The 576,716-nt window shown below is 39.9% G+C and overlaps 6 protein-coding genes across 32 annotated transcripts in view; 4 read left to right on the top strand and 2 right to left on the bottom strand.

Annotated features, from left to right (window-relative positions):
- The first annotated feature begins 33,986 nt into the window (after positions 1-33,986).
- SMIM28 (small integral membrane protein 28) lies at positions 33,987-50,758 on the top strand. Its single transcript, XM_027552142.1, has 3 exons — positions 33,987-34,097; positions 37,154-37,500; positions 50,602-50,758. Exons 1-3 carry the CDS (start codon positions 33,987-33,989, stop codon positions 50,756-50,758), a joined length of 615 nt encoding a protein of 204 aa, XP_027407943.1.
- Positions 50,759-50,966: 208 nt separating this feature from the next.
- Positions 50,967-57,369, top strand: HEBP2 (heme binding protein 2). The gene is made up of 4 exons (XM_027551681.1): positions 50,967-51,157; positions 51,685-51,820; positions 52,535-52,715; positions 56,840-57,369. The coding sequence occupies exons 1-4, from the start codon at positions 51,056-51,058 to the stop codon at positions 57,036-57,038; spliced, it is 618 nt and encodes a 205-aa protein (XP_027407482.1). The 5' UTR covers positions 50,967-51,055; the 3' UTR covers positions 57,039-57,369.
- Positions 57,370-66,301: 8,932 nt separating this feature from the next.
- NHSL1 (NHS like 1) lies at positions 66,302-323,754 on the bottom strand. 7 transcript variants are annotated; one of them, XM_027551683.1, is made up of 8 exons: positions 210,473-211,406; positions 131,725-131,877; positions 103,723-103,850; positions 89,304-89,496; positions 85,044-85,175; positions 74,263-77,400; positions 73,616-73,748; positions 66,302-69,322 (listed from the first exon to the last, which is right to left on the bottom strand). In XM_027551683.1, the coding sequence occupies exons 1-8, from the start codon at positions 210,672-210,674 to the stop codon at positions 68,587-68,589; spliced, it is 4,815 nt and encodes a 1,604-aa protein (XP_027407484.1). In that variant the 5' UTR covers positions 210,675-211,406; the 3' UTR covers positions 66,302-68,586. The 7 variants fall into 7 exon arrangements, with proteins under 7 accessions (XP_027407484.1, XP_027407489.1, XP_027407488.1 ...); XM_027551688.1 differs by lacking the exon at positions 210,473-211,406 and adding an exon at positions 181,653-182,279; XM_027551687.1 differs by lacking the exon at positions 210,473-211,406 and adding an exon at positions 135,317-135,918.
- A 53,548-nt stretch (positions 323,755-377,302) lies between these two features.
- CCDC28A (coiled-coil domain containing 28A) lies at positions 377,303-415,279 on the top strand. The gene is made up of 8 exons (XM_027552143.1): positions 377,303-377,447; positions 398,948-399,075; positions 399,238-399,462; positions 403,404-403,603; positions 406,759-406,922; positions 407,792-407,946; positions 408,990-409,012; positions 414,393-415,279. Exons 1-8 carry the CDS (start codon positions 377,303-377,305, stop codon positions 414,445-414,447), a joined length of 1,095 nt encoding a protein of 364 aa, XP_027407944.1. The 3' UTR covers positions 414,448-415,279.
- A 3,914-nt stretch (positions 415,280-419,193) lies between these two features.
- ECT2L (epithelial cell transforming 2 like) lies at positions 419,194-498,429 on the top strand. Of its 16 annotated transcripts, XM_027551690.1 has the most exons (23): positions 419,194-419,281; positions 424,063-424,154; positions 436,043-436,169; positions 437,322-437,434; positions 455,241-455,403; positions 459,048-459,300; positions 460,112-460,280; positions 461,021-461,159; positions 462,959-463,127; positions 463,776-463,904; positions 469,514-469,606; positions 471,152-471,334; positions 472,778-472,881; positions 475,450-475,575; positions 479,487-479,573; positions 483,266-483,480; positions 484,396-484,543; positions 486,174-486,247; positions 486,347-486,503; positions 487,123-487,188; positions 491,085-491,173; positions 496,177-496,349; positions 497,659-498,429. In XM_027551690.1, the coding sequence occupies exons 3-23, from the start codon at positions 436,068-436,070 to the stop codon at positions 497,784-497,786; spliced, it is 2,880 nt and encodes a 959-aa protein (XP_027407491.1). In that variant the 5' UTR covers positions 419,194-419,281; positions 424,063-424,154; positions 436,043-436,067; the 3' UTR covers positions 497,787-498,429. The 16 variants fall into 16 exon arrangements, 15 of the variants coding, with proteins under 15 accessions (XP_027407491.1, XP_027407494.1, XP_027407493.1 ...); XM_027551693.1 differs by lacking the exon at positions 475,450-475,575; XM_027551692.1 differs by lacking the exon at positions 469,514-469,606.
- Positions 498,430-500,002: 1,573 nt separating this feature from the next.
- The window catches only part of REPS1 (RALBP1 associated Eps domain containing 1), a 90,015-nt gene continuing 13,301 nt past the window's right edge, over positions 500,003-576,716 (bottom strand). The window contains exons 2-20 of one of the 6 annotated variants that reach the window (XM_027551709.1): positions 548,216-548,339; positions 546,361-546,557; positions 546,107-546,260; positions 545,375-545,436; positions 544,647-544,809; positions 544,304-544,367; positions 542,770-542,924; positions 530,995-531,116; positions 527,439-527,519; positions 521,858-521,945; positions 520,997-521,098; positions 510,682-510,754; positions 509,169-509,287; positions 508,254-508,318; positions 506,350-506,535; positions 505,090-505,182; positions 503,366-503,514; positions 502,512-502,617; positions 500,003-500,274 (exon numbers count right to left, since the gene is read on the bottom strand). In XM_027551709.1, coding sequence (XP_027407510.1) covers positions 500,206-500,274; positions 502,512-502,617; positions 503,366-503,514; positions 505,090-505,182; positions 506,350-506,535; positions 508,254-508,318; positions 509,169-509,287; positions 510,682-510,754; positions 520,997-521,098; positions 521,858-521,945; positions 527,439-527,519; positions 530,995-531,116; positions 542,770-542,924; positions 544,304-544,367; positions 544,647-544,809; positions 545,375-545,436; positions 546,107-546,260; positions 546,361-546,557; positions 548,216-548,339 — 2,172 coding nt within the window. In that variant the 3' untranslated portion in view covers positions 500,003-500,205. Of the gene's footprint in view, positions 500,275-502,511; positions 502,618-503,365; positions 503,515-505,089; positions 505,183-506,349; positions 506,536-508,253; positions 508,319-509,168; positions 509,288-510,681; positions 510,755-520,996; positions 521,099-521,857; positions 521,946-527,438; positions 527,520-530,994; positions 531,117-542,769; positions 542,925-544,303; positions 544,368-544,646; positions 544,810-545,311; positions 545,437-546,106; positions 546,261-546,360; positions 546,558-548,215; positions 548,340-576,716 lie in introns of all 6 variants that reach the window. The other 5 variants (XM_027551707.1, XM_027551708.1, XM_027551706.1 and 2 more) reach the window with 5 other exon arrangements.

Consider the following 576,716-nt stretch of genomic DNA (forward strand, 5'->3'; position numbering starts at 1 on the left):
TCTATAATAATCTATATTATATATAATAATGTATATATTTACTTCATATACATCATTGGTTCCTTTATAACAATGAGGGCTTATTTTGCAATGTTATTTTGATGCTTATTTTCCTGAGAATGGATATCAAATTCACATAAGTAGATATTGATGTAGTTTATTTAAAAAAACTAAATGAATGTTACCTTGTTTGTTCATAAACAACCAAATCCCTAAATTAATAGGATATCGTTATTAAAATGTAATAGTAGAAAGAAAAACTTTTACCTTTTAATAGCCACTTTAAACTTCATTATCTTATTCGATTGCAGTTTTTAAAATGACTCTTTCAAAAGCCTATGGAGAGCCTAAGTCTAGGAATCATCATACCCAAATTGTGGAAAACAGCGATTTGGCCACTAGAGGGATCAAAGCCATACAAAATGGATGGAATCTGTGCGTATGACATTAAATCATGATTCTATCATTCTGTCACACACTCTGGTAAACTCACAGTTGTACTCAGTCCCTTCCATTGTATTAACAAAATAAAACTAAAATAGACAGCAACATACTTTACATAAGGACACCACCAACAAGGGACCAGCCATGTTTATAGAGAGCTACGGCCGCGTAGAGAAGCTCTTGGGACTCAGCCAGAAAAGCTGAGGTCACATGCTAAGCACTGCCCCTTCCTGGGAGTAGGAAGACCAGACAACACTTGTGTACAGAGCTCAAGGTTCCTACTCCATAAAAGGAATATAAATCTCAACAGACTGTTTCAAGATAACACAAAAACTCCAGTGTTGCAGTGCTTTATAAATGCTGCTGCTGCTGCTGCTAAGTCACTTCAGTCGTGTCCAACTCTGTGTGACCCCATAGACGGCAGCCTACCAGGCTCCCCGGTCCCTGGGATTCTCCAGGCAAGAACACTGGAGTGGGTTGCCATTTCCTTCTCCAATGCATGAAAGTGAAAAGTGAAAGTAAATTCACCCAGTCGTGTCTGACTCTTACTGATCCCATGGACTGCAGCCCACCAGGCTCCTCCGTCCATGGGATTTTCCAGGCAAGAGTACTGGAGTGGGCTGCCATTGCCTTCTCCAATGCTAATGCCTAATAAATGCTAACTTGAGACTTCCCTGGTGGTTCCGATGGTAAAGCATCTGCCTACAGTATGGGAGACCCGGGTTCAATCCCTGGGTTGGGAAGATCTCCTGGAGAAGGGAATGGCAACCCACTCCAGTATTCTTGCTTGGAAAATCCCATGGATGGAGGAGCCTGGTAGGCTACAGTCCATGGGGTCGCAAAGAGTCAGACACGACCAAGCGACTTCACTTTAACTTTATTATGTGTTAGAGAATAACCCATTTTATAACTAGCCCCACTATTTTGCAAGATGATTTTATACTTGAGATCTAGTGTGTACATATTCTTGACATTTGCATCCGTGAGTGTACTACAACACATAAAGCTTAACGTCTTGGGCCAGTCTTATATGAGGTCAGCAGCTCATATGCAGATCCCTTTAACCGAACATTTTAGAAATAAATTCTAGGTCAAAACCAATTTTTCCATTATTAATATCCAGCAATAAATACAATATGTACATAAATCTATACGTATTTCTTTAAAGACTGGATATGCTTCAACTATGTGGCTAATGACCAAAACTTTTGTTATGATTTAACTTTGATAAATATTTCATTTCACCCATTAGAAAATTCACTTTTACATCCAGCCTAAAGATAGATTCAGTACAGAAGTGAAAATAAAATTGAAGTATAATGCAATATTGTGCCTTTTAAACACTGACCAACATTCCTATTATCTCAAGCCTTTGGAAGAGCGCTCTAAGCATGCCTTTTATCTCTACTTTGTTTTTACCATATTTCAAGATTCCAGGTTACAACATCCAATCCTTTGTGCCCTGAGTCTGCCCTGCTAACTAAATCTGGTTGCACAAAAATGTTTGGTTGTCAGAGAAACAAACTATCCAATTTAATGATCTCATCCAAACTCAGAGATGGTACTGGCATAATTAAATTCCAGAGAAATTTATAGTATTTTCTAAATCACAAAAAAAGTACTATTTCAACATGAAGGGATCAGATTTATAACAGTTTAGAATAGAGAATTCAAATATTGAACTTTAATTGATTTTAATATGGTTTTATCAATATATTATTTGCTATATTGGACTATTCTTGTAACTAGTGCAAATGATATAAAGAAGGAAAACAACATCCTTTTCCCATTCTCTCCAGCAGAGAATAATCTTAAAGAAAATAAATTAGATGTTAAATATTGTAATACAGAAGCCTCCAGTATGACTCAACTTGAAAAAGTAGGTATTGAAGTTAATTTACCAATTATAAAGGAATAGATACTATTGGATATATTAGAGTTAACAGTTTAATAGTCTAAGGTTTAGTTTAATCAGCTCCTGAAATGGCTATCAAATCAGTAAATACTAATGAATTTTCTAATATAACAATGAATTCTAAAAATAGCATTCTTCTCAAACCCTACATAGGTTTATTTTTGAAGTAGAAATATATCATTATAAACCTCTCATCAAAATTATTTAGAAATAGATTTCTTGGAAAACTGAGCATAGCTGGTATCTCTTCAGTATCTATTCAAGTAGATAGTTGGTTCAGAGGTCACTGTTTCAGGGGAGGGCTAGGAAATGACGGGGCGGAATGATCAAACTGCCTGTGAGATTCTCTGGCTCTTATATTCCCAAGATAGAGACGGAGGGAGGGAGAGAGAAAGAGGAATGGAGAGAGGATATTTCATTTGGGTTGTGAGGGAAGGGTGTCATGGAAAGGAAGAGGGTAGACAAATTCTCTAAGGGAAAAACATGAGGGAAAAGAATTCCTTCCTCTTTGACTAGAGCTGAATTCCCTGGTCTGGAAGAAAGAGGAAGAAAGGCGTTTAATAGCAGAAAGGCTGCAGGTCAGGGAGAACCTCTGCATTGGCAAAGCTATAAGAAAAGGCAGTCCTTCATGGTATTCCTTGGCTGATCGCATGGAGAAAAAGTCCCAAACCCCATGTGTGGCCCAGAGCAGCAGAAAGATGGCATAGAAGTAGCAGACTGATCAGCCACCCTGGCAGAATGAGGCTCAGTACACTTTTTTGAGTTAGAAAAAAAATAAAAAGAAAATAAAATTGAAATTTGATACATGAACTTGTGGGCTGAGATTTATATCAGCTTTTGTAGTGAATTACCTAAAATCATGATCTCGGTGGGTTTACAAGGCAAATGGAATCAGCAGTGGGTAGGGGTAGGCAGAGACAGCCACTCCTACTAATGCAAATTTATTTCCAAGGAAATGCCCACAGAGTTGGTGCTTGAAAAGCTCTCCCAAGTCCAATGTCATTAGCCCTTGGCAGCATCAGAAAGGTTGCTGCCCACTTAGGGAGCAAGGGCTGTCTCATCAGGTCCTCTTCCTCTAAGGTCCCAAATTCTCTCCCCTGGGATGTACGAGCTGTTTATGACAGAGCAGAGTGATCATAAACTTTTTCACTCCCTTCTTTCACTTTCATCAAGAGGCTCTTTAGTTCTTTGCTTTCTGCCATAAGTGTGGTATCTGCGTACATGAGGTTATTGCTATTTCTCCCAGCAATCTTGATTCCAGCTTGTGCTTCATCCAGCCTGGCATTTCTCATGAGGTACTCTGCACGTAAGTTAAATGAGCAGGGTGACAACATAGCCTTGACGTACTCCTTTCCTGATTTGGAACCAGTCTGTTGTTCCATGTCCAGTTCTAACTGTTGCTTCTTGACCTGCATACAGATTTCTCAGGAGGCAGGTAAGGTTGTCAAATCCAGCAGTTCCTCCCATCTGGGGGCCTCAGATGCTGCATGTAAACCAAATGTGTCCTCCACCTGAATCCATAGCCTCCCTTCTAGTTGCTTCTGGATATATTTGGGCATCTCACCTCCCTTTTGCCAGTGGCTGCTTTAGTCCCACTTTATATTTTAGCTAACCAGGAAGACATCCCCCACTTCATATGAATTATAACTCATAGTTACTCAGTCATGTCCAACTCTACAAAGTCCACTGGGTTCCTCTGTCCATGGAACTCTCGAAGCAAGAATACTGGAGTGAGTGGCCATTCCCTTCTCCAGGGCATCTTCCTGATGCAGGGATCTAACCTGGCTTTCCTGCATTGCAGGCAGATTCTTAATCACTGAGCTGCCAGGGAAGCCCACCAGGACTATCAGTTCAGTTCAGTTCAGTTGCTCAGTCGTGTCTGACTCTTTGCGACCCCATGGACTGCAGCATGCCAGGCTTCCTTGTCTTTCACCAACTCCCAGAGCTTGCTCAGATTCATCTCCATTGATTGAGTCAGTGATACTATCCAACCATCTCATCCTGAGTCGTCCCCTTCTCCTCTTGCCTTCAATCTTTCCCAGCATCAGGGTCTTTTCCAGTGAGTCAGTTCTTCGCATCAGGCGGCCAAAGGATTGGAACTTCAACTTCAGCATTAGTCCTTCCAATGAATGTTCAGAATTGATTTCCTTTAGGATGGACTGGTTGGATCTCCCTGCAGTCCAAGGGACTCTCAAGAGTCTTCTCTAACACCACAGTTCAAAAGCATCAATTCTTCAGCACTCAGCTTTCTTTATAGTCCAACTCTCACATCCATACATGACTATTGGAAAAACCATAGCTTTGACTAGACAGACCTTTGCTGGCAAAGTAATGTCTCTGCTTTTTAATATGCTGTCTAGGTTGGTCATAGCTTTTCTTCCAAGGAGCAAGTATCTTTTAATTTCATGGCTGCAGTCATCATCTGCAGTGATTTTGGAGCCCCCAAAAATAAAGTCTGTCACTGTTTCCTTTGTTTCCCCATCTATTTGCCATGAAGTGATGGGACTGGATGCCATGATCTTAGCTTTCTGAATGTTTTTTTTTTTTTTTTCTAAATGGGGCATGCTATAATAAAAGCTGTTTTAAAATTTTTAATTTTTTTTTTTTTTTTGCTTTTAAAAAAATCTCTGTATAATTTTTATTTATTTTTTTTTTATTTTTTTAAATTATTAATTTCTGAACCCTCCTCCCTCTCCCCTCCCCATACCATCCCCCTGGGCCGTCCCAGCGTACCAGCCCCAAGCATCCAGCATCGTGCACTGAACCTGGACTGGCATCTCGCCCCATACATGACATTTCACATGTTTCAATGCCATTCTCGCAAATCTTCCCACCCTCTCCCTCTCCCACAGAGTCCATAAGATTGTTCTATACATCAGTGTCTCTTTTGCTGTCTCGTATACAGGGTTATCGCCACCATCTTTCTAAATTCCATATATATGCGTTAGTATACTGTATTTATGTTTTTCCTTCTGGCTTACTTCACTCTGTACAATAGGCTCCAGTTTCATCCACCTCATTAGAACTGATTCAAATGTATTCTTTTTAATGGCTGAGTAATACTCCATTGTGTATATGTACCACAGCTTTCTCATCCATTCATCTGCTGATGGACATCTAGGTTGCTTCCATGTCCTGGCTATTATAAACAGTGCTGCGATGAACATTGGGGTACACGTGTCTCCTTCCCTTCTGGTTTCCTCAGTGTGTATGCCCAGCAGTGGGACTGCTGGATCATAAGGCAGTTCTATTTCCAGTTTTTTAAGGAATCTCCACACTGTTCTCCATAGTGGCTGTACTAGTTTGCATTCCCACCAACAGTGCAAGAGGGTTCCCTTTTCTCCACACCCTCTCCAGCATTTATTATTTGTAGACTTTTGGATCGCAGCCATTCTGACTGGTGTGAAATGGTACCTCATAGTGGTTTTGATTTGCATTTCTCTGATAATGAGTGATGTTGAGCATCCTTTCATGTGTTTGTTAGCCATCTGTATGTCTTCTTTGGAGAAATGTCTACCTAGATCTTTGGCCCATTTTTTGATTGGGTCATTTATTTTTCTGGAGTTGAGCTGTAGGAGTTGCTTGTATATTTTTGAGATTAGTTGTTTGTCGGTTGCTTCATTTGCTATTATTTTCTCCCATTCTGAAGGCTGTCTTTTCACCTTGCTAATAGTTTTGAGTTTTAAGCCAACTTTTTCACTTTCATCAAGAGGCTCTTTAGTTCTTCACTTTCTGCCATAAGTGTGGTATCATCTGCATACATGAGGTTATTGCTATTTCTCCCAGCAATCTTGATTCCAGCTTGTGCTTCATCCAGCCCGGCATTTCTCATGAGGTACTCTGCACGTAAGTTAAATGAGCAGGGTGACAACATAGCCTTGACGTACTCCTTTCCCGATTTGGAACCAGTCTGTTATTCCATGTCCAGTTCTAACTGTTGCTTCTTGACCTGCATACAGATTTCTCAGGAGGCAGGTAAGGTTGTCTAGTATTCCCATCTCTTTAAGAATTTTCCACAGTTTGTTGTGATCCACACAGTCAAAGGCTTTGGCGTAGTCAATAAAGCAGAAATAGATGTTTTTCTAGAACTCTCTTTCTTTTTTGATGATCCAGCAGATCTTGGCAATTTGGTTTCAGGTTCCTCTGCCTCTTCTAAATCCAGCTTGAACATCTGAAAGTACACGGTACATGTACTCTGGCTTGGAGAATTTTGAGCATTACTTTGCTAGTGTGTGTTTCCTCAAGATGGCAGAGTAGAAGGACATACACTCATCTTCTCCTATGAGAACTCCAAAATTACAACTCACTGCTGAACAACCATCGACAGGAGAATGTTGGATCCAACCAAAAAAAGATACCCCATGTCCAAAGGCAAAGGAAAACCCCCATCAAGATGGTAGGAGGGGCAAAATCACATTTAGAATCAAACTGTATACCCACCAGAGATGTTCGGAGGGCTCAAACAAAACCATGTAGATTACAGACAAATTCAATTTTAGAACTGTAAATTATTCCTCTATGTTAATCTTCATAAATAACATAACCGGACAAAAGCTTACTGAGTGGCTCAGTCTCCATCAAAAGCATGCCTTCCCTTACCTACAACCCCTCCTACGTACACCCTGAACTAGCTCAGCTGCCATGGACAGTCTCCAATTGTAATGTAAATAAGAATCATTGATTGACTGTTGAACTTGCAGGTGTCCAGGTTTCCCTCAGAAAGTCTCAGAGTAAGAAGGGCACAGGGCTCAGGGATCTGCATTTTGACAAGCTTTCAAAAAGATTGATAGCCTATGGGATCACTCTTAAAAAATTATTCTGTTTGGTCTTCTTCTAAGAATCTAGTTGTTTATCTGATGTATAATATGTCCAAAATTAAAAGACTGTAAGCTTGGTCCCTCAAATAAATTGTGTAGATAGAGGCCCAGAAAAGGGTTGCAGTTGTTCAAGAATTTAAGCCCCCAGGTAGCTCTACTTTAGAGCAGAGATCTGTAACTTGGGTATGTATATAACTAAGTGATTCACAAGCAAGAAAGAGAAAAATATAGCCTTATTTTTACTGACTTCTGAAATTTAACATGTCATTATTTTGAAATGTAGGCAGCAAACCTGTGATGATGGCAGGCCAAGTGACTTGTTACCCACAAAATCACAGATCTTTTCCTATTGCAGATCCCTCAAAATTTTCATATTTGGGAAGCACTTCAGTTACTATCAGAACCACTGCTAAATCTTGTCATTTAACGTGTTAATGGGAAAGAATTCATACACAGTACTGTTTCAAAAGTTCAGAATTTTGATAGCTACATTGGTTTCATTTGTAATAAAATATATTCTACTCTATGCATTTAAAGATTAAAACATTAAAAATTACTCTGCAAAGAGATTTACAGACCTTCTCAAACTGCAAAGGAATCTGTGGCACAGTAGTCAGTAAAAGAAATTCTGTTCTAGGATGATCATAAGGAAGAATGGCTATAAATCTAGGGTAAACTCATCAAGCTATGTTCGGGACATGTGCATTTCCTCTTATATATTCTATTATGATCACCAGGAAATCAGAAGTCCTAACTCCCAGTGCCAGACCAACACAGGGTGTTTGTAAGCAAATTACCTCGGAGTTTCACTCTCTCATCTCCATGTGACACAGCTCCTGAAGTGATTGCCAACATCCATTAAAATATGAACAACTCAGTTTCCTAACCAAAATTCTGATGGCAAGGCAGCTCCTGTAAAGTCTCACAGGGCTCCTGCTTTGGAGATATTCAAATGAGGAACAGTACACAGATTTTGTTCCTACTCCAAAGTAGCTCCCTGCTCTAAAGTTTACTAAAAATGTAATTCTGTACATAGCCATGAATTTCATACATTTTCTTAAAAATTTCACTTGGTCTGGGTTTTAAAGCACTGTTAAGAAAAAAGAATTTAACAATAGAAAAATTCAATGTTTTAATGTCAGGATTGACCCTTTAAACTAAAAGAATACTAGTCTGATGTAAATTTTAAAAACTTCTTTGAATTAGGAATATTTCAAAAATAAAAATAGAGCTGCTGCTGCTGCTAAGTCACTTCAGTCGTGTCCGACTCTGTGTGACCCCATAGATTGCAGCCCATCAGACTCCACCGTCCCTGGGATTCTCCAGGCAAGAACACTGGAGTGGGTTGCCATTTCCTTCTCTAATGTATGAAAGTGAAAAGTGAAAGTGAAGTCACTCAGTCTTGTCCGACTTAGCGACCCCACGGACTGCAGCCTACCAGGCTCCTCCGTCCATGGGATTTTCCAGGCAAGAGTACTGGAGTGGGGTGCCATTGCCTTCTCCGAAAAATAGAGCTAACAATGTTTAAAGATGACATGGGTAAAGTGTTAACCAAAAGATTGAATTTTAAATTCTTATGCAGATTCAGCTCCCTATAAGTGAATATACCAAACATTACAGGTTTGGAAACAATTTGACCACTAATTACTAGGTTAATAGTCATTGTAAGATATTCAGTACCTAAAGTTATCTGGCAATAACTTTACTAGGAAAACCTGATAGATAAATGATCAAACTCATTTATCATCATAATCTCATGCTATTAGTCAATGGACTATGAAATAAATCTAGGAGAACTTTTACCTATGACATCAATACTGAAGCAACCAGTGTTGACTAATCATTTCTTCATTATATATTTTCCTTATTTTCATTTTAAAAATGAATTTATACACCACTGAAGTAAGCTGCTTAAGAAAGGTGAGACTAAGAGGACAGAACTTTCCAGAGGAATAGGAGCCAGCTATTCCATGTTTAAACTTCTGATAGAAAGAATATTTCCTGCTTGAATGGAGCATGAGATGGTGAAAGTGAAAGTGAAGTCGCTCAGTCGTATCCAACTCTTTGCGACCCCATGGACTTTAGCCTACGAGGCTCTTTGGTCCATGGAATTTTCCAGGCAAGAGTACTGGAGTGGGTTGCCATTTCCTTCTCCAGGGGATCTTTCCAACCCAGGGATCAAACCTGGGTCTCCTGCACTGCAGGCAGACACTTGATCGTCTGAGCCAATCTAATCAAGCTCCCAAAACCATATCCTCACTATCTCAATACTCAGACTGTACTAGACAATGTGCTTGCAATATCTCCTCTTATTCTCACCAAAACACTGCAAGGTAAGTGTCTCAGATAACATTCTACAGGTGGAAAGTTAAGGCTCCAGAAAGTGGAAGGGAGCATAGCTGCTGAAGGTCACATGACTAGCATTGGCAGAGCCATAATCAAACCCAAATCAGTCTGACCACAAAACCATGCTCTCTCCATCACAACATGATGCCCTGGGGTGAAAATGAAATTAACAACCTGGATAAAACCCTGTCCAGTGTAGCATCTCCAATCTCAATCAGTTGAAATCACCCACAAACTTAAATTTCAGACCTTTTTAAAAAATCTGTATTCTCAAAATAATTGTGTTACAGTAGTCCTCAGGATGAGAGACAGCCTGGTGTCATGATCATGAAAAGTGAAAGTGTTAGTGGCTCTGTCATGTCTGACCCTTTGTGATTCATAGACTGTAGCCCACCAGGCTCCTCTGTCCATGGAATTCTCTAGGTAAGAATACTGGAGTGGGTTGCCATTTCCTACTCCAGGGGCTCTTCCCCCAGGGATTGAACCTGGGTCTCTTGCATTGCAGGCAGATTCTTTACTATCTGAATGACCAAGGAAGCCCCTATGACCATGAAAAATACCAAATAAATCCATCTGCTATAAAAATAGGCAGCACAAAATTCAACTGATGGTTGTATTCAACCCAACAATCTAGCACTGGCAAAAGGATAACTTGAGAGAGGTAATATTCCAGACAAACATAAAGGTCATTTTAAATATCCACAACTTTTAGAATTTCTAATTTTATTCCTGCATTAGGCTATGCTGCTGAGAAGCAATGTATTTAGACCAAATTATCTCAGCTTCCTCTAAAAATGCCTTCACTGAATTAAGATTTAATGTTATACCCACAGCTTTTAAAGAGGGTCGATACGAGAAATCACCAAGCTTGTCTTTCATAAATCTATATTAACAGCAGGTGCCCATTACTCATTTGTTTTCTTATATAAGGAATCACGAGGCCTGTTTTTCCAGAATTGAAAACCAGAATATTTGATAATAATTATTTGATCTTATACTAACTATTGACTTTTCAAAAAGTAGGCAATTGCTTGCTCTAGTTTTTACTTTAACTTTCAGGAAACTCAGAGCTAAATTCAGGCTTATATGGAGAATGGTGTTGAGGAGCAAAGGAATAACAACCCACTGGCCCCATGTTATTTACTGAATATCTTAGCTCAATTTATTTACTCTTTACAATGACTCAACAAAGTACTTTCAATTCATGTCATGTTATGGCAAGAAAAGTGTACTGAGGTAACTTTCCTAAGGCTGCCAAGCTAAGAAAATGGAATCGAAGCCCAGGTCTGATTCAAAGTTCAACTCTTCCAGCCATGTGGAAAGAATTGTTTCACTCTTATCCTCTGGTAGCACTCACCACCCTGCCCTCTAGTTTTGTATTGTTTTTATTTATGAGCAACCTTAAAGCCTTCTTGTGAGCAAGTGATATATAAATCACATGCAAATAAAATATTGGGTTGGCCAGAAAGTTCATTCAGGTTTTTCCATTACATCTTATGGAAAAACCCAAATAAACTTTTTGGCCAACCCAATATTTTCCCAAGAAATATGTGATCTAGCTAACTCTATAATAACTGAAACCATACCCCACAGAACTAAAAAGCCCACCATGAAAGTGTGTCCCATAGGCTTAACAGAAACTGGTGAGTAACTGAAATACTTGAGCTTGTCTCACGGAACAGTCAGTAATGGAGCAGTTTGTTAAAAACCCCTCCAACTGCAGGTCAGAAGGGAGTGGCATAATATATTTAAGGTGATTAAAGGGAAGAACTTACAACCAAAATTACTCTACCCAACAAGGCTCTCATTCAGATTCAGCAGAGATATCAACAGCTTTACAGACAAGCAAAAGCTAAGAAAATTCAGCAGCATCAAACCAGCTTTACAACAAATGCTAAAGGAACTTCTCTAGGTGGAAAAGAAAAGGCCACAACTAGAAACAAGAAAATTACAAAACAGGAAAGCTCACTGATAAAGGTAGACATACAGGAAAGGTTGGAAATCATTAACACACAAATCTGATGTATAAATGAGTAATCATGAGAGGAGGAGAGTACAAATGAAGGACATTTGAAATGCGTTTAAAAACAAGAGACCAGCAACTTAAAATAATTGTGTATACATAGAGACTGCTATATCGAAACCACATAGGAACTGCAAACCAAAAATCTATAATAGAAAAAAAGAAAAAGGAATCCAGAGACAACACTAAAAATAAGTCACCAAATGATAAGAGAACAAAAGAGGAAAAGAAGATAAAAGATCTACAAAAAGAAATGTAAAACAATTTAAAAAATGACAATAAGAACATACATATTATAATTACCTTAAGTGTAAACAAATGCTCCAACTAAAAGATAAACTGGCTGAATGGATACCACAACAAAACCCATATAGATGCTGTCTACAAGAGACCCACTTCAAATCTAGAGACACATACAGACTGAAAGTGAAGGAATAGAAAAAGGTATTCCATGCAGATGAAAATCAAAAGCTGCAGCGGCAATAAGACATATAAGACAAAATAGACTTTAAAATAAAGACTGTTACAAGAGACAAAGGACACTACATAATAATCAAAGGATCAATTCAATAAGAAGATATAACAATGTAAATGTATAGACACCCAACATAGGAGCACCTCAATATATAGGGCAAATACTAACAGCCATAAAAGGAGGAATCAACAGTAATGCAATATAGTGGGAGACTTTTAACACCCTACTTACATCAGCGGACAGATGATCCAGACAGAAAATCAGTAAGGAAACACAGGCCTAAAATGAAACATTGGACCAGAAAAACTAGATCATTCCATCCAAAAACAGCAGAATACATATTCTTCTCAATATGGAACATTCTCCAGGATAGATCACATGCTGGAGCAAGCCTCAGTAAATTTAAGAAAATTGAAATTGCATCAAGCATTTTTTCTAGTCACAATGCTGTAAGATTAGAAGTCAACCACAAGGGAAAAACTGCAAAAAATACAAACACATGGAGGCTAAACAATAAAGTACTAAACAAGCAATAGATCACTGAAGAAATCAAAGAGGAAATCAAGATATTCCTAGAGACAAATGAAAACCAGAACACAGTGATCCAAAGCCTATGGGATACAGAAAACAGTTCTAAAAGGGAAGTTGATAGCAATACAACCTTACCTCAGCAAAGAATAAAACTCTCAAATAACCTCACCTTATACCTAAAGTAACAAGAGAAAGAAGAAAACACAAAACATAAAGTTAGTAGGAGGAAATAAACAATAAAAATCAGTAAAAAATAAGTGAAACAGAAACTTAAAAAGCAATAGAAAAGATTAATGACACTAAAAGCTGGCTCTTTGAAAAAAAATAAAATTGATAAACCTTTAGAAAGAGTCATCAAGAAAAAAAAGGGAGAGGGCCCAAATCAATAAAATTTGAAGTAAAAAAGTTACAACTGACACCACAAAAATACAAAGGACTATTATAGATTACTATGAGCAATTATATGCCAATGAAATAGACAACCTAGAAGAAATGAACAAAACTTAGAAAGATACAATCTCCCAAAACTGAACCAGGAAGAAACAGAAAATATGAATAGACCAATCATAAGTACTGAAGTTGAAAATGTGATTTAAAAACTCCCAACAATCAAAGTCCAGAACCATGCCTTCAGAGGCAAATTCTGTCAAATATTTAGAGAAGAGTTAACACCTATCCTTCTGAAACTGGTCCAAAAAATGCAGAGGGTGGAACACTCTCAAACTTATCCTATGAGGCCACCATCACGCACATACCATAACCAAAAAGACCACAAAAAAAGAAAAGTATGGCCCACTATCACTGATGAATATAGACACAAAAATCCTCAACAAAATATTAGCAAACTAAATCCAACAATATGTTAAAAAGATCATGCACCATGATCAAGTGGAATTTATTCCAGGGATCCAAAGATTTTTCAGTATCCACAAATCAATCAATGTGATACATCACATCAAGCAACTGAATTGAATTCGATCATATTGAAAAGCCGTATGATCATCTCAACAGATGCAGAAAAACTTTTGATAAAATCCAACATCTATTTATGATTTTAAAAAACTTTCTAGAAAATGGGTATAGAGCAGTGGTCCCCAACCTTTTTAGCACCAGGGACTCGTTTTGTGGGAAACAAGTTTTCCATGGACCAGGGAGGGAGGATGGTTTCAGGATGATTTAAGTGCATTACATTTATTGTGGACTTTATTTCTAACCTAACACAGCCACTGATCTGACAGGAGGTACTGGTCTGTGGCCTGGAGGTTGGGAATTCTGGGCATAGAGGGAAGCTACCCCAACATAATAAAGGCCATAGCTAACATTCTCAACAATGAAAAGCTAAAAGCATTACCTCTAAGATCAGGAATTAGACAAGGATGTTTATTCTCATCATTTTTATTCAACATAGTTTTGGAAGTCCTAGCCATAGCAATTAGAGAAGAAAAAGAAATAAAATGAATCCAAATTGGAATAGAAGTATCACTGTTTTCAGATGACATGATACTACACATATAAAATTTTAAAGACACTACTAACTCATCAAATGAATCAGATAAAGTTGCAGGAACAAATTAATATATTTTATGTATTAATGCATTGTTGCATTTCTATACACTAACAAAAGGTCAGAAAGAAAAATTAAAGAAACAACTCCATTTATCATTGCATTGAAAAGAATAAAATACCCAGGAATAAACCTACTTAAGGAGGCAAAAAGCCTGTACTCCTAAAAGTATAAGATGCTGATGAAACAAATTGAAGATGACACAAACAAATGGAAACATATATTGTGTTCTTGGATTGGAAGAATCAATATTGTCAAAATGACTATGCTACTCAAGGCAATCTACAGATCCAATGCAATTCTATCAAATTACCAAAGACATTTTTCACAGAACTAGAACAAAAACATTTAAAATTTGTATGGAAACACAAAAGATACTGAATAGCCAAAGCAATCTTGAGAAAGAAAACTGGAGTTGGGGGAATCAGGCTGTCTGACTCCAGACTATACTGCAAAGCTACAGTCACCAAAACATTTTGGTACTGGTGCAAAAACAGATCAGTGGAAGAGGATAGAAAGCCCAGAAATAAACCCATACATCTGTGGTCAATTAGTCCACAAAAAAGATGGTAAGAAGAAAAAAGTCTCTTCAATAAGTGGTGCTGGGCAAACTGGACAACTACATATAAAAGAATAAAATTATAATATTTTCTAACACCATACACAAAAATAAACTCAAAATGGATTAAAAACCTAAATATAAGACTGCTTAGTCACTTCAGTCATGTCCAACTCTGTGTGATCCTATGGACTGCAACTGCCAGGCTCCTCTGAGCGTGGGATTTTTCAGGCAAGAATACTGGAGTGGGTTGCCATTTCCTTCTCCAAAATATAAGACTGGATCCCATAAACTCCTAGAGGAAAACACAGGCAGAACACTCTGACACAAACTGCAGAAATATCTTTTTGGATCCATCTCCTAGAGTAATGAAAATAAAATATAAATTAAAAAATGGGGCTGAGTTACACCTAAAAGCTTTTGCACAGCAAAGAAAACCTTAAACAAAATGAAAAGACAACCCACAGAATGGGAAAAAATGTTCGCAAACAATGCAACTAACAAGGAATTAATCTTCTAAATATAAAAGCAACTCATACAGCTCGGGAGAAGGCAATGGCAACCTTTCCAGTACTCTTGCCTGGGAAAATCCCATGGACGGAGGAGCCTGGTAGGCTGCAATCCATGGGGTCACGAAGAGTCGGACACGACTGAGCGACTTCACTTTCACTTTTCATTTTCATGCACTGGAGAAGGAAATGGCAACCCACTCCAGTGTTCTTGCCTGGAAAATCCCAGGGACGGGGGAGCCTGGTGGGCTGCCGTCTATGGGGTTGCGCAGTCAGACACGACTGAAGCAACTTAGCAGCAGCAGCAGCAACATACAGCTCAATTTAAAAAAAAATCAAAAAAATGGGAAGATCTAAAAAGACATTTCTCCAGAAAAGATATACAGATAGCCTAAAGGCCCACGAAAAGGTGTTCAACATTGCTAATTATTTGAGAAATGCAAATCAAAACTACAAGGTATCACCTCACAGTGGTCAGAATGACTAACATCAAGAAGTCTACAAATAATAAGTGCTGCAGAGGGTGTGGAGAAAAGGGAACCCTCCTACACTGTTGGTGGGAATGTAAGTTGGTACAACCACTACGGAGAACAGTATGGAGTTTCCTTAAAAAACTAAAAATACAGTTACATATGATCCTGCAGTCCCACTCATGGGCAGACATCCAGAGAAAACTCTAATTTGAAATGATGCATGCACCCCAGTGTTTGCAGTGACACTATGCACTATAAACAATATTTGAAAAAAACCTAAGTGTTCACTGACATAGATGAATGGATAAAGAAGATGTGGAATGGAATCTGCAATGAATATTACTGAGCCATAAAAAAGAAATAATGCTGTTTGCAGCAACGTGGATGGACCTGGAGATTATCACACTAAGTGAAGTAAACCAGACAAAGATAAATATCAAATGACATTGCTTATATTCAGAGTCCTTAAAAAATGTTGAAAATGAACACGACCTTATTTACAAAATACAAACAGACTCAGACTTTGAAAGCAACTTCTGGTTACCAAAGTGGAAAGGTGGTGTGTGGGGGCGTTGGTGGTGGTGGTAAATTAAGAGTTTGGGATTAATATATACACACTACTATATATAGAATAGAAAATCAACATCAAACTATTGTAGAGCACAGGGAAATCTACTCAATATTCTGTAATAACCTATTTGGGAGAAGAATATGAAAAAGAATAGGTATTACGTATAAGTGAATCATTTTGCTATACATCTGAAACTAACATTGTAAGTCAACCATACCCCAATATAAAATTAACAATAGTTTTAAAAAGGACCTACTGTATTGTAAATAAATAAATTGTTATAGCACACACACACAAGCAGAGATCTACAAGGGTCATTTACTATGGGCAGATCTCATCATGTACTGGCCCAAATGCCAGTGTAGGTTATCCTGGTCTTGCCTTTCAAATCTGTTATTTGGAGCTGTGAGCAATAAGAATATGGTATAATTTAGAGGAATTAATTGTTTGGTACTTACAACTGCAGAGAAAAACATTTTTCTTCCAATTAATTTCTATCCCAAAGATATGGCCCTCACTAGACATTTACTCCATGCCATAAAAAATTAGGGTTGGCCATCCAGCCTCTGGTATTTTGTTATAGCTGTTAGAATGAATTAAACCAGTTATCTTCGGCTGCCGCTGCTGCTAAGTCACTTCAGTAGTGTCTGACTCTGTGACCCCATAGATGGCAGCCCACCAGGGTCCCCCATCCCTGGGATTCTCCAGGTAAGAACACTGGAGTGGGTTGCCATTTCCTTCTCCAATGCATGAAAGTGAAAAGTGAAAGTGAAGTCACTCAGTCGCGTCCGACTCTTAGCGACCCCGTGGACTGCAACCCACCAGGCTCCTCCGTCCATGAGATTTTCCAGGCAAGAGTCCTGGAGTGGGGTGCCATTGCCTTCTCCGAGTTATCTTCTAGAGTTGTACTTATATTGCTTTGATCCAGTTATGGTACTGATCTATAATTGCTGTCTTATCAGTAAACTCCCTTTCCATGCCAGTTCTTTTCTAGACAAACTCCCTTACAGTTTTTCTTTGATAATGCCATGTTTCTAAAAGTCAGGCTGGAAGAAGTTCAGGACAACTCTAGACTCCCCACCACCTGCTTCCACACCACTGTTCTGCTTCTTATCAATCCTGTCCTTTTAAACTGTTGATCCACTTTGTTTCACACATTGCAGTCATCTTTCCCTTCTGTGTTTGTTCCATTTTCTATCCCAGCATTCAAATGTCTTTGTGTGAACATATGTTTTCATATTGCTTGGACAAATGCCTAGTTTTAGTGCCTAGTTTTGCTGGCTCTTAGGGTATATGTAGGTTTAACTTTTTTAAAAACCTGTGAAGCTTTTTTTCTCCCCAAAGTGGTGATACTATTCTGCATGCCTAGCAGCTAGTATGAAAGCTCTAGTTGCTCTGAGTGTGTGTCAACATTTGTATTGTTAGGAAGATTAAAATCTTGTTAATCTTATCCATTCTAGGGAGATATGTAGTGACAGCTTATTGTAGTTTTACTTTGCATTTCCCTATTGACTATGATGTGGAAGATCTTTTCATGTGCCTATTTTCCACTCTTACCTCTATTTTGATGAAGTCATATCTGTTTTACTCACTTAAAAATTATTTATCTTACTGTAAGTGTTCTTTGTATTATGGATACAGTCCTTTATCAGACATAAGTTTTGTAAATCACTGTTTTGTCTTTTCATTTTCTTAACAGTTAATTTTGAAAAGCAAAAGTTTTAATTTTGATAAAAGTTTTAATTTTAATTTTTGGTAGGTCATGATTTTTATATCTCAAAGAAATCTTTGCCTAACTTAAGTCTATAAAGAAATTCGTCTGAGGGGTGGCGGGTGGGAGAGAGGCTGAAGAGGGAGGGGCCATATGTATACTTCTCATTGATTTCATGTTGCTGTATGGCAGAAACCAACACAACTTTGTAAAGCAATTATCCTCCAATTAAAAAGAAATTTTAAAATTTGTCCTGTGTTTTCATCTAGTAGGTTTTTCTGTTGTCACTCTTATTTAGTTTAAGTCAGTGATCCATTTTCAGTTACCAAGTTCTTCTTTATAGTATAAAGTAAGCATTGACTTTTATTGCATATGGCTATCAAAATATTCCAGCACTATTTGTTGAAAAGATTATCATTTTTCTATGACTTCATCTTGGCGCCATTTCAAAAAAAATCACTAAATCATATACTGTGGGCTTGTTTCAAGTTTCTTTCAAGTGATCTATACACTTACACTGTACCCCGTCAACACGGTTACTCTACTTTTAGAGTAAGTCTTAAAGAGACTATAGAGTAAGCAAGACCTGTGAGTAAATCATCCAAAATTTTTCCCCTCAAAATTGCTTTGACTATTGGAAGACTTCAATTTCCATACAAATTTTAGAAAATCCTATCAATTTCTTCAAAAAATCTGCTGGAATATGAATTGAGATTGCATTGAATTTGTAGATTAATTGGGGGATAAATGACACCTTATGAATACTTACTGTTCTTTTACACAAATATAGCATCACTCTGAATTATCTTTACTTTTCCACAACATTTTGCAGTTTGTGTACAATTCTTGCACATATTTTGGTAAGTGTATCCACAAGTATTTTATTTTTATGATATTATCTGTATTGTTTTTCCAATCTTCAACAGCTTTTGCTAGTAATACAACTGATTTTTTTATACTGACTTTATATACTGTGACCTTGCTAAAGTCACTATTTCTACTAGTAAGAATAGTATCTTATTCTGTGTGGACAATCTTGTCATCTGAGAATTAAAATAATTTTATTCCTCTCTGCCAGTCTACACAACTTTTATTCCTTTACTGGCCTTACTGTACTGGATTTAGCTTCCAGTAAGACATTAAATGGGAGTGATGAGAGTGAACATCTTTGCCTCATTTCTTTCCTTAATGGTAAAAGACTGACTGCTTTCCTTCTAAGTATAATGTTAACTGTTCTTTATCAGGTTGAGAAAGTTCTCTTCTACTTCCAATTGCTGAAACTTTTTTTTTTTTTCTCATGAGTTGTTTTTGAAGATTGTCAAATGGCTTTTCCGCATCTGTTGAGGTTAGATGATTTTTCTTTAGTCAGTTTTCTAATGTTAATCCAACCTTACATTTCTGGGAGAAACTATTTGGTTATTGTATTAGTCTTCTAGGACTGCCATAGCAGAACACCGCAAACTGGATGGTTGAACAACAGAATTTCATTTTCTCATATTTTGGAATCTGTAACTCACGATCAAGGTGGTGGTGGGGTTTCTGGTGAGACGTCTCTTCCTGGTTTGCAGATGGCCCTTCTTGCTGAGTCCTCACATGGTCTTTCCTCTGTGCATATGCAGAAAGAGAGATCTCTGGTAATCTCTCCCTCTACTAATAGGATATCAGTCCTATAGGATAAGGGTCTCATCATTATGACCTCATTTAACCTTGGTTATCTCTTTAAAAGCCTTATCTCCAACTTTAGGTACATTAGGGGGTTAGGGCTTCAACCTGTGAATCTGGGGTGAGGGGAAATTCAATCCATGTAAGTCATAATGTATTATTATCATATCAGTTCAGTTCAGTTCAGTTCAGTCACTCAATCGTGTCTGACTCTTTGTGACCCCAAGGACTGCAGTACGCCAGGCCTTCCTGTCCATCAACAACTCCCAGAGTTTACCCAAACTCATGTCCATTGTGTCGGTGATGCAATCCAACCATCTCATCCTCTGTCATATCAGATCAGATCAGTCTCTCAGTCGTGTCCGACTCTTTGCAACCCCATGCATCGCAGCACGCCAGGCCTCCCTGTCCATCACCATCTCCCGGAGTTCACTGAGATCCACATCCATCGAGTCAGTGATGCCATCCAGCCAGTGATGCCATCCAGCCATCTCATCCTCTGTCGTCCCCTTCTCCTCCTGCCCCCAATCCCTCCCAGCATCACAGTCTTTTCCAATGAGTCAACTCTTCGCATGAGGTGGCCAAAGTACTGGAGTTTCAACTTTAGCATCATTCCTTCCAAAGAAATCCCAGGGCTGATCTCCTTCACAATGGACTGGTTGGATCTCCTTGCAGTCCAAGGGCCTCTCAAGAGTCTTCTCCAACACCACAGTTCAAAAGCATCAATTCTTTGGCGCTCAGCCTTCTTCACAGTCCAACTCTCACATCCATACATGACCACAGGAAAAACCATAGCCTTGACTAGACGAACCTTTGTTGGCAAAGTAATGTCCCTGCTTTTGAATATGCTATCTAGGTTGGTCATAACCTCTGTCATATACTATTGTATAATTTGCTAATTTTTAAAGGATCGTTACATCTATATTCATAAGCAACATCAGTATGCAGTTTTTTTTAATGCCTTTGATTTTGGTATCAGGGTGATACCAAAAAGAATGAATTATGAAGTGTTTCTTCCACTTCTATTTTCTGTAAGGGTTTTTGTAGATTTGGCATTGGTGTTTTCGTTTCCTTAGATGCTTAGTAGAATTCACTAATGAATACATCTGGAACTGGGATTTCTTTTGGGTTAACTTTTAAACTATGAATTTAAGATATATTGGTTATTCAGGTTATCTTTTTCTTCTTTTATATAATAGCTTTATTGACCTTCACATACCCTAACATCCACCCATCTAAAGTCACAATTCAATGGACTTTTTAGATTCAGAGAGTAGTATAACTATCACTACGGTAACTTTCAAAGCATTACATCACTTCAAAAAGACACTCTATAATCTTTAGCTGTCACTGCCCTCCACTTGCCCTAAGCAGTCTATCTTCTGTCTCTCTAGAATTGCCTGTTCTGAACATTTCAAATAATGGAATGCATGCTACATGTGATCTTTCATAACAGATTTCTTTCATGTATCATTGTTTTCAAGATTTATCTGTATTACAGCATGTATCAGTGCTTTATTTTTTTATAACTGAATAACAATACATCGTATGGTTATATCACATTTTGTTTATTGTTCATCAGTTGATGGATGTTGATGGACATTTGGGTTGTTTCTACCTCTTGATTATCATGAATAATGTTGCTGCTATAAACATTTGTATATAAATCTTTCTCTTGCATAGATACCTAGGAATATAATGGCTAGATTACACGGTATATATTTCTTCTTGAGTGAGCTCTGGTAGGAATTTATTAATTTCATTTAAGTTGTCAAATTTACTGGCCTGAACGTGGTCACGATATTTCCTTATTTGCTTAATACCTATTGTAACACTCCAATCACTCCTGAAATTAATCATTTTTGCCTTTTATTTGTTTCTTGATCAGTCTGTTTAAAAGTTAATTAGTTTTATTACTTTCAAATAATCACTTTTTAATTTGATTTTCCCTAATTTTGTCCATTTTAAAATTTTCTACTATTTATTATTCTTCTCCCTATTGCTTACTTTGTGTTTAATTTACTACTTCTTTTGAAGTTTCTTAAGGTGATATTCAGTTCAAAATATTTAATTTGCCTTGTGATTTTTTTATTTAGTCTTGTTTTACTGAAAAGTGAGCTGTTTAATTTCTAAATATTTGGTTATTTTTCCATTGATTTCCAATTTAAATCCCATAAAACATGATTTCAGCTCTTTTCAGTTTATTGAAACCTTTATGGCCAAAAATACAGTTTGACTTATTGACCATATCATGGTCATATGTTCTATATATACCTAAAGAATGCATATTCTACTGTTTTGGGGTGGAATGTTCTCTAAATATTAACTAAGTCAATTGTACTGAAAAGGAATGTCAAAATCTCCAACTATAATTGTCCATTTGTCTATTTCTTTTAATTTCTTCTGTTTTGCTTCATATAGCAAACCTCTGTTATTAGGTACATACATTTCAGATTGTTATATCATCTTAACAAATTGATTCCTGTTAATATTCCGTGTGTCGATACAATTTATCTGATCAATATATTGATATTAATCCTTTAGTTAATGATAACATGATATATTCTTTTCTATTATTTTCCACCAAATATACTTGGACCTTTATATTTGAAGTTTATTTTTTGGAGAAGGCTTACCCTTGGGGTCAATCAATTGGGCAAAAACAAGCCTGTGGAAGAGTGGCTCACAGAGGAGACGGTGACCTACCAGCTCAACTAGTGTTACAAAGTCGAGTAAGTGAGCGCTTCAAGAACAGTTTTCAGCAAGAACATCCAGTCAGACGAAGGCTGGAAATAGTCCATAGTTGATTTGAAGCTTGTGATAACTTTCATTAGACCAACCTCAGGGCAAAGGTGAGGGCAGAAGCCACACTGGAGAGAGAAGAGCATTTGGAGAAAGGAAGATCGAACAATGACCATTTTAAATTGTGGTGATAAGGAGAGCAAGAAAGGACAATGATCAAGGAAAACAAAGTTTTTGTTTTGTTTATTTCAAGATGGAAGATAATCTAATGCTCATGGGCTGAGAGGAAACCATTTGAAAGAGAGGTTAGTCACTGTGTGCTAGGGATGAGGGGTGGGGTGGATGTGGTATCCTGTGATATGAGAGACGGGGACAAGATAGACAGACAGATGGAGAAAGAGAACAGGATCCCAGGAGGGAAGACGCTGGGTTGGATGAGACATTGGAGGTGGACCTGGGCAGACAGAACCTGCTTTGGACAAAAAGAACAGCTCTTCCACAGCAAATCCCCACCACGATGGATGAGAAAAGAGGGGGAAAACTGACAGAAGTGAGATGGATAGAGTCTTGCTTAGCAGTTATTTCAGAGAGAAAAAATGAGCCCAGGAGAAAAGGAGAGGAATTGGCATGGGGTTTAAAGAGAGTAGTGAATGTTTGGAAGGAACAATAAAAGAGCTAATTGCATATATAATCCAGACGACTGGTCCTCACATTTCCATTAGGTCTAGGTGCCCTCTTCCAGGCTTCCAGTTGCATCTCTGGATACAGAGATGCCCAAATGCTTCACAATGACCTCTAACTCATCATTTTCCTGTCTCACACACAGTCACAAGTTTCTTTGGACAGAGACTGTTTTATATGTACACATCATAAAACCTACAATTTAACAGATAAATACCCAATAGAACTGCTTGCTCAATAAATGACAAAAATACTGCCAAGTAGTAAAAGATCTATACCATGTGCTTGGTGGTTACTTCAGAATCTGAGGCAGTGAACTAAGAACCCTTAAAACTCCAGTATCCTATAATTCAGTGAGTGGGGGAGAAAGAGCTTCAAATTTCAATTCAATCCTAACTGCTTATTATAAATGGTAAAAAAAAAAAAAAAAAATTACCTATATGCAGGAAGTACTACTAGCTGGGGTACTAAATATATGTGCAAAGTATAAGCAAAATATATAAAAGTAAGAAATGGAAATAGAACATTCAGCAAACTTTTTAGTTACAATTGCTATTTTTAAGGCATGAGGCTTAAAATGAGAATACAGATTAAAGTTGGCATTTCAAATCCGATGTCCCCAAACTAAATGACCAGTATCCCAATTGTATATCAAAAAATAGCACTGTTAAATAATGCACATTTCAATTCAAAGGCTTTCATCTGGATAAATGGGTCATGAACTTACTTATTAATGCCTTGCCCCTCTGTATTTCAACAGCAATACCCTAGAGTATACAAATACCTTTCTAAATCACCTAGCCTAATTATTGGGAAACTACACAGCATATACTCCAATCAAGCACAATACCTATTATAACATCAAGCCCCTCCAAAAAAATTATCTCTCCAAAAAATATATGAGTAAAATTTTAAATATTTTTCATAAATATCTGTCCCAAGTCATTTTTGGAAATATGTCCAATGGTGAAACATGTCACATACATTCTCCTTATGGAACTTTCCAGGGTTAGAAAGGTTTTTAACACTGAATTTTTAACACTGCATTTATGCTGTAAAGGATTTTTCCCTAGTTCTAATGCTAATTCTTTGTGAAATACTGGACAAGTCACATAGCTTCAGTCTCCTCACCTACAAAATGCAGCTGCTGAACAGCATTTCTCAAGGAATGTTCATTGGAAAACTAGATCTGAATAAGCCCTTCTACCCCTGATAAAAGCCCCATGATCAAATAAGATTAAGAAATGCTCTATCCTCAACAACAAAAAAACAAACAACCCAATCGAAAAATGGGTGAAGACCTAAAGAGATGTCTCTCCAAAGAAGACACTGCTGCTGCTGCTAAGTCACTTCAGTCATGTCCGACTCTGTGTGACCCCATAGACGGCAGCCCACCAAGCTCCCCCATCCCTGGGATTCTCCAGGCAAGAACACTAGAGTGGGTTGCCATTTCCTTCTCCAATGCATCAAAGTGAAAAGTGAAAGTGAAGTCGCTCAGTCGTGTCAGACTCTTCGAGACCCCATGGACTGAGCATCACTAATTATTATGTGCTTCCCTGATAGCTCAGTTGGTAAAGAATCCACCTGCAATGCAGGAAACTCTGCTTCGATTCCTGGGTCAGGAAGATCGACTGGAGAAGCGATAGGCTACCCACTCCAGTATTCTTAGGCTTAAATACATCTCACTATTATTAGAGAAACGCAAACTCAAACTATAGTGAAGTATCATCTCACACCAGTTAGAATGGCCATCATTTAATAAGTCTACAAATAGCAAACGCTGGAGCGGATGTGGACAAAAGGGAAGCCTCTTACACTGTTGGTGAGAATATAAGTTGGTGCAGCTGCTATAAAAAACAGAATGGAGGTTCCTCAGAAAACTAAAATAGAATTACTATCAGTTCAGTCAGTTCAGTTCAGTCACTCAGTCGTGTCTGACTCTTTGCGACCCCATGAATCGCAGCACGCCAGGCCTCCCTGTCCATCACCAACTCCCGGAGTTCACCCAGACTCACGTCCATCGAGTCAGTGATGCCATCCAGCCATCTCATCCTCTATTGTCCCCTTCTCCTCCTGCCCCCAATCCCTGCCAGCATCAGAGTCTTTTCCAATGGGTCAACTCTTCGCATGAGGTGGCCAAAGTATTGGAGTTTCAGCTTTAGCATCAGTCCTTCCAAAGAACACCCAGGACTGATCTCCTTCAGAATGGACCGGTTGGATCTCCTTGCAGTCCAAGGGACTCTCAAGAGTCTTCTCCAACACTACAGTTCAAAAGCATCAATTCTTCGGCACTCAGCCTTCTTCACAGTCCAACTCTCACATCCATACATGACCACTGGAAAAACCATAGCCTTGACTAGACGGACCTTTTTTGGCAAAGTAATGTCTCTGCTTTTGAATATGCTATCTAGGTTGGTCATAACTTTCCTTCCAAGGAGTAAGCGTCTTTTAATTTCATGGCTGCAGTCACCATCTGCAGTGATTTTGGAGCCTAAACAAATAAAGTGTGACACTGTTTCCACTGTTTCCCCATCTATCTCCCATCAAGTGATGGGACCAGATGCCATGATCTTCATTTTCTGAATGTTGAGTTTCAAGCCAACTTTTTCACTCTCCACTTTCACTTTCATCAAGAGACTTTTGAGTTCCTCTTCACTTTCTGCCATAAGAGTGGTGTCATCTGCATATCTGAGGTTATTGATATTTCTCCCGGCAATCTTGATTCCAGCTTGTGTTTCCTCCAGTCCAGCGTTTCTCATGATGTACTCTGCATAGAAGTTAAATAAGCAGGGTGACAATATACAGCCTTGATGTACTCCTTTTCCTATTTGGAATCAGTCTGTTGTTCCATGTCCAGTTCTAACTGTTGCTTCCTGACCTGCACACAAATTTCTCAAGAGGCAGGTCAGGTGGTCTGGTATTCCCATCTCTTTCAGAATTTTCCACAGTTTATTGTGATCCACACAGTCAAAGGCTCTGGCATAGTCAATAAAGCAGAAATAGATGTTTTTCTGGAACTCTCTTGCTTTTTCCATGATCCAGCGGATGTTGGCAATTTGATCTCTGGTTCTTCTGCCTTTTCTAAAACCAGCTTGAACAACTGGAAGTTCACGGTTCACGTATTGCTGAAGCCTGGCTTGGAGAATTTTGAGCATTACTTTACTAGTGTGTGATCCAGCAATTCCACTCCTGTGCATATATCCAGAAAAAAACTGTAATTCAAAAAGACAAATGCACCCCTATGTTCATAGCAGCACTGTTCACAATAGCTAAGACATGGAAACAAGCTAAGTGTCCATCGACAGATGAATGGATGAAGAAGATGCGGTGCATATGTACAATGGACTACTACTCAAGTATAAAAAATCAAAATAATGCCATTTGTAGCAACATGAATGGATCTGGAGCTTACCATACTAAGTGAAGGAAGTCCAGAAAAATAAACAGAAATACCATATCAGTTACACATGGAATCTAAAACATGGCACAAATGAGCCTATGTATGAAACAAAAACAGACTCAGATATGGAGAACAGACTTGTGGTTGCCAAGGGGACAAGGGGTGGAGGAGGGATGAACTGGGAGTGTGCGGTTAGCATATGCCAACTATTACATATGAAGTGGATAAACAACAGGTCCTACTGTAGAGCACAGAACTACATTCAATATCCTGTGACAAACCACACTAGAAAAAATATTTAGGTAAGAATGCATATATGTGTAAAATGAGTTACTTTGTTACAACAAAATTAACTTTGTTACTTTGTTACAGCAGAAATTAACACAACATTGTAACAACTATACTTCAATCTAAAAGTTTAGAAAGGAGTTTTAAAAAAAGAAATGCTCTATCCTGTAGCAATATGCATCAGGATACTCAAGAATCTGGCAGGCAGGGTAGCGTGAAAATAAAACTAAAGAAAAGAACAGCAAGGTAGACTTGCCTCTATCACTACGGAATTAAAAGACTGAGGGGTGTGTGTGTGTGTGTGTGTGTACATGTGCATGCACAGCTAACCCTAACGTGTGTGTGTGTGTGTGTGTACATGTGCATGCACAGCTAACCCTAACCCTCTTTGTGACCTATGGACTGTAGCCCGCCAGGCTCCTCCGTCCATGGGGTTCTCTAGGCAAGAATATTGGAGTGGGTTGCCATGCCCTCCTCCAGGGGATCTTGCCCACCCAGGGATTGGAGACACGTCTCCCTCCTTGGCAGGCAGATCCTTTACCATTGAGCCACCTGGGAAGCCCCATAAGATGAAAAAACAGAACCCTATTTTACCCAAAGCATTCAAGTGCCTATAAGATGTCAGTACTTGACTGAGCTTTAGGAGAATGTAACTTAGAAGATAATTCTTTGTCTTCTATTAGTGAAGTAAAGAAAGACCTTCACACAGTTTCAACACAAAATATAGCATGTGAGCTAACAAAACTATATATTGGGTTAGCCAAAATGTTCTTTTTTATTTTTCCACAAAATGTTACAGGAAAACCCAAACAAAAGTTGTGGCCAACCCAACATGTGGTACAGAAGCAGTTCAGAGGAGGTGGTAGTTGACTGTGTCCAGCAATGGAGGCAAATCAAGGGAGGTGTCAAAAGAGAAGTGATGCTAAAAAAATAATACGAGTTCTAATTTTTCCTATGAGGCTTTGTATTTATGGTCAGAACACATCTGCCATCTCTAGGACTGTGCACCAAACATAAGACTGCTACATCCGTTAAAAGAGGGACGGTCTTCTGTCATTTAAACTTCCTTTGCTTCACAAATAGTGAGCCATTTGGTACTTTCAGACCTGGCTCCTGGAACTGTATCCTCTTGGAAAACCTTGGACAACCTTTCCCCAAGATTGTTTAATTCAAGTCTTAACTTCCTAATCTACAAAATTAGTAACAATTCTTATAAGAGTTACTATAAGAAAAAAAGATGATGGTAATGACAGTTTAAGTATCGCAAATAAGTCATGAGGTTCTTCCATCCCATCTAACCCACGCTCCCTGTCATATATATGAATAAAGAGCTATGCATAAGCAACATGGATGAAGCTAGAGATTGTCACAGGAGAAGGCAATGGCAACCCACTCCAGTACTCTTGCCTGGAAAATCCCATGGGAGGAGCCTGGTAGGCTGCAGTCCATGGGTTTGCGAAGAGTCAGACACGACTGATCGGCTTCACTTTCACCTTTCACTTTGATGCATTGGAGAAGGAAATGGCAACACATTCCAGTGTTCTTGCCTGGAGAATCCCAGGGATGGGGGAGCCTGGTGGGATGCCATCTATGGGGTCGCACAGAGTCAGACACGACTGAAGCGACTTGAGCAGCAGCAGAGATTGTCACACTGAGTAAAGTAAGTTGGACAGAGAAGGAGAAATATGACATATTTTATGTGCGGGATTGAAAAAGAAATGATACAAATGAACTTATTTACAAAACAGAAACAGACTCACAGACTTGGAGAATGAATTTACAGATACCAGGGTGAAGGGTGGGGGAAGGGAGAGGGAGTTTGGGATCAGCATGCCCACACTGCTATAATTAAAATGGATAACCAACAAGGACCTACTGTATAGCACATGGAATTCTGTTCAGTGTTATGTGGCAGCCTGGATGGGAGGGGGTTTGGGGGAGAATGGATACATGTACCTATGTGGCTGAGTCCCACTGCCGTTCACCTGAAACTATATTCAGCATGTGAAATGCCAGGCTGGATGAAGCACAAGCTCTAATCAAGACTGCTGGGAGACATACCAATCACCTCAGATATGCAGATGACACCACCCTTATGGCAGAAAGTGAAGAAGAATTAAAGAGCCTCTTGATGAAAGTGAAAGAGGAGAGTGAAAAAGCTGGCTTAAAACTCAACATTCAGAAAACTAAGATCATGGTATCTGGTCCCATCACTTCAGGACAAATTGATGGGGAAACAGTGGAAACAATGACAGCCTTTATTTTCTTGGGCTCCAAAATCACTGCAGACAGTAACTGCAGCCATGAAATTAAAAGACACTTGCTCCTTAGAAGAAAAGCTATGACCAACCTAGACAGCATATTAAAAAGCAGAGACATTACTTTGCCACCAAAAGTCCATCTAGTCAAAGCTAGAAAAGTCAAAGCTTTTCCAATAGTCATGTATGGATGTGAGAGTTGGACTATAAATAAAGCCGAGCACTGAAGAATTGATGTTTTTGAACTGTGGTGTTGGAGAAGACTCTCGACTCCTTGGACTACAAGGAGACCCAACCAGTCCATCCTAAAGGAAATCAGTCCTGAATGTTCATTGGAAGGACTGATGCTGAAGCTCCAATACTTTGGCCACCTGATGTGAAGAACTGACTCATTGGAAAAGACCCTGATGCTGGGAAAGATTGAAGGCAGGAGGAGAAGGGGACAACAGAGGATAAGATGGTTGGATTGCATCACCGACTTGATGGATATGAATTTGAGCAAGCTCCAGGCAGGAGTTGGTGATGGACAGGGAGGCCTGGCATGCTGCATGGGGTCACAAAGAGTCAGACATGACTGAGCGACTGAATTGAAACTATCGTTAACACTGTTCATCAGCTATATTCCAATAAAAAGTTTTTTAAAAATAAACCATGCATAGACAAATTATATGAGAAATGTTAATCTAAAATCCACCCACTAGTTCCTGTTTTAAATTCATCAATTTGATTTCTACACATTTGTGATCATTATTCTATTTTAAATATGCTGAAGTTTTCCTTGGTTCCTGGTTCAGAAAACCAAAGGCCAAATGATTGAAAATACTCAAATTCATAACCAGAGAACACAGTAAGCTTATAAATTTCATATATCCTGCTTCCTGATTTTTCTGGAGAATTGAAATGTTAAAAAAAAATACTTTGTAGATAGAAAACTTTAATTGACAGGAGGAGGGAAATTTCTAGGATGATGGAAATGTTTTATATCTTGTTTCACATGGTGATTATAGGAGTGAATAAAACTGTCAAAATTCAAACTGAACACACAAGATCTTTGTTCTGTTTGATATTATTCCCCCATAAAGTTTTTTAAAAACCTTTTGCTCAAACCTCCCTTTCCATAAGTGTTCATATTCTTCCAAAGTAAATTTGTATCAATAATTTCTTTTTTATTGTCATACCTGGTTGGTTTTAAAACATCACTCTCAGGTAGTTTTTTTTTTTTCAATCCATATTGCTAAGGACTTAGTCAAACTGTGTATGTCTTTCTTTCCAGATTATCAGGGCCAAAGCTGAACAGAAACCAAGGCCAAATCTGCTGACCCTTCGCTGAACCCCTGGGCCTCCATGGACTCTGATGCAGGCAGCGATTCGTCACAGTGCTGCCTGCCATCTGCTGATTCGTTTTTCAGTCATCCTAATCAAATATAAGTTTATTTAATTCCTATAATTGTATCTTGAGAAAGTGCACTGACAAGTTTGCTAAAATTCAAATGTATTTACTAGCTTAGAAATTAAATGTAAAAAAAAAAAAAAAAGCTACCATTTTACAGGCATATCTCATTTATTTCAATCTGCCCTCACCTTGAGTTTTCAAGGGCTTTTTCTCCATCACTGGCCCAGAAGATGAAATGTGTAACACAAAGTCAAACTCCCATAAGTTCCACAAACCAGAAGGAAACCAAAAAATCTAGGTAGTTATTGAAAATAAAAATAGCAAATTGACAATGTTGAGTTTAAGGAAATTAAGAAAAAACAGATCAAATGAAATGGGCGAAAACAAGCCAATGTTAAAGAGGGAGAAAAGGAAAACAATTAAGTACAGCATGGAAAAACTCTTCTCTCCTCAGTTCTAAAATACTTGGAGAAGTTTCAGAGGTAGCTCATCAAACTTTCAGAATTATTATAGTCAGTGTTTATAATTAACATCATGCTATACAAGTCCTAAGCAGAAAAGTCTTGGTGAAAAGCCCACTGAAATAGGAAGTGTCCTGTCTTTTAGTGTAGAGAAAATGAAAAAGATCATGTACTCTGGAGGCCTAAAAAATAAAAAAGACTTTAATTGCTAAAATCCACACAGGTATAACTTTCTAGAGTTAAACACTACAGCATTTCTGTAAGCAGTTACAGCAAATTCAGGCTATTGGCCCTGTAGGCTAAGCATATATTAATAAATTGGAAGTCACACCAGAGATAACATTATTTCATTAGAAGTTTCAAACCTCATTCAAATTTTTTAAAATCACTAAGATAATAAATTTTCTAGACTTTTAGCAGTAATACTAAACTTCTAATCCAATTCTGAGAATATAAAGAAATATGATGGTATAAAAAAACAGGAAATTACATGTGATATACTATTACTAACTAAAGTACAGATTTTATTCAAACCTCACAAAATTTTATGCTAGACCCTGATGCTGGGAAAGATTGAAGGCAAAAGGAGAAGGGGCACAGCAGAGGAGGAGGTGGTTAGATAGCTTCACCAACTCAATGGACATGAGTTCGAGCAAACTCCAGGAGATAGTGGAGGACAGGGATGCAACCCATGGGATTGCAAAGAGTTGGACATGACTTAGCAACTGAGTAACAGCAACCCTGACAATGGGTTCTAACTATTATCTGTGGTCCAGTTCTCACTCCTAAACTCCAAATACTCAAACTCACATATACTGCAAACTTACCATGTCCAAAACTCAACTCCTGATCTTTACTCGTCTTGTTTAAAAGACAAAACAACCTGCCCTATCCAGTCTTTCCCCTCCAGTGGTCATCCTTCCTATCACTCAAGTCTAAACCAGAATTCTTCTCGATCATTTTTCAATCTTCTACCACCTTTAGTGGTAGAACAAACAAATCTTGCTGACTCTAAAATATATCTAGAATCTCACCACCTTCACTTCTATAATACTAATCTGGTCCGCTATTTCTCAAGAGTCCCTGCTTTTGCCTTTAATTGTTATATCAATTTCCCACCCAGAGGCCTGAGTGATTCTTATAAAATGGAAGTCAGATCTTGTCACTCTTCTGCTCAAAACTGCATGGCTTCTCCCTCTTACTCAGAATAAAAGCTGAAATTCCTAAAATGATCTATAAACCCTGCACTCTGTGCTGTACCTTCCACGTATCCTCCCCACCCTTGTATTCTATCTTCTACTTTCTTCCTGGCCCACTGCTCCAGCCACTCTGACCTACCAGCCATTCTGAGAACTCACCATGCATGTGCCTGTCTCAGGGCCTTTGCATGGCTATTCCCTTTGTCTGCAACGCTCTTCCTTCTGAAATCTTCACGACTCAGTCCCTTGAACCCTTCAGCTTTTTATACAAACATCACTTATGCTGTGAGATCCTAACTGACTGTCTACTTTTAAAATGCCTCCCCACTTTCAGCATTTACTGTGCTCCCTGTGCGTTTTCTCCATAGAATTTATCACCTTTTGATGTAGTACATGTTATTTATGTAATTATATTTGTTCTTCTTGGTCCCCTCAGAATGTAATAAAAGCAGGAAGTTTTGTCTGGTTCATTCAATGCTGGAGGAGGGTCAGCGTTACAGATTTACATTTAATGCATTTGGTCCAGATTTCCAATCTGCTTCTCAAGAAAGGAAGCTATTTAAATAAGTAGATAAGATGGAGAAAAGGTCAAGACCATAGTCTTGGCAAGGCCATCGACATGCAAAAAAGTGAAATAGTGCAGTGGTCCCTAGGTGCTCCTAGGTGCTCCTCATGTTTCAATGTGGGGACACAGGATTGACTTAAAATAGAACACGTTCATGGAACAAGGTAACATGTCAACCAAAAGCACAAAATCAACTAATTCCACAGTAAGAAAGGAAAGCATGAAATGACAAAGGTGTTCCACAGTAGGATACTGACTGACGTACTGGGATCTCAGTGAAAACCCTTCTCACAAATAAGTTTGACAAAGTGCCAAAGTGCATTGGGGAGGACAGCTGTCTTTGAAAATGTAATGAAAACTATGGACCTTTCCACAAAAATTAAATGTATCTAAAAGTTCAGAAAGTTCACCACCCTCCCCTAAACCTATCCGTAGACCACCATGGGCCAAATGCTAAGAATCTTAATTAAGAAAAAAATATATATCCCACTTAAAATATGACTTCAGCATCATAACAATCACTTGAATGACGCCTGGATAGGAATATTGGTAGTTGCAATATTGATTTGCAACATACTGAGTAAATATTTGAAGCTAAAGTTTACTACAAGGAAGAATCCAACAGCCATGTCTTAAATGTTAAGTTCTCAATACATATGTAGAATTAAACATCCCCAAGTTACCTCAGTGAATATGCAAATTGAAAGTTTCTTACTGCTTGATATAATTTTATAAAGTTCATAAGGTAATTCATAAGGAAGACTATGTAGGTACTGGTAATTTGACTTTTTTAAAAAAACTGAAAACAGCAAACATTCCATCCAAACAATCTGAGCCATTGTCTCTCTGGCTTCTGTACAATTTTATCATTTAGCATCTTTCATCTAAATAATTCACCAAAATGTAATTAATGAGTCTTGCTTCTCTACCAAATACCCGCTTCTCCCTGTACCACAGAATCCAAAAATAATTAAAGGAAATTCAGGTTGGGTAGTTTTTCTTGCTCAGCTATATCTCTGGAGAGGGTGTGGTAAGGGAAGGGAGAGGGTCTTATTTACATCAAATATAAAAGCTCTTTACTCACTGAGACCATTTGCAGCACTGTAATAACACGAATGCAAAGAACATCTGTCTGAAATCTATTCTGTGTCTGGTATCTGATTCCATGCTTATATGACGAAGGCCACAGAAGCAAACCCAGAGGCACGGAATTTAAATATAGTCCTCAGAGGTCTCTCTGGTTGGTTTCTTTTCCCTTGTTGATCCTCATCAGAGAACAAATTTACCAAGAGCCATCAGCTGAACACACCCAAGCTGGATGTGGGCCAAGAAGCAGCAGCACTGTTGAGATCTGGGCAGCGAGGTGGAAGGGGAACCAGGGCACCAGTCGGGTAAAAGCATGCGGGCACTGCTGGGCAGCAGCTGGGGGAAGTTTGGCCACGCCAGCCGGGGAACATACGAGTGGTTAACCAGCGAACCCAGCCTCCCTCTTCTGGAAACTCAGCTGCAGGTCTGTACCTACAACTTATGCCTTTTCTTCCCCCAAAATATCCTTGTTAGCTTTAAAACCAACATCACCTATATTGTTAGGAAAACTTAGTGGCAACATTTTACATTACAGGTGTGACAAAAATATGAATCCACTGACTTGACCTGGTGTAAGGAGGTAACTTGAAAGCTGGATTCTTTTGACAATGATAAATTCAAGTAAAACTTGTCACAGAATATTCTGAAAACACCTGAGATAACAAATATATAAAAGAACACCTGAAGGCAGAAGTCAGCAAATTCTTGTCTGGGTATGACAAGGTTGCATTTTTGCTCAGTAAGCAATGTCTACATTTAAAAAACAATAACAAAAAAAGAAAGAGATTCCGGTTGGCCCTCCAACTGTTTCTAAGAAGCCAGGGATCTTACTTCAGGAGGGGCAGCAAAGACTTAAAGAGGTTTTGCCTCCAAGAAATGCAGCAGCTGCTTTGCTTTATCTGGGAAGTGCCCAAAGGGGGTCCCAATCTGAGGGTTCGTTAAGGAAAAATATTTATAGAAACCTAAAAACTCAGAATTAATTTTATGGTCAACAGGAAAGTGAGTGATACCACTGTCCCACAAGAAAGAGGGAAAGAAACCTATTTTCTTGTTTTCTAGAAAGTTGAGGGTTGAGATTGGTATTTAAGTTCTCTAAAACCAATTTTTACAGAAATAAATTATACACATATATGATATATCCTTCAGCAGTTACACTTTCTATTGCCTTTTTCTTTGAAGTAATCCCTGTACTGCAAAGTCCTTGAGAAATATTAAAAAGCCACCTTGAGAGTAATGAACCATTTAGAATATTTGACTAAAGACATTCTTTCTGCATTAAAAAAAACAAAACAAAACAATTTGAACCAATATACTATGAATCATTTAAAAAACAAAGATACCATCATAAATTTGTTCTATAGCTCCATGGTCTCTTAATTAGGGGGGGAAAAAAAAGTTCTTTATCTCAAGAAATTGCCCTAATCTGCTGTATAAGTATCAATATCTGGACAAGATAACTCACCCAATGGAAGTACTGATTCCAGAAGGAGACAGTAGCATCTTTCTCAATTTTTTTGCAACTAATACCATTAGTGGTATAAAGTAAGAGGATTACATAAAAACTTTTAAATAGAATATTAAGTATCTTCATATTCAATGCATATGGAACTTAGAGGGTATAACAGTGTTTAAAATTTGATGCCCACAACGGTTCAGAAACTTATCCACATTTATTGAAGGAGAAAGAAGAAAAATCAGTTATATAAAATGGTCCGTGGTTATCAAGGTTGAAGAGTGATTAAGTATTAAGAGATAATAGCTTTAACATTGTAAATGATTTATCTAATGGGAGAAAATAAACATAGTTTAAATTGCTTTTTGAGTCCAACTTGTTTTAATAGTTGTAGTAAATTTATTTTTGAGTTCATCTATTCTTAAACTTATATAATCAAAGTCCTTGTTTTATCCTAACAGATTTTAAGAGTTCTGATAAACTAGATTATGTGTGAGAAAACTGAACAAATTCATAGTTCGTTGATTCATTATATTCTCAAGCCAACCTTCCAAAAAAAGATGATTTTACTCTCATTTCATACTGAAGAAAAACTAGAATCAGAGCGGGTAAGTGAATAGTCCATGGTCACACAGGTATCAGAAGGTCATATCGGAATTCAAGACCACAGCTGTCAAAGCCCAAAGATGACGCTCTGCTGCTCAAAAAAAACTTAAAAAATTGTAAGGATTTTAAGCTAAAATATCATAACTCATATCTTACCAAAACAAAATATCTAACAGGGTAAATATTAAATAGACCATCTAATTTCAAGTCAAAATAGCATCCATAGTTGTAAATTCTTTAGGAATTAAAGATAACAACAACAAACACTAGATAAATCAGTCTCTTAAACATCAAGGCCAGCAAAACATTTGTTCTTTTCACCAAAATCAAGGCAAAAAACCCAGCTCTCATAATTCTACTAGTGTAAGCTTTATTTTAAATCAGTAGATCTTAGTATGTTGTTTTTTTAAACACAATTATAAGGTTTTACACTGTTTTCTTTCCCTCTGTAGTAGTAAATACTAACATTCACATGCGTTGTGAATGCAGAAGCATTTTAATACTTATTTCTTAGCAGCTTTATGTAAAGAGATATCTATGCAATTTGGAACAGGACTTCTTTTTTCATACCTTGCTGTTGGAGTATCATTCTGTGCCTATTATATTGTTTACTCCACCAAGAATCATCATTATTCTTATAAGCTGATACTATCAAATCAATACCTTTTAGGTTATTCAAAAATTTACCTGTAATTCTTTTTCTTGAGTTCCAAATTTCTATATTTATCCTACAAATATTGCAAAAACAAACTGAAGGAATTTCACAATCTCAATCATCATAAGCATTGGCTATCCAATCAGATTTCAAATGTTATTTATATGTCATAGGAGCATGTAACAATGTCAGATTTTACTCCAGAATCAAAGAAGTTCCAAATGACCCTTGTGCAGCATAAAACATTATTGGTCTAATTCTAAATAAAGTACATAAATAGTAAGAGTTCTCATTCAATGAATGTGTGATGGACCTACCAACTAAACCTTATTCTAATATTTTTACTTCAGTGGATATATTGTAGGGTATCCTCATGTACTTTTGACATTCTGAATTCATACTTTATAAGTACACTTTAATTCATTGGCATAAATGAATGATTAGAGTGATTTTTAGAGTGAATAAATGATGGTGAAAGTGAAAGTCACTCAGTTGTGTCCAACTCTTTGCCACCCCATGGACCATACAGTCCATGGAATTCTCCAGGCCAGAATACTGGAGTGGGTAGCCTTTCCCCTCTCCAGGGGATCTTCCCAACCCAGGAATCAAACCCCGGTCTCCAGCATTGCAGGCAGATTCTTTACCAGCTGAGCTATGAGGGAAGCCCAAATAATGGTAGAATACGAAATGAAGACAGAGGCCAACCTTAGAACTCCAGGGGTCTTCTTTCCCCATCTTCTAACTCTATTCCGTTCCCCAACGCCAGGGCACCCAGAAGAGAAGTTCCACCCGGGAGGATGTGGAGCCCTTCCTGTTCATCCTTCTTCCAGCCACCGTCCTGCTCTTCCTGGCCTTTCTACTGCTCTTCCTGTATCGCCACTGTCAGACCCCTCGGCCCCAGGGCCAGGTTTCTGTCCTGGACCTCCCAGAGCACCCGCCTGCGGGGGAGATGACCGACTTCCTGCCCGGCTTACCCTGGAGCAGCGAGCAGACCTCCCCTTACTCCCCACTGCCCCCAGAGGCTGCCCTTCTCTCCAAGGTGTGTTCACCGCCCTCCTATGAGGAGGCCACCAAGGATGCTCCTGGGGAACAGGCTCTGGACGCGGGCATTCAGTGTGGAGTGGGTTCACCTGGGCTGGATAAGCAAATATAAACTGCTCCTGAAAACCATACAGAGCATGGCCCTCCACCCTTCAAACAGCCCACTCGGGCAGGGGGACAAGGGCCTCTGGACCTAAGAAGCTGTTAGTCACTGGTGGACACCGGGATGAATGGGTTGGGGATGGGGGTGGAGCTCGACAAATGTCAATCTTGTTAACTTATTTTCAAGTTCCTTAGGGGAAACTTTCCCCAGGTTGTTCTAACAATGACTGGGCTCTTCTATAACATATACCCCTGAGAAAAACAAAAAGTTCTAATATGAGTTGAGGGGAAAAAAGAATTACTAGGGAACATAAGAACTCTATAGAGAAAGAAAACAGAAAAATGTTGATAAGCCAAAGATAACTACTTCGACCACCAAATAAAACTTTTCTTTCTACACAAGTTGTCCAGGGCCTCATTGTTTCACTTCTGTGTGAAGAGGCTTGGAGAGTTCTAGAAGGAGAGAAAAAAACAGCTCTAGAGCTGCAGGGGTCAGTGGACCCAGTGTATTTTCAAGGCTGTTGTAAATAATGGTGAAATATATTTAAATATTAATGAGGAAAGAACTGACATTTGCAAGCATTTTAGCTAAAAAAAAAATAAAGTGCTACAAAATTCTCTTGTGAGTAGCATCGCTCTGTTTACCTTTTGACTTGCTTCCTAGATTTGGCTTGGTTATGTGGGAATGTCTCACACTAGAATATCAGGGGCTGTCTCTAACTGTGCCGTGGCAGGACAAAAGATGGCTGTTCCCACACATTATCTTGGGGGGACCCGGTAACAATGTATGTTCATCAAGCAGTATTAAGAGTAGAAATCAGTTTAACATTGGAAAGGAAAAGTCAAATCTTTTTTATTCCCTTATATAGGATTGAAGGATTGTTTTATTTTTCATTTTTGCTATACAGTAGGTCTTCGTTGGTTATCCATTTTAAATGTAGCAATGTGTACAAGGAAAGGTCAAAATCTTAAAGAGAAACACAGATAAGCTCTAATGGGGTCTTATAAATCACATTGTTCAATTGCTTTGCAGATGTCAAAACTAGAGCTGAGAGAGGTTAAATACCTCCTAAGAGGCAGAGCTGGGACCAGAAGCCTCTCTGACCTGGGTCAGAGCACCTTTCATAGTGCCAGCTGGTCTCCCAAGAAAACTGCAAATGTGGAATTTCAGTGCCCACTCCAGACTGGGGGTCAGGGCTCAAAATAAGATGGACATAGCTGAATTTGGAATGGATACAAATCTCCCTCTGTGATTTTCAAATGGGGAGGTAGAAGTGAGTCATTTACACTTGGGGGCTGTATCCGGATACCCATGGGGGTGGCAAGGTGGCACACAAGGTCCTTAAATTTGTATTCAGTGCTGTAATTTCAGGGGTAAAACTTTTTTGTTTTCATAGTATAAACTAAACAACCTTCTGATGGTTCAAAATGAACAAAAAATGATGACTCTTCAAAATTTTTGACATGAACATTTTTATACTAGATACACAACATGGTAGAGTTGTAGAAAAATAACAAAGTACACTGCATTACTTTTCAAATGTAATCTGATAGAAATACTAGCAACTTCTTTCAAGACTTAAGCAAAATATAATCTGAGTGAAAAATCAATAAAATTTATTTCAGGAAAATTGTACTAAACAATTCTCTAATGGTCTTTAAGGGAAGTAAATAAACAAATGGCAATGAGAAGCTCAGCAGACAGCCTTCTTTTTTTAATCCTAAGAATCTAGTTCTCTGTGAGACTCTGTTGATTTCCCAACTGCCATTTCTTCCTTTTCCTTTGCTAACAGACCCTGATTTGGTTCTGAAATCCTAGGACCACCTGTGAGAGGCAGACAGATTTCCCTTCCCCCTGCCCACACCAGTGGATACACAATGAGAGTTAATCATGGTGATCTCAATTCCTTGGCCAGGGACTGATTTGGTCTTTGGGGCTGATGGGGGAAATGTACACAGGAGGAGAGGCTTGCTCTAAAAAAAGACTGCCTCACATTAAAAATAAATGCATGGAAGGAAACACTCTTCCTCTCTGCTGGATGTTACATGTCTGTATGTGGTACCTAGGGCTGTTCCTTGGAGAAGGCAATGGCACCCCACTCCAGTACTCCTGCCTGGAAAATCCCATGGACGGAGGAGCCTAGTAGGCTGTAGTCCATGGGGTGGCTATGAGTCGGATACGACTGAGCAACTTCACTTTCACTTTTCACTTTCCTGCATTGGAGAAGGAAATGGCAACCCACTGTAGTGTTCTTGCCTGGAGAATCCCAGGGACGGAGGAGCCTGGTGGGCTGCCATCTATGGGGTCACACAGAGTCGGACATGACTGAAGCGACTTAGCAGTAGCAGCAGGGCTGTTCCTTGCAACCAGAAGCAAGACATTGGCCAGGACTAGTATTGAGGATAGTAGAGTAGAAAGATGGACAATACCTGGGTTGATGATTGTCATGCTGCCTAATAACCCTGCAAATGTCTATATTTTCATCAGAGTATACCTTTCCCACCACTAACCATTTAAGCCACGCTTGGTATTTGTAGACAAAAGCATCCCAAATACCACAGTTTCAAAGGCCAATATGGAAATGCATTGTCATGTTTTAAAATATTCTGATAGGGTTTCCCTAGTGGCTCAGTGGTAAAGAATCAGCCTGCTAATGCAGGAGACACAGATTCAATCCCTGGTCTGGGAAGATCTCACATGCTGCAGAACAACTGAGACTGAGCGCCACAACTTCTGAGCCCATGTGCTGCAACTACTGGAGCCCGAGTAACTCAGAGGCAGTGCTCCGCCACAATGGAGCCACCACAAGAGACGCCGCCACAGTGAGAATCCCACACATCACGACTGGAGAGCAGCCCCCGCTCGCCGCAAGTAGAGAAAAGCCAAGACCCAGCACAGCCCAAAATAAGCAAACAATAAATGTGTTTGTGTTTTGGTAGACTTACTTAAAATAAGTAGTCAATGCTAGGACTCATTGAAGACTTTACCAGTGATAAAGGAAACATTTTCTTTTGTGGAACCAAATCAAGCTGTAAGAAAATAAACTACAGCCCCCAGGCCGAATTCCACTATATTTTCATCAGAGAATACCTTTCCCACCACACACCATTTAAGCAACCTGTTATGGTTCATCCTGTGAGACAGACTGATTTTTACATTTTTCAATAGTTCAAAAAAAAAAAAAAGGATATTTCATGACACATGAAAGCTATATGAATTAGAATTTTAGTGGCTGGAAATAAAATTGGAACCCAGCCATTCCCACTTGTCTATGGCTCTTCCTACATCAAGAGTCAAGTAGTTACAGCAGAGACTATTTGATCTTCAAAGCCCCAAATACTTACTGCCCAGTTCTGAAAAGGTTTGCTGACACTTGCTACACACCAGTAGACTTCAACCCTAGTGCATGGTAGAATTACTCAAGGAATTTTTAGAAATACTGATATCAGGACCCATATAGACCAATTAAACAGAAATAGAGCCAGAGATTCTAATACAAAGACAAGTCATTTTCTAGGTAATGTGAGTGGATACAAAATACAGGTGAGCTTCTATCCAGGTGTAAGGTACCATGTTTAGAGAAAATAAGTGTGTAAATCTAGCTTTGAGCCATCATTTATAACCCAACATTCTCTGTAAATACTTCCCTGAAGCCATCAGCGTAATGTGCTGTTGCTAAGGCACTTCAGTCGTGTCTGACTCTGTGCGACCCCATAGATGGCAGCCCACTAGGCTTCCCTGTCCCTGGGATTCTCCAGGCAAGAACACTGGAGTGGGTTGCCATTTCCTTCTCCAATGCATGAAAGTGAAAAGGCAAAGTGAAGTCGCTCAGTCGTGTCCAACTTTGGCGACCCCATGGACTGCAGCCCACCAGACTCCTCCATCCATGAGATTTTCCAGGCAAGAGTACTGGAGTGGGGTGCCATTGCCTTCTCCGCAGCATAATGTGCATCTGCTACCAATTCAACTCACAAAGCAGGATTTGCAAACAGAATATTAGAAACAATCATGTAAACAGTGCATCCTTTTTTAAATGTTGACACAACTGGCATACACGGGTAGTACTAGCTGTTAGCACTCCAAGCCACAGAGTGGAATTTATAAAAAACCAGGGATGAAAGAACTAGATTTTAACAGCTAAAAAGTATTTGGAGAAGCAATAACTGTAGCCAGAAAAGATTAAGAATGGGAGGGAGGCGACTTCCCTGGCAGCCCAGTGGTTAAGATTCCACGTTTCCAATGCAGGAGGCCTGGGTTCTCTCCCAGGTCAGGGAACTAGATCCCACATACCACAACTAAAAACCCTCAAGGCTGCACTAAGACCCTGCATGGCCAAATAAGTAGTTTTTTTGTTTTTGTTTTTTTTAAGAGGTAGTATAATAGTAACAGTGACCAGAATGTAGACATTTTCACTAAATTCTACATTGGATCAGAAAATATCACTAAGGCATCATTTTCTACAAAAGAAAAGGAGTCCAGTTTCTGGTCTGGCATGAAAGGAGCTTGAAAGTCATTTCTCCATCATAACAACAACAAAAAGCCCAAGAAACTGAAAAATCAACAGCTCCTCTTAAATTCAGCGAACTGTGGTCATAGGGCAAACCATTGGCCCCACACTCGAGAGAGATGGATACAGAAAATCACAACTTACCTTCAGCAGAAGCCCACACATATAAACCTCCTCAGGAAATGGGGCCAGAGCTGGGGAAAACCGAACTGCAACTGAAGGACTGCCAGAGGCTCAGAGTAGGCAAACCTGAGAACTAAACACTCCAGAGGGACCCACACTCCGTGAATTTTGCCTCTAGGAGCCCTACCAGATTCTCACAGTGGAGTTCTGAGGAAAAAAACCTTATTGTGCTTCCAGCAGAAAGAGAGGAAGAGGGACCATCCCGAAATCCATCACCACGTTCTGTTCTTTGTAACAAAGCCTGCCCTCAGGAGAACTACTTCTCCAGGGCCTAACCTGCTTGGGTTTTATCAGAACCTAACTCACCTGGGAGGGGGTGGGGAATCTGCAGGCCCAGCTGATTCTAGTCTCACACTGCAGAGTGGGCAAACACCCAACTAGCTTATTCTAATAAAGGGGAGAAAAGGAAAAAGCAACAGAGAAGCACTTACGAAGTTCACAGCCCAGTGGCACAGGCTCACTTAAAGACTGGGACCTAATCATAAAACTATAAAACATTTTCCCTTCCCCCACATCTAACCACCAACCAGCACGTAATTAAAGGCCTATTTACTGCAGTTCTCTTTGCCTAGGACATCAAGTTTACCCTTCAAGAAAGAATTGTATACTAAAAGGCACAAAACACAATTTGAATTAACAGAGTAAGCATCAGAAACAGATCCAGAGATGGCAGGAATGTTGTTGGAATTATCAGGCCAGGAATGTAAAATAAATATGATTAATATGCAAAGAGCTCTAATGGAAAACACAGACAACAAGAACAGAAGGGCAATGTCTGCAGAGAGACTGAAATTCTATGAAGGAACCAAAAAGAAGTGCTAGAAACCAAAAACACTGTCACAGAAATGAAGAATGCTTTTGATGAGCTTATCAGTAGACTGGACACAGTTGAGGAAGGAATCTAAGGAAATATTAATAGCAAATTTCAAAAGGGAAAAGCAAAAAGAAACAAAAAACTGGAAAAAAAAAAAAAAACAATATACAAGAGTCGTGAGACGACTGTAAAAGGTGATGGTGCGTGCATGCTCAGTCATCTCCGACTCTTTGCAACCCCATGGACTGTAGCCCACCAGGCTCCTCTGTTCATGGAGTTTTCCAGGCTCTTGCTGGAGTGGGTTGCCATTTCCTACTCCATAAAAGACCCTGATGCTGGGAATGATTGAAGGTGGGAGGAAAAGGGGACGACAGAGGATGAGATGGTTGGATGGCATCACCGACTCGATGGACATGAGTTTGAGTAAACTCCAGGAGTGGGTGATGGACAGGGAAGCCTGGTGTGCTGCAGTTCATGGGGTCGCAAGGAGTCGGACATGACTGAGTGACTGAACCGAACTGAAAAGGTGTTACATAGGTATAATGGGAATACCAGGAAGCGAAAAGAAATACTAGAAGCAACAATGACAACAAATTTCCCTAAATTAATGTCAATCACAGATCCAGGAAACTCAGAGAGCATCAAACAGGAAAACAAACAAAAAATACCCCTACACCTGGGCATTTCGAATTCAAACCACAGAAAACCAAAAATAAAGGAAAAATCTTGAAAGAAGTCAGACGGGGTGAGAGGGAAAGTTTTACATATAGAAGAGGAAAGATGAGACCAACAACTTCATCTCAGAAACCATGTGGTCCCAAAGACCAAATCAGTCCTTGGTGAAGGAACTGAGATCACTGTATCTGATATTAGAATAAGGCATCCTAAGTCCCACCATGTTCTCAGCGCAATGCAGGACTTTGCCGTACAGAGTTAAAATAAAGCTTCTCCTTCTCCAATTCCTCCCCCCATATTCAGACAATACACATAGTTGGATGTTTTGAAAGGCCAGCATTAGCATTCATCCTCTCTATCTGGATTCTGAACAAGGTGAGGCAAAAGTTACAAATTCTCACTTTAAGCATTGAATCTTCTTGGTTCTAAATTATTCATTATTTACTCCTTTATCACACTAATAAGCCCTGCCTCAGAGAGTTAATAAAAAGATCTGATGTTAAAACACACATCCACCATAAGGGCAGAGTAAGTATTAGTACCTTTCTCTATTTATCTTCCCATATACGATATCAGACATTCTCACTCTCTTGTAGGGAAACTAAGATATCAGAACCTACTCAGCCATCAGCCTTACCAGGCTAAATGCCCAGAGCTCACATCATTTTTAGGGGCCCATGAAAATATTTTAATTTCTTTTAAAACCAGAATTTAAGAAGTTAATTTGGGGCGGGCATCAAAAATTATATTCATCTTTATAACAACAGAGACGTAAAATACAAATGTTTGTATTTTTCTACAGAGGAAGGGACCCACCAAAGCAAAAGTGCTTTGGGTCCATCACAGTTATAATGCAGCCCTGGGAGGAAGGCTGTCCCAGATCAAAGGAAGCCAACTTTAGGCAAGGAAACCAGAGAAATCTGAAATTTTTTCAGAGGAAATACCATTGCCTTCTCCCGTGAGTTACCTAGTTGTGGTATATTTGGTTTCCACTTTTACTTCACGTCATGAACCTGTTAACATCAGTGTGGATATCCCTCTATGTTTTTTAAAAACACTCACTGCAGTCTCAGAAGTTATATCAGCCTCATACTGATTAGAATTGATGTTTTACTTTTAAAGACATTCCCAGCTTTAGACCTTAGCTTTCTTATCCTTAACCCCACATTCAATAAATGTCTCTTCATTTTCTGTGGTCCATGAGAAAGGTGGTTCACAGGTGCTTCTAAAGACACTCAATCACGATCAGTGTCTGATAAATTCAGATTGGCATTCATTCAACATTTATCAAGCAATTATGTGTCAGGCACCAAGTGTAAACGGGGCTTCGTGGGTTGCTTTGTGTCTAAATAATGGATGACTATTAAAATTCTTACCCAAACTAAAGGAGAAACCAAGCAAAAGAAAAGATTACATTTTCCATTAGAATACCAAGTTGCTATCCATTTTATAGTTATATTTGAGATTGTAGTAACTATAAAAAGACCAAATATGTAATTACATTGTGAGTACAAGAATGGCCTCTGAGTAAACAATGACTTGAATGTAAAATAAAAAAGGCTGAGCACTGAAGAATTGATGTTTTCAAATTGTGGTGCTGGATAAGACTATTAAGAGTCACTTGGACAGCAAGGAGATCAAACCAGTCAATCCGAAAAGAAATCAACCCTGAGTATTCACTGGAAAGACTGATGCTGAAGCTGAAGCTCCAATACTTTGGCCACCTGATGTGAAGAGCCTACTCTTTGAAAAAGACCCTGATGCTGGGAAAGATCGAGGGCAGGAGAAGAGGGCAACAGAAGATGATACGGTTGGACAGCATCACTGACTCAATGGACATGAATCTGAGCAAACTCCAGGAGACAGGGAAGGACAGGGAAGCCTGGCGCGCTGCAGTCCATGGGGTCGCAAATAGCTGGACTCAACTTAGTGACTGAACAACAACAGCAACAAAGGGCAAAATTCTATACGTTTCTAAACCCCACCAACACCCACTACAGCACCATTCGTAGACGACATATAAATTACTCTTTTAGCTATTATTCCTGAAATAAACCACCTCAAACAGAACGGCATTTTAAAAAGCAGCCATTTTTTTAATGCTCACAGATTCTGTAGGTACTGCCTGTGTCTGCTCTGTGACCTCTGGGGCCTCAGCATGGAAGAAGGGAGGCTGTCTGGAGGACAAGGAGCTGGCGTTGTCGGAACCCCTGGTCACTCACGTGTGGTGATTGTCGCCAGCTGTTAGTCAGGACCTCAGCTAGGAACCTACACGTAGCTTTCCTTGGAACTGCCTGGGCTCCCCTTCAGCAGGGTTGTTGGATTTCTAAGAGCCAGTAGCCCTAGAACTCGGTGGAAGTGTTTAATAACCAGGCCTCAGAAGTCACACAGTCTGCCCAGTTTCAAAGAATAGGAGCAGAGGCCTCATTCTCTCATGGCAGGTGCAACAAAGTCACGTTATAGGAACAGCATGTCGGATGAGAGACAATGTGGCAACTGTCTCTGGGAAATAAAGTCTGCTTCAAGGATGGAATAATCCATGACCAAAAGACATCAGCAATTGGCATTAGTACTTCTCTCATATATTTGAATTCTCCTTTGACAACACGGTGGGATTGCCCTTTCACACCCTCCCAAAGTCAGTTAAGGCCTGATGACGTGCTTTGGTCCATGAAATATGGATGGAAGTGCAGGAAGCACTTACAGTCAATCCTCATGATTCCTAGATTCCATACTTGCAAATTCACCTACTTGCTGATATATCTTTGTAACCCTCGCATCAATACATCACTTTCTGGCTCATGGGTGGACGTGTATATGCGTAGAGTGGTGGAAAAAACCAAGCCACCAAAGACACATTCCCAGATAAAGTCGAACAAGGCTAAGCTCTGTTTTCTACTTACAGGTCTCATACATTGTCCTTCTCATAGTTTATTTAGTGGCACATTTTTCACATTTTTGTGCTTTTTGTTGGTGATTTTGCTCTTTTAAATGCCTCTCAGGCATAGTGCTGAAGTGCTATAAGTGCTCCTAAGAGAAAAGAAGGATGGGATGTGCCTTTTGGAGAAGACACAGAAACTTCAAGAATGCATAAGTTACAGTGCTGTTTTTTGTGAGTTCAGTGTTAATAAATTAACAGCATATATTAGGGACTTCCCTGGCAGTCCTGTGGTTAAGACTCCATACTCCCAATGCAGGGGCACGGGCTCAATGCCTGGTTGGGAAACTAAGATCCCACACACTGCACAGTGTGGCAAAATAGATTAATAAAAGCAGAGTTTGTCAGAATGGATTTTAAAAAGGCTACATATTGATGAAAATATAACCAGAGGTTCAGAGGAACCTAAGTCTGTATTTCCTGTAGTACCAATGGCTCAGTATTCACTAGCTCAATGTCCATGGTGAGTGTATAGAACATACATAGCTGCCATGAATAATGAGAGATGGCTCAAATTCCTGCTGCAGGATTCTCCTGTGCTTGCTCCCCTGCTGGGATGAACTTGGAGACCCTGGTGATATAAAGGTGCCACAGTGCACCATCACAAATGCCATAAATCTTAAATAAAACATCTTCACAATGTCATGTAAATACTGGTTAGACATGAGCTAATAAAAAGAAAAAATTTTACTTTAATTAATCAATAAGAAAACTAGCTAGATAATTTGACATGTTAGTATAAAACTTGAGTCTTCTGAATTTCATTGTTCATTCTAACTGAAATTAATTTAAAATAAATCCCTTTCTTTCCTTCCTTCTGTTCTTTTACATGACTAATTATCAACTTGTAAATATATATAATTCAACTTAGTCACCTGTTATCTTAATTAATTGTATATTTCAAACCCTATAAAATGAATGTCTCCAAATGTAGCCTCAGTTTTTATACAAATAAAATACTCTTCCCCTCAAAAAGCATTGATAACTGTAAGGTATGCTACAGGTGAAAAAGAACAACAAATTTCTTAAGCAACACTGTAAATTACTTTCTTTTCCTCTTAAAAAAAAATATTGCTGTAAGGTAAAATTGTATTCTCAACTTGGCAAATTTACCTATGGAATGGATCACATCTGTTACATGAGTTAAAATTCATGTTGATATATGGCAAAACCAATACAATATTGTAAATAAAATAAAATAAAAATAAAAAATAAAAAATAATAAAAATAAGTCAAAATTAATTATTTAGCCTTCACTAAATAATTCAAACATATCTCAGTAATAGTAATAGATTTGCTATAAACCCTAGAAAGTGTCATATATCCTCAGACCACTGCATACCTGTTTGAGCAGGAAACGGGAAGGAAACAAAAAGACATAAATTGCTTTAAAAGCGCTAGGCCCACAGAACATGATATTATCCAGGAACAGAAAGGAATGGAGCACTGATAGATGCTACAACATAGATGACTCTTGGAAGCATAACACTAAGTGAAAGAAGCCAGTCACCAAAGATCACATGTTATATATAATTCCATTTATATGAAATGTCCAGAATTGGAAAATCCATACAGAGAGAAAGTAAAGAGTCAGACATGACTGAGCGACTAACAATGTACTCTATACACTATTGAGACAGAAGATAGATTACTGATTGCCAGGGACCCGGAGGCTGGGTGTGCTGTGTGCTCAGCTGCTTCAGTCGTGTCCTACTCTTAGCAACCCCATGGACTGTAGCTCGCCAAGCTCCTCTGTCCATGGGATTCTCCAGGCAAAAATACTGGAGCGGGTTACCATGCCTTCCTCTAGGGGATCTTCCCAATTCAGGAATCAAACCCAAGTCTCTTTTGTCTCCTGCATTGACAGGTGGATTCTTTATGATCTGAGCCACCAGTGGAGATTAGGAGTAACTGCTAAATTGTATAGGGCTTTTTTCTGGAGTGATGGAATGCTCTAGAATTAGTGCTGATGCTTGTATAATACAATGAACATACTGAAAAACAATGAACTGTATTTGTTAAAATGGTGACTTTTACACCCATGGCTGATTCATGTCAATGTATGGCAAAAACCACTACAATATTGTAAAGTAATTAGCCTCCAATTAAAATCAATAAATTAAAAAGATAAATAAATAAAATGGTGACTTTTATGTTATGTGAACTATATATCAAAACAAAAAATTTTTAAGGTAGACCCACTGCTGCTGCTGCTGCTGCTAAGTCACTTCAGTCGTGTCCAACTCTATGTGACCCCATAGATGGCAGCCCACTAGGCTCCTCTGTCCCTGGGATTCTCCAGGCAAGAATACTGGAGTGGGTTGCCATTTCCTTCTCCAGTGCATGAAAGTAAAAAGTGAAAGTGAAGCCGCTCAGTCATGCCCGACCCTCAGTGACCCCATGGACTACAGCCCACCAGGCTCCTCCGTCCATGGGATTCTCCAGGCAAGAGTACTAGAATGGCTATCATAAAAAAGTCAGATAATAACAAGTGTTGGGTAAGGATATGTAGAAACAGAAAGCTCACACCCCACACCAGTGTGGAAGTGTGTTCTAACCAATGGACCACCAGGGAATTCTGTGGTACAGTCACTTTAAAACACCGTCTGCCAGTTCCTCAAAAAAGTAAATATAGAGTTACCATTTGACCCAGCAATTCCATTCCTAGCTTTTACCCAAGAGAAATGAAAACATGCCCAACAGAAACATATATACACATGTGCACAGCAGTATTACTACTCAAGCCAAAAGTTTGAAGCAATTCAAATGATCATCAACTGATGAAAGAATAAACAAAACGCTTATCGAACTGAATATTTTTCAGCCATTAAAAGGACTGAAGTACTGATACATGCTACAATGTTGATGAACCTTGAAAATATTTTGTCAAGTGAAAGCAGCTAGTCAGAAAGGTCCACATTCTATATGCTATGTTTGTGTCCTCCTAAACATTTGTATGTTGAAACCCTGATGCCCAATATGATGGGTTAAGAGGTGGTGGCTTTGGGCAGTGATGAGGTCATGAAGAAAGACCCCCACATGAGTGGGATTAGTGCCCTTATAAAAGAGACCAGAAAAAACTCCTTCTGCCATGTAAGGGTACAATAAGCAGTCTGCCAGAGGAAGAGAACTGTCGTCTGACCTTGCTGGACTTGGACTTCCGGCCTCCAGAACTGTGAGAAACACATTTCTGCAGTTTAGAAGTTACCCAGTCTGTGATATTTTGTTAGAGCAGCCAGATGTATTAAGACATTGTATGATCCCATTTATAGGAAAGTCCAGAACAGAAACAAAGAGCAGATGAGTGGTTGCCTAGGACTGGGTGGTGGAGATTTAAGAATGACTAATGGGGTTTCAGTGGGGTTTCTTTCGGGGGTGGAAGATGAAGACCATGTTCTAAAATTCACTGTGGTGACGGTTGCACAACTGTGAATACACACTAAATACCATTGACTGGTATGTCTTAGGTGGGTGAACTGTATGGTAAGTGAATTTTTTCTCAATAATTCTCTTAGAAAAAAAAAAGACTAAATCTAACCAAAAACTTCTAAAATCACTAGGGCCTGGCCACTGTCCCCTCTTTCTCTTTCCCATCACACTTTCCCAGCCTGTTACATCTGATGGGGTGACTTAAGGGTTTGGGGGCTCTTTGGTGGGGAGAGGACAAGAAACCAGGACAGTTCAAGAATTTCTCAGGGTGTGACTGTGGCCTCACCCACTTCCTTCCCCTGGGCCCCTCACTGCTGTTTGGACCCTAAGCTCCCGTCTAAGGTGTGAGTGGGGCGGCCTGCTTGCCTGTGTCCCGGGATCCAACCCGGGCACGGAGCATTCGGCCCACGAGGGTGCGGACAGGGGCGGCCAAGGTCAGAGTCGGGAGAAGCATCGCCTCACCCCGCCCCCCGCCTTCCACTGAGGCACTCAGGAGGGCGAGCCGTGCTCACCTCCCTCCGCAGGCGTAGACCCGTCAGCAGAACCGGCTCGCCGCGCGGGTGGGGCCGCGGGAGAGGTTCCCGGGCCGGTTACACGAGAAACCCCACGGGCCGGCTGCTCTGCCCTCCTCCGCCCCCGGCTCCCATGGTGGACGCCTCTGCGTGCCTGCGTGTTAACTAAAATACAAGGGCGAGGGCGGAGGAGACTCCCAAGGAAAGCCCGGCCAAGCCCACGGGACCCGCAGGAGAAGCGGCCGGCCGGAGCTGCCCCGGTCGGGATCGGGGTCGCTGCGTCCCCTCCCGGTCGGGGCCCCGCAGTGTTCCGCGGACTCGGGGCTCCCGCGCTGCGCGGAGGTGACCAGGCGTCTGCGGGGCGGGGACTCGGGGACACGCAGGCGGGGCGGTCCCGAGCGGCCCGGCGCGGCCCCCTTCTTGGCGCAGCTCGCCGGGCTCTTTCCCCGGAGCGTCGGCGCCGCCCATGGCCGAGGTGCTGGAGCCCGATCCCCGGGCAGCCGAGGGCTCGGAGGCCCCCGTGGTGGAGACGCCGGGCTGGGAGGTCCCGGAGGATGCTGGCCCCCAGGTAGGCGCCGCCCGCAGGCTGGGAGGGTGCGGGCCGTGGGGGTGGTGAGCGCGGGGGTGTCCCCGAGCTGATCTGCAATGAGGCCGGAGGGTCTCATAGGTTTAACTAAAAAATACATTAAAAAAAATTGGTCTGAGTCCTAACCCCATTCCTGCACAAACAGGAAAAGGGGGTCGGGAGCCGTCGTAACTCTAGAAGCCACATCTCAATTTTGTTTCTTTGTGGCTAAAAAAAAAAAATTGATCATGTCCCTAAACTCTAGATGGGACCCTCCGGGCAAAGGAGCGGAACAGTTGCTTGCTTTTAACCTGAACTGAGAGGCCGCCAGCGTCTCTAATCTAAATATGGGAGCAGAGGGGGAGGGGCCCTGTCGGCGCTGAGAAGTCAGAACCTCGGGCTGGACCCAAGGGCAGCGCCCCTGCCCGGGACAGGCCGTCCTAGTGGACCAGAGATCAAGGTATCTGTACTGCTGCATCTCACGTTCTGCCTTAGAATTGTCTCCTCCAAGTTTTCCCTTTCCATCTTAGCCCGGAAGTTATGAGATCCGACACTACGGGCCTGCCAAATGGGTCAGCACTGCGGTTGAGTCTATGGACTGGGATTCAGCCATGCAGACTGGCTTTACAAGGCTGAAGAGCTACCTTCAAGGCAAAAACGAGAAAGGTGAAGGCGGTTTACCTTTAATGACCGTATTGTGGCCTGGCTTATTGGGTTTTCACTTATTAAAGAAATATATTTTTAGAATAGCAAAATAACCAGATGATCAAAGACTGTCGGAAGAGGAGGGAGGCCTTATGCTCAGGATCCTTCCTGTCTTGAGGAGGGTACTCTAGGGCTTCTGTTCTCCTTTCTGTGACTCTTCTGAATGAACTGGGCCTCTGTGTACCTAGCCTTAAGGCCTTTTCATGGCTAATGTTTTGAGATAATTTGGTGACTGGTAAAACAAAAGATATTAGGAGGCAGGAAGAGTCAACACACACAAGGTCCAGAGTCTCAAGATCTGCCTTCTGGTTTGGCACTGATGCTGTTTAGATTTTAGCAGGTCTTAGCCAACGAGACCTCAGTCTGAATTGTATAAGTAAAGAATGACCTAGACCATGTGATTACTGATTTTCCCTTCTATCTCTAAAACTATGGACTAATGAAAAATATTGATAGTACATAAATAACTATAATGTTAATAGTACAGAAAGTGTTTAATGTGCACAGTCGCTAATTGTAATTTTGCCCTTATTTTTATTCAGATGAAAATTACCTTAAAGGTAAATATTTATGTCAAGAAACTCAGGTCAAAAAATAATTACATTTTAAAATGTAGTCATAAATACACTAAATCTGCTTTTCCTTTGCATCTAAATATATATTTTCGTGGCACAGAGATGAAAATAAAGATGACAGCTCCAGTGACGAGCTACGTGGAGCCCGGCTCAGGTCCTTTTATCGAGTCTACCATTACCATTTCCCTGTATATCCCCTCTGAACAGCAATCTGATCCGCCCAGGCCTGCAGAGTCTGATGTCTTCATTGAAGACAGAGCCGAGATGACGGTGTTTGTATGGTAAGTGGTAGATGTCATTCACAGCACTGCTGACTGCTGGTTTTACTTGTGGGCACTCATAGTTTAGCTCCTGTGCTTTTCACGCTTCCATGAAAACAGGCCTAATGCATTTCGTGGTGTTTTTCTAGTGACTTGTTTCATATGTTACTAAGGGTCTGTGACATGAAAAAATGAATTCATTTGAAGAGACGTCTCATGCATCCCTCCCACATATAAGAAGCAACACAAATTACACTCCCACCCCACCCCTCAAATGCATTAGACTGCCTTTACCTGCCATCGAGTTACATCTGGAGAAAAACGCTTTAAAACAGTGCATGGTACCCCTCCTCCCAAATCTAGGTTCTGATAACCTCAAACTCTTCCTTGTTCCTCCAGCCTAAAGGATGGTAGCTGCTTCCTACAGTTACTGCATTTCTCAGACCTTCAATACCTTTCCACTCATTCCTTGTATTAAATTCTCTCTGTTGGTATTTTTAAAGAGCTCCACGAAGTACATAATACTCTTGTATTAGAGTCCCTTTGGTATTCCCTTTCTCACCCTCTTATATCCCCTGGTGACTCAGACAGTAAAGAATCTGCCCGCAATTCGGGAGACCCGGGTTCCATCCCTGGGTTGGGAAGATCTCCTGGAGGAGGGCATGGCTACCCACTCTAGTATTCTTGCCTGGAGAATTCCATGGACAGAGGAGCCTGTGGGCTACCGTCCATGGGGTCAAAAAGTAGAAAAGGGCTGGGCGACTAACACTTTTACTTTTACCCTCCCTTGTTAAAAGACTCTGTCTCTCTGTCTCTGTTTCCTCAAGTCCCATGTACCCGTCAGACCAGCACAGCCTGGTACAGCCTCACCTGCTCCTTGGGCTCCCGTCACCCTCTGCAGCACACTTGAACTTGTCACTCGAGGGCAGTGCTTTCCCATGTGCCTCCTGCAGCATCCTTGTGCTGACCTGTCCGGCCCCATGATCCTTGTCCATCCTGTACCTCGGAATGTCACCCTCTTGTCTTTCCTCTCCTCCTGGTTCTCTCCCTCCAGCGGCACCTCATCCACTCCCCACCCAGGGGTCACTGTTGATGGCCCTTACTTACCCTCATGTCATAGCAGACGTGATCTGGGCGGTCTGGTCACACTGCTTCAACTATCTGTGGCCTGTGACTCAAATTCAGTGTCTCCAGCCCTGATTTTCCTACTAGCTGGGCATCTCCGTGTGGGGGTGGAAGATCAAGCTCAACAGCTCTGAAACCCAGCTTTCCCCCAAGCCTTCTCTGACCTTACAGTGCCTGTGTCAGTAAAGCGTCTCAATGGTCTGACAGCCTCCCCAACAAGGACCATTGTGGTCATCAGCATGCTCCACCCTGATAATCAGTCCCCAAATCCAGCCCATTTGCCTCAGAAATGGTCGTGATTCCGTTCCCTTCACCCCTCAGTCACTTCCTCGGGCCCTCACCTCACAGGGACCTCAGCTGAGACCCTGTGCTACCCCCGTGCCCAGCGCATGCCTGACGCTCACCAGATACTCCGACGTTTTTCAATCTCAGGTTTCCCTTCAAGAGCCTCCCAACTATTCTCTGCCCACCAGTCTCCTCCTCTCTCCTGCCCTCCACTCTGGAACTCCGATCTATCTTACAACAGCAACAAAACCCTAACCTGTTACAGCGTTTAAAAATCTGTTGGTTTCCTCTTGCTTCAGCGTGACATTCAGACAGTTCACAGTGTACGCTTCGCCTTCATAATGTGGCCCAACCTGTCTCCCTGACATCTGTGCTCCCCTCTCCTCCTGCCCTTCACTGAGCAGGCCAAGTTCCTCCACATCTCTTTACCTTTGATTTTGGACAAGTTGCTGAGATTTTCCTTGCCCAAATCTCCTCATCTATGAAACTTGTATAGTCAGAGTACCTACCTACCTCACAGAGTTGCCATGGAAGATCAGATGAGTTAATTCACATAAAATACTCAGAACACGAGCAGCATCTTACTACCAACTCTAGCTCCCTCCCTCTTCTCTGCTTTCATCCTTTAGGACCTAGATCATTGGGCACCTTGTCCATGAGACCTTCCTCAGTGTCTGCAGTCAGCCAGCCACTCTGTCCTATGATTGTAAAATCTAATGATCTATTTATAGATTGTAACGTCATCAAGAATACAGCAACATGTTTCTCTGCCCGAATCCGACCGCTCCTGATGAGGCAGGTGTTTGGGGGAGGCTCAGTATTTGTCTGTGTCCTGAATAAAGCCATGGATAAACCACTGTAGAACAACATGTACTCAGAGGACAAAAGATGATCTCTAAGTAGGAGGTTCAAGAGTTGATTTCAAGAAAGAAGTGAGATCTGAAACAGATTCCCTTTAGGCAGAACATATTATACTAAGAATTGACTATTCCTTAAGGAGATAAATAATAAATTTGGGAGTCAGAATGTTTCCTAACACATGATTCAGAAGTATTATTATCAGTCAACATGATGAAGATTAATGAGAGTTTTGTCAATTGTCTTCAACATTTTATTTTATATACATGTGCATAGATTCCTATACTTATTCAATTAGGATTTAAAAGGTACTGCATGCCAGGAATGACTAGGTGCCTGGTAGACATTGTTGAATAAGACAGGCCTGGTTTGTACTCTTGAGACTTACATCTTATCTGATGAATGGTAGGAATGCTTTTCCATTGGCATATTGATAATAAACTTTGTGCTAAAGAAGAATTAGAAATCCTATTAGAAATGTTTTTGTTTGTTTTCCTATTCTCAAACTTCAGACTCATCGTGTTTACATGTCAGCAACTCAGCTAAGTCAGTGTGCTGTCATGATTTCATCTCAGGGTGTTTTCATTTGTATACTTTAAAATCTATACTTAAACTTTTACTTTCCCACTTTTTATTAGAATCTTTTGACTGTCTTTTCATCCCCATCCTCTTAGCGGCCTCCTCACTGGTCCCTTCTCTGCAATCTAGTTTCCATCTCTCTGCCTATATTCTTACCCAGATCTGATCAAGTTACTTTGCTGCTCAATATCTTTTGGAATAATATAAAAAGGCTTTAGGATGATACACAAAGTTCTTACTTCCATGTCTGACTCACCTTTCTGACTTCAATTTATGCCTATGAAAATGCTTTGTGTTTTTTGGACTTTTGTTCTCTTATCCTTCCCCTTTCTCTGCCCAGGAAAACCATCCTCCATTCTAGACCCAACTCAGATACACCTTTACCCTTGATCTGATCATATCCTCAGTGTTCCCAAGCACTTTGATTCTGTCTCTGATAAAACTCTACTCAGACTGTATGGAGAGAGTCGCCAAAATGTCCATCTCTTCCATTAGACTGAAAGTTCATAGGATCAAAACTATATTATGTTCATCTGTCATACAGCACCTACCCTTTTCCAAGAAAAAGAGGTAGTGTTTGACAGAAAATAGAGAGAAGGCAGTGGCACCCCACTCCAGTACTCTTGCCTGGAAAATCCCATGGATGGAGGAGCCTGGTGGGCTGCAGTCCATGGGGTCGCGAAGAGTTGGACACGACTGAGCGACTTCACTTTCACTTTTCACTTTCCTACATTGAAGAAGGAAATGGCAACCCACTCCAGTGTTCTTGCCTGGAGAATCCCAGGGACGGGGGAGCCTGGTGAGCTGCCGTCTATGGGGTTGCACAGAGTCGGACACGACTGAAGTGACTTAGCAGCAGCAGCAGCAGCAAGTCTGAAAGGGAGCCACTGAGGGGGTTTCACTGTGGTCTGACCTGGTGCATCAGCATTATCAGGAGTTTATGAGAAATGCAGGCACTCAAGCCCCACCCCAGACACCCTGAACCAGCATTTTCCCAGCTGACTTGCATGCACATTAGAGTTTGAGAAGCACAGCATTAGAGCACAAGATGGTGTAAAGTCCAAATTTGCCCAATAGATGAGACCCTGTGCCTCCTCCTGGGTCCCTTCAGGGTGTGTGAGGTCACACTGAGCCTGGGAACCAGAGAAAGGGAACAGGTCAATTCAGGTGCCTAGAGGGAGGAACTCTGAAACCGCACTTCATCCAGATTTCCTTGTATCAGCCTCTGCTTTTTTTCCTAAACTAACATTCGCATCGGTATTAAAATCATTTATGGTTATTTACTTTCTCCTTTGTAGGTCTTTCGATGGATTCTCTAGTGCCCAAAAGAATCAAGAACAACTCTTGACATTAGCAAGCATTTTGAGGGAAGAAGGAAAAGTTTTCGACGAAAAGGTTTACTACACCGCAGGCTACAATAGCCCTTTCAAATTGCTTGATAAAAATAATGAAGTATGGTTGATCCAGAAAAATGAACCCTCCAAAGAAAGGGAATGAGAAAAGGAGAGAAAGGTCTACTGTCTGGGGCAAAACTTTTGTTTAACATAGACCTCATCATTACCTATAAGCAAAATGTATCTAGTATCTCTACCTGAGAGTAATACTATGAACTGAGCTTATTTCCACTGTGCCTTTTTAATGCTTGATGCCTTAGATACACAGATAATAGGGGACAGGATTCTATAAACATGTAAATCTGGCTTTTTGAGGCTCCAGGGAAATGGAATGTTCTCTCTTCATTGCTGTATCACAATCATGTTGCCTTATTTCTACTTGGATTTGTGTCATTACCCACTCCAGATATTATCAATAAAAATGGTAACATTTATCCTGTGTGGAACTACAAGGCTGTCAAGCCTGGAGAAGTGAAGTTCAGTTGGAAACAAAAATCAAATCATCTTCTGCAGCTGCTACTGTTACTTTCTCTGTTGAGCCTGCTCTTCTATCTGCCCACTGCCCCCACCACACAAGAAAAACTCACAGGACTCAGAAGTCTTGCTAATATTTTATGATAAAAATATATTTGTGAAGTTAGGAACTTCTGACTTAATTTTGATACTCAAGAAAGACATGCTTTATCCAAACAGATATATACAAACATAGAATTTTAAAATTCACTTGAGTTTTTAATGTATTTTATGTGGTATTTCTGGAGATCACATAAAAATGATTCAGTATTCAAAGAGTGGGTTGTTGCAAAATGAGGAAGTTTTAAAATTGGACCTATTGTATTGGAATGTGCTTGTTCCGGAGAAGACATCACATTCAAACACCTGGTAGCCTGTCATGGGAAGCTTTATTGTGGGCTCCTAGGGGATGATGGTTGTAGGTGTGAAGGAGAAAAGCAGGTTGGAGCTCAGTTCAGTTCAGTTGCTCAGTCGTGTCCAACTCTTTGCGACCCCAAGAATCGCAGCACGCCAGGCTTCCCTGTCCATCACCAACTCCTGGAGTTCACTCAGACTCACGTCCATTGAGTCAGTGATGCCATCCAGCCATCTCATCCTCTGTCATCCCCTTCTCCTCCTGCCCCCAATCCCTCCCAGCATCAGAGTCTTTTCCAATGAGTCAACTCTTCACATGAGGTGGCCAAAGTACTGGAGAACATCCATTGAATGACATTACTTCCTGTTCCCATCTTTGTGTGTGTTCAAGCAGGGATCATGTGATCACTTGTATGAAAGATTTGGGTATCCAGTGGATGAAAGATTGGGGCTAGATGATGCTCAAGGTCTTTCAGCCCCAACACTATACAGTACCTCTTAGAATTAACCTCCCTAACCCACTCCGGTACTCTTGCCTGGAAAATCCCATAGACAGAGGAGCCTGGTAGGCTGCAGTCCATGGGGTCGAGAAGAGTCGGACACGGCTGAGCGACTTCACTTTCATGCATTGGAGAAGGAAATGGCAACCCACTCCAGTGTTCTTGCCTGGAGAATCCCAGGGACGGGGGAGCCTGGTGGGCTGCCGTCTATGGGGTCGCACAGAGTCGGACACGACTGAAGCGACTTAGCAGCAGCAGCAGCAGCAACCTGGATACACTAGACCAACATACCTACAGTGAATAGCTTCCATAGCTATTTACGGATCACCTTCTAGGTACAGTCTGCTAAGCATTTCACTTGAATTCCCAGTCAACCCTCAGAGCAACCCTGGGTGTCACCTTGTGTCATCTCCATCTCACAGATGAGGACATGAAGGCACAGAGGTGTTAGGTAACTTGCCCCAGACGGCGTCATAAGGGCAGAGGCCGATTCCAGCCCAGGCAGTGGGACTCCTGGGTCCAGGCTGTTAACCACTGCGCCTACTGGCAGTCCATGTTTAAGAGTGCAGTTTTCTCAGGCCATCAGCAAGCTCAGACTGTGTGGAGGGGTTCTTCCTGCATGTGATGACATGTATAGTCAACATGCTCATGACCTCAGAGAGGCCTTTTAGATTATAATTTTTGATAGAAAATAAGCTAGGTTTCCAGTTTCAAAATTACTATATGGATATACTTTTTAAAATCTTAGGCAATTATTTTCCAAAGGTATTTTGTTGCTTAATTGGTTTGGATTCTTTGTATTTTTGTTTTTGCTGAGAAGAAGTTAAATTTCTTTCTTAGCTCATTTACCAGAATTAACTGTGGGTCTAACCCTTCTAGCCTTCCTACTGATGAAATGTCCACATACCTCTACTGGTATGAGGTAAATATTTACATATTTGCTATGCTAAGTCACTTCAGTCGTGTCCGACTGTGTGTGACCCCATAGACGGCAGCCCACCAGGCTCCCCCGTCCCTGGGATTTTCCAGGCAAGAACACTGGAGTGGGTTGCCATTTCCTTCTCCAATGCATGAAAGTGAAAAGTGCAAGTGAAGTCGCTCAGTCATGTCTGACTCTTGACCCCATGGACTGCAGCCTACCAGGCTCCTCTGTCTATGGGATTTGCCAGGCAAGAGTACTGGAGTGGGGTGCCATTGCCTTCTCCAACACATTTGCTCTATAACCCTATAAAAAATAGGCATCTCTTACGTAGTAAATTCCATTTTAGATGAGAAAAGCATATTTCCGATTGCCAAGATGTAGTTGTAATCTGAAACATGTTCCATAAAAAAGCAATTTTGTATTCTAAGTCCAAGGTATGCCATTTTCCCCTCCTCCTCCTCCGTAAATCATAAATGAAAACATTTTTCAACTCTAAATTAATCCAGACCAGACAGGATTTCTCATAGCAGTGAATCAGTTATTTTAATTATGTGGCTGGCACTGACTACAAAATATCCCTCAGTATCTCAGTTGAGCTTTCTCTTCTCTTATGGATAGGAGCTGAGCTTTCTCTTCTCTCATGGATAGGAAATTCGTGTCTATATTCCTTTCTGAGGCTAAACCTTCCACTCTTCTTGTTGGTCTAATTCATGCTCCATCAATGAGACCTTCCTCCATCTTCAGGCCCTCCCTTTCCTCATGCTCCAAACACTCTGCTCACCAATAGGCTCTGATTCTGCCTGATCTTCCCCACCCCCCAAAAAATAAAATCCTAGTTCCCCTAGACCCTTACTTGGGACAATAATTTCCATCTCTCCCTTGCCTTGATTATCTAGTTTCTCTGGCAAGAGTTGTCCAGAGGCTTCCTTGGAGCTCTAGGTTGGGAGGACATATTTCAGGAACCGTGACAGGGAATTAGGGTGCTAGTGTTAAAGAACTCCCCTGCCAATGCAGGAGAAGTAAGAGATGCAGGTTCGATCCCCGGGTTGGGAAGATCCCCTGGAGGAATGACAACCCACTCGAGTATTCTTGCCTGGAAAATCCCATGGAAAGAGGAGGCTGGTGGGCTACAGTCCATGGGGTCACAAAGAGTCAGAAATGACTTAGTGACCAAGCAGCAGCACGACAGGGAATTAAGATGGGCAACACCCCCCATCACTGTGTTTCCCACCACCCATTCACATTTGTATGTCAATTTTTCCTAAGATACACTTTCAAGTCTGCAAATTCATTTAAACTGAATTCATTCATTCATTCTTTTCTAGTCATCCCTTGCTGCTGCTGCTAAGTTGCTACAGTTGTGTCCGACTCTGTGTGACCCCATAGATGGCAGCCCACCAGGCTCCCCCGTCCCTGGGATTCTCCAGGCAAGAACACTGGAGTGGGTTGCCATTTCCTTCCCTCTAGACATCTTTCTTTTCCTTATAAATATTTCACAGATATGTCATTTCTTTTCATCTTTCAGTAAGTCATTACTGAGTCCCTCCTGTGTCGCAGGCTCTGCACACTGTCCAGGGGTTTGGCTATAGTGGCAGGCAGAAATTCCCCCCCCCCCCAATCAGTGGGGTGATCCCATCAAATTTAACCACGTGTTCCACTCTTCTACTCAGTCCAGGTTCCAGTTGAGAATACAGCAGTGAGCAGGACAGGCAGGGCCCTGTCCTTTTGGAGTGTACGATCCAGAGAGTGAGAGAGTGCAGATACCAGTGGGGCCGTGGGATAGAGTGTGGCTGGGCAGGGTGCAGTGGCCGTCATGTGAGAGGTCAGATCAGGCCTCCCCAAGGAAGAGACATATGAGACCTGAATGGTGAGAAGGTGCCATTCAGATGACAGCCTGGGGGCAGGGAGAGCCTTTTGAGCAGAGGTAATACGTCCAAGAGGCCACCTTGGGTATCCAGAACAAAGCTGCACATACTGCTTGCTGAGCAGGGAGCACTGGCAGGACCCAGCCTCTCCAGACAAAGGGAACTGCTGATTTGTACAGGGTTTCCATAAGTGCAAAGTTCTAGGATTAGCAGACTTGCAGAATCACTTAGGAACTGACTGAGCTTTAGTTGTCGAGGTGTGGTTACCAGAGTGAGGCCACTGCTGATAAGCATGTTTTAGGAGCCCGGTTCAGAGGTGAGATTATTGATGCAAAGTTGTCATCCATCACTTCTGGCACTTATTTGCAACTGTGGCCAAAGCACGGGCCTGTCTTGTCTGAGATTTGGAGTCCTGGCAGGCAAGCACAAGGAGGTGGACCACTTGGATCTACCTTCCCAGAAGGACCGTTGCCCAACTGTGAGGGGTGTGATTAGCTGATGTCGCCAGCTGTTACTTTCTTCAGGATCCACTGCAGATAAAGACACACTACTCTCAGGGAGGTATCTTCCCTACAAAGGAGCCAGGCAGTGAAAGCTGATAGCACACTTTTTTATGGCATCTTTCAGCCAATGACTGAACAAGGTTGTGGTACAAGGACCTAGGCATTTCTGTCTGACTCAGGACCCTTTGTATAAAGTCTTTGCTCCAGAGTTCCCTAGGGGGCTGGTGAAAAGTGAAGTGAAACTGTTAGTTGCTCAGTTGTGTCCAACTCCTTTCGACCCCAAGGACTGTAGCCCACCAGGCTCCTCTGTCCATGGAATTCTCCAGGCAAGAATACTGAAGTGGTGGCAGTTCCCTTCTCCAGGGGATCCGGACCCAGGGATCAGAGACTGTCAGATCTGTGTTGCAGTCTCCAGATCTCTTCTTCCCTTTCCCTTTCATTGGTACAACGTCACCATACATCTTTTGTATTCCCAACCCTGTCTCAGCATTGAACTGGCACAGCTGGTATCAGAGTGGTCCCAAGATCATGGTCAGTAAGACAGCACTTTGGGGACTGGGTCACAAACTGCCGGTCTGGTCCCATCCCTGTGGACAGGCCATACATACACAGCTCCTGGCACGAGGCTGTCTAGTTACTAAGTTTAGATGCAATGGCATACTGGTGGGAAGGAATGCAGTGACTGGTGAAGGATTCAGGTGTTTTAAAAACTGGGGTTGGGGTGGATAATGAGTGTAAGGGCAGTGGACTTGAATGGTCATGACTGAGTTGGATTGTTGTCCCACAATGATCCAATGCCCCAGGTGGATCATGAAAGTTAAGGTTAATTAACATTTAAAGCTATGCGTAAGGGCCAGAACCTCTTTGGTAGCTTGTTAAACAGTCCTCATCTCATACTGAAGGCAAGTGCAGGATTGGATGGTAAAAGTAATAACTGCCAACAGATGTTCAACCAAGCCTGATGTGCTATGTCAAGGTCAGAATCAAACCTGGAATGTGAAATGGGGACATCTGGTGCATGCGGCCCACAGCTTTGACTCCCTAAAGTTTCTGAACATTCTGAGCCTGTAGAAGAGGCCCACCCTCCCTCCATTAAGAGCTAGAACTATTGTCTCTCCCTCCTCTCACGCTAACACAAGGAAAGACAAGATACAGGTCTTCCCCCCCATAAGGCAGCAGGCAGCCCTAGGAGCTGTCCCTACCCATCTCCCAGCTACCAGGCATTTACCCAAGGTTAAGTCACAGAATAACCTGGCAGAAGCCAAGCTGGGCCTGATGAAGAGATGGACAATGTGCCAAGGTTGCCACATGGCTAGCCAGCATGTCCTGTCAGGGCCCGGGAGAATACCCTTGGGACCAGGCTTTAGTCTTGGTCAAAGATGCCAGGACACAAGACTGAAAAAGGGAAAGTTTGACTTGGGAATATTGCTCAGAATACAGCATTGAAGGCCATGAATAAAACTCCAGGGGACAGAGCAAACTCACTGCTTTAGGGCCATGCCTAGTAGCCAGAAAAAGTAATAGAAATGTTGGAATGCCTGAACTGCTGGGAGAGGTAACAGAGGAAGGAAGTCTCACGGAAGGGGCGTGCTGGAATGTGTATAGTACATGTGGCAAGGAGGCCTGTCAGATTTTTGTCTTAGTCTATTTGGGCTGTTCTAACAGATCATCATAGACTCAGTGGCTTAAACAAAGAGAAAAGTATTTCTTATGATTCTGAAGGCTGAGGATTCCAAGATCAAGGTTCTGGCTGAATAAGTGCCTGGTGAGGCCCACTTCCAGGCTTGTAATAGCCATCTTCCTCCCACCTTCTCACACAGTGGAGAGGGAGAGGGGATCCCTGGTCCCTTTCTCTTCTTGTAAGGACGCTAGTCCTACCTGGGGATTCCACTCTCATGACCTCACCTAAACCTAATCATCTCCCAAAGGCCCATCTCCAAATATTAATACCATCACTTTGGGGGCCAGGGCTTCAACATCTGAATTTGAGGGGGAAGACAATTCAGTCCACAGAAACTGTGTTCCATGGGAGGGTTCAGAAGGCCCACCATTTACTAAGGCCAGTGGTCACCTTGGGGGCCAGGGCTTCAACATCTGAATTTGAGGGGGAGACAATTCAGTCCACAGAAACTGTTCCATGGGAAGGTTTGGAGGCGCCACCATTTTCCAAGGCCAGTGGGCATGCACTGGTGCAAGAGGCATGCACATCACCAAGGACTCTGTGGAGGCTCTCTCTGCAGTCTGGGCTGGAGAGGCTGGGATAGGGCTTATGCTTGCTGAGAGCAATGTGGATGATGATGCGACCTTGCAGAGGCCAGGTGGAAGTGCTCACCGCAAAAGTCAGGATGTATCAATTATACTAAACACCAAGGTCAAAATGGCAGCCAAGGGGGCCTGTCTTATTAAGTCTTAGAAGATAGTTAATGGAACATAACATCCTTAAGGACAAAATATTTTGGCCACCTGATGTGAAGAGCTGACTCATTGGAAAAGACCCTGCTGCTGGGAAAGATTGAAGGCAGGAGAAGGGGGTGACAGAGGACAAGATGGTTGGATGACATCACTGACTCAATGGACATGAGTTTGAGCAAGCTCTGAGAAATTGTGATGGACAGGGAAGCCTGGCATGCTGCAGTCCATGGGGTTGCAATTTAACGACTGAACAACAACGGATGAAATAGAATAACCAATAAGAGTAATTATATATAATCAAAAGAGAGCAAGGATGGATCAGCAGGGGGCTGAGATCATCTTCCCCCTCAACTCCTCCCAAACCCCACAAAACTGTAATCCCTTGCCCAGTTTCCAGACACAAAACTCACTGGCTGAATAACTGGATCCTTAGGGGAAAGATCACTGCAATATTTCATCAAGTGTGTACACTAAAGATTCTGCTAGTGTTTTTCCAATAGGTCCTATGATCATTTACTCAGGTGACTTGTACATTGGAGAAAGAAAAAAATACCCAGATATGTCAGGGTTCAAATTGACATTTGATACCTAGAAACTCCAAATATCATCATAGTTCCCCTTCCATTTTAAAATGGGAGCATATGGACTTTGGAGAATAAATGGAGTTCTAGTCAAAGTTTGGCTTATAGTGGGTTCCCTGGGTCTGCAAACCCTCACTGGTTGTTTCTCCAACCCTCAAATATATAATTAAGATTGACATACTTGACAGGCAAGATAACCCCGTACTGATTCACTGAGTCTTAGCTCATGTTCACCATAGCCAACCCCTCTTATCTTCCTCTGAGAACTGTATCAGTCAACTGCAAAGCCGGTGACAAATGACTTACCCAGTGGGTCTTGGAGGTAGACAGCCCAAGGCTGGTACGGTGACTCTGGATGTTATCAATGGACCAGGCTCCTTTCCCCTCTGCTTTCCACACCACGTGGCTTCTTTCATCCTTGTTGCTGCCTCAAATGTTGCAGTAGTAGTTTCTCCTCCAGCCTCCCATCCATTGGAGGGATAAAAGAAGGAAGGGGATGGTACCTACACAAGAAAAGCAGCTTTCCTGGAAACTCACAGACTATTTCCTATGTCTCAATGGCCAAAACTGTGCCACGTGCGTGGCCTTTCTGACAATGGGGGAGGAGGGGCGGAGGTGTTTTGGTTGGTCTGAACCCATTTCAGGTGTTCTGTTGGTAAAGGAGAACTCATGTGGTGGGGGAGGGGGTCCCAGCAGGGTTTTCCCAGTGTTCTTCCTTTTCTATCTACTCTGACACTAATGTTTTATAGGATAGTTCATTGTATGTCTTTTTCACCACGTTTGATGTACCTTAATTATCTCCAATCCACATTTTTCTTAGAACTCCCTCTTTACCTAGCATACGATTAAGAATTTGATAAAGGGTTTCTTTTTTTCATTGCTAAACAAATGACTCTAGGTCACTAGTTCTGGTTCTGTGAATAAAGGCCTCTGTGCAAGGTAGTTTAGGGCAACTCACTGCGAAAAAAAAAACCAAAAAACTATGTTACAGTAACTGAATAGTTTATAAAAGGAAATCAGACCTCAAGGTCCATGTTTTCTTCAAAAGACCCTTCTTCCCCACCTCAACAATATTCTAATATTTGTGAACGTAAATTATCCTATTGTGCTCATTTCATGATGAAATCCCAGCAATATAAACAATTACACACATTCAATTAAGCACATTAATGCAGAACCAACAGGCCAATCTTGTGTTTCTCCTGTCCTCCTGGGATGCTCACCCCAGAGCTGGGTGTGGTGTTAGTGGATGGGAAATAAGATCGAGATAAAGAAATGCCTCCTTTTCTTTCCTCAACATTGTGATTCCTCAAACAAATATGCTCTCTTCACCACAGGAAAAGCAATGGTTACAATAAACATTCTTTAGAAACAGGAGGGCAGAGATCAGATGAAAGCTAAGGCTGCGTCCAACTGACAGACCAAATGGTCATTTGTTTCTCTCCCAACTCTCAGAAAAACAAGGTGGAAATAGCTTAGCCAGGGTGGTGGTGGAGGCTTTCAAGTCTGGGGTTTAAGGAAGAGTCAACAAGTCTGCCTTCACTGAGTTTTTAAATACAATGTGTTCATTAACAGTAGCCAGTCCCACAGAGGAAATCAAGTAGCAAACCTGAAGATGCCTGTTCTGGGATGAGTCTAGACTCGTCTCCCTATATTTCATCCATGCTGTGCAAAGCTCTAGCATCTCTCCACATGTCACATGACCCGAACTCTCAGTCAACACATTATTGGGATTTTATTCAAAAGTTCACAAGACATCACTTAAGAGCTGCTTTTCCCACTGTCCTTTTAGACGACACCATCCACAGTGTCTGTGAGGTTCTCTCTCTTCTCTGTTGGGTCCTCACCTCCCACAGGCACCTTCTGGTCCTCACTGCTGCTCTGTCTGTATCCAGCAAAGCCTCAGCAGTTTGGTACAAGAAGACCTAACTCATTCAAAAATGCATGTACAAACAACAAGAACAAAAAAGGTTCAAATATTTACTTTACAATTGTTTTATTCAAAGCGAATGAAAAAACCTAGTATATTTTTCCTTTACAAATGGGGATTAAAAAAAAAGTTTTATCATTAGTTTTGAGGGTACTTATCTTACCTTCAACATAAATGATTTATATATTAAATTTGTTTTCTGATAGCCAAGTACATTTTAATCTTTTTTAGGTAGCTATGAGACGATTTCATATCCGAGAGCCAATGTCATTTTTCTGAAATTGAGGATAAAAGATTCTTGTGCCCAATGTAGAATACACTTGCTCCAAATGGTAGACAGTCCTTTTGCTCTTGGCCAAGTGTCAGGTTTTGATATCTGGTTGTGTGAAAAGACGTGTTTTGCTTTCTTCAGAGAATAGGAGTCTTAATTCTTTAGATTTATTTTTGTTTCAAAGATGCATCTGAAATGGGTTTGTCACGCTTTAGAGTGTAAACCTTGCGATGACTGGGCCTGTGCAGTCCAGCTTTTAGACGATACTGTCACACAAAAAAGATGATAATCGGCAACCGCACTGTCTTTAGGCCAATGACCTCAGTACGCTCATCTGCGGCCCTTCTGATGAAGAACACAAGACTCTGATTTTATTGAACCAACAAATAAAGAAGTCTATGTACACGACAGTTGGGAGGAAGTGGTCACAAGAATATCACATAAAAATAAATACTTTACACACTTTTCTTCCACGTCTAAAAGTGTTAAAATTCTAACCGGAGAAGATTAGAAGGTAATTAGCCAAATTCAATTATTTATAAAAAATATAAAAACACACAAACCAAATGATGCAAAAAATCTTTTTAATCTAAAAACTCATTGCTCAGGGCTAATTAAGAGCCAAGCCCTGCCAATGCTTATCAGTTTATTTGACCAAAAAGAGCTAGTCAGCATTTTCTTCCAAGTAAGATAGTATATAATAGATTTTGATAAACCTTTCTAAGTGAGGACATGATACTGCAGGCAGTTCAAGGAAAAATAGCATTAACTTTTTCTTTGGTGTAACCAAAAGTTAGCAAATGTTGACATTTCAAGTGATAAGAAATTACCAAATGGAAGTTTAAACTCTGGTGTAAAAAAAAAAAAGAAAACAGTTGTAAAAGGAAAGGCTCCACCCACAGTTCTGTAGTGCAAGTTTTAAAGTTTAATTCTGAAAAACAATTTTATTGAATAAGCAGGAACCAAATTCCAGCAGTGTATCACTTATTCCTCTCCCTTACTCTCATCTCCATTACCCTCTCTGCATGGGCCCCTGTCATTCCTGTTCTCCAAGGAGGTCTCAGCTGCTACTCAGGGAGGCAAGGCATTTGAAAATGACCCACATTTCTTCCAACCAGGCTAGGAGTGGTGTCTCCGCTGCACAGCAGCAGACCCTGAGTTACAGCATTGCCATGTCCACACGTCTGTCGTTTTTACAAAAAAGGAAGTACCTGAACCAATTAGTCGCTTAGCCCTTTTCCAGCCTTCGGGGGTAACCACAGCCCGCTCGCCTGGAAAGCCCATACCCCCATGTGCTCAGAACCAGCAATCCTACCCCCGCTTTCCTAGAAGTAATGGTCCTCTCCCTGGAACTACTTTCCATAAACATGATACTTTTAAAGCAATTACCACCTAGCCCAGAAGGCTCCATTACTCTACCTAGCTTAACAGCTCTCTCCTATTTCTGTACATGCTGGTGGTGGTGGTGGTGGTGTGTGTGTGTGTGTTTAATGTAAAAAGTGTTCTGAATGCACACACACATGCACATCCCTCCACACACACCCAGCATTTAGCAAAAAAAAAAAAAATCTTCCCCAGGAAGCACTTTCAGAAGTTAAGCTTCTACTTGCGTTTAAACCACAGGGCAAGTGCCACGTGAGTCCTCAACAGCCCTTCCCCTCCGCGGTGAGGCTGGCGGTGCCCGGGCCCACAGCACAGATGCTGAGCGGGATCACGGGACAAGGCAGGGCAGGGGACCTGTCAGGCTTCCTAGAGCCATGTGCTGCACATCTCCCCACATCACCTGGGAGCTTCTCGCCCCTAACTCTTATCCCCGGCGAGACCGCCTCGCTGTTCTGAAGGGCCCCTGCCCTCTGCGCTGGGCAGCCCCACTGCCGGACCAGGAGCCTGGGCCTCCAGCGGGGCAGCGGGTCCCCTGGCACAGAGCAGGCTGCCCTCATCCACACCACCCCCTGCCAGTCCATCCAGCGAACATCCCCTTGTAGCACCCGGGGCCCGAAGAGCCGTGCTGTCTATGGGCTCCGTGGCTTCCCCTTCGCCCTCCGAGATGACGGTCATGGGGCTGCTCTGGATCCGGTTCCGCACGCTGTACCTGCTGCTGGCGGCAGAAGGCGGCGTTCGACTGCGGCCGTACCTGGGGCCGGAGAAGGACAGACTCCGAGGCATCAAGCCTTCGGTCTTGGCCCACTCCTCCTGCGCCCTCCTGTTCTTGCTCGGGGAGCAGTTTGACGGGCTCTCGGGCGTGTCTGGCGATGGCTCCGACCTTGACCTCTGGAATCTAGGGTCTGTGTTTTTGAGCATCTCTGCTGCTGACATGCGGGCGCTGGTATCCGAGCGGCTCCCCTTTTTCAGCAGCAGAGCTTTGAAGTTGTCACTGCTGGTGCTGCTCTTCCGGACGCTTCTCTGAATGGACCCCACTTGCTTCTGGGAGGCCAGGCTGGGGGCGGCACCAGTAGGTGTCACTGGTGGGGAGGGAGAATGGTTTCGGGAGTGATCATCCTCTGAATCTTTACGGCCAAGGACTTTCCTCTTAGACCTGAGATTTAATAACATTAAGATGAAGGTTAACTCCCGGTGGGCCACTGGATGTGGGCCACACACCACCCAGCTTCTCTTACTGATACTCAGGCCACCATCTATTATTTTCACTATGGAAAGTTCCAAACACCCAGGCAAAAAGAATAGTTCATTGTATTACTATGTGTGTCCATGACCCAGTTATGATAATTATTAACTTATGGTCACTGTGATTTCATTTCCACACTCACTGGATTATTTTGAAATAAATCGCAAACATCATATTATCTTACTTTGGATAGGATCATTTCCAAAGTTTTTCATAATTGCCATTTCTTATTTAACTCTTTTACATGAGACTGATATTGGGGTTGACCTTCCTTTCTTTCTGCTCTTCCATTTCTTGTTTGATGCTGGCACCTGAATGGCCTAGTAGATAAGCCAACTCCTAGAATATCCCACACACTGAGACAGGCCCCCCACCTCAGATTCTAGGACAACACTAACTTTACATTCTCAGTCATTCTAGAGTTTGACATAAAACCAGTTTTCCTTAGCTCTTACTGGACCATATGTCAACTCCTAGAAATCCAACTTTCCAGAAAACAGGAATGAACCTTCCACACTAGATCCTATTTCCTGACTGACATCCTCTCACTGATCCAGAGAATGTGAAGAATGGGGTAGAGAGTGAAAGAGGAGGGGCCTTCAGGGAGAGTAAAATTGTCCGGGGATAGTTCTTGTCCTGTCTCTAAGACCCTCCCTGCTCAATGTGTTTTCTGCCGAGAGTGAATTACAGGAAATGAAGCAGATGATCCAAGTGGCCCTTGCTGGTGTCTTCATAACCACCACTCAGTGTGGGATGAATCACTCAGCTAAGTACAGGTTGAGCTTGCTTTAAGAAAACAGTGTATTTTAAAAATATGTGGTTATACCTCTTCTGCTATAAAATCCTAGAACATGCAATGGACAAAGGTTGAAAGAATACTATCTGAAATAGAGAGATTAAGAATTGAATCTGAGTAACTTTTAACTATGTAATCCTGGACCAGTAATTCATCTATTTATAAGTTTTTCGTACTTGTAAAATGCGGGTGATGATACCAGCCTCACAGGTTTGTGAGGATTCAGTGAGATAAAGGATCTCTGGAGTCATATAGACCTGGCTTTACCCACTGTGAAAGCTTCCTTGCTTTGTGACCTGGGGCAAGTTTCTGATCCTGTTTCCTATCTGGAAAAGGGGGAGTAACAGTAGATAGCTCATAGCTTATCAGTCGCGATAAATGCAGTTACAGCCTTAAAGTGTCAGGCATAGAGTAGGTGCCTAACAAACCTTTCAGTGTCATTTAGGGAAATGTAATTCTCCCTTCCTGCTATCAGCTCAGGCTTCAGTGATGTTTTCACATGTCCTGCATGGCCAGGCATAGGGGAGGATAGGCCTGTGATGGCTGCCCTGGGCTAGGGGCTTCCAGGATCCTCTCTGTGCTTCTGGCCAACAAGAAGCTACCATAATGAAAGATCAGAAGTGGTAAAAATCCAATTAAGAGGCTGAATGGGGTGACCAGAGGTGACTTCATGCCAGCTCCTTTGGGATGGCACTAACTGGCCTATGAAACTTAGGTTCCATGGTCCTCTCCACGGTCAACAAGAGCAGTACTTTAAAGTAAGTTACTGACCCACTGACAAAACCCATGGAAACAATAACATCCCAGGATTTCAGAACTCGAAAACAATTAGATGGATTGGTCCAGCCAGAAAAAGTAATCAATGTCCAGAGGGTGAAGTCACACAGCTTAATACAAGAAGTAGAATTTGATGGACTATCTTTCCACAAAGAGCACGTGACCTCACAATTTATTCTGGTTTCTTCCCAAAGACATCTCTGCTCATCTGATTCTTGCAGGTATTGGTTTTAGGATAATTTTTTTGTCGGGCTTTTAAATGGAGAGGGTGTTCTGAGATCCATATAATAAGCCATAGCTATGTTTGATTAAATCTACAATTAAAGGCCTTTTAATTGTAGATTCAGAATGAAGAGAAGATGGGAATTTATAAAAGTATCATTGTTTCTTAAGAGCAACTGCCCCCGAAAATGACAATTAAATCTAAATATAGGAATTCTTGGCATATTATGTATGCTATGTATGTATGTGTGTATATATATATACATACACACACACACACACACACACTGTGTGTGTATTTCTAAGGAAGATGGCTATTTAAAACATGCTTAAACAGTTAACACTGGCTTAAAAACTAATTACTTCAATAAATATAAAAACTTCACACTTCAAGTGGTGGTGTTCTACATTTTCCATCTGGCTTTAAATCTGAAGTGAATTAATTTGCATTACAAAATTTGAAAGCTGTGTTTCAATTTATTCTTTATTTTAAATTATTAGCTTAGCTACTGAAGGATATAAAATAAAGCCCTAAAACTCAAAGACTTTAGATGGCTTCCTATTACGTGTGCTAACATATTATCTATCTATCTACTAAAGATTAGCCTGTACCCTTGCTTTCACTCTGCACACCACACCCTGTTCGGGCTTTCCTTCTATCATGTGTACACGGAACACCACAGACTGGCCACCTTCTGCATCTGCAGTGGATGTAACTCCCCAGTAGGAGAAACCACAATTGTTTTTAGTGCCTTAAGAGGGTTGCCAAAATAAAATGTAGAAGATATTTTTCACATATTTTTAGGAAAAGTATGTAGTAATTTGGTCCCACAACAGTTGGGTTTGTTCCTGAGACTAAGTATTTAGTACACAGAGCAACCAGCAACACATCCTCTCAGTGGATGCTATTTTAAACATATATATGTCTGCATATTTGGCAACCCAGTGCATCCCATACCAAATGGAAGATGTCAGGCCTTGGAAGAATTTCCTAACAGTTAAATTCCAATTGGTTCCATTTAATTCAGAAAACATTCATGGGGAGCTTATTAGATGTCCAGCATGCTTCTGGTTAGAAACATCTGTGTAAATCTCTACAAATGTCATTGAAGTTGGTTTCAAAGGATGTGGAATTTTTCATTTCCCCTGTTTGCAGGGATAATTTGATAACTAGCTACTTTTTAAAATTTCTAATGACAAGAGACCAGTCAGACAATGTGACAGAGGCAGTGTTTAGGGTCTATCAGGACATTATACCAACACTGGAACCAAAAGTAAAGAACACAATTCTTGACTCATCAGCTTGGCTGTTTGGCCCCCCACCCCCATGCCCCGGGCCAAGTTAGATGTTCACACTGTGCACGAGGACTCTCAGGTAGGGACGGCACATCCTATGCTTTCCACCTCGTGTGATCACAGCCACTTCAGTTAGAGTCCACGAACCGGGAAAACACTCCTGACACAGGTTACTCACACAGAGAATCAAATGATTTTACAGATGTTTAGTTTCAGGAGGAAGAAAGGGGACCTTGGTTCAGAGAGATATAAGGCCTTGGCAGCACAGGGGCATTCATAAGTGTTATCTGAAAATACTGTGGTAAAGAATTCTAGGAGAAAGCAAAGGTTTTATACAGCATACAGTTTAAAGTACTTACACAAATACAATCTTATTAATTTTTACGATGACACTGTTGTGAGAGAATTCAACTGCTTACAGCCAGAAAAATTAGGCAACAAATAAAACTATAGTGCTAAACCACTCTTTAAGGTGATCGCATGTAAAAAGCACAACAGTTCAGGCAGTTACTCTGAAAAATTTACTCCACATTTTTAAAAAACCCAATAATTTCTGATGCCAGCAGATGGCACCAGCAGTATACAATAATAAATTTAAATTCCTTTTGCTCCTGCTTAAAAAAGATGTATTCTTTTATTGAAACATTTCAGTAGCCAAAGAAGTTACACTATAAAAATCTAGTTTTTCTGTAAAATGAAAATAATAAAAGCAATAAAACAAACCACTTAGGAAAGAAGTCCTGTAGAGCTAGTCTGTGCATGTTAAGTCCACAGAACACAGCATCCCTCGTCCTAGACCGGATCACTGGCTACTCTAACCCAACTCTTGTAAACATTCGGTCAAATATAGTGACAAGAGGAAAGCCAACCAAATATCATCACACTGACACTCTGTCCCCCACATCTTCATAAAAATCAGTGGAACAAAGTAAAACAGAAATTGGAGTTAAGGGAAATAAAAATATAGAAACAAACTAAAAAATCAACAGTCAAGTTAATGAAGTCCAGTTAGGTGAGAGTAAGAACCTCAAGAAAGAAAAACACACTGAGAACCGATTTGGAAAAGGGGACTTATAAAGTAGATTCAAAAAAGAGGAAGGAGTTTTGGATACCTGTGAATAGCTGCAAAAAGGTCTTCTGTGGTCCTGGGTCTACTGGGGGTCATCACCTCATCACCCCCGTTGTCCTTAGGGAAGTCACAGGTCTCTGAAGAAGAAGTGGCTGTCTCAGCCTCCGGCACCCCAGCTATGGAGAAGCAAGCAGGCAGACACAAGATGCATGAATGACTTGAATTTCAGTCTTTAGCCAAGCTCCCAAATATGCTTCTCTGCCATTCCTGACAACGTGAGAATCCCAGGGAGAGGCAGCAGGGTCTGTTGTCTGATTTATCACAAAGATGGGGAAATGACACAAGCATGACAGTCAAAGCTCAGGCTTTTCTGTTAAAAGTCTAGATAAAACGGAATTTCTCTCTTAAATTTTGCTGTAACATTTATTTGCCGCTCTCTGGGGCGGATTACTCAGTTATTTAATACTCAATCTGCTGCCCACCACCCCACCCCTTCTATTTTCTGCCCTTCTATGAGCTCTACCCTTAGATCTGGATATTAAAAAAAAAATCATAGAAATGCCAAGTTGGTAACCTAAGCGCGAGGCGGCACAGGGAGCCCATATGCAGCCGGCTAGAACCTGAGCATGCACCAGCCCTACTCGCCTCAGCTGCGAACGGTCCAGGGGAATAAGAGAAAACCGGACTCACGCCCTGGGTCCTGCGGAGGCAGGCAGCGCTCCACACCGTTCCTGGCACCCGGCTCCTCCGCAGGGGCTGGCACCATGGGGACATTGGCTTCCACTCTGCCCGGGGACTCGGATCCTGCAGCTCCTCCCACAAGAACCACCGAGCTGCCAGAGTCGGTGTCATCGGAACCAGCCCCTGCTGCACCCCTCTCTCGTGCCTCTCCGCTCGTGGGGCTGGGAGACGCCACGCTCACGTTCTCTGCGGGCTCCGCCGTGAAATCCCTCTGCGGAGGTGACACCACGAGGAACAGTTTGGGCTTCTTGGAAATGGGGGGCGGCTTCCTGCTGGGCGACGGGCCGAGGGGCGGGGTGGCACCCGCTCCGGCCTCCGCCTCCCCGGCCGGGCTGTGGCTCCGGAGGCCATGCTCGGCTGCACTGTCCTGGTGACCCTGAGTCGAGCTCTTGGCAGGAGTCGGGAGCGAGCTCGTCGCGGAGGCAGGCTGGCTTTCACTCTCCATTTCATGTATGCTATTTCGGGATTTCAGGAAAGCAGATGGCTTTAAATGATACTGGGAAACAACCGGAGTTCGTTTTTCCTGAGATGCGTGTTCCTGTAAGGGGGCTACCTCGGTTCCTGAGTTCTTCTTCACCGGCCTCAACTGCACCATTTGCAACGCTTCGGTGGTGATCAGGGGCATGGGGAGTCTGCTGCCCTCCTCCTTGATGGAAGGCTGTCTGCAGGCCTCCCGGGAGGGCTCTGGCTGGCCAGGTTTCTTGAAAGAAGGCCTGGCATCTTTCATCAATTTGGGGTCAAGCGGTGGGGCAGGCGGGGGCACTGAGGGGGTTAAGGCAGGTGGCGGAGGTGGCAGGGAGTCAGATGAATCCAGAAAAGGGGCGCTCAGTGCTGTAGGGGGCGGAGGAAAGCAGGCGTCGGTGGGGGCACAGAAGGGAGTGAGCACTTCTGGTGGCGGAGGGGGGAAAAGGGGAGAGCGAGGCAGAGGTGAGCCCTCGGAGAAATCTGCCAGAGGTGGCGGGGGAGGGAGGAAAGGAGACTTGTCAGCGGGACAAGGGGCTGGAGGAGAGGTGTGAGGAGCAGCCGCGAGCGGAGACACCAGCGCTGAATCCAGCTTCTTCACCGTCCCGCTTCCTTCAGTGGAAGTATTCGAGGAAAGAGACGTGGAGGAGGAGGAGACGGATACTGAAGATACAAGAGACGACTTCCTTTCTGGCACCTTGGGTTTGAGCTTTCCCTTCCCATTGGCTGGTGACATTGATTTTAAGAACACAGGCACAGGGGTGAGAGCGGTGGGCGTGTTCGACTGACTGGAATACCCACTGGATGGAGAAGTGACTCTGTGCGACTTCTCCGGTGATGTGATCTTTGGTTTGACGGCGCCACCGGGCACTGGGGGTACTGCAGCCCGGGACCCCTCCAGGAGATGGCGGCCCGGCCCACTTCCAGGTGATGCTGCGCTGCCGGCCGGACCGGCCCTGCCTGCGTTCCCCTGATCTTCCTGTACTCCCGTGTAGTCAATGTAGTAACCCCACGGGTCTGTGTACTCGGACTTGACGCTGCTCGTGTCGCTCTGTGCCGGGGTGAGCCCGCACACGGAGTAGACGTTGGGGGCCGTGGCGGAGGTTAGGCTGCTGCCGGCGCTCACAGTGCTCTGGCTGCGGGAGCGGGGCAGCCACGGTTCTTCGAAATCACTGCAGGGGCTCTGGGAGGGCGAGCTGCCGCCCTTGCCCGGGAGGTTCAGCTGCAGCGAGTGCTGGAGAGAGGCGATCAGGCTCTCGTTCAGCACCTGCCCGTTCGACTGGACGTTCTTCTTGGGAACCCTGCGCAGAGAGTCCGTCCGAGAGGGTGGCAGGGGAGGCTTCTTGGCTTTCTTCAGAGAAATGCTTCGCGCGAGGGATTTGTCTTGGCAATTGGACCGGTCCCCTTGGTGTCTCTGAGCTCTTCCATCAAAAACATTGACCACGCTGTGCCTGGGGTTCCCAAAGCCATCATTACTATTGCACAGATCCCCAGGTCTGTGTCCAGAGTCCGGGTGCAGAGTAGGGGAGTAGCCATCGTGGTCCTCTGAATACACAGACCTGGTATCATCCTTGTTAGAGGTCTGGTCCAAACTGCAGCTGCTCGTGTTGCTTACAGGAGTGGAGTAACCAGGAGCTGCCAAATGTGGCTTCAGTGGGGATGCCCGCCCACTACCTGAGCCACCATATTCCCAGGGCTCCACGCTACCACCCTGGCCCCGGCTGCCTGAATAACTGGACTCACTCTTGTTGTCCACATCCTGGGGGTGGCCTGGGATGCTAAGGTTATTTCTACAGTTATAGGCCATGGCCTGGGACCCATTCTCCCGATTTGCTGGTGTATTTAGAGAGACTTCGGAGTCACAGAGGGACAGCAGTGTGGTTGCACTGGACGAATGATGACCATCTTTCTGCCTGGAGAGGAGGTGGTCTCTGGATCTGACCTTTGAGTATGAAGATGAGCTGGTAATTTTACTGTCCAGCTGCCCTGAGCTCTGAGCAGTGTGAATCACAATGATCTCTGAAGAGGAGGAGAGCGTGGCATTTGGGATGATGCTGGTGGAGTAGCTCGTGTGAGGAGACACCACACACGCAGGGCTGGTTACATTTTCACCCTCGAAGTGCCTCAGCTCCTGAGATTTGGGCCTCAACAGTGTTCCCATCCTCGGGGCAGCTCCTAGATGCCCAAAGTCTTCATCTACTTGTGGGTGACCCTGCTGGTAGGGGAAAGCGCCACCCAGGTCTTCCGCAGGGCCCAGGGCGCCCAGCCGTGGCTCCAGGGCCTGAACATTTGCCCTTGCTCCAGACCGGGGAAGACTGTGAAAACCAGCGTCGCTGTTGAGGCGGGAAGGGAACACGACCCCGGCAGAGTCACTCAGCACTGACATGTTCCCAGAGGAGCCTGAGAAGTGACTCATCTGAGCAGCAATGCCTTGCCCCTTCTGGGCTCTGATTCTTCTCATTGAAGGTGGTACGACCTTCACTTCCTCAGTCTGACAGCTGGAATCCCTGGTTTCTGAGCGCTGTCCCATAGATCGATAGCTGTCGAGCCTTCCGAGTGTAGAGTAGTGGTCTGGGGTGTATGCTGAGTGACCACCAACATCATCTTGGCCAGTGGCTCCCGAAGCTGGAGAGAAAGCATAAAGAAGCTCATTACCTAAAAATAAAAATCAATATCTGAGTGCATCACCTTGATCTCTTACCCTCTTCTGATTCTGTGATGTTGTACTTAAAAGAAAAAAAAATTTTCTATTTGGCCTAGTTTTTTTTTCCCTATAAGCACCTAGGTGACAGTTTAAGTAGTTACTGATGGCCCCCCCAGATGAAGACCTGTATTATAAATTTCACATACTTCTTTTCATATATACCTCATAGCCTCCTATAAATTAAGTGCTGCATATGGAATTCTCAGGTACTCCCTTCAAGAACAAAGCTGAGGGTTCCTTGGAAGGTTTCCTTTTTACATAATCTCTTTTTGGTAAAGGTAAGACTCTCACCCATCCAGTGACTGTACAGAGCATCCATCTAGCAGTGACAGTCTTTCTCAAAGACAGATGAATGTGGCAGCTCAACAAAAGGGCTACAGAGGTATCATTTAGGAGGGATATCGGTATAAAACAGCGTTAATTACATTAATTTTTATGTCAGAAGGAAGTCCTAAGAAAAAGAAAAAAATGATTTACAGGCCCATCTGTGTTTCAAACATTTCATTATCCATCTTAAGCCATTATCATCTGTCTGTTAGTGACATTCAAAATTCAGTAGCAATCTGTTGTGTTCTGGGGAGGGAAAAAGCAGCAGGAACCGATCCAGTGAACATTTCCTCCAATTAGGATTATTCATTTCTTGGAGCTTTACAACCAAACAGAAAGAATAGTATGTTTAAAAGAAGAAGAAGAGGAAGAAGCAGCAGCAACAGCAGCACGAGGCAGGGTTTACAGTAAAGAGAGGGAGGGAAATGGATGAAAAAAATCCTTACACGTAGGTAAAGATCTCAAGCTACCTAGGAAAGAAGAGAAGCTTAAAATAAAATCATGAAGCCAAGAACTTACTCAAAGTGTATAGGGAAAAAAAAAAATCCATGCATAGCAATCATTAGGACCAATTAAATCTTGAAAAATAGTAGTGAAACCATAATTCTTTCTAGGTTGTTATTATCCAACAAGGGCCCACAAGCATCACTGTTCACCGTAAGGACACTGGTGATGATGGAATTCCCAAGATCTCCCTCCCTACCCCACTTATACTAGCCTTCATATTTGGACAGCATAGCCCATCCAAACAGCAAAGCACCAGGCTAAAATGGCGGCAGTGGTCTTGAATCAACTGCACAGGAGAAGCCACCCGGCAATGAAGGTTCCCAAGCGTAAAGCTATTTCCTTCACTGTGATGATGGAGAATCATTTTTGTGCTCGTATCTTTGGCAAAGAAAATCTATTCCCCCCACCCACCCTCTGCCAAGTACACATACTGCACACTTGCACTACACGTGTGCATGTGACGCTCTCCCTCAGGAAAAGGGGAAGTGGGCAAAAGGGTGGGAACAGAAGAAAAATCCACTTTAAGCAAAGAAAAACAAAAGGTGCAAATATTTGCAGTCTAGTATTTTAGAGTGTGTGCAATGCTAAGTCGCTTCAGTCATGTCCGACTCTTCATGACCCTATGGACTGTAGCCTGCCAGGCTCCTCTCTCCATGGGATTCTCCAGGCAAGAATACTGGAGGGGGCTGCTATGCCCTCTTCCAGGGGATCTTCCCAACCCAGGGATCGAACCCAGTTCTCTTACATCTCCTGCAATGGCAAGGGGCTTCTTTCCCACGAGCACCACCTGGGAAGTCCTTTTAGAAGCTGGAGGGTTGACTTGGAGGACTGGATCAGTTTGCACCAGTTCAATCCAAACATTCAGCACACCTTATTTCATTCTGATATGGATTTTCAGATCTTTTTCTTTCAAATTTGTATTAGCTTTTACATGAGGTCAGTGGTCAATTTTTAAATGTGTTTAAAGGTCATAAACAAAATCCTGATTCTTTCAGGTAACAATGTTGCATGTGAATTCTATGCTTCTGAAAATGGGACTATAGCCATTTCTTCACCACTTACAGTTCAAAACAATTTTTAAATCAAATGTTTTTCTAAAGACCTCTAAAATATATATACAAAACAACCCATATATTATTTATTATAGGGACCACTGAAATTCTATTCCTGAAACAGATACTTCAATATTTTCACAGTACAAAAAGTGTGACATTATTACAGGACACAGATGAATGCTATCTTAAGTAGCAAAAATTACAAAAATAGAACTACAAATATAGTCCACTCAGCTGCTGCTAAAAATCTTGATGAGATTTACCTGATTTTAATTTAAATAAATATGAAAGCTTAAATTATTTAAAATAATTACACATTTTTTTAACTTATAATACTATAAGATCTATCCAACTTTTAAAAAGACACATGTAATAAAAATAATGATAGAAATCTACAAGCTAGATTCAAGGCTTAATGTATGAATTTTTAAAAAAGTCTTGACAGGCCTAAAGTAATGCTCTCGATATCAACCAACAAAAATTATTCAGAAGGAGATTCCTTTAAATAAGTCCTTTTCTGCTTGGAGAGTAACATACTGGGATAAGTTCCAGGAAAACACAGACTATTCAGTAGCCAAACATAATTATATATGAACAAAATAATCTACAGTTCAGTTCAGTCCAGTTCAGTTGCTCAGTTGTGTCCGACTCTTTGCAACTCCATGAATTGCAGCACGTCAGACCTCCCTGTCCATCACCAACTCCCAGAGTTCACTCAGACTCACATCCATTGAGTCGGTGATGCCATCCAGCCATCTCATCCTCTATCATCCCCTTCTCCTCCTGCCCCCAATCCCTCCAAGCATCAGAGTCTTTTCCAATGAGTCAACTCTTTGCATGAGGTGGCCAAAGTATTGGAGTTTCAGCTTTAGCATCATTCCTTCCAAAGAACACCAAGGACTGATCTGCTTTATAGAATAGACTGGTTGGATCTCCTTGCAGTCCAAGGGACTCTCAAGAATCTTCTCCAACACCATAGTTCAAAAGCATCAATTCTTCAGGGCTCAGCCTTCTTCACAGTTCAACTCTCACATCCACACATGACCACTGGAAAAACGATACCCTTGACTAGATGGACCTTTGTTGGCAAAGTAATGTCTCTGCTTTTGAATATGCTATCTAGGTTGGTCATAACTTTCCTTCCAAGGAGCAAGCGTCTTTTAATTTCATGGCTGCAGTCACCATCTGCAGTGATTTTGGACCACCAAAAAATAAAGTCTGACACTGTTTCCACTGTTTCCCCATTTATTTCCCATGAAGTGGTGGGACCGGATGCCATGAACTTCGTTTTCTGAATGTTGAGCTTTAAGCCAACTTTCCCACTCTCCACTTTCACTTTCATCAACAGGCTTTTTAGTTCCTCTTCACTTTCTGCCATAAGGGTGGTGTCATCTGCATATCTGAGGTTATTGATATTTCTTATCTGTTTCTAAAAGATGGAATCTCATAACAGGTTGCTCAAATACAATTCCATATATGTTTAAGATGAGAGTAAAGAAAAAGACACTTTGTCCTTTTGTTTAAATGGAAGGCAACAAATCACATACCATAAACATGCTTTAAAGAGAAACTATCATACCTTGATTTTAAAACTTTATATGCTGACCAATCTCAAGAGTCCACCACAGATTTTTAAGTAGAAGCTGCATACAGTTAAGCACTATTAATTCTAATACTAGGAGCACCTCTGGTTAGATTTTAAAAGTGAAAGTCCCAGCAATTTAGGCAGTGTTTTGTGGACAGGCTGTATCTTTTCCAGTGAATATCTTTTTTTCAGATAATCATATCCTTTTAAAGTCTAATTTGACTCAGTCATTCTTCCCCATGCTTTATATCTAAGGAAGACTAATTCTTAAGAAGCGTCTACTTTTGATAATAATTAGTAAGATAGCACAAAGCTCTCAAATCAGAGGCCTTATAAGTACAAAATACTAGGAGAAAGGGCAAAGTCAACCCTTGCCCAAATGAATGAAGCAAAGGAAAGGTACAATCCAATTTTTTTTTGCTAAATGTGGGAAGATGCCCTGGAGAAGGGAAAGACTACTCACTCCAGTATTCTAGCCTAGAGAACTCCATAGACTGCATAGTCCAGGGGGCCACAGAGAGTCGGACACAACTGAGCAACTTTCACTTCACTTCACTTCACTGTATTCAAATATTCCTTTCCCTTCCTCTACCACGAGTCCTTCCAACTGGCCTATCTATAAAACTAGAGGGGTTGTCTAATTGTTTTAAAAAAAAACCCAGCTCTAACTTAGATACAGCTGTCTCAGCTGACCTCCAGCCCTGATCCAGGTCATGTCATCAACTGTGCAATGACACCAAAAGTTTCTCATGTGACAACGCTCACCACACAGGTGATGTGCGGGAAGCTTTTTTTGCTTCAGTATTAGTGGTGTTCCTGTTATGGGCAAAAGAGAAATGAATGAGGGCCTCAGAGACTCTATCACCAGTTTTAAAAATATTAAAATTACAGAAGGTGTGATTTACCTAGCTGATCAGCTACTTCTAGTAAGGTCAAAGAGGCAAATGAGTTACTGGCTCCATACTGATTGGCTGAGTTAAAAAAAAAAAAGTGTTAAAAGTTCATAACTTTGAGGCTCTAGAAATCAGATAGACAGATAGATAGATAGACAATTCATATTGAATATTTACGTGTATGTCTATCTTTATCTGGGCCAAACTATTCTTATACTCTGGGCACAAAGCCATCCAAAACCTACTCATTTTGACTGGAAAGTCACTTAAAATGTAGCCTACCCAGAAACATCAACCTTGTTATCTTACAAAGAGCTGTCTGTAAAGTTACTTTTTTAGGTTAAGGCATCTCCTAAAAGAGCAGTCAAATATAAATGTTACCTGAGTACTGTAAGAATTAGCCCATTAATATCTGCTAGACATACCAGTACACATTATTTTTTCTCAAATTAGTTGCCTGTCACCTAAAAGAGAAAGAAAAACGGTATAAAAGAATGGGATACAGGAGGCCTGGGCCACTAAAGGAGGTGATGTGAGGGCATGAACCAGAGGCAGCCTTCGTAAATCCTGTGGGTGCAATCTGGCCTCTGTTCATGATAAAACCCCCGTGTTATGAGGGAAGATGAGCACCCACTGTCATCTGGGCCACTGAAGCCACCTAGTCAGGTGAAAAGCATCACTGTTCATCCCTCTGTAGTTGCAGCCTGGAAGGCAGAGAACACATACTGTAGAACTGGACGGCAGTAAAGAGAGAAAATGCCAGGTAAACAAGAATAAGCCTTCCCTCCCTAAGACAAGGCATGTATGTGGGCCAGGGTGTCAGGAAAAAAGCACAAAGGAATGATGTCTGTGACACCCAGAAGCTGAAACTACCTCGACGTGCTATAACATATACTACCATTGCTAGGATAAACTCATTTTGCCTAAAACATTGATAGGAAAGTTCAGAAGTAATGATTTGGAGTTTTTAGAGTATAGCCCTCAATAGAAAATAAAAGTAAAAATATCAGTTCAGTTCAGTTGCTCAATTGTGTCTGACTCTTTGCAACCCCATGGAATGTAGCATGTCAGGCATCCCTGTCCATCATCAACTCCCGGAGTTTACTCAAACTCATGTCCATTGAGTGGGTGATGCCATTCTAACCATCTCATCCTCTCTTGTCCCCTTCTCCTCCTGTCTTCAATCTTTCCCAGCATCCGGGTCTTTTCAATGAGTCAGTTCTTTGCATCAGGTGACAAAGTATTGGAATTTCAGCTTTAGCATCAGTCCTTCCAATGAATATTCAGGACTGATCTTCTTTAGTATGGACTGGTTGGATTTCCTTGCAGTCCAAGAGACTTTCAAGAATCTTCTCAAACAGTACAGTTTAAAAGCATCAACTCTTGGGTGCTCAGCTTTCTTTATGATCCAATTGTCACATCCATACATGACTACTGGAGAAGGCAATGGAAACCCACTTCAGTACTCTTGCCTGGAAAATGCCATGGGCAGAGGAGCCTGGTGGGCTGCAATCCATGGGGTTGCGAAGAGTCGGACACGACTGAGCAACTTCACTTTCACTTTTCACTTTCATGCATTGTAGAAGGAAGTGGCAACCCACTCCAGTGTTCTTGCCTGGAGAATCCCAGGGAGAGGGGAGCCTGGTGGGCTGCCGCCTATGGGGTTGCACAGAGTCCGACACGACTGAAGTGACTTAGCAGCATACATGACTACATGGGAAAACCATAGCTTTGACTTGACAGACTTTTGTCGGCAAAGTAATATCTCTGCTTTTTAATATGTTGTCTAGGTTGGTCATAACTTTTCTTCCAAGGAGGAAGTGTCTTTTAATTTCATGGCTGCAGCCACCATCTGCAGTGATTTTGGAGCCCCCCAAAATAAAGTCTGTCACTGTTTCCACTGTTTCCCCATCTATTTGCCATGAAGTGATGGGACTAGATTCTATGATCTTAGTTTTCTGCATGTTGAATAATTATAAGCAAAGAAGTCCACAGGTTGACCAAAGAGAAAAAGGCAAGATTCAAGATAGGTAGTGTTAAGTTGGTACAATAAGTACAATAGCAGCTAATACGTATATATTAATAGTAGTGTGTGTGTGTGCACACTCAGTTGTGTCCAACTCTTTGCGACCCCATTACATTGTAGCCCACCAGGCTCCTCTGTCCATGGAGTTTTCCAGGCAAGAATACAGGAATGGTTTGCCATTTCCTGCTCCAGGGGATATTCCTGACTCAGGGGTTGAATGCTCATCTCCTACACTGGCAGGCAGATACCAGGTACCACGTGCTCTGCCTGTATAAATTCATTAACTCCTCAAACAGCCCTAAGAATTAGGTTCTATTAACATCAGCAACCACACTTTTTTTGAGTGAAAAAGTAGACTCAGAGAGGTGAAATAACCAGCTTGAGGCTGCCCAGCAAGTAAGTGGCAGAGACAGGATTCAAACTGAAGCAGCCTGGTACTGAAGTCCCTGCTGCCTCAGCAGACATTCCTGTTGGACCATGAAAAAACAGGTGAGGCAATGTATACAGAAAGAAAAGAAAACGTTATCCAAAGCATATATAAAGATAAGCAGGAACAAGATGGGTGAGTGAATAATGAAGTGAACCATCTTCTGCACCAGTCAAAAGGAACTTTTGGTTTCTGTTTTTCAACCACATGTTGAGAAATACCAAATCAAAAAGCTACGAATTTGTTTCACCAGAACTACCAGTAAGGCATTATCCAACACAAATGACTATTTTCAATTTTACTGGTATTTACTAATGATGTTGGATGAAAAAATGCCACCAATATTGTCAGTATAACTAATGAAGTCCATACGCACAATCTGAAGTCCTAGAATAAGTTTTTGGTTTCATGAAAACTTAAGCTCTAAATTGAAAGTGAATTTTACCGTGGGCGTGCCCACTGTTGAAGATACACAGAGATGATGACATAACTGTTTAATTTCTATCATCCCAGTCAATAGTTTTCATATAGCTCCTCTTCTTACCTTGTCATCAAAATTCAACAAATCACCTGCATGGGATGTTAAGATTTGTACCCAGTGCCTCGTTCAGGAAAGAAGCTGACCCTTTGGGGTACCAAAAGGCTATCAGAATGTATTGATTTCACAAAGACCACTGATAAGGTTAGGGTAGTAATGGTGAGTAGCAATGATGGGCAACAGAATACAGTTCTGATGAGCCATACCTAGCTCCTTCTGTATGCTGTCAGGGACTCCTGTAATAGTCTTTCTCCTTTTGACTTTCTTCGGTCGTCTTACCAGAGTGTCTGTGTAAATTAGAGACCGCCGAAGGCTGGCCTGGCGATCGAAATTCTCCCCTAATGCAGAGTAGTAGAACAAGCAAAGCAATGTTATTTTCAAGCAAGCCGACACCATGCACTTTCTTCCAGAAGCTTGTTGTAAAATGATAAGAAGGTATTAATAATGATGTTAGCCAGTCATACAATGATGAATGGATGCTGAAGGGCAAAAAAGGGAGGAAAGCACATTAGCATCATAAGGCTGTTTTCCAATTTCTGGGTGTATATCCATTCAAAGAAAGCACCTTGAGCTCATTTGCAAATGCAAACTGGTGAATAACTCTTCGGAGGAGTGATTTTGTGTTATTTAAAAAATGGGTTATTTTGGAAGTACTTCACAAAAGTCTTCGGTCACCAAAATCACGCTTCACATCAGCTGGAGATGAATTTATTTGCTTCATCTGGTCCTCACCAGAGACCAAAGTATTGTCTTGTCTGATGTGATGAAACAAATAACTTAATCAGGAATTCCTAGGTGACGACTTTTCTTCAGTCAAGGAGGCTCTTAATTTGAATAGACTGGTAATTGCTACGGTGTGAGACACAATGATAATGAAAAAGCCTTATAATGATAAAGTACTTTTATCACAATGAGACCCAGTAGCTCTGCGGTTTGTTAAAGCTAAACTGCTTCTCGCTGTTTCTTAATCACTTTTCAAAAGTTGATCTAAATTCATTACAGGTATGTTGAAATCAAACCCAGAATGCCACATCAAAGTTTTTTCTTTCTAGTGTGTAAGTTGTGTGATTATCACACCATGGAATAGCCTAAAATAGTAACATATCAACTACTGTTTGGTCTGCTTTAAATTACTTGACATTTGAAGAGAAGTTTTATAGCATTGACCTTATTAAATAGTTCTTCTCCTCAAAAAGAGATTTAAAAAATACATATGTACACATACAAAATATATACTTCCATATTATAAGAAAAGTTTAAAAATTATTCACTCTTTTTAACAACACCGACGCACATTCAAAAGTGGGTATGCTGTGAACAATGTATCTTCTATTTTAATAGGAATACATTGTGAACAGAACCAATATGGTTCTAATCAAAATAGAGAATAAAAGATCGGAATGGTCAAAACACATTTCACCTACAAAGCAACAAACTTAGATGAAGGCTTGTAAATTTGAAAATGCTCTCAACTTTGTTCCTAACGGAGAAAAAACAGAAATGATTTAGAGAAAACCCTGAAACACCAGAAGGCACCATCACTGTGATAAATGCATTACTACGTACAATAGCAAATACGGCCTATAAGAGGCCAGTCAGGACTTCACTGGTTCATTTGTTTTCTGTGGCAGAGGAAAAACATGTTCTTGGCTCAAATCATTAAGAATGGACAAAATATCAACAGACAGTTGCATTTAGTCTCCAGGTTTGCTTCCTACACAAAAAAACAAAGATGAACCACCCAAGCTCCAAGGAAATGAAAAAACAAACTGCGAGGATGAACGTCTAAGACATATACCACCACTGGTGCCAAACGCTCCGTCCTTCATTGTGACCTAAAAGGACTCCAGCCTTCATCGTGACCTAAAAGGACTGTCTCCTCTACTGGGCTAAACATTTCTGAAGGGCGGGGACACGATCATGCACCCTGGGATTGCCTGTGGCATTCAGCTCGATGCCTGACACAAAGTAGTTATTCAGTAAATGTCTACTGAATTGAGAGGGATTTAATTATTTCTTTTCATTGAAAAATGGCAGTAGTCCGTCAGGGTTACTACTTAGAAATCAATTTAGCTAGCTCAAACATCAGTCCAAAGGCAGTTTGTAAGAACTGCTTCAGCATGTTTACTCACTCTATTTATCTTTCAGGTGTAAGAGCTGCTATCCCACATGGCAGATTAAGCAACATACTCATATGCACATTTTATTTTAAACATTTTTCTTCTCTTCAACTCTTAGAACAGGATGAGTTCCCCCACAGGACACAGGCCTGTGACTAAAGGGAGAAAATCAATTTTCAAGCCAGCAGCTCATTGTACTAATGTCTTCTTCCTCTCTGCCTGGCAAGCATCTCTCTGCATTTGAAATAATATATTTATTGGCATTCTTTCCTCTGCTGAACTGTACTGAAAACCAAATAGAAGGTCAATGTTCACCCAAATAAATGAGCAGTGACAACGCCCTACAGGAAGCTACATTTTATCTTCTAGTGCTTTGGAAATGTATCATTTAAAGAGCCAGGAGTTGTATAATCTATGTCAATTCAACCACTAAAAGTAAACAAATTTAATGCTTCTTTATACCAGAATATCAGAAAAACTACTTCTTTATGAAATGTATGTGTGTATAGTAAACACACAGATCCAGAAAATGGATCAATAAATATGTCATTAGGCATCTGCCTTCTACATTTCTGAAAATGTTAATCACTCAAAAGTAAACTGCATTTTGTCCTAACTTGTATTGCTCATTTCTTTATTGTCATTCACCTCTCCTGTGTGGCATTTTCAAGGCCTCCTTTTAAACTTTATGTAATTCATATCCACTTACTCATCAGACAGGAGAGAATAAAGTTCAGAGGCTGACACTGTCTGCTGTTGTGCCAATGTATTTCACTGTAAATTATTCTTTATTCCTGAAAATCTATTCTGCTTTAAATTTCCTAATTTCACGATAATGCATTTTATCTGAATTCCATTAAGGATTGTTACATTTCATAGCACAATCTTACAATATTAATTCTGAGGCTTTTAATCAATCAAATAATGTAATGCATTTTCTCACAGAAAATACACAGCCATATAAACATTACACTTTGTTCTGAAATACAACTATATATAAAAATACTTTTAAAAGTATGATTTGGTGAATGTGAATCATACTTAGAAAAATCAATGCTATTTGCAAAGAGAATGGAATAAAAGGCCATGCTATTCCTGCAAGGCTTAAGTACAGTAAATGTGGGAAAATGTCCATGGAATTTAAAATAATTCACGTACTAATTAAATTTCTCTGGAATTCAAAACAGAGTTTTAAATGTAATTTTTAAACATCTTGTAAGGTTTAAAAAAATTCATCAATAACTATCACCAATGCCAGGGAAAAAAACTTTCTAACAATAGTCGAGAGCAGTAGCCTCAGAAACATAGCAAAGGTATGATGAGTTTTCATCCTAATTTTTTATGAAAACTTATCCTTATTGATCACCTGATTTTTTTAGGTTCTGGCCTTATAAGCCAGATTTTGTATGAGCTGATTATCAGTATGACTACTGGTAATGTTTTCTCTTGAACACAGTCTGATGTCTGAAGCTACCAACTCTTAACATGTCTATTTTGCATTTTTTACTCTCCCCAGATCAATGATCTATCTTCTCTGCAGGATATGGAAGTGACAGGGGAGGAAAATTTTGATACTTATTAACAGTTCTCTATGTTTGTGAAATACTGTCTTTGAGCTTTACATACCTTGTCACCTTAATTATCACAGATGATTAAAACCTGAATATAATACTCTGCAAGAACTTGAATTTCACATTTGGCAATTAATATTCATATGCCAGTCTAACATGTTCTAAATTTTTTATATTTAGAAAGAATGGATTTTTATTTGATGATTATAGAATTCAAATTATGGAAATGAAGATATAATTTTACTATCCTGTTAGATTTTTTTAAATGTATATTTCATATTTTTATTTCAAGTAATTTCCCCCTTTTTCTACTTGAGAAAACAAGAAGGTAAGAAAATCATTCAGAAATATTAAATGTGTTCTTTTTCACTTTTATAAATGAGTTAAAACAGCCTTTTAGAAAGTAAACCTAATTTTTTCTCACCCAAGATCACATTTAGAAGATATTTCCATATAGCCAAAATATTTTAAAAAGGCAATTCAATTAAAAGAATTGAATTGTGTGTAAAAATGCCACCCTTTAGCTGAATGGCTGGACCACTGAATTCTCTGACATCAACCTTTGGTGATACAGTCTACAAATCTAAAAGGAATAGATATTTGACATGCACACACATATACATTTTAGTATTCCCTTCATTCAACAAAGAGCAGGAAGTCAGACCACAGCTATCTACCTCTGTTGTATGAATGACATGCTAAGAGCATATACCAAACAAAGAGCCATAGTCATTCTTCCAGAATATTTGCAACCTGTCCACAGAGCAAAGCATACCAGTTATGTTAATAGGAACCACGTCAGCCTGGACTGTTTGGGCTTGCTGCCGCATCTTCTCTTCCGGTGTTGGCAAGGGAAGTGACTTGGTCCAGTTGGTTTGAGTATGAAGGTCAGAGCAGTCACTTGACGTTGGCGTCTTAGGTCTCCTGGTGGAAGTAAGTCTTTCCTCTTCTGATGAAGAGACAGAACACTGCAGGGGAAAAATTGAGAGGAAGCCATAGTGTGTAATTGCTGGCAGAAACATTTAAAAATACATTTAAAAAAAATTAAACTGATTTGAAGCAAGCCAAAAGAAAAAAAAAATTGGTCACATTTCGGAACAAGAAGCAATGGTTCACAAGGGAACCGCTCATCATCTTGCATGTAACTCATAATATACATGATTTGCTAAGGCCTTAGTCTCTAAGCCATGAGGACTGGAAAAAGGTTTTGCTGACCCACAAAATTTTTTAAGTTCTTCCTGTTTCTTTCTATATTTACTGTGATCAGAAAGCTTATGGATTTAGTTTAACATTAGAAGCTCAGAGAAACATCATGGGTTTGGCCATCAGTCTCTATTTTTATTAAAATTTCTTTTTGCTCCAAGTAATTTCTAGCTTCAATCTCAATTCCTTTAGGCTCTGATCTCAAGTTTGAAAATGATAGAGCTATTGTTGTTCAACTATCCATGCTCTTTGGAAATCATTTACATAGAAAAAGAAAAATCAACTGTGAAATTGTTAAATTATCAAAAGCTGACTGAAGCTCTGCTTGGAGCCTATCATAGCCCCATGAGGAAATTTCTAGCAGTGTCTGTTTTGATACACATTAACATCCTAAGACTGGACATGAAACAACAGACTGGTTCCAAATAGGAAAAGGAGTACAATATACAATATACAAGGCTGTATACTGTCACCCTGCTTATTTAACTTATACGCAGAGTACATCATGAGAAACCCTGGGCTGGAAGAAGCACAACCTAGAATTAAGATTATTGGGAGAAATATCAATAACCTCAGATATGCAGATGACACCACCCTTATGGCAGAAAGTGAAGAGGAACTAAAGAGCCTGTTGATGAAAGTGAAAGAGGAGGGTGAAAAAGTTGGCTTAAAGCTCAACATTCAGAAAATGCAGATCATGGAATCTGGTCCCATTACTTCATGGGAAATAGATGGGGAAACAGTGGAAACAGTGTCAGACTTTATTTTTGGGGGCTCCAAAATCACTGCAGATGGTGACTGCAGCCATGAAATTAAAAGACGCTTGCTCCTTGGAAGGAAAGTTATGACCAACTTAGACAGTATATTGAAAAGCAGAGATATTACTTTGCCAACAAAGGTCCATCTAGTCAAGGGTATGGTTTTTCCAGTGGTCATGTATGGATGTGAGAGTTGGACTGTGAAGAAAGCTGAGCACTGAAGAATTGATGCTTTTGAACTGTGGTGTTGGAGAAGACTCTTGAGAGTCCCTTGGACTGCAAGGAGATCCAACCAGTCCATTCTAAAGGAGATCAGTCCTGGGTGTTCATTGGAAGGACTGATGCTGAAGCTGAAACTCCAATACTTTGGCCACCTCATGTGAAGAGTTGACTCATTGGAAAAGATCCTGATTTGGGGAGGGATTGGGGGCAGGAGGAGAAGGGACGACAGAGGATGAGATGGCTGGATGACATCACCGACTCAATGGACATGAGTTTGAGTGAACTCCGGGAGTTGGTGATGGACAGGGAGGCCTGGCGTGCTGCGATTCATGGGGTCGCAAAGAGTCGGACACGATTGAACGACTGAACTGAACTGAATATCCTAACTGGGGAACCCTTTTCAATATCTTTCTTTCCTCACATCTTAAAAAGTGTAAGCAAGAAAGTTGTTTTGGCAAGCATTTCATGATGAACTTCACCGTGGCTCCAGCAGCTAGTTCTGTGACAAACGCCAAGAACTGAAAAAAATTGCCACAGGCTCATGCGTGCTAAGTTGCTTCAGTTGTGTCTGACTCTGTGACCCTAGGGGCTGTAGCCTGCCAGGCTCATCTGTCCATGGGGATTTTTTCAGGCAAGAATACTGGAATGGGTTGTCATGCCCTCCTCCAGGGGATCTCCTCAACCCAGGGACCAAACCTGCTTCTCTTATGTCTCCTGCATCGGAAGGCGGGTTCTTTACCACTAGGGCCACCCGGGAAGCCTACCACAGACTCAGGAACAACAACAAAAAAGGGTAATTGACTTTTGTTGAGAAATGGCAGTTTATAATCATAATAAACGCTTAAGAACTGCTCTTCAAGTTGAAAGCATTTAAACTACCACCTAAGGCATTAAGACAAATTTTACTTAAAAATGAATGAATGAATGAATAAATAAACATTCCCAAGGGAATACCTGTAAAACTAGCAGCCAAGTCAATTCAATACTCTCAACCACACTCCCCAAAGGGGCAATTGCTATCCTGACTTCTAACATTCAGCTTCATTTGCCTGTTTTTGGATTTTCTCTAAGGGAAATCATATTGTATATTCTCTTTTGTGACTTACTTCTGTCATTTAACACAGTATTTGTGAATATTTATCTATCTTTCAAAAGCATGTCTTGATACCTTTCTGGATCTAATGTAAGTTTCTAAGAGGACATTAGTAAGACATCTATAGAAATACATTAGTTAGATATCCTGAACAGAAGAACACTGCTCTGTTTACTGCTATTGAATTAGCCTTCCTGAAAAAAATCTGTGTTTATTCTACAACTAATAGCACTCCACATATCTGAAAAAGACTACTCTGCTGCTGCTGCTGCTGCTGCTGCTGCTGCTAAGTTGCTTCAATCGTGTCCAACTCTGTGCGACCCCACAGACGGCAGCCAACCAGGCTCCCCCGTCCCTGGGATTCTCCAGGCAAGAACACTGGAGTGGGTTGTCATTTCCTTCTCCAATGCATGAAAGTGAAAAGTGAAAGTGAAGTCGCTCAGTTGTGTCCAACTCTTCACGACCCCATGGACTGTGGCCCACCAGGCTCCTCCATCCATGGGATTTTCCAGGCAAGAGTACTGGAGTGGGGTGCCATTGCCTTCTCCGAAAGACTACTCTAGAGCTATGAAAATAGTGCGGTACGGGGATAGAGTCCTAAGCTAAGAATCCAAAGACCTGAGTCTATTTGCTTTATATTTTTCAGTCAAGGGATCCTGAAGTTGTTCCTAAACATTGAAGTTTCCTTTGCTGTAAAATAGGGCTGTACTCTCTACCATATCCCACTAAGGATACTTGTGAACCTAATGACATGATAGCTATGAAAAAGGCATTGTGGAAATAAATATATGTATATATATATGAATAGACATCTCAATATATGAGATTTTACATTATCAGTACATAATACATATAAAATGAAAACCTACTTTCTTTGCCACCTAAGGAAAATGTGAAATGTTTGTAATTAAAACTGACAAATAAATATACTCAATTTATTGTGCATGTTACTGACATCTTATTATGATACTAAATTGCATTTTATCAATTCATGTTTGATCCAACACTGGTTACAATGATCACATCTACTACAGATCCTTGAAAGGTAATTAAGGCTTCCCACATGGCTCAGTGGTAAAGAATTCGCCTGCTAATACAGGAGACAGAGGACACATGGGTTCGATTCCTGGGTTGGGAAGATCCCCTGGAGGAGGAAATGACAACCTTCAACCAAAGGAATGTTTGAAAGAATTAAATTAAGTCATGGAGATCAAATCAGTCAATCCTAAAGGAAATTAATCCTGAATATTCATTGGAAGGACTGGTGCTGAAGCTGAAACTCCAATACTTTGGTCACCTGATCCAAAGCGCCAACTCACTGGAAAAGACCCTGATACTGGGAAAGATTGAAGGCAGGAGGAGAAAGGGACAACAGAAAATGAGATGGTTAGATGGCATCACTGACGCAATGGACATGAGTTCAAGCAACCTTAAGGAGAGAGTGAAGGATAGGGAAGCCTGGCGTGCTGCAGTCCATGGGGTCTCAAAGGGTCAGACACAACTGAGCAACTGAACAACAAAGTCATACCAATGTAAATCAATTATGTCTACCCTTTATGCAGTTGTGACACTCAAAATAGGCTTGATATACAATACTTATTATCTACCCTCACACTGCAGGTACACAACACACACACAAATTAAAATTAATTTTGAGAATTTCATGACAGTTTGTGTAAAGTTCACATTAAGTGTCACATATCTGAAGTTGAATCTCAATTTAGTAAATTATGTTACTCTTTCTGATATATACACACACAGAAATAATTTTTCAGGCAACCTTGAAATATAGCATAGATAGCATAGACTTTAAAGGCCATGAGAAGCAAACTTAATAGGCAAACTTCAGCTTGATGGAAAATAAATAGCATGGCAACGCCCTACCGAGAGGGTTCCCTCTTCCATGAGGCGTCTGCCTGGGGAGATGGTGAAGCACTGTTTTATGGTCTGTATTCTGCTCAGTGGGACTCATCAGCCCTGGTAACCTACTTTTCTTTCAGTTGACTGAGACTGTCAGATTTGATAACTCTCACAATGAAACAGATCTTCAGTTCAGCCTCGTTGCCAGGGGATGATCACTAGGGATTGCTGCAGTATAACAACTGACAAAGATAATCTAGTTTATAAAGTACTCCCTTCCTTTGTGAGAAAATTTCCCAGACAAGCAGGGCACAGATAAAGTTATATGCAAATGCGACTGTTGCACAGTGCCACAATCTACTAAAGAAAAATAAGAAGCCAGGATGGCGCACCTTTCAGAATGATCTGACTCCCATTGCTCTCAATATTTATAAATACAGAGGGGCACAGGAAAAACCTCATCCATCTCACTGGCAGAACACATCACAATTACTCCATTAAGATGGATACTGGAATGCCATGGATTATTACCTTAGCCTCTTAACTCTGATCTTGTTAGCCACCCTCCCCTTCTTCCCATCCCTGCTTTAATAGTCTATTCCTGTGGAATAGTTCTATTCCACAGAAGCCTGAGGGATCCTTTCAAAACATGTCAGATCATGCTGCTCCTGTGCAATCTTACTAGAACCTACAAGACCCTACATGACCTGTGAACTGGCCCATTGCTATCTCTGACCTCAATTCCTACAATCCTATCCCTTCTTTATCCTACTCTAGCCACACCATCTTCCATCCAGTTCCTTGTACAAACCAAGCACGCTCCTGCCTCAGGGTCTTTGCACATGATGTTCCCACCATCTGAAATGCTCTTCCTTTAGACATCCTCATGGATAGCACCTTCTTATTCTTCAGGGGCTTAGTCAAGAGTCCCCTTCTTGTTGAGGTCTTACCTGCTAACCTGCCTAAAATTTCAACTCCGTCCTAAAATTTTATATCTCCCTGCTCTTCTTTCTTTTTTCCCTTTAGTACATATCACCAGTATACATATATTTTAGCTATTTATCTTGTTTGTCTCTCCCTTGAAAATGTAAGTTTCAGGAGGCCTTAAAGCAGAATTACATAGAGTGCAATTTCACAATTTTAGCTAAAAAGGAGTCACCATTTAGTGACTGATGTCTCAATACCTTGCCCTGGGTTAGAGGCTTTATAGAAATTGGCACCTCATTTAATCTTCATAGCATTAGCCTCGTTTTGTAAATACAGAAATGGAGTAAAGCAACTTTACTTGAGGAAAGTTGACAAGTGGGCAACAGATTAGAACCTACAGCTGGCCTCAAAGCTCTGCTGCTAAACAGTGTAAAATAACAACTTGATAATATTTGCAATAAATTACTATGTGTTTTCTAATCTAAAAATAAAAATATCCGTTTATATCTCTGAATAAGAAAAAGATCTTAAAAAAAAAAGAATCTATAGTAAAGTCAGCAGTGTGGTATAATGAATGGAACACTATAAGTATCAGCACACTGGCTCTGTCATTTACCAGCTGTATGTTTTGAGCAACTCAAGCTCCCTGTGTTAAGAACAGAATAATTTAAATAGCATCGCCATGCTTCATGTTAAGGGATCCCTTAGTACAGGGTGAATTTTATTTTATTTTTTTTAATATCGAGTTTAAAGTGGACTTGCTTTCAGAACTTAAATGCAGCTTGATTTATAAATGCAGTTTAATTGCTCAATAATGTTCATTAATATCTATCTGGAAGGAATGGAGAGTCACAAAAGAAATGTAAGAAACCATGATTTCTTGTGTCAAATTGCTTAATTTACAAAGGGAGATCACCTGCCATACCAGGAGTTGTTTTGTGAATTTTGAATACTGTTAAGTCCTGCATTTTAGAACTTTGAGGTCCTGTCTGGAAATCAGACAAGTTCCCACCAGATGGATGGTGAGGCCTGAAACATGGTCTCTTTGGCAGACTGCCAAGTTATCAAAAAGTGGGCTTAACTAAAAAGCACATTTGCCCAGGCTTTTTTTTTTATCTGCTAAGCTTTTAAAAATTAGAAAACATAATTATAGCCAGAGTTAAACTTAGCATTCATTTAGCAATTATTACATAAAAATAGATATAGAACAGATGAAACTATATAGAGCACCATTTAAGAGGAAAGCCACATACATTCCAGTCCTTTTTACAGGACACTTACTTAGTCTATGGTGTTTTCGTCTTCAGAATTAAATCCGTCTTGGGTGGACTTTTCTTTTTAAAGATTCTAGATAGTTTATAAGGTGCCAAAATGTTTGCAGTCTTTTTTGGCTATATGCTTATTCCACCTTTAATATACTCAGACACAAGCGATCCTGACTTCATTCTCTTCTCTCCTTATTCCCCTTCCCCCTCCCCTGGGCTCTGGACCCGACAACAAAAACCAGGGGTAGTGGTTTTGAGGGGAATACACACAGAAACAGTTTGTGGCCCATCCAGAGCTCCACAAAGGCCAGGAGGTGGTTTCCATATTCATGTTATCAAATAATTTCAATTGTTCCTTCTCTCCTATTCAATATATTACCAAAATTCAGCCCCTTCATCATGGGCTCTAAACTTTCTTACCACGTACTGAATTGAAATATTTTGGATTTAAACTATCACACATAAAGTGAACATAAATGTTCAAAATGATAACGTAATTTCTTGCCTTTAATGGCCTTTTATTATAATAAATCATATATACAAAGTATATAACACAACAATGAATTTTTAAGAACCTATTACCCAACTCATGACTTAAAATATTATGAATAATTGCATCTACCCCATACTGTTACCTCGAGGTAACTGCTCTCCTGAATTCTGCGTTATTTATTATGCCTTTAACTTTTGCTATGTATGTGCATCAGATCAGATCAGATCAGTCGCTCAGTCATGTCTGACTCTTTGCGACCCCATGAATCGCAGCACGCCAGGCCTCCCTGTCCATCACCAACTCCCGGAGTTCACTGAGACTCAAGTCCATGGAGTCAGTGATGCCATCCAGCCATCTCATCCTCTGTCGTCCCCTTCCCCTCCTGCCCCCAATCCCTCGCAGCATCAGAGACTTTTCCAATGAGTCAACTCTTTGCATGAGGTGGCCAAAGTACTGGAGTTTCAGCTTTAGCATCATTCCTTCCAAAGAAATCCCAAGGCTGATCTCCTTCAGAACGGACTGGTTGGATCTCCTTGCAGTCCAAGGGACTCTCAAGAGTCTTCTCCAACACCACAGTTCAAAAGCATCAATTCTTCGGCGCTCAGCCTTCTTCACAGTCCAACTCTCACATCCATACATGACCACAGGAAAAACCATAGCCTTGACTAGATGAACCTTTGTTGGCAAAGTAATGTCTCTGCTTTTCAATATGCTATCTAGGTTGGTCATAACCTTCCTTCCAAGGAGTAAGCGTCTTTTAATTTCATGGCTGCAGTCACCATCTGCAGTGATTTTGGAGCCCAGAAAAATAAAGTCTGACACTGTTTCCCCATCTATTTCCCATGAAGTGGTGGGACCGGATGCCATGATCTTCGTTTTCTGAATGTTGAGCTTTAAGCCAACTTTTTCACTCTCCACTTTCACTGTCATCAAGAGGCCTTTGAGTTCCTCTTCACTTTCTGCCATAAGGGTGGTGTCATCTGCATATCTGAGGTTATTGATATTTCTCCCATAAATATGTCTAAATTACATATTTAGACTTGCTTAGTTTGTATGTAATTATACAGGAATACTTACAAAGATATAAAAGCATAGGATTATATGAAGTATTAAATCCAAGTTTCTCTTCAAATAAATGCATATCTGAGTCTATAAGATGCCTTCTTTATCAGTCATTATGTCAATGATACTTTGCCATTCTCTTTAGTGTTATTTACTTACCATTATGTTTCTAAGCCATATCCATGTAGTTAAGTGAGCCTATGGTTAATCCATTTCACTGAAGCATACATTCCATTCTAATACATTTATTTATCCACTCTTTTACTGATGGATGATGGGTTGAAAAAGATGTTCATCCTATTATCTCAACAAGTCAAAACTCCCCTAACCAAGAGAGTGGTTAGCCGGTGAGAGATACAGCTAAGGCTCAATTCCACTACCCATTGTTGAGGGAAAACAGGCTCTGGAGTCACAGATCTGGGTTTCAATCCTAGTTCACTTTTAGGGGTGAAGGGTGTGTTCACTATCTTGACTGTGGGGATGGTCTCATGTATGTATAAGTATGCCGAAACATATTAAGTTGTGTACTTTAAAGGTGTGTAGTTTATTTTATATAAATTATACCTCATAATGCTCTTTGTAAAGAGAGGGAGAACTCTGTTTCAGGATTTTAAAGCTTTCTGATCTTAAGCAAGTACTGTGATTCCTCCAAGACACATCTGTGACCTGGGTACAAGCTGCCTTACATGGTTGCAGTAAGAATTAAGCAGACACACAGGTAACACCAGCCCAGCTTCTGGGTCCTGAGCTTTTCCATGTGCCAAATGCTTGGCTCCATGCCGGGAATATCAAAATCAATATGATGAGGATGCTGTGTGGCCTCCCATCTCCGCCCTGATCTAGAAGGGAAGGCAGATATGAATAGAGTCTCATTCCAGTGTAATGGGATGCATGGAACAACACAAACCGGAGCAAGTTGAGAGACGCCCTCACTACTTGAATGCATAAAGGCCTGAAATGACAGACCACAATCTTCTCACCCTGCTAAATAGGACAGAGCAACAAAGTGCCACAGATCGCAGAGCAGCGAACACATGGAACCAGCAAAAACTCCTCTGGGTTTCCACTGTGTCCTGGAATTACTTACCCAGAGAGACCCAATAATAAAATAATTGTATCTAGAATCATGTTTTCTGGATAGTTAAGTGACCCAAGGCCAGGGGCTCTGTCTATATATTGGGACTAAGCAGGACTTAACACAGTTTTTTGAAAACAATACCGTGAATAAGTGAATGCTGCTACTGCTAAGTCGCTTCAGTCGTGTCCGACTCCGTGCGACCCCATAGACGGCAGCCCACCAGGCTCCCCCGTCCCTGGGATTCTCCAGGCAAGAACACTGGAGTGGGTTGACATTTCCTTCCCCTATGCAGGAAAGTGAAAAGTGAAAGTGAAGTCACTCAGTCATGTCCGACTCTTTGCGACCCCATGGACCGCAGCCCACAAGGCTCCTCCATCCATGGGATTTTCCAGGCAAGAGTACTGGAGTGGGGTGCCATCACCTTCTCCGGAATAAGTGAATAACACCAAACAAGTCAAAGACAGAGGGAAAAGTGACAACAGCAGGCATAATGAGAAGGAACTTGGGTAATTCAGTAATCTTGTCCTACCATTTCACCAACATGGTGCAATGAAAAGAAATGAAATATAAAGTGAGAAGCCCTGCATTCATGTCCTCTCAAATACTGGCTTTGTGATCTTGAGAAAGTAATTTAATATATCTGAGTCTCAGTTTCAAGATGGTTAAAATGCTAGCAATAATTATTAAAAATACTGACTTTATGGAAGGTCTTGTGAAAATGAGATTTAATTTGTGAAAAAGTTCTAAAGTGTTCTACAATTATTATAAAATGAGTGCCAGTAAAATAACCACTGGTAGTTCTACACAGATAACCTGTAAAGTCACAACAACTAGAAAGTCTTGGTAATTGCTGAAACCTCTCAAATTTATTGCTTTAGGTAGGAAATTCTATGTTTGTGGAATAAAAGACTTAGAATGATTGAAAGAGTAGCCAAATTTTCATAAAACCAGACACTGTCTACTGAACTAATTTCTTTGAAGTCTGGTTTGAAAAACCAAGCAGTTTAAAGACATCAGTCATCATTATTTGAGCATATACTGTGCCAGGCACCACGCTTAAGGATTTAAAAAACATTAACTCACTTCAGCCTCATAACCATCTTCAAGGTGGGTAAGGCAATCAAGTAATTTATTATCAAAACCAGAATGCCTTTGAGAGTGAAAGGAGTACTTTTAATAATTACACAGAACAGCAGCCGTAAACCAGGACTATCCTGAGCAAAACCAGAACATGTGGTTTATGACTCTTCACAGTTAAGGAAAGTGAAACTCGCAGAGGGAAGCAATTTGCCAAGGCCACAAACTTCGACAGGTGGGAAAGCTCCTCTAGACCAGTCTCCCAAGCATCACCTTATACATGCTTCCTACATGTGTGGTTACAGAGGAAGGCCACTGTCCTTTTGTCATCCTCAAAATCCTCCTTCGATTTAAATCTCTCATATCAGTAGAGACCGAAACAGAACCTGAGATGATGCCAGTGCAAAGAAAAACAGAGACTAGAAAAGAAAATTTCAGTTTCTATCAATACCATGAAAGCCAATCATTTATTGCCACAATCCCAGTCTAATTTATCTGTCTGGGGAGAAGGAGGGCAAATTTTATGCAAGAGATTGAGTAACTCATGACTGACATCCTTTCTGCTGAGACAATGGGGCCTCTGTGAATGTTTCCCTGATTCAGTGAACATATCATCAAACATAACCTCCCACAATGGCAGTTGGAGATATGCCCTCTCAACTCACAGGAAGTATCCTGTCATCTCTAACTGAAATTTCCTTCAAATACCTGAATAACCTCTTTGGTAGTACCTGGCACACAATGCAAACTAACAAAACAAAGAACTGTCAAGACTAGAACAATACCAAAGCAATAGCTTACTCTTTGATTTCACAGTTGAATAAAAATGTTATTTTGTGAGATTTCTGAATCCCTTTGCAGACAGCATTTTTCAAGCAGCATGTTTACTATGTAGATGACATATATAACATATACTTGGAAACAGTTCAAGCAACTTCTTTTCTTGCTACACTACATCACTACTTTGCAAGATATGTATGTGGAGATCACCAGCAAAATAACTTTCACTACACCATAAACACAAGTCCTACTTGGGAAATGTTTTGCATTTGGATAATTACTTTGGAATGATGAGCCAGAATAAATAACCAAAACAGACATCCCCTAAGTTCTCTGTTCTAATTTATATGTCCTTAACTTCTGTCTTATTAGCAACTCTCATTTTAGGGGAGTGCTTTTATCCTAAGCACATAATAGATGCATAATTATTACCTGTCCCTTCTCCAGAGTTCACTACTGTCCTCACCATAGCCTACTTAGAAATACAAAGGGTTTTCCCAGTAGAATTTTCCTTCTAAATTGACTTCTGTATACTCCATGTTTAAAATGACCCCAAATGCTAGAGTGACATTTAAGGACATGATTGCAGTCAGGGGTCTTGGAGTTAACATAAAGACTATACACTGTTAGCTTGGAGCCCCTCATACAATGAATGGATCCCCACCTGATCTCAAATGCCAACTTTACCATCATATATGCATGGATGCATGCAAGTTGCATCAGTTGTGTCCAACTCTTTGTGACCCTATGGACCGTAACCAGCTGGGCTTCTTTGTCCATGGGATTCTCCAGATAAGAATACTGGAGTGGGTTGCCATGCCTTCCTCCAGGGGATCTTCCTGACCCAGGGATCGAACCCATAGTCTGTTATGGTCTCCTGCGTCGGCAGGTAGGTTCTTTACCACGAGCATCACCTGGGAAGCCCTAAAAAGTTAGGTCACTTCCTGGACTTTACATTCTGTCTTTAACATTCTGTCCTACCAGTTTGTATATTCAGGTGCCACACTGCAGTGATTCCTGACTCTTTATGTTTTAATACCTGGTCAGGCTGCTTCTCCTTCCCCATTGCTCTTCTAGTTTACAGCTTTGCCAGTAGCAACCTTGGATCCGGCCTCTCCAATCCTCTTTCTCCTCCTCCCATCCCCTAAAATAATTCCACACTAAAACAGAACAAAACTACTCAATTTTTTATTCCTAGTGTGTTAATTTTTAAAATTAACTTGAGCAGAATTGACAGTTTTTTGATATTGAATCCTCTAAGAGCATGTTATATCTTTTCATTTATTCAAATCTTAGCTGTGTTCCCATAAAGTATTTTAAAGCTTTTTCATATGTAACTTGCATTTTTAAATTAAAATTTTCCCTACTTTGTTTACTATAGCTATTTTAAATAGACTTTTTCTACTATCTCTTCTAACTTGCATATGTAGATATGAAAGTTATTGATTTCTATACCAATATTATACCATATGTATATCTATACTATGTTATAGTAACTGCAAATGCCTGTCTTATTCTTTGTTTTAATGAGAATGGCCCATTAAAAATTATGTTGGATTTGGTGACAGGTACTTTTGTTAAGTTACAAATATCCACTTGTTCCCATATTATTATATTTTTTTAATCAAGAATGGCTGTAAAATTGTATCAAATGTCAATATCTACAGTTTTTATATGATTTTTCCCCTGAAGTATATTAACACAATTAATACATGATTGAATTACCTAATGATAAACATTCTTAAATTACTATGGAAATAAATCCAGATTGATTGTGAAGTATTCATTTCATAAATGAGTTACTAGATTATGTTTCCTGTTATTTTTAATTTCTAATGCCAATATTCATGAGTGAGATTGGCTAGTTTATCTTATGATTTGTGTATTCAGGTTTTGGTATCAGTGTTAAAACTAATTTATTATCATTTTTTAATTTCACCTTTTCCTTCTCTTTCTTTGCTCTCAGACAGTTTCAACCACTGAATTAAATACTCTTAAAACTTTAGTAGATTCTTCTTCGTGAAACTGTCTAAGCTTGGTGTTCCTCCTCAATTTGGTTCAATGTTTTTTTTAACTATTTCAATTTTTCCCCAGTTTTATTGAGATATAACTGACATTAATATTGTGAAAGTTTAAGGTCTACAATGTGATGACTTGATGCATATATATTATAAAACAATTATGACAATAAGGTTAGTTAACACCTTCATCAACTCAGTTACTACTTTGGAGGTCAATACGGTGTAATTTTTGATACAATTTTTTTAACATGGGAATTAGTCTGTTAATATTCCCCCTCTACATGTTCTAAAGTCAGATTTGATACTTTAAATAAATTAGAAAATCAGTTTCAACATTAGCTATGTCTTGCATCTAACAAAAGATATATATAATTTTTATTCCCAATCATAAAATCTTCTGTTTGAAAAATGTTGGTGATTTCCTATTAGCTATGCAATAAGAGCTAACTCTCTCACTTGGCATTGCCCGTCGGTAATCTTACTTCAGCCTCCCTCCACCACTATTCCTGTCATCACTCTTCGTGAACTCAGCATCCACTGAGCTGTTCCGTCTAACACCTGCTCTGATCCTTCACAACCTTACCTCCAGTGCGCCTCAGCCACCCACTCTTAGGGACATGCTCTAGACCCAGTTGCTACATAATACCTGAACTGCAATTCTGGAGTGGTTCACTAACCAATAATCCTACAGAATTTGCTCAAGGTGTGAGAAAAAGAAAAGAATCAAGAATGTGCCCGATGATCTTGACTTAAAAATGGGTAGAAAGAAGATGTAACTTACTGAGGTGAGGAAAACTATAAAAGAATCAGGTAGAATTGTGTTTTTTTTTTTTTCCTTTTTTTCCTTTTGGAAGAGAGATGTGAGAATCACATTTGAATTTGAATCAGTTTGAGATAGCTGTAAGAGACATTTAAGTGGCGATGGACAGTAAGCAGATAAATGCATGAGTGTGGACTAGAGCTTAGAAATTTACAAAACTTCCATGCGTGGAATTTAAGAGATAAAGTTAAGAAGTAGTATTCTAGGAATTACGAGACACACTTCAAGTCTTAGCTCTGCCACTTGCTGTATGCATCACTTGCATCTTCAAGGCATTAATTTCTTTATTTAGAAAGTGGTGAGTGGAAGACTGTTCTCTAAGATCTTTTTTGAACAGGTTGTTCATCCTCCATTCATTTAATTCAATAAATATTTACACAGAAGAACAAAACTGGAAGAATCATACTCCCTGATTCAGGCTATATTACAAAGCTGCAGAAATCAAAACAGTATGGTACTAGCACACACAAAAATAGATCAATGGGTCAGGATGAAAGCCCAGTCGAGGATCATGCGTTGAATTTAGAAGACTTACCTTTGGATCTGTTTCTTCATCCTCATCTTGGTAATCATCACAGAGGGGACTGGAGTTGGCTGCAAAGGTGGGTCCTTGGGAGTAGTACTGAGAACTCCGATAGCCATCCCGCCGTAACTTATCACATTCTGCAGGAGTAGAGGCCAGGGAAGGGAGAAAGGGCTTTAAGAACCAGGATTTGCTTACTCCTTTTTATTTACCTTTTCTTGCAATATTTCTCTACATATAATAATGATTTAAAATAATAATAAAAATGATGATGAAAAGAACTAAGAGTTAGTAAAGCAGCTACCACACCTTATATGCCATGTTAGTACACTTCAAAGGGACTGTTTTACACCTCTCAAAAACTCTCTGAGTCAGGGTAATTACATTACTTTTATTGAAGTATAGTTGATTTACAATGTTGTGTTAATTTCTACTGTATAGCAAGTTGACTCAGATATACAATGTATACATTCTTTTTTAACATTCTTTTTCATTATGGTTTATCACAGGATGTTGAATATAATTCCCTGTGCTATGTTATAGTAGGTTGCTATTGTTTAGTCACTAAGCTGTGTCTGACTCTTTTGCGACCCCATGGACTGTAGCCTGCCAGGCTTCTCTGTCCATCGAATTTCCCAGGCAACAATACTGGAGTGGGTTGCCATTTCATTCTCCAGGGGATCTTCCCCACTCAGAGATTAAACCCAAGTCGCCTGCATTGGCAGGCAGATTCTTTACCACTGAGCCAGCTGGAAGCCTGTACACCCTATATATGATAGTTTGCATCCACTAATCTCGAACTCTCAATGCTTTCTTCCCCTACTCCCCTCCTCCTTAGCAACCACAAGTCTATTCTCTGTCTGTGAGTCTGTTTCTATTTTGTAAATAAGTTCATTTGAGTCATATTTTAGATTCCACATATAAATGATATCATATGATATGTGTCTTTTTCTGATTTACTTCACTTAGTATGATAATCTCTAGGTCTGTTTATGTTGCAGCAAATGGCAATATTTCATTCTTTTTTTATGACTGAGTAATATTCCACTGCATATATATACCACATCCTTTTTATCCATTCATCTGTTGATGGACATTTAGGCTGCTTTGATGGCTACTGCAAACAGTGCTACTACGAAACAGGGACGCATGTATCTTTTCAAATTAAGAGTTTTGTCTAGGTGTATGCCCAGGACTGGGACAGCCAGATGACATGGCAACTAAATTTTTAGGTTTTTGAGGAACCTCCATACTGTTTTCCATACATACTATAATTTTTGACATGTAACAATTGATGACATAATTCCACATCAAAAAACGCAAGCAATTCTCATGTGAGGCTTGCCTTCTAGACTGATCAACTGGAAGTGAGAAATCATGGATTATAATCTATCATTCTGTTTTTATTTCCAATTTAATTTGATGCTAAACAGCCTATAATCACTGTGTGGAGTTTAGCACAAAGCTGGGTGGCAGTCTGAGAAGTCTTCCAGTTCACGGAGCAATGACTGGGGCCGTTGGCTGCTCAGAGACCGGGGATTCTCTTCAAGAAGGAACCACTGCACTGCTAACTCCCATCAGTTGAGGGAGAACAAAGCAAGGGTTCTAATGACATTTTAAAGTCCCAGGAGCTCTCCTATGACTTAGATACCTCAGAAAAGTATTTGCCTTGCAAAAGGATTCCCCACAGTATTGCTTTAAATATCCATCTTGCTAAAGGAAGGCGACAGGTGTTTGGTTTTGGGCAAGTTTCCTCTTTGCACAGTTTTACAAAACCACGCACCTAATGGCACAGAACTAAAGTAGGGCATCTTCAGAGCTCCCTTTTAACACTAGGATCTAAGCTGCTTCTTCAAAGAGGAGATGAGCAGCTGCTTTAGTGGAGGGATAAAAATAAAAAAATCCTCACTGTCCTGTGTAACCTATCTCATGGTAGAAGCAGAGAGTCAAATGAAAACTACACATCAGATTTTTTTTTTTAACTCCACAGAAATAGTTACAAGGCTCTTTTAGAATGCCAAGCTAACTGAAAAATTGTACAGGTAATCATAAGATAGTTAAACACTAATACTTCAGTTACTTATGGGCTGAATAATGTGTGGGCTAGACTGGCAATCCATGCTAACTAACATTGAATAAAAAAAGAAAATTAAAAAAAAATTTCTGACACCTCCAGAGTACATTTGAAAAAATGAGGATTTATAACACTAATCAAACCCTTTTCAGTGAAAAAGACTTCCACGTTTTCTCCAATATTTCACAACTTCTCTACAAAAATAAATAGTACAACCAGATTCTGTTCTCATTCCTACAGGGATGTTACATAAAGCATGATGACTAGTTTTCAAATGGTGTTCAGTACAGAGTTCTTGGATTCTGTAAATATTTTACATTTTAAAATGATTTTAATTATTTCCTTTTGGCTGCGCTGAGTCTTCATGTTGCATGAGCTTTTTTCTCTCTAGTTGCGGTGAGCAGGACTGCTCTCCAGTTGCAGTGCACAGGCTTCTCTTGTTGCGGAGCAGGGGCCCCAGGGCACATGGGCCTCAGCAGTTGCGGCTCCCAGGCTCTAGAGCACAGGCTGAATAGTTATGGCGCACAGGCTTAGTTGCTCCATGGCATGTGGGACCTTCCCAGATCAGGGATCAAATTCGGGTCTCTGGTACTGGCAGGCAGATTCTTCACCACTGAGCCACCAGGGAAGTCTGATTTTATTTTATATTTTTTTATCTTAAAGCTAAAATAAAACATAACACTCAACCCTATAATTCTACATGTCACTAATTTGTATTGCTAAATTAACTTTTCTGTAGTCCTATAAACTGAAGTCTCCTAAAGATTCAGGGTGAATCTTGTAAAACAAACTAATAAAACCTATTACCACTATAAGTTACTTATCACATAATTTGGTGCTTTCAAAAATAGTTACCAAACAAAACACAAAGTTAAGGCCAAAGCCCTTTAAACCAAATCCTTTTCTTATTCAAAAAATAATCCTTTTCACCCTCATTCACCGACCTTAAGATAAGTACAAGTCTCAAATTATAGAATTTTACAGTACTAAATAATCTGTTCTCGATATCAGGTACCATGTAAGAATGTGTTTAGAAAAGATTCCTCTGCAAGGGACTGTTAGGCTAGGTCATCTCTAAAGGTGGTATTCATTCTGATATTCTTGGCAATAATATTAAAAACATCCAAAATGTTATCATCAAAAACGACAACAAATCACACGAGTTGGCACGAATGTAGAGAAAAAGGAACCCCAGTGCTGTAGGTGGAAATGTAAATTGATGCAGCCAGTATGGAAAACAGTATGGCAGTTCCTCAAAAAATTAAAAACAGAACTATCACACAATTCAGCAGTTCTGCTTCTGGGTATTTATCTGAAGAAAATAAAACAGTAACTCAAGAAGATATATGTAATCCAATGTTCATTCACACGCACAGAGGAATATTACCCAGCCATAAAAAAGAATGAAATCTTGCCATTTGCAATAGCATGAATGGACCTAGAAGGTATTATGCAAAGTGAAATCAGTCAGACAAAGACAAATACCATACGATTTCACTTACATGTGAAATTTAAAAAACAAAACAAACAAATCGGAAACAGACTTAAAGATTCAGAGAGCAAGTGGGTGGTTGCCAGATGGCAGGGGGGATGGGGTTGGGCATAATAGATGAAGGGGATTAAGATGTACAAAATTCCAGTTATAAAATACATAAGTCTTAGGGATGTAATATACACCCTTACATAGAACATGCTCGATAATACGATAATAATTTTGCGTGGTGACAGATGTTACTAGACTTACCATGATCACTTTGCAACATATTTAAATATCAAATCAGTATGTTGTACACCTGAACCTATACAGTACATCAATTACACTTCAAAATTTTTTAATTAAAAGGAAATTAAAAATAGCCAAATGACATACCTGTTAAAGCTTATAAAACCAAAATACTGCAAAATTGTTATCCATATATTAAAATCATGAAAAGATGGCAATTGTTAGTATTCCCAGTATGTGTCATCTTTCAAGCCTAGTTTAAAGGACAATGTCTTTTCTTACCATGGTTAAATTTATGTCACAAAAATGTTTAAATAGTGCTATAACAAACTAATATCAAATGAACATGGTGTTCATCTAAGATTAAATTAGGCCATATAAATTTACGGCAGATAACCAATTTTTAAATTCTTACCAGATTAATATAATAAACTCATTAATTAATCTAAATAATTAATAAATAATCTAATTAATCCAAGAAATTCATCAGCTTCCACTGTCATTCATCTTCAACTCTAATGGGAAATCTAGGAAAATTTCCTCTTGTCAAGTTGCAGTGGCCCTCAGCTTCTAAAACCTTGGCTTTGTTCATTAAAGAGTGAGTTTATTGTCTATGGAGTGAGATATAAGCAAGTGTTGCTGCTGCTAAGTCGCTTCAGTCGTGTCCGACTCTGTGTGACCCCATAGACAGCAGCCCACCAGGCCCCCCCGTCCCTGGGATTCTCCAGGCAAGAACACTGGAGTGGGTTGCCATTTCCTTCTCCAATGCATGAAAGTGAAAAGTGAAAGTGAAGTTGTTCAGTCGTTTCCAACTCTTCGCAACCCCATGGTCTGCAGCCCACCAGGCTCCTCCATCCATGGGATTTTCCAGGCAAGAGTACTAGAGTGGGGTGCCATTAGCAATCATGAATAAACAAAGACTTTTCAAACGCTACACTGATGGTAAGGGCAAGGCAAAGTATAACTTAAAGCCAGGTTATACCAGCAACCACAGGTGGGAAACGATACTAAATGTAATAGAAGCTCCGTCTTTAACACATATGCTTCTTGCAACAGAAATTTAGAGTAAAACCATGCTATTGTTCTCACAGTACTGCTCAGATAAAGGTGTCACTGTTTGTAGTGTCCTCTGGTTTTCCAGCCACAAATTTCCTCCTCCTTTCTTTCCTGTCCAGCTATTTTCTTTAGCACAAGAACAATGGACAAATAACGTGGGTGACCAAAGTTTTAAATATAGAAGCAAAAAATACTGTCAGAGGCTTAGAGGGTTACCTAACCGTCTTACGAATTTAATACTGTTTTGTCCTCCCAACCTTCACATATTACACTATTTGTTGGATTTTCTGCTTTAATATTTTAGATATGTTGAGGGAGTCTGCTGCAAGAAGATTTAGAGTTATCTTCAAACTCATTTTCTCTACCGGAAATCCTTGATGAATTTCCATGCTCTCTGTTTTGCTCCTAAGTGTAATGAATTAGTGACAATGAGCTGGAGTATAAAGCAGTCACAAACACTTCCAAGCCCCAGGGGCTTAATACAACAAGATGTTTTTATGACTCTGCATGTTCTCCCGGTCCAGGCAGTGGTGGCAGTCACATGGAGATCAAGCCGTGGGAAGATCCCCCTCAAAGAGTGCTCAGACCATCAAGCAGCAGCACTACTGGCTCTGGAAACTTCTGCCAGAAGTAACCAGGTTACTTCCTCTCCTGTTTCTTTGGATACAACAAGTCACACGTCCACATGTACCTTCAGAGGTGAGAAGAAGGGCAACCTCACCTCATAAGCAAGGGGAAAATCAAACTATTTCAAAACAACTCTAATGACTCCTCCAGAAACAACACCAAATCTAAGACTTCTCAGATCCTTGTCACCCATTCTCCCAACACTTGGTAAACGTTTATTTCTAATCCTTCCTATATAACGTTGAGAAATGTGGGATTTGCAATGAAAAGCTACACTTGTGTGTTTCAGTAACAGGACATTAACCACTGGCAGGGGTGGGTGGATGGGTGGGTGGCACGGCCATGCGACAGCTCTACGGAGAAGCAGCTGAGTGTCTGTAATTCAGACAAACCAGGTACCACTCACTACCTGTGAGACCTGGGGGACGGCATCTTATCCTCCTAGAAACTCAGATTCCACTTCTAAAGCTGGGCCATTACTTCATTTGGGAAGCTGTCATGAGAATCAGTCAACAAGTATTTCTGAGAACTCTGCTCTTTCAGGTAAGAGACTAGGTCAGCGTGCGTCAGGACTTGGTACAGAACCTTCCCACTTGGCCAGTGCTCAAAAAACACGGTCACTGATGTCAACAATTACCACGGAAGCCATAACTACCTCAAATCCTCTCACTTTTAAAAGTCAGTAAGCAATTCCATAACAAGACCTCCCTGGCTACACAATTCTTTAAGATTCTAAGGTCTGACCAAACTGTTGGCTACATCTTGACTAAAACATCATGAGGTTGTATTTCTTCTGCATATGACACTCATACAGGGATCCTCTTACTGTCAGTGGCCTAAACATTTATTTCTAACTCCTCTCAACCCAGAAAAAGAACATAAATTTTTGAGTTGATCTAAGTACAACAACATGCGAAGAGTTGACTCATTGGAAAAGACTCTGCTGCTGGGAGGGATTGGGGGCAGGAGGAGAAGGGGACGACAGAGGATGAGATGGCTGGATGGCATCACTGACTCGATGGACGTGAATCTGAGTGAACTCTGGGAGTTGGTGAGGGTCAGGGAGGCCTGGCGTGCTGTGATTCATGGGGTTGCAAAGAGTCAGACACGACTGAGCGACTGAACTAAGCACAAAATTTATTAACCTAATCGGTTTCATGTAATGTTCAAAATTCTCCAAGCCCTGCTTCAGCAATACATGAACCGTGAACTTCCAGATGTTCAAGCTGGTTCTAGAAAAGGCAGAGGAACCAGACATCAAATTGCCAACATCCGCTGGATCATCAAAAAAGCAAGAAAGTTCCAGAAAAACATCTATTTCTGCTTTATTGACTATGCCAAAGCCTTTGACTGTGTGGATCACAATAAACTGGAAAATTCTGAAGGAGATGGGAATACCAGACCACCTGACCTGCCTCTTGAGAAACCTGTATGCAGGTCAGGAAGCAACAGTTAGAACTGGACATGGAACAACAGACTGGTTCCAAATAGGAAAAGGAGTACGTCAAGGCTGTATATTGTCACCCTGCTTATTTAACTTCTATGCAGAGTACATCATGAGAAACGCTGGGCTGGAAGAAGCACAAGCTGGAATCAAGATTGCCAGGAGAAATATCAATAACCTCAGATATGCAGATGACACCACCCTTATGGCAGAAAGTAAAGAGGAACTAAAAAGCCTCTTGATGAAAGTGAGAGGAGAGTGAAAGTTGGCTTAAAGCTCAACATTCAGAAAACGAAGATCATGGCATCTGGTCCCATCACTTCATGGGAAATAGATGGGGAAACAGTGGAAACAGTGTCAGACTTTATTTTTCTGGGCTCCAAAATCACTGCAGATGGTGACTGCAGCCATGAAATTAAAAGACGCTTACTCCTTGGAAGGAAAGTTATGACCAACCTAGATAGCATATTCAAAAGCAGAGACATTACTTTGCCAACAAAGGTCCGTCTAGTCAAGGCTATGGTTTTTCCAGTGGTCATGTGTGGATGTGAGAGTTGGACTGTGAAGAAAGCTGAGCACTGAAGAATTGATGCTTTTGAACTGCAGTGTTGGAGAAGACTCTTGAGAGTCCCTTGGACTGCAAGGAGATCCAACCAGTCCATTCTGAAGGAGATCAGTCCTGGGTGTTCTTTGGAAGGACTGATGCTAAAGCTGAAACTCCAGTACTCTGGCTACCTGATGTGGAGAGTTGACTCATTGGAGAAGACTCTGATGCTGGGAGGGATTGGGGGCAGGAGAAGGGGATGACAGAGGATGAGATGGCTGGATGGCATCACTGACTCAATGGACATGAGTCTGAGTGAACTCCGGGAGTTGGTGATGGACAGGAAGGCCTGGCGTGCTGCGATTCATGGGGTTGCAAAGAGTCGGACACGACTGAGCGATTGAACTGAACTGAACATGAAGCCTTATACTTAGGAGCATTTTTACACTAAAATAGTATCAGCCAGATGCCTGATAAATGTATTCAATGTTTTGAAACTTCCAAAGCAAAGATAAAAAAGGATCAAGGTTTTTTGATCTGAAAGTATGTGTGCTGGGTTGAACTTTGTCCCCAGAAAAGAAATGCCGAGGTCTTAACCTCGGTACCTATGACTATGACCTTATTTACAGTCTTTCCAGATGTAAGCATGTTAAAATGAGGTCTTTTGGGTGGGTTCTAACCCAATGTGACTGATGTCCTTATGAGAAGGAAACATAGACACTGGGACCATTTGAAGATGCACTGACACAGAGGAAAGACAGCCAGGTGCAGACAGAGGCAGAGACAGATTGGAGTTAAGCTGCTGCACGAGCACACAGGGTCACCAGAAACTGGAAGAGGGTGACCACAAGAGGCTGAAAGGAGTATGGCCCTGCCAACACCCTGATTTTGGACTTCTAGCCTCCAGAATTATAAGACAATAAATTTCTATTGTTTTAAGTCACCCGGTTTGTGGCACTTTGTCATGGCAGCCCAAGGAAATCAACAAAGATGGAACCAGGAGATGCTAAGATGTGAAAGATGTTCATAAGGATCTTTGGAGAAATGGGGTGGGGTTCCCTTTGGTAGGAATCTTAGAGCATCATGGTGAAGAAACTGCAACAGGAATTGGGCATCTGGAGTTGGCTGTTTGGCTGCTGAAGAGCTGTGCAACTCTGGGCAAGAAGTATCTGTCAGCTTCAGCACCAAGCTCTAAGGTTCCAAGAAAAGTTAGCGGTTATAGTAGGAAAAGGCAAGACGTAAAACAACTCTCAGCAGACATAGAGTAACTGCTGTGTATTACTAATATTAACTTTGATTGAGGGTTCCCTGTGAACAAGCCATTGTTCAAAGCACTTTACGTACAGTAAATCATTTACTCTCCACAATGACCTTAAGAGATGGGGATTAATATCCACATTTTATGTACAAAGACCTTGAGACACAAAGAAACTTGCTCCAGTTGGTGGAACCAATATTAGACTCCAGGTACTCTGGCCACAAGGCTGGTGCTCTTTCCTGAGAGTGTCAACTTGCTTATGATAAGAAACTCTCCTCCTCCATGTCTCTGGTTTGTTGTTGTTGTTTAGTCGCTCAGTCGTGTCTAGTTGTTTGTGATCCCATGGACTGAAGTCCGCCAGGCTCCTCTCTGCATGGGATTTCCCAGGCAAGAATACTGGAGTGGGTTGCCATTTCCTTTTCTAGGAGATCTTCCTGACCTGCGGATTGAACCCATGTCTGCTGCACTGGCAGATGGATGCTTTAGCACTGAGCCACCAGGGAAACCCGTATGTCTCTGTACCACACTTAATTATGTATAAAATAACACTGGTCTTTATCTGATGAATCAATAATACACTTTTGGGTTTTAGAAATTAAGAAATTGAACTAGTTTTACTAGAGTTTTTTCCTATACTTAAATTTCCATAACAACAACAAAAATATAAGTACAGAATGTAGTAAGTATTGTTCATCTTAAGGAATGTTGGTATTTAAGGTTTACCACAGTTAAAATTAGAGATGGACTCTTAGCTTTTCCTCAAAGGGAAAGCATGTCTATAGGTGAAAACACTACCTATCTCATAAATAATGAAAATATTAGCAGACTCAGCATTTTAAGAAGAAACAGAAAATTCTTTGATCCCTTCTGAAAATGATTTTATAAATTCTTCAATTTATATTAATTATACATATTAATATATAATATATACTACCATCACCAGTTCCCAAACTCTCCTAGAGCTGATGGCATTCAGGGTTTACTGGCTGGCAGTGGCAGCTGCCATGCTTACAGGGAACCCAAGTCACTGCACTACTTCATGGCAGCTTCCCCCAAATCTTTTGAGGTTTACTTCAAATCCCCTTCTTCACAAAGCCTTCCCCACTTACTGCAACCTTCTGTGTGTGTGCACACGTGCACCTAAATGTCCACCCACAGATGGATGGATAAAGAAGATGTGGTATATATACACAATGGAATATTACTCAGAAAAAAAAGAATGAAATAATGCTATTTGCAGCAACATGGATGGACCTTTAGATTATTAACCTAAATTTGGAAAACTCAGCAGTGGCCACAGGACTGGAAAAGGTCAGTTTTCATTCCAATCCCAAAGAAAGGCAATGCTAAAGAATGCTCAAACTACCACACAATTGCACTCATCTCACACGCTAGTAAAGTGATGCTTAAAATTCTCCAAGCCAGGCTTCAGCAATACATGAACTACGAACTTCCAGATGTTCAAGCTGGTTTTAGACAAGGCAGAGGAACCAGACATCAAATTTCCAACATCCGCTGGATCATCAAAAAAGCAAAAGAGTTCCAGAAAAACATCTACTTCTGCTTTACTGACTATGCCAAAGCCTTTGACTGTGTGGATCACAATAAACTGTGGAAAATTCTGAAAGAGATGGGAATACCAGACCACCTGACCTGCCTCTTGAGAAACCTGTATGCAGGCCAGGAAGCAACAGTTAGAACTGGACATGGAACAACAGACTGGTTCCAAGTAGGAAAAGGAGTATGTCAAGGCTGTATATTATCACCCTGCTTATTTAACTTATATGCAGAGTACATCATGAGAAACGCTGGGCTGGAGAAGCACAGCTGGAATCAAGACTGCTGGGAGAAATATCAATAACCTCAGATATGCAGATGATACAACCCTTATGGCACAGAGTGAAGAGGAACTAAAAAGCCTCTTGATGAAAGTGAAAGAGGAGAGTGAAAAAGTTGGCTTAAAGCTCAACATTCAGAAAACTAAGATCATGGCATCTGGTCCCATCACTTCATGGCAAATAGATGGGCAAACAATGGAAACAGTGGCTGACTTTATTTTTCTGGGCTCCAAAATCACTGCAGATGGTGATTGCAGCCATGAAATTAAAGGACACTTACTCCTTGGAATGAAAGTTATGACCAACCTAGATGGCATATTAAAAAGCAGAGACATTACTTTGCCAACAAAGGTTCGTCTAGTCAAGGCTAATGTGTGAGAACTGGACTATAAAGAAAGCTGAGCACTGAAGAATTGATGCTTTTGAACTGCGGTGTTGCAGAAGACTCTTGAAAGTCCCTTGGATTGCAAGGAGATCCAACCAGTCCATCCTAAAGGAGATCAGTCCTGGGTGTTCACTGGAAGGACTGATGTTGAAGCTGAAACTCCAATACTTTGGCCACCTGATGCGAAGAGCTGACTCATTGGAAAAGACCCTGATGCTGGGAAAGATTGAGGGCAGGAGGAGAAGGGGACGACAGAGGATGAGATGGTTGGATGGCATCACCGACTCAATGGACATGGGTTTGGGTGAACTGCGGGAGTTGGTGATGGACAGGGAGGCCTGGCGTGCTGCATTTCATGGAGTTGCAAAGAGTCAGACACGACTGAGCGACTGAACTGAAGTCAGAGAAAGACAAATAACATGTATCACTTATATACAGAATCTTAAAATATGATACAAATGAACTTATTTATAAAACCAGAAAGAGATTCATAGACATAGAAAACAAACTTATGGTTACCAAGGGGAAAGGTGAGGGGAAGAGATAAATCAGGAATTTGGAAATTATATGTATACATTACTATATACATAAAACAGATAAACAATAAGGACCTAGTATATGCTCAATATTTTGTTACATATATGTGAGAAAAGAATCTGAAATATACATATAATAAGAACATACACAAATATAACTGAATCACTTTGCTGTACAACCAAAACTAACACAAAATTGTAACCCAACTCTACTTCAAAAAAAATTAACTTAAACTTTTTTATTTACAAAACAGAAATAGAAACAAACTTATGGTTACCAAAGGGGATAACAGGGGTGGATGCAAGAGATAAATTAGGAGTTTGGGATTAACAGATATGCTCTACTATATATAAAACAGGTAAACCACAGGACCTATTGTTTAGCAAAGGGAACTATATTCAACATCTTGTAATAATCTATAATGGAAAAGAATCTGAAAAATATAATTTAATCACTTTTCTGTACACTTGAATACAATACTATAAATTAACTGTATTTTAATTAAAAAAAAAAGAAACAGAAAACAAGCACTGCTGCATTAAAAGCCAGAAGGACCAGTTAAAAAAGGCTGTTTTGTCATTTTTCAGGTTGTATGGATAGTGGTGGTATATACGAGTATGAACTGCTAGGAAAGTGTCTAAACATTCAGGTCAAAAGCACACTGCTGGTATTTCACAGCAGTACAGCATTTTAGACATACCATACTTTAAAATCTGAATGTGGTTTCTTTCTAACAGTATTAAATCTTTCATAATCCTCCTCCTATAATTCAAGGTCATTAACAACTGGGAGGACTCCAGTTCCAAAGTTAATTATAAATAATGGCCACGATGTACTGCTTCAGTGAGAATGTCCCGTGATGAAGCACAGTCTAAACAACTCTTTTTTTCACATCACTGATTTTTAAAGCCATTACTCCTGACACTTAATAAATGCATTATTTTCTAAACTGAAAGCCCTTGGCCATCATTATTTGATTTGTGTGTAAAATATTTCTGTGTGAACTGAAGGAAAGCAGATATTATACCTGTCTTATGGATTATGAGACACAAATGTTTTACATTTCTGGTAGATCCAGGTTTCCAAACTTCTATCCCAGTTATTTATCCATCAGATTATCAGTGACAGGGCTGAAAGCCAGTTCTTATATTATATCTTTGTCTGGTACCAGAGGGCTGAGAACATGGATGACTACAAACATATATTTAGAAGAAAATCAATAATCAATTCCAGTCCAACAGCTGTATCAGGTATTACACAGCTAAAGATTCTAGTTTGAGCTTTCATTTAACAAGCAACATAGGAAAAATTTTACTGCACTCAAATATTATGCTCTGTGAACATTAGGGAAGTTATTTTCTTTCTGAAAATAAAATCAAAATGCATTTCAAAGTAGAAGGAATCTGCCTTCTAGTACATTTATTGCGTCTGGCAATCCTGAAGAGGAAATCATACTGATATTGTAGTTAAGATTCTACCTTGCCAGTCATGTACACTGGATTTTCCAAAATTACATTTGGACTGTCCATAAATTCTTTTCTTTAAAGCAGCTAAGCCCCCTTCAAAGCGGCTAGCTGTACTTTAATTTATTGAAATTGTTTTTAAGAATCAACATAATTAAGGGACTATAAATGGTCAAAAGTTTTTTAAGTTACTCAGTTACTTGCAGCATATCAAGTGAGCTGAAAAGCTATGTTAAATCTTAAAGATACCATGGATTTAATATAGATACTTTCAACGGATATTGTCCTAGATAATTTGAGAGCAATTATAAATAATAGATTCCAAATAAATATAACTTTTTGGTTTACTCTTATACTAATGATCCATTCTTTTCTTCCCTCTCCCCTTAAGAGTAATTGTTTGTATATAGTTATACAGGAATACTTACAATGATATAAAAGTATATTATTATATATGAAGTATTAAATCCAAATTTATCTTCCAATACATCCATGTTTGAGTCCATAAGATGCCTTCTTTATCAATTATCATGTCAATGATACTTTGCATCCAAAGTACCATAAAATATGAAAGGAGAAAATATATGGCTTTAAGGATTAAGCCCAAGTCTCTCTAAAAGTTCCAAAATCTCTCCTCTCTTCATGTCTTAATGGTGCATGGACATGATGCACCGTTGGACATAATGCTCCAATGAACAAAATGCTCCAGGTGCTAGAGTATAATTTATTAACTGCGTGTAAGAAAGAGATGGCCAATCAGAAAATATGCCAATAATCACCCACGTTTCAAGGAAAAGGAAGCTTCCTGGAAGGAGATGAATCAATTCATTCAAGTAACCTTCTGCTAACAGCCAGGGAGATGAATGGTCGTGGCCAAGATCTTAAACTCTGGCAGTGAACAGCTGTGTGTTTGAATCTTAGCTTACAATGAGCTAGTGAAACTGAAAGGCGTACAACTTTCAAGGTGTTTACAATTTGGTGGACTGATTAAACAAGTTCACATGACAATTTACGGAGCAGGGTCCTCCCGATGAAGGCGCATCCGAATCCCCTGGGGGCTTGTTAACCACTTGGCTGACCTGAGTGTCTGACTCAGTAGGTCTGCATTGGAGCCTGAGAACTTACACTTCTAATCAATTCCTAGGTGATATTCCTGCTGCTGGTCTGCGAGCCACACTACAAGAAAACTGTTTCAGAGGAAAGTAAGTAGCCACAGAGAAGGAGAACCAAAATGAAAGGTTCTTGATGTGAAATCCATGAACCCATTTAGGGCAGGTATAAAGTAAAAGGAAAAGCCTTCCATTTGATGGAGGTGCTAGGTGAGGCTCCTGAAGACCAGAATTTTCCTCCTTATTCCAGGTGAGAAAAGGTAAAAGGCCCAAGGGGAAAAGAGGGTTTCTTTTATTTTATTTTAAGTGTTTCTTTTATTTTGCCATGATGATCCACACTCACCAATGGAATAACTAGAGAGGAAGATGGGGAACGAAGGATGAAGAAGAATTTAGCTGATAGAGTATAGAGAGCACTGTGGAAGAAGAAATGCTTTATCTGGTATCTACTTTCTTTTCAGGCCACTTCCACTTCTCCCTTGATTACTGCGGTCATCTCCACCCAATGTCCTGGGTCACTCCAATTCTTTTACTTTGAACTTTTAACACAGAACCAAATTGAACCACTTAAAAAGTATGGGTCACATTATGTCACTCCTGAGCTCAAACTTCTCCAATGGCTTCCCAGGCCCTGAAAGTAAAAGCCGATGTCCTCCTAAAGAAGTCTAAGTGAAAGTCACTCAGTCGTGTCCAACTCTTTGTGACCCTGTGCACTGTACAGTCCATGGAATTCTCTAGGCTAGAATACTAGAGTGGGTAGCCTTTCCCTTCTCCAGGGCATCTTCCAAACCTAGGGATTGAACCCAGGTCTCCTGTATTGCAGGCGATTCTTTACCAGCTGAGCCACAAAGGAAGCCCTAGAATACTGGAGTGAGTAGCCTATCCCTTCTCCAGTTGATCTTCCTGACCCAGGAATCAAACAAGGCTCTCCTGCATTGCAGGTGGATTCTTTACCAACTGAGCTATGAGGGAAGCCCTAAAGGTGCCTAAGCCACACACGATTTACTCATTGTAGGTGGCCAAGAGTTCACTAAATGAATGAACCTTCAGTGCTTGAAAGGGCCCTGTGATTATGTGATAGGGGGGCTGTCCCTAGCCCTCACCCAGGTGCATTTTATCTTTGGCCATACTTTTTATCTTAATTTACCCAAAGCATCTGACCTGCCTATCTGGTACACCAAAGATGTCATCAATGTTTATTAAGCACAATTGATACATATGGGTTAGGGCCAGCATAAACACAGAATTTAATGGGTGAGGGGCACCTATTATACATATGTTCAGTAAATAAGAGGATGAGGGAAGAGCAGGTAGAGAAGATGATGCTCCCTGCTCTATTAGGGTTATCTATCCAAGAAAATTTGGTCCCAGTAGAACTTTAGAGACACTGACCAAATCCAACATCACAATACTTATTCCATCATGGGCAACTCTTGTGATTTCTGGTCAGATAGAACAGATGTCACAGGAAAGCTCCCAGAGAGGTTCTGGGAAGGAGTAAGGTGGAAAAGAGGGCTTCCCGTGTGATTCAGACAGTAAAGAAACTGCCTGCAATGCAGGAGACCTGGGTTCGATACCTGGGATGGGAAGATCCTCTGGAGAAGGGAAGGGCTACCCACTCCAGTATTCTTGCCTGGAGAACTCCATGGACAGAAGAACCTGGCAGGCTACAGTCCATGGGGTCGCAGAGTCAGATATGACTGAGTGACTAATATTTTCACAAGGTAGACAAGAGATGGTGGAAAAGCTGCCTTTGAAGTAAATGGGTTCCACCAAGGGAGGGGGAAATGTCAAGCAAACTTCTGAATTCATACACCTAATACTTACTTTAGAACAATTCCAAATGACTTCTCATTTCAATCTACTTAGTGTGTTTGGGGAGATAAAGTGGTCAGGACCTGGAAGGTGGAGTACCTTGAGAACACGTACCATTAATTGTATCACCAGCTCAACAGTCACACAGGAAAAGAATCTGCTGACTAATACACTGAAAAGCCATTGAAAAGGGTCTCCTCCCTCCATATCCTGGGACAAGTATCTCCTTCAATGACTAATATTAAACACCATAGGCCCTGTCATTTATGCAAAAGGGCAAAAAGAGGTCATATTGATTGATATTCTCCCTCTATAGTTAATTTCTATTAGAGTGGAATAAAACCATCCCTAAACACTTAGGGATTAAATATTAAAATTCACCGCACTGGATAAAACTGTTAGCTTTATTTTTCACTGCAAACCATGAAAAGAATTATTCCTCAAATGTTATTTTCCATGGCAGAAAACTGGCTTTTAACATTACTTTTCTTCATATAGCCAAAATCATTTAAGGAGACTTGAAGAACTAAATCTGACTTAAATTAAGGTGAAAGCGTTCTCGTACCTATGATAAATGTGAGGGTATGGGTGTGCAAGTCCTAGCTGAGCGCCACCAGAGCACAACCAAATTGGAGGTGATCTCATTTCACTTCAGAATGAAAAAGCCCTATCACTGGCAGCCGTGGAGCATCACCAAGGTTACTCAATATCAAATAACTTGCAAAGAGTCTAAACCAACACCAGGGACTTCAGTTGCATGGGGAATGATAACAAACCTTATCCACAGTACCTTCAAAGTAGCATTTTTATGCTGCACTGGGCGAAAATATAGCAGCCGCTCAAGTTACTCAGTTTATCGGGAATTAAACTGGAATTGCTGAAACAGCAGACTGGCCACGAACACAAAAACAAAACAAAAAGCCTTTTGTTCAAACCATCCATGGTGCTTTGTTAAGACCTGGATCATTCAAATGACTGTCTACGCTATTCTATCTTTTGTGTGTTGCTTGCTATTAAAGGCGACAGGTCTCTTTACCCACTGAAAAAGCACAGATTGTTCCTTTTTCCTTTGTTCTTGCATCTGACTTCCCTCACACAGGTTAACTACCCGTTCAGGGTTACCATACCCAGAGTTAGTATTATAAAAAACTTTGTGTGCCACTGAATCCAACAAGAGAGGTTAAGCCACTCCTTTGTGTATCATTCCATTCTCTTAATTTTTTATTTTTGTCTTGCACTTCATTTTTCTCAATAGGGAATTTAATCCATTGTTTCATCATGTTGCGCAACTTTCCCTAAGGACAAAAATTCCAAAGGAAGTACAATAAAATACTAAACATTACCAAAAAAAAAAAAAAGTCTTTAATAACATTACCATTTGGCTTTGAAAAGTCAAACTAATTACATTCACAAGCACTGAACCAGTCAGCTCCAATGAAGTCATCCTTCTCACCAAGGAACTGGCCACACAGTGGGGGCCACATTTCTATCAAGACTCTAATAAATAACGTCAATGTTTTTTTGCTCCATCTCAAAACGTGCTTTCTCCGGTTTTCTGTCTGGGAGTTGGAAGTCAAAACCTGACCTCTGCCTGTGCCCGTTCACTGCCTTCTGACTACTGAGGGAATATGATCCCTTTATAATATAATATAATAAAACAAAATACAATATGCTCTCTTTATAATATTTGCAACCTTTCGTCCTCCTGTGGGCTCTTTTGTCTAAAAGCATGTTTTAACTGGCTCTAGTTTTTAAAACAAGTAATAGTACTACTTTTAGCCTGCGACTCCCTCAAAATACTCTTTGCCTTGGCAACATCATTTATTTTATTTCTTTAAAAAACTTACTTATATTATTATTTTTCTGCTTATTAAAATAAGTATCTCATGACACCTGGCTTCTTAAATCCACAGACCCCCTGGAAACCACTCTTTTGACAGTCACCAATGGCCACCTCCTGACCAATTCAGTAGCCTTTCTTCCAACTCTGCCTGTCCCTGAGGACCACGACCAAGGCCCCATCCTGATTTGCTGTCTTCCTCCGCAGTTACTCTTTTCCCAACTTCTTCCCAAGCCCCTAAAATAAGAGCCTCCCAGGCTCAACCTTCACCACTGCTCTCTCTGTATCTCTCGTCTCCAGTCTCCTCGCTCCCACGTTCTCACCAGTTGTTCCCCAGCTACGACTGATCTTCCTCATGAGTTTGAGATGACTATTCCAGGACCTCCATAGACACAACAGTATTTACAGTACCAAGCGCTGGGGTCACACAAATGACAAGAAAAGGTCCTGCTCCCAAGGGTCTTGCTGACAGGTGGGCGATAAACATGTGAACACAATTACTAGCAGTTGATTGGAGGGGTGTAAGGTTCTGTGGGCATGTGTGGAAAAGTGGGGAAGCGATGTCTGGGTCTGCCCTGAGGAGTCCAGGAAAGTGCTATGGGAACCCAGGCAGCCACCAGCTGATCCTCACAAGGGCAACAGGAGTTGGCCAGGTGTGAGCGGTTGTGGTTCAGAAGGGAGAGGAAGTGGATTGAGACATGTGTGGACAGACAGAAAGGGCAACACAAGCCAGCTTTCCAACGGAAGGACTTTATCCTTATGTGTGAGGCACAAAGTGAAGACTTTGGGAGGAGGAACACAGCAGCACAGGGGAGAAAGGGTCATCTGGTAGGTGAGGCTGGACAAATGGGGAAGATCAGGAAGGTTCTCAGGTGCCACAGAGGTTATGTTTTATTCTGCCAAAGGTGGGAAGCTGGTAAAGAATTTTTAGTGAGAGGCATGATCAGATTTGTGTTTTAAAGACAACACCCAGCGACAAGGGTGCGGGCTCAATGATACCATTATCAACCCTGTCAGAGAGCTATTCATACACTTACCTCTGACTGGGTGTAAACTAGGAAAGCAGCCATGTCGATTCATCTCTGACTCTGCTGCAGCTTCCAGCCCAGCACCTCATTTGCTGGATGCACTTAGCAGTTTTTGTGTCAACACAAACTTAGATTCTAGACAACTCAGGGCTTGCATTTAGCTGTGAATTCTACTTTTGTGTCAATAAACCCCATACATATCACCCTTAAGCAGTTAAGTACTGAGAGGCCAATCAGAATTTTGGAGCTTAGAAGGGAACTTAGAGATTAAAAAAAGTTCTTTTCCTGAGGGAGAAGCCAAGTACAAAAATGGGATACGATTTTCCAACATCTTCCAGGCTATAGGCAGCACTAGAATCACAATTCTGGCTGCCTATCTCATTTTTCGGAACAGGTAATAACAGCAAAAGATGGCAAGGCCGCTGTGGTTCAGGGAAGATGAGACAATTGCACATCCTACTTCTGTGCAGTGTTTCCCACAATAGAGAGTCACTCCACCCCCACGCTCTCCACTCTATGCCTATTTTTGTTTAAACTAGAAAAGAAGTTAAAATTCTATATGAGTGAGTGTAATTTAATGTTTCTTACTTATAACATTGGTATATTTAGTATTTCTAATCCCTTATCTTTCTTTCCTTTGTCCCTTTTATAACCTGAGTCTTATTACCATGTTTTTTAAGTTCAGTTCAGTTCAGTCGCTCAGTCGTGTCCGACTCTTTGCGACCCCATGAATTGCAGCACGCCAGGCCTCCCTGTCCATCACCCACTCCCGGAGTTCACTCAGACTCACATCCATCGAGTCAGTGATGCCATCCAGCCATCTCATCCTCTGTTGTCCCCTTCTCCTCCTGCGCCCAATCCCTCCCAGCATCAGAGTCTTTTCCAATGAGTCAACTCTTTGCATGAGGTGGCCAAAGTACTGAAGTTTCAGCTTTAGCATCATTCCTTCTAAAGTACTAATGACTTATTATAGCCCTAAAATAAGCACCAAAGCCTATTAGGATGAAACAATGATTACTGATGTTCATTACATACAATGTCTAATGATGAAGCTTCCTTTATTTCCCTTAAACATGTTTGAATTTTAATGAAATCAAGAATGAGTGAAGAGAAGTTTGCAGGTTCAACAGGGAAGTCACCAACTTTTGTCTATTTTGCATTTCTTAAATTAATTGGCTGAAGAAACTAAATCTGCCTTGAGGCTCTGATTTGCAAAGTGAACTCCGTCCCAATGACCTTTTCGGAAGTTGAGGGCAGCTAAAGAAGCATCAGAGATAGGCCCTTGGGATCTGAGATCAAAACAGGCCAGCATGGGCTGGGTGAGAAACCTGACTCGGAGTTCTTGGCAGAGTTATCTATAAACTGTAAAGTAGCTATCAATTAATCCCTTAACTTCCATAAATCCTGGTTTATCATATACAAAATAAAGTGAAAGTCGCTGGGTCATGTCCGACTCTTTGTGACCCCATAGACTATACAGTCCATGGGATTCTCCAGGCAAGAATACTGGAGTGGGTAGCAGTTCCCTTTCCCAGGGATCTGCTCAACCCAGGGATCGAACCCAGGTCTCCCACATTGCAGGCAGATTCTTTACCAGCTGAGCCACAGGGAAACCCAAGAATACTGGAGTGGGTAGCCTATCCCTTCTCCAGTGGATCTTCCTGACCCAGGAATTGAAGCAGGGTGTCCTGCATTGCCAGCGGATTCTTTACCAACTGAGCTATCAGGGAAACCCCTAAAAGAAATGGGATTCAAATGCAGAGGGGATTAACCAGAGGACCAGGGAGGGGCCTTCTGCTCTAGCATCCTGGGTATCTTTCAGAGACTGATGGGGCGTGGAGGAAAAGGCGTCTTGCTCATGTGGATGAAGTGAACGTGTCTGTGAGCGTCACTGTCATCTGATGATATCTGTCTTTTGTTCTCTTCCTCTCTCCCTCCTCCCCAGTGTCTATCTCTGGAGTATAATGGCTGGGAGGGAGAGTGTCAGCTAAATCATGACAGCATCTGGGAAAGAGGACTGAAAGTTCTATCTGTATCCCACTGCACTTATATAAAAGACACTCCTCCACAAACACCTTCTGCTTCCACATTGAGGGACAGGTACTTTGAGATACTATAAATAAGTTGGTCTTATTCCCATGAAAATAGGTATTGGGATCTTTATCTTATAGATAAAAAACAAGTTCAAAATCTTAAAGAGACACACTCAAAATTAAACTCAAACAATATATTCCTAGTATACAACAGAGGCAGGACGTGAACCTAAACATCACCCATGTACTTTTCATGAAACCTGGCCTTTTCCTATTAGAAAGCAAGAACAACAAGAGGTTTCTGGCAGTCAGATCATGCTCTATTTTTGACCAAAATAATAGCACCATAGGATTCCTTAGTGGCTCAGATGGTAAAGAATCTATCTGCCTGCAATGCAGGAGACCCAGGTTCAATCCCTGGGTCAGGAAGATCCCTGGAGAAAGAAATGGCAACCCATTCCAGTATTCCTGCCTGGAGAATTCCATGGACAGAAGAGGCTGGCAGGCTACAGTCCATGGGTTGCAGAGAATCAGACATGACTGAGCAGCTTTCACTTCACTTCACATTACCAAGGGTTAGACACGTGTCTTCCAGGAAGTCCTGTGAAGAATGCCACAGGATCCCAAGAAGGGACTCTACAGCCAAAACCCATGGACCCATGTGCCCAACGCACACAGATGTCACCATCAAGCCCCCTCATCAAATCCAGAGAGGCCCCCACAGCCTTTCCCAGAACAGACTCACTTGTCCAAGTCTACATGGAACTAGTTGATGGCTTCCTGACAATGAAAGGTTACGCAGTGACCTTCAGATAAAGATAAAGTCTGTGTGTCAGGAACTGTCAGAGAAACCTGGCTAGAACAACTTAGAAACTGTGTCCATAATTTTGAAAAAGGTATACCGCTATTTAATGTCAAACAGGTTGGTTTGTACACACACGCATGCACATTCTATTGCTTTAAATTACTTGGTATAAGTAGTCATTTCTTCACAATGTATATCCTCAATTCCTATGTCTCCAGATATAATAAATATAACCTTCCGACTCTGAATTAACACAAGCCAGATCCAACATTCCTCCCTGTGCTCACACTTCTAATTCTGGAGCCACAGAGCATGCTGACCTGCTAACGTGTGGTTTTTCAGGAAAGAGAGCTGTGACTAGACATTTCTGATGTCAACAACAGACACTCTGTGAACTAATTCAGGCAGGAGTTACACAGATGCAGGAACCAAATTGCCTGCTAAGCACACTGAGAAAGTATGTTCATCTCTCTCCCAAGTTGAGCTTTTAGGGGATGAGGGCTTGAAGTAACATTTTTTCATTACAACCTTTAATAATCGTATAATTGCCAAATGAGGCTCACAGGTTATAAAGAAATAAAATCTAAAACTTTCATTGAGTCCAAGCAAGCCTACCCCAGCCCTCAATTCCCCCTTTCCCACTGAATTGTGGCCTTTTCAATAAAAGCTAAAACTATCCAGTTAAACATTTAGTTAGATAGAGGTTATTCATTATCACAGCTAACTCTGATGAAGTTTATGAAGGGTTTAAACAACCATGGAGATGTAAAGAGTAGAATTCTTCTGAAAATTTAGTAAAATTTACTATTCAATAAAATTTATTATTCATAACTAGCCAGATGTCCAGTTGGGCCTAATATCAAAATACTCTTAAAATCTTGGTACATTTTTGTGTTATTGTTAGCAATAAATCACTACCTAAGTCTCCAGTAACTAAATACATCAATTAAAATATAAAATCATTTGATCCAAGAGCATGGCCACTAAATTCTATCAAATTCTCCAGAGATTGGTCCCTAAGAACAAACACAAAAGATCTGCCTGCATTAGTTGGGCCAGAATGGAAGCTACCTCCTCTAGGCACTTCACATGCCATTTGACACTATAAAAGCCCATCCTCTCTTCAACGGGGGAATGGGAGAGTGGGGTCTCCCAAGGCTTTTCTGGTGGATCGAACTCTCCTCTACATACCCAGTGTACTTCATACGTTTCCTTTACTCTACTGTTTGTTCATTTCAGTCTTGACACCAGACGGCAAGCACCTCAGCTCTTTAAAGCTGGGGACCCACGACCTTTTGTCCATTCATTTAAAAACTCTTGGCACAGCACAAAATTGATCCTTAAAATACACAAGTAGTATCTACATCTACCCTTTAGGTACTAACGCAAGCTTAGCTTTTTCATAAAAACATTTTCGGTAAACCTGTGGTCTACTGGTCTACTGACCATTAAGCATTTCCGCATTATTTTAACATAAGCCAATATTTACAACACTTACTTATTAATTTCTTGTTGTTTAATCGTTCAGTCATGCCTGACTCTTTGTGATCCCACGAACAGCTTCCTCTGTACATGAGATTCTCCAGGCAAAAATACTGGAGTGGGTTGCCATTTCCTTCTCTAGAGGATCTTCCTGACCTAGGGATCAAGCCTGCATCTCCTGCTTGGCAGGTGGATTCTTTACCACTAAGCCACCAGGGAAGCCCTCAAAGGATAGTACTCCTTTTTTAAAACTGTGAACAAGGTCACAGTAAGAATAGAAGGAACAAAACAGATTACTCATTGTGAATACTGACTTACCTTTCTATATTTTTAATCAAAGAATGCTGAGGTTAAGTTATCTTAGACTAATAATCTTACATAACATCATACTTTAATAGTACCATATATTCAGGGACTGGATTTTTTCTTTTTAACCTTCACTGATAATGATATAACAAATACTTTGCATTCATGTTATGTTTATTACAGGTTGCTAACATGATGTCGGGGAAGTGGTATGTGAAAGTACATGTGATTAAAAGTAAATAAATGAGAAACAAAAGCACTCAGATATTCTTTCTCGTTTCATCTCTCTCAACCACTGTGCTTCAAGTTATCAATTATCTAAAATCCCTTAAGGCTCATTTAAATCCAGACTTTAAAAGTTGGGCTCTAAGGATTTTCCAAACTTATTAATCTTATTAATAGTAGATCCCTTCGATGAACCACTTTAGGGCACTTAAGCAATCACTATAGAATTTACCTTTTCAAAATAAAATCTAAGTGTCGGCAAAATGTGGATGATGATATTTCATAGGTATCTACTGAACAGTTCAAAAGAAAATGAAGTTAGAAAAATCTATACATAGATATACAGTGTCCTAAGGGCAGAAAAGAGAAGCTCTGATTAGGTGCTTAAAAATACACGAAAGAGGTCATGAAGCACAATTTCCTGGAAAGTGATCAAAAAACCACTGGGCCTGAATATTCAAACTCACACATACCTTCCTGAAGGTATTTTCTACAAGCCAGACCAGGCAGGGCTTGGTCTTCAGAGCAACAAAAGAAATGTTAACAATGGCACTGCCTCCGGGGTTTGTCCTGGGAACTGTGCCATTTAATATTCTTATTAATTCTTCGGTGTATGAACGTAAACTCCAGGTAAAGAAGTACTTTGTCAAAAGTTCCTAAAGACAAATCACTAGGAACTGAAGGGATCGAGAAGAAATTCTGGTTGGATTTAGGCACATCATGAAGGCAACACAGCCAAAGTACATCTCCAAGGCCACACAGAAGAGCCCAACGCACATGATTCTTTCCACCTAGGCTTGTAGTCACTAAATATGTAGCTTGTGTGCTGAGTTGCTTCAGTGGTGTTCGATTCTTTGTGACACTATAGACTGTAGGCCGCCAGGCTCCTCTGTCCATGGGATTCTCTAGGCAAGAATATTGGAGTGGGTTGCCATGCCCTCCTCCAGGAGATCTTCCTGACCTGGGGATCGAACCCGCATCACTTGCATCTCCTGCAGGCAGGTTCTTTACCACTAGTCCCATTTGAGAAGCCCATATAAGGGGTTACTCAGGCTAAATGTAAAATGGAGCCCAGTAATGTCCTCTTTTCTAGACAGTGCAATGCCAACATTATAAGATACATGATAAAATACATAAACCTGTAAGATACATATGAGATAATCAAAGCATTACACAAGATAAAAGGAAGAAAAAACAGGGCTACGATTAAAAATGTTTGTACAGTTCTGTTCAGAATATCACATCTATTGTGACTCTACTGACAGCTATTCTTTCTCTAAGCAGAGATGTTCTGCTTTCTTTAACTGCAATACAGCAGTTTTTGGCACCTCTCAAGTATTTTTCACATTGTGATCTGTTCTCCAGATATAAGTATAAATTTATCGACAGCTGAGATCCTGCTGGTGTATTCTGCATTTTGCTAGAATAATAGATTTCCAACAAATGGTTGATAAAGGCAGCAGTTAAGAATGTGGGCTCTGCAGCCTGAGATGGTCCAAGTTTAAATCTTGGATCTATCTCTAAGTCTGAGATCTCAAACACATTTCTAAACTCTGTGTCTCCATGTTTTCATCTGTAAAACTTGGCACAGTAATGGTTTGTAGTAGGATTACTGTGAGGATTAAATGAGATACAATGTGCAATAGTTTAGAACAGTACTTCATATACAGTTGAGTGTTAACTGTTAGCTAATAATCAGAGCACATTAATAGAAGAATTAATTAATGACTGATACATAAGTGAAAACTATAACAAAAATAAGAGGGATCCTCAAGCTGGGGTTTCCTTCAATCAGTAACAGTATTTCTCCAGATATAAGTCTTTCACAATTAGATAAATACAGGATATGTCCAGTTAAATTAAATTGCACATAAGCAACAAATATTATTTTTAGTATAATTAGACCCCAAACAGCACATGGTAGGAGAAAACTGGTAGAAACAGCATCCGGGAGAATAAGAATGTTGGTTCTTTGTTTTAAGGGAAAGTCTCTAAATCTGAATTGATACTTTCAAACTGTGGTGTTGGAGAAGACTCCTGAGCGTCCCTCGGACTACATGGAGGTCAAACCAGTCAATCCTAAAGGAAATCAACCCTGACTATTCATTGTAAGGACTGATGCTGAAGCTCCAATATTTTGGCCACCTGATGCGAAGAGCTGACTCATTGAAAAAGACCCTGATGCTGGGAAACATTGAAGGCAAAAGGAGAAGGGGGTGACAGAGAATGAGATGGTCAGACAGCATTACCAATCCAATGGACATGAATTTCAGCAAACTCTGGGAGACAGTGAAGGACAGAGGAGCCTGGCATGCTACATACAGTTTATGGGGTTGCAAAGACTTAGACATGACTTAGTGGCTGAAAAACTGAATCTTAAAAATCACTTCTTTAAAAATCACTTCTTCTTCCCCTCTTTATCACTTTGTCCTCTTTGCCGTGTATACACTTTTCTTAACATCACCAAGTTGAGGTAAAAATGAGAATTTTAAACTAGATACAAGTGTCTACTCTTCTTGGATTTCCTACCAGCCACAGTGCACTCTGCCCACCTGGACTAGAAGGAGTACTGCTGGGGTGAGCCCAAATTCTGGTCAATCAAACCACTCTGCATGTCCTCAAAGTATGTATTTAGGTCTCCTTTCCACCCAACTTGAATTAACTGAACAGACCATTACAAAGTACTAACTTTAACAATTTGCTCTGAATATTTAAACTATGGTCTTAAAAAAGCAGTGGCAAAATTTGGCAAAATTTCCCATATCGGCAGGGGTTTATTTGAGTACTGGTGGTTGCACTCAGTATGCCAGCAAATTTGGAAAACTCAGCAGTGGCTACAGGACTGGAAAAGGTCAGTTTTCATTCCAATCCCAAAGAAAGGCAATGCCAAAGAATGCTGAAACTACCACACGATTGCACTCATCTCACATGCTAGTAAAGTAATGCTCAAAATTCTCCAAGCCAGGCTTCAGCAATATGTGAACCGTGAACTTCCAGATGTTCAAGCTGGTTTTAGACAAGGCAGGGGAACCAGACGTCAAATTGCCAACATCCGCTGGATCATTGAAAAAGCAAGAGAGTTCTAGAAAAACATCTATTTCTGCTTTATTGACTATGCCAAAACCTTTGACTGTGTGGATCACAATAAACTGTGGAAAATTCTGAAAGAGATGGGAATACCAGACCACCTGACCTGCCTCTTGAGAAACCTGTATGCAGGTCAGGAAGCAACAGTTAGAACTGGACATGGAACAACGGACTGGTTCCAAATAGGAAAAGGAGCACGTCAAGGCTCTATATTGTCACCCTGGTTATTTAACTTATATGCAGAGTACATCATAAGAAATGCTGGAGGAAGCACAAGCTGGAATCAAGATTGCTGGGAGAAATATCAATAACCTCAGATATGCAGATGACACCACCCTTATGGCAGAAAGTGAAGAAGAACTAAAGAGCCTCTTGATGAAAGTGAAAGAGGAGAGTGAAAAAGTTGGCTTAAAGCTCAACATTCAGAAAACTAAGATCATGGCACTTGGTCCCATCACTTCATGGCAAACAGATGGGGAAACAGTGGAAACAGTGTCAGACTTTATTTTTCTGGGCTCCAAAATCACTGCAGATGGTGACTGCAGCCATGAAATTAAAAGGCACTTACTCCTCAGAAGGAAAGTTTTGACCAACCCAGACAGCATATTAAAAAGCAGAGACATTACTTGGTCAACAAAGGTCCATCTAGTCAAGGCTATGGTTTTTCCTGTGGTCATGTATGGATGTGAGAGTTGGCCTATAAAGAAAGCTGAGCACCGAAGAATTGATGCTTTTGAACTGTGGTGTTGAAGAAGACTCTTGAGAGTCCCTTGGACTGCAAGGAGCTCCAACCAGTCCATCCTAAAGGAGATCAGTCCTGGGTGATCATTGGAAGGACTGATGTTGAAGCTGAAACTCCAATACTTCGGCCACCTGATACGACTGACTCATTTGAAAAGACCCTGATGCTGGGAAAGGTTGACGGCAGGAGGAGAAAGGGACAACAGAGGATGAGATGGTTGGATGGCATCACCGACTCAGTGGACATGAGCTTGGGTAAACTCCGGGAGTTGGTGATGGACAGGGAGGCCTGGCATGCTGCAGTTCATGGCGTTGCAAACAGTCGGACTCGACTGAGCGACTGAACTGAACTGAAAGGGTTCTAACCCAGAAAAGCCTCTTTGAGGATACATTTGCCTATCTGTAAATAGGCAGCTTTCTATAGACACCAGATCATACTTAGCATGTATTAAGCTGTATTTATGATAACTTACAAAGACACAGCATAGTATAAGTTCATTTTAAGTAGTCTTTCACAAATAGCAACCGAATCTATGTTTTCATTTATAACAGCCAAGAATGCAAGAACATCAAGCTTGGCGGGTTTCATCTTACCCCTCAGTACTGATTTGAGGTTGAGCTTGGCTTGGCGGTGCAGGTCCTCCACGCAGGGGGGTCTTGTGGTGGGGAGGAACACATTCTCCTGCTGGTGCCATGGAGCAGTGTAGTGGACCGTCCATCGACTCTCCTCATCTAGGTTGGAAACAGCTGTAGAAAGAGAGAATACATTCAGGTTTTAAAGTAACTGTGTTACATCAAGATGAGTTCTGGGTACCTAAAACACTCACAGGTAAGGACCAGCAAGGGAGAAATGGAACAAATTCTGAATAAGATTCAATCTTAGACCCCAGGGGTCTTTCCACTGTGTTTTGTGTTTGTTTAGTTAATTGCTTCCCATCTTTTTAGGCCCTCCTTTTACTCCAAAGTTAGAAAATGATTAACAAAATCAATAAAGACCTCCTGCTTCACTCCATCATAACAAAATCTATTAATCAACTATACTATGTCACTACATTATAAATGTTAGATTGCAAGACAGAAAACAACTTTTCTACTAAGAACCTGGCACCAATTCCTTCCCCTCTAAAGCATTATTTTAAAACACCACTGTTATAAACTCATTTAAAATTTTAAAAACTAAGCATAAACATTCAATGTAATACATTTAAATAGCATAGTTCAATTAGAAATCCATTCGTGCTGAAAAATTTTCTCTGCACTTCCTGCTTTCATGGAATATGTTCATATTCAAATGTTTTTAGAAACTCCAATGCAATTGATTTTTCCCAACACAATCCAATTCAATTCAATTTTTCCAACACAAAAGAGACTGAGGACATCAGAGGAAGAAATGGTAGGTTAAATCTCTATGATAATTTTCCTTTTACATTTTAGGGCTTAAGATTGCTTTGTCTATTTGATTTTTCCTGACAACACAACCCAAAAAGGGCTACCGATGGATCCCAACATGAAACTGACAACATCATACAAATTCAACAACAATTTTTTAAAATATTTTTTATATAGCCGTTGCTGTAAGCCAGCATTGGAGAGACCAGAGAAGTTTGAGAAGGACTCTGTGTTGAGGTGTTTACTGAAGGTGACAAGTCTAACACCTGTAAACCAGCAGATACGACAACTGTGAGTCGGGGGGAATCTTCCCCTCTCTGACCTATGCCACAGAGGATACAGTGGGCATACACGTTTCTACAACATAATACGTCCCTGGAAATGAGACCATAAAGTAGATTCATAAAATAAAATGAACAGGCACACATGAACTATTGAACCTTTCTGTGTGAACATGTTTAAAATTAACTCAATGTACCTAACAGCACAGCTATTAAAACCATTATACAGATCAAATGAGCTAATATTTGGAAAGTCACAGCTTATGAAATAACTCATGAAAAGAATGGTTGTGGCAAGATTAGTGCAATTACCTGAAGGGAGTCCCTGACTTTTAGAACCATCAATGAAGAGGAACTTGGCCTTTCTCAGTGCCTCTGGGAACATGAGTCACCCCACAGACCAGAGTGAGGTCAGCACTCACTACAGGTAGTGAATTCCACAAGCCCACCTTTAAATAATTCACTTTCTAAATCATCCCACTCTCTCCAGTGATAAGATAAATTAGTACTACGTATGTAATATACAACATTATGAACACAATTAACACTGTTGGGTTATATATAAAAGTTGCTAAGAGAGGATGAGATGGTTAGCTAGCATCACCAACTCAATGGATAAGAATGTGAACAAACTCCAGGGATAGTGAAGGACAGAGGAGCCTGGTGTGCTGCAGTCCATGAGGTCACAAAGAGTCGGATATGACTTAGCAACTGAACAACAAGATAGTATGTCCTAAGAATTCTCACCACAAAGAAAACATTTTCTTTTTCTTTTGTATCTATATGAGACTATGAATGTTCACTACACTTACTGTGAGAATCATTTCATGATGTCTGCTAGTCAAATTATTATGCTATACACCATAAGTGGATACAGTACTGTATGTCAATTATACATCAATAAAACTGGACAAATTTTTAAAAAAATCATCCCACTTGCCCTACAAACTGCCAAATGGAAAAATAAACATTGAGAACTAGACATCAAGTTAAAAACAGAAACGTCCTGTGTACTTTCTGCTTTTAATGTTTACTAAAAGCTGCATGTAAATTCGGAGAAAGCAATGGCACCCCACTCCAGTACTCTTGCCTGGAAAATCCCATGGATGGAGGAGCCTGGTGGGCTGCACGCAGTCCATGGAGTCGCTAAGAGTTGGACAAGACTCAGCGACTTTGCTTTCACCTTTCACTTTCATGCACTGGAGAAGGCAATGTCAACCCACTCCAGTGTTCTTGCCTGGAGAATCTCAGGGACGGGTGAGCCTCGTGGGCTGCCGTCTATGGGGTCGCACAGAGTCGGACACGACTGAAGCGACTTAGCAGCAGCAGCAGCAGCATGTAAATTAGGCACTTGGCATTTCACATATCTGTGGAACAAATGTTTTACATGGTACATAGAACTACAGTCGTAATCTATAAAATCCAAAGAGCCCTGACTTAGTTCTTAGTTATGATCTGAGAATCTTGCACAGGATGGAGCTTGCCGTGTGTCCTCCAAAGAGTAGCCAGTTAATTATAATGTTTTGTGCTGATGCCCATTGATTTCGAAGACTGGATTATCATACTTCATAGTTGGAAAACAATGAAAATGGAAACTCTTCCTACTCGCCAATTACAAATCAAATCCAAGCGATAGTGTCCGTGTCATTGCACATTCAGCCCCACCATGCGACTACCAACTGGCTCCTAAGAAAGAACAGTTGTCTCTCCCTGGTGTATCTCACTCTTGCCAGGGTAGATTTTAATCAGTCCATCCAAAGACAATCTATGATGAGGGGAGCTGTAGAAATGAACCCCGAGGGCTGTTCATTTGCTTTCTCCAGTTTCTCTTACCAATGCTCCTACCTACATTTATCCAGTTTAAACCCATGGCCCCAAAACTAAAATAAAATAAACAACTATGTAAAAACAAAACTGTTTATAAATAAAATTTATACTTTCCAAAGAATGAAGAGGCATCTGGATTTAAAGAAATTGAAACCAACTGTAAGTACATAATGAAGCCACATCACAGAAGTTGTGTGCTTTACAATGACTGATCAGTCTAGACAGAGGCTGTCCTTGAGCTCTTAAATAACTAACAGAGTGTAGGAGACTTTCAGAGGATCATCCCCACCAAAAATATGTGATGCATCACTCAGAGGCTCCTCGTATTTAGCCAAAGAATTGAAACATCATACACTGTACATCAAGGCAGACATAAAGTAAATACAAGGGCTTTTTTCCCCCTTCTTCAAAGGATTATTATTTTTTTTTTTTTTGAGAATCCCAATAGAAGTGAATTCACCTAAAATCCCAACCATAAACAAGTAAGTCATGCTTTTAAAAAGAAAAAGTCACATAATTCTGCCCTAGAGTTATAAAAGTCTGAGGTATTTGAACTTGGTATAGAAAGGAGTTTAACAAACACCAATTATGCTGTTTTACACTCTTAATTTCATCACTCAAAAGGATGAAGTCGTACATAAAACACACACACTTACTCACATATAGTGCAGAGAAAAGAAACTACTTACTTTTCTTCTTAAAAAGTTTAATCAAAGACTTGATCTTTGTATTAATAAAGACCACCATTTCCAGGACATCTACGTAGGATTAAACAATTTGAATCCTTTAAAAGCTCAGTCCAGCAAACAGGTGGTAATCAGCATTCTTCTGCTCCAGATTCCAACTTTTTCCCTCTGGTCTCGAATCCTCAGACATCTGCCTGGACTGATGTAACTCTGAGGTTGAACTTATTGTCAGGCAGTTACAAACCATTAACAGTCCTTGAACCTGAAAAGCTCCCACTGAAACCTAATCTTTAAGGCCGAGAGTCACCAGTGACAACGTATACAGAAAGAGAAAGCCAATCTTGGTTCTTATTTGCATGAGAGCCACATCTGTCTTTCTGCCTCGGTGCTCAGTGAGTCAGTTTCCTCTCCAACTGATCTGAAGTGCCTCCTCTCTGGAGTCCACAAAAACAGTAGAGAGTTTCCTTTATGGAAGTCAAGGTGAAGCAAAGGTGTTCCCCACTTTCACTGGGCCACTAAGAACATCCAGATCTTTTTACTGGAGCCGACAAGTCTTACGGCAAGTCTGTTGATTCTTTGACTCCCTAGTTAAGTCAGGCATTTGAACCGATTCAGGGGGGAGAAAGAGCCAAACTATTGTTTCCCCAACCACGCCCCCAGGCTCTGCCTCCCACGCTAAAGGAAGGTTTGCAAGCAGTAAAACTTTACAATACAATCTCCAGGGAGCTGTAAATGATGACTTGGTTGTATTTTAGTTGCAAATTAGTACACCCAGTCTTCTCACCCAGTTTTTTTTTTTTTTTCCTTGCCAGTGACGGAGAAAAGCATTGTCATTGTTCCAAAGGGTGATCTGCATCTAGCTGCCACAACTCTCACCACCCCCGGCCCCCAAACTCTTAACTTTTCCCACTCCAAAGAAGAAAACAGATGATAAAGTAGCCTAATCATTTAAATCTGTATTTTAAATTTTAAAAACCTAGCCTAAGCACCAGGTTTTTAAAATTCCACACCAAACACCTCCCCAATGGGAGAGAAGAGGAACAATTTCTAACAAAAATTATCTGAGTTTTTCTCTTCAACGTGAATGTACTATACTAAGTTGCAGTTCTTTTCTCGTGTGCAATTGGCCACAGAGAACTGGGTAAATATAAACAGAGAAGAATCAGAAATGTGGTACAAGCAGGCACTAGAAAAATACACTTCGGGGTAAAGAGACAGGAACAAAAAGGAAAAGAATACAAATCAAACAATATTATGATAGGGGACAAAGGAAAAGAATGCACCTCAAAGCTCTCCCCAACTTCACTTCATGGCAAAATAGTTTTTGAAACATGTTAGACAACCTCTTATTTCATAGCTTTGGGCCAGACTTACAACTGAATGGAAAAATGTAATAACCCACTAATTCAAAACATTTAGTTTATAACAAAAGCTTTTAGTCAAAGAATAAAATTTATATAAGGGGCTCCCTCTAGGGAAAACTTTGGAATGATTCCTCCTCAAATCATCCCCCCCAACAGACACACAATCTTATTTTTTATACAACAAAATTGAAGCAAACAAAACCCAAAACACACATATTATTCTACCACCATACCTATTATCACGGATTTCCAACTTGTGTTCTTTCACCTATACACTGCTTTATTTAAAAGTAATTACATGGCCAGATGGCAAATGAGAAAAGACTGAGAGTGTAAGTTAAATTATATAACTGCTTGAAAAGTGTGCAAAGTTCCCTTAGGATAACACATTTATAAGCAAGAGCTGCCTCTTAGCTCACTATACTCAAAACAGGCAGTAGTGGGTTCTAACCAGAAGCACTCCTTATCCACAGTCCACGAATTTCTGAGGTTGAACATCCCCATCTGGACGTCCAACTACAAACAGCACATGGCCTTTCACGTACGCAACAGTGGCACTGGAACTCTGATTTACTCGTTCAAAGACAACTACTGAGCACGTACGAAGCGCCATTCATTTGAGATCCCTCTTGGAGCTTACATTACCTGACCATAAACCACAGTTATATGGTATGTTAGAATGTGGTGAGTGGAATGGACAAAAGAAAAAGTTGCATAGGATAAAAGGGGTTTGAGAGGAGGAGGGTGTGGCCAGGTTGTAATATTAAATAGAGTCAGGATAGAGCTCATTGGAAAGGTGAGACTTGAGTAAAAACTTGAAGGGGGCAATAGCAATAGAACAAGAATCTGTGCAGTGAATCCAACTGGCTCTCATTTTAAAGAGGGAGGAGAGAAGTTTATTGGTAGTGAAACATTTCTAACCCACCAGGACTAGTCAGAGAAGTGCTCTAAGAAATGAACTTTGGTAAGAGTCACACATGGAGTAATCTCCTTTCTCATTAATAAAACCTGATATCGAGCGACCACAGTCATGTAAAGATAATGCCACTGGTTACACAGAGATCAGTGGCAAGTCTGGGGGTTAAAAAGCAGGGTTCCACCCCAGCATCTCACTTGGCGCCAGTAGCAACGAACCCACCTGCCAATGCAGGAGACATTAAGAGACATGGGTTCTATCCCTGGATCGGGAAGATCCCCTGGCGAAGGAAACAGCAACCCACTTTGGTATTCTTGCCTGGAAAATCCCACGGACAGAAAAGCCTGGCAGGCCATAGTCCATAGGGTTACAAAGAGTCAGACACGACTGAAGCAACTTAGCATGCACCCCAGCATCCCAGGGCACACCGTCCTCTCGGCATTATTTTATAATGCCTCTTAACTCCCTAAGTCCAGAGCTTCCGGAAGGAAACACATAAACTATGGTATTTATTGCGTTAAATATTAAGAAGGGTTTGGAAAGAGCTTTTTAATTATAAAGATTTCCCCAGTGGTTTTCTCATCTCTTACTTTACAATCTGTGTGTGCTGTGCTGTGCTTAGTTGCTCAGTCATGTCCAACTCCTTGTGACCCCATGGACTGCAGCCCACCAGGCTCCTCTGTCCATGGGGCTTCTCCAGGCAAGAATACTGGAGTGGGTTGCCATGATTGCCTCCAGGGGATCTTCCCAACCCAGGCAATGAACCCAGGTCTCAAACATTGCAGGCGGATTCTTGACTGTCTGAGCCACCAGGAAAGTCCAAGAATACTGGAGTGGGTAGCCTAGCCCTTCTCCAAGGGATCTTCCCAACCCAGGAATCAAAGCAGGGTCTCCTGCATTTCAGGTGAATTCTCTACCAGCTGAGCTACCAGGGAAGCCCCAGTGATTGCTCTAAACCTATCAATTCCAGCTTTGATGCACACATTATCTTTCCTGCTGTCTAAAATTCTATCGCCCATCATTTAAAAAAAAATTCTCCATGGTCACCATGAACTTCTAACCAGTACCAATGGTCTTTTTCTCTCTCATCTTTCTAGTTATCTTTTTAATCATATACTACTAGTGATCCAGTTGTGGAGCTGTTTTTCATCAACACTGCAGACCACTATTTCCTTTCCTACATCTGACTGCTCCTTCTTTGGATTCTGACAAACTCTTAACAAGCTTCCAAGAGCCAGGTGTTAAATTTCTGCCCTATGCTATTGGTGGCTCAGAGGTAAAGCGTCTGCCTGCAATGTGGGAGACCCGAGTTCGATCCCTGGGTCGGGAAGATCCCCTGGAGAAGTAAATGGCAACCCACCCCAGTATTCTTGCCTGGAGAATCCCATGGATGGAGGAGCCTGGTAGGCTACAGTCCATGGGGTCGCAAAGAGTTGGACACAACTGAGTGACTTCACTTTCACTTTCATGCTATTTATTTATTCCCCCTTAAAACCTTAATGATTTTGCTGGTGTGAGGTCAAGTCAGCAAATTATGGCTCTTGGGTCAAAGCCAGCTGCCCCCTTTATAAATGGTTTTAAAAAATTAAAACATAATCTCATGACATGTGAAATTATAAGACTCAAATTTCAATGTCTGACAGTAAAGTTGCTGCTACTGCTGCTAAGTCGCTTCAGTCATGTCCGACTCTGTGTGACCCCATAGACGGCCTCCCATCAGGCTCCCCCATCCCTGGGATTCTCCAGGCAAGAACACCGGAGTGGGCTGCCATTTCCTTCTCCAATGCATGAAAGTGAAAAGTGAAAGTGAAGTTGCTCAGTCGTGTCCGACTCTTAGCGACCTCATGGACTGCAGCCTACCAGGCTCCCCGTCCCTGGGATTTTCCAGGCAAGAGTGCTGGAGTGGGGTGCCATTGCCTTCTCCAGGGACGGCACAACTATGCCCATGCCTTCATCTACTGTATATTCTGCTCTCAGGCTGCACACAACTGCAGAGTGGAATTGTGTGCCAAAGACTTAATACATGCCCGAAAGCTGAATATATCATTCTCTGAGAAGCTGACTTCTGGATGAAGCCACTGCCTTTAAACAGCCCCCTCAGTCTTCACTTCCATCTGCTGTCTTTCACTGGTCTGCCCTCCAGCTCCATCTTAACCACCCTCTACCCAAATCTCACATTATCTCTAGCTGAATGCCTAATTTAAGCCAGTTTCCTTAAATCTGCTGCTTATCAAGAACTTTTTGATATCTATTAGGGATGATGGTCAATTTTTCAATGAACCAGACAGGTACATTTAAACGCCACTTAAAATGAGAGAACGGAGATCTAGATGCTAATGCTGTTGGAGCTAAGATGAGACTCTATGTGTCTTGATCCATCTCTAATTAGCACATACTAAGTTTTGCAAGGGGCTTCCCTGGTAGCTCAGCTGGTAAAGAATCCACCTGCAATGCAGGAAGCCCCAGTTCGATTCCTGGGTCGAGAAGATCCCCTGGAAAAGGGATGGCCTACCCACTCCAGTATTCCTGGGCTTCCCTGGTAATTCAGATGGTAAAGAATCTGCCTGCAATGAGGGAGACCTGGGTTAAAGATATCTTTAGTTAGTATGTTCAAGTTAATATATCTTAACACAAAAGTCTTTATTAGAGTTCATAACTAATAAAAATATTTAAGAGTAAAAATCTTCAGCTCATGTATTCAAGTTAATGTATCTTATATAAAAGATACATAGGGACCATAAATAAAAATATTTATGAGTAAAGCATTATGCTCTAAAAATGCTGTCAAATATTACAAAGAAAAATATATCTAATACCACTTGAATAATCCTGGCAGATTATCCTAGTCCAGAATTTTGAAATTCTTTACCACCACTATTACATAAAAATTCCCATCCTTATTTCTAAAATTCCAATTCTGCTTAATCTTTCACTGAAATGAAATCTTACTTTTAACCAACATTTAAATTTTTTCTTCTAGGGAGTCATCTGATCATTTCTACAGTTATTCTATTACTTCCCAGGAGTAGGTGTATAACATACCAGCAAAGAGATAGAGGAATATTTTTAAAAGTAATTCATATTCTAAACATTTTAATTGTAAACGTGCACTTATGTTCCACCAGTCAGCAAGTTCACACTGAGTACTTATTAGCTGCCTTGTGTTAGGCATCCGGGTTAAATGTGAATCCAACATGGGCACTGACTTTTTTAGGAAGGTCATAGTCCAGTGGGGACGGCACACCCAAACAGATAAAAATAATAAAATCATGAATAAGTACAGGGAGAGAGATAAGACAATGCTGTTAACTGAAAAGATGACAAAGGGCACACAGCTCATTTATTTTAAAAAAATTTTTTTATAAACTAGTTTTTTGTGTTTGCATTTAGCTTTAGCCCCTATGTTGTGATCTGAAGCTTTAGGTCAGGAAACAGTGTCACAGTTTTTAAGAATTCAAGCAAATTCAAACATATTTTTAGTAATGGTAGCCATTTCCTCGGAGAAGGCAATGGCACCCCACTCCAGTACTTTTGCCTAGAAAATCCCATGGACAGAGGAGCCTCGTAGCTGCAGTCCATGGGGTCGCTAGAGTCAGACACGACTGAGCGACTTCACTTTCACTTTTCACTTTCATGCATTGGAGAAGGAAATGGCAACCCACTCCAGTGTTCTTGCCTGGAGAATCCCAGGGACGGGAAGCCTGGTGGGCTGCCGTCTATGGGTTGCATAGAGTCGGACATGACTGAAGCGACTTAGCAGCAGCAGCAGCCATTTCCTGGGTTTTCCCAATGGCTCAGTGGGTAAAGAATCCACCTGCAATGCAGGAGACACAGGAGGCGCAGGTTCAATCCCTCGGTTGGGAAGATCCTCTGGAGAAGGAAGTGACAACCCACTCCAGTATTCTTGCCTGGGGAATTCCTGTCAGGCTATAGTCCAAAAGGTTGCAAAGAGGCGGACACAATTGAGCAACTAAGCAATTAAATGATACAAAGCATTACATACATCTTATGTGTACACTATTATATTTAAACTTCTGTCCAAACTTCAGACGACTCACCACCAAAAATTTAGTTTCCATCACCATACAGTCAACCTCCTTTATCCATATTGCCCTCCCCCACTCCCATCCCTTCTGGTCATCACTACTCTGGTCTCTGAATCTGTGTATTATTTGGTCTGTTTATTTAGATTCCACATATGACTGAAATTATATGGTATTTGTTTTTCTCCATCTGACTTATTTCACATAGCATGATACCCTCAAAGTTCATCCATGCTGTCACCAATGGTGAGATTTCATCTTTTTGTATGGCTGAGTAGTATTCCATCTTGTGTGTGTGTGATCTTTATCCAGTCATCTGCTGATGGGCATTTAATGGTGTTTGGAAAACTAGAGAGCCACATGACAAGAATGAAACTAGACCGCTCTCTCTCATCACACACAAAAACCAACTTAAAACGGATCAAAGACCTGAATGTAAGAAACCATAAAACTTCCAGAAGAAAACACAGGCAGTGTGCCCTTGACATCAGCTGTAGCAATCACTCTTTGGCTACGCCTCCTCATGACCTCATTTAGAAGACAAACAACTGTTAGGGAACAGAGGTGAAGAGTGGACCTGTTGGAAAAGCCCAGTCCTGGGACACAAGGAGAACTGCAAAGGCCTCAGTGTAAGTCTAGGGGAAATTAATGTAGAGAAGAGTGGCAAAGGAGGTGGAGAGAGAGGCAGGGGCCTGACCCTGAGGGGCCTTGCTTGTCCTAAAAGGGCGGAATTCAGTGGGTGGCCTAGGGAGTCACTGAAGGAGTTTAAGAGAGGAAGTTGTACGGCCAATGTGAAATCATAAAGACATCACAGGTGGAGGTGAAGAGAGCGCCTGAGCGGGCTTGACTGGAGGCAGGGAGAGAAGGCAGGGGGGACCCAGTCCAGCAAATCACGCCAGCAGTGAGGAGGTCAGAACCAGTCCTCATCAGATCAGATCAGTCACTCAGTCGTGTCCGACTCTTTGCGACCCCATGAATCGCAGCACGTCAGGCCTCCCTGTCCATCACCAACTCCCGGAGTTCACTCAGACTCACATCCATCGAGTCAGTGATGCCATCCAGCCATCTCATCCTCTGTCATCCCCTTCTCCTCCTGTCCCCAATCCCTCCCAGCATCACAGTCTTTTCCAATGAGTCAACTCTTCGCATGAGGTGGCCAAAGTACTGGAGTTTCAGCTTTAGCATCAGTCCTTCCAAAGAAATCCCAGGGCTGATCTCCTTCAGAATGGACTGGTTGGATCTCCTTGCAGTCCAAGGGACTCTCAAGAGTCTTCTCCAACACCACAGTTCAAAAGTATCAATTCTTTGGTGCTCAGCCTTCTTCACAGTCCAACTCTCACATCCATACATGACCACAGGAAAAACCATAGCCTTGACTAGACGAACCTTTGTTGGCAAAGTAATGTCTCTGCTTTTGAATATGCTGTCTAGGTTGGTCATAACTTTCCTTCCAAGGAGTAAGCATCTTTTAATTTCATGGCTGCGTCACCATCTGCAGTGATTTTGGAGCCCAGAAAAATAAAGTCTGACACTGTTTCCACTGTTTCCCCATCTATTTCCCATGAAGTGATGGGACTGGATGCCATGATCTTCGTTTTCTGAATGTTGAGCTTTAAGCCAACTTTTTCACTCTCCACTTGCACTTTCATCAAGAGGCTTTTTAGTTCCTCTTCACTTTCTGCCATAAGGGTGGTGTCATCTGCATATCTGAGGTTATTGATATTTCTCCCGACAATCTTGATTCCAGCTTGTGTTTCTTCCAGTCCAGGGCTGTTTTTCTACAACACCCTTGGTCTCAGCGGCCCATCTTTAACAGCGTGTATTATGTTTCAGGAGCCATTATATACTTAATGTATAAATTTTTTAAAATTAGACCTTAGTTATTAATAAATGACCCTGTTACCATTCATGCTTTCATTTGTAGTAAACCTTAAAATATACCCTTATTCTTTTTAATAAGGACCAAAGATTGCACATGTAAACCTAAAAGCTTAAGAGCAGAGTTGTCTAAGGACTCATGGATAAGGCCTCTATCCCCATGGAGCCCTTCCCCTCTCCTACCCCATTCCCCATTTACACAAAGCTTCAGGCCCTCTTCAGTGGGTTAAATGAAGCTAGGGCATTAAAAGTGTTTATTTTGAATCCAGAACTTTCACAAACTTTGTTTAAAAGTATTTAGTAAAAGGGAACATTTTCAAATAATAAACACAGGAGTTATAAGCAGAAACAAGGCATGATTATGTCACATAATATATACACACATTTTGAATTAAACAAAATGAGTCCTGGATCAATTGAAAGTGGACTGTATAATCAATAAAGATCACCATGGTCTTGTAAGTGGGAGGGGAGGGAAGGAAAATAAAACTCAGATGTAATGGAGTTCCGGTCAAAGCTCCAGATTCTAAATGATAATGTAAGCATGTCTCAAAAGAATTTAGCTCTTGAAAATAGAAAATATTTCAGCCCAGCCTTATCTATAAATGGTGTTTTTAATGACTGTTGATGTGTTTCACACTTTTTTAAAAATCAAACATCTGAAATAGAAGACCGTACATGACTAAGTTAATTTAAGTGTACTGATTATCTTTATGCATGGTTAAAATACTTAAAATACAGTGTTTAAATCCACAGACACACCCATTCATTCTTCTGCCTTTCAGATTCACTGGATTGGAAATCATCATAGCAGAAGAACATCCAATATAAGCCCATAGGCCTGTAGGATAAAATGTACACATTTAGTAGTAAGAGATTTGAGAAATTTATAAAAATAAACTAATAACACAATCTCCTTAATAAACATTCATAATAATGCTTTAGTAATAGACTTACAGAAAACTTAGGCCTGGCCTCTGTTTATTAAGGAACAAAGCTTCCCATATTTCAACTTTTGGAAGTGAGATTTATGCTTCATGTTTTTATAAATACTTTCACATTGAGAGCAATTATATGCAGTCCATATTTCTTATCTATGAAAATAACAATCATTAGAAGCTGCAAAGCAAATTAATAACATAGGCTGATGAATGAATGCAATCAGTAAATATATAAATAAGAGTAAATTCAAAAACAGGGCTGTCAAATAAAATACAGCATGCCAAGATAAAGCTGAATTTCAGGTAGATGAAATTTGACAATTAAGGGACTTTTTAAAAAATGTACAGTTAAATTCATTTGTTAATACAATTGTAATTTATGGTATTAAAAGATAGCCTTAAGTATTTCATACAACAGACAGAAAAATATACTTCATATTATTCCAAACAAATTGAACTGACTATAGGCTCTTGCTGTTTGGCATTTAATTGATTAAAAACTGAAAGATGGGTTGGTCAGTTGTTTACTAAAGAACTGATCTCTTATTTTTCATATCAGCCATTTTTCTTACCAGTTACTACTCTTCATCCCTGTAGTCTAGATTTTAAACCTGCACAACTTCTTCTTTGATTCACTTGCCAGTTTTATACGCCATTACAGAAGAGATGCCAAACACGAGGTCTGCTAGAGCAACTGCATAGCACACACATCAGCCTGCCATCTCCCTAATCCAGCAGGTGCTCCTAGGACAACGCTATTACGTGGGTCCCAATGCGATGCAACACCAAGTATAAACATCACCCACGGTGAATCCAAGGTAAACATTGTTGTTGACAAGTTACCTTTTTCCAGTTTACAGGAAATGCTAGAGCTAGAGGGAAAAATGAAAACGTCACTCAGACTAAAAGGCTGAATGTTTACCTGGTCTGGCCTCTCTGCAATAAATTAATTAAATAAAACAATAAAGAGAATGTGCCAGATTTAAAGAGCTTTAAGGAACATCATCACAACCAGATGTATGATCCAGATGCTAGTTTTGGATAAACCAGATATAAAGAAAACCCTTTTAGACAAAGAGGGAAATTTGAATATGCACTGGGTGTAATCTTACACATTTAACATTTGAATACTGTTACACACATACACACGCGCACACACATTGTGGAGACGCTGGCCTGGAATGAAAATACTGATATGTGTCTGATGGCAGATGCTCATGAAGAGTTTTTTAACTGTCCCATGAATCATGTTATTTCACCCACACGAAAAAAGCATTAAAAACCACCAATATTCTAGAACCTCATTGGTACAATAGTCTTTTCTTTCTTCTGCTTCTGAATTAATCTTTAATGATGAATCATATGGCACACTGAAAACAAGACAAATGGAAATCTCTCTTCTCATCAATATCTGGTTGGGGGAGTGCCTGGGAGTAGAAAGGGAAACCCTGAGAGATGACAATGTATCAATTCTTTAGAAGGAACTTGATCTGGCATCCACTTTGCCAGTTCATTCTAATGCTAGGAAATACCCTTTTCTCTGCAGTGTTGAAGCTAAAGCCTTCAGCTATGGATCCTAGTTAATAATTTAACTTAAAACCACTGGTACCATCTGCTCAGTCAATTTTGGAGCGTCTGCTATCACTGTGACTAGTTTAGTCGTGTCACAATGTTCATGTGACAAATGTTGAACAAATGAAAGGCGAGGCAGACAGAAAGCATGCTATGGAAAAAGGAACCCCCATCAAAAGTCTAAAACACAAAGGGAGCCCTGCTGACTGAGCATTCAAAGTTCAACCCTGCCTGAGGGGACGGGAGGATGCATCTCTCTAATGCAGGGAATGAGACAATCCAGAGGCTGTCCTGAGATGACGGGCATAAAGTGGGGCAGACAGGGGAGAGCTTTGTGAAGGGAATGGGCCCTGAGATTGGAAACACAGATGTGTAGGGATACAGCAAGGGCAAACTGGAAAAGGGAGATGTCACAGGCAACGAGAGAGTTATAGCTGAAAAGAGCCCCAGAGAAAACCCAATCCACTCCACTTATTTTATAACATAAGTGACCTGATCACAGGGCTACCCAGCAGCTGAGTGGATTCTCCATCTTGTGCTCCAGATTTCAATACACCCCATATTGCTGCCTGCACTGCAGAGGGTTGATGGGGTGGGGTACCGACCATCCACACTCATTTCTCCCTCCATGCTTTTGTAATTCTTCCATGGGGATGCCAGATCCCTGACTCATCTACTTGGTAAGCTCCTATTCATTCCTTAGGGCTTCCCTGGTGGTTCAGAAGTAAAGAATCCACCTGCCAATACAGGAGACATGGGTTCGATCCCTGGGTGGGTAAGATACTCTGGAGAAGGAAATGGCAACCCACTCCAGTATTCTTGCCTGGGAAATCCCATGGACAGAGGAGCCTGGCAGGCTATATAGTTCATGGGGTCACAAAAGAGTCGGACATGCCTTAATGACTAAACAACAATTCATTTTTTAAGTTATAATTCAAGCATTAACCATCCTTAAGAAGCATTCCTTAACAGCTTTCCTGTTTCAAAAACTGTCATTTTACCTGAAGGATAATTTCCTCCAAAGTGAACTATGTCTGACATGCAGAAAGAGAACAAATAATTTCATGAACTATAAAGTCTTTATACTTAGACCGATTATGTGCCACATGCTTTTTAGTCCTAATCCATTCACCTGAGTGTCCTGATTCATCAAATTCATTTTACTCAGCCTGTATCAAGTATATAAAAGCTCATTTTAGGTGGGAAATTATATGAGTAGAGTGATATAACAACTAGTTCAACTGTAAAGTTAACACTTTACCTTTCCCAATATAGTCATTTGAAACATATTTTCTGAATGTATATAAAGGGGCTAGCACATCTTAGTAATTTTCAATCACTTGAAAATTAAGAAGTATTTTCTGACAAGGACGTATTGTATAGCACAGGGAACTTTGCTGCATGTTATGTGGCAATCTGGATGGGAGTTTGGGGAAGAATGGATACATGTATATGTATGGTCAGTCCCTTTGCTGTCCACCTGAGACTATCATAGTGTTGTTAACTGGCTATAGTCCTACACAAAATAAAAAGTTTAATAAAAAAAGATATATTTTCTGGGCTGTTAAAATTTAACATAGTTAAATCCTTTTATAACAAAAATAACTTACAGGGAAATAAATTTTTAAATTTGAAAAGAAAAATTAACACAAACTTTCTTCTAAATCTTCAAGGAAGAAAAAAATAAACCTTATCGTAGAATGAAAAGCCAACATATAGTGTGATGATCTTGGAAATAGTCATGTAATTAGCTAAGGTGCTTTATAGTTTGGGCTGTTTCGTATTTTTAAAATTGGATGATATTAAGGACCTGCTTGATTGGTAGTGTTACAAAACCTACAAAGAATCTACATTTGAGAAGAATTTTCTACCTAGAAAAAAACTGAGAGCAAAGGATACTTCCTAATCAGGACTACCAGGGGAAAACTGACAAAATCAAGTCGAAGATTGCCACCTACAGGGGGACACTGTCCACTCACTGAGACACTGGAAGAGGAAGGATTTCTGCTGCTGTCTCTCAACAGAAAAGCTTGGGGAAAAGGGCTCTGGTTTAACACATCCCCTTTCAAGGTCACGTCTCAAAAGAATGCTCTCATATTCTTCCACCAAAAAAAGACCATACTCCATAATCTCCGTGCCCTTTCTGAGCCTCAATTTAAATGAAGTTGATCTCATGCCTCCAGGAAGATTTGTGAATATTCCTAAACTCCCTAGTATCTACAACCAAGCCCAGATTAAGGAAGCACTCCTATGTTAGAAAGGGCATTTCTGAATCAATAAGGGAGAAGCTACATGACATGTGAATAACTGGGACTAAAAAAAAGAGGTCCACATCAATTTACAAGCAAAAGGTAAAATTTTATAACAAAGGAACCCAAAGGAGTGTTTTCCATTTGGAGAGAAGACGATTTGAAGCCATACTGTCTGTGAATACAAAAAGTACGTTATTTAAACGAACGAGGGAAAATCCGATTCTTGACTGCCTAAGTTCTTTCCAAGTAATCATCGATAAAGTACGAAGAGTTAGAGAAAAGAATTACTTAAGCTTATTATTTTGCAAGCAATGGGACAATCCTATGAACTGTTTAGCTTTTCTTCTATTTCCTGTGATTTCTTATATTGTTTCACATATGGTTAAGATGAAGGCTACAATTAATAAGCTGGTGTGTGATCAACTACTTTTGTTAAGAGGCCAGCTGGTTCACATGCAAAATGATAATCAGACAAATTAAGACAGACTGCTTTGGTTTGCTGATGAACTGACAGCAATACTTATAGTTAAATGTCTCCAACTGTATCTGGTTTTCCAGTAATGGTAAAAGTTGATTCAAGTAAGGATAATATTGATCTGATTCATGTTAGGTTTTATTTTTTTAAAAATTACATTGCCCTAAACCACTGAATAAACAGTAGCAGAATTTTTCGGAGAAACCACCGCTCCCCATTAACCATAAGAGCTACAAAGATTTTATAATCATGCTAGAGGTATCCCAGCAGGAGCAAAGAAAAGTCAGCCTGGCATAAGAGGACATTCAGGCTTAGTCTAGAGACTACAGAATGTTTACTGAAGTTAGGCAGTCACAGACTTTTGACATGAATAAAACCTTTCTATAAACTCAATTTTTCATATATTGCCACTGATTTTTCTTTTCAATTCAGTGATAAATGTTAAATATATGTTAGCTACTCAGTAGTGTCTGACTCTTTACGATCCCACCAGGCTACTCTGTCCATGGAATTCTCTAAGCAAGATTACTGGAGTGTGTTGCCATGTCCTTCTCCAGGGGATCTTCCCAACCCAGGGATTGAACCTGGGTCTCCTGCATTGCAAGGCAGATTCTTTACCATCTAAGCCACCAGAGAAGCCCAAAAGCTAAATAAGTAAACAACAAATGACAGCAAGAGGCAAGAATAAAAACACTGATTATTTTATGGAGATAACTGTTCAGTATCTGTAGATTCTAATATTTCCAAAGCAAGGATTTCATGATGTAGACTTCTGAACTGACACTGTGGAAGTGTTTCCATGCTTGTGGGCATTCAGTGGTGCTCAAAGAGTATAAAACTGCAGACAGCTGGAAGGGAAGGGAGGTGACTGCTGTGCCCACAGATTAGGCCCACAAATGATCTGAGGAAAATCAATGATAATCAAAACAGTAATGCTACTACTAGGTAATAGCTGCCCACTGGTTTTGTAAAAAAAAAAATGATATGTTTATTAGCTCCTTTGCATCAGCATCATGATAGTTTAAAATAGAAAGCAGAAAAAAATGGAAATTTTTCGTATCTTAGCAAATATAATAATATTAGAAAGGATTAAGGTCAACAATCTTATGTGCCTAACAGTATTTTTAATATGCAGCCAAAACTATGAAGCTGGAAACTATAAGGACAGGCAGGGTATTTCATAGCTGGTCTACTGCTCAGTGTGTGTGCATGTGAGCGCGCTGCAAGCTTTTTCCACTAAAGAAAAAAGATAAAGTCATTATAGGAATTTGGTAATGAACACACAGGCAATCACTGTTTTCCTCCACCAGAATTATTTGGGGAGAAAATAAAACAGTTAAGTTCTTACAATCCAAATAGTTTCCTCAAATCTCTCTCAAGTTACACGTTAGTTCTGTGAAGACTCAGCTCCATCCATTTTTATCACTTCATCCTGAAACATCTCTCTCTCATATGAAAGGCAGCCCGCACATATCATTCTATGATAAAACAAGTTCAAATGAAGCTGCCACAATCAAATCTCATTAGCGAATTGCATTTAATTAAGTATACATTTAGGCTATCAAGGGTGGTCCTAAAATAACTGTACTTTTCAATGCTTGCCTTGATGTTCATGTACAATCACCTTCACCTTGACTTGAATTTAATTATTTTATTATAACTGCTTTCTGAGAAGTACCAATTGCACCCACCAATAGTGCAACCAACCACAGACTCCAGACAATATATTATATTCATTATCAATTAAGCCCCTGAGCATCTCCGCAGAGCTAGTTTTAGTAGGACACTCCATGTTAAAATAGGATAAAATTCACTTCTTCGCTCAGTAGCCTCCCCCTACCTCTTGTCAATACAATCACAGCCGCCCATCAACAAGGATAACTCTATATTCTGAACTTTCTAGCTTCACTCAAATTGTTTAACATCAACACTCCCCTCCCTGCCAAATGGCCTCTTCTTTCTGCAGCTGCTGCATGCCACAAATAGCTTCTTGTATAATTTGACTTAGAATGCACCCCAAACTAAACATGTTGAATGGCAACGTGAATGCTTCATTCAGAGTGCTAAAATGTGTAGAATGTCCTAAAAACATCGCAGTGGCAAAGGGATTCGTTTGGTAGTCTTGGGGCAGACGACTGCTTTCAGCCGTAACCTGCAAATTCTCCTCAGTTCTGTGTAGCTGGCTTCGGAAGATTCCCATGGTGATCAAAGGAGGATGAACTAATTCCCCTCAGCTTGCCCTGTCTACAAGGGCTTTCTCTAATGTTGCCTCCATTCCCCACAACAAATAAATTCCTTCTCACTTTCCTAAGTAAATGTACTTACTCTCAATCTATTCATGCTCTAGCATCAGTTATCCATTCTTGGGTTAATTCAAATGGTTTAAGTTGTTTAACTTAATGTTCTGTGTATGCTGGGCTTCCCTTGTAGCTCAGCTGGTAAAGGGTCCACCTGCAGGAGACCTGGGTTTGACCCTGAGTTGGGAAGATCCCCTGGAGAAGGGAATGGATACCCACTCCAGTACTCTGGCCTGGAGAATTCCATGGACTATACAGTCCTTGGGGTCGCAAAGAGTAGGACACAGCTGAGCAACTTTCACTTTCTGTGTATGTTATACATGGCAAGACCCCTCCCTCTGCCATTTTTGTAAGGTCCTAGGGAGAAGGCGATGGCACCCCACTCCAGCACTCTTGCCTGGAAAATCCCATGGATGGAGGAGCCTGGTTGACTGCAGTCCATGGGGTCACTAAGAGTCGACACAACTGAGCGACTTCCCTTTCACTTTTCACTTTCATGCATTGGAGAAGGAAATGGCAACCCACTCCAGTGTTCTTGCCTGGAGAATCCCAAGGACAGAGGAGCCTGGTAGGAGGCCATCTATGGGGTCGCACAGAGTCGGACACGACTGAAGCAACTTAGCAGCAGCAGCAGCAGGAGGCTGGGACAAAATCCACACAGATCTCTTTGCACAGGGCCAACCTTGATGCCAGGCAAAGTCAGATGCTTGGGAACTCGATACAATGTGAAAACACGTAACATTCATGTGAAGAGAAGTGAAGTGCAAGTGAGTCACTTAGTCATGTCCGACTCTTTGTGACCCCATGGACTATACAGTCCACGGAATTCTCTAAGCCAGAATACTGGAGTGGGTTGCTTTTCCCTTCTCCAGGGGATCTTCCCAACCCAGGGATCAAACCCAGGTCTCTCGCATTGCAGGCAGATTCTTTACCAGCTGAGCCACAAGGGAAGCCCAAGAATACTGGAGTGGGTAGCCTCCAGTGGATCTTCCTGACCCAGGAATGGAACTGGGGTCTCCTGCATTGCAGGTGGATTCTTTACCAAATGAGCTGCCAGGGAAGCCCAAGTGAAAGTTGCTCAGTCATGTCCGACTCTTTGTGACCCCATGGACTATACAGTTATGGAATTCTCCAGGCCAGAGTACTGGAGCAGGTAGCCTTTCCCTTCTCCAGGGGATCTTCCCAATCCAGGGATCAAACCCAGGTCTCCCGTGTTGCAGGCGGATTCTTTACCAGCTGAGCCACAAGGGAACATCCATGGGCACATTTGAAAAGGGGCAGGAGGCGGGGCACGGTAATCACTCATCTTTACCAAACAGGTGAGGGAGGGAAAGAGCCTGGAGAATTTTAAAAGCATTTGTCTATAGGGCCATAATTGTCTAAACTCAGAAAATTTCCCTTTAAAGGTAGCTTGTAAATAAATACTAAACAAAAATTTCCACACAGATAATGGTCATTTTCACTTCATTTATACGAGTCATTTTTTGAAATGCTTCCCAGTGTGTTGAAATTGGAATTTATCTTCTTCAAGTCTGTGTGTGTGTGTGTGTGTGTGTGTATGCCTGTGCGCTTAGTCGGTCAGTCGTGTCAGACTATTTGTGGCTCCATGGACTCTAGCCCACCAGGTTCCCCTGTCCATGGAGTTCTCCAAGCAAGAAGACTGGAGCGGGTAGCCACTTCCTTCTCCAGGGGATCTTCCCGACCAGGGGAATGAACCTGGGTCTCCTGCATTGCAGGAAGATTCTTTACTGTCTGAGCCACCAGCGTATACTGGCAACCTAATGATTGCTGGAGCTGATGCACCAAAGGAGAGGAGTTAAAGGAAAAAAGCTCCCTATTATTCACTCATGGAGACCTGTACTCTTCTTCCATGACACTACTACTTTGCTTTTGCTTAGTTATTTGTTTAGTGACTGTATGTCCCACTAGACACAGGATCTAGTCTGTAGAACAGAGGCCATGGCTCAGTGGGTCTGCCTGATCTGATCAGGCACCAAATCTGATACACAGTAGGTATGCAGTTAATATTATTTTATTAAAGGAATGAGTTACAGGAAGAAAAGAAACAGTTTAAACACAGCTCTAGAGAATTTAGCTTTATTCTATGGCATTAAAAAGTAACTAATGTTAAAGTATCAGTAGTGACAGAGAGCTTTAAACAAGAGACAAAAGTTCATTTTAAAAAACCACTTTACTCCTTCCCAACCCAGTCTCCTTTATTACAGACACTATATACCAAGCACTGCTCTAGGCACCAGGACACAAAGAAAAAAATAATTTTTTTTTTAAACAAAGTCTTCCTTGATCCTTTCATGTCCCTATTACCCCAAGAGTGGATAATCCACTCCTTTTTGGTTTATCCATTCCATCATTGTGCTCATCTGTCTCCCCTATTAGGATTTTCTCTCCTTGAGGACAGGAATTAGGCTTTTATTGGCTTTGGAGATGCCAGTAAGTTTGGTGATTGTAAGGAATTCTATCGAATAGAAGACAGATATAAGAAAATGGTAATAAGACACATTTTAAAACAGAGGGTAACCTCTAATGGAAGCCAGGAGGAAATGATATCAGGGTAAACATGACAAAGCAAGATGACATGTGTGCTAGACCTTGATGGGCTTGCTACATAGAGAAGGATATGAAACACATTCCAACTAGACAAAAGAGCGAGAGCAAAGGCATAAAGAAGAGAGGGATGCATCTGTGTGTTGGGAATGAGTCACATGGATGGCAGATGGTGGCAGCCCCAAACCCCCTTGCAGACTGTGCCACACGTGAGTATCTGGGAGCTGGAAACCACATTTCCCAGACTCCTGTACACCTGAGCCTCTTGGTTTGAAAAACCGCTATACCTTAACTTGACTGAGGACTTGAGTCCACACTCCTGGGGCTTCAGCTAGTTCTGGTGCTAAGTCTGGCTGTTGAGGCATTTTGGTGGGAGTGGTAGCTGCAGTCTCAGCGCCCGGTACCAACTTTGGTGGAGATGGTAGGTGGGACCGGTGGCCCTCACTCTGCAGGGAAGGCACATGGAGGAGGCAGTGTGGTCTCGGAGTCCAGACCTGGCTGCCAGCTCTCTGCCTGCAGCAGAGGTTAATGGCTCCCCTGGTAAGCTCCCCTGAGCTGGTTTCTTGGGAATCGTTCCTGGGAGTTCAGCTCGAATCTGTCCCCCAAAACTTTCCAATGATCTTTATTTTACACCCTGTTGAATCCTCTTCTGCTTACATTTGTTATCTGAACCTGCCTGAGACAAACTGCTGGTCCTGCCGATGACACAGTGGGGCTCCCAGGGGTGGTGATGGGAATATGGCTGGAGGAATCTGGCCTGTTGACTTCATTCGCTTAGTAATGACTGGACATCAAGAGTTTTCATATAAAACAGTGATTCTGTGTTTGAGAAAAATTTTAGAGACATAGAGAAATGAATTGAGAAAGTAGGCACATTCTATAAAACCAGGGTAAACTAATGTTGATGAAAGAAGGGACAGAAGTAAGTAGTCTGTGCCCCTTATTATGTTAATGACTTCCCCCATGCCTAATTTTTGGCTGTATCCTAATGCTGCCTCCCTCTCTTAAATGCTCATTTATGCCAGGTAGGACACCAGCAATCTGGAGGGTGGGATATAGCTATCCACTGACTCATGTAAGCCTCTAGTCTACCAGTCTCCTTTCAATTTCATACTGTTGAGCAGTTCTGAATGACTGTTTTAGTTCTTGATTACTTTTTACCTTGACAAACTGATTTTTTTTTCCCTAAGAGTGGCTGTTGTATAGACTGTATGATTATGGGCTTCCCAGGTAGCACTAGTGGTAGAGAACCTGCCTCCCAATGCAGGAGACATTAAGAGACAGGGGTTTGATCCCTGGGTCAGGAAGATCCCCTGGAGGGCATGGCAACCCACTCCAGTATTCTTGCCTGGAAAACCCCATGGACGGAGAGGCCTGGCAGGGGTCCATGGGGTCTTAGAGAGTCAGACACGGCTGAAGTGACTTCGCAGGTATAAACTGTATGGTCATGATCAAAGTCCATAAATGATGAGCAACAGGCATGTGAAAAGATGCTCAACATCACTAATTACTAGAGAAATGCAAACCCAAACTACAATGAGTTATTCTGATCTCACACAGATCAGAATGGCCATCATCAAAAAGTCAACAAATAGTAAATGCTAGAGGGAGTGTAAAGAAAAAGGAACTCTCCTATACTGTTGGTGGGAATGAAAATTGGTACAGCCACTATGGAGAACAGTATGGAGGTTCCTTAAAAAACTAAAAATGGAGTTATTATATAATCCAGCAATCCCACTCCTGGGAATATATCCAGAGAAAACTCGAATCTGAAAAGATACAGGCAATAATAGTCACAGCAGCCCTATTTACAATAGCCAAGACATGGAAGCAACCTAAATGTCCATCTACAGATGAGTGGATAAAGATGAGCTGAAATACTACTCAGCCGTAAAAAGAAACAAATAATGTCATTTGCAGCAACATGGACGGACCTAGAGATTATTATACTAAGTGAAGTCACGGAAAGACAAATATATGATATTACTTATATAAGGAACCTAAAAAATTGATACAAATGAATGTATTTGCAAGACAGAATCAGATTCATAGACTTAGAAAACAAACATGATTACCAAAGGGGATAGTGAGGGGATAGCAGGGATGGGAGGAAATTAGGATTGGGGATTAACATATACACACTACTATATATAAAACAGGAAAACCACAAGAACCTACTGTACAGCACAGGGAACTATACTCTATATCTTATAATAATCCACACTGGAAAAAATAAAGCAACATTCATAAAAAAAGACCATAAATAAAAAATAACATAGTCTCTGTATTTATTTTAAAATGCTGTCTTTTCTTCAATGTTGATTACATACAACTCTGAAATACTGCATCAATTCTGATAAAGAATACACAAGAAAAGCTAGCCACAATCAGTATTTAGGGAAAGAACATCCAATAACTGAAACAAGACTGCCAACATTTTGTTAAAGCAGCTATGATGGCCATGCCAGAACACTTAGATTCAAACAGAATCCACTCACTATACTAAGCTAAAAGGCATTACTGAGAGACATTAAGAAGCTTTCAGAATCTCCAGGTGGCCGGTGGTTAAATTTACACACCACACAGCTATTACCATGAAACACTGCTGCTGTTACCACCTGCATCAGTGGCTATGACTGATCGTGTACAAAACTGGGAGTCAAGTGCCCACATAAACAAATGCTGGAAGAGCAAGAAACCAGCGCTGCTGGGCTTGCCCGAGGACCCAAACAGCTTCCACAGCTACTGCCTACAGCTCCTCAGTTTGCCATCCAAATTCAATGAGTCTGGGCGACAAGAGCCTAGGTCACATACCTGCAACTCTGGATATGAGCGAGTCTGGTAAGTGAAGATGTTACTTAGCTCCCGTGATAGAAGTCAGGCCAGACAGGAAGTGAGATGGAGCTGAATGAGCCGTGACAGAACCTGCTACAGGATGTCTGACTAAGTTCTTGAGCAAGAACAATGACTAAGAGGCTCCAAAATGAACTGGAATTTGTCACCTCTTATATCTGTTTTTGATTCAAATCCAGAAATATGGTTATTTACATCTAACTTCTTAAATTAGAAGCTGAGAAAGTTGAAGAATTCTTTTACACAAATTACACCAGTAGCCCACAAGTAGTAGTCGACATGGTCACTCACTAAACACATCAACTCAACACAGCCTCAGATTGGTTTCTTTCTATAGATTCCCTTTTTGGAGAACTTAAAAAACTACAGCAGATTCTTTAAAAGACACACTCAAATTCACATTATATATAAAAATAATGGCAACAGAAGTGAGGATGGAAGGTTCAAAGGAATGGTTTTCAAGAAACAAGATTCCATACATTGTTGCACTCTGACTTCACATATTAAAAGACCAAGTTCAATAAACTCACTTTCTCAACTACCTTATGTAATTAAAACTGGGGGGAAAATGAGCAGAAACAAAGCTTAGAAAAGTTTATGTTTGGCCTTAATTCTCTAGTACATCATATTCTCAGGAAGGAGATGGAATAATCTAAGCAATGACAGAAACTTTGACACACATTCTAAAACATCACTGAAGAATTAAATACTCTATAGGTGAGCATTTCTTGAGAGAATATAATTTTTCTGAGCACACTGCACAAATAAGGCTTCTTTGAATGAGGCAAGGAAAAAATGCTTTACCATGTACATAGTAATTATCTTCAACAGTATTTTTTAAGGCATAATTTAGTGGTAATACTAGAAAGTGAATCTTAAAAAAAATTCTGTTCTGCTGTCCAATTTTCCTTTTGATAAAATAAAGACCTCAAAAAAGTCTTATCAAGAAACAAATGACAATCAAATGGAATTTCTATGTACCTCATAACTCAAAATATTTACTTCCTCATAAACACCGTGATATCATCATAATAAAAGCATTAAATATTAATTTTCTTATCCAATTTTTTAAAAATCAGAGAAATGGCATCTTGGATAAAGAAAGTAATTTGCTGCCATCTCTATATATGAATTATTTAATTTTGCAAGGCGAGAGTGACATGTGTACAAGATGTTTTTTTAATCATCATGATCCATAGTCCCTATCAGAAGATCAGCAGGGAGCAGACGAACTTTCGAAAATGATCTTTGAAAACAAGCACAGTGCTGTTGTCTGGTACCAGTTTTTCCTCGCACTTCAGAAAGGACACTTCTCCACACACAATCAAGGGTTTCTAACAGGATGTCTGTAGAAGGATCCAGAACACTTACATGGGCTGTATTTCTTATTCCTTCTATTTCAGGATTCAGAGAGGGTTAATTAGTAACTCTTTGCTTCACATTTATATAATGAAATGTTCTGTCTCTAAAAAAGAAACATGTCAGAGTCCTCTCTGGCGGAATGAACAGAGAACACAGCAATGCTCACCACCCAGTTCTGCAAGGGTTAAGCCATGACTAGCTCCAGTCATTGACCCACAGGGCATCCTGGGAGGAAATTAAGATGGTAATAGAGTGAGGCCCTCTGTGCTTTAGACAAGCAGGTCTCTTAGGCAGATGCATATCTCAGGGAGAATTTAAAACACCCCATATCTTTGCGTCTTCCCATACACAGAAAAGCACTAAAAATCATTCACTTGAGATATCAGGTCTTTGTGATCAGCAGTAACCTTTTACCAAGACGTATGCTTGATTGCACATATTTTCTCACCAAAAATCATACATAAACTGGTTTCTACCTCTGCCTCTTCGGAACAGTTTCCTCAGAGCCACTGAGTGGCTGTCTCCTGGGCTGTAGTCCTCAGTAAGACCCTGAATGACTCATGACTCTTGACGATGGGTATTTTTCTTTCAGTGGCTAAAACAGCAGGAATGAGAAGTTGACCAGTCCCACCTTGATTTCTAATTTTTGGGACAAGTACATGAGTACCAGATCTCTTTGACCATTGTATGGAGAACAGATTATGTATGAGCAACAAGAAGTAGGAAGTTATTGTCATAAACTGGGCAAGAAATAATGCGGGCTTGTGCTCATGCTGAAAAATGAGAGAAATGTGTGGATTCAAAATATATTTAGGAGGCAGAACAGAAAGGTTAGTTAGATGTGGGACAGAAAGAAAGGGAGAGATCAATGATAATTCAAGGGATTTTGTTTGTTTGGTTTGGGTTTTTGTTTTGTTCTGTTTTGTTTTCCAGAATTTGCCTGGGGGGACGCTAGTGATGCCATTTGTTGAGACAGGGAACTCTGGAAGGGGAATGGTTGAAGGAGAAGGGAGTCAAAAACATGCTTCATGGAAACCCTCAAGTGCAAAAGGAAATCTCACATGGGCTATTGCATCCAAGTCTGAAGCTCAGAGGAGAGGCCAGGGTAGGGGATTAAAGACGACTTGGAAAACAACAAGGTCCTACGTTAGAGCACAGGGGACTATATTCAATATCCTGTGATAAACCATAATGGAAAGGAATACAAAAAAGAATGTACATATATACAACTGGATCATTTTGCTGCACAGCAGAAAGTTAACACTACACTGTAAATCAACTATACTTGAATAAAATAGATTAAAAAAAAACACCCTTGGAAATGAGCATACAAAAAGTACTTAAAAAGCACTGAATGAGAACATTTGGGGAAAGGAGGTGGGTAGAGAAGAGGAAAGAGGATTAACCCTAAAGCTCTTGGTTAGAAAGAGGAAGAGAGAGTCACGAAGTGGTCAGTGAAGTAGGTTTTTAAAATCTAAGGGAGGGAACTGTTTCAAGGGGCAGGTGGTAGGGGTAGTAAATAATAGCCAACTCCACAGACTGTGCTCCTAAGTGAGGCAAAGACAGAAATGTGAGTGCTGCATTTGCCATGGAGAAGCTGTGAGTACCCCTGTGGAGGATGCACAGCACAGCAGAGGACCAGGAATGCAGATCCATGAAAAACTATGAAGAAGAGGTAGGAAAGTGAGGAGGCTGGATGCAGAGGCAGACCACGGGTTTTATTAATTTGTTTATTAATATGTTTTGCTCTGAAGATAAGTAGAAAAATGGGTGGGCAGTAGGCATGGAGGGATATGTGAGGTCAATAAAGTTTCAAAATCTGAAATTCATCATTATAACATCCTTTTCCAGAAAATTTTTGGTTTATTTCTCATTAAGCTCTCTGGTTTGTTTCTGTGTTCACAGGTCACTGAAAAATCCTTTAGAGATTCACATTGCAAAACAAGATTCAACAATCAGGGTTAATGAATGACAATAATCTTTAGGCATAAAGGCAGGGAATTATTTTCTGAATTGATAAGTTTCATTAATGGAAAAAAGAAAAGGTCTCCATCCCCTCACCACACCCTTTCATGATCTCTCTGCATAATGTGTGCAACCACCATCTTCTCACCAAACAATGGCTGGACCCAGGTTCCGAACATTCTTGAGAAGAATCACTCATGTGAGCAAAAAGTATCCAGCAAAAGCAATTAAAGGAAGTCTGTCCACAGTGTCTTGCAGCTCACCCAGCAATTTTTGTATTTAGGAAGAAGAAACTATCAGTGAGGGAAGGGGAAGGCAATGTATTAAAGAGAACTTTTTAAGGTAAAAAAGCTGGAGCAAAAGAGCTCAACAGCTCCAAGAATGGAAGACAGTGCCCTGAGATGGGAATTCTCGATTTCCTTGATTGGGAATTCTTGACATGGAACCATCATGAATAGGAAGTCCTGGAATAGAAGAATAATGGAGAGCATGAAACCTGGGAACGTTAAGAACAGGAAGCCCCAATCCACGTCTATGTTGTAGGTCTACCCTGGTGCCAAATGGTAAGACTGTTGTGTATTATAAAGCACAGAATAGCCTTTAGGGAGACTAAATTAAAAAAATAGCTAGAAGTTAGCCCTGCTTATTCTGAGCTGAGTATTCCCATACATGGTCTCATTTAACTCACCGATGCTAATCAGAGCCCTGAGGTGTCTGAGTTGCTGTTGAGGAGATGGAGACACAGGAGCAAAATACTTTCCAAAGGTCCTACGCATGTCCAGTGGTGGCCCAAGGATTAGAACCAGGTTCTAGAACCAGGCATGAGTTCTAATGAACCTGGTTCATTAGAACCAAGCATGCCAAGGGCTACCTCCTAATTACTCACCATTCCATAGGCCCTCTAGAGATGCTTATGGCAGGAAAAAGCACTTAAGGAAGCAGAGAACCAAGTCCCACACAAATGCACACAAAGCCTGAGAACCGAAAGCTAAAATTAAGCATGAATTTTAAGTGCACTTTTTATCTGGTACAGAAAAGTGCACAAATGGTAAGTGAGCAGCTTATTGAATTGTCACAAAGTGGATGCCCATGTAACAGCACCCAGATCAACTGGGAAAGTTGGACAACTGCATGTAAATCAATGAAGTTAGAACACACCCTCACACCATGCACAAAAATAAACTCAAAATGGCTTAAAGACAAACATAAGACAAGACCCTGTAAAACTCCTACAAGAGAGCATAGGCAAAACACTCTCTGACATACATCATACCAGTGTTTTCTTAGGTCAGTCTCTCAAGGCAATAGAAATAAAACCAAAAATAAACAAATGGGACCTAGTCAAACTTCCAAGCTTTTGCACTTACAAACTTACAAGCTTTTCCTTTTTCAAGGAAACTGTGGGGAAAAAAATGAAAAGACAACCTACAGAATGGGAGAAAATATTTGAAAATGATGTGATAGACAAGGGCTTAATCTCCAAAATATATAAACAGCTCAAACAACTCAATAACAACAAAAAACCCCCAAACAACCCAATCAAAAAATAGGCAGAAAACCTTAACAGACATTTCTCCAAAGACATACAAATGGCTAGCAGGCACATGAAAAGATGCTCAACAGCACTTATTATTAGAGAAAGGCAAATCAAAACTACAATGAGGTGTCACTTCACACTGGTCAGAATGGCCATCATTAAAAAGTCTACAAATAATAAATGCTGGAGAAAGTGTGGAGAAAAGAGAACCTTTCTACATTATTGGTGGGAATGTAAGTTGGTGCAGCCACTATGGAAAACAGAGTGGAGGTTCCTCAGAAAAACTAAAAACAGAATTACCATATGATCCAGCAATCCTACTCTTGGGCATATACAGACAAAACTATAATTCAGAAAGATACATGCACCTCTGTGTTCATAGCAGTGCCACTCACAACAGTCGAAACATAGAAACAACCTAAATGTCCATCAACAGATGAATGGATAAAGAAGACCTGGTTCTTACATGCAATGGAATACTACTCAGTCATAAAAGAGAAGGAAATAATTGCAGCAACATGGATGCAACTAGAGACTATCAGGTTAAGTGAAGTAAATACCGTATGATACCACTTATATGTGCAATCTAAAATCTGGCAGAAATGAACTTGTCTACAAACCAGAAATAGACTCACAGACGCAGAGAACAGACTTGCAGTTGCCCAGGTGGAGCGGGGACAGGGAGGGATAAACTGGGAGGGTGGGGTTAGCGGAGACAAACTACTCTACACAGAATGCATGCACAACAAGGTCCTACTGTGTAGACCGAGACACAGGGAACTGTACTCAACATCCTATGACAAACCATAATGAACAGAAGAGCATTAGAGACATCGAAAATATAAGCCATTTCAATAACTATGTACCTTCATACTTTTCCTGGAGTCAAGAGCTTTTTATTCATTTTTTTTGTTTAAAAACAAAAACATGTAAGTTTACTAATTTTCCTCTGCATGCAGTTTTGGCTACAATTCATCAGTTTTGAAACTTAACTTCCTCTGAGTTACTACTCTCAAGAGTCTACTTATGTATTTAAATATCCTCATTTCCTTCTATCTTTTAGCTGCAATACCAATGAATTTTAAATAATCTGACACAGGGTATTAAGTAGAATAAAGTCTATCTTGATAACACTCACAAAACTTTGTCAATCTTGATCCTTTTTTGAAATCACTCCAGTATCTGCCCTGCTTCCTTACACTCAAACATATGCCTTAAAAAGGTAATACACCCTGTAATGTATGACATTAGCTTCTTTGTCTTGGCTTTGCAGTGTTTAAACAAGAGAGCAAATTGAGCCAGCTGTATAAGCAGCACGCAAATCAATGTTGTCTCTCTTCGGGCTCCTCCTTTTAATCCTATTGACATATGAGGTCAAGATCAGTGCTGTGAGGCTGCACTGGATTTTGTACAGATAAGGATTTTTTCATAGTTACATATTTTAGAAACTAAAGTTGTGTGTGGAGGAAAAAAAACTTCCACAGAGAATGGATGCATGTATACGTATGGCTGAGCCACTATCACAACATTGTTAACTGGCTAGAGTCCAATATAAAATAAAAAATTAAAAATTAAAACAAAACCAAAAACCCACAACAAAACACCAAAACCATTTAGACGGCGGTCCCAATGGTGCTCACAATCGGCAGCCTGGGACTGTGGAGCAGAAAAGGCAAAAGTGCAATGACAATAAAACAAGTTTCTGTTCTTTCTGAAATCTGAACTGACAAGAGAGTAATAAGGCTTGTCACACTATGAAAACAAATCCCCTCATTTTCATTCGTGAATAGCAGCTGAATTATAGCTCCCATTACTGGCAAGTCAGAGTGCAGTAGGATTACCAGTGTTCAGGCACTTGCTGAGAGCATTTGCATATGAACCATAAAAACAAGTGGGTGAGTACCATGATCCCCACCAATCCACTTGGGAAGCAGAAAGCACAAAATGAAAGGATCCTCTCTGTGGAACAAATAGTGTTGCTTGTTGCTGTGGAACAAATAGTGGCTAGATTAGCAGAGGGTATGCCACATTGACCACATATATAGGACAGAAAGAAAAACAGTAGTTAACAGTTACCGGGTCTAGCAGGTTCCAAGCAAGCTTCACACGCATTATCCCACTTAAAGTGCATGAACAATCTCCTGAGTGTTAGAGGTGAAAGAGCCGAGACATAGCGAAGGTGAGTGACTCACCCCCTGCCATACAGTCTCCTGGCAGAACTCAAGTCATCAGTGATCAGACAGCTCCACAAAGGAGCCTGTGAACTAGATGCCAGACTTGTCTCCCAATTTATCCCTCCATATTCTGGCTTTTCCATTAGTCATGTGCAGATGTGAGAGTTAGACCATAAAGAAAGCTGAGTGCCAAAGAACTGATTCTTTTGAACTGTGGTGCTAGAGAAGACTCTTCAGAGTCCCTTGGACTGCAAGGAGATCAAACCAGTCAATCCTAAAGGAAATCAACCCTGAATATTCATTGGAAGCTCCAATACTTCAGCCACCTGAGGGGAAGAGCTGACTCATGGAAAAAACCCTGATGCTGGGAAAGACTGAAGGCAGGAGAAGGGGACAACAGAGGATGAGATGGTTGGATGGCATCACTGACTTCTTGGACACGAGTCTGAGCAAACTCCAGGAAATAGGGACAGGGAGGCCTGGTGGGCTGCAGTCCATGGGGTTGCAAGGAGTTGGACATGACTGAGCGGCTGAACAACAACATTCCTCCTCTGAGGTTCATGGGCCATATTCCAGTTCATACTTTGTAATTTACAAGAAACTAGTAAATTGTATACAAAAGACTCAGATGAGAGGATCAGGAAGAGAAAGCAAGTTATTTGACATAATTATAAGGCTTTATAAGTAAATATAATATCAGACGATTATATAAAAAGCCTAAAATATCAAGATTTTGTTTCTGATAATATTTTTAAAAATACATTCCTAATAGAAACTGGAGTAATAAAGAAGTAAAAAAGAGTGGTAGAATGGAGAGGGGGCGGGGGGAGAAAAAAACCCAAAGGTTTGCATTCAAAAGGAAGGTATGAAACAGAAGAAAAAAAGTGAGCAGATCTGGGTTAACAAGTACGCCAAGTGTGAGGGCCAAGAAAGAAAGGAAAGGGACAGGGACAGTTTGGTAGCCAAGCTAGTCTTCAAACACCACTGGGCAGGAAGTTTGCTCTCATACTAAGTAAATATTTCTTTTGAAAAAATGTGCAGAGACAAAATGAAGAAAAGCAAGAAAATGGAGACAATATCTGAGTGATGAAATGAATGTGCAGAAGGTCAAGTGAAATTCATTTCCAAGGTCAAAATCACCTCAAATTCACTATGCATATACAATAACCAAAGCAAGAAAATTAGAAAAATTCATGTTTTAAAACTTGGTTAGTGGTGTTGGTCTATTAAGCCAGCAACACATTCTTTTTAATTTTCATTCTTCAACTAATTAATAATTCAAAGAATTATCTATAAGGTTGTTATTTCATATTCTGAGAGGAATACATTTGTGCTCTAGAAAGATGGAAACAGCGGTCATTTAATTTCTACCAAGGTAAGCAAGCAAGCAGGTTATCAGCTCTGTTTATTTCTGACTCTGCTGTCATCATCCTTTGCAGACACAACTGTTCCCTATTTTGATATCAAGCCAACTATTTTAGTGTTTAATAAGAACAAATTTACCACACTGACAAAGCATGGCCCCTGCCTTCAGTCTTTGCCTGTCCTGTACATCACAAATAAAATTAAGAGCTTTTAGAACTGCAATATGAGAGTACAGTATTTCTGAAGTGATGTCAAAATCAAATCCTCTCTGTTTTCATTAACAAATGATTTTTAGTGTGCTTCGAGTGTTGTGGGCTTGAGGAGGCCTTTGACAAAGAGGATGACTCTCATAAAGACAGTATTAGAGAAACTGCGCTAAAAGGAAGCAAACATCTTACATGTCCTACTTTGTACATCACTTGGAAAAACTGAGACTGGAGCCTTTGATATTGTACTACCCAAAACAATCTCCATTCCTCTGATTTATTATTGTTAACCTTTCCTGCACAAAGTCAGCATATAATAATGTAAGATTCCCCAGGTTGATTTTTCCACTGGAGCCCTTGAAGTCTAAGCCTCACTCGGGGGCATGCTTCAGGTCAACTCTGATGTACTAGAGGTTAGGGAGTGATCTCAGATCAGCCAGAAATAAAGACCCCCTCATGGCTGTCAGAAAGAGCATTTAATTTTAGGGTTTGTCAAACATAGTCCACTCAACATGAAGGGACACTGGAAATCAAGTCTTCCTAACAAATAGATTCCTAAACTAAGAAGCTCCCATATGCCAGCCCCAACTTTTGCTTTGTTTTGTTGGTGCGGTCATTTTCTATGCTGTTGTAACAAAATGCCATGAATTTGGCACATTAAAACAATACCCACTTATTTATCTTTCGGTTGTACAGGTCTGAAGTCCAGTGGGTTCAGCTGGGTTCTCTGCTTAGGGTCTCACAAGGCCTGAATCAGGGTGTCAGCTGGCGTGGGCTCTTACTTGGAGGCTGTAGAAGAAGAACTGCTCCCAAGCTCATTTAGGCTGTTTAGTTCAGTTCAGTCGCTCAGTCGTGTTCAACTCTTTGCGATCCCATGAATTGCAGCACGCCAGGCCTCCCTGTCCATTACCAACTCCCAGAGTTCACCCAAACCCATGTCCATTGAGTCGGTGATGCCATCCAACCATCTCATCCTCTGTCGGCTGCTTCTCCTCCTGCCTCCAATCCCTCCCAGCATCAGGGTCTTTTCCAATGAGTCAGCTCTTCACATGAGGTAGCCAAAGTATTGGAGTTTCAGCTTCAACACCAGTCCTTCCAATGAACACCGAGGACTGATCTCCCTGAATTTAATTCCTTCTCAAGGTTCCCCAGTCAAGCCAGTGACAGCACACTGAATCCTTACAACCTCTCCCACTTCCCCTTTGCCAGCAGCTCTGCTCTTAAAGGCTCATGTGATTACAAGAAGCCCACCTAGATAATCCAGGCTAATCTCCATTTCTTAAGGTCACTGAGTAGTAACTTTGATTATATCTGCAAAGTCCCTTTTTACCAAGCAATGTAAGAACCTGCCTGCCAGTGCAGGAGACATAAGAGATGCAGGTCTGATGCCTGGGTTGGGAAAATCCCCTGGAGGAGTGCATGGCAACCCACTCCAATATTCTTGCTTGGAGGATCCTGTGGACAGAGGAGCCTGGCGGGCTACGGTCCATAGGGTCACAAAGAGTCGGACACGACAACTGAAGCAACTTAGCACACGTGCACATAAGACACTGACAGGCGTGGCACCCGGTGATGAACGTCAAGGGGCCCCAAGCTTGCCTGTCACAGGAGAGGAGAGAGCAGTGTTCCATAATTTGGGTTCCCCAATTCTAGAAGACTCAAACATACCATTTTACCTTGATAATCAATTATGGCTCAATCATTAAATTGCTTATCTGTACTTTTCTTGAACAGGTTAATATTTTTAGCTTGCACCATCATCCAGGTAATAAATCCCTAGTCCTGAACACTTGACCTTGGTTGACAACATCCATGTCATTTACTCCTACAGAAAACTGTGGTACTGCATCCCGATCATGATTTTCCCAGGTAAAATCCAAATTATTTTAGGACTTTTTTTTTGCACAGTTACTTCTTCCCAGATAAAAAAGTTTACCTGTGCAATTCTTAGTGCATTTCAACTCCTTAGAAATTACTTAAAGAGAACAGTTGGAATGAGCCTCAGTACCCCAGGTATGGACAGTTTATAACTTTATATATACAAGGGCAGGATAATGTTTTCTATTTTGCTTTTAATACTAATCCAGATGATACACCAGAATTTTCCCTCCTATTTTAAAGATTTTTAAACATTAATGAATTAATTCAACCAGGTTTTACGTGATTTTTGGCATCAAGGACAATGACTAATACACATGCTCTGCCTTTTAGGTTCCTATTGCCTAAAACAAGACACTACACAACAGTGTGACAGGCAGCACAGAGCAGGCATTAAAAACTGGCTTTGGAGGAGGTAGCATATGAAATAAGTCCTGTCAGTCCAAAATCAATGTTAGGTAGAAGGGACAAGAGAAACAGATAGTCCTTCTAAGCAGAGGGTCCCAACAAAGAAAGATGAGCAAAAGTTGTGAATGTGGATGTGAGAATTGACGCTGAAGAGGAAAACAGGGAGGTGTTCTTTAATAAAGGGCTCCTCCAAAGTTAAACTTTATCCTAAAGGCACTGTACTGGTAAGGGGCTGGGCGGGGGAAACTGAAGAGTTTTAGAGAAAAAACATGATAAGTGAAGTCTGTTATTCACGTCCTGGATAGGGTTTGGAGTAAGGGATTAGAGAGCAATTAGCTGAGAATCAGAAAGTTAGGAGCGCAATAAACTAAAAGCATGAAATGCTAATAGTCATCACACTAAGGCAGTGATAGTCCAGGGAATAAAGAGCAGAGATGGGATCCAGGACATACTAAGAAGGTGGAAGTGACAGGAAATGTAGGAGAATGAAAGAGGGGGTAGCAAAGAGGACTGCCGCTTTCCGCCCCAACATCCCAGGTACTTTATCTCATTTGATTCCCACAAAGAGCGCCCCATCAAGGAGGCAGGGGAGTCACTTCTATTTATCAGATGAAGAAAATGGTTCTGTGGTTAAGTGACTTCCTCTGAGTCAGTAAGCAACAGACTCAGATGAGAAAAACTCTGATTCTTAGGTTAAAAGTATTTCTGCTTCACATGTAAGAACTTTACTCGTGGTTAATCACAATGTGCAAATTTCAGGTTCACCATCCTGAATGTGAATTTTATTAAGATCTCAACTGGCCTGAAAAATAGCTGTGAAAAGAAGAGAAGCGAAAAGTAAAGGAGAAAAGGAAAGATATAAGCATCTTAATGCAGAGTTCCAAAGAATAGCAAGAAGAGATAAGAAAGCCTTCCTCAGCGATCAATGCAAAGAAATAGAGGAAAACAGTAGAATGGGAAAGACTAGAGATCTCTTCAAGAAAACTAGAGATACCAAGGGAACATTTCATGCAAAGATGGGCTCGATAAAGGACAGAAATGGTATGGACCTAACAGAAGCAGAAGATATTAAGAAGAGGTGGCAAGAATACACAGAAGAACTGTACAAAAAAGATCTTCACGACCCAGATAATCATGATAGTGTGATCACTGACTTAGAGCCAGACATCCTGGAATGTGAAGTCAAGTGGCCCTTAGAAAGCATCACTACAAACAAAGCTAGTGGAGGTGATGGAATTCCAGTTGAGCTATTTCAAATCCTGAAAGATGATGCTGTGAAAGTGCTGCACTCAATATGCCAGCAAATTTGGAAAACTCAGCAGTGTAACAGGACTGGAAAAGGTCAGTTTTCATTCCAATCCCAAAGAAAGGCAATGCCAAAGAAAGCTCAAACTACCGCACAATTGCACTCATTTCACACGCTAGTGAAGTAATGCTCAAAATTCTCCAAGCCAGGCTTCAGCAATACATGAACCACGAACTTACATATGTTCAAGCTGGTTTTAGAAAAGGCAGAGGAACCAGAGATCAAATTGCCAACATCCGCTGGATCATGGAAAAAGCAAGAGAGTTCCAGAAAAACATCATTTCTGCTTTATTGACTATGCCAAAGCCTTTGACTGTGTGGATCACAATAAACTGTGGGAAATCCTTCAAGAGATGGGAATACCAGACCACCTGACCTGCCTCTTGATAAATCTGTATGCAGGTCAGGAAGCAACAGTTAGAACTGGACATGGAACAACAGACTGGTTCCAAATAGGAAAAGGAGTATGTCAAGGCTGTATATTGTCACCCTGCTTATTTAACTTATATGCAGAGTACATCATGAGAAATGCTGGACTGGAAGAAACACAAGCTGGAATCAAGATTGCCGGGAGAAATATCAATAACCTCAGATATGCAGATGACACCACCCTTATGGCAGAAAGTGAAGAGGAACTAAAAAGCCTCTTGATCAAAGTGAAAGTGGAGAGTGAAAAAGTTGGCTTAAAGCTCAACATTCAGAAAATGAAGATCATGGCATCCGGTCCCATCACTTCATGGGAAATAGATGGGGAACAGTGGAAACAGTGTCAGACTTTATTATTTTGGGCTCCAAAATCACTGCAGATGGTGACTGCAGCCATGAAATTAAAAGACGCTTACTCCTTGGAAGGAAAGCTATGATCAACCTAGATAGCATATTCAACATTACTTTGCCAACAAAGGTCCATCTAGTCAAGGCTATGGTTTTTCCTATGGTCATGTATGGATGTGAGAGTTGGACTGTGAAGAAGGCTGAGCGCCAAAGAATTGATGCTTTTGAACTATGGTGTGGGAGAAGAGTCTTGAGAGTCCCTTGGACTGCAAGGAGATCCAACTAGTCCATTCTGAAGGAGATCAGCCCTGGGATTTCTTTGGAGGGAATGATGCTGAAGCTGAAACTCCAGTACTTTGGCCACCTGATGCGAAGAGTTGACTCATTGGAAAAGTCTCTGATGCTGGGAGGGATTGGGGGCAGGAGGAGAAGGGGACGACAGAGGATGAGATGGCTGGATGGCATCACTGACTCAATGGACATGAGTTTGAGTGAACTCCGGGAGTTGGTGATGGACAGGGAGGCCTGGCGTGCTGTGATTCATGGGGTCGCAAAGAGTTGGACACAACTGAGCGACTGAACTGAATTGAACAACTTGTCATTAAAATGACAGGTCCATCACTCTCATTTTATTGAGCTGAAAACACAATCTACAAGTCAAAGTTCCTGTAATTTTTAATAATCATAATAGTTCACAGAGGTAAAGAGGAGGAAATAAAGTCCTCAGTGCGGTCAGGCACTCATTCAATCAACAGATACTAATAGCACCTTGAGGTACGGTCTGCTGAAAGGTCCTGAATAAATAACCCGCTTGTTCTCATTGCACCTAAGATGGACAGAAAAACGCAGTGACCAAATTGTAAGCACGTTAAATGGAAAATGGGGAACAGTGTTGTAATGGAAATAGAATGAAAAGCACACAGGAGAACCCTGGAAAGTAATCCAGTGGATCTGAAAATTTTAGAATAAGGAATAGGAAGGTCAAATAAGATAAAATGTCAGTATAAATATTTAAACAGACATAAAAAAGTCCCATAGTTACATGATGACTTGCTATGAGAAAATGATCTCATATTTCTAAAGATAACTTTATCACTTTTTTCCCTTTAGTCTACAGTCAATTGCTCATTCTTGGACCTATGCATTGGAGTGTGTTAGTTCTTTGGTTTTCTTTTTTTCCAATTGAAAACTCAAGAGGGAAGAAAGTGCTTGAAGGCTGTTTCTCTGTGGTGAGTAAAACCTCAGTCCTCTAAGAGAAGAGTAACCACTTCAGAACAATACTTGAGAGGAGCCGGCAGGGGACTGGCCGTTTTGCTGAGGGCCCCTGGGAAGGTATCTCCCGCCCTGTCACCACAAAGTCTAGACTCATTTGTCTTGAATGTTTGAATTTCTAGAAACACATTAACCTTTCTCCTCTTCCATGATCAGCTTCCTTCCCCCTCTTTTAAGTCATTACTGATTGAAACTGTCACACTGGGTTTTTCTACCCAGTTGTTATAGAACATAAAACTTCGAAAGTTAAAAATCTTTCTTGCTCTGCTTATTGCCTTCATATTTTCAGTCCCATTGGAAGTAGAAAAATCCATGTTTCTATTTTTAAGTTATACTCAAAAGAATCCTTTTATTTTCATGGAGAGTGATGGCTCAAGTCCTCTTTACCTGAACTAGATTGAACACTACACTTCATTTCTTCAATTACAAACCGTTGTTGTTGTTTAGTTGCTAAGTGCTGCCTGACTCTTTTGCAACCCTATGGGCTGTAGCCCGCCAGGCTCCTCTGCCCATGGGATTTTTCCAGGCAAGAAAACTAGAGTGGGTTGCCATTTCCTTCTCCAGGGGATCTTCTTGACCCAGGGATCAAACCCATGTCTCCTGCAGGCGGATTCTTTACCACTGAGCCACTAGTGAAGCTCCCTTAATTACAAATATCAACTAGGATTCCTTCTTGGTTAAGACAACGGGATAAGCCCTCAAGGAGTTTAGAATTTAATAGGGAAGCCACAGCACCTATCACTACCACACACACGACATAGTGTATGTCCCAAAGAAATCCCACTCAATGAGTGGGGTCAAAGCCTGCCCTCCATTTTAATAATGCTATGAAAGGAAAACAAACAAACAAACAAACAATGGTTCTATGAAAGAGTAAAATATCAAGCACTTATCATGAGAGCACTTTCTGATATTCCTTATAACAAACCAAGCTCAGCAAACCAAATATATGCACAAGAATAAAAACCGAGCTGCTTTTTAAACATTTCAGTTAGCTTCCTAACTGAATATGGACAGGTTCCCTACTATTTAGTTCTAACTGAATCCTTACTATGGGGGAAAAAAAAAAAAGCCATAGGAATCAATTTTCCAAAATTCCAACAGAAACTCTATCAAACTCGTTTTATAAAAACTAAAGGTACACCTGTAGCTGCACTAAATACAGATGGCTACATGTGATGATAAAATGACAGAGATTGGAATGATCTTTACTCCCACTGCAGAAAAGACGAAGGCCTCTCAGTAGACTACACCTTCCAGGAGCACCAGACAAGAGCACGGCTAACCTGGGGCTGCAGTTTCAGCACGGAAACCTTTTCCTTTTCTGCCAAAATAAAGGATCTGACCAGCTACCAGTTCTGTAGCTTAGAAAACCACCTTTCTCCTCCATGGTTTGATTTTGGCCTGTGACTGATGTCCCCAAAATACAGAGAAATTGCCAAGGCTTGAGCTTTTACTCTGAGTAAAATCGTGTTTTGAGCAAAGGAGTAGCATGAACTCATAGAGGCTCACTCTGGCTACTGGGTTGAAAATAGGCTGCTGAGGGAAGCTGTGATAGCTGCCCAGGTGAGACCCAGGCAAGCAGGTGGCAGTGAACGGGGCAAGAAGGAGTCAGATCCCAGAAAAGATACACTGAGTCAACAGGATTTTCTGACACATTGAACCAGGGCTGGGGTGGGGGTAAGAGAAAAACAGGAGTCATACATGACTTCAAGGTTTATAGCTTATTCAACTGGAAAAAAAAAAAAAAAGGTTTGTCCCTTATGGGAATGAAGAAGGCTCCAGCGGAATAGATGTGGGGGTAAAGGGATGGAGGGGGCACCAGGAGTTCATGAAGCCCATTGGACACCCAGTTGGAAATGTGGAGGAGAGAGCTGGATATTCATATTTGAAATTTAGGGGAGCGGTCTCGGTTGCAGAGAGAAATGTGGGAATTATCAGTATATCACTAATACTGGATTCCCCTATCGGAAAGCAGCAAAAAGTTCTTGACACTGATTAGAGAACTGTCTTAGAACTGATGTGAGAAGCCTGTGACCTGATTGCAGGCCTCACACAAGAGTTGCTAGAGGCCAATATCAGGCAGGAGACAAAGAAAGCTTGTCTTCATGCATATAGCAGGCAGATCACTTTCCAATGTGGAAATGAGGCAAAGGGAAATTTAAAGGAAATCCAGTCGGACACTGGCCAAAACAGGAATCAAGGAGAACCCTTTGGTATGTCATGTGCTAAAGGAATCTCACATATTTTAGGGGTTCCTGTTTTCCCGTCAGTTCACAGACACTTTATCTTTTGCAGATAACAGTCCCACAATGAATCTATTCACCAATTTCATGAAGGTGAGTGACAGAGAGCAACTAAGACAAACTCAATTTCAGCCAAATTTGTTACCATAAGCCAAAAAGCATATAAATAAAGATTCATAGTATCTGCCACACCAACATGAACTTTCTGTGGGAAGCAGAAAATGTACAGGACTTTAAATTTAGGTGTTCTCAATGGGTGACTGAAAACAAGCTATCTCTGTCACAGTCTTATAATTTTAAACCTAAAAGTTGATAGCAAATATCAAACTAATGTTTTATCTCATGTTAACCAATGCTTTAAATCATGCTTTAAGCCATCAAAAATTTACTCTTTTGGGAATTTATGGACCCTGCAGTTTTGGAAGGATGGACATACAATGTCATCTTTTGAGTCTGCTTTTTTTAAACTTCCATTGTAATTTACTGATAATTCATCTGGAAAACTCTTACACTCACTCACTCGTTCTCTCTGAGATGGAAAATGGGTCAATTACCAGTGGAGGAAGGAGCTGAGTGAAAGGAGAAACACTCGAGTACGGAGAGCCAGTTACCAATTCCTCAGCAGTCAACATGAAATAAGGACGTGTCTACCAATGAAGGATAAAACCACCCATCTAGCCATTCCTCTCATCCAGATATGGAGAGATTTTTCTTTTTTTTTTCAATACACGCAATTTTATAAAAATTTTATAAAAATATACCACATGAGTAGTCCAAATCTTGTTTAGGATTTTTATCAAGTGTATGTTCTGCCAGAAAACATTTCCATAAAGGAATGGTTTTTGTCTCAAATGCTGTGGCAGCAAATACTTCCGCTGGAGCAGTTAGAACTGTGTCAGGATATTCTCCTTGGCTTCCCTGGCTTTCAAAATATTTGTGTTGCTATAACGTTCATTTGCCAGTATATGTGACTTATGAATCTTTGTATTCACCTGGGTGTATTTATACAACTGTGATGCCAGAAAACTTTACAAAAGTTGGTGTAAATATGTTGCAATGAAAAACCAGAAATATATCTGCCTTTCTCACTATATAGTTACACCATCTTAAATTATGGTATTAATACAAATTAGTTTTTACTTTCAGAAAACCCAAGGTAGCTCTAATCAGTAACTTTATGAAGCACTTTACTACGTACTTGTGATAAAATGTCTAGCATCTTATGTAAGTTATTATTTACTCCTCAATCTTTTGTCAAGTAGATGCTACTCTCATGCTGCTCGGTGGTAAGAATCCACCTGCCAATGCAGGAGACATAAAAGACATGGGTTCAGTCCCTGGGTCAGCCAGATCCACAGGAGGAGGAAATGGCAGCTCGCTCCAGTATTCCTACCTGGAGAATCCCACGAACAGAGGAGCCTGGCGAGCTACCATCCATGGGTTTGCAAAGAGCTGGACACGATTGAGCGACTGAGCAGTCACGCATGCTACTGTCACAGTTAAGAGATTTTTATTCAGGCTTATATTATTAATGGACACAGCTGGGATTTCTTGAATCTTCTTCACTAATCTGTTGATATTTTATTATCTGGGTGGTCATTAGCAGAGAAAACCTTAAGAAAAATCTCTGGCCTTGCTTTGTACTCAAAGTAAACTTGGGGAAAGAAGAACTCCCCCTGCTCCTTCAAAGCAGGCACAAGCAGTGGTGCCTTTGAGCAGACAGGAAAGCAGCTGGAAAGGGCTTGGGTGCTGAGAAGACCCAGGCCTGGGGAAAAAGTCTGGGAGCATGGGAGAAGGGGGGCTTTTCTGGGGCAAGGGAAACCAGGCACAAGGTAAGTCCCATCAACATCTGATGAATACTTACACCCCAAACTCTGTCAAAACATTTCAGTCAGATGTGATGAACCTCAAGAGGTATTTCAGGGTATCAACAAATTTTGGGTGAATCTATATATATATAAATTAGCCACTGTGGGATAATATGCATTTTTTGCATAAAACTAGGTAGTCTGTTTCAGCAACACTTTTTGTAGGGAATAGAAGGGGCTAAAGTTTCTTTTATCCTCTTAAGAAAGAGGAAAGGGGTAAAGAAAAACTCCAACAAATTTGAAAGAGATGGCCAAAGAAGGTAAGATGCAGGACCACCTGGGACTAGGGGCTCCCCTATGCCTGGCGAGATCTCTCTGCCATGCCACCTCATGGGCATCTTCTATGGTAGGCTGGCTGAGGAAACTTTTCTGTTTGAAAACAGAAAAGTCACTACTTACTTAGTTTCCCCAGTCAGTCTTCTAACCAACTCTGACATCTCCTGTACACCTGCCTTCTCCTGACGCCTCTTTAACCCTCCTGGATGCCCTGTGCCTCCTTCTCCTAAGAACACTCCCTAGGCATGTGGCAGTGTCCCTTTCCCTCCCTCCTCCTCCGCTCACCAGTGACTCGGGAGAGTGGAGGCATGTGGCACAACTTTCATTCTAAAAGTTTCCGAAGCTTGCACAGTTTCACTCCGTGAAATAAGACCAGAAATAGCACAGATGTCCTCTTATGGTCATCAGAGGAGGGAATTTTCCCCTTTTGTTTCCAAATGCAGTCTTGCCAAATTTCTCAAGAGCAAACATGTAATATATAACCTGACCTTTGAAAACCATACTCCACTTAAATATAAATTAGCTTAAGACTATATTTCAACTCCTGGTTCCTAAAGCTCAGTTTATGCTATTTATATCTTTTTGTTATAAGAAGACATTCCAATGAAGAAGTGGCAATGAGCACTTACATTTCTCTTATCATGCAAGTAACCCAAATTATCATGTAATTAACCCCTCAAATTAAATCCTCGTTCAAGTCATCACGGCCTTTGTTTCAATGGCTCTCGGCATTAACCACATTTTGGCAGTAACAACAATACAAAGTCTAAAGTCCAAGTTAACAAAACCTGATAAACATGACCTAATCAGCAGATGGACGATGGACATTGCTAATATGATACCCAATAGTTTGTCATTATACTACTGCCCGTCAAATGAAGACCTCTTTATCTCAAATCCAACTGCTATCTATGATTTTATAAACCAAGGGACGTTTTTCAAATTTAAGAATATCCACCTTCCTACTCTGCATCACCAATACGTCCAATCATGCAAAAGCTATTAATTGCTTTTAAAGCCCTTAGGTTGTTTCAGCAGGATTTTTTCCTGATGTTTAAAATAGAAAAATACATATCCCTGCATACCTTTGTGCCTGGCTGATGGTGGTGACATGACGTCCTGAGGGGTAAATTGCCTTTATCACACTGGTCCATCTGCCTTCATCTATTAACTATCACCTTCAACTAAGGCATGTGCAGATTACTGATCACACCTTCTTAACTAGAGGGAGTTCAATCTGGCGTAGGGATAATACAACCCCCATCAATGTGCAATCAGAGGAGGAGGAAAGGAGGAAACGGAATAACTAGAAAAAAGATATGGAAATCAGCAGATAAAGAAAACAAGAAAAGGTAAAAATGGGACAGGAGATCCTCAAATGGAGAAAGAAACTCATGGGAACCTTTGCCAATGCTTTTGGTAATTCGTCATTTGATTCAGTTCCAACGAATCACAGGGCACTGTCCTTGCACAGAGCATGCTCCACAGACAAGCAGACCCCTAGCCCTGCACGCTTCTGGCAGCAAAGCTCTGTTAACTGCTCTTTCATACCTTAAGGATAGCATCTCCTAGTTTCTATTATATCATCTCTTCAGCACAGTGATCTGGCTTCTGCTGCAATATATTTAAAAGCAAGATTTTGATTAGTAGTGGAAGGAAGAAAGAGAACTGGAAAGCATGATCAAGTTTTCAAGGGAAAGACAAAGGAAATAAAAGGCTAGCTTTATTTGGTTTATTAAATTTCAAGGGCTTTGCCTGCCAGTTTGAAAAATGCATGATATCATCAGTGTGTTTATTAAAAGTGCTACTTTAAATTGCAGATTGAGCAAATGTGAATTCCCCCTGGTAGCTGTAGGTTACTGGCTAGCAATTATATGCAATTTTTAAATGAAAGGAGGGAAGAAAGTCTTACAGGACTATGGCTCTAAAGGTTATGGCTAATTTAAATTTAAGTAAAATTCAAAATATTAAACTATGATAACGAAATGTCCAGATTCACCCAGATACAAGATTCCTGAGGTCACTTCACATTTTGATTGTTCAAGCCTTTCAAAATGATACTCAGAATCAAATAGTAAAATAGCGTCAACTCTGCTCAATGCTTACTTGACAGTTTATTACTGGATTTATAAAAGGTGGGAAGAAGGGGTAGGGGAACCGTCCAGAGCAAATGGTTGCTTGCTAACTTGAAAAAAATGCACTTGTTTCAGCACAGAAATAACAAATCTGTTTCTGATTCCAGACATTATTTTCCAAATGCTGCCAAGAAAAGAATCTGAGGAATCCTTTCACATGTACAACACGCACGAGACAACTGGGAAGAGGCCTGTGATCTGCTCCGGGGTGCACGACGAGGAAGGACAGAACAGGGTTTCTAGGATGAACTGCCCTCTCGGGAGCAGACGCACATGCCTGACATAGTTCATCGCTGTAATCTCCAACATAACTCTGCTATTATTAGGCAACCTAAAGGCTTTCCTAAATCTGTAACTTGTGAAGCAGAAAAGGATATAGACGGGACCCTACCATGCTAAGTATGCAGGCAGCTGGGATACACCCTGTCGACAGAATGCACCACTTTTCTAATCCATGAAACTCAATTTCTAGATCTTGGACATCCCATAAGAGCAGAGTAAGGGAAAGAATCTAGACCAACATTGAAGCCAGGTTGAAATCCCTGGAGAGAATCCTGACCAGGTAAAATCCAATACTAAATTCAGAAGCTTAAGATCCATGATGCTCACAAAGTGTACTGAAATTATTTTTAGAGTACAAAAGGATGTATATATTTATCATTTCCACATTCAGAGAAAGGACATTTTCAAAATAATACCTTATTTTTTTAAACTCAACTATATAGACGTATCCTTCTCCAACATTTCAAAAATTATGTAAGGAGCAAGTCCACGATACAAAAAGTACACAATTTAGCAGGCATCACTTTTGTTATATTAACAAGGGAGAAATTGAACAACAGAATCCACTTTGAAGAGAAGAGATAACAGGAGAATTCTGAGAGACCGAGTCATCCCACAGCCTGAGCTAGCTAATGCAACTGTTTAAATTTTTGGCTCACACTGGGTTGACTGCAGTGAAGTAAAGTTCGATTTTGTTTTTTTGTTTTTCCCCCTTCTCAGCAGGATCAGAGTATATGAAGGAAACTGGGTAATTTATAGGAAACAAAAAGGCAATGTTTTCTTTTGCACGACTGATTGTAGTGGGCACATATTCAACCCTTCTAACTACACAGACTGGTCAAACTTACAATGCTACACATTTCAAATATATTATCAAAACAGCTATACTGGATGGCCATCCTTACAGCTCTCCACTAAATACATCTCCTATGATGCTACTCTCAATCTAAGCAACTAGGCATCCTAATGGGGTGTCTAGTGCCCCCCAAACCATGTCCACTGGGAACCTGAGAACGTGACCTTATTTGGAAACAGAGTTTTTACAGATGTAATCAGCTAAGATGAGGTCATATACCGGAGGAGGGTGAACGCTAAATCCAATGACAGATGTCCTAATAAGAAAACCAAGTGACAGTCACAGACAGACTCCTAGGGAAGAAGGCCATGCGAAGACAGAGGCAGAGGTGCTGCCACAAGTCATGAAATGCCTGAGGCCACCAGAAACTGGAAGAAGCCAGGAAAGATTCCACCCTCGAGACTGTGGAGAGACAATGGCCGTGCCAACAACTCGTTGTCAGACTCTGGCTTCTAGAACTGTGAGAGAAGACATTTCTGTTTCAAGCCACTCACTTAGTGGTAATTTGTTGCAGTCTCTCTAGGAAACTACTACAGATTTGTCTACTAAATAGTGCCAACGCCTTGTTACCAGGACACAGTAAGATTACAACAGGAAATGAAATAAATGTTTAAGAACTTTATTACAGCTGTTTGACATTGTGGTGATAGCCCACAGCATGTGATTCTATGTTTTACAAAATATCCATGATGGATTGGAAATTAAAAGCCAAAAACCTAGTCTTCACAGTTAGAGATGCACTGAACAGATAATTAATATTTATAAAGATGAAGCTGGCACACTGTAATTAAGAAATTTGCATTTTCTGAAGTGTCTCAGGAAAACTTAATTGTATTCCATGCAATTTTAGAAGTAAAGATATTTTATTCTAATTTTTCTGAATAAAGTAATCCATGAATGGTATACAATATATGCAAGGTAGTTTTCTGTTAATCATATTATTTAATAAGCTGGAAACTCACTTCCAAGACCCCTGATTACACAGTGAAGAACAACACACCATGGCTTTGTTACCGACAGGGACTGGGCAGAACTTGAGAGAACATGTTCCCAGAGACTGGGAGCTCAGATGTTGCTCATGGGGAAAAAACCTGGGTGGAGTGAATGTATTTGAGCTATTTCAATGGCAACAGTAGAGAGTAGAGATTATAACTACATGAGCTATTATAGTCAACAGCAATGATAAAGATGACATCTCTCTTCCAAGAAGGCAATTTTGCTAGCACCAAATCGACCAAAAACTGAGTAGACATGACTTCAAGAAAAAAAAAAAAAAAACTAGCCTGAATGGGGAAAAGGAAACTCTGCATGCATGTGGGAGGCTGTTTGATGTGTTTTCTTTTAACAATTAAAAGAAATACACAAGACATGATTTAACCCAAAAGAAGGGCAATCATGCTTCCTTTAATATCCACGAAAATCATAACGACAGACTTAAAGAGCTCCTAGGACCTCAATGAGCCACAGAAACAGGCCAATTAGTGAAATCCTCTGAAAAAGCCTCCAACAGAGGCAAACGCAAATGCAGGAAGGACACAAGCATCCCAAGCAGCCCTTGATATTCCTGCGCTTAATCTCACCATGACTTTATCAGGGGTTGGCCATACACGTAGGGCCTAGAGGGCAACCTAAAAATCATTATTATAAACCAAAAGGCTACAAATCACAGGAAGAGAGCAAATGTCAATGGTTGTCCTGGCTGCTGGGAAATGGGAAAGTAGATTTTAAAAGGGATTGTGGACTCCTGATTAGAACACACACTTCAGCATAAGAGCACTCAGTTGCTATCATATGCCACTCATTTGACTTTCTCAAACTCCCAAGTTACCTCGGAAACTAAGAGTCCATGAAACTGGTAAGATTCCTTTATAAAATGAAATTGCTGTGATGGGAATGGGTGGGGCAAATACACTGAAGCAACAGAAGACATGCCCTGCAACAACTGCACACCTGCATTCAATTAGAAACTCTAAACCGGAAGCTATCATTAGATCATAATGACTTCAGCTGGGGAGATGACACCAGGATCGCAGGCATCCTCATCCAATGATACTGAACTGTGGCTCTTCTTAGTCACACTTTTTTGGGAGCAAACAATTTTTTGAGAAACAGCATCAGGAGGGCCCATGACTCATTTCACCTAAGAATATTTTTTCAGAAACACTCAAATTCACTTCAGCTGATGGGTTGCCTTAGAAATCCATTTCAACTAAATACACTAAAATAAGAATTAGTTGAACTCTTAGGGAGGAAAAGATGTGAAGTTCTTTCCTGTTTTTACCTTGTCAATTTGATCAAATTTGTACCAACCATATAAACAAATAACTCAAACTCAGAATTCAATATTAAAGACTTGGGTGGCTTTTAAGGTGTCAGGTTAGGGTTAAAACTGTAAAGGCTGAGAGTAGAGAAAACTGGTCTGCACCTTAGAAACACAGTGAGGACAGAGGGAGGACAGAAAAGCCATCAGCAAAGCAAGCCAGGCTCACTTTACTTCCCCAAATTGAAAAACTGTCAAGAATTTCACATCAACAGGCTGACATACACTGAAAGATATGAACAAAATAGTCGACTCCAGTTCCAAGGAAATTCACTTGAACTCCCCCATTCCAACAATCTCATTGAAGAACACATTCTCAAATGCTTAAATTATAATTACAATGAGTTGGAAGAAAAAGAGTTGAAGAAAAAATAATAGCCTAAAGAGAGAAAAGCACTCTGCAACTAATGGGAGAATCAGTACATATGTTCTATATAGTCACCATCTTCCAGTACTTCCCAAAGCACTATAGTCCATACACACATAGCTAGGACAAGAATCTCTATTCTATGGTAAAATTAGTTTCATTCCTAAGTTCATACATTAAAGCTGCAAGTAATAGGATTGCTCCCCCCTTCTTATTCTCTCTAGCCCTTTCCACGAGCAACTCATCACATGAAAACTTCTCTAACAGGACTCATACCCCAACTGTAAACCATGCCCACTTAGATGATGAAGTTTCCTTTCATTCTAAACTTTTAATTACTTAGTCTATGACAAAACACATCCCAAACGCATCCAAACAGAGAAATATCCTGTCTAAAAGAAAAATTCCATCTCCCCAGCAGGAGGTCTTTCTTCCTGTTTGCAACCAGAAAAGAACAATGACTTTTTCACTTTCATACTTAACAAAACTCTCTCCAACTTTGATTTTAAGAGAATCAGCCCTCGTTTCTGATGCTGAATGAACATTCTTCTATTTCACCACCCTGGTGGGCCCAAAGCCCCCTCACCTTTCAGGCAGAACATGGTGCAGCAGTTCCATGAGGGGCCGGTGCTCCGGGCCGTGCAGGCAGCAGGGCTCACACAGCTGTCTCCAGCCCACCGCCCAGCCCTCACTGCCAAGAACGGGGCAGCCAGCCAGCACCGGGGATTACAGGAAGCCACTGCCCAATCCCCGGCTTTCTGGGCTGAGCTGCTGACACCTCCCTATCTTTCACGGGGAGTTTCACACCCTGGAATCGGCCAGGATCATCTGGGAAAGTGAGGGGAGCCGGGAGGTGGGCAGTGGCTGTTCGTGTGGTCCAGTGCTGGGCAGCGCGAGGGCTGGGTTTAGTTTGTCTTTATCTCTCAGCATTTTCCATTGAAGCAGATGGAGCACCTCACGTGATCGACAACACAAAAAAGAAATCCCTCGATTCGGTTTCACTGTTTGCTATTAATTATCACGACTATGCTTTGTCATCATTATTCTTTTGCTAGTCACACTCTTTCTCATGTGGAACAACTCATATACTACTACAGATCTGGCACTAAACGTTGCAATATGAAATTGTACACACAGCTGAGTCTACATAAATGGGCTCAAAACAGAGCCAGACAAATTGTAAAGTACCATGGAAGCACTGACTACTGTTGTTATTACTACTACTATTAACATGGGCTTCCCTGATGGCCCAGACAGTAAAGAATCTGCCTGCAATGCAGGCAACCTGGGTTCGATCCCTGGGTTGGAAAGGTCCCCTGAAGAATGAAATGGCAACCCACTCTAGTATTCTTGTCTGGGGAATCCCATGGGCAGAAGAGCCTGGGGGGCTACAGCTCTTGGGGTAGCAAACAGTCAGACATGACTGAAGTGACTAACACACACACACACTATTAATATGCTTTTGTGTTAGGATAAAAAATGTGAAGGGTGTTACACTTCTATGGCATTGCCATTTTTCAGATGTGGAAATAAAGACTCACACACAAGATTCATTCACAAGTATGTGAACTTCTAACTCTGTTGCAGTTATTAGTATATCACTAAGTATCTCATCCTCCACTAGAAAGCTAAAATTCACTCTGGCAAGTTCAAGGCTTACTTTACTGTACACTCTTTAACACAGATTTAAAAAGTGACAGATTGTTTTGAAGTTTTATTACAGATATGAAGAGGCCCCAGGAGTACTCCTGCCTGAAAGCGCCCGATGAACAGGGAGTGTCCTCCAGTCCTTAGAGACTCTCTCCAGTCTCCTGGTCACAGGAAGTGACCATTGTTCACAAGCCCGCTGCTGTGTGCAGGTCTTCCTCTTGACTCTACAGGATACAGGAAGCTGACTCAGAACCAATCTATCTATCTGTCTGTGTCCTAGGGTGCTTGCTGCAGCCGTGGCTACAGACTGTGGATGCTCTGAGTCTTCTGGCTTTCAACACTGGGCTCAGCATAGCCTAGTTGGGTTTTGCTCCTCATCTAGTATCACTAGCAAGGCCTGGTTAACAAGCTCCCTACCATAAGGAAGTCACTGTAGTAATACTAGTTGCTATGACCACTGAGAAACAGAAGTGGTCCCTAGCCAGAAGCTAGTAGGAATGAAAAGCCTGCATGCAGAATGATAAACAGTGATACTCACTCTTAGAACAGAACTAGAAGGAACCTAGTAGCTCATCTGATGGGGAAGAACGGTTCAGAGATAAGGTGATTTGTCCAACTAAGTAGCAGCCACTTCAAGATCAAAGTCAAACCACCTGACTCAGCCTTGACCATCTCAACCACCTGACCCTCCCCCCAGAGTGTTAGAGTCATCCTTTATCCTTTCCTATCTTGAGTGGTCTTTCATGCCATGTATGAATTGCAAAGATATTCCTGAAAGTATTCTTGTGGGTTAAACTGAACTTTTTAAATTGCATACACAGAGAGAAACTCTACACCTTGAAGAGTTAAGGCTTCTGAACATAGGTTAGTACCCAGGGTTGGAATGACTGCATGCTTTTAACAGCATTCTAAGGATACTCACATTTAAACCTTTTAATACGGAGACAACCCGACAATGTAGAAAGAACAATGAATTGGAAACTAAAGAGAACATGACTGCAGCCACGTCTATAGCCTTATCTAGCTGGTTTGTATATTAGCTCATGACCCATAGAGGTGTCGGAGAAGGCAATGGCACCCCACTCCAGTACTCTTGCCTGGAAAATCCCATGGATGGAGGAGCCTGATAGGCTGCAGTCCATGGGGTCGCTAAGAGTCGGACACGACTGAGCAACTTCACTTTCACTTTCACTTTTCACCTTCATGCATTGGAGAAGGAAATGGCAACCCACTCCAGTGTTCTTGCCCGGAGAATCCCAGGGATGGGGGAGCCTGGTGGGCTGCCGTCTATGGGGGTTGCACAGAGTCGGACACGACTGAAGTGACTTAGTAGCAGCAGCACAAAGGTGCAGACTGATGGTAGGGACTGAACTAACTCTAAGGTTCTATCCTAACCTACTTGATTTTTTGCTGTGACATATACGGAAATGGATATTAATATTAACATAAATGAGCATTTTGTTAAGTGCATTATGTCAGGAAAAAAGACAATCTTTGCTTTCTTATGATTTAATGTAAGAGGTAAGTGAGTAAATATAACAAATAACTATAATACAATAGGATAAATTATATAATAGACGAATATGCAAAATTAATAATGATCAATGATAGCTTCTTGCCTATTACCATTTAACCAAGTTACTCTTGCTATCCAGGTTAAATCATCTGTAATCTAATGGGTTAAACAGTGTCCTCTCCCCACCAGTTCCTACCTATCAGAACCTCAGGTTGTGACCTTGTTTGGAAATAGGGTCTTTGTACACATACTTGAGATAAGGATCAAGATGAGAGGACACTGGATTAGGGTGGTATTAAGTATAATAACAACAATATTAATAAGGATAATAAGAGACAGAAAAGAACACACAGAGACACAAAAAAGGCTATGTGAAAACAGGCAAGGATTAGTGTTATGAAGCCACCAGGCAATGAATGCTTAGAGCCATCGTAAGCTGGAAGAGGCAAGGAAGAATCCTCCCCCAGAACCTTGGCAGGGAACATGGTCCTGCGTGTGTGCCTGCTCAGTCACGCAGTTGTGTCTGGCTCTTTGTGACCCCCTGGACCGTAGCCCACCAGGCAAGAGTACTGGAGTGGGCCCTATAGGCACCTGAACCACGACAGAATAAATTTCTGTTAAGCTACCCCATTTGTGGCCCTTTCGTACAAGAGCTCAAGGAAATGACTACATTTAGCAAGGTAGTGACTGTGGGAGAAGGGGTATAATTTTTTTTCTTTTTAAACTGACTTCAATTTATGATCACAAGGGCTTAAAACTTGTTTTTCCCAAATCACTGCATGTACTGTGGCTAAATTATTACTGCAAAAGTATACTACCAAAAAGAAAACCTTTCCATGATGTAACACTTCTAAAGAGCACAAACACCACCTTAGATTGGTGAAATGATAGACATCACTATCTGAAAAGCTCACGGCATTAAACACAAGCAGTGGAAACAGAATAGGCCTTTATTAAAATTGAATAAGATTATCATTTTTAAAACGAAACCCCTTGTTTTCACCAAACAATTGTGAATATGTTTGAGAAATAAAGTATGAAAAGGCATGCTGTTCCAACTAGGAAAAATTAATAAGAACTATTCATTAAAATTATTATCTGGGGGTGGGAGTGGAGGGAGGAGAGAAAAAGGTGAGAGAGATTGAGGTACAAATTCTCGCTTACAAAAGAAATGAGTCACAGGCATGAAACATACAGTGTGGGGATATAGCTAACGATTATACCATATCTCTGTACAGTGACAGATAATAACTAGACTTACCAGGGCAATCATTTTGAAATGCACAGAAATATCAAATCATCTTGCTGTGTACCAGGAACTAACAGTGTTTTGGGTCAATTATATTTCAAAAACAAACAAACTCATAGAAAAAGTGATCAGATTTCTAGTTACCTGGGGTGAGAAGGAGGCAAAGTTGGATGAAGGTGGTCGAAAGGTACGGACTTCCAGTTATAAGATAAATAAGCACTAGGGATGTAATGTACAAATTGAGAGATATAGTTAACACTGCAGTATGAGATGCAAACTGGTGTATAAAGAAAGGATAAACAACAAGGTCCTACTACATAGCACAGAGAACTGTATTCAAATCCTATGATAAACTGTAATTGGAAAGAACTTGAAAAAGAATGTATATATGTACTGAGTCATTTTGCTGTACAGCAGTAATTAACACAATAGTGTAATTCAAATATGTGCTGTGCTTAGTCGCTCAGTTGTGTCTGACCCTTTGTGACTCTTTGAACTGTAACCTGCCAGACTCCTTTGTCCATGGGATTTTCCAAGCAAGAATGCTGGAGTGGGTTGCCATTGTCTCCTCCAGGGGATCTTCCCAACCCAGGGATCGAATCCGCATCTCCTGTGTCTCCTGCACTGCAAGTGGATTCGTTACCTGCTGAGTCACTATATTTCAATAAAAAACAAATTTTAAAAAACTGCTGTATTTGAATATGAAAGTTATTGAGAGTAAATCCTAAGAGTTCTCATCACAAGAAAAAAAACATGTTTTTTTTTTCTATTTCCTTAATATTCTATCTATGTGAGATGATTTTCATTCCAATCCCAAAGAAAGGCAATGCCAAAGAATGCTCACACTACCGCAGAATTGCACTCATTTCACACACTAACAAAGTAATGCTCAAAATTCTCCAAGCTGGGCTTCAACAGCACATGAACCAAGAACTTTCAGATGTTCAAGCTATATTTGGAAAAGGTAGAGGAACCAGAGATCAAATTGCCAACATCCACTGGATCATAGAAAAAGCAAGAGAATTCCAGAAAAACATCTACTTTTGCTTCATTGAATACATTAAAGTCTTTGGCTGTGTAGATCATAACAAACTGTGGAAAATTCTTCAAGAGATGGGAATACCGGACCAACTTACCTGCCTCTCAAGAAATCTGTATGCGGGTCAAGAAGCAACAGATCTAACAGTATCAAGTTAGAACCAGACATGGAACAACAGACTAGTTCCAAAATGGGAAAGGAGTATGTCAAGGCTGTATATTGTGACCCTGCTTATTTAACTTATATGCAGACTACATTATGCGAAATGCTGGACTGGATGAAGCACAAGCTGGAACCAAAGTTGCCAGGTGAAACATCAATAACATCAGATATGCAGACAACACCACCCTTATGGCAGAAAGCAAAGAGGAACTAAAAAGCCTCTTGATGAGTATGAAAGAGGTGAGTAAAAAAGCTAGCTAAAACTCAACATTGAAAAAACGAAGATCATGGCCTCCGGTCCCATCACTTCATGGCAAACAGATGGGGAAACAATTGAAACAGTGACAGACTTTATCTTCCTGGGCTCCCAAATCACTGCAGACGGTGACTGCAGCCATGAAATTAAAAGATGCTTGGTCCTTGGAAGAAAAGCTATGACCAACCTAGACAGCATATCAAAAAGCAGCAACATTACTTTACTGACAAAGTTCCGTGTAGTCAAAGTTATGGTTTTTCCAGTAGTCATGTGAGCTGCTGCTGCTGCTAAGTCGCTTCAGTCGTGTCCGACTCTGTGCGACCCCCATAGACGGCAGCCCACCAGGCTCCCCCATCCCTGGGATTCTCCAGGCAAGAACACTGGAGTGGGTTGCCATTTCCTTCTCCAGTGCATGAAAATGAAAAGTGAAAGTGAAGTCGCTCAGTCATGTCTGACTCTTAGCGACCCCATGGACTGCAGCCTACCAGGCTCCTCCGTCCATGGGATTTTCCAGGCAAGAGTACTGGAGTGGGGTGCCATTGCCTTCTCTGAGTCATGTGAGAGTTGGGCCATAAAGAAGGCTAAGTGCTGAAGAATTGATGCTTTTGAATTGTGGTGTGGCAGAAGACTCTTGAGAGTCCCTTGGACTGCAAGGAGATCAAACCAGTCAATCCTAAAGGAAATCAGTCCTGAATATTCATTGAAAGGACTGACGCTGAAGCTCCAATACTTTGTCCACCTGATGCGAAGAGCTGACTCATTGGAAACGACCCTGATGCTGGGAAAGGCTGAGGGCAGGAGAAGGGGAAAACAGAGGATAAGATGGTTGGATGGCATCACCAACTCAATGGACATGAGTTTGAGCAAGCTCCAGGAAGATGGTGAACGACAGGAAAGCCTGGCATGCTGCAGTCCATGGGGTTGTGAAGAGTTGGACATGACTGAGCAACTGAACAATAAATGTTCATTGTACTCCAGTACTTTGGCCACCTCATGCGAAGAGTTGACTCATTGGAAAAGAGTCTGATGCTGGGAGGGATTGGGGGCAGGAGGAGAAGGGGATGACTGAGGATGAGATGGCTGGATGGCATCACTGACTCGATGGACGTGAGTCTGGGTGAACTCCGGGAGTTGGTGATGGACAGGGAGGCCTGGTGTGCTACGATTCATGGGGTCACAAAGAGTCGGACATGACTGAGCAACTGAACTGAACTGAACTGAAGCTTATTGTGCTAATCATTTCACAATGTATGTAAGGCAAACCATGATGCTGTACACCAGTGCTATATGTCAGTTATATATCAATAAAATTAGAAGAAAAAAATTATTATCTACTACCACTGATCATGAGTGCTGGAGAAGAGTCTTGAGAGTCCCTTGGACTGCAAGGAGACCAAACCATTCAATCCTAAAGGAAATCAACCCTGAATACTCATTGGAGGCACTGATGCTACAGCTGAAGCTCCAACACTCTGGCCACCTGATGCAATGAGCTGACTCGTTGGAAAAGCCCCTGATGCTGGGAAAGATTGAGGGCAGGAGGAGAAGGGGATGACAGAGGATAAGATGGTTGGATGGCATTACCAAGTCAATGGAGATAAATTTGAACAAACTCTGGGAAATGGAGAAGGACAGGGAAGCCTGGCGTGCTGCAGTCCATAGATTCTCGGAGAGTCAGACATGATTTAGCAACTGAACAGCAACTAATCATTGCTGCTGCTGCTAAGTCGCTTCAGTCGTGTCCGACTCTGTGCTAGTGAAATTCAAAACTTAATCCCTAGGAAGACTAAGTGAATGAAGCGGGCCAGGGATGATGCTTGTTTGAAGAATTTACAGTCCTCTGGACAGAACAAATGTCCTGCCTTTGCCAACCATGACTTTAGAGACCCAACTTCTTCACTCCCTTGTAGGATTACAACATTCTGCATCATGTTAAAGTTTAATATTATTGTCTCAGACAGAGGGAGTGGTAGCCACAAGTACAGCCAAAAATGTTTAGATACTCATGTCTTCCAAACCACTCCAGTGCTATTTCATTTGCCTGCTAAAAAAATCTGTTTGGTTTCAATAAAATAGTAAGGATGTGGGTAAATTAGGAATTAATTTGCATAATACATATAACGAGTGAGTCTAGATGGGGTCAAAATTCTACTTTGTTCCTGGCAAAATGGAAAACAAAATTATACAGGAAAAACAGGCAAACCATAGTTTAGTTGTTGTTGTTTTTTTTTTAATGCATCCTGATTTTGACTTTTACTCAAAAAGCCAAAGATGGAAAAACCATTTTGCATACCCATTTGAGGATTTGTTTCACATCAACTAAAAAGGTACTCAATCAGGCAAGGTCTGTTTTCAGACCTGTATCTTTGGCAGCAATGGAGACGCAGACATACAGAACAGACTTGTGGACATTGTGGGGGTAGGAGAGGGTGGGAAAACCAGCATGGAAACACGTATATTACCAAATGCAGAATGGATGGCCAGTGGAGATTCACTGCGAGGTACAGGGAGCTCAAATCAGATGCCTTGTGGCAACCTAGAGGATGGGATGGGGTGGGAGGTGGGAGGGAGGTTGAAGAAGGAGGGGACATATGTATACCTGTGGCTGATTCATGCTGATGTATGGCAGAGACCAACACAATATTATAAAGCAATTATCCTCCAGTTAAAAATAAATTAATTATAATATATTTTATAAAACTCAGAGGAGACCGAACACATATTCCCCATCACAGGTGCTCCTATTTCCACTACACTGCCAGAGACTGAAGATGTTGAAACCTTGTGAGACTGTATGAGAATGTCCACAGAAGAAGCCATGCTGGTGGCCAAAGCTGACTGACACCATCTGAACATCTTACCAAAGTATTAGTCATTCTCATCTCACCCACTGTGCTAGGATACTTCGGTTCTTACCAATATTCAGAATTTCTCAGAAGAAAGAGATTCAGTCTGGGTTTTTCTGCATATTTATCACTCCCACAGACCCAAAGAAAGAAGGAAAAAAAAAAAGATAACATAGTACCTTTAAACTGGCTAGTTTAAAGCTACTATTGGTGGCCCTTATGGTGAAGAACTTGCCTGCCAATGCAGGCGATGTAAGAGATGCGAGTTCAACCCTTGGGTCAGGAAGATCCCCTGGAGGAGGGCATGGCAACCCACTCCAGTATTCTTGCCTGGAGGATCCCATGGACAGAGAAGCCTGGCAGGCTACAGTCCAGAGGGTCGTATAGAGTTGCACACAACTGAAGTGACTCAGCATGCACTGGTCACAGTGCCCCAGTCTGGCCACCTCTGTAAGCAGCTTGCTCATCATTAGGAAAGTTGGCACACAGGACTTTGTTATGGACACTTCCTCCTCCTAACCTCATCTAACCTGGTATCCTGTTTGATTTTTGTGCACTCTGCAGCCAGGGCTGACCAACCTGATCCTAAGGACAACCTTTATCCTTTCCTGCAGTCACTTTTCTTTCAGGAGACCTTTGAATCCTGGCTCATTAAAGACAGCTAACTTTGTGCTGAACACAAACCAACCATGAAGCTCCAGGGTGTCCTGCAAATACTGCACTGGGGGCTCTTGAATGGTTTCTGGCTGTAGGTAGCCTCTTTAAGTCACTGTATTTCCTCCTGGAATCATGGAAAGTCTGCTTTAATTGGCCAGTTTAAAAGCAGTTTTTAGAGTTATTTCATTTTTTTTTTTCCTTCAGAGCCAAATCTAGACTTCTTGACATCACACCAAGAAGGAAGCCCTCATTTGTCTCTTTATCATGAAATTTGTCTCATTCATGAAACCCTAGCTCTTCTAACACTCAATGATTTCTTTCTTTTTTTCTTCTTTTTTTAAGAACCCTTGGGCCCCTGCGGTTCTATGTCCCTAGGGAATGTAGGATAAGTGTCCACGTTGACCTGAGCTCTTACATCATCCTACAGCCTCTCCTGTTCCTCTTAGACGTGCAGAGATTCCTTGACTCCATTGCTGTCCACTGGGCTTCAGTCCACCCCACACAGGCGCACAGGATACTTCCTAGGCAATGACAGGAGGAAGGAGCCTTTAATGTGAAACCTCGCTCCATTCAATCCAGCCAGAAGAAGCTTCAAAAGGTTGTGCCAATGGCTAAGATATTTCTTCAAGTGACAATATTCCTTTATAACTTTATAGTAGTTTGTTTTTTTCTAAGTCAGACTTCCTAAACCACTGTCATACCTACAACATCTTTCCAAAAGAGCCCCAACTGCTCCATTCTCTCCCTGAGGGGAGAGGAAAACAAAACAAAACACATGTTTCTACTTATGTAAGAAACTCAAGATAAGAATAAACCCCAAATTCCTCATCCAGCAATAAATTTGGACTTGAACTCAATTCTCTTCTGCAAATTTTCTGGCCATTTCCCTTTAAGCCACCCTATCAGTAGGCTTTGTTCCATAATCCATATGGTCTCCTAGCTGCACCGTCCTAGATCAGACTGTCACTGTCTGGAATACAGCCCTACCTTCACAGCTTGTTTATTTTGTTTTTTTACTTCTCTGAAGTCACCCTTGACCACTCTTTCCCCAGCTTTACTTAGGTAGCTATGATAGGGTCACAATTCTGTCTGCCCATCTCAAATGAGTTACTTGTTAAAATAAGGACTTGCTCATGCACACCTACTTCCAACCCTTGAGAAGTACCTGAAACACAACAGATGATGAGTGCTTATAGCCTAAACCAGAATTACCATCACTCTACTATTTCATTCAAAAGCAAACAGAGGAAAGTGTGTAAAATCTGCATGAGCTATCTATCCAACAGCACAATGATTCCTATGAAAAGCCATAAAAATATTTAACATATTCCTTAGAATTAGATCCTACTGCCCCCCACACAATTGTACTAAAACTCATCTTTAAATAACAGTTATTAAATAGTTGAACATATGGTAGAATTTTTATAAATCATTTCTTTAAAGACTACTAGTCCAAAGAGGCTTCATTTTCAAACATAGATGCTATTCTCTTTCAAGGCAAGTTCGTCAGAACAAATTCAGAAGGCAGTTTTTCCTTCTCTCATTCAGCCTAAATTAAATATTTGAAGGATGATGGAAGTAGAAAAGGAAAAAAAATTTTTTTCTGGAAGTATCCATACAAGAATGCTGAAGTCAGTGTGTCCAGCTGGAGGGAGTACACCAAAAGATGTCATAATAATGACCCCAGATCCCCCTTCTTGGTGCATTTACAATGGATGTAGTATAGAAGCAAAATAAAACCACTAGAATGTGAAATTTTATTCTCTTCAAGATTTACCATTGTCAGGGCACCAAATATGTGTATATTTTGGAGCATCAAAATAACCTCACATCCTTTCATGCTGTGCATTTCATCAATGTGCTTGTGAAGGGACTGACTCCAAACATACACATTTCAATGGCAACCCTTCCCACAAAAATCCAACTAACCTAAAATAAAGAGGTCATTTGTATCATTTTCTTCTAAGCATCTGAGTAATGTGAGGAAGTTAAAACATTAGTCAACCTTCAACTATAGAAACAGGTGCAACACAAGATCTTCTATCCACAAAATCACGGTCCTAAATCATTCTAAAGAGAAGTCAGACTACAAATCAACAGAGTTCAAGATCACGTACCAGCCAACCAGGAGGAACACAAGTTCAGCCACAATTTACTTATTAATAAAACATAAGCCCGAAACCAGAGACAGTCACTGGACTATAATTACTTAATTACTTTTAATCATCAAGCAATATCATAAACATTAAAAGGTAGATACCAAGTTAAAATGCTCAGGCTCCTGAAAATTTCTGCATAGATAATTAAATAGTCTAACATTTAAGTTACTTAAGATTTATAAATTTAAAATATTTTGATTTATAAAATATTAAAAAAACTGAAAGCTCTGTATAAAGAGCTACAGAATCTCCATTTAACAAGAGTAGTTTATCTCTGACGTCACCACATTCTGCAACTTCTGACCCACTTAGACCTTGCAGACGACACTTGAAGGAAAGAGCTAACCATTTCCCTTTCAACTGTCGAGTCTTCTGAGTAGCCAGGCAGTTGGAAAATTCAGGAATAGCAAGTTATTTCAGGACCCATAGGATTTACAACACTAATGGTTTGAGGAAACCGCAGCATTTAGGCTCCTTCAGTCTTTTTCTCTGTCCTTAGGAGTTTAAAAATAAGCAGGAAAATGGTTCTTCAAATTGGCAGACCAGTTTCAGGGTGGCTTCTTGCCACAGTGCAGGATAATCACAGAGTTACACGATCCACAGTGGGTAGAACATCCCACAGAAGCAGCTCTTTTCTGATTCTCCTCTTTGATCAAACAGATTTGAGCCTTTTCCATTTTTATTTTTGTTTTACCTCTTCCTCTCTCCCTTCCCGCCCATATTCTTTCTCTCTTCCTCTCTCCTCTCTCCTTTTCTCTTTTTCCCCTCTTCTTCACTTAACATCTAATAGAAGTCACCTACAATTCTCTTGATGGAAATAGCTGGCATTTACTTCATGCTTTATTTTTATTTAACACATCTCAGCAGATTCAGCTGTTAAGGATAATGAAAGTCTACAGTCCCTCAAGAGGAAAAACGTCTGTGTCAAAACCATAATACAAGGTTCACAGTTTTAAAATACACTTATTTCTCTTGAGGCAGGTGGGTTTCTGATGCTGTAAGTTATTCAACTATCTCTAGGGCCTTCAGCTCATACCAAGGAAAGGCTGCAGCCTGGGACCCTTGGGGTCTTCGGTTTGTTTGCAGGAAGGGGTTGTTTGTTTCTTTTCCTTCAATTCCTTGAAACATGAATGAATTTGCCTTTGTAAGCAGAAGCAAAGTGACCCAGAAGAGCCTGTTTCCAGGGTGAATGCTGTTCCTCTTTTGCCTTTGCCATCATCAGTAAGCTGCTTGTCTTCGACACATCTATTTAGAAAACTTCCATTGTGACACAGAGTGGGCGAAAGACTTCCAAAACCTGCTCTCTAAGGTCAGCAAAGGAATCTGTCACTAGACCATCACAGGTAAGTCAGGAATGCCAAAATTAAAGAAACGAATAGAAAGGAACACAGTTGCGATAGTATTTAAAAGAGGAGAAAATAACACAAGGGCACAACCTAACTGGGCTGTGAGGTCTTAAAGCAAGCAAGCTCACCTCCCTGGATCCCTGCTTCTCGTCCGTCACACCAGGTTATCCTGGAGATTCCTTCCAGCCCTAACAAATTACCTTTGTTTTTTTAAGGTAACTCTTAGATCTCTTCACAACTCCAATTTAGGAACTATATTCAAATATTTACTAAAATGCGCTCAAATGGCACTGAGAAAAAACTCGTGGTCGGTCATTCCTTCAGTAAGCTCTCTCTCAAAGAGCTGCTAAAGCTGCTTTCTCTAGGTATAACCACAACAGTAAGAATTCTTTGAAATTTCACTTCATCAAAAATGAAAGACATCTTTACACTTGTCATCTCTGAGACTTTACAAACACAAAACAAAGTAACTATGCTGGATATCAAAAGCTTTTGATATCACAAGTGAGCATCTTTCATCAATTCTCTTATATTTGGAGAAAGAGAGGATAGCAATCCCTACTGAAACTGCTACTTTTCTGTAGGCCTCATTTCTTGAGTCACAGAAAAAAAGTTTTCTTCTACATCTCTATTTTCAATTTTTCAAACTGCACCCAAACATCTTTGCAACTCTCCTATGTATAAATCAAAACATTCACTGAACAACTACTGTAAGCCTAGGATGCAAAATGAAGATTATTCAACACAGACTATTAAAAGGTCATATTAGTTCCAAGGATTGGGAGGTTAGTGGTTTATTAAGAAAGTCATAGAAAAGGCAGAGACAAATCAGCTTTTTCAGTCATACTTTATATAATTCTCATTTGTGTTCAGGAGGATCAAACATCATTTTAAGCGGCCAAAAAGGTTTAGTAGAGTAGAACCGACTTCAGATAATAAAAATATGTCTTATCATCACCATCTTTTAACTTTTTTATAAGCAGATGATGTGAAGAAAAATACGAAACTAAAGATACGGAGAGGTCATTCCAACCACATGAAAAACAATACACACACACACACACACGTATTTGGTGTCCATCTATTAGTCGGAGAAAAGAGTGGCAAGTGAGAGCTCAATATGTAATTAGAGAAAGTGGTTAAAGATGAAACCAAAGCTTAAAAGTGATGTTGCTTGTTTTAAGTGAAACAATACAGTAATCCTACTTGGAAACTCAGAGTGATTTTATAGATGTGTTTAAAATTTAACATTTACAATAAGAACTGGGATGCCCAAATATAGTCACAATTCCATAACATTAACACAAACATGTGCTTTATTTAACTGTAGTAAAAAGAAAAGCCAACAGAAAAAGATAAATGTGGGAAAAACATATTTACATATTACAGAACATTCCACTTATCAAGAGACCATTTTTCTGAAAAACTCAACCATTCAAAATGTGGTCGAGACCCAAGAAGTCAAGATAGTCTCTGACCAGACAGCAATACTCACAGGATCGTGGTTTAGGATCTTATTATAATTCTTCAGTCACTAATACTCACAGGATCATGGCTTAGGATCTTATAATCCTTCAGTCACTACTGCTGTAATAAGCTAGATTGCCCAGACCTTCCACAGAAGGTAACATATTAGAAACCCCATAGCAGAGACTGGTGGGTACAAGAGGCAAGCAAGACTACAAGAGTGGAAAGGAAAGCTCACAGCTTTACAGCAAAAGTGGAACAAGAAAGCGGCAGACCGGAGACCCACCTTAAGCCCAAGCAAGGATCCCTGCAAACCTCAATAACCACCAGGGTGACACCAGATTCTTAAAGGGTCAATGACACTGACACCAAGGCATCAAAACAAGCTTCAAATGTCCTCTGAGGGTTGAGTAGAAACACTACACGGAATCATGCAGAGAGGGAGGGACTAAGTCATGAGAAGTGAATTTCAATCCAACTATACCACTATTATCTGTAAGGCTTCAGGCGAGCCCCTTAATCTCTCAGGACAGCTTTCAGGGGGAGATGTCCCCATCCTACCATCTCACAGGACTATCAGAACAATGAAATGAGACCAGACGTGAGTGGGCACTGGGTAAACCGTGACCTGCAAACAGACTCTATTTGCGGAGCAAACTTCAGAAAGATGTTCGTTAATTTAATTGTTTTAGAATTCTGAACGAATGGAACAAGCTTCTGTTACAGAGAAATAAAAATGAAAGGCATTTTCCTCTAACATTTTATGTAAGCTAACAGGTAGTCCATATGAACACAATTTAGAAAGGATCTCTAACCAACTGTCAGGGTTTTACAGTAACTTTATGTTTCAAAGAAAATGCAGCTTCTTATCCAGTTCAGACACAGAATCTCTGACACATACAGGCTAGAGTCCAACAATTTGAAAGTAAAGTGAAATGGACTGAACTTCTTAACTAATTTTCCTCTATGGGGGATGGATGGACAGCAGGCCAGGAAGCATAATGCCAGAGAAATCTCCAGATCAGGGCAGAAATTCATCAGACGTTGCTATTCATGAGTTTTCCCTTGGGCCAGTGAGCAGGTGCAAGGAAGCCATGGAGTGCATTAGCAGGCTGTGCACGGCTGTGCTCAGGCAGGGAGCAAGGTCCATGCTGGAAATCACTCGGTCCTGCCTGCAAGTTTTCAAGCACAGCATGGCTCTGGGCTGGGGGCGCAGAGGGAAACCTAGGAGAGGGCTTACTCTGTTCTCAGACCCAGTGGTGTTCTGATAGGCACAACTCATCTGTACTGCATCTCAGGATGCTTCTGGTCAGTGAGGCCTCCTACAACAGGGACATGAGGATGGACTATCCACAGAAACTGCATTGCCATTTGTGAGGGAGCAACCTGGTACACGGCATAATACAGCCCTACTACCCGGAGTCTACTGAAAGCATGATTTCGCCAGAAGTCTGTGACTTCATAGGGAATGATAAAGCCAGTTCAGCAGGTCGGGACTGACATTTTCTGTCTAATAGAATAGACTAGAATAAAACAGAAAAGAGAGAGAATCACGTGTACCCATACTATAAGGGTAAGTAGTTTCGCAAAGCTTTCCTTACATTTTCTATAGATGTATATATGTGTTTATATGTACATGAACATATGTGTGTATACACATCTGTTGTGTAGATTAGGAACAAATGTAAAGTGTATTTGTTGCTTTGGACACAGCCAAAACTTTTCAAAGTCACTGACAAACAACTATAATTAAACTTCTCAGGCACTGAAAAACTCAAAATGTTCACATCGTAGATTTACTGTAGAAGATTATTTTTCCCATTCCAAAAAAAATTTGTTGGCGAGAAACCTTGCTCAACTTTCTCAGAAACCAGATGAAAACTTACAATTGTGTTTTTGTTCAGGCCTTTATTAGTTGGAACCTAAACATAACCTTGAAGATTTCTAAACGCAGTTACCTAACTTCCCTGGTGACAATGACATGAGCACACAGAGCCACTGCACAAACTAACACAAACCCCAGCGTGTGGGAAGTAACCAAGGTCTGATGATCCAAAACGAGGAAAGGAAACTCAAGTCGCTCAGTCGTGTCCAACTGTTTATGATCCCATGGACCGTAGCCCACCAGGCTCCTCTGTCCATGGGATTTTCCAGGCAAGAGAACTGGAGTGGGTTGCCATTTCCTTCTCCAGGGGAGATGATCCAAAAGAATGCTGAAGGAGTGCAACCCCAATCTCACCAGCTTCCTAAAGCACACAAGAACATCCCAAACGCAACAAGCAAGCTCAAAAAAGTCTGTACATATCAAACAGAACTGGGATCCTTAGAACAGAACCACATTCATACTTCAGGGCAAAGAACTGGACGTGGAAGGGTAGCAAGGAAATAAAAAAGGACTTAAACGATCTTTTTATAGTTGGAATACAGTATGTTGATTAACCCTGCAATAAAATTACTTTAAGGTGAAAAATCAAAGTTTTTTTTCTTTCCAGGAAGTCAAAGGACTCTATGTACTTTCCATGGGTGAAAAAAAAAATTATGTAAATAAATAACCACCAGTCAAGATGACCACAGCAACCAAGCCAAGAACCAGCCCCAACCACCCACCAAGGTCAATTCACAAATTGCCTTTTGTATTCTTTGTAAAAGAACCTCCAACCACTCAAGACTGAAGCGGTACACACCTGTGTCCAGATAGGAATTCTGGTTTATCTCAAAATGTAATCCAGAAACACCAGATACCCAGCTTCTACTTTAACTGAGGCATTTCCAGTTACAAAGTGAAAGAGAACCTTCAGGAACACAGGCAAAGGAACTGTAACAACAATAAAACATATTTATTCTCACGTTCTCTTTTTAAAGTTTACTGAAAAGCAAAAACAAAAATCAAGTGATGTAGTTTATGAAATCTCAACTGCTTGTGGCTTTCACTTATAAATGGGTTTTCCTTAGAGCAAGGTAAGCATTTATTAAACCCAAATCTAACAGTTTACTTGTACACTGAAATTTTAGCCAGTAAACAGATTAGCCTTTACTTTTACCCCACACTTTTCAACCATGTACAAAAGGTTTATTAAGCTATGTCTTAAAAACAAACATATCTTAACTATTATAAACAATCAGTCCTGCGAGGAGCACATTCAGAAACATGTCTGAGTCCCACTAGACTGCCACCATTACTTTACAGATTTAGGAGATGGAGTCAGAAAAGTGTTGGCAAAAAGAAGGCGGAATAGAGAGGTATAGAGACCTATCATCTCTTCTCTCCTTGTATCTCATCCCTCCTCCTTACCCACCCATCTATTGCCATCTCCTTCGGTTATCTTCCTTTCAATACTGCCCTCAACAGAACTTTTTTGGAAAATAGGAGGGCATGAAAATGGCAGGGCAGAGGCACTCCTCATTCCACCAGTCTCCATGAGCGCCTGCTCTAGGGAAGGTCATGGGTCAGGTCACTCTAGGTCACTCGAAAGCCAAGCCACCTTCACTCCTATGAGAGACTTCCTCCTCCTCATGGTTTTTTCAAGGTTGATTTATACCAAGTCTACAAGGCCATAGAAGCTCTCAAAACACAAGGATCCACAACCGATGCCCAGATCCAAGGAATCAGTCTAAGTAAAGGACAGTGCAAAGGGAGGGAATTAACTGAGGAGCCCGGCCAACAAATCCCTCTGCTCTGGGGAGATGGTCTCAGACAGCTGCTCAGCCAGGCAAGCACTCACCACGCATTATACACGCTTACATAGCCAAAATGTGATGTGCCCAGCACAGTGATGGGTTCTAGCAAGAACTTAGTAAACAACTGTTGACTTAATGTCTTTGGTGACTAGTCAGTCATCAGCCATAAATGGCAGCAAACACCCCGAGATGCTGCATTGGAGAGTCAGAGAAGAGGTGCTGCTACACGACACACAGGTGTAAAAGGTGACTTTTCTTCCCTCAGGATTTCAGAGTTCAGCAGGGTACTACCACTGTTAGGACCATGTGACAAGAGATGTCAGCAGAAGTCACGCCAGATGGACTCATGGCTTACACGACCGTAGGTTTGGTAGAACAAATGTACTTGCAAACGTAAGTGCCAAGTCTGTCATCAAGGGACGGGAGAGAAGAATACTTAGATCATGTGCGCCTTTCTATTGGCTGGTAAGTAGTGACAGACACTTGGAATAAAAAGTTACTCACAGCAGTAAATACTTAAGGCTCAGTTTTGATGAAAAGATCAATTTCCTATAGGTGGCTTTGTGTGGGGCTGCCGGCACTCAGCAACCCCAGAGCAGCTGCACCCAAGTTCAGACTCTAGTATCCTCAGACTATAGCCCCATCCTCCACATTGCAGAGCATCACAGGAAGGGAATACAGCTGCGGAGGGCAGCATCCTTCTCTGGGAATCCAGCTTTATGGTGGGACCAGTGCTCCTCAGCCTTCACAGTGCTCCCCAGGATGGCATGGGAAATGCGGAGACTGTTCAAGTGCCAAGCATGCAAAGATGTGGCAACTTTAAATAGGGTCCCTGGTGATTTTTTCAGGAAAGACCTGAAGAAAGCAAGAGAAGGTGAGAATAAGGTATACAGCTGGGAGTCTAGGAGGAGGGCAAGGTCAAGTTGCATGGCCTGTCCTAACAGCAGCAAGGAGTCTGGTGTGACGTGGAGGAGAGTTGAGGGGAAAGCACAGGTGATGAGGTTGGGGAAGCGAGGGGGTCAGAGAGCCCACCCCCGTAGGGCCTCCGAGAACACTGTAAAGACGCTAGTTATTAAACTGTCTGAGAAAGGTTTTAAGCAGTGAAGTCACAAAGTTTGACTTCTGTTTGATGTTTTACAGGGTTGCTGAGGCCGCTGTCTTAAGACTGCCTGGCTTGGGGTGAGGGTGGGGGTGGGGAGGAGAACAACAGTGAAAGAAGGAAAACCGGTTAAGAGACGGCAATAGCCCCCATCTGCCTCTCCTTATCAGACATGGCATCATCCAACCCACACCTCAGCCCTGTTCCCTAAGTCAACGTTACTCATGGTCAAAACAGCCAGGGTCAAACGCTTGTACGAAGTGTCTCATACAGGCATGGTGTGCGTGGAGTAACAGGACACAGCCGACTGCCACCAAAATTATGCTCCCACAAACTGCACCCTCTCTCTCGCCTCACTCGGAAAAGTCCGGAGTCGGGAGCACGTTAAGATTACATTCAGCAGTATAATCGACAAAGCAAGCACACAGTGCCACCTAAGACCCACCACACTTCACGCAAATCCAGAGTACTGTTTGGCATGTGGGCCGGGGTAAACAGCACTATTAAGAGTGTCCCAGGTGAGTTATGCTCACCCCATCAGCATCCCTTTTCTGGGTACTTAGCCTTGGGGATAAAAAAGATAAGGAAGACCTGGTCCCTGCCCTAAAGGAATTCACAGTCTAGCTCAAGACACAGGCGAGTAAACAAATAAGTACAACCCAGTGTCTGATAAATGCAATCACAGAGGTATGTAGAAGGCCCAGAAATAACACAGAGAAGGGAGTAATGTGCTCTGCCCTCCAGGGATCAGGGAAGCCTTCACAGAGTTTTAAAGCAAGTTCAGAAGGTTAAGCAGGCTAGTTACAGGCAGAGGAGGAGACTGGAGCATCCAGACTGACTCAGGGACTGGGAGATGAAAGTTCTGGAGTTGTGAAAGAGCTATGGCTCTGTCTGCTACCTGTGCAGTTAAAAGGGAGAGCAGACAGGAAGGCATAAGGTAGAGGAGGGTCTCATGCCATTGTAAGGACTTCCTTCCACGCACAGTAGGGGCCACAGACGAGTGACTGAGTTAGACAGCAGTTCCCCTTTATCCACAGGGGATATGTTCTAAGATGCCCCCAAGGGCAGTTCAGTCACTCAGTCGTGTCCAATTCTTTGCAACCCCATAGACTGCAGCATGCCAGGCCTCCCTGTCCATCACCAACTCTCAGAGCTTACTCAAACTCATGTCCATCAAGTCAGTGATGCCATCCAACCATCTCATCCTCTGTCGGCCCCTTCTCCTTCCACCTTCAATCTTTCCCAGCATCAGGGTCTTCTCAAATGAATCAGTTCTTCACATCAGGTGGCCAAAGTATTGGAGTTTCAGCTTCAACATCAGTCCTTCCAACGAACACTCAGGACTGATTTCCTTTAGGATGGACTGGCTGGATCTCCTTGCAGTCCAAGGGACTCTCAAGAGTCTTCTCCAACACCACAGTTCAAAAGCATCAATTTTTCAGTGCTCAGCTTTCTTTACAGTCCAACTCTCACACCCATACATGACTTCGGAAAAACCATAGCTTTGACTAGATGGACTTTTGTTAGCAAAGTAACGTCTCTGCTTTTTAATATGTTGTCTAGGTTGGTCATAGCTTTTCTTTCAAGGAACAAGCATCTTTTAATTTCATGGCTGCAGTCACCATCTACAGTGATTTTGGAGCCCCCCAAAAGTAAAGTCTCTCACTGTTTCCATTGTTTCCCCATCAATTTGCCATGAAGTGATGGGACCAGATACCATGATCTTAGTTCTTTGAATATTGAGTTTTAAGACAACATTTTCACTCTCCTCTTTCACTTTCATCAGGAGGCTCTTTAGTTCTTCACTTTCTGCCATAAGAGTGGTTTCATCTGCATATCTGAGGTTATTGTTGTTTCTCCCGGCAATCCTGATTCCAGCTTGTGCTTCATCCAGCCTGGTATTCCGCATGATGTACTCAGCATATAAGTTGCCTTGACGTACTCCTTTCCCGATTTGGAACCAGTCTGTTGTTCCATGTCCAGTTCTAACTGTTGCTTCCTGACCTGCATACAGATTTCTCAGGAGGCAGGTCAGGTGGTCTGGTATTCCCATCTCTTTAAGAATTTTCCATAGTTTGTTGACTTGCCTGTGAGTGTGCAGGAGTCTCCGGCAGAGGCGTGGGTCAGCAGTGGCATGCTGCAAGGTCCAGGGCACTCAGTGCAGCAGTGCCTGCATGGGACCTTTTGGAGGAAGTCACCATTATCTTCATTACCTCCACCATAGTTTCGCCTCAGGTCAAACAACAGGGAGGGACCACAGCCCAGCCCAACAACAGAAAATCCAATTAAAGATTTACTGAACATGGCCCCACCCATCAGAACAAGACTCAGTTTCCCCCTCAGTCAGTCTCTCTCCTCAGGAAGCTTCCACAAGCCTCTTATCCTTATCCATCAGAATGAAAACCACAATCACAGAAAACTAATCAAACTGATTACATGGACCACAGCCTAGTCTAACTCAATGAAACTATGAGCCATGCCATGTAGGGCCATTCAAGACAGATGGGTCATGGTGGAAGAGTTCTGACAAAACGGGGTCCACTGGAGAAGGGAATGGCAAACCACTTCAGTATTCTTGCCTTGAGAACCCCATGAACAGTACAAAAAGGCTAGGGTATGAAAACAGTATGAAAAACCCCATGAAAACAGTATGAAAAGATAGGACACTGAAAGATGAACTCCCCAGGTCAGTAGGTGCCCAATACGGTACTGGAGAAGAGTGGAGGAATGACTCCAGAAAGCAAAAATAACACCCAGTTGTGGGTGTGACTGATACTGTAAAGAACAATATTGCATAGGAACCTGGAAAGTTAGGTTCATGAATCAGGGCAAATCGGAAGTGGTCCGATAGGAGATGGCAAGAGTGAACATCAATATTTCAGGAATCAGTGAACTAAAATGGACTGGAATGGATGAATTTAACTCAGATGACCATTATATCTACTACTGTGGGCAAGAGTCACTTAGAAGAAATGGAGTAGCCATCATAGTCAACAAAAGAGTCCTAAATGAAGTACTTCGATGCAATCTCAAAAACAACAGAATGATCTCTGTTTGTTTCCAAGGCAAACCATTCAATATCACAGTAATCTAAGTCTGTACCCCAGTAAGAAGCCGGAGTTGAACAGTTCTATGAAGACCTACAAGACCTTCTAGCACCAACACCCAAAAAAAGATATTCTTTTCATTATAGGGGACTGGAATGCAAAAGTAGAAAGTCAAGAGATACCCAGAATAATAGGCAAATTTGGCCTTGGAGAGAAGCGAAAAGGAAAGATATACCCATTTGAATGCAGAGTTCCAAAGAATAGCAAGGAGAGAAAATAAAGCCTTCCTCGGGGATCAATGCAAAGAAATAGAAGAAAACAATAGAATGGGAAAGACTAGAGATCCCTTCAAGAAAATTAGAGATACCAAGGGAACATTTCATGCAAAAAGGAGCACAATTAAGGACAGAAATGGTATGGACCTAACAGAAGAAGAAGATATTAAGAAGAGGTGGCAAGAATACATAGAACTCTACAAAAAAGATCTTCATGGCCCAGGTAATCACAAAGGTGTGATCACTCACCTACAGCCAAATATCCTGGAATGTGAAGTCAAGTGGGCCTTAGAAAGCATCACTATGAACAAAGCTAGTGGAAGTGATGGAATTCCAGCTGAGGTATTTCAAATCCTGAAAGATGATGCTGTGAAAGTGCTCCACTCAATATGCCAGCAAATTTGGAAAACTCAGCAGCAGCCACAGGACTGGAAAAGGTCAGTTTTCATTCCAATCCCAAAGAAAGGCAATGCCAAAGAATGCTCAAACTACCACATAATTGCACTCATCTCACACGCTAGCAAAGTAATGCTCAAAATTCTCCAAGCCAGGCTTCAACAGTAGGTGAACCGTGAACTTCCAGATGTTCAGATGGGTTTAGAAAAGGCAGAGGAAAAAAAAAAAGAAAAGGCAGAGGAACCAGAGATCAAATTGCCAACCTCCGTTGGATCATCAGAAAAAAAGACCCCCTAGGGGTACCTGAAACCAAGGATAGTCCTGCATCCTATGTACACTACATTTCTTCCTGCATACACCTATAATATAGTTTAATTTATAAATTAGGCACAGTAAGAGAGTAACAGAAATTACTAGTAATAAAATACTATAATAGAGGTTTAAGAATGTATCTCTCTTTCAAAATATCTTATTATTCAAATTTAATGCTTTTTTTCATCTTAACTAAGCACTTATGACACACTGTGGCTATAACTTGCAATTTGAGGCGCAACAGCAAAACTAACACGAATTTATTTTTCCTTCTTCACAATTTCACAGATAGAAGATTCCTTCTTACCATAGATTTTGGCAACATCAGTCAGTATAGGATTTTTTTCCCTGTCCTTTAGTCGAGAAGTTCACCTTTTCAGTTAAATAAGGCACTTCATGGCTTCTCTTTGGCTTATCTGAATTGTGAACATCATGACTCTTGTGCTTTGGGGCTATTATTAAGTGAAATGAGGGTGACTGGAACACAAGCACCGCGATACCGTGACAGTCAATCTGATAACCGAGACGAGATGGCCACTAAGTGACTAACGGGTGGGATACTCTGAACAAAGGGGTTACTCACATCCCGGGCAGCACAGAGCAGGATGGCAAGAGAATTCATCATGCTATTCAGAACAGTGTACAATTTAAAAGTTATAATTTCTGGAATTTTCCATTTAATATTTTCAGATTACAGTTGACACAGGTAACTGAATCCGTAAAAATTGAAACCAAGGATAAAGGGGGACTATTTATGGGGCTTCCTAGGTGGCTCAGTGGCAAAGAATCCACCTGCTGATGCAGGAGACACAGGTTCAATCCCTGGGTCAGGAAGATCTCCTGAAGGAGGAAATGGCAACCCACTCCAGTATTCTTGCCTGGGAAATCTCAAGGACAGAGGAGCCTAGTAGACTATAGTTCATAGGGTTGCAAAGAGTCAGACATGACTGAGTGACTGAGCATACACAGATATATGGTATTTGTATTTTAAGAAGATCACTCCAATTATAGTGTAGACTCAAGAATATTAACAGCTCAAAGACAACAAGAGTGAAGATAACAAAAGGAGAAGACCTTTTAGAAGGCCAGGTAAGAGCTGATGAAGACCTGGACCACAGTAAAGACGGACAGTGACTGAGTGCAGGCACAACAGACCTTGAGATAAAACTGACAGCACTGGAGCTACCTGAAGCATCTGATAGGAAATACTGTGGTAAAAATAAACACAAACACCCCACTTAATTTGACAGAAAATGACAGCTAAATCCCAAACCTCTGAAATTACATGAAAATATAACACTTTCTATGAATACCTAATTATATAAATACAAGTTGTAAGAGAAATAAAAATTAACCCTAATTAATGTGCAGTCTTTTTAATTACTTTTAAAATAACTGTAAAGAACAATTTCAAAAAAAGTAAAGACAATTTCAAAACCCAGTAAAGACATTTCCATGGAAAACAACACAGGTTATATTAACTATATGTTAATTTTTAAATTAATTGAATTTTTTAAAAGAAAAAAGAACATAGGTTACTCACTTTTAAAACCCAAGCTCTCACAATAAGTTATTTCCTTCATTACTCTGATATCTCCAGTAATCTAAATAAGTACCTAAGTCTCAAAGCAAATGCACAAACTTCTAAAAACAAGACAATAAAGAAAGGGTATTAGATAAAATATCTTGATAGAACTTCATCAATTTAATAACAAATAGGATCATTTTTGCAATAAGGCAGCAAGACAGAGACTCTAATTTCAAAAGAAAAAACAAAGGTTAATAAAGGGCAGTCTCAACAAACCAGATAAAATATTAAGTGGCATTCATTGTTTGTCTCTTTTACAGAATGTCAGCTTCAGTAGAAAGAAAACATTACATTCACCACACTGAGAATATTCTTCTTCTCTCTTTTTATTAAGACACCAAGATAAACTCCATTTTGCTATTTTTCCAACATACACAGTGATCCTCAGCATAAATATTTGTGTAATGTGTAATTTTACTCTCAAATTTGCAGTGCTGCTTTGACAATATTTCCCAAGTTGTTTTGTTTTTTGTTTTTTTTTAATGCCATGGAGGAAATGTTCTCAAATCTTATAATGTTAAAGATTTTATGATCACAAATAAATCACAGGTATTTACATAGTAACAGGATCTTGACCTTGCAGCTTTTGGTCTGCCATGCCATTTTTCTCCACTATAATATCTGAAGTCACTGCTAATCTAATTATGCACAAGCATTCTGTATTCTGCGACTGTTTTATCAGCGAGGACATTGGGATGAAATTATTTTAAATACAGCCAATTCCCACACTGGACAATTGATTACCTAGTGTATGGATTATTCATTACCCTTGATACCTAGTAAGGCCATTCTCTGGTCATTTTTGTAGCTTCTGTGAAGGGAGTGAACTGAAATTCAAATGATTCCAATTTTGCAATGTTATTAATACATATGGCAACATCCAGAAGAAGAGAATGAAAGCACCCTTTAAATTGAGGCTTTGCATGTCAATTACCCAATCTGTTGACCTGCCAATACCAGAATCATCAATCATGCCTCTGCACAAATGAACAGAACTGAGGCTCCAACAAAACACACTCTGCTCAATGAGAGGATATCCCACTATAATTCCTCCTCTTTTGGTTTTAATTGAGAAAAGAAGAGTAAGCAAGTGAGATAGGGGAAGTACAGAATAAATATTACTGGTCATTAGTCTCCCTTGAGAACCTTCCACAGTACTGGAAACAAAGCAGGAGCTCATTAAATATTATGTAAATCAATGCACAGCTGGAAAACCTTGCAAAACATGAAAGTGCTCCAGATAAAGTATCTTCTCATTCTAAAACTTTTTTCACACTTTTTCACAATTCTCCTGCATTTTCTCTTTAATTCTCCATTAGATGCCTTATTCACTTCTCCCCTGAAGTATGAACTCCATGACTTCAGGGGCCGTGTGTTTATACTTCTCTGTACCCTACACATGATACTCAATGAAAATTCCTTCTAAATTCTCTCATAACTCCACAAGAAAAGTAACAGCTTGTCTCATTTACAACTAACTTCTATTTTTTGACTACACAGGCATCTAGTAAAACAGCACATGGTTCATTAATATTCTAAAGGACACTTGATTATCATGGCTAATTAAGTAAAAATATCATCTGCTGTTATAGCAGATCACATCACCTAAAGACTCTAAGGATGGGTCACTACTGTTACTCAATTCATTTTTACCTTCCAGAGTACCAATGTCAATACAAGAGAGTTTTGAAACTTGTCACGTGCTAGAACATGAGAAAGCACAAAGGTCCTTACTTGTGATTGCTTCAGACATATCAATGTGTATCTTCTAGTTACTTTTTAGGCTCAGGAATTTTATCCTTAGCTTCTTGAATATAATCAGTAACAATGGATTATAAAGTGATGGGACTGTGTACTGATAGACAGCCATAAGGGTAACCACTTGAACACTTTATTCTGGTGTTATTGATAAGCAATCTAATATGGAGATTCACTATAAAAAGCACAAAAACAAAATTTGAAAAAACTGTTTAATAAAATGAATGTGCATCTTATTCAACATACCACTGAAACACCGCTGATAGTGGTGATTCAGTAGGCTAATTGAGCAAAGCAATGTGACCTGGAGAAGTAGGCAGAGAGCAGGGCAAGAACTCTGACCTAGCAGCAGCTGCCGGATGGGAGGGAGAGAGCCTACAGAACCAGACACCCCATCAGCCCATTGGACAGATCCCTTGGGGGTGGGGGTAGGGGGAAGAACACAGACAGGACTACTGACTCGAGGAAGACCTGTTAAGCCGCACTGTCCTACCTCTGGCTGTCACTGCTTGATGGTAGTACATGTCTGCAGAGGAGAAGATGAAGATCAGGTTCTTAGAGACTTGTGTAAATCACAAAAATGTTAAAATAAGGTCAAGGGGTTGGGGAGCAGGCTGAAAGGAAGTGGATTCAGATGCATGAGGTCTAGGCAGACAGATATAAAAGAAAGATGCTATCCAATCCCCATCAGACCAATATGTCTTCAATACATATTTATTTGCAAACAAATCCTAATATGCCCATTGAGTATTCTTGGCACTGACTGATAATCCTTGTTAGACTTCTAGCTTATTTGATGCTCCTAAAAAAACAAAAAATCAACAATGAAAACTAAAACAAAACTCCAACCCTGTATAACTTTTCTGAAAGATATTCCCTCTTTTGATCGCTAAGGATAAACAAAAGTCATTCCATATTTCTCCAAAGGAAAGAATTATGTGGAATAAAGATCAACTGTTATAATGCTCCTGAGGCAACATGTCAAAGTTGGGAGCCAATTTTCTTTTGCAAGTCAAATGTGAAAACAGAATCCAAGACCATGAATTCTGATCTATAGGCAGCTTTTTAAGGATGTCCCCGTAACTGCACATGTCAAAGTGATAATATTATCCATGTCCAATTATTTCTAAGCTCCGTATAAATGTACACACTGTATTATGCCACCATTTATCTTCACGAGGCTATAGAATTCCCCATTACAGTAAGGGATAAAGGGCACAATCTTTTGTTTTCTTACATAAACAAGTCCTCCTTCCACAAATCGCTCTGGTCTTTACAATGACTTCTTTATTTTTTACAAGTCAAGTGTACAGTATTTGCTTCATTTCCCAACCAAAACTAATCCATGCAAATTCACAGTTTCTTTCCCTTTAGTGTTAATTTAGATGGAGCATCTATGATAGAAATCCTAAAGCCTCGTGCTCACATGTACACAATCTTTAACAGAAACTTGACAGCGGTTGATTTAAAACAAAACAAGTCATAAAACAACCACCTCTGGCAAAGCCCAAAGGAATTAAAACTACACCCTCTCGCAACCACAGCACTACTGTATCCACCCTTCGAACATTACAACCCACCCATTTACCAAAACCACAGCTTATTCCTGATTTAGAAAAAGTAAAGTTCGTGGACTTACTGAACTACACAACTCCAGCCAGAAAGTATAAATGCCTTTTCTACACCAGGCAATTTATACACCATCTGAACTAAAAACATCACACTGTGGCTCAGTATCAGCAGACCACTGTGGACCACCTTCTTCACATAATAAACAACTGACATCTTCAAAGAGCAGTAACTAGTCCCTCCTGAGCCACAGTTTAACAGACAAGAGCAAATGGCTTAACCTACATTATCCGTGAAGATGGGTGCGTTTAATTTCCAGTCCATGGAATATAATTACTGTCCCCATAAGCTCATATTTAACTTAGTTGATTCTCTCACATTTCAGCAGTTTCGTTTCCCAAAAGAAGGGGAATGACAGGTCTCTGAAAGGTTTTAGCGAGGTTTCTCTTGGCACGGGAAGAATGTGATAAACAGGGAAAACACAATCACGCGGAATGTCTGGATGAGGTTCTTTTGTAAGCCTTAAATAGCACTCCCCCACTGGGCTGTGCCACTGCTCTGAATGGAGAAACCATTTCAGAGCCTAACAATTCGGTCTGTCCAGTAAACATTCTAGGAGGAAGACCTCAGAAATTCTAAATATAAAACAGGGGTGTGTTTAAGAAATATTGAAATAGTTCCCCTCTTTTCTGCCAGGATTGATATTTTTCTTCACCTTGAAGAAGGAAAAACATGTTAAACCTGAGAACAGAAACTAGTACTGGTCTGAAAAAAAACTTGAAAGAAATCCAAAAACTCCTTTTGGACACGATATCAAGGGTTAGTGCTTCGTGTGTTCATTTCCTTGGTGTCACCCTGGCACCTGTTCATTCAAGCGTTCAGGTAATTCAGTTGTCTTAAAGAAATACACAGAAAGTCTACCCACAATTCCCAAAGTTTTCTCAGTGCACCGTTTTAGAAAAGACCTCCATATCCTAACTTTCAGTTGTTGTAAAGAGCAGACGATTCCTCCCAGGATGGTGGCTTACCATTGAACTTTGCACAAGTCACATGAGTGTGCGGAAGGTGGGGTGGGGGCGGGGGGCGGGCAGAGTGCTGGGGACACGTAACAGCTATTTTATCCTTCTGAGAAGGACACGGTCTCAAGTTGAATCTAGTTTAAGGAGTATTTTTACTTTAGACATGTACACAAATGACTGACACTGAATTCCAACATAAAAACACCACAAAAACTCCAAAAGGGGTCAAAAACTGTGAACGGAAATCAGTGATAGCAACAAAGAACAGTACAGAGCAAACTTCTAAAAACATGTACATAAAAAAAAAAGTCAAGTCACCTTTTCTGGGCTGGGTTCTGTAGGTCCAGTTTTCATCATCTGCTTCCACCTGCTGCCCACAGACCGACAACTCCCCATCACTGCGAAACAGCCTCTTTGTTTGCCTGGACAAGGAGGAGAAATTTATCCAACTCACAGCACGTGAGAGGGAACCTGGGTTTGACTTGAGTCTAAAGGAACCTGAAGAGCCTTCCTTTTTCATCTTCTTTCACATCAAAGTCGACTACAGAGAAAGGTCAATCCAGCCAACAAAAACCTCGTTTTTTCAAATTGTCCCAGGTCCTTTCCACGAACCTCCTCCTTGCTACTTAGTCAGACAATATTGAGAGTCTGAGTCTGCAGAAAGACTGCTTCTGTGTCATCCAATTACAAAAAAAAAAGGGAAATGAGAGTTTAGGGGGAAAAAAAATGTTTTTTCACATTGTGGTACTTGGTTTAAAGATCAAGAATATCCACAGTCTCCCTCCACCCAATAAAAATGACTAAAAGTATAATTTTAAAAAAGCAGCAAAACGTTCATTTCAGGAACGCTTGTCAGGACTTGGCGAAGAGCAGGACCAAGGCACTCCAACTCTTTGGTGTGTACCTAGCATCCCGTACTGTAATCCTATTCCTCTCCCAGGCATCTTTCCCCGCTCAGGCAGAAAGCCAGCCGTCTGCTGCAGACAGAAGGAACTCCTCAGGCTGGAGAAAAAGATTCAGCGTCAACTCAGGTACCTAGTTTAAAGTTCACCCACACAGGTGACTTGGGAGAAATCAAAGAGTTCGACTCACTGGCCCCAGCTCAGTGCAGAGTCGTAAATCCCCCACTTGCCCTCCTTCCCGTCTGTGAAGCGCCCAGGAGCCACAGGACTCCACAAACAATAAAACAGGCTGCGTGGCTATTGCTTGGATTACAGAGTAAGCGCTCCTGTGAAAGGCGATAGGCTTTTCCGGACACTGAAGCCACCTCATTGGAGACAGAAAACCCCGCCTCCCTGCAGCCAACACTTCAGAGGGAGCTCTAACTTCTGAACTCCAGCAAAGCTATGAAAATGCAAGTCTGTGTAGAATACAGACTTCCGGACAAATTTTTTAAAGCCAAAACTGGATTATCATCAGACCACTTCTGGAAGTGGGATTTTTTTAGAAGGTGCCTTCAAAGATGATGTAGTTAAATTTCATCAGCATTCCTAAATGGATTTAAGAACGTCATCATCTACTTCCAAAGGGAATGAAACTGACCAAGCTATGATGTCACTTGCAGCTTTCAGTGAAGGTGAAGTGCAGCCATTTCTGCACCTGTCTTGGCCTCTCCTATTTTCCACCAGCAGCCAGAGCGTGGGACTGATGAGCCACCTCTGCTTCGCCACCAGCAGCCCCCAGGGGTCATTCCTCTCCTCTTTGAATGATCATCCTATCACAGAGAACCATCATCTGAGAGCTACGCTGGTAACAATTAGCTGCAGGCTCGAGCCCTTTGTAAATCTTAATCAGAGCATGCAAAATATCTAGAGCCACATGTTGGAATGCATTAGGGTGCAGCATTTCACCCAAGGCCAGCATAATTCCACAAACCTAGGGGTGTGAAGAATTTCTGCAGCTTTCTATCATAGAGACTTGGGTCAGTATCCTCTCCCAAGAGAGTCATTCAGAGTAAGGACACGTAGAAAGCTGGGTCCATATCTCACTCTCCTGTACTCGTTTATTCGCTCAGTTGTGTTCGACCTTTTGTGATCCCAAGGACTGTAGCCCGCCAGGCTCCTCTGTCCATGCAATTTTCCAGGAAAGAACAGTGGAACAGGTTGCCATTTCCCCCTCCAGGGGATCTTCCCCACCCAGGGATTGAAGCTGAATCTCCTGCATCACAGGTGGATTCTTTACCACGGAGCCACCTAAGAACCCCCTTCCTGTACTTAGCATTGAGCATTAAGCAAATAAAGCTAACAAACTGCAATAGAAAACCAAGTTTGACTGAAATTAATAAAAGCAGGATTTTAAAAGCATCATACATCTATTGCAGTTAACTGAGATGGTAAGGAAAAGGCTCTACACGCTTAACAGGATTGGAACATTTATAGAAAAAAACACAGAGCAGCTACCAAGTGTTCCATGGATGGGCAGCTCATACTACCACGGAAACCATGACAAGGAACAGGCGCTAAGACTCAAAGGCAAAGCTACAGAACAATCCAGGTAGCAAAAATACGGACTCAGTACAAAAGCTCAAAGTGTCCTCAAGAAATCACGTCGTTTAAATCTCTCAATCTACTGATGGAGAAATTCAGGTTCAGAGAACATATGTAACACACCAGTGTTACTCAGAGGAGTGAGACCTCCACTCTGATCATTACTATAAGGGTCGCACAGAGTCAGACACGACTGAAGCGACTTAGCAGCAGCAGCCTAAGGGTAAAAAATGATATAACTATACATGGCAACAGTGGCTAAAATCACAGTTCAAATATTCAATATTCTTTTCAAGTCAAAGACTCTGAGAAACTCAAAATAGTAAAAAAAACAAAACAAAACAAAAAAAACCAATAGGCCAGAAAATACAAAACATCCCAAATGCTGCTTACCGTTGGCACAGAGGACCCTGTGACATCCGGGTTATTTATTCGTTGAGGATCCATGGACCCCAAACAAGGAACAGTGGTTTCTGGACTGATTTTTATGTCCTACAGTTAACAGTTTTAACACAGAAACACAGAAGCCCTGAAATTAACCTTGTGCTGTGCTGTATATTCAGGAAGTACTGCTGAACATTTTCCCCAGCCCGGCGTCCTCCAAGTGTACACACATACACACGCAATAGCGTAGATGAACTGGTGTCATTAGCAACCGGTGTGTCTTCCTCCAGTACCTCCTGTTTCTCCACTCCTCTGGGAAGAAGTAGAGGAATATTCACCACCAAGCCATCAGGAAGGAAAACTGGTCCATTCAGGGACTAGACTCATGACCCTCCCTCAAATTAAGCACACACTTATGCAGAACTTCCAAGAAACTTAAAGGTTTCCCATTAGTCACAAGACCAATAGATATGCTTGCATGTAACCAATTCTCCATCTATTAGCTATTCTGTTAGACTGAGCCTTGATTATTAGTATCTTCACTTAAGTAAAAGGAGGTCAAATAAATTAATTACTTTTACAACTGGATCAGAGTTCCCCTATGATCAAAATAAAATACAATGACCTAAACCAGCTTTGGAGGAATACTTGGATTTTAACTTTTCATTTTAGATAGGTGGATTCTTGATTGCCTCAGATGGTAAAGAATCTGCCTGCAGTGCAGGAGGCCTGGGTTCTATTCCTGGGTAGGGAAGATTCCCTGGAGAAGGAAATGGCAACCCTCTCCAGTGTTCTTGCCTGGAGAATCCCATGGACAGAGGAGCCTGGTGGGCTACAGTCCATGTGGTCGCAAAGAGTCAAACACAAGATAGATACTCCAACTAGATAGGCACTCCAATTAGCTTAGAAAAACGTAAGTGAATTGCTTAAAAAGCTGTTGTGTGTGTGCTCACTGGTGTCCAACTCTTTGCAAACCCATGAACTGTAGCCCACCAGGCTCCTCTGTCCGTGGAATTTTTCAGGCAAGAATACTGGAGTAGGCTGCCATTTCCTATTCCAAGGGATCTTCCCAACTCATCTCTTGCATCTCCTGCATTGGCAGGCACTTTACCTCTGCACCACCTGGGAAGCCCTAGAAAGCTCTCGCATTCATTCAAGCTTTATTTGTGCCACAACGATGACGAACCACACCCATTACCTGGACCTATCAAGCCAAGGGCCATACAAAACTACCCCCACCCCAAGCATCGGGGGTCATGGCTACTTTGTGCCACGCACACCATGTATACTACCGCTAATCTTAACAATAACCCCGCAGTGGAAAATCCCCACTTTGAGAGTATAGCCTGTTTCTTCAAATAGCTTCAGCGATAATCTTCAATGTAATAAAATCTTAGTTTAACTATTATTTCCAAGAAAATCTACAATAAAATACACTCTCCCCAGACCTTTTAAACAGACATGCTGAACAGATTTTATCTGCATTCCTGACTGTGAAGTGCTTCCCATCACCCACTCACTGTCAGGCTGTCGACATGAAGCTTCTGTTGTCATCATATGTGCCAATAACTGTTCCCTTCCTACCACTTTGCCCCTGCTGAGCTTCAGGCATCAGGAAATCAGATAAACAACCTTGCCTAAATTATATGTTTCATGTGAGTCAGCAGTGCTCATGGAGAGAAATACGTAACTTCAGGAGAAGGACTCTGTCACAGCTGTCTCCTGGCTGGCATCCTTGCCCTTTTACTGTGAGATGGGAGCCTGAAGGCTGAAATGGACAGTGGTTAGGCCTGGGAAACTAAGACCTTGCTTCCAGCTACTGCTCACTGCTATTTGCTGCAAGCTGCCACTCACCACTGTGTGCATCCAAAATCAAAACAGCCTCTGGGTAATGACCCCCATGTGAACTTACACCAGATTTATGATTTATTGGCTCTTTTATATTAAGTTCTTAGCACTTGAGGGTGGTGAGAAATTAACCCAATGCTACTGACAAAAGGACAAGAAATTATATTATTTCATGAATGATTTAAGTAATGCATTAATGAAAAGTTATTAATAACTATAAAAACTGGGAGACATCAGAATGTGTTACTAAGGAAAGTTCTAGAATCATCTTCTTTGAGAATTCCTGAGTCAAATACCCCTTAATTTGGAAAGATTTATTTATATTTCCAGCATGAATCAAAGGGATAGACTGAATACGTTTGGAAAGTCCTTGCCAAAAGACACAGTATTTCATGTTTCGATATATACCGACAACCTTAAAGAGGAATTTAGCTCAAATGGAAGTTTTTGATTTCATAAAAGTTGTTAAACATGACAGGATATAGGATTAGACAAACCTCTCAACTCAGTCAGGCATGTAATTGCTCCCCCTGCCATCTGCATTAAAATGCCAGCCAAGAGTGGGAACTAATTTCAAGTGCCATCAGGTTTTTGGCCTCAAAGGCCACAAAGGAACACTATGACTTTGAATTTCCATGTGTACCTTTTCTGCCCTGACCCTCTGTTACGAAGTCTAAGCTCATACTGCGCCCCATACTACAGGCCAATAATCAAGAGACGAGCTGTTGGGGCAAGGAAAAATGACTTTATTCGGAAAGGCTGCAAACTGAGAAGATGGTGGGCTCATATCCCAAACAACCACCTTGCCCAAGTTAGAATTCAGGCTCCTTTTATTCTAAAAGGGGAGGAGTAAAGCCAAACACTTCCTGGTTCCCATCAGCCTCTGGAGGAAATGTGTTAATTTCTTTCTCCCTGCAGTCATTCACATGTACACCTAGTCAGGAAATTTCCTGTGAGCTAAACAAAGGTATTTTAGGTAAATGCTTATTATCAGGGAAGCACGGTTCCCAGAGATGGGCCATTACGTATAACTTAAGCTCACAGGCAACATAATATCCCTTTAGTGATTATCTTGTAATAGAACACAAAATGTTCTTCCCCATATTGCATCTCCCCTTCAAACCTGGAAGGAAGAATAGGAGAGGCAGAACCCTGATGTCAGAAACCAAAGGAGAACAGTGCTGTAGGGTCAGAGTTGGGGGTGGACAGCACTGGCTTGGCTACAATGGGGCGCACAAAGAGAAGGCTTATGAACGGAGACCAAGGTGAAAAAACCATATACCACAGCAGGGAGTGTGTCATGTTCTAAAGCAGCCCTGACCGGGTAGAGCAGTGAAGAGTGTACCCTTATCAGATTACCCCATGAGCCACACAGATGACCAACAGCGACCTTCAGCTTCTAGAACTGGGTGCAGCAGCTTTTCCAACTGTCATCTCTCATAAATAATTGAAAAGTAGGTTCAAACGCAAACTGTCTATGAGGTAATCTGTACACAAGAATAATGAAACCTTATCTCAACATGGAGAAGTAAACAGTTTGAGCCCAGACATTTATAACTAACAACAAAAAGAAAACCTCATATTGCCCCCAGGGCCACAGCAAGCTAACTCCCACAGTACACTAAATCCTCCTTCCTCTTCCACCTCCCACTCCCTACAGAATTAAGCAACTGATTTACTCAAGGAGGAAGTCAGGGAAGATGAAACATTGCCAATTAACTACTCAGAGAGAGAGGTCTATTTTCAGGGTTCTCCTCATCTACCACAGCTTCAGCATTTACAAAAAAGAAAAGCATTGCCTCTTCACTGAGCTCTAGCTGTGAAAGTCACAATAGGTCCCTTTCTATGGAATTAAGAGTGGAAAGATTAAATGCAAACATTTGCATTTATCTATCATCACAACCTAAATCCCACCTTTCAGTGTCTTCATGTCTGAAAAGTTCCAACACAAAGCCTTAGTGTCACTGGTCCCACAGGATCACCTGATGCAGGAGCAGTGTGGCAGCCCATGCCTGCTCTCAATCCCCTGGGATGCAGCGCGCTGCAAGGGGGGAAGGGCTGTCCCCGGTCAGAAGCTGTCACTGATGGGTATCGTCATTGATATGTACTGTGGACTGTTAGGGGCTTGGTAAGCAGTCTATAACCAAGAATATAAACTTTGCCCCGACCTTGACCAAGAAAACGTTTCCATCCAAGAGGTTCATACGAGAAGCTCCCCTAAAACTAAGCATTGAGTCTGAAATTACTCTGATGTAATAAGACCAAGGATGAACTTACTCTGAAATTGAAGTAAAATTCCAAATTAAAAAAAAAAACACTAGTCATGATCTCTTTTGATCTCTTCATACCTCTCCTATGGCCTCTCCAATCCTTATAATTATTTTTTCATTCTACCTACTCAACCAGTTCTTCGCAAATTTTGTCTGGAACAAAAATTATAGGAAATCTTATTAAAATGCAGAGTCTGATTCAAGTTTGTTATAGGGTCTGAAATTCCAAATTCCCAAAGCACTCAGGTAGGGCCCTCGGACATCTTTGAGTTAGCACAATACTAGATGATAATGCTCCCTGAGCTCTTTCCTGGTGGCTCAGTGGTAAAGAACCTACCTGCCTGCAATGCGGGAGACCCTGGTTTGATCCCTGTGTCAGGAAGATCTTCTGGAGTAGGAAATGGCAACTCACTCCAGTATTCTTGCCCAGAAAATCCCATGGACAGAGGGGCCTGGCAGGCTAAAGGCAGGGATCTCATCTCTTTCCCTCCAGCTCCCCTACAGGACCTAACACAGCCAGCACTAACCTATCCCGGTCACAAGAGTGAACAACAGAACCATCTACTCATTCCCATGTTACCTCTTGCTTCTGATCTTAGCATGTCTCAGGTCAAAGAGATAATTTGACCTTTATACTAAATTCCATTCTTTAATCACTAAATTCTAAAAGGCAAAAGTAAAATGTGTAAACTGACATATATATGTATATAATCTGAATTAAAGAGTTAATAATAAATTTCTATTATCCATAGATAATGCTTCACTTTGAGAAGAAAGACAGTCATTAACTGCTAGGCTATATACTTTTCTTAGTTTGCAAGGACATGTACACTGCTTCCATCCACCAGAACTCCAGTACTCAATGGCCCTACCCAAAACCTGGGGTAATCAACAGCAAGTCAAAATCGGAAAAATAGCTCACCCTCTACCTGATAATCCATGCAGACAGGCTGGGTCCTTCTCAGTTCCACGATGTAAACTTAGTTGCTTTGTGGCAGTGGAAAATTTTTTTTCATCAGTTTTTCCTGGTACATGTTTAAGACAAAGAGTTCACCTTAAGTGATCTTCCAAAATATTTATTGTATTTGGTTCTATCTTTAAAGAATATTCACTGTGACTTTATGAAGCACACTGAATATATGTTTTTTTTTTAATTAAGCATTTTACCAGTTCATCTATATCCTTTATTATACTACCATTCCATGCTAAGCATGTGTTAAATATTGCTGATATCTCCAGTGATTTCATTGAACCAGATAAATGTGTAAGAAATGAGAAATTCAAACATCTTAAAAAAAAAAAAAAGTGGGAAAGCTTACAAAGCAATTATACTTCAAAAAAAAAAAAGTGGGAGAAAGAAAAGTTTGAAAAGTTCTGACACCAGCAAGCCGACAGGGGCAGTGCCCATCTTGCTTTCAGGCACACTGTTCTAACTGGATCATTTGCTGCCAGCTTGACAGGTAAGTATAGAGTCAGAATGAAGAAATCATGGACTTTCCTGTTAGTTTCTTCCCTCTGACAGAAACCCTATGCAATGTGCATCATCATACATGTTTTATAGATGTAGATACCAAGGATAAAGGTGATAAAGTAACTTGCCTAAGTGTCCCTCTACCCTCAACCACGACTACCAAATTAGTAGGAAGCTTGAAATTTGAGCCAAGGATTGTCCTACTCACTACCCTGGCCTTCCCCTCGACCATACGAAAGCCACAGCCCTAGAGTGTCTCCCTGGGCTACTGTAATACCCTGGGAAAGGGGCCAGCATGCTTTCAGCTGCACCCCGCCCCCCAAAGTTTACCTCCACGAGCCAGCTCACATCATGCTCTGGGTCCCTGGGCCCTTGATGCTTACGTGCCCCCATGTGCCAAAACACTTATCTTTTCACCTGCTCAACTTTTACTAAACCTTCAAATTTTCTGCCCAGAGCTGTCTCAGTTGAAATAAGCAAATGTCTATTGGGAGCTATATCTCTTAACAACTGCTTCATAACAAGGCACCCCGGAACTCAATGGCCTAAAGAAGCAACCATTTAGAACTTCTCATGAATCTGTGGTCATCTGGAGGCCAGCTAATCCATGCTGGACTCGACTCTGGGTGGCTCCACTCTAGTATGTGAGACTGAGAAATTCCATGGAACTTATTTTAAAATGGGGGCAGTCCCAGGCACACAGGGAAAGCAAGCCACCCTAGGGACAACCTGTAGTGTCTCTCCTGCTCCTAGGACCAGCAGGCCAGCTCAAGCTTTCCTTTCTCATGGCAACAGCACCAAAGAGCAAAGCTAAACTGCACCAGCTTCTGCATCATGGTTGCTAACATTCATTAGCCAAAGCAAGCCAACTTGGGCATGGGAGGGGCAATAACACTCCTGAACAAGCTACAGGATACACGCATGCTCAGTCACGTCCAACTCTTCGCAATCTAATGGACCATAGCCCGCCAGGCTCCTCTGTCCATGGGATTTTTCAAGCAAGAATACTGGAGTGGGTTGCCATTTCCTCCTCCAAGGGCTCTTTTCAATCCAGGGATCGAATCCACATCTCCTGTGTCTCCTGCATTAGCAGGCGGATGCTTTACCACTGATCCACATGGGAAGCCAAGTGAGGAGGAGGGAATGCTTATTTCTGAATCTCCTCTACCACAAGCATCTTCTGGTACTTTACTGAGGGTGAAAGACTCCTAGGACATCATTTCTGACCTCAGGGATTAGACTGAGTTACTGTCTCTACCAGGTTCCCATCACATCCCATGAAGACAGATGCTGTTCTTCCCCCATCACATCCAAAATCATGCATTTGCCACGGAAAACTGTAAGTTGCCCAAGCGGGAAGACCAACATGTGTACAGTACCTGACATAAAGTAAGAGCTAAATCAAAGCTTGTTAAACTGAACTGGTCATTATATGCCCTTTGTCATCACATTCAATTCTTTCTTATTAAATATATGCCAGTTTACCAGTCCATCCTAAAGGAGATAAGTCCTGGGTGTTCATTGGAAGGACTGATGCTGAAGCTGAACCTCCAATATTTTGGCCACCTGATGCAAAGAACTAGCTCATTGGAAAAGACCCTGATGCTGGGAAAGATTGAGGGCAGGAGGAGAAGGGGACGACAGAGGATGAGATGGTTGGATGGCATCACTAACTCAATGGACATGGGTTTGGGTGGACTCTGGGAGTTGGTGATGGACAGGGAGGCCTGGCGTGCTGCAGTCCATGGGGTCGCAAAGAGTCAGACACGACTGAGCGACTGAACTGAACTGAGTTTCATTACTGGACTGTCTTTGATATTCTCCCACACAAAATGTAGGGGTCAGCAAGCTTTTTCCGTAAAGAGCCAGAGAGTAAATATATTAGGTTTTTCCAGCTCTTTTCCAACTACTCTGCCATTGTGGCAAAAAAAGTAACCAGACAATATGTAAACAAATCAGGCTGGTTGAGTTTCAATAAAACTTTATTTATAAAAACAGATGGTGGGCTATATCTGGCCCCTAGACAGTAGCTTGTTGATCCTGGATTTTTTTTTTTTTAATTTAAATAGGAATGGCACTCAAGCACCAATAGTTCAAACAAGTGTTTCCCAAAATATTCCTGTCAGCATTACTCTGGTATCAGAATCAACTTAGATTGGGGGGGGAAGTTAGGAGGCCAGGAGGGCTTGTTAAAATGCATACTGCCAGATTTTATTTAGTTCATACCTCTGGAGAAGAAACTAAGAATCCACATTTAAATGAGTCTCATGCATGTTACAGTTTAGAAATCACTAGTCTCAACACCATTACACCACAATTGAAGTAAATAAGCAGAATTCAAATCTCTACTCATGATTTCACTAAAAATGCACAAACATTATACCACAAGTATAGTTATAATACCAAATGAATACAAAACAGACTAGGATGATATACTGAAAAATTTTCAGTAGATATTACAAGCAGGATAGAGAGTATAACAAATTTTTAATATTTTTACTTTGCCGTTTGTTTTTCCGTAATTTGTAGGCCAAACATAGGCTATAAATTTTTTAATCGTATAATGTTTAATACTCATGCAGAATTATTTTAGACTTAGAGAAAAGGAGAGAAATCAACACAGATTTAATACTTAACATATGGCTATATGTGTTTGTTTTTAAAAAATAGAGTGGTACAGATAAATTTTGACCTCTCCCCATCTTACAGTGGTAATATCATTCTAAATTTGGTGTGTATCATTCACAGACATATTTTCCACATTTTTTTCTACATACTAGCATAGTCATTAACAAGACAGTACTGTTTTGTGTGTTAACTTTTATAAATTATATTGTAAATCATTCTTAAAGTTATTTTTAAGAAAACAGTTAATATTTAAAATTTTCCACTCACTCTGCAACCAAAGGCATGGCAGGTAAAGATACCATGGACCTGGTACTGCTCATGAACCAGTCCACCTGATTATTTTCCTACAATCTTGTTTAGATCATTAAAGGAACACTTCACAGCAGGGTATGTCTAAAAATCAATCTCTAAGCTTCTACACTACATCTATTAAAATTTTACTCATTGCTTAAGTGTTTTTTTTTTTTTAAAAGCTTAACAAATTTAAGCCTTCTGGAACACATGAAAACATAATAAAGCATATAATGATGACTTCATAAGATTTTCTCTTCATTCAGCTCAACAGTGTTTATAGTCATCAAAATCTCCAAGTAAAAAGGCTTCTTAGAAAAGGACAATTCAATCTGATGATGAGGACTTTGGCCATCCCTGTATAAGCACATGTGTCAGGGTCTTAAGTAATAAACTGACTTTGATAAGGAGAAATTCAGAAAACAAATGGCCTAGAAGACACTTAAGACATTTAGAAATTTTTGGTTGAAACACCTGTTTCCCAGGGTCAAAACGGATGTGTTAAATCAAGAGAACTTTTGTTTCTATAATACGCTTCTCCAAGATAACGCCATCAAAAGAACTTCAATAAAGGATGAAGGACTTCTACAAAATAAACACTAGACTCTTGCCACTGATGGCAGACTGGAGTGGGTGGAAAGAGACTGGCCAGCACAAACGAAGCTGTTAGTCATAGACTTCCCCCTCTAATCTCCCTCCTCCCAACCCAGCCTCTCTGCTGTTTCCTTGAAACACACAGACAACTGCGACAGGGCTTCCTCAAAAGGCCCCGGAGTGAGTGACGCGCTCAGTTCTCATTCAGGCTTAACCCCCTGCAAGACAAAGACACCAGGGATCCTGAAAACTGACTGGCATCCTTAGTGAAAAGCGAAAGTGTCAGTCCCTGAGTCGTGTCCGACTCTTTGTGACTGCATGCACTGTAGCCTGGCAGACTCTTCTGTCCATGGGATTCTCCAGGCAAGAACACTGGAGTGGGTAGCCATTCCCTTCTCCAGGGGATCCTCCTGACCCAGGGATCAAACCCTGGTCTCCCACATTGCAGTTTCCTGCATCACAGGCAGATTCTTCACCATCTGAGCCACCATAGAAGCCCAACATTAGCCCTTGATAATTGGTAGGTTATTTTCATCTGCAGCAGCAGCAAAGAGGTAACTGTTGACTTATGGGACCTAAAGTAGAGGTGGCCAGTACTCAAGTGCAGATGCCTGGTAAGTGCAGAAGCAAGAGATGAAGATTGTGGCTGCATACAGAGGGAGGAGATGGTGAGCTGCAACAGAGGGCCACACTGCCATGAGAGAGACAGTTCACTCAACATCAAGCATGCCAGCTTCACCTACAGACAGAATTCTCAAGGCACTGCACCTTCGTCACTTTCATGGTTCAGTTCAGTCACTCAGTCGTGTCCCACTCTTGTGACCGCATGGACTGCAGCACACCAGGCTTCCCTGTCCATCACCAACTCCCGGAGCTTACCTTCATGGTTGCTAGGCTCATTTCTCTTCCCAAATGATATGAGACAATGAATGGCTTGAAGAAAAGCGTGAAATCCTTACAGGTTAAAAGGAAACGCTACAAAAATAGCACAGGTGTAGCTACCTTACCTCATAATAATGACAGTTGTCTAAAATAGCTAAAAAGGAAACTCCGAAGTTCATCATCATATATGCACACGAATGCACACACTCAAAATGTGTTCCAGCATTTTCTAAAGTTTAGTTTATTGCCAGGGCAGGGGAATGAACACAGAAAAAAAGTACCAGTTACTGTATGGTTTCATAAAATATACATTATTGGTCATAGTTGATAAGAAAGTGCTTGGCTAAAAGCAATTACAATTCCAAATAAGGAAAAAAAAGTTAACAGTGTCACATAAGCTTTAATTAATCACATAGTGCAATACTGGTTAGCCAGACCCTAGGAAATTATAGTAGGCTACAGACTATATACAAGATCAGATCAAACGGTGTCACTTAAGGAAGTGACATCATTCAAAAATTACCAGAGTTAGGTAAGGCTATGCTCAGCCATTCCCAGAAAAAATACCCTTTACAAAATGAGGCTACAATGAAGTGTGAGGAAAGTTTAAAATGTAATTGACCATCTAAGGCATAGTCTCATACTAAGTATAATTAAGGAATCAATAGCCTAATAAAATGTTTTGCCACCAGCCTAGTAAAGGTGGAAGCGGGTGAGGACAGAGGGAATGACTGGTAAGCATCTGTGAGTATCCAGAGTCCGGAGTTGAGCACAGTGTCTGGGACCCTAAACATCCCGGAATGTCTGACGGCCTAGCATTGCTCCAAGAAACACAGGGTGGATCAGGCTTAGGTGAAACTGTATTCACTTTTTAAAAACATAAGTGCCAAACAAAAAGCCCTAGATCCAACCTACAGGTGACCTACTGGATAAGAATCTTTTATAAAAAGATGATTCTGATACTCCCCCACAGTAGAGAATCAAGGCACTAATGCAGTTTCTGATAGGCCTGACCCATCCTGTGTCTCTCCGAGCAGGCTAGGCCATCAAACATTTTGCTCTATGTAACATATGCCCCCTACCTCGAATTAAGAAATACCCATCTTTGAGAAAGTTTACCTTTGGTTCACAGATAGAGCTAAGTGAAATGCCAACTCTGTGTTTCAACTGATAATATTTAAAGAAACAATAAAATGAAGAAGCCTATCATTTTTCCAATTCACACTTTTTTAAATGTTTAAAAGAGCATCAGAGGCAAAGCATAAGCTAGCCTCCTCCAAAGCTCCTACACAGCATCAGTGTTAACAGGGCCTGGGGGCTGTGGTGGGGAGGGAGAACCCATCTGAAGGATCAAGAACAGACACTGCCTTCCACAGTTACTAGGAAAGCTAAGTCTTCTACTCATGCAGATTGAGTTACAGGAGTCTGAGACCAAAGGAGATCTCAGAGATTATTCTGTCACACACTTTCATCTTACAGATGCGGAAACAAAGAATCTGGAGAGGCTGTGTACAACACTATGACATTAGCTAAGATACTCCAGAACATTTTTAGAAAGTAACTGTCAGGTCATTGGCAAAGACGGGACCCAGAATCAGGCACAGTTTAAAATAACGATCATGATGACGATGCAACTGCACTGAAAATAAACTGCTCTTAAGAAAGGTAAAGAAATTTTCCAAGATCATACCTTTCCAACACTCAGGAGCCTGAATCCCATCTGTCTTCACCGTGGTTTTGAATTGCCGGAATCATCTGTCCATAAAACAGACATGAGGCATACAAAACTATTCTTTCTGAGATTAACACAGGTTAACTGATCTCTCAGAATGTGCTGTTGTTATTAGTCTTTTAACACCTGGGCTGGAAAAAAGGCTCCAGTGAGAAGAGGAAATTAACTTTGTCAGATTTGCAACATTAAGTGTACAAGATTTAATTCAGAGCAGATGGCCTTATTAGAAGACTGTTTGCTTCAACTATGCTCTACTGAAAATCATGTTTGAAATCTTGAGGCTGGAGCCACCGTCAAAACCCGATATGGTTTGCCTGTGGTTGACCAGCAGGTGGCAGAAGAGAATAATCCATCTTCGGTAAAGCCCCAAGAAGTAGATGTGTGCGTGCTATATCACGTCCAACTCTTAGGACACGCCAGGCTTCTCTGTCCATGGGGTTTTCCAGGCAAGAATACTGGAGTGGGTTGCCATTTCCTTCTCTAGGGGATCTTTCTGACTCAGGGATTGAACCCTCATCTCCTGCACTGCAAGCGGATTCTTTACCACTGAGTCATCCCAGAAGCCCTAGGCTTGGGTAAATTCAAGGACGGAGTACTTGTAGTACTCAGACATGGTCAAAACTTTTAGGAACAAAGAATCCTGTATAAAACTCAAAAACCTGAGGGTATTTTATAAGATGGAAACAATCAAGTATCCATTCACTTCAATAACTTACAGGTTAAAATTCTGAAGTGTCTTTGTACTTACACAAGCCATGGCTTGTGGAGCTCAAGAAGAAATATCACAGAGGACACTGTCCAGCCTTTGGAGAAGGCAATGGCACCCCACTCCAGTACTCTTGCCTGGCAAATCCCATGGACAGAGGAGCCTGGTAGGCTGCAGTCCATGGGGTCACGAAGAGTGGAACACGACTGAGCGACTTCACTTTTACTTTTCACTTTCATGCACTGGAGAAGGAAATGGCAACCCACTCCAGTGTTCTTGCCTGGAGAATCCCAGGGACGGGGGAGCCTGGTGGGCTGCGATCTCTGGGGTCGCACAGAGTTGGACACGACTGAAGCGACTTAGCAGCAGCAGCAGCAGCAGCAGAATCCATGTCAGTGTTTCCCAAACTTGCCTGCCTATTGGCATGGCCTGCAGGATGTTTATTAAAATACAGACCCCAAGGCCCCATCCCAGACATGCAGAAACCTCACGAGAAATAGCCAGGGAAGCACCTGGGGGGCTTATCAGACAAGTTTGGGGGTCACTGGCTGTGTACTAACTCACTGCCTGGAGGGGAGCTACAGGTCAGGGTGGGCAACACCTGGCTGGGTAAGGCTGATGAACCTCACTGCTCAGCACAGGGTGGGGTCCCCCCAGCTGCCCAGCAAGCCTCCCCTTCAGTGGGGACCTGCCAGACTCCTCATCCCCAACTCCCCACCTCCCTGTTTCTCCTTTTCACTGCAAAACCTCCTTCACATAACCCATCTTCCCTCTCCTGGTTCACTCCTGCCTCCTGGACCACCGTCTGCAGCATGAATGCATTTGCTACCTGGCACTTCCAATCTCTTTTTCTAGAGCCTGCTTTTCTCTCCTTCAAATGGACAAACAATAAAATGCCTCTCCCCTCGCCATGCTCTGCTCCTCAGCACAGGGTCTGTCTAGAGTCAGGACGATCCCTCCCCTCCTCCCCCACCCTCAAGCCCTCCCTCCTCCTTGGCCCCCTGTAGCTTGGTGCTCACTCTCATCCTGTTAGTCCCTAACACCTCGTAAAAGGGGGAAACAGCCTGACCACAAGTTGGACCGCCCACCTCCACTGGGCCCTCATCTTTCTACAGTGTTTCTGCACTTACTCTGCACATTGCCCCTGTTGTTCTAAACCATTACATTTCCTTTAAACCTCACTCCTTCCTACCTTCATATCCAGACTCAAAGATAACCTCCTTTTAAATAAAGCAAGAGCCAGACCTCCTTGATGGTCCAGAGGTTAATCTGCTTTGCAATGCAAGGGACATGGGTTCAATCCCTGGTCCAGGAAGATTCCACAAGCCACAGGGCAACTAAAATCGTTGGCCACAACTACTGCAGAGCCTGTGCTCTGCAACAAGAAGCTACTGCAATGAGATGCCCATGCACCACAATTAGAGAGTAGCCCCAGATTGCCGTAATTAGAGAAAGCTGGTGAGCAGCAACGAAGACCCAGCACAGTCATATATAAATAATTTTAAAAATAAAATAAAGCAACAGTCAAGGTCCCTCTTCCCTTCTCCCTTTTGCCCTAAGGAAAATTCTCGCAGCTTCCAGGTTAGTTCGATCCATCTGAGCTGGTCAGTCTGGCCTCCACGTCCTGTCACGTCAGCCTTGAACCACAGCCCTCACTACTCAGGAGCCACCATGGCTAATCTAACCCAGACTTCTCAGTCTGCTTTAGGCCCCCTAGCAGAGTCCAACCCGACCCCTTCTAGATTCAACTCAGTGCCCCTTCCTCGGTGGCATCATTTCTGACCACCACCACCCACCTCCAAAGCAGCTATTTTATTTATTTACACTTCCCACCAAGAACTCACAAGCACCATGAAACTGATATGGGATTTCTTACTTTGCCACAGGTAACTGAGGTCTAACCAGCCACTCTGCCCCTTCTCCAGTCCACCAATGATCCAATGATGGAATTGAAAAGAATGTTAAGTCTGTGGGTGTTCGGTAGAAATCTACTGAATAGATCATGTATGAAGTAAGGTTTTACCACTTTCCTGCCCTCCACCCCAAGACATGCTGGTACGGCGCAGAGAGGGGGACTGCACAAATATCTGAATTAGGCAGAGAGAGATTCTGATCTTGATTTCAACACATACTTATTGACAAGTTGATCTTGGGCAAGCCTCTCTGAACCCAGCCACACACAGAAAACAAAGGATAATAACAGCGCCACCTAGTGGGGTTATGAATCAAGCACAGCACTGTAGGACACTGTCGATAAAGGGAAATGATTACTGTCAGCTGTATCTTTTTGAACAGAACAATTTGCAAAATATAATTAGAAAAGAATAGGTAAGAGACTATTGGTACCACTTTATAAAAAAAAAATCCACTGCAGTAAAATATTACATTGTGGTTTAAGCTGCTGGGGGAAAAAAGGGATAAAATTACAGAAACTTGAAGATATGAATTAACTTTAAAAGTTATCATTTGAAAATATAAGCTTTTCCCACAATTTAGTCAGTTCAGTTGTTCAGTCGTGTCTGACTCTGCGACCCCGTGGACTGCAGCACACCAGGCTTCCCTGTCCATCCCCAACTCCCAGAGCTTGCTCAATCTCAATTATTCCATGACAGTTAATTATTTCCACTATTATTCCATGACAATTGATGTATTTGCATAGCCAAAATTAAAGATAATTAATTAGAAACCTCAGGATATTTCGCTATCCCCTCTCTCCAAAACATTAGATGTCAGATTATCACTTTTAAAGAATACATAGCTAGTTGCTAACACGCATAGTGCTGATATTTCAATGTACCTATCAATCTAGCCTGCATGAAATTCATTCAATGAACATAGTAGGACATAAGATTATTTTTATACACTAGTAACTGCAAAAACTATGTTGCTAAAGATCAGACTGCTGTTCTTAATCAAAAATGTCTGTGGATATATTTCAGTAGGGTGATCTTCAGTTTTTTTTAAAACATAGTGAGGCATATTGAACAGGGTAGCAAGGTGCTATTTTACAGCTTTTGAAAAGAAATCCTGATAGAGCAAAACTTCTGCCTGTAGACAATAATGAACCTTTCTCTGACAGTATCACAGATGCATCATTCTGTATACTAAATACCACAGCCACAGGAAATCTGATGCCCACAGCCTTATAAATCAAAGTTTACTTGCTTCCTCATTCTCTGTTGTGGACTCCCCTGACCATGCTCTGTCACAGCAATTCACTTCAAATTTTAAAAATAAAGATTTGTTTCATGGAGCTTTGATGAATCCCATCTGAAGGCCATTAAAACATACACACCCACTTCCACACAAACCAGAAAATCTGTAGAACTCAAAGAATCATCAAGTCTTGAGGCTGGCAGTTATCCTAGCAACAAATAATTCCTGCTTCCCCTTACGGACAGAATGAAGGCTGAGAAGTGTGGAAATTCGGCCACTGTCACCAGCCAGTCAGAGGCACTGCTGGGACTGGAACCCTAGTTTTCCTCGCCCCATCCAGGTTCCCCCTGCTTTAAAACCACGCCTCAGCACTGGCTCTGAAGTTAGCGAGTCCCCTAGGTACTCTTCAAATCCATCAGTGAGTCACGTTTCCGTTTCCTCACACTGTTCCAAGTCGTCTTTGGTAGCACAGAGTTCATTCATTCACAATAATGCTAACTCACTCATACAGAGTTCCAACACACTCAGGAGTTATGAATTACACACCATCTTCAAATCAGTGAGGCCAATGGCTAACTAAATCTAAAAATAAAAATTAAAAAAAATCTAACCCATAGCACTTAAAATACTTCCTTTCAACCTACTGTAAAACAACAGCCTATTTAGGAGATGAAAAGTAAGTCACTGCTTTCATCATGCAGAAGGGTTCCCCAGGCACAAACTCACGCACATTATACACATTATACTTCATGGGCCTTTTAAATATTTACTTGTTAGCAGTATTCTTCCTTTCAGGTCAAAGATTATAGTACTTAGCAACACAAAGAAGGCAGAGGGATATAGTTATGAATTAGTAAACTGCTTTGGCAAGGCTTCCATTCGTTAATTCAGTCCAACTTCAAAGGGGATTTTAAAAAGAGCTTCAGCTGTCAGAAATTAACCCTCAGTAAATTACTGAATCAAAAAGTGACTTGGCCAGTCTTTCTCAAACTGGTGTTAAGGGGGAAAAAAAAAGTTCAATTGTAGGTAGAGGAGTAAAAAGTCTCTTCCAATGCAAATAAGTTTATTTAAGTCTAAGTTTTAAAAAGTTTTTTTGTTGTTGTGTTAACCACAGGACTTTCCCAGCCTTTGATATGCTAATGAATACTGGAAATTTCCAAGGATGGGGTGAGAGGGGATTTCAGTTTATTTGATCACATTTATTATCTGGAAGGAGGGTGGATGGGAATAAAGCATGAGAAACACACTGCGCTGGCTGCTCAGGTTCCAGGCAATAGAACCAAGAAAAAGCTTTCCTAAGGCACCATGTATACTTGTTCTTTGGTAGCAGAGAATGGACTCCCATTCACGACTATTCCAGGATAAGGTGAGCATCAAATGTGGACTGGGAGAAGGAGCCTAAACAGAGCTAAATCCCTAAAAACTTAACTTCTGGTGGCCCCTGAGACTGCCGGTTCAGCTGGGCTTCTCAAATCACTCCCTGGCTCTTGGGGGCGGGAGGGGAGGTGCCCTTTTGCCTCCTTACCTGTTCCTGCAGAATGACTTTTCTGAGTAGGGTTGTACTTTCCCTGAACTTTTTGAAGTGCATGCTCTAGTCTATTTCAATGAGTTTTAACCATAGCTGAACATCAGAATCACCAAGGGAGCTTTTAACTCTACAGATATGTGGGCCCAAGGCCAAATCTACAGAATCCAACACGATTCCCAAGGAGCAGCAGCCAGAGCTGAACCACTGTTTGGCTTCCCAGGAAGACAAAGCCAACAGACAAAGAACTGATCATGCGTGGACCATGTATTGAGCACACTGACATTAATAAGGGAAAGGCTACATAGCAAGATTTTAATGAGTCCCTAAGTTTACCAACAACTCACAGGTGGCTTTTTTTTTTTTTTCCCCTGGGCCACTTTCACAAACAAAAACATATTACTTTGAGGGGAATAGGTGCTTAGAACAAAGCATGCTCTCCAAAGCCCGTTCAGGTGCAGAGGGCTGTGGGTGGGTGTCTGCTGGTTCTTAGGAACTAAGTCCCCACTCCCCCACCCCACCCACCCAGCACATGACCCTAATTTGGGACTCATTTCATTACATGTCTTGAGTCCTTGGAAGTCACCCTAATTTGGGACTCATTTCATTACATGTCTTGAGTCTTTGGAAGTCACAAAACCACAGGTGTTCACTGTATTAAAGGCAAGATTGCGATACCCTACACAGCACAGGGTACACACCTCCAAGGGTGATCTTCATAAGGAGCTCGGTCACATCCATGAAATCGAAAGCAATTTATCAAAATTATATTCACTCAGCCCTTCTTATACATATAGGCTCTAAGCAGAGTATGTCAGAAAAGGGAACAGACATGAGAAAGAGGGAGAGAGTTAACATTAAAGATATAGAGGGACTTCCTTGACAGTCCAGTGGATAACTGCCTTCCAATGCAGGGTATGCAGGTTAGATCCCTGTTTGGGGAGCTAAGATCCCGCATGAAAGTGAAAGCGTTAGTCACTCAGTCGTGTCCCACTCTTTGTGACCTCATGGACTATAGCCCGCCAGGCTCCTCTGTTCATGGGATTCTTCAGGCAAGAATACTGGAGTGGGTAGCCATTCCTTCTTCCAGGGAATCTTCCCAACCCAGGAATCAAACCCAGGTCTCCTGCACGGCAGGCAGATTCTTTACTGTCTGAGCCACCAGGGCAGCCATAAGATTCCACATGCCAAAAAAAAAAAAAAAAAAAAACCAGAAGCAATATTATAATAAATTCAACAAAGACTTTAAAAATGGCCCATATCCAAAGAAATACTAAAAATATTTAAAATCAAAGATATATAAATATAGATAAATATATAAAAGAACCAACTTTAATAGGGGACTCTGGAATAGAATATTAAAAGATTTCTCTCTCTTTCCTTTCTGAATTTCTTTAATCAGCAGAAAAGGTACCTATGCACACTGAATGTGTAAGAACAGTCCAGCATAAAGACAAGGTTGAGAACTGGCGAGGAAGCAAAGCCATGAGTCCTGATGGAGAAGACAGATAAGAGAAAGCGAGGGTCCACAGGCTGCCCAGGTCCTAGCGGCCACATCATCTGTACACGAACCTGCTGCAGGATCTGTTGTAACTGACAAAGGTAGCGCCAACAGAGCCCACCTTTCTCCTCATTTTAAGTAGCAATAGAGACATTTGGGGGGCTTCCCAGGTGGCTCGGTGGTAAAAAATCTGCAGGAGATAAAAGTTCTACCCCTAGGTTGGAAAGATGCCCTGGAGAGGGAAATGGCAATCCACTTCAGTATCCTTGCCTGGAGAATCCCCAAGGATAGAGGAGCCTGGTGGGCTACAGTCCATAGGGTCGCAAGAGAGTCAGACACAACTGAGTGATTAAACAACAATAGTATTTCTGAGTCTCTTTCTTCCCTTCAACACTGCCTTCTTCCCAACCCCAAAGAGAAAAAAAGGCCATAAACGTCACTTTGAAAGCTTAAACCAAACACATTAGGGACAAAGGTACCTCTTTCTTTGTAGCTTTCCCGCAAAGCAACTTAAAAGGCATTTCTTTGGCAAAGATCTCAATCTCTTCAGGAATTCAAGTGTCAGTCTGATAGAGGCAAAGAACAGGGCCAAGGAGTCAGAATATACATTGTCTGACCAGTGGAATCAGCTGGGAAAAGTTGCTGCAACTCTCTGGGCAGCACTGACAATAAAAAGAAGAGGTTAAATTAGCACCCAGAGACCCTCCCAGCTCTAAAGCTAGGGTGCCGGTACACTAGCACTGACTCCACTTTGCAGTTTCAAACAAACCACGCAACATCTCAACTACTGTTAAACTACAATGGGAGGCCTCCGGGGTCATGTGGAAACAATTTCTTAAATGAAAGCTTTTTTATCAACTATGTGAAAAGCACCTAATCTAAAAATAGACTAAAAGGATTATGTGGACAAGTCAAAATAGAATTTTGATGACTAAGTGGACTGCTAAACTGTCATGACATACCTCAAAGCAAGTGAAGAAACCGAACAGCGTTTCATTTGTTAATATGTTTAAGATTACAAAGACATGATAAATTTGGCAAAATAGCCAAGGTTCATGGAAGCATCAGCATCACCACAAAAGGACACCCCCAAGAGTGCACTGCAATTAACTTAGCAGAACTGCTCCAAAGGGGTAAAGAGGTTGAGTATGTTTTTAAGCTCACATCCGTTTCTCACCTCGATTCAATGGAGGTTGAAGCGGGGAAGATGGGCATCTGTGGACAGACGCTCAAAGCTCACTGAGATAACTCTTTAAAAACAGTTTCTAGAGGCAGACGCAGCCTCCCAATCAAAAAGTTAAGACTTTCAAACACTGAGTGGAACACAAAAACCTAATATACAATACTCCCAGCAGGTCCTATGTAAATGACATTCTTTTTTCATTTTATTTTAGTATTTGCATTGCCCTTTTTGCTTTCTTTAGCAGCTACACATTAGGAGGACCCAGAAATGAACATTATGATCTATTAAAGCGCAAGAAGCAGGACAAACCAACTCTCCGTGAACCTGTTCAATAAGCAGAAGATATTTGCTTATTAAAAAAACAGTATATACACTTCCCTGTATGCATGTTATCTTTCAATTAAAGTTTCAAAAAATCAACACTGTTCTCTTGGGTAACAAAGTCTGGCATCACTTTGATAAAATTAACTCTTATATAGGAAAGTAACTGTTAGGTCTTCCAACAGGTCATCTTGGGTTAAAAATAAGATAATGAATACCCATTACTTCATGGGAAATAGATGGGGAAACAGTGGAAACAGTGTCAGACTTTATTTTTCTGGGCTCCAAAAATCACTACAGATGGTGACTGCAGCCATGAAATTAAAAGACGCTTACTCCTTGGAAGGAAAGTTATGACCAACCTAGATAGCATATTGAAAAACAGAGACATTACTTTGCCAACAAAGGTCCGTCTAGTCAAGGCCATGGTTTCTCTAGTGGTCACGTATGGATGTGAGAGTTGGACTGTGAAAAAGCTGAGCCCCGGGTGTTGGAGAAGACTCTTGAGAGTCCCTTGGACTGCAAGGAGATCCAACCAGTCCATTCTGAAGGAGATCAGCCCTGGGATTTCTTTGGAAGGAATGATGCTAAAGCTGAAACTCCAGTACTTTGGCCACCTCATGCGAAGAGTTGACTCATTGGAAAAGACTCTGATGCTGGGAGGGATTGGGGGCAGGAGGAGAAGGGGACGACAGAGGATGAGATGGCTGGATGGCATCACTGACTCGATGGACTTGAGTCTCAGTGAACTCTGGGAGTTGGTGATGGACAGGGAGGCCTGGCGTGCTGCAATTCATGGGGTTGCAAAGAGTCAGACATGACTGAGGGACTGAACTGAACTGAATGAATAGAAATACAGATTTGTAATCAAAAGCCAAGTGATAATAGACATTTCTGATAACATGAAAAATCTAATGCAACTGAATTATATCAACTTATTCCCCATTTCTTAGTTTTCCAACCCCAGGTATAGAAACAAAATAGTATTTATTTTTCTGAGCTAGTGAATCATTGATCAAGTACCTAAAATCCTCGTACGTGACCTTCAACTCTTAATTTTCCTATATCAAATGGAAATGAAAGGACACACAGAAATAACAGGTATCTACTGAGGACCACTGTGTACCAGGGGATACTACTAAGGATACAGGGTGAGTAGGAGGTGCTGGGGTGCTCCAGGGGGTGCAGGGTCAGGAAGGCAGGGGAACGTGATTTAGTAGACATCACTACAATATATGATACATAACTTCTCAATTTGTGAACCACATGGCTATGTTTTACACAGACCCTTTTATATATGCAAGAAAAGAGGTGTCATGAATTAACATTAAACTTACATTTTGACTTAACCAGTGGAGAACAACTTAGGTTCATTAATTTCTTCTTTCATGTCTTGATAGTCATCTCTTTTTTTGAGGGGGAGTTCTCTTTCACTCTACCCTTCCTACTTAATTTTTCTGCAATAAACTTTGACTTTCTCATCTCCTAGTCTAGTTTCAAACTTAGGCCTTTATGGCTTCCTGACACTATATCTAAGTTGGTTATCTGTTTTTAGAAGTGACCTTTATTATATTCCTGACCTTTATTGAAAGTGCTTGTCTGGTTTTCCATTAACTGGTATTTTTTTCCTAATTGCCACCCAAATGAATCTGCAATTCCTATTCCTATTATTTCATTTACACAATTAACCCTGGAACAATTTTTTTCCAAACCAAATAGGAACTCTGTGCCCCTTACTGCCATATACAATTTTATTTTTTTAACCTATTATTGTTCATTTAATTTAGTAATGTAGTATGCCTGCCAAATCCCATCTTAAAATTCCAGGAGATGACCTGAATTCCTTTTCTGTATTTTGTTGTATTTAACTAACACTTTGAATTCATCTTCTGGGCAGGGGGTGGACATGAGGATTGGGGTGGCTATGGAGTCAGAAAGACCTGGACTCCCTTACTAACTCAATTCCATATGCATTGTGTGAACTTGAGGTATACAGATTTAACTTGACTAACTTCTCTTTCTAAAGTCAAAGAGGTTTGTGGAAGGGGTAAATTAGGTGACACATACAGAGCATTCAGCCAGACACTGCATGCCTCACTGAATAATGGGTATTTTAAGTAGCACATCTCTGGAGGAACTTGATTTCCCCCTTCACGTGGAAACATTCCTTCTGTTCTACCTTCCTCTTGAGCAGTCATTGTCTTCCCTTCTTGCATTTGTGAAGGAACAATCTATGTTGTTGCCTCCATTTTTTCAATGCACAGTTCTTGCCTCAACATCCAGCAATAGAACTTCATAACTTTTGTACCCGCTATGCTGATAATACTAATAAATGTTTACTGAGTCGGTTTAAAGCCAATTATTATATCAGATGGCCATTTCTCTACTGTGCTCTTCTTTGCTGACCCTCCTCCTCTGATTGCCCCTAAACTGGTGATGTTCATTCACGGCCCTTTCTGGGCTTCTCTCTGGTGATTTCTTCCAGTCAACACGCCTTCAAACAGCATAACTAACATATTACAAGGACTCTACAATGATGATTCCAGCACTCACACTGCAGTTACCATGCCCAGCTGCTTTCCTGGCAATCCTCATCTGATTAAGCTGAAGACCCTCAATCTCTGTACTTTCAAATCACAGCGTAACGTCCTTCCTCAAACAGAAAGTTAACACCATCTAACTGGTTAATACCAAACCTACTAGCCCCATAGCTTAAAATAGAAAATTCAGAGTCAATGTTGATTTCTTACTTTCCATCTTTCTTTGAATCTCTTTAATCCATGCCCTTAATTCAGACCCCGATTAAATAAAAGGGTTTACACAGTGTCTTAGTCAGCTTAGGCTGTGTGTGTGTTAGTCACACTCAGTTGTGTCCGACTCTTTGTAATCCCATGGATTGTAGCCCACCAGCCTCCTCTGTCCATGGAATTCTCCAGACAAGAATACTGGAGTAGATTGCCATTCCCTTCTCCAAGAGATCTTCCCGACCCAGGGATCAAACCTGTGTCTCCTGCACTGTGGGCAGATTCTTTACTGTCTGAGCCACAAGGGCTGCTATAACACAAATATCATAGATGGGATAGCAGAAACAGGCAGATCTGGTGTCTGGTGAGAGCCTACTTCCTGGTTTGCAGATGGTAGTCTTTTTGTTGAATCCTCACATGACAGAGAACTGACAGAAAACAAGCTCTCATGTCTCTTCCTAAAATGGCACTAATTCCCTTCATGAGGGCTCCACTCCTATGACCTAACCACCCAATGGCCCCACCTCTTAAAACCATCACACTAGGGGGTTAGGCTTCCAACATAGAAATGGGGGTGGGGATGGGGCAGAGCCATGAACAAGCATTCAATCCAAAACATACAATAAAAGATACCCTGAAAAGGACTGATATCTACTTGCTCTTTTTCACCTTTCCCTTGATTACCTCATGATTCCATTATAGCGGGCTTCTAGTGTTTCTTCCTGCTTCATTTTTCTAGTCCATCTAAGCGGCAACAGCTTCACAAAGACTAGCAGAGTCGTATTCAGTTCCTTAGAGTAGTACACTACAACGTCTGTCTCAGTTTGGTTCTCCGCTAGTTAGCATTCCTTGACTAAAAATAACACCAACATGCTTAAATAAGCTTAAGCAAGGGGAATGTATTAGAAAGCCAAAATGGCAACTCATAGAAACCAACATTAAGAATACAACTGGCTGCCAAGGAAAACTGGAAATTACCTGTCAGGAATCCATGAAGTTACTTCTTACCACATCCTGTTTGTGCTTTATTCCCTGCAAATCAACTTCCTGTGCTCCCCAGTCCACTCAGTAGGACACTGGTTTCGAGCACTTCTTATGGGTTGAATTGAGTCTGCCCTAAAAAGATATGTTAGTATTCTAAGCCTGTACCTCAGAATGTGACTTTATTTGAGGATGTGGTCGTCATACAAGTAATCAGGTTAAAATGAGATCACTGTGGTGGGCTCTAATGCAATATAGTTGATGTCCTCATACAAGGGGGAAATTTGGACACAGAGACACAAATAGAAGCGAGACAATGTGAAGAGACACAAGGAGAAGACGGCCATCTACAAGCCAAGGAGAGAGGCCTCGCATGGATCCTTCCTCAGCCCTCAGAAAGCACAAAACACGCCAGCACCTTGACGTGAGCCTTAGCACTCAACCCTACCACACAGAGTACTTCTCTCTCTCTCTCTCCATTCTCTTCTTACATTCTCTCTGGCTCAGTACTCAAGAGCCGCCCCTGTGTGGCCAGCTTGGGATTGATGGCCAACCTAGTCCAATGCACTGGGTCAGGCTCCCCAAATGTGGCTCTGAGGACCAGGGGTGGTGTTTGGGCATCAGAGAACCACATCTTCATGGGGTTCCAAAACGCATCCAAGCATCCAAAATGCAATGCAATTAACAGTAATTTGGGACAGTATTATAACAAATAACTATTATTATGTTACGGCTCATTCTGTTTCTACTCTATCAGGTGACTGCTGGTACACACTAGTCAAAAACCACCACACTCGGTATGTTTACACAGTCACACTCAGCTGTCCGAGATAGGTTCCAGCGTGATAACCTAAAGAAGGTGGTTTGAGGATTTAAAATTATACAGTTAATAATATTGATTAGTTCAATTGTTCCTAAGAAAATTCCAACTAACAATCCTTTTTCACAATAGTTTTTAATGTACTCTCCAGCACTGGAGAAGGAAATGGCAACCCACTCCAGTGTTCTTGCCTGGAGAATCCCAGGGACGGGGGAGCCTCATGGGCTGCTGTCTATGGGGTCACACAAGTCAGACACGACTGAAGTGACTTAGCAGCAGCAGCAGCATAACTGTGGAGAAGATGAGGTCAGGCAAATGATTTTTTCTGGGATAAAAAGCATTATTAAAGGTAGAGACCCATCACCCCTCATGAATTAAAGTCAAATACTCTCCATTACAACAAACTACAGTCTTCTCCCAGCTTCCCATCCCACAAGAATACTGAATGAGGAGAAGACAGGAGACGGTATGACAGAATGCCTTCTTCTAAAAAGTAGGCAAATCGTCAAAAGCAGCAGAAATGAACACTGGGAGTGGGAGCAGTACCACTCCATAGCAGGTATCATGGAACTGGGTGGAACATTTCAAGTTGTCACCCTGACTGGGTCACTTCACTGGCATTTCGTGGGCACACTGGACATCCTACAATGTGTGGGACATATGTGGTCCTACATCCTTCACCAATTTCAGAAGTTCCAGAATTATGTCAGTAAAAAAAGGTCTTTTTCATATCATCAGAGCCTGGAAACTCAATTCTATTTTACATAAAAATGCCACATTTGTGCTTGACTTTACTGTATGCTAAATCTTCAAGAAATGCAGATATTGTTAAATCGAAAGATCATTTCAGTTTGCTTCGTTTGGAATTTTATCAAGAAGTGTTTATCATTTCTGAAAACTGCATCACTGGCAGCACCCTGCTCGCAGAGTTTGGTGTCTCAAACACGCACATGGTCACTGCACACACATGGAGGCATCTAATTGCTTTGTTACCTCTTCTAGTACAGTTTCACCTGAGCAATGACTATGAAATTACTTTCCTTTTAGTTCTCCTTACATTATAGCTAGGGCAGTATACTGACTTTAGAGGGGTGAGACGGGGAGGGAGATGGGAGGGAGGTTCAAAAGGGAGGGATATATGTATACCTATGGCTGATTCATGTTGAGGTTTGACGGAAAACAACAAAATTCTATAAAGCAATTCAATAAAAAAATAAATTAAAAAATAAAATAAAATGGAGCATATAAATGGATTACATTGCCTGAGAAATTCCATTTGTTAGATCATTGAATCACTTTAAAAATACCTGCACATGGACCCTTTCTCTACTGTACTCAGATTCCAATTTGTCCAAACAGACTAAAATGAAGGGAGCTCGTCTGTGTACTGGGGTGGGAGAAACCATATGATTCTATTAATACCCAGTACTGAATCCTGCCTCTGTTCCTTATAGGATGACTACATTCTCACACCTGAGGCACTATAATGAAGATGAAATTCCAGCAAGTGACCTTCTGCACACTTCTTTTCAATTCAGGTCACTCTTGTATTTTCAGTCATTAGGTTGCGAAAGTACACAAGTCAAAGTTCAGAGCACAGAGTCCTATTTCCCAGCAGATCCCCTGTTGACCATCAGCAAATCTCCTCTTCTCTCTGTGTTCAAGTTTATCCTGCTGTAAAATCAGAAGACTTGTTTGTTACCTCCCAGCACAGGGACATTTTATAATCTAAGAAAACATGCTGAGCTACCTACCTGTTTCAAATTCTGATATGTATCTCTTCAAAACAAATTCTATATGATAAGAATAGTTTTATAGTAGTTCTATATGAAAGAGATTTGGAAGGCTGTAGTCTTTCCCCACCTTGTAAATATATGCAGAAATAATGGTGTTAATGAAATTAGAATTGGCTTATCTAACCAAGTGTGTAACCCAAGATACTCTAGAAACCTCCAGTTTCTCCTTGAGTGCTTGAGATACCTTGAGCTTATCAAATGACAGATGTGCAGTTTGATCCAATCTGATCTCCAGGGAAGGTCTCAGGCTGGGCTAGGTTAGTATCTGCACAAGGGCTAGAAAGTAACTTTCCAATGTCACCTATATGTCTTTTCTGTTGACTGGTGCTGAAAGAATTCAGAATATGATCCTATGGATACCCAGGTGAAGCCTGTAGCAAATTTTAAATGGATGAATACAGAGGTGTTTTGAATTCTCTCACAGCCTTTTTTCAACTTGATTTAACAAGGCAACTGCAAATATTAAGTGTTTACTAGCACCATAAAGGGTTGTTAAACTCAAGGTTGCTGAGTGACAAAAAACCTAAGAATTTTCTTTCCAAATGTCCTTAAACTTTAACTTTAATTTTTTAATCAAAAGAGAACATTGCTAAGCCAAATCAAGTGTAATCTATGCTTCCTTAGGTTCAGACTGTTTCATTATACTATAGTAAATTTAAATGGAAAAATAATTTTGGCACTTTTTTAACAATCCAGAATTTTACTTGAAATTTTCTTAAAATTTTCTTTAGTAACCAGAGAATTCAAACACCTCTTAATATCCTCATTAGAATTTACATATTTGGCAATTACAGGGATCAAAAGGTTTCGTTTGTGAGAGGGTAAATTTGTTTTACAATAATCCAGACCTCCAATATTTCAAAATGTTCTTTAGAAAACCCATCCCACAAAAATGACCACTTCATCCGGTAGCATGATACATCTGCCTGTATCATCACGTATCAGAAAATACTGTCTACTTGGCAAGAGCTGTCTCCACTTCAAAATCATTTGTAACCCATCTTAGAGCATTTTTTCAATGATGATTATGACAGCATTGAATTAAAAAAAAAGACAAAGGATCCTACTCAAATTTTATGTGCCTCCATTTACCTTTTGGGAGATTAAATGTACTGAAGAGAATCTGGACTAACTGGATAGGAATGACTTATAAATCTGGTTGCTCTGTAAACCTAAATCATTTATCTTGGAACTCTGATCCAAAGTAAACCTCACCAAAATTATTGGACATCTTTTTATTACACTCCTTGGCCTGATTTTAATGCTTTCATTTTAACACAGCAACCAAATCTATTGTTATGTTCAAAATCTGTCTAGTTATGTTTTCCAGTTTTCTGTATACCCATTCGCAAGCTCAACCAACACCTATGTCATTAAGGAAATGTCAAACATTCTTGGGAATCTGTTGGAGAACCTTTTAACCTTTTGTTATGCATTCAGTTTCATCTTTGGACATGTGATGCTATTGCCTAACTGCACCTGTCATGCAGAAAATGCATGTCAGAGGAATACTGGTTTGCTTTTTTCTTTCTTTTTTAAAAAGTACTCTTTGGTAAAGCTAAAGTAATGACTAATGCTCACAATAGGTTATTTTTCTTCAATCAGGTAATTAGTTCAGTTCAGTCGCTCAGTCCTGTCCAACTCTTTGAGATCCCATGGACTGCAGCACACCAGGCTTCCCTCTCCATCACCAACTCCTATCAAGTTGGTGATGCCATCCAACCATCTCATCTTCTGTCATCCCCTTCTTCTCCTGCCTTCAATCTTTCCCAGCACCAGGGTCTTTTCAAATGAGTCAGTTCTTCACATCAGGTGGCCAAAGTATTGGAACTTCAGCATCAGCATCAGTCCTTCCAATGAACACCCAGGACTGATCTCTTTTAGGATGGACTGGTTGGATCTCCTTGCAGTCCAAGGGACTCTCTCAAGAGTCTTCTCCAACACTGCAGTTCAAAAGCATCAATTCTTTGGGGCTCAGTTTTCTTTATGATCCAACTCTCACACCCATACATGACTACTGGAAAAACCACAGCCTTGACTAGACGGACCTTTGTCAGCAAAATAATGTCTCTGCTTTTTAATATTCTGTCTAGGTTGGTCATAGCTTTTCTTCCAAGGAGCAAGCATCTTTTAATTTCATGGCTGCAGTCACCATCTGCAGTGATTTTGGAGCCCAAGAAAATAAAGCCTGTCACTGTTCCAATTGTTTCCCCATCTATTTGCCATGAAGTGATAGGACCAGATGCCATGATCTTTGTTTTTTGAATGTTGAGTTTTGAGCCAACTTTTTCACTCTCCTCTTTCACTTTCATCAAGAGATTCTTCAGGACCTCTTCGCTTTCTGCCATAAGGGTGGTGTCATCTGCATATCTGAGGTTATTGGTATTTCTTCCAGCAATCTTAATTCTAGCTTGTGCTTCATCCAGCCCAGCATTTCACATGATGTATACTGCATATAAGTTAAACAGGGTGACAATATACAGCCTTGATGTACTCCTTTCCCAATTTGGAACCAGTCTGTTGTTCCACGTCCAGGTCTAACTGTTGCTTCTTGACCTGTATACAGACTTCTCAGGAGGCAGGTCAGGTGGCCTGGTATTCCAATCTCTTGAAGAATTTTTCAGTTTGTCATGATTCACACAATCAAAGGCTTTGGCGTAATCAACAAAGCAGAAGAAGATATTTTTCTGGAATTCTCTTGCTTTTTCTATGATCCAATGAATGTTGGCAATTTGATCTCTGGTTCCTCTGCCTTTTCTAAATCCAGCTTGAACATCTTGAAATTCATAATTCATGTACTGTTGAAGCCTGGCTTGGAGAATTTTGAGCATTACTTTGCTAGTATGTGAGATGAGTGCAATTGTGCGGTAGTATGAACATTCTTTGGCACTGCCTTTCTTTGGGATTGGAATGAAATCTGACCTTTTCCAGTCCTGTGGCCACTGCTGAGTTTTCCAAATTTGCTGGCATATTGAGTACAGCACTTTCACAGCATCATCTTTTAGGATTTGAAATAGCTCAGCTGGAATTCCATCATCTCCACTAGCTTTGTTCATAGTGATGCTTCCTAAGGCCCACTTGACTTCGAATTCCAGAATGTCTGGCTCTAGGTGAGTGATCACACCATCATGGTTATCTGGGTCATGAAGATCTTTTTTGTATAGTTCTTCAGTGTATTCTTGCCTCCTCTTAATACTGTCTGCTTCTGTTAGGTCTATACCATTTCTGTCCTTTATTGTGCCCATCTTTGCATGAAATATTTCCTTGGTATCTCTAATTTTTTGAAGCAATCTCTAGTCTTTCCCATTCTGTTGTTTTCTTCTATTTCTTTGCATTGATCACTTAGGAAGGCTTTCTTATCTCTCCTTGCTATTCTTTGGAACTCTACATCCAGACAGGTATATCTTTCCTTTTCTCCTTTGCCTTTTGCTTCTCTTCCTTTCTCAGCTATTTGCAAGGCCTCCTCAGACAGCCATTTTGCTTTTTGCCTTTCTTTTTCTTGGGGATGGTCTTGAATACCGCCTCCTATACAATGTCACAAACCTCAGTCCATAGTTCTTCAGGTACTCTATCAGTCTAATCCCTTGAATCTATTTGTCAGTGGAAGTGACATACATATACGTAACTGTATAATCATAAGGGATTTGATTTAGGTCACGCCTGAACAGTCTAGTGGTTTTTCCCTACTTTCTTCAACTTAAGTCTGAGTTTGGTAATAAGGAGTTCATGATCTGAGCCACAGTCAGCTCCTGGTCTTGTTTTTGCTAACTGTATAGAGCTTCTCCTTCTTTGTCTGCAAAGAATATAATCAATCTGATTTCAGTATTGACCATCTGGTGACGTCCCTATGTAGAGTCATCTCCTGTGTTGTTGGATGAGGGTGTTTGCTATGACCAGTGTGTTCTCCTGGCAAAACTCTGTTAGCCTTTGCCCTGCTTGCTTTTGTACTCCAAGGCCAAATTTGCCTGTTACTCCAGGGATCTCTTGACTTCCTATTTTTGCATTCCAGTCCCCTATCATGAAAAGGACATCTTTTGGGGGTGTTAGCTCTAGAAGGTCTTGTAGGTCTTCATAGAACCGTTCAACTTCAGCTTCTTAGGAATTAGTGGTTGGGACACAGACTTGGACTACTGTGATACTACTGAATGGTTTGCTTGGAAATGAACAGAAATCATTCTTCATTTTTGAGATTGTACCCAAGTACTGCATTCAGACTCTTTTGTTGACTGTGAGGGCTACTCCATTTCTTCTAAGGGATTCTTGCCCCTAGTAATAGATATAATGGTCATCTAAATTAAATTCACCCATTCCAGTCCATTTTATTTCACTGATTCCTAAAATGTTGATGTTCACTCTTGCCACTTCCTGTTTGACTACTTCCAACTTACCTTGATTCATGGACCTGACATTCCAGGTTCCTATGCAATATTGGTCTTTACAGCATTGGACTTTACTTCCATCAACAGTCACACCCACAACCGGGCATTGTTTTCACTTTGGCTCTGTCTCTTCATTCTTTCTGGAGTTATTTCTCCACTCTTCTCCAGTAGCATATTGGCACCTACCGATCTGGGGAGTTCATCTTTCAGTGTCATATCTTTTTGCCTTTTCATACTGTTCATGGGGTTCTCAAGGCAAGAATACTGAAGTGGTTTGCCATTCCCTTCTCCAGTGGACCACATTTTGTCAGAACTCTCCACTATGACCCATCTGTCTTAGGTGGCCCTACATGGTATGACTGATAAGTTTCAATGAGTTAGTCAAGGCTGTGGTCCATGTGATCAGTTTGTTTAGTTTTCTGTGATTATGGTTTTCATTCTGTCTGCCCTCTGATGGATAAGGATAAGAGGCTTATGGAAGCTTCCTGAGGGGAGAGACAGACTGTGGGGGAAACTGGGTCTTGTTCTGACAAGCAATCAGGCAATCAGCACTACAAAAACTCAGGAATTCATTTATTTTAATGACAAAAGTCAAGTGGAGGTTAAAAAGGAAGGAAATGTACATGCTTCCACTTTTTCCTAAGATGATCTATCAGATTATACATCCCTATAGCACAGTAAGTGTATCAATACTCCTCAGGACCATGAGACACACTACACTTTTTTACGATGTGAAGGTAAAACATCAGGTTTATTACTGAAAATTTGTTATTTTGAAATCATTTTTCATTTACAAGAAGGTACAAAGAAATGTACAGTGAAGTCCCCATGCACCCCTCTCCCAAAATTAACACCCTATGTAACTACAGTACAATATCAAAACCAGGAAACCGGCAGTGGTAACAAGCCATACACATCTTACCCATATCTCACCTGTTCTATATGGACTCCTGTGTATGTGTGTAGTTCTACATAATTTTACCACGTTACTTTGAAGAACTACCACCTCCATCAATATCACATCACCACAGACTCCATCACACTACCCCTTTATAGACACTCCCACCCCACCCTTAACCCCTGACAACCATGAATCTGTTCTGTATCTCTAAATTATGTTATTTCATGAATACTATACAAATGGAATTGTGCAGAGTAGTTCCTCTTGTGATTGCCTTTTTTTCCTTCACTCAAGCATAATTTCCTTGAGGTTTTTCCTTTGTATTACTGAGTATTATTCCATGGTATAGATATATCAGTTTGTTCATCCACTGAAGGACACTTGAGTATTTTCTAGTTCTGGCTTATATGCCTAAGAGTCCAACTGTTAGGTCACAGGGCAGGTCCAAGTCCACTTTTAGTTTTAAATAAAAATGCCAAATTATTTTCTGGAGTTTCTGTACCAGTAATACACGAATGATCTAGTTTCTACCTATCCTCACTAGTACTTGGTATTACTTTCTTTATTTTAGCCATTCTAAATGGTAGGTAGTGACATCTCATCATGGTTTTAATTTGTATTTCTCTAATGGCTCATGATGTTGGCTATCTTTTCATATAATTATTTGGCACGTGTATCTCCTAGTCAGTGAAAGTTCCATGCACATCTTTGCCTAGTACTAGTCCTGAAGATTTTTCCTTTGTTTTTTACCTAGAAATTTTGAAGGTTTATGTTTTACAGTTAAGTCCATGACCCATTTTGAGTCAATTTTTGAGTAAAGTGTAAGGTGTCTTAGGTCAAGATTAAATTTTTCCTTATGGATATCCAGTTGCTCCAGCATCACTTATTAAGCATATTTCTGCAGACCTATTTCAGAATTCTCTATTCTGTTCTACTGATCTACTGCTTACCCAATCCCAGTACCACAATGTTCTGATTACTAAAGCCATACAATAGGCCTTAACGTCAGGAAGTGATTATGCCCATTTTTTCTTTTCCAAAGTTGTTTTGGATACTCTATGGCCTTTCCATTTCCATATAAATTTCAGAATTAGTTTGTCTATTTCTTAAAAAAAAAAAAAATTACTGAAACTTTAATAAGAATTACAGTAAACCTAAGATCAATTTGGATGAAAACTGACATCTTTAAAATGGTGAATATTCCAATCACAAATATGGTATGTCTTTTTAAGTATTTAGGTCTTCTTTGATTTCTTTCATTAGCTTTTTATAATTTGCAGCATACGGAATCTGTACAGATTTATATACTTCATTTTCTTCAGAGCAATTAAAGACGCTGCATTTTTAATTTTCATTTCCATAGAAAATGATTTTTGCATGTAATTGAATTATTTTTTAAAGTTTACTCAATCTAATTTTGGATTATTACCAACAATTGGGGGCATCTATCATTTTCCATGGGTAACACAGCAAAGAGAATGCACCTGGAACTGCATATGACATGCTTTGTGTTTTCATCATCAGTACACGTAAGTGTTTAGAGTCACATCCTTGTCATCGGACGCATTAAGAATCCATGCATTCAAGACACTGTTGTGCTCTAAAAAATTAAAGCAGAATTTCTTCCTAGGTAGTTCATAAATCAACAGTGGACATCATCATGATTAAGCACGTGAGGAAACCCACAGAGAAAGCCCTCATACAAGCCTTCAAACAAACAAAGAAATTGCCAACATGGACAGAAATTAATTCAGCTCACAATATTATTTACTGGCTTCAGTTTCCATTTAGGAAAAGAAAAAAGATGACTTCTACTCCCCAAATTAGCTACTTAAACAACTGGCCAAAATATAACTATTAAACAAATAGTTAAGCTTTTAAAATGAAATAACTTGCTGGGAAAAGAATAACATTTTATCCACTTCTAGGGGAAACCTTTTTGAGGATTTCCAGCACTTTAAAAACAAAACACCACTCAGTGCTCTACACGCCAAGACTGTGAGATGAGTGTACAGGTTTCCCACGCGTTCCTCGGAAAGCACTATGAGGTCTGGCGGGACCTGCACAGCACAGCAGTGCTTGTGTGAGAAGGCTTTCACCAAACAGTCACTGACAACTACTGTGTGCGGACCCCACACTAGGGGTTAAATGTAAATGGCCTTGGCCCTTGTCCTCAAGCAGCCCACAATCTAAAGACAGGACTGACTTAAAAGTTATCATTACAAATTCTTACAGATATAACCAGACCTATTTTAGACCAAAATTACCTTCTCTCATTTTGAATCTCTCATTCTAAGAATATCTCACCTTTTCCAAGTGGAAACACGTCATGTACCCTAAATGTTACCAAGAAGTATAGCTATAATTGCAGGGCAATATGGTTCAATATAAATTCCAAATCAATTTCGATTTTTCTTTTCAGAGAAAAATCACACACTTGTACCAACCACATATAGAAGAGAGAACTTGTAAACTACATTGTGAATTTTAAGCTTACCTGGAACTAATTTAAAAGATCACATAGATTCTGAATAGCAGAGCTGTGTGGGCAAGTTGGCCACTTGGGATGAAGAAGCTGGAGCTTTCTAAAGATAGTTGAGCAGGAACTAACTATATTCAGGATTCTCCCAGATATTGAAATTTCTTTTTGAAACCTATGCAAGAGAAGTAATTTTCCAAACAGCAGTCATTAACCTCTGAAAATCACATGAAAACTAAAGATACTTTCTGCAGAAAGCACATATGCATGCAAATGTTACCCCTGAAATCCACAGGCCTCAGGTTTATAATCACAGCTGCACAGCACATAAACAAGGCTGAGACTCTTTCCAGCCAACCCCTTGCAGAAAGGCATATCTCCATTATTCTACATCTAGGATAATGCCTGGCACAAAGTAAAGAACCCATAAATATCTGGTGAATTAATGAATTATGAGTATGTCATTTGTACTATGACAAAGTCATAGCAAACTGTTTCAAACCTGAGGAAAATACCTTATTTCCATAATATTAACTACTGATAAACCTTCTTTACCTTTTTGTCAATTAAAAAAATTTAATTATAGACTCATAAGAATCTGCAAAACTAGTAGAGAGATTGGTGTACCAATCACCCAGCCTCCCTCAACAGTGACATCTTACATAATAATGGTGCATCTTCATTATCAGAAGCAAGGAACTGATTGGCACAGCACAGTTAAGGGACAGCAGACCTAACTTGGATTTCACCATTTTTACCTTTCTATGTAAACAAATAAAAATATAAATGCTCACATTCTCATCTCTAGAGTTTGCCAGAATTAAAATACTGCAGCAGTCAAAAATGGAACGGATTTCTCTCAGCTATAGGTACATGAAAACGAACTACTGAGCAGAAAAGAGACAAGGGTGTTAATTCTCTCAGCACTATTCACTGACCAGCTTTCAGCTTCACTCACCCTGTCTCCCCACCATGACTTTATTATTTGATTAAAGGGTATTTTTAATGACATTAGGCACAACCATAAAAGCATAATTGATTGTCATAAAAGTGAAGCATCATATAACCAAAATGATTTTGTTTTCGGACAGTAAGCCCGACACCATCTTCATCTGACTGAGGTGTCTGTACTGTTAAAGGTCTGTTCACACAGTGACTTCTCTGCTGAAGGAAGCTGCTTGCAATGCTGGGAGGAAAGGGCCAAGATCCTTGAACAGCGAGCAATACGGAAAGGACCTGAGTTCTGGAGTTAGAAATTCAACAAGTTTTAACCACATCTTTCAATTCTTAATTGCATATTCTTGAACATCTTACTTAATCCCTCTCAAGGTCAATTGTAACTGGATGGGAATTACTGTTCTGCTTCTTTTCTGTTGCTGTTCTGCTCCTTAAATAGAGATTTTATGAGCTCAAAATTAATTATATGGGTGAAGGGGTTTCCCAAGCAGCAAAGAGCTTCATGAAGGCAGGTCTTTATTGCATTCTTAACGCCCTCAGCTGTGACCATCCCCATCCACAAATCACAGCCTACATGGGTGCTTCGCTCCACTCCCTCCCTCCAGTCTGGAGACTAAACTGTCTGTACCTCCTTCCTCTTCCTCCTCCTCCCTCCACCCCAACTTCCCCACTTGCAATCAAAATTCTTTATTCTCCACAAAGCAGGAACTATTATTATTGTCTCATTCCCATCTGCAACAGACTATCATGAATTAATTCACCAACCATCATCACAAAAGTTCAAAGCAACAAAATGATACAAAGTCCCACAAGGTCCCTCATGTGTGCCCGCACACTGTCATGTCTGACTCTTTGCAACCCCATGGACTATAGTCCACCAGGCTCCTCTCTCTATGGGATTCTCCAGGCAAGAACACTGGAGTGGGTTGCCGTGCCCTCCTACAAGGGATCTTCCTGACCCAAGGATCGAACCCAGGTCTCCTGCATTGCAGGGATTCTTTGCCATGTAAGCCACTGAGGAAGGCCCCTGTGTCCTTCATGATAATGTTTTAAATGTCTATTCACTTAACAAGCCTACAGAGTCGTCCATTTATTCAGCATATTGCCTATATCACTCCAGGTCACGTCTACAGGCTAGGACTGAATCTCCTTTGTATGCCAGCCACACAAGGCCCTCCATGATAAAAGGACTACACCCATCATAAGTCTCATGCTACCAGGCACCCACCTAGCATCATGTCCCCAATGCCTATATTTCCTGCTCACAATGCCCCTGCTCACCTATCAGCTAAGATAGGGCCTTCTCAAAGAGGAGGTGCCTCAGAGCCAGATAAAAAGCTCTCCAGTGCTACTGTATTCCCTGTGCACTGGCCTGAAGGCTCCACACTGTTGAATAACTATTTCCTCTTCTTTGTCTCTCTCTTCCATCTCATTAGTACCTTATTAAACTTTGTATCTCCAGAAACTAGCACCATGCCTGACACTGTGTTCAAGGAGTAAATGCATCCATTCACTGAACGTAAGCCTCAATGCTAACACTGTGAACACAAGAATGAGTCAGCTACGGTCTCTCTCTTACAAATGTCTGACATCACTGCAAATTTCTAAGTACACTGTCATCTGACAAAAGAACCAAAACAAAAAGAATGCATCCACACAGTCAGCCCTGAAACAGATCGGAAGACAAAAGTACTCCATCTGGCCCATAAGCAAAAAAGCAAAGACTCTTGTAGCAATGTGATTTTTCAGTTTACACAGGACACCATAAAATTCTACGAGTTTCTTTGAAGTTGAATTGGGGAGTGAGGTGGAATATTACTAAGTTTAAAATTTTGAAGCTCTGGTTCTTTCTTCAGTGTACGAAAGCTTGGGGAACTCAAAAAAAAAAACAAGTTGCTTTGCACAGAACGAAAGCAGTGACGAATGCCTCACAAATGTGAGGACCGTCAGTGGTCATAACTGCAGAGTGGAGTTGCTTGTCTGCCTCCCTCCCTCCCACAGAGCCTCAAAGTTAAATGCTGAGGTCTGTTTCAGAAGGACAACTGCTCAAAGGGAACAGAACTGGGAGACCAAATGGATGCTCCGTAATGTCTTTAAACTCACACCTACCATGAAACAAAATCCCACAATCTAGGCTCCAAAAACTGGTGCCTGTGAGAGGAGACAGGATGCCTCTTTGGGACCCCAGAGGCACGGCTCCCTTTGAAATCCTCTCAGGAGATGTAACGGTATTAGAGCATCCTCAGTGAGGAGCCTCAGCCTCCCCAGACACCTCCACCGGCCTCCACACTGACCTTCAACCCTGCCAGGCTCACTCACTGTCCAGCCACAGGGAAAGCTGGGAAATCTGTTCTACAAGAGTGAACCCCAACAAAAGAATTCTAGACGAAGACACGGCTTTGTCCAAGCACATACTTTAGTTCACAGGAGCAGAAATCGTATTAGAGGAAGGCTTTAGTTTGTTTGAAAGGCGCTAACATGTCTGTCTGTCAGAAAATCATGAAACCTACTCTGAATGGCATGTTTTGCATACCAAGTCATTTCTGAAATAAAGGAGGTCAGTTTGCAACAACAAAAGGGTCTCAGGCTTTTAATCTGAGTAGCAGCAATCCAAACACAAACGCTGTAATACACACATGCAACAGAATTTTAACAGTTGGTCTTTAAAAAAAAAAAAAAAAATTAGCTCATTTTCAGGCTCCATATGGGCAAGTCAAGTTACACTGGGAAGAGGAGAACTGAAAATTTTATACATGTTTCAATGTACTATGTAGCCAAGAATTCTTGCTTTCTCTATAAAACAGGCATTGTTACAAAGTAATAGGTCTGTAGCCCAAATTCATTTCTTGAGCCTAATAGGTTTGAAAAGACATGTTACCTGCACTGAAACTTTTTATCTACTAACTTGCCATATTATTTCAGTTAACTCCCATGAAGAGAATTCATGATCCATTACTAAGGATGAGAAACTGAAGTTACTATTTGGAACAAGGATGATTTGGCAAAAAACAAAAACAAAAAACAAAAAAAACCCCAAACTAGCAATATCTCCTTCAACTGCAGCTATGAGCAAAACTATAATTTATAAGACAAATAACTGTGCTGCTGCTGCTGCTGCTGCTAAGTCGGTTCAGTCATGTCTGACTCTGTGCAACCCCATAGATGGCAGCCCATCAGGCTCCCCCATCCCTGGGATTCTCCAGGCAAGAATACTGGAGTGGGTTGCCATTTCCTTCTCCAATGCATAAAGTGAAAAGTCAAAGTGAAGTCACTCAGTCGTGTCCGACTCTTAGCAACCTCATTGACTGCAGCCTACCAGGCTCCTCTGTCCATGGGATTTTCCAGGCAAGAGTACTGGAGTGGGGTGCCATTGCCTTCTCTAAATAACTGTGCTAGTTACATTATAATACACAAATAAACTCAGTATAAGATTGAGGCTATCCCTTTCTTTGGGGGAGCTAGGAAAAAAAACCTTGAACACAGGAAAGCCATTTACATGATAGGAGCATTTCCTTCATACCCACTGTATTACACATCTACTCCGTTAGTCTGGAAGGTAAAGAGACACTGGTTTTCAGGATATTCATGAGCCCAAGAAACTGTATGCAAACTAACACATATATATACAATTTTCTGTAGGGAGAATAATGCTTACCCAAAGAGTACACAGTACCCAAAAGATGAAGAACTGCTGATAAGAAAATACATGCTGGAGAGTTCCTGAGAAATATGTTACTTCCAAATAAAGTGACCAAGAAGAGTGGATTTTCCATAGGCCTCAAACAGGGCAGTTTCACAGGCCAAAGTCAATAGAAATGGGGCTCAGAATGGAGGGAGAGAGTGCTGGGAATCAGAACTGTAGCAGAGCATCATTCCAGGAAGAACAGAGGACCCAGCAGAGGCTTCTGGGGCAAGCTGGAAACACATCACCAAGGGGACCACACGGTCCAAGGATCAGACTGCCTGGACTCAAGTCCCACCACTGCCACTAATCGTGACTTTGACCAAGCTTAACTTCATTTTCCTCTAAAAAATGATGACATCATCTATTTCAGACGTTGTTATGAACCTTAAATGAGATAATGAATGGAAAACGCTGAGCACAGCCCCTGGCACCCAGAAATGCTCAACAGCCATCACTGGAATGATGACAACCATTACTGCTACCCCTCCACTGTAACACCCTCAGGAATGTCCAACTGAATGAGAGATGTGCTCAGGGGCAGGGTGTATCATAGGCTCATGGTGTCACACCACGCTTCTCCCTTCTATCTGAAGTGAGGATTCAGCAGGACATTCTCAGCTTTCAGCCCCTTATCACCCCATCTTCTTGAAGTTGGCTCACAAGAGAGGGGCTGACTGTTTGCCCCCACAGGACTCTACCAATGCCTCCTCTCAAAGTGCCCCAAACACATTTTTGAGCCAATTAAGACTTGAGAAGAAAGACAAGTTAGGTCTGGAGGCTATGTTGGCTAGGCATTCAGTAGCAAATACTAGAAACACAATTTAGAAGACATGAGCAAACAGTGATGTGTCCAAGGACAGATAGTTTGAAAGATGAGAGCACAAAACTCTCCTCTCAGCTTCACTTTCCTCTTTGTTCATTCCATCCTGTCTCTTGATAGCTCCAGACTAAGACCCATGGCTGCTTATCACTGGCTCAGGGAACCCAAGATGGTAACTCTTTCCAAGGCTGGGACGAGCGCCCACACTTAAGTCAGCTGCCCCCAAAGTCACAGAAACCAAGAATGGGGCAGGCAGTCTCCCAAAAGAAAATTAAATTGTTATTTAGAGAAAATGTAGGGAATATATGCTAGAAAGGCACAAATGACACATGTCTGTCAAAGGAACACATGACTAGATTCATGCCTCGTGTTAATGTGTTAGTCGCTCAGTCGTGTCTGAGTCTGCACCCCATGGACTGTAGTCTGCCAGGCTCCTCTATCCATGGGATTTCCCAGCAAGAATACTGGAGTGGGTTGCCATTCCCTTCTCCAGGGGATCTTCCTGACTCGGGGATAGAACTGGCTCTCCGGCATTGTAGGCAGATTCTTTACCATCTAAGCCACCAAGAAATCACAATGATTCTTGGCATGATATTCTCATCTGTTTATTTGAATCTATTAGAATTATTTTGGCTAAAAGTGGCACCAAAAACAAAACAAAATATCTCAAATAAGAAGACAATTTTTTATATGGCTGCAAAGACTGCGTCAGGAGATAAATCATGAAAATCATTTCCCATGCCTATTATCTGACTTCCAGTTAGCCTCGGGTGTGAAGACAGCCATGTGCCCCAGTGCCGGGCATGAAGTGAAAGACCCAATCTGCTGAGAGGTATCTGCTATCTGCTACATGGGAACTCCTTCTGTCCAGAGTTTTTTGAGAAGCCAGGAAGTGACAAGCATAAAGGAGAAAAGTCAGAGTATGGAAAGTAGATAAATCTGAGCCTAGATAACATCACTGGGAAGCTGAGCCAAGAAAAATAAACCCTTCTTCAAGCCACTTCAGTTAAATTTCTGTTACTTGCAGCTGAGAGCAATCCCAGCAGATCTGGCAGACCAAGGACCCAATCTCTTTCCACCTTCCCTTAGCATGTTCTTGAAGATGGAGACAACTGCTGTAGGTGTCACCATGAGAAATAATACATGCAGAGTAAGAGCAAATTGTTCGCCCAAGCCCTTCAGCTGCTGTCTCACCATGTCTCGTGAGACTGAACTACATTTCACGTTTATACCTCAAGTGGCCACGAAAACAGTATCTCAATGATTTATGCCTAAAATGAAGTCACTTTCTGAAGGAAAATAAGGAAATTCTGCTAATAAGTATAGGGTGTATGGATTCTTAGTAAGCAACTCACAATGCCAATTATACATAGCAGTCAATAGACAGCATTCTAATCATGCTTTTCACACATACGTACCTCACTAAAGGAGAGAGTTAAGGGCGACAAAATTTCTCAGTGTACTTTTCTGCTTCAGTGGGATGAAAGTGATTTATTACTCATCATTGTTTCAAATTTAAAGCATTATTAAATACATGTGAATACTAAGTGTAGCCCCCAAGCATGTCATATAATGAAAATGTATACAAAAGTTCACCATTAGAGGCTGTTAAAAAAACACAGAAAAGAAATGCCATATTAAAAGTGTGCTGAGGAAATTCCCTGGTGGTCCAATAGTAGGATTCCATACTTTCACTGCCAAGGTGTGGATTCAGGCCCTGATTGGGGAATTAAGATCCTGCAAGCCACTCAGAGCAGCCAAAAATAAAAAATTATTGTAACTTTCATACATTGTTGTTAGGAAAGTACATTAGTACAGCCCCTTTAAAGGCAATTTGGAAGTATCCATTAAATTTTTAAATGCCACATACACTATGCCTCAAATATTTTGCTTCTCCATATCTATCCTGGAGAAACACTCACAGATGTGCACAGAAAGGCAAATACAAGAACTGCACCATAGTCTGTAATACCCAAAACAATGCCCAAAACAAAAGCAATGGCAATAACCTAAATGCCCAACCTCAAGGGAATGGCTGAAACTATGGTGTAGCTGTAAGACAGAATACTATGCAGCAATGAGTAAGAATCCAGGTACCCATGTGCAATAATAACATTTAAGATGTGCTATTCTGATCATTAAACTTGCTAAGAGACTACAACTTAATTATTCCAACCACTAAAAAAGAAATGATAATTATGTCATATACTAGAGGTGCTAATTATTGCTAAAGTGGCAATGATGTTACTATATAAATGCATCAGATTAACATGTTGTACACCTTAAATTCACACAATGTTATACGTCAAATATATTTCAATTGAAAAAGGATATATTCTGTTAACAGCAGAAAGTTGTATAATGCAAATTATAATACTACATGCAATTTTAAGGATAATTTCTATAAGTAAATATAAATGCATAGAAAAAAGTCAAGAAACACATATAACAGAAAACACCAATTATCTCTGAGGAGGGGACTAGATAAGTGGTCAAGGAGAACTGTAACATTTGGACGTTTTACTGTAAGAACATTTCCACATACAAAAAATATTTATCTATAATTGAATTGACACACCAACCTTTCAACCATCTTCCTTTTTAACTTGTCTGACACAGGTGTTGTTCAGTCAATAAGTCATGTCCGACTCTTGGCAACCCCACGGACTGCAGCACAGAAAGAACTTCCCAGCTGGCACTAGTGGTAAAGAACCTGCCTGCCAATGCAGGAGGCATAAGAGACACGGGTTTGATCCCTGGGTTGGGAAGATCCCCTGGAGGGCATGGAAACCCCACTAGAGTGTTCTTTTCTAGAGAACCCCAGGGACAGAGAAGCCTGGAAGGCTGCAGTCCATACGGCTGCAAAGAGTCAGACAGGATTGAAGTGACTTGGCACACATCATGGACTGCAGCATACCAGGCTCCCTGTCCTTCACTGTCTCCCCGAGTTTGCTCAAATTCATGTCCATTGTGTCAGTGATGCCACCCAACCATCTCATCCTCTGCCGCCCCCTTCTCTTATCACCTTAGCAGCTTCCACCTTTTACTTATGAACTTTAAATATATCATCCCTCTAGTAAATAAGCTGGTTTGTGGAATTTATATAGCACTAAACAAATTAAATATAGACTTTAAAAAAATTAACTTTCCTTGTTTAGCCACTGATTTGTAAACCAGTTGACTGAGGAAGGGAAACAATCTCTTTTTCAAAAGAGAGGGCACTGGAGATACCACCTTGAGTTTCAGGCAGAATACAGAGTGTTTATGCCTTCCTAACAAGCTGTCCATAACGGTGTTTGCATTGGCTCTCTATGGAGAGCTAATGGAATTAGAAGTAGATTTAAAGCAAATCCTGAGAAACCACCACACCAGGCCACCCTCTTTTTTTTTTTTTTCTAATGGAAAGTTCACTGACTCTGGAGGGAAAGTAAGACTGCTGCAAACAGGTATGGAAAGCTGCTTAAATGTTGGCTGGTATTGTGCTTTCAATGAAATGCAAGCCAAAATACTGGCTATTAATAAAACAGCCTATAACAAAACCTGAGCCTGAGTTCTAAGTAGTTGTTCCCATGCAGTGACAAGTCTTTCATTATTTTTGATTGAGGTGGAGTTTTAGGTGATGACACCTGGCCTCTTGGCCTTCCCCAAATTCAGAGCCACTGACAGATGTGTGCCGTGAGCCAGTCACTTTGGTGATGTTCACCACAGAGGGGAAATGCCATGCCAGGGTCCAAGAGCTTGAGCCAGGCTTTCCCCTGCTGACACATCCAGGCAGAGGCTCTTTTTCCATTTCATCAACACTCACCATGGGGATGGAGTGCCAATAAAGCTGAGGAAGTATGTATAACTAAGAATTCGATTAGTGAAGGAGAAAGGACAGCAAGCAGGGGAGCTGGACACAGGGAAATTCCCCAAAGGCACGCTACCTGCATGGTTCTCACCCCATGGGAATGACTGGGCTGCCTGCATCCTGTTCTCAGTGCTGATGGGGCCACCAGACTGCCACTGCCTCCAAGTGTTCCCCCAAAGCACCCTGGAGTTTGCGAGCCACAGAATAGAAGGAAAATGTCTATTAAGCACATTTAAGTCCCCAGAAAGTCATAGGGGAGGGGAGGTGGGCAAGGTTGAGAAAGCAAGAGAAAGATGGGAACAGGTCGGTGCTAGGCTCACAGTCACTCTGGGATGGCTGGGAAATGGATGCTTCACTCTAGAAATCACTCTCCAGAAGTTCTGCATATTTCCAAAATTCTCATCAGGATCCTGAAACCTCCTTCTTCCATGGTTCCCCATCTCCAGGGACATCTACATTCAAGACCCTTCCAACAGTAATACTGACCGTGGTGCAGACACTGCCAGTCTGCCTACCCAATATCCATTTCCTACTTCCTCCTTCCTACCAGTAACAACAACCTTGGTGCTGGTGAGGATGATAATGTGACTAACTAAAAAAAAAACTACACTTCCTTTCCTCCCTTATAGATAAGGCCATGTGCTATCATTTTGGCCAACAGGATGTAAGTAGAAATTGATGGATAGGTCTTCTGGGAAATCTCTTTATATGATGAGGCAGTTCAGCCATTGCTCACCCTTTGCGCTTCCTCTTCTTCCTGCCTGGAACCTAAGACAGATCCTGGAGATGAGTGACAAAGACCCACACTAAAGATAGCAGAGTAGAAATACTGGAGTCTGATGATAGCCTCATGAAACCACCATATCAGTCCTGGGATACCTACTGCTCATTCCAGGAGGAAAAGAAACATTCACGTGTACTAAATCACCACTATCTGGGACATGTGGCTGAATGATGACACATGAAGCAAGTGCTTGCTATAGAGCAAGACTTTGTCGTGAAGCAAGTCAGTCACTGAGTCCTCTCAGTAACCTTCAAAGTAGCTACTATCCACAGCACTGTTTCAGCTAAAGAAATGGAGACCTAGCAAATTTAAATAATATACCCTAGGATCACAGCATCAGGAAATGGCAGACTGGGACCTGAGTTCAGATGGAATAGCTCCAGGGCTCTGGGAAGAGCAAGAAAGCCCATTCCCTCCCCAGGTCTCAGCCTCCAGTGTTAATGGAAACCTCAGGTCCACGGGCTACAGCAGAGGAAGCTAGATCAGTGCCACCCTTCCACACCTTCTCAACCCGGGAGGAGAGCCTGCCAGCCCAGGCTGCCCTCCAGGTAACAACCGAACAAAAACTGTGTTGTTGCTTGTTTCATGGTCCTCTCGCTGTAATGTTTCAAATGATGCCCTCCAGCCCCTCCTTGGCAATGCAGCTATCTTGTTGGTGAAGATGATGATTCTATTCTCAGATATACTCCCAATCTCCTTTAGCTACAAAAAGACACTCACCTTTTATATAAATGGAAGGAAGCACTTCATTTAAGACACCATTCTTTGACATGAAAATGATCCAAGCCAGCAAGCCAGGTAAGTAAGTAAATAAATAAATATTTAAGAATAACAGGAGGAGGGAAGAGGAATATGCAAATTCAAACTGATGTCTACTGACTTAAAGTATGATGCCCAAGTTTATGCAAGTACCCATGACTCCTGGTTATGGCTCTATTGACACAAAACTGCTTAGGACTCTATTTCAAAATATCTTTTCTAATGAAATTTACCAAAGTCCCAGAAGAAATAAAGTCTGACTTGCTATATTTTTTGGAAACAAAACAAATAACAAATTCATACACAAGCTTTATTTCTCACTGCTGCTATGTCTGAAATACACGCTGAAGGGACCATGAGCAGACTGCATTGCAGCACAGCTATGCTACAGTGGGACAGTTGCTACCTAAGGCCCAAAAATTTCAAGTGGGACTTCATAAACAGCAGACACTTGGCTCCAACTCTGCATATACCCATCGATCCACAGCAGTGAACTCAAGGGGAATGTGCACTCCACTGAGTAGCAAAACTTCCAGCAGGAACAGGACAGCCAATTCATGCTATTACAACTCCTCCAGTGAGAGAGGCTGTGGGTGGGAGTTAGGGATGGAGAAAGAAAGGGAAGAAGACAGAGAGAGAGGAGGGCAGGAGAAAGTCCCTTCAGTGTACCCTGCCACTCCAAGTATTTGGGTCAAAGTTTAGCAAATGCTGGGGTGCCTGGCAAGTCAGGATAAACCAGACCAGAGGGCCCACTCGACAACATGAAACTGAGGGGAGCGGCCCAGAACAGGTCTTGCTAGATATGTGGAATTTGTGAAACCAGTCTACATTCCCCTCTCCTCCCACCAAGACTATAGCAAGAGGAGGGAATGCTCCAGGAAAACTGCTCTGTCAGCTAGAACCAGGTCAAAGAAAAACAGTGAGCTCCAGCCACACACGTCGCTGTTCTTAGGGTTGATCCCGTCTGGGGAGCAGAGGTGTCTCTCTCCATCACTCATCAAGCCACAGGCCAAAAGGAAGTAGTCCTTCGAGTTCTGTGGGAGGGTCAGGGCAGGACCAGGAAGCACTAGCACTGCTCTCCTCAGGGCCACAGGGATGCCAAAGTGAGCTGAAAAGCAGTGCTGCTCTTCATAAGGTTCCCCTCCGGCTGGGAAGATAAATGATTTCGCTCACATAAAGCAAGAAGCAAATCAAAAGAGACTGTAATGAAATGCACAAGTGGGAAGGGTAACTCAAATACTACAGTAACTCAGAGGAGAGGAAGAAGACTAGAGACTGCAGAGGAAGGAAGGGGGGACCACTGGGCCGAGGTGAGGCTTATACTTAATAGAAAATGTTGGCTAATCAGAGCAGGAAAGGAGATCTTTCCAGGCTGTGGGAAGAGGCAGAGGTAATACGTACACAAAGTCAGGTTGGTGTCCTGGCTTGTTGCAAGAAGTATTTCACAGGAAACAAGATAAACTGCAAGCCCCCTACTCTAATGAAATTGTGTTTACCTCCCAGACTCACTGGAAAGGTTAACCAGTCAATAGCCTTCCACTCTCTTTTTCTCTCTTTCTCCCACTCCCTCCCACCTACAAGCCACCCTCTCGAGTCAAAGACATCAAGTTCACCTTCCGAGCACCCCTCCATCTGTGAGTCGACTCCTCCCTCCCTCCACTATCTGTTCATAGAGGGAGCACTGTTCTCCACATGAGTCTACTGTGTTGAGAGCAGTTGGGAAGAGAAAATCACGCTTGTAAAAACAAAGAGAGTTAAAAACTGAACAATAACAACAAAACAAAAACCCGGAAGATATCAGATAGCTATTAGCTAAAGTTGACAACGCTTCTGAGTACATCAGAAACACTAGAGAATGGCAGGTACCACGGCCACATCACCGCCGAAGGACAGAAGAGTAATACAGAAAGGTATATACCCTGCTCCCTGTCTGAGCCCAACACAGTCCCATGCTGTTCAAACTGCCGTGAGCTGAGCGAAGCACACACAGTGACCCACAGGTGATGACAGCTGCATGCTCACATCTGAGGCTGTCACTGCTGCAGCTGTGACCCTGACCACCAAACATTGCTAATGAAGCTTTGTTTGTGCCTTTGGGTTTTGACTAACACTCTGTAGATACTCTTGAGTTTTGACTAAACTCTGTGTAGATACACAGAGGCATGAGAAGTTTCAAAAATAGAAAACATCTATTAGCAAATTCATTAGGGGTATATGAATACTTTCATATGGATATGATTTTCTATGCATTAATTTATAAAAACTTAGAGAATTCTTCCTGAAGGGCAAAGCCATGCAAGTATTCTTGGGAATGCTGGTAGATCAGGACTTCCCTATCAAGGCTGTGTACTGGCCACCCAAGGAGATTTTGCTGAGAGCTGCATGCCCGGGCCCCGACCCCTGCTCCTGATTCACTGGGGTGGGAGTGATGTTCAGACATATCTACTTTGAAAACTCCTCAAACTGGTTCCAACACATAGTTAAAACCTGGTGTAGGGACTTCCCTGGCAGTCCAGTGGTTAAGATTCTGCACTCCCAATATAGGGGGCATCAGTTCCACTCCTGTCAGGGTGCTAAGACCCCTATATGCTGCATAAATCCCTCCCACCCAAAAAACACTTCACATATACCACAGTTTTGAATGACTTAGAACATTCTAGGCACTCTGTTGGACCTACATTAGTAGCTGTGTTCAAGTCCCATCCTATTCAAAAGAGGAAGCACTTTTCAAATAGCAACTGTATGTAGCTCAGAGTAAACACTAATTAAAAACATTGTTTTCTAACTAGCTGTTTAGATCACTTCAGGAAGAACCACTCATCTGATTAATATAGCCAGAGGATTAATATAGGATATGGCCATCTGATTAACAGAGGACATCTCAACAACCAGTTATAAAATCATTTTTTTAAAATTTTAATTATTGTACAGTTGAAGCTAATATAATATTGCAAATCAACTATATCTCAATAATAAACAAAGGAAGGAAGGAGGGAAGGAAGGAGAGAGACACAAGAGACCACATATTGTGCTTAGATGAAGTATCCAGAAAGGGCAAATGCATAGACAAAAGGTAGGTTAGAAATAGAGTAAGAATCAACTGTAAATGAGCATGAGGGAGCTTCCTGGGGTGATGAAAATATTCTAAAACAGATGATGTTAGCTTTACCCCTCAGTAAAGCTACTTAAAATTACTGAATTTCACACTGGAAATGCGTGTGAGTCCAACTCTTTGTGACAACTCTTTGTGACCCCATGGGCCGTAGGCCACCAGGCTCCTCTGTCCATGGAATTTTTCAGGCAAGAATATTGGAGTGGGTTTTCCATTTTCTTCTCCGGGGGGTCTTCCCAACCCAGGGATCAAATCCACATCTCCTGCATCTCCTACATTGGTGGGCAGATTCTTTACCATTACACCACATGTGAAGCCCCTACTGGAAACGGGTGATACGTTTCGTCACCCATGGGTGATGAAATGGGTGATAAGTACGTCAATGAAGTTTGTTTAAAACAAATTTACCTATGGTATCCAGAAGAGGCAGGTATAAGGGGAACTGAAGATATACCACTATGGTAGGAAAGAATACTTTCCCTCCTTTTTTCTGCCTCTCCAGAATTTTATCCTCTTCTGACTCACTTTTGTGTGAAAGAAATGCACAGAGAGCTCTGATGGTAAGAGGTCCCATTCCAGCCATGTGTAAATGAAACAGGAGGCCCGTCTGACACCTAACAAGAGAATCGAGCAATATATGTTTGCTAAATTGAGTTTGTGATGCTTGATATTTAAAATAAACAGGCACAACGTCACAGGTCAATTACACCTCAGTAAAGCTGAGGAGACATTTTTAAAACTAAATTATTTTAAAAACACACAAATCATCACCTAAGCGTGTTCACATGTCCTGACCCTCTTGTTCCGTGGGTCACTGGCCTCATCCCTTGGGCCTGGGTATCACAGGGCCCCTGTCTTGCCTTCCACAAGGTCCACTTCTAGGAGAGCGAGAAAGAGGAGGCTGTACGTTACTTAAATAATAAAAATGAAAAATGTGTAAATACCAAATGGACCACTGAAATTTCCCGAAGGTCTGTGCCCTTATTATGTTCTTATAAAGAAAGAACATAATACTAAACGTGATTATTAAAAGCTAGTGCAATTAGAAGGAGAATAAAATTTACTAACTCCAGCAGTTACGGGAAGGACTGATGGGCTGCTGCTTTTCATACTCATCGTTGCCAGCCAATTAAAGGACCTGCTAAAGACATCCACAACATGCGTTTAAGTGAAAGAATGAGTTCAAGTAGTGCATACTCAGCATATTCTCCATGGAGTTTTTTAAAAGGAAGGAAGAGTCATATAGAAACTTGGGATCCATTAAACTCTGAAATTATGCATCTCCCTTTTTATGAGCCACAGTTTTTCTATAGGACACTCATCAGTAGTTGTGTTCAAGCCCAGAAGAGTCCAAAAAGTCATGGACTATTTCTTCAGAAAGAAACTGAAGGCATAAATGAGCTAACAAAAATCAAAACTATATCCCACTCCTGGTGATGGACAGGGAAGCCTGGGGTGCTGCAGTCCATGGAGTCGGACACGACTGAGCAACTGAACTGAACTGATATCCCACTCCAGAGAAATAACTTATTTGAAAATACACTAGTACAATGTACCCAGGGCTTCCCACCAGCTCAATGGCAAAGAATCCACCTGTCAAGCAGGAGACGTGGGTTTGATCCCTGGGTCAGAAAGATTCCCTGGAAGAGGAAATAACAACCCATCCCAATATTCTTGCCTGGAGAATCCCATGGACAGAGGAGCCTTGCAGGCTACAGTCCATGGGGTCACAAAAGAGTCAGACACAACTTAGGAAAACAACAACAGTGTACCCAAATGCATGATGACAAGACAAGATAAATTCATGGGCCAAAAAAATCACAGAGGGCAGAAAGATTTGAGAAACTGAACAATATGAACCAAAATCACAGAAATAATTTGTTTTAATTTATAAGAATTGGAGACTAGTATGTAAATTATTAAGAAGTAATCTTCAAGTTAAACCCACCCAAATGAACAAAACAACAAAATAACCATAGCTGATGGTCAAGTTTTCAAAGTGTACTAAAAAAAGCCAAAAAACAAGATACTCTGTAATATCTGCCAGGAAAGATGATGAGATAACATTTAAGATGCTAAGAAAAGAAACCTTCAGATTTAGGTGAGGAGAAAGAAGAGCTTAAAAGAAAATAGGCACAAAGGAAATTGCCACCACAGGCCCAGAACTGAGGCAAAACCCTCGGTTTGTTTGAAGACAGAAAGTATTTCATGACCTAAATGACCTGAAACAATCTGTCAACAAGACCAACATCCAAGAAGGTCACAATAAAAGCAACAGAAAGAGTTTATGCAGGAGACTCATGACCCACTCCCCCCAAATAATTTAATGCTAGCAAAATATTACAATTGTTTATAATAGTCAATTGAGAAGAGCAAGGGATAACAATGAAATTTCACAAAGGAGTCCATTACTATAATGATAGAATATGACTTATTCAAGAAGCTAAACTCAGGACTTCCTTGGAGGTACAGTGGTTGAGACCTCGCCTTCCATTTCAGGGGGTACAGGTTCGATCCCCGGTCAGGGAACTAAGATCCCACATGCCTCGGAGCCAAAAAATCAAAACATAAAAACAGAAGCAATGTTCTCACAAATTCAGTGAAGTCTTTTTAAGTGGTCCACATTTAAAAAAAAAAAAGAAAGAAAGAAAGAAAGCTAAACTCTACATAAATCAATTTTAGGAAAAAAGTCAAGATGGTGGTCACTAGCATAAAAAAAAACAAGAATTAATTAAAACAATTTTACTACAAATGCTAATATAAATGAAAATAGAAGCATTTCTTTATTGTCTATAATGCTATTCAAAAAGCATGCTGAAACACAAACCTCTGACATTAGAACAGGTATGCTTTTGAATTGTGAGGGCAAAGGATTCTAGAATTTAAAAAATAAAAAAAACCAAAACATATAACAATATTCCCAACTATTGCTCCAGCAAATGCAGTCTTGTTCAAGCCCAGTACTCCATGGCAATGCTGACTAGGGTCTAAGGTGGAAATCACCTACAGAGACCTGAGACAAGTTGGTAGATCTCCCAAGTTGCCCCACTTATGACCCTGACAGCCGATCTCTATTTTTCAAATGTCTGATGTGCTGGGTATTCAGGGCAGAAGTAGAGATCAGAGACATGAGACTTGAGGACAATTCCTCCTGACTCCATACCTGAGCCACACATCTCGGGGGGAAGATACGGTAAGCAAGAGGACACCACTGTTGTAGCAGCTGTTACTGACTTTCCAAGTCTTGGGGGGATAGAACGCTGAGGGGGGAGGTGTTGGACAGATCAGGGGATAGTAGCACCAATGTGATCAGCCTCTGTTTTTTCCTTGAGTAACCGCTGTTCTATTAACATCAGAGCTAAGAAATCTGAAGACTGAATCCTGAATAAAGAGGCTGTTGAGAAGGTTTAATTACACTACCAATGGTACACAGATCACATACAGGAAAGTTCAAAGCTGCCTATATAGAATAAGCACATATCACTATCTTCCAATTCAGCTCCATAGAAACTTGAAGTTTAAGTTTATCCCAGAAGGGTGAAAGCAAGAAAATGCAAAGATAATCAGGATAGTGATGAATAGCGCAAATTTACATCTCATTTACATCTCATAGTTTATCTTGTGAAATATCTCAAATATGAAAGAAAACATAAATAGAATAAACTTCCTACCTTTTTTTGGTGTAATTGACTACCTATCAAAAATGCTTGCAGACTAAAATCTAAGGTATATTCCCAGGTGGACCCAGTGTGAACAAAACCCACTGTCACAGAGCTAGACTCAGCATGGAGATAGCCCTCAGACTGCTGATCCTTCTCCTCCATGGCATGTGACTTGGGGAACTGTGTCCAGCATTTGAATACCTCAACTTCTTCCTAGAGTCAAATGCGAACAACGCTACCTAACTTATAGGGACCCTGTGAAGAATAAACAAGAGAGAATATGTAAAAGCAACTACCATGGTAGGTAGTGGGCACCCCAAACGTGATAGCTATTAGCGAATCAGGCAAAGAGCCTCAAGGTGCATTAAAGCAAATCTATTTTAAAATGTTCTGGTCCAGCCAACAAATAAGTAAATATAAATGAAAATCTAGCAGCAGTGTAAACAAAAGGGGGAAGACCGGGATAATATGGCCAGAGAGAATGACAGAAGTAACTAAGACTTGAAAGGCCCCTGCCAGAACAGGCCAGCTTAAGCAGACAATGAAATACACTTGGAATAACTTAATTGTCATATATGGGTTAATGAAAAAAACAACAGAACACAACTGATTTCCAATTCTAACCTAATGACTTATAAAAAGGGGTCAGGTACTAAGTCCAAACTTTGGCCTACATTAGTAGTTATTATGACAAAATTAGATTTTAAAAAATCAGTACCAAAGTATCCTAAAGACTGAACCTGGGAAGAAATTCAGAATATAATATTTTTTGGTAGATGAGATAACAAAATGCATAGAAAGCTGCTAAGTGATTCTATTGGTAACAAAATTAAAAAAGAAAAGCATAATAAATCAAGCCTCTTGAGTTGGAACTTAGGGAACAAATGAACAAGCCAAAATAAAATTAGAAAAGGCAAACTTGATAAAGAAACAAATAGAAAAGGAAAATGAAATGAAATTGACAACCAAGAATTGCAGATGACTCTTTTGAAAATGACCAATCAATGCATAAATTTAAAAGATTTTTAAACTGGAAAGAATGGACAAAACCCTAAAGATATGTGAGTAGGAAATACATCAATACATTTGATAAATGTATTGTGAAGTCACTCAGTTGTGTCTGACTCTTTGCGACCCCATGGACTATAGCCTATCAGGCTTCTCCGTCCATGGGATTTTCCAGAAAATCTATATTAAAAAAGGAAAAATTTCAAAATATAACAAAATTCCATTCCTCAAGAAAGATTCGACTGAAAGAATTAGAAAAATCTGACAATCTTTCAAAAAAATCATTCTTATAATTACAGTGACCATACAGTACGATGTTTAAAGTTCTAATTTCAGTCAGTCAGTCCTAGTATTAACCAGTACACTTCAGCAAAACCTGTTCTACATTTAATTCATAAATACTCATATAATCACTCTATCTATAAAGAATTATAAAATATATATAAAGCCAAAATATTTATTTTAAAAGAAAATATTTTGATCCCAAATAGTGAAAGAGAGAAGAACGAGCCATACTCAACTCAAACAAGAACTAGAAACTCAGTAGGATTTTTACAGAAGGAAAAACATTATGATTTCTCATATTTCCAGGTAAGTTCCACATCAAACAGATTTATCTTAATAGATAGCAAGAAGGCCAAAAACATCAGGCTTTCCAAATACAAACCTTATTGAAGGAAAACAGTGCTGCAGTGAAGCAAGCGTCTAAGAGGCTATGAGCATACACTTGAAACCAAGAACTAACCCCATGCCTACTGAAGAAATACGTGAGCCACTTTAAACAGTCAACAATCAGGTGAGGACGGCGTGTGCCACCACTCCTAATTAAGATGATAGTAACTACTGCCTTCAAATCATGGCAACAGAGAAAAGAGAGACTTTATTGTATTGCTTGCTTTGCAGGGTTGTTTGGAGGATTCACTAAATTAATAAAGAACTTGCTCATCAGCATGCCTGGCACAGAAGAAATGGCCAAGGGAATCTAAGAATGAGCTGTCAAAGATGGAAGACAGGAGAGGGAAAGCAGCAGGGAAGCAAGGGACTGTACAAAGGAGATGTGTGTAGATGAAAAGATGAAAAATAATGTACTGGTCCTCACATTGAGGAGGAAGAGGTTTTAGGAGCGCACATTAATTTTCTATTAAACAGATCAAGGGAGGCAAGCACAGATCAACGATGATCTATCATTAACCAAGAACTATGACTGATCCAATTATGCCTACCCGAGTTCCAGAAGAGAGGAAAAAGACTTAGCTATTTTAATAACTCTAGGCAAACAAAGTTTCCTAGTCAGTGTAACAAATTCAAGTCAAGAAACAACTACTGATTTCTCACTATAGTTATTAGACATTGCACTCACCCACAAAATATCAGAGACAAACCAAAACACAGTGCTGCTCCCAAGGACGGTACCTTGCTGTGTGGGAGAGCACAGACACACGGGAACCTGCCTCTGGGTGGTGCTCTCTTGGCCGTGGAGGATAGGATGGTCAAGGGCAGACAGAGTAGGTGACACTACAGTGAGGTCCAAAGGCTGAGCAGGGAGGAAGAGTTCGGGGGTTGAGGGAGTGAAGTACAAAGCAGAGGATGGAAACACTCAGGTGTGTTCAAAGAGTTACTTCTAAAAAAGAGCACTGAGTCATGAGAAGCCACTGAGGAATTCCAGCAGGTGTGGAATCTGGATTTATAGGAAGATGGATCTGAGGGTGAGCAGATGAGAACGAGGCTTAAGTGACTCGGTCCAGAGAAAATAAAGGCCCGGCACAGTGAAGTGAGGGTAGCCAGGGACAGTTGCTCGCAAACTGAAGATTTCAGGGACGGGCAGGTAAATGACTGAAGGAGGCAAGGGGACGACAGGAAAGCTGGAGCCGGAGGTACTCTGAGAGCTTTAGTCCTCGTCAGTGTGCTTCTCAGAGCTACAAGCCCAACCCACTCTCCTGATTATTGAGATTACTGAGGAGAGACAACCTTTTGACATTAGTAATTGACTGATTGGATGTGAGAGGAACAGCAGAGTTTAAGACAGTATGTCTCAAACTTTAACGTGCACAGAATTGCCTAGACAGCTTGTCAAAATGCAGATTCAAATTCAGTAGGTCTGGACTGGGGCTGGAACCTCGGCATTTCCAACAAGCCAGGTGACACTGATGCTGCTGGTCAGTGGACACACTTTTTCACACAATTTGGACACACAATTTCAGAGAAGTGAGACTCTGAAATCACTGGGAGACAAAGTATGGAGAAGAGAAGGAGAGGCAGCTGGTAAGAGTTCACAGTACAACGCTAGGTGACTCAGGTCGCTGAAGTTGCATGTGTGAGTCTGGAGTTGGAAGGCTGAGAGCAACTCCCCCTGTACAGAAAACAGAACAGATGAAATGGGATTACCCGGGGAAATTATGTAATGCCAAAGCAGAACAACAGATGCCCCATTTAGCCTGAGTGGGCAATTAATATCATTCAGAAACCCTGTACTCGTGACACTCAGATCAGTAAGGCTCGCCTCTGCCCCTTCTCACATTTCTTCCACCTGGATTAAATACAATCGAAACCCCTCTAACATTTCTTCCCCATACGAATGAACTTTAATATTTCCAAAGGTCCTAAATGACAGCAGAAGGGTGTTGGCAAAAACTTTAATGGATCCATGGAAAAATCCCTCATGAGCACCAAATTTCTCAAATATCTGTACCTATCTCTACTACTTTGAATTACAGGTTCTCCTCAAGTTCTGTCAGGGAAGTGTGGGATAAATAACCAGAAAAACAAACCGTTAACTCTCTAAATAAAATTCCAGGTAAACGTGTCCTGATTACATCCAGACATTGCTTTTCCAGAGTTCATGTCTATTTCACACTTCAAGTTTCAACAATCACCCCTCACCCCTCAGTACATAACTGCTCTGTATCTGCAGGAGTCCTTTTCTTTCTCTCTTTGGACTCTACAAGAGTAAGACAGTGCCATGAATATAGTGTAAGCTCAAAAATGTCTGATGAATAAATGTTTCTTTATCCCAGCATTTCTCTGTGGAAAATTACTGTTGAGGGGTGTTTCTCTCCTGCCTTCAGCATCAGTCAGTTTCGTGACCCTACACGAAGGCACTAGAGGCTACAACAATCCATTGTTAGAATCAAGAACAGGCAGAAGGCTGTCTCCAGACAGTCTGGTTTTAAGTGATCAAATGATCCCTGGCTCTGAGGTGTCCAAATCATTCCATGTACCTTCTTAGCCAACAAATTAATGTTGATCTGGGAAAGAAACATCTGGAAACAACCATCCAGCCCTGCCTGATCAGTCCACTTAATTTAAAGACTGTTATTCAACTTTTAGAACTAACTCTGTTATGTTGGATGTTAATGCAAGAATCTCTTTCCTCTTAAGGCAAAAATCCCGAAACAGCTGCTGTCATTTTCTCAGAGTTGATGTCCTTAGATGGGCTGATTCTATAGTCTATAAATTTTGCTCTATCACCAGACATACCAGACATACCTGTGAAGTGCCCTTGGGATTGAGGGCACATTAAGCCAGTAAACGGGGTCCTTTTTTGCAACAAGCTGTTCACTGGGGTTTCAGTATCAGCATCTCTTCTCTGTGATCCCAGCAGGGAGGAATCTCAAAAGGAAAATACTCCTCGTTCCCTAGTGCATTTGACAGGCCTGGGGGGAAGAGGGGTAGCCAGGTACTGAGTACACCAGAGAGAGAGAGAGTGTGTGTGTGTGAGAGAGAGAGAGACAGAAGAGAACAAAAGTCAGGGAAGGGTGTGTGTGTGTCACAGAAGAGAAAAGAGGACAGTGAAGCGTCCCCGCTCCTGGCTCTGTCTCTTAGTCGTCACTCCTGGCAAACTAAGTCTCTGTCATAAACATTCCATCTCTGCTCCTGTGGAGCTACTTGGGTTTTTCCTGGCCCTTCTTAGCCCATTATCTCAATTTTCCTCTCTAGATTTGTACTTTGCTGGCCCCTAGAATGACAAGCAGCAAGGTTACCTGAGAGAGAAAAAAATTCACAAATATCAACTGAATTCTTATGTACTAATGATACAGGCTGGGGTGGTGCAAGGAGTTGACTTTAAAAATTATCACACAGTAATCATGTCCAAAATATTTTTAAATAAATAATTGGAGATGTAAGAGGTTTAAAAACAATAATAATACAGTTTATACTGCTGACCCTTTGTATCCTGAGGTTCCCCATGCATGAATTCAACCAACCAGAAATACTCAGGTGAAAGAATTTCAAAAAGTTCCAAAAAACTATCTTGAATTTGCCACCCTGGCAACTATTTGCATAGCATTTACACTGTATTAGGCAGTATAAGTAATTCAGAGATGATTTAAAGTGTGGATGTGCATAGGCTGTATGCGACTACTACAAGAACTTTCTATAAGGGACTTGAGCATCCGAAGTCTCCTTGAAGATCCTGAAAGCAATCCCCTGACAGTCATCCTAAGGGATAAATAAAGACAAGAATAAAACAGCAGCTTGCTCCTGCCAGAAAATTTAAAACAGGGCTAAGTCTTCAACATCTGAACTGAATGTTGCATTAAAGACCTTGTGTTATTAATTCATTAACTGGCACAGAATTTCAATATTCAAATCAAATTTATGCCTCCATCAAGTTAAAGAATTTCTAAACAGTGGAATGAAAACACAAAGGACACCCTCCCCCAGTTCCCAGGTTATCAGACATAATTTCCTCCTGCTCTATTCTTATTATGAAACTTACATCCTCAATACCCTCCTTATCCAATACTCTCAGTTTTACTTGCAGCAACTTGTTTAGATATTTATATAGCTTTCTTCTCTTTTATGAAAAAGATGACAGTGATCACATCTAAGGCTACACAAAACAATAATTAAATGTAACAGTGTAAAAACATTTCCTAATCAGTCTTCACTCTACTCAAAGTAGCATTTCTTTCTGAATAATGTCAGAATTTAAAAAAAAAAAAAATAGCAAGTGTTTGTGTATATATTCATATTAAATTCTCACTTAAATAATGAGTCATATGCATATTTCATGTATAAACTATAATAATAGACATGACAAAAATATTCTTATCAAAGAATCAAGCAACTGGGCCTATTAAGGATTATGACAAACTATAGTAAGCCAATAGTAAAAACATAAATTAGAAAAACTAAATGTTCAAAAATAGGGAAATGGTTGAATTATGGTATATACATAGGATGGAATATTGTTTTCATTAACAATTACAACCAAAAAAACATAAGGAAATTTTCATAATAGATGAAAAAACAGAATATCAAACTATAATAGTCTATACATGAATGCATACGCACATATAAATCTCAGCTACACTTTAGGATCTAAATTAATATTAGAAAAAAGTCAAAATGTAGCAGCATATACCAACTCCACATGGCAAGTTGCTGAACTTTCTAATTTTTCAGCATTAGCAAATGTTGCTTATCTAATCAATAAACATTTTATAAGTGACTATCTCATTTAATAATTAAGACTAAACAAAACATTACTGTATATCATATATACATTCTTACTCCATCAGTATATTTCTGAATATCAAAATTTCTGCTGCACACACACATATATATAATACCTAAAATAATGTGAAATTTCTTTTCTAAACTTTCCCCATAGAGGAATGTGGAATACTTGCTATTCTTTCCCTTCTAAGGGCAGTATTATGATTAATGAAATGTTGATGGGAAAGCCTTCTCTACTCAAAATTTATTGATGCAAAAATACCAACCTAATGCCAAACCTGTTCCCAAAAAGAACAGGACCATAAAATTAGACACCTAGAATATTCAATTCCCAAACTGCTCCCTATGCAGTTTGTCAGTTCTGTAGGTCAATACAATCCAGGACATTATCTTTCTTTTACTCTATATTTTAGGCATATACCAAAGGCTGAGTTGATGAACACCAACAAATTTACCATACAGAAAGTTCCTGAATCTATTCTCCTTTGTACCTAAAAACTAGGTCTAAAATAGCAGTTCCCCTGTTTGGTTTCTCTGAGTTCTTTATACAAGAGATATAAAAACTAATAGCCCACTGTATATCATCTTAGATTACAATATGGTGGTGGCTTGACTATTATTTGATTTTATTAGGCCACAGTATCTCTCACATACATACACACACACAAATACACTATACACACACACACACACACATATATATATTTATAAATTGAGCTCTTCATTTGGAGAAGAAAATCTTAATTTTCATAATACTCATCAGAATACATCAGTAACATACTATATATAAGAAATTCATTTATATGAGTTCTATAAGTTATTTAAATATTTTATCAACATAATCTGGAAAAACACACACATACATACACACAATTTATACATCTAGACAATCACTCATTGTGATCAAAGTCTATTAATTTCCTATCCTCATCTTCAATATGTATATCTAGGAAAGGATTATACTATTTGGCAACATAAACAGCAAGGTCAATTTGGTCTATGGAGTCAATGACTTAAAGCTTTACCTTCACACTTCGTAACATTACACCCTACGCTAGTTAGGTTAATTCCCCTATTTCAATATTTTAATTTACCCTGAGTATCCCCAAAAGAATCATTCACTGGATAACTCAAAACACTGATTCTAGATTACTTTGAAATATTTTAAAACATTATTTTGAATTATTTACATTAAAATTATTTATTTATATGTAATGAAAGCATGCTCCTCCAATCTTTCCCCACAGTAGCCACTGGCCAGACTAACAAGCATTTGAAGCCCCACTGATTAATAGAAACTGCTAATGCAAAAACTCAATTACTCAATTACATAGAGTAATTGAGTATTTAGTAAATATTTACACAATTACATAATCACTTCATGTCAAATAGATGAAGAAAAAGTGGAAACAATGACAGATTGTATTTTCTTGGGTTCCAAAATCACTGCAGACAGTGACTGCAGCCACAAAATTAAAAGATGCTTGATCCTTGGAAGAAAGGCTACGACAAACCTAGATAGCGTATTAAAAAGCAGAGACATTACTTTGCCAACAAAGGTCCATCTAGTCAAAGCTATGGTTTTTCCAGTAGTCATGTATGGATGTGGGAGTTGGAGCATAAAGAAGGCTGAGCGCCAAAGAATTGATGCTTTTGAACTGTGGTGCTAGAGAAGACTCTTGAGAGTCTCTTAGACAGCAAAGAGATCAAACCAGTCCATCCTAAAAAAAATCACTCCTGAATGTTCATTGGAAGGACTGATGCTGAAGTTGAAGCTCCAATACTGTGACCATCTGATGCAAAGAGCCAGCTTACTGGAAAACACCCTGATGCTGGGAAAGATTGAGGGCAGAAGGAGAAGAGGGTGACAGAGGATGAGACAGTTGGATGGCATCACAGACCCAATGGACACGAGTGTGAGCAAACTCCAGGAGATAGTGAAAGACATGGAAGCCTGGCCTGCTTCAGTCCATGGGGCTGCAAAGAGCTGGTCGGACATGACTTAGCAACTAAACAAGTAAACATTTATGGGATAGACCAGATCAGATCAGATCAGTCACTCAGTCGTGTCCGACTCTTTGCGACCCCATGAATCGCAGCACACCAGGCCTCCCTGTCCATCACCAACTCCCGGAGTTCACTCAGACTCATGTCCATCGAGTCAGTGATGCCATCCTGCCATCTCATCCTCTGTCATCCCCTTCTCCTCCTGCCCTCAATCCCTCCCAGCATCAGAGTCTTTTCCAATGAGTCAACTCTTCACATGAGGTGGCCAAAGTACTGGAGTTTCAGCTTTAGCATCATTCCTTCCAAAGAAATCCCAGGGCTGATCTCCTTCAGAATGGACTGGTTGGATCTCCTTGCAGCCCAAGGGACTCTCAAGAGTCTTCTCCAACACCACAGTTCAAAAGCATCAATTCTTCGGCGCTCAGCCTTCTTCACAGTCCAACTCTCACATCCATACATGACCACAGGAAAAACCATAGCCTTGACTAGACGAACCTTTGTTGGCAAAGTACAACGGATACCAAAAAAAGCATTTTTATTCAACATTGACAGGTTTGAAAAGAAAACATCAGACATGTCATTATGGAGCTCAACCACTTCCAGTCAGCCTCTACTACCATATCAGCCTTAGAGGGGCACTATCAGAATTCTGATGATAAAACACAGTCATCCTCCACAGCTGCAACTTCAAAAAAAAGCATGTTCAATACTAAAATCATCTTGAGAAGCTCTATTGCCTGTACAGAGAAGAATATTCTGTTCATAACCCTGACTGAAGTTAGTGTCCAAGAGGGAAGTAATGGTTTCTACCTCCAACCCATCAGCCCTCCTCAGAAGCTACTACAGTGTGGACAATAGATGGGGTAGCAAGAATAGTCATCACTATTTCAATGAAGGCCAAATCCCACTATAACTTAAAAATATCAAATTTGTTTGCTGCCCAGTAATTTTTATATCAATATTATACTGAATTAAAAAAAATTTTAATACACAAATTTAGTTGTGGAGGCATTTCTGGTAACAAAATTTACCTAAATTACATTATAAAAGCATTTGTGATAATAGGATTTCCTTCTAACCTTATCAGATCAGATCAGGTCAGTCTCTCAGTTGTGTCCGACTCTTTGCAATCCCATGAGTCGCAGCACCCCAGGCCTCCCTGTCCATCACCAACTCCCGGAGTTCACTCAGACTCACGTCCATTGAGTCAGTGATGCCATCCAGCCATCTCATCCTCTGTCGTCCCCTTCTCCCCCTGCCCCCAATCCCTCCCAGCATCAGAGTCTTTTCCAATGAGTCAACTCTTCGCATGAGGTGGCCAAAGTACTGGAGTAAGGAAGCCTCAAACCTTCATAAGCAGACAGGATTTAGAAACTGATTTCTATGAAAACAGGATTCATAAAAAAGTAGTACAGTCTAAAAATATAATGACCACACTCTTTATGTATTTTTCACATTTTCTTGAACAGAACACAATCACTTTCCCATGAAGGAAAAAAAAAACAAAATTTCTATTAGAAGATTCTACAGTGTAAAACCTTGGAAATTATATATGGAGATTACTCTTTTCAAAGCCGTCTTATAAGAAATAATTGTATCCTTGGATGAAGAGCTAAATATGTTTTTCAGTATGCTGAAAAGGAAACAACTAATTCCGAAGTTACAGTTTCCACTTTTATAATCAATTTCATCTCAGCCACATGGCGGATAGTAATTCTTAAACAATTGAATATTTGTCAATCAGGGTAAGTATCCCTGAGCTAAGAAATGTGTTATGTTTATCTTAATCTGATTCATTATTTTATTCTCAACAAGAAAAGTATATTTACTGTAAAGGAGGCAGAAAAGCTAAATCCTAGTTGAATTCACATCAAAAGGAAAAGGAAAAAAAAACTTCCTATTTAAATGGGTTGAAAGCCTTAAGCATTGAACTGACTTAAGAAACTGAAACTTGGGTACACTATTCCTGGGCACATTTGCATCTTTCCTCAGAAAGCCCTGGTAGGATCTTTCACTGCACTAGTTTCCAGCCTTTTGCTGCCTTCTCAGTCACTATGGATCAGGCTGAATATTAATGAGTAAAAGCAGCCAGAATATGGGAAGCTCAGCCAAGAACACTGGGACAGACAAGAAAAGAGCTCACTATTTTCAAGAAAACATCTTTTAAGAGTTCTGGGCTCCCAGAAGTCAGGCCAAAACAGAGAGAAACTGCTTTGGATGAGGATAAATAAGTTTGAGCTTTGCCCATAGGGGATGGTAAAAGACTTTTCTTCTCCTTTTGTACCATCTGTTTTAATAAAGTTAAATCTGGGTTACAGCAGAGTCATACTCACATCAGGATTACTTGGTTTGTCTGGGAGGAAATACAACAAAATGCATAGTTTGTAATTAGGAACTTTAAGGAAATTTAGTACTTTTTAATGGCCATCTGGAGACTGTCAAATTATTTCTCCTCTACATCTTCTCCAGGGAGCAATTAAGGACATTACCTGAAACTATCTTCAGGATAAAACTTGAGAATCTTGGATAAATATATTTCACTCACACAAAATAATAGCCACATAATAAATTTTACTCTTCAACTGCTTGAAATATCAAAGTATACACCCTTCTGATCCTTATAGAGAAACCAGTTTTTAAATTCTAGCTACTTATTCTTTTGAAGCCAAGTAACCCAGTTCTTGTTAACAATACATAGAAGTCTTCTGCGAGGTCATGAGCAAGGCTTTTCTAGGAAAGCAAGCTCAACTACTTAAGAAAAACATGTTTCTTCTAGAAAGAGAAAACATAAGATAGAGGTTCCTTCTAGCTGCCTGGCCTCTAGCCCTCCCATTCACACAGCTTTGTGAAGACAGAACGTCTAAAGCACCAGTTTTCTAGAATTGTTGCCTCTGAGTTGCTAAGAAAAAAAAGGCAATGTGAGATAATATCCCTAACCACAGAGCTGAAAAAAGGCTTATAACAAGAACACATGACAAATTACCACACAATAATCAAAAGACAAACAACCCAACAAAAACAGGCGAAGACCTGGACAAGTTCACCTGAAAGGACATATACAAATGGCCAATAAGTAGACAAAAACATAGTCAATCTCAAGGAAATGAAAATTCAAACTACAATGAGATGTATCTTCATACACAATTTAAAAAAAGGTTAAATTGAAAAGAATGAAACAGCAGGGTTGGACAGCAACTAGAATTTTCATATATTCCAACCACTTTGGAAAAAATATGTGGTAGTTTCTTACAAAGTTAAGCTTTTACTAACTCTCTGACCAAGTAATCCCACTCAGAGGTATTTACTCAAAAGAAATGAAACAATTCTCACTCAAAGACTTATATACAAATATTCACAGCTTCATTCATAATAGTCCAGTGTTAGTTGCTCAGTCATGCCCAACTCTTTGCAACCCCATGGACTGCGCCTTGCCAGGCTTCTTTGTCCATGGAATTCAACAGGCAAGAATACTGGAGTGGGTAGCTATTCCCTTCTCTGGGGATCTTCCTGACCCAGGGATCAAACCCAGTTCTCTAAACTGGAAGTGATCCACATGTTCCTCAACAGGAAAATGGATAATTATACTTAGGTATGTTCAAACACTGGGATACTACTCAGCAAAAAGAAGGAATGAGTACTGGCATATACAGCAGCACAGGTAAATCTGAAAGATTTTACATTTAGTGAAAGAGGCCAGCTCTACAAAGAATGTATATCTCTGCTCAAGATATAAGACTAAAGTGAGCAGTTAGTACTTTACAAAATACATTCTCTAATGTTTTACTATGTCATGCATGATTTTTTTTTTTAATCGCTGAAATCAGAGTCAGGAAGAGACATTTGAAGGGAACGTAGACTTTGAATACATCCTTACAAAATGAGTTTGACTTGAGGTAGAGAAGATGAGGAAGAATGTGAGCAGAAACAACAAGACACACAAAAAGCTGCAGGTAAGGAAGTGAGTAAACTCTGGAAGATAGTAAAAAACAGGGAAGCGTGGCATGCTGCAGTCCGTGGGGTCGCAAAGAGTAGGACATGACAGCGCGTGAACAACAACAAAGGAAGAGAGACAAAATGCATAGGGTTGTGCATGGTCTCCACCGACTGACTTTGGGAATCGTGGAAAGTTAAACTGAATAAGGAAGTGGGGGGTTTCAGATGGTAGTGAACCATGAGGTTTAGTCAAAGAACTTCGAACGTGGTATCAAAGAGCCAAGGTAAATGTTTTAAGAAAATAAAAGAAGGGGTGCGGTGATGCTTTAAGAAATTTATTCTAGCAACAGTGCATAGTGTAGAATAGAGTGGCGGGAGAGGAGAACAGGGAGTAATTAGTGGGAAGAATCCAGAAGGAGGCCAAGCACAAGGAGATAAGGGCTGTGGGCCTGCAAGGGAAAAATAATAAAAAGGAAACTCAGGAGTTCAAAGAAAGACACTATAATTAAAGGGTAATCATTCTCAAGTATTTTATGCTAAGATTTTCTTAAATACTGGATCTGCTTCATAAACATACTCATCAAACACTCAGGTGGTTATTTTCAAAAGGCTGACGAGCAGAGTAAGGAAAGGTAAGCTTAACACATTAGGTAGAAGACATGTAGAGATGAAAGCAAATCAAGCCAAAACAGCTAATAAGTGAGACACTGTTTTGTTTTTTTTTTAAATTAACAGCAGTTACCATTTACCGAGGTCTACTGCATGCCAAGCACTAGGTTAGATGTTCTGCAGGCACCATCTTCATTCCTTATAATACTGAAGGTATCATTAGTTCCATTTTTTATAAATGGGAAAATTGAGTATCACAGAATTAAGTAATTAACTGGAACGAGGGCACATCTTTAAAACTGGCAGGGCCAATATTCAAACCCATACTCATTTACGTATGTTTAAAAACACATGTATGTAACATGAAGCTGTGCCTGTGTTAGCACCTAGTCAACCCCTGGTGCACAGTAGGCCCTAAACAATATCAAAATTAAAAATATGAAGTCAAAATTATGGTATAATTAGGTACCATTTTAACAGAATCACTTATACTTCTAATAAGAGATGAAACTTATTTTTCAAGTTTATATGTATTCATCGTTTAAAATCTGAAATCAGAACAAGAAGACAGCAAAAATTTTCTTGAAAATACTTATTTTCATATTGTAATAGTCAATAAGCAGTATCTTTTAAAATGTCAGGTGGTCAGGTTAAAAATCCATCTGGACCATAAAGCTGAAAATGTGTAATATACAAATAAATCAGTGTTTTTAAAAGGGAGACACAGGCATTGTTGTGTTGTTATTACTGTTATTAATTAAAAATCTGATTTTGATTTGGAGGAGTAGATACCATAAGAGAAGGAATAAGGTGGTATGTAAAAGATGAGAAAAAAATATTATTACTTTTTAAACAAAAAACAAAAATTGGGCTTCCCTGGTAGCTCAGTGGTAAAGAATCTGCCTGCCAATCCAAAAGACTTGGGTTCAATCTCTGTTCCAGGAAGATCCCACTTGCCACAGAGCAACTAAGGCCGTGTGCCACCACTAGAAAGCCTGTCCTCTGGAGCCTGAGAACCACACTGCTGAAGCCCCCAGAGCCCACGCTCCTCAACAAAAGAAGCTACCACAATGAAAAGCCTGCACACCTCAACTAGAGAGTAACCCCTGCTCTCTGCAACCAGAGAAAAGCCCAAGCAGCCACAAAAACCCAGCACAGCCATAAATAAATAAATATCTTAAAACTGACATGTGTTTTCTATATAGGTATATAAATATTAAAATTCAACACCTAGTTAAAATTCTGACTTGAGATTCAATTAATATCTGCAGAGTACTTAACTATACATAGGCACAGATGTAAGGAATTTTATATATTTCTACTCCTTTCATTCTAATTATCTGATTTATATGGTTTCCAACCTTGAATATAGGTTGAATATATTGAATATATATCAACCTTGAATATAAGGTCAATAGTTTTAAACCCTAAACATCTACAAGCCCTCTGGGGCCTGATCAGGAATTCCAGAACTACAGTTATCTGTCACTAAGGCATTGTGTGATTTACACAGGGCCTCAAAACCATAAGAAGAAAAGAGAGGTTTGTAGGTCATAACTTATTACATGATTCTATTCTAGTAATTTCTTCTTTTGGTGTTGTTTTATTTGATAATAGGATAATAAAATGATCATTTCCAATAAGGTTCATAAGCGCTAGCATTATCTAGCAGCAATCTGGACCAAGCTGAACCATTGAAGTATTCCTCAGAAGCGGCAGCAGCCTGTACCCTGCTCTGGCCCTTTCCCACCCCTTTGCTTCCTTCTCTATCCTTCCTTCTTCAGGAAGCCTCTCCAGGCCTGCATCTTCCTGACTCCCTCACCTCCTCCAGCTTTGCTTAAAAATCACCTTCTTAAAGAGGCTGGCTCAGCTTATTTAAAATTACAACCCCTTCTCCTCTATTCCCACTACCCTGCTTTACTGCTTCCACTGCACTCATCACCTTATACCTACTATAACATCTCCTTTTTGCTGTTATCATCATTGTCTGTCTGCTTTTCTATACAGCAAGGCAGACATCCCCAGAGGGGGGATCTTGGTCTTCTTGTTCACTGTTATACCTCAAGGACATAAGAGGTATCTGGCATAAAATAAGTGCTCAATATGTTTTACTTATATTTTTAAAAAAATGAATAAAATAGAGTATGACATATTCTGGGCAAAAAGGTAAACTGAAAACCAAAATTTCTTTATATTCTTTTAGGTGAGGGGAAATTTTAAACACAAACAGTTAACATAGAATCTTAGTAAAGTTCCCAAGAACCTAAAATTTTTATCATATAATTATAGGGCTACAAAAACTTTTCTAAAGCATCTTTGTTACTCAAGCACCTTCCAAATCAGTAATTCCAGAAACACTGAAACATTCTTAACATTCCACATAAATCCCTGGTTATACAGGTTTTCAACAGGGAATTATAAGAAAATCAACAATGCCAATATGTTTAATCCTAACTCCAAATAATATCTTGTAAGGTGAAAAGACTCAGCAGATGACACATACTTGAATTAAAAATTATTATCAATGCTTTATGAAACTGGGGGAGAAAAAAAAATCAGTGACTATCCAACGAGAAAGAAGTACGAAAATGTGACTGCTTCAACATAAGCTGCCCATATGGAATGGTCAGCCTTCTACCTAGACCAGTAACTCCTAGCTGGAGGTTGGAGTGGCGGGTGGGGAGGCAGGCAGTTGAGAAGGGCAGTGCAGGAAATGTTGACTAAAAAGCTAAATTCATTAATTCAAAAAACAATTTGAGCTCAGATCTATCTTAGATTTCAGATCTTATAGTCTTGAGCAAGCAAGACATGATTCCACCTTCTGGAAGCTTACAATTTTGAAAGAAAATGTTTCCCTATAAAATTACTTTTACACGATCACACAGATGAATGCCAAGAAGGAGGGAACACTGGTGTATTCAAATGTACACTGTCAAAGCCCATTAAGAATTTTAATTAAAATGGAGCATATTATACTGAGAAGAAAAAAGTTACGAAACAGGAGAGGGCTTTCATGTGAATGTTGTCCTTCTTGTGTCAAAATAGTGATTCCCAGCTTTACAAAATATCTGTGATGAGAGAATGAGATCTTGGCTCATCATCTATATCCACTAGGGAGCAGCATTCAAGTGTCAGCCTCTTCTTTCTGCACTAATCACTCAAGAATAGTGAGTCACCAAAGGACCAGCACTGGTTACCAAAATGAATATATTTTGTTCTGCAGTTTCCTGTACCAGGGGCAAAAATACGAAACAAAAAAACATACAGCACAAAATATTCAACTCAAGGCGTCATGCCAAGAAAGCAACAGAAAGTTTTATACTTGAGCCAAGGGCTTCTTGGTTTCTTTTAAAAATTTAAATCGTGACAATTATCTTGATGTTTCTTGATGAATCAGATCTGTCCACAGAACAAAAGCTTGCTCAGGAGTTGTGTACTTTGTGGAAAAACTATTTTCTAAGCTTATTTGCTTTTTTAAGAAAGCTGCTCACAGACAGATTTAGAAGCTAGTGTGCTTGAGTGAAAACATTTGTAATCAGTCAACCTACCCAGGTATCTACCTTGAAACATCAGTTGAAAAAGAAAAAGGATTCTGAAAGGAAAAGGAACTTAATGCATCTCATCAAAAAATAATATTTTTAATGTTTTGCTTACATTTCTCTTCCAACTTTGTGGTCTAAATTGAAGTCAAAATCTTCAAAGTCATCAGTACTTTCTAATTCTTGTATTTAATAACACCACTGAGTAGCATTCAAATCTCTCCAATGGCTATTTTATTCTTTCCTTCTTGATGTAAATGTATTCATAAACAGCACATAGTACAGTGATAAACTTACTTTAACAGCTGATCACCAACTCAATGGAGATGAATCTAAGCAGACTCCAGGAGATACAGAAGGACAGGGAAGCCTGGCGGGCTGCAGTTCAGAGGGTCAATAGAGTTGGACATGACGTAGCAACTGAACAACAACAAGCGCATGGGAGAGAGGTTTTATATTCTCATGGCTGGTTCACATTGCTGCATAGCAGAAATCAACACAACATTGTAAAGCAATTATCCTCCAATTAAAAATAAAAAATTTTTTAAAATAATATATATGTTAAACAGCCCAATAGTACCAAGACTATACGATAAAAATAAACTCTAAAAAAGAAAAAATCTGATAAGCAATAACTTATATTTCAGTTTTCTAGCATATAAATACAAATTATTACTAAGTAGCTATTATGACACATTTTTTAATGTATGGGTGTTTTCATCTATCTATTGCTGCATAGTAAACCACCCTAAAGCTTAGTAGCTTAGAGGAACATTGCTTTACTTGCTCACAATGCTGCAGTCTAGGCTGGGTTCAGTTGGGCAACTCTTCAGCTCATCTTGCCAGTCATCACAGGAGGCTGCACTGAGCTGGCAGGGACCAGCTAGGACATTGGAAAACCCAGGCCTCTCTCTCTCCTGTAGGGTAACTTCTACAGCCTCTCTCCATCCACATGCCATCTCCATTAGAGTAACTGGACTTCTTAGAGGTAATTACTGGGACTTCCTAAAACTTATGTCTGGAACTTACAGTATCGCTTTGGCTGATGCTGTTAGTTAACATGTCTGACCAAACCCACATTCAGAGAGAAGGGCCCGCTTCAAAGTGTAAATACTGGGAGAAGAGTTCATTGGTGCTCCCCAATGTAACATAATCCTCAAAGGTTCATATAATCAAGGCTATGGTCTTTCCAGTAGTCACGTATGGATGTAAGAGTTGGACTGTAAAGAAGGCAGAGTGCCAAAGAATTAATGCTTTTGAACTGTGGTGCTAGAGAAGACTCTTGAGAGTCCCTTGGACAGCAAGGAGATCAAACCAGTCAATCTTAAAGAAAAACAACCCTGAATACTCTTTGGAAGGACTGATGCTGAAGTTGAAGCTCCAATACTTTGGTCACCTAACTCAAACAGCTGACCCAGATGCTGGGAAAAATTGAGGGCAGGAGGAGAAGAGGGCATCAGAGGATGAAATGGTTGTATAGCATCACCAATCTAAAGGACATGAACTTGGGCAAACTCCAGGAAATGGTGAGGGACAGGGAAGCCTGGCATGCTGCAGTCCATGGGGTCACTTAAGAGCTGGACACAACTTGGCGACTGAAAAACAAACAATAAATACAACAATCAGGGTAATTTAATTCTGCCTTTCAAACATACACTGTATTTCTTTGGGTCAGCATCACGAAAAAGGCAAGAATTTGTTTTTTAAAAAAGTTTTCAGGCAAAATAATTAAAAGAGAGGTATTAGATGAGGGTGATAGAACGGGAAGGTAAGATGAATATAAATGGGGAATTCTCTGGTGGTCTAGTGGTTACGGCTCAGCACTTTCACTGCCAGGGCCCAGGTATGATCCCTGGTTGGGGAACTAAGGTCCTACAGCATAGTCACGTACACACAAAGAAAGCATAAATGAACGCAGCTGGTGTAAAACTGTCCCTTAGTATAGTGTGTTTTAAAACCATTAAACTGATTTATTGGTAAATTAAGAAGGAGTTGCATAAGGAAGCTTCTTTAGCCATTATTTATTACATATCACATAATTCTCATGAAGCTGAACAAAGAGTGACACACCAGGTTACTACAGAAGAGTGTAGATATTACACCCTCATCAGCATTTAGGACAAGAGTCAGGCTACCATGCAGAGTCAGTGGAAAGACAACAGCACGCCTTGACCTTTATACACAGAATTCCTCAAGGACACAGAGCATGACAGCCTGGGAGGGTGTGGGTGGAGTCTGTAAACTTCTGGCCCCTCACAGGGAAGGAACTAGACATACTTTCATTTCATAGACTATTTCTATGCAGAATCTTTACTTCCACAAGTCCATGAAACCATTCTGAAATTTGAAACTCCATGGATCTTCCATTAATTAGACCTATATGTGATACAGATCTTTATTTCCTTCTACAAGGCTACTGGAAGAAGTCATGGAATTCTACTTTTGAAAGATTTTATGTGGATCTTCTTTAATTAGAGCAAGTTAGATCTATTTGAACAAGCTGGATTTAGAAAAGGCAGAGGAATCAGAGATCAAATTGCCAACATCTACTGGACCATAGCAAAAGCAAGAGAATTCCAGAAAAACATCTACTTTTGCTTCATTGACTACACTAAATTCTTTGACTGTGTGGATCACAACAAACTGTGGGAAATTCTTAGAAATGAGAATACCAGACCACCTTACCTGACTCCTGAGAAACCTGTATGCAGGACAAGAACCAACAATTAGAACTGGACATGGAACAACGGACTGGTTCCAAATTGGGAAAGGAGTATGTCAGAGCTGTATACTGTCAACCTGCTTATTTAAATTATATTCAGAGTACAACACAAAATGCCAGGCTGGATGAATTACAAGTTGGAATCAAGATTGCTGGGAGAAATATCAACAACCTCAGATATGCAGATGACACCACTCTAGTGGCAGAAAGAGCCTCATGATGAGGGTGATAGAGGACAGTGAAAAAGCTTGCTTAAAACTCAACATTCAAAAAACTAAGATCATAGTATCTGGTCCCATCATTTCATGGCAAACAGGGGAAAAGTGGAAATAGTGACAGATTTGATTTTCTTGGGCTCCTAATCACTGTGGATGGTGACTACAGCCATGAAATTAAAAGACGCTTGCTCCTTGAGAGAAAAGCTATGACAAACCTAGACAGTGTATTAAAAAGCAGAAACATCACTTTGCCGACAAAGGTCCCCATAATCAATGCTATGGTTGCTCCAGTAGTCATGTATGGATGCAAGAGTTGGACCATAAAGAAGGCTGAGTGCCGAAGAATTGATGCTTTTGAACGGTGGTGTTGGAGAAGACTCTTGAGAATCCCTTGGATTGCAAGGAAATCAAACCAGTCAATCCTAAAGGAAATCAACCCTGATTATTCACTGGCAGGACTGATGCTGGAGCTGAAACTACAATACTTTGGCCATCTGATACAAAGAACCGTCTCCTGACGCTGGGAAAGAGGAGGGCTGGAGGAGAAGGGGGCGACAGAGAATGAGATGGTTGGATGGCATCACTAACCCAATGGACATGAACTTGAGCAACCTCCAGGAGATGGTGAAGGACAGGGAAGCCTGGTGTGTTGCAGTCCATGGGGTCAAAGAGTCAGACACAACTTTGTGACTGAACAACAATAGATCTATTTGTAACACACTTCGTTTTGAATTGTCTCATATTTTCATATTAATAACATTTCACAAAACGCACCTATTAAGCCTTAACAACTACATCTGTCCATCAACTTTATGTTTTCAAAGAAAAAAAATTATACCATATAAATTACAACTAATTTTCATTAGCATTTCTTTAGTTTTTTCCTAAATGTTGACTAGTCCTTTTACCATCTAAATGTGGAGAGGGCATCTTAGAAAAAGAAGAGAAAAAGTAAAAAGGTTGTTGAGTAGCACAAATAATTCTATTCAAAGAAACTCACAAAATATGTTTTCTTAAATTGAACATATGGAACATACTGTATTATGACATTAGCCTTCCTTTTTCTTTCAAACATCTACTAAAATGACTTTGTTTCTGTAATATGCAAGATTCTCTCATCAAGCCAACCAGTCCAATTAGCATTCACATCATTTTAAATTGACAAAAATAGAAGGGCTAAAGTAAAAACAATGAAATATTAACACTTGTTCATGTCACCTAAACCTTGTCTTCCCTTTCTTGATGCTGCAGCTTCTTTGGATGAAAGGTGAATGGAAAGGAGTGACCTTCAAGGAGGAGAAAGATCAATAACATACTTCTGTAAGGTAACTGTAAATTCAACTCAAGTATTGTCTAACGAAGTCCCATAAGATGCTTGACAGGAACCTCGGTTATTATACTCATCACTGACAAAGTGCTTTACAAAAGCAAATTTTCTGGTAAGTTAGTAGGAGATGCTGATCCATAACCATAATAGGTATCAGATGCTTTGATATCACTGAGCAAAATCTGAGATGCACAGAAAAACTCATGCTCTCTGTCAGGACACTATCTCACAGATAGGATTAGACTGCACAAGAATATGTACAAATTTATTTTCTGAAACTAATATGACACTGAAAATCAACTATGCTTCAAAAAAAGTATATTTACCATAAATAAATAAAATCATTTTAAACTTTGGGGGGGATTAAAGTGAAGTGAAAGTTGCTCAGTCGTGTCCTACTCTTTGCAATTCCATGGACTGTATAGTCCATGGAACTCTCCAGGCCAGAATACTGGAGTGGGTAGCCTTTCCCTGGGATCTTCCCAACCCAGGGATTGAACCCAGGTCTCCCGCACTGCAGGCAGATTCTATACCAGCTGAGCCACAAGGAAAGCCCTTGCGAGTAACACAGTAAGTATACTCGCTGTCAACACAACCTCTTCATGCTTCATATGAAAGAGAGAACACTGGTACCCAATAATATCATGTGGTAGTCGACAGTTCTTAGAGAACTTGCACTTCCATCTTCTTTGGATTGTGAAACAAGATGTATTATCTAGTGTTCATATCTGCCAAAAATGTATCAGCAATACCTTGTAAAATATGTAAGAAATAAATTGACTATATCACAGAACTTTAAACACACCAATTTTCTAACATCGCTATTTACAAATCCAGAAAATAAGCTAAGTTTCCATTCATATCATTTTTATGCAGATGCAATTATAAGAATGATTCAAGTAAGAACATTAGAACTAGTTGAGGCAAAGTATTACAAAAGAAAGCTATAAGCACTTGGGAAACACACAGTACAGCACAAAACAGTTAATTAGCAACATTATTATTCTCCAAATGATGGAAAACACTGACCTATAAAAGGGATACAACACAAAAGTGTGGGTAGAATTTCTAACAGAAAGGCCATTGTTTACCCATAAGTCTCACACTTTAGAAGTAGGGACACCTGCCAGGTAATTAAATACACCCACATGCAGAGTGTTCCATTGTGCTTCTTTTTTTTTAATTTTAATTACCACCATTTATTATAATCACCAACAGGTAATTTTCTAAGCAATGTAAGATCAGCATTGGAATTGAGGAAAGCGAAACAGTCACCACTCAATTTAGTTCAAGTCACCACTCTTGGATGATCAGTTGCACGTGTGCAGCTCACAAGAAGAAACTGTTGAGTGTCAAGATTTACTCTGCGTACTTTTGCCTGCAGAGTAGACTTGATGGACATGAGTTTGAGCAAGCTTCGGGAGATGGTGATACACAGGGAAGCCTGGCGTGCTGCAGTCCATGAGGTCGCAAAAAGTCGAACATGACTGAGCAACTAAACTGCTGAACTGAGTGATGCAACCACTGTAGAGTCAAGGGTAGTAACTGCAGAAGCACAGATAAACTACACTGCTCAGTGAAATTAAGTTCAGTAGGGTGTAACTCACCATTTCTTCATCCTGCACCCAAGCCAATTTGGCTTTACACACCCATTATACCTCCAAGTCCAATTAGGTGACATCTATCTTTAAGCATTTAAGCCCCTATATAAGCCTTTGTCTTTCAGCTTTTATAATACTGACACTATTGGAAATTTAATTTTTTAATGCCACAAACAAGTATGAAACTTCTTCCTCAGTTAGCACAGAAATAAATTGTTTTGAATAGATTTGTAAGGCTAAGACTCTCCATACTAGAAATCCTCAACCCAGTGATATTTTATATCACAGTATAGCACTCAGACACATTAAATAGGCATATATATACATATATATATATATATTTAAGGACAGACATATTCAAAACACATACTAAAAGACATATTCAGTGAGTTTCATGAAACATGTCTTACCTTTACTATATATGAGATCTTCTGGTATTTTCTATTTCTTTTTTTATATTGCTAATTTGGTTTTATCAACCCACTAATTGGGCAGCAACCAGACTTTGGAAAACACAGCTCCCTCTAGACAAATGTCGATTCATAGTTCTTCATAAAAATCACTCCAGTCAGTATCAGTATGACACTCCCAGCAGATGACACAAAAAAGACACCTCAAAAAGATGAATGACTGGTGAATAGGACTGTACCTGAACCATGAATGAAATGGGACAACAGCATGCCCAGAGCAGACAAGCATGCACTGCACTTCTCTAAAAGCACATTTGTCGTTTATCACCATATTGGAAGGACTGTGTAACAGGAGTTTGGACAGGAAAATGGAAACTTAAACACGACTTTGTTTTTTTCTCATTATGTAGGCAAAAAGTTTTTAAGTGATGATATCTCATGTTGAAAAAGGATGTGGGAGAATGTGTTTGCTGTTATTAGGACTACAATTTTGTACAGTGGTTTGGGAAAGCAATTGGGAGCATATAACTAAATTTTAAATATGCATACCCCAAAATAAATAAATAAATAAATATGCATACCCTCTTGACCAAGCAATTCTTCTAGTAATTTGTGCTAGGCTCTTACAAATATGCGCACACACACACACTCTTAAAGTCACTGACCAGGAAGGAGGAAATACTTATGATATAATCACATTTTTTAATTATAAAAAGAAATGTAAAAAAGACAAGGTATTTCTATATCACTGTTTCTCCATGAGATTGGCCGTCTGGGCAGGATATTTTGTCATAAAAAGGCCCCTAAAATTGATGCTGATGTATGGCAGAAATCAAACCAATATTGTAAAGCAATTATCCTTCAATTAAAAATAATTTTATAAAAGCTCCCTATATATTGAAAAACACTCCTTAGCAATAACCTCAGATATGCAGATGATACCACCCTTATGGCAGAAAGTGAAGAGGAACTAAAAAGGCTCTTGATGAAAGTGAAAAAGGAGAGTGAAAAAGTTGGCTTAAAGCTCAACATTCAGAAAACAAAGATCATGGCATCCGGTCCCATCACTTCATGGCAAATAGATGGGCAAACAGTGGAAACAATGGCAGACTTTATTTTGGGGGGCTCCAAAATCATTGCAGATGGTGACGGTAGCCATGAAATAAAAAGACGCTTACTCCTTAGCAGGAAAGTTATGACCAACCTGGAGAGCATATTAAAAAGCAGAGACATTACTTTGCCAACAAAGGTCCATCTTGTCAAGGCTATGGTTTTTCCAGTAGTCATGTATGGATGTAAGAGTTGGACTATAAAGAAAGCTGAGCCCCGAAGAATTGATGCTTTTGAACTGTGGTGTTGGAGAAGACTCTTGAGAGTCCCTTGGACTACAGGGAGATTCAACCAGTCCATCCTAAAGGAGATCAGTCCTGAGTGTTCATTGGAAGGACTGATGCTGAAGCTGAAACTCCAATACTTTGGCCACCTGATACGACTGACTCATTTGAAAAGACCCTGATGCTGGGAAAGACTGAAGTCAGGAGAAGACAGGGACGACAGAGGATGAGATGGTTGGACGGCATCACTGACTCAATGGACATGAGTTTGGGTAAACTCTGGGAGTTGGTGATGGACAGGGAGGCCTGGCGTTGGGGTAGGACACAACTGAGTGACTGAACTGAACTGAGGGGAGGGTGGTAGGGTGGTATCATCTTTGGTTTAGAAATATTTCTATGGAATAGAAAACCACTATTCCATGTGTACTCTGGAGAAAAGAGTCAAAAAAGATGTCACAAGAAAAAAAAAAAAAAAGCAAGTTGCAGAACCACACAGAGAGTATGACTATAATGATGTGAAAATAAACCAGCCACACCAGCATGTGTGCATATGAATGCAGTTAATTGGGGGACCAATGAAGAGATTTACAAACCCTGCTGTATGAGCCCTGATATTGTTTGATTTTAAAAAGAATTTCTGTATACAGGGTTTAGTTTTATTAGGTTAACAATATTTTATTTGGGGAAACTAAACTCCAGAATATATTCACACATCTTCAGTGGCTGTTTTGAAAACTAGGATTGAGCAGAGTCTAGGAAAGAGCTATAAAACCAGGAGGAAAAGAGAATAAGAGAATTGAACATGCTTCTAATGACATGTTTGAGTCATAAAAGTTCTTTTCCTTTCCTATTAAGTGATAAGATCTGTCTTTACTATGTTAAACATACATAAAAAGACAATTAAAAAATGAAAACTGAACAATATTACTGGAGTTTTAAGTCCACCCTGTTGCTCTTTTTCCATAATACATGTAAAAGTATGACCTCTAACCTCTACTACATCCAGCTTGTATTTCATGCTTGTTTTTAACTCTGGTCAGCAGCTGGTCCCCCACTGCCCCACCAGATGGGAAGCTCTGTGAGGCCAGAGGCCAGATCCCATCCATTGGTCATGCTCCACTCTCCCTTGAAAAGCTCCTGCTCAGTAAGAGGCTGTTGAATAATAATTTTTTTTTAAAATCTGTGAAACAAATATCTAATTTGGCATGAGTTTATAGCCTCGAGATAAGTCAGAGGAAAATGGATTATATTCAACAGCAACAGTGAAACACAAAATTACAATCGGTCTTTCCTCCCTACTATAATGAATACTAACATTTTTGTACTTTAATAACTTTGACACTAAAAGAATTAAGCAAAGCCACATGATATGCCATCATCTTATGTAAGCAATTATTCAAAAGGATCACATTCAAATAAAATTAGTGGAATATTAATAACATTCTTCTGCACACACTGTAGAGCCGATCCAGAACCCATTCTCCCCCTCCTTCTTACTAACCCCACACCAACCACTTCCCAGGGCAGCCACATGCCCAGATGAAAACACAAGACCTTCCCCTTGCAGGTGGTGATGGACACACACAGTTCTTGCCAATGTGATGCAGGCTGAAGTCACCAAGAGATTACCTCCCCTCAAAACTCTAGGGAGGAACTCCCATGACTAAGGTGGGCTCCCCAACACAGGAACAGCCTGGTCCCCACCAACACTGGTAAGAAGCTGTGTGACCCCAGCCTACCTGTCTGACCTTCTGTTACTTGAGAAAAATAAATGCTTGTTTCATACCAGGGCAGGGGGTTTTTGTTACAGCATTCCTAGTGATACATTATCTATGGGAGTGGAAATTAGCAATGCACTCAGTGCTGAAACCTGCTTCTGAGACTCTAAGTTGTTCCTGCTGTGCAGTCACTAAGTTGTGTCCAACCCTTTGCCACCCCGTGGATGGCAGCACACCACATATAATGAGCAGTAAGAGCAGACAAAGCTGCTAAGGCACGCTGTGATCACACACACAGGCACACTGGTGATCCGCCCCTTCTCCCCTAAGGAGAACTGGCATTCTGTTTCCAAACTGGCACACACCAAGGAGGTTTCCCCTCTTCTGGCAACTTCTTTAGGAGCTGAAAACTTTCTGGATCACATCAGTAGCACATCCTAATTAGCCAACTAAGAAAACACGATTAAGAAACCCAATGCAGGTTCTCAACACCACTGTCTTTGGAGGACAACCCTGAGGAAAAGTTTGTTTCCTTACATACCATGTTTAAATTACCCATTCCTCATTTATCAGTTGCAATAATCAATTCTCATTTATAGAGGATTTCAGCCTTACTGTTGCTTCAATCTGTAAGCACTGTCCTCTACCCTATAAACACACACACACTCTCTTCTCTCTTTCTTACATTTCACCTCACAGATGCTATTCTCCCATTTGAATTGGATTCCATGCTGACCATACTCATGCATAACTGGGCAATCAAAGTCACTAATGAGTTGCTCGAGAAGGCTGCATGATTTACAGACAAAATAGCAACATGAAGGTACCTATATCAAAGTGCCTGAAAAAAAAATCAATACAGCTTTTGTTCCATCCGAAGATCAGAGCTTATAGAATTGCGGTGGCTGGGTTTTTTATTCACTTACATTTTAGTTATCCTGCAATTTTTTAAATTCATATACAATTTATAAGCTAATTACCAAAGGCCTTTGATGATATCAGAAACTCAGAGGCTTCCTCATAAAGAGGTTAAAAAAAAATTCCACCTAATGAGGCCTATTAATACCCATGTCAGAACTCAAACCAATGCTTAATTTTTAAAAATAATATAAATTATCAAAAATGAGAAATTTTAGGTTTCATTTCTCACATTTGTATTGTAAGAAAGATTTACCTTTTATTATATTTGGTAACAACAATAAAGAAAGATAAGAAACACCAAGGCTGACCCACCCTGTTGCTACAAAAGAATCTGTTTCATTTCTTTCTAGAATTTGGAAGTTTCTAAAATGTCCCTGAACTATCTGGAGAATGAACGAAATCTAGATAAAGAAAAAGTCTATAAATAACTGCAATGAGAAAACTGCAAGAAAAGGAATTTTAAGATAGACTTGGGAAATTTTTTAAAAATTTTTAAAGTTTTTAAAAAATCTGAGTATCTGGTAAAGACTATCTTGGCAAAAATCTTTTACTATCTACAATTATCTCCTAAAACAGAAGCTTCTGGCTATCCTTGAGTTCAATTATGATCCATACAAGTCCCTTTAACTTTCAGTTCAGTTTAGTCACTCAGTCGTGTCCGACTGTTTGTGACCCCATGAACTGCAGCACACCAGGCCTCCCTGTCCATCACCAACTCCCTGAGTTCTTTACCTTTAACTTTAAATGGTACTTAAAAGAATTTTAAGTTAATTTGGCTAAATCTACTCTAATGACAAGAGGATTCATGGGGCTACCAGGAAGGAGCAGAACTTTGACAATGTTCCGTTTCTTTAATATTTACAGTTATAAATACAATGGCCATGTCCCATACTATGACTACAGTGGTACATGCTGGAGTAGCTAGTCAACATTTACACATACCGACAAAGGGTAAGAGAATAGCGAAGCAGCTTGAGATACTTGCTCAAATTCTTAACTTTTATCTTACAAAATCACTTTCATACTTCCCCTGACTACTAATAAAAATATAAATAAATGTAAGACATTTCTGAGCAGCAGCTGTGAAAGAGAGTATTTCTCTACTACTGAAGAAAAACCAAGATAATCCTGGGCATCTCCTATCAAATTATGGATCTGGAGTTAAGAGAATGATGCTCTCAGATCTAAGGACTGACTCACTGAGGATTCAAGAGCCCAAGAATTACAAAAATTCCCAGTATTAAAAATTCTTCATGACATTTTAATTTATTATGTTAATTGAACAGAATCTTGAGTCATACAAGTTAATTAAGAGAGTGAGTTATTTTCCCTGCCATACCCTTTCTGAAATACATAACTTGTATGATATCCTTCTTTCACATGTCTCACCTTATCCTTACTCCTTTACTGATTCAAAATACATCTTGTATAAAAAAAAAAAAAAAGTCTGCATGACTGAAGACCCTGAACCCCAGGAATTTTTTACCTGGCAGTTTTAACCCCAACTAGCAAAAGGAACCACACCTACGTAATTCCCCTTTTGCAGCAGCAGACTCAGGAGCAGCTCTCTGTTTTTAGATCACCTATTTTTCCATTTCTTCTACCTCTTAATTAGGCTACACTGGAACATCTAAGGCTTCAGTTAGCTATAACTTGAATCTGAGCACAGAAAATTTCAGACTGGTGTGTGTCTTTGTATTTCCATTTGAATATTTAGTGAATCAAATGCATAAACTTGATTACACAGAAATTTTCTTGTATATAAAAGTACTCCTTCCTTGAACTCTGGGAAAGAAAAATATAGGACTCTGGCCAAAGGCACAGAAAGGTAAATGTATTTAGTTACACATACCCCCTTAATTTATAGCTACCATGGGAACTACTTTAAATTTATCCATGTGTTTTTAAATTCCAAAAAGTGTTTAATGATCTTCAATTAAAAAATAAAAATGGTTAAATGGGAGAAATTTTTAATTTCATTTGTCATATTATGGATTTACCTTTTACTATACTTATTAACTGTAGTAAAGAGATAAGATATATCAGGACTGATCTTATGAAACTATGTCTTGATTTTCTAGCTAGAAATCTGAAGTTTCTAGAATGTCCCTGAGCTTCATGGAGAAAAAATTAAATCTAAGTAAGAAAATGAGTCTTGAATATTTTCAAAGAGAAAACAAATTCATTGCTTGAATAAAACTGTTTTTCAAAAAAATGGTCTTAGAATAAATGATGGTCCTTTACATTAAATGAAAGTAGCTTTATGAACAATGACAAAACCAGAACTACCATAACTTTCATAATTATTTCTGTCCTAAAGTATTCTGAATTATCATGAAGTAATATTACAAGTATAGCTTAATTGTAATCCATTAGAAAAATTCAATTTGAGACTACAGTAGTACTCTTTCAATATTTCTTATCAGAGATGAATTAAGATACTGAGATGTGATCCTGGTTCTTGGGAAACCATTATTTTTAACTGATGGTTATATCATTTGTAATTGTTTGGAATTTTATGGCAATATAATATGATTTGATGTGCTATACTTCATCCTCCAGGATTGGGGTTGGGGATAGTTTATTCATCTTCATACTATATTACGGTTCCTTTAAAGATTCATAGTCAAAAAAAATAAATAAATAAATAAAGATTCATAGTCTTTTGACTTGCCTCCTCCCATCAATTTGCATTTCAAACAAGTGAGTCATTCATGAATGCTGCAAGACTGGCTACTCATATTTTGGATGCTTGAGCATTCTGTTCAAACAAGCATGGATACATGATGACTATTAATTTATCTGGATAGAATCATTAATAGGCTTAACAGGTTGAACAAGATCTTATGCAGAATATTCAAGACTTAAGAAAAAACAACCCATCCTAGAAGGTAAAAAAAAAAAATCCCAGTCATTTACAATCCCAGTCACCTACAATCCCAGTCACCTGTGCATATTGCAAGAATGCCATTCATGGAACTCTCCTATGTCACTGGAATTAATCTACGTTGGTAAAACATATTTGGAAGGCACTTAGGTAACATATTGCAAAAACCTTTAAAAGAAACAGTGACCAGGGCTTCCCCAACAGCTCATCGGTAAAGAATCTACATGGAATGAAGTAAATGTGGGTTTGATCCCTGGGTCAGGAAGATCTTCTGAAAAAGGAATAGGCAACGCACTCCAGTATTCTTGCCTGGGAAATCCATGGGGAGGGGAGTCCCTGGGGTCTCAGAAAAAGTCAGACACAACTTAGTGTCTAAACAACAAGTGACCCAGAAATTTTACTTTTAAAAATTCATTCTTAGGAAATAATTGCCAAGTATAGAAAGATACATTGTGCAAAATATGCACTGAGCCCATGTTTCAGACAGAAAGGAAGAACAAGGAGAAGAAGAAGGGGAGGGAGGAAAAGCGGAGGAGAGAGATTAAATGTCCAATAATAAGGGGACTGACTATGTAATACATATTTCCCTATAATGGAATACTACACAGGTAGTAAAAAAATGTATAAAAAACAGCAAAAGATGACATGACATGTTTACTTTTAAAACAGTAAAAATCAGCCTATACAATATGCTATCACTGCATATACCTGAGTATACTAAAAATTCTAAGTCAATCTATTTTAAAAAATGTTTATTTTTTTGTGGGTAATGAGATTATAAGCATTTGTTTCTTGGTGCTCTATGTATCTTTGAAAATGTTTCTAAGAAATATTTTACAGTCTAGCTTTACCTAGCCATGACCGGTAAAGTCATATCTGAGTAAATATTTGATAAATTGAAAAACAAATACTGATTAGATAATGGTTGGCTGTGGTAGCCATACATGTGGTGTAATACATATCACACCTGCCATCCAATACAAGACTATAAATCAGAAGATGCTGCCAATGTGCTTGCCAGCCTCTCCGGTTCTTTCTGGTCACACTTTCCATTTTAGTGTGTCTCCTTTTGAGTTCTTTCTAGTATCAGTCAGAGGTAAACTCTTTAACTGAATAGGCACACTGAGACAAATTCTTATGTGCCCCCTAGGCTGGCCACCCAAGCTACACAAGCTAGTAAGAGCAAGTCATAGGTTGCAGGAAGCTGCCAGATTCATTTAGCAAACAGGCAGGCACACATGCCAACAATTACAATAATATAATGCCCAGGAGAGGCACACACCAGGTACTGACCGAGCCAAGAGCAGAATCAGAAACTCCTGAGAAGCGGAGAATCATCTGTCAAAAGACTCAGAAGGCAGCATGACACTAAATGCTAAATAACAAGCTCAGTAAGTAGAAAATACAATTTGACTCTAGCTATGTTAAAATCTGTATTAGTTAGGGTTCTCCAAAGAAACAGAACCAACAGGATGTGTGTATGTATGTATGTATACATGTACATACGCACGTGTCCATCCATCTATCTAAAGACGTTTATTTTAAGGAATCAGTTCATGCGGTTGTGGGGGCAGCCAAGTCTGAAATCTGCAGGTCGTGCTGGAGGCCCAGGGAGAAGCTGACATTGCAGTCTGGAGGCAGAACTGCCTCTTTCTTGGAGCACATCAATCTTTACCTTAAGACCTTCAAGCTGATAGGATGACAGCTGCCAAGCACATTGTGGAGGGAAATCAACTGTACTCAAAGTCTACTGATTTCAATGTTCATCACATCTAAAAAATACCCCAACACCTGGACATGTGTTTGATCAAACATCTGGGCACCAGAGCCTAGCCAAGTTGACACAGAAAATGAACCGTCACAAATGCCAAGTCAGAAAAGTGGAATAAGAAACAGATACAACAAAATTAGCAGTTCTTTGGCCCTTCATCCTCATTTTGTCAACTTTCCCTTTGCTCTCACCTGAATTCAGAGTTCATTTCTCAGTCCTTGTGTCTTCTGCCCTGGCTATGAGAGGAGGAGGGCTTTTAGAAACCCAAGGCCTCTGCACTATGCCATGACTGAGAGTGATTGAGAGTGAACAAGGCAGAATCTAAGTAACTCTTGGAGTGCTTTACGTCTGGGGCTTCAACTCTCACCTTCACACAGATTAAACACAAAATCCACTTCAAAAGAACTCATGTTGCCAACAATATTCTACTGAACATTCCTCTGCAGCTTAAACTCTACAAGTCAAAAAGCTAACAAGACTGTCCAACAAAACCAGTTCCTCCTTCCTGGCTTACCATCGCCCGTAGTGGCCTTACCATCCCACAGGCCACCCACCCTCCACACCTGTTCAGCAGGCTTGTCCTTTGCCCCTTTCCATCAACGCCTAACACAGTGCCCAGCGTGTCACACCACGCAAGTAGCTGAATGAATGCATGGATGCTGCACCCAGTCAGTTGTCATTCTGGCAAATTCTATTTCAAAATGTCGCCTCCTTTCTTTTTCTATTATCATTACACAAATACAAGCCAGACCACTTTAACCTCACTCTTGTTTTTCAACTCCTGTCTCAGTTTTCCATTTCATCTCATACATAACAACACTTAATCTCCTTAATCAGAGGTATAATCCTATTCCACTTCTATTCAAACACCAGTTATTCCCCTATTGCCCACTGAACTTAGCACCAAGTTTTTTACCTGGTGACCAAGTCCTTCCCAGTGTAAGCCCCAGGCTCTCTCCACAGTTATCCCCACTACTGTATCCAGTCAAGAGTTTAACATACACAGTCTAGCTGGGGATGAAATGATCTGTAAGGCAACAATGCCTGCTCTCCAGACACTTGATCTGCAAGGACACACACAGTAAGGAAAGCACATGACGCTACACGCAGCAGCGCCAAGATGAGCAGGTACAGGGCGCCAGGACTCAGGAGAGTGGAGAGGCTCAGCGGGGCGGGGACCGAACACACGGCTCAAATGCTCCTCCTTGCAGAAGCTGGTAGGTTTGGCCAAGTGGACAAACCGTAGGCAAGCCCACGTAGAAACAGCAGCCGTTACAGTTTGGAGGGTGAACGTCAACGATGAATCAAAGTACGTTTATTTAACTAAAGATTCAGGAAAATCATCTGTTCCAACTAAATACAATTCAACAGCACATTGAGTATAATGTCTAAATATAAAGAAAGGAGACAAATTAAACACACACATATACACCCCAGGAACTGTTATATCCAGATCAATATCATCTTTAGAAATGATCTTGAGACATTTATTTCAGGAATAACTCTGGAAATTATCACTCTATGTCAAAATTTTCATTACGTGAAGAGCTTAACACATACCTTATCACCAGATTTCTTGCCATATAATTTTGCCAAAAATGAATTCCATGCTCTTCAAAAGACAGCACAGGGAACTCTCCTCAGTGTTATGTGGCAGCCTGTGGATGGGAAGGGAGTTTGGGGAAGAATTGGATATACGTATGTATGTATAGCTGAGTCCCTTTGCTGTCCACCTGAAACTATCACAACACTGTTAATCAGCTGCACTCCAATACAAAATAAAGGTTAAAAAATAAAACACTATCAACAACATGTAACAATAAAACAGGGGGCAGCTTCACAGCAATACCAGATATTGTCAATACTGCTACACAACAAGGCGGGTACAAGGATGGTCACTGCATCATGGCTTGAGATGACACAACTGAAAAACAACCCAAAGGTCTATCCACAGGGGTCGACAAAACAACGTGACGGGAGCTGTGAGGACGGACATGAAAATGCTGACTGTGATTCTTTCTGAAGAGGGAAGCGGGACTAGTGAGCATGGGGAATGAAATCCTGGACCACTAGCGCCTTTGCGATAAAAAGTTCATCATACAAGTAATACATGAGCACAAAGCAGAAATGTAAATGTTCTAACAGATTCCAGATTCAATTTTTTAAAAATTCAACAAAGTTTTTCACAACACTAACAACACTGGATGAAAGACATACTCTCTCAAAGTAACTGCCACGGAAAGAACGTATGTGCGCTTAGTTGCTCAGTCATACCTGCCTCTCTGCAGCTGTAGCCTGCCAGCCTCCTCTGTCCATGGGTTTCCCAAGCAGGAATACTGGAGTGGGCTGCCACTCCCACTTTCACCTAAATGCAGTGCTGTGCTGTGCTCAGTCGCTCAGTCGTGTCCGACTCTTTGCAACCCCATGGACTGAAGCCCGCCAGGCTCCTCTGTCCATGGGGATTCTCCAGACAAGAATACTGGAGTGGGTTGCCATGCCCTCCTGAGGGGATCTTCCTAACCCAGGGATCGACCCCAGGTCTTCCATATTGCAGGAGGATTCTTTACCATCTGAGCCACCTATCAGATTCTTTTTCTTAAATGTCAAATTTCGTCTATTTGCAACCATTAGAGTTCCAGAGCTGTGTTTCATGGGAAAACAGGGGGCCTCATTACCACTGCTATTAATATCCCTTTAAAGATAGCAATTCTTTAGCCAAGGCAAAGGACTAGAACTGCAACCCAGATGAAACTATAAACGTATGAACAAGCAAGTGAAGTCCCATTTCTGAACTTAATAGCACAAGCATAACAAAAGGAAGCAAAGTAGAATTTTAAAATGACTATTCCTGGACTGTTTCAGAGGTCAAAGTCCAACAGTAGTTCAGAATATTGATTCTAATTGAAAGCCTTTTGTAGGACTGTAAAAGGTGTATTCTACCATACCACAGTGGCCTTCTTACTGAAATTAAAGAATTATTTCTTTCTACAACTGATCAATAGGAGGTAAAAGGAAGGAGAAATCCACACAACAATGAAGCAACTTCTGGCATTGTTTAAAAAAAAAGACTGAAATAATGGAACACTTCAACATTAAGAATTACTTTCGAGTCCACATCAGAATTTTGGATTTTCATGTTTTGTCATCACGTAAAATAATGCAAAAGTCATCTAAGTGAATTCTTGTTCTGCTGTATGCAATAAATTAAGGAGGATAGCATGACCATCACTCAACACAACATAATTTCTTTTGGAAAGAACCAAATGGAAATGCATATACTTGAGACATTATTCTAAAGAGCAGGGGAAGAAAAGGAGGATAAAATGTCAATGTCTGGTCAACCACAATGTTTTCAGTTCTCTTCTAGAATTTCATTCACTCACCAAATCTCAAGCAAGTCAAAATGCAAAGCAGCTAACAGAAAGAATCTCAGACCCTTTAATTGCCTGTTCAAGGAATGTTTCTTTATTTTGTTCATTATTTTCTCTACTTTCATACCCTTTCCACATTCTTACAAACATGAATTTAGAAACGGAAATATCAAGTGAAGTATCAATAACTGGAAAATATCTGTGATGTTCAAATCCTTTTGGTACACACCAACTGTAGTTGCATCTTGGAGGCCTATGAAGAAAAGTTCATTAGTCACACAATTCGAATATTGTAACAGTTAATATTTCAGTCTTGCTATGAAATCAGAAAAACATTCTAATACATGTTACACACTGTGTAAAAACTTAAGGATCACTGAGCAAGAACTCATTATTATGGACACACACTTCAAGTGTTAAACCAGCACGGACAGCCTCAACTTTAAATCAGACTGCAAGGAAAATATGCATGCATGTGTGCTCAGCCATGTTCAACTCTTTGCAATCCCATGGACTGTAGTCCACCAGGCTCCTTTGTCCATGGGATCCTCCAGGCAAGAATACTGGAGTGGGTTGCCATTTCCTCCTCCAGGGGATCTTCCCAACCCAGGGATCAACCCTGTGTCTCTGGCATCTTCTGAATTAGCAGGCGGATTCTTTATCACTAAGCTATCTGGGAAGCCAAGGAAAAGAACTCCTCTTTATAACCCAAAGTAGATAAATGCCAGCGGCACTCAGTACCAAAGCACACTGCATAATGAAATCACCAGAAATTCTTACCCTTATTTGTCTTATTTGTTCATTCTATCTGATGTCAGTTCATAGTATCCCAATGTGTGAAGTTGCTTAGGAATTTTTTAAAAACAAACAAAAAATTCACTTTCTTCACTTTGGATTCTAGAGCTCACATAATCTCATTCACCTACATTTAAAATGAGGAAACTGTATCCTAAAGAGGGCATATAAGTCACCCAAGTATTGCAGTATCAAGTGCTAGAAAATCCTCAAAATTCCAACACTCTTCCAAGGTCAAGGTCACCTCCAGACACTGCATTTGGCACTCTGTCTGAACATCTGTGAGTGCACAAAAAAGAATCTTAAGCAACATAAGGCAGCTCCTATTCTTGAGGTATTAGTATTTTTGTTGACTTTAGAGATAAATAACATGAAAAACAAGCCATTTTCTAATTGTTACTATTACTTAGGTAGAAAAGAAAGACATCTGGAAAGCAAGGGATTTTTAACTTGGCCCAGAAATATATCATTTAGGGTTTTTAAAAGAGGTTTAATTACATAGGTATGATTATTTAAATCACTGGTCATCGGTGACTGAACATTTATCACTTGAGATACACAGAGAGGAAAGCGCAGACTGTTCTAGGACAGAACATAACTAGGAGCCTCATTCACACATTCATCTCAGCACAGAGACTCTACTCAGGGCCCTCACCCATCAAAACCAATGTCAGTCAAAATCTATCGCTAACTCAGTTGCTTACCAATTCTAAACATAGCATAAACAAAAGATGTAGGGGCAAAAATTAGCAAGTTAGATTCAGAGAACAGTGACAAACCAGCCTCACCTGGGGGCAGAGAATGGGCAATGGAGGGGAGGGGGTGGAGCTAAAAGAAAATAAGGACAAACTTACAGATTTATTAATACGAATAAAAACACTAGATTTTTATAAGACTTTCAGCTTGTAAACTTTTTAAATAAGCTTTATCTCATTCAGTCATCAGCTAACTCTGGAAGTTGGCCGTTACAATCCTCCCATGTTGCAAAAAAAAGGAAACCAGGACAAGTGAAGGGACTTAGCTGGGTCAGTCAGTCAGCAAAGGATGAGCCAAGAGGCCCATCTGTTGACTAGGGGCAGTCACAGATCAGAATAGAAAGCACTCTCCATGTCAAGACTTTCGACTTTATTTTACAGGTAATGTGTTTTCAACTGGGGATATGACATAAAGACTTTTCAAAACATTCATCTGAAAGACAAGGGCAAAATGAACTTGACGAACAGGAATGGCTGAAGAGGGAAGACTTCGACGACAACTGAAACAACGCGGCTGCAGAATGACAAGGCCTGGGTGAGTATGATATGGGGCCTGTCTCTGATTATATTGTGATATAAGAAATACATTGATTTGATCTCTGTCCTCGTTCCCAGCAGAGAGCTTCCAGGACACTTGGAATATCCAAAAGGACGGAGGTGACGGAAGTGTTTTTTGATATTCACAGGAAGCTCCTTTCAACTCTACCTGAATTTATCTTAATGGTGGGGGATAGAACCAACCCTGTGATTAGGAGGTTGGAATTTTCAGTCCCACCTCACTCATCTCCTACTCTAGGGAAGACAGAGGGACTGGAGACTGAGTTCAATAACAATGACCAGTGACTTAGTGAACCATACCTACGTAATGAAACCTCCATTAAAAACCCTAAATGATGAAATTCAGAGAGCTTCTGGCTGGTGAATGCATCCCTGTGCCAGGGCACACGCCAACTCCACGGGTACAGAAGCCTCTGTCCAGAGGCGCTTCCAAATGCCACCCTGTGTACCTCCTCAGCTGGCTGCTCATCTAGATCCTTTATGATACTCTTTATAAAGACCAGTAAACATAGGTAAGGGTTTCCCTGTGTTTAGTCACTTCAGTCGTATCCGACTCTTTGTGACCCCATGGACTACAGCCCACTAGGCCCCTCTGTCCATGGGGATTCTCCAGGCAAGAATACTGGAGTGGGTTGCCATGCCCTCCTCCAGAGGATCTTCCCAACCCAGGCATCAAACCCAGGTCTCCCACATTGCAGGCAGATTCTTTATTGTCTGAGCCACCAATTCTGTGAGCTTCTAGCAATCTGAGGAGGGGGTTATGGGAACCCCTGACTTATAAACTGGTTGGTCAGAAATACAGGTGATAACCTGGGACTTCTTTTTATTTTTTTTTTTTAAGGAAAAAAGGGACCTTTAACTTGTGTCTAAACTGGGGGTGGCAGTCTTGTGGGGCTGAATCCTTAACCAGTAGGGGCTGAGTTAGCTCAAGGTAGAGTGAGAATTGCTTACTGTAAGAAGAAAGCCCACACACTGAGGCATCAGAAGTACTGTGGGTAGTGTTCTCGTCTTGGTGGTGACATGGCAGATCTGAGGATGACCTTTAGCAGTTTTCTCCCTTCCACTGGCCCTCCGCAGAATGCCCACTTTACCCAGAAGACATCACACAGCCTTGAAAGAGAAAATTAGAGAACCAGAAGGCCCGCTCCTGTCTCTCCTCCTAGGACCTGTCAGGTTTCTCCAAATAGGTTATCTCATTAAGCATGGTTCGAGCCTCTCTATGACAGGCTGCTAATCCAGTCCCTGCCCATAAGCCTACTTTTACAGCCCTGCCAGGAACATGGTGGCCCTGTGATTCACACAGTAGAAAGAGAGAGATCTTCAGGAAGAAATTGTTCACTGGGTGGATACACAATGAGGGAGGCAGAAAAGTCAAAACTGACCTTCAGGCTCCTGTGTGATGGCTAGAAGAATGGTGGTACTCCCAACGGAACAGGGAAAATGGAGGAACTATGGGGTGAAGACGTACTTGAGAAAGTATGGAAAGCATACCCATAAAAATGCCCACGGGCTCCAGGCAAAGAGGGGTTAACTTAATACAAGTATAAAAAGTCCCAGTAAAACTACAGACCAAAAAGATTTTTTAACTATTTTAAGAAGATGGAAAGACTGGGAAAGTGTAACAAGAAAATTTTGGAATTGGAATACAGAAGATTGAGCAGGTGGAGAATTGACAAGGCCGGCCCTGAGGCAGCTGGAGGGAGCTAAGAACCTCCACTGTTTACACTGCAGGGTCTTCACAGCACAGGCCTTGGTGGTAACAAGCACTGACGATGTAGAGATGAGTTGATTTTCTTGGGAAGCAGAATAGCAACAACAAAGATTGGTTGAAAACTGCTTAAGCAGTCTGAACCCTACATCCCACCTCCCTCCTCTTCAAACCACTGGTGACCACCCCTCACCCACCCTAGTAGGAGACTGGAGATTATTTCTCAGCACAGGCTAACATGGAAGGTTTACAGTTGAGAACCTACCAAAAGCAGAGGTATTAAGTAAATAACTGCCATCGGAATGCTCAGACCCCTGCCTTCTTTCCACACAGTCTCTGCAAAGCTGAGAGCCAAATCTTACCCTCCAGCTATGAGATGAAAAGAGTTTTCTCTGGAGAATCTGACCAGTCTAGTAGCCTGCCAATGTAGGAGTCTCAGGTTCGATCCCTGAGTCAGAAGATGCCTTGGAGAAGGAAATGGGCAACCCACTCCAGTATGCCTGCCTGGGAAATCCCATGGACAGAGGAGCCTGGCAGGCTACAGTCCATGAGGTCAAAAAAGAGTTGGACATGACTTAGCGACTGAGCGACTAAACTGAACTGAAGTCATGTCTAGACTGTAGACCACCAGGCTCCTCTGTCCCTGGGATTTTCCAGGCAAGAATACTGGAAAGGGTTGCCATTTCCTTCTCCAGGGGATTGTCCCAACCCAGGGATCGAACCCCTGTCCCCTTCATTGACAGGTGGATTCTTAATCATTGAGCCACCAGCGAAGCTCCACCTTCTCAATTCCAAGGTGAAAACTAAAAGCTAAAAAAACTTAAAGGGCAATGTCTTCAGAGTAGAAAAAGCAAACTATTTTTAACCTAAGATTCCTATTTCAGCAAAGAAAGAAAGAAAGAAAGTGAAAGTGAAGTCGCTCAGTCGTGTCTGACTCTTTGCGACCCAGGGACTGTAGCCTACCAGGCTTCTTCATCCATGGGATTCTCCAGGCAAGAGTACTAGAGTGGGTTACCATTTCCTTCTCCAGGGGATCTTCCCGACCCAGGAATTGAACCCGGGTCTCCCGCATTGTAGGCAGAAACTTTACTGTCTGAGTCAAACGACCAATCAAATGAAAGGGTTGATGTGCACAAAACTTTGCCTGTAATACAGTCTTTCTAAGGAAGACACCGAGGCCAAGCTCCAGCCAAATGAAGGAGTAAACCAAGAAGGTGTTATGGGACAAACCCAAGTCAGGAGAGAGCAGGATCTCTAGGATGACAGTGAAGGAGATCAGAGTGACAGCTGCATACCAGTTATAGAGGAGCATCAACCTAGATTAGATCAGATCAGAAAGCTCAGGGAGAAACGTCTTCAAAAACAGATGGAATTCAGAGAATTCTTTGGGTAAAAAGAAGACACTGCTAGGACAGAGTCTGAAGTTGAGATAACAAACACACCAAAAAACCCACTAACGTCAGGGAAAACAGAATGTATAGTAAATGAAAAATAATCATGTTTGCTGATGTGGCTCTGCTCTGAATAGCGTCTGTAATAATATCAGATCAGATCAGATCAGTCGCTCAGTCGTGTCCGACTCTTTGCGACCCCATGAATCGCAGCACGCCAGGCCTCCCTGTCCATCACCAACTCCCGGAGTAATAAAATGGCAAATGCCAAATGCTGAATTAAAAACCACAAGACAAGTGTGTAGGGAGGATGTGGGGATGGGAGGTATACGTGAGTGCAGGGGGCTGGCTGGAGGGAAGGAAAAGAGCTAAATCCTCATCTGAAGAGGTCAATAGATATTAATAACACCTAAAACTAAAAAATTATGAAATCACAAAACCAGCATGATTATGCAAGTAAATTTCTTAAAAAATGTCAATGGCTACCCATGTCCATGGTTTTTCACATGAGCCAATCCCCACTGCTCATTTCCATGGCCATAAAGCCAGCTCATCATCAAAGGAAATGTACCCAACATGAAATCAATCACCATAAATCTGCTACAGCCATAGAGAAAAGTCAAAGCAAGTAGTTGAACATTCCCTTAGCAATTACTGGTTTTTTCCGTAGTTATATATAGATGTGAGAGTTGGACCATAAAGAAGGCTGAGCACTAAAGAATTGATGCTTTCAAACTATGGTGCTGAAGAAGACTCTTGAGACTCTTGCAGTCCAGCACCCTGGACTGCAAGGAGATCAAAGCAGTCAATCCTAAAGGAAATCAACCCTGAATATTCATTCAAAGGACTGCTCAGATCAGATCAGATCAGTCGCTCAGTCGTGTCCGACTCTTTGCGACCCCAGGAATCACAGCACGCCAGGCCTCTCTGTGCATCACCAACTCACAGAGTTCACTGAGACTCACGTCCATCGAGTCAGTGATGCCATCCAGCCATCTCATCCTCTGTCGTCCCCTTCTCCTCCTGCCGGTGAAGCTCAAATACTTTGGCCCCTAATGGGAAGAGCCAACTCATTGTGAAAGACCCTGATGCTAGGAGACTGAGGGCAAAAGAAGGAGGCGACAGAGGATGAGATGGTTAGATAGCGTCACTGACTCAATGGACATGAATTTGACCAAACTCTAGGAGAGAGTAGAGAAGAGAGGAGCCTGGCATACTACAGGCCATGGCGTCACAAAGAGTCAGATACAACTTAGCGACTCATCAGCAACAACAACAAAGCAGTTACATCCTTGAATGCTAAGGACAATACGTTACCTTTCAAGGTACTGCAGTAACTATTTAGCCAATAAAGAATTTTAGCACTGCCTCCACCTCATGATTTTCTTTCCCCTTCACAGTTATTCATCTGACCACCCAACATAAGACTTAAAAAGGAAAGTATTTAATTATTATCTCCGACTAAGGAAAATTAAAACCCACAGTATGTTAATAGGGTACTTCAGCTTTGTCTATATCTGCAAGGCCACTTGAAAGGTAACGTGTTCTACTTCTCATATTAAATGGTTACAGAAAAAAAATGTGAACAAAAGCGGTATCTCTGATGGCTCAGGGGGTAAAGAACCCACCTGCAATGCAGGAGTCTCAGGTTTGATCCTTAAGTGGGGAAGATCCCCTGGAGGGTGAAATGGCTACCCACTGCAGTATTCTTGCCTGAAAAAATCCTATGGACAGAGGAGCCTGGCGGGCTACAGTCCATGGGGTTGCAAAGTAGTTGGACATGGACATGACAGAGCACCCATGCACAAGCAATCAAGTAATTGAGAATCCTTTCCAATTCTTCCTAAAACAGATATTCACTATGGCTCAACTTAAAGTACTACATTATGACTCTCAAAACATGAAATATATTCATTTTCAAGGACTTAATAAAGCAAAAATATTTCTAGATTATTCCATTTACCTCTTCTCCATTAGCCTAAATAATCAAGAAAAAAACTGAATATGCCACTTTGACTGGAATTTCGTCGTCAAAACTGTCCATTTCCTAATTACAATAAATGTTAAATTTTTTCTATTTAAATATTTTCAACAAGAAGCTTGCAAAGTGATTGATTTCCCAGGGGAGAAAATATTTCATTAGAAAAAAAAGATTACTGTTATTTGGTCTTACCCCATTAATATAAACAGACATTTATGTAGTGAAGGTTTAAGTGGCTAGAATAATTTCTCAGACTCAGCATTTTTTTACCTCTTCTTCTCTTTCCCCCTCCATTTTTATAGCTACAAAGGAAACTGTCAAGATTCATTTCTAGCTGCAGAGATAGGGAAGCCCAGCTCCATATAACACAATTGTTGCATAGTTCAAAAAGCTCTTCATTGGTTTTTTTTTCCAAAGTTCAAGTTAAAAAACAGAAGTTCATTTTCACTTTGGAAATCAAACTTGAAAGAAAAATGTGACCTCCCAGAACTTAGTTCCTTCCAAGGAACTCCCTCAAGGACATAAATTGTTAAGACATGGCCACTTGGGGAAAACATTTTCAAGTCTTGTTTGACAGGCAAAGTTACATGGGACTTGACAGGAGTAATTTTTTTAACAAGCTCAAGTCTGTCTTTTCTTTACATGTTCAACATGATTTAAAAACATGTACTTTACCAAAAGCTTGTTGGATTCTATAAACATCTCAGATCCTTTTCCAGAGAATGCTGAGTAGAAGTGGAAAGCATCTTTAATGCTTTACATATTGTTTATTTAAAACACACACACACCATATTACAACAGTAATCAAATGTAAATGCATGCTCATATAAAACAGAGGTAAGTAAAAGCAAAAATACATATAACTATTATAATAAGGGGGCTTTTACAACTAATAAAACTGCTGACCCTTCTCCATTTAAATTCTCCTAGAACAAAATTTAAGAGAGGTACATAAGCAGCTGCCTATTATAAACACTTAGATTGAAACGCTCTGGATATAGTTGCCAATTGCCGCACATGACCCTGCAGGCTTCAGCTTCTCCGACCCAGCCTGGACCTCTCAGGGGTAATACGTGCCCACAGCCGAGACTCTGCTAATAAGCACAAGACCTAAAACGTGCCCCGTCCCATCACCTGCACATCCAGAAACCACCCTGTTCCCTGCCTCCAAAAGTTTGCACTCACACATCCTACTACCACGAAATCATAGTCTATATCCTCCCCTCTCCTAAAAAAAGGTCTCTGGAGGCCTAACTCAGATCATCCATGCTATAGATGAAGCCGGGGTCACACAGCTTAAGCGAATGGGTTGGGAAGACAAAGACTGTGATCTTATATCCTGATTGTCATTTATAATTCTCTTTCCCACAGCAAATTCTCACGTGATGATTAGACCCTGGACCCTGTGGCACTGCTGGTCTGGGGATCTATCTTTCAGGTTGAATAGGCTTACATTACATTGCCTTGTGCCTGGTCATGCTTTGGAAATATGGTTTATAAGAGGAAATGTATTACAAGTTCACAACAACATACAAATTCACTTTCGTAACTTGACAGGTTTCTAGATTTGAAATTATGTGTGTAATAAAATTAACTCATTGGAACTCAACAAACCAAAATCCCTAACTAATGTGATTTTATCTGATCCCAATGTGAAAAAAGGATTCCCCGGTGGCTCAGACGGTAAAGAATCTTCCTGCAATGCAGAAGATTCGGGTTTAATCCCTAGGTTAGGAAGATCCCCTGGAGAATGGAATACCCACTCCAGTATTCTTGCCTGGAGAGTCCCTTGAACAGAGAAGCCTCATGGGCTTCAGTCCCTGGGCTTGCAAGAGTTGGGCATGACTGAGCGACTAACACTTTTACCTCACAGTTTGAAAAGAGGAAAAACATCAAAACATCAAAATGTAATCAAAACATCATTTTTAAAGAACATGCTAAATACAGTTAATCCAATATTCTATATTTTCAGAATTGAATTATCATGGTATCTACAACAGTAATCCTTAAGTCCCACAACTACCCCAATTACCAAACCTAACTATTAGCCATCTAGAAAACTCAATTAACCAGAACACAAGCACACTCACTGCATGCGTGCCAAGTCGCTTCAGTCGTGTATGACTCTTTGCAACCCCATGGGCCGTAGTCCACCAAAGCTCCTCTGTCCATGGGCAGACAAGAATACTGGAGTGGGTTGCCATTTCCTACTCCAGAGGATCTTCCTGATCCAGGGATCAAACTCGCATCTCTAATATCTCCTGCATTGGCAGGCAGATTCTTTACCAGCTGAGAAGACCATATGCTATAAGAATCCAATCAAATAATTAAGTCCAACCCTTTATACCAACATTTAAGTCCAACCCTTTATACCAACATTTAAGCCCAATCCTTTATTTCAAAGTCTTAACTTTATTTACATTCCAATTTAAAAATATGCTAAGAAAAAGTAAGAAGTTTTAAAAAAAATTGTAAGGGCCAATCCAAAGTACCTATCAGTTAATATTTCTTGTTCATTATGGGCCAGGTACTGTTCTATATATCTCATTTTATCCACACAACAACCATTAACACAATGCCCATTTCACCAAGGAAAAAACATAAGCACAGAGAGGTTAAGTAATTTATTCAAGGTCACACAGCCTCTCTCTTATTATGCTCTGCAGCCATTATCAAACTGCTTCAATTATCTCTGACCTCTCCAAATTACAGTGGATTATACAGTACTTGGGGAGAAGGCAATGGCACCCCACTCCAGTACTCTTGCCTGGAAAATCCCATGGGCAGAGGAGCCTGGTAGGCTACAGTCCATGGGGTCACTAAGAGTCGGACACGACTGAGAGACTTCACTTTCACTTTTCACTTTCATGCACTGGAGAAGGAAATGGCAACCCACTCAAGTGTTCTTGCCTGGAGAATCCCAGGGACGGGGCAGCCTGGTGAGCTGCCGTCTATGGCGTCGCACAGAGTCGGACATGACTGAAGCGACTTAGCAGCAGCAGCAGTAGCATACAGTACTAACAGCTAACTTACGGATAGCTTCCATAAATAAGAAAATAATCAATGGAAAAGCTGAATTATATTGGGTAAAGCAAAATAGGATTCCTCCACCAGCAACAGAACACCAAGCACTCAATACATTCATGCGTATATAGTTTTCTCATGTTTACTCAAACGTGTATGTCCCATCCACAAGTAAAATCCCATGTCTGCCTCAAGTTTTCCTAGTTACTTTTTTCCATTAGGAGGCACTCACTAAAATATCAAAATGGGGGTTTTATGTAATCAGTATTTAGAAAGAATAATCCTCTCCCCTCAGATTTTGTTTAGAAAGTCCATCCATACCCTGTGATTGTGGTGAGTCACCTCCCTCCTCTCTAGATGCTGTTTAAAGTTCCTGAGAAAAGGGAAATCAGAAAGGCTGCCCTTAGCCTAAGGACGAGGAACAAGCCCAGGGGGCAGGTTATTAATCTCCAAACAGGCCAGCTAGCGAGTGTGCCTCTAAGGCACAGACCGGCAGGATTCAGAGATTCTTAAAGCAAGGTTCTCAAAGCTCAACCCTCTGGGAATCAAGCTTCTGCAGCCCCAGTCACTGCCAAGCACAGGCTACAGGTCTCTATGTACATTCATTCCTCTGCCCCCAGGCCAGCTGATAGTGAAGACATCGGTCCTCAAACTACAGATTCAGAATCACCTGGAGGGCTGTTCACAGCAGATTGCTGAGTCCATCCACAGGGATCCTGATTTAGCAGACCTAGGGTGGGGCCAAGATTTGGCATTTCCTGCAAGTTCACAGGAGATGCTGATGCTGCTGGCCAAGGAATCATATTTTGAGAACTGTTGAATGAAGTTAATGGTTAGGATCCCAATTCTCACAGCCGCTGCCACCAGCAATCATTACATGGTTAAAGGTATTTTCTATTAATACAGCTAAACATGCTAGTGAGTGGAGTATCAACCAGTTAGTCTCATCTCTGCTTCTCCTCCTCCATCACTAACAAGTAAACTAGGTCATTTCCTTGGGGCATAAGCTTGAGATAGTATATTACAGTGTTACAGTATTTAAATACACCAAGCATGGGGAGAGAAGGAAAGGCAAGAAGAGAAAATGCCCCCTTAAAACACACCACTAAATAAAAATAAGCCTGAAATTGAATTTGTTCCTATATTATCTCTCTTCTGACACTGATCATGAATGTCTGGCAAAAGAAGAGAGACCAGAAGCTGGGAACCATTAACAAAAAGACTTTGTATTTAGAGACTAGATTACCTTTCATCAGTACAGCTCAAAGAACCACACAAACTTTATTAATTCTCTGCAGATTCACAAAAACACTGTCACATGGGCTGCTATTCACCTCCGTGGGTCATGCCACTGGGCTAGTGGCACAGTGATTAAAAAATAACCTGAATAAAGCAGAAATTTGGCTATCACACCCTAGCCAAATTCAGAAACTTTTCAATATTAAAATGAACAAAAGTTCACAAAACTTTAAGTTATTCACATAAAATGTTTAAACACAGTGTTCTTTGGAAGGACTGACGCTAAAGCTGAAACTCCAATACTTTGGCCACCTCATGCGAACAGCTGACTCATTGGAAAAGACTCTGACACTGAGAGGGATTGGGGGCAGGAAGAGAAGGGGACGACAGAGGCTGAGATGGCTGGATGGTATCACCGACTCGATGGACAAGAGTTTAGGTGAACTCCAGGAGTTGGTGATGGACAGGGAGGCCTGGCGTGCTGCAATTCATGGGGTCGCAAAGAGTTGGACACGACTGAGTGACTGAACTGAACTGAACCTTTACCATATTTTGTCTCAACAACATACCAGTTTTGTGACTCGGCAAATTACCTCTCTGTGCCACTCAGTAAAATGGAGGTGGAGGTGGTGACATGTCTCTCTTACAGTTATTCTGAGTATTAATGAAACCAGACCACAATAAGTATCCTACAAACGTAAGCTACAAAAGTTATTCAGTCGATGTTAACATAATTATTAAGTGGACTTTGCAATTCATGAGCAATAGATTTAGATTACTAAATGTAACGGAATTTGAAATGTACTAATGGCATTTTTCTCACTCATTTCACACCTTAATCCCCTGTCACCATTATCATGGGTGTATTTGCCCTGTCCCCCTATTTTTCCATAGACTATTAATGTTTCAGCTAAACCATCCAACATCTAGAGTAAAAGAAACAAGGTTAATCTTCACCCTTCCACAAAACAAGAACCAAAGCTGCAGCAACAGATATTTGACAGACCTTTGTTTTTAAATTCTGGTGAGCCAAATCTAAACAGATCCCATATGCTGCCAAGACCAGGCACCCGCCAAGGTGAGAAATCTTGAGACAGATATCTAATCGCCATTCTGGTGAATGGGGAAGGGAGATGTTTATTTGTTTTTTAAGGGGAAAAGAGAAATAATTTCAGAGGAAAAATAGCAACATAATATTTATTAGTATAACAGGAAACACTACTCAATTAAAGAACCGATAAGGAAAGAGACAACTATCTTTCAACTCAACAATCTGTTTGTGGTAAAGAGTCAGAGAACTGTCGCTGTGGGCAATCAATCTTAGATATAAAATATGATGAATTTTTCCAGCAGATGAGGATAAGAACAAACACTTAACAATCCACTGGACTAATGAATAGAACTCCAAAACATCCTCTCCTAAATACTACTCATATGAGTACAACTGGTGAGTTCACAAATACTAAACACAGAGAAGAAACCCTAGGAAGCAGGAGGAGAAAAAAAATCCTTCTTGGTAACTCTGTGTGAACACACAGGCCCCTGGAAACATCATAAGGACTTCACTTGAAAGCCAAGGCAAAGTGAGACATTGTCAGAGAGGTGCACTCCAATGCTTCTCCTATTTAAAACAGCCTCTGGATGTCGACGGCCTAGCGGAAATTCTCACATAGCTAGGTTTTAAAAGACCAGGACCAACAATTATATAGAGACAGTGATACCACTGTTCTCTTAAAATGCTATCTAGTATTATACTGATAGATAGATAGATAAATAGGATCTTCCTGACCCAAGGATCGAGCCTGGGTCTCTGGGATTTGGGGCAGATTCTTTACCATCTGAGCCACCAGGGAAGCCCCAGATAGATCAATACATATTAGCAAAAAAGGAAGAAGGGGGAAACAGGCACACTCCAGGTTGTGATACTGCTTCTTCTTTATATCCTCTGTACTTTACAAGTTTGAAATTTATGATGAATATATACTAATCTCATAATCAGGACTATCTGATGACATTCTTTGCAAGGTTGAAAGCTTTTCAACGTACTTTTATTAAACTACACTGGCAGGCTGTGTAATTCAATGATTAAGTTTCTGAGTCTACCCTCATGAATAATGCTTAAGTTTATCATTTCTATACTAATTTAATACCAATCTTTGGTCTTAAGCATACTGACAACCAGGAAAAAAATAACTCAAATATCCACATTTGCTTCACTCAAATGTCTGTATTACTCTACATTGTACTCTGCACTCAAGGTAGTTATAACCAACCCAGTGAAGTTAAAATACCAAGCAGACCTCCAGATCACATGCATTTATTTAGCTAATGAAGTCACCCTCTCAGAGTAAAATGTTCCACACTGAAATTCAAATGCAACCCTGTATCAGTAATAGTCTCCCCCCTTGTCAGGAAGTAATTCGCGTTCTGCATGCAGGATATCCAGATAAAAGGCAGAAAATGCCCACTTGTAAACAAACTTAACTTACACTGTGTTCTTACAAAACATTTAACAGAAGTACCTCCTCCCTTTTTCGTTCTCAATACAGGAAAAGCTTACTCATCTCTTGGGAGGCTTATATTTAAAATGGACCTAAATCAAAGCACTGACGATAAAAAACATTTAAGAAGGTGCTTAAATTAACAATCCATTTCAAGGTTAATTAATCTTATTTTTCCCTAATCAATTGCATTCTCTGATCCCCCCCCCCAAAAAAAACCTAATTTCGCTTTCAGAAATAAAAAAGAAACTGGTTTAAAATACATACAGAAAAATAATGAAAGTAATCACTCTGATCATATACACAAATAAAGGGCAATGAGGAAATTAAAGGATAAACAAGATAATCTAGAAATTATATATATAGCAAATGGAAGGAAAAGAGTATTTTTAAGCTTGCATGGAGAAATTCTGGAAGAATACAGAGAAACTAATAAAAGCAGTTATTCTTATGGGAAGAGGGGAGGACAAGGCAGATGGGGGAGAGAAGCAGAAGTGAGCCTTCCCAAGGCATAACTTTTGCGTATTTTTTTCAGTAATGTAAGTGGATAGCCTGTTCAATAAGCTAAGTGAAAAACTATGCTAAGATTATTCGGACTGCTCACAATTTTCCACCAACCACAGCCCTCATATAATGCAGATGTACAGAATCCCAGCTATGGAGTCAGGCTGCCTGGAGTTCCCTGAGATACCACCAGCTGAACATCCTGAGAGCTGCAAGGAGGCACCCGTGCCCATATGGTGGTCACAGGAACTAGACCATCAGCAGGGAAGTGGCAGAGCACCTCAACAGTGCTTCTCAGATGCCAACAGAGCCAGGCAGAAATTAGTTATGCATAGCAGAGCCCCCTGGAGAAGGAAATGGCAACCCACTCCAGTACTCTTGCCTGAAAAATCCCACGGATGGAGGAGCCTGGTAGATTACAGTCCCTGGGTTCGCACAGGACTGAGTGACTTAACCCAAATCAGCAGAGCCCCCGCTTAACTCCATCTCCTTTTCTACTCATCTGAGTGCTAAGTCCTCAAGACATTTTTATAAGATGTCTAATACAGCCACGTAAAAGTCCCCCACTATATTTTACCTTGTGTTACTGCCATGTTAATCAGTCAGTTACTACACAGTCCTTCACACAGTACTTTCCCAGCTTTTAATCAGAAGGGGTAAAAAGTAGAGGAAAGAACAAAGGGATTTCCCTGTAGGAATAACCCCAAACAGTTGTCTGTTCTCCTCAAGCAAGATATTGTTTTTCTTTGCGGGGAGGGGAGATAATGTCTTGTGAAACAAATAAGAAGAATAAATGAAAATAGAAGAATACTAATGGAAGAAAATTTCCACCATCTCACAGAGGGGCAGGGATGGGGGGGGGGGGTGTGAATAAAATCTTATTCCAGAAGCGTTTATATTTGTGTTTTAGAATATAATTTTTAGATGAAGCAAGCTAAAAACACCTAAAATCAGTATTTTACATGTATAGGAGTGCCACTGTCCTTCAAACTTACAGGCAGGTTTTCTAAGTTAGATACCAATTTAAATTGGTAATTTGGAAATCAGAACTGATTTTCCTTCTAGGCACAATGTTATCAATAATGGTTAATTCCACTCTTTAATATTTACTTGTGTATCAGATCATTCACACAAAGCGGCAAACTACCCGAATAAGGACCTATTTCCCTTGTACCCCTCGCAACTCGGCACTAACAGAATAACCCCGAACACACCTCACGTACGGAGGACTATCCCACCATCTTCAATGGACCAGATTCCTAACCCACAACACAGACTGGTGTTTCCAAAACTCTGGTTAATCAGAATCACCTGGGGGTACTTGTCAGGCAGGCGTGTTCCTGGCCTCACCCCAGACTTGCTGACTCAGAGTCTCCAGAATCTCTGTGAATCTGTTTTTAAACAGGGCCCTGGTGCATCTGATGACTCAGAATATGTGGGAAACACCAGATGAATGAAATAGTGCTAACAACTGTTCTGCACCCAAAGGTGCTCAGGGAATGCTGAGATCTGAACAGAGCCCCTCAAGTTCTGAATGGGGACATGAAATCAGGTAGGAGCGGGTTTAGGCTCTGACAGCTCCCTGGGCAACTGAGATAAAGGAGATGTTCTTAGAGCTTCCCAGGTGGTGCAGTGGTAAAGAATCCGCGTGCTAATGCAGGAGACACAGGTTTGATCCCTGGGTGGAGAAGATCCCCTGGAGAAGGAAATGGCAAACCACTCCAGTATTCATGGACAGAGGAGCCTGGCGGGCTACAATCCGTGGGGTCACAAAGAGTCAGACATGACTGAGCTCCTGAGTATCCACACTTAGAGCTAAGAACCCAGTGGGAGCTCAGTTGGGTCTGCAGTTCCTACAAAGGGAAGGGAGGAAATGGAGGTGCACAGGGCCCCCAAACATTTGCACAAAGGCTCCAGGAGAAGGGCTCACTTCCCCCATCCCCAACCCCACAAGCCAAATCCCTGTAATGCAGAAAGAAACCACCACCCTTCACACATTCCTTCAGGAACTACAGGTACTTTAAGATCCTGGGCAGAACTCTCTGGTTTTCAGATGGGAAGTAGCTGTGTATTTATCTCTGACCCAAGCTTTATCTTCTCAGGTTCAGTGAACAGCCACCTAAGGTAGTACATGGACATCCACGTGCACCCAGATGCTAACTCAGCCGTCACCGTCATCAAAGCAACAGCAAAGGTTAAACACACATTAGCTGTGTGCGGGCACTGTGCTAGGTACTTCAGAGGCATGTCTCCAATTTCTTGGCTATTTGATAATAGTTTGAGAGGTTTCAAAACGAAGAGAAGGAAAAAGGAGAAGGCCAAAAGACTTACGACTCCCCCCAACCTCCGATATTTGACAGGCTTTTGTCATATCCTCTTGGCGTCAGTTTCTCTTATCTGAGTACAGAATGTCATGATTTGAGGAGAGCCAGTACCATGGAATGGTTCGGACAGGCTCTGGACACAAGTCTGCCTGGGTTCAAATCCCAGCTCTGTCACTTATTAGCTGTGAATGTGGACAAGTTATTTGTGCCTTAGCTGCATCGTCTTTCAAACAAACAACAACATCTGCCTCATTCTGAAGCTGCTGTACATAGTGAAGCATCTGACGTACAGCAAGTACCCTGACATCAGCGGTCCTCATTATCAGGCAGCACAAATCACCAAAAAGACAGCCCAACACCAGAAACTGGAACTGTGCTGCTGCCTAGATAGCAATATCTCTTTTCTGTTGTTGTTGAGGAGATGCTAATAAACACTCTCACAGATATATTTAATTCAGAACAAAAGGGACTGAGGCTGGGACCTCCAGGGCCTTTTCTCAGAAGAGCCTTCATTCAGAAACAGAAGGTCCGTATCTTTTGCTACATTTGTCTGACGTGCTACTAAGGCACGCTTTTTTAGAATCACAGACCACAAATGTAACATGTGAAAGCAAGATGGCCATTGACACCATCCTGCTGATTTTGAACTTTAAACCTTGCAAAATTAATTCACTCCAGGATATAAACCAATTTGAGGAGAAACAGAGCTAAATAAATAAGTTAGTAGGTACCTAGTTAGGTGCAAGTCATTTTATTTTACATTTAAACTGTGATTTTTAAAATATATTAAAATAATAGCCAGAGAAAAACACTGCATGAATTTTGTTTCTAAATTTTCTTTCAAAATATTAAGACTCTCAAAGACTACTCTCTCATTGTGTAAGTTTTTTCATTCGTTAGTCCCAATCCTAATACATACAAATGAAATTTTAATATTGGCTCTTCCTCTTATACAGAGGAAAAACTAGGTAATTACTAAATAAATCATTTCTACCTAAACCAAATAATTATAGTTTCAATACCCAGATGTCAAAGAGTAGAGTGATGTTTTGGCTTAAACAATATAAGCTCATAATGTTTTTTCAAAAATAACTCTCTTTTTTAGAAATCTAACATATGGCAAATGCATTTAAACAATTCTCTTTCCAAAATGATGTTAACACTTTACAAAGATGAAGAGGAAGCTATGAATGGACTGTGGGCAGGATATACACAAATTTGAAACAAGTACCTGCCTGATCTGTTTGGAAAATGACTAACCCCTCAAAACGTAACACTCCATGCACTCCATGTGGGTAAAATGTGAGTTGAAAGTCTGTATGGTCATAAAGAATTTACTTCAGAACAAAGGTTAAGAGTCAGAGAGAGAATAGTGATCAAAGTTGCTTTTACAAAATCATCTGAGATACCACTGTTATCAAATGTTGGCTTGAAAACTCAACATTCAGAAAACTAAGATCATGGCATCTGGTCCCATCACTTCATGGCAAACAGGTGGGGAAACAATGGAAACAGTGACAGACTTTATTTTAGGGGGCTCCAAAATCACTGCAGATGGTGACTGCAACCATGAAACTAAAAGACGCTTGCTCCTTGGAAGAAACTTTATGATCAACTTAGACAGCATATTAAAAAGCAGAGACATTACTTTGCCAACATAGGTCCGTCTAGTCAAAGCTATGGTTTTTCCAGTAGTCACGTAAGGATGTGAGAGTTGGACTATAAAGAAACTGAGCGCCAAAGAACTGATGCTTTTGAACTGTGGTGTTGGAGAAGACTCTTGAGAGTCCCTTGGACTGCAAAGATATCCAACCAGTCCATCCTAAAGAAATCAGTCCTGAATATTCACTGGAAGGACTGATGCTGAAGCGGAAACTTCAATCCTTTGACCACCTGATGCAAAGAACTGACTTATTTGAAAAGACCCTGATGCTGGGAAAGATTGAAGGCGGGAGGAGAAAGGGATGACAGAGGATGAGATGGTTGGATGGCATCAGTGACTCAATGGACATGAGTTTGAGTAAACTCCAGGAGCTGGCGATGGACAGGGAGGCCCAGTGTGCTGCAGTCCATGGGGTTACAAAGAGTCGGGCACGATGGAGTGACTGAACTGAACTGAACCCCTCATTAGAATCACAAACTGCCAAAACTGGAAAGGCTCATAGGGGTTATTTTAGTCAATGTCTCTATTTTACAAACAAGGAAAGGAGGTTTGAATAAATTACTCCAATATGCGGTAGAAAATGGCAGACGTGAAGTCGGACTCAAGTCTCAGGATTCTGAATCCAATGAGCTTCCCCATCTAATTTAACACTCCTCCCAGTGCTCTAAGAACACAGGGGTACTTGTTAAAATACTGGAGACTCTGGCTCAACAGGCTTCGGAAGGGTCTGGGAATTCGTAACTTTAATGAGAGTTCCAGGCAGTTCTTAAGGTCTGGCTAGTATGAGAAACACTGCTTCATCTCATGCAGTCTCCTTAACCTGAGGTACAATCTGGTCACTCAGCTGTCAGTTTCTATTAATACATTACTTTCATGCATTGGAGAAGGCAATGGCAACCCACTCCAGGGTTCTTGCCTGGAGAATTCCAGGGATGGGAGAGCCTGGTGGGCTGCCATCTATGGGGTCACACAGAGTTGGACACGACTGAAGTGACTTAGCAGCAGCAGCAGGGACCATCCAGGGATTAGAGGTGGGTGGAGACCTCATTTCCACACCAACATCCTCCCTAGTATGTGGTATGTTTCAATGAAAGCAAGTCTAATGCCAATTTCACCAGAAATAACAAACATTAATCAGCAGGCAGGCAGGCACAAAAAACCATCACACAACCTGCTCTTAAAAATGCAGTCAAGTCTCTACTCTGTCTTCTGAATTGACAAGCGCCCTGCATGAAAGGTTCATTCTGAGGAAGAAGCAAAGATGTTCTGACATCAGGACCAGTCAACCCTCTGGTTGGGTCAGGGGAACAGTCATTGTGAGGTAGGACAACATGCATCACCCAGAGAGTATTAGGCCACAGTGTCTGCCTAATACAGACACTATAAACCCAAACTTGTTTATGTAAAAATAGTGCTCATACAATCTTTCTGCTGGCTAGCTATCTTGACTACCACTTATCTCACCTATAAAAACTGTATACGTTCTACCAAGGCTGTCATGTGCGGATGCACACGCTGAGAACCACACATACCCCATGGAAACACAGCTAGCAAATACTAACGTATGAATGGTGCTCCCTAGAGTTGTGCAACACAGCAAACCTACCTGAACTTAGAACACTTCTAGAATCTTCTGAGGGGGAGAACAATCTACTTTTCTGGAACCGTAAGGGGAAAAAAGCCAACAAATCATCTTTTTTCCTATTCTGTTTCAACAATTACATTTCGTATTCACCCAGGAAGCACTGTTAAGGTGAAGTATGGGACTAAAATCAGAAGACTCGTTTGTCTGTCTGTATATACCTCTTACTAATTCCAGAACTTCCATTTGTCTGTAAAACAGACACTACAACCTGGCCCTCCTACCTCACCAGGTTTTGAATCAAATAATGGATGTGAAAAACACTCTTTCAATTATAAAAGTGCTACATAGTGTAATGTTATTACTAATTATAAAAAGAAATCACACAGGGTTTAAAAATAAAACAGGGCTGTGAGGTTGAGTGTATACTGATTTCTGCAAAGAAAAGTCTGTTCTGATTGTTTACAGAGCCAAGATGTAACCACCCACATTTCTGGCCACTGTCACTATCTTCAATGGGAACTTATTTTGTCAGCAAAAATTAATGACATTTGACTTCTATGGGAAGAAGTTTTCTGGTGGTTAAGCTCATAACCTTAAAGAGGTAGAGAGTTTACTTTTTCATTTGCTTTTAGAGTAATCGTCTCGTTCTGCAGACTTGCAGCAGTCAGTATACCAGTCCCTCCCAAAGGTTTTGTAATGATTCTTGCTGACACTGAGCACTAAGAGACTAAATATTAGTTCAGTTCAAATGTCAACTGAGGTAGTGCATTCCAGACACAGTTTTAAACTTTAAAACACAAAGATACAGCCACCCTTGACCCTAGGAGCTTGCTATCTAGCAGAGGGGAGCAGAAATGAATAGATTTCAGCCCATACTGGTAAATGTGGGGACAGAGGTACAAAAGAGATGTCCATACTGGATACCATGGGAACTCTCCCTCCAACCTGGTAGTGTCAGAGGAAGCATTAGGAGAGTCTTGAAGAATAAGCAGGAGAAAAAAAGTCAACTGTGTTATCCTCAATCATGACAACAAATTATTTTGGATGACTACCTATGAGATTGTGAGGAATGGCAAACTTGACCAGATACTTCTCAGAACTGAGGCAGGGGGCTGGCCCACAGGACTAAAATGTTGCTTCTATATTGAAAAGATAAAGTGTATCCGTTTTTTCAACAGTTAGCTCACCTCTGATATGTAGAGAGCCATCAGGCAGTGAAATATACACACACCACTGCTACACTCTGGCTTCTGATCAACTGTTAGTTGTTGCTTGCTCCTTGGGAGACTCATTAACAAGGTTTATCTGACAAGAAGGATGATATTAACAGTCATCATTATCCTTGGGATGGTTTATGAAATGTATCTAAACTTTTCCCCATTCCCACATGACCCTAAAAGGGATGGGATATATGCAATGGGTCAGCAGGTGAGCCAATCAGAAGGTCTGGGCTCCAGGCCTGCCTGTGGCATTAGCCCACCACCTAACCTGGCCTTAATCACTTCGACTCTCTTGGACTCCCGTGTTACGCGTTAATGAAAGAGATGACCTTTACAGTCGGTTCCAAGTCTAAATGTCTGTGCCTCCATTCTAATGGAACATGTTATTCTCTACACCTGACTAAAAAGGGACAAAAATGACTTCAAAATGTAGCTTTTACACAGAAATAAGACATTTTAAAAAAGAAGAAAAATCTTACCTGAGTCTAAATAAGATGAATGCATAATGTTTCAACTCATTTTAGCATATAAAAAAGTTAAGTGGGTGAAGGTGAAAAACCACAGAAACATGTTTATAGTTCAGCTTTCTTCTCTACATTTGTACTTCTACTCTCAGACATACTTATATTCAATAAAAGCCTTATATCTCCATCATTTAAAAAAAAAAAAAAAAGATGAGCCAGATTTCCTGGGATGAAATCAAAGATTCAAAGAAACTCGTGAAAAGTTTTTAAAAAGAGTTATTTTAGTCACTAATTAGGATGACCTTAGTTAACTCAGGGAATTGGGGGGGATTTGGCTGCAAACCTTAGCTATTGGTGCATATCTATGAAAAGAGAGAAAAGTGATACATTTAAATGTAAAACAAAACTGTCAAAAGAAGGAGTTCTGAACCTTCAGGGAGTTTTTTCTAGTCTTTCAATTCCCACAATGGATCAGTTCACCTACCAATCAGCTCTGCCTCATCACAGCATTCCTCAAGGATGAAATGCTCCTTCACCTACACACAGACACTACATGGGAAAGGTATAGAAGCAACACGTGATTACGGGATGACCAGGACATTCTACTAAGACAGTATATCCTAATGCATGAGGTCATTATTCACTTTAAGTAGATATATTCTACTTAGGTCCAACAATTTTGAGACTGATTTTTCTTCTTCTCTGACTTTTTTTAGAGGGCAGCGTCGGGATACAGGGAACTCTCCCCTGGTGGGAACAGCCCACAACTTATAAGGATGTGTTGACAGCAATATCAAAGAGATGAACTGTAAAATGTAAAACCATTACATGGGAACTTCACAACTTGAAGAAAGATGTATGACAACAAGCAATCTCACTGGTATTAAAGTACTAAAAATGAACTCTTCCAGTTGTAAGGTGGTAAAATAGAGTTAAGCTTCTCTAGGAAGGAGAAAAAAAAATTAAAACCAGCTATTCAAGATTGCATATGAAGTGATTCGAAGAGACATAGTATTTCATCCTGAGCTGCTGAAATCTAGGCCGTGTGTTACACCTCCCCTCCCACCCTGCAATCCATCTCCACTTTACTCTTCACGCTTAGGATTATGATCAAGTCCACCTACCAAAAGGGGAGAAACCACACAAACATCACGCTGCAAGTTTCTCTATTTTGGGCCAGCAGGAAATTCCAGTTACTTCATTCACTAGAGCTAGTTAAACTACTGAACTGAAATGCTTGCATGAAGAGATCACTACCTAGGGACAGATACTTGATTTTCAGGGTTGGAGGAGGTCAGACAAGGACGATTGGGATTTTGAATCTCAGTACAAAGTCAAGGACCCCTGAATTACAAAGAACTGGTCGGCGAAGCGGCTAGGGGTCGGCAAGAATTAGCACCAAAAGAGAAAACCCTGAACTAAAAGCACACTTTTATTTTTAAGAGCACCGGTCAGAGAAGTGACCAGCAGCCCCAACACTCTCTGAGAACTTTTGAGATTTTCAAAAACGGATCCTCCTGAAGTCTCGAGGACTAGAATCATCATAAATCCATACCCATCCAGTACCCTGGTTCCTCCAACAGGCTACCTTCCTCTGACCCTTTTCCCACGACCTTGGCTCCTCCTCTGCCGACAGCGCCCCGGGGGCTCCTCTCAGCCTCCTACACAGAGAGAAGGACCGGAGAGACGGACAGCCCAAAGCCATCAGGGCGCCCACTCCATCGAGGCGGCCAGCAACCTTCGGAACCCGAGAGCGCCGCGCGCGCCCGCCACCTGCACGGCCACCGGGTCTCGGATCACGCCATCCCACTCGGGAGCCCGACCCTCGCGCGGGCGGGTGGCTCCGAGGCTCAACGCGGACTCCCGAGAGCCGGCCCGGAGCCGCCAGGGGGCGAGAGGGAGCAGCCGGCCGGGCGCCTCCCCGCCTCGTTCCCTTCCCCCGAGCCTCCCTCCACTCACGGATTTTCACTCGGCGGTGGTCCAGGCGCGCGGTGGCGGCGTGCAGGGCGTCGAGGCGGCGGTGCAGCGCGGCGGTGCGGCGGCCCAGGGCAGCCGCCTGGCCCTCGAGCTCGCCGAAGATGTCCCCGGCGCAGCGCGACAGGTCGGCGAGCTGCGCCAGCAGGCAGACCAGGGCGTGCGAGCTGACCTGCTCCAGCGAGCGGAAGAGCGGCGCGCCCGCCGCCCCGGCCGCCTCGGGCCGGCGCAGCCGCGCGGGCTCCACGGTCCTCTGGTGGAAGGGCATGGCCGGGGGGGCGGCGCGGGAGCGCGGCGCTCAGTCCAGCCCCAGTCTGCGCGGGGCGCGAGTCCGCATCCAACACAAAGAAAAGTCCGGGCGGCGGCGGGGCGCCGAGGGCCGGCAGGGCTCCTGCCCGCCGGGGAGCAGCGAGGCGAGCGGGCTGGACGGACCGACGGGCGGGCAGCGAAGAGGGGAGAGGCGGCCGCCCGGGGAGCCGCAGGGAAGGGCTCCGGAGGGTCCGAGCGGCGGCCGCCTGGCGCCCGGCTGCGACCTTCCAGCCGCCCGGGCTCCCGAGCCGCGCGGCCAGAGGAAGTTCGAGGAGCAGCTGCCGAGCTGGGGGCGCGGCGGCGAGTTGGAGACGCGAGTCCCGCTGAAGTTTGCAGGGAGGCAGGAAAGAGCCGGCGGCTCCTTCCCTCCCTCCCGATTGGAGAGGGAGGAGGAAGCGGGGGAAGTGCCGCCGACACCGGGCAAGAGGGAGGGGAGGCGAGAGAAAGGAAAGGGGGAGGAGAAAAGGGCCGGCCCGGGGAACCACCTGCGGCTCCCGCGGCCGCCGCGCCCGGCGCCCGCGGGAAGGTGGTGGCCCCACGCCTGGGCGCACCCTGGCCGGCCGGGCACTGTCGCAGGGTCCCGGGTCTCCGAAGTCGCTGCCACACTTCCCGCCAGAGCCTCCCGGCGGCTGGACAGAGCCCTCGACCGCCCCCGGCCCAGTGCGGGGAGGGGTGGGCGCCGCGGGGGCGGAGGCGGCAAGCCCAGCTGCGGCTGCTCACCTGCGCTCCTGCCCGCGAGGCCCAGGTCAGCGCGCCCCCGCCCCCGCGGGGACATCTCGGGGCCTCTGTGGGTCCCCAGGATTTCTCCAGTCCCCCCACTGGAAAGCGGCCAAGGCTTCCGGGCTGCTGTGGTGGACATCGTTAGATCATCCAGTGGCTAGTGGTTTTGTAGCAGACAAGGAGTGCGCGCCTCCTAATTAGGGGGACGAGGAGGACTCTAAGGACTTCTTTTTGCAGGGGGGCTTCAAGTGTTTGTTGGCAAGATGGCTCCTCCCTTGCCTCCCTCCCCTCCATCTGGAAAGGTCCTGGCTGAAATGTGCCGAACCTGGGTTTCTTCCCCCAGGCATGTGTGTGTGTGTGTGTTGGAAAAGTGGGGAGCTGAAGGGGATAAGGGACGGATCAGAACCTAGAACCCTGAATTATGTACCTGGAAGACGTTTAGTTAAATGCCATTGAGGTCATAGCCATAGAACACCCCACTAACTCAAACCTTCTGGTTAGAAGCATTTGAGGTGTCCAATACCCCAAAGCCAAAATCCCACTGGCCTCATCGCGATGTTTGCTCAGCAAAGGAATCTCGGTTCTTTAGTTTCTGCCCCCCAAGTGACCCGAATTGCCGTGCTGTTGGGCTGTAGTTTGGGAATCAGTCTCCCAGATCAGTGCTGATTGTACTACAAAGTGGCTCCCCTTTCTCTGAGAGATATGAGTGCAAGACCAACAGGCCTGAGAGAGCCCCTCAGATGAAAGTTAGTGAACAGAAATGGGTTTTGGTCTTTTTCCCTTGTTGTACAACTGATCATTTTTCACAATAGGGACGAATAACAATCTCATCATCACCCACTCTGACCACCTTTGAGGTGTTCTGAGGCACAAAGGAACTGCTGCTGTCCCTGAAAAAAAAAATGCTTTGAAATTTATGAAGCACTGTATAAACATCAGTTACAGTATAAAAGTGTGCGATTGCCACAAGAAATATTTGCTGAGCGCCTGTGTGTGGAGCATGGGCTAGAAATAAAAGTACAGTCACCAAAGCTGAATCCTTCCCACCCATTAGGGTGCTCCCAGTGCAAGGGACCAGAAATAACGTGCTGAATTCACAAGCCTACAATTCACCTATTTAAGGTATACAATTCAGTGGCTTTTTTTTTTTTGTATATTCACAGTGTTAGAACATGAGTAGATATTGGAATATTCATAGAGAAAACATGAAAAGATGCTCAAAAACTAATTAGATGAAGCAATACTATTAAAACATTTTTCCCTTAAATAAATGCTTGAAAACCAGGTCTAGCTCAAGATGCCACTATGAGAACCATGACATTGCCCGCCTCAGTGGGCCATCCCCAACCCCTTGCTGCTGACAGAATTCGCCTTGTGTACTGGTATGTCCAGCCTCGGAAATAAGTCATAATCTTTCTGTCCCATCCTGGTCTGACAGTTAGTGGTCAGGTGTGACTCAACTATAAGCCAATAAATTTTAAGGCGAAGTGGGAGGCTTCAAGAAATATTCACCTCCTTGATGAGACAAGAAAGAAAAGAAGGCTCTCTCATTCTCCCCTCTCTGGTCAAACCCTGCCTCCTGCCTTTGAATGTACTCAGATCATGATGGGATGTCTGAAACAGTGGCAGGATCTCAAGGCCATGAGAGACAGCCCTGGAGAAAGAAGCCATCATGCAAATGCTGCACTTACCCCATAAGGATGACCATTATGCACTTAAGTGCTTCCCAGCTGGCACTAGTGGTAAAGAACCCACCTGCCAGTGCAGGAGACATAAGAGACAGGTTCGATCCCTGGGTTGGGAAGATCCCCTGGAGGAGGACGTGGGAATCCACTCCAGCATTTGTGCCCGAGAATCCCATGGACAGAGGAGCCTGGCAGGCAACTGTCCATAGAATTGCAGAGTCAGACACAACTGAAGTGACGACACACAACATATATGCACTAAAAAGGTAAATCCTTGTGGTCTGGGGACCAGGAACAATAGCATCACCTGTGATCTTGTTAGACCTACAGAATCTCAGGCCTCAGACTGACTGTATCTAGTTTAACAAGCTCCCCAGGTGATTCAGATGTATTTTACAGTTTGAGAAGCACTAGCTAAACTCCTGTGGGGTGAATTTTCCTTTTACTTCAGTCAAATGCATAGGAATTTATGAAGAGAAAAAATAGTGGGTGATCAAGGGATTGAAGATTCTGGAGAGAATTAAGTGAGTATGGAAGGATGAGATCAAGAATACAAATGAAGTTGCCAGATGGCCTAGGTGTCCAATAAGGAGAGAGCAAAAATCATCTGTTTGGAGCGGATATAAGAAAGAGGAAACGGTGAGGAGTTTCTTAGCAACTCAACAAGTGGTGAATATAAAAATTACTGAATAAGAGCTTGGGTGAACTGGATGGCTTGAGTAAGAGGTACATGGATCTAACTTTCCCTGCACTCTAGAAGCCCCAAAGCAGAGCACATGGTTGCAAATTAGCACAGTGGGAATTTCAGGGGGATCAAGGTCACAATTAAGACCATCATTAAAAGGTTGACTGTGGAGTATGCATTCGATTAAAGAATGCAGTGGACAAATTAAATAAATGGCCTGAGTTCCATGGGAGAGTTTCAAGCATGTAGTCCTGGGTTGGCCCAGGACTTCATGGAATGGCCCTGAAAAGTGGCTGCGGAGAAATATTGGGGGAAAAAAAAAACAGGTAAGAACGTCACCATTAGAGAAGGGGGCACCAAATATGAAATCTCAGAACAATGACTTATGATTATGTGAATGGAGAAAGGAAATGTCCTTAGTAAGAAAGGCAAGCAAACTGCATCAACTATGTCTTCTTGATAATTATCCAAAAGGCAAAACTTAAAATCTATCTTTAATGATGCACACTCAGTTGCTTGAGTGGCGCCTGACTCTTTGAGACCCCATGGACTGTAACCCACCAGGCTTCTCTGTCCATGGAATTTTCCAGACAAGAATACTGTAGTGGGTTGCCATTTCCTTCTCCAGGGAATCTTTTTGACCCAGGGATCAAACCCATGTCTCCTGCATCTCCTTTATTGGCAAGTGGATTCTTTACCATTGAGCCACCTGGGAAGTCCTTAAATCTTAATCAAAAAGGACTCAAACCTTAAATGATAATAAATATGGGCCTTTTCCTCAGGGTTTATGATAAAAATTGACACCAACTAATATAGTTTCCTAGGCTGCCATAACAAATTACAAACTAGAGGCCTTAAAACAACAGAACTTTATTGTCTCACTGTTCTAGAAGCTAGAAAGATGAAATCAAGGTGTCAGCAGGGCCCTGCTCCCTCTGAACCTGTCGAGGAGAATCCTCTCTTTCCTCTTCTAGTTTCTGTATTTGCCAACAATCTTTGGTTTCCTTCACTTAGAGGTGGATGCACCAATCCAATTGCTGCTGCCATGGCCACATTCTCCCCATATGTTTTTGTGCCTCTCCCCATCTTCTGAGGACACCAGGCATATAGGATTAAGGGCCCAGGGCCCACCCTACTCCAGTAAGAGGGCTTCCCAGGTGGCGCTAGTGGTAAAGAACACACCTGTCAATGCTGGAGACAGACACAGATTCGATCCCTGGGCTGTGAAGATGCCCTGGAAGAGGGCATAGCAACCCACTCCAGTGTTCTTGCCTGGAGAATCCCTTGGACAGAGGAACCTAGTGGGCTACAGTCCATAGAGTCACAAAGAGTCAGACACGACTGAAGCAACTTAGCATGCACACCTGCAGTCCAGTAAGACTTTGTCTTATATATTACATCTGCCAAGACCCTACTGCCAAGTAAAGTCACAGTCTGAGGCACTGGGGGATAGGATTCAACATACCTTTTTAAGGGACACAATTCAAAAATATCAGCCCAATGAGATGACTATTTTTAGGTTAATTATTTAGATTGAAAGACTTTTCATGCCTGAATTACTTCAAGCAAAAAGCAGTGGCATATTAAACTCCCAGGTCCCAGTCTGGGACCTTTCTGGGTGAGGCAGGGGCTGCTGGGAAGGGTAACAGGATAGAAACACTAGGTGAGGCAAGCGTTCTGGGCTCTGGTCACAGCACTCCTGTTGGTTGGTCCTATGTGGCCATCACCCCGCATTCTCCATTCATAAATTCGGCAAGGGACCAGGCTCAGCCTTGATTCTGTTCATCTCTGCTCAATGGTCAACAAGAACTGAGAAAGCAGAAAGGAGCCCTGAGGTCCTAAGCTATATCTGTACATGAAACCATGACTAATATTCTGTATTCACACTTTTCCATTAACCTGAATTAACCTGAAGAGAGAATAAAGAGAAACCCTATTCAATCAATTCCAAGACCAAAGAGGTAGATGTTTGTATACTTTTTAAAGACTCCAAAAATGAGTGGAAATCAAAATCAGAAGTCCTGATAGAGTATACAGTACTTTCCAACTTTTTGATATAGAGTACAAATTGTTATTGTATGAAAAGGCTAATGGTTGATAAACTCTTAGTATCGCTTACCAGTAGGGAAAAGAGCAACGAATTATCATGTGAAAAAGAAACAACAGGCACAGTGGGTGTACCATGTGACATTCTGTCCATGAAATACTGCAGTTCATGTGGCGGATTTGCCAACTGATAGAAATTTCTACCTAGCCAGTTCGGAGACTTCTATGAACCCAAAAGAGTCTTCCGCTTTTAACAAAAAATGGCAGGCAAGTGGTAATTTTCCCCAAATTAAAAATGGCACTGGTCTTTGATTAGCCAGAGAGATCTTCTTCAAATGCAATTCTGATTATGGCCCAAAAACCTTCAAAGCTTTTCCAAAATCTCTAGGATTACCCTTAATAAGGGGCTTAAAGCTGTGAGGGTGTGGTCCTGCCTTTCTCTCCAGCCCCTGTTTCCTGCTTCCACTCTCCCAGCCACTTAGTCCTTACCTGTTAGTCGGGTGGGTTGGATGTACAAATTCAAAGTTTTCTTCAGTTAAAGATCTTGCCTTCCTTTCCCCTCCCCTACCTCGTCTCCTCTTCATAGTTACCTTGGCGCCCCCTTCAGATGCTCACTCACATCACTTCCTTGACTAATCCTGCCCGCACCTCCCCAGCCAGATAGGGTCTGCTTTAATATCAGGTACCGTACTCCCAGAATACGTGAGAGTTTGTATTTATATATTCAGGTTATTTTAAAATAAATATGTATATTAGTCAGGGCTCTGAAAGGAAATAAATCAACCTCAGATACTTCAATTAAGAGAACTGAATCAAAAGACAATATTACAGGTGTGAGCAGGTTAAGAGAGGCAACAATGGATGTCGAAACCCCCAGGGACTAGTCTTTGGGCCACCTGGGTTTGAGGGGTGTCAGGGGAACACCACCCTGATTCCCCTCCAGGACTGACCTCATCCATTAGCAGCTGGGATTACTGGTAGCCAACCAGCATTAGCCAAATCTCTCTTTGGGACTTATCCTCCAGTAAAAGAACCTTCTTACTGAAGACACGTCCTTTAATACACCCAATAACTGGTCTACTTGGAGTTACAAAGACCCGCCCACTTGGCCCCCTTCCCTGCACACCCCCATGTGACAACTGCAGGGTCATCCCAGCTCATTCTGCCCAGTCCTGCTTCCCTCATCTCCCCACCCCCAGTGGCAACTCCAAGAGCACTCACTCGCCAGGCCTCCTACAGACAGAATGCTGGAGTCTGTTTCTCATGGAACCTGACCTGAAAAAAAAGCCAAGGGGAAGGGAAGTGTTCACCAAGCACCATATGAGCTGGGACCATGAAGAAGAAGAGGTCCCCTGCAACCTAAAAAAGTGCATTAACTGCCAAAATATAGCCCCTGACCAGGAAGGAAGCAGGGGACAAATAGCTCAACCTCTCTTCTCCCTCCCTGTCAATTTCTTGCCTTACTTCCCATTGCTGGGAAGCCAGCCCAATATTCCAGGCTAGAACAGATCAGGTAATAGATGGGGTGGGCAGAGGGGAGCAGATGCATATGGAGGTTAATCAGAACAACCCACATTTTTGCTCCTCAGTATCCCTTTTTACTCATCCCTCAAATGAAGAAACTCTGTCCCCAGTGTGGAAAACACCCCTAGCTATTATCAGCCTCAGGGTGATATCAATTCAGGTTTGTTCTGAGCAGGATCTAACCTGCAGTGTTGTCTAACTTTAGTACCTCATATGGGGAAGCAGGAAAGGAGGAAGATAAAGACAAAATCAGTATAAGTTATGCGGCCACCTCTATAGCTAATCATGGGGTCTAACTGATAACTGCAACTCCTGTCTTCTACCATCCACTCCCTGTTCTCTTTACTCTTGGTCAGCATATGTCAGGGCAAAACAAAACTTCATCCCTGCAGCATCCTGTTGTTCTGATGACAACAGTTTTCCATTGACTGTTTTGTGTAGCAACAACCAAATTTCTCCTTAGTAAGTGACCAATAGCTCCAGTGGCAAGAGGAGCCCTGAATAACCAAGAAGGTCACCTTAGCTTCCAGTGTAGTGGAATCACGGATGTGTTCTCCAATAGAACATTGGCCATTTTCCCCCCTTGTGAATGAAGAATTACAATGAGGAGCCAGTTGGCAAGGGAGATGGAAAGATGCTGAGAGATGCTCAGGTGAGGGGATAGAGAGCAAATAGAAAATAACCAGCACAGTGAGAGGAAAGAGAAGGGGCTGCCACCAGGGAAAGTAGGGGTCAGGAGAAAGAGTTTGCCGGCTATATAAGATATGAAGGAGATCATAGATGAGTTGTGACTATAACAAGTTAAAAATAATTATGCCTGTTGGCAGATGATCCAGACAACATCCAACAAGTAGTTAGAACCTAATGCTCAAATGAGAAGAGGCTGGAAAATATGCCTGGGGGCAGATGTTCATAGGGGGTGAGAAGTAAATCTCAGGAAGTAGATAAGATTTAGAGTCAACAAAAATTGATGGTGCCGCCTCCAGAAGCTTCCTCAGGGCCATTTTCATCCTCACAACACAGGAGCATAGTAAGATTGCTTCCGTTTTTTGAGATGAACAAGTAGATTCAGCAAGATGAGTGACTTTCTCAAAATTGCACAGAAGCAAGGAGCCTGGGTCTCTAGGGAATCTCACCAAGGGAGAGAAAAGAGACAGAGCATTGTATTTCTGAGCATTCTGAGCATTGGGGCATGTGTGCCTATTATCTCACTTGATCCTCATGTAATCTGAAGGCAAGTTTTATTGTACCCACTTTACAGATGGGCACAGTTAAGTACTTTGCCTAAGAACTCAAAGCTAGGAAGCAACAGAGTCAGAGTCTGAGTCCAGGTCAGACACAGGATCCCTAATTGTTCAACTGTGTCATACCACAGGTGGGCCTGGAATACATTTAACTGATGAGAGAAGAAACAAGATTCATAAAACCAGAAAAGAGTTCCTCAATCTAAAAATAGCCTAGTATCTTACAAGTCAAGGGGAGACATTTTCACTGGGAGAAGGTAGAACACCATGGAAAACACAGTGGACTCTACGAGTTCCAGAAATGCTACAAGCTGGCTGCGAGACCCCATACCAACCTCTTAGCTTATCTGGGCCACTACTTCCTCACAATGAACAGTACAGAGGCTTCTCCTCTACCTTCAGTGTGTGTGTGAAAGTCACTCAGTTGTGTCCAACCCTTTGGGACCCCGTGGCCTGTAGCCAGCCTCCTCTGTCCATGGAATTCTCCAGGCCAGAATACTGGAGTGGGTGGCCTTTCCCTTCTCCAGGGGATCTTCCCAACCCAGGGACTGAACCCAGGTCTCCTGCATTTCAGGCAGATTCTTTACTTGAGCCACCAGAGAAGCCCTACCTCCAGACCTCCCTGTATACATATTCAGCATTTCCTCCATCTCCAGGTGGACAGTTTACTTAATTGTTCTTAGGAAGGACTCATCTGTTCCTGCATCTCTGTCACTTTGCTCCTACAATCACCACACTTCAGAATCTTCGTTCTCTCTGTCTCTCCACTTGCCACTTGAGCATTTAAAACACATTCAAATCTTGCAAGAATATCAGAGTGGGTTACCATGCCCTCCTCCAGGGGATCTTCCAGACCCAGACCCAGGGTTCGAACCTGCAACTCCTGCAGCTCCAGCATTGCAGGCAGATTCTTTACCACTGAGTCACCAGGGAAGCCCACATAGTTTGTTGGTACTTAATAAATGTTTACTATGTAACTAGATCTCAATTTCTTTATTTCTTCCTTCTTTCCTTTTCTTCTCCTTATTCTTCTCTCCCTCTCCCCTCTCTTTCTTCCTTCTTCCCTTCCTCAAACCCATTTGCGCAACTGATAAAGAACATTTCAACCTGAAAGTCTCACAGAACTGTCTAGAATTGAGCTCATCTACTTCAGCACCCCAACCTGCTCTTCCTTTAGCATTTCTTACACCTGAACTCCTCCTTACAACATGCCATAGAGTTCTCCGTCCAGAATAACAGCTATCTATTAACATCATTTTGGGGATATAGATGTTCAACTATGGTGGCTACAGATCTGCCACCCAAATTATATCCCTCGACCTCATCTTCAAGGATATCATGGGAGTCTTCCAAAGGCTTTACCAAAATCACACTGCCATTCTTCTGTACCAAGCAACCACCTCAAGAAGGAATGAAGGAACTGTGACTCAGGGAGAGAAAACAGCTACAGAAAATGAAATGCAGCAAATAAATAGCCTTTAAAATCTCAACCAGAGCAGTTAGAAATACTTCTTTAAAGTTATTTGACTGTACTGTATGAATTTTACAAAAAGCAAGGTAAAAGAAAACCTGAATCAGAATCAGGGCAAAAACGTCCCTCTTAGCTAATGTCAACATGTTATTGAGAAGAGATTGGAAGTACCAGAACTATACTACATATTATTTTGGCTTGTTGCTTTCATGTTTATACTTTGGTAAACTGGTTAGTAAATGGTTTCAGGTTCTTTCCATAGTCTGGATCACTCCCTGCAGAGCTGTTTGAACCCTGCAGCATTTCAAAAATTCAGCTGGGCTTCATCAACTGACAATTCAAGAAACAGCTTATAAACCCATTATTTTTGTTTTCTATGAATATTGTTTGCTACAGTTTCACTTGAGAAATTCATTTTAAACCTTGTGTTAGGAAAAGCATTGCTTCCTAGAAGAAATGAGTACTTTTTCCTCTCACAGTTACTTTAGAAAACTGTTAACTGACTATAGGTTCTTTTAGGTTTCTTTAAAGCTTCAAGACAAATTTATTGTCCTATTATAGGATCTGTGCCCTCCTGGCCAGATGCGTGCATGTATGCTAAGTCCCTTCAGTCATGTTTGAGTCTGTGTGACCCTATGGACTGTAGCCCACCAGGCTCCTCTGTCCATTTGATTCTCTAAGCAAGATTACTGGAGTGGGTTGCCATGTACTCCTCCAGGGGATCTTTCCAACCCAGGGATTGAACCCAAGTCTCTTACTTCTCCTGCATTGGCAGGCAAGTTCTTTATCACTAGCGCCACCTTGGAAGCCCCCCGGCCAGGATATATGTATTATATTTGCTCCCAATCTCACCACCACAATTATTAACTTTCCACTCTATTATCCATAACTGTACTTCAAAAAAAAAATTCTATTTATTTACATTTTTACATGTGTATCCATTGAGCTGCCTCAAATTCTTGGTTGAAAATTATGAAGTGTGCATTAAATTTTAATTAATTATGAATTAATTATTTAATATGAGTGCCATTATTCCCAACTAACCCATTATTATTTTTATATTTTTATTAAAAGTTAAAAAATTTGTTGTTCCAGTTTTGAAGTGAGGTGAAAGTCACTCAGCCATGTCCAACTCTTTGTGACCCCATAGACTGTAGCCCCATTGGCTACTCTGTCCATGGGGGTTCTCCATGCAAGGATACTGGAGTGGGTTGCCATGCCCTCCTCCAGGGGATCTTCCCAACCCAGGGATCAAACCCAGGTCTCTGGCATTTCAGGCAGATTATTTATCAACTGAGCCACCAGGAAAGCTCCAATGAGAACATAATTGATATACACCACTGCTAAGTTTAAGGTGTACAGCATAATGATTTGACTTACATCATGATGAAATGAAGACCACAATATGTTTAGTGAACATCCATCACCTCATATAGATAGAACATTAAAGAAATAGAAAAAAATGTTTTTCCTTTTGATGTAGATTCTTAGGATTCACTCTCTTAATAACTTTCATGTAGAATGGACAGCAGGGTTAATTATATTTATCATGTTGTACATCACATCCCTAGTACTGTCTGTTTGTACTTATCCTCTTATTATTTTTAATGTTCTTAGGTTGTAAAGATAATTTATGCATTATCAAGGAGGGTTGCTGCTGCTGCTGCTGCTGCTAAGTCGCTTCAGTCGTGTCCGACTCTGTGCAACCCCATAGACGGCAGCCCACCAGGCTTCCCTGCCCCTGGAAATCTCCAGGCAAGAACACTGGAGTGGGTTGCCATTTCCTTCTCCAATGTATGAAAGTGAAAAGTGAAAGTGAAGTCGCTCAGTCGTGTCCAACTCTTAGCAACCCCATGGACTGCAGCCTACAAGGCTCCTCCCTCCATGGGATTTTCCAGGCAAGAGTACTGGAGTGGGGTGCCAGTGCCTTCTCCAATCAAGGAGGGTTACCTGAACCAATTGCAGAAACCACCTTGCTACCCAGTCTGGACAGACCTAACAAGTCCTGTCCCATCTGAGGGCAACAGATCATCTTATCCACACAGCTGACATCTCTCTTTTCCAGTGTCCCTGCTCTAAATGTGGTGTCAAAAGATGATGAGATCAGTGAGATTAATTTATTATTCAGTAAATTCACATTATTTTCCTTCTTCAGTATCCAATTGAAAATCCTAATTTATGCCTCTTTCCTCCCCTTCCTCCATTATCTGATCATTTAGTTATTTCATTCTTCACCTTCAAAAAGGACAAATGGGTTGGAAATAAACTAAATGTCCACCAACAGATGAATGGATAAAGAATATATATACAAAGGAATACTACTCAGTCATAAAGAATAAAATAATGCCACTTGGATGGACCTAGAGATTATCATACTAAGTGAAGTAAGTCAGGAAAAGACAAATACCATATGGTATCACTTATATGGAATCTAAATATGAGGCTAATAAACTTATTTATGAAACAGAAACAGGTTCACAGACTTACAGGACAGACTTGTGGTTGCCAAGGATGGAGTGGGAGAGGGATGGATAGGGAGTTTGGGGTTAGTGGGTGTGAATTATCAGATATAGTATGGCTAAACGACAAGGTCCTACTCTATGGCACAGGGAACTATATTCAACATCCAGTGATAAACCATAATGGAAAAAAATATGAAAGAGAATGTATATATTTTAACTGAATCACTTTGCTGTACAGTGGAAATTAATACAACATTGCAAATCAACTATATTTCAATAAAATAAAAATTTAAAAAGAAAATGGAAAAGCATGAACAATTATTAGGCTATTAAAATCATGTACCTGAGACAAGAAAAAATTGAGAGACCAAATCCTTATAGTCAAAATGGGAAATTAACAATGTTCTTATTTCAGGTGGTTCTGAAAAGAAGTTTCTTCTAGAATTATCTACAGGGATTACTTGTATTTCCTACATGCAGTAAATATCTAAATTGTCCACTTCTTTTTGATCTTGGAGATCTAAGAAGCATGGTCAGGAAAATTGTTCTTTCTCTGTTGTAAAATTATTTTAAGTTTAGGCTCCTTGCTTTACTTTTTTCTTTCCACTTTCAACCACTACTTAAACCTAATATATTAATGGAATGTTCTTTGAGAAAGTAATTATGTAAATACTAGCAAGATAAAATTATCTTGAGAAAATCTATTCCAAGGGAAAAAATGCTTTCATTTTTTCATTTCCTTTGTTTCTATTTCCTCATACTTGTGAAAGTGATATTGGCTACTTCCTTTAAAAAATGGTAAAAGTTTTAGTTATTGTATCATGCTTCAATAAATAGACATAACAAGGGACATTGTCAATAATAGAATAATTCATCATCTTATGTAGGTAACTGACTATTTATAATATTACCTGTCCCCAGGGATCAAACCCAAAGAGCCTTTTCATGAATTTGGGAAAGTGGAGCATTCTCAGAAGCTTTCACAACAATATACATTTAGTCAGAAGTGAATTTGCTGTGAAGGTAACAAGGCTGAGGCCTAAGGGCTCCTACCTTGATTTTTCCTTGACCTTGTGAGGGAACCTTTCCAATGTGTTCATAAGGTCATATATTTTTGTAAAGTTTGTAAAAATCAATTGTTTGGTCTTTTTTTGTCTCAAAGAGGAACTCCAAAATTGCCTAAGTTTTGGACTGCATAAAATCTGGATCTATGCCTCATCGAAATGGAAAGCAACCTAGCAATCTGTTTTTCTCCAAAGTAAGATTTTAAGTACAGCAAACCAACTCTCTTCTGTAAAATACTGTTCTAAGTGCATGGTGGTGGTGGTTTAGTTGCTAAATCATGTCCGACTCTTGTGACTCCATGGACTGTAGCCCGCCAGTCTCCTCTGTCCATGGGATTTCCCAGGCAAGAATACTGAAGTGGATTGCCATTTCCTTCTCCTGGGGATCTTGCCAACCCAGGGATAAAACCTGTGTCTCCTGCTCGGCAGGCAGATTCTTTACCACTGAGCCACCTGGGAAGCCCTTTAATTGCATAAGACTGAAGGGGAAAAAAAAAATGTGTGCTCATTTGAGTCATTATACTAGACTATTTTGAAAGTAATATTTGGGAAAAAATGCCCTATTTAATATTCAACCAAGTCCAACTGTAATTTAAACCATTAGCATTTAGCTTCTATTAATAATTTAGCCATAACTCACACTTCCTAATAAATTAGGAGAGCTTGGCAATAATTCAATATACAATTAACATTTCACAGACATGCAGATTTTTCTTTTAATGTATGCCCATAAAGAGGTGAAATAATATGTCTCCTCTAGCATTTCCCTTTTGAGAAAAACTATATTTTTTAAAAAGCTTACATAAAAAATTACATGTCCATTATAACCATTTCATAAGGGAAGCTAATATTTCATCAAATCAGGATAATTAGGACATATAATTATCTTTCATCACAGTGTAATCTTTCTGTCACTGAAATGCAGCACTTATAATCTTAAACTATGCTTGCTAATCTTGGCCACAAGGAAGTTAGAGGAAAGGTAATTCATAAAACAACTCAGAAAGGTAATTCCTAAGACACCTCAGTACACCAAACCACCTAGATTACTGTGGGCCACAGTCAACACCCCAAATTATACTGAGAAACAAACAGGCAACCAAAGGGAAATATAAAGTACAATTCTGAGCAAGTTATAATTTTATCCCTTGTAGTCTATGCCTCTCAGCCATCAAGTGGCCTAACTGTGCAAGATCTGTAGCTTCCCAATGGCTCCTTGCAGTGCGTTGCAGGCATCCAGCCTCAATCTCACAAAGGCCACCAAGCACAGTGCCCTGAAGCTCTCATAAGTCCTACCCATGGGATTTTCCTCTGGAGCGAGTTGCCATTTCCTACTCCAAGGCATCTTCCCATCCCAAGGACTGAACCCCCATCTCTGTGTCTCCTGCATTAGCAGATTCTTTACAACTAGCACCACCTGGGAAGCCCCTCTTTAGAGGGCACTTAGACCTGAATTATGGTCGATTCTACAATTACAATAAGATTCAGTGGTGTGTTTCTGTACCTTGAGAGTGAAGAGATTAAGTCAAGGTCAAGCACAAGGTCTCAACTTGAGGTTGGGCAGAGGGAGAGGAGAGAGCAGACAATACCAGAAAGCATCCTGAGGTCGGAGTTGAAACAGTGACTTCTCCTTTAAAAGTTGCTGACGTTTTCGAGGCAGATGTGTTGTGCTGGGCATTATGCCAAGAACTGTGCATGCGTATCTCACTTAAATAACTAGATAGGACTGTGAAAGAGGCTTTATTATCACTGCCAGTCTACAGGTAAGGTAGTAGATTTGGTGAATAGCTAGTGCATGGAGAAGAGACTCCGGGTTTATATTCAGCCTGATTCAAGAGCCTGGATTTGAAAACATTATGCCAGTGTTTCCCAAAGTCAGAAACAGAGTCTCTGCAATCTGTGACAGGATTTTACTTGGTGCACAGATGCTTCATTAAATATTGAGAAAGGCATGACTTTCCTTTTGAAGGTCTTTCAATCCTTTTCCTGTCAAGGAGAAAGGCTCAATTTGTCAACACCTCTACTCTTGCTGGTCCGCTTTTGTAAACAAGGAGACCAAGCCACAGGCTTAGCCTTCAGTAGGCAGTGAGTGGTATCTAGCTGGAATTTAGCGAGTATTTTCATAGTATTTGTTTCCATATATTTTATATCTGTGGAATGAAATATGGGTTTTTCATCATGTAAAACAAATTTTTTTTCAGTAAGTGTATTTAAATAGTGTGCATATTTAAAGAAAATATTAAGTCACTGTGGTGACCAGCTTATGGCTATCTCCCTAGTAATGCCATCAAACACAATAAGTATTGCTGTGAAGGTATTTTGCAGATGTGACTAAAATTCATAATTGCTTGATTCTAAGTGAGGGAGATTATCTTGGAGTATCTGGGTGGGCCCAGTGTAATCAAAGGGTCCTTAAAGGGAAATAAGGAGGTATGAGAGTCAGAAGGAGATATGAGGACAGAAGCAGGAGTCAGAGTGATGCAGCCAGAAGCCAAGGAGTGTAGACCGCTGCTAGGAGGAGGACAAGGCAAGGGAATGGATTCCCGCTCTGTGTGCTGAGTCACGCTCAGTCATGTCTGACTCTTTGCAACCCCACGGACTGTAACCAACCAGGCACCTCTGTCCATGGAATCTTCCAGGCAAGAATGCTGGAGTGGGTTGCCATGCTCTCTTCCAGATCTTCCCAACCCAGGGATCAAAGCCAAGTCTCCCACATTGCAGGCGATTCTTTACCAGCTGAGCTACCAGGGAAGCCCCAGTTTCCCCCTGGAGCCTCCCAAAAGATGCGGCCATGTAGACACCTTACCTCAGCCCAGATTTCAGACTTATGACCTCTAGAACTGTAAGAGAGTCATTCTGGTTGTTTTAAGCTACTAAGTCAGTGGTACTCTGTTTCAGTGGCAGCAGGAAACTAACACAGTCAATGGTGTTTGCTAAGCCACAAATGACACGGTGAGCCAGGTAGTATTAAGTTACAATACCTGTCTAGAAACCTAGGGCCAGGTTGCTTACTAAACAGTTTAGAGAGAACAGTGCTCTTCTCTGTAAACTTTGAAATATGTTAGTTTATGCCTCTTAGGAGTTATTGGTGTATAGCAGGTGCTCTGTAAACATCCAGGGAATGGATGGTTGATGAAAGGTGATTGAGGGAGAGAGAGAAGTATTTCCCTGGAAATTGCTGTGGGACTTGCTCTCCTCTACAAAGCCTGTGTCTACTAAGTGAGAATGGCCATGTGCCTCAACAAGAAAAATAAAAACTTTCCTGGGTCACCATTAGGAAGCCATTAGGAAGCAGTCTTAGGGCTAAACGTTGCTGCTTGTAAATGTACCATTCTGCAGATACCAGTCAGTTTCCAGGACTTTGACAGTCTGCTCTTTTTGTGTTTAGGGGCAACATCTCTTTTTACAGAGGGTCCGTCCTTTTTTCTTACAAATTCTTCAAATAAAGACACATTCTCGAATGAATTTTTTCTCCTTTAACCCTCATATTTTGCCCTAATCTCTGTTTCATTATCTAGTTGCTGGTTTCCTTCTTGTCTGGACCTTCCATCATTATTTGAACCTTATGACATCACTCAAGTAGAAAGTTTAACCCATCTCAAGCATTGACTTCTGGGTATGCTAATACACTGCTTTTTCTGAGTGTCAATTTCAGAGCCAAAAATATTTTATTTTTTAGTTTTATACAGTATGCTGCTGCTAAGTGACTTCAGTCGTGTCCGACTCTGTGCGACCCCATAGACGGCAGCCCACCAGGCTCCCCCGTCCCTGGGATTCCCCAGGCAAGAACACTGGAGTGGGTTGCCATTTCCTTCTCCAATGCGTGAAAGTGAAGTTGCTCAGTTGTGTCCGACTCTTAGTGATCCCATGGACTGCAGCCTACCAGGCTCCTCCGCCCATGGGATTTTCCAGGCAAGAGTACTGGAGTTGGGTGCCATTGCCTTCTCCTATAGGCTCAAATTATTTAGATCTCCTTGAGAAGTAAATGGTAACTCACTCCAGTATTCTTCCCTGGGAGATTCCATGGACAGAGGAGCCTGGTGGGCTACAGTCCATAAGGTTGCAAAGAGTTGGACACAACTGAACAATGAAACAACAACAAAAATAATACATGCATGTTGGTTTTTTTAATGACATAGTAACAAAAAAGAATTGAACTCATGTTGAACCCCAGTTCCCTTCTTGATAGGCGTGTGTGTGTGTGTGTGTGTGTGTGAGAGAGAGAGAGAGACACGAAGATACAGAATTATTCCTCCAGAGATATTCAAGGCATACACAAGGCTATCTGTATTCTTTAACAGCAGTAGCATTCTGTACACTGTTCTTCACCTTGTTTTTTTTAACCTAAAAATCTATAGTAGTAATAATACTTCCTAGGGTTGCTGTAAGGATTCATCAGTTAATCCTTAGCTCATCCCTGGGCACTAAATGAGACTTTTGTTAAACAAAATGCATACTCTCTTTAAAAACAAAATTTCTAAAGGATGTTATTTAAAATCAACACACCCCATCATTAATTTTTATTATTTCATATTCTTTTAAAATAATATGTAATTAAACATATATTATACTCCTACAATCAATAAAAACTTGCAATCTTGATTGTTTTTTTAAAAAATAATTTATGTAGAGCTTGTCATTAATGACTCAGCCTGTAAACTTCTAATTTTATATATTTAAAATGCAAATAAGTCATAGTTTATATAATCTGTCCCCTGATGTTGAGCATCTGTAATATTTATAAACTTTCACACTACTGAAATAAAGGAATCTTAAAATGAAGAGGGGGGAGGGTCTTAGAAGTCACATTTCCTAGACACAGATATATCCCACGACAGTCTGTATTACCTAACTTCTGCTGAGCACACCTAGTGAAACTCACTGCTTCAGAAGAGTCCATTTTGTGTTCCCATTTTGAATTGTTCTAATACAAAGTTCCATATCTTTAACCCCATCTCTTGCTTTTGTCCATGTCAAACCCTAAAAGATGGTGCTGTGAAAGTGTTGCACTCAATATGCCAGCAAATTTGGAAAACTCATCAGTGGCCACAGGACTGGAAAAAGTCAGTTTTCATTCCAATCCCAAAGAAAGGCAATGCCAAAGAATGGTCAAACTACCACACAATTGCACTCATCTCACATGCTAGCAAAGTAATGCTCAAAATTCTCCAAGCTAGGCTTCAACAATACGTGAACTGTGAACTTCCAGATGTTCAAGCTGGTTTTAGAAAAGGCAGAGGAACCAGACATCAAATTGCCAATATCCACTGGATCATGGAAAAAACAAGAGAGTTCCAGAAAAACATCTATTTCTGCTTTATTGACTATGCCAAAGCCTTTGACTGTGTGGATCACAATAAACTGTGGAAAATTCTGAAAGAGGTGAGAATACCAGACCCCCTGACCTGCCTTTTGAGAAATCTGTATGCAGATCAGGAAACAACAGTTAGAACTGGCATGGAACAACAAACTGGTTCCAAATAAAAGGAGTACGTCAAGGCTCTATATTGACACCCTGCTTATTTAACTTTTATGCAGAGCATTATGAGAAATGCTGGGCTGGATGAAGCACAAGCTGGAGTTAAGATTGCCAGGAGAAAGATCAATAACCTCAGATATGCAGATGACACCATCCTTATGGCAGAAAGTGAAGAACTAAAGAACCTCTTGATGAAAGTGAAAGAGGAGAGTGAAAAAGTTGGCTTAAAGCTCAACATTGAGAAAACGAAGATCATGGCATCTGGTCCTATCACTTCATGGCAAATAGATGGGGAAACAATGGAAACAGTGTCAGACTTTATTATTTTGGGCTCCAAAATTACTGCGGATGGTGACTGCAGCCATGAAATAAAAAGACACTTACTCCTTGGAAGGAAAGTTATGACCAACCTAGATAGCATGTTTGGAGAAGGCAATGGCATCCCACTCCAGTACTCTTGCCTGGAAAGTCCCATGGACGGGGAGCCTGGTGGGCTGCAGTCCATGGGGTCGCTAAGAGTAGAACAACTGAGCGACTTCACTTTCACTTTCCACTTTCATGCATTGGAGAAGGAAATGGCAACCCACTCCAGTGTTCTTGCCTGGAGAATCCCAGGGACGGGGGAGCCTGGTGGGCTGCCATCTATGGGGTCACATAGAGTTGGACATGACTGAAGTGACTTAGCAGATAGCATATTGAAAAGCAGAGACATTACTTTGCCAACAAAGGTCCGTCTAGTCAAGGCTATGGTTTTTCCAGTAGTCATGTATGGATGTGAGAGTTGGACTATAAAGAAAGCTGAGCGCTGAAGATGATACTTTTGAACTGTGGTGTTGGAGAAGACTTTTGAGAGTCCCTTGGACTGCAAGGAGATCCAACCAGTCAATCCTAAAGGAAATCAGTCCTGAATGTTCATTGGAAGGACTGATGTTGAAGCTGAAACTCCAATACTTTGGCCACCTGATGTGAAGAACTGACTCATTTGAAAAGACCCTGATTCTGGGAAAGATTGAAGGTGGGAGGAGAAGGGGATGACAGAGGATGAGATGGTTAGATGGCATCACCAATTCAATGGCATGAGTTTGAGTAAACTCTGGGAGTTGGTGATGGACAGGGAGGCCTGGTGTGCTGCAATCCGTGGGGTCGCAAAGAGTTGGACACAACTGAGTGACTGAACTGAACTGAACTGAATTCTATCCCATCTTGCATTTCCCCTCTGGCTTCTAGATCTGAGCTCAAGTCTCACCCTGTGCCCTAACCTGTAGGCACCCATTCCAGCATGAACTCTTAAATTTCTAATTCTAATGGGACATCTCTTTAAAAGGTTTATAATATGCTTAGTTTAGATGCTTTTATATTTGTGTAAAATGCCATACAATTACATTTGCTAGCTGAGCAAATGTAAAACAAAGCTGTAATTTTACTTCTCATAGGTACCATGGGCAAACTGGACTGAATTTCTGAAACAAAGTCAGATTAATAAACCATCAGCTAAACAAAGTTCCATAGAGACCCGGAAGCTGTCAGTTGATGACTCAGATAAGAACAAATGTGTTACACAGTGACTACAACATATCAGAAAAATGTGAAAACTAGATGTTGTACTTTGTTTTTCTGATATTCTTTGTACAAGAATTTTTAACTTTGGAAACTCCAGACAAGTTTCAGTGAATACTGAAATAGCAATTGAATAATTCCAAATTTCACGAAGAAAAGCTGAAAATAAAGCTTTCCTAGAATTTAAAATAAAATGTTATCTTGGGATAATATAAGCACAATTATAATAAAATGGTGATTAGGAACTGGATGCATTGAATATGAAGTCCCATAGCTGAATTACAGACTCCGTGAGGCCTCAGAACTGGTGTTCTTTGTCTCTGGGACAGCCCTTTTACCTAGCAACAGAGCCTGGCCCATTGTAGGCATTAAAACAAACAAACAAAATTCCAGTTAAAAATAAGACAGACACTTCCCCTGGTGGTCCAGTGGTTAAGAATTTGACCGCCAATACAGAGGACATGGATTAGACCCGTGGTCTGGGAGGATTCTGCACACCACGGGACAACAAAGCCCTGAGTCTAGAGCCTGTGCTCCTCCACAGGAGAAGCTCCCCACACTGAGAAGACCGTGCATGGAACGAGTAGCCCCTGCTTCCAACAACTAGAGAAAGTCCATGTGCAGCAACGAAGACCCAGCACAGCCATAAACAAATAAAAAATTTTAAACTAAGACATCATTGTGCTGAAAGATTGAAATGTAAGCATGAATATATACTCCACATTCAAGCCTGTAATAAATCGTTAATTAATCCTGAGAACAAAGACTAAATCATTTTAACCACAAAGTTCCTATTTTGCTGAGACATACAAATGCTGAAAGAATTCATTACTAGCAGATCCATGCTTTAAGAAATAGTAAAGGCAAAAGAAAATATTCAGGCAAAAGAAAATAGATACCAGATGGAAATATAGACCTAAACAAAGGAATAAAAAGCACTGGAAACTGTAACCACATGGGTATATTCTATGATTATTTTCTCTAATTATTTAAATATTTTTAAATGATAATTGAATGTTTAAACAAATATAATTAAAATGTGTGGCAAATAGCATTTAAACATCACTAGGGGGGAAAAGGTCATTTTATAATGATAAAGAGCTTAATTCATCTGGAGAACATGCCATCATAAATGTTTATACTCTTAATAACAGAATTTCAAAATATATGAAACAAAAACTAATAGAACCACATGGAGAAATCAATAAATCTACCATTATAGTCAGAGATTTCTACATCCCTCTCTCAATAATTAATAGTACAAGTAGACAGAAAATCAAGGAAGATACAGAATGGAACAGCACCATCAATTTGATTTAACTGACATTTATAGAATTCCTCAATTCTTCAAGCAGTGGCAAAAATAATTTTTTCAATTGCACATGGAGCATTTAACAGACCATATTCATGGCTAAAAAAAAAAATGTCAATAAATTTTAAAGGATTCAAGTCATACAAATTATGTTCTCTGACCACAATAGAATTAAATTAGAAATCAATAGCAGAAAGATCTCTGGAAAATCTTCAAATATTTGAAATAAAACAACATACTTCTAAATAATCCTTAAGTCAAAGAAGAAATCAAAAGGGAAACTGGAAAGTATTTTAAACTGAATAAAAATTAAAAGATAATTTAGTGGGAAATTTATAGCACTAAATATATATATATATATATAAATATAAATATAGCACTAAACATAACTATATAGTTATGACCAACCTAGACAGCATATTGAAAAGCAGAGATATTACTTTGCCAACAAAGGTCCGTCTAGTCAAGGCTATGTTTTTTCCAGTGATCATGTATGGATGTGAGAGTTGGACTGTGAAGAAAGCTGAGTGCCAAAGAATTGATGCTTTCGAACTGTGGTGTTGGAGAAGACTCTTGAGAGTCCCTTGGACTGCAAGGAGATCCAACCAGTCCATCCTAAAGGAGATCAGTCCTGGGTGTTCATTGGAGGGACTGATGCTAAAGCTGAAACTCCAATACTTTGGCCACTTCCTGCGAAGAGTTGACTCATTGGAAAAGACCCTGATGCTGGGAGGGATTGGGGGCAGGAGGAGAAGGGGACGACAGAGGATGAGATGACTGGATGGCATCACCGACTCAATGGACATAAGTTTGAGTGAACTCCGGGAGTTGGTGATGGACAGGGAGGCCTGGCGTGCTGTGATTCATGGGGTCGCAAAGAGTTGGACACGACTGAGCCACTGAACTGAACTGAAGGGCTTCCTAGGTGGCACAGTGGTAAAGAATCCGCCTGCCAATGCAGGAGACTCAGGAAACTCAGGTTTGATCTCTGGGTCAGGAAAATCCCCTGGAGCAGGGCATGGCAACCCACTCCAGTATTCAGAATTCCATGCACAGAGGAGTCTGGAGGGCTATAGTCCATGAGGTCGCAAAGAGTCGGACACAACTGATCATGTATGCACACGCCCGTGCACACACACACACACTATAGCACTTAACACTTATATTTTAAAAAAGAAATGATACCAAATCACTGCTCCAGCTTCTACCCTAAGGAATTAGAGAAAAGAAAATGAATGAAAACTATAGTAAGCAGAAGAAAGGAAATAAGATTACAGAAGAAATAAAATAGAAAGTATGAAAGCAATAAAGAATATCAATGAAATTAATATACAAAAGTCAATTGTATTTCTATATATTGTCTATGATCAATTGGATATTGAAATTTAAAAAAAACTTTTAACAATGTCAAAAACATATGAAATACTTCAAAACAGATCTAACTAAATATGTGTAAGAATTCTATAGTAAAATCACTATATTGTACACCTGTAACTTATATAATATTGTAGAGCAGCTGCAAAGATCCCCTGGAGAAGGGAATGGCAACCCACTCCAGTATTCTTGCCTGGAAAATCCCATGGACAGAGAAGCCTGGCAGACTACAGTCCAAGGGGTTACAGAGTTGGACAAGACTGAGCGACTAACACTTTCACACAGCAGTTTTAATTCAGTTTTTAAAAAGCTATACTATTAAATGCAAGCATATTATTTTTAAAAAGCACTAGACAAAATATAATAATCTAATTAAGGAGGCCCCTGTAATAATGGAACCAAAGGATCAGGATAGTAAAAAGGTTTGCTTAAAACCAATTTGTTAAAAAATAAAAACAAACAAAAAACACTACAAAACACTGCCAAGAGAAGTTAAAGGAGACCTAAATAAATGGAGAGATATCTCATCATGATTTAAAACACTTGATACTCTTATATTCTTAAGAGGCCAATTCTCCAAAAACTGAGCTCTGAATTCAATGCAGTCCCAATCAAAATCCCAGCAAGAGATAAAACAGGAATGACTCTTGCATACAGTATGCTAAGGGAAAGAAGATAGACACAAAAAGGCAAATATTGTATGATTTCATTTACATGAAATGTCCATAAGAGGCAAATCCATAGAAACAGGAAGTAGATTAGTGGTTACTAGGAGCTGGTGGGAGAGTAATGAACAATGATTGCTAACGAATACAAGGTTTCTTTTAGGGGTGATAAAAAGGCTCTGGAATTAAACAGTGGTGATGGTTGCACAACTTATACACTTTAGAATGGCTGCTGCTACTGCTGCTGCTAAGTCGCTTCAGTCGTGTCCAACTCTGTGCGACCCCATAGACGGAAGCCCACCAGGCTCGCCCATCCCTGGGATTCTCTAGGCAAGAACACTGGAGTGGGTTGCCATTTCCTTCTCCGATGCGTGAAAGTGAAAAGTGAAAGGGAAGTCGCTCAGACGTGTCTGACTCTTAGCAACCCCATGGACTGCAGCCTACCAGGCTCCGCTGTCCATAGAATTTTCCAGGCAAGAGTACTGGAGTGGGGTGCCATTGCCTTCTCCGTTAGAATGGCTAAAATGGTTAATTTTATGTGATGTGAATTTTACCTCCATTAAAAAAAATCTACTTAATAAAATCCAGCAGGCATTTTTATAGTAATTGACAAGTTGATTCTAAAATTCATGTGAAATGCGAAAGACATGACATAGCCAAAACAACTTTGAAAAAGTAGAACAAATTTAGAAGGCTAACTCTACCTGATTTAAATGCTTACTATAAAGGTACAGTATTCAAGACAGTGTGGTACTGAAGTAAAGACAGACAAATCAATAGAACAAAACAGACGGTGCAGAAATAGACCCACACATAAACAGACAACTGCTTTTCAACAAAGTTGCAAAAGGAAATTTAGTGAAGGATTGTCATTTCAACAAATGATGCTGGAATAGTCAGATATCCACATACAATAATAATAGTAATAGTAAAGTTCTATCCATACTTTGCACCATATAAAAAAAAATTAACTCAAAATTGATAATTGCCCTAAATGTAAAATCTAAAACTACAGAGCTTCCAGAAGATTTGTTATTATTGTTCATTTGCTAAGTTGTGTCCAATTCGTTGTGACCCCATGGACTGCAGCATGCCAGTCTCCTCTGTCCTTCACTTTCTTCCAGAGTTTGCTCAAACTCTTGTCTATTGAGTTGGTGATGCTATCTGACCATCTCATCCTCTGCCAGCCTCTTCTCCTTTTGCCTTCTATCTTTCTCAGTATCAGGGTCTTTTCCAATGAATCTGCTCTTCATATCAAGTGGCCAAAGTACTGGAGCTTCAGTTTCAGCTTCAGCATTAGTCCTTCCAATGAATATTCAGGGTTGATTTCCTTTAAGAATGACTGGTTTGATCTCCTTGCAGTCCAGGACACTCAAGAGTCTTCTCCAACACCACAGTTCAAAGCATTAATTCTTTGGTACTCAGCCTTCTTTATGATCCAGCTCTCATACATTTGTACATGACTCCTGGAAAAACCATAGCTTTGACTATACAGACGTTTGTCAGCAAAGTGATGTCTCTGCTTTTTAATATACTGTCTAGGTTAGTCATAGCTTTCCTTCTAGAAGATAACATAGGACAAAATCTTTCTGATCTTGGGTTAGGCAAAGATTTCTTACATACAACACTACAATCACAACTCATAAAAGAAAAATACTAATATATTGGACTTAAAATTTTAAAATTCTGCTCTTTGAAGGATATTGCTAAGAGATTTAAAGGATGAACCATGGATTGGGAAAAAAATATTTGCAAAGCATACATTTAATAAAGGATTTGTGTCAGAAGATAAAGAACTCAAACAAAGAAGTTGACCTGTAGAAAAGGAGTGAAATTGAGAAGCAAATGTGTCTTGGCAGTGTTCTGGCTTCAACTGTGGGTTGCCCTGAGATACAGCTAGACTGGGGTCTTTCCTACAGTTTGGTTACATGAGTCAATATGTGTGTGTGTGTGTGTGTGTGTGTGTGTCTGTGTGCACATGCACATGTTCAGTCGTGTCCAACTGAAGTGACTCAGCACACACAAAGTGCTCCTTAGCGCTGAGAGGAGCATGAGTGCCTGCTCAGTCATGTCTGACTCTTTGTGACCCCATGGACTCTAGCCCCCCAGGCTCTGCTGTCCATGGAATTCTCCAGGCAAGAATAGTGGAGTGGGTTACCATTTCTTCCTCCAGGGGATCATCCTGACCCAGGGATCAAAACTTCCTCTCTTGTATCTCCTATATTGGCAGTCAGATTCTTTACCACTAATGCCACTTAGAAAGCCCTCACATGAGTCAATAAGTTATCCCTTCTGTCTAAGTAGGTTTGAGTAAGTTTCTCATTCCTTGCAACCAAAAATGCATCTTTAATATGAATCATTTAGAGGAATGGAAATATGAGAGAGGAAGTGGAAGAAAGAATATAAGAATGATGTTCTGTAAGAGTAACTGTTGAGAAACAAATGATTCATTGTGATCACAAGGAACTCGTGGTATATGGCCATGTACTTGGCCATGAGTTCATATCTTACTATTTATTGACAATTTTAAAGCACGCATTTCAATTCAAGAAATCGACCTGGTTGTCCAGTGGTTAGGACTCTGCACTTCTACTGCAGGGGACACAGGTTCCATCCCTGGTTGGAGAACTAAGTGAAGTGAAGTGAAGTTGCTCAGTCGTGTCCGACTCTTTGCAATCCATGGACTGTAGCCTACCAGGCTCCTCAGTCCATGGGATTTTCCAGACAAGAGTACTGGAGTGGGTTGCCATTTCCTTCTCCAGGGGATCTTCCCAACCCAGGGATCGAACCCGGGTCTCCCGAATTGTAGGCAGATGCTTTACCGTCTGAGCTACCAGGGAAGCTTGGAGAACTAAAGTGTTGCCAATAAATAGCATAAAGAAAAAGAAAAAAAAATTGACTGCTAGATATCCATCCTAGAAGAATACTGCACCTGTGCATGAGGGGAAATGTATAAGGGTATTCACCACAACTTCACTGTAATAACCAACAGTTACAAACAACTAAATTGTCCATCAGAAGAAGAATAGTAAATAATCCCTTAAAGATCCACATCATGGATTACCTGGCAGCAGCTTAAAAGAATAAGATAAATCCATAATGTACTGCCATGGAAAAGAGCTCTAAGACAAGTTGTTATGTGACACAAGCAAATTGCATTCTTTAGCATGTTTAAAACATAAAACATACAAAGCAAACCTCTATATTTCTATAGATGGATATACATGTAGGTAAATGTATAGAAGAGAACCAGAAGGTTTCACTGTCAACTGATAATTGAATTCACCTCTAGTAGGGCTTGGAGATTGTGAGGCGTTAAAAGGAGACTTTTAGTTTGCCTTTTTAAAAATAATTCCAGTTTTGTTTAAAAGTATTTATCAGCTGGCCTGTTTTGTTTGAAGTTTTTACATATGAGTAAATTCACTGCTGCTGCTGCTGCTGCTTTTAATTAAAACAAATGAAAGAGGATGAATAAGTTTTACTGTGCATAGTGTACTAGCTATTATGTAAAATAGGTAAGGTCCACACCAAGTGGAAAAGGCTAAATATGCACAATTTTAGAGTCCCTATATGAGGGGCCTGTGTATCTAACGTCCAATAATAAAATGAACAAATAGTACTAAGAAAGAAAATCTTTCAAAAGGTCAATTAGGATAGACTGTAAGGAACATAAAATGTTTTAAATTTATGAAAGGAGTATCCGACTTTCGAATGGATTGTTTTTAAGACATTCAACTACAGATTTCTTGTTGTAAACAGTGCATTTCCCCATGGGAAAAATGTTTAGATTTTCTAGTTAAGTCACAAAACTTACTGTATTAGTGTTCTTTGAAAGGAAGCATGGGAAAACTCTGGAAATGAAGGCCAAAATGTATTGACTATCAGGGAGAGGCTCACAGAATCTAAGGATCCACGAAACATCAGTCCTCAGGAAGAACAAGAACCAAGACAGCTCTCAGATCTAGGCTCCTGGTATACAGCTGAGCCATCAGGCTTCCCTAGAAATCAGAGTCTCGCACCACATGACACAAATACACCAAAGCAATGGCGAGTCCTCGAGTCTCTTCCAGCCTCCCACATACCCAGCAAGGCCCATTCAGGTCTGGAGAATTTTGAGGTTCTGAAGACTTTCTGAGTTGACTTTCCAGCTGTGTTACTTACCTACCATATGACTCTGAACAAGTTATTTAACCATCATTATCCAGGAGTTGGTGATGGACAGGGAGGCCTGGCGTGCTGCAATTCATGGGGTCACAAAGAGTCGGACACGACTGAGCGACTGAACTGAACTGAACTGATCCTCATCTAGGGACTTCCCTGGTGGCTCAGATAGTAAAGAATCTGCCTGCAATGCAGGAGACCTGGGTTTGATCCCTTTGTCAGGAAGATGCCCTGGAGAAGGGAATGGCAACCCACTCCAGTATTCTTGCCTGGAAAATATCACAGACAAAGGAGCCTGGGGGGCTAATAGTCCATGGGGTTGCAAAGAGTCAGACACATCTGAGTAACACTTCACACTTCACATCCTCATCTGTAAAAATAGGGGTAAAACTGTACCTAGCTCCTAGAGTTCTTGAGAGGATTAACTTATATAATACATCTAAAATTATTAGAGTATGTATTCAATTAGCACTGGCTATTACTACTTCCTATTCATAAACAGAAATATATCAAAATGTTAAGTACTCTTAAGGAGGATATACGAAGGGTTCTTCTCTCTTTTTATCAAGTTTCTCTAATGAGAGTGTTTTATTCTAACTGTAAAAAGAAATATTTTAAATCTGCATTGTAATAATCTAATGATTAGAATTATAGTAGGATCTGCTATTCAAAATAGATACTTTTATGATCAATCAACAATATTTGGATGTCTTTACAAGAGTTTAAGAACAACAGTGTGAAATTTTATCCATGGAAATTAGTAAACTTTTTGCCTCCAAAGAAAAAGATAACACAGTTCTTTAATTAGAACTGTCTTAGTTCAACAGACTCAAGTGAATTTCTTGTTCATTTGTATATCTCCTTGTTTGGCTCTCTTTTCATACAGTCATTATTCGTGATGGTTCTGTCTTGGTCTTGAACAAATAAACAGCAGAATATTTAAAAATACTGGACTGTCTGTCCTGGCAAGAAATTCATCCCAAATGACTGAAACCAAAAGGTCACAAGATGTTTCCCTTCATTTTGTCATTTGATCTTAGATATGCTGCTCTCAAAACACAGGCTACAATAAGTAGCTATTTAGAGACAAGACAGCCCAAATCTATCATTTAAAAGAGGAAATAAGTGGTGAGGACATTGCATTCTTAAACTAGAACTTCTGAACTGAAAACTTTTTGTTTGTTTAGAATAATTCCACACGACAAGGAATCAGTGAGAGAACAGTCTCCAGTCAGTGGTGGCAAATACTGTAAGCTGGCTCCCTGACCAGCCATTTCACCACCTTTCCATCCAGCCTTCTCTACTAGGATGCTGAGTGGGAAGAAAGATACTTCTTTCCTCTACTTGGCCAGTGGAAGCTAGGTGGCCATGCAATCCAGTTCTAGCCAATGCAGTGTAAACAGAACCTCTGCTTAAGGTTTTTAGAAAAGTTTTTTAAAGAACTAGGCTGACAATTTCCTTTTCACTTTGCCCTTCCTTCTTATTCCTTCTTCTCCCTTGCAACTAACATGGTGTCTGAAGTGAAGCTATCTTTCAACCATGAAAATGAGAGCCACATGAAGACACTGCTAAGCCACCACCCTAATCTGGAAGCTTGCCCCCAGATATATTGTTGTTTGAGGCAAATAAACCCCTTACATGATTAAGCCTCTCTTCCTTGCATTTTTGGTTGCTTGCAGGCAAACACATTTACATCTGATCAAATATAATATACCAAGGAAAATAAGTTACTCTCTGATATTAATAACTTATTTTTTGACAGACTATAAAGGACCTAAGAAAGATGTTTTATCAAATTACACTAGGATAATGCCTGAGAAACTTGATTTACATGATGTACAATGTGAATTTTGCATTCCTGAGCTTATCATTAACTTAGTGGAAAAAAAAAAGGCAAAGTTAACATTTTAAAAAATTTCATTTTCATGGAGACTATATAAAGAGAGTATCAGTGAAATACTGGCATGTGAATATACAATACAGTCTCTGTAGTTGTATATTCCTAAAGAAATTTAAAACATTCTTCATTATTAAGTTGAAATATCACAACATAACAATTACATTACATTTCCATTCTGTGGCTGGGGTGGGGTAGCTGAAGTAAGAAAACTGGGGTAACTCTTGGAACAAAATAGAGTTACCACAGAGAGCTCAACCACTCCCTTCCCCAAACCTCTGCCCTTGAGATGATGTGAATTTTGGAGATAGCTAGCTCTTGGTTATTTGTCTAATTTTTATAATCAAAATGACATCATTGGACCTTAAATTGGAGAAATTTTTTCCTATCTAGATTAGGTCAATCTCTTCCAAAGGAAAGAGGCTTGTGAGTTGTAGGCAAGGTTTAGTTGCCATGAAGGTCTCAGAGTCCACATATAGGGTATATACTTGAAGACCTCTAGAGATCTACCAGGTTAGCGCTCTCGACCCCTTGGGATGAGTATGGGGTTGGTCATTACATGTATACCTCTGAGTACAGAGTTCCATTGGAGTTAGTCAAGGGTAACTATGAGGAAAAAAATAAATGGAGGAAAAAATGATCTTGCAAATCCACCCACTACCTCCCCACACCATCTCCCATTTGATCCAGAACTGCTGTGCTTTAGGTTCTTCTATTTAAGGGGTTTTGGAGTAAGTTTTCATTTGTAGCAAGTTTATATTGCTTAAAAAAAATAACTTGGTTAAGATAGATCCTAATGCCTGTTTACAGATACAAACATATTACTTGGGAGTGCATGCGTTCTAAGTCACTTCAGTCATGTCTGACTCTTTGTGACTCTATGGACTGTAGCCTGCCAGGCTCCTCTGTCCATGGGATTCTCCAGGCAAGAATATTGGAGTGGGTTGCCATGCATTCCTCCAGGGGATCTTCCTGACCTGGTGATTGAACCACATTTCCTCAGCTCCTCATTGTAGGCGGATTCTTTACCACTGAGCCATGGGGGAAGCCCATATTACTTGGGAGAGGTAATATTAATTCATCAGTATCCCCATACACATTAAAATTTAGCTGAGCTAGTGAATTAGAGCAGCAGACCATCTTGGAACTATTTATTTGACTCGCAGGTTGCTAATTCTTCAATTATTAATACATTAATTTTAAAAAACTAGTGCAATCCGTGAACCTGTATTTACACCCCAACAAGTGTCTCATCAATTAGTCACTTAATAGTTTCACAAATATGGGCAAGTTAACCTCTTTAGTCTGTTACAATGGAGCTACCACCTCACCAGTTAATATGAACATTTGTGAAGCACCTAGAAGCACAGAAAACCTCTGACCTCAGGTATCCTGCATAACTAGTACTGCCAACTTCTGGAGCAATGGAATAATCATCAGATTTTTTTTTTTTTTTTCCAGATTCTCCATTTAACTCTGTTGAAGTCTTCTGGACCTCTCTCAACTCTTACTGCTATACTTAGAACAGCTATTTTAGGGAAAATATATATTTTTAATTCCCAAATCTAAGCCCTTTGCCAGTTTTTATTGCTATCCTGCCTGATTATTGTACAAGGACTCTAGAGAAATAGGACACTGAGCTCTTTCGAGGGAAATGCACATTTGTTATTCTTCTGAATAGACTTTCTGCCTGAGATTTATCTCTTACTCTGTGAGCTGGGCCAGACAAGATAGAAACCACAAATATGTCTTCCCCTTAGGCCCAGAGCAGAGCCAGACCAGCTTTTCTCGTAAGCTCAGAGCTCTGAGAGTGAAGTCATGGACTGGGAAGAAAGCAAACCCTCTTCAAGTTCCACAGGGGGAGAGGGAAGATGACTCAGCACAGGAGAAGGAGTATGTGGATGCCTTTGTTCCTCCAGAATGGCAGCCCCATTGTGCTCCTCTCATCTTTGATGTGTCCATTAATGCAGGCTAGAGTGTGATGTTAGAGTTGGGTGGGGGACCTCTGGTCAACAAGCCCTTTCAAGGCCAGCTCTAGTCTCAGCTCCCTGAGAACCACAGTTCAGGTTCCTCCTTCCCTCCCAGGAAGTCTCTTACCACTTACTGTTTGTAGTCATGGCTCTTTTAGGGCAACTTTTATTTTTATGTAAATAACTTTTCCCCTTAGGTAGATTACACGTGCTTTGAGGGGACAGGATGGAAAGATTAGTAGCAGATTATAAAGACCACAGGCACTAGGGGACTTGTGGTCTGGTGGACGAGGTGGTAAAGGCTCTGCGCTTCCACTGCAGGGGCTGCAGGTTCAATTCCTGTTTGGGAAACTAAGATCCCTGCCTGCTTCATTGTGCAGCCAAAAAATTAAATTAAAAAATAAAAGACAATAAGTACTAGTTAAATGTTTATAATTGCTAATCAAGGAAGGATAAGTACTTGATAAAAAGAGATACCTTTGCCTGGATTAGATGGAATTTGGAAGCCTTCTTCTAAATCAAGAAATGTCCAAACAGAATGTCTGGAGGCCTCAACAAATTAGGAAAGTGAGTCTGGAAGCACCAGGACAACGAGGCACCGCCAGAAGAGGAGGTGGATTTGGAGGCGAGGGGTAAGGTCAGCATTGCAGACACAGCAGGGATGACCACAAACAGAAACTCCAACCAGGAGGAACCAATGTGTCAACTGGAGTCCAAGCCTGGGGAGCATTTAGTGGTTAGATTCATATCTGAACCATTCCTCAGGGCCTCTTATGTGGCACTGGGGGATACCCACTGCAGGACTCTGGACCACTGCGATTTGTCTAGTGCAGAACACATGGAATACGTGTTTGTTTATCTCTAAACAAAACTTGGTTTTACTACACTGCAATTATTGAACTTGCGAGTGGAGTTCATGCCAATTGACCACACCATCAAATGGATGGTTTTCTCCCGTTTTGGCTCATGCCAAAGAACATGATTTTGGGGTCAAAAAACCCTGACATTTAAACTTTCTGAGCCTACTTCCCTCTTTTCTGAAATGAAAATATTTTTCACCTTAACAAATTTTTGCTTCTAACACCTTACCAGGCATATAGTAGACACTTCATGAATATTAGTTTCCTTCCTTTCTTTATGCCATAAGTGTATCTGGCAAGATGATTACCACCCAAGACATTCGTGCATGTTTAAGCTATAATAAATGTTTCCTGTAAGAAAGCAAAGGAAATAGCCTGAACTTTCAGAATCATTGAAAAAAACCCAAGAAGGCATTTAATTACTTCAGTCTTGCTCTTCTCCTTAAGCACATGACCTACTATAAAAAGCAAACTATCTTTCAATTAAGCTCATTTTGTTTTACGATGTGTTCAGTTTTCATAAAATCAACTCCAGGAATTACTTTACTTTCTTCTAAGAAGGAAATAATCTTTCAAGGAGCATTTATTCTTTTTACTACCTTCTTCTGCACTATGATCCCTTTATATCATGCGTAATTTGAATTTTAAATGCTTTTTTAAAGCAATTTAAAATGGCATTTTCACTGGCTGATATTTGTAAACTTGAAAGTTAGTAGATTTTGTCTATATTGGTACATATTTCCAAATACCCTTTTAGATCTTCTTCAAAGGACTCTTAGCACATCAAAAGGATATGTAAGTGATTTTTAAAACAAACCTGAGAAAATCCACAATCAACAATTTGTATTAGTCCTGAAAAATACAAACATAAACTCATCACTTTCCTATATATAATATAATCACCTTTTCGGTACAGTTAACACATGGATGAAATTAATTATAAATACATCATTATATTGAAAAAGAAAATGTCTGTTCAAGTACAAGTTACTACTTACTGATCAGTAACAACCATTAACAAATAAGAAAGCAATGTACTTCAAGTAACAAGTATTTATCAAGCATACCTTACGTGCCCAGCACCGTGCTAGGTCCTACAAACCTGGCAGTGAATAAGACCCCTTGTTGTCTTACTAGTTATATCGTATATTTAAGGATACATCAAATAATAGAATCATGTACATTTCTTTACTGCATTAAAACACAAAATTAAATCAATATATTCTAAAATATTAACTTTATCTTAGAAATAAACCAACAAAGCTAGAGGTTTGAGCCAAAATGGAAACTCAGCTGTAACAGCTACTGGATTTATAGCCATTAAGCTATCTGGAAACTATTCTCTTCCTTTAAAATCCAAACTAGCTATAGAAAACCCTCTCACTCCCACAGGGTATATTAGCAATAGAAATTGAGATCAGAGGGTTGAAGAAGCAGAGACAGAATTCATACAAAGTGAAGCCATATGTACTAGATTGGATTATTGTTCACAATTCTTCCCCCCATCCCTCAGCCATGTAAACCTACAGCACACTAGAGTGGATCAGTATATTTCCTCACTCTATTGACGTTGTGCCATGAAATTTGCTCTGGTCAATGGGATGTCAGTGAACACGACATGCACAAAGGACCTGAATGTCCTTGCATTCTTTGGCTCAGTCTCTAGCACTCCTATTATTGCCATGAAGAGGCATGTGCCAGTTAGCTGCTCCCCATCAGTGTGGGCCCCAGAGTAAGATACCCAGGCTGTCCTACACTTGACCTAAAGCCAAGAGCCAGGACAAGGTGAACTGTGACCTAAACCAGAGCTGTCTCTGCCAACCTGCAGGCCTGTGAGAAAGAATATAAATGCTTCCTGTTAGAAGCCAGTGTTTTTGAGATCTTTGCAGGATTTTTAGAGCAATAAGTAATGCACCATTGCTGGATAAAATAAGTAGCACAAATATAGCAGTATGAGAAGTAGTCTGAGGACTTCATGCAATTGTAGACAATTGTGCAATTAGTATAAAACACCTAACAGACCTAATAGACCACACCAATGATGGGAATCATGGGACGGAAGTGGGAGTCAGTGGAAGGTGCAGAAAAAGGGCCACAAATTAAGCAAGTCTAGACATCATAGGCTTGCCTACTTACCAAGAGTTGGCATGTCCTAATGGGCAGTTGACAAAAACACCACAGTTGAATTTGTCTCTTGTTATAAACACAAAGCTTTATTTTCCATTCATGGTTTAAAATATTTTCATATATCAAAGACTTTGACTTAAGTAATTTAATAAAATGAAACTTTAATTTGATATCAATATAATTTGAAAGGCAAGCACAATGATATTCTTCTTTGACATAGTGACTAAGAAGAGTAAAGAGGCTGACTTATTGTGTAAATTATATATCTGTCCCAAGAGGAGACTGAATGCTGTCACAGTAAGCTCTGTGAATAAAAATTTTGCAATAGTTCAAATAGAGAAAAGCAATGAAGAAATGATTCACTGCAGAGCATACACCTTCTGTGTAGGCCACAAAGGCAGGCAGAACTCCCACAACATATTAGCCAACACCGCATTCAAACTGAGAAATGAAATTTAGTCTCAGTAAAATGAGGTCTATAACACTGTTGATTTGAAATTCTCGAGTTTGGTAATTAAGTTAGCATCTAATTTAAAATTTTGTTTTTGTTTTATAGTTATAATAAACACTTGAGGTAAAAGATTTTGCCTTGGTTAGTATCCTGTTGTTGTGAGTAACAGAGAACTCAAACGCAAACTCACTTAACTAGGAAAGAAAATTTATTTATTCATGTAGCAGAAAAGCCTTGGGGTTGTTTAGTGTCATGAGTGGCTTGATCCAGGGGTTCCAAAAATGTAATCAAAATTCAGTTTCTCTTTATTTCTTGGCTCAGCCTTCTGCTGTGTCAGCTTCATTCTTAAGATTCATGTGGTAGCCTCTGGCATCTCCAGGCTTACAATCATGTCCTTATTGCTAGGGGTTTCTGTGGAAAGAGAAAGTAGACTCCATACAACTGCAGTATTCACTCTGGTTGAACCAATCCCTAGCTGCTGCTGCTGCTGCTAAGTCGCTTCAGTCGTCTCTGACTCTGTGCGACCCCACAGACGGCAGCCCATCAGGCTCCCCCATCCCTGGGATTCTCCAAGCAACAACACTGGAGTGGGTTGCCATTTCCTTCTCCAATGCATGAAAGTGAAAAGTGAAAAGTGAAAGTGAAGTCGCTGAGTCTTGTCCAATTCTTAGCGACCCCATGGACTGCGGCCCACCAGGCTCCTCCGTCCATGGGATTTTCCAGGCAAAAATGCTGGAGTAGGGTGCCATTGCCTTCTCCGGGCAATGGCCTAGGAATATTAAAAACCCTCAGAGATAAGCTGGGTTACTGTTTGCTATAATTGCCATGACAAATTACCTCAAGCTGGATGACCTAAAACAGAAATGTATTCTCTCACAATTCTAGAGGCCGGAAGTCTGAAATGAAGGTGTTCGCAGGGTTGGTTCTTCTGGAGGCTCTAAGGGAGAATCTATTCCATGTTTCTCTCCTGGCTTCAGATGGCTGACAATTCCTAGCATTCCTTGGCATGTGGCCACCATCTAATCTCTGCCTCCATCTTTACAGACCTTTACCCTCTCTGTGACCCCATTTCTTCTTCTTTGCCTTTCATAACGATGCTCATGATTGGATTAGGGTTCACCTTATTCTAGGATGATCCCATCTCAATCAGTCAGTTCAGTCTCTCAGTTGTGTCCAACTCTTTGCGACCCCATGAATCACAGCACACCAGGCCTCCCTGTCCATCACCAACTCCCAGAGTTTACTCAAACTCATGTCCATCAAGTCAGTGATGCCATCCAGCCGTCTCATCCTCTGTCATCCCCTTCTCCTCCTGCCCCCAATCCCTCCCAGCATCAGGGTCTTTTCCAATGAGTCAACTCTTCGCATGAGGTGGCCAAAGTATTGGAGTTTCAGCTTTAGCATCAGTCCTTCCAATGAACACCCAGGACTGATCTCCTTTAGGATGGACTGGTTGGATCTCCTTGCAGTCCAAGGGACTCTCAAGAGTCTCCTCCAACACCACAGTTCAAAAGCATCAATTCTTTGGTGCTCAGCTTTCTTCACAGTCCAAATCTCACATCCATACATGACCACAGGAAAAACCATAACCTTGACTAGACAGACCTTTGTTGACAAAATAATGTCTCTGCTTTTGAATATGCTATCTAGGTTTGTCATAACTTTCCTTCCAAGGAGTAAGCACCTTTTAATTTCATGGCTGCAATCACCACCTGCAGTGATTTTGGAGCCCCCCAAAATAAAGTGGACACTGTTTCCACTGTTTCCCATCTATTTGCCATGAAGTGATGGGACCAGATGCCATGATCTTAGTTTTCTGAATGTTGAGATTTAAGCCAACTTTTTCACTCTCTTCTTTCACTTTTATCGAGAGGCTTTTTATTCCTTTTCACTTTCTGACATAAGGGTGGTGTCATCTGCATATCTGAGGCTATTGATATTTTTCCCGACAATCTTGATTCCAGCTTGTGCTTCTTCCAGTCCAGTGTTTCTCATGATGTACTCTGCATATAAGTTAAATAAATAGGGTGACAATATACAGCCTTGACATACTCCTTTTTCTATTTGGAACCAGCCTGTTGTTCTATGTCCAGTTCTAACTGTTGCTTCCTGAGCTGCATAAAGGTTTCTCAAGAGGCAGATCAGGTGGTCTGGTATTCTCATCTCTTTCAGAATTTTCCACAGTTTATTGTGATCCACACAGTCAAAGGCTTTGGCATAGTCAATAAAGCAGAAATAGATGTTTTTCTGGAACTCTCTTGCTTTTTCCATGATCCAGCGGATGTTGGCAATTTGATGTCTGGTTCCTCTGCCTTTTCTAAAACCAGCTGAAACATCTGGAAGTTCATGGTTCACGTATTGCTGAAGCCTGGCTTGGAGAATTTTGAGCATTACTTTACTAGCATGTGAGATGAGTGCAATTGTGCAGAAGTTTGACCATTCTTTGGCATTGCCTTTCTTTGAGATTGGAATGAAAACTGACCTTTTCCAGTCCTGTGGCCACTGCATCATCTTTCAGGATTTGAAACAGCTCAACTGGAATTCCATCACCTCCACTAGCTTTGTTTGTAGTGATGCTTTCTAAGGCCCACTTGACTTCATATTCCAGGATGTCTGGCTCTAGGTCAGTCATCACACCATCGTGATTATCCGGGTCATGAGCTCTATTTTGTACAGTTCTTCTGTGTATTCTTGCCACCTCTTCTTAATATCTTCTGCTTCTGTTAGGTCCATACCATTTCTGTCCTTTATCAAGCCCATCTTTGCATGAAATGTTCCTTTGGTATCTCTGATTTTCTTGAAGAGATCCCTAGTCTTTCCCATTCTGTTGTTCTCCTCTATTTCTTTGCATTGATCGCTGAGGAAGGCTTTCTTATCTCTCCTTGCTTTCTTTGGAACTCAGCATTCAGATGCTTGTATCTTTCCTTTTCTCCTTTACTTTTCACTTCTCTTCTTTTCACAGCTATTTGTAAGGCCTCCCCAGACAGCCATTTTGCTTTTTTACATTTCTTTTCCATGGGGATGGTCTTGATCCCTGTCTCCTATACAATGTCACGAACCTCCATCCATAGTTCATCAGGCACTCTGTCTATCAGATCTAGTCCCTTAAATCTATTTCTCACTTCCACTGTATAATCATAAGGGATTTGATTTAGGTCATACCTGAATGGTCTAGTGGTTTTTCCCACTTTCTTCAACGTAAGTCTGAATTTGGCAATAAGGAGCTCATGATCTGAGCCACAGTCAGCTCCCGGTCTTGTTTTTGCTGACTGTATAGAGCTTCTCCATTTTTGGCTGCAAAGAATACAATCAATCTGATTTCAGTGTTGACCATCTGGTGGTGTCCACATGTAGACTCTTCTCTTGTGTTGTTGGAAGAGGGTGTTTGCTCTGACCAGTGCGTTCTCTTGGCAAAACTCTATTAGCCTTTGCCCTGCTTCATTCTGTACTCCAAGGCCAAATTTGCCTGTTCCTCCAGGTGTTTCTTGACTTCCTACTTTTGCATTCCAGTCCCCTATAATGAAAAGAACATCTTTTTTGGGTGTTAGTTCTGAAAGGTCTTTGTAGGTCTTCATAGAACCGTTCAACTTCAGCTTCTTCAGTGTTACTGGTTGGGGCATAGGCTTGGATTACTGTGATATTGAATGGTTTGCCTTGGAAATGAACAGAGATCATTCTGTTGTTTTTGAGATTGCATCCAAGTACAGCATTTTGGACTCTTCTGTTGACCATGATGGCTACTCATCTCAATATCCATGCCTTAATCGCATCTTCAAAAGCCCTTATCTCAAAGAAGGTCACATTCTGAGGTTCTGAGTGGACATGAATTCAGAGGGACACTACTCAACCACATCCGGATGAAATAAAATCAGGAGTTTGAAAAGGGAGAATAGAGATGAGGCAACTAATATTGGGAGCTGAAGTTTCAAAGATGTCCTAGAAGGAAACAAGGGCAAACCAAACTTACAAGCAAGCAGAAGGCACTAAAAAAACCCGAAAGTATAGATACACCAAGGGCTATGAGGAAGAGAAAAGGTACAAAGAAGACTGTAGGGAAGCCAGGTGGTAGCAGAAAGAGAAGCAAAAAGACACTAAGAGAAGCAGAGATCAAGACTATTAGAGTCATATTAACACCAGGGCACTTACAACTCTGTGTGACCACATGTAACTGTGTCTGTACTGCCTTGGGCATGTTCCAGAATCTGAAGATATCTATTGGTCTTAACTGCCTTTGAGAGTCTATCTCTTTTCATCAATTACATTTTTATAATCATCACCATTGCTAAACTTTGCTGAAAGATGTCCCTTTTACTTATCACCTAAAGAGCTTAATATCTTGAGTATATTTAAGATAACTACTGAATAAAACTTATGTGGTACGTGTTCATGGTGAGGTCCCAGTAAATCTAGTTAATCTTATCCCTTTATTTATTAATTTAATTTATTAATTTATTAAAAATTCTTGAGTTAAAGAGCTCCCTAGATAATTATAAAAGATATCTGAGTCAGATTGACCCAGTTGATAACTGTAGTCAAAACATGATTATCAGCAGTCATAATGGTATGTGGATTAGTCAACATTTACTAGTAACAATTCCCAAATCACAGCAACTTAGATAATAAAAGATACATTCATTGTTTATCAGTCATGGGTTTATGGCAATTTTTTTCTGCCACAAATTTCTTCTTTAATATTCTCATAGCAAAGGGAAGAGAGGGTTGGCAAAAACACACAGTGATGATCAACACTTCTATTCAGACATAGCGTAAGTTATATCTGCTCACACTGAATTTCAGGGAATTTGAACTTGGAACAAAGAGCTTTGTTTCAGTCTGGTGGCAATATTGAATATGGAACATGTAAACACGAAAGACATGGATGGTCATTTCCTACTCACCCTGCATTTGTGAATCAGACAAAACTATACAGGAGCTGGAAATGAAGGAGATGTACAGAAAACAGCAGATGTGGAGGGAGTACCTAATGAGATTTTAAGTATTGACTGCAGATACATTTGATATCAGCTGCATTGTCACCCTTGGGTCCCATGAACTATATCAACCCATGCCTTGGAAACCTTTTGTGTACATTTCCAATCACATCTGATTGTGATATGACTGCTTTCACACAGGCTTCCACTCTTTTTTTTTTAGCATCTCACTTGAGAGTGTACACACACTCTTGTTTCCTGTGCAGGGTTTCTCTGGACCAGTGGTATAGGGCAACATGGGAGCCCACTGGGACTGACACAACACACCCAGAAGTACAAACCGGCAGTGAGAGGCAATGCTTCTCTTCTGACCTAGTCCCTGTGACAGAGGTCTGCAGAAGGTCTCAGCAGGAACAAGTACCAATCAATCTCCTAATAACGCAGCCCTGTGTGCCTTTCTCTCCTCCCCTGGTTCACTTTCTTTCATCCCTCCTTTCTGCTTCCTTGAATCACATCCCAAATAAACTACTTGCATATAACTCTAGACCCAGGTTCTGCTTTGGGGAAAACCCAGAATAAACAAGTTGACACCAGAAGTAGCCATTGAAAGAAAGCCCTTAAGACAATTCTAATCCTGGATCACCCACTGGTCATGCAGCAAGAAGAACCTCATTGTTGGTAGTATGTGAGATGGTTATGATCTCTGGCAATAATGGCTTCATAAACTGTAATCGTCCGTGTTGGATTGGAATGTGGCGAAAGTAGAAGGCATAGCATGGGTTATGTGGTAATTTGGGACTGGAACAGATGGCAATAGTAATTACAAAAATTATAGAATGGTTTGGCTTCTGTTAACTGCTTTTAAAGTCTTGATAAAAGAAAACATATTCATGTAATTCAAATATAATGCAAAGTCCACTATAAAAATAAAAAGTCTTCCAGGTCAGTGTCTTTTCCATAATTGGTGCTGGATCTACTAGACATCCATATGGAAAAGGTGAACTTTGACCTCTTACTTCACACTATATTCCAAAAGTAATTCTAGATGGATCATGGACCTAAATGTAAATATTAAAACAATGAGGTTTTAAGCACCAGGAACTCTACTCAATATTCTGTAATGACCTAAATGGGAAAAGAATCTAAAAAAGAGTGGCCATATGTATATCTATCACTGATTCACCTTGCTGTACATCTGAAACTAATACAATGTTGTAAATCAACTACACTCCAATAAAAAATTTAAAAATTAAGAAAAAAACAAACAATAAAGCTTTTAGAAGAAAATAAATGAGAACATATTCATGACCCTGGGGTTAAAGAGAACTCAGAGAGCGTTAACTATAAGAGACGATTGATAAATTGGACTTCATTAAAACAAAGAACTTCTGTTCATCAAGATACCATTAAGAGAGTTTTTTAAAAGGCAAGCCAAGGACTTGGAGTATGTATTCAACAAAGTATGTAGGTTCAGAAACATAAAGAATTCTTACAAATCAATAAGAAAAAAAAAAAACTCATATAGCTGGATTTTTTAAAACTGCCTCCATTTGGTATAGATGCACAATGGAATACCACTCAGTCATAAAAAGGCTTGAAATAATGCCATTTGCAACAACACGGATGGACCCAGAGATCATCATGCTAAGTAAGTCAGAAGGAGAATGACAAAGACTATGTGCTGTCATTTATATGTGGATCCAAAATGTGACACAGATGAGCCTGTGTATGAAACAGAAACAGACACACAGACACAGAAAATAAACTTATGGTTACCGAAGGGGGAGGGAAGTAGACACACAGACATAGAAAATAAACTTATGGTTACCGAAGGGGAAGGGAAGTGGGGGAGGGGTAAATTAGGAGTTCGGGATTAGAAGATCACCAGCTACTATATGTAAAATAGATAAACAACAAGGTCCTGCTATCTATTACAAAGAACTAGATTCAATATCCTATAATAAGCCAGAATGGAAAAGAGTATGAAAAAGACTACGGATACGTATGTACACTGAATCACTGTGCTATATATACACCAGAAGCTATGGAAACTGATACAACTATACTTCAATTGAAAGAAACCTGTCTCCAAAACACTTTTTACAAGGGTAAACAAATGGCAAAAAGCATATGAAAGGATGATTAATGTCATTATTCATCAAGGAAATGCACATTAAAAACCTACAATTTAATACAACTACACTCCCACAAGAACGACTTAGAAGAAAAGAACTGTCGGTATGAAGTAAATACCTGGTAAGGATGTGCAGCAACTGGAATTTGTTGCTGGTGGGGCATTTAAATCAGTACAACCACTTTGGGAACCGGCTTGGCACTATTTAACTAAAGTTATATGTACATATGGTCCAAAAACTAAGCAATTCTACTCTGAGAAAATTGTACTCCCAAAAGAAATGAACATTCATGTTCACCAAAAGTCATATGAAAGAATGTACATAGCAGTTTTATCATAATAACACAAACTGGAAATAACCCAAATATCCATCAATAAGAGTATGGATAAACGACCTATGTTGACTATGGAATGCCAAACAGCAATGAACAAGAGCAACTGCTTCCCACAGCAACATGAATACACCTCACAGACATAGTGATGAACTGAAGTACAAACCACAAATCCATTCATACAAAGTAGATAGGAGAAGGACATGGCAACCCACTCCAGTGTTCTTGCCTGGAGAATCCCAGGGACGGGGGAGCCTGGTGGGCTGCCGTCTATGGGGTCGCACAGAGTCGGACACGACTGAAGCGACTTAGCAGCAGCAGCAGCAGCAGCAGATAGGAAAAATGCACTTGTGATGAGAGAGATCAAACAGTGATGACCTTGTGGGGAAAATGTTGATTGGGTGGGGGTATGAAGATGCCTTTTAGGATGTTGGAGATGGTCTATATCCTGATTGGGGAGCAGTTATAGGAGTGTATGTAAATATAAATGTACAGCAAGCTCTACATCTAGTATGTATCTACTTTGTTGTATATAAATTGTACTGGGCTTCCCTGGTAGCTCAGCAGTAAAGAATCTGCCTGCCATGCAGGAAGATCCCCTGGAGAAGGGAATGGCTACCCACTCCAGTATTCTTGCCTGGGAAATCCCATGGACAAAGGAGCCTGGTAGGCTACAGTCCATGAGGTTGCAAAGAGTCAGACATGACTTAGCGACTAAGCAACAACAATATAAATTATACCTTGATAAAAAAAAAGTGAATAAAAGGAGACAGAGGAAAAATTTTTAAATGACCCTCATTTCCTATAGCTGTAGGGCAAAATATGGTTACAAAATCAGGCCCCAGATTTAACAGGAAAGGTGGCAAAACTGCAAAGGAGAGTGAAGGCACAACCTCAAAAGTCTTCTATGCCAAAGTCAGAGCCCTGCTAGGGAAAGCTGTACCCTGACATCTGGGATAGTGACATTTGGGTGGATACACCAAAATATCTTAAATCCCCAAATTTCCATGAAAGTTCTGCCAGAAGCAGCAATCCTTTCCCCCTTGCTAGAGAAAAATTCACAATGGCTGGAAGCTTTGCAAAACCTCACCTGAGTTAGGCCTTTTGTAAGACAATGCTTTGTCTATTTAAGATCTGCCACCACAACCTTCACTGCCTCAAGAATAACAAGGGTTTACTGGGAAAAAAACATTTCCTACTCTGGGAGGAAATAGCTTATACAGTCAAAACAATCACAGGACCAGAATAATAAGTGCTGGCAAGAAGTGGAAGAACACGTGTGGAAGTGTATCTTGACAGTGGTCAATCAGGGTGACAATAAGGGCAAAAAATATAAATCTCTAAATCTGCATAGTGGAGAACTCGTCCATACTGGAGCACTCTCCTGTGTCCTGGGGTTATGCCTCCTGCAAAGGAAATCTGGAGTTACCCTAACATGCTGCTGAGATGGACTCTTGAATTGTGGCCAGTGAAATGTCTTACTGAAAGCAAGGTCAAGATGCCAGAACTGCTCTTGCTGAATAGTGAAGAAGAGCTCATAAAACTCAGGGGGGATGAAAATGTTAAGATAGATTTACCACACTTCTTACAAATGATTCGAGAATCCACTATCTGACCATACTCCCCAGGAAGTCCTAAAGAACACTTACTTCACTGAAGGGATAAGAAACACATCAAGAAGTTTGCATTGGGGCACTTCCTTGGTGGTCCAATGGTTAAAACTCTATGTTCCCAATACTCCTGGCTTCGATCCCTGGTCAGGGAACTGGATCCCACATGCTGCAACTAAGTTTGCATGCTGCAAGTAAAAGATCCTGCATGCCACAACTAACACCCAGTGCAGCCAAAAACTTTTATAAAAAGAAGTTTGCATTGGGATCTTTGAGAAATTCAGTGACACATTTCCTCTACGTGTTGAAGAGGTGCTGCCTTGAAACGAGCAGAGATGACAGAATTCTACAACAGCATGGTCCTGGGAATGGCACTTGACAGAGTCAACATGGACATAATTCCTGTAATAGACAGCAAGGCTAGGATAGCAAACATAGTGTCTTTACAGAAATCTGCGGCAATGGTTATAGACTATGACCTTCCTAGGAGCAAGACAGAGAGATACCCAATCACAGTCTTTCTTCAAAAGCCTTTGCAGCCATTTATGATAGAAACTTTACAGTGGAGAAAACAGTCTTTCTACACTTTTTAAAAATTAATTAATTACTTTATTTTTGGTTGCACTGGGTCTTTGTTGCTGCACAGGCTTTTCTCTAGTTGCAAAGAGCGGGAGCTATGCTCTGGTTGCAGCGCATGGGCTTCTCATTGCGGTGGCTTCTTTTTTTGTGGAGCACAGGCTCTAGGGCTCTAAGGCTTCAGGAGTTGTGGCTTCCAGACTCTAGAGCACAGGTTCAATAGTCGTGGTGCACAGGCTTAATTGCTTGGTGGCATATGGGAGCTTCCTGGATCAGGAATCAGACCTGTGTGTCCTGCATTGGCAGGCAGATTCTCCACCACTAAGCTACCACTAAACCACAAAGGAAGGCCCTCTTCCTAGACTTTGTGAGGACGGTGACATAATGGGGTCTGAACTGACACAAACAGAGTCAAACAAGATGCCATCATAGACCTCTGCATGGGTAAGGACTTAATGGGTGTCAGGTAATGTCTTTATGCTTGGCACAAGTCCACTGTTACTATGATCCCCCAAACTCTGCAGAATAGAATAGAATCCTAAAGGTAGGAAATAACCTATTCTGTGGTTATTTCTCCAGTCCCCAAGAGTGAAATTTGAATGGACATACTTATCATTTGGCAGAATTTTCACATTCCATGACCTACTATGTAAAAGTTAACATGGTAAGAAAGGCTACAAAGAAATCCTTGAAAATGTCCCCCATTGTAGTCAGTCTAAGTGCGAAGATAGCAAACCAAACACATCTCAAGAGGAATTTCGAGAATTCACACAACTCAAATATTTAGAGGATTCAGAGTGTTGGTTTCCCTGTTTAATTCACCTGTGTGGCACCTGCAAACACCAGATAGATCGTGTTGGTTAAACATCAGATAGATCATGTTGGTTAATGGTGATATTTTAAACTTAACCACTTGCTAGCTCCAACTGAAATTGATGGACCGGATGTAGTTTGGTTAATAGAAATGATCAATACAAGCTCTGGTATACAGTATACAGCTCTTGCCCAACAATAAAGAGGATCCAAAAATTTTATGTGAGAAGGACAGCAGTACATTTTACTGTCTTGACTCACAGCTTTTAAACACTTCTGCTTTCTTTATAATATTGTCTCCAAATTCCTGATCATCTTGATTTTCTCCAGAAAATCAAGCTGGTCCTCTATAACATCATGCTAAGTAGACTTGGTGAATAGAAAGTGACAAGTATTCTGGACGCCTTAGTAAGAACCTTGCTTGCCAGAGAGTAGGAGATAAACAATACAAAGATTCACAGTCTTGCTACTTCAGTGAAACTTTTAGAGGGCCAGCAGTCTGCAATGTCACAGACAGGCCACCTATGGAATACAACAAGTTTTTGTCCTTGCACCACCACCACCAAGGGGCAGAGCTTGGGGTCTCTTTAGATTTTGGAGGCAATATAATACTAAACTTGGGAATACTACCCCAATCCATTTATTAAGCAGTTCAAAAGACTGCAAGCTCTGAGTGGGGCCTAAAGGAAGAGAACGTGCATCTACAATTTTAAGTCACTCAAGTCATATGCTAACCAAGAACCAGTGAGATTAGATGTATCCTTGATATTTAAGGATTTAATGATGTTAAGACTCAGGGGCTTCCCTGGCAGTCCAGTGGTTAAGACTCTGAGCTTCCACTGCAGAGTGGCAGATTTGATTCCTGGTCAGGGAGTTGAGATACTGCATACTTTGCGGCCAAAATTAGAAGAAGAAGAAAATTTCTTGGACTGAATAAAAATGGACATACAACATATAAACTTAAAAAATTTTTATTTAAAAAGAGGATGTTAAGGATCACTGGAGGACCTCAATAGGAGAGTTGCAACTCAGACCCTAGGATTCTGGTAGAAAGTGATGTCTTTGGCAGCGGAGAACAACTTGCCATTTGAAAAGCTAGGCCCCAGTAGAGACTGTCATGAGACATCAAATGACTGTGTGATCTAAGCAACCTACACATCATGAATGAGAGTTTAAAAGACCCATTAAGCCATAAACTCAGATGGATGTAGCAGTAACCCATCATAAAACGTAAGTGGTATATAGAGGATCAGGTCCAGCATGGCCCAGGGCTCGAGTAAATTACATCAACAGGTGGTCCAAGCACCCATGCTTCCTACTTTTATTGCACTGATGCCTCACCTTGTACCTATGACCAAATGATAGAGGAAGATAAAACACAGCTTTGGTTGTCAGACATGTTCATTCAGTATGTTGATGTGAGCCAAAAATGGAATGAGGGTACAGCTAATTCCACCCAGGAGGTGCCCAGAAACATGAAGGCAAAGGGAAATTCTCCCAAAGGAAGAGTTAATTTATGCTAAAGAAATCTAGCATTTTCTTTGATTATGTATATAAACAACAAACCACACTAATATTGATAGCATTTGGGACATTGGGATGAATAGAAATCATAAATGTTTTCATTATTATTTATGGCTAGTTATTACACATTTAATTCATTAAAAAAGAAGTATTCCTTTTGTAACCCCATGTATTTTATCTTATGCATTTAAAAACACATTTTGAGATGAGTCTACTGGCTTCACCAGACTGCTACAGAGGTCACAGCACAGAAATGGCTGAGAACCCTGTCCCAAAGACACTCACCCAGTGGTGTCCGTGGACATATACCGGCATAGTCACACTAACACCATCTATCACAGAGGAGAGCTAGTGGCGAGTTATGTCTTCATCATTAGAAGGAATAAGTTAAATGTTGTAGCTCTATTCTATGGAATACTGTAGCTTCAGATACTAAAACATGGGTTTCCCTTGTGGCTCAGCTGGCAGAGAATCCGCCTGCAATGTGGGAGACCTGGGTTCAGTCTCTGGGTTGGGAAGATCCCCTGGAGAAGGAAAAGGCTATCCACTCCAGCATTCTGGCCTGAAGAATTCCATGAACTGTATAATCCATGGCGTCACAAAGAGTCAGACACAACTGAGTGACCTTCACTTTCAATATCCAGTATTGTCAAGAGAAGGGGAAATCTAACCTTTCAAACACTATTAGTGGGGAAGAGAAAGGTAATACAAAGTTTCTGAAAGGAAATTTGGCATATGTTTAAAATTCCATGAAAATTTGTTCTAAAAACCTGCAAATCCTTGGCATAGAATTTTCACTTAGAAGTGTATCTTAAGGAAATAATAAAAGGAAAGTACATAGATATTTAGTTACTAAGATGCTTACTGTGGAATTTTTTCTCACAACAGAAGTGTGAAAAAAAGATGATTAGATACCGGCAAAGTAAACTGTAATATCTACATATTAAAGAATAGGATGGGGGCTTCCATGGTGGTCCAGTGGTTAAGCGTTCACCTGCCAGTGCAGGGGACATGGGTTCAATCCCTGATCTGGGAAGATCTCACGTGTCCCGGAACAACTAAGACTTTACACCACAAGTACTGAAGCCTGTGCGCCCTAGAGCCTGTACTCCACAACAAGAGAAGCCACTGCAGTGAAAAGCCCCTGCACTGAAGCTACAGAGTAGCCCCTGTTTGTCACAAGTAGAGAAAGCCCTTGTGCAGCAATGAAGGGCCAGCACAGCAGCAAAAATAATATTAATTATAATATAGAATGTATAGTATATACATATATAATATATATGTATATTACATGTATATTATATATGCATATAATATATAATATAATATAGAATATAGAATTCTATAATTTAATATAGAATGATGTCACTGAAGTAGTATCAATAAGATAGGAATATATTTTAAAGTAACATAGAAGAAAAACAGAACCTATATAGTATGAAGCATTTTGTGATCTAACATTTATATGGCAATTTTTCATTATAAGAGTTTCACATTCATGAAGCGAATTTGGAAAACAAAGATCAAAGAACATAAAAGTCGCCCAAAATTTCAACCAACCAGATATATTCACTATTTATTTCTTGGTGGATATTATGTTATGGATAAAACTCTAATGTAAACAAATGGAATAAAAACATATTTTTTAGGAACCCAAATATAAAATTGAATTACAAATCTAAATGTTCATCCTGTATGTAAGTAGAATGAATTATGCTATACCTATCTGAACTTCCAAAAGAGCTAATAACTCAGAAATGTTAGGGATACTCATTGGGTAAATTTTCCAAATTCTGATCAGGAAACAAATCTGATTGGAAAGAGGTAGAAAAAATGAATAGGAGCCACCTATAGTTAACATTTGTTTTTTGAACTTTTACCTAAACACCACAGGCCTTAGGTATGAAGGATTTTATGATAAACTGCTATGTTTGCACAAGTTAAAATTCAAAGCTTGGGTTCTGAAGACCGTCTGCCTAAGGTTAAATCACTGCTCTGCTACTTACAAATTCTGTGTTATTAGGCAGTGTATGGTCTCTGTCTCTCAGTTTCCTCCAAATGGAGAAGATCACAGGCCCCACTTACAGGGTTATAAAATGAAATGAGATGATATATATATGTAAAGCACTTAGAATCCTACCTGGCTCTTAAGCACACTATAAATGCTGACTACTGGCTTTGCAGGCATTAGTGAAGCAACAGAAGCACATTTTAACAGCAATCTGAAGCCCTTCATATCATGTGCATTGAATAAACAACTCATTAGGAAGCTGCACAAGCTACAGCCTCCCCTTCCCCATTTTGTTCAGGAAAGCTGTTTAATACCACTGTAAACACTCATGGCCACCATCAGAACTAGAAAAGCTGAGAAAGATTTCCCTGTGAATAGAGCCGGTGTGTGCAGATGGGACATCTAAAAACCAGTACATAGTTTCTTAGGGGGTGAACTCTCCCCTCTCCTCCCTGAATTCTTAGAATCAGATTATGATACTTTCTGTGCTCAAGACCATGCTATAAAGTTGGCCCATAAAGATATTTAAGGTTTGGTACCCATCTTCTCAGAACTTAAAATCACTTAAGAGGATGATGTCAAAATACCTAAAAAGATAACTAAGTAATCCCAGCACATTAGTTTCCTAACGTTGCTGTAACATATTTTCACAAACTTAGTAATTTAAACAATATGAATTTATTATCTTACAGTTTGGTAGGTAACAAGTCCTCAGTGGATCTTCAGTTCAGTTCAGTTCAGTAGCTCAGTCGTGTCCAACTCTGCGACCCCATGAATCACAGCACACCAGGCCTCCCTGTCCATCACCAACTCCCGGAGTTCACTCAAACTCATGTCCATCAAGTCGATGATGCCAACCAGCCATCTTATCCTCTGTCGTCCCCTTCTCCTCCTGCCCCCAATGCCTCCCAGCATCAGGATCTTTTCCAATGAATCAACTCTTTGCATGAAGTGGCCAAAATATTGGAGTTTCAGATTTAGCATCAGTCCTTCCAAAGAACACCCAGGACTGATCTCCTTTAGGATGAACTGGTTGGATCTCCTTGCAGTCCAAGGGACTCTCAAGAGTCTCCTCCAACACCACTGTTCAAAAGCATCAAGGGCACTCAGCTTTCTTCACAGTCCAACTCTCACATCCATACATGACCACAGGAAAAACCATAGCCTTGACTAGACGAACCTTTGCTGGCAAAGTAATGTCTCTGCTTTTGAATATGCTATCTAGGTTGGTCATAACTTTCCTTCCAAGGAGTAAGCGTCTTTTAATTTCATGGATGCAATCACCATCTGCAGTGATTTTGGAGCCCAGAAAAATAAAGTCTGATACTGTTTCCACTGTTTCCCCATCTATTTGGCATGAAGTGATGGGACCGGATGCCATCTTACTGGGCTAAAATCAAGGTGTCAATACGGCTTGCATTCCTCTTAGACACTCTTGTGGGAGTATTCATACCCTTGTCTTTTCCAGCTCCTAGAAGCTATCCACATTCCCTGGCTCATGACCTCCTTCAAAGCCATCAATGTCAGGTTGAGTCCTCACACTGCATCTTTCCGGTTCCCTTTTCTGCCTCTTCCATTTTTTAAAGGACTATTTTATGATTATATCTGCATAATCCAGGATAATCTGCCTACTTCAAGACCACCTGATTTATAACTTAAGTGCCATCTGCAATCTTAATGCTTCTTTACCATGTAACCTAACATCCTCTCAGGTTCTGGGTATTAGGATGTGGATATCATTGGGAGGCTGTTATCCTGCATTCTGCTCCTAGTAAATGATAATGATCAAGTGAGATAAAGAAATGGCACATGATAGGATTTCGGTGGAGTTTAAAGTCACTGCAGCTGGGAACAGTCAGTGAAAGCTTAAAGGAAAAGGAAGATCTATTCTGGCCATTTAAGCAAAGTTTTAAAAGTGGAGTGGGAGGAGTTCAAATGAGAAAAGGAATAAGAACAAAGTCTTGAAAATGTAAATGAAATGAAAAGGAACCAGGGGACAAAGGACAGAATACTTTGGCAAAAGGAAGAGTCACAAAAGGGGGAAGCAGAGTGGCTGGGAAGCAGCTTGACAGGGGTCAAGAGTTGATCCCCTGAGAAAGCAAACTGACCCCAGTGCGCTTTTTAACATGATAATGTATTCACAGATGACCATCAGGATGTCAGTGCTTTTTCATGTAATAACATCTCAGTGTAATACCATCAGAAAATCCGTAGTTACAGTTCCTGGCCAAATTAAAGTAGGCAGCCAAAACTGTCCCCTCAGATGAACTATAAGAAATGATCAAAATTGGATTTTGTCCATTTTTAACAGGGCCACTCATAGAAATCAAAACATTTTACTAAGAACAAATGATGCCTGTTAAGATCTCTCATATTGTATCTTTACTCTACAAAATAACATACAAAAATATTTTTAACTGTGAAAAGGACTCTTTTTTTCTCCCCATAATGTGGCTGTTTGGTGCTAAAGGTAATGTTACAGGTCTGGTTCTCATATCAGGTGCCGCATCAAGCCTGTTCCTTCATTTTGTTTTCACAAAACAAAAATGACATTTTACAAGGTACATCATAGCAAAAGGAGTACTGCATACGCTGTAATGTCCAAGTACTTGTGAAATAGACTCTTCCAAAAATCACTGAATATTTGCAATAGTCCACCTCTAGATTGTTAATTTCAGGAAAATGTATTATGTATACTGGTAAAAAAAAAAAAAAAAAGTAACTGTACAAATCAAGAGTGAAAAAAAAAGTCAAGAGTGAAAGCTAGTTTCCCTACCTCCTACCCTTGAGTCATATTATTCCAGTCCTTGCCGCCCCATCTCAGACAACTACTGCTTGCAGTGTCCTTGTACAGAGTATCTTTACACCCGAATGGTAGTGAGACAGAAGGGAAGAGGGCAGACCACTACATTCAGAAGAATGGCACAGCCCTCAAGAATACAAAACAAACTCCTTAGAATCGATTAGGTCCAAGATGGTGGATGATTCGACTTCCAGTGGACCCTGAGCCTCATTATACACTCATTATAATACATTAACACATGCTAAATGACACACCTCATCTATGGAACAGAGCTAAATATCCTCAAAAGACTTAAGAAAACTATGAACACAAAATAACAAAATATATGTAAAAAAACTGAGAATGGTGTTCAGTAACTGAGTGCCCCACAGATTACAGCAGCGGTCTTCAAAGTGGGCTCAAATTACCTGTTTTGAGGCACGTGCCAACCCTCCACTCCACCAATGCCATTTCTCAGATACACCAGGAATCCTCCTGCCTTGAGGATTCTGTGAAGGTCACCAGCAACCTTGTGTGCCTCCCATGCTCTTTCCCAGACGTCTGCATGGCTCACTCCCTCGCCACTCTGGCAGGGCTTGCTCAGATGGCACTCACACCGGTGGGAGCTACCTGACCATCCAAGAACTCACTCTGGCCCCTCCTTGTCCTTTGCTTTGTTTTTCTCCACAACACACCTCACCATCCCGCTTCCCTGCCCCTGTTGTTGTTGTTTAGACACTAAGTCATGTCCACCTCTTTTGTGACCCCATGGACTGTAGCTCACCAGGTTCTTTTGTCCACGGGATTTCCCAGGCAAGAATACTGGAGTGGGTTGCCATTCCCTTCTCCAGGGGATCTTCCTGATCCAAGGATCAAACCCAAGTCTCCTGTATTGGCAGGTGGATTCCTCACCACTGAGCCACCATAGCTCAGTTAGAAAAGAATCCGCCTGCAATGCAGGAGACTCCAGTTCAATTCCTGGGTCAGGAGGATCCCCTGGAGAAGGGATAGGCTACCCACACCAGTATTCTTGGGCTTCCCTGGTAGCCTAGCTGGTAAAGAATCCACCTGCAATGCAGGAGACCTGGGTTCAATCCCTGGGTTGTGAAGATCCCCTGAGAAGGGAAAGGCTACCCACTCCAGCATTCTGGAGTATTCAGAGTCGGACATGATTGAGCAACTTTCACTTTCACCATGAAAGCTCTGTATATTACTTGTAATTCTTGCTATTACCATACTGTGATGAACATGTTTGTGTCTATTTTCTTGTGCATGTTCTTGTACTTAGAAGCAAAAATATTGAACCATGAATGAAGCACATCTTTAATTTACTAGATAGTGTCAATCAACTCTCCAGGGTACCACCTGTTGTTGCACATTCTTCACAGCACTCAACATCATCCGACTTTTCAGTTTTCTGCCAATCTGAGTATGAAATGGTATTTTCAGTTTCAATTTGCATTCCCTCTATCACTAGTGAATTTCAGCATCTTTTCATATTTATTGATCATTTTAATTTTCTCTTCTGTGAATGACCTGTTCATATCTTTTGCTAATATTTTTATATATTCTTGATACCAATCTTTTGTCACTTAAATGTGTAGCATGTAACTTCTCCAGTCTCAATGGTCTTTTAACTTTTTCTTATTTACAGTAAACTTTATTTTAATCAATTTTAACATAATTTCAAAGTAGGCCTTTGCTCTAAGATAAGCAAAAGAACAGATATCCTAAATCTCATTAAAAGATCCTTTTCACACTGTTTGTTGAGTAGGGCATTGAGCTTTGGGGGTTGAGTAGGGCACAGAGCTTTGGATGCCCCACCGGTGACACCCTAACATTCTATCCCTAGAGATTTTACCTAGAGATACAGAAAGAACAGATAACACCAACATACAAGAATCAAATTATACGGGGGTATGATAGGAAGGAACTCTTGTGTTACATTCGACCCACCTCCTTAGGGTTGTCATGATAATGACTGATTTTTTTCTCTGCAAAGTTCAGTGCTGTTTTCTTGTCTTTGTTTTAAGTAAAATGTCAGAGTATGTGAAATGGCTATACTTATTTATCTTAATAATAAAAATAGTGGAAGTTTACAAATTCTTCATGAGTCCAAGCTGGGCCATAACTATTACTGATGGAGTTACCCAAGGCACTAACTCCAAGTTTGGCAACCATCAGCAAACTGGCACAGTGGCTGAATCTCATTCCCATAATGCCAGCCAAGGTTCCAGAAGTAACTAGGAAAAGCGAAACGTTCTCAATCCTGAGACAGCTGATAGGTACGCAGGCCCACTAGGCCACTGCAGAGGAGCCCAGCAGCCAGGGACAGGACACTGCCTGCTTTTGCATAGCCAGTGATCCCACCAGGGGCAACCAGTGCCGCATAGCCGAAGTCAATCCAATGTAAAGGCACAGTGGGCTGGAGTCCTGCATTGTTCTCTTTCACTTCGTTGGAACAGAATTTTACACTAGGCCTGCACCTCCTTCCCGAAGGTCTGCATGGGCCGACACCTGTCCTTTAACTTTTTTAAAGTGTTGTTGTTTAAAAAAAAAAAAAATTAATCCAACTTTTACAAATGTTTATTTATTTGTGGCTGTACTGGGTCCTGTTACTGTGCACGGGATTTCTCTGGTTGTGGCTAGTGGGGGCTACTTTCTCTCTGCGGTATACAGGCTTCTCATTGCAGTGGCTTCTCTTGTAGCGGAGCACTGGCTCTAGGCAGGTGGGCTTCAGTAGCTTCTGCTCACGGGCTCTGGAGTGCAGGGTCAGTAGTTGTGCATGTGGCCCCTCAGCATGTGGGATCTTCCTGGACCAGGGATTGAACTGGCATCCTTTGCATTGCAAGGCAGATTCTTAACCACTGGACCACCAGGGAAGCCCTTAAACTGGGTTTTGATGTACAGAAGTTGCCATTCCATTTCTTAAAGACAGATTATTTCATATTAATGATTTCTTAAAGGTGTTTAGAGTTTTTCTTACATACATAGAATCAAAAACACATTTTAGAATTCTTTTTTTTTCCCATAGGCATCTATTTTTCAGCACAATCTATTACTATATTTTAGAATAGCAGTGTTCCCATGGCACAGATTTGGGAGACACTTCTCTAAAAAAGAGGAAAGGACAGTGGGCTTTTGAGGGCAGGGACCTGATGGGAAGAGAGTTGAGGAAGAAAGAACACTGTTCTCTCATTGTTTTATGTGGGAAAGTTTGCCTCTGCCATCGTGAGTTCACAGTCATTCAAAAAGTCTTGACTGACTTATACAATGGCTAAATTTATCCTTCCCACGAAAGGCTTGTTTTTTCAAAACATCTGACTAGGCTGACATTATTTCACATGTTACTCTGCCAAGAAGGTTCATAGGTCCTGGGGAACTTCTTTCCTGAAATATATTATTGGGAATTTTATATACCTAACTTCATATTTGAAAGATTTAGTGTAGCTGTAATACTCTAATTATTCTAAAAACTTTAATCTTCCGTAACTGAAGTGATGGGATTCAGTCAGTTATTTTCATTTTAGTTTACCTAAATTCCTGATGATTATCAATTATCATTAAATGCCTAAACTCCAGTGTGACTGAGGAGACTCTGAGCCCCAACTGTCAAGGGAACATTCATCCTTATCAAGTTCGATCCTTTAAAGATAGAAACAGTAAAAGGCTACGTGTAACTCAATTCTGATTCCCTCCTTCTCTCTACATTACAGTCTCAGGTAGACAACGTTGATAATTCAAATGACATTTAACTTCTTCCTATTCCTTATTCTTTTGACTTCTATTTATCCTAACACATTTCTCAATTGTAGATTAGGAGTTAATAGTAAGGTTGTCTAGGCATGGTTAGGTGAATAATAAATATAACATAGCAACAAAAACTATGTCATTAAACATAAACTAACTTAACTTCAATAGAGACTGCTACATCTTCAAATATCATTATTATTCACAATGCTTCAGTGAAAGGAATTACTGGATGATTGTTAAATAACCAAACAAAGACAATTAGTAAGAGAAATTACTAAAGTGAAAGTGAAAGTGGAGTTGCTCAGTCGTGTCAGACTCTTTGCAACCCCATGGACTGTAGCCCACCAGGCTCCTCTATCCATGGGATTCTCCAGGCAAGAATACTGGAGTAGGTTGCCATTTCCTTCCCCAGGGGATCTTCCCAATCCAGGGATCGAATCCAGGTCTCCAACATTGCAGGCAGACACTTTAACCTCTGAGCCACCAAGGGAAGCCTGAAATTACTAAGGACATAAGAAAAACAAACTAGACATAATTTTAAAACACTGAACTTAAATGCCAGTAGCTCTATATGTATATATAGGAAAAATAATTTTGTTGTAAATTAATTAATGAACACAAAAGACAATGGTTTGGTTTGTTTCACCACAAAATACTTGTTTTGATATTTTATCACAGTCTTGTAAACCTGTCTCTTTTATGTAATAAAATTGCATCAGTTATTTTCTTCTGCTGATAGATTTAGCTACTGAGATTTATTATAGACCATAAAAAGATTTAAACTGTAAAGTTAATTTTAATACTACAGCATTTCCTACTCCAGGAACCTGTCTAGATTTAAAAAATTTTTCTTCATCATGTCCTAAGGATGACTGTTCTCTTTTTTTCATCCTATCTTACAACTTGCTGTCAGCCTCTTGGCCAGTCTAGACTGGAAGAACAGTAAGGGCACTCCTATAACCCAGAGAGGTTAAGTGATAACTGGGAGGAATGGTGAAGCTCCTGTGAAGAATATAATGGAAAGTCTTAGATGTGAGAACTCTTTAAATAGCACCACCTTAAGGAAATCTCCCACTGATAATGAAAAATTTAATAATCTTAGGAGTCCGATGGGGACATCCCTGGTGGCTCAGACGGTAAAGAATCCGCCTGCTATGCAGGAGACCCAGGTTCAATCCCTGGGTGGGGAAGATCCTTTGAGAATAGAATGGCTACCCACTCCAGTATTCTTGCCTGGAGAATTTCATGGACAGAGGAGCCTGGAAAATTCCAAGGACAGAGGAACCTGGGGGGGCTATAGTCCATGGGGTTGCAAAGAGTGGGACATGACTGAGTGACTAACACTTCCATTTTCACTTTTAGGAGTCAGATGAATTACCATTAGGCTCAAAAACATTGTTTCCTTTTTCAGACCCTCCTAAATGAGTCAATCTTGCAAAATTAGAAAACAAAACTAAAAGTATTTACTATGAAAATGCAGATTCCTTTCCTTTCTGTGTAGCATCCTCTTCTAGTAACGAATAGAAACAATGACATTTATTAATATCATTAAGGCTACACAATACATTTATAAGTGATATCAAGATTTAGAATAGCAAAGTATGGGAAAGAGGAGAAAGTGGAGGTTTGATAAGAAAAGGTATGAATCTGGGAGATTATGGAGAACAGGGGAGCCTGACTGGCTGCAGTGCATAGGATTGTGAAGAGTCGGACATGACTTAGAGACTGAACAACAATAACATGAATAAACAAATAAATAACATAAATAAACAAATAAACAGAAAAAAAGGAGAACAAAATTTTTGGTAGCTCTGACTGCTAAGTAAGGTCACAAATACAAGATACTATGACTAAAGTTTTTCTTTTTGCTCTGGAAATCACAACTATCATCTAAGTGTTTTAAAAAGCTGTGCTATGTAGTGCTTTAATAGCACTGCAGCTTAAAGGAACTATCAGGAGATCTTCCCTTTTTAGAGTTGGTAAAATAAATCCCCAGCCATAGTGCTTGTTATTTGAGGAAAACGGCGAGATCCTGATACCTTCTTTTGGTCTAGTGTAGACTTCTCTCCTTCCTGGTCTGAAGCTGATGCTATTAGAGTCACACCTTTTGTTTACATAATGCACACAGGTCACTGGCCCAGAGGATGCAATTGCACCCAAGGATGGTGAAAACCCTTGCCCTCCTTAGCATGGATTCTCTTGTCAGATCACATCCCCAACTTCTTTCAGGCAGTAACTTAGACTCTAGTGAAAGTCACTCAGTTGTGTCTGACTCTTGCGACCCCATGGACTGTAGCCCGAAAGGTTCCTCTGTTCATGGGATTCTCCAGGCAAGAATACTGGAGTGGGTTGCCATACTGGCAAATGAAGAAGACATAGTCTTTTTCCTTTAGGAGCTCATTGTCTAGCAGAAAATAATATACAAATATAATGCAACATGATACATTGTCTGCTATAGTTGACAGAGGTTGAAAAGAATAATAAATAAATAGTCAAATATAATAAATAAAGATTGAAAAGAATAATAATCAGCATTACCTAGAATGTGGGGAAACAGAGCACTGAAACATGATTGCTAGAAGTTCAAATTAATAAGTATTCTGGAGGGCATTTTAGTATTATGTATAAAAAGCATTTTTAAAAACTAAGAAAAAGTGAATACCATTTACCTTAGCAGCTCCACAGCTCAGGACTTAACCTAAGGAAATCCTCAGACAAATTTGCAAGGATGTTTGTACAAATATCCAGAGAGAGTAGCATTTGTTGTAATAGTGAAAATGCTACAGTTTCCAGTAAGAGGTGGTGATTAGTTAAATGAATTTTGCTATTATCACCAATGGTGGTGATAATCTGTTATATGGATGTAGCAAAATTCATTTAACTAATCACCACCTCTTACTGGAAACTGTAGCATTTTCACTATTACAACAAATGCTACTCTCTCTGGATATTTGTACAAACATCCTTGCAAATTTGTCTGGGCAGGAGGAGAAGGGGACGACAGAGGATGAGATGGCTGGATGGCATCACTGACTCGATGGACGTGAGTCTGAGTGAACTCTGGGAGTTGGTGATGGACAGGGAGGCCTGGCGTGCTGCGATTCATGGGGTCGCAAAGAGTCGGACACGACTGAGCAACTGATCTGATCTGATCTGATCTGATATATATATATATAGAGAGAGAGAGAGAGAGAGAGAGTAGAAAATATGCATTTGATATATTTTTGAGTGAAAAATAGGTTATAAAGCATAATAAATACGATGAAGATGGCATATAATTTCATCTCCAAAACTTATAACCCCTGTCTAATCATGAGAAAAACATCAGATAAATTCCAATAGTAAGGCATCCTTCAATACACTGACCTACTTCACAGCTGTCAAGGTCATCAAAACAAGGAAAGTCCAAGAAACTGTCAAAACCAAGAGGGGCCTAAGTAGTGTGTTAGTCACTCAGTCATGTCTGACTCTTTGCAGCCCCACGTACTGTAGCCCACCAAACTCTTCTGTCCACGGAATTCTCCAGCAAGAAAACTGGAGTGGGTTGCCACGCCCTCCTCCAGGAGATCTTCCTGATCCATGGATCAAATCTTCATCTCTTAGGTCTCCTGCTTTGTCAGGCAGGTTCTTACCACTAACGCCACCTGGGGAACCTATGTATTTTACATGTATACACACACATATATATTATATATATAAATTGTCTTTCTTATAGTAGCTTCATCTTTCATGCCTAGTTAGCTGCTTCTTTTTCCCCCATGCCTACCCCATGCTCCCAAAGCATTCCATTCCTATCTCTCTCTTAGCATTATATTTATAGTGTGACATTGTGACCACTTGCTTATAAATCCCACAATCTCCAGTTTGACAGGAGTTCCTGTAGATTCTGTGCCCTACTTTACACTATATTTCAGAGAGGTAGAAACTCCTTAATAAATATTTAGTGAGTGAACAACTGTATTTCCACATGACAAAGAAGGAAGAAATCGCGAGAGGCAGCAATCCATGGCAGACATGTTTCTATAAGAAGAAAAAGAAGAAACTAAGAACTGAATGATTAGTAGGATGAAAGGAAAGACAGACCTAAAGCTCAGGCAGAGGCAGCGGTGGGGCCTCTCCAGGAAAAATCACTCGACAGTTTTGACTGGAATGACCTGGGGTGCTGACATATCAGTCTTAATATGCTACTACATACACAACATACAAGTTCTACACACATCAATATGGACAGAATCTAAGACATACTGTGAAGTAAAAAGAGAAAGTGACAGAACAGTGTGCATATCCTAAGTGTGTGTGTGCATACATGTGTGTACACACATACATACACATTCATATACCACACACGTGTGTGATGAGACCAATAACAAGGCTGTGTAGAAGAGACAGCTCCTTTTCATCACAAACTTTTATTACCTTTTATTTTAATATCACATACATGCATTAATCTACTCAAAATTTATTTTAGAGGGATCTACAAAGTGAAATTTTGGATTATATTTCTAAGTGAACTTTTAAAAAAGGAAGCCATTATGCAGCAAGGAAAAAAATGTCTGGAATAGGATATACTAAAACGTTAATGGCATACCCATTGTGGTAATTTTTAATTTTCTCCTTCTCTAGTCTTTTCTGTCTCAGTCTCCTAGTTTTGCCAGTTCCGTTTTTCCCAAGGCTCACTCCTTACAAGTGTTCCCTCTCTGGATTCTCTTGGTGATCTCATCAGGTTTCATGGCTGTAGGTACCATGTATGTAATGGACAAATATATACATCCAGGCTAGATCAGAGCTCCAGACTTAAATATACAACTGTTTCCTCAACATTGCCACCTGAATGCCTAAAACATCAACTCCTAAAACTTACTCAACAAGTGTAACATATCTCCAAATGAACTTCCTGCCCTCCCTGGCCTCCAACATACAAGTCATGACTGCCATCTTAGTCTATGGCAAATCCTTCCTTGCAGTTGCTCAGGCCAAAAACTAGACTCATCTTCCCAAATCCCATATCCAATCTCTCAGTAAACCTTGTTACTTTTACCTCCAGAATGGATCTAGGTTTTGATCACTTCTCACCTCCTTCCAGCTGCCCTCCTGGTCCAGGCACCATCTCCTCTCACGTGGATCACCTGGATGGTCTCCAGATTGGTCTCCCTGCTCTTCCCCTCCACTCCCTGGTGATCTATCCACATGAAGGCCAGATCATGTTACTCCTCTGTTCAAAACTCCCCAGATGCTTCCATCTCTCAAAGGGAAGAAGTCCAAACCATAAAAACAGGTCAATGGGTCCCACATGATCCGTCACTCTTTCTGATGCTCCCATCCACAAAGCTTTATCTCTCTCACTTCATCACTTGCCCTTTCCTGTGCTCACCCCTCTTAAACCAGCTCAACCCCCTTACCGGTCTTCTTTACACACCAAGCCTGCTCCTACCTCTGCCACGGCGCTGTTCCTTCCTCTGCTCTTATCCCAGGTGTTCTCATGACTCACCCTCTCCCTTTCTTCAAGTCTTTGCTCAAAACTCACTCGCTTAATTAGTCCTTCCCTTGTGCACCTCCCTACCCAAAATTGCAACTGCCCATCCATTAACCTATACCCCTTTCCCAGGGCTATTTTTCCCCATAATACTCATCCTTCCTATTCTATAGAAGTGATTTGGTTATTAGGGTTATTTTTACAATCTGTCATGTCTACGTTTGAGTACAAGCTCCATGAGAATGGGGACTTTTGTCTGTATTGTTCACTGAGCCTAGAAAAATATTTGTAAATACAAGTTGAATGCACAAGCTTGTATTACTTGCATAATAAGGAATGATTTAAAAATAAAAGTTACTATAATGAATGAAGGCTACCACTGTCTACTTATTCATAATTTGAAAATTTGGGGGGGGGGTGTTATATTGTATTTTGCTCTGAAAAGATCTTTCCATTCTTGTTGTCTTAGGAAAGAATATTTTATTTTTAAAGAAATGTTTTAAAATATTTTTTTTATTTCTCAGGGCTAAAGTAGAAAAAGGTTTTATTTTATTTTCACCATGGGGGGAAAAGGTAATCCATTTTATTTCAGTGGTTGCATTTTCTACTGCAGGCAGCACTACAGAGGAAAGAGCAACAGCAATCAGGGCTAAACAACAGGTTTTACCCTGTCTCCACCACAGACTCACTTGCTTCCAAACAAGGACCTTAACCTCTCCTGAACCTCCTTTTCCACATCTGTAAAATGGGAATGATACTTATGTCATAGAGTTGTGAAGATTAAATGGGGTAACAGCTAATATTTGCTGGGTGCTTACTTCACAGAGTGGGTAATATCATGCCTGTTTTCCCAGCTTAGGAAACAGGGGCCAAAGGTTATCCAACTAGTCAGGTAGCAAGGTCAGAGGCCCTGAATGCTAAGTCTGGGATTCTTTCCCTTCCTCTCTCCTACCTCTTATCTCTTTGGGATAGGATAAACAGTGGAAAGAGCATCTAAAGATGACTAAGTGGGGACTGGAGTTTAACTCTTCCCTTGGCAGTGTCCTTTGGGAAGTGCACCATGGATATGAGTGGGTCATGCATGAACCACCTCAGGCTGTCACCAATCTGGAGGAGTTACATAGAATTAGCAATAATCCAGGGCAGCATCTCTTCCTCTTCTTTCTTGTTTCAGGTAGATAATTATACAAAGTTAAATTCTTCTACTTTTGATTTTTCTTTTTGGGTCTCAGTTATTTCCACTCCAGAAATTTCTTCTTCACACATGTGCTCCTTAATCTTCTTTCACCTTTTATTAACTCTTATCCAGTTACCTCAGGTAAATCTTCTCCTTACAGATATTCTTTATTGCACCTATAAACCCCAAAACAGCTATGTTCAGGTTGGTAAGCATAAAAAGAATATTCAAAATACAACTAAGTTAAGGAAAAGACCAGCCCTTCACTTTGAACTGTTTCAGGCTCAGTGAACAATATGGTGTACTACCCCAGATGGAGATCAGATATTCACTTCAGCATCTTCTCTTACAGTCCACTGGCCTCTGTATTCACATCAACATAGCTGTGGTGAACAGGGCTTAATGCAGCCGTGGGTGGGCCCAAGTCCCAGTTCTAGTTGGCAGCTGTGTGACTTTGGGCAGTTACTTAACCCTCACCCCACTTTCCTCATCTGTAATGTGTGCGCTAAGTCACTTCAGTTGTGTCCGACTCTTTGTGACCCTATGGACTGTGGCCACCAGGCTCCTCTGTCCAAGGAATTCTCAAGGCAAGAATACTGGAATCGGTTGCCATTTCCTTCTCCAGGATCTGTAATGTGGGATCATAACAAAATCTACCACCTAGGATTACTATGGAGAAGGCAATGGCACCCCACTCCAGTACTCTTGCCTGGAAAATCCTATGGACAGAGGAGCCTGGTGGGCTTCAGTCCATGGGGTCGCTGAGGGTCGGACACGACTGAGCAACTTCACTTTCACGTTTCACTTTCATGCACTGGAGAAGTAAATGGCAACCCACTCCAGTGTTCTTGCCTGGAGAACCCCAGGGATGGGGGAGCCTGGTGGGCTGCCGTCTGTGGGGTCGCACAGAGTCGGACACGACTGAAGTGACTTAGCAGCAGCAGGATTACTATGAGGATTAAATGGGTTAATTCATTTAAATCACTTAGAATGGCTTCTGGGACAGAGCAAAGGCAAAACAAACACGTTAACAGAGATTTCCTCAAATATGAATATTCAATATTAAATTTTTTCTATATTTATTACTCTTTAAAATACTATTATTATGAAAATGAAAGTGTGAAAGTGTTAGTTGCTCAGCTGTGTCCTAGTGTTTGCAACTCCATGGACTGTAGCCCACCAGGCTACTGTGTCCATGGAATTTTCCAGGCAAGAATACTAAAGTGGGTTGCCATTCCCTTCTCCAAGGGATCTTGCCAACCCAGGGATCGAACCTGGGTCTCCTGCACTGCAGGCAGATTCTTCATCATCTGAGCCACCAGGGAAGCCCCAACTATTATCATAACCACCCTTAAAAAAAAAAAAAAAAACTTTTAAACTACAAATACAGTTAGTTGTTCAGCCACATAATTTTTTTTCTGTCACATAATTAAATACACTTTTACTAGGTAAACTGAAGATCTACCACTCATAGTATTGTTTCTATGGAAAGCTTAAATTCAGAAATTTTAATAAATGACATTTTAAAGCACATTTTATCTAGAAGATAGGGAATGCTCATATTGAAAATGCAAATATACATAAAACTGTAACATATGATTGAATTTACCAGAACAGTCTTTACTTTTTTGAAACAGGATTTATTTCATAAGCAATTTACCTATTTCTGTTGCCAGAGCTGCTGTAAATCTGGTACCTCCGAAAAGTATTAGAGGTCACAGGATCTAGAATCTCACTTATTCACGGTTTGGCTATTGCAAACAGAATCACATGTGCTATTAAAAAAAAAAAAACGGTGTTTGTATAAAATCACCACTTCAGTTTCTACCATCTGTACTTGCTTGAGGGGTCAATTTCCTGCAGATAAGTCACCCAGCTGAGGAACTCAGATCTGCATGGGTAGAGTACAAACAGTGGTGAAGTTAGACTTAAAGTGAGGAAGCCCGCCCGACCAAGCTACTTCCTTTTTATCCCTCCAAATAAGGAAACACTGCAGCACCCTGCAGACTTGGAGAGTTCTGTTTATTTTGGAATGAATGACAACAACAAAATATCTGTTGGTAAGATTGTCAGATTTAGTAAAGCAAAATATAGGATGACCAGTTAGATATGATTTTCAGATAAAGAAATACCCTTTCAGTCCCCAATATTGCATGGGATATACTTATATGAATAAAGTATTCTTTATCTAAAATTCAAGTTTAACTGACCATCCTGCATTTAATCTGGTCACCTTATTTGTTGGAAGATGAATTATTTCCAGACATATAACTGCCCCCTCCAACACATTTCCAACTTTAAAGAAATACATGTGTTTTATATGCAAAGTATACCAATTTGAATATATCTTCAGGGTTTTGGAAACTGCTTGAATTAGAGAACCACCAGTAATCCTCATTTGTGTTGAAACTGGAGAAGAAATCTATAATCTCATGTTAGTATATTTTAATTCTAATTTTGGCTCAGTACAATTACAGAAATAAGCTACCTAACTGATTTGTTTTTTTCCCTCAAAAGTTAAATGCAATTGACAATTTAACATGAGATAATACCGCCACCTGGAGGCCAGAGGTAGGTATGTCTAAGAATCAGTGTGATTTCTAGTTCATTAGTTATCTGAGTTATGGTGACACTTGATTAATAATCCCATTCTGCTACTTGCCATTATATAAGTCTAGTTTTCTCACATTTATTCATTCATTATTGAACACTTTCTAGGTTTCTACTGTATGACAGACACTATGCTAGACTTTGGGAATACATAGTTGTATAAGACCTAGCTTCTTCCTTCAGGCATGTAACAAACTAATGCGAGAGAGCAGGGGATTACCCAGTGTCATCCGAGCTATTCTTGCCCTTTAAGGTTAAAATGAAATTAACATAAACCTCCAATCTTCAGATGGTGGAAAACTCGTGTTTTTCTAAGATTGTAGGGGAAACTGTGGCTTGCAGTGTTCTTGTTCACCTCGGACTCATAGCTCCTGCTTCATCTGACATAGTTCAGTTTATGGACTGCTTTAGTGTCCTCAAACCATTCAACATCACGGTAATCCAAGCCTATGCCCCAACCAGTAACGCTGAAGAAGCTGAAGTTGAATGGTTCTAGGAAGACCTACAAGGCCTTTTAGAGCTAACACCCCCCAAAAATGTCCTTTTCATTATAGGGGACTGGAATGCAAAGGTAGGAGGTCAAGAAACACCTGGAGTAACAGGCAAATTTGGAGTGCAGAATGAAGCAGGACAAAGGCTAATAGAGTTTTGCCAAGAGAACTCACTGGTCATAACAAACACTCTTCCAACAACACAAGAGAAGACTCTACATATGGACATCACCAGATGGTCAACACCGAAATCAGATTGATTATATTCTTTGCAGCCAAAGATGGAGAAGCTCTATACAGTCAGCAAAAACAAGACTGGGAGCTGACTGTGGCTCAGATCATGAACTCCTTATTGCCAAATTCAGACTTATGTTGAAGAAAGTGGGGAAAACCACTAGACCATTCAGGTATGACCTAAATCAAATTCCTTATGATTATACAGTGGAAGTGAGAAATAGATTTAAGGGACTAGATCTGATAGATAGAGTGCCTGATGAACTATGGATGGAGGTTCATGACATTGTACAGGAGACAGGAATCAAGACCATCCACATGGAAAAGAAATGTAAAAAAGAAAAAGGGCTGTCTGAGGAGGCCTTACAAATAGCTGTGAAAAGAGAAGTGAAAAGCAAAGGAGAAAAGGAAAGATATAAGCATCTGAATGCAGAGTTCCAAAGAATAGCAAGGAGAGATTAGAAAGCCTTCCTCAGCAATCAATGCAAAGAAATAGAGGAAAACAACAGAATGGGAAAGACTAGAGATCTCTTCAAGAAAATTAGAGATACCAAGGGGATATTTCATGCAAAGATGGGCTCGATAAAGGACAGAAGAGGTGGCAAGAATACACAGAAGAACTGTACAAAAAAGAGCTTCACGATCCAGATAATCATGATGGTGTGATCACTCACCTAGAGCCAGACATCCTGGAATGTGAAGTCAAGTGGGCCTTAGAAAGCATCACTACAAACAAAGCTAGTGGAGGTGATGGAATTCCAGTTGAGCTATTTCAAATCCTGAAGATGATGCTGTGAAAGTGCTGCACTCAATATGCCAGCAAATCTGGAAAACTCAGCAAATCTGGAAATCTGCAAAACTGGAAAAGGTCAGTTTTCATTCCAATCCCAAAGAAAGGCAATGCCAAAGCATGCTCAAACTACCGCACAATTGTACTCATCTCACACACTAGTAAAGTAATGCTCAAAATTCTATAAGCCAGGCTTCAGCAATACATGAACTGTGAACTTCCAGATGTTCCAGCTGGTTTTAGAAAAGACAGAGGAACCAGAGACCAAATTGCCAACATCCTCCGGATCATGGAAAAAGCAAGAGAGTTCCAGGAAAACATCTATTTCTGCTTTATTGGATATGCCAAAGCCTTTGACTGTGTAGATCACCACAAACTGGAAAATTCTTCAAGAGATGGGAATATCAGACCACCTCTTGAGAAACCTTTATGCAGCTCAGGAAGCAACAGTTAGAACTGGACATGAAACAACAGACTGGTTCCAAATAGGAAAAGGACTATGTTGAGGCTGTATATTGTCACCCTGCTTATTTAACTTATATGCAGAGTACATCATGAGAAATGATGGGCTGGAAGAAGCACAAGCTGGAATCAAGATTGCCGGGAGAAATATCAATAGCCTCAGATATGCAGATGACACCACCCTTATGGCAGAAAGTGAAGAGGAACTCAAAAGCCTCTTGGTGAAAGTGAAAGAGGAGAGCAAAAAAGTTAGCTTAAAGCTCAACATTCAGAAAACTAAGATCATGGCATTTGGTCCCATCACTTTATGGCAAATAGATGGTGAAACAGTGGAAACAGTGTCAGACTTTATTTTTGGGGGCTCCAAAATCACTGCAGATGGTGATTGCAGCCATGAAATTAAAAGACGCTTACTCCTTGGGAGGAAAATTATGACCAACCTAGATAGCATATTCAAAAGCAGAGACATTACTTTGCCAACAAAGGTCCGTCTAGTCAAGGCTATGGTTTTTCCAGTGGTTATGTATGGATGTGAGAATTGGACTGTGAAGAAAGCTGAGCACCGAAAAATTGATGCTTTTGAACAGTAGTGTTGGAGAAAACTCTTGAGAGTCCCTTGGACTGCAAGGGGATCCAACCAGTTCATTCTAAAGTAGATCAGCCCTGGGTGTTCTTGGAAGGAATGATGCTAAAGCTGAAACTCCAGTACTTTGGCCACCTCATGTGAAGAGCTGACTTATTGGAAAAGACTCTGAAGCTGGGAGGGATTGGGGGCAAGAGGAGAAGGGGATGACAGAGGATGAGATGGCTGGATGGCATCACTGATTCGATGGACATGAGTTTGAGTGAACTCTGGGAGTTGGTGATGGACAGGGAGGCCTGGCGTGCTGCGATTCATGGGGTCGCAAAGAGTCGGACACGACTGAGTGACTGAACTGAACTGACTGAGTGTTCTATACATGCTGCCCCTGTTCTCCATCAAACCTCCTGAAGATGTAGAATACAATGCTTTCCCCGTGGTTTTCATAATGATTAATTTACCCAAAGCTTTGAGCTTGTCTGGGATTCATTTTGATGTCTTTTTAAAAGATTTTATTTTATTTTTGGCTATGCTGGGTCTTCATTACTGCATGTGGGCTTTATGTAGTCGCAGCGAGCAGGGGCTACTCTTTGTTGTGGTGCACAAGCTTCTCATTGCTTTTCAGGGCAGACTCAACCACTAGACCACCAGGGAAGCCCTATTTTGACATCTAGAAGCATGGGGGGGTAGTGTGTGTTTATGTAATTAGAGCCACACTAACAATGATAAATTGAATAGACTTCCTTGCTCTTTTTAAAGTCCTTCTTCCCATCATTTTGACTCTTCTTCCCACCTTCTTTTTTTTGCTGTCCATTTGCAACACTTCTCCATCCCCATCCTCTACCACAGTGAAAAACTTTCTCCAATTTATTATACAGAATGGTTCAACTTTCTCAACTTCATATTCCCAAACTCAGCGTTGTGTCCACCTGTGCATATCCAACATTCATTATTGTATTATGACACATATGGGCCACCTACCTAGAGTCTCAACCTTTATTTTTTGCCCCTATATAAATGTTTATCTCCCCCATTAACAGGAATTACAGCAACTCCTTAAAAGAGAATGATAACAGTTTAGGCCTCATGTAACATTTTAAAATTTCCTTGTTGCTTTACTACCTTCTCCTGCCCCACCCTCACTTCCTCCCTCTTTTCCCTTCTTCATCCACCGCTGCAGGTATTTCTTAGCAATCTTGTGGTTTGTTGTTGTTCAGTTGCTAAATTGTGTCTGACTCTGTGACCCCATGGACTGTAGCACTCCACGCCCCTGTCCTCCACTATTTTCATGTAGTTTGCTCAAATTTATGTTCGTTGAGTTGGTAATGCTATCTAACCATCTCATCCTCTGCCACCCCCTTCTCCTTTTGCCTTCAATCTTTCTCAGCATCAGAGTCTTATCCAATGAGTCGGCTCTTTGCAGGTGGCCAAAGTACTGGAGCTTCAGCATCAGTCCTTCCAGTGAATATTCAGGGTTGATTTCTTTTAGGGTTGAATGGTTTGATCTTCTTGCAGTCCAAGAGACTCTCAATCTTCTCCAGCACCACAATTCAAAAGCACCTATTCTTTGGCTCAGCTTTCTTTATGATCCAACTGTCACATCTGTACATGACTACTAGAAAAGCCACAGCTTTGACTATACGAACCTTTGTCGGCCAAGTGATGTTTCTGCTTTTTAATACCCTGTGATTTTGGAGCCCAAGAAAATAAAATCTGTCATTGCTTCCACTTTCTCTAACCCTAACCCTAATCTTGCTTCATGACAATACTACTGAGCCTCAACTAAAATTCAGCAACAAGAGAGAAAACTGATGGAATGACTGTAATACAGTATAGCTAATTACCTGGTCCATTGTATCCTTTGCTTTCTGGTTGAGTCTATAATACAGCGCTTCTTCTAAAGCCTGAGTGCTCCTATGACAAGACTTGGAGAGAGGATACTGGAAGGATGCATTGTTCTCATATCTTGCAAATGACCACTCACTAATCCTGTTAACTGCTCCTGCCCTTAAAAAGGACATGTGAATATGAAACTGGATTAAAATCTTAGTTTTGTAGAATCACAGGAAGAAACTATCCCAAATATTAGGTTTTTAAAATAATCACTCAGGCAGACAACAACTTCCCAAAGTGTCAGAATTAGCTCCTTCATTAGATCCCTTGGTATGAAGACTTCAGTACCCAAACACAAACTGCCCAGCTGGAAAATGAGCAATTGCTTGGGCATTAGTGATTCCATCTGACTGGTATTATGACTGGGCCTAGATCTATGGACTGTGGGGTTTAAAGAAGGATTATTTGAATGACCTTACCTTCAGAAATAAAACCAGTGAGCTTCATTTGTTTGTAACACATACATTTGAGTACCTGCCTTATGTCATGTTCTATGTAATGCACAAGGCAAAGTGTTTAAGATACAAAAATAAACTAAAAAATATCTGTCCTTAAGGAACGTAAAGCCTACTGAGGGAGACAGATAAAGCAAAGGCCATATACGTGAGGACTTTGTAAATGTCTAAGTCTGTAACTTTTCATGTCTGTTGTTTACCTTCTTGTTGTTTTACAAAAGTAGCTAGCAGTAAAATACTTACAATTTAAAGGATCTCTGTGTTTACTTTGGGAACCTATACTAATGCTTAAGATGTACATCTTAGAGTAGACCAAAGTCCAGAACACCCCCACTGGCATTCTTTCAGTTCCATGAATATGGCAAGCTCATTTCTGCTTTAAGGCTTTTTTTTACTAGCTGTTTCCTGAGCCAGGCATGCAAAGAAGCATTAAGACTGATCTATCTTGGCCTGGGCGTTCTGGCATGGGAGGAAAAGGAGACGGAGGAAACTTTAGAAAAATCACAGATAGGTTTCTAAGTTAAAAAATCTCTTTCCTAAAAGAACCACAAGGGACAATAAAGCGGTGACTATTTTCTAGGTAGAGCAGCCATTTGATTTGGATTGAGATACCTTTTCCTTTGGAATGTAATCTCAAGGGGAAAAACGATGCTTGACTGCAGCTCAACAAAGATGCACAACAGTGGCTTCCAAACCCACTCATTGCCCATGACCTTACAGAAAAATATTCCTGAATCAATAAAATGTGGAAAAAATTATGACCCATGATGCTATGGGAAATTTGAACACTGACTGCATATTTGATAATATTAAGTAATTATTGGTGTTTGGGGAATAATGGTGATATTGTGATAAAGTTTTTAAAAGATCATACTGAAATATTAGAGATTCAGTCATGTCTGGGATTTGCTTCAGTGTATTACTGGGGAGAAGAGAATGTCATGGGAGGAATATAAATAAAACAAGATTGGCCATGAATCAACAGCTAGATGTTGGTTGCATGGGGATTCATTATACTATCTGTCTTCCTTAGTATATGTTCAAAATTTTTATAAGAAAAAGTATTTTTGAAAATATGCTATAGAGTACATTAGTGCCAGGTGAGGGGATTGGTCTTGTCGATCACAGCTCCTATTCTGGAAATATCTGCTCTCTTTAGGAAGAAAGTATCTGATTAGAGTAATTTACACAAGGTGTGCATTTAACAATCCAAAGCAGAGATTTCTGAAGTATAAAGGAAAATCTAGTAAGTCTCAAAGAACAAGATTTCTTTCAAGCCTCTATATTTCAAATAAAAGAAATCACACTCAAAATTGTACTTCTATGACTCTACCTCATGTCACTCTGTCCCTAAGTCAATACAATCCAGGCACACTGACCACTGCCCTCCTCAAATGTGCCAAGCTCATTTGTACCTAAAGACATGTGGTTTTAGTATCAGATCAGATCAGTCGTGTCCGACTCTGCGACCCCATGAATTGCAGCACGCCAGGCCTCCCTGTCCATCACCAACTCCCGGAGTTCACTCAGACTCAATCCATCAAGTCAGTGATGCCATCCAGCCATCTCATCCTCTGTCATCCCCTTCTCCTCTTGCCCCCAATGCCTCTCAGCATCAGAGTCTTTTCCAATGAGTCAACTCTTCGCATGAGGTGGCCAAAGTACTGGAGTTTCAGCTTTAGCATCATTCCTTCCAAAGAAATCCCAGGGCTGATCTCCTTCAGAATGGACTGGTTGGATCTCCTTGCAGTCCAAGGGACTCTCAAGAGTCTTCTCCAACACCACAGTTCAAAAGCATCAATTCTTCGGTGCTCAGCCTTCTTCACAGTCCAGCTCTCATATCCATACATGACCACAGGAAAAACCATAGCCTTGACTAGAGGAACCTTTGTTGGCAAAGTAATGTCTCTGCTTTTGAATATGCTATCTAGGTTGGTCATAACTTTCCTTCCAAGGAGTAAGCGTCTTTTAATTTCATGGCTGCAGTCACCATCTGCAGTGATTTTGGAGCCCAGATAAATAAAGTCTGACACTGTTTCCACTGTTTCCCCAACTATTTCCCATGAAGTGGTGGGACCAGATGCCGTGATCTTAGTTTTCTGAATGTTGAGCTTTAAGCCAACTTTTTCACTCTCCACTTTCACTTTCATCAAGAGGCTTTTGAGTTCCTCTTCACTTTCTGCCATAAGGGTGGTGTCATCTGCATATCTGAGGTTATTGATATTTCTCCCGGCAATCTTGATTCCAGCTTGTGCTTCTTCCAGTCCAGCGTTTCTCATGATGTACTCTGCATATAAGTTAAATAAACAGGGTGACAATATACAGCCTCGACGAACTCCTTTTCCTATTTGGAACCAGTTTGTTGTTCCATGTCCAGTTCTAACTGTTGCTTCCTGACCTGCATACAAATTTCTCAAGAGGCAGATCAGGTGGTCTGGTATTCCCATCTCTTGAAGAATTTTCCACAGTTTATTGTGATCCACACAGTCAAAGGCTTTGGCATATCCAATAAAGCAGAAATAGATGTTTTTCTGGAACTCTCTTGCTTTTTCCATGATCCAGCGGATGTTGGCAATTTGATCTCTGGTTCCTCTGTCTTTTCTAAAACCAGCTGAAACATCTGGAAGTTCATGGTTCACGTATTGCTGAAGCCTGGCTTGCAGAATTTTGAGCATTACTTTACTAGCGTGTGAGATGACTGCAATTGTGCGGTAGTTTGAGCATTCTTTGGCATTGCCTTTATTTGGGATTGGAATGAAAACTGACCTTTTCCAGTCCTGTGGCCACTGCTGAGTTTTCCAGATTTGCTGGCATATTGAGTGCAGCACTTTCACAGCAGCATCATTCAGGATTTGGAATAGCTCAACTGGAATTCCATCACCTCCACTAGCTTTGTTCATAGTGATGCTTTCTAAGGCCCACTTGACTTCACATTCCAGGATGTCTGGCTCTAGGTCAGTCATCACACCATCGTGATTATCTGGATTGTGAAGCTCTTTTTTGTACAGTTCTTCTGTGTATTCTTGCCATCTCTTCTTAATATCTTCTGCTTCTGTTAGGTCCATACCATTTCAGTCCTTTATCAAGCTCATCTTTGCATGAAATGTCCCCTTGGTATCTCTAATTTTCTTGAAGAGATCTCTAGTCTTTCCCATTCTGTTGTTTTCCTCTATTTCTTTGCACTGATCGCTGAGGAAGGCTTTCTTATCTCTTCTTGCTATTCTTTGGAACTCAGCATTAAGATGCTTATATCTTTCCTTTTCATTTCTCTTCTTTTCACAGCTATTTGTAAGGCCTCCCCAGACAGCCATTTTGCTTTTTTGCATTTCTTCTCTATGGGAATGGTCTTGATCCCTGTCTCCTGAACAATGTCACGACCCTCATTCCATAGTTCATCAGGTATTCTATCTATCAGATCTAGGCCCTTAAATCTATTTCTCACTTCCACTGTATAATCATAAGGGATTTGATTTAGGTCATACCTGAATGGTCTAGTGGTTTTCCCTACTTTCTTCAATTTCAGTCTGAATTTGGCAATAAGGAGTTCATGATCTGAGCCACAGTCAGCTCCTGGTCTTGTTTTTGCTGACTGTATAGAGCTTCTCCATCTTTGGCTGCAAAGAATATAATCAATCTGATTTCGGTGTTGACCATCTGGTGATGTCCATGTATAGAGTCTTCTCTTGTGTTGTTGGAAGAGGGTGTTTGTTATGACCAGTGCATTTTCTTGGCAAAACTCTATTAGTCTTTTCCCTACTTCATTCCGTATTCCAAGGCCAAATTTGCCTGTTACTCTAGGTGTTTCTTGACTTCCTACTTTTGCATTCCAGTCCCCTATAATGAAAAGGACATCTTTTTTGGGTTTTAGTTCTAAAAGGTCTTGTAGGTCTTCATAGAACCGTTCAACTTCAGCTTCTTCAGCGGTACTGGTTGGAGAATAGACTTGGATTACTGTGATATTGAATGGTTTGCCTTGAAAACGAACAGAGATCATTCTGTCGTTTTTGAGATTGCATCCAAGTACTGCATTTCGGACTCTTGTTGACCATGATGGCCACTCCATTTCTTCTGAGGGATTCCTGCCCGCAGTAGTAGATATAATGGTCATCTGAGTTAAATTCACCCATTCCAGTCCATTTCAGTTCGCTGATTCCTAGAATGTCGACATTCACTCTTGCCATCTCTTGTTTGACCACTTCCAATTTGCCTTGATTCATGGACCTGACATTCCAGGTTCCTATGCAATATTGCTCTTTACAGCATCGGACCTTGCTTCTATCATCAGTCACATCCACAGCTGGGTATTCTTTTTGCTTTGGCTCCATCCCTTCATTCTTTCTGGAGTTATTTCTCCACTGATCTCCAGTAGCATATTGGGCACCTACTGACCTGGGGAGTTTCTCTTTCAGTATGCTATCATTTTGCCTTTCATGTTTTGTCAAAGAATGCTCATCCCACTGGCTGGCTCCTGTGCTTCATTCATATCTCAATCTCCCCCACCAAAGTTGCCTTTTAAGGAGGGCTTCCCCAGCACTCCACCTTTAGTACCCCAACCTTTACAATAACTATGACCTTAAGCTGTTATTTCAGAGCACTTATCACTAAATGAAACTGTCTTATTTGCCTAATTTATTGTCTGTCTCCTCTATCAAGGATATAGGATTTCTGATTCTAGGGCTCTTGTCCATCTTGTTCATGGATGTCCCCTGATTTTTCACAAGTGTCCAGCCAAAATAGATATTAAATACAGAACTTTGAACATGGAACTATGTGATTTGAAAGAATACCTTCTTGCGCCCTTATGTTATATCTGGGGTTGCAAATACAAACGCCACATGGCTTAGATGGATACTAAATGCATGGGTCTTAGAGAAAAATAGAGACCATCTGAACTTATCTAAAGAATCAGCTGCTCTTGACTACTACTGTTGCCAGGCTACAGTGCAGATCTAGTGTGGTCAGATCTTCCCATTTATTATTGGGATGACAAATAATAGATGGGTTGACATAGCTCAAAATTAAACCTGTTTATAAGCTCTGCTCATACAGATAAGACAATTCAGAGATAAGCTGAGATATTGAGAACAGATATTGAGAAGATCACACTCTACAGCATTGCTTGTAACAGCAAAAAATGGGAAACAACAAAAACACCCATCATTATGGGAATTCTCAAATAATTTGGAGCAAGCCTATTTGATAGAATACAGTACAATTAAGACAAATGAAATCTAGCCATCTATATTCATGTAAAAAGATCTCAAAAACACAAGTGGGTGACAAGTCAAGTTGTAGATCAATATACAAAATATAATAGTATTCATGTAAAACCAGGATAACTGCGTTTATCTTTGCTTTGCGTATCTGGCATGGATATGATGCCAGATATAGTTTCGTCACTAGCAGTGCTGGAGAAGTACGTGCTGCTCTCTCATCTCTTCAGTCTAACCGTTTATGAATCTAAAATCTCCCCATCCCCATCCCCACCCACGGAGAAGGCTATCCAGACTAGGGAATGAAACAGGGATTCGCCCCTCACTTAGGAGAGTTCGATCTCTCTCAGTTCTCAATTCCTTCTCCAGAGGCGGTATGTGTAGAGACGAACAGCCTTGGCGAAAGAGAGACGTGGATTTATCAGCCTTTTTCAGTGTCATATTCTTCATTTCAAAACGCAGATTCTAACACCTACCTTATAGACTTTAGTGAGGTTTACAGTTAACGTGTCAAATGACAGTAGCTATTTATAGTACCAGTAATAGAATTTCATTTAAGGGCTCAGCATCAGGGTCGCTAAACAGAATCACGGTTTTTCACGCTGCCTTCCAACCAAAACTGATTTACTTTGCTTTATCCTGGTGATGTTTCAGAAACAATCCAGAAGAGTTGCTATGGCGACACTCTGGTTCCGCCTCTAAGCTCGTTCGAACAGCTTGCTGGGAATTGTAGTGCGTGGGAGATTACACTCACGGAGGGAGCGGGGCAGCTTCCGGAAAAGGTATATTTCCGGTTCTTGCCTTCACGCCTACCTTCCTTATCCTCCCCGCTTCTGGGTCATTGAGCCCAAAATAAAAGCCCATCTGTGTGTCTTCCTTTCCATGCTTGTCGAACTTACAGTTGAAGACAGGATAAGGGAAGCAATGTGATGCCAGGGCCGTAGAAGGGAGCCGCACAGGTGGTACAGGAAGAGGCGGGGCGCCCGCCCAGGGCACGGAGGCTCTGCCTCCTACATCACTTCCGTAAACAAAGAGCACTGTGGAGGCGCAGGGTCCGGGATGTGAGCCCGGCTCGAGCTGCAGCGGTAGCATCGGCGGCTGCGGCGGTGGCTTCAGAGGCCCCGGGGTCTTTGCAGGGTGAAGAGAACCACGATCCCCTTTCTCCTCAGGTACGAAGTGGAAACAAAGGCACCTCCGCAGTGTCCCTTCTAGGCCCCTCCCATCACTCTCTCTGGCCACTACTGTATTCTGGGCGGTGAAGGGTCTCCGTGACGGCTGATTCAGTTCAGTTCAGTCGCTCAGTCGTGTCCGACTCTTCGCGACCCCATGAATTGCAGCACGCCAGGCCTCCCTGTCCATCACCAACTCCTGGGCAAGGGAAATGAGGTGAAGTCTAAAGAGACTCTTAGTGGTCTTTCTTGGAGGCTGTGAGTTCCTGGCTCTCAAAAGACTACGAGCTGTATTCTGTGAAGGTCTTTTCTGAAAGGTTCCTTGCTGCTTGATATACAGGAGGAATTTCGGTGTTCCTGTAGTAGTGATGTTACTTCCCAACATGGGTAATTTTCGAGCCCTTCCCCCTCAGAACATCTTAGTTTAGACCACTCTTGGTTTATTTGCGTTGCTTTACTTCCTAGTTTTCTTTTTTTTTTTTTTTCGTCTTGTATCACCAACTGTATATAAGCGTCATTAAATTAAAAAACCAGCGTGTTTATGTGTATAGCATAAATGTATAAGATCCTTGCCTCTGAAGAACTGATATCCCATCTTCTGTGTTGTTATTTTTTAATTGTTATAATTTAATTTGTGTTGCATGCCTAACCAACTCCAGAAGGTCTGTTCTGTAACTGAGAATGCTTCTTAAAGGAAAAAACTGTTAACCAAGATTTAAGCAGTTTGTTCTCTGCAGTGACAGACTGGGCAGTACAGCCTTTCCTTTACAGCCTTTGGTTCTTTGGCAGTTTAGCTCCAGTTATGATTGTCTAGAGTCAGCCGAATAAACTGAATTCAGTAGTTTAATAACAGTGCTAGTAGCACACACACATAAAAGTTGTTTTCATTAAAATTCTCAAGTAATTACTTTAGGAGTGATATCAATGTATTTGAGTCTTTTTGAATGGTCATTGTTGTTTAGTTGCTAAATGGTGTCAGAAGACTCTTTTGTGACCCCATAGACCATAGCCCACCAGGCTCCTCTCTCCATGGGATTTTCCAAGCAAGAATACTGGAGTGGGTTGCCATTTCCTTCTCCATTGAATGGTCATAGAATGATTAAATTCAGCACAGCACAGTCAAGACCTAATGCTGCTAAGGCTTTTTGCCATCCGATGAGACAAGTAATCATATAAATTTCTCATCTTATGATACATAAAACAGTATAATTAGGAAGAGTTGAATTTATGCATAAGTAAAAAGGAAATGTAGAAGGATGTTTTTAGATAGGTGGCTGTTAAGAAAATAAAGCTGGTTAATACATAAAATTAAGGGATAGTACTGGGTAAATTCCCTTGTGGCCCAGCTGGTAAATAATCCGCCTGCAGTGTGGGAGACCTGGGTTCGATCACTGGATTGGGAATATCCCCTGGAGAAGGGAAGGGAAAGGCTACCCACTCCGCAATTCTGGCCTAGAGAATTACATGAGTCCATGGGGTCACAAAGAGTTGGACACGACTGAGCAACTTTTTCTTTCATATATATTCTCTCTGGAAAAACCGACTGTAATTTCATAGTGTAACTTTTTAAATGAAAATTCTTTGGCATTGCCTTTCTTTGGGATTGCCTTTCTTGGAAGTATGTGAACCATGAACTTTCAGATGTTCAAGTTAGATTTAGAAAAGGCAGAGGAACCAAAGATCAAATTGCCAGCATCCATTGGATCATTGAAAAAGCAAGAGAATTCCAGAAAAACATCTACATCTGCTTTATTGACTATGCCAAAGCCTTTAACTATGTGGATCACAACAAACTGTGGAAAATTCTTAAAGAGATGGGAATATCAGACAACCTGACCTGCCTCCTGAGAAATCTATATGCAGGTCAAGAAGCAACAGTTAGAACTAGACATGGAACAGACTGGTTCCAAATTGGGAAAGGAGTGTGTCAAGGCTGTATATTGTCACCCTGCTTATTTAACTTACGTGCAGAGTACATCATGTGAAATGCCAGGCTGGATGGAGCACAAGTTGGAATCAAGATTGCCGGGGAAATATCAGTAACCTCAGATATGCAGATGACACCACCCTTATGGCAGAAAGCAAAGAAAAACTGAAGAGCCTCTTGATGAAAGTGAAAGAGGAGAGTGCAAAAGTTGGCTTAAAACTCAACATTCAAAAAACTAAGATCATGGCATCCGGTCCCATCATTTCATGGCAAATAGATGGTGAAACAGTGAAAACAGTGACAGACTGCAGCCACGAAATTAAAAGACGCTTGCTCCTTGGAAGAAAAGCTATGATCAATCTGCTCCTGCTGCTGCTAAGTCGCTTCAGTCATGTCTGACTCTGTGCAACCCCAGAGATGGCAGCCCACCAGGCTCCCCCAACCCTGGGATTCTCCAGGCAAGAACACTGGAGTGGGTTGCCATTTCCTGCTCCAATGAATGAAAGTGAAAAGTGAAAGTGAAGTCGCTCAGTCGTGTCCTACTCTTAGCAACCCCATAGACTGCAGCCTACCAGGCTCCTCCATCCATGGGATTGTCCAGGCAAGAGTACTGGAGTGAAGTGCCATTGCCTTCTCCAATGATCAACCTAGACAGCATATGAAAAAGCAGAGACATTACTTTGCCAACAAAGGTCCGTCTAGTCAAACTGACCTATGGTTTTTCCAGTAGTCATGAATGGATGTGAGAGTTGGACTATGAAGAAAGCTGAGTGCCAAAGAATTGATGCTTTTGAACTGTGGTGTTGGAGAAGACCCTTGAGAGTCCCTTGGACTGCAAGAAGATCAAACCAGTCAATCCTAAAGGAAATCAGTCCTGAATATTCATTGGAAAAACTGATGCTGAAGTTGGAACCTTGGCCACCTGATGCAAAGGACTGACTCATTTGAAAAGACCCTGATGCTGGGAAGGATTGAAGGCAGGAGGAGAAGGGGATGACAGAGGATGAGATGGTTGGATGGCATCACTGACTCGATGTACATGAGTTTGAGCAAGCTCTGGGAGTTGGTGATGGACAGGGAAGCCTGGTGTTCTGCAGTCCATGGGGTCACAAAGAGTTGGACACAACTGAGCAACTGAACTGAACTTTTTTTATATTGGCAAAATTAAATGTATATAATAAAATTTCATGTTTCCTTGGAAATAGAGAAAGTAAATTCAAAATAGTCATGAAACAAGTTTAACTTTACAGAACAGTTTTTGTCAAGGAACCAGAATCAGTATTATGTCTTGGGAGAAACTGAATTTCTATGTGATAGTTGAAATAAGGTTTCTGGTTGCTAGTTAAAATGCAGGTACCTATGTCAGCTGGGAGGGATTGTGGGCAGGAGGAGAAGGGGACTACAGAGGATGAGATGGCTGGATGGCATCACTGACTCGATGGACATGACTATAAGTGAACTCCAGGAGTTGGTGATGGACAGGGAGGCCTGGCGTGCTGTGATTCATGGGGTTGCAAAGAGTTGGACACGACTGAGCGACTGAACTGAACTGATGTCAGTTATACATCTGTTTAAATCTAGTTCTTTTTTCAAAGAATACATTTTAGAAGGGAAACCTAAAGACTACCTAAGGCTTGAGTCAGGCTGAATGATTTGTTTGGTGTTTAGGTGTCATACCCTTTCTATAACGATATAGGTTTTTTGAGGGCAAGGACTTTGTGTTGCTCAGAACTGTCTCACCAATGCCCAACATAGTGTCTGACATGTGGAAGAGAGTAAATATTTATGGGATGAATTAGTAAAATGATGAACAAAATTTCTTGTCTAACAGGCAGTTTTGGTTAGGGCTTCTGTGTATTTCGTACAGTAAATTAAGCTCAAGGATCCTTGTTCTAACTTTCTTTAATGACCTCTGAAATTCTTGATCATCTTTCAACCCATAAAGTGGGTCTTTGAACCCCTTTCATTTTGGCATCTTACAGCATATGTGTATAAATCTGCTGTATTTCCTTAGGTCATAAGAAGCTGGCCTGGGTGCAATAAGGAACTTAAAACAATGGAGGAGCGCAAAGTGAAGAGGAGAAGTCCTAAGTCCTTTAGTGCCCACTCTACTCAGGTTGTTAATACCAAAAAAAATGCCATTCCAGTTAGTAAAAGCACGGGGTTTTCAAATCCTGCATCCCAGTCAACTTCACAGCGACCAAAGTTAAAAAGGTGAATTCTTCTCTTTTACATTATTATAGCAAAATGCTATTAAAGGAAATACTAAATCCACTCAGTCTTATAACATTTTTTTTATCTTGGTTTGACTTTTGAGGCACATACTATATGTGATTTAGAAAAAATTTTATGAAGGTTACAGTGTACAGAGATTAAAAAATGCAGAATGAATGATTGGCTTTAAGGCTCTTTGTCTCATATTAAAATATACAGAGCAAGAGAACTTGTAGACAAAGTTGATGAGCTAGCCAGAAATGGAAAAGAGGTATGTGGTGGTGGTTTTTTAAACTGAATATTTGTGCTTTAGTTTTTTTTTTTTAATAATAATAAATTCATTGTTTTAATAGAAATGATTTGTATTTATTGTAAATATTTAAACACAGGAAAAATTCAAAGAACAGAAGAACACTAAAATTCCACCACCTGGAAGTAATCACTATTAACATTTGGTGAACATCGTTTGTCTTAAAACTTGAAAGGAAATGGGACAAGTTTGAATGTGTTATGTATTACTGCTGCATATATGTATTTTGTAGTGTTAGATATTTGGAAAGCAAGATAATATCTTTAGAGGAAAAGCACTTTGTAACCTCCATCCTTTAGATAGTTATGATTACATAAAGTTCCAGTTGCAAGTTCATCATGAGAATCAGTTAAGGAAGTAACGCTGTGACACTTTGTAGCCGCTAGATTTACACAAAAGACAAGAGGGCTGTCTTGGTGGTGATCTTACATTCTTTTTGAGGAAGCCGAAGAGACATAACCAAAGACACTTGGAAAAGAACATTCCAATAAGGACTAAATGAAAAACAACAGGAGTTGTAAGGGCTTCTTTTAAGTACGTTGTCCTACTGGAAAGGAGTTTTCCTCCTGGAGCAGTTTAATTTGGAGTCAGATTTTGAATATGGTTATGGTTGGTGGAAAAAGAGGGCCAAGAGATTTGCAAGGAGATTACTCCTTTTTCCAAATTTTTGCATCACTTTATTTGTAGCTCATTGTCATTTTCTACCTGGTACTTTTATTCCTATATGCCATTCTAGAATGTAGGCTTCCTGAGGCCTGGGGCTTATGTGCCAGACAGTATTTAGAGTGGCATTGGCACGAAGTATAATTTCAGTGGGTACTTTTTAATTGAATTATTTTAAAATAAAGTGAAACAGCATGACATGATCAAAAAACTTGAAGTAGGAAGGGACAGATTTATATTTTCTTTTTTGAGAGGGTTATTAAATGATGAACTGACAGTTATTTGGATAAAGCTTCCAGTTTGGAAAAAAAAAAAACAATTTGCTACACCAAGACCTTATATTCTGTAGTAGTTTATCTCAGATTTTAATGTGGGTATGAATCTCCTGGGGATCATAAACTACATAAAATGTAGTTTCTGAATCAGTCAGTCTGGGATGGGGCTTCAGATAAGCAATTCTAGTAAGCTCACAGGTAATAGGGATGGTACAGGTCTTAGACAGCACTAGAGTAGCAGTCTAATATCATATACATATAAAATTACAAATCTTGCTTTGTGAAGAACTGTTACTGACCTACTGTCAACAGCCCATGTGTTCTAAATTGATTTCAAGAGAATTAGTTTGTCTTGCCACCTTCCCCCTACACCCACAGCCCACCCTATTCATCTGACCCAAACTGTAGTGAGTACACTTGTGGGGAAGATGTCTCCACACAACATTATGCAGAAACTAATTGAGTACTCAGTATATGTGTACTTCAGGATCTGTAGTATGTGTTAGGGTTATAAAAGTAACCCCTGTTCCCAGTTAGTCTTTGAGCCTTCATTCACATACCACCTTTAGGAAGTTTCTTCTGCTGTCCCTAGGCTGAATGAACTGTTTTTTCTCTTTGTTCCCATATCTCAATGTGTGTAGCACCATCACTCAAGTGTTTGGGAGCCTGGGATATGCTAGACATGTATAATAAGAATCAATCTCTACTAAGGGTTCTGAAAGGGCCTTCCTGAGGAAATCACATTTAAAGGATGTGTGGGAAGTAGCCTGGCAAAAATGGCAGTGGCGGGGCAGGGAAGGATGCTAATGTAGGCAAAGGATTAGCTGAAAGTAGATGAGAGAATGGATTTCTAGGAAGCAAAAGAAATTCAGAATGTCTGGAGCGTTGATAGAACAAGAGAGAATAGGATTCCTGAAGGTTATTGGACTACTGAAGGGTTTGAATTAAGTCAATTATATGATCTGATTTTACTTTTTAAAAATTGACTTGACTGCTCTGTGGGCAAGGAAGCAGGACTCAGACAATACACAGAGGCAGGGAGACCAGTTGGGAAGCTGTTGGACTCGTTCAAATAAAGAACAGTAGCAGTGGAGAAGGAAAGAACCAGAGAGCTTATAGAGAGCTTTATGGATATAATCAACAGGACTTCCTGCCTGCACATGGGAACCATAGGAAGCTGGAGGAGTCAAGGGTGATAACAGACTTTAGCACTCCATAACATCATGATTGTGAATTTATGTCTGTCTTTCTCCTTAGACTGGGCACGCTTCAGTACAATAACTGATGTCCTGTGCATGTTCATGTACTCAGTATCTGGCACCAAGTCAGCTACAGAGTGGGGGCCCCATAACTGCTACTGGACAACCCATAGTTCGGGGAACAACTGGGATAAGGTTTAGATGAGAAAGCAGAATGTTTCCTGAGAAATGAAATAGAAACTTAGGCTAGTAAGAAGACTTACTAATTCTCTTTTCAGTTATTTATTTATTTATTTGCATATCTAGAGAATTAGCATACTGGAGGAAAAGAATTTCTGGCAACCCACTCCAGTATTCTTCCCTGGAGAATTCCAAGGACAGAAGAGCCTGGCAGGCTACAGTCCATGGGTTGCAAAGAGTCAGACACGACTGAGAGGCTGAGCATGAAGATGTATTACTCAAACTTTTTATATATCTTAGTAGTTCTAGTTTACATTTGTTTGAGATTTTCACAGCCTGTTCTTCTGGTTTCTGCCTTGAAATGACTGGTTTTATTTTGTATTGCTTTTATCCTTATGTCTTGTTTTTATGGAAAAATCCATTTAACTCACTAATTTTGCTGAATGTAGAACAACCTGAAAAAATAGAATGATCTCTTTTTAAAGATAATCACATGCAGTTGATTTTTTCATTGTCTCCTTTTAACAGAGTGACAAAGGAAAAGGCCAGACCTCCGGGTGGAGAAGGGAGAGGCGCCCAGGCAGCCCCGATCCAGCACTCCTTCCTTACCGACGTCTCCGACGTCCAAGAAATGGAGAGGGGCCTGCTCAGCCTGTTAAACGACTTCCACTCTGGCAAACTCCAAGCATTCGGTGATCCACAGTGTTTCTGTCCACTCTTTTTCTTCTCAAGATGTTTGCATCATATTTTCTGCATGTATTTGTCATTCCTTTTTTTAAAGTGTCAGGTTTTTTTTTATTAGAAAAGTCCAGAGGCATAAAATGCAATTATCCTAGATTTCCTTTGTCATGGGATATAATTTGCCTTTTAAAATTTCAGGAGAAAAGATTTTTTTTAACAAGGGTTGATTAGTTGAAATGTTAAAGTAGGATTGCTGTTGATGGATTAAGTCTCTTGAAAGTGTAACAAACAATAGGGACATTCTTTGTCAATTAAAATATTTTAGATTTAGTGTTTTCAATTTGGAAACACTCGATTATTTTTCTTTGAAGCCTAAACTTATTTCTTGCTCACGAGTCCTGATTTTCAAGAATTTCATGGCTGAAGTTCTTATAAGACTGTTAATTTCACTCAGATTATTATAAAATGCTGGGTTACTTAATTCTAATGGCATTTGTCAACTAGGACATGAATTAGATGGTATTAACACTCCTATATATGATATTAATATGTCTGGATTCTTTCACTTAGTGTAACGTATACTGTTTTTTAAAGAAAATTTATTCAAAGGAAATTTATTCAAAGCTAAAAGCATTCTTATATTTAAAAAATTTTTTTCTATATAATTTTTTAATGCCTGATCATGTTTTAGATTGTTGTTGTTTTCTTGATCAGGGATTTGATTTATAATTTTACGCAGAAAATATGCAGTCATTACAATGTAATTTACAAAAGAAAGAAAACTGATTTATCTTATGTACCTAGACTTTAGAAGTTTTTCCTCAAGACAGTTAGTTTAATCTATCCTAATCTTTATTAATGTTCTGGAATGTTCCCCCAGGAAATGAATGTTCCATTGAACAGATGGAACATGTTCGGGGAATGCAGGAGAAATTAGCTCGCTTGAACTTGGAGCTCTATGGGGAGTTAGAGGAACTTCCCGAGGATAAGAGAAAAGCAGCCAGTGACTCTAATCTGGAGAGGCTTCTGTCTGATGTGAGTACTGTCCTCTTTTTTTTTAATCTTTTTATAGTCAAAATTTGTATTGAGATAAAATTCACCATTTTAATCATTTTAAAGTATAAGTTCAGTGATTTTTAGTATACTTACAAAGTTGTACAGATATCACCACATCTAATTTCAGAACATTTTCATCACTCCAGAAAGAAAGCCTATACCTCTCCATTCTCCCCTCTCCCCGTCCCACAGCAACCACCAATTTATCTTCTGTCTCTATAGATTTGCCTACTCCACACATTTCGTATAAATGGAAATTATAAAATATGTGACTATATATGTCTGGATTCTTTCACTTAGTGTAACGTATACTGTTTTTTAAAGAAAATTTATTCAAAGGAAATTATATTTACATCTAAGCATATTTTCTGAGATGCTGGCAAATCTGAAAGTAAAAATATTTGCTTCTTTACATATATAAAGGATCTTAAGATATAAAAGTATCTCAAAAGATCCTGGCATGATTAATACATTTCGCATTAATTACTCAGGTGGTAGTTGCATATACATTTGGTGTTTATTGTAATTTAGTCCAGGGTCTCCATAGAACTGTATAACTTTAGGCAATTTAATGTTTTTGTAACTCGGATTTTTCTCTCTGTAAAATAGGGATGGTTAATTCTACTTGCTACTAAAAGCTGAGTATCATGTGAAATCTTTTTGTAATCCATAAAGTTTTTAAAGATTTTGATCATTAAAATGGCAACTTTTTTCTTTTAAAACCTATCAGAGATGATTATAGTTAAGAATGGTTTTAAGAATACTTATAAAGCTTCTTTTTTTATCATATGGTTTTAACTCTTTTCTCATATTCTTATTTCATAAATACTAAAGCTACTTTATTATTATTTTAAGTGACTTTCTCAGTCTAAAAAGTTTTGGAAAGTTGTTTAATACTTTGCTTTTTTATTTAAAGAAAGTTTAAATGAGAAATAATTTATTTAATATCTGATTAACAGTTATCTACTTATGATATTTATGTTATAAAAATGAAAATTAAATTTGTTGCTTTGTGTTTACAGCTAGAAGAATTGAATTCTTCCATGTATCCTTTGCTTAGTATCAGCAGTGAAAAGTTTATAGATTGTAATTTTTGGTGAATAGTACTAATCAAGTGAAGAAACCTACTATTATTTACTGGGGCCATTTCTTTTTCCTTTTGGTTTCTAAATGGAATTTCCTAATTGTTTTGTATGCTTAAAATTTGTTTTTCTCTCATTTGTGCCTTACTTTGTGTTGTTTTTGGAATTTTAAAACAAAATTTTAAATATTTTAATCAAAAGAATTAAGAATTAGCCTAGTTGCCATATACATTATTTTGAATCTTAGATTCTTAAGGTAAATGGAAGTCGGATGGTGGACATAATAGACTACACTAAATTTAATGTTAGAATTAGATGCATTAAAAAAGGTGTATTATGGGGTTAACTTAAAGGAAATCACCCAGGCACATGTAAAATATTCATGTTTTGACATTCCAATTTAGAGCATTTATTTCAAGAACTTTTTAAAATGTATTTTTGAATGTAGTGATAGGCACAATATGAGGTATGTAAGAATAAAAAAAATGATCCCGTCTATATAGAATAATTTTAGAAGTAAGGCATCTCTTTGAACCAAATAATGAGATACTGGTAAGGATACTGGTTATAGAGTCAAGAGATTTGATTTTCAAAATTTGATTCCACATTTTGCTAATGTAAATTTTGGTAGATTGTTTAACATCTTAGAGTGTCCTCTGTAATTTGAGATAATTGCTACATGTAATGATGTGTATATGAAAATTTCCAAACTATATGTTATAGACTATATATTTTAAAAATATTTTGCTATTATTGCTATAAAATATACTATTTCTAACTGCTAAATTGTACAATAACAACAATGAAGAAATAGGAAGATATATATATAAATCCAGTAGTAGTAACTAATATCTAACCTTTATTGAATACCTATTATTCGCCAAGTATTACATGAAGCATTTTACATGCATTATCTCATTTGGTCCTCCCCATGAAAGTAGGTGGTTCTACCCTTCATTTTACAGATGAAGAAAATACACTTTTAAGAAGCCACATAAACTGTAGGGAGATATGGATGTGAGATATCATTGTCAAGAAAGACTTTAATACAGCGGTAAGATATGAGTTAATTAGGAGGTGTTTCTCAAGGGATAGTTCCTAGTTCTTTTTTTATATTCTTTTTATAAAAATATTTTTATCTATTTATTTATTTGGCTGCCCTGGGTCTTAGTTGCAACATGTGGGATCTAGTTTCCTGACCAGGGATTGAACCCAGGTCCCTGCGTTGGAAGTGTGGAGTTTTAGCCACTGGACCACCAGGGAAGTCCCTTTTATATTTGTTTTAAGCTTCATATTCTATGCTTTATATTCTTTCTTATATGCTTATGACACATAATTCCTATCCTCTTATCTGAGTTTTTGTTAAATATTTAGACTTATTTGTCTCACCAACTTCCTCAGTTCAACCCCCACATTTAAACAAGGCATGGTGGTAGAGTACAAGAACATGGGCTTTGGATTGCCTGGTTTCAGATCTTGGTAAGCAGCCGTAAACTTGAGCAAAGCCTGGCAACCTTAGTTTCCTCATCATTAATAAATGTTCTCTCTGTAATCATACTTCCCCCTCCTAATTTTCCTCTCTATAATCAGTTGTTTTTGTTCAGTCACTAAGTCATGTCAGACTCTTTGCGATCCCATGGACTGCAGCATGCCAGGCTTCCTTGTCCTTCGCTATCTCTCAGAGTTTGCTCAAACTCATGTCCATTGAGTCAGTGATGCAGTCCAACATTCTTATCCTCTGTTGTCCCCTTCTCCTCCTGTCTTCAATCTTTCCCAGCATCAGGGTCTTTTTAATGAGTTGACTCTTCAAATCAGGTGGCCAAAGTATTGGAGCTTCAGCTTCAGCATCAGTCCTTCCAATTAATATTCAGGATTGATTTCCTTTAGGATTAACTGGTTTGATCTCCTTGCTGTCCAAGGAACTCTCAAGAGTCTTCTCCAGCACCACAATTCAAAAGCATGAATTCTTCAGTGCTCATCCTTCCTTATGGTCCAACTCTCACATCTGTACATGGCTACTAGGAAAACCATAGCTTTGACTATATGGACCTTGGTAGGCAAAATGATGGCTCTGCTTTTTAATATACTGTCTAAGGTTTGTCATAGCTTTCCTTCCTTCTTTTAATTTCATGGCTGCAGTCACTGTCCTCAGTGATTTTGCAGCCCAAAAAGGTAAAATCTATCATTCTTTCTACTTTTTTCCCCATCTGTTTTCCATGAAGTGAAGGGACCAGATGCCGTGATCTTAGTTTTTTGGATGAGTTTCAAGCCACCTTTTTCACTCTCCTCTTTCACCCTCATCAAGAGGTTCTTTAGTTCCTCTTTGCTTTCTGCCATTGGAGTGGTATCATCTACATATCTGAGGTTGTTGATATTTCTCCCAGAAGTCTTGATTGCAGCTTGTGATTCATGCAGCCTGGTATTTCACATGATGTACTCTGCATATAAGTTAAATAAGCAGATCGTCTTGGACATCTGAGTGCCTCCCTGAGCATGTACACTTGGACATTTGGGTAACCCTGAGCCCAACTCATGAATGACAAAACCAGAGAGAGACAACTACAGTTAAAGACTCAAAACCAGTGGGTCTCATTGGCAGAATGCATACTACTTCTACCTTAAAGTGACTGGTCACCCCTTCAGATCAGATCAGATCAGTCGCTCAGTTGTGTCTGACTCTTTGCGACCCCATGAATCGCAGCACGCCAGGCCTCCCTGTCCATCTCCAACTCCTGGAGTTCACTCAGACTCATGTCCATCGAGTCAGTGATGCCATCCAGCCATCTCATCCTCTGTCATCCCCTTCTCCTCTTGCCCCCAATCCCTCCCAGCTTCAGAGTCTTTTCCAATGAGTCAACTCTTTGCATCAGGTGGCCAAAGTACTGGAGTTTCAGCTTTAGCATCATTCCTTCCAAAGAAATCCCAGGGCTGATCTCCTTCAGAATGGACTGGTTGGATCTCCTTGCAGTCCAAGGGACTCTCAAGAGTCTTCTCCAACACCACAGTTCAAAAGCATCAATTCTTCGCGCTCAGCCTTCTTCACAGTCCAACTCTCACATCCATACATGACCACAGGAAAAACCATAGCCTTGACTAGACAAACCTTTGTTGGCAAAGTAATGTCTCTGCTTTTGAGTATGAGGCCGAGCTGAATGGGGGAGACAGAAGTTGGTTAGTCTTAAGTATGGGTCACCCATTAGAGATGGTTCTCAAAGTGAGGTGTGAAACGATGTTTCATTGTTACAACTTTTAGGAGCACCAGAATGAGGTACATTCAACTATTTTGGGGCATTAAATAGGGGAAGGTGGGTGCAATGCAGTGTTCTTTTTATCCTTTATATTAGGTTCCAGTTGTTAAGCTAAACTTAGGACACATTTGAAAAAAAAAGTATTGGGATTTGGACATGACATAGAAAAACTGGTTTCTAATCTACAGGGTATTGGGCTTTGGAAAAGAGAGAAGGAGAGGGAAGAAAATAATTTTTATATATTTCTTTCCCCCATATATATTATGAAAAAAATAATTAAAATATCTTCCCAAAGATTTTAGGTAATTGAAATATATCCCTGGATATCTGTGAGCAGTGTTTTCTGGAATCTACATACAGAAGAAAGAGCAGTTTATTATCTGCTGAGCAATAGATAGGATTGAATAATTTTTATTAGTTATTTAGAGAGCCTAAGAAAAGGCTACAGTCCCTGACAGAACAAGTAGAAAAGTCTCTGCCTGCTAAGAATGATGATAAGTGGTCAAACATAGCCCTGTTATCAGTGCCCCTATTTTTTTTAATGTTCAAGATTATTTAAAAATCCTTTCTATTACTATAGCAGATATTGCTAATCAGTCATGGCACTGTCTGCCATTTAACTGGACAGGGACATGAAATTACTTGCTCTCTCTTAATTACAGTTAGTTGTCAGGCATTATCAGTTCTGTTTTATATTCTTTCATTCTCTACCCTCATCACCTGATTCTATAATATTGCAAATTTCTGTTCTCTGGAAACTCTATAGAGTTGCACTGTTGAATATGACAACCACTAGCCAGGTTATCTACTGAGCACATGAATTGTGTCCAATATGGATTGAAATATGCTATAAGTATAATGTGCACACCTACTTTCAAAGATTTAGACTGAAAAGAAGAATGTAAAGTATCTTAATGTTTTTATAAAGATTACTCGTGAAATGATAATTTTCTAATTATTAGTATAAATAAGTATATTTTAAAACTGTATCTGTTGCTTTCATTATATTTCTGCTGGACAGTACCACTGTAGACTTTAGACATTGCCACTAAGTTATTCTTCCTAAAACATCACTTTTATCTTGCCATTCCTGTTTCTTACCAAGTTTTTCACTGTGTCAGACTTTTTAAAGGCTCTCAATAATTTGATCGCAACATATTCGTCCTGTTATGTTTTTCATTATTTTTCATTCCCATCAAGTTGATTCTCTGGATGCTCAAATTTATGCTCACCTTAATGCCTTTGTTCAGGTTGTACTTTCTACCTAGAGTTACTCTGGCCTACCCTTTCTCCTTATCAAATAACACTCAAGCTGACCACATTCATAAAGCATTTTGTTTGTACCTCAGACTAGCATTCTGCCTTGTTTCATCTTATATGTGTTAAATTTCAAGCTTCCAACCGAACGAGAATATCTTTGACAGCAGAGCTCGTCTGTACATTTTTTGCAAACATCTGCTACACATGTATTGCTAGCATTTAGTTGTCCCCGGTATATCTAGATCATTGTTTGAACTGGGTCTTGAAAAACAGGTGGTAAGTGGATCATATAGGTGAAAGAGGAAAATGAAAGGCAGTGATTAGAAGGATAGGGAATAAACTTTGCAGGAATTCTATCCTATTTCCAGTCTTCTTGAAGAATAGTTCAGAGGATTATAGGAAAGGTTTTAGAACTATGATGATTTTCTTCTATTTTATTCTTTTGGACTTTCAAAAAGAAATTATCTTCCCAAGGATCATAAAGTGGTGTTGTCTTCTCAAGTGAATTTTGTTAATCCAGTAAGTTTTCATATTTTCATATTTACCATGAAGATGATTCTTGCTGCATTAAAGTCATTTTGTACTCTGTTAGAACCAGGAACACAGTCTTGAATCAGTGACTTTAAGTCTTCAAATTCTAGACATAGTAAAATACTTCACTACATTTAAAGACCGTCTTACCACATCCAAGTTTCTCAATAACAGCATAGGCACTTTCTCTTTAAACATATTTCTTTTTCTAATACCTCTGTGTCTTAGCTCTTGAATGTAATTTCCAGAAATGTAAAAGAAGTACTCATTAGAGAATGAAAATGTTCTTAACTGATGACTTCAGACAAAAACTCCATTTGGCAGATGCACAAGATGTTCCAAATACTTCCACCAGCTAAAATAAAATTCAGTTGCTGTCTCGTGGTTTGAAGAAAAGCAGCACTATTTACTTTTCCAGCTGAATCCAGTAGCAGAATCATCTTCCACAATAAGGAATTAAAGTAATTAAAGTGCAAATACAGTGATTGCTTTCACATGCTGCTTTTAGTAAACTTGACTTGCCATAATTCACCTAACTGGAGGTCTAGGCCTTGTTGAAGGCTTAATCAGGAAATGTGATACAGAGCTTTTGCTGCTATGCTTAATATTGTTGCCTTACGGGTTTATACTTGAAATGCACTGTGCTAAATGTTGATGGGGCTGAAGGATTTATCCTTCCTGAGCTCATCAGACTTATTCCACTGTTGATAAGTTGATGATGCACAGACTTTTTGTGGCAGCCCAGCTTCAGTTTACATTAGACAATCAGTACACACACCTGGTGTGTTTTCCAGTGGCCAGTGACAACAAAATGTTGAATGAATATTTGTGAAATTTGCTATTTTTAATAAAGTGATTGTTTTAAATTAAAAACAGTCTCTCTGTTTTAGATAAACTTACAGTCTTCAGTCTGGGAATACAAGGGCTGGCTCAATCCTCAAAGGGTAAACTGTATTTAGAAAATTGAGGTTCTGTACCTTTCTTGCAAACCTTGTACCTTGTGCACATTTAAATATTGATATAGTGAAAAAGAGCCTAGGCTTTGATCTTACTTAGACCTTGGTTTGAATCTCCATTCTGCCCCTTAGCTTTAGGTTCATGTGTGTTTACTCAGTTTGTGTTTTTTTTAACCTAGAAAAATGTGGTTAATAACCAGCTTGTAATGGCTGTACTGAGGAAGTAAAACATGTACATATAAGATCTTTAGCACAATAGTTGACACCAGTAATGTTCAGCAGTCAGTACTTATTAATATTAACATTAGCTTTTAAACAATATGTGAACCGTGAACTTCCAGATGTTCAAGCTGGTTTTATTTATTTATTATTTTATTATTATTATTATTTTTTACTTTACAATACTGTATTGGTTTTGCCATACTCAAGTTGGTTTTAGAAAAGGGAGAGGAACCAGAGATCAAATTGCCAGCATCCACTGGATCATCGAAAAAGCAAGAGAGTTCCAGAAAAACATCTATTTCTGCTTTATTGACTATGCCAAAGCCTCTGACTGTGTGGATCACAATAAACTGTGGAAGATTGTGAAAGAGATGGGAATACCAGACCACCTGACCTGCCTCTTGAGAAACCTGTATGCAGGTCAGGAAGCAACAGTTAGAACTGGACATGGAACAACAGACTGGTTCCAAATAGGAAAAGGAGTACATCAAGGCTGTATATTGTCACTCTGCTTATTTAACTTATATGCAGAGTACATCATGAGAAATGCTGGGCTGGAGGAAGCACAAACTGGAATCAAGATTGCCAGGAGAAATATCAATAACCTCAGATATGCAGACACCACCACCCTTATGGCAGAAAGTGAAGAAGACCTAAAGAGCCTCTTGATGAAAGTGAAAGAGGAGAGTGAAAAAGTTGGCTTAAAGCTCAACATTCAGAAAACTAAGATCATTCAGAAAACTTAAAGCTCAACATTCAGAAAACTAAGATCCTAGTCTCCAGGTCCCATGACTTCATGGGAAATAGATGGGGAAACAGTAGACACAGTGGCTGACTTTATTTTTCTGGGCTCCAAAATCACTGCAGATGGTGACTGCAGCCATGAAATTAAAAGATGGTTACTCCTTGGAAGGAAAGTTATGACCAACCTAGACAGCATATTAAAAAGCAGAGACATTACATTGCCAACAAATGTCCGTCAAGGCTATGGTTTTTCCAGTGGTCATATATGGATGTGAGAGTTGGACTATAAAGAAAGCTAAGCACTGAAGAATTGATGCTTTTGAACTGTGGTGTTGGAGAAGACTCTTGAGAGTCCCTTGGACTGCAAGGAGATACAACCAGTCCATCCTAAAGGAGATCAGTCCTGAGTGTTCATTGGAAGGACTGATGTTGAAGCTGAAACTCCAATACTTTGGCCACCTGATGCGAAGAACTGACTCATTTGAAAAGACCCTGATGCTGGGAAAGATTGAGGGCAGGAGGAGAAGGGGAAGACAGGATGAGATGGTTGGATGGCATTACCGACTCGACAGACATGGGTTTGGGTGGACTCCAGGAGTTGGTGATGGACAGGGAGGCCTGGTGTGTTGTGGTTCATAGGGTCACAAAGAGTTGGACACAACTGAGTGACTGAACTGAACTGATTGAAATAATTCATATGCCATAAAAATTTTCCCTTTTTAAAGTGTATAATTCAGTGGTTTTTAGTAGATTCAGAGTTGTGCATCCATCACCATGATTTAATTCTAGCTAGAACATTTTCGTCACCTCAGAAAGAAACTCATTAGCAGTCACTCCCTATCTCCCAAACCCTTCAGCACTTGGCAACAGTAATCTACTTTTTGTTTCCATGGATTTGCCAATTCTGGACATTTTCTATCAATGGAATTATACCATACACAGCTTTTGTGACTGGTTTCTTTAACTCCTATAATGTTTTCAAGATTTCAAGTTTCATCCATGCTGTAGCATGTATCAATACTTCTTTTCCTGGCTGAATCATGTTCTATTGTATTGATATGCCACATTTTGTTTATTCACTTGTAGCTCACTTGCCTTCACCTTGTAAAATAGGCCCATGCTTCTTCCACCTAGTCTCCAGGCCACAGAAACAAGCACCTAAATGGAGATGGGGGAGGGCAGGGACCCACTGGACACTATTTTTTAAAAATCTCAATTTCAGTAAATTTTGGCATTCTGAGTTGAAAGAATTTTGGTCAGTTTATCTAATCAGCTTTTTAATACCCCTTTTAAAAATGAGAAAGTCACCAGAGCATTAAATGCAACCTTCAAAACTTTTCTGTTGGGATTAGCGGATAGGGATTCCAGGGGCAAGAGCATCCTAGGTCTGACAGAGCAAAAGGAAACTCTGTCATTTGACATGTTTTTCTTGGATGAGTCCTGAGACAGAGTAAAGAAAAAGCTGTTTCCTGTGGCTTAGTGACAGAGCAGTAGATTGACCTTGTTTGTTCAGTTGGTTCATTGGTCCTTTGTGTCAAGGAACTCCATGTGGGTCTCAGGTGACAGATTTTTAGTTTATCTAATTTGTATCCTTTCACACAACTTAAACATGTTAAAAGACAACAGGAAAAAAACATGAGGTACTTGGATTAGAACAAAACCTAATTATAATAAAATTTATTATACAGATGTTAGTATTTACTTTCCCAGGTGGCGCTAGTGGTAAAGAACCTGGGCTGCCAATGCAGGCGGTCCTAGAGAAGCAGGAGATGCAAGAGACAAAGGTTCAATCTCTTGGCGGCTGGAGAAGGAAATGGTAACCCACTTCAGTATCCTTGCCTGGAGAATCCCTTGGACTGAGGAGCCTGGTGGGCTACAGTCCATAGGGTCTCATAGAGTCAGACACAACTGAAGCGACTTAACACACATGTTTACTGTAGAAAATTTTTACTTAAAGTTGGATTTTTTTAAAGTACTACCAGAGCAAACCATTTAACATTTGTTCACATACTTCCCGGAGAAGGCAATGGCAACCCACTCCAGTACGCTTGCCTGGAAAATCCCATGGACGGAGGAGCCTGGTGGGCTGCGGTCCATGGGGTCGCTGCGAGTCAGGAACGACTGAGCGACTTCACTTTCACTCTTCACTTTCCTGCATAGGGGAAGGAAATGGCAACCCACTCCAGTGTTCTTGCCTGGAGAATCCCAGGGACGGGGGAGCCTGGTGGGCTGCCGTCTATCGGGTCGCACAGAGTCGAACACGACTGAAGCGACTTAGCAGCAGCAGCACACACTTCCAGAGTTCTTAAACATTTATTTACAAAAATTAAAGTGAAAGAAAATGTAGTCCCCCAGTAGTATCCGACTCTTTGCGATCCCATGGACTGTAGCCCGTCAGACTTCTCTGTCAGTGAAATTCTCCAGGGAAGAATACTGGAGTGGGTAGCCATTCCCTTCTCCCTGGGATCTTCCCGACCCAGGGAGCCAACTCAGGTCTCCCAGATGGCAGGCAGATTCTCTACCATCTGAGCCACCAGGGGACTCGAAAAATTACAAAAATTAGGTGGCACAATTCATATAGTTTTCTAACATAGTTTTCATGTGAACATCTTTCCTTGGTGGTAACTGTTCATCTACATATTAAAAAAAAAAAGCTTCACAATAAATACTTAAAGGCATTTTGACCAGAATCAATAAAAATTTATCAAGAAGGATATTGTTCAGGCTTTGGTATCTCTTGTATAATGTGAAAATTGGCAATAGGTATTAAAATAATCGGACGATTTGCTGAAGATTAAGAAATCCCACCGTTTGCATCACACAGCCTTAAAGTTACTGACTTTCTTGGAGACCAAGCAAACATGGGTTCAATATCCAAGTCTCCTGTTGGGGTTTGGCTCCTCTGCTCTTCGTCTTCAGGGGCTTCTAGGACTATAGCGATTCCTGGGATCCTGTCACAAATTCCCTGGAGAGTGACAAAGGAGCAGAATCGCCGACCTGGCCAGAATCCGGTGCAGCCCTGATGATGGGGGTGTTGTTCGCCCGGCTTCTAGTTCCCCAGCTGGGACAGCTGGCCACCCGGTCCCGATACCGGTGCTGCCGGGCCGCCTGCGGGACGGGGCGGGGCCGTGTTGTTGGGACTCTATGGAAACGGCGCGCTGCCGGCCCCGCCCCTTCCCCGGGCTGCGGCCGGCGTCCTGCTCTCGCCCTTCCACGCGATCCAAAGAGGAGGCAACCGCCAGAGGCCGGGTCTTTCCGCCACCGCCTGGAGGTAAAGCCCTTGCCTTCCGGGCCGCATAGCTTTTGCTTGGGGCCGTCGGGGTTCAGCGCCTGGGCGGTTAAGTTCCCGATGCAGCCTCGGGAAGACCCTAAGCTGCGCCCTCTCTGGGCTCCCCTTCCGTGGCCTTGGGGAACCAGCGCCCAGAAGTGGCGCTTGGGAGGAATGAAACTATGCCTGCCTAGGGTCAGGTTTGAACTGGGCCGTTGTCAGTAAACTCTTAGCTTCTGCAGAGCACGCATTTGGGGTAGAGATGAAGTCACGTTCTTTAGCACTCCGGAAAACACTGATTTTCGTAGGATTCTGAACTCACTCACGACGACTCCTACCCTTCGTTGGCTAGTTCTCGCCCTCTTCCTTCCGCGGAGTCAGAAATGTGGAGAGTGGAAGGGGTGGGCGTGGGGTAGCAAAGGAGAAACACAAAGAACCTGCGAGTACAGTTCATGGTTAGAACTGCATAGTTTTGAAAAGTTAATATGCTGAGATTTGATGAATAAGATTATATTCGTAAATAGGTCAATAGGATCAAATCATGGTACTTATATTTATCCTTTTAAAAATACTTATGCTGTACTTATTAATAAATCTTGCCATATACCAGAACAGAATATCCAGACATCGCTTGTATTCAAGTGCAGCTCAACCCGTGTAATTGTTTTCAAGCCCATCTTGACCTTTGTGCACCATAAGAACCTCAAAAATCGTGCTCCAAAAACCATTATTTCCATGAAAGAAAGTAAGGCTTGAGACGTGAAAGTTTTAGAACAACAATAATTGTTTTTTTTTTTTCTCAAATGAATTTAAATAGTACAGTCGCTTGTTATAATTTTAATGTTTATAACTGTAAACTTCTCTATCAGTGAGCAAATTCATCATTTGAATATGTCCAGTTTGGGCTCATGGGTTTCCCCGGTGGCTCAGGGGTAAAGAATCTGCCTGCAACTCAAGAGACGTGGGTTTAATCCCTGAGTTGGGAAGATCCCCTGGAGGGGAGTCCATGGCAACCCACTCCAGTATTCTTGCTGGAGGATCCCATGGACAGAGGAGCCTGGCAGGCTGCAGTCTATAGGGTCGAAAAGCATAGGACACTACTGAAGCCACTGAGCAGCAGCAGTTTTGGCTCACAAGTATGGTATTTCCTATCCCCTTCTATGCTATTAATAGGGCAGATTTCCTCAAAACATGCTGTTATTTTCATCATTTATTTGTGCATTTAATAAAAATTATATACAAGTTGACATTCAATTGTCTTGTTTTTACATGCCCTGCATATTGGACATTTAACTAGAATTATCTTTCATTTCTATTTTTTCATGAATCACACTCTTTCTCTACACCTGTTCTTTTTGCAGTCTTTAGAACCATACAACCCAAGAGGAGGCATATTTAAAGAATCAAAATTTAGATAATAGATGAGTCATTGTACAACTTGCAGTGTGAATTGACAAAGTACTCAAATGTAGGTACCTCTGTGCCAGGGAACAATGTTTTGTTTCCAGTTTCCACTCCAAGTCAGTGTCTTGTCCTGTGGAGCAGAACCAGAGTAATTTACATTCCTCCAACTGTGTAACCAGTCACCTGTGGAAACCTAGTTAAGACAACATGGTTCTGATTTAGCCCAGTGATGATTTATAGCTCTCTGTATGGACTGGTGATTGTCCAGCCCTTTCACCCTTTAGTCTGACTTTGATTATCATATGAATCACCCCCTTTTCTTTCACTAAGCATGGAGGTACCAGTGTCAATTGCTAAGTTTCTAATAGATATGTCAGTTATAAAGAATAGTCAGTCACGGAATAGAAAGTATGTTTCCAAATTAACCCATAGTGGTCATATATCAAATTAAAGTTACACTCACATATTAGGAAAAATCCAGTATAATCTTTAAATTTGATAGCCAATTACTGCCTGTGTGTCCATAGATGATTTTCTTTACCCTGTTCTTCTTGTCTGTAATCAAACTCTCAAGGTGAATATGAGAAATATATGAGCTTATGTGTAGGAAAGAGTGACTAGCACCATGCCAGAGTAGCTGTTCAAAAAAAGGATAGTAAATACAGTATTTATGACATGTTCCCCTCCCCACTTTGGTTTTGTTACTTATTATGCTTGTTGGATCCAGTTACACACAAGAAGAGGTACAGACTCAGTTCAGTCACTCAGTCCTGTCCGACTCTTTGGGACCCCATGAATCACAGCACGCCAGGCCTCCCTGTCCATCACCAACTCTCGGAGTCCACCCAAACCCAGGTCCATCGAGTCGGTGATGCCATCCAGCCATCTCATCCTCTGTCGTCCCTTTCTCCAGCCCTCAATCTTTCCCAGCATCAGGATCTTTTCAAATGAGTCAGCTCTTCGCATTAGGTGGCCAAAGTATTGGAGTTTCAGCTTCAGCATCAGTCCTTCCAATGAATATTCAGGACTGATCTCCTTTAGGATAGACTGGTTGGATCTCCTTGCAGTCCAAGGGACTCTCAAGAGTCTTCTCCAACACCACAGTTCAAAAGCATCAATTCTTCAGTGCTCAGCTTTCTTTATGGTCCAACTCTCACATCCATACATGACCACTGGAAAAACCATAGCCTTGACTAGACGGACCTTTGTTGACAATGTCTCTGCTTTTGAATATGCTATCTAGGTTGGTCATAACTTTCATTCCAAGAAGTAAGCGTCTTTTAATTTCATGGCTGCAATCACCATCTGCAGTGATTTTGGAGCCCAGAAAAATAAAGTCTGACACTGTTTCCACTGTTTCCCCATCTATTTCCCACGAAGTGATGGGACCGGATGCCATGATCTTCACTTTCTGAATGTTGAGCTTTAAGCCAACTTTTTTGCTCTCCTTTTTCACTTTCATCAAGAGGCTCTTTATTTCTTCACTTTCTGCCATAAGGGTGGTGGTGTCTGCATATCTGAGGTTATTGATATTTCTCCTGGCAGTCTTGATTCCAGTTTGTGTTTCCTCCAGCCCAGCATTTCTCATGATGTACTCTGCATATAAGTTAAATAAGCAGGGTGACAATATACAGCCTTGACGTACTCCTTTTCCTATTTGGAACCAGTCTGTTGTTCCATGTCCAGTTCTAACTGTTGCTTCCTGACCTGCATACATATTTCTCAGGAGGCAGGTCAGGTGGTCTGGTATTCCCATCTCTTTCAGAATTTTCCACAGTTTATTGTGATCCACACAGTCAAAGGCTTTGGCATAGTCAATAAAGCAGAAATAGATGTTTTTCTGGAACTCTCTTTCTTTTTCCATGATCCAGAGGATGTTGGCAATTTGATCTCTGGTTCCTCTCCCTTTTCTAAAACCAGCTTGAACATTGGGAAATTCACGGTTCACATATTGCTGAAGCCTGGCTTGGAGAATTTTGAGCGTTACTTTGCTAGCATGTGAGATGAGTGCAATTGTGTGGTAGTTTGAGCATTCGTTGGCATTGCCTTTCTTTGGGATTGGAATGAAAACTGACCTTTTCCAGTCCTGTGGCCACTGCTGAGTTTTCCAAATTTGCTGGCATATTGAAGTACAGCACTTTCACAGCATCGTCTTTCAGGATTTGAAATAACTCAGCTGGAATTCCATCACCTCCACTAGCTTTGTTCATAGTGATGCTTCCTAAGGCCCACTTGACTTTACATTCCAGGATGTCTGGCTCTAGTTGAGTGATCACACCATCATGATTATCTGGGTCGTGAAGATCTTTTCTGTACAGTTCTGTGTATTCTTGCCACCTCTTCTTAATATCTTCTGCTTCTGTTAGGTCCCTACCATTTCTGTCCTTTATCGAGCCCATCTTTGCATGAAATGTTCCCTTGGTATCTGATTTTCTTGAAGAGATCTCTAGTCTTTCCCATTCTATTGTTTTCCTCTCTTTCTTTCCATTGATCACTGAGGAAGGCTTTCTTATCTCTCCTTGCTATTCTTTGGAACTCTGCATTCAAATGGGTATATCTTTCCTTTTCTCCTTTGCTTTTCACTTCTCATCTTTTCACAGCTATTTGTAAGGCCTCCTCAGACAACCATTTTGCTTTTTTGCATTTCTTTTTCTTGAGGATGGTCTTGATTCCTGTCTCCTGTACAATGTCACGAACCTCCATCCATAGTTCATTAGGCACTCTGTCTATCAGATCTAGTCCTTTAAATCTATTTCTCACTTCCACTGTATAGTCATAAGGGATTTGATTTAGGTCATACCTGAATGGTCTAGTGGTTTTCTCCACTTTCTTCAATTTCAGTCTGAATTTGGCAATAAGGAGTTCATGATCTGAGCCACAGTCAGCTCCCAGTCTTGTATTTGCTGACTGTATAGAGCTTTTCCATCTTTGGCTGCAAAGAATATAATCAATCTGATTTCGGCCATCTGGTGATGTCCATGTGTAGAGTCTTCTCTTGTGTTGTTGGAAGAGGGTGTTTGCAATGACTGATGTGTTCTCTTAGCAAAACTCTATTAGCCTTTGCCCTGCTTCATTCTGTACTCCAAGGCCAAATTTGCCTGTTACTCAAGGTGTTTCTTGACTTCCTACTTTTGCATTCCAGTCCCCTATAATGAAAAGGACATCTTTTTTGGGTGTTAGTTCTAGAAAGTCTTGTAGTCTTCATAGAACTGTTCAGCTTCTTCAGCGTTTCTGGTCAGGGCATAGACTTGGATTACCATGATATTGAATGGTTTGACTTGGAAACAAACAGATATCATTCTGTCATTTTTGAGATTGCATCCAAGTACTGCATTTCAGACTCTTTTGTTGACTATGATGGCTACTCCATTTCTTCTAAGGGATTCCTCCAAGAGGAGCTACCCTGTGCCCAAGGTCAGGGGCAGTGGCTGCACTTTGCTGGAGCAGCGTGAAGAGATACACCACGTCCAAGGTAAGAGAAACCCAAGTAAGATGGTAGGCACTGAGAGAGGGCATCAGAGGGCAGACAGAGTGAAACCACAATCACAGACAACTAGCCAATCTGATCACACGGACCACAGCCTTGTCTAACAAAATGAAACTAAGCCATGCCGTGTGGTGCCACCCAAGATGGACAGGTCATGGTGGAGAGGTCCGACAGAATGTGGTTCACTGGAGAAGGGAATGGCAAACCACTTCATTATTCTTGCCTTGAGAACCCCATGAACAGTATGAAAAGGCAAAAAGATAGGACACTAAAAGATGAACTCCCCAGGTGCCCAGTATGCTACTGGAGACAGTGGAGAAATAACTCCAGAAAGAATGAAGGGATTGAATCAAGGCAAAAACAACACCCAGTTGTGGATGTGACTGGTGATAGAAGCAAGGTCCGATGCTGTCAAGAGCAATATTGCATAGGAACCTGGAATGTTAGGTCCATGAGTCAAGGTAAATTGGAAGTGGTCAAACAGGAGATGACAAGAGTGAACATCGACATTCTAGGAATCGGCAAACTAAGATAGACTGGAATGCAATTGTCAGATGCTAATAATCAGTGAAGGAATTGGGCTTTTTCCTGGTTAGCAACTTTTAGAAAATTGGTAGATGTGGTAGAATTACTCATTTACTCACTCAGCAAGTACTTATCAAGTCCCTAACAGTTGGCAGGCTTCCCAGGTGGTGGTAGTTGTAAAGAACCCGCTTGCCAATGCAGAAGACATAAGGGACGTGGGTTCGATCCCTGGGTTGGGAAGATCCCCTGGAGTCAGAAAGAGCAACCCACTCCAGTATTCTTGCCTGGAGAATTCCATGGACAGAAGAACCTAGTGGGTTACAGTCCATGGGGTTGTGAAAGTCAGACATGACTGAGCAACTCACACTTTCTACCTGTTGGCAGGCACTATGTGATAGGCAGCTTCTAAAATGACTCCCTACAACCCCAGCCTCCTGGTATTCCTGTCCTTGTGAAATTCCTCCCCTCAAGTGTGAGCTAGAATTGTTTCTAATGCAGGTGTTGCTAAACTTTTTCTGTAAAGGGCCTGGTAGTAAATATTTTTAGCTCTGCGGGCCACATCGTTTCTTTCCCAAATACTCAATTCTGTTGTTATACTACAAAAGCCGCCAGAGCTGATATGTAAATAAATGTGATTAGCTGTCTTCCAATAAAACTACAAAAATAGGCTGTAGGCCAAATATGCCCTGCTGACCATGTTTACTGACCCCTGCTCTGACTAATCAAAAGTGATGGTGTATTACTTCTGAGATTAGTTCTGGGATTTTGTCACAGACTCTGGCTTCCATCTTGCCTGCCCTCTTTTACCCTCTAGCTTGCTTACCATTTTGTGAGCTAAGCTATGGAAAACCCAGCTGGAAGGGGAGCCTCCAACATACAAGGAACTCTCGTTCCAACAGTCTGTGAGGAACTGAATCTTGCTGACAGCCCTCTACCAAGCTTGGAAGTGGCTCCTTCCACAGTTCAGCTTTGCGATGACAAAAGCCCCTGCTGACACTTGGGTTGTGAGAGATCCTGAACCAGAGAACCTAGTTAAGCCAGCCATGCTTGACCCCTGACTCATGGAAACTATGACAGAATAAATGCTTTTTTTTAAAAAATATGTTTATTTATTTTTTGGTTGCACTGGGTTTTGGTTGCAGCACCCAAGATCTTCACTCTAGTTGTGGCTTGCATATTCTTAGTTGGTACATGTGAATTCTTAGTTGGGGCCTGTGGGATCTAATTCCCTGACCAGGGATCGAACCTGGGCTGCCTGCCTTGGGAACTCAGACTCTTAGCCACTGACCTACCAGGGAAGTCCCATAAATGTTTTTTTAATGCAACTAAGTTTTGGGACCATTTGTTACATAGCACTAGATACCTACCATGTTACCCACATCAGATAACTAATACTCTTCATGATAGGCTCCTATAACAATGAACAAGGGAAATGCTACATATTATATCCTTTTCCTGGAGGCTGACTATGGACATCAACGTACTAAATTTCTAAAACGTCCTGCAAAAAATAATAATAATAATAATAAAACAATTTTAATTTTGTTCCATCAATCATTTCCAGGCATATTAACCACATATCCTCTTTTTCTGGGAAATACCTATTAATATCTTATGGAGCTACTACTTGGGGAGATTTTAAATGCTAGATTGTGAAAAGAAATCATTCAATTTAAAGAAGTAGTGATTGCCAGCATGCTGTCTCCCTCGGTCAAATAACTAGTCAATGAAGTAAAATATTAATCTAAGAGAATGAATATAATCCTGTGGGAATTTGCATCTGAGTCTGTATTTATATATACATATGATGTACTATATCCACATATTGAAGCACACCAGCAGAGATAGTAACTATTCTTTCTGCAATGTTATGCTCATTTTGTAATTCAGCAAATCCCTTACCACAGAGGATAATAATTCTGAGGACTTGCTAAATAAAAATCCCTTATGTTGACTCTTTAGAGACATTTCACGTAACAACAGCTGGGCATCTTATGAAACTAAGGATTTGTTTTCATTTAATGTTGATTCAGAGGGAGGTATTAATTTTCCACATTGCCATGAGGATTTTTTCTGAACATTGTTGTAGTGTGGTTTGCCAAGACACATCACTGCCTTGCTTCACACATGAGACTGAGGCCCAGAAATGAAATTATCTGTGAAGCTTCAATTTTTTTTCCTTTTGGCTGTGTCCACATGGCACTTGGGATCTTAGTTACCAGACCAGGAATCAAACCCATGCCCCCTTCAATGGGAAGCAAGGAGTCTTAACCACTTGACCACCAGAAAAACCTCTAAAAGCTTCAGTTTGGGGGAGATCAGAGCAGGAGTCCAAATTTGGTGCTCACCATGTCATGCTGCCCTTCCTAATATGGTGCATGCCTTTCTGAGATACTCATTTTTAAAATATGCTTCTATCTGACTGAAGTGTAATAAGTGTAGAGGCACCACCAGTGTTAGTCTTATTTTCAGATTTTTCTGACTTGCCAAAAAATTTTCCTCAGCTACTCCAGGCTAAAGAAATTCACATTGTTCCCTCTCTTCTTGGTATTTATAGCAACAGAGGTTGCTTAGAAACTTAAACATTTCTGATGCTTGAACCTCAGCTATAATTTCACTGAGAAGCAGTCATCCAATTTGTGTTTTAATGCCTTCTGTAATGGACATAATCTCCTGGGACAGCTAATGCTGCTGAAGTGATTGTTTTCCTACTTAGACTGAGCCAAAATCCATCCCTCTGACCTCATCCATTGTTCTTAATTTTGTCTTCTAGGCACTCACAAACCATATGTAATTGATTTTATATATAAAAAGCCTCCAGATTCTGATGTGTGTGTGGTATGGTATGAGAAAGGGGTCCACTTGCTTTTCTCTTTTTAAAATAGATATTCTATTTTTCTATAAATGAAAAAATCTCTCTCTTCCCTTTGATTTGTCATCTAAGAAGTGTCTGATTTACATGAGGCTATTTTGGATTTTCTCTTCTGCTCCTGTGATTAGTTGTCTGTCCCCATGCTAATACCATGTTATTGTATTACTGCAGCTTTATAAAGTCTTTTTTATATTAATTTTTTATTGAAGTATAATTGATTTGCAATGTTTTCATTTCAGGTGTATAGCATAGTGATTCAACAGTTTTATAGATTATACTCAATTAAAAGTTATTACAAGGTAATGGTTGTAATCCCCCATGCTATACAATATATCCTTTTTTTAAAAAAGGTGGTGGTGATTGTGATTTAGTCACTCAGTTGTGTCCAACTCTTGCAGCCCCATGGACTGTAGCTCCCAGGCTCCTCTGTCCATGGGATTTCCCTGCAAGATTACTGGAGTGGGTAGCCATTAGCCATTTCCTTCTCTAGGGGATATTCCTGACTCAGGGATCAAACCTGCATCTCTTGTGTTGCAGGCAGTCTCCTGCATTGCAGGCGGATTCTTTACCATCTGAGCTACCAGGGAAGCCCATAGCTGTGATACAGTTTATATATATATATATACACACAAAACTTTGCTGTACACCTGAAACTAACATAGCTTTGTACATCAACTATAATTAATTTTTTAAAAAGCTCCACAAGGGCTTCCCTTGTGGCTCAGTCAATAAATAATCTGCCTCCAATGCAGGAGACCCAGGTTTGACCTCTGGGTTGGGGAGAGCCCCTGGAGGAGGAAATAGCAACCCACTCCAGTATTCTTGCCTGGAAAATTCCATGGACAGAGGAACCTGTCAGGATACAGTCCATGGAATCACAAGAGTTGGACACGACTTAGCGACTACACCACCACCACCATTCTTTTTCAGGTTCTTTCCCACCATAGGTTATTACAAGACAGTGAATATAGTTCCTTGTGCTATTAAGTAGGTTCATAGATACAATAAGAAATACTGTATGTATTTTATATACAGTATTGTGTGTATGTTAATCCCAAACTCCTTATTTATCCCTCCCTATTATAAGTCTTGATATCTAGAAACACATCTCCTTCTCTTGCTCTTCCAGACTATCTGGACTACTTTAGCCCTTTATTTTTTGGACATGCCACGTGGCTTATGGGATCTTAGTTCCCCAAAAAGGGATTAAACCCAGGCCCACAGCAGTGAAAGTGTGGAGTCCTAACCACTGGACTGCCAGGGAATTCCCAACTTTAGTCCTTTAAACTTCCATGAATATTTTAGACTCAGCTTTTCAAGTTACACACACACACACACACACACACACACACACACACCCCCCACAATATCTCTTTGGGATTTTTTTTTTTTTTAAGATTCCATTGAATCTGTAGATCAATTTGAGTGAATTAGTTTCTTCATTTTTCTGAATCTCTAATACATGAATCAAACATGTCTCTCCATTTATTTAGTTCTTTAAAAGTTGTTTTTCAGTAAAGTTTTCTAATTTTCTTTATACAGTTGTACTTTTATTTTTTTCCTAGGAAATTAGTAATGTTTGATATTATTTTTTTAAAACTTAATTGAAATAGAAGATAGAAAAATATGTAAGTCCTAAGGGTAAATACTCAATAAATTATGAAGTGGATTCACCTAGGGTCCCACTCTTCGATCAGTACCATCACCCCAAAATCCCTTCTCATATCCCTTCTAGTCATTCCCATCTCTTTCCTCACTAAAGGAAAAGGACAGGAAAGTGAAGTTGCTCAGTCGTGTCCGACTCTTTGCAACCCGATGGACTGTAGCCTATCAGGCTCCTCTGTCCATGGGATTTTCTAGGCAACAGTACTGGAGTGGATTGCCATTTTCTTCTCCAAGGGATCTTCCCGACCCAGGAATCGAACCCAGGTCTCCTGCATTGTAGACAGACTCTTTACCGTTTGAGCCACCAGGGAAGTCCTCACTAAAGATAACCACTATCCTGACTTTGAACACTACAGTGTAGAACTTCGTATAAATGAGACTACACAAAATGTATCATTTTGTTCCAGCTTCCTTTTTTTAATGTCTTATGATGTGTGATTTGTGCATATTGATGTGTGTAGCAGCAGTCTGTTCATTGATCTATAGCATTTTATTGCATGAATATATGACAATATATTTATCCATTCAACTACTGATGGATGCTTGGGTTGTTTCCAGTTTGGAGCTATCCAGTGCAGCTATGAATACTCTTGTGGATATATTTGGTTTATATGTGCATGTTTTTCTGTTGAGTCAACTGTATCCATATTTTCAACTTTAGGAAATAATGCCAAACAGTTTTTCAAAGCACTTATACTAATTTACACTTCCACCAGCTGTAGAGTTTTGGATGTTCACCAACAGCTTTGTCAGTCTGTGCTGGATAACAAAGCATCCCCAAATTTGAAACAGGAACATTGTCTTTCACAATTCTCTGGGTTCACAATTCATCTGGACAGGTACACTTCCTCTTTTTCACGATTAATTATTTATTTTTGGTTGTGCTAGGTCTCATTGCTACTCTTGGGCTTTCTCTATTTGCGGCAAGTGGGGCTACTCTTCATTGTGGCGTGTGGGCTTCTCATCGTGGTGGTTTCTCTCGTTGCAGAGCACAGACTCTAGGTACACAGGCTTCAGTAGTTGCAGCACAGGCTCAGTAGTTGTGGCTTCTGGGCCCTAGAGCTTGCAGGCTTCAGTAGTTGGAGCTCTATAGTGAGGGCTTAGTAGTTGTGGCACACAGGCTTAGTTGCTCTGCAGCATGTAGAATGTTCCCCGACCAAGGATCGAACCCATATCCTCTGCACTGGCAGGCAGATTCTTATCTACTGTACCACGAGGTAAGTCCTCCACTTCTTTTATAGGCTGGAGTCATTCATATGGTTGCATTTACCTAGGAGCTCAATTGGAACTGGAATGCCTGAGTTGGCTTCATTTACACACCAGGTACTCTGACTTGGGTGGCTGAAAAGCTGGGGGCTGGGTTCAACCTCTGTCTTTTCATGTGGTCTTTCCTTACTCAGTAATCTAGCCTAAGCTTATTTACATGGAAGCTACATGTCAAGAGTACAAAAAGAGAAAGCAAGTCTTAAGGCCTAGGACCAGAAGTCATTAACCATCACTTCCACAACATTCTAGTGGTTAAAATAAGGCAGTGCTAGTTCAGATATAAGGGGAAGAAGGTCAATAAGACTCTACTTCTTGATGGAAGAACTGGGATGGGAGCAATTATTCTTGGCCACAGCTACAGACAATATACGACCCACCCTCTGATCGTGATTCACATGCCTCACTGATTCACAGTACACCCAAAGTTTCATCCAGGTTCATCCAGATTGGTAAGACTTTTATAGTGGTTAAGAATGGGAGTTGGAGCTTATCAAATGCACTTTTGGAGGAGTTCCCTGGTGGTTCACTGGTTCGGGCTCTGTGCTTCCACTGCAGGGGCACAGTTTCGATTCCTGGTTGAGGAACTAAGATCCTGCATGCCACATGGAACAACTGGAAAAAAATGCACTTTCTGTATTTACTGAGATTTTTATGATTTTCTCCTTTGTTTTATCGATGATTGCTGGGAGCCATCTCCCGGCATACTGAGTGCAGCGCTTTCACAGCATCATCTTTCAGGATCTGGACTGGAATTCTATCACTGCCGGGAGCCATCGTGAGGAACTCCGCCCGTGGCAAAGGTCATGAGGAAGGAGACTCGGCATACGCAAAGGCGGGGTTGAGCCTCAGGAGTCCCCCTGGAAATTCTCGAGCATCTACCCCCAAAACCAGAGTCTGCCTACTTTCTGCTTTGTGCTCTCACCTACACCTCTGACTTTACGGGGGGCTGTCCCTCACTACCTCTCTCTGAAAAAAAGAGTTAACTTACAGCTCCAGTTAATAAAGTTCCTGGGTGTGATAGTGTTTCAACCTACAAACTCCTTTGGAAGTCCTCTAGCCTGCCTCTGAATAGGTTTTTCCGGCCACATGTGATTGCTCAGAGCCTCCCAACTGTGAGAACTGTGAGAGGCATGAGATGTTCTAAACTGTCTAAATACAGATTCCTTTGAGCAGTTAAAAGATTGATTAGAAATTGTATTGGTGAAGGTTTTTTCACTTGTTGGGCTAATGTTTGCTGCTAAATCTCCATATCCCTTACCTGCTGTGTCCCTGGCAGTGTATTGATTAATATAATTGGTGTAAGTAGTAGCTTTAATGTTTGTAACCTTGGACCCTTGAGTTAATTCTTTTTCTTGTTACAGCCCACCACACCTTTGCCCTATAGGAATGCAACTTTAATGCTTTTGGAGGGTGGCGCCTGACTAATCACCTTTAGAGAAAAATAAGTTTTCTGAAGAAAGGGTCTTAAAATGTTAACAGGCCTCTGGGCCAGAAGATGATGCAAATCACCTAAACTTTTGCATATGATAAGTTTGCAGGAAGAAAGCCTGGCTTAGTGCATGACTCTACCCCTTCCCCCATTATCCTCTATGCATAACTTAAAGTATAAAAACTACTTTGGAAAATAAAGTGCGGGCCTTGTTCACCGAAACTTGGTCTCCCCATGTCGTTCTTTCTCTCACCTTCTGGCTGAATTATTCAGCCTCTTTTCTCCACTGAATTTCCTCACTGAGCTATCCTTATTTAACCACTCTTTATATCCTTAATTAACATTTAATTAAGCAATTGTTTCCTGATCCTCTCTGACGCCGTCCCCGATTCAAATTTCCTGGATCCACCGGGGCTGGACCCCGGTAGATGATAAATACATTGATTTTGTAATATCAAACTAAATTTATGCTCCAAGAATCAGTCCAAATTGGTGGTGATATGTTAACTTTTTCATATATTGGTGTGTTTGGTGTTCTAATATTTTGATGAGGACTTTTATTTTAGGATTATGTTTATGATAATAAACCTATAATATTCCTCTCTTGTAAGGTCTTTGTTGGGTTTTGGTGTTAAGATTATGTTGACTTCATAGAAGAACTTGGAAATAATTCCCAATTTTCTATTCTCTTTAATAAGTTCAATTGATATTTTTTTCCTTAAGTGTTTTGTAGGTACAAATATTGGATCCAGGAGTAGGGTACTGCCATACCAGCATCAATATATTCCAAATTATGTGGCATTAACATCCACTATAGCAGCATGAAATTGTTATTGGGAACTTGGACTGTTAGCAATCCATGTCACCAAAAAAATTTGTAGAACTGTATTCTAGAATAGCTTAAAGAGCATGTTATATAACTAATAAGCTTATACTTTATGCAAAGAGGTAGAAATGACTTATTATAATGAGTCTGTATTACTGGCTGCATTTGCCAAGGTACTACCAGAATTAAAGGAACTCAGAAGAAAAAAATTTGTCTGGTTTGCAAGCAGAAATGAAAAAACATTCAGAGACAACAAAAAAACTCAGATACCTGTAACTGAGTGGAGGTGTAACTGAGTCACACATTCAACTAGCAGAGAAGCAATAGAGAAATCCTTTGAGAAACAAAGGCTGCTTAAAACTCGGCATCACAGCAAGACCAAGTCAAGAAGAAAATGGCTGTCACACCACTGTTAGGATCTCTGAATGGAATAAGGTGGTACCAGCAAATACTTTCACAGTTGGGAGCATATCTCAAGAAGAGGAGACTTAGAGTTTGGTTCTTCCTAAGGAAAGTCTGATTAGGCTCATAGTTGTTGTTCAGTGGCTAAGTTGTATCCGACTCTTTGCAACCCCATGAACTGTAGCATGCTAGGCTTCCCTATCCTTTACTATCTCCCAGAGCTTGCTCAAACTCACGTCCATTGAGTCAGGGATGCCATCCAACCATTTTATCTTCTGTTGCCCCCTTCTCCTCCTTTCTTCAGTCTTTCTCAGCATCAGGGTCTTTTCCAGTGAGTTGGGTCTTCACATCAGGTGGCCAAAGTATAGGCGCTTCAACTTCAGCATCAGTCCTTCCAGTGAATATTCAGGATTTATTTAATTTAGGATTGACTAGTTTGATCTCCTTGCTGTCCAAGGGACTCTCAAGAGTCTTCTTCAGCACCAAAGTTCAAAAGCATCAATTCTTTGGCCCTCAGCCTTCTTTACTGTCCAACTCTCACATCTGTACATGACTACCAGAAAAACCATAGTTTTGACTATACAGAAAGACAGAGACAAGTCTCTAAACAGTTGTGAACATAGCACTTCCTGAATTCAAATAATTTTAAATAAATTATTAAGAAATCAGTATTGTCAAAGGAGTCACCTACATGGTCTAAAAGAGAATGTTATTGAGACTAAAAATGACAATCGAGATCCAGCCTTTACAGCTGGATCTCAGAATTGCTATGGATTAACTCTTTTATATACCATTCTTATCCTTTACAAATGGGAATACTTTTTTTTTTAATTTTATTTTATTTTTAAACTTTACATAGTTGACTACTTATTGCAGTTGTCCTTTTATTGTTCTACCATTTCATATGTATCTTGTATGTATAGGGGCTTCCCAGGTAGATCAGTGGTAAAGAATCTGCCTGCAATGCTGGAGACCTGGGTTCCATCCCTGGCTCAAGAAGGTCCCCTGGAGTAGGAAATGGAAACCCACTCCAGTATTCTTGCCTGGGAAATCCCATGGACGGATGAGCCTGGTGGGCTACAGTCCATAGTGTCACAAAGAGTCAGATATGACTGAGCATGCATGCATAGTGTGTGTATGGGCTAGGCTAGATAACTTTTCTTTTTAGTTCAGAGATCTGTAGGTCAAGAGTATATCTTGGTCTGTCATGACTGTTATGAATCATTTCTATCTGCTGGAATCTAAGCTAAAAATATTGGTGAAAAAAAAAGAAAATATTGTTGAGATGTAACTTTAGAGTTGTCTGTTTTAGGGAGTAGATGAGTATGTTCTGCACATAGGAAAGGAAGGAGGTTGACCCAAAGGGTTAACTGTGGTAGACTGTATTACTCTTTTTTTTTTTTTTGTATTACTCTTGTATAATCCACTCCCCTTGAATGTGGCCTGGACCTAGCTACTTTCTGTTACCTAATAGAATAGAGCAAAAGGATACCGCTTCTGAGGTTACAAAGAACCTGTGCTTCCCTCTGTGTGTCCTCTCTTGCTTTTTCATTTGCTTACTCTGATGGAAGCCAACTGCCATATGAATTGCCCTATGGAGAAGCCCATGTGGCAAGGAAAACAAGGGATTCCTCCACCCAACAGCTCATGAGCAACTGAAACCTGGCTTCAACCACAGGAATGAGCTACAAATCCTTCACATGAGGGACTTCCGTGGTGGTCCAGTGGCTACTCCATGCTCCTAATGCAGGGGGCCTGGGTTTGATCCCTGGTCAGGGAACTAGATCCCCCATGCCGCATCAAAGATTCCACATGCTACCGTGAAGACCTGGCACAGGCAAATAAGTTTAAAAAACCCTTCAAATAAGACTGGAGTCCTGGCCAACACCTTGATTGCAGCCTATGGGAGACTGTGAAGCAGAGGGACCCCTTATGGACTGAATTATGTCCGCGCAAAACTGACATGCCAAAGCCCCAACCCCCATTATGACTATATTTGGAGATGGAGCCTATAAAGAGGTAATAAAACTTAAAAGAGTTTATAAGGTTGGAGTCCTTAATCCAATTGGACTGATGTCCTTATAAGAAGAGGAAGAGATACCAGAGTGCACCCCCACCATCACCCCAAACCCACATGTGCTCAGAATGAAGGCCTTGTGTGAACACAGCAGAAAGGCTGCTGCTGCAAGACAGGAAGAGAGGCCTCACCAGAAACAGCATGTAGATCTTAGACTTTCAGCCTCCAGAACTGTGAGAAAATAAACTTCTATTATTCATGCCCCATTTCCACCCCAATCTGTGGTATTTTGTAATGGCAGATCTAATACCTTAACAATACTATACCCAACTAGGTTGTGTGTGGATTTCTGACCCCCAGGAACTTTGAGATAATAATAACAGTTGTTTTGAGCTGTTAAATTTTAGGATAATTTTCCGTGCAGCAATAGATCATTAATATATTAATCTATTTTTTCTCTCCTTATCCTCTGACTTATGCCTTTAAAAGCTGGGTAGGGGTAGGGGACTCGTGGGATGCATCCTCTTTGAGCTTTTCAGATTGCAGGGGAAAAAAAAGTTAGTATTCATGGCTAGTAAAGAATCATTCCACTTTTTGAGTCAGTTTCCCAGCAAAGTAAAAAACAACTCTGGTTTGGATTCATATTTCAGTCCAAGTAGTTGAGGAGAGAATAATTTTAATGATTTAGAGTTCATGAACTCCCTGTGCATATTTGTATGGACATATATATATATAGTTCTAATTATATTTATATAAAAATATATATGGATGAATTGCTGTAATTCTATTATTCCTATAAGGACAGCATTGATATACTGGATCTAGGTGATCTTAATTAAACATTTATTGAAATCAATTGTATATTTTCTAGGACTGGACAAAAATAATTTGCTGAGATGTCAGCTGGGAATTCTCCCAGCGAAAGCCTGGAAATGGAGAGCTTCCACACAAGATTCAGTGCCTGGACACCTTTCAGCAACAAGTCATTAAATCGACAGGTGAGTCACATATTCTAGAATAAGATAAGATTAAATTCTAGGGTGACTTTTACTGTGATATATTGGGTCTCCTGTTACCATATTTAAATTAAATGCTTGTAAGAACTTAGTTTTTGAGTCACTTGAAACAGAAATGAACATACATTTGTCTGCCCCAAAGATAATCTCTCTTTAGCCCAGTTCACAACTCCAGTTTTATGGAAGGCACAAGACCTGCCCCCACTTTTGTCTTGTTTATACCTCAGGAAACAAAATAGAAACCTCCAGGACACACCCTGATTGCTGTAAGGGTGGTGTTTTGGTGTGTGTTTGCATTTGGTGTGTGTTTGGTGGTGAGAGCATTAGTGTGTGTGTTTCTTTAATTTTCTCTTCCCTCTTGTGCCTACTGCACAGTTCCCTGGGGCCTGAGGATTCCCCGTCCTTTGAAAGGTAATTTGAGAGGTAGTCACTGAATGGCCCAGGCAGCTCTGCCAGACCTCCACAGAGAAGGAGGCTGCCTGGGTACTCAGAGCTCAAACGTGGCCCATGCTCGTTCACAAAAGAAAGAGACCAGACGGGCTGGGACCAAAGCCTGACTAGTAATAATACCAATGAGTTTATATATGTCATCTAAGCCAACCTGGACTGAGGTCCTGGTTTGGGGGCACACTGGTCCTGGTGTGTCTTTTGTGGAGACACTCCTAACAAAGGCTATTCAGTAATATTTATTAACTTTCATTTTGGTGGGTGTTATAAAAATGTAGGACTCTGGCTTAGTAAAATCACACCTACTCCACATGGCCCTGTTTTCACAATTAAGCAAGTAACTGGTATGTATTTTCAAGATGAAATGTTTGCGATCTGTTTCTCCGGACCACACTAGTTTAGGTAGAGACAAGAGTGAGGATTCATTACTTCTTTGTGCCCTCCTTGGGCACCTCTGTAATTACGTCCCCTCCAGCCTTTCCCACCTGCCTACCCAGCAAGCCTGGGCTTGCCTGCATCCCTGGATAAAAAGCAGTTTAAGCTGAAGGGAAAGACCCTTACTAATGTGAAAGTGCTTTATGAACTGTAACGTGCAAAGCAAATATTAGCTGTGAGATTGTTAGGTTGCTTATGTCTTGCTTAGCAACTTAGAATATGTTGAAATGTCATTTCTCCCCCAACTTGTAGCTCTTTCAGGAAAGAGTTGCTCTTATAAGTCACTGGTTTGATCTCTGGACTAACAAGCAACGTCAAGAATTCTTATTCACGATTTTTTTACGATGCACTAAATCACAACTAAGGTAAATGTAGCCTAGTGATGTAATTATCTTAAAGAAAATATTATACAATGATCATATAACCTTAAAGAGTTTCTCTTTTCCCTAAAGAAAAACAACACAATTGATATTTTAAGGTTTATAAACAATCTTTTCTAATGCTGCTTCCTCTTTGAGGATGAAATGGATACTTAGGGAACTTGAACACCTTCATACCATAGTGGGATATTTGGTTTTTGCAAAAAACTTTTGCAAAAACTTATAAATAGCTTCAGCCAGTGAATCTTTAACAATCTCTTATTATATTAAGTTCTCCTTGAAACTATCAGATAAGGTATTTCAAGTAGGTGCTCCAAAATATTTGTTACATGAGTAGATGGATCTAAAAAATACCTGAGAAGTGACAGTGGCAGCCACATTTAGAAATATAGGCAGGACTTGTACAGCAGTGATTACCGATGACTGATAAGTCTTGGTTTTTAATTGTTTCCCTTACATCCTATTATATCTGTAATTTATTTTAAAATACTCCAGCATGGCTGGTGTGATATGTGAAAGTGTTCACTGCAATTACACCCAGGGGCAGCTAGTGTTCTAATCAAGAGTTAGTACTCTTGGGTTGGTTAGCTAGCCACTATATTGAAAAGGTTAAAATGCCTTAGTTATTACCAGATACATTGCTAAGTAGCATATCAAATATCAGACATTAGTTTTTCTCAGAGCAACTTGTGGCATAGCTTGCCAGATGAATGCTAGAAATGGCCTGTCTTTGGTGAAATTAAAGGTATTCAGGTATGTGAACTGACCAAGATATTCTAGAGCGCCCTCTGGCACGCCTGGACCTGGTTGAAGAATCCAGCCAGGCTTATAAGGAGGGATTCATCTCCCAAAATATGGCCTTGTCTGCCTGTGGAATCTCTGAAAGCCTTAGGGCAACAACAAGGGTAGTGATAGAATCCTGTTTCTGGAACACTGTTATTTCTCAGTTGAGTGAACCTTTCACCCAAGGGTCAGAGAGCTGGGATTTCATCAAGCCCACAGAGGCGGCTACATGAAGTGGTGAGGTTGGGAGGACAGGCAAACCTTTGAAATTCTTAGGTAGTTACCAAAAAGTACCTAAGAGTTGTGCAAGACCAAGCTGGCTAATTTTAGTTTATAGCATCTGCTTCTCACTCTTTCTAACCCTTCTGCCTGCCCCATTTCTTTCAATCAACCATTTCTTCTCTTCTGCCTATTAACTTACCTTCTCCACTGTCAGCTTTCTGTGCATCCTGAGCCCGAAATGGATTATCCCTGAAAGAGTCACTGGAGGGAGACAGCCATCTTCTCCCATTAACAGACTGTGTTGAAAGAGGCTGCAAAGACAGGTCACAATAAAGAGGATCTTCAGTCAGTGCTTAAAAATCATGGGGAAGGGACATTCTTATGGTAGTCATTGGCTAGGTTTCCTTTGGCTCCAGCTTTGCAGCTTTCAAGATAAGAAAATAATAGACCAAACCCTTATATCCATAATTGCTTTGTGAGCCATCGTGTTCTAGCCTCATGCATCACAAAGTGAGCAATTTTAGTTGTAACCACTGGAGGTCATTAGTGATCTTGTAGTATATTTTGAGGCTCATTAACATTAGACTTGACATTTTTTCTCTGGAAACTTCATCCATTGTCTGGTACCTGAATTCTTCTTTCTCTAGGACAGGGATATAGAGCTAACAGGTTCATTGAAATTTCTCTGCTTTGTTGGACAGCAGTTTCTGCAGAGCTGTGTGTATTTCATAGTCCCGTGAAGCTGTTATTACATGCTCTGGGCTAGTGACTTCAGGGGAAGTTGTATATCAATTTCTAGTCTCTGAGTTTGGCATCTTGAAACCAGAATCTTTAATTTGCAGTGGTGGTTTTTGTTGGTGAGCATCAGTCAGTTCATGCCCCACAGTCTGGATGAAGTCTCTCTTACACTACTTCCTCCCATCTTTTTTGGTCAGTCATTTCTTCTCTCTTCCAGACAGCTGCAGATACCATGTGCGGATGGTCTAATCTAATTTGAGCTATGCTTGATTTTAAGTAAATCTAAAAGCCCAGCTCATTTTCATTTTTAGCCTAAAGTTAATGCAATAAATTTTAAAGCATCATTATTGAAATGTAATCCACATACATAAAACTCATCCGTTAGAAGGACACAATTCAGTGGATTTCATACATTCCCCGAGTTGGGCAACCATCAGCACAATCTAAGTTTAGAACATATCCATCAACCACAAAAGAAACCCCCTTTCTATTAGGAATCACTCTCCATTCTAAACCCCCTCCAATTCCAGCCAATTCCAATTCCTCCAATTCCATATGCAACCACTAATTTCTTTTCTTTCTCTATAAATTTGCCTATTCTAAACTTTTCATATGAATGGATTCATACAATATGTGGCCTTTTATGACTGCCTACTTTCATAAATTATAATGTTCTCAAGGTTTACCTATTTTATAGCATTTATCAGTACTTTCATTTTTATCATGAAATAATACTCCATAATATGGATATGCCATATTTTATTTATTCACCAGTTGATGGAATTTGGGTTGTTTCCACATTTTGACTGCTGTAAACAATGCTGCTGTAAATATCACTTTATAAGTTCTTCTCTATGGATGCTTATTTCTTTTAGGTGTATAGCTAGAAATGGAATTGCTGAGTCAAATGGTAACACTGGAATCAACTTTTAACTATTGCTTCTTCTGAATTTTGTTTACTCCTCTAGTCTCTATTCTCTCGTAACTATGAATAAGCTTGTGACTAAATGAGAGAATTTAGTGTTATTTGAATGCCTGAATACTTTGTATGTAAGCTCAGTTATTTTTGTGTAATACCTTGTTTTCAAGACAGAGAAGCCAAAGTTTGAGATGCTTTGTTTTATAATTTCTGAATAACTTTGTTTTAATTCAGGCAGTTATAAAACTTAAATAGGCTATTGCAGTATTGGCCAGAAATATGTTGTCACAGTTTTTATTAAAAGTTTATTCTTAATCTCTATGAGATGTAGTCACATATCTAATATTTTTCTGTCCTAATAAATATTCCATGTTGTTAAGAGTTTAGAATTTTTCTTATAATATTAAAGACATTTTTCAAAGGTTCACCTTCTTAAACCTTCCCTCTGTCACGTTTTCCCTCTCATCTCAACTTAAATGTCATCTCTGCTGGGAAGAGATGTCCTCTTTGTGCTCAACTTTCACCTCCATGATTTTTACAAACCTCTATCATGGCATTTTCCCCAACTTCCCATACATCATGCTTATCTGGCCACATGTCTGATGATTCCCAGTGGTGGTGTCCCCCTGCCTCTTGCCTAGGCTGACCTTTCCTGTGACTCCTTGAAGGAAACTTGGCTGTTTGTGTCTGTCATGCTTGGAGAAACCTATGAGACTTTTGAATCTGTCTCCTAGTCACACTGGTAGGACCGGTTTCAAATTGCTTCTGTTCAGCCAAAGGTAATACCTCCTACAAAGACCTTTCATTCTGGGGTTGGAGCTGTTCAAGCTTGTAGCTTTTCCTGGTGGGTGGGGCAACATTCATGATTCATGTAACTGCATTCCCAAGACTTGAGAGTCACTTGGACAGCAAGGAGATCAAGCCAGTCAATTCTAAAGGAAATTAACCCTGAATATTCATTGGAAGGACTGATGCTGAAGCTGAAGCTCCAATACTTTGGTCATCTGATGTGAAGAGTTGACTCACTGGAAAAGACTCTGTTACTGGGAAAGATTGAGGACAAGAGGGGAAGGGGGCGACAGAAGAGAGATAGTTGGATGGTATTACCGACTCAATGAACGAGTTTGAGCAAATTCCAGGAGATAGTGAAGGACAGGGAAGCCTGGTGTGCTGCAGTTCATGGGGTCACAAAGAGTCAGACATGACTTAGCTACTGAACAACGACATTCCCAAGACATGGATGGAGTGTGTGTGTGTGTGTGTAGGGAGAGGGAGATCACAACCAAATAAAGATTAGCTCTTGTCACTCATCTCCATCATCACCTGGAAATGGGGCTGGAGGGCAGAAAAATGTACCAACCCATGTATAGATAAGAGGGAACATCCCCTCTTACTCTCATCTCAGTACACCGCACCGCCCCCCGCCCCCGCCCCCGCCCCCCCCCAAGGAGTTCCTTGAAGGACTCAGTTTAGGTTGTTTGTTTCAATTGTAATCTCTGAGGAAATTTAGTGCAGAAACTTTTTCAAAGACAACATACTTCTAGATTATCCTTAAATACAGAACAGCTTTATCATGCTGAATTACTGCCGTCCATTTGAAAGGAGGATATTTCTGTGTGGAGGTGGTGGAGAGGAGGCAGGAGTATTCAGAGATACATTGTTTTCTAAATATCCAAGACAGGTCTAGAAATGTGGGTCATTCTGCTTCTTCCCTCTCATCAGCCTCATATTCTGGATATACGGGGTTGGCCAAAAGTTCATTTGGGTCTTCTAAAAAACCCCAAACAAACTTTTTGGCCAACTCAATATTTCTACCCTTTCACATAGATCAAATGGTTATGGACAGCCACAGGAAATATCAGTATTTGTTTTGGGGGTGGCTTTTAGGGGTGGATGAAACAAAGAAAGAAAATCCTGAAGTTTAAAAGGAAAGGAGAATATGAGCTATACAGTCCATGGAATTCTCCAAGCCAGAATACTGGAGTGGGTAGCTGTTCCCTCTCCAGGGGAATCTTCCCAACCCAGGAATCAAACCCAGGTCTCCTGTACTGCAGGCAGATTCTTTACCAGCTGAGCCACCAGGGAAGGCCAAGAATACTGGAGTAGTAGCCCATCCCTTCTCCAGGGAATCTTCCTAACCCAGGAATCGAACTGGGGTCTCCTGCATGGCAGGTGGATTTTTTTTAACCAGCTGAGCTACCAGGGAATCCCTCAAGAAAGAAAATCCTGAAGTTTAAAAGGAAAGGCGAAACCTAAACCCAAAGCTTTTTTACCGGATAGAGGTGGGGACAGAGTAAGAGTGTGTGGTAGAAAGTCACTGGCTTACATTAGGCAAAGCCCCTGCACTTGAAGTCCTCACTTCCTGTTTCTCCTTTTGTAATGTTTCACTTCTCTTCACAGCGTGTAGCTCCACCTGCCATTCTTTATACACAGTAGTACTTGCTTGTTTATTTACTGTCTGCCTATTCCATTAGAAGGTAACTCGATGAGTGCAGGGACTTATTCTGGTATCTCTTTCCATCCCTAGTACTTAAAACATCAGGTTCATAGTAGCCACTCAACAAATACTTGTTTGAATGAATGGAAATGTGTTAGACGCTCCTATTACAATGATAATAAAAAGATAATCAGGAAAAAAAAAACTTTCCTTTGGTAATTCTTTAGGAGGAAGGACTTTTTTTCAAGATATTACAAGTTCTAGAATATAGGATATTATTAATACTTTGCTTCATTGAAGACTTTTCATTTTTAATCAATTCAAGACTTCTATAAAGCGATTCCAGAAGGAATTATGCATAGTAATAATACCTAAGGGTATTACATATTGCTGGAGAAGGGTATGGCAACCCACTTCAGTATTCTTGCCTGGAGAATTCCATGGACAGATAAGCCTGGCTGGCTACAGTTCATGGGATCACACAGAGTCAGATATGACTGAGTGACTAACACACATTACATATTGCACACCTCCAGAGGGTGCTGTTTCACTCTGTCATCTGTGTGAATGGCACCTGCTAAACTTGTTTACTGTACAGCTTTCCAAATGTAGCAGCCCTGATAATACTCCAGTCATTTATAAAGTACATGATATTAGCTTCCAGATTTACCAAGTATCATTTACCCCTTGCATAGGAAGAGTCAAATCCACAGATAATTTACTGGAAAATGGAGACAAGGTTTTAGGAGACTATTTTTCTCTATCCTGTATTTAAGAATCTCTTTAAGAAATTTTCAGGAGGGTTGTGGCAGAGTCAGAGTAGAAGTGGGGCTTCCCTGGTGGTTCAGTGGTAAAGAATGCCTGCCAATGCAGGAGACATGGGTTCAATTCCAGGAAGATCCCACATGTGGCAGAACAACTAATCCCATACACCACAACTATTGACCCTGTGCTGTAGAGCGTGGGAGCTGCGACTACTGAGCTCACGTGTGGCAACTTCTAAAGCCCACAAAACACCCTAGAGCGTTTTCTTGCTCCACAGCAAGAGAAGCCACTGAAATGAGAAGCCCAAGCATCGGAACTAGAGTAGGTCCCACTTGCCACAACTAGAGAAAAACCCACACAGCAACAAAGATACAGCACAGCTAAAAATAAATAAATTTTTCTAAAGAGTAGAAGTGGCTGCCTATAAGACTTAAATGGCTAAAAATCTTAGAAGCAGAAGGAGGATGCTCTTATTACATACATAATAAATGTTCAGTGAACACCTGTAATCTTTCTTCCTGCCTTCTCTGTGTCATGATCAGAAGGCTTTCAAGTGCAAATAATAGAAATGGAATTCAAACAAGACAAAGAAGAAAAGGAAATTTAATGACCTAAGATTTGACACAGCCTGTCAAGTTATAGGCTGTGCTAGATCCTGAGATTCAAGCAATGTTACCATGGCTCTTTCTCTCTCTCTTCTCCCAGCTCTGCTTCCCTTGTGTGCTGCATAAAACTATAAAGATAAGCACAAGACCTTTATGAAGGAAATTAGAAATCTGTATTAAAGAACAGTAGGAAAAAATGTGGGAAAATAGATAGATATGCTATATTTAAAGATACCAGTTCTCTCCACATAAATCTTTCAATTCAAGTCAATCCCAGTACAAATCCCCAAAGAGCATTTTCTTATGAACTTTGAGAAACTAATTCTAAAGCTAATCTGGAAAAGAGAATGGACTATTACAGCTATGAAAAATTTAAGGATAAAGAAAAAAATTAGTGAGTTGTACTGCCAGATATTAAAACCGCTTTTATCCATTTACGAAATATCTCCATGTAATAACTCAAGTGTAAAGGGAAAAAGGACTGAGATAAGTGCTCTGAAGGGGAGGAAAAAAATAGGCAGCTATAAAGTTTGGGTAGATAAGGCATTTGGGCAGCTGGATGGAGATCCTTCCTCTTCTTGCATCAATTCCTGTTTAAAGGGCTAGAAACTGTCCATCACACACCCTCCCACCCACACCATTCCCCACTTCCTCTTCATCTTCCTAAAAGCCCTTCCCCCTCCTAGTTATCCTGTGCTTCAGGGGTGGTGGGTCACCCCGACACCCAAAGAGTAAGTCACAGTTGGACAGAATCATGGCCATTCCCTCCTCCTTGAGGTGTCTGGTTTAGGAAAGGGCATGCGGATCTTGGCTCTGCTGAAGGAAACACAAAAGAGTGGCTACTAGAGTTTCTGGGAGAATTTTCTTCACTCTCAAAGGGACCTAAAAAGGAACTTGAGGAAAGGACATGCCTTCATCTGCCCTATAGCCTGTGGTCTCTGTTGTGTGCAAAGCTCTGCTCACAGTAGTCAGTCATTTGGGAACAACTTGAGAACAAGCTTGAGGAACACAGCAAACTACTAAGCAGGCAAAGTGAAAATACAGAAAATCTTGACCCTTGCCTACTTTGAGTTCTTGAATTCACCAACTCTGGAGCTGCCCTGATTTTCCTTCTCTAAGAAAAGAGAAGGGAAGATAAACAGGTTTTAAGGTGGTCCATAACAGTCCATTTATCTGCTTGTCACTGTCTTGTCATATCAACTTTCCAGGATCTAGCAGAGAACCAGATAGATTTGGAAAAACAAAAAGCACCTCGTTGTCAAACTGATGTCCTTTACACAATAGGAGAGAGCCTGTCAGACCTTCCTGTAGAGTTTAAGTATTTAATTCAGGGCTTCAAACAGGATTTTACATTCTTCTAAGTACATCATGCATGTATTCAACACTTTGTACCTGATTGGCATCACCATCAACATCTGCTAGGCTGCCTCTTCTACCAACAGGAAGTCTAGTTCACCAACAATGAGGAGGGTGACCCCATTAGAGTCACTTGGAATTTGTTAAAAATGAACTGTGAGCCTCACCCATAGACATTTTGGCTCAACATACCTGGGGTGGGGCTGGGAAGCTGTTTTTACTAAGTTCCCAAGATGATTTGATTTATAGTCAAGTGTATAACACAAGGCCTGGGATCAAACCAGTCAATCCTAAAGGAAATCAGTCCTGAATATTCATTGGAAGGACTGATGCTGAAGCTGAAGCTCCAATAGTTCAGCCACCTGATGTGAAGAGCCAATTCACTGGAAAAGACCCTGATGCTGGGAAAGATTGATGGAAGGAGGAGAAGTGGACGACAGAATGAGATGGTTGGATGGCATCATTGACTCGATGGACTGAGTTTGAGCAAGCTCCGGGAGGTGGTAGTCGAGAGGGAAGCCTGGCGTGCTGCAGTCCATGAGGTCGCAAAGTGTCAGACACAACTGAGCAACTGAACTGAACTGGGTGACCTGAAGACCCCAAGGCTTCTTCCACCTCTTTATCTATTCCTTCTTGGAGGCAGAGATACAGACCATGAGTGTCCTGTCTTTCCTATTATCAATTAACAAAGCAAAAGTTCAGTTTATGTAGGTTTTTCATCTTTCATATCTGATACTTTTTAGCAGTTTTAGAATAATTCACTGTAAGTAACTTTCAACTTGACACAAATAATAAAAGAAATATTTTACTCTCATGTAATTGGAAAACTCAGACGTAGGTTTGGCTGCAGTTGAAGCTTGATCCAGAGGTTTAGTAATAAAACCAATGATGTGTTTTTTCTGCCCCACTGCTCTACCTTTAATGGTCATGGCTTCAACTGTTATGGTTCCTCAGTTGTGTCCAGAAGAGAAAAATTCTTATTTTGGTTTCACTCTGATTGGATTAGTTTGGGCCCATGCCCATTTCTGCCAGTGGCTGGCTGTGACCTTGGGATTGACCCACATGAATTTAATTAGCCTTGACCATGTAATTTTTGAACTCAGCTTCTGTAGAACTATATGGACCACCAAATAGGAATTGAGGTTATTTTATCGAAAGAAGAGGAAATAAATGATAGATGCCAGAAGCGAAAGTGAAATGAAAGTGTTAGTTGCTCAGCTGTGTCCAACTCTGCAAGCCCATGGACTGTAGCCCCCTAGATTGTTCTGTCCATGGGATTCTCCAGGCAAAGAATACTGGAGTGGGTTGCCATTCCCTTCTCCAGGGGGTCTTCCCAAACCAAGGATTGAACCTGGGTCTACTCACATTGCAGGCAGATTCTTTACCATCCAAGTCAGCAGACAAAGTCTATTCATCAAACATTCAATGAATCTTTACCAAGGGTCTACTGTATAACAAGCATAGTTCTGGGTACATGAGATTCAACACTAAACAGAGTGTAAAAGACTCCTACCCTCTGAAGTGCATATTTTAGTAGACTAAAACTTGTCCTAAAATGGGAAAAGAAGAATGTCCATAAGTCTCACTGGATATTTGATAATACAAAATAGCACCCCTGGAAATATTTGGGAGTATTCTGCATATCTTAGAAGCTGGAGCACTGTGGTAAACTGGATAAATGTCTCAAAATATGTCCAGGCCCTAATCCCTGAAACCTAGAAATGTTATCTTGTATGGAAAAAGGACTTCACAGATGTTATTAAGGATTTATGATGGGGAGATTATCCTGCATTATTGGGGCTCAACATAATCTCAGTGGTCCTTGTAATGGGTTCAAGAGACATCATAATCAGAAGAGAATATGATGTGATGATGGAAGAGATGAAACGATTTGAACATCTCATGCTGCTGGCTTTGAAGGTAGAGAAAGAGAATATGAGTCAAGGAAAACAGGCAGCAACTAGAACCTGAAAAAGACAAGGAAACAAATCTCCCCTTAGAGTTTCCAGAAATAAACCAGTCCTGCCAAAACCTTGTCTGTAGCCCAGTGAACCTGATTTCAGACTTGTGATCTCAGAACTCCGAGAGGATACATGTACTGCTTTAAGCCACCAAGTTAGTGGTAATTTGTTACAATGAAAAGGAAATTAATACAAGCAGTGATTTTTGTCTTCCTTGTTTTTCAACTTTTTTTCTCATCCTTTATTCTAATTTAAACATATTTATTTACCCCCTGCTAAGCTACAAGCACCATTCAGGTGCTGGGGACAGAGCAGCCAACAAGACTGCTGCTATGCCTTTTTAATTTTTTTATGGGGCTTCTAGTCCTGTAGAAGAGAAAGACTTTAAATGGTGAATGAGTCAAAAAAAAGGACTAAAATATTTGAGGGTTAGCTAGAAAAGAAACACAAAAATAGTGCTTAGCTTACACTATAGTGCAATTCAAGTGTAAAGGATACAGGTTTTGGCAAAGAATATGAGATTGAATTAAGTATGAGAGGGAATTAAGTAGGCAGGGCTCAGTGAGCAAACAGTAGCCTCACAAGGGGAAGTGTTTGGGGAACAGAAACGGTCAGCCTATTGGGAAGGTGAGAGGATTCTGTCAGTACCCCAGAAATATCACCCCCCAAACCCACTTTATATGCTCACCTATATGTCACAAAACTAGCTTTTTACAAGCCATGTGACTTTGATCTGCCATTTTGGTTCCAGAGAAAGTTTTGTGCTCCTGCCTCAGAACTTTATTTTGCTTCATTGGTCACAAGTCATATAATAATAAGAATCACACAAGGAAAGTCATCCTGCACTCACATAGTGATATCAAGTCCAAGTACATGCATTATCCTTTATTTTCCATAACTCTCGGCAGGTTTGGTCAACCCAATCAATATCAAGGAAATAGCTACGGTTGTGCTAAGTGACACAGGAAAAGTAACTGGGATCTCACCTAGTACAGGGGCTCAGGGAAGCCTTCCTTGGGGATTTGACACTTCAGCTGGAATCTGAAGGATGTTTAGAGATAGACAAGCCAAGACTTGGAGAATGAGTGTTCCATTTGGAGGGGACCACTTGTGTGAAAGCCATGGGCCTTCTCTCTCTATTCAATAGTTCTATAAAATCAGGCCTTTGTAGATGCATTAGAAACTGTGAATAAGCAAAAAGAGGAAAATACCATAATCACCCATAATTGCACCACTTAAAATGTGACCTTCTACTTTTTATGCTTTTATGTATCCATTTAACTATTTATGAATTTGCATATACAAATTATTTAAAAATCTTTTAAAAATCTTCAGTCAGCCTCCTTATTGCTGTACCCACACCTAGGTTTGCTCTTTTTGCTACTGGAGACCTCAGCACATGGTTCTCCATTTTCTGTCCACCCCAGACCCAGTGGTTATTCTGTGTGACACTCGCCTCCATGTGAAAATCCACCTAGCACAGACCTTACCACCTCATCAAGTGTGTATGAAGCTGCTAGATAAGACATGGAGACGCTACCTAAACCACTAGAAGGCAAGGAGCTCTGCCAAGTCCGCTCAGCCCTCTCCAGACCACCTCTCCAACCTGCTTTCTCAGCTGCTTCATCATGATTGTGGCAGCTTATTTCTACTTCTTATCAGAAATTTTAGAACAAAGAATTAGATTCAAGTTCCATATTACTAAGGCTGGTTATTTTTGCAAAGCACACATTGTGCATTGAACAGCACACTGCGAGGCATTATCATGAATTATTTAAATGAAGCTATCCCTGTCACAGCAAATGAGCAAAGCACATTTTGTTCATTGTCTCCTCACATGTTGTTATTTCTCTTCACGGATTTCTTACTTTGCGACATTAACTAAAATGCAATGAGCCACAGTGTCGTTACTACAAACCACCCTATTTCTCTGCTCCTCATGCACTGATTCTTTTTTTAATGTGACTGAAGCATTTTCTTTCCTTCATGCTTAAGATTCATTATACTTGAATGTTTCCTTTAACAGCGAAGACTAGGAACAAATATAAAACATGTGTAATTAAGGTTTACTTTAAAAAGCAACTCAGACTTGATTCTCCTTTACTTGACTGGGGTAGAACAGTAGTTGCTAACGTGGCTGGGAACAAAGACTCCGAAGATACTGAGACCTGTCTTTGAAAAGGAGGCTGAAAACTCCTGTTTTGCATTTATTTTATTGATCTATTTTAGAATTCCAAATGAGAGCAAATTGTCTCTCAAGGGCCCGTGGAATGATTGTGAAGCCTACCTCAGACAGTGAGGAGTTAAGGTCATGAATCCACTGGGATTAACTGTGCTTGTTGTTGTCACAAGTCTCATTCAGTTTGAATGTTAGTCACTGTCACTACTGAGAAGATCCCTATGAGACACTTCTGTCTGTGGATACTCTGTGCTGCCAGGAGGTACAGAACTCCATCTTTTGCCCTCCTGCTTACCCCCAATCCCCATCCTTTCCAGACTGCAGGTTCATTTTAAACCATTCTGTTCTATCTCCAGTTATGATAAAGCTGCATGGACAAGGATCAAGAAAAAGCAGTGACATAAAGTCAGGGGAGTAGAACACACAAAAATAATAGGCAATCATTAAACCTTGGAACTGAAGCAAATAGTTGCTTCTTAAAAAACAAAAACAAAACAACTTTTTACATAAATTTGACTTACAGAGAAAAGGTGCAAAGCTAATGCAAGTAGTTTCTTTAAACTTTTCACCTGGATTGCTTGTTAACATTTTACCATTTTTTCTTTATTATTCTGATTATTTGAGAGTGAGTTGTAGACGTAATGCCCCACTAACCCTAAGCAGTTCAGTATGTTTCCTAAAAATCAAGTGTACTCTGTTGAAAAATCACAGTACGTCCTCCAATGTCAGGAAATTATCATCAATTCAACACTAGCGTCCAACGCACAGATGCCATTCAGTTCTCCTGATTGGTCCAACAATGTCTTTTACAATCATCCTTTCCTTCTCAGTCCAAAATCCAACCAAGGCCATTGGTTGTATTTAGTTCTCAAGTCTATATATCCACCTTCAATATGGCAAAATTCATGTTTTTCCTTTCTTTTCTTACTTGACACTTGAAGAGCATAGAGCTGCTACTTTGTTGAATGACCTTCAGTTTGTGGTTGACTGATATTTCCTCAAGATTACTTTGAGGTCATACATTCTTGGCAGGAATAACACAGACTTGATGCTGTGTTCTTCTCAGTGGATCATACTGGGGGTATAGTATATCAGGTTATCCCACTGTTAATGATCTTGACTTTACCACTTTGTTAAGATGGTTAATTATAAAGTATTTTGTATTTATTAATAATTTAAAAGTATTTGAGTGATTAGTTTTAAATTAATTAAAAAGTATTTATGCAAGTATTTTTTTCTCATCAAAGTTTTACCCACTAGTCTTCAGCATATGTTGTTGATTCTAATCTGAAGTACTTATTACTGTGATAGCTGATTTTCTCATTTCTTAATTTCTTCTATATGTACGAAATGGTGTTCTATTGCAAGGTAGAACATTTCTTTCTCCCAGGACTTGATAGGGGGCTCCAGTTAAGCCATAAGTTTGTTATTTCATGGTCAAAACTGTCTCTGGGTCTAATGGATATTTAACAATCTGTTGGTGAGGGTAACTAAGGTCTTTTTTTTTGTCCCTCACTGGAGGTGCCATTTTCATTTTGCATTGAAACTTTCTGAGGCTTGGCCCGCTCTATGGACATTTAGGTCAGAGAAGACCCACTGAAGAATGAAATCTGCTCAGAGTCATCACTGTTCTTTCAGTGAGTTAATCTGTGTCCATTAGGACTCAGTAATAGGGCAGCAGCAGCCACTTAGTGAGAAAAAGTCTTGAAGTCCCAGTGGCGTTAGGTAAATGAGTTCTGGTAGGTTCTTATACCAAAGTTTTCAATTAGCTGTAAGATTAGTCACAAAATGTCAGTGATTCTGCAGAGTTTGGAGGAAATCAGGGAGTTTAATTTACTGATAACTGGATTGCTACCTGGAGGCTTGGAACTGTAGCAGATGTTTATTGCTAACATATAAAGAGAACAATCAGGTATTAAGTGTCTTTTTTTGTGTGTGTAATTGTTAGCTGCAGGGCCAGCAGAACATCCTTCATGGACCATGAAATGTTTTTTGGCCTAAGAGGGCCTCTAAGATGATCACTTTAGTAGGGCCTTGGACTTTGTATTCCTTCAAGATCTATCTGTGCTTAGGTGGCATGCATGTAAGAAGTTTTCTTGAAGGGTATTGTATTTTAGAAGTTTTCTTTGTGGATGTCATATTAAGAAGTTATTGTTGAATGTATTAACATATGATATAGTTTATGCTTAACTTTTCTTTTTTAGTGATAAACACTGAAATATTTATGGATGAAATTATATAATGTCTTGGATTTGCTTTAATATAATATGGGGATGATTGAGGAAGATGAATAGGATATGGCAGAAACCAGGTTGGGTACAGGATGAAATTATTTAAATTAATTACTGGAGTCATAATAGTGGTACAAATATTAATGTAAGATAAAGACATTTTCAAATAAAAGGAAACTGACAAAATTTGTTGTCAGAAGACCTTCAATAAAGAAATGCTAAAGGAAGTTCTCAGGCTAAGGAAATTGATACCAGATGGAAACTTGGATTTAAAAGCAGGAATGAAGAGCACAGGAAGTGATAAATGTGGGAGAAAATATAAAATTTTAAAGTTATTTTAAAGATATATGACTAAAGCAAAACAATGTATTGTGGGGTTTATAACATAAATAGATGCAGTAGAGATGACAACAAATGCACAAAGGATAGTGAGAATTGTATCATTGCACTGCTCTTTAATTTTACATAAATATTAGCTCTATGTAGACTATGAAAAGTTAAAGATGCATATCATACTTCCTGGAAACAGCTTTAAAAAGTAGTGCCAAGATACCCTAAAAAACAAATAAAGGAATTAGAATGGAATACAAAAATGTTTATTAATTCAAATCAAGGCAAGAGAAGAGGAATAAAGTTTCATAAAACAGATGGGACAACCAAACAACAAATAACAAAATTGAGATTTGGGTTCAACTATCACCAATCAATCCTAAAGGAAATCATCTCTGAAAATTCATTGGAAGGACTGATGTGCAAGCTGAAGCTCCAATACTTTGGCCACCTGATGTGAAGAGCTGACTCACTGGAAAAGACCCTGATGTTGGGAAAGGTTGAAAGACAAAGGAGAAGGGGGGCGGCAGAGGATAAGATGATTAGATAGCATGACCAACTCAATGGACATGAATTTGAGCAAACTCCGGGAGATAGTGAAGGATAAGGAAGCCTGGTGTGCTGCAGTCCATGGGGTTTCAAAGAGTCAGACATGACTTAGCAACTGAACAACACAGCAACAATAACAATAATTCCCTAGAGAAGGAAATGACAACCCACTATAATATTCTTGCCTGGAAAATCCCATGGACAGAGGAACTTGGTGGGCTACACTCCATGGAGTCACAAAAGAGTTGGACATGACTTAGCAACAGAGCATATAACAATAATTAAATTAAATATAAGCAGACTAAACCATCAAATAAAGACAATGTTTGTCAAGTGAACAAAAAGATAATCTCACTGTATATTGACTACAAGGAACACTTTTAAATATGACCTTTTTTTTTTTTTTTGCCATGTCATGTGGCATGTGGGATCTTAGTTCCCCAACCAGGGATCAAACTCGTACCCCTTGTAGTGGAAGCATGGAGCCCTAACCACTGGACCACCAGAGAATTCCCTACATTTTAAATATAAAGGCACTTATTGGTAAAGTATAAGAATGCTGCTGCTGCTGCTAAGTCACTTCAGTCATGTCCAACTCTGCGTGACCCCATAGACGACAGCCCACCAGGCTTCTCCGTCCCTGGGATTCTCCAGGCAAGAATACTGGAGTGGGTTGCCATTTCCTTCTCCAATGCATGCATGCAAGCTAATCTCTTCAGTCATGTCCGACTTTTTGCGACCCTATAGACAGCAGCCCACCAGGCTCCTCCATCCACAGGATTCTCTAGGCAAGAATACTGGAGTAGGTTGCCATTTCCTTCTCCAAGTATAATAGGAAAATATATATTATGCAAATAGTAAGCATATAAAAGTAGGATGGCAACATTAATATCAGACAAAATGGACTTCAAGACAAGGAATGTTACCAGAGCGATAAAGATGGGCATTTTATAGTGAGAAGAGTAACAATTCATCAAGAAGTCACAACAATTATAAATGTTTATGTACCAAATAACAGAGTTTGAAATTACACAAAACAAAAACTGACAGAATAGAACCAAAGAAAAGGAAATTAGTTTGAATATAGAAGACTTGAGCAATCTTCTCATTCTCCTAGAACTAACATTTATAGAAAACTAGACACAACAATTTCCAAATATATGTTTTTTATGAGCAAAGTAACATTTATCAAGATGCATTATTTCCTAGTCCACAAACTAAGACTCAAACATTTCAAAATTCTTGAAATTTTATTAAGTATATTCTTTAACAACAATGTAATAAATCTGGGGATTGATAAAAATAAGATATCTAGAAAATCCCCAAATATTTAGAGATTAACATCACTTATAAATAACCTATGGTCAAATAAAAATCACAAGAGAAATTAGAAAATATTTCAATGTTGAATGACAATGAAAATACGACATGGCTAAAGTGGACTGCAGTACAGCTTAGAGGGATAATATAATGTAAATATTTTTGTTAAAGAAAAAAACAATTAAAAATTAACAATCTAAATTTCCACCTTAAGAAAAGGGGGGAAAAATATAGCAAACTATACCCAAAGTAAGTAGAAGGAGAGAATTGATGAAGAATGGAAATCAGTATAATAGAGAACAAACAATAGAGAAAAACTATGAAAACAAAAACTGGTTTGTTATAAATAGTAACAAAATTGATGAACTCCTAGGAAGAGTAATCAAGGAAAACAGAGAGGAAATGTAAATTAGTAATATCAGGAATATAAAATTGGATGTTGCTATAGATTCTATAAACATCTAAAAAATATAAAATTATCAATAATTTTTTACTAATAAGTTAATTTAAAGTTTTATAGATTATATATACATGGTACATGAATTGAGACAGTTTACTGCTCTCTTTCCAATACATATACCTTTTATTATTTTCTTCCCTTATTGAACTAGCAAGTATCTCTATCCCATGTTAAAGTAGTGAGTGTAGACAATCTTGCTTTGTCAAGAGGAAGACATTTACTATTTCACAATGAAGTGTGATGGAGCTATAGGTTTTTATTCTAATTGCACTGGGAAATCACTGCAGACTTTTACTTGCATGAGTGATATTATCTAATTTATATATTTAAAAGGAGAAGGCAATGGCACCCCACTCCAGTACTCTTGCCTGGAAAATCCCATGGATGGAGGAGCCTGGTAGGCTGTAGTAACCACTTGGGCTACTGTGTGGAAAATGGGCTCCAGGAAGACTGGATTGGAAGCAGTGAGGTAATCAGGAGGTGGCTGCACTTGCCCAGGAGAGAGGTGGTGGTTCTCTGAACAGAGAAAAGGCAGTGGAGGTTGAGAGAAGTGGTTGTGTTGGGGCATATATTTTGGGGGATGTCTATTTGTAGAGCTGGCAGGACTTGTTGATTTATTGAATTTGGGTAAAGAAAAAACCCAGATTTACATTGTATACAACCATGTTTATTTCAGAATTTTTTTCCCCTGTGAATTTTAGATATTGATTTATATTGATAATATATAATTTTGTATTGATAATTCATTTTCCTCTTTAGAATGGACCATTGAATGTGGATACAGTATTCTTAAAAATCTAGCCATATGTTATTTAGGACTTAATTTTTTTAAAGGTAGAATATTAGAGAAAGAACAGTGACCAATATTTATACAGGATTTTTAATCAATTTAAAATTTTAGTGTTCTGAACTAAATTTCTGTATTTTTCTTTTTAGGGTTATCCAAGACTGGTTTTCAGAAAGGATGCAAGTGGCCAAAGTGGATTTCTCTACAGTGTTACCACGCTTCATTTCTCTATATATCTTTTCCTTTCTGAATCCAAAAGATTTGTGTGCAGCTGCACAAGTCAGCTGGCCCTGGAAATTTTTAACTGAACAGGTTTACCATTTGTCACTTCCTAGTAATAGGACTCAGATATAACTGTCATCTGTAATGAGGCAATGAGGGTAGCTCCTGTCCCTGAAAATAATAATTGAGGGTGTCTGAACCATAATTAATTTATCCTTAAGAGAAAAAATAGGGAATTTTTTTATGGGGAATTATATTTAATGGGGGAATTAAATACAGTAATTTATTTTATAAGTCAGGGGATATACACTATTCTAATAATTCATGTAATTCTGATAATCTTTAAATAGTCAATTTAGTTATTTAGAAAATAATTTATCTTGGTTAAGAAGTTCAATATTTTGTGAAAATTTATTTAAGATTTGGTTTTAAATGATATTGTTTTAGTCATGATAACCCACCTTAAATTTGCTCTACAACCACAACTTTAACTGCTCTTTCTTTGGCTAACCTCTGTTGAAGAATATAAAACTAGATCTTCTACATCTGCTGCCATTAATTCTGCCTCTGGGATGTTTATCTCTTTACTTTTAAAAGACTTAATGGAATGTAATAATCGGCATACTTTAAATACAAATCAATAATTTACTCCTTTAACTTGTACAAATTTTGCAGGACGGACTTACGTTGATATTCTGATCTCACAGAATTCCTGGCTCTCCATGGAGGGGCCACATGAAAAGCCAACTGTGAGCCCTGGATTTATAGCATTTGTGAATCCAGGTTTAGTGTTCCCATGGTATACTGTTTCCTCTTTTTTTGCTTTCAACCTTTCTCTGTCCTTACATTTAAGGAACATTCTTATAAGCAGAATATGGTAGTGGTTTTCTTTTACCACTTGACAATCTTTAACTTTTACCTGGAATCATTTAGTCTGTTCATGTTTATGTAAATACTGATATATTTGGGCTTAAGTCCACCATTTTACTATTTTTATTTACTATTTTATATTTTGTTTTTCTGTCTTCCTTTAGGATTAACTTAAATATTTCTTAGATTTATTGTAAATTCTTTAGCAGTTCTTTCATGGCTACCATAGAGATTACAGCACTTATCCTAGGGTTTTTTACTACCTCTGAGGTAATGCAAGCATAGAACTCTTTAACTCCATTTGCTTCCCTGCTCAGTTTCTATGCTTTTGTTCTCAAACATTTAAGTTTACACATAAACACATATAAAATACACAAATATATATTAAAATATATATTATATGTAAATATATAATAATAAATATAAATATACCTTATAATATCTCTATTGTATATAAAATATATGCATACCTCATGAATATTTATAACTGTTTAATAGTCAATATTTATTTACAAGTAAACTTTTTCTGTTATACTTCATACCTTTCTGCATCTCTGATTTCCCTACAGGGTTCAATTTTTTCTGAATTCTCTTTAATATTTCTTTTAGTACAGCTTTCTACTGATAGATTCTCTTAGTTTTTGTCTGAAAATATCTTTATTTCACCTTCAAATTTGAAGGATATTTTCACTGGGAATTTGAACTCTAGGTTGGTAATTAATTGTTTATTAGAAATTTGAAAATGTTCCATTGTTCTCTGGCTTTCATAATTTTCTTGAAAAGTAGGGGGTTTTATTGCTGGTCCTGAAAGGTAGTTTGTTTTCTCTAGCTTCTTTTAGGATCTTTTTCTCTGTCTTTGGTTTTCTGCAAGTAAGATCCCCTCGGGGAGGAAAGGACAACCCACTCCAGTATTCTTGCCTGGGAAATCCTATGGATAGAGGAGGCTGATGGGCCACAGTCCATGGGGTTGCAAAGAGTCAGACACGACTTAGTGACTAAGCAACATGTACAGAGGGGTGTGTGCATGTGCATGTGTGTGTGTGAATTTATCCTGTTTTGTATTTGGCACTGATTTATAAATTGGGGATTTTATGTCTTTTATCAACTTTGCAAAGCTCTCAGATTCCGTCTGTTCATATATTGCTTTTGCTCCACTTTTTCTTTTTTTCTTCTGGGTTTCAATTTATTACATTGATTCACCATGTCCCATAAGGTTCATATTCTTCTATGTGTCTTTTCCATTGTTCTGGCTTTCAGTGTTTCAGTCTGGATTTTTCTTCTGGCTTAGCTTTCAGTGTACTAATTATCTTTTTCAGTTCAGTTCAGTCACTCAGTCCTGTCTGACTCTTTGCGACCCCATGAACCGCAGCATGCCAGGCCTCCCTGTCCATGGCCAACTCCCGGAACCCATGTCCATCGAGTCAGTGATGCCATCCACCCATCTCATCCTCTGTCCTCCCCTTCTCCTCCTGCCCTCAATCTTTCCCAGCATCAGAGTCTTTTCAAATGAGTCAGTTCTTCGCATCAGGTGGACAAAGTATTGGAGTTTCAGCTTCAACACCAGTCCTTCCAATGAACACCCAGGACTGATCTCCTTTTGGATGGACTGGTTGGATCTCCTTGCAGTCCAAGGGACTCTCAAGAGTCTTCTCCAACACCACAGTTCAAAATTATCTTTTTAGCTGGACTCTAATTTGCTTTTAAACTTGTCCCTTGAGTTCTAAATTTGTTATTATATTTTTAAGTTTTAGAGTGTTGGTCTGATTACTTTGCCAAAATTTTCCTCCCAGCCATTTAATTTCTTAAGTGTATTAACTACAAGTTTTTTTTTTTAAGTTTGTGCCTGATAATTAACAACTTTTGGATCTCCTGAGGGTCTCTATTTACTAAAAAACAAGAAACAAACAATTCTTGTCTTTTTTGTGTGCTTGCTATTTTTGGTTGAGTACCAAATATTTCATATAAAAAACTGATACAATAATTTGAGTATCCAGATGATGTTATCTTCCTTCAGAGAGAACTTGCTTCTAGCATTTGGTTAGGCTAGGAATAGCTTATTTAAATCCAATCAGAGAATGAGATATTTCAAAGCTAGTTTCAACCTATTTCTTTGTCATTCTTACTGAAAAGGATCTCAGCTAAAAGCCAGGTGTCGTTACCAAGGCTATGCCCCTTTGTGAGCTCTGAATGTTTCCTCTCTTCCTTGCAAGAATCCTTACATCTTAAGATGTTAAGAAGTTCTTAACCTCTTCTAAATCTTTCAGTCATAACTTCCTGCTCTGCTTCTCAGCCTTAGTTTTGCTTTGGAACTGTCAAGTGTCTTGAAGTGAAAAGTGAGACCGATCAGGATATTACTTTTCTGGGTTTCCCTCCTCTAAGGTCTTGGTTTTACAAGTCCTTATTGAATTGGTAGCTTAAGTAATTGTTTTATAGTATTTTGTCTATATATTTGATTAGATAAAACCACGTGAAATTTGCTGTTTTCATATCTCAAAACTGGTTGCATATTGGCAGTATTATATGGGTCAATTAAAGTTGTTCCCAGTGCAAAGGTTGGTGTTAAACAAATAACCATACCATCGCTAGAAGCAGAATTCTCAGAATCTGGTGCATATGCTATGGGAGCATTGAATAAGTGTACAAAGATGACTAATACATATATTCATATAAAATATACATGTTCATCAAATAATATTTTTCCTGTGGAGTAAGGTATGCATCTTATTTCTCAGAATCAAGTTTAGATGGCAAGTCAACTGCACTAAAAATCTCAATGTAATAAGAAAAAATTATCTATGTGCCTAAAAAGATTATTACTAGGAAACGGTCCTTGCAACTCATCTTTCTCATTTCTTTTTCTGAAGGATTGCTTATGGATGCCCAAATGCATTAAGTTTGGATGGTTTCTGCCCTATACACCAACAGATAATGAGTACGGTGCTTGGAAACACCATTACATTGCTTGTGTGTCCAACTTAGATTGGCTAACCCCTAGGGAAGCTGCTGCTGTTTATGGGACTCTGAATGAACCCAAAACAGAAGATGAAGAGCTACAGGAGAGGCAAAGAGAAAGGTGCCTAAGGAAAATAATTTGGGAGAAAACTGCACTACATAAGAGTGAGTGGCATTTTACAACTTTATGTCTTAGCCGAGTATTGTAGAAACCAATGGATTTACATACAAATTCCCACAGAAGAGGATAGCACCATCTTTTTGAAATAGCCTATAGGAGGCATTCTTTAAAGTATGTCAGGGAAAGCTCTCTGTTCTTTACTATTAACTAAGAAAGCAAAAAGATTTCCAATGAAATATGTAAAGTTAAATGCCAGTGCCTCCATGAGACTAAAGATAAGGAGAGAGAAGCACAAGCACAGGCAAAAGCAAATAAATACATTCAGGACAATTCAGAAGAATTAGTATTGATGACAACATAGGAAAAATGAAAATGGAAATGGAAGCAAGAAGAATGACCTTTTTTTTTTTTAAGGTGAAAAGGGAGTAGGGATGAGACATGCTCTTAGCTAAGCCCTCTGATCTGCGCAGTATGTAATTAGCAAACCTGATCTGAGTTCTCCCATCTTGCTTTTTCACTGACTCACCCTCTGTGAGACTGTAACAAATGGGAAATTTACTTGAAGCCAAGAAGAAAGGCAAAAATGATGTGAAGCCTACAAATTGATGAACTGGTTTCTACAAGAAAAGAGTTGCTTATTCTCTGAGCTTTGTTTCTTGACCTGAAGTGACTGGTAACTTGCAGCTACAGAGCGGAGAGGATAAGAGAACCAAAGAGAGTCTGTAAAATGGCTGTAATTACTGCCATCTGGAATACTGCCCTGGTACAGCTTTAATTTTGATGGCTTTATCTGTGTAGACTTGGCTGGGAGAAGCTTGAAGTAAACAGCCAAGCCTGCTGCTATTTGTTTTTCAGAGGAGTTGTTCAAAGTTCGACCCCCTTGGGTGAGTGGAACACACTGCTCTAGATTGTTCAAATCCAAATGCCAACCACGTCTCTCCCAGACTGCGAGGGATCGAGTGGGATTACACGAAACTTTGGAGAAACAGCTTGTTTTGTCATCTTTAGAATCTTTGCCCAAGCGGTAAGCAAACCTTCATCTGCTGAAGGTTCAGCACCTTCCCATGATACCAAGAATTCATTCTAGAATAATTTAGCTAACATGCAGTGGTCTTGTATAATTAAATCACTCTTATCCTATAAAATAGCAATAAAAATAGTTCCTTAATCTTCAACAACAGTGGTCTTAAACATGCTTTCTGAAGTAAATATGTAACATTCAAAATTTACATTTCACATATTCTTAACTCTGCAAAGAAGCTATATTGTGGATGTAGCAGTTTTTCTGTGTAAAGTTATTGAGCAAAAATAATATTTTTCCAGAATTATTTTTTTTAATGGAGTAAGTATATCTGAATGGTTGTGGGGATGAGGTGGCTGTAGAAAATAATAGACATTATTTGAAAAAACCATGAGGCCCAGGTGATTAGGGAAATTTAAAATATCATGGCTGCTTCCTTTTCAACTGTTGTTTTGAACCCTTTAGTATGTCAGTACATTGGTTTTAAGTGCCCTACAAAATTTCCAAGAACACATTCTAGCATCCCATGAAGACAGGAGGAGACACCCAGTGGGCACCTTTGACCCCACTCACCCAGGAGTCCCCTTTGCTGACATCCCTGAAAACCACAGGGAGAGACCGAGGGCCTGAAGCCGCTTGCCTTGTACAGAGAACTGATGCCCAGAGGACTCAATGGTGCTCACTTATCAAAGTCAAACTAGAGAAAATAAAAACTTCACTTTTCCCCCCTCTTATCCTTATAGAAGCAACATTTCTGGATGCCATTCCTACCCTTTATTATCGAAGAAAAGTTGGCGTGGAGTTTATAAAAATGACAGCGGTTCTTCAAATGCTCTCCAGCCACACTTCATATTAATATCATCTCGGATTCCTGCATATGAGGTACAGTGGGTTAGGAGGCCAGTCCTTCTCTGAATTGGGTTTTTTAATCTCCCCTAGAGTAGACGTATGGCAATCTTTTGGTCACCATGTGTATGAAAATGATTCATCTCCTAAAAGGAAAGCTGTCTGATCTAAGTGGAAATGTACAGACCCAAACAGTTTTAAAACTCAGAAGCAATAAAAATAACCATAAATCAAAATTATTTTTTAAAAGTATTAAAGGCCCAACTGCCTTGCTTTTAGAGGTCCAATAAATTTTTGTTAAATTCAATTTTTTGCCCCTAATCCACAAAAAAGCAAAGTGATACAAATTATTTTAAAATTTCTTTGGAATGACTAAGGAATTTAATAATATCCTGTAACTAGCATCTCTAAAAAGAAAACTGTCAGAAATCTATTTTGTGATCTACTTAATGAAGGTGACTTTAAATGAAAATATGCTCTTTCTATAATGAAGTTATATATTTTAAATTTTAATGTGAATAAGAAAAAAGAAGCATAAAGAAGACATAGGAAGCATGTATACTGAGTATGCATGTATATGTACATATGCATGCACTGATACACATATATGTAAAGCATGGCATTAGTAGACTGTATTTGTTGGCTTACTTAGAAAGTTCTTGCAAAAAATTCTTATTTGTAAGAAAATGGTTGCTTTCAAGGTATTAAATCACTTCACTGTTGAACATCTAGGAGTTGACTTTGATCATTTACAACAGGCTAGCTTAATGGATCCATATGAAAGCAAGATCAGAGTTTGATCTCCATGTGGGCCGTAGATAGTTTCTGTAATGTTTAAAAATACCTCATGCTGGGCACAGAGGATAACTGATGACAGAGTAAGAGTGAATAAAGTGGAATTGAATAAATCCATGATCCCGTTTGTCTTCTTTATGTAAGACTATGCCAGACTCATGAATGTAATGGAGGTTTAGGTAAAAACCATGAAACCATGTGGTAGTTCTCTATTGAGTTGAACTGTGATCTCCAGAAAGTGGCATGAGGTTTTGGGAAAAATCAGTGCCTTCAATGACTTTCCAACCTGACTGCTGCTAAGGAATTAACTTTATCAAAGTGAAAATTTATCTGGTTGGTTGTTGAATTCAAAGAACAGTGGTTTTAGCATTTATTTAATACTAAATAAATATTTAGTATTGATTACTATTTATAAATATTTAGTATTTAGTATTAATACTAAATATTGATCATTCAAAAATGTATAATTAAGAGGAAAACAAAATCTAAGAAGTCCATTACAAAATTACATAAGTTTTTTTGCTTTAGTGTATGTGTCACTGTGCATGGGTGTGTACAAAGATAAAAAAACTGGAAGAAAATAATTCATTAGTGTTTCTTTGAGTGGTGGAGTTACAAATGCACTCAAATTTCCCGTTAGAAAAGAAAGAAAATAATTTTAAAAAGAAACGTGATGGGGAAAACTTATCATCTTCCTCCTATAATTTCTGAAGAAAAACAATAGTCTTCAAAAATCACAGATTACATAGTCACTGTTTTTAATTTATTAAGAAGTATTCTAAAGTAACAGGCTTCCCTGGTGGCTCAGATGGTAAAGAATCTGCCTATAATGCAGGAAACCTGGGTTTGATCCTGGGTCAGGAAGATCCCCTGGAGAAGGAAATGGCAACCCACTCCAGTATTCTTACCTGGAGAATTGCACAGACAGAGAAGGTTTGTGGGCTACAGTCCATGGAATCGCAAAGTCGGACATGACTGAGTGAGTGACACGTTCTAAAGTAATGGGCTTTGGTTCCTACTGGTCTGGTTTTGTTTTCTAGATGGTGGCGAACAGTGTTAGAGCAGGTGTCATTTCTGTGGTGTATGAACACAGTGGCCTAACCTTGGAGACCCTACTTTATCTCATAGAAAAAGCTCTGGATGGGCAGATGGCACAGAGTGTGGGAATATTCAGTGACGGAGATAGCAGAGAAATCAACTTACTCCAAGGTAAGACTGGGGATTGGGAAGAAAAATTTGCACTGAGGTAGTGTTTGTCCACAATTTAAGGAGGTTGATATCCTAGCTCAAAGCAAGCAGGCAGGAGGAGTTCCTTCTTACTCTTTTCTTTCTTTACTTGGGGCTTAGGAAGGCAGTCTCCAGGACTCCTTTAGAAATCGGTGCAGACACATGCAGACTAGCTGAATCATCACATTCAGTTCCCAGGAGGTGAAAGGTACAGTGAAGTTTCCCATGCCTGGGAGCGTTACTTCTGCTCTCTAGGACTTATTTATTGATTGACAATCATGGGAAACATTTCCACTTTGGAACTTGGTTGCAAAGTCCCAGGACTTGACTGGCCATTGACCAACCATGTTGTGAGCTGGTAACTCACACTGCTGCCCCACGGAAGCAGAGACACAATGTCCTTAACCTAAGCACTCAGTGTCTAATAAATCCAGGACAGTAGGAGAGTGTTGTCATGTTGGAGTCCAGTGGTACCTTCTGTGGTCCTAACATGGGGCCATCATTGAAGCAGAGATGCCCTGCAGATCTTGGCCTTACAAGCAGATGTTGGCTTTTTGAACCTCTGTATTTTTACAACACAAACTGCTAAGAGCTTCTGTTAATGTGACATTTTGATTTCCTCCCCCTCAGGCTATAAAATTGGTATTAAAAATTTATTGAGGCCTGAAGTGAGAGACTTCTGGGAAAAATTAGGAAGCTATGTGGCCCCAGAAGAAGAAGGGGGTCACGTGGACCTCTTTGTACCACTTGGAGCATCAGGTCAGTTTTGAGAGGTGGTGGTCATACCTACTTTGTGATGATATTTCATGGATTTATAAAATGTCCTCAATTCAAATAACTAAGTTACATTTATTTTTTATTTTTCTCCTTATACTTCACATACTCAGATACTTAGGGGGAAAGGACATCAAGGCTAGTGGTCAGAGTAACCTGTCCCTAAAGAAATAGTCATTAGTGGTAAAAGCTAACCAGAAAAATTATTTCTGTTTCTTCTGGAAAACACACTAAAATCAGCCTCCACAGTACAGGTGAAAATGCCAGACCAGCATTGGGACCATCATCAGCCTGTATGAGGAAACTTTCCCTGTTGGGTTCAGAATCTGGAAGGAGTGGGCATGAACTTGGTGACCAGGGAGCTGGACTTGAATTCCACTCATGTGACTTGAGCTGTGTGGTCTTAGGCAAGTTTGTGGACCTCTGTTTCCTCATATGAAAGTTAGGATAATAGTACCTTACCTTATCGGACTTGTGAATATCAAAATACATATAAAATACTTAAATGTTGGAGTATTTAAAAATGGAGTATTAAAAAAATGGTGCCTTGTAAAGATGAGTGTGGTAACATCATTTTCAGTGCCTAATATCAGTCGTATTTAACATAAAAGCTCTGCTTTCATGAATTCATGGGCTGTTTTTTTGTTTATTTCTTTGTTGTTGTTTTTTAGCCAAGCAGAACATGGGAAAGGAAGTGTGGAATTAAAGTTTCTCAAACTGTTTCTTGCTACCCATTCCTTAGGGAACTTAAACTTAGTTCTTAATCCTTAGATTTCACTGGACTATTCAATACATACAAAGCATGACTCTGGCAGGATTTCTCTAGGCAAAGGAAGTATAGGAAGGAGTTTAAAAGAAAATGAAGTACAAATTATTGTAAAAAAAAAATAGTTTTTACAATTACTACAAGTATATAATCTCAATTATGTAGAACATAGGGACAGACAACTCTAGGAGCAAATATAGCACACTATTAACCCTACTCTAGATCTGTTATTTCAAATTTTCTTTTAAAATCAATTTGAAAAGGTAAGTTACAAAGAATGTGGAAGGTGTGACCCCAATGTTTAAAATCTGTGTATGTGACAGGGAGGGTGGTAGTGGGGTGTGTGTATAAGAAGGGTTTGGAAGCATATATACCATCATGCTGACTACAGTTGGATAATATTAGTGAGTTTTCCTTTCTTTTACATTTTTCTTTTTCTTTGATCTTTTTTTGGTCTCTATTTTCTGTAGTGAACTACTATTACTTTTAAAATGAGACCAAAACAAATTTTTTAATGGGAGTAGGGGAAAAAAAGGATGTTAAAAAGTAACATATTGAAAGGCAAAGAGAATATGGGCAAAAGGGGAAAAGAACAGTAGATTTAGTGACACAAACATGGTCTCAAGTGAAACTTAATGGTATGCAAACAATAGATTTCCCATTGCCATTCTGGGCCCCCAGGTCATCCCTGAACTTCCTATCAAATATAATTTCTCCTGGGTGAACCATGGAGACCCTGGTTCAGTCAGAAGGCCCTGGCTTCTCAGTCAAAAATCTTCCACCACCTCAGGAATCACTCTGGAGCCTGTCAGCCCTGTAGCTGTACCACCTCTGAAATCCTGATCTTAAGCATTTTTCTCTGAGTACCACTTCCAAATTGTGTCCTCAAATATTCCCACTCTATCGGTTCTTTGCCTGAGGATCTCCAATCCACGTACTCCCACTTACTATCACCATGCCTTTGACCTTGGTTCCTTCCTCATTAAACCTAGATTTACTGGTTTTTCATTATCATCTCTCTTGCAAAGAACCTGAACTTCTTTTTTGCTGGCCAAACCCCAGTTTATTTGGCTAAATCCCAGTGCCAGTTGGAGAAGGAAATGGCAACCCACTCCAGTGCTCTTGCTTGGAAAATCCCATGGACGGAGTAGCCTGGTAGGCTGTAGTCTGTGGGGTCACGAAGAGTCGGACATGACTGAGCGGCTTCACTTTCACGAACTGGAGAAGGAAATGGCAACCCACTCCAGTGTTCTTGCCTGGAGAATCCCAGGGACGGGGGAGCCTGGTGGGCTGCCGTCTATGGGGTCACACAGAGTCGGACACGACTGAAGTGACTTAGCAGCAGCACCAGCAGCAATGCCAGTTAGAACACAACCTTCTGCGTAATCTATGCCTGCCAGTGCTGAAGCAGCTGAAGACTGTTGGAAAGAGTAATACAACTGTTCTTACTGATCTAACTTTAATGCCATAAATACCAAATGGGATTGGAACTCTGATAAGCAATCCTACCACATTTCCTTGGTAAATTCACTTTCCCACTCTTTAATGACTGTCACCCCTTCTCCTCTTTAGTCAATCTTTCAATAACCCTCTCTCTCACTTGATTTCACCATTTACTTCCCTAAGGAAACCCCTCAATATACCTCCCACCACAAAAACCACCATCTATCCAACCTTTTACATTCATCCTGTCTTCCCTTCTGTTACGGTGAAAGAAGCACCCCTACTCAAATCAAACATCAGCTACTCCACTTGGACCCTGGATTGCACCACCTTGCACCTTCTCAAGCCATCACTCCTATGCTCAATCCACCTCCAGAGCCTCAATCCTCTATTGGATTAATCCTATCAGATCAAGAATACCTGTAGTAGCTCCTCCATTCCCCCTCCCCCCTGAGAGACCATAAACTTTCTCTCACATGAGTTGACTATACCAATGGTTCTCAAGTTTTTGATGTGTATTTGACTCACCTAGAAGACTTGTCGCAATCCACATTGCTGGATCCCACCCAAGTGTTTCAGATTCAGGTCTGGCATGGGAGCTGAGAATTTGGTGATGCTGATGCTGCTGATCTCAGAGCCACACTTGGAGAACTACTGGTATAGTTCAGAGGTCCCCAACCTTTTCGGCAGCAGGGACCAATTTTGTGGAAAACAGTTTTTCCATGGACCAGAAGTGGGGGTTTGGGGGTGATTCAAGCATATTACATTTACTGTGCACTTTGCTTCTAATCTAATCCTTTCACTGACCTAACAGAAGGTACCAGTCCACAGCCAGAAGGTTTGGGATCCCCCTAGCTGACTGCTTCTGCCTTCCTCATCTCTCACTTGCCCACCTCCCAAGCTCCTCGAAGTGGTCTCAGTCTACCAAAGCCACTTTTGGAAGACTATAAAAGACTCCCATGTGCCCAAATGCAGCAGTCCCTTCTCCATCCGCACCTTGCCCTGACCTCTCAGTGGCGTTTGAGGTGGATGAATACTCCTCCTCAAAACTCTTCTTTCCTTGGTTTCCCTAATACCACCCATTCCTTGTTTTCCTCCTACCTCAGCAGTCTGTTCCCCTCAGTCTCCTTTGCCGGCTTCTCTTTGGTGAGGCCTGTAAATGTGTCCCGGGCTTGATCCCAGACTCACTTATTTTCCATGGCTACACTCTTCCTTTAGGGAGTCTCATTTATTCCTATGACTCTACGTTCAATCTGGATACTGAAGACTCCCAAATTTATGTCTCCATCTTTGAAATCTCTCAGCTGTAAATTCATCTGGCTTTTACTTGACATCTTCATGTGGGTGTTTAGTTTGCATGGCTAAGAGGCATCTCAAAGTTCACACACCTGAAACAGATTCTTGATTCCCTTGTATCACAAACCCACCCCTTTCCCAGAATTTCTCACTTAAGATCGCATTATTCACAAGTTACTGATAAGCCAGAAACCTAAAACTCTTTTTTTGGTGTTACTTACAAATTGTAAGCACTTTTATTAATGTATAGTTGACATGAAGTATTTAAAGTGTGTAATTTGATAAATTTTGACATATGTCTACACGCCATGTGAAACCATAAAAGTCAAGATAATGAACACATTCATCATCCCCCAAAGTTTCTTCCTGCCACCTTGAGATTTCTCACTTTGCTTCTCCACTCAAACCAGAGGCAACCACTGAGCTCACAATATATTAGTTTGTATTTTATAGAATTTTCTGTAAATGGAATCATACAGTGCATTTTTTTGGTCAGGCTTCCGTCACTCCAGATATTTTAGATTTGTCCATGTCATGCTAGTATCAATGGTTCATTCCTTTTTACTACTGGGAATGATTATATTGTATAGTTATACCATGTTTGTTTATCCATTCACCTGATAGATATTTGAGTTCTTTCCAGTTTAAGACTTTTACAAGCAAAGCTGCTGTGAACATATACTTTCATTTCTCTTGGGTAAATAAATACCTAGGAGTGGAATCACTGGTTTATATGATAGGTGTAGGTTTAACTTAAAAAAAAAAACAAAAAAAACCCAGCCAAATTGTTTCCAAAGTGGTTGTGCCATTTTAGATTTCCACTCCAGCTACCCAACACTCCGATACTTGTTTAAGGTCAGTCTTCTTAATTTGAGCCATTGAAGTGTGTCCTGATATCTCTTCATGGTTTTAATTTGCATTTCTCTAATGATCAGTGATGCTAAGCTTCTTTCCACTTGTTTATTTGCCATTTGTCCTCCTTGGTGAAGTGCCCTTTCAAATCTTTTGCTCATTTTAAAATTTAGGGTTTTTGGCTTTTTACTGAGATATCTTTGTATATTCTGGGAAAGTTGTTGCAAATATTTTCTCCCACTCTATGACTTATCTTTTCCTTCTCTGAATAGTTTGTTTTGAAGACAAGAAATTCTTAATTTTGATAAAGTCTAATTTATCAATCTTTATGTTTTATAAATTATGCTTTTGATGTCATATCTAAAAACTCTACCTAACCAAAGATCACTTCTATGATTTCTCCAGAATTATTTCTAGTTTTAAGTTTGACATTTGGGTTTGTGATCCATTTGACTTATGCTTTTTTTTAAAAAATAGAATGCCAGGTATAAATTGAAGTTCTTTTTAAAAAAACACATGGCTATCAAATTATTTCAGTACCATTCCTTATAAAGACCATCCTTTTCCCAGTGGATTTTATTTGCATCTTAGTTGAAATCAGTTGACTATGAATGTATAGGTACCCTTATGAACTTGCTGTAATTTCATTGATCTATTTGTCATGGGAAACATTAGATACAAATAAATGACAGACATCCCAATCTTTCAGCCACAACCATCTTGCTGCAGCAACTGAAACAACTTGGAGTGATCCTTTACTCCTGGACCACAAAGAATTAAAGTACATTACGTATAGTTTCATTTGAAGTAGTTTGATCTATATGCTGTGTCACAGAAGAAGGGGTAAAATTAACACTAAAATTTGACCATTGTATTCCACTGTGTGTTTAACAGTTTTAAAACCAGCCTCTTGCAGGAGACTTCGAGTCAGACTATTTTAGAAAATCTGTGTAGACTTTTCTGTCTTTGGCCTAATTCCAAATTTGAAAATAAGCACCAGGTCAAACTGCATCCCTCTTTCTCCACCCTGTTGTCAATCCTCCTGAATGAAGTGTCTGGACTTCAGCATTGAGGGATGAACTGTAAAGCGCTGATGGACTATTCCATGAGGGATTTGAGTTGAAGACAAGACCTACAAGTGACCTTTCTTGGCCAGCTCATTAGTGCTTCTAAGTAGTGTTTAACTGTTATGGCAAAACCTGTGAGTGAACTAATGAAAGTATTTTTGACTGTGCAGAGGCAGGAATAGAAGTTCTTTCTCAGCTGTCTCAACTGACTGGCACATTATTTACTGCTCCCACTGGGATTGCCACTGGCTCTTACCAACATCGTAAGTGTGTATGGGTGCTGACTACTGTGTCCATTGATACCCACCAACTCCAGGATCACCAAGGACAAAACACAGCTAATAATACTGGTTCTGGCAATGTCAATTACTGCCTTTCATTCCTACTCTGAAGGAGTGCTGTCACTTCCCAAGCTAGTTCATTTCTCATCACTCCGTCATTTGCTTAGAAGGGAATTATTATTACAAATATCTGCTTCAAACCATCATTTGCGAAAATACCAGCTTTAACAGTTAAACAAAGATGTAGCTGATCTAGAGAAATGATAAGTACAGAGCACAATTCTCTTCATAAAACATTATCAATGTGCTTTCATTTGGAAAAATGAATTGGAGCTATAAGGAGCTAGTGAAGGGGCTGGCTCAAGTTTCATTGCAGTAGCATTAAGGGAGAGGAAGAACAAAGAGAAATTACACTTGAAAGCAAAATTTCATTTAGATACTAAAGCTGCAACTATTGGATCAAAATAACATTGTCTGACCAACAAGAGTGAAATTGCTTTGCTATAATAATGTTAATCATTTTCCCCTTTAAAACTCTCTCACTTCCTATCAAACAGGGATGGGAGTGATGTAAAACTATATAAAGCATTACTTCTCTAATCCTGAATGCTAAGTGCCTTTCAAGACAGGAAAGCTGGAATCATGGGAGACTTGTAAGGAAGAAGATTCATGATGATACAACAAAAAGCACACTGACCTAATACAGCTTTGTAGCAGAAGTTGCTTGTTAATTTTAGTTTACATAGCAGCAGCGTCCAATGAGAGCATATTTGGCCCCATTCAGGGAGGAAATCAGCCTCGCAGAGATAACAGGATCTAGACACTGCAGTTATAAAATGGGTTTTCATCTTTTTCTCCTCTGTCTCTTCTTCCTCTTTTTCCCACTTTTTCTTCTCATTCTAGAACATGTTACAAATAGTTTCATGTTTATCAGCAAAAAATGTGGAAAGAAGAATGAAACTATCCATTTAGGACAGAAAATTGAATTTCCCTTGGTCCTGTGTCATTCAGTCACTGATTTTCAAGGACAGAAACTTTAAGCACCCATTTCAGTACATGTAGAGATATCTGTAGAGAGAGAGAGAGCAGCTGGACATGATGTAAATAAGATGCAGGGTTGGCTCCAATGGAGATGACTTTTGGATGACATGATGGGGAAACCAGGTAAAATGCGGTTTTCCTGTATTTTTACTTTTTAGGATGTGAACATAAAATAGTATATTCTTATTTGGAAGTCTATTCTGCTTTTGATGCAAAAATCCAGCAGCTATTTAATTTTACTTCAAATACAGTGTAAATGTCAATCTTATCAAAGAGTAGATAGACATTTGAAATTATTCATTTTGTCCTTTTTGAGTTTCTAATTTTACCTTTGAAAGCAGACTATGGGTGTTTATCTTAGTCTTCTAATGAGAAAGGGTAATAAGCCTGATATAAATACAATTAAGAGTATTTTTTTTCCCATACTGTAAACAAGAAGAACTCTGAGCTTAAGTCTGTGATACTAAATGCAGAAAATAATGTCAGTTCTTAGTGACTGGCTGGGACGACAGTGGGAAACGGCACCCCCTTCCATCTACTTCAGCGAATCAAAGCTGCAGACATGGTCCAGCCTCACCGACTTCCTGGAAGACACCTTGAAATCAGTAAGGAAACAACTAAGTCCTCTCTTCAAGGAGTTGCAGAAGAACATCAGTGGCAGGATGATAGGTAAGAACTGTTGCTGCTTCTGTTGCTGGTTAATTATGAAGCTTGTCACATATCCAAAGTGAATACAAATGTAGGAATGCAGAAGTAAAAAACTGACTGTTTATTGTCTTTGTTTTTCATAGCTTCTTTCAGATATCATGAATATCCACTAAGAACAAATATATTCATCTTTAAAATGCTGAAGCTAGTTCCTGGTTTCAAATTTTACCATCTTATTAATTCTGTCAGTCAATTGTTTACCTTGGCAAAATTCACTTTGCTAAGCCAGAGAGCTCTGTCCTTTTCCCTCTTCAATTTGCTCTCAAAGTTAAGCACCAACATCCCAGTTAAGCATCTCTTAGACCACAGCACCCATTACTTAGATTGTTCTATAATTAAATTCTATGTATTTTCTTTCTAAAATATTTAATTTGGTGACAGGCTTCATGGACAGGCCTATTGGACATTATTGAATTTGTTTTCACATTTACACTTCTTACTCATGATTCAATTATCACAATAAAGACTCTTGGAAACAATGTCCTGTTTCAACTTTAGATCTTCATCTAAACCAGTCAGTTCTTCAAAATCAAGTACTTAAAAAAAAAAAAGTTAGGTTTTTCCTGCATCTTTAACTGCCAACTCATTTTCCTCCCTAACTCTTCACATGTCACTGAAGCACTGTACCAGTCAAGTCATTATATATCTATGTCTTACTTCTCTCTTCCCTTCCTCTGCCTTGCTCTGTCTACACAAGAGCTGTAACATACAAATATGCATACAGGTATTTCATCTGTCAACATATGCCCATCTCTCTCTGCATAAAGCAGGGATTTGTCTTTTTGGTTTTAACTCTACCACATTTAGTAGGTGTTCAGCTAATATTTAAAATTTCTTATGAGGCTATGTTATGGTTATGTTATGGTTCTTTCACAGATATTAACTACTAGAGAGATAAATGAAAAGATTAACAGTAGAAGTGTTTTTTGATCATGTATGTCATAAGGCATGAAAATCAAATGGAAAAAGGTTGCTTTTCAAATCAATGCAAGTTGCTCAAAATATTTAAAAAATATAGGTGTCTGTATGTATGTTTGTATGTTATTCCCTATGGACTTAAAATATTTATGGAATTGAGCACAAAGATAATGCAGAATATAGAGGAGCTTTTGGTGGAATTGAGAATCTAAACTTTATAAGGTTCATTTTTACATGTTCTTTCCCTGTCCAATTTATATATTTTATTCAATATCAACTTTGTCAGAGTGGTCACTTTTTATATGCTACACATTTAGATGCTTTTGCTCATTTTCTATTTTATCTTGATAGATAATCTTCATGGCATAATAGAATTTTTATTCTTAGTCTGCATTTTTATCAACTAACAAGCAACTGTAAGGACTGAGTTTTCTTCTTGATCACATCTCTTAATTAATTACAAAGCATATGGACTTACATTTACAGGGCAATTTGTATTTGACACCATGAGTGTGGCTAACATTCTGAATAACCAAGAAATCATACAAGCTCTGGCAGATGGATTGATAGAACTTTCAAAAGAAAATTCTGTAAGTGTTCCTTTGAATAAAATAAGCTACAAAAACCCCAAAACTTAAATTTTAGTGTGCATTTACCACTTTATCCTTTAGGACACAATTCCTCAGAGAAATAGCATCAGTTTATGAAAACAGGCACTGAAAGAGTCTGAACCCAAGATGTATTACACAAAAATAGGAAAATCTTCTCAGTTATTTGATATTAATCATATGGTACACTGTTCTATCTTGTGATTAATTTAAGTCAGAAGTGACTTCTTAAAGAAAAAAACATGTTTAGTGGCTTATATTTCACATAAACATTATTCAACAGTTAAAACAATTAATAGTATGGCAGAAAAACTGAGAAATGGTGAAACCAGCTATAATAGATGAAAGGCAAGGAAGGCTAGATGAGAGAGGAAGGAAAAGAGAAAACAGGACAGAAACATGCAAGTCAGTAATTTGGTTGGGGATAAGCTTAGGGAAAGCCTGAAAAAAATCAGAAGCAAATTTTGAATGCTCTTCCAGAAAAGTCAGTCCACACACTAGGACACAATGAGGGGAGGCAGAATAAAAACATACTCTGCTCTAATATCATAGAAAGGCGTTAGGAAAATAAAATACAGTCAACTCTATGTATCCTTGGGTTCTGCAACCATGGGTTCTGCACCCTCAGATTCACCTAACCACATGTTGAAAATATTCATTAAAAAAAATTCCAGGGACTCACCTGGTGGCTAAGACTTCATGCTGTCAATGCAGGGGACCTAAGTTCATTCCCTGGTCATGAAACTAGAATCCAGATGCTGTAACTAAGACCTGGAGTAACCAATTAAATACATATTTTTTAATTCCAAAAGTTTCAAAAGGTGAAACTTGAATTTAGTCATGCATTGACAACTATTTACATAGTGTTTATACTGTACTAGTACTATAAGTAATTGAGAGATGATTTGAAGTATATGGGACGGACTTCCCTGGTGGTCCAGTGGCTAAGACTCTGCACTCCCAATGCAGCGGGCCTGGGTTCAACCCCTTGTCAAGAACCTAAATGCTGAGAGCTGCAACTAAAGACTGAAAATCCCATGTGTGGCAACTAAGACCCGGTGCAGCCAAACAAATGAATAAATAAATGTGTAAAGTATATGGGGGTGTTTCCCAGGTAGTGCAGTTGTAAAGAATCAGCCTGCCAGTGCAGGACGTGCAAGAGACTTGGGTTCGATTCCTGTGTCGGGAAGATCCCCCAAAGTAGGAAATGGCAACATGCTCCCATATTCTTGCCTAGAAAATTCCATGGACAGAGGAGCCTGGTGGGCTATAGTCCATGGGGTCACAAAGTGAAAGTGAAAGTTGCTCAGTTGTGTGCAACTCTTTTCGATCCCACGGACTATAGCTTACCAGGCTACCTCATCCATGGAATTTTCCAGGCAAGAGTTCTGGAGTGGGTTGCTATTTCCTTCTCCAGGGCATCTTCCCGACCTAGGGATCAAACCCGAGTCTCCCACATTGCAGGCAGACGCTTTACCCTCTGGGCACACACACCAAAGTATATGGGAGAATGTCCTAGGTTATATTCAAGTACTACACCATTTTACATAAGGGACTTGAGTATCTGAGAATTTTGGTATTTGCAGAGGTCCCGAAGCAAATCCCCATGCATAAGGAAGAATTGTTGCAGCCCTCAGTTCAGGGGAAGCTGAGAACAGGACAGGAATGGGGTATTATCAACATACCTGATGCTGTATAAGGCTTGTAGTTTTCCAAGAAACAGTTCTCAAGTATTTCCCACTGTAGTAATTATACTTTGTGGAGGATTTAACATTGCCTTTGGACACTTTCTCCTTATCTATCATGGTTTCAACTTGGCTTCCTGGGTAAGCACCAGACATCTCCTGGGCTCATGGCCCATTATAGAGCCCGAGGAGTTGCAGGTAGCCATGAATTTCTTTTCTGAAGACTCAACTCTCCAGTGCACTAGCCAACCCTCTCACAGCCCAGCAATAAATGCCCTGGAGAATTCAGCTGATAATATGATCAGGGATGTTCACAGGGATAATCCTGAGGCCCTGAAATTCTCTGCAGTATTCTCAAACACCAAAGAATTATTCAATGTCTGATGTTGGTTCATGGTACTTATGCCACCAAATTATTTTAAAATAACCTTGTATGATATAATTTTCATGGTGTTCAAACCTACAGCCTGAGAGGGAACCAGATTTGGGAGTCTTACCAGGGTGTTTTCCGCAAGAATTCTGCTGCTTGGAGGCTCTCTTCTTTCCCCTGTAACACACCAAAGTTGTCCTGTCCCCTTTCCTCCTCTGGCTAAGAGGCCAGTGTGGGTCACTTTGGTTCTGAAGACCTTGAGACCCTCCCACAAGACCTTGGCATCCTCACTGAACTGTGACAATAAGCTAAGAACCAAGATTAACCAGAAAGCCCCATTTACTGCCTCAAATAAGAGTGACTTTGTTCTAGACTTGTAAATTAGGTAGAAAGCTGAAAATGCTACTAGAAAATGTGTTCTCATATCTGCTGCACTCTTGTTGACCTGCATTTGAAATAAAAATTCTTTTTTTGGGGGGGTTGGTAATCTTTCAGGACAACCCTCTGGAATTTTTGTCATATTTTCTGCTAAAGAAATGTAGTAAAAAGAGCAAGCATTTTGAAGGAAATGTCATTCTGACAAAAAGTGACCCAAAGGCAACACACAGTTTACTCACAAAGGTAAAATTACTGTGGCATTTTTATGCTGTTGCTTCACTGTACAGTTTGAGAAATGTGCTTAAGAAATTCATAATCAGTAATGATAATTCTAACCTTGAAAGCTTTCAATTTGTCATTTCTCATAAGAACTTCATTTTCATGGATTTTTATTTTTAAAAGGGTGTTTTGTAGTTTCATAATGTTAGTAACACTTAATCTACTTGATTAGTGGATTACATGGCATCATGCTGATGAGAGTAAACACTAGTTGACTCTTGGGGGAAGAATTGAATACTCGCATTCTGTCCAACATAACTTAAAGAGATTTTTTTTTTTTGCAGCCCAGGACACTTTTTTGGTGAAACTAAAAATGGTTCATTTTTCCTTTTTTCTTTTGGTTGAGATTCAAATTCATAAAAGAAAAAAAAGTGGGTTTGAAGCTAGTTCTTTAGTTGAGCAAAAATAATTTTGCCAGTACTATATTCAGAATATGTACATTCTTGGTTAAGTGAAGTAATATGGATTCAGGAAATACTGAAAATTGCACTGTCATTCAGAGAACTGATGTCTATGAAAATGCCATTTCATGCCCATTGGAAAAGTACCTATCTTTGATGATTGAAGGCTGGGGATGCCACCCCTAACACAAAGTCACCGTGGAGACTGTTAGGAGAAATAGACTTGTAAGTTCCCCTAGTAGCAAATGGTGTGTTGCCCTATTAACCTGATATTCTGGAAGACTTTGTTGCCCTGGCTTTACAGGACAGCACAGTGCAGGGAAAGGCAAATGGAGCACCACTGGGGCCGCGTCCTCTCTGCCAAGCTGCCCTAGACTCACTCAGCAGAGTGAAAGGCCTGCAGTTATGCAGCCCCTGCCCTCTGTCTTTAGTAGACCATGCCTCTTAGCAGAACCCCCACTCCCTGAAGCAGCTTATTCTTCCCAACCACAAGCATCCTCTTCAGGAGGAGTCTTGATAAACACATTCCCAGGGACATCAAAGCCTTTAGATGTTAGAACCCTGCTTCCTTGTAGCCTGACCCCTAAATCTATCTCTTACAAAACTCACAGACCATGTACTCATCAGAGTTCTCCAGAGAATCAGAACCAATAGACCTGCTCTTGTTACATCACCTTCCTGTAGTAAAACTACAGAAATGTTAAACTCCTTAATGCCTGGGAATATCTTTGATATTTTCCTTTTTTAAAAATAAAATAAAAAAAATAGATCTTAGATTATTATTTGGTTTTCTGTTATTTAAAACTTGGGAGCTTGTGCATAATGCCCATGAAACAAAGTTGGTGGCCCTAGGAAGGAAAACCACAGATTAAATATAGGTGCTGAATTCAGATAAAATGGAGGTGAGTTTCTCCACACCTTGGAGTTTATTTTTAAAAGTGTAGATATTCATCCAGAAGAGCACACAAACTCTCAACCATGGGAGTGGAAAGTAACGCCTTCTTCTGAGACAACTGTTTTATAGATTCTTCCACAAGGGTTTGTGTAAGAGGATTAGTCTGCCAAATCCAGGACCAAATACACATACATATATACATATAGATAGGTAGATAGCTCACTCTATTAATCTATCATCTTGCTTCCCAGTCAGTAGTACAATAGTAACTCCTGGCCTTGATATGCCTGCAGTGTTTACACTGATGCTATAGAACATGGTGATAGGTCACAGCCAGAATCATAGTTGTTCTTCAGCACTATCATTTTTCACAACTACTGCATGCATGCTCAGTCGCTCAGTCGTGTCCAACTCTCTGCGACCCAATGGACTGTAGACCGCCAGGCTCCTCTGTCCATAGGATTTCCCAGGCAAGAACACTGGAGTGGGTTGCCATTTCCTTCTCCAGGGGATCTTCTGGACCCAGGGATCAGACCACATCTCCTGTGTTTCCTGCATTGGCAGGTGGATTTTTTTTTTTTTTTTTTTTTTTTTACCACTGAGCCACCTGGGAAGCCTCACAACTCTTTCTGGACCCTAATTCAGGTAGTCAAGTGTTTTCTGGGAGAAGCACCAGCAATAAGTAGGATGTTAGCAATAACTAAGATCCTAGAGGAAAATTCTGAATATGTGATCCAAAGTCTCCCTTACAGGCCATGGAGAATCTCAAGGCAAAGGCCCATTGACTCAAAATAATTGTGTTCTTAAAAATGTGTGAAGTTTGCTACTCTGTTACTTCCTTTGAGTTCCTCCTTCAAAATGAATAACAAATGGCATCTTAACCTAAGAACAGGTCCTAAAAATCCTAATAATTAGATAATATAAAATGAGAGAACATGTTGTTTTTAGGTTCAAACACAATTACTATATCAAATTGACTTGCTATCCACAAAGAAAAATTTACATTTAAGAAATAGCTGTAGCTGGGAATTCCCTGGTAGTTCAGTGGTTTAAAAATTCTTAAAAGCTGTTGCTGAGCCAGAGGTGAAACAAAGCCCAGTCTGAGTAAGCAGGTTCTAAGATAGCCAGGGTGGTCCAGGAGTCCACTGCTGAGCTTCAGTGAATGAGCACTCATGGGAGCCTGTCCAAAGGGATGATATCCCAGATAATGGGGCCTCCGTCATCTGTGGAATCCACAATTCGAATTTGTATGGCTTGGGTTCTCTTAAACTCCAGTCAAGCAGGCTGAGTTTCATTTTCATTTTATACCTGCAACCACGTCTACCTACACAACTGCAGTGTCACTGCTAACTGGTTGACGTTATCATTTCTCTATATGAATGATCAGTATTATTACATATTTTGAAAGAAGACAATATTCCACACATAGAAATTTTGAATTATTTTGTCAAAATTCAAACTAGATTCCCCCTGACCTGGCATAAATATAAATACTGGAGTAGGAAATGACAACCCACTGTAGTATGCTTGTCTGGAAAATTCCATGGAAAGAGGAGCCTGGTGGGCTAAAGTTCATGGGGTTACAAAGAGTTGGACCTGACTGAGCACACATGCACACAAGTATAAATACATGCCAGACTGGTGTGGGTCAGCCCCAAATGGGAAAGGACATGGTGAGAAGACTATGTGGAGCAGCTATGAAGTGCTCAGACTCAGGTGGGGGGCCTGCAGGCCCGGGAGAAACTGGCTGGCTGTGTGTGCTTCTGGGCCCAGGGGTCTTACACAAAGGCTTCAGGCAGCCATGAGGCATGTCTGCAGGTACAAAATAAAAGCGTGTTTTTGTCTGAATAGAGTAAGACAAAAGGAGTCTTGGTTATAAATTGGTGTTTTTCTTCTAGTTTCACTCCTATATATCAAGGGGTTGCCATGGATAGTTTTATCTTTGACTCAGAAGGGCAGCAGCAGTGACCATTAATCATCATTAGCTTTCAACACAAAAGTGGGACCAGTGTTCCATTTCTCAGCTGGACCCTGGGATGCTGCAGGGAAAGCGGAAGGGGTGCTATTTTTTAATGTGATAATTTATATGGAAGCCACAAGAAAAATTAACAAGGCAAAGTGAGGAAAGAATAAGCCATATTTAAATGTGGAAACAGATCTAGAAATGGCATGTGAATTTCTTTATGACAATTTTTCATTAGGTGAAAAAAGAGGTGAATTTTACAAAGTATTGTGAACTTTTCTTCTAGCATCTTGAAAGTAAGGTAACTTATGTGCGCACTGCTGCCAGAACTCAGGCAGAGACCTATTTCCCAGGCATGTGTGAGGAGCTGTTCCCAGGGAAAATGGAAACTGCACTGAATTTAGTTTCTTAACACAGTTCCTAGGAAGCAAAAAGTTATTATTTTTTAAAACACAAAATTTAATTTTGTTGAGTGCTTAACTTATGTTTCTAGAGAACCCTGTGATTAGGGCCAAAGGCAGAGCTACTAAGAGCCTCCTGTGGGCTTAGCACTGACTGGGCATTTAGATATCCCAGGGCCTGCCTCCAAATAATCAAGTCTGCATTTAATCCTCAGGAAAGAGATGTTATAGAAGATAACCCTCAGGACACAAAACCAAGTCTCAGCAAAAATGATCCAAATTTTGAGTTGCTGGTTAAGCTGGTAAGCCAACTATTCTGGTTTGTTCTTTCTCTTTTCTTGAGAGTTTCTCTTGACGGGGGGAACCCCCAAATATAACTGGAGGAGATCCAGCCAGTAGCTTTTTCTTTTGAGTAAGTCCTGATCTAAAAAGAAGTTGAGCCAAGGGGATGGACATGAAACATCTTGGCAACAACAATCATCTCTGTGCTACTCCATGCTTTTCTAATAGGACGCTAGAAAGGCATTTAAAGAAATGGTCCGTGGACACAAAGGTTCACAGTTTCTAACCAACCCATCAACTGTTGATTGAGTATAATCAATCACAGTTTCTAACAGACTCATCATCAGCTACGGTCTGATTTCAAATGTTGAGTATAATGAATATAACCTTTAGGGTTGTCTTTCAACGGGTAGTGGGTGGAGGAGGTGTGGACCAGCAGAGGCTTGGTCCTGTGCTGCCGGTTAACACACAGCGCATGCGTGCCGTCTAGCATTTCTATAGCACACATCCACTTTTACTGTCATGTTTCAACCTCAGAATTCTGAAAGGCAGACATTAGAACCCGCATTTTGTAGAAGAGGAAGTCAAGTCAGAAAACTTAAGTGATTTCCTTAAGGTCAAGAAACAGGCAGAGAGAAAAGTTTGAATCCTGCAGAAGGGTGCTCGGCCCTGGGCTCTTTCCCAACCACCCAACAGCCGGGACCAGTCTGCCTAGAGTGGGTGGTGCCTACAGTCCGCCTACAGTGGACAGTGTCCCTGTGGACCTCGGCAGCTGCGGGCTCACTCAGCCCCACGCCATCCCAGGAACCACCCAGGAAGAGAGGGTTTACAAAAAAATAAATACGACAGTATCTCCGCTGACCATTGGTGATAATACTGCACAATGGTTTTGTTACCCAAACACAACTCCATGTGCCCAATGTACAGTGAGGCCAAACATACCAAAATGTGGGAGTTTGGAGCAGAGAAAAGGTAATCGCAGAGCCAGGCAAGAGAAAGGTGGCTCAGGCCTTAAAAACCCCAAACTCCCTGAAAGCTCTCAGCAAAGTGCTTTTCTAGGAAAGGTGAGAGGGAGTGTGGTTAGTCGTTACAGACTTCTCTGTATCAGAGCCTTTGTTCTTGAGGTCAGGTCATGGTCAGGTAATGATGTTCCTATAAATTTCTACCAAACAAACATTATCCTCTGTTCTGACAGGAAAGGGCCAGGTTCCAAGGCACAACTTTCACCCTCCGAGCTCTGGTATTGGCTGACAGGTGGCTCCTTCACGGCCAGGTCCCCAGACCCTGCCCAGCCGTCATCACTGACGGAGGCACCCAACCCGACTGGCCCGCCCTCAGGCTCCTCAGGCCGCCCAAATTGCAGGGACAGGTTCTGGAGACTACCTACGTCCCAGGCAGATGGCCACTGCCATTAGGTCTCAGAGGTGGGGATGGGGGAGAAGCTCACCACTGCCTCAAGGCCTGGGGCTCGGCCAGTGGGCGGCCATGGTAGGAGCTCCAGAGCCCTGCAGAACAGGGTCCCCGCTGGCCCAAGGCTGGGTGAGCTACAGAACCCAGGGAAAAAGCTGAGATCCACCTCTTACCTCACTTTGCACCAGAAGACCACCACTCGGCTGACGGTTGGTGGAATGCTCCCACCAACGGAACCTTATTGACAGTTGGTTGTTTGTGGGAGGGGCCACTGTGGCACCAACCAATGGCTGAGCAGGAATGCTAACGGTCTCTCAGTAGCTGTTGCCTGGTAACAGGGTGGGGTGGGGAGGGTGGCTAGGGTGGGGTGGGGGTGGGGCTAATGGGTCACAGCAATCGCCCGTGCTAACAGCTATTCTGGGCAGCGCTCTATTAACAGTTTCAAGATAACAGCGGAAATTTGACAACTGAAACCTTAAATCAAAATCGTTATAAATATTAGATAACTCCAGTATTTTAAAGATCACTTCATGGCAAATAGATGGGCAAACAATGGAAACAGTGACATACTTTATTTTGGGGGGCTCCAAAATCACTGCCCATGGTGACTGCAGCCATGAAATTAAAAGACGCTTGCTCCTTGGAAGAAACGTTATGACCAACCTAGACAGCATATTAAAAAGCAGAGACATTACTTTGCCAACAAAGGTCCGTCTAGTCAAGGCTATGATTTTTCCAGTGGTCATGGTATGGATGTGAGAGTTGGACTGTGAAGAAGGCTGAGAGCCGAAGAATTGATGCTTTTGAACTGTGGTGCTGGAGAAGACTCTTGAGAGTCCCTTGGACTGCAAGGAGATCCAACCAGTCCATTCTAAAGGAGACCAGCCCTGGGTATTCATTGGAAGGACTGACGCTAAAGCTTAAAGTCCAGTATTTTGGCCACCTCATGCGAAGAGTTGACTCATTGGAAAAGACCTTGATGCTGGGAGGGATTGGGGGCAGGAGGAGAAGGGGATGACAGAGGATGAGATGGCTGGATGGCATCACTGACTTTGATGGACGTGAATCTGAGTGAACTCCGGGAGTTGGTGATGGACAGGGAGGCCTGGCGTGCTGCGATTCATGGGGTCGCAAAGAGTCGGACACAACTGAGTGACTGAACTGAACTGAAATAGGCTTTATATACAATAGGCATGTGTTTGAAAGATTAAAACTAACCAAGAACAGTGTTTATAGTATCTCAAACAGAATGAGTGTTCTGATTCTTAAATTATTTTCACATTTTAATTTTAGATCATGAAATTATGGTTGACATTTCAGGTGCAGATCACATGACATTAAACATTAGTATTGTCTTATTTTATTTGGAGCAGTGTGGGGCTGGAGGGGAAAGAGGAAATTGTGTTCTAAGAGTTTTAATCGTCCTAGGTACAAATACAAGGCTATTAGATTTTTTAAATTTGAATATTGTGATTGTTTTCTATTGTAAAAATACTAATTTTACAACTTCAAAAGTATAAATAGAAGGGAAAGAATCCTAATTCCAGTAAGGAAAATTAATTTCTCCAGTCATAAACATAGCACTCAATATCAGGGTGTGGGATTTCTTAACACCAGTGCATGGCTTTTCCCTCAGGATTGCTAAAACAGAACTTTGATATATAGAAAGCATAGAACATTGGGAAACCTAACTACCCAGGAGAGATAGTAGTTTTTCCTAAACACAGAAAGAAGAGCATGATTTTGGTATTTCATAATACATAGCGGGAAATAACTATTGAATTATTTGATAACGAGAGGTCTAGCTCATTTCAGTCTTGTCTACATGATAATCAATAAAACGCTACTGGGGGAAAAAAAAAAAAAAGGAAAACAATGCACAACCCAAAGGCTTTCTCACCATCACCTCTGTAAGGGCAGAATTCTGCCTTAGCATCATTGTAGAAGCCAACACCTAGCACATGACACTAGATATCTATTTGGATGCATAGATGGATCAAAGTAAATTCTCAACCTGTACCTTCTCAAGATTCAAGAATCCAAGACCCATCTCATCTATGGCATCAGGCTGGCCAGTGTAAGGGACAGTTTGATGATGGGGTCAAGCAGAGTCCTCCATATTCCTTTATCAAGTTTCCCTTCAGCCCTGCATATCACGAATCAGAAAGGTACCCTCAGAGTGACCTCCTGACTGCTCAATACTTTCATTTCTCTGTCTCCTTTGACTGTCAGGCCTTTGGATGATGGAAGCCTGAAATGAGTAATTACACTTTCCTTCTGAGTTCTTAATGCTTTTCCACAGGAGAGAAAACTCCAGCTGGATTCAGCCGAAAAGCGAACCAGAGTCGTCAGGGAACTCTTACAGAGCGAGAGAAAATATGTGCAGATGCTGGAAATTGTGAGAGATGTTTATGTGAGGCCACTGAGAGCGGCACTGTCATCAAACAGAGCCATTCTGAGTGCTGCAAACATCCAGATCATGTTCTCTGATATTCTGCAGATCTTATGTCTCAACAGGTAAACTCTGAATAGCTATATTTTGAAATATTCATTGTGGTATGGGAGGAACACACACTTGTTTCAAAAAGTTATACAGAGGCTCAGTCATTCTCTGCCCTTCTTGGAGACACTGCCTGATCACCTCACAGAAGAGAGATGATTCTTGACACTGGGCTGCAAACAGTAGTGATGATTCCTGGGGTGTATTTCTGCCTGGACTCAGAGCTATAGGTCAAGGAGTGGAGGTTCAGTGCCTGGGGTTTCTATATTCATTATGCTATTTATGCAAAAGACAATGGGAAGGGGAGCTATTCATAGTCATCAGTGTTTGGCTGATCAGTGGGAGAGGAACAGGAGGCTGTAATGGGACTAAGTCACTAGAACACTTTGCTTAGAGAACCAGAGGCTGGGGATTAGTTTAATAACAGTATATGTATATGGAAGGGTTGAGAGAGAAAATTGATCATTTGCATAAGACAAACTGAGCTTGTGTTTCTCTGCCAGTAACTCTTTAGATAACTTAGAACAATTTCCTTAGCTTCGGGGACCCCAGATTCTATAAAAGGAACTAGTGTGCTTCCAGTTTTGAAATTCCCTGATGGCTGAAGAATAACCTTTGATCCAAGGGAAATGGGCTTAGTGGTGGTGATGGCATTCAGCCATTGAAGTGAGTTGAGCACCCTCCTCTGAGGACTGTAAGAAACTGTCCCCAGGCAAAGGGGAGAGGGAACAGTCAGGGCAGACTCTCCAGGCCACCTTGGGATCCTGAGTCAGCCCCCAAGTCAACCTACTTCCTCCCTTTCCAGCTCTGTGTCAAGGCGAAAGGATCTGACAAAAGTCCCACCCTAAATGACTGAGTACACATTTATATTTTATAAGTTTATAGGCTGTCGTTGGTCAATATTTCACAGCCATGCTTTTCTCATGTTCCAGGCGGTTTCTAGATGACCTGAGAGACAGACTACAGGAATGGGGCCCCGCTCACTGTGTGGGAGAAATATTCATAAAGTTTGGAAGCCAGTTGAACACATATACCAATTTCTTCAACAATTACCCTGTGGTTCTAAAAACTATTGAGAAGGTAACAGATGGAGGGACCATCCAGGCATTTATTAGACCTTCTGAACTTTCGAGGACTAGAAGGACTAGAATTCGTAGGAAAGACTTTTCTATCCTTGGCTTCCGGATCTCCTCCTCTGGTTTACCGGGAGCTCTTTGAGGATGAGGGCACTGACTGACTTAGTTTCGATCACTAGGGGCTGGCATAGTGCTTGACCCGGCAGTGCCTAGGACTTGGTTGTGGGACTGAACTAGTCCTCATGCAAATTTCCAGACTCCCACCTGCACCAGTTACCCTGGGGCTTGGTTATAGGAAGATAGTTCACAATTAGGCAGAAGCAAAACTGTGAACCTGCTTTGACACTGCCTCTACAGCCCGTGTGGTGAGTCCAGCTCTCTCATGGAGAAAAGGAATTCATAATCATGTGTGGAATAATGGCACTCAATGTGTGAAATCTCACGATAAAACAAGGAATTCCTTTGTTTTGAATTCCTCAGCAAGTGCGTTTTAAACAGTTGTCTTTGTTGCGACAATGTGTATGTAGTCTGAGCAGGACGATGCAGCTCTCATCTGTGCCCCTTGGTGCTCTCATTAGGATCTCTTCTGATGACAATAAGATACTCTTTCCCCTCCTCGGTTTGCATCAAAAAGGCAGCAGGAGGGGCACCTTGGGACATAGTGGTGCCCTCTCCCTGTGCCCGCTGTGGCCCTGCCCACCTGTCTGCCCTGAGGCCCTGAAGTGAAGGCCTGGGGCTGGGAGGTCTCTGAACACTTCCTGACCTCAGACATCTCCCTTTGTCGTCTTCTTCCTGCTCCACCCGGGGAGTTTAAGCTCTGCTGCGCAACTCGATTATGTGAAAGTTGCATGAATAAAGCAGTGTCATAGAACTGACCTTTAGGACGAGAATCGGAGCAAAGCATCACATGTTATCATAGCAGATTGGTGCCAGCAATTTTATAGTTATGGATAATAATGTGTCTATTTCACTAGCATGGGGATACATATAAGTAAGTACTCAGTAAATGTTAGCTATTAATATTATTGAAATCAGTGACTATTTGATTTCTAGAAATTAGAATTACTGGCATCTGAGAAAAATGCGGTGACTTCCTGGGGACTGTAATGGTGATGAATAATGCATTTTAAAACAGATTTTAAGTACAAAGGAGCACCTTCATGTTATTGTGGAAAACATGCTTAACAGCAGAATTACACACCAATCCCTACACTTAACACTTACTGTGTGGCAGGCACTCTATGGATAGGATTTCCGCCCCCTCCCCAGCCCCTCACCAAGAGTTAGCTATGACATCCATGAGAAAACTGAGGCTCAGAGGAGCTAAGTAAGCTTGACAAAGTCACACAGAATTAGATAAAATTAAATTAGAATTCTAATCCAGGCTTACCTGCATGCAAAGTCCATTTTCATTTTTCTATACTGATTAAGTCCAATGACTAGGGTTAATTTATGGTATAATTAATACAGTATACTTAGGATATCAGGAAGCACCTATAGTATTAATACTGTGATCAGGTGTAGGTGTTGCCCTTTTGCTTTGAGCACTTCACAGATTATGCTTGTCTGGTAGAATAGAAACAACACTTCACAACTGTCTTACAGAATTTTGACAATATAACTCACGTCTTTAGTGCAGAGAAATGATACCAGCCTTCCGAGCTTTCCTGAAGAGGCATGATAAGACCATTGTTACCAAAATGCTGAGGTAAGCTCTGAGGGAGAGCACAGCTAGGTCACCCCAAGGACTGGTGTTCTGTGGCCTCAGAAAGGGACCAGAGCTCCCTTCTCTCTGTGCCTTCTACAGTCTTCCAGAGCTGCTTTTGTACCCATCCCGGAGGTTTGAAGAATATATTCATCTTCTCTATGCTCTGAGGCTTCACACTCCTGTGGAACATATTGACCGTGGAAACTTGACCATTGCAATTGACCAAATCAAAAATTACAAAGGCTACATAGATCAGGTTGGTTGCTGGGAAGAGTCTGTGTCCTTTAAAAATGTTATGATGCTTTTGTGGTACTCTGACTCAAAGATTCTGAAATCCCTTAGCCTCTTGGGGTTCTCGTCAAACTTTTTCATCCTTTTAATGCTAAATCATTGTATTCAGTGATATTGAGCACTGAGGGCCTTTATTCTAAACCAAATAATGTTTTCAGATATCTCTTTAAGTACACTTATACAGATTAAAAAAAAAAGAGCAAACCTTTGTTTCTGAAAGTACTTCTTAATGTATTAATCAACTTTCCTGCCTAAGAAAGTACAGCAATCACAATTATTCTCTGCAAGATTTGATCATCTTGGAGTATAGGACTACCATTCTGAACATGTCACTGTGATGGGCACACAGCCCAGGAGTCTGGGCTGAATGGAAACAATAACACAGTACACCCAGAAAAAAACTTTTTGAACAGAGTCTTGCCACTTGCCTCTTTGTTTTAAAACACTGGGTACAGGAAATTGAGATTCTTATGATAGTTTATGAAAATACCACAACGTTATCAAGTGCCATAACATATTTTAACCTATTTATATGTATAAAAACATTACAATTTCAGTTTGCCTAAACTCACTTTCTTTTCTAGATGAAGCGGAACATCAGTATGAAAGATCACCTGTTAGACATCCAGAGACTCATCTGGGGTTGCCCTGTACGTATTCTAACGCACTTGCTACATCTCATGCTCAAAAAGGAGAAATAGTGATTCTGATTCAGCTAACATCTATTGAGTGCCTGTTGTGTGCCAGGTGCTGCCAAGCTCTCATATTCCACATCCTTGTTATCTGCAAGGATGCTAGATGAGAAGAGGCACAAGTGGGCTTGACCCCATCCCGTGATTTCTCTGTAGTCTTAGCACCTTGCTTGGTACTACACACCTCATGACCCCCTTTGAGGAATGGGGCCATGTCTTTATTGTTTTCTATTTCCCTGCATATAATATGTGGCGCAGGATTCTGCCCACTGAGGACATCTGTAAAAATCCTGGAAGTCCTCTACTGGTTATCTGTTACCTATGGAATATCGTCTGACTCATTCTACTTTCCTTCTCACTGCCTTTCAGTTCAGTTGCTCAGTTGTGTCTGACTCTTTGTGACCCCATGAACTGCTACACGCCAGGCCTCCCTGTCCATCACCAACTCCTGGAGCCCACCCAAACCCATGTCCATCCAGTTGGTGATGCCATCCAACCATCTCAACCTCTGTTGTCCCCTTCTCCTCCTGCCCTCAATCTTTCCCAGCATCAGGGTCTTTTCCAATGAGTCAGCTCTTCGCATCAGGTGGCCAAAGTATTGGAGTTTCAGCTTCAAAATCAGGCCCTCCAGTGAACACCCAGGACTGATCTCCTTAAGGATGAACGGGTTCTATCTCCTTGCAGTCCAAGGGACTCTCAAGAGTCTTCTCCAACACCACAGTTCAAAAGCATCAATTCTTCGGCACTCAGCTTTCTTCACAGTCCAACTCTCACATCCATATATGACCACTGGAAAAACCATAGCCTTGACTAGATGGACATTTGTTGGCAAAGTAATGTCTCTGCTTTTTAATATGCTGTCTAGGTTGGTCATAACTTTCCTTCCAAGGAGTAAGCGTCTTTTAATTTCATGGCTGCAGTCACCATCTGCAGTGATTTTGGAGCCCAGAAAAATAAAGTCAGCCACTGTTTCCACTGTTAACCCATCTATTTGCCATGAAGTGATGGGACTGGATGCCATGATCTTAGTTTTCTGAATGTTGAGCTTTAAGCCAACTTTTTCACTCTCCACTTTCACTTTCATCAAGAGGCTCTTTAGTTCTTCTTCACTTTCTGCCATAAGGGTGGTGGTGTCTGCATATTATCGATATTTCTCCCGGCAATCTTGATTCCAACTTGTGCTTCCTCCAGCCCAGCATTTCTCATGATGTACTCTGCATATAAGTTAAATAAGCAGGGTGACAATATGTAGCCTTGATGTACTCCTTTTCCTATTTGGAACCAGTCTGTTGTTCCATGTCCAGTTCTAACTATTGCTTCCTGACCTGCATACAGGTTTCTCAAGAGGCAGGTCAGGTGGTCTGGTATGCCCATCTCTTTCAGAATTTTCCACAGTTTGTTGTGATCCACACAGTCAAAGGCTTTGGCATAGTCAATAAAGCAGAAATAAATGTTTTTCTGGAACTCTCTTGCTTTTTTGATGATCCAGCGGATGTTGGCAATTTGATCTCTGGTTCCTCTGCCTTTTCTAAAACCAGCTTGAACATCTGGAAGTTCACGGTTCACGTATTGCTGAAGCCTGGCTTGGAGAATTTTGAGCATTACTTTACTAGCGTGTGAGATGAGTGCAATTGTGTGGTAGTTTGAGCATTCTTTGACATTGCCTTTCTTTGAGATTGGAATGAAAACTGACCTTTTCCAGTCCTGTGGCCACTGCTGAGTTTTCCAAATTTGCTGGCATATTGAGTGCAGCACTCTCACAGCATCGTCTTTCAAGATTTGAAATAGCTCAACTGGAATTCCATCCCCTCCACTAGCTTTGTTCCTAAGGCCCACTTGACTTCACATTCCAGGATGTTTGGCTCTAGGTGAATGATCACACCATTGTGATCATTCTGGGTTGTGAAGATCTTTTTTGTACAGATCTTCTGTGTATTCTTGCCACCTCTTCTTAATATCTTCTGCTTGTTAGGTCCATACCATTTCTGTCCTTAATTGAGCCCATCTTTACATGAAATGTTCCCTTGGTATCTCTAATTTTCTTGAAGAGATCGCTAGTCTTTCCCATTCTATTGTTTTCCTCTATTTCTTTGCATTGATCACTGAGGAAGGCTTTCCTATCTCTCCTTGCTATTCTTTGGATTATCAAACCACACAGACATACTCATAATTCTCTAATAATGTCAGCCTCTCCTTACACATTTGTGTTTTGCTCATGCTCTTCCCTCTCAGAAATTGCCTTCTTTTTCTGCTCCACTGGATAAACTCCTATTCGTACTTTAAAGATCCAGTTCAAGTATCATCTGCCTTGAAAAGTTTCCCCCAACATCTCCAGGTGTGAGTTGCCCCTTCCTAGGTATTCTTAACACCCTGAACCTCCCAGTCACACATTCTTACAGTCCTTTATCCACAAGATTGGGAGCTCCATCAGGTATGAACTAGTGTCTTCTAGTGTTCAGCATATAGCAGGAGTTTAATATGTGAATTATGCAGAGTACATCATGAGAAACGCTGGACTGGAAGAAGCACAAGCTGGAATCAAGATTGCCAGGAGAAATATCAATAACCTCAGATATGCAGATGACACCACCCTTATGGCAGAAAGTAAAGAGGAACTAAAAAGCCTCTTGATGAAAGTGCAAGTGGAGAGCAAAAAAGTTGGCTTAAAGCTCAACATTCAGAAAACGAAGATCATGGCATCTGGTCCCATCACTTCATGGCAAATAGATGGGTTAACAGTTGAAACAGTGTCAGACTTTATTTTTTTGGGCTCCAAAATCACTGCAGATGGTGACTGCAGCCATGAAATTAAAAGACGCTTACTCCTTGGAAGGAAAGTTATGACCAACCTAGATAGCATATTAAAAAGCAGAGACATTACTTTGCCAACAAAGGTCTGTCTAGTCAAGGCTATGGTTTTTCCTGTGGTCATGTATGGATGTGAGAGTTGGACTGTGAAGAAGGCTGAAGGCTGAAGAATTGATGCTTTTGAACTGTGGTGTTGGAGAAGACTCTTGAGAGTCCCTTGGACTGCAAGGAGATCCAACCAGTCCATTCTGAAGGAGATCAGCCCTGGGATTTCTTTGGAAGGAATGATGCTAAAGCTGAAACTCCAGTACTTTGGCCACCTCACGCGAAGAGTTGACTCATTGGAAAAGACTCTGATGCTGGGAGGGATTGGGGGCAGGAGGAGAAGGGGACGACAGAGGATGAGATGGCTGGGTGGCATCACTGACTCGATGGACATGAGTCTGAGTGAACTCCGGGAGTTGGTGATGGACAGGGAGGCCTGGCGTGCTGCGATTCATGGGGTCGCAAAGAGTCGGACACGACTGAGCAACTGAACTGAACTGAAAGTATTAATCGATTGTGTTTTTATTTGGCCAAATTGAGGAAGCAAAATGCAGTTGTTTTGGCCTAATTTAGATCTGCACATTTTGAAAGGGGAAGAGTAATGGGATTGACTGGATTACAGAAAATCCAAAAATCTTGGGACTCACAGAGTCCACAGAACTTTATCTCTGGATCACTATATGCCCCAAGTGATCATCTCCATGGCTGGATCAGTAAAGGAGCCTGACATCTTAATTTGTAACATTTCTTGATAGATCCCTCCTGACTCACCCACATCCCCACTTTATTTTTGGTAGTAGGAAAGAATTTATAATAAAAAAAATAATTTCAATAGTTTTAAAAATTAGACAACTCCCTCAAGTATAGTTTTAAAAACAATGCTTTTTTCATAATTGAACTGAGTTCTATTCAACACTTACATCTTTTGGGATATGATTATTCAGTAATGAGACTTATTTTATAAAAAATATATATAATTTCAAATTCTTTTTATTTCATAGACTCTATCAGAAGCAAACAGATATTTGATTAGGGTTCAAGATGTGGCCCAACTTCACTGCTGTGATGAGGACATAAGTTTCTATTTAAGGTAAACATTCAACTATCCTATGGCTATGAGTGTGTCTTAATTATTTTGTACCCAGAATCCAGTACAATGTTTGTCATATTGTAAATATACAATAAATCTTTGTGTTGATCTGAAAAGTTACGTATACACCCCTCTGAGACGATGTAAGGTGTTTATCACCTTACTCAGATTCCAGGCAGCTCCTTCATAGAATGGAAGAAACCCAACTGTCACTGCCTGGGCCACTAACTCGAGACATGGGATTTCTGGTTTGGTCACTTTCCTACTGAGAGGAGAGCTGATGTGAGATATCACATGGATGATCTGCTCAACTCTAAGAAAGAGAAGACCAGTTAATTATCTGCAGTTAGTTACTGAGGTCAGCGCTCCAAAGGTCTCACCGTAGGACCACCATTGTACTGAGGTCTCACATGTCTGGTTTGCACAGTGCTCACAGTAGTGTAAAAACTATTGTGATGCGAAGGTGCTAACATTTCCTTTTCTCCTTTAGAACAAGGATGGGCAAACTTTTCCGTAAAGGGTTAGATGGTAAGTATTCTAGGTCTTTCTTGCCAAATGATATCTGTGGCAACTAACTTTGCCATTGTAGCACAAAAGCAGCTACATAAATACAATACATAATGATTAATATGATCTTCATAAACAATACATGTGTAGCTGTGTTCCAATAAAACTTTATTTACAAAAAGCAAGGAGTGGGGCCATTGTTTTTAAATTCTTGCTTTAGAAAACTATTTGAAATCTATGTTTTCAGTATTAATGGCAAAGATGGTAGCTCCACAAACAGCAACCAAATGCAGAGGAATTAATTCCAATAAAAGAAATGAAAATCAGATTACCTGTTATTTCAGTGAATATTTCACTGAATGTTTCCCAAAGGCCAGGACAGGATTTGGGATGGAGGAGAGGTTGGAATAAACCAGTCCCTTAAATGAAAATCAAATCACACAACTGTGTCACTTCTCACTGTCACAGTGTTTTTGTTTTCTCATTTTGTTGTTTTTGGTCAGGAGCAATAGAAATGAGCTACAAGAGAAGGAACTAGATATCAAGTCAGCAATTCTAAACACAGTGTAGTAGGACACATGCTAGGGATTATTCCAGTTTTTTATTATTAGAATTAATTTTACCTTCATATGTTCATTCTCAGACACTCTTCCTTTATCTTTCTTTATCTACGTCCATGTTTCTGACTGACGGAATTTGCTCTGGGGAGAGTCATTTTAGAGCTAGAAAACTGGAGGCATGTGTCCCTCTGTAGATATAACCCACATAGTTTTGGATTACGCTTTTATGCACCTTGGAACTTTGACATTTTCATGTGTGACTTTAAACTTGCTGATTTTTTAAGCATTTTGTTTACTTTTGTTCTCCTTCTAATGGGGTGTCACCAGGTGCAAAGTGGAGCCTCTAAGGCCGGTGAATAGAGGCACGGCTTTAGATCACCAAACAGGGCCATCCACTGCTCAGACCCTGAGTCCTCTTGAGGACAAACATTACTAAACTACAGAGTATGTATATTGTTACCTTTGCTTTTAGCTTACCCAAAGGGACCTATAGTCATTGACCAGGAAACTGGGCACTGGGGGAAGAGAAATACCCAGACTTCTCAGGGACGCAGGACTCTGGCTCTGAATTGACTTTTATCCTGGCAACTGCCAAAAGCCACTATAATCCACTAGTCAGAATGTGGATGATGAGGACAAGGTGATAAACAGTTTTGACTTAGGTCAGCTCACAGAGGCTTCCCTCATGAATCAGACAGTAAAGAATCTGCTTGCAATGCTGGAGACCCATATTCAATCCCTGGGTTGGGAAGATACCCTGGAGAATGGAATGGCTACCCACTCCAGTATTCCTGCCTGGAAAATCCCATGGACAGAGGATACTGGCAGGCTACTGTCCATGGCGTTGCAGTCGGACACAACTGAGTGACTAACACTTAGCTCACAGAACCAATGACGTACTGTTATCTGTTCATGCCAAAGTTTATGCTCTGCAAATTACTTTTAAAGTTTTATGTATTTATGGAAGTTGGGTACTTTGTTTCTTGATCTGGCTAACGTATTAATAGTGATTAAATAATGACAAAACACTTCTAGAATGGTGTTAAGAATTTAAACTATGTTTGGTGGAGTCATTGAGTCTATTTGTGAAAAAGCAAAGAAATCCTGTCCAGGTTCAAGGAAAACACTCTACCCGTGGAGTTGGTTCTTCTGAATCCGAGCAGCAGCAGTATTCTGAAACTTGAGTAGGATCCAGAGTTTCCATTTCAGTTGTTCCATTATGTCAATGTGAAAGGCAAAATTATTTGTTTTTACATATGTAGAATAATAAAGGTTTTTAAAAAAGGGTTCTGGTGTTTTTTGTCTTTGGATGAAACTTGTTGAAGCTCTTGGTGAGTATAAATGGCTTTTGGAAAGCTTTTTCCTAGGTAAAATTCATTTATATGTATTTTAAATAGCACTTTCATAATAATAAAAACCTCTTTGTGCATTTATCTTTCCCTGCTCACGTCCTCAGGTTACAAGTGGCCTCAACTCCAAGTTCAATAAACGTGCCTGCTCCTTCTCCTCTGGGCCATCCACCCACCCAGCCCAAGTGGGTCACGCTATTAGAATTCGCCTTCATTTAACTTACTTTCAACGCTATCCCTTCCAAAGGGAAAAATCAAACATCTGTTTACCAAAGCAAACACTCCTTTCAAAGCTTCATCTTCAAAGCACCCTGGTAGGCACATTCCCTGGCCATTTAGATAGAAAGGCAAAGTTTTATTACAGCTTTTAAACATTTTTCTCAAATGATATGATTCTTATCAGTAATAAGAGTAAAAATATTGCCAAAGAAGGGTCACAAACATGGGTGGAATTCTTTCGCCTAGGGTGGCCACTCAGCACATACAGCTCACCACATACTGATCTAAATGCACCCCCTTTCTTGCTTCCCCCTTTCCCTCATCCCTATTTCTATTTGCTCCCTTATTCTCAGAATAACCTATCAACTTAATCTGGAACATTATTTCTTTCAAACTGCCAGTAAATATGAAGCATCCCTCTCCTTCCAGCCTAAATCATAACCACAGATATGGGAAGGAAATGTGTGAAAAAGGAAGGTGGCTCCAGGGGTTGGATGACCAGTGCATTTCTATCTCTCCACACACCTAACATGACCTGTACCCCCAACACTCTCCCAAGAGCTGAACCTGAAGCAAAGCACTCCTTAAAATGTTTAAACCACTCGCTCTCCCAGTCTAGTCTTTTGCCCACCTCATGGGCACAGCTGTAATTAATACACGACTTAAGTACTCTCAAGTGTGGTTGGCGAATCATCACCACCAGGGAGCTGTTAGAAACACAGAATCTCAGGCTAGTCTAGCTCTACTGAATTTGCATTTCAATGAAAATCTCTGGGTAATTCAGATGCACAGTAAAGTTTGTACAAGTCAGAGCCATTATAATACAGAGTGGATTCTAAATGTGAATTACAGTAGCTTTTATGGAAAACAACCTGTCAGGCTTTGGTTAAAATATATATATATATACCATTTGGTCAATCAATCCTACCCTTGGGAACCCTATCTGACAGAAATGTAAGGAGTCTGTTTGTACGTAAGGAACTGGTTTTTTCAAACATTGCTCACAGTGGCAATAAAGAAAAAACAAAGGAAATGAGGGAGGGAAGAAAGAGACCTGAGCCTGCAAAGAAATGCCCACTAAGTGAGGGAAGAGTTAGAAAAATGATGGTCCATCCATGCTATTATTTGGTCATTAAAAAGAACTCGATTTCTATTGCTGAGAAAAGCAAGAAAAGAGCCTGGAATAATACTTAAAACAACCTACCTGTAAATAGATGCATACATAGGTACATATGTGAGTGACTACTTGAATGGGTTAAAAAAGAAAGTAAAGAGTATATACTGTTTGGTAATGTGGGTAACATAAGTGAAGGGAGGAGTGAGCCAAAAAAGTGAAACCAAAGAGCAGTGCACGGAAACAACCGACAGTATATGCTGATATAACTGCATCACTTCTGAACGACTTTATCTGGATCTAACTCACCAATTTAAAAATTAAACACAGATGATGGCAATAAAAACTAAGAGAATTCCTCTGAATAAACCAGTCAACTGAGTTGCTTGCTTAGAGTAACTTCTTGAGGGCTTCTTGATGCTTCTAGGAGAAAAATATTTTTGGGGGGCTATCCTCCATCAAAGTAACAAGCTTGCTGCACTTGGCCATTCCTGGGTCTGGACAGAGATTGGGGGCATGGGTGAGGCTCTCCCAAGTTCCTCCCTAGTACATCATTTGATAACCCACACCAGAGCACAGTGAAATCTGCTAAACACTGTGATCTGACTCCATCAGCAGACAACCACAGAGGATACTAGATGGAGGTTGGGGATCAAAAAATGCCTACCAATGACCATGGTAGCAACCTCAGTAGAACTGAAGAGCTACTTAAATCCAACTTTTCATCCATTTCTCTCCAACTGTATTAGAAAATTCTGTTTCCTACTTAGTAAATGCTTTTCTTTTCCCTGCTTTCTACTTAAGACACTGCACACCTTACTGATTCTTGTGCTTCTCTCTAACCCAACCAGTTATCCTTAAAGATGAAACCAAACTACATGAAAACATTCCCCGCAGATTGTCTAAGTACATCAAACACAAAATACCAACACAGCTTTAACCTGACTTGTGTTGTAACACTGGGAAAATTCAGTGTTCATTTTTCCCTGCATCGATTGGATACTGTCCAATGGATAAGATCAAATCATTCCACCAGGAACCCTGAGGCCCACCCACATGACTGGTCTGACAGACAGAGGGACTACTCACACCAGGAGAAAATAATACAGAGAACTTCAAAAAGTCAGTCCAAAGGTCTGAGGTGGGGAAAGACCCTGATGATGAGCTTATCAAGGTAAAGATGGTGAAGTGTGTAACAAAGCACATATGTATGCGTACGTAAAACTAAACTGCTCTTTCTCTTTTTTAAACCAGGCTCTATGAACATACCTGTGATCTCAGTCTTTTCCTCTTCAACGATGCACTGCTCGTTTCTAGTCGGGGTACATCTCATACTCCATTTGAAAGGACTTCAAAATCAACCTACCAATTCATTGCATCAGTGGCACTTCATAGGTTAATCATAGAAGACATACCAGATTCCAAATGTATGTATTCTCTTCCTCCAAAGAGATCACACCTTTAAGAAGCTGTATTATATAAAACTCATTAGCTATTAAAATAGGAAAGCAGGAAGAGAACTGGAATTTGCATTTGCAAATAATTTCCCAAGTGTTTTTAGGATCTCATTAATGTAAACTTTCCTTTACCTTTGAAATAGCAAAAGAAAGGAATGCTGGCATCTTCAGACACATACTCTACACATTAGGAAAACAGCTTTCCAAAGACACAAAGGGAGACATAACCCTGTATTATTGCCAGCGAAGCTGGAGTTCTTAACCACTATTTTAACTTCTATTGCTTGTAGATGTTACAATTTTTATCTATTACTTTTCCATTATACTAGGACTAAGTGATTATTGCAGATTTGACTGTACTTTTTTCCGTAAATTTGCATTTACAAGTTCTCTAAAGGATGTATTTGCAAATGATGTTTAGTAACAAAACATTTAACTCATAATCTCAAAAGAAATAATCGTTACAAAAAGAAATCCTACTTAAACCTACTGTACCTTTTAGTTTTTATCTTACACTCTACTTCCCAATCTTCAAAAGATCTGTATCTCTTTTCCTATATTTCTGTTAGGCCAGACAATCTGAATGTAACACCTTTTGTTCCAATATTTTTCACTGCACGTGAAGGTAGGACTTATGGGTAAAGCTAGAACCAAGATCTCAGAGAAGGAACTAATCTAAAAAGAGCTGCTTTCCATTAGCTTTGGCTTCATTTAAAATCTGAGAGAAACTGAACACTAAATGTGGGAATAAATATTTTCACCTATTGAGAAATAAATATTTTCAAACTCAGGGTTAATTATCCATAATGTGCATGACATGTCTCCTTCCATCTCCCCTTAATCAGCTGTGCTCTATGTCAGAACATCATAATGTGAGCTAAAAGTGGGCATTCAGCTAAGTCGTCGTTGGCTTCTTTCTATCCTGGTGCTCATACCAGGGTGGTTAAGGTCCAGCTCTCAGCATCTCTTATCTACAGTAACTCTTGTAAAGACCTTTACCGGTCCCAGTTCCTTCTGAAATTAAAGAATATCATATCATCTATTACTTTAAAAATAATTGCTAATTATAATTAAACAATTATAAAGACAAGTTTATTTTAGACTATATTTGAATTATTCAGTAATTTAGGAAGTTATATTCTAAACTGGATTTGTGTTTGAGACTTTAATTTCCAAAAAGTCTTCAAGATGATTTGATCAACTCTTGAATTTTAAAACATTTTTTCCTTTTGACTGTTACCTACAAAAATTAATTTATGTACTTCCAATATTTTTACAGTTATCAAGAATGCATTTATTCTTCAAGGTCCAAAACATGAATGGATTTGTGCAACAGAAGTTGAAGATGATAAATTTCTATGGTTGTCTGTACTCCAAAATGCCATCAAAAGTAGTATGGAAAAGTGAGTCTGGACTTCAAACACCAGGGGTGCCAATCTGCCCTGACAAAGACAACATATTGTTTTCTGTTCCAGAAGATTCAGTAAGAAGCAGAATAATGGTTCATCATGGATGATCGGTGGATGAACTAGGGGGACGCATAAAGTTACTCCTAACTTTTAAACTTTATCATCTATGCTCAATTATGTGAAATGGATAAGAAAAATTTGAATATAAAAATCTGAACCACTTCTTTTGATAGTTGTTTTTCATGGACATTATTATTTAATCTGACTGACAAAACCTAAGACTGAATAAGGATATTGAGTATTTAAAGATTTGTTTTCTGATCTAATGAAAAATAAAGTCATAATGAAAAGTATTTCTTAAATGATCAGTCTAGAGAAATGTCTTAATCTGCTGGTGATTTATCAACATCTTTTAACATTTCCATGAAATAGTTATGGATTTTAAAAATATGTATAAGAAATCTAAACAGTACTTTACTAAAAAACTGGTCACATATATCCAAAATATGAATGTATTTCTACAGAGAGCATTAAAAACATACCACTATAAAGCACTAAAATTTTCTGTAATTCTTAAGTGTTCTTTTGTTGCAAAATTAAATTCTTAGACCTTCCAAATAAAATGGTTTAAAAATTTGTTACATTGCTAAATTAGAAGGCCGTTTGGTAGAGGGTGAGGGGGTACAAAAAACAAAAACGAAACTTGCCTGTAATGGAAATTAGCTGAGTAAAAACTGAAGAAATTAAGACAATTCTATTTAAAACATAAAAAAATAAAAATAGGTATTGAGTAGTTTTCTGGGCCCTTAAAGCTTTAATTATTTAATAAACTGAAGCTATAACCTGGTTAGCTACTTTGAAACTTTGGCTGATATATGCAGTAGTAATAGTTTTACTCAATTAATGGTAGATAACATTGTATTAATCTTGGAAGCTTTTGGCTGTCAGTTTCCTCTTTGCTTCAAATTCTCCTTTAAGGAAATGAAATCTACTAGTACAGTCTAGGATTGTGAAGTAGGCTATTTTAAACATTTTCTTTTTTCTATAACAAAAATACAAATTCCTTCTAATTCTTAAAAAAAAGTACAAAAGTTAAAATGTTTTTAATTAGTGTAAAATCACACTTCTGATTATGATAAAACCATGCAGCTCAACATCTATGTCAGATAGAATAAAACATTAAAGGAATGCCTGCTCTTAGTCAGCAATAAATGTAAATTCACAAATGTGATCAAAATGGAAATACCATAGAATACAAAACAAATCCCGAGACACTACATTATCCTGAATAGGACATACTTTAGAAACTCTTTGTTAACAGGAAAAGTCTCTCTCTATAGCAAAAGAATGGAGTAGAAATGGTAACCCACTCTAGTATTCTTGCCTGGAGAGTCTCATGGACAGAGGGGCCTGACAAGCTACAGTCCATGGGGTCACAAATAGCTGGACATGACTGAGGGACTAAACAACAAAAACATGGCAAAAGAAAGAGTAACAACAGAGCTAAAGATAACTAGGAATCTTAAGGAATTTTCGTTTATTATAATAGTGAATAATTAAGATCCTCAGAAGTTCTAAAACATGTTACTTGAAAACACTTCTAGAGACTGATGAACATAAGCTTATAATTGCGAGTTTAGTGCATAAATCATGCAAAAAGTGACGTCTGCAGCTGGACAGTACTTTTGTGGCTTGCAGCGTCAACACTTTCCCTTTGCTTCTAGCAGACAATTTAAAAATGCCTATCTTTAGTTATTTCCTAATTTTACAGGACTGCCGAGGAATTAAAATCTCACACACAACAAAGTTTAAGTCACAGGTGATCCTGATCAAACGTTCGTAAGGAAAACATAAAATCTGCCCTCTAAGCTGATGTGAAAAGCTTGAAAGTGCCATGAGACTCTTGAAGAATGTTGATTACAGCAGAGCTTATGGTTAAAGTATGCCTTATCCAATACAGTTCTTTCAAATTAAAAATCAAATAGGAAACGCATTTTAAAGATTGTTGGATTCTTTAAGTATTAAGCCTAAAAGACAAATTGACAGTTTATTTAGTCTCCTTTTGAAAATATTTGAGTTTGTGCTTAAGGTGTTAAATGAGAAGCCCACTGTGTAAATCCAAGCAGTGTGAGGTTTTGGCCACTAAGTATAATGCACCAAAGTTATGAGATAACACGGGGGGAGGGGGGTTGTGCCAACAAACACAATACACCCTCCAGAAAAAGTCATCCTGACCCTTTTATTGTTGAAATTAAAAAATAAAAGATACTTAAATACAATGGTGAACATATAGGGCAAAACAGAATCATAAAATTTAATGTTGAATTAAGCAGTGAGCTGAATGTCTGGGTCTCCAAATTGGCTTTGAACCCAAAACCGCTTAAAAATGGGTATGTTCACAGTTAACGGCAATTGGCTTATAGGTGAGAGAATGGTCGAAGCTGTTCCAGTTGAACTTCCAGGGAAATTCGCTCCTCAAGAACATCCTGAAAAAGATGGAAAGACAAGTTATGTTTCAACATATACAAAAATGAAGGCACATCTAACAGCAGCTCTGCATCAATAAAACAATTTCCGTTCCTTAAGAAGATGAAGGGACAGCTGTTCCTTTTAGAAACAGTTTCTTTATAGGTGCATGCATTAAAACACAATCTTAATTAAAATCTTTTTTTCTCATTACTTAAAATCAGGGTAATCGAATGTTTTTTTCCTTCATTATTAGAAAAGCCAGTATTTGCAGATGGTGGCTATTAATGCGTGAATTTTGCACGAAGCCCACCCCTTGCAGTAACTGCAGATACGCTGATTAACAAAGATTCTTTCCCCTGGTGATTACCTCTGGTCATAACAACTCCTGCACCTCATTTTGAGATTCCGTTTCACAATGAATAAATGTATTTTATAATCAAAATTTCTAATGACTGTCGATTTGGGGCAGTCTTTTCAGTCAGCAACTTCTTATGAAGCCATATCCTTTTTTTCTTTTTCTCTTGTTTTAACCAGAATTACCTCCTATCTGGTACCACATTTTCTCAGAGGATAATGAGAAAAGTGATTTTTAAAACCAGCTTCCATATACATGTTTCTATGGTTTTTCGTAGTTCTTCAGAAAAACATGCATTAACAAAACTTTCACCTCAAGGTATGCTACTAGCAAGCTTGTCATTTAGTTTTACATTCTTCCTTTACAATGGACCAAATTCACAAGTCATAGAACAGCTATGAATATCTTCTTTAACTGAAGAGTTATACAAGAATATTATTCCTTTAACGTATATTTATCAAATGCCCAACATGTGTGAAGTTTTGAGGACAGAGACATGATGGTTATAAATCTATCCAGGACAATCTCAGTTTATCTCTGATGTCCTGGCCTATACATTAACATATCCTTTTCTCTTCAAAGTACTCTGGTTTGAACAATGTATTACATGGTCACTGTAAATGGGGATGATTATGACTTAGCCTCAGTGAGTTCAGGTTAGTAGGACAGAGACACAAATGTGCCATAGATACGGACAATTTAATAAATGCTAGAAAAGGAATATGAACAGAATACAGAATATTCTGTATTCATTTTACATTTCCATGGACTCCTTCCTCATCTTTATGGTTTACAACCTTGCTACTCAAAATGGAGTCAACTGTCCAGGAGCATCTCCTTCACCTGGAAGCTTATTAAAAATTGCAGAAGTCTCAGGTCCCTCTCCATACTGGACATGAATCAAAATTTTCATTTTAACATGTGACCCCTTCCTAAGTGTATACAATTAAGGTTTGAGAACCACTGGTTTATAAGATGTGAATGCCTAATAATGTTGATGAATCATACATGATTCTGCTTGCTGGTTTCTATGTATAGGGATTCAAAAAAATCATGGTTAGTAGTAAGCAAGAAAACAAACTCATCCTCTCAAGCACAGATGACAGAAGTACACGCTGGCCCTGAGCACCATTTCTATTTAAGGTTTGTCTTTTCTGTTTTAGAGATGATCTAAATTGCCCCCATCCCTCTTCTTTAGACCTGTCATTTTCACAGAATCTTAGTTGTTTTGATAAAAGGATAAATTTACAATACTCGAATCATTGTAGAATTAGTGTATAGACAGCCACATATATGATCCTAGAGGTAGCAGAAGTCACAACATTTCTACTCTTGGGTTTCATTATGAAAGTTAACGAACATTTTCAGTTCAGTTCAGTAGCCCAGTCATGTCCAACTCTTTGCGACCCTATGGACTGCAGCACGCCAGGTCTCCCTGTCAATCGCCAACTACCAGAGTTTACTCAAATTCATGTCCATTGAGTCAGTGATGCCATTCAACCATCTGGTCTTCTGTTTTCCCCTTCTCCTCCTGCCTTCAATCTTTCCCAGCATCAGGGTCTTTTCAAATGAGTCAATTCTTTGCATCAGGTGGCCAAAGTATTGGAGTTTCAGCTTCAGCATCAGTCCTTCCAATGAACATTCAGGACTGAACATTTTAGGAATATGCTTTACATACATGTAGGATAAGGCAATCATACAAGAAATGAGTACAGGAAATTCTTTTTAATATTAAAAGATTCAAAGGCATATAAAACATTTTAGATCCACACTTCTCCTGCTACTTGGAAAAGTTTCATACTAGCATAAGAACTGGTGGATCACCTCCAAGTCTAGTTCAACAATAAGAGGCTCTGAGTCCATGGAACTTTCCAAATAAAGATTCAGAAACTACATTACCTTTAACTGTTGCTGCAATTCACTATTCAATCTGGCCAAAACTGTGTTGGTTTCCTTATTGCGTCTAATTGATGCCTGAATAGCTTTCTTATCTTTCCCAACAGACCTGAGAAGATAAAGAGAGCAAAAAACGTGACCTTCATTCTTATTATTAAATTCGCTCCATTCTTCCCTGTGATCTATGGCTAATCCCAGAATGCTGAGGAAGCATCTTTGCCCTGCTAGCATAGCTCAACCTTGCTTGATCAGTTTTAAAGCTCAACCAAAAACTACTAAGCTTCAGAGGCTTAATTACTGTAGTTATTGATTTAGTGACTTTTCTGTAGAATCACATGAGTTTAAGTCAGTGCAGAGGAGGTATAAGCAAACTTTTTCTATAAATGGTCAGACAGTAACTATTTTAAGCTTTGAAGACCATACCATTTCTGCTGAATATTCTGTTTTTTTTTTTTTTTCATCTTTTCTTTTTCTCTTTTTAAACAAAAATGTAAAAAAATTTTTACATTTTACAAAAAATGTAAAAGCCCTTACAAAAACTGGCTATGGGTTGACTTTGGCCCATAAGCCCTAGTTTGCCAATTCTTGATTCTAGAACAACCATAGTTAAAGCATCAGTGTTACTGTGCACTATAATTTTTAAAGTCTGCTCTAGGATTTGTAACTTGAGTTGAACTATTAGGCGGGTAAAAGTGGGAAGAATATTCCACTTACTCATAAATGAGAAAAGGGAACAGTGGAGGACCTGTGTTCAACTACAGGACCAGTCTGACCATAATTCCTTTCTGTTTAATATTTTTAATTACTGTGCATTTTGTTTCCAGTAATTACACGTGTTTAGGAACAGCTTTGATTACCGAGGAATAGAAGGTTGTGATGCAAGAACAGCAGCTAGGACACCTGTCTTCTGTGCATGTTCATCAACTTCTGGCCTTAATTCATCTTCTGATTTTAATCTCCTTCGAACAGGTTTAGGTGGTGGAGCAAGAGGTGTTGTGCCTTTGCTCTGGGAGACAAGAATTTCATGAATAATAAGCATTTCTTGAAGACATTTGTGGTTCGTTAGCACTTTGCCAACATCATATGCTTTCTTTAAGCCTTTCATTCTCTTAAGAATTATGGGTCACTTGTCCTCCTTTAAAGCAATTTATGTATTTGTGGCAACAGCTAACTTAAATTACAATGGGAAAGAATGTTCCTAGTGACATCACAAGTGTAAATGTACCTATTAGACAAAAATTTTTACAGGGTGACATAACAAGCTCAAGGCCCAGATTCTGTGACTCAAGGTTATAATATTCAGTTTTAACATAGCACACTCAATATGTATCTGTTCAATAACTATAAAAGAGAGTCTCCAGAAATATGCGTCCAGTATCACTATAGGGTTTTCTATTCAAATATCCTAAGATATATTATCTTAATGAATACTTTATAAAGAAGTGGAAAACCAGGTAATTCTTTAAAAAATCTTTCATTAAGATATACAAGAGCTCTTAAAAATGAATGGCTATTTTATTGGAGATCTCTCCTCAACAGAATCAAATATAACAGTCTGGTATTTACTGTAACCTGATTTGACCTGTTAATAAATAAAAACAAGAGTCAACTGCCATCCCTTTGGGTAAATATTATTTTTAATCTATTGCCATTTACTCACAAAATAAAACTATTAAAAAAATTATAGAAGTACTAACAGTAAAAAAAAAAAAAAAAAGTGTCCAGAAAGTAGCATTTAAATACTTTCAGAAACACTCACTGTTTTAATGACTACCGGGGATGTCTCAATGATAACAAAAAAAGTGACCAAAATTTTTTTCTCAAAAAGTGTCCTGTTATCTGCAATGTACTTTGAAAGGCAAACAACAGATAAGAAGGACGGATATAGAGAGAACAATGCAGGTATAAAGCAAGTATATTAACACAAGGAAAAATGTTATATTTTTCTATTTCTTTAATTCTGTATTTATATGAAATGAAGAACATTCACTAAACATACTGATAGTCATTTCGTTATATATGTAAGTCAAATAATTATGTTGTACACCTTAACTTATACTGTGTTATGTGTCAATTATATCTTAATAAAACTGGAAGAAAAATATAGTAAATATTAATAGTACAATCAAGGTGTGGCTTTATTGTACAATATAAAATTCTTTTAACTCTTCTGTATGTTTAAAATTTTTTGCAATAAATTTTTGGGAAAACATTCCTAAGACAGCTAAAAAAAAGCAGAGAGTATAATATTAACCTTAGAGGGTTGATAATCTTTTCCTGTTATACTCAGAACTGAAATAACAGAAACTGAGTGTGACAAAAAAGGAAGTTCTACTTCATGTACTTGAAACAATGTAATAACCACACAAAATCTGAGAACCTGTGGCACGCATTAATACAAATGACAGGCTATCATCTCTACCTCTAGGTGGACTGTATTCTGAGACAGGTTATATGTATTACAGTTTAAGGCAGTGAAATGGGTTAGATGATCTCTAACTTTACTTGTAAGATTTTCAAATTATATCATATAATTTTTATATGTATAAAACAATCAATACTATAAAAGACTTTTGTATACCACATTGGCGGGAGCACTAGCAGCTGTCTTTTCTTCAATTTTACTATCTGTTTTGGCAACTCGAGAACTTGCGGGATCAGAAGATTTTTCAACCTAGAGATGAGTATATTATTATTACAAATTATATTTAAGTAACACACATATATGAATAAATATATAAGTAACAGATTAGAGAGCAAAATGTTTAGAAAACATTCATTCTAACAGTAAGAAGCTCAGATGAAGAGGAGAGGAGTTTGAGACTACCTTGTAAAACGATCATGCATCTGCCCCTTTAGGGCAGAGAGGGAAGAGAATACATCTCTGAGGGGATGGCAGACGATGTCTGGGAAGTTCTTTGGTTGGGGGAGGGTACGTACAAGTACCCGCTGCACACCGCTACTCCCACCTCAGGCCTGCTCTGCCTTCTTGGAGGTACAGCCCATTTCCCTAGTAGCACCAGGCCAGGAGAAAAGTTTGAAGAACTAGCTGGTAGAAAATTTTCCATGGACCATATCTATAAAACTCTTTATGTAAATTATGCCAGTCAAACGTCAGTTTTTTTAATTAGAGAAGATCAGTATAAATTGGAATAATCAGAGCAAACTTCCCCTCTTCCCTCCAACTCCATATTTACACTTATGAGGACAGGGATCCCTGTCCCACATACAGAAGTTTTTGCTGCTAGAACCAAACAGTCCCGCAGAACACTGGCTGCAAACATGAATTTCTGGCATCCTGTGGTCTGCAAGTCTGTCTAACTGATGTGACTTACTCCCATACAATTTTCACCAAATCACACAATCAAATGCTTAGCATTAAGATGCAGCCCCATAAACTGGCTTATTCTCAAACAAACTGAGGGTAGCTATGGCAACCACAGCTTCTTCTTATACAGAAATCTTTGAACCACACAATCAGATGCTTAGCATTAAAATGCAACTCCCAGAACAGTGTTTTAGCCAAAACCAGATGGTTGCATCTTTTCATGTGACATCTACCCTTCACCCTGATATTGATTCTTACTAAGCATTTTTTTTTTTTTTTCGATTCTTACTAAGCATTTTATGCAACCAGTAGGTGGTCTGAGGCCAGTGAGAAATTGAGAAGCATTGATCCAGGGAATAGAAACCCTCTAAAAGCAGCAACAGCAGGTATTTTACTCACTGATGTCCCTTCTATTATCTGCTCTTTTAGGGGTTCCTCTGTTTAAAGACTGGCTTATGAGCACAATATTGGAAGATTCCCAGCAGAAAATTAGAGAAGCCCTTGAAAACTGACCGGCAAGACCTCTGGATGTTTCTCGGCTTCATCATCTTGTTCTTCATTTACATTTGATGCAGCAAATACTTCAAATTGGCTGAAATCTGCAAAATTTGGTTGTTCTGGTATCTGCTGAGGTGAGGTACTAGTGTGAGTTATTAGGCCATCGGCATCCACTGGGCGATGCACAACGGGACCAGGAGCCTACAGGAGGGTTTAGGATACAGGAAGGAGCAAATCATTTTACTGATCTAGTGTCACGGAGTAGCTTTCCTTTTCTTTGAAAATTTATTATAAGAATGCTCTGATTTATTAGCTGAAAATTCAGGAGGGTGAGCTACAGTAACATTTAGCTCTAAAAAACCTTGAGTGAAATGCCAAGACACTAAAAAATTAAGATAACAAATCTCCAAATAAAAAGACACTTTCACAAAATTCTTATTGCCAAGAATGTGCATCAAAGGAGAGAAGTTCTGGCCTTAATCTCTGATTCTCCCCTTGCGTCTATTTTTTCTTAATTAGGTTGCTGCATAATTGTTCATTATTTTAAAAAACTGTTTTTAAAAATGTTTCATTATGTTTCTAAAAAGACTGTTATCTTTAGTGTGAAAACCAGTGCACTCTCCTTCAATTTGTCCTCCACTCTTTACAAGATCAATTCTTCTAAAGTCTCCACTTGAAAACTAAACTTACTGAGTATCTACTTTTGACCAAACAAATAAGGTCCATCCTTAACAGAGCTGATAATCTAGTGCAGGATACGAGAAAAGTAAACAAGGGATTAAAATACAGTGTGAGGAGTTTTGTGACAAAGGAAGCACAGGAAGCTAAAGGAATAAATCTGAAGTCTCTCCCCTGCTCACCCTTAAAAAATCCTCCATATCCTACAAGAAAAACTCCACCATCTAAGTATGATATAGGAGATGCTCTGTCATTTCCTCACCTCTTCAATTTTATTTCCCATCACTCTAGTTGTACTAAACTCAGCAGCTTTTCCTTGAAGAATATGCCAGGCTTACCTTACCCTCTGTGCTACTCCTTCTGGTTGTAATGCCTTTTCCTCAAGAAATAGTATTTTATCTTTCAAGTCTCTGCTTAAGTCTAACTGCCTTCATTTTACTTGACTTTTTCAGTGTGATCCCTGATGTTACTAGCTAGGACATCTATGCTAAAACATTTTATAAGTATGTCTACTATAGCATTTCTATTATAACTGTTTACAGGTCTGTTTTTCCCACTAGACTGGTTCTTGAGTCAAGAGATAATTCACTGGGTTTTACACCTTAATGCAGTAAAAGTATTTTCGTTAGCCCTTTAGATAAAATAAATACTGGAATATTCAAATTTCAGTATCTTTGATAATTAGGAAACCATCTTTTTAACTACAAATAACCAATTTCATTATAAGACTCTAACTCAGAAAAATCAACCTAATTCATTCATGTAAAAATGCAGCTAGTCAGTCACATAAAACTAAGCTACAAACTAGAATCTATTTTGGAACATAATAGTTTTATGCAGATGAAACAACTTTGACCTGTTAGTTGTGCAACACTTTATTCACTGATACAGTAACACATCTAGGGAGATACAGGGAGGTTACCCTGAGTCACTACTAGATCCAGGACACACATGACACTTCCTATCCCTCAATACACTGATCCTTCTTCTAAACTCTCCTTTGCCGAGACACTATCATTTGGTTCACTTCTAAGTTTCTTTCAAAAAACAACCCAAATCATTATTGGAATTCTTATCCTCTAAGAAAAGACCTAGCTTCTCCGAATTAAATATGCATTAAGAATGACAGGCAATTCCCGATTTTCAAACTAATTCTAGAATAGAATCAAAGACCTAACAGATAAACTGACCAAGGCGACTATAATAACTGATGCTTACTAATAAAGACCTAGGAGAATTACCTGTGAGGGCTGTGGTCTTGGAGGCACTGCAGGAGGTTGGGCAACAACTCCAGCCTGTTGCTGTCCTGTGTGAATACACAAGTCTTCTTTTGGTAAATATATATAATTACTTTGCTAGTACAGCAGATAGGCTGAATGAATGTGATCAAATGATAAAGATTTCAAACGCCAATGTATAGAACTGGAAGCCAAGTCCATCTCGTCAAACTGCCTGGATATGGTTGAATCTCACAGCCTCTTCTCAGACCTCACTTCTCTTGCTCTACTGCACACAGCACTTGTCCTGCTCCTCCCTGTTCCTGTAACACTACACGTTCTTGTTTTCTTCCCACCTTTGTGACTACTTTTAGCTATCAAATACGAAGACTTCCAAATTTCCTCTTTCCATTTAGCATTTTAGTATATCATTTCTATGTAAATGATTCTCAAATAATATATCAATCTTGCTTAGCCCATAGGTCCAGCGACCTGTCGATTTTTCTCTTCTTTCTCATCATTCCAACCACATAATATCAAAAACAGAACATCATCACCCTCTATCCTAACTTTTCTATTTTGACCAACAGTAAGACCAGTCATATAAAAATTGAACCCTCTGAGTATGATGACTCCTCTCTCTCCTCTGTCATGTAATGTAAGACCTATTAGCTTTTCCTCCTTAATATCTCCACATAAAATCTTTTTTTTAATCTCTTGTGGCATCTCTCAGGTTCCCATCTTTATCATTTGAACTCACATTTTAGACAGTCATTAAGGAAAATAAATTCCCTCTCATCTCATACTTTTTCAATTTAAAATTTTTCTTTAGATAAATATAAAAAATAAGAGAAAACAAGATACTGTGTATCTTTAATCAACTAAATATATTTAACAATTTAACATATTTAATTTGTATCACAGTTCTCTAACCCCTACCTGTTGTGACGGAAAAGGTCCGATTCATATCTAAAGATGATGATCTAGAATGAGAGGGCTGAGGCCTTGGAGGTGGCGGTGGTGGTGCAGTGTTTTCAGGCGATGTTCCTGAATGAGACCTGCAAAATGGCCCCGTTACAGTTGGTCACGTTATTGCAGCTTTTCTTTTTAAGCAATCAAACTTAGCTAAGCAGCAAAGGATCTTATTGGTATGACATTTTCTCCAGAGGGTATACAAGTATTATAATGAATAGAGTATTATTTGCATGTGCATTCAACAAGCAGTTACTTAATATAGCAAATAATCTTCTTTATAATTATACATTTAACAGAATTTTAAAGAACTTTTAAAAAAGTTATTAACATGAATTCAAGGTAGACTACTAACCAAGTGTAATGTTTTCATATTCAGTTAAAGGCAATATTAATCTGAAAAGCTGTTTTCAAAGAAGAGTAACTGTACTTTCAGATATGGTTAGCTTTCAACTTACTTAAATTTGGTAAGCTGAAGTACACTTTGGCTTGACTATGTGAGACGCCATCTCATCTTAAAATCACTCATTTTAGAGGTGATTATACTCATGTTCACTCATTCTGGAGATCTGCTTATTAGCCACCAAAGTCTTCTATATTCTGAAGAATCTCACGGACTAAGACAATCTGATCCTCACTAATAGGAATAAAAGGACTAAAATCCCAAATGAGAACTCTAAGATATATGAAGAAGCAGCCTTCTGACTGTGTGAGCTACTGGAAAGTCTACGTTACCAGTGTCTCCATACATCCTCCAGGTGTGTGGCAAAAGACTCTTATGATGTATGAAAAGCACCAGAGAAAGATGCTTCTGGCCTGTGCAGTTTTGAGAGGATGGTGAAGCCCTGGGAGACAGACCCCTTTGCCACCTCACCCTGTCCTGTATCATTTTTGTTTGTGCCTGAAATGTTAACATGTGACACAGGTCTTCAGGATGGGTAGGTAGCCCAACACTAGGCTGCATGTCCAGATGACATTTTAAAACACCAAATTCTTTTGGTACTTGTCCCATAAGGCTCTAAAAGGAAATTTGCACATTTCATACTTAAAGAGACTCTCACTGCTCAGCTACCAAAAAGGACTGTATTAAACCAACTGCCAAGAAGTTATCAGTTTATTTTAAACCTTCCACAGAATACCAAGAAGACAACGATTCCTTTTGCTTTGCTTTTCTTTGGAAAGAATAAAAGTCATTTCCCTTTTATATAAATCAATAGGTAACCTGACAGCCTTTAGAGAAGTGAAGAACTGAGAAAAATAATTTACGCATGCATGCATGCTAAGTCACTTAGACCCTGTGCGACCCTATGGACTGCAGCCCACCAGGCTCCACTGTCCACGGGGTTCCTCAGGCAAGAATACTGGATGGGTTGCCATTTCCTTCTCCGAAAATAATTTATACTTGGTTTCAAATAATTTTCAATATTAAAATGTAACAAAAGACTTTAATTATGCTTTTTTAATGAACAGAAACACTAACCTTTGACGAGTTACGTTGTTTCCAATCTGTTCTGGATCCGAAGTAAAAGAGTCTGAACTACTGTACCCATCTGCTGATAAATGGGATATATCCTATTTAATAATAATAATTTCTTTACTTTTTATTCTATATGCCCTAAACAGGTAATTGAATTATTGTTTCAAACCAGGGATATTCAAAGATTGGCCAACAGGTTAATGTTTCATCATTGTATTACTAACCATAAAAGATTAGATATAAATCAAATAAATGGTGTACTTATACAACAAAATACTATGCACAGAGAGCAATTACAATCTAAAAGAGTTACTGTTTGATAATAGAGAAATATTCAAAATTAGTTACACGGAAGCAGGGCAGAAAATAGTACATATATCACAATTTCATTTCATATAAAAATATACCATGCACAAAGATTAAGGTGGACAATGAATGTTAATTATGGTCATTTGTGGAACAGTGAGATTATAATTTGTATTTTCTTATTTTTGTTTATTACATTTCTACAAGTGTGAATAGTTTTTATAATGAAAAAAATTCATTTTTAAAGGATAAATTAGAAGCATTTTAAGTTAAAAAGCGAACTTAAAAACTGTTTATGCAAATTTTAAAAATTTTGATAAAGGAATAAACTGTGCTTAGACAATGATAAAACTTATGAAATTAGCCAGAGGGTACCAATTTTTCACCTGAGGACATATTTTCAATTTCCTCAAAATCTTATAAAGGAGCAGAGAATCCCAGAATCAGACTAACAGCTATGAAGCAATAAAGAAGTTTTAAAACAGAAAACTCTAGGGATAATCTGAAGAAATACTATGAAATACCTTTCAAGAGTTATAAATTGAAGGGACTGGTTATTTAGTTTCATTTCAAAGTGTATCCCGCTTCTTCTTCCTGTCAAATCACTGAGAAGTTTACTAATTGGTACAGGAATGATTCTAAAATTAACACATTCCCATTTGGACGTTGTTAATAGGCATCTCAGACTGAACATGTCCAAAACTGAATTCCTACCCTTTCTCCCACAAATCTTCTACTACAATAGACTTCTTCAATTTCCAGTTGCTTTGGCTAACATCCCTTGAATCCCCCTGATTCCCTTGCCCCCACCCCTCACATCCTGTATCACAAAGGTAAACAAATCCTGTGGTCTTTTCCTACCAAAATTTAGCCAGAATCTGACCACTTCTTAGCACTTCTACTGCTACCACCCTAGGCCAAGACATCATCATCTCTTGCCTGTATTATTATAACCGTTTCCTAAAACCGTCTTTCCCTGTTTGAATTCTTGCCTTCTTCTGATCTATTACCAGTATAGCAGCCAGAATGATCTTGTTAAAAAAGGAAGGTCAGGTTACATCACTTCTCCATTCAGAAACCTTCTAAATGGCGTTTCATCTTTCTCGGTAGAAGTCAGTCTTACACTGCTCCCCGGTTACTATTCTCCCACATGCTAGTTCTAGTTCAGGTGTTTGCCGGCTGTTTCCAGCAGATATAAAGAAGGCATCTTCCCTAAACCAGGGCTCCATACTGGTTATTCCTTTGGCCTAAAACGTCCTTCCTTAAGATACACACACAGTTAAATTCATCTCCTTCAAGTTTTAACTCAAATACCACTTTTTGGTAAGGATTTCTTTGATCACCTTACTTAAACTGTCACGCCCTCTCCCCTTTCACAACTTAATTTTGATCCAGGGTATTAACTATATCCTAAGATACAGTTATTTTTATTTCCTTTTTCTTTTGTCTCCCCTATAAAATGCAAACTTCATAAGGGCAAAGAATTTTTTGTTTTGTTTACTGCTGAATACTCAGTGTCTAAAACAGAGCCTGACACGTATTAATAGTATTCCATTAACAATGACTGAATGAGCACGTACACAATTTCCTGTGAGAGGAAGAAAGGAGTGGGGAAGAGCTAGCTGAGAGGGACGGCCAACAGGAGGCCTGCCTTGAAGCAGGTGCAGTGGCAATTGGCATCCATTTATTAATATGGAGGGTAGGGGTCTTTAAAAGGATTGACTATTCTCTGCATTATCCAGTGACGATACTACTAAGTGGCTATATATTACTAAGTGGCTATATATTCAAATTATTCAGATTCTAAATGTATACTAAGGATAAGAGACAAGATGGCAGAGGAGCAGGTGGAAGTGGAGTACACCTCTTCTTCACAGATGCATCAGGAACACATCTTCAGATGTAGATCTTGCAGAGCATCAGCTTAGAGCTAGCAGGAGTCCCTGACCACTGGAAAGGAATATACAGATCCACACAAAACTGGGCAGGACAAAGAAGGGAAGGGAAAAAGAGGAGGAGAGTTAGCACAACTGAACCTGTCCCCACCAGGTGGGGAAGTGGAAGAAGGGGTGATATCCCCATATCAGGGCAATCGGTTGGGACAAAGGGGAAGCATCTGAGACTACTGGAGAGTGAAGGAGCTGATCTGTGACAGTCTGAATGGAGTGAGAACGACACAGACAATCTGTGCCATGGCCCTACATAGCCTAGGGAGGGACACAGCCCACCAGAACGCAGAGCAGCTGGGAGCTGGAGCGTAACCGCAATCCCAGGGCAAGGACTGCTGTTAACTTTGGGGAAACAGCCGCAAGGGATGGGAGGGAGGAGACTGCTGTAGGGAATGCCTTTGGAATAAAGTCAGGCAGCCATGGAAGCAGGGTGTTACTGCTGAGTCACATACAAAGAGTGGAGCCATCACTTCTCCCCCTATATGCTGGCATGAGCAGCTGAGTAACAGAGGAATATCCCAGAGAAGGTGGCCATCTGAGTGCCTGACATGCCAAGCAACAGAGAAGGACCCCCATCAGACCCTCTGAACGCCAGCTGCCAGAAGCTAGAAAGAGATTCTAACAGCACCATATCTCCTGTGCCTGTGGCTGCCAGCTTCCTGGCATACCTGGCGCCATCAGAGTCCTCGCAACCTAAGCAGTCACACCACCTCCACACCTGGTCCTCCCTGGGGCAGACCCAAGTCCTAGAGGCAGCCTCAGGAACTAATTCCTGTAAATGACCCACAAGCAGAGGTGGGGATAAAACCACAACTGAGTTCCAGGGGCAGAGTGGACAAGGAAGAGGGTTGAAAACCTTTTCACCAGCTATACAAGCTAGAGATTATATTCACATGATCAACTAGGCAGACCCTGTGTCTATGGAATGCATAGAAGGGCGAGTGTATCCACAAAACAAAATGCCCTAGCTCTGACAGCTGTGGACACTGGAGGCAAGAACCTCCAAGAGGAGAACTAGATTAGAGTCTGTGCTGTCCCCACAGCTGGTCTAGAGACCAGCTCCCCCAACACTGGAGGGTTTCCTAGCGAGGTGGAAGTGGACTGTGCATCACAGTAGGGGAAAGGATGCTGACAGCTGAGATCTGAGAAAAACATTTATTATTACTCTTATATTTTGATTTGTTCTGTAGTTGATTCTGGTTTTCTTTCCTCTGATGCTGTGGTTGTTGACTTCATTATTATTGTATCTATTTAAGCTTTTGAGAATTTTTTAAAACACATTTTATTTCCTTCATATACATCTATCTCTACATTGGCTTTTTGCAGATCTGTGGGGCTTTTTCTTTGTTGTTGTTTCATTTTGTTTCCTTCTTACTTATTATACAAAAATTTTATTTATATATAAGATTTATATATTATTTATATATATGTACAATATATACACTATTGTATGCAATATATTCTTCATATATATAGAAAATATATACACATATATATAGAATATACAATAAGATTATTACATATAAACTCTTTATTATATATAAATCTTTTTTATATACTTTACTTTTCTATTTTTTTCTTTCTTCTTTTCACCACGTTTGTTAGTTTGTTTGCTTTATTCCTCAGCTGGCTCTCTTCTTTGGTCTTGTTCTGTTTAGTTAGTGTTGTTTTTAATTTGTTGGTATCACTTATGGTTTCCTTTGCTCACAGGGTCACTCTCTTGTACTTTGTTTTCTTTGGACTATTTTGGTTTTGTGTGTGTGTGTGTTCCTTTGTTTCTGTTACTATTTGTCTGATTTTGAATTTACCATTTGTCTGGGGTTCTTTTTTGTGTGTGTTTGTTTTAATCCTCTTTATTGCCATAACAAACAGCTTGTGGGATCCTGGTTCCTTGATGAGAGATTGGGCCTGAGCCTCTGGGTTGGAAGCACTGAGTCCAGGACACTAGATGGCCAGAGAACTCCTGATCCCAGGGAGTATTAATTAGTGAGAGCTCCCATGAAGGCCTCTTCCTGTATCCAAGACCCAGCACCACTCAACTGCTGGTAGGACCAGCAAAGGGCAGGTTACCCAAACAACAAGCAAGACCTCAAGAGGAGACAGGCTTCCTATAGACACCCCAAAACATACCACTAACACAGACCTTAGAGGGGGGAAAAACTCACCTTCTCCCACCAGAAGGCAAGCACAAGTCCCTCCCAACATAAAGCCTACACAAACCACTGGACCAACCTCACCCACTGACGGCAAGACCAAAAACAAGACAGGATATGTCAAACACAGTAAGTTAGATAACATGAAAAAACAGAGAAATATTGTGCAAATGAAGGACCAAGGTAAAAACCCACAACACCAAATAAACAAAGAGGAAATATGCCAACTACCTGAAAAAGAATTCAGAGTAATGACAGTAATGATGATCCACAATCTCGAAATAGAATGGAGAAAATGCAAGTCATTTAACACATTTAACAATGACCCAGAAGAAACAAAGAATGAACAGAGGCAAACACAATTATCGAAATTAAAAATAATCTACGGGGAATCAACAGCAGAACAACTAAGGCTGAAGAATGAACTGAAAGACAGAATAAGTGAAAATAACTGCTGAAGAGCAGAATAATCACAAAAGAATGAGAAGAATTGGGGATAGTCTCAGAGACTGCTGGGATAATATTAAACTACCCACTCCAGTATTCTGGCCTGAAGAATTCCATGGACTGTGTTGTAAAATATTAAACACACCAACATTCAAATTAAGGGGTCCCAGAAGCAGAAGAGAAAAAGAAAGGGTCTGAGAAAATTTTTTAAGCAATTATAGTTGAAAACTTGCTTAACATGTGAAAGGAAATAGCCAATCAAGTCCAAGAAGCACAGAGAGTTTCCTAAAGGATAAATCCAAGGAGAAACATGCTGAGACACATATTAATCAAACTGACAAAAATTAAACACAAAGAAAAAATATTAAAAGCAGTAAGGGAAAAGCAACAAGTAACATACAAGGGAAACTCCACACAGTTAACAGCTTCTTTCAAGAGAAACTCTGCAGGCCTAAGGCAATGGCAGGATATATTTAAAGTAACAAAAGGGAAAAATCTACAACCAAGACTACACTACCCAGCAACAATCTCATTCAATATTGATAGAGAAATCAAAAGCTTTACAGATAAAAGTTAAGAGAATTTAGCACCACCAAATCAGCTTTACAACAAATGCTAAAGGGACTTCTATAGGCAGGAAATACAAGAGAAGGAAAAGACTTACAAAAACAATTAAGAAAATGCCAATAGGAATATATGTATCAACAATTACTTTAAATGTAAATGGATTAAATGCTCCAATCAAAAGACATAGACTGGCTGAATGGATACAAAAACAAGACCCGTATATAAGCTGTCTACAAGAGACCCACTTCAGACCTAGAGATACATATGGACAGAAAGTGAGAGAATGGAAAAAGATATACCATGCAAATGGAAACTGAAAGAAAGCTGGAGTAACTATTCTTATACCAGACAAAATAGACCTTAATATAAAGGATATTACAAAAAAATGACAGAAGGACACTACACAATGATCAAGGGATCAATCCAAGAAGACACAACAATTATAAATATTTATACACCCCAAATAGGAGCATCTCAACACCTAAGGCAAACACTACAGTCATAAAAGGGGAAACTGACAGTAGTACAATTAGTAAGGGACTTTAACACCCCACTTACACCAATGGACAGGTCATCAAAACAAAAAATAAGGAAACATAAGCCTTCAATGACACATTAGACCAGATGGATCTAACTGATATCTTTAGGACATTCCATCCAAATGCAGAAAAATAAACCTTCTTCTCAAGGTCTGCACAAGGCACATTCTCCAGGGTAGTTCACATCTTGGGTAAAAAATCAAGCCTTGGTAAATTTAAGAGAACTAAAATTATATCAAGCATCTTTTCTGACCACAGTGCTATGAGACTAGACAATCAACTGCGGGGAAAAAAAGCTGTAAAAAACACAAACACATGGAGAATACGTTTAAAACATATTAAGTAATACGTTTTAAAATAAGCAACAGGTTACTGAAAAAATAAAAAGGGAAATAAAAAAATACCTAGAAAAACAAATGATAATGAAAACATGATGACTCAATACCTATGTGATACTGCAAAAGCAGTTCTAAGAGGCAAGTTTATAGCAATAGAGTCCTACCTCAAGAAAAAAGAAAAACACTGAATAGACAATCTAACCTTACACTTAAAGCAATTGGAAAAATAAGGGGAAAAAATCTCAAAGTTAACAGAAGGAAAGAAATAATAAAGATCAGAGCAGAAATAAGTAAAAAATAAAAGAAAGAATAGCAAAAATCAGTAAAACTAAAAGCTTGTTCTTCAAGAAGATGAACAAAACCGACAAATCATTAGCCAGACTCATTAAGAAAAAATGGAGAAGACTCAAATCAACAAAATTAGAAATGAAAAAGAAGAGGTTACAACAGACAATGCAGAATTACAAAGGATCATAAGAGACTATTACGAGCAATAATATGTCAATAAAATGGACAATCTGAAAGAAATGAACAGATACTTAGGAAAGTTCAACCTTCTAAGACTGAACCAGGAAGAAATAAAAATTTTGAACAACCCAATCACAAGCACTGAAATCAAAACTGTGATCAAAAATCTCCCAAAAAACAAGTCAGATGGCTTCACAGGTGAATTCAATCAAATGTTTTGAGAAGAGCTATCCTTCTCAAACTCTTCCAAAAATTGTAGAGGAAGGAACACTTCCAAACTCATTCTATGAGGCTACCATCATCCTGACACCAAAACCAGACAGGGAAAATCACAAAAAAAGAAAATTACAGTCCATACCACTCATGAACATAAGATGCAAAAATCCTCAACAAAATTCTAGCAAACACAATTCAGCAACACATTAAAAGGATCATACACCAAAATCATATTGGGTTTATCCCAGGGATGCCAGGCTTCTCCAATATATGCAAATCAATCAATGTGATACACCATATTAACAAATTAAAAGATAAAAATCATATGATAATCTCAACAGACGCAGAAAAAGCTTTTGACAAAATTCAGCACACACTTATGGTAAAACTCTCCAGAAAATTGGAATAAAAGGAACCTATCTCAAGTAATAAATGTCATATATGATAAACCCAAGCAAACATTATTCTCAGTGGTGAAAAACTGAAAGCATCTCCTTGAAGATCAAGAAGATGACAAGGGTGCCCACTCTTGCCACTATTATTAACAACATAGCTTTGGAAGTCCTAGCCATGGCAATCAAAGAGGAAAAAGAAATAAAAGGAATCCATATTGGAAAAGAAGAAGTAAAATTCTGTTTGCAGATGACATGATTCTCTACATACAAAACCCTAAAGATACCATCAGAAAATCACTAATTGGTGAATTTAGTAAAGTTGCAGGATATAAAATTAATACACAGAAATCCCTTGCATTCCTATGCACTAAGAATGAAAAATCAGAAAAAGAAATTAAGGAATCAATCCCATTCACCATTGCAACAAAAAGAATAAAACACCCAGGAATAAACTTATCTGCTGCTGCTGTTGCTAAGTCACTTCCATTGTGTCCGACTCTGTGTGACCCCATAGATGGCCTCCCACCAGGCTCCCCAGTCCCTGGGATTCTCCAGGCAAGAACACTGGAGTGGGTTGCCATTTCCTTCTCCAATGCATGAAAGTGAAAAGTGAAAGTGAAGTCGCTCAGTCGTGTCCGACTCTTAGCGACCCCATGGACTGCAGCCCACCAGGCTCCTCCATCCATGGGATTTTCCAGGCAAGAGTGCTGGAGTGGGGTGCCATTGCCATGAAATGTAAAAGCAATATATGGAAAACTATTAAGACACTGATGAAGGAAATCAAAGACAACATCAATAGATGGAGAGATATACCATGTTCTTTCTTGGATTGGAAGAATCAATACTGTGAAAATGATACTACTACCCAAAGCAATCTACAGAGTCAAAGCAATCCTTATCAAATTACCAAAGACATTTTTTACAGAACTAGAACAAAAAATATCCACAATTTGTATGGAAACACAAAAGACCCTGAATAGCCAAAGCAAACTCGAGAAAGAATGGCACTGGAGGAATCAACCTCCCTGATTTCAGACTATACTACAATGTACCGTCATCAAGACAGAATGGTACCGGCACAAAAACAGAAATACAAACAAATGGTACAAGATAGAAAGCCCAGAGATAAACCCACACACCTATGGGCAGGTGTGACAAGGATGCAAGACTTTATCTTTGACAAAGGAGGCAAGACTATAGGATGAAAAGTCTTTTATTGAAAAGACAGTATCTTCAATAAGTGGGGCTGGGAAAACTGGACAGCTATGTGTAAAAGAAGGAATTAGAACACTTCCTAAAACCACACACAAAGATAACTCAAAATGGATTAAAGACCTAAATGTAAGACCAGAAACTATAAAATTCTTAGAGGAAAACATAGGCAGAACACTCTTTGACATAAATCATATCAAGATCCACTATGACCCACCTCCTAGAGTAATGAAAATAAAAATATACAAATGGAGTCTAATTAAACCTAAAAGCTTTGGTACAGCAAAGGGAAACCATAAACAAGATTTAAAGACAACCCTCAGAATAAGAGAAAATAACTGCAAGTGAAGCAACTGATAAAGGATTAATCTCCAAAATATACAAGCAACTCATGCAGCTCAGTATCAGGAAAACCAACCAATCAAAAAACGAGCAGAAGACCTAAACATACATTTCTCCAAAGACAACATACAGATGACTATTAAACATATGAAAAATGCTCAACATCAATTATTATTAGAGAAATGCAATCAAAACTACAATGAGGTATCATACCACACCAGTCATAATGGCCATCATCAAAAAATGTACAAAAAATAAATGCCAGAGAGAATGTGGAAAAAAAGGAACACTCTTGCACTGCTGGTGGGAATGCAAACTGATATAGCCACTATAGAGAACAGTATGGAGATTTCGTTAAAAACTAGGAATTAAACTACCGAGTCCCTTGGACTGCAAGGAGATCCAACCAGTCCATTCTGAAGGAGATCAGCTCTGGGATTTCTTTGGAAGGAATGATGCTAAAGCTGAAACTCCTTTGGCCACCTCATGCAAAGAGTTGACTCACTGGAAAAGACTCTGATGCTCGGAGGGACTGGGGGCAGGAGGAGAAGGGGATGACAGAGGATGAGATGGCTGGATGGCATCGCTGACTCAATGGACGTGAGTCTGAGTGAACTCCGGGAGTTGGTGATGGACAGGGAGGCCTGGCGTGCTGCGATTCATGGGGTCGCAAAGAGTCAGACACGACTGAGCGACTGATCTGATCTGATCTGATGACCTAGCAATCCCACTACTGGGCATACGCCCTGAGAAAACAGTAACTGAAAAAAACACATGTATTACAATGTTCACTGCAGACATAGAAGCAACCTAGATCTCTGTTGAAAGATGAATGGATAAAGAAGTTGTGGTACAAATACACAATGGAATATTACTCAGCCATGTAACAATGAACGAGTTTGAATCAGATCTAGTGAGATGGATTAACCTAGAGCCATTTATACAGAGTGAAATAAGTCAGAAAGAGAAAAATATCATATTAATGCATAATATGGAATCTAGGCAAATGGTATTGATGAACCTATTTGCAGGGCAGGAAAAGAGATTCAGACATAGAGAACAGGCTTATGGACACAGTGTGGGCACAAGAGGGTGGGATGAATTGAGAGAGCAGAGCTGAAATACAAACATTATCATATGTAAAACATATAGCTAATGGGAAGTTGCCGTATATCACAGGGAGTGCAACCCGGTGCTCTATGATAACCTAGAGGGATGGGATGGGATGGGGTGGCAGGTAGGGAACATATGTATACCTACGGATGACTCATGTTGATATATGGCAGAAACCAACACAACACTGTAAAACAATTATCCTCCAATTAAAAATAAATTAATTAATAACATAAATCTCACATGGAAGATGTAATTCTGTCTTTCACTTACCTACAGTATTTCCAGAAGCAAATTTCACTGATGAATTTATCTTATTTTCTTCTGAAAGGTCAGATGTTTTCACAAGCAATGGGCTAGTGGGATTAGTATGATCTAGGAGAGAATTAATAGGTAAACATATAAGATATAGGTACCTGAATTAATAAATTCATAAACCTCAGAGTATAAGACTTCATTTTAATACTCCAAAGCAGTAGCAAGTAAATCCATGAAATATAAGACAAATATTTTAATAGGATAAATATAAACCTGTTTATATAGAATTTGTTATCTGCCACAACAGAAGATACGTTATAATGAAAAAGTCAAGCTGCACGTTCATACTTTGTTAATATTATCCCTTAGAGCAATTAGTTAAATAAAGCACTGCACAAACAACCGTAAAATAAGTAATTTATTGTTGTTGACCTACATAGAAAACAAATCTACCTTTGAGAGACCCTAACTAAAACATTTAATCTGAGGAGAAACTTCAAGAATTAAAGCAAAATGAACAATTTCAAAGACAAAATTCATTTTAACGTATACCTCTTCAGTTAAAATTTGAACACATTTTTCAATGTAGATTCGTAAAAATGATCATAAAAATATAGAGGGTATTAGAAAAGTCACATTTTCCAAGTGTCCTTATTTAAAATTTTATAAATTAAATTCAATAATTTGCTTAAATTTAAAAATATACACATACACATAATACATATATTGCCGTAGAAAGTACTATGTTAAAAATAAGTAATTAACAAAAGGAATTTGAACTCAGAATGATTGCTTGTGTATTTTGGTTTGATGCTAAACCTAAAATATTAACACAACACACTAAACTAAAAAACAACCCAGCAACAGTTTCCTTACCACTGCCAGTTCTTTTAAGTTCCATTTCCTGCATGTGGATTTTGCTTGGAGTCATACGAATGGGAACTGGATGAACAATAGCAGTATCCTACAGACAAATGGGAGGACATACAGTACTTGTATTAAAAATGCCAAGTAGATACCATGAAATAACCAAAACTAACAATGCTTCAAAAACTAGTGGACAGAGTTCTCATTCACACAAAGCTAAGCATGACAATTAATTTTTTAACTAAAAATTCCAGAATTATATTTAAAAAATCAAGCTTACTATATATGCTTAATAATCTGATTTTATAAAAAGTACATTTTAACTTTGATTAAATATGTGAAGAAAAAAATTGGTCTTACACAATTCACAACAATATTCAAAGGCAAAGTGTGAAATGATCTGATGAAATTATATAAATTTGAACCTTTGAGGTTAAAAGTGAACTATTTATGAGTATCCAAAGACTGAGTAACAGACTGAACTCATTTTCACTAAACTGCTCAAGAAAACTTGACACTCTTTTTCATGTATAAAACAAAGTTAATGAAATGCCCATCATATTGTAACAGAAGGCACAATACATACTTTATATAGATTAGTTCCCCAGAACTGTTTAAAATTCATGCATAAAACTTCCACAAAGGAATTCATTTTTTAAGTTAGGATACGTAACACTCCTACTCTAATACTTAAATTTTTCATGACTATAATACATTTGATAATCCTTAACTTAAGTCAGAGTTGCAGCAAGTCTAGTTAGAGCAGTTAAGGAACTGGTAGAACAAATTTCTGAAAAGACTGAAAAGTGTACAAGGCACTGTATGGCAGCCTCTCCAAATGGGAAGGAAGAGAGAAAGGTGCATACAGGTAGCCAGGCAGCTTGGCCCTGGGAGCTGAGCCACCCAGGGGAGGAACTAGAACAGGATCAAGCAACTGGCTTAATGGCAAAAGACCAGCTGATAAACATGGCTACAGGAGTTGAGCTCCTCCTACAAGGAGCTGGCTCATATTTTGAATGTGCTGCTGCTAAAGACAACCTGAGATCTTTAAATTTTGAATATCTTGTAATGAGTTTATAATTTAGTATAAAGAATAATGACCTTTCAATTTAAGTTAGACACTGTTTTGGTGACAGTATTAGGTAACCCCACAGAAAGTTGAGTTCCAGCATACCATCTTCTGTTTTACAGGTCTCCTTGGCTAATTCTCGTAATTTCTAAATTCAAACCATTAATAACAAATGAATTCTTTATTGCAATTGTAAGGATAAACGCATTAACAGTAATTTCCTGTCCCCATACCAGTGAGACTCTGGATAGATAGTTATGTACTGTCTAATAAAACTGAACTAACATTTCACCTACAACTCTAAAATTATAGTTATAAAAGATGGATATAATAGATGAATAAAAGTTTATAGATTTCTCACATAATAATGAGTCATACTCAGAAAATTATTAACAATAACTCTAGATGTTGTTTGTTTATGGTTATAAAAAATATGGCTTCAAGAATAACTATTTTCTTAACTTACAATTTTAATAGCAGAAACAACTGCTAAGAACCAGAATTTAACATTCTAAGGCAAGACTGAAGGAGAAAGCATGATATCTCATTATTCCAAACCCAAACAAACTAGGAAAAAACAAGCAAGGAAAACTTACTAGATGCTTTAACTCATAATACTGATCTAATATGTATTCTGTGTGTGTTTATAAAGTCAGATTTATAAAGTTTGTAACAGAAATATTAAATAGCCTTTCCACGTATTTACCATACAAAAAACAGAAGTCACAGTAATGACGCCAAGAAAAGAAAATCATGAAATCTTTTAGAATGAATATTCTCTAAATAATTTGCCTAAGTTTCTATACTAATAAATCAATTTTCTGTTGTTATGAGCCTGCGGCTGCTGCTGCTAAGTCACTTGTCGTGTCCGACTCTGTGAGCCTACAACAGCTTTAAACCACTAGATCCTGCTACTAGCAGGACAAGGCAGTTCCTAGAAGAGTTTTACACAGATGACCAGGCCTAACCTCAGACTAGTGGACTGGAAGCTTGGTTTGTGACTATGACGTGCAGCACAATAAAGAGCATTTCAATATCCAAATGAAGAACCAGAAATGCCTAGGATTCTTTGAGTCCTGGGCCAAAAGATGCTAAGTAAAACTTCTGCTCCAAAGTAGCATCCTTATATTTAAAAACAGAGAAAAAAGTAAAAAGACTGACTGGAGGCTCTGCCCATTTCTTCTGTTTACTCAAATCACACAAAGCCTTTAGGACCCACTCCTACACACTCACAACCATGGCACATTTGTATCATATATTTGAGTACTTCATCTGATACAATTTAGTACTTTCCTGAATATTCTATTGTGCTCATGTATCTATATTTTCTACTTGGCTTAAATCTTACTATACTGTTTGATCATCCTGTTTATCCCTGCTTACTTTCTATTCCTGTGTCACTTAGTTCAGGTGCTCATCATCTGACTCTCTCAACCCCATCAATCCTTCACATTGTTGCCTGAATAACCTTCCCCAGCTACCTCTTCAGAAGCTCCATCTTCTCATGGAACTTCTTGTTAGCTCCCAGTGTCTATGAGATCAAGTTCAGATCCTTGGTTGAGCATACAGAGATCTTCCCTCTTGTGTTTCAATCATGCTCTTTACTCCCCATCACTGCCCCATACACACCTACCCTATATATCTCACAACACTGAACTGCTCCTGCTCATGATTTTCTCTCTGCTTGGAATGCCCTTGTCCACTTCTGCCAATTAACAGTTTCATTAAAAATTCATCATACAAATGTAACCTCTTTTGTGAAAACTTTCCCAAACACACTGGGCTGAGTCATTCTACAGTTTTCTGCCCACAGTTTGTTCACAGCTACATATGATAATTATCACAATCAGCTATATTACAATCATCAACTTGTAATGATCAAGCTGTGGTCTACTTAAGACTGGAATTTTTTTTGACATCTTGGTATTTCTAGAGAATAACATGGGCACCTGGAAGGGGGCTTCACCAAACCAACTGACTTGGCTGGGCATAATCAGTGATCAAATGAACTCCCTTTTCATACGCTGAGTGACACAAACATTCTACAGCACTCAAGATCAGACATAAACCATGGTGAAGACTAGTGCACTGCACTTCTCATCATTTCAGAATTTCCTAGCAGAAACAGATTCTACCAGAAGCTATTAACTGATAAGCAGTTCAACAAAAGTAATCAAGTTTCTGGAAATGAGATAGCAAAAACCCAATTTCATAAGAAATCTGGGAGCCTAAAGCCAGCTTGGTTTTCATGTGAGGTCACTGTACTGTGTGGCAGCTGTCTCTAAGTGCCACAGAGCAGAGTGGAGCTCTTCACAGACTTAAAACTTTATTGAGCAAATGCCTACTTATCAAATTTTGGCTTTTAAAAATTACTCCATCAATTTTTTCTGACATGGTAAGGTATGCTAAATTTGTATATCTGAACTGTGGTGTTCTTTTTCTATGTGATTCTAATTTGAATGGATTCTATTTACTTACTTATAATTCTTATTTATAAAAGCCTTGCTGAGGATCATTTGGGATTGTGACTACAGACTGTTCTGTGGATAGGCAATGTTAAGTAAGAATTAGATGATGGTTAAGAAGCTCAGACCCTCACTGAGAGCAGAGCATTGTACCAATTGCAAGTTTATAGTGAGATTATAATTCACTACCGTAAGAGAAAAAAGATGTTTTCTGGTACCAGATTATAAATATTTAAGACTGCCAACATAATTAAATTTAGAAGTCTAAATTCAAGTTTAAAATGTTGATTGACCATTTAAATTTTTTTTTCCTAGAGCCTTCTGTCATACTAGAAATAACAAAAGAAAGTATTGTGTTATGTCATGTAAAACATTAGGCTGGAATTCACAAATTTGGATATTATTTCCAAGAAGTTACAAGAACTTCACTGTTATTATGTCAACTATTTCCCTGCATTTTCTGCCAGTCATGACTCAATTTATTTTGCCTTTGAGTCTATATTTTTAATGTTCTTTCCTAGCCTGACAATCATAATACAATGAATTTCTATTTTCAGTATCACTTAAGGGTTAGAGAATAAAAGAGAGTCTCGACTGCTACATCCTTCCCTGTAAAGTACTTTTACTAAAGTACTTTAAACAAAATTAACTTGACTCTGTAAACAGGAGATAGGAATAATATGGAGAAATGAAACTCAGAGCTAAAGTAAAACTTAGCTTATAGCACACCTGTCACTTTCCAAGGGACCTTAATTACTGCTTCTAATAAGCAGCAAAAATGGTTAAGCGTTACCTTTTTATTTCTCTTCCATTTTTCAGAGACTAAAATCAAACATTAACATCCTCAAAGTGGTAAGAAAAGAGAAGCCAAAGGTATAGATAATCTACATGTTAATTGTTCCCTGAATAATGAATAATTATAAAATATACACTTAAAATATTTTGATACATTATGTTTGAATATAACAGCATTCTCTATATTTCAAATAGATACAAATTCTTTAAAACTGTAAAACACCTAAGGTTCATTCATTTAAAATGCTGAAGCCATACTATTATCTTTAAATGCCACTTCTCCCTAATTTATATTAAATAACAAGAGTATTTTTACTATATGAATAAAATGCTGGCCATCTTCGGTCAGAAACACCTCAAAAGATTGCCTCATGTCACCTTCTCCATATCTTTTCACTGAACTCATTTTTACAAATCCTACCTTTACACTCTTCTTCCCTTTCTACTTACTTCCTCTTTTCTTTTTGAAAGGTGCTTACTACCATGTTCTTCTCTTTACAGGAAAAAAAATTAAAAGAAAAAGCCGAAGTGAACAGTGAGAAGAATGATAAATAGCTAAGGTTTTGAAGTTTTCAAATAACTTGAGGGACAGGCGGGGCATATATGAAGTTCAATCTATGGGGACAGAATTTATTTTTTAAATCAGGATGTGAACTTTGTAGCATTTTCAAAGCAACACAGCAAACCACAGGAAGACAAGACAGAGGTCCTCTGCACAAATGAAAATCTAATTGACAATTCTACATTGTTTTGCTGAACTTGATTCTCTTGTAACAGAACTCAACATACTAATTAAGTCAAAGCTGTACCATCTGGACTATTAAATAAATGATGACACTGCATATTTACATACATAGTACATATTACATGATGTGTAAGCATACAAATAAAATAGTATTTACTGTCATTACACCGAAATAAACAGCATGTTTAATAAAAACATACACTCAGTTAGCAAATAAAAACAAAGTTAACAGTATCAATTGTTCACAAAATGCTTCTTTAGACACATGTACCAGATTTTAAAAACATAGATTTCTCTCACCAAAATAACTAGAAAATACAGAGAATGGTTTAAAAAAAAAAAGAAAAAGAAAAGAAAAAGTTCTTTCCACCACTGAGCACACAAAAATTGAAAAGCCTGCCACCATTTCCCTCTAAGCACTCCACTGAATCATGCATATCAGCTAAAAACCATAATGAATGAAAATTTGGGTTAATAAAATTAATTTCAAACAAGCAAGCTAAGTGATTGACTTACAGGATCAGCTGGTGCAATGTTAGAATCAAATTGGGTCAGAGTTTGTGAGCTTGAAGAGCGTTCACTAAATGTCTCCCACTGCTGAACAGACAGAGGAGAGACAAGTCAGCATGATGAGAAAGATGGAGTAAAAGATCACTGGAGAAGATTTAGCAAAGTAATTCAGAGGTTGCACTGCAAGTTGTGTTTCGTAGGCCTGACAAATTCCGTTAAGTTTTATTTTTCCATAAACATTTTATATTATCTATGTAAAGTGAGCAGCTTCACAATCAAATGTACAGTAATAATTGATCTCTCTATGGGAGAGATTCAAAGCCTTACAGAATAAAGGAACAGAGTCTAAGTGTTATATAAATGGTAACAAGATAAAAATTTTAAATGGTTTTTTCTAGAATAACTTTAAATCGTTCACTGAAAATCAAGTGTTAATGCACTGAATTAGTGATGCTAATGAATTCTGATTGTATCAGAGTTTTGGTCAAAACAAAGCAAGTCGGTGTGACTTGCCAGTGCGACCCCTGAAGGATGATTCTATTATGTACGTGCACATATTTCATACAAATGTATAGATATTTAATAAAATATAACTGAGATAAAATGCAAAGAATTCTGGAATTAATATAAATTGCAGTTTATGTCAATCTGCAGCAAATCAACCCCTATATTCAGCATTATGAACAGGCCCATGCCAGACCACAAGACAGAACTGCCAATCAGGCACCCACCTCCAACCCCATGCTAGAAAAATCAGAATGCGGCCACAATGAGAGCAAATCAAGCAACTGAGTATGTGTTATATATAGAAGATGTATTTTGATATGAAATACTGCTCTTCTAAAAGAGGTACACAAATACCATACCTCAAATTAGGTGGAGTGGTAAGTGAATAATTTTAGTAACTCCATTTGAAGATCTTAGTAATAAACAGTATAGGATTTTTAGATCAAAATCATTAAAATTATGATTACAATTTGATTCTTAAGAATTATCAATGACTCTGAAGAAGAAAAAACATTTGCACATATAAAATATATACACACAAATGTTTACACACAGACACACCTATCCCATTAACTAAAATCCTCTTTTTATAATTCAGTAAACATTTTTATGCTTCAAAGTTCGACTTAATATTTAAAACAGTGCTATTCAATTTGAGAAGACATGTAGAAATTAAATAATAGCAAATGAATACATTTATAAAAATTATCTACAAAAATGACTAATGTAATCATTCAACAGTTTTTCTCTCAGATGTTTCAAAATCATAAAATTAAGATATACTTAGAAACACTGATGCATTCAGAGTGTCTCCTGAATAGAGAGTCCATAGTAATTCACTCTTATTGTGGGACATCACTTCAGGGAAGTGACTTACCAATATCTGTTGATATACTTAGTTTCTTCAATAATTAATGTTGCATAGGTACAGAAGGAATTTTTAAAATTGTAATTATCTAACTGTGGAGAAAAGTTTAGATGCAGACTATTTTTTTCCCAAAAAGAAGACATTTATTTACCTATTTGGTGGCATGAGATTTTACCTGATTTCACAAGGCTGTATGTAAGCTACCTGGAGTGCAGAAAAACACTCTTATCTTTATAAGTTTGGTATAATGGTTAAGAGCACAGTCTCTGGAACCACACTCCTGGAATCCTAGTTATGCCGTACACCCTTAGGCAAGTTACCTAATCTCTCTCTGTTTCAGTTTCACCATGTGAAATATGAGATTAATAATGCTTACATCACAGAATTGTTATAAAGATGTAAAACAATTAATATATGTAAAGACCTTTTTGAACAGAGCTGGCACATCAAAAGTCCTCAATAAATTTTATTGATTATTATTAGTGTTATCCCCTACAGTGCCTCATCTATATTAACAGGTGCTGAATAAATATTTACTGAAAGATTAGTGCTTCAAGGCAGAAAACTAAAATATTAATTCCATATACTAAGGAGATTTTTAAAAAGAAATATTATTAAAATGTGTCCAAAAAAATCAATGTTAGTTTTAGTAGCATTTTGATTTTCTACACACAGTAAAAAAAGAAAAAAGAAAAATTATGACATTCAGAACCTTATTAGCAAATACTACAAAATGAAACTTGCTAGGAATATTTAAGAAGAAAAAAATGCAACCGCTTAACTCAGAGTTCAAAGGGATTTCCCTTCCTAATTTTTAATGATCATGTGATTTTATTTAGAATGAAGATGGACTTTTGAATTGAGATGCCTTAGTTACTTTCACTTATGAACTGACATTGATAAAAATACTTTTAAAATCTGACACTGCTTTTTAAAAATGACAGAAATTAATAAATGCAGAAAAAACAGTGCTTTCAAGAAACTGACCCTATTCTCTTATTATAAAGCCTCTCTACTAGTAAATTCTTTCAAGGCTTAAATTTTCCCACCAGAAAAACACTCATATAAATGGTTTTATATCTGACAGCACAATGGATATACGTTATAATGTCTCAGAAACAGGTATCTGTGATTATGTCATAAAGCAGCAGCAAGCACTTTAAATCTGCCAGTTACTTCTCTGTTTTTGAACTGTACAAATTAACTAGTATCTCTTAAACCCAAAATTTTTCTGGCTTTAAAAGACATGGAAAACACAGAAGCTTAGAGGAGTTTCTTCCTGAAAGTCAAAAAACTTTTATATTTGTAGCACTATCTAAAAGTGATACAAAAAAACTCTAAGAAAAAATATATAGATATAACTTGTTCACAAAGAAGACTGCTCTAATAAGTTAAGCAGTAGTTTTCAATTAGAGATCTACAGAGCACTAAGGTTTAACAGAGGAGCCTCAGGGAGTGCTTGGTGGAGGCAGGGCCGCAGGTCCTCTTCCCTTATTCTAACCAGAGTGATCCTACTTTCACTGTTTTATATAATCAAGTTCCAAAGTAATGGGGAGGGGGGAAACGTGTCTCAAATTCTGTTTTGTATGCTGTGCTTGGTCTTACATAATATGGTCTTTATATAAAGTGGTCTTTAACCAATGCATTTAACAGGGTTGAATCATTCCATTTTGTATTAAACAAAATAAATTACTATGAATAGCTTGGAATACTTTTTTCATGTGGAAAGCCGGTTGAGTGGCTTCTTATATCACTTCCAATGCTAAGATTCCAAATCTATTATCCCAGGCTTTCTTACAGGAATGAGAAGACAGTGTGACACAGCGGGTGTGCTAGCTGACTTAATGTCAAAGGACTTGTGTTCAAACCTCAGCCCTTGTCCCTTACAGGCTGTAAGATATCTTGTCTAAGACATCTACCCTTTGACTGTTAAGTTCATGCACCTGCCTCATCTAACTCACAGGGTTTTAATAGGAATGAATGGTGGAAACTAAATGATAGTACATGTATGGAAAAGTACTTTGAAAACCTCAAAGAGTCATATAATTACAAGTGTCTATCATAGTCACATTTGATATGGTCCATATGCATGCATGCTGAAAGAGCTATAGGCTAAAATTACCCTGCTTGGAACTCCTTACCTTAAAAAAGTGAACGTTAGTGAAAGAAAAGGGAAGCTTTGCTAACCTCACTGCTCTGATTCAGCTCAGGCCAAGTCTGGTTTAGTGACGGCATCGACGGAGACTTGCTTGGAGGAGCTTCTGCAGGAGAGCCTGAATAACCTACCTCACCTGGCTGATCCCCAACATCTGCAATTTTAAAATAGAGAAATTTTCTGTGAACAATATATTTTAGTTCTCGAATACTTATTCATAAAAACCTAAGAAGATTTTCACAAGTAGTAATGTATAATCTGAATTTCCTTTTCGCACGTTCCCCAAACATTTTGACAATTAATCAGGCAATATGTATTCCTGCTACTTACTGTATACCTGAAACCAGAGTTTTCCATGAAAAATAAAAAATAAAATCTAGTTAGAAATACACAGAGAAAGAGTGTTGTACGTAGCAATGCAATAAGGTACATGAATCTTCTTTTAATAGAGATGGATTTGTACCAGTTCCCAAAGTGTACTTCAAGGAATATTAATCAGTAAGGCATTTTTAAAAATTAGGTTTTTTATTCAAATAAATCTGGGGATACCATAATTCTCTGTTGGACGTGTCCCCACGCACAGACCTAGAGCAAATAAACTTTGTTTAAATCAGTCTTTCCCAAATATAAACTTTCCTAAAATTAGATAAAAATCCCTCAATATTCCCTTGGCATATACTTTAGGAAATGTTGAGTTACACTAGTTCACTTGCATTTTCTCTACAAGTCTTCCCTGTAACCAAGAAGCAGCATATATTTTTAAGGGAGACAGCAAAAGGAGAGAAAGAACCCAGGCACCAACAAAAAGCAAAGTCAATAAGACCACATGAAACAAACTTATCGTTAGGCTCACTAGCGTTTACAGACTTAACCAAGAGGGCTACAAATCCATGACACAATTTCAAAGTGGTTTTTAAAGTATTATGTGATATCATGTTCTACTTTTAATTAGTTAAATAAAAAAGTAAATGTTGCTCAGTCGTGTCCGACTCTTTGCCACCCCATGGACTGTAGCCTACCAGGTTCCTCCGTCCATGGGATTTTCCAGGCAAGAATACTGGAGTGGGTTGCCATTTCCTTCTCCAGGAGAACTTCCCAACCCAGGGATTGAACCCAGGTCTCCTGCGTTGTAGGCAGACGCTTTACCATCTGAGCTACCGGGGAAGTCTTTAATTAGTTAAGGCCTCACCTAAGCTCTCTCTTAAACTATAATTTTAAAATGGAAGAAAATTTCAAGGGTAACTAAATTCTCATTCCAATCTTCCCAAGTTTTACATGGCTTTGAATATAATTCCTGTCTGAAAATCACATTAACTTTGCCAAATTAATGGAGTATACCTAATCTGTTTAGAACCTGTGTCAAAAAATATGATTCTAATATCCGTCCCTATCTTTTTGTTTGTGACCATGGGCAAGCTGAATAAAATAAACAGCACCTGAGTTTCTCCACCAGAAAGGAAGACACTTGCCATTAACTGTTAGTACTATATTTCAGATTCCTATAGAGACAGACATATAATAACTTAGTGAAGTATAGGTTTAACCTTTCAATCTATTCGTAAGTAAATCCTTCAAACTTTAGTACTGAACATAGAACCTAATACTTACTAAGCACTCAAATATTTACTGAATGAGTTACTTTTTGTGATCTTCATTTAAATTCATTCTTTAGTGTTATTTCCCTAAAACCAGAGTTAACTACTGAGACTCTGAAAAGTTCTCAGAATTTTTCTTCACTTTATTGTGAACATGATTACCTCAAAATATCAATACTTCTCTTTTACTCACCCTGACATTACTTCTTTATAGTCGTATCACACTGCAAGTTCTAATCTATCATATTTTGATAAATTTTGGTTTTCAAAGATCAAGAGTTATTCAGATTTCTTTCTTACTTCCATGCCTTCTCAATAAAAGTGCCATAGTGATACCGAACCAGTAAGAGGCAGAAATGCTTTAAATAACGTTCAATGAAGACGTTTTAACTCAAAGCTCTCAGAGAACAACTAATGAAAAAAATTATTTATGATAAATAGTAGCAGCAAATTCCTCATGGAGACAGCTTATGGTTTTCAGTCTGGACCAAAATCATGGGCTTTTTTTCCTATGGTAACAAAGGGAAAGGGAGCTGAAGGAGGATATGGCTATAGATCTAACGGTTTACTGGAAGTGAAACTGTTAGAAGGATAGAGATTGAAGAAGTATCTTTAAAAGATCCCTCAAAGCAGGTATTAAAGAAAAGAGAAACAGAATAAAAATAGTATTAACTACAGGATGATTAATTTTCAAAAGAACCTATTCAAAAGTCATATTCCATTTTAACTTAAGCTCTGAGTATCACCTTAGAGCACACTGGGGCCCTCATTTGACTGTCTAGATCTCTGTTTTCCCGTTTGTCCACTCCTGAGAGACTTCGGGCCAGAGGGCATGCCACTACCACTGCTGAAGTTCAGGTCTGGGATGGATTCTGGGTACCTCTCTAATTCACTGGTGTAAAGGTGCAGCAGGTCTAGCCCCTTGAGGCTGAGAACTGAAGTTAGTCACTCAAATAATTACACTTCATAATCATCCCAAAACAGTTATTTCCCTAAAGTAGTAGTTCTTAAAAATGTGAACCATGGACTCCTGGGAACCCCCATGACTCTGCTAGGGAGTCTAAAAAGTCTGTTGTTTTTGTAATAGTAATAATGCTTTTCCCCTGTGCTGGCACATGCACTGATGGTGCAAAAGCAATGGTGGGTAAAGCTGCTAGCTTATCAGCAAGAATTAAGCCAGAGGCTCCTAAATACACTAGCAGTCATTGTGGTCTTTACTGCCAGGCATTCCAGTTAAAATATATAAAAATAAATAAACCAATAACTTCACTAAAGAGTGTTAACAATTCAGCAGTAAGAATTATTAATTTTATTAAATTTCACCCCAAAACTCATTTTTAAAATACTCTGTATGATAAAATGGGAAACATATATAAAGCACTTCTCCATACTAAAGTGCAGTGGTTTTCTCATGGAAAACTACTTGTGTTCAGTTGTTAGCTGAACAGGCCACTTTTTTCACTGAACACTATCATGCTTGAAAGAACAGTTGATAAAACTATATAATTATTCATACATGGTACAGCACAGATTTCCTCAAAAATGGACTAAGTGACCCTGTATCTAAAATAACTATTGTCAATATTTGTTATCAATGACAAAGTTTGAACTTTTAAGTGAAAGTTGGTATTCTGGAAAATGTATACCATGTCTATAAGCTCAAGAGCTTCCCAGTACTTAAAAGACTTCTTCGATAAGATAGGTTGTAATGGTAACAGCTACACTTTTTGATATTTTACAATAAAACGTTCCAACATTTCAAAGAGCTGTACAACTCAATGAACTGATATTTTATAAATAATCAATGCATTATGTTATAAAACCATGCGTGGGTAAAAGATTCATTCAAAGTCCAAGACAGATCTATGTAATAGTACAAACAATTCATTAATATGGCTTCACTTTTCACTGCAATTAATCTTTAAGAAATTACTATTTGTTGAGTTTTGGGCTAGTATCAAAGAATATCCAAAATTATATGAAAATAGTCCTTCCTTTTACTATGTGAGGCCAAATTTTCTTCATGTACCAAGAATTAGCAATCTTTTTCTACAAAAGGCCAGAGAGTAAATATTTAAGGCTTTATAGGCTTTAAAGTCTCTGTTGCAACCACTCAAATATGCTACTGTGGTCAAAAGAAGCCACAGGTAATTCATAAAGGAATAGGCTTGGCTGTGTTTCAATAAAATTTTATTTTTGGATGCTGAAACTTGAATATCATATATTTTCATGTGTGATAAATTTATTCTCTCTTGAAAACAAAAACCACTCTTTGCTTGTGGGTTATACAAAAACAGTCAGTAAACTGGCTCTGGTCTCAGGGCTTAAGTGTGCCAACCCCTACTATACTTCAAACTAAAACACTCATCAGACTGAATGTAGTATGCAGATAGATGAGATCTAAGCTGTCTTCTATTAAACCAAATATTAAAGAGATTTGCAAAGTTGTAAAACGATGCCACCCTTTTTGCAATAGTTATTTTCCTAAAAATATCTACGCTAATATATAAGGGGTCTATTTTTATTTCAAAATAAAGAAGTATTTTTTTAAGTGTATCACTTTTAATTCCTAATAAAGTTACTATTGATAGATCTAATCTACAAAAACAGAGCTTTTTTGAGGGTCCACAAATTTTTTTAAGAATATAAAGAGGTCCTAAGACAAAAAACTTTGAAAAAAATCACTGTCCTAGAAAATTCAAAAATTATCTCTGGAATAAATTAGCAAAATTACCCACTGGTTCTTTCTTAATTTCATACATAGAACAAATGGCAGTAGATAAAGAGCAAATTACCTATATTCTAGAAACTAACAGTCATGAGTTGGAGAGGAGGCATTAAGTGTATAAATTAACTGCACTTCCTTCAACTTGGCTCCTTATAAATACTCCAACAAAGGGCTTCATGCCCATCCACAAGGGTTAAGTCTTTAAGACTGTATTCTTACGGAGGCAGGGGTGTAGTTTTACTCTTACCTGATGCAGTGTTCCAACCTAGCCTCCTGCTGGAACACTGTGTCAACCCTGCCTCCCTCCTGAGGGTTCTGCTCTGCCCCTGACATCATCAGAGCATCAGGGCTGAAAAAGAAGAGCATGAGCCTAAATTATTTGTTAAAGTCAACCCCAAAAGGGCTTTTATGCAGAAAGTATTTCCATGTATAAAAAGTTTGTCTGGAAGACACAACCTAGTATGATCATACTGATGTACTATCAACCTACACTGAACAGTTAGTAGTAATAATATTAAAAATACACGCCTTATTTTCACAATAGCACTAGCAAATAAACAGTCAGTTGTTTTCATCCTTCAAGCCTCCATAGACTCTGAAAACTTGCCCAGATTCAGTTCAGTTCAGTTTACCTCCTGAACAAGCTCTCTCATGAAGAGCTTCAGTTTTATTCTAGGTTTATAACCTACCTAACACAAATTTATCTTATTTTCCTAGTATTATACTCAATATACTAAAAAACTATTTCAAAAATGACTGCCAGATACTATTAATCTTTTACAAATATATATACACTACCTGAAATCTTATGGTTTAAAACTTATTTTTTCAAGTAGCAAAACAAATCCAAGAAGAGTTCTTCAGAATGAAGGTTCAAGGTTCTAAGTTCATTTAACAGCTTCATCTAAGCAAAAGTAACTATATCTTTTATTTATTTTAGGTGTAAATATTATCTGTACAAGAAAGAAAGTTTTAATTTAAAAAAAGCAGGTTTCAATAAATTTTGAGTTTTCAAAAACAAACCCTATTTATTAGTACTTTTCTCATTCATATTTTTAAAAGACGAGGCAAGAAATGCATATGCAGAAAGAAATTAAGGACTCAGTTTAAGATATGCTTTGCCTTGAATGATATTACATGGATCAAAAAACTAAGCTCTAGTTCCAAAATTAATTCTACTTCTCCCTGATACTCCATAAATGGAAACCTACTGAGAAAGCAGATCTTAAGAAGGACTCAATTTTGAATTAAAACCAAAGATTTTTACTTCTAAAATTGAAGTAAAAACATGTCCAACAAGGTTTGAAAAGAATAAAACATTTACCCCAAATACTAAACTGCACTTCTCTCTTTTTTTTTTTTTGCAGTATTTATCAGTATTTTATAGCAAATACTGTTTTGACTTAGCTATTATACTTCAAAGAAAACTACCTACAGATATACGGGAGGTTTCCATTGTCTAAGGATACCTAAAATGGAAAAAGCCCATTTAAAGCTAATCCAATTAAAATAAGGACTCAAGTTTCATAAACAGAAAAAAACAACTAAACTGGGGCTTTAAGACTAACATAGAAAATGAGTATAAAGAATAAAAGATGTTAAAAATTTGGGGTGAAATTTGGTGGCATAATTAATAAAAGCAAGAATTCAGTAGTGTGCATTGTTACTGAGGGCCTATAAGTAAATACAGTAAACAAAGATACAAGATGCAAGAAGACGAGGCTCCCATTTATTTCCATGGAGCTCTCATCCTAACAGAGCAAGACAGACATCCTTCACTTCATTTTGACTTTCACAACACAATCATCAAGACAAAATCTCATTTCTGCAAAAATAATTAAGGGTATCATTAAATATTCCCAAGAGTCTTATTAAATCTACTGTATTTAAACCATAATATTGTAAAGCCCCTAGTGTCATTCTTGCAGAGATTTTCTCCTTTAAGTATGAGCTAGCCTTGTTTGTCAATTTCTGCCAGGAATTTGAGGAGGCTAAGTACTTTTTCCAATTTCATTAAGTGGTGCCCCTTTGCCAGTATTTGCAGTTGTTCTGATTCATCAGTTCCAATACCCCACTATCTGAAAAGAAGGACGCCATTAAGAATGTATACAGATATGGGGGTGGGGTGTGCTTGAGAACTAATTCCTTAGGTGTAGTGGTAATGGTGAATATTGTGCCTATTTTTATTTTTTTTATCTTTGCAACTAAAGGCACGTGGAGAGCCAATTTTCCAAAACAAAGATTCAACTTTCTTTGTACAAAACAAAGACATGTGTTTTTTTTTTCTCCCAGCACCATTTTAAACGTAAAGCCAGGAAGTTATCTGAAAATTCCATCAATATGAAGCTGGTTGAATGAAGGAACATTCATATGTATGACAAAGAATGTGACAACTCTATATGTAATAAAGTACAGAGATGTCCAACATTATTAGAAAAAAATTCACAGATGTATAGTGTGATTGCACTTGTATAAAAACAGCTGTATGTGTTATTTCTGTAGGCTTTTATATGTTAAATTTTCTGGGTGAAAGAAACTTAACATTAATCAACCTAGTCTCAAGTATGGCTTTTTGGCAAATTACTCATAAATTAAAAAGTCTCTGGCTTTAAAAACATTCATGTTAAGTACCACTAGGAGCTTAGAGACCTATGCTATGTATCATATTAACAACAATGAAATACACTCAAATTTACTGCTTAAAGAAGTGATTATGGAGAAGGACACAGAATAGTGAACAAATTCCTTTCCATCTCTGAGTATCTCAACCAGATACTACCAAGGTGCTCATGTGAGCAGTGTGGCGTGAAGACAGGAAACGGTTTTAAAAAACAAGTGGTTCAGTCATTTGGACATTTCAAAAACGTGAACACCTACTTACGTACACAGTCTGCACCCTGTTAGATACTTAAATACAGTGAACAAGACAGATCTGGTTACTACCTGATACAGTTGTGGTAAGCTAGCAATGTAACCTTAATCTTTTTTTCAAGTGGGGTATATAAATTGGGAGACTGGGAATCAACACATATATGCTACTATTTATATAAAATAGGTTACTAATAAGAACCTACTGCACAGCACTGAATATTCATTGAAAGGACTGATGCTGAAGTTGAAGCTCCAATACTTTCAGGCACCTGGTCCAAAGAGCCAACTCACTGGAAATGACTCTGATGCTGGGATATATTGAGGGCAGGAGAAGAAGTGGGCAGTGGCAGAGGATGAGAGGGTTAGACAGCATCTCTGATTCAATGGACAGGGGTTTGAGCCAGCTGTGGGAGATAGTGAAGGACAGACGAGCCTAGTGTGCTGCAGTCTGTGGGGTCACAGAGTCAGACATGCCTTAGCAACTTAACAATGAGAACTGCATTGCCAAATTCAGAGATGTTCAATGTTAAATATTTTAATTCAGGTCCACAGAAGTACTTCTACCTATGAGCCTTAGAGTTTTCCTGGTTTATCTGATATTTGTGCTCAGTCGCTCAGTCGTGTCTGACTCTTTGCGACCCCATGGCACACCAGGCTACTCTGTCCATGGAATTCTCCGGGCAAGAATATTGGAGTGAGTTGCCATGTTCTCCTCCAGAGGATCTTTCCAACCCAGGGATTGAACCCTGGTCCCCCACATTGCAGGCAGAGTCTTTACCATCTGAGCCACCAGAGAAGCCATCTGATATTTAATCCTATAAATCTGTTCAAATGACTTTGGATAAAACACATATTATCCCACCTACGTTTGCACGCCTACAGAAAACTTACTTCAAGCAACTGCAACTCGTCATCATTGTTCATCATCTACCTTTCTATAAGAGTTATTTAAATTATAAATACAGAATACTTGTGGAGCTAATGGCTCAGTGGTAAAGAATCTGCCTGCCAATGCAGGAGACTTGGGGGTTCAATCCCTGGGTCAGGATGATCCTCTGGAGAAGGAAATGGGAACCCATTCCAGTGTCCTTGCCTAAGAAAGCCCATGGACAGAGGAGCCTGGCAGAGTCCAGTCCATGGGATTGCAAAAGAGTTAGATATGACTTAGCAACTAAACAAAACAACAACAAAACATCATACACTTATGACAACAAATGATTTTATTTTCAAAGATATAAATGTTAAGAAAAATATTTTACTTTAAAAATGGCACATATTTAGCATAATAATGCAGAGTACATCATGAGAAACACTGGGCTGGAAGAAGCACAAGCTGGAATCGAGATTGCTGGGAGAAATATCAATAACCTCAGATATGCAGATGACACCACCCTTATGGCAGAAAGTGAAGAACTAAAGAGCCTCTTGATGAAAGTGAAAGAGGAGAGTGAAAAAGTTGGCTTAAAGCTCAACATTCAGAAAACGAAGATCATGGCATCTGGTCCCATCACTTCATGTGAAATAGATGGGGAAACAGTGGAAACAGTGGCTGACTTTATTTTTCTGGGCTCCAAAATCACTGCAGATGGTGACTGCAGCCATGAAATTAAAAGACGCTTACTCCTTGGAAGGAAAGTTATGACCAACCTAGATAGCATATTTAAAAGCAGAGACATTACTCTGTCAAAAAAAAGTTCATCTAGTCAAGGCTATGGTTTTTCCAGTAGTCATGTATGGATGTGAGAGTTGGACTGTGAAGAAAGCTGACCGCCGAATAACTGATGCTTTTGAACTATGGTTGGAGAAGACTCTTGAGAGTCCCTTGGACTACAAGGAGATCCAACCAGTCCATCAGTCCTGGGTGTTCATTGGAAGGACTGATGTTGAAACGCCAATACTTTGGCCATTTGATATGAAGAGCTGACTCATTTGAAAAAACCCTGATGCTGGGAAAGATTGAGGGAAGGAGGAGAAGGGGACAACAGAGAATGCGATGGTTGGATGGCATCACTGACTCAATGGACATGGGTTTGGGTGGACTCTGGGAGTCGCTGATGAAGAGTGAGGCCAGGCGTGCTGCGGTTCATGGGGTCGCAAAGAGTCAGACATGACTGAGCGACTGAACTGAACTGAATTCAATAATTATTTACTGAGCTACTTAGTGCTTGCTTGCAAAGTGCAAGGCCCTGAGGATACTACAATGAATATGATCATTTCTAGTTTTTTAAGGTGCTCAGAATGTTGTAGTAGAAGGAGGGGACAACAGAACAGGATTCAGCATAATGTGTGCTGAAATGAACAGCAATGTAGGATATGCTTCGACAGATCAGAGAAGACAGAAACCACCTATGCCTGTAAGTCACAAAGACTCCACAGAAGGGATATTTATGATAAGTTCTCAGGTCAGCCAAAAGAAAGTATTTAGGTATTTCTCCTTTAATTGGGAACTTCTAGAAACACAGCTATTTAAAAATGGTTTTTAAATATACTGATTGAATCACAGTGTCACACAACAATTTCTGTATTTCAAGGGACTTTGTGTCATATAAATCTCAGGCTTACAGTAGGTAAAAGAAAAAAGATTAAATGGTTCTTCCCACCTCCAAACAGAACTCCAAATTTGACTCATTGGAAAAGACTGATGCTGGGAGGGATTGGGGGCAAGAGGAGAAGGGGACGACAGAGGATGAGATGGCTGGATGGCATCACTGACTCGATAGACGTGAGTCTCAGTGAACCCCGGGAGCTGGTGATGGACAGGGAGGCCTGGCGTGCTGCGATTCATGGGGCCGCAAAGAGTCGGACACAACTGAGCGACTGATCTGATCTGATCTGAAAGCAGATTTTAATCTAATATCGTGTGGTCAAAACATTTACAATAAATGTGACTAGAAAACCATATAATATTATATTAGAATTGGAAAAAACACCTGTAAAATTATAGTTAGAGCAATAGTGTATACATACATGCAGGCAAAAAACCAGAGTGTCTCTTCGCTAAACAAATCCAGCAGACGTAAAAAACAAATCCAGCAGACGTAAAAAGACAAATGCCCAGGAAAGAACTTCTTGAATCATCAGTCTTAAAACTCCATCAGATCAACATGACAAAGAACAAGACTTTATTTAAATTAAAGAAAGAAAAAAAGACTCCATTGCCAAAACGTGAAAGCCAGATTTCACCTATCTGAATCCAACAGTTAATAAGACCACAGAAGTCTCCAGAAAATGACATACAACAGAATAAGTCTGACTCATTTCTTGTTAGTACACTACCAGTTTTTACAAAATTAAAGTCATAGAAAATCTCTACATACAAGGTCCAATTTAGAAATCAATGATACAGCAAGTCTGTAGCTACCTCAACTGTTTCCCTTTTGGCTTACCTAACAAATACGCTAAATAAAGAAGTAATTTTTATCTATTTCTTAATTAGGTAAACCAAAGCAAAGTTATCTAACAAAAACACTTAGCCTTCAGCTCAAGTTAGAGGGTAACTGATACCAAATAACTACCTGAAATGATCAGGAAAATCCTGGGATTCTCACAGGATAGAGTTTGTAAAAACTGAAACCAACAGTAAATTATTTAATCAACCTATTGGTTGATAATAAGTCAGGATACAATTCAAATCCTAAAATAGGTAAAATTCACATTTCACATGGAGAAACAGATGAAAAAAACAGAGTAAATGGTTAGAACTTGCCCAAGTCAGAGACTAATTAACAAACCAGAAGCACACTCAGGTTCTTAACTCCAAGGAGACTTGTTCTCTTCTGGACAGTAATGACGTGTATATGGTTCCTTCCATGTAATTTAGAAAAAGAAGTCAGATCATTTCATTTTTGAGTTAAATAGAAGTTGCCCTTTTAAGAGCCAAATTCTGTTCTATCTTCTTAGAACTATAAAATTCTTTCCAACATAATAGACAAAAGAGAATTTAGATTTAAAAAATTTGAAAACAGTAATTTAGTTTTAATTAAACTTGTTAAGAATTTAGCATTAATTTCCTCTTATTCATTCAGAATGCAAGAAAAATGTATTCTATTCCTGTTTCCTTTTAAAGAAAGCTACCAGTCAATATGAGCCCTTATAAAAACTTTCTGGTAAACATTTTTTAAAAGCATTATCTATAATCAAATACAAATTTTCCAGACTTCTTCAGAATCTGAAGAAAAGAAGTGGGCTTTTTAAAGGAAATGCTTTCAGACTGCAAAGATCTAATGATAAAACAAGATGCATTAAATGAAAAAATGCTGATAATGAAGACCGGCTACTTTACCCACTTCAGATAATTTATAATACAGTTAAATGCCACAAAATAACAAGACACTGTGAAATGCTCTTCAGATCTTCACAATTCATAAGTGTTAAGTGAAACAGTAGCATACACAGTGGTATATATTCTTTATCTTTTTATTTCAAGTTTACTAAATAGGTGAAACCATTATTCCGGGTTTAGCCCATATAGTCTATTCTGATGGCAAATCTATGTACTTCTGATGAAATGTCTAAGCTCTTAACCTAAATTATAACATTTTGATTTTGCTTTAAGGATCAAGTGTTATATTTATGAAGGTATGCAGTCAGGTCTTTTCAGCTCCTGATCTTACCTGCTGAATCTTCCAAATCAATCAGTTTGGGCATTAAGCTCTCAGGGAGTTTTTCCGGTAAGTCATAGCCATTCTTCCTAGCAACTACCAGATGAAAAGCAGCACAAAACTCATCCAGTGTCAAGGCTCCATCTTTATCAAAGTCTGAGAGTTCCCTAGAATAAAAACTTATTATTAATATGATCATATTCTGCTTTGGCTCCTTTTAGGTTTCAAAAAGAAGCAAGAGAAATTATTTCCCAGAAAATAGCAATTAAGAATTTAAAAAATTCCACAGATGGAAGGACATGTAATATGTAATATAACGACACGCATGCTAAGCTGCTTCAGTCATGTCCGACTCTGTGACCCCATGGACTGTATAGCCCGCCAGGCTCCTTGGCCCATGGGATTCTCCAGGCCAGAATACTGGAGTGTGTTGCCATGCCTTTCTCCAAGGGATCTTCCCTACCCAGGGATCGAACCCAAGTCTCTTATGTCTCCTGCATTGGCAGGCGGGTTCTTTACCACTAGTGCCACCTGGGAAGCCCAAAACAAATATAGCAAACTGCTAATTGTAGGCAGTGGGCATATGGGTGTTCAAGGCACAATTCTTTACGCTTTTCTGTATACTTTAAATTCTCATAATAAAATGCTGAAAAAATAGTCCCAATAAATAAAGTCACCAAAAAATGACCTTTAACACACTTGCATTTCTAGTAAAAGGATTTAGTTAAATCCTGGCTTACTTAATAAGTCACTGAAATTTTTAAAAATTGTTTTTATTGTTATCAAATTTCTACATGTATGCATTTTAAAGCATCTAACAGAACTACAAGTCCTGATACATTGAAACAGCAGCCCCACCCTGGTGTCCATTTCCTGGTTGCAGAAACAATCATTTTTTAATTTATTACCTTAAATTACATAAATGTTAACAGCATGCATATATTGCCAGTTATTGATTTTTCAGTTTTAGGCATTATCTACGTACTTCCTACCATAGTATCCTATGTGTCTAAAGATGCTACTAACAAAGTAATTTAGAATATAAATAAATACATTGATATAAAGTAGAAATAACATGTATTTATCTGATAATTGCTTTTAAAAAGTAATTTGTGATTGCAGTTTGTGCTTTAATGGCTAATTTCAACTACATACCAGCTATCCTGAGTCTCAGTCTAAATTTAAATGGGAGCTAAGCATGTTCTTGAGATCATGCCTTGGTATAGGACTTACTAACCCTGTTAAAAACCAAATGGGATAAACATACCATGTATGAGCAAACCAGCTTTTATGCCACACATTATTCTCTCAACAAAACAGCTGATACAGCTTAAAAACTTTTAGCACACTTTAAAGAACTACTGCAGAGTAATCACTTAGTTCCTTTCTAAAGAGTGAGAGAGAAGCTGGATATTATGAGGCAATACTGAGTTCTTTGAGAACATTCTTGAAAAGGTTACTCTAATAGTTTAAGTTCAAAAATCTACCTGCTGTAAACTCTTTTGAAACAACCCACATTACCCAACTAATGATATACCACACTTACCAAATATGAGAAAGTTCAAGAATAGGAAGTTTTGATTTTGTAAAAAACTCTTTAGCTGCAGATCCTGAAATATTAAAACAGTGTTGTTTAGTGTTATTCTGAACTTACAGCTCCAAGAATAAAATGTGAGGTAAGAGTCTTAAGACTTCTGCCACTGAGAAAAAGGTAACCTTAACATGTGCACATGTCATATTTTTGGTTTCCCAGTGACTATAAACTTTTTAGACAATTTGAGAATTAATTTATCCTTTATCATCACTGACGAATGAAACCATGTCTTTGAGATTATGAAACTGAGACCGTCCTATCCCATTTAGAAGAACTTCTGTTTTTAACAACTCACCTGGAATAAATCCATTTAGATCAGGCTGAATGGTTTTAAATTGATTTACATAATACTGTCTTTGTTCATCTGTTATTTTCCAAGGATCGTCATAACTACTGGATTGCCTACGAATTTCATTGGCAGTTGTAGCTGAGGCTACAGTTCGTACTGTTGTCTGGTCCTGTAATGAAACATTTTTTCCTCAGTACAGTATCTATCTATATGACTATATGGACCAAGATCGTTAAGTTACTTATCTTTGAAAGTAAAACTTACTTTTTGTGGATGTTTAAAAATAAGCCTTAACTCATCAGCAAACCACATATTTGTTACATAGGTTATTAAACATTTTTGCACAAAGATTACATAAATATGTAGAATGATAGCAATATGTAAGCAACAGAAAGCTATGTAAAAGGTGCTAAGAAAGCCAAGCAAATACATTCCTAGATGCAGAAACGTTTCAAAACTTCACTATGGGATTAGCAAGAAAATCAGCCAAAACTTTCAATAAAACGTTCCAATGAAAACAGACTTGAAGAAAAGGCACAAAGTTCTTTTTTGTTTTAATAAAAGAGTGAACTTGCATTTATAAAATGTGCAACAGCAAAATATAAAAACAATGACAGCAGCAATACTCTTAATGAAGCAAATAAAAATGCAATACCAATAAAATGTCACACCTGGACAGAAGCAGGATGCATGGTTAAAAGAGTACTGGTTGGTGGAGTATCAGCAAAACTGACCCAATTTTCTTGAGGTGGAGGTGGAGAATGTCCTGACCACACTGCATCACCAGCAGAAGAACCTAAAAACGGAATGGGTAAACATGCTGACTCACTTTTGGAAGAAAAAATAAAGTTACCAGGTTTTTAATGATAACAAATCACCAGACATATGAACAAGTTTTCTTTTAAAAAGCTAACTCTGAGGAAATATTAACAACTTCCAAAATGGAATCTTATCTGCCAATTTAAAATTAGACCTCATTTGGCATAATAACCAATTTACTGCTATAATAAGCAATACAGCAGCAGAATCATTTTTATAACAAAGTATACTTCCCTTCACTAATATAATAAATATACCTGGGAATATATCTCCGATATAATATATCTCTTATACATTTTACCCTTCAGATAGAATCTGATACCTATAAACTTTTGTCTAAGCATCATAGATATAAGTAAATGCAATTATACTCAATTTACTTAGAAACTTTCACAGTTGGCTTTTGCTTCTATTTAAGGCACTTAATGAGTCTGAGTAAACTCCAGGAGTTGGTAGTGGACAGGGAGGCCTGGCGTGCTACAGTCCATGGGGTTGCAAAGAGTCAGACATGACTGAGCGACTGAACTGAACTGAACTGAACTTATAAATTAAAAGCTGACTTCGAGGCAACTCTTAAAGGAACATTCTTAAGTTTCCTTCCATCTACAGCCCTTAATAAATGTTACTTTTAAAAATTTTCTAAATACCTGATTGTGCTTCACCAAAGGGAGACCAGAACGGCCCAGGTCCTGCAAGAGGCCTCTCGCTGTTTCCTCCACTGGGATGGCGGTTGTGCTTCCTCCACGTGTGTGGAGAAGCCGGTGGAGACTGCTGTGGCGAGACTACTGGGGACACAGGTTCCTAGAAAGAACATCATTATTTGAAAATTTAAATTTTAAGGTAACATGTTTTAGTGTAAGCATTCCCACAGTACATCAGCTGACAGCATGTACATGATTACCTGCTGATCTACAGATGCACGAGGCTGCACAGTATCATGGCTTGTGGACCCTTTTTTCACTTGTCCCCTGCCAGGTGGTGGGGGGATTACACCAGAGTAAGACCCTTGATTTTCAGAATCTGAAGAATATGAGGTTGGATGACGAGATTCCTGTTCATTCTTTGAAGCAACAAATCTTGGCAGAGGAAGGTCCTTTACTGTTAACCACAAAAATAATTATTACTTCAAAACGAAACAGGGTATACACATTAAAAATCTGAAATAAGAGATGAATTTGTTATTAGAAAGAATTTTTGCAAAAACTAAGAAACAATAGACACAAAATGTTTATCGCCACAAAATTCAGATCATCTCCCTTAGATTGTTTAGGTAAACTCTGATCTAGAAGGTAGTAGTAATAGCACTCTGTCACTCTAAGGGGTTAAGCTGTATGAAATGTTCAGTGCATGCCAGGCCTTTGTTTGTACTTTACATTTATCTCATAACCATATAAACCTTACAAAAATCCCCATTTTACAGATAAAAAAGTGAGACTCTAAGATGCCAAGGTCACTGACAGTAACCGACTGTTAGGATCTGCAGCCAGGTCAAGCTGACCCTGAAGCCTAGACTGTTTCTACTCACACTGGTTCCCTAAAGGAAGATGTTAGAGCTCTAAACAAAACAAGACTATGCACTAAGTTTGAACTAGATTAATCTAGACATTTTCACTGAAGAAATTAATGAAAACATCTTACTGTCCACCTGCCAAGGACACAGTTTACAAGGCGTTAGTTGTACCTCCCACTTTAGTCCAGCTATGACACTCCTAATGCAAATATTCTACATTCACTTTTAAATAGAGAAAAGGATAAAAGGCTGAGAATGTCTCTGCACATTTTTAGACTAGAACAATACAGCAGCAGCAGCATCTTTAGAAGAAAGTGTACTTTCCTGCACCATGATTACCTGCATTTCTCTTTAGAATCTCTGCATTAGGGAGGGAAAATAGTAATGTTTATGCAGTATTTATATAAAGGAAATAAAAATTACCTAAAAAGAATGTAAACTCTCAATTCTAGAACAATGAAATGAGAGCTCCACATTGAAAACTTCTGGATGACTATTAAACAGAGGTGCTACTTAAAACTATTTTATAAAAATTCTAACATTACAGAAAACCTCAAGTTTTCTCTTCCCACCCCATTCCCTATGAAAACCAAAGAACTCTGCATTTTAAGAATGAAGAAGAAATTCTTAAGGATTTAATTCTTAAGAAATTAAGAATTTTCAACTACTTAGGCATCAATGAGCCTTCAAATAATAGAAAACCACGTTATCCTAGGTGACACTTGTAGGGTGGGCAGATGCTTGCATTTGGGTTTTAGCCTGCCAATATTTTAACACTGTCTCTACCAATCAAAATTTTGGTTAACTAATACTTTCTAAACTTCAAATGGAACTTTCATAGCTTTTCCAAACAGGAAAACACTAAGCATAACATTGTTTTATACTTAGTAGAAAAGAATATAAGGAGGGCATATATGAGATAGTCACTACAATTCATCAGCTACCTTGATAAAATTATTCATCTAAATTCTAAGCAATTTTTAGTAAATTCAAGTTGTCATTTTAAGTTTTTATATTACCATAAAATATGTGTGATGTACATAAATGCCGTAACAGAGTTAAGGTAGACATATTTTTCTAATATTAACAAATGAAAAAAGTATGGCAAGAATAAAGTCACGATACTTTAACTCAAGGTCACAAATGCCACTGAAACATCAGAAAGACTCCACAGTTCTACCGACTTTATTTCACTTTTGATTAGAAGTTCATTTTCATTTCAGTTACTAATATATTCCATAGTTACCTGTATTTATACTTTCCACTCTTAAAGGGAAGCCAGACTGGGCAACAGCTACAAGTTTCAAAGCAATATAGAACTGACTTCTTCCAAAATAACCAAGTCTTGTCGCACCACAAAGCTCCATAATCTATAAAAGAAAAAAATGCTAATATCAAGAATTTTGACAATAATTCTCCACAAAAGCAGCTATCCGACCTAACTTTTCCAAAATACATAGCTGACATATGGCATATTACTCTCAACTGACGACCAACTCTTCAAGTTTGTTTTAAATGTTTGAAAATAAAAAGGCACTGACCTTACAATAGGTTATCATTCTCCTACTTAGTAAAATTCATGTGATAAACAATTATATTTTATTAAAAATAACTGGAACTTTTAGAAACAAATGTACCATCTATTCTTCTTCATAAACACTGTGCATACAATAGGGTCAAAAGTTTCTGCAACTAATAGATGATTACCCAGTCATTTAAGGTAAATCATAAAATGACATACTAAGTAGGAAAGGGCATGATCCATAATTTTGACCACATAAATACAAACTTTAAAACAACCAGATATATAAAGATTCTACCAGCAAGTTTGCTAGGTAAGATTGTGAATATGGGTTATTTCTCTTTACTCTCCAGATTATATTTAATGTGGTTATACTACTTTTCTTTAAAACAATAATTTTTGTTTGCCTTTTAAAAAAAAAAAAAAAGCATGAAGCCTTTTAAGGATTGTTCTAATAATTCAACAAATATTTCTTGACTGGCTACTACAAGTATCAAACTGTGCTCAGCCACTCAGTTGTGTGGGGCTCTTTGGATTGTAGCCCACAGGGAACCTCTGTCCATGGGATTTTTCAGGCAAGAATACTGGAGAGGGTTGCCATTTCCTTCTCCAGGGGAATCTTCCCAACCCAGGGATCAAACCTATGTTTCCTGCACTGGAAGGCAGAATCTTTACTGCTGAGCTATTGGGGAAAAGAGAATTTAGGTTACAAAATTAAATTATAATCCCAAAAGGTGTATTAATATCTATTATACAGACATCACAAAGTCACCCTAAAACAAGCACTAAGTAACCTTATCTCAGCTTCTCAAAAATCCAAATTCTTGTACAAAGAGAGCATATTTAGTCTAATTTAGTCTATTTTCTTTTTCCCAACACATTCAAAGGAAGATTAAGGTACCTGAGATGTTGTGATACTAAGTCAGAAGTAAAGTATTTAGTAGAATTGCAAAGAAGTACCTATCAATGGTTCAGCAATATATCACAATAACAATAACCATTTGTTTACTTGCACTAGGAAAGACGACATTTTTGCTATGACTGATCATCATGGGAGGAAGCTCCTGTTTCTGTCACTAAGGGGCATCACTTCTGTGTAAATTTAAAAGGGCAAAGAGGATAAAGAGGCAGGTTTACATTAAGAGAACTACGGGGAAAAGGAGGGTGAGAGTTAAGAATGAAGAGCACACAGCCAGGCAGCATATGAAGGCATTGTGTTATGGTTATTGTGCCCACTGGGAACCCCCTCAGGGATCATTATACATCTCAGATACTTTTATTTATAACCCAAAGCATCTAAAATACACCAGGTAAGAGCTAGATAAAGGGAAGACCTAAAAGGGGATCACGTGTAGTTTGTTTATCCCTACTACATCTGTTTCAGGTGCCTGTGAGATTTTCAGGGGGAGATACCCTGGTAACAGAACAAAGAGGTAGAGTTCAGAAGGGAGTACATTGAGGAGCTGTGCTCCATCCTGGCAAGCAGACAGGAGGTCATGACTGAAGCTGGGGGACCAATAAATGAGACTGCCAGCAAGCCCAGAGTGACAAAAGGAAACCTAACAGGCAGGTATAAAAAGGAGCTTATGAAAGAGAAAGTGGGAAAAAATAGCAGCAGAAAGTGGGAAACCAAAGGCGGGACAAGGCTTTGGAAGGTGCGAGCAAGCTTTAACGGAAACAATCATTGCACACACAGATTTACATACAAGGTGTTACGAGAAGCCACCTAAACTCCCAAGAATAGATAAAAGTAATTATGGAATAGCCATATGAGAAAAATATGTAGCCTTTAAAATTCACTTATAGGATTAATGTTATGAAAGCAAAAAGCAGAACACAAAGCAGCATATACATAAGCATAACCCAATTCTATTATAATATATACATAAAAATGGTAGTGAATATGCCAGCATATATTTCTGGGTGCTGAGATTAAGGGATATTTCTATATTTATATACATGAGGCTGTATGTACTCCAAAAATATATAATATTATTTAATCAGAAAATTGATAATAAATAATTTCTAAAAAGAAGCAACAGAACCCCCAAAAATGGGGGGGGGCGGAATATGATCTATGTTTTACAATTATGTTTTGTTACTTGAACAGTTATAGGGATGAGGTAGGATAAAATCCAGTTAGCAATGGGTTAAGGAATAAACAGGAGGAATTTAAGTAGAAAGAGAAGTACAAAACAGGTTAAGATATTTGGCTTTAAAGAAAGTAAGTTTAGAAGGGCACTTTTGCTTCTCTTAAGTCTCAGAGCTAGTTCAGTAGAAGAGACACTAGAAATCAGGTCTTTTGATTCCAAATCAAAAGTTCTTCCCAGGATGTAAGGCTGAAGTGGGGAGTGGGATGGGGTAGAAGAGCAAGGAGAAATACTATGCTTCTACTGTAGCAGACATAACAAAATTTTAAAAGTCTGTATGCCAAGCTGCCGCCTCAAGAAAGATGTTTTGAAAAGAGCAGATAAAAAGAATCAGAGGCAATAAATGCGATTATTCCTCTACAGCTCCTCCCGCCGGCATCCCTTGCGAGACTCATCCTGTGGCCCAAGTCAGGCATGTGTGTCGCTGTGTGAACACTGGAGAGGAAGAAACACGTTATGACATAAATTTACAAAAATAATACCTGAAAAAACAGTCGAAAGAGGCCTATCAGGATTGAAATTACCAAGAAGTCTAAATTACTATCACAATCTGTGAATTAAGACAAAATCTGTCTCTAGAGAAATATTTGGAATAAATTCCTAGAAGGAGACCTGCTGGACCGAACTATCAGTTTATTTTAAAATGCATAACCTATCGCCAATTGCCTTTCCAAAAGGTTACTGAAACTTATTCTTTCACAGTCAGTATGAGAATGTTTCTCATCATCTGTCATTTCATCTTTTTCTCCAGCAACTTGAAAAGCCACTCACATACTTAGGTGTATTTATATTTGACCTCCTGTGTTACACAGCTCTACATAACTATTCCTGGATCTGTAACATTCTTTTTTTTTGTCATCTCTACTTTATTTTTTAAAACAATTTTAAATTGGGATATAGCTGCTTAACCTTCTTTTAAAACTACTTTAGCTTTATAATATTTAAATACCTGGAGTAAGGTTAGCCCAACCTTTGCTTTTTGTTCTTGTTTAGAATTTCCTTTGCTATTCTCATGTTACTTAATCTTTCAAATAATCTTTAAAATCACTTATCAAAATAAATGGAGATTTTAACTGGGACAGCAATTTTCACGTACAGTCTGGTTTCTAACTTTAACAAGACCACTTCACTGTTTTATCATTAAGGGCACTGTTGGCTAATACTGTGCAATACCTTTGTTAAGAAACTATTTAGCTAGTTCTACTATTCTAATAGTTTTGTTTGGGGCCTTATATTTTAAAAAAACCACAGAGATGTTAGTTTTATTATGTCCATTTTGGAGCAGAAAATGAAAAGATGGTTAATTTTTCTCTTTGGCCTTATTAATATTAATAGTTCTATTAATAGAGTTCCTAACATCAAACCACCCTTTGATGCCTAAAATGAATTTCATTTAGTCATGGTGCATTACATTTTCAAATAATATTTATATAAAATTTTAACCACAATCTTAAAATGACTGTTAAAAAAATATTATATCTGAAAGGTATGGAATTGATATTAGTTGGCTTCGTAAGCACAACTAGCAAGCTTTTTTCCTGCTCTAAAATACTTTAAATAGATTAGGAATTCCATAATCCTTAAAGATTTAGAAGACAGTTCACCAATGACACAGGGTGGGCATCTCTGATATACAACTCATTTTCTTCCATGTTATTGGGAATAAACTAGGTTTTCTATCTCTAAAATATTTGATAATTTCCAAGAAAATCATTTATCACCTCCAGATTTAGAAAGTTATTATTAGTTCAACATTATTCAAAGGAGTCTCACTTTTTTAATTGCCTCTTTATGGTAATTTTCCCTTATTCGAAATCATGCATATTTGTGCAAAAGCTCACACAGCTATCTGATCATGAAAACCACTTAAAGTCCCTAAGATACAGAGTCCCACACCCTTCCCTTTAGATTCTAACTCATTTAGGAAACCCAGGGCCAGCGAGTGATTGCTGGTACACTACTGACAGCTACTGAAAATGATGAACCTTTATTTTATTAACATTACAAAATGTATATGCTCATGGTAAAAGAAGTGAGATATACTTACAATACAGAATTAAAAGTTCTTATAAGCCTCATCAAAAGTAACAATTTTTTTATGTTCTTCCAATTTTCTCTACACGTATACAAACATATGAGCACACATACTTCACACATACTTTTTACCCATGTAGGGTCATACTATATATGATTTTTTTCTACATAATACTATTCAAAGATCTTTTTATATCAGCATAAATAGTTCTCTTTCATTTTTTTTTTTTTAACACAGCATTCCATTGCATGGATATTCCTATTGCAAATTAACCAGCCCCTTACTGATGAACATTTATGTTTTTCCAGCTTTATATTACAAATAATGCCATAAACATTCATGTGCATATATCTATCTTTGTACACTTGTACAACTGTAGAACAAATCTGTAGAGATAGAATACGCTTTAAAATGTAACACAGTCAAGTACTGTAACTCTGAGTAACTGTAACATCTTACTGAAGGGCACAGAATCCTGGCTGCCTGGGGTTTTTTCCCAGGAAAAGATAAAGTAGATTGTAGTTTGCTTTAATACCTACAGAGATTACTGCAGTTAGGCAATCATTCTATATCATTCATACAGTATTTGAGGAAGTTATATAATTTTAATGTGCCTCAGTTTCCTCATATGTAAACTGGGGAAAAGAATATACTGTCTCATATGGCACTTACAACAAGGTCTGGTCCAGGAATATCATTATTATCACTTTTTACTTACTATCCTGATCATAATGTACTTAATTTAGTCAGGGATGTCAAAGACTAAATCATTCTTGAAAACCACATTTTCCTGAGAGCTGAGAGCTAACGCCTATAAGCACCAAATTGGGTTTTATTATAATTTCTGAAGAATAGTCTTTAAATTCTAAAATACAGGGTGCCCTCATGCCTTCACAAGTATTTTGAACTTGTGGCTTAAGACAATACACCAAACACACAAATTTATCTCCTTTCCTTTCAGGTATCTTTTTTAAGTAAGGGATTTCATAACTGAGAGGAAATTTAAGGAAAATATAGCAATTAGAAAGCAGATGGGGCTTCCCTGGTGGCTCAGTGGTAAAGTATCTGCCTGCCAGTGCAGGAGACACAAGTTCAATCTCTGGTCCAGGAAGGTCCCACATGCCACAGAGCAACTGAGCCCACGTGCCACAACCACTGAACCTGTGCTCTAGACCCTGGAAAAAGCAACTACTGAGCTCACGTGCTGCAGCTTCTGAAGCCCACATTCTAGACCCTGAGCTCTACAACAAGAGAAGCCACTGCCGTGAGAAGCCCACACACCAGAGTAGCACCCCGCTAGCCGCAACTAGAGCAAAGCCTGCCCGGCAACGAAGACCCAGCACAGCCAAAAATAAATGAATAAATTTAAGAAAAGCAGGTGCCATACCTAATGAAGTAGGATAGAAGAAGTCAGTGCCAAGAATATCCATGGAGATAAGAATCATTTTGGCCTGCAAAATGCAGGGACTCATCTAGAAATGCTAGTTATGACAGAGTGAGACTGGAACAGATGAAGTTCCCTATCCCTACAGTTGCTCATAGAATATTACCAACTAGACTTTACCCTCCAAGTAAAAACAAAGGCAAGAAAAACTAACAAAAGCAAATATCAAGGAAGTACTAGGACTGCTGACATAGACAGGAGTTGTGGCCCTAGAGAAAAGCTTCTGTTTCTAGCATTTAGCAACCCAATTAAAAAGAACATCTGACCCACTCCTCCTAAAGTGAGGCAGCCTTCTGAAGTGTTATTTCCCATTATACAGTGCTCAGTTTTTCTACTGCCTCTAAGATCAACAACCAACTGAAGAAAGCCTACAAAATGGAAGAGAACTGCCAAAGTTACAAACAGGGAAAATAAAACTCTGAAAGACATAATTCAAGGAAGAAAGGTCACTTAAAAATATTCCAGAGTGTATCTTCTGGGAGATTTAAGATAATACTGCCTCACCCCCAAAACAAGAACAGGACAGCAATGATACTATGAAAAAGGAAAAATCAGAGAATAAGAGGTACTGAAATACAGCTGGTGCCTTGGTATCCACAGGGGACTGGTTCTAGGACCTGTCAGGGAGACCAAAATGCAAGGATGCGTCCAGTCCTATAGCTGGCCCTCTGCACCCCTGATGATGCAGAACCCACACATACCAAGAACCAACTGTACACTTGTTGGAAAAAAATCTGCACATTACTAGACTTGCAGAGGTCAAACCCATGTTGTTCAATGGTCAATTGTATACAAAGTTTAGTAAAAATTTGAGAAGATTAAAAAAAATATTTTTTTCTCCAGAAGCAGGAAAGGGAGAGGCGAATTAGAAAATATGAGAGAAAAGAAACAAAGAAGATTAATCTAGATGGGCCAAATTTTTATTAAAATGATATCTACAAACAATGCAGAGGAAGGAGAAAAGTGATAATGAAAGAACAAGAGATTTACCCCAAAGCTAAAGGACAGAGGTTTTCAGATTGCAAGAGTCTACTGAGTGCTCAACATAATGAGTTCAAGAATTCCTATACACATGATTACTGTGTAACTTCAGAAATCGTAAGAGCAGCCAAAACAGGCATAGGGCAGAGAGATAAGGAAGACTGCTTCAGAAAAAAATATTAACTGGACTAGCATCAGACTTCTCACTGGTAATACTGAAAACCAGAAAGCAATAGAGCAATATTCTCAAAGTTCTAAGAAAAAGCATTTTCAACCTAGAATTCTGTATCCAGTATCAAGATGATAACAAAAACAGATACTTTCATAGATGAAGAAATTTTAGTAAGTTTATCTCCTACAAACTCTTTCTTGGGAAAATGGCGTTATTTAGCAAAATCTGGAGAGAGGGCATACACAAAAAAAGTAGATGCACACCAAGAAAACAGAGAAATAACATTGCAACGGAGAATGGCTATGCAACTGGCCTAAGCTGTAACCAGTTCAGACAGAGTAAATTGACAGAATGCTCTAAGAGGAACATTTCAGAAAAAATAGAGAATGGATATGAAAGCAACAGTGCAAGAAAAAAACAGAAAGGCAGTTGAGAAAGTAAAGGAATGTAATCACAGTACAACGCCTGGAACAGAAGTAAAAATATTTATATCATATTGTAAAGACCTTTTTACATTGAATTTTTAGATTCTTAAGTCAATCTAAAGTCAAAACATTAAAATTAAGAATTAATGTTCTCAATATCAAGTGTGTAAAAGTAGAGCAACAAGTTAAGAGAGGGAAGGATAAGAGAAGGTGAAGAGAAAAGACACCAGCTTCTGGGTGTTGGTCTACGTGAACAAACCAAAAAAGTCAAGAACTCTTTTTGGATATGTAGGAGAACAGAGATCATAGAGAAAACTGCTGCTACCCAAACTGGAGACCAAGAAGGAGCAAATACAGAGAATCACAACTTACTAGAAGAGAAACCCATCAACATCAACTTCTCTAAAACCAGTGCCAAGGAAGGGAAGACTTAACTGTCCTTGATGAACTTCTGTAAGCTCAGTGCACACAAATCTGAGAGAGAAAACTACAGGGGGACCTAGTCATACAGGGGCTTTACCTCAAGGAGAAACCTCCACCAGGTTCTCAGAGTGAATGTGGGAGAAAAACCTAGTGCTTTTAGGAGGCGGAGGGGGAAGGAACCATCCTGAAATCCACCAAAGCATTCTGCTCTTAACAAGGCCCGTCCTCAGGAGAAACTATTTAACCAGAGCCCAACCTGCCCAGTATTTATCAGAGCCTAAGTGGCCTGGGAGAAGGGAAATGCCATTCTATCCATCCTGTCCCACCGAAGAAGAGAGGAGGGAATATGGGTGGGACTGAGAAGCAATTATGAAGTTCACAGGTTCACTGAAAGACTGAGACAGAATCATAAGACTACAGAATGCTTTGCTTCCTCCCACACCTCACCACCACATTACTAAAGAAGTATTTATGGTAGCCCATTAACCCAACACTTCAGGTCATGCTATCCAGAAAAAAAATTACAAGACATACTAAAAAGCAAAAAAAAAAAAAAAAAAAAAATCACACTTTGAAGGAACAAAGCAAGCATTAGAATCAGACTCAGATACATCAGAGATGTTGGAATCATAGGCCAGGAACTTAAAACTATGATTAATATGTGTACAGTTCTAATGGATAAAGTAGACACCATGCAAGAACAGACAGACAATATAAGCAGAGAGATGGAAATCCTAAAGGGAAAAAAAAAGCTGGATATTTAAAACACTATGGAAGAAATAAAGATTGTCTCTGATGGGATTATTAGCAGAGTGGACATGGCTGAGGAAATAATCATCAATTCGAGCTTAAGGATATCTCAACAGGACCTCTAAAACTGAAAAGCAAACAGGAAAAAACAGAATATTTGAAAACTGTAGGACAACAAAAGATATGACATATGTGTAATAAGGTGAATAAAGAGAATAAAACAGAAGAAATATTTGAAACAATAATACGTTTCCCCCAAATTAATGCCAGAAATGGAACCGCTGAACCAGGAAGCTAAGAGAACAGAAAGCAGGATATATGCCAAAAAAAAGTACACCTAGACCCTCTACAAAAATTAACTCAAAATGGATCACAGATCTAAATGTAAAGCACAAAATTATAACACTCATAGAAGATAACATATGCATGTATTCAGGACCCTTGAGAAAAGCAGAGTTTTTTTTCCTTCACCTAATAGGATAACACACTACAGTGTTTGTTTTGTTCTGTTCTTTTTAGTGATTTATGACTTTTGCCTTTTTGCCAAGCTATCGTTTCTGCTCCATCAGTAGTCGTTCCAGTTGCTGCCTTTCTACTTTGAATGCCATTGTTTAGAAATGGAACCAACCTTTTAATACTGTAGAAAACAAGAATAAACAGTTCTTTAACAGTAACTCGAAGAGCTCTCCAATGAGCAAAAAGGACACAAACATCATTTTTTACTTCCGATATACAAAGTATGGAGGTGGTGGTGGGGCTAACATTATTGAGCACAAACAATGCTAAGCACAGTGCTAACTACTCAAGGTGTTCCCATCTAATTCGGAAAATAATGGAGTAGAATTAGTATTATTCCCATTTTAGTGAAGAAGAAAAAGAATCAGACTGGCTAAGGCCAGGCGACTCAAAAGTGGGCAGGAGCTATAATTCAAAGTCATGCTTTTAATCTTCTACCAAGACTTGCTGTCCACTGTCCTTTTCCTGGAATAATGCTGGCTACCTCAGAGCAAGTGCCCCCAGTAAGTCCTAAAAGTCCAGAATGCCTAGTACACAGTGACAGTGAAAGAGTAGTTTAAATGCATTAGGAAGGCTTTTTAATCCTATGCTCATAACATTGGGTACAGGGAATGCTAACAATAGAGATATATGGAAGTTATTTGAGAAGTTCAGCTTGAATACATGAGCTGAATTATAAATAGAAAAATGCAAAAAAAAAATGGAATAAGAAATATATTGAAACTATACATAATACTGAGAATCAATACAAAATCACTGAGAATACTGTTAAAATTCTCTCCAAAATGAAATCTTATGAATGTTTAATATAATAAAATACAATAGAAAGAAGATCCTCCCTTTAAAGTCATCAAGTTAAAATTAAGAAGGTGATTCTATTGCTTTCATTTTTATAAACATTCTTTAGTTTAAATTGGGCTGGGTCAGCGGACAAGCTGTTTTTGTTGGCTTAAAAGCCCAGACAGTTTGGTCTACCTATACACACACCTGCTACCAAGTCAGTCTAACTTTTATTGTTCCACTAACTTGCTAGACTTGTCTCCACACCTCTCTGTGACTCATTAGCTTTACTGACATGGGAATGCTTGTAATGGAGACTCAGGTTTACTACAAATTAGTGGAAAATAGGGAATAATTATACTGAGTACTTGTTATCAGGAAGACTGTTTACTTGCTGTCCCACTTAATACTCAGAACAATCCTCTAATGTTGGCCACCATTATCCCCAGTTCACAGGAAAGGAAACTGAGGCAAGTAAGTGGCAGTCAGGATTCAAATCCAGATTAGTCTGAGCCCAAAGGGTTTCCGTTCCCAGGTGCCTTTGAGGCGTAGTTAAACAGAACTCTTAACAATGGCATGTTTATGGGGCAGCAGGTCCAAATGTATTCCAAAGAACACCAGTCAAGTTAAAGGCTCTGCAGCTGAATAAATTGATGTATTACAGTCTCCTTGGAGACTTCACAATGCATTTTAAGCCCATAAGAGGCACTAAAAAAATCCTACAGCCTAGGAACAAACCTCCTTTTGGTTTAGGATCTATTAAAATGTTTTCAAACTAGTGGTCCATAATCAGATACTCTATTAATAACACACTTTGGGAATCAATGCTATAAGACTCCACCCAGAGCAGTGATTTTCAAACTCTTCTGGTATAAGGATCTCTTATACATGCTTTAAAAAGTTATGGAGGACTTACTCAAAGCTTTTGTTTTTGTGGGTTGTATTTATTGATATTTACCATGTTAGAACTTAAATCGGAAAATTAAAAAATACATACCTATGAATTTCTGTAAACACAAGAATAATAAAACTCATACTTATGAATTTCTGTAAACACAAGAATAATTTATGTAAACACAAGAATAATACAAGAATAATAATCTTCCATCATGTAACTTAAAATTTTATGAAAATAACTTTTTCCCCAAATTAAAAAAAATGAGAAGAGTACAATGTTTTATAAATATATATACAAATTTCCTTAATGTCAAGCTTACAACAACATTAATGTCTGTTTCTATATCTGATTTACTGCAATATGTTGCTTTGTTGAAAGCAGTAACATTCCAACTTCACATAGATATGTGTTGGAAAACAGAGGACAATTTACATAGTCTTTTCGGATAAACCTGGTATTTTTTGATACTACACCAAAACTCTACAAGTGGTAGTTGCTTAAAGGTTAGCTGCAATACAGAATCCAAAGCCACACTCATAAAGTTTTCTGCATACTCTTACGTTAAAAGTCCACTGATGTATCTGGTCTATTGCATCCCATATTGCCCCATATGTAACCTATTGGTTCATCGAGTCATGCAGATCTTCCAAATGTTGACACGTTTACAAAATATTAAAAAATTACATTTGTTAATATCACCATTGGTCTCATAAGAAAGGTCATTAAACACTGCGAAGCAGTCAAACACATGATTGCAGGTAAATTCCAATATCCTAATTTCTGCAGAAAGTTTGAATTTTATATCATTAGTAACAAATAGTAACAGCTGTTTCCCTTAAGTGACACTCATACTTTCTTCATTTTCAAGAAAATCTTTGCCCAAAACCCAAGTAAGCTGTTTCTTCAAGAAAAACGATGCTCCATAAAAACAAAAAAGAAAAAAAAAGTCAGGATAGGCCACAATTCAAACAGTAAAATAAGTACTTCTCAAGACAGTCATCACTTTTCAGTATCCAGCAAATGTGGTTTATGCATACTTTCCACTGCATCACATAAGATACTAAAAAGATATATACTAAAGGATGAAGATTTTTTTAATTAATTTTTTCTACATACAGAACATTTTAAAGTGAAACTGATGTTTTGCCTGTATGTCAGTAAAGAATACAATACTATTACAGTTGCTAAGTCATGCCCAACTGCGACCCCATGAACTGCAGCATACCAGGCTTCCCTGTACTTCACTATCTCCCGGAGCTTGCTCAAACTCATGCCACTGAGTCAGTGATGCGATCCAATCATCTCATCCTCTGTTGCCCCCTTCTCCTCTTGCCCTCAATCTTTCCCAACATCAGGGTCTTTTCCAATGAGTCAGTTATATTGACAACTTCTTCTGCATTATGAATGAAAACATCAGCACAGCAAAAGAAAAAAAAGGGGGGGCAGCAGGGAGGAATAACACTATTATTATGAAAACATATTTTAACCTCACAGACCAGGGCTCTAAGACCAAACTTTGAGAAATGCTATTAGAGAGCACACTCTCTATATGGTAGTGATTGCTCTGATGTCAATGCTATACACTCCCTGCCCTAGAGCAGCCACTGAAAACATGTCTACAGGTGCAAGCAAGTATACCATAAATTAGTGAAGCTGGCCAAATGGGGGGATGTAGTGAGCTAAGACGGAGAAGGCAATGGCACCCCACTCCAGTACTCTTGCCTGGAAAATCCCATGGAAGGAGGAGCCTGGAAGGCTCCAGTCCATGGGGTCGCTAAGAGTCGGGCACAACTGAGTGACTTCACTTTCACTTTTCACTTTCATGCATTGGAGAAGGAAATGGCAACCCACTCCAGTATTCTTGCCTGGAGAATCCAGGGACAGAGGAGCCTCGTAGGCTGCCGTCTATGGGGTCGCACAGAGTTGGACATGACTGAAGCAACTTAGCAGCAGCAGCAGCAGCATCGAGCTAAGATGAGCAGGTGTGACAGGAGCAGCTGCTATTCAGCTCTAGCTAACTGTTGCTATAGAAGAACATCTGTCAAATGATGCAATCTTCAGATTTTTCTAAAGCTAGAAGACTAGAATATTCTATGATACTGTTCTCACTTTTAAATGCTAATGTGGATTCAGATAATTTTTTTAAAATATGCAGATCAACTAGAACACCTGGACTACCTACTACACACAATGTCTCAGAGAGTATACTACAGTTACTACTAGAAAAATGGCATAAAATAAATGGCAAAAACTGCAGTAATGTTCCTTCAGATCCTCTAGCAAGCAAGGTGGAAAAAGGTGAGAAGGAGTTTCATGAAAGATAATCATATATACAGATGTTATTACATATTATAATCCACTAATGGTCCTTGAGTGTTTTAGCTCTAGAAATACTACAGTGAGATTCTGAAGCCCCTCTAAATTATTCTCAGGTTATTAATGAATACAATGGCTTAATATAATATTTCATTATCTAGCAAGAGACTCAAACGACTGAGACAAGTGAAGAGTAACCAAGGGAAATGAATGATCTCATCCTTCCCTGACCTGTGTGTGTCAGGTCCAGTCCTTACACAACCCACAGTATAACATACAAGAATTCTAAAACACCCTTCCTCCTTTCCTTCAGTAAGTCAAGACTGCTCCCGCTTCAAGGACTTTGCACTTGCCGCATCTCCAGTTTGTCTGCCCCTCAGATCTTTGCTTGGCTACTTCCTGGGTCACTCAGGTCTCAAAGTGCAATTTCAGGGTTTACCACGAATACCCTACTGTTCACTTATTTATTGCCAACATCTTCCAAACAAGTCAGTCTCCAACAAACAAGGAAGATCTCTTCTATTTCTAGCACTTAGACCAACTCCTGAGGCACAGTACCAATATATGTTTTTTGGATGGATACATGAATGAATGAATGAAATATTTTTGAATCAATTTTGCTGCAGTGTCTTTCCACTTCTACACAGACTACAGGATTAAAAATCTTAAAGTACAGCTCCAAATAGTGAATATTATATGTAAAGAACAAACTCATTTAAGTCTAGCTCATAAGATTCTCTGTAAAGTAGTCCCCAACTGTCCTCCCATTCCTACTTTGGTCAGCCTACACTGGGCTCACCTATCTTCATACTTTTGCTTCTCTCTCTCACCAGATCACTCTCTAACCTATGTCTGCCTGTTAAAATTATACCCTTCCTTCACAACCCATAGTAAGAACCTCCTTCCTATAATATTTTCTATCCTTTCTACACCATAAACAAGAAAACTAGTGCTTTCTTTGTACTGGCATTCCAGCTTCTATTATACCATTTGAATGACTTATCTGTGTAATTAGGTTAACACTATTGACACTTCCTCCCTCCATTAAACTCCTTGAGGGCAGAGACCATGACTTAGTCACAACTGGAACCCACTGAAAGATACGGCACTGTATTTTGCCAGAGTAGACAGTGCTGAGCGAAGGCAATGGCACCCCACTCCAGTGCTCTTGCCTGGAGAATCCCAGGGACGGGGGAGCCTGGTGGGCTGTCGTCTATGGGGTCGCACAGAGTCGGACACGACTGAAGCGACTTAGCAGCAGTAGCAGCAGCAGCAGACAGTGCTGAACGGAACTGCTCTCCCATGGTGCTCACATCCTCCGAACATCGAATTCATTCTGTTAGTCTTCATTTGAATTAAATTTTTCTTACTAGATCATTTTTACCTTTTCTTTAAAAATTAAACATTTTCTAATAATAAACATGCTTGCTTTGTTCAATGCAGTTTGAATTACACATGATCCATGCATGTTTGCATATCATCTTTGCTGCAGTACACTGTGGCAAGTAGAAAGGTTAAGAAAAAAAAAGTCAATGGCAAAGAAGATAGGGGCACAAGTCAAAGCCCAATCATTCCAACATGACAATATCTTTCACTTTTTTTTTTTCTTTGACAATATCTTTCAAATACTTCTGTCAACAGAGTATGTTTCGCTTGTTTACAAGAAAGGTAGACACATCAATCTCTAGTATTTTCCTTTGTTACAAGAACAATTTAAATACTTAGCATAGTCCAACAATATGGGAAACCCACCCGTCACTAGACTCATGAAGCATTTATGCATTTCTAAATGACTCTAGCTGTCACTCTGTGACCAACTCAACCGCCATTTCCCTACCAAGTAGTAGTAGTAGTAGTAGAGTCGCTCTGTAGTGTCCGACTCTTTGCGACCCCATGGACTGTAGCCCACCAAGCTCCTCAGTCCATGGGATTCTCCAGGCAAGAGTACTGGAGTGGGTTGCCATTTCCTTCTCTTAGGTCTAAAGTGAAATGCAATCTTACTAACCCTTTCAAGATACTTAGTTGTCTTACTGGGGAAAATACCTAATCTCACTTTTACTATATTACTTTCTTACCTAAAACCTTTAACACTTTTTGCTTTATTTATACATCTCAAATGATTTTAGATTACAAGCCTATAGTTCAAGACCACACAGCTTCTTGCTTTCTCCTGCTATGATTTTATCCTAACATTTAGGTAAATAAACAGGCATTCTCTTGATTCTTTTCTTCCTTTCACTCATACCCTCATTCGTAACTTTCAGTTCACATTTCAACCACTTTTTCATCTCAGTTAAGGATGAGTTCTCCAAGTCTTTCCTCAACAGTTATGTCCTTAGAGAAAATTTTAAGAAAACATATATTCATTGGTGACAAATAGCACACATTATTTTACAGACTATTTCAAAAATAAGAAAAACATAAAATCTGTCCAAGTCAGCTAAACAGCAACATCAAATTTTCCTGAGCCCTTACTATATATCAGGGACTGAAATATCAGATAAGTACTAAATAAGTAATAATCCCCTTTCTACAATACATGTATTTGCAAAAGTCATATTTTTTCAATGTAAAGAAGAACTACCAATGTCTCCTATAATTTGTCAGCAGAAGAAGTTCAAATATATGATCTTTTCCCCTTACTAACATTATCACAGCAATTCATCAACGAGCATACTATTACAATATAGATTACTGCTACAGGACTTGGAATCTTCTTAATATTAGAAGGCAGATTTCATTCTACCTGCTAAAAAAAGAAACCATAAAGAATGTACTGAGTTAAATAATTAACATAAAAGAGCACAGAGACAGATTTTAAAAGTTTATGAAGTTCTTAACTTGAACTTCTGAATAGTACAGGTAATTAAAGAGATTCCTCTTAGCAATATCTAATCTCTAATTCTGTAACTGTAATTTTACTTGCTTTGGGCAATATCAACTCCCTTTGACAGTCAACCATGATAAAAGTAGTGCACACAGACCAGTATTTTACTGCTTGTGATCAGTATCACAGTCATTAGTTGTCTAAACAAATAAAATACTTCTGACAGCCTTGAATATAAGGACTCTGATATGAAAAATTATATGACTGCTAATAAAGTTTATTGGTAGTTCCTATCCTCACATTCAATTAATTTTTTTCTACTGCCTACTTAACAACAACTTAAACAACTATAATACAGACTAAAGGTAAGAAAGGACAAAAACAATAAAAATATGAAAGTGATTTGAAAAACTCCACAAACCATCCAAACCTTAAGCTTAAAATAGTAGTTACTAAGGCATGGAGATAATCTGTAAAGTAAATCTGGCCAGTAAACTATACTTAGGGTGAGCATATAATTTACAGCCAACCTGAGACATCTGCAGGAGTGAAAGGGAACACAATTTCTAAGTATGCCTGGACAAGAGGCGTTAAGTCAGGATTGTTTCAAGCAAACCCAGGCTTATAACTGCCCTTCCAAAACATCGTTAAAGATAAATGATGCCATTTAACCAGTAAGGGGCAAAAGGTGACTGGAAAAGCAACATTTAAAACCTGCTAAGTCAGCTAAGTCACTTCAGTCGTGTCCAACTCTGTGCGACCCCATAGACGGCAGCCCAACAGGCTCCCCCGTCCCTGGGATTCTCCAGACAAGAACACTTGAGCGGGTTGCCATTTCCTTCTCCAATGCATGAAAGTCAAAGGTGAAAGTGAAGTCGCTCAATTGCATCCAACTCTTTAGCGACCTCATGGACTGTAGCCCACCAGGCTCCTCCATCCATGGGATTTTCCAGGCAAGAGTACTGGAGTGGGGTGCCATTGCTTTCTCCATTTAAAACCTATTCCCTTACAATACACCATATTGAATATTAATCTTAATTAAAGAGTCATTTTTTAGAAACCAGTCACTAGTAGTCGAACCTCTCTGTTTTTCTACACAAAGATTTAACTGACTACTCTAGAGCCTCAGCAACTCTACTCTAGCAAAATTTTAAAAATAATAACATAAGTTAAACATTTAAATACTGTGGGCCAGGCATCCTTCTTAGCACTTTATAAATTAAGTCACTTAGTCTTCATATCGGAGAAGGCAATGGCACCCCACTCCAGTACTCTTGCCTGGAAAATCCCATGGATGGGGGAGCCTGGTAGGCTGCAGTCCATGGGGTCGCTAAGAGTCGGACACGATTGAGCAACTTTACTTTCACCTTTCACTTTCATGCATTGGAGAAGGAAATGGCAACCCACTCCAATGTTCTTGCCTGGAGAATCCCAGGGACGGGGGAGCCTGTTGGGCTGCCGTCTATGGGGTCGCAAAGAGTCGGACATGACGGAAGCGACTTAGCAGCAGCAGTCTTCATATCAGAAACTTTCATCCCTGAACGACAGAGACTTTTATCCCATTTTATAGATAAGAGAAGTAAAGCAGAGAGGTAAAGTCACCCTCCATGGTCAAAGGAGTGGGGGAGCAGAGAATTCCCTACTGCACTAAGTTACCACTATCGCTCCTTTAGTGGGAAGACTGGAAAGCTATGACTTTTCATAAGCACACAGAATTGAGTGGAGGTCTGAAGCGTCTGCACTCAATGAGCAGAGTCAGTGTGAACAGGGTTAAGCACTGTGATATAACTTTTTGTGCATATTCTCTACCACTGGCCAGGTGTCAGAAAAACATGGGCCTGGGAAATTTCTATATCACTTGTGATAAAGAAAAACCCACATCCCATCCTTAGGATAATGTTCTAACCTGTGCTATGGGCTACTGCAGGGATTACAGGGTGAGGACAATGACAGTATGATGATGATTATGGTAACAGTTAACACTGACGGTGTATATACAGTGTGTCAAGTACTGTTCCAAGCTCAGTAATAGTAATATATTAACTAATATAATCATCCCAACAACCTTTTAAGGTAGGGACTTCTCTCAAAAGAGAAAACTGATATGCTGGTGAGCCTGCTCAAGGACACACAGGAAGTAACAGAACTTGGACTGAAACCATGCAATTCACCACTACATTATTTGCTAGGGATCATATTGAATATTTTCCCAGTGGTAAATTCATATAACAAGTTGTACTATACCAGAGTTCTACTATGTTACACTATAAAACAGGAGCTGTTAGTTTTGGTGATTAGGTCACAGAATCAAGTTCTCATAATTGCTTGCTACATGAACATAGGTAAGCTACATATATATAGCTATATATATCGTTTCCTTGTAAATAAAAGGAAAAAGTTAGATTTTACTTCTAAGATTGCATCAGTGCAAATATTATTTTTCTGAATGAAAATTTCATGTCAAGTCTGTAACTACAATACAAACTACCCTCTGAAAACATCGAATTTTCAAAAATCTATATTTCTGCCAAAGTACCATAGATTATTAGTTATGTGCCCCCTTTTAAAGATGATACATATTTAAATAATGAATTGTTATGATAGCAAAAGTGAAGTTGCTCAGTCGTGTCTGACTCTTTGCGACCCCACTGACTGTAGCCCACCAGGCTCCTCCATCCATGAGAATCTCCAGGCAAGAATACTGGAGTGAGTTGCCATTTCCTTCTCCAGAAGATCTTCCCAACCCAGGGATCAAACCCGGGTGTCCTGCATTGTAGTCAGACGCTTTACCATCTGAGCTACCAGGGAAGCCCATGATAGCAAAACCACAAGGAATTAAATTCACTGGGGATTTAAGTAGCAATAATTATTAATAAGTCACTTGCTAAACTTTGTCCTGTAAATATAGCTCCAACAATATCTAGTATGAAATTCAAAGATTAGTATTTCTGTTTTGTAAATGAGTGTTTTATCCCATTTTTGTATTAAATATTTGATAGTGAAAACCTTTCTGCACTCTAGTTTTTTTATCATGTCTTAATTTTCCCCTCTCTAGGAAGAGAACCAGTTTAATTACTCAAGAAAAATAGGAACATGATTTGCCTTGCCACGTTTGTTTTGTAACAGTTAGGAACGTAATGCACATAATAAGAAACAAATACCACTTGTCCTGAAACCAGGTGTACCTTACAAAGTAGATAAAAACTGGAGAATAAAAATAGTATTAAATATAACCATTCAACTATTATGAACCCATATTGCACACATACTTTTAAAAATACTTATACATGTCAATATCAAATGTTCCATGACATTTTACTCCAGTAGAAAATACTATACAATACAGAAGTTCATGATGATTCAGCATGAGACCCCTTCAATCCTTTTGGGCATAACAGTCTTCAAGTTCCTTTCAATGCATGCTGTAGTAACTGCGGGGTATGAGGAGTGGCTCAGAGCAGTTCTGCAGAAGACCAAGTTCTCCCTTGCTGGTTTACAGTGATCCCAGTACCAAGATGCTTTACACCCAGTAGATGCTCAATGAACATACCAAACGTCACAGAACACCTTCCACCCGCAACTCAGGATGTAAGAACAAAAGGGAAAAACGCCCCAGGATCTGCCAGAAAGCTACTTTCTTTCTAAGGAAAAAATAACAGTAATAGCTAATAGCTATACAGCACACTCCAAATAACTATATAGCACTACTGTAATGCTATAATATTCTTATTTTACAAATTCATTTAGTCCTCAAAACAACCCTATACGGGTGCTAAATTATTCTCAATATGCAGATGAAAAAACTAATGCCCAGAGAATCAAAGGCCCGGGGCAGTGAAATACTTGCTCAAAGGTCAGAAATACTAAGAATTACACTGCATCTTTAAAATTCTATCAAAGATTTCTAGTTGACCAAACAAGGAAATAAATAATAAACAAATTATCAAAATTGATGATAAAGCTACTATTTATTCAGTGGTATACAAGGACTTCCCTGGTGGCTCAGATGGTAAAGCATCAGCCTACAATGTGGGAGACGCGGCTTCAATCCCTGGGTCGGGAAGATCTCCTGGAGGAGGAAACGGCAACCCACTCCAGTATTCTTGCCTGGAAAATCCCATGGACAGAGGAGCCTGGTAGGCTACAGTCCATGGGGTCGCAAAGAGTCGGACACGACTGAGTGACTTCACTTTCATACTAGTACTTATTTAAGATCATCCTTAAACAATTTTAAAAGTAGGCATTGTTACATTAATTTTATAAATCAAAACAGTAAGACAAAGTCCTCACCCAAGGTCATAGACTAGAAATCAGCAGGGCCAAGACAGGAGCCCAACTATGAGAAACTTGCAAGCCTGGTTTTTTCCCTTATGTGCTTCCCAAACCTCCGATTCCTGCATACCACCTTCACAAGCTTGCCATGTCCATGAGCCACTTGTGCTATTACGTTCTTAATATTTCTTCTTTAAATCAAGACACTTTAAAAAAAACTCAACAGATTTATTTTAGAAGGAACTTGTTATCACTATGTAAATGGAAATTAAGTATCACTTGAGATAAACAGAAAATAACAAAACCAGTAACACATTCAATGAAAACAAAACTGTCATTTAATTTCAGCCAAATATCACTGTCCACAATATGTGCTTGTGGTCATCTCAAGGCCTATCTGTTCTTTATTAAGAGAGTTAACTGTGTTAGAAAGATGTTAAAAACTTACCAGTACTAAACCGAAACGTTCTCCGTAATCAGATTTAAAAAACAATTCAAGAAGAATAGCTTTCTCACAACTGTGCCTTCACATTGTTGGGTACATACCTGACACTCTGGAAAACCAACCAAAAGGCTGCTCCACTGGCCTCCCATAATTCAAGTATGCGTGCAAACACGCAGTCGTTCTTGAACTCACAACATTGTAGAGAATGCTCTTATCCGGAAAGGGGGCAGGCTGTTATAATTTGTAGCACTACAGATAGGCCTTGGCAAAATGTTCTCCTCTTAAGTATGCACAATGTTCAAAGTAACAGTGGGCGCTGGGAGGCACTTAAGGTTCTCACATGCAACCCCCCTGTTTTCAAGAAATGTCTAACTTAGTTACAAACACAAGGTACAAATGAAAAAAGATAAGCTATCATATAAGGCTATACTCTTATATCTTGAAATGACTGGTGTCTTGAATACAAGCTTTGTTATCTGATAGAGCTGGATCTGAATACCAGCTCATGTTGGGCATGTAGCCTCCAGAGCCCCAGGTTTCTCATTTATAAAGTGGATATAATATATATTCTCTTAAGTTGAACATTAAACACATGTCAAATAGCTCTATGCCTGACCCATAATAGGTACTATGTAATTAATACTTGTTTCTGTAAGAATTAGAAACAGATTAGAAATATTTGTTAGGGGGAAAAAAAAAGCCTGAAAGAATGAACAGGTTTTTTGATAAGTCAAAACAAGATGGGTATTGTGATTGGGGGTGCCAACAGATCAAAGTAGAGATTCTAGTCGGGGTTAGATAGTAAATTGGATCAAACTAGATGGTGAGGGTTCTAAATGCCAGACTAATTTTTACTGAGCATTTCTGAAGAATATCATATAATTTTTAAGAAATTCACTCATCTGTTCTTCAGCAATTACAGGAAAAAAAAAGCTAGTTAAGACTTAGAAGGCTAATGCAATAGTGCAGCAATAATCTGTTGAAGCTCAGATAGTAATTAATAAACAGGACAGAAAAGGATGATTGGGTGAAATTTTCCAAAGAACATCTGAAGGATTTTGTAGGCTGAATGTAAGAAAAGGAGTCAAAGCTGACTCTACAAAAGAGAAAAATATAGTAGGAAGATGGGATACCAAAGACAATAACATAATTTAGCATCAGAGAGAACAAAAAAAAGAGGTAATATTCAAAAAGTAATTCAGTGTCAATTACAAGGGAAGTAAGTGACAAAAGAGAATGAAACCTAAGAAAATATTACTAGAGTTGGTGACTAGGATAAAGGTGAACTTTAAGAGTATCTTTTTTTTTTCAAGGGGTAGAGTGGGAGGAATAGAAAAGTTAGGTTACTACTACAGACAGCAGAGAAGAAATCTGGGTCATTTGTAATTCAGAAGTAAAAGGAAGAAGAAAAATAGGAAGGCAACTGGATGGGTGTGTAGGGTCAAATGTGTAACACCGGAAGCAAGAAGGAACACTACATAAATAGAAAATAACCATAATACAATTAGTTAACTATGACCATAATGTTTTTGTCTTTTGTTAGGTGTTAAGTGAGAAACACTTGTTTGGATTCATTCCAGAAATAAGTCTTAGGGGGAATCTAAGAAAGGTGATTAGAGAAGTAAAATATTTCTCTCTCTAGGGGTTTTAAATTGTGGGTAGTAATAGAAAGGGCTTCCCCGGTGGCTCAGTGGTAAAGAATCTGCCTGCCAGTGCAGGAGACATGAGTTCGATCCCTGGGTCGGGAAGATCCCCTGAAGAAGGAAATGGCAACCCACTCCAGTATTCTTGCCTGAGAAACCCATGGACAGAGGAGCCTGGTGGGCTACAGTCTGGGAGGAGTCGGGTGGGTGGGTGGTAAGACACGACTTAGGTTTTCTATTACTGTTGTTGTTTGGTCACTTAACTATCAACTCCCTTCCTTTGGTTATCAAATCCTTAGCTTCCTGAAGGTAGGCACAGAATAAAGTATGCTCTTAGATTCCAAAGGTTTAACATCAGCAGTTTCTACTATTCCTGTCATGTTTACATTTACTGTGACAAGGACCAGCAGTAAAACCTGTGACTATGACATGACACAAATCTCAACAGCCCGAGGGGGGAATGGGCAAGCACCACATGGTATCATGTGAGGGTATCCAGCACCCGCCCTCTAAATGGATTTGTGGTTCTTACCTTTCAGCCAGGTACACTGGAACTTAACTGTGCTTTATTAATTTTGTAAAGAAAACATAAGCAATAGTGCCAAGATATCTATATTCCACCATAATTTAACTGCCAATAAATTCCTAGTTTTGCTTGTTTTTAAAGTTTCTCACATTCTGCTGTTACAAAAAAAACAAAAAACAAAAAAGAAGAAGAGGGGGGAAAAAAGGGTTCTGGAAGGAAGGGAGAGGGAACTGGCAATGTTGGTCAGCAAAGTGCAAAGGCAAAACTCAAAGAGAATTCTGTGCTATTTGTTCCTGTTCTTGCCGCCTCCTTCTCTTCTCATGCCCAGAATGTTGACTGGGGTGGGGAGAGAGTACCCAGAGTGCTGGCAGTGGAACATCCAAGGCTGTAAGCTTTACCACCCCCGCTTTTTACTTCCCTGGGTGAGAAGCCCAGAACCGCCTTAATCATCACCCCAATCACGTCCACGGATGCACAGAAACAGAAGAGCTAAGCAACTGTCTTCCTTAATAGTTAGATCTGTTTTCTAAACATCTACTATGTGCTTTTGCTACTAGAGATGATCATGAGGTCACAAAAGAAAAGAAACCTGAGTGTTACTTGGAGTTTACTTATAATTCTGCTGGGATGTAAATATCCTGGAAAAGTAGTTAAGCAATGACATAACTGAACAAAAAGCACCAACAGTGCAAAACACACACAGGATAGGTAGGAGGCAAATGAGAGTTGCAGAGGGTAAGATTGTTTAAATAAGATCTCTGAAACATACAAAAGCTAAGGAGCCTTTCAAAAAAGGGGAGGATGAAAGCATGAAAGCTGGGGAGAGTAAAGAAAGTAGCATGTTAAAAAAAAAAAAAAGAAACACAAAACAACTAACAAGCAACTGTGTGAGAAACAGAAAACAGATCTGCTGAGTTAGAACACAAAGTCCCTGTTAGAAGAATAATCAGAAACAAGACTGCAGCGTGGGAGTGAGCTGGTAGGTAACTTTTAAGGTTGGGTAAGCATGACTGCTCACATCTGATATGCTCTCCCTGTTACCATGCATTTTACCAGAATGCTATGTTTTCTTCCAAAAGAGTCAATTAAATGAGTAACTACTGACATATTTCCTTATTTAGATTACTCATCTACCACTATTTGTTCTTTATCCTCTTAAAGAATTAGAAATTATACCTCTGCAAGGCAGAAAATCTCATGTGAGTTTACTATTAAAGTGAACTATCTTTAAAAATAAAAAATTAAAAGAATAGCCTTGAGGTACAACAGCTTAAAGGAAAGTTATTAATATGCATGTTTACTATACCTGACTAAAGTCACCTGATCAACCTCAAAAGTACTAGCTAGCTTACTCACAGTCTAATTGAAAGATTTATACAATCAAGATCTCAGAGGTTCCATATTGTTCAAAAAGGCTCATACCCTGTCATTTGGGATTTTCTAAGCGGCATGACAAAATGCAGCGTTGAGGCTAGGACCCAACAAGGCACTGAGGAGGAGTAAAACCCTGCAGCACCTATCAGTCCAGTAAGATGAGGGTGCCTATCACATCCAGAATGATCTAAGGAAAACAAGGATAAGGTAACCCTTGCCTTCAAAGTGCCTGTCACCTATCAAGGATAATACACACAAACCAACAGTACAAGTTGTATACAAGTACGAACATAAACAACAGGAGGGGGAGAGAAGAGAAACGGGGGTTATCCGGTTACAAGGATGAGGGGAAAGTTCAAAGTAGGATGTCAAACTAAAACAAAACATAAGTGGTATTTTTTAATGTTTCTTGAATTATGAAGTACCTTTATAATTTCATGAAAACAACATTGTCTTTTAAGAACATCAACATTTTCCTTGATTCAGATTTTTTGGATAAATGTTACATATGGGATAAAAATTTTCAAGGAAACTAAAGGACTATAAAACATGAGTTAGTTTGTAAATATCTCAGCATAAAGAACTCATCAAGAGAAGGATTTGCTCTGGATCCTAAGGGAAAATAAACATAACACCAGTAACAGAGTTATACTGAATGTTGCTCCTTTCCTTCTAATGCCTCAGGCAGTTACTACCTCAGGCTTCCTTTTGCTCTCTCCTTTCACTCCCAAATCCATCCTGACTGATCTTATTTATACCTATGGCATAAACCGCCACCCCATCCTAAAGGGATCCACACCAGGTTACCAGGAACCTTCTCCTAAGTTCCAGTCCTCTAGAGAAGCAGGTCCTCATAAAAATCGAACAAATTAATGTTACCTAGACTTCCTAGAGAAGACAGTGACTAAGTCAGCCCTAGTAAATCAAAGTATTCTGCTTAGCCATCCTTTAGAACGTCATTTGTGTTTCATATAAAAAGTTTAAAGTTTTATCCCTTTATTTCAATAAAATTGTTAATTTACCTAGCAAATGACTGATTAAACAATGGTATCCACATAAATGCGGCAGAAGGACCTATTTTTAAGTTTTATTTACAAAACTATTCTAAGACACGCTGCTGAAAGACATGGATGAACAGGACTTGTTACAACTTTTAGAGTCTTAACAGGACTCACAACAGGACAGGGACTCTGCAAGCTGGTATGGGGCCCTCAACATGATCTTATAAACATCAAGTAACTCTAGAGAAGAAATTTGGGGATTTAGGATATACAAGAGATAAAGTAGAGGGTAAAGATATGAGCACGGAAGTGAGATAATAAGTATTTAGTCCTATAATATTCAGGAAGCAGAGAACAGTGATTTTAAAAAAAGAACTACTTAAATCCCAGCTCTACCACTTAGGAGTTGTATGACCTTGGAGAAGTTAACACTTGTCCTTTCTTTATCTTCATTTTAAAAGCAGGCATAATAAACTATCCATTTCACAATACTGAGAAACCAATCCGTAAAAGAGTGCAAACAGTGTCTGACATAGAGTAGGCACCACACTATTATTACTATTTGAATTGGGTGCAATATATATAGTCAAGTTAGTGATAAGCAAAGATATTTGGAGCGGGGGAAAGGATAAATCCATGCTCACCCATTCAACACTCAACAATGTTAACTGACAACAGAGATATGTGCCAGAGATAGTGGTGAACCAGAGAGGAACACTGATCCCCTACTATATTCTCGGACCTTAGGAAAAGATTAGTATACCCTGATGCTTAGATGTTTAATAATAATATGTGTTGAATTTATAATGGTACAATTATAAGATATTAAATAGAAAAAAATATTCTGAATATATAAAAGCAGAATTCAACAGAACCATCCTTGAAGAAATGGTACAGCAACAATACAAGGTAACTCACCCTCAAGGAATTGATCCACACATCTACTAATTCTTGAGTATTAAGAGAGCATCCAATTTTTTATTAATGAAACAGGGATAACAATATCTGGCAGGCTTTTAAAGATTAAAAGAGATTTTGTGTTAAATGAGAAGCCCAAAACTGCAATGAAATGCTGATGGCAAAGGATAAGCTAGACTCTTAGCTCCGAGGTTCACTCCTCAGCTGAAATCAATTCTTTTGCTTTGGAAATGAAGTCGCTCAGTCGTGTCCGACTCTTTGTGACCACATAGACTATAGCCTACTAGGCTCCTCCATCCTTGGGATTTTTCCAGGCAAGAGTACTGGAGTGGGTTGCCATTTCCTTCTCCAGGGGATCTTCCCAGTCCAGGGATTGAACCCGGATCTCCCACATCGTAGGCAGACGCTTTACCTTCTGAGCCCTTGCTTTGGAACTTGCTTGCAAAAAGCTAAGACCTCTTGCTTTAAATGTGCAAATACCTTTTGGGTTTAACATCCAAGGTTCAACTCTTTGAAGGCTGGACTAAGTTCAGGTAAAGAGATATTACTTCCTCATTCACCTTGCATTCTGCTAACAGTCTCAAGATAGTTTCGGAAAATTTTTTAAGTCGTTTAAGTGAGAATACCTAAACCTCTACACAGAAGTGCAATTTACCATCTACTCTGAAAGGACATTTCAAATACAGTTAAGTTAAATTTGCATCTATCATTTCTATCGAATGGCCTTATTCAGGGGACACTACCAAGTCTGCAAAAGCTTCTAAAGCCACCCAGTTGCTGCTCTCAAGCTTTCAAATGCCTACTAAACCTTGCTACCCAGATGGACTGAACATGACATGGGTGTGTGTGCTCACTCAGCACGTCCGAATTCAGCACATTGCTCTCAACTAAACTAGACCCCTCCCTCCACTTCTTTATTTCTGTTAATGGTTATCATCACTCAGCAAGTCATGTAGACTCAGGACCTCAGAACCATCTTTTATTTTCATCTTTTGGGGTAAACTTCAGAAGGACAAATCCGCTAATTACAGGGTAAAAGGGAGAAACATAAGGCAATATTGATAGGATCAAAGGATTGGGGGCAATGTGTTAAGTTCAATGCAACAAAAACAACAAAAGGTATAAAGCTAGGTTTGAAAAACAATGTAGAGACTTCTACTACTATTAAAAGCCAAGATCCTACAAATTATGAGTTTTCCTTAACAGAGCAGAGCTTGAGTGAACAAAACTTCTTTGCTCACCCTCTGAGAGCCAGGCACTACACTAGATGTTTACATGTTACTTCACTGTGGTATTACGAAACTTTTGGATTTGGTATCATCCTCAGTCTACAGATGAGGAAATGGAGTCTTTAAAAGAGGTTAATGTACTTGCTCAGAGCAAGAAAGTCAATGAGCACTGAGGTGGAGATCCAAATCCAGAACCATCACATTCCTAAGTCTACGCATTCTGACCACATACAATACTTGCTGACACAGAAAATCACAAGGGTGTTATAAGTAAATGCTTTTCTATGAAATAGAATTAAGTGCTTTAGAAAAAATATGAATTCTTGTAAAACAAGTAAATAATAACATACAATACCAATAAACATTCTGTAGTTTAAGGAGTCAAACCTCTGATCTTTCTAACCACAAATGAGACTTGAAGAAAATAAAAAATACTCTTTAACAGTTTCTAGACAATAATTCCATTTTTTAAGGACATAGATACACCTTTTTACTAAGTCCACAGACAAGAGGCAATAATCACTCTTAGATCAGCACTCTCAGAAACTATTTTTTATCCAAAGGAGCACATTAATATAAGATCTATCTACTATACCTCAGATTGGATACAGCAACGTAAAGAAACTACACAGACAACAAATTGGTGACTAAGTAACAGAAACTTTTTTTTTTTTGGTAAAATGATAGTGACAGTAATTATTTCAATAAAAGGAAGCAACCAGAAGTAGTCGTGTAGATTGAAACAACTATTTCATTAAAATTATTACTTATTGGGCACAATTATTTCAAACTTGGATTAATGTTAAAGTATTAATTTCTTTAATTTTCCATAAAATTAAGATATCTGAACTAAATGTATATAAAGTCAGCATACCACCCAAAGTTGTTAGATAGAAATTAATTTCCATTATTTCACATCACAAGTTTTTCAGCCCCTTAATTAATGTGCTTATTCATAACCAGTTGTAATGAATCTTCATATGGCAATGTCCTTCATACATAATATCTATTGATATGTCATCTTCCATATGATATTCAAAACACAAATGCATAACCAAATGCCACATTATGTTAAGTTACACTGAGGTTTTGTAAAATAA

This window comes from Bos indicus x Bos taurus, chromosome 9 (genome assembly GCF_003369695.1).
Source record: "Bos indicus x Bos taurus breed Angus x Brahman F1 hybrid chromosome 9, Bos_hybrid_MaternalHap_v2.0, whole genome shotgun sequence".
Lineage (NCBI taxonomy): Eukaryota > Metazoa > Chordata > Mammalia > Artiodactyla > Bovidae > Bos > Bos indicus x Bos taurus.

Bases quoted from the DNA above. Each gene is read 5' to 3' on its own strand.
- CCDC28A (XM_027552143.1), top strand. From the start codon at position 377,303: ATGGAGTTACCCAAGGCACTAACTCCAAGTTTGGCAACCATCAGCAAA. The intron at 403,604-406,758 runs GTGAATTCTTCT...TCCTTTTAACAG, and splicing joins CAGCGACCAAAGTTAAAAAG to AGTGACAAAGGAAAAGGCCA. The intron at 406,923-407,791 runs GTGATCCACAGT...ATGTTCCCCCAG, and splicing joins TGGCAAACTCCAAGCATTCG to GAAATGAATGTTCCATTGAA.
- HEBP2 (XM_027551681.1), top strand. From the start codon at position 51,056: ATGGCCGAGGTGCTGGAGCCCGATCCCCGGGCAGCCGAGGGCTCGGAG. The intron at 51,821-52,534 runs GTGAAGGCGGTT...TTCGTGGCACAG, and splicing joins TCAAGGCAAAAACGAGAAAG to AGATGAAAATAAAGATGACA. The intron at 52,716-56,839 runs GTAAGTGGTAGA...TCTCCTTTGTAG, and splicing joins GAGATGACGGTGTTTGTATG to GTCTTTCGATGGATTCTCTA.
- NHSL1 (XM_027551682.1), bottom strand. From the start codon at position 323,654: ATGCCCTTCCACCAGAGGACCGTGGAGCCCGCGCGGCTGCGCCGGCCC. The intron at 89,497-103,722 runs GTAAGTCTTCTA...TTTCCCCTGCAG, and splicing joins ATGAAGAAACAGATCCAAAG to TGTTCTGTCTCTTCATCAGA. The intron at 77,401-85,043 runs GTATGGCTCATC...CTTTCTCTCCAG, and splicing joins CAGCATACAGAAGGAGCTAG to CTTCGGGAGCCACTGGCCAA.
- ECT2L (XM_027551690.1), top strand. From the start codon at position 436,068: ATGTCAGCTGGGAATTCTCCCAGCGAAAGCCTGGAAATGGAGAGCTTC. The intron at 472,882-475,449 runs GTAAGTGTTCCT...GTAATCTTTCAG, and splicing joins AACTTTCAAAAGAAAATTCT to GACAACCCTCTGGAATTTTT. The intron at 486,248-486,346 runs GTAAGCTCTGAG...TGCCTTCTACAG, and splicing joins ATTGTTACCAAAATGCTGAG to TCTTCCAGAGCTGCTTTTGT.
- SMIM28 (XM_027552142.1), top strand. From the start codon at position 33,987: ATGCGGGCACTGCTGGGCAGCAGCTGGGGGAAGTTTGGCCACGCCAGC. The intron at 34,098-37,153 runs GTCTGTACCTAC...CCCCAACGCCAG, and splicing joins TTCTGGAAACTCAGCTGCAG to GGCACCCAGAAGAGAAGTTC. The intron at 37,501-50,601 runs GTGTGGAGTGGG...CTCCCTCCGCAG, and splicing joins GCTCTGGACGCGGGCATTCA to GCGTAGACCCGTCAGCAGAA.